General features: G+C 37.1%; 4 protein-coding genes, 4 long non-coding RNA genes and 1 pseudogene across 37 annotated transcripts; 5 read left to right on the forward strand and 4 right to left on the reverse strand.

Annotated features, from left to right (window-relative positions):
* Positions 1-23,110: 23,110 nt before the first annotated feature.
* Positions 23,111-30,196, reverse strand: LOC309869576. The gene is made up of 4 exons (XR_014314273.1): positions 30,145-30,196; positions 25,789-26,002; positions 24,849-24,917; positions 23,111-24,084 (listed from the first exon to the last, which is right to left on the reverse strand). It is a non-coding gene; the product is annotated as an uncharacterized lncRNA (long non-coding RNA).
* Positions 30,197-70,244: 40,048 nt separating this feature from the next.
* LOC309868937 lies at positions 70,245-213,161 on the reverse strand. 6 transcript variants are annotated; one of them, XR_014313884.1, is made up of 6 exons: positions 213,114-213,161; positions 200,253-200,351; positions 145,731-145,880; positions 110,838-110,906; positions 109,390-109,463; positions 70,245-71,067 (listed from the first exon to the last, which is right to left on the reverse strand). It is a non-coding gene; the product is annotated as an uncharacterized lncRNA (long non-coding RNA). The 6 variants fall into 6 exon arrangements; XR_014313885.1 differs by having other exon boundaries at positions 109,390-109,477; XR_014313882.1 differs by lacking the exon at positions 145,731-145,880.
* Positions 172,776-181,437, forward strand: LOC309868942. Its single transcript, XR_014313900.1, has 3 exons — positions 172,776-172,926; positions 177,974-178,130; positions 180,693-181,437. It is a non-coding gene; the product is annotated as an uncharacterized lncRNA (long non-coding RNA).
* On the forward strand, positions 201,413-279,665 carry IGF1 (insulin like growth factor 1). 5 transcript variants are annotated; one of them, XM_082739137.1, is made up of 5 exons: positions 201,413-201,797; positions 206,815-206,971; positions 258,018-258,199; positions 259,686-259,737; positions 273,298-279,665. In XM_082739137.1, exons 1-5 carry the CDS (start codon positions 201,735-201,737, stop codon positions 273,414-273,416), a joined length of 573 nt encoding a protein of 190 aa, XP_082595263.1. In that variant the 5' UTR covers positions 201,413-201,734; the 3' UTR covers positions 273,417-279,665. The 5 variants fall into 5 exon arrangements, with proteins under 5 accessions (XP_082595263.1, XP_082595265.1, XP_082595261.1 ...); XM_082739135.1 differs by lacking the exon at positions 201,413-201,797 and adding an exon at positions 203,547-203,676; XM_082739139.1 differs by lacking the exon at positions 259,686-259,737.
* Positions 231,104-399,863, reverse strand: LOC309868939. Of its 11 annotated transcripts, XR_014313891.1 has the most exons (10): positions 399,819-399,863; positions 398,702-398,756; positions 364,599-364,645; positions 357,362-357,394; positions 336,218-336,318; positions 320,943-321,024; positions 319,103-319,189; positions 282,976-283,089; positions 269,105-269,161; positions 268,609-268,816 (listed from the first exon to the last, which is right to left on the reverse strand). It is a non-coding gene; the product is annotated as an uncharacterized lncRNA (long non-coding RNA). The 11 variants fall into 11 exon arrangements; XR_014313889.1 differs by lacking the exon at positions 336,218-336,318; XR_014313890.1 differs by lacking the exon at positions 320,943-321,024.
* Positions 377,178-383,978, forward strand: LOC309870203 (large ribosomal subunit protein eL6 pseudogene; annotated as a pseudogene). The gene is made up of 2 exons: positions 377,178-377,267; positions 383,215-383,978. The product of its transcript is annotated as a large ribosomal subunit protein eL6 pseudogene (transcript).
* A 50,785-nt stretch (positions 399,864-450,648) lies between the features above and the next one.
* PARPBP (PARP1 binding protein) lies at positions 450,649-520,866 on the reverse strand. Of its 10 annotated transcripts, XR_014313958.1 has the most exons (12): positions 520,639-520,734; positions 513,191-513,346; positions 501,216-501,449; positions 496,155-496,262; positions 487,278-487,448; positions 486,141-486,305; positions 485,713-485,867; positions 473,028-473,211; positions 469,827-470,005; positions 467,445-467,526; positions 453,808-453,943; positions 451,182-453,120 (listed from the first exon to the last, which is right to left on the reverse strand). XR_014313958.1 is itself a non-coding variant. In XM_082739483.1 (11 exons), exons 2-11 carry the CDS (start codon positions 513,341-513,343, stop codon positions 452,780-452,782), a joined length of 1,743 nt encoding a protein of 580 aa, XP_082595609.1. In that variant the 5' UTR covers positions 513,344-513,346; positions 520,639-520,866; the 3' UTR covers positions 450,649-452,779. The 10 variants fall into 10 exon arrangements, 9 of the variants coding, with proteins under 9 accessions (XP_082595609.1, XP_082595607.1, XP_082595603.1 ...); XM_082739483.1 differs by lacking the exon at positions 486,141-486,305 and having other exon boundaries at positions 450,649-453,120; positions 520,639-520,866; XM_082739481.1 differs by lacking the exon at positions 486,141-486,305 and having other exon boundaries at positions 450,887-453,120; positions 453,840-453,943.
* Positions 451,313-452,104, forward strand: PMCH (pro-melanin concentrating hormone; the record flags this gene model as incomplete). Its single annotated transcript, XM_082739487.1, has 2 exons — positions 451,313-451,561; positions 451,898-452,104. The coding sequence occupies 2 exons, from the start codon at positions 451,313-451,315 to the stop codon at positions 452,102-452,104; spliced, it is 456 nt and encodes a 151-aa protein (XP_082595613.1).
* Positions 520,792-564,331, forward strand: NUP37 (nucleoporin 37). The gene is made up of 10 exons (XM_082739486.1): positions 520,792-520,866; positions 522,118-522,338; positions 530,532-530,656; positions 534,501-534,573; positions 536,335-536,429; positions 553,506-553,596; positions 560,887-561,068; positions 561,559-561,609; positions 563,469-563,562; positions 564,065-564,331. Exons 2-10 carry the CDS (start codon positions 522,183-522,185, stop codon positions 564,176-564,178), a joined length of 981 nt encoding a protein of 326 aa, XP_082595612.1. The 5' UTR covers positions 520,792-520,866; positions 522,118-522,182; the 3' UTR covers positions 564,179-564,331.
* The last annotated feature ends 11,523 nt before the right edge of the window (positions 564,332-575,854 follow it).

Below are 575,854 nucleotides of genomic sequence, written 5' to 3' on the forward strand. Positions count from 1 at the left end.
TTTCTTCTTTTTCTGACTGCAAGTTCTGGTTAACTTGAGTTTGGGTCTTTATATAATGGTTCACTTTCAAAAATGAAAAGATATTAAATTTTAAGCCTTGCAATTACCTCATTTTCAGATACCAACATCATTGGCTCTGTCTACTTTAATAGCTCCACGTACAAGGATTTCTGAAGATTGTTAATGCTTGGTAACTCTGGATTTTTCAGCTAAAAACAAACACAAATTTTTGAGTTTTATATCAGATGCTGCTTTTTTTCTTTAAAGTTAAGATAATATTTTTTAAAAGGATATATCCCATAAATTCAGCTGTTCAACTTTGAGCTAGGTTATTTCTATTATTCAGAAATTTATCAAAGAGTTTTTTACCTAAGGAGTTACTATTACAATACCAGAAAAAAAAAAAAAGAATAGGAGTAAATGTATACGAATCAGTTCATAGAAACAAACATCTACTGTGAGACTCAAATATCCGTTATATCAAGAGTGTTCATAGTAATCTGTTGTTGAAAAAAAATGATTGCTTAGAAAACAGGATTGGGTGAAAATTCTTTTTTGCCATTAGCTGGTTAAATGGCCTCAGAGAAATAACTTTTGCACTGTCTTCCAGGCATCATACAAAGCATTTTTTTATGAATTAACTCATTTATTCTTCATGTCATAACCTGTATGAAAAGTATTATTATTATTATCATCCCCATTTATGAGATAAGGCATCTGGTACACAGAGGAGTTAAATAAACTTCTTCAAGTTCACAAGTTTCCAAAGCAGATCTTTGCCCTTAACTCTTTCACCTCTATATGTTCTTGAAATTCTCAAAAATATTTTCTTTTGAATATTTCACTCTAAAACCTTAAATGAATCTTAGGTTTGGGTTAAAATTTTAAAAGAGAATGTGAAAAATAAAAAATGGAGAAAATCTCACTATTTCTTGAGCATTTGACCACAAGGGGATCACTTTTAGGTCTATGCAAGGTCTTACTTACTGATTGTCCTTAAGGAGATTGGGACATCATCCATCCATTGGAAGAAGCTTGAAAAGACAGAAACCAACAAGAATTTGACATACCAATGTTTGTTAATTCAGTTGTATTATGTTGTGTTCTCAAATAGCTCCATTAAACCAAGAATGACCTAGGACCCAACACATATCATATAATGCATTATATCATGGTGACTCAGCTCAAGGACTCTGGAGGCAATGCCTAGTTTAAAACCTGTCTCTGTTTCTTGGAGTGTGAGGATGTTATTTAACCTCTCATAACCTCAATTCACTTGTGTGAAATGGGGACATTAGTATGTTCATCTCAAGGTTGTTTGGAGGAGCGCATACTGCAAGATACTTATTAAGCACTCAATATTTAAGTGATGGCTATTATTTTAATTATTTTAAAGCCCATTTAGATGCTCTAAAATCATAAACTTCTAACTCTCCGGAAGCAAATATTTTATTTCATTAACTCTACATGCAGGAAAATTAATTATGTAAGAATGATTTTTGAGCATTTTCCCTAATCCAGACACTACTCTGAGTACTTTAAAAGTATTACCTCAGATAATCTTCCTTACAGCCCTACCAGGTGGGTCCTGTTGTTATACTCATTTTATAGAAAAAGAAATTGAGGCACAAGAAGATTAAGAAATCCACCTAAGTTTCACAAAAGCAGTAATTAATTAAGCCCATCAGGGTCATATCTAAGCCCTTGGTCCCACAACCTTTGCCCTTCTCTGTTCTGCTCTAATTTGCTCTAAACACCCGATGCCTTCTTTGTACTTCCCCCACTTCTGAACCCCATTCAGAACCTTTGTATAACCTGCTTCAGTGCCTGGAATACATCTATACTGGCTCTGAATTCCCCTTCATTTGGATAATTGTATGCTTATTCTCAGCTCAAGACTCAGTTTTCGCTTATATCACCTCTCCCTCCCCACCAGGTGCTCAGGAGCCCTTTTATACCACTCTTAATGCTCATTTCTGAAGTCTAGAAGTCCCTTTCCAATGTAATTGCTGTGCTGCTTGCCATGGTCCTCTACAGGGCTGTGATCTCCACAAGGGCTGGAGCTGGGCCTTAGTTTTCTTGGCGTTTAGTACCATAATATCTAGGAGTATAGGGTAGGTGCTTAATAAACATGGATGATACAAAATTCATTCATTTATGTCTTTACTGAGCATCTACTAGACACTTAGCCTTTCACTAGGTTCAGGGAATATACTAGTAAGCAAAACACAACCAACAGAATAGTAAAGAAAGGCTTTTAGAGAAGTGGTAGACTATGTATTTTATAACCTCCCCGCACGGCCTCCACACACTCATGCACACACATACAATGGATTTTAAAGCCAGATTGCTTGGGCTCAAATTCAAGCTCTGTCAAGTTTAGAGAGTTTGAGCAAGTTATTTAGCTTCTGTGTACGTTAGTTTCCTCATATATACATATATGACTTTCATAGGGTTACTCTGAGTATTAAAAGACTAACTTCATGGGAAGTGCATAGAACAATCCTGGCCCTTAGTAATCTTTCAGAAGGTTAGCTTTTTTATGGTTTATTGTCATAGACTTTATGTTTCAGGGATAGGGTGTGGAAGAACAGACACATCCTGTCCCCAGCTACAATATAATGGCATATAATTTGGTTAAATTATATAAGGTTGTAATTTTTGTAGGTCAAAAACGGTTAAAAAGAGGGAATTTTACATGATACAAATTAAAATGCTCACAGAACATAGAAAAAAGAGGAATTAATTTTGCTTGGAGAAGTAAAGGAAAGATTCACAAAGAAGTTGGACCTTAATGGAGCCCCTCAGGGTAAGTAGACAGTCACTGAATAGACAGTAGGAGAGATGATATTCGAAGGAGATAAATAGCAGAAACAAAAGCAGTGGATATGAGAAAGCATGACTAATAGATTCTTATGGTTGGAATTCAGAATCCATTATATGGATACCAAAATTGAGACTAGCAGGAGCCTAATTATGGCTACTATATTTAGCTTGTTCACATTCTGGCCTCAGTGTTATAAGAGATATTACTGGGTTTTAAAGAGTTAAGGGCGCCTGGGTGGCTCAGTGGTTAAAGCCTCTGCCTTCAGCTCAGGTCATGATCCCAGGTTCCTGGAATTGAGCCCCGCATTGAGCTCTTCGTTCAGAGGGGCACCTGCTTCCTCCTCTTTCTCTCTGCCTGCCTCTCTGCCTACTTGTGATCTCTGTCTGTCAAATAAATAAATAAAATCTAAAGAGTTAAAAAGGCATTTTGGCATAGGGAAAAGTGTATACATAAATTTTGATGTCAGACAGACCTGGTTTGAATCCCAACCCCACCATTTACTGAATGAATGAGCTTGGCCAAACTGCTTAACTTCCATGAGCCTCAATTTCCTTATCTGTAAAATGGGTTCAATGGAACTTACCCTGCAGGATGGTTGGAAAGATTACAGATGATGTATATAAAGCACTTGGTAGATTATCTGACACATTAATAGTCTTTAATTTGGAATGACCCTTATTAGCAACATTAACAGTATTCATGTCTAATAGGAAGAGATTTACAGGCAACCTGCCGGGACTAATAGCACTAATTATAGTAGTTGGGGTAACTGAAAAGTAAATACTACAATTCCCCAACCAGAATACTTTTAAAAAGCCAGAAATTATTGTGCTGAGATATTTAATCCAAAAATTAACATTAACTAATATTTACATTAGCACATTACCATAGGTGAAGCACTCTCTTATATATTCACTTATCTACTAATCTCAGCAGCCCCATGAGAGAAATTGATATTGCTGTCTCCATTCTGGGGGAAATAAACTTCAGAGAAGTCCTTGCTCAAGGTCCCACAATGACAAGTGACAGAATAGGGAGGCTCAATATAATTGAAAATGTAGACTGTGTCTTTGTCTATTCCTTATAAGACTGAACACAGAATTTGTTTTGAAGGTTTAGGAAGTTTGTAACCTAATGGTCTCAGTTAAAAATGATAATGTGGGAGATTATACAATCATAAAATATTATGTGGGGTCCATCAACAATTCTCCCTCCTAGTCTTCTCATTTTACAAAAGAGAAAATTGAGAGAAAAGCAATTAAAAGACTCTCTGGAGTCACTTTGAAAATTCATGGCTGTGCTTCTAGTTAGAGATGGCAGATTTAACATATGCTTTACATTACACTCCATCTCCAAAACCCACTAAAAAGACAGTAAAGAGATGGATTTTAAAGACATTAACCCGTAAGGACAAAAAGAATAAGAAAGAAAACAACAACAACAACATTTTGGAAGACAGAAAGCAGATGGTTGAATGGTAACTGGCTTAGCAGAATCATGAAGCTGAAATTTCATTGATTCCAGAAGCAACCTGATTTGCACTGCAAAACCCCAAGAAGGCTCAGAAATGGGCAGCAAGATGTACCTCTGAAAGTGGGAATGCAGCTGAAGACGATACAGGGTTTTCTAACAGTTTGAGAAGTAGCTCTCTCTCTTACTCCTGGCAGGAGACTGAAGACTTATTCTCCAGAGAGGCTGCATCAGAAAGATCCTAGACAAAAAGATGCTAGCCAATACCAAAGCCATAGATAACTCCATTGAAAACAGGGAGATTCGTTGAAAGTATGTATTCTAAGTGATAAACATAGCAAAATCCTGTTCCTCCCCAGCTCCCAGAGCACTGACAACCATGCTTTTCGTCCCTATGCTGAAGACTGAATGGTTTGATCTGAGGACTCTGACCAGCCCCAATGGTAAAGGCCTAAAGATACCAATGCTCGGGCATCCTCTAATGAAATGGCCCAGCCACATCACATCAGTGACACCCAGGAGTCAATAAGTTCCATCCTTGCACACAGATTTTTCTTCAGCTACTTTGTGCTTCTCTTTTAAGACAGCCAGATTTAGAAAATACAAGTTTAATATTTGGGACATATTCATATTGAAAATGTATTCATTGTTTCATAAAATTCAAATTTATCTGAGTGTTAACTTATCTGGCAACCTTATCCTCTCTTAACATAAGAATGGACATTTGAGAATCACCAAACATTTGAGGAAAGCTTCAACATGAAAACAGTGACTAAAACATACTAATGGGAAAAAAGGAACATAGATTAAAGATCAAAGAATGCAAGGGAAAAAAAGAAAAACCTTCAAAAATAGTGCCATTTGTTTTCTCAGGAAGTTAAGAAAGGATATTGTTCTTTTGAAACAGGATCGTTTTTTTTTTTAATTGTGTTATGATCATTTTGTTTTAAAAAGAAATAGTCAAAGAACATTAAAGAGCTATCATTAATGTGATGATAGCAGAAGTGAAAAATTAAATAGAAGAGTCTGAAGAGGAAGAAAAATTGTAGAAAAATAAAACAATGGGAATGGAGAATAAGAAATGATCAAAGAAATAATTCAAGAAAATTTCCCAGAACTGAAGAGTATACATTTCCAGAAGGAAAATACCCTCTTAACACAAAGGATGAAAAATGCCCTTAGTAGGGGAAGAGTAAAAAAGAAGAAGAAGGAAGAAAGGAGGGAAGGAAAGAAGAAAGAACTTGAACAGGAATATACACCTATTAAATTCTCGGACACCAGGATTAAAAATGCCTGATAAATATTAAGCAATTTATTCATAGTTGCAGTAGTCTGGAATTAATACAGCAGTTTAGCAAACCTACCAAACAAACTTTAAGAAATGAGGTTTGGGAATCCTGGGTGGCTCAATCAGAAAAGCATGTGGCCTTTGATTTGGGGTAGTGGGTTTGGGCCCCATGTTGGATGTTGAGATTACTTAAATAAATAAATCAACTTAAAAAAGGTGTTTCTAAACTAATAAAAAAAATGAGGTATTTTAATGATAACAGTATACATGAACACGTAATGAAATCAAATAAATCATAGGCACATATTTTAGTGCTGTATCTGTCCTGTATGACTTTAGATAGATCATATCACATCTCTGGACTGCAGTTTTATAATTTGCAAATAGTTTAGATATAAGATTCTATAATTCCATTTAATTATGCAGTCATGAAATATATGACATTAACATGATTGAGTACATAATTAAAATAGTTTCAAAAGTCCATATCCCAATAATACTTGTCAAATACACCAACCTGTTTTTTCTCAAACTGCATAGTCTCCTTTTTTTTTAGATATTATATATTATTTTATTTTTAAATAATGAATTCACATTTCTCTAATGTTGTTAAAATTCTAATGGATGCTATTTACATGTATGAGGCATATATTAGTGAACTATATAGTCACGGTACCTGTGCTCATGAAGCTTTCATTTTAATGGGAGAGTAAAAAAAACAAAATTAAATACATTTCTATATGGAATAAATGAAGGGAAATAAGCTGCTATGAAAGAAAATAATAAAGGTAACCATTTTTAGAGTTGGTGATTAGGAAAGGGATTTCTGAGAAAGCGGCTTTCAAATGAGGATATATAAAAGGAAGATGAGGAATAGGAGAAAGAGCTTACCAGGAAGAGGAGGCAGCACGTACGAAGGTCTTAAGGGAGAAATCACACTTTCAAGGAAATGGAAGCTTGGCTGGTATGGAGGCATGGGATTCCCCAGCAGGCGAATGGTGAAGTTGGTAAACATGCAGAGTCTAGATTATGATAGGTCTATGAATCCATGAAATATGGCTGGATTTTACTATAATGGCAAGGAAAAGAGATTGAATTATTTTAAGCATTAAAGTGACTTCATCTAATTTACAGCATATGATCCTTCTGCTTGTTATTTCATCTTTTTTGATCTTGGATACTATGCTTAGAGATAAGCAGTGAGGATGCACACTTCTTTATTAAGAAAATGAAGAAGAAGGAGTTTAGGTGAACAGGCCCAATGGTTAATTAGTATGTAGCAAAGCCAAAGCAAGATCCTGGGTTTTCCAACTCTAGTTATCTTCGTATATTGCCTGACGCATAATAAGAATTCAATAAATATTTGTTCAATGAATGCACATCATACTAGGACATCAGCCACTGAGATCCATGGGTCTTTTGGTAAAGACTAATGTGTTCAGCCACCAGAGGGAGTGTATACTTCCCCATATAATAGAAACATTGACCTTGGCAAAGACAACAGGTTGAAAAAAAATTTTTAACTGAACAAAGTGCTTTCTCCAGTTTATACCAAAAAGATTTCATGAACTAGAATTGGCAACATCACAACAGACCCTTTGTTATGTGTTTGAGTCGGCCATCTGTCCGTGAGGCTTAGCTATGGACAACCTCCTGACTTAGAGTTCTCCTGACTTTGTTAAAAAAAAAAATTCCTCCAAAGTAAAGTGTAATGAAATGGAAGTAGCAATATTTCCTGACATGATTCAAACTGTACATGCTGAATAAAAGACTTCTTATTTTTTCTACCTAACTCTGCTGTTTCGAATTTCCTTGAACTTGCTTCAAAATAAAGTTTGGGAAGAAGAAAACTTTTCCTGTGGCACAGAAATGGTCTATGATGGCTAGAAGAGTCTACCTGTTGGAGAGGGCTCCATTTGTTCCCAGTGAGATAGGACTGCTTGTTTCTACTCTTCAGCCAGGAAAAAATATACAAGGGCATCTGGAAACAGACACAGACACAGACACATACACACAGACAGACACAGACACACACACACACAAACAAATGCTTTAAAAAAGACTTGGGACCCATCTGCCAACTATTTTTTTATTCTCATTTAACAAAGCTTGAATCTTGTCAACAACCAATTGTTTGACAGCATTTTGTGTGGTTAATTCTCAGACAGACAATACATGGTTCAAACAGCACAGGTTTGGTCTACATGTCAGCTCTCACATGAACTGAGGGATCAAGTAATGTTTCAAAAAGAGTTCTTAGAACTAAATCAACTGTCTATAGTCAATTGATGAGAACTGCTCTTTCCTTATATGCTCAGAACTGAATTTAGTCCTGTGGGAGAAATAAACAAGGTACTGACACGTCATCCTTGCATTTAATAACTATTTCTTTTTTTTTTAATAACTATTTCTTTTTGTTGTTATTGTTAATTATTAAGGGTGTTTTCCACTTATTATTTTTTTTAATTTGGGGACCAATATCCAGGTAATTGACTTAGTTTATTTTTTTCCCCCTGGATGTATAGGGCCATGAAATAATATGCAAAGACCAGTAGGTCTAAATTATTTATATAGGAATTTACAATCACTCTAAAAATGTTGGTAAGAGTACTAATCTTTGAGTAGAAATGAGATTGTTGTGAAAATGTTTATGTGAGATAGTTTCTAGTATTGTCTATTATTAAATAAAAAATGATAGAAGAAAAAATTTAAAAATCTTTCCAAAACAAAACACAAGAAATTAGTTATAAAGTTTTTAATAATATAATTTTTTAAAAAATTCAACATTTAACAAACATACATTGGGCCAACTCTGTAGAAGGTACTAGCTAGGGGCTGTACAAGATTTTAAGGATGTCTATGGTCTCTTTCCCAAAAAGATCTTATAAACTGGAGAAGAGAGAGGTAGTGAGGCCAAGCTCTCAGAATAAGCACTCTTAAACTGACAAAGGTCAGGGACACTAGGAAGCTCAAACTAGGTTGTGCAGCGATTCAGAGAGGGATAGTTTTATAGCATTTGATCAAAAGTACTTATTTGGGTACTAAGCAAAATAAAGAGTAGGGACAAAAAGACAGAAATTGGAAAGCTTTGGGCATAACTAGGAAATGCCATCTCATTTGACTAGAAAATAGGCTAATTATAGGACAGTAGTGAGAATTAAACTTGAAAAGATCTTTTAAGACCAACATACGGAAAGCCTTGAATAGCATTTATAAGAGTCCAAATTTAATTGAGCAGAGAGGCAAAATGACGAAAGACTTTCATTGGAAGTGGGCTTCAGGAAGATTGACATAAGTAAGATAAATAGAAAAGAATACAAAGTCAAGGACACAATTACCCAAGAGACTATTGCAGGAGTCCTGACATGAGGAAGAGAATGCATAAAATTTGGGTGATTACTTGCAACAGAAAGGAGGGAGAGCAGCCAAGACACAATTCAGGAAACAATGGAACATAAAAAGTGAGTTCAATAAATGGGGTAAGGCAGAACAAAAAAGTCAAATATTTTTAGTTTGCATGACTAAGGTAATATTTGCACTGTTTACAAAAATAAAGACAGAAGGTTGAGTAGGTTTTGAGGAGAACAGGATGATTGGGGTATTGAAAACTCTGTGCTGAGATGCCAGCAGGATGCATACAAGGAGACATTCAGCAGATTCCTAGAATTATGGGTCTGGAACCCAGGAGGCAAGTGAGTTTTCTGGAGGAAATGACTTAGGCATTGGTTCTACAGAGGTTCAGGGTCAATCACTGAGTCGAAGGCAGTGGGTGACCCTCCTGAGAGAGAGAGAAAGGGTGGGGTGGAGTGGGGCAGGGAGGAGAGGGGAGAGGAGAAAGGGAGCTAAAGGGAGGGGTAGGACGAAGGAATGGGAATAGAGGCTAGGAATCCTGGGAATGTTTTTCTTTCTCAGCCAAGGAGAAGCCATTTAGGAAACATGAGAAAAAACTTCATTACTGCAAGAGGACAACTACCACCACAGTGTATAGGGAATGTTTTAAGAAGAAAGGGGATATAGTAGGGTCATGTGCCCCTGGGGCAGGGGAAGGGTGAGGGAGAGACTGAGAAAGAAAAAAAAGAAAAACAGCTGACTTTGATGATTCAAAAGTCAAAGGTGAAATAGTTACTTCACCAATTCTTATCAGGCTTTCCATAACATCCCTCTGGGAGAAGCCAGCTTGCGAGGGTTTAAGGAATGAAAGGCGCTGAGATAGTGGAGCCAGCCAGTGGAGACACTAGTTCAATGAGGACAGAAAGGAAAAAGAGGTGTTTGTGATGATTTGACATGCTAGGAAAGACTTTCTTACAAAATGGGGAAAGAAACTGTTAGAAAGATGAAGTGGTTCCCAAATGGAGAGATCAACCAAGGGATAAGATCATGGTGTGGGGGGTGGTAGTTTGTGTTTGATCATCAGCCCCAGGTGGTGAAGTTAGGTTTGGTGAGGAGGACCGACCATTCCTCTGAGGGCAAAGGAAAAGAAGAGAGAGTGCCATCAACAAAGGGACAAAAGAACTTAGAGGAGGAGTGTGGTGGTGGGTGGGGAAAGAGGGTCTTTTCAATTCAGTGGGTGAGCCTGGGGCTTTTTCGAGGGTTAGGTGAAGAGGGTGGGTCTGAGGATTGAGGATCATAGAGAAGTTTTAGTGCAGCCCCTAGGGTGAGGTCAGGGGGCACCATGGGAGTAACAAGTGGGGAGTTAAAAGACTGCTATCCAGCAACAGATTTTTTTTTTTTTCTCTTTGGACTCCTGGACCCTTGGTCTCCTGTGGGCTTTAACTTTCAGACCTGTGACTGACTGTGTACCCTTTGCCTCCAAGGCCACAAGTTTGGAACTCATAGCTTGGTAATTCTGGGTAGTGAAGCCATGACACCTTAGACTCCTTGTGGGAGGGTTTTTTAGGCCCCTCCTGTAAGGAGAGACCAAGGAGCAAGGCAAAGAAGTTGTTACTGAAACACAGAATTGCATACCTGCCATCTTTTTACCCCTCAGTGAGCTAATACATCGGAATTGGAGAAATGCCAGAACCTCTTTTCTTGGGAAGTATGAGGTGTGCGTCAAAATGCATAAATCCTAAAAAGCTCGTTGTGAAGAGTAGAGTCCTACTAATTTGTATTTTGATCACTTGTAAATATTTTTAAGGTGAGTGCTTCCAAGGATAAAGTAAATAGTCCCATTTTGTGAGGCATTTGATTAAATTCCAAACATATCAATGTTCTGGGGTGTGCCTGGTGACTCTGATACCTTTTGGCAGGTCTGCCAAGAAAGTGCAAATCTGAGGGGAGCCCCAGGGAAACAAGGAAACTATTTTCCCTTGAGCAGGTTGCAGGGCTAGGCAAGGGAGAAATGCTCAGACTCTTGTCTCCCCTGTGAAGAGGAGATTAGAATGGAATAAATTAGCAGTGTGGGCAAGAGCTGTTACTATATAACAATAACACTTTGTGCTCCATTCAAGGGACTCCACGCCCTTTGACAGGACTCTGTGTCAAAGAAGGCACTTGCTAAGCACATCCCAGGTCCTGAGAGAAGTGTGTCACCCATAGTATTTTCACTCTCTGCTTTTTTTCAAACAACTTCTTACCCTCTTTCCTTCCTGCTCACCTCTGCCCACCCTTCAGAACTACGATATCTGCTTTTGTCTTGGAGGAAGCAAAACTTACTGAGTATCCACTCACAGTACCAATAGAGATACTCATTTATTGAGGTCATTGTATGATCATCACAAAAACCATATGATATCCAAGTGATGGTCAGAAATATTTACCAGTAGGTTTTGCACAGTTGCCAACCAATCAGAAGTGATGTGGAAGAAGCACTGAAGCCAGCATCAGAGGTACCCACTGTGCCAAGCATTACTTCCTAGTTGCTGGAGTGTGGAAACGTCCAAGGGTCTCAGGACTGGGTGAGGCCTGGATACACAGATTAGCAGAGATGGGGGACACTTGCGTGGCAAAAATGGATACCAATGGATGCAGAGTTATGTCAATGTTTAGATAACTAGTACTGTTGAATCCTAACCCTACCTTATCTCCATAGGACAGATAAAAATGGGACCACAGAGGTTTTAAATATCTCATCCAAGGCTGTCCACTGAGTATAAGGATTGGGACCCAGTGACCCTACTGCAAGGCAATTGCACCCCTCTTTCTGGCTCTCTGTCTTCTTTCCTTCTGTCACTCTATACTTAGATATGAGAGTACATAGTATTCTGGAGAGGGCATGCAAGGGCACCTAAGTACTCCCAGGAAAACTCTAAAGCTGCCTCTATTAACTCTCTGTTCATCCTATTAAAAGTTTTCTCAGTAGTGTCAAGGTCAGGGGTGGAGGGAGTGAGAAAAAAATTGACTGGAAAAAAAAAAAAAAGACTGCTATTCCCTCTTTTCTCCGCAGAGAGCAAAAAACTTGTTTATTTTTTCCTTGGGCTACCAACAGAGCCCAACATGTGGTTGACTTCCAACACAACTTTGTTGAATGAATGAATGAATGAATGAATGAATGAACGAATGATTTCTTCTGTTTCTATAATACATTATATTCTGTTTTTTAAGATTTTATTTATTTATTTGAGAAAGAGAGATTGATAGAGAGAGAGAGAGAGAGAGAGCATAAGCTAGGGGGAGAGGAAGAGGGAAAAGCAGATTCCCCACTGAGCAGGGATCCTAATATGGGACTCGATCCCAGAAGTCTGGGGTCATGACCTGAACTGAAGGCAGATGCTTAACCATCTGAGATGCCCAGATGCCCCATATAACACTTTATATTCTTGTAAAGTGCCTTTACACCTGATATCATTGGACCTTTAGAGAGTTCAGCAGAATTATAGGGTAAATTATGTGATTTCCAAGATGCAGAGAGCTGAAGCAGTCTGCCCACATCACAAAACTGACCAAGGTAAAGCCAGGCTTGGGCTCTGCCAACTCTTGGTCTGGAGCTTTTTCTCCTACATCATAGGCTTTGCTAAATATGAATAAAAGTTAACATAATTGGAAAAACAAAAAACTTATAATGTACAACCTACTATATACTTGGTGATACCATAAAGGAGCAATGGGTCTTGTTCCCTTCTCTGCTTACCCAATGTGCACTCCAATTCACCAGATCACCAGATCCAAGGAAGCCCCCTCACTCTTTCCAGGGCTTAGCCACATCAACTGCATATAGCACCTAGCTTTATTTTATTTAAGTTTTTCTTAAGTGAATTCCCTCACAGAGTTATATTTGTGACCTATACCAGCTGGCACAAGCCTCCCTTCCTCACTGAATTCAAATATGGTGTTTAATGGACAGAAAAGACTAATGTTCATCTCACTATGGAGAATGCCAGCTCTTATAGTTCCCTCTTTGAGGCCTCCAGAATGTGAATGAACTGGATGACTTTGGGTAGTTGCTATCTTCTTTTTCCTCTTTACCTAAAGAGGAAAAGTTCCTAAAATGTTCCCCAAGTATGGTTCCTGGTCCAGAAGCAATGGAATTACCCGAGAACTTCTTAGAAATGCAAATTCTCAAGTCCCAAATCTAACAGAATCAGAGGTTCCGAGGTGAGGTCCAGTAATTCATGCTTTAATAGTCCTCCAGGTGATTTTGGTGCATGCAAAAGTTTGAGGGCTACAATCCTATTAAATCTTTTTTTTCTTATACCTAAGGCAGGGAGTCACCTCCTGTTCTCTTTGGATTCTCTGGGGACCTCCTGACTCACTGTTTTCCAATCCCTTCTCTCTCCCCACATGAAAGCCTGTAGTATAGTCTTGTTAATGACAATATTAATTTACCTCCCTGGAGAAAAGGCTGTACTAGATGATCCACTGGGATTTTTTTTTTTTTTCCCAAATTGAGAAGCTCTGATTCTTCAAGGGAGCCACAGCTAAGCAGATAGCCTTCAAGAAAGCAGAGGACTCCTGCCTAGTAAGCTTCCTTTTGCTGCAGGCCCAGGGCTGGAGTGAAGTGAGGACATAGGCCAGTTGCCAGCTCTAGTTACAGCCCCAGGAGATCTTTGATGTTCTCCCTTGCAGTCTGGGGTCCCTGCTTTCAAGAATTTATCAAAATGACACAGACTTAGCAAACTTGCTCTATGTACCTTGGACAAAATAACCGCTGAGTCAATTCTGTGAGGAGTCTTGGATTGTCAAACTAAAAACCTGTTTATAGTTGACTTCCCCTGGTAAAATGCTATCAGATGCAAAAACTGGTGTCATTGGTTTGGAGTATAGTGGATTATTCTCAGCATTTGTATCCCATGGGTAGTCCATGCAAGAGCATTTAGCAAATACAAAAAAGAAATGGTCCAATCCTGCCTCCACATCTCACTCACCCCAACCCCTCCCTTCTTCCCAAATCCCCACACCTGAAAAGACAAGCTGAGGACTCAAAAGGAGAATAACTTAACCACATTCTGAAAATTCTGAAATATTTGAGAAAGAAAGGCCCTAATCCCTGTTTATTTGCTGGGTTCTGATACGCTTTCCCTTTTTAAGCCTCTACAATCTACTCATTGGTTCATCTTGTCAACCAGAAAAATTACTTGACTTTTAAACTTTGTAAATATCCCTTCCTCCCTCTTCTGGGTTCTTCAAGTTATAAAACCACAATTAGTGAACAGAGAGATGGTCGAATGGGATAAGACCAAAATTAAAATCTCCATTGAAGGCAACAGGTGAAGGTCCTGGAATTAGATTCATGAGACTGGAGTTCTTACCAGAGCTTTGACACAGGAGACCTGAGAGATTGTGGCAGATCACTGCTCTGCTCTGGGTCACTGCAAAAACAAAGGGGTTGAGCAAAAACAGATCTCTAGTCTGTTTTCCAACTTTCTGATACTGTGAGTAGGCATATATGACATAGGCACAAATTATTTAGGAGTTTTATTGTCCTTGTCTGAGAACCCTGGCTTGGGGGCAAGCAGATAGACTTTAATTTGTTTGCCAATTTGATCAACTGTTTGGAATGTGGGAAAGGCTGTCATGATCGACTGAAAGGTCAGCCTTGGGTGTGAATGGAAGAAATGGGAGGACCAGGTGTTTATATTCCCAGCGCTTTATTTCTTTCATAGGTCTTTTATAGCTAGTAGTCATTCTATGCATGTGTCTGTTTAACTGTATCTTAGCTGCCTAAATATAAACACCATCATATCATAAAGTTTAGTGCCTGGCACAGAGCCTGCTACCTGATAGCGAAGGGAAGACTTTTTTTTAAATTTTTTTAAATATTTTTGAATAATTTTTTTGAATAGATGAATGAGTCTATTTTTTGAATAGATGAATGAGACTAAGTAACTTAAGGGTATGCCCAGAGCAATAGTGCAGTAGCAGGAAAGGACTTCCCCAGCACTGAACATGTAAAAAGAACTCCATTCCATGTATACTCAAAGGCTCTTTGCTAACTGAATTTTATTTTCTCTGAGACTGAACAGCAATTTTCAACTTCATAGAGAAGAGGATAGAGGTGGTGGGAGGAGGAATTTTACTGGATTCAATGAATACTTCTTTTGGATATTGCTTCCTTTTTGGATGTTTTCATTAAGAGTTTGAATAGGTAGCAGCTAGGTTGAGAAAAGATTCAAAAGAGAGTGTAGCTACTCTGCATTGCTCTGATTTTCCAACCACCAGGTGAATTTTCCTTGAGTTTTGAAGACTTCACTCTGCTCCCCTTTACTCTTCATTTGTGTTGGAGGGTGCATATTATTATAGTTGGGTATTAGACTTTACTGAAGGCTGGGAAAGAGGGAGGCTTTCTTGGTAAGCTTGGCTCTGTGGCTTGGCAGTTGCACAATAAAATGACTTTATCCCCAAACCAGATGTTCAAGTTGTTTTAATAATATCTTATGATCCTTCCTCTAAATAAAACAAAAGCTCACTCTATCAGTATATTCTCCAGAATTAGAAGTTCAATCTCTGCTCTCTGGTTTTACCCACCAGCGGGTAGCACCAAGATAAAATTGGAATAAATCCCTAGCAAATGTCAGACTTGGTTTAGCATAACTTGCTCTGGATTCTGTGTAAAATTACATGAGCTTATGAAGATAACTCCCTAAATGCCTCATAAACTTTCTGGGTAGACACTGGTCTCTATTACCAGGAACAGTATTGGGACAGAGAGCAAATCCTCCTAAACTAGGACAGATTCTCATTACCCTTGCACAATCAATTTACCTGGAACCTTAATTCCAAGTAAGCTTTTCCAGTGTATATGAAGTTGGATTCAGTGATTGTTGGGGACTTTTTAACTCAATGATCTTGAGACTATTTAAAAAATAACTTACTGACTTGTTCAGATTTTCCAAATTTGCATTTAATTGACTCACTATCATCAGTAGCTATGGACTCAGGGGTTTACCCTAAGGAGTCAAAGCATGATCTACTTGAACTTTTGGTAGGATTATGGGTTTTCTCTGAGATTCAGGGATTCTTCTGTTTAATTTTATGTTTTCATATAACACCCTTTCCTTTTCTCCATAACAATATTCCAAATTGTGCTCATACAATTCTTTTTTTTTTTTTAAAGATTTTATTTATTTATTTGACAGACAGAGATCACAAGTAGGCAGAGAGGCAGGCAGAGAGAGAGAAGGAAGCAGGCTCCCTGCTGAGCAGAGAGCCTGATGTGGGACTCGATCCCAGGACCCTGAGATCATGACCTGAGCCGAAGGCAGCAGCTTAACCCACTGAGCCACCCAGGCACCCTGCTCATACGATTCTAATTAATGTCTACACACCCTTCAGTAGACTGCAAGCCTCTTATAAACAGGAACCACTTACATTTTCTCACCTCAGCCCCCAGAAGAACGCTTAACACAGGCAAGTCTTCCCTCAATAAATATCTACTGAAAGAATGAACAAATCAGTGGATGCAACAAACATTGTTAATAAGTATTGCAATAAGCATTCTTATGGAAATGCTCTTGAGAAGTTGGAAGAAAACTGAAATTTTTTCTTAATTAATTAAACAAATATTTCTTGAGCAACAGGTTCTAGGCATTGAGAGATTAAAATTTTTGTTCTTAAAGAATTTACAGGCTCAAGGGGGAAGCAAAGAAGAAATTAGACAATTATAATTGATGCTGTATAAAAAAGAAGAGAAGTAGGTTTTGTAGAAATACAGAAAGCAGATCAAGTCTCAGAGGGTGTGATACCCAGTCTAGCAACAAATCCTCAACACAAGAGGTGACATGTGTTTACCTCTTCTTGTGCATAAACTTCCTATAGGATGAGTAGCCAAATAGGGGAGACAATATAGCAGAGAAGTCAAGAGCCCAACTCATGGTAGGAATCTTGCTTCTATCCCACTTATAAGCTATGTGACCTTGAACAAGTTACTTAAACTTTTTATGCTTCAGTTTCTTTATTTTAGAATTAGAACAATAGCAGTATTACCCTCATGGAATTTCATGAGGAATAAATGAAACAGAACATGCAAAGCACTTAGAATAAATGTTGGCACCTGGAAGAACTCCATAAATATTTTTTCTCATCATTGCCATTGTTGATGAGTACTTCATGGATGTGGCACATGTTGAGGGCATGGTTCGGAGCAATAAGAGAGAGAACAGTGAGTTAGGAAAGGACCAACTGATTAAAAAAATAACTATATCAACTGCATTTAAATAATGACCATTAGTTTTATCCCACCCACAAATCCTCCATGCGATAGTTCTGACATTGCTGATTATCGGAAGAACAAAATAGGGGATTCGTGGATCTCAATGTATCACTTTCAAACCTGCCTCCTCAGTTCCTGGAACAGATTAAGAAATTAAATCTGCAACAGCATCATATTTATAAATATATGAAGACCAGTCTACCTGTCAAGTTAAATATTAATTTCAAATCCATTTAATCAACCTTTATTGAGCACCTTCCATATGCGTGGTGTCAAGGATAATTACGACATGATCCCTATTTGCAGAGCTTGGAGCCCTGTGAGGCAGATGGATGTGTACACAGAAAATTAGAATATAACAAATGTAGAAAGTTCCAGAGGAGAAGTCCACATAAAGGGCTACTGAAGAATCAAGAAAAGAGCAATACCTTCACCCAAGAGTCAGGAAAGTTCTCCACAGAAGAGAAGTACAAAAAAGTTGAGCAATTATGAGACAGGCAAATCCTCTCCAATTCACTTTGATATATCCACTAGGCTTGGGAAAGTACTTTGTCATAAAGATGCTCAATACATAGCTATCATATTGCTAAAAAGATGCATAAAGAGGTTAATTTTCCCTACTACTCCGTTCTTTTCTACCCTCTCCTCCCAACAACATCTTCCCACATGCTCCCTTCAACCCCAGGGGGAACCTCCATTTCATTACTCATCCCTTTCACTGCCTAGTCTTTTGTAAACCTCTCAAAGGCCTCCTCTAGTATTGCTCAACAAACACAGGTGTCCTGGGTGAAGCATGCAGCATTTAAATCATGAGGAAAGCCTGACACAAATGAGGATTTTCCACTAATTTTTCACTGGAGAATGTGAAGTGCCGAATCGAGGGAGGACACTGTGTGCTGTGTGGTCATTTTAATAACCATGCCATGTCCCACCTGGCCTTTTCCCCTGAATTTCCCATGCAGAGGCAAGGGTCAGGTCTGCTGAGTTTCATACATGTCTATATATACAGACACAAAACACAGGGTTCCTCTGGTTCCAAGAGGACTGAACCCAACATACCCTGTGCCTTCTCACCACCTCATCGGAAAAATAGGAAACCATAAGGAAATTTAGGAAATGAGGACCCCAATCCATCCAATGGCTGGGAACAATGTAACGCTTCACTCAGGGCCAAACCCTGCTTTCTGTCTAATCCATCCTTCCACTCTGTGTCAGGCCCACCCCCCTCTTCATCCTTTCTGCACTGAGATCTTATTCTCAGCGCTAGACGGCCAACAGCCTAAAAGGTCTTCCAAATAAAATTACATCTCCTTCTCTTTTCATCCCCAGAGCATGGTGTATTCAAACCATGTGGCAACTTCACTCCTCATAAATCAATTGTTTAATTGACAGAAAAGGAGATTTGTTTAGAGGCTCTCAAAACTCAAAATTTCATATGACCCATCTTCCCCAAATGCCCAGAAGACCTTGATGTCTATTGTTTTTCCAGGAACTTCACAACTTCCAGAGTCTGGAGAAGGGTCAAGTGTCTGCACTCCAATTTTCTCCCCATTTTTCTGGTCTGAGAAGACAAGAATATCATCTAGGATTTATGACAAACTATAATCTGTGTGGTGTCTTTGCATGAAGATGAGATGGAATGCCTGGATGAAGAATTTTTTTCTTATCCATAGATTGCCCAGAACACTATGCAGAGAACTCTCCAAGTTTTGGAACTAAAAAACTAAAAGCTTCCAAATATTTAAGGAAATATTTTAGAAAGTTCTGAGGGAATAAAACGTGCTAAGATTATAGAGGAAAAGAAATGGAGAGAGGAAAAGAATTGAAGCCAAAGGAAAAAGAAAAGGATAAGAATGATAATGAGAGGAGGCTTATATCCAGAAGTTTCTTTCTTAGAGCAGAACTTCCACTTAGATGCAATTCTAAACTCCAGGAGAAGAGGTAGTCAAAGTCTGTGCACTGATTTCTGCAGGGTGTTTTAGAATATCATGGAATGAGCAGCCAAGAAGTGAGAGGCAGCATGTTCCCAGATGAGGTCTGCTATTTTTAATCAGGGAATGTGGGTCATTGTCTCAGCTCTGCTAATCAAGCTAGTGATATTGGACACATCTTCACCTGACTAGCCTCAGTTGCACATCTTATATCCTGAACCGACTCTAACCACATCTCACTACCCTCCTTATGACTACAGACTTCCTCCTGGGGAATTGTAACAGCATCAGAAAGGTCTGAAAAAAACTATCAGCCTTGGATACCCTGCTGTGGACACATTTTAGAATCACCTGGGCAGCTTTTAAAACTACCAAGCCTAGACCAGACTGTTAAATGGTTAAATGGACATCTATGGAGGGTAGCCCTGGGCAGCGTATTTTTTAAAAGCCCTCCGGATGACTCTGATGAGCCTGCCTGGACTGAGAATCAGTGTTCTAGCATAGCCTCTGGGAAATTATTTATTTATGTATTCAAAGACATTCCTGAGTGCCTACAGGATATCTGGAACTCTGCTGGGTATTTAGCAGTGAACGTGACAAAATCCCAAGCTCTTTTACATTCAGCTGGGGAGAGGAAGGCAATGGATAAAAAAATAACTCACATAGTTCTAGATAGTGCTGTAAAGAATATAAGATGTGATGTAATAGAAAGGAACTGGAGGGGTACCTGTATAGTCAGAAAAGATTGCTCTGGAAGATGATTTTGGGACTATGAAAAGATTAGGAGATCTTTTCTGGGACTATGCCAGAAGATTAGGAAAAGAGCAGAAAGCAGAAAAATAGCAAGTGCAAAGACCCTGGGGTACTCGGCAAAGATACTGAAAGACCAACACTGCTAGAGCAAAGACCTTCAGTAAAACAGGATGGTGGTATCTGCCCCCAAATTATCACATTGTTATGTTGCAAAGCTATGTGAAGTGTCAGGAAGCACGTGAGAAAGCCCAGTGAAAACACAAGGGTGTGGGCACCTGGGTGGCTCAGTGGTTAAGCAGCTGCCTTCGGCTCGGGTCATGATCTCAGGGTCCTGGGATCGAGTCCTGCATCGGGCTCTTTGCTCAGCAGGAAGCCTGCTTCCCTTTCTCTCTCTCTGCCTGCCTCTATGCCTACTTGTGATCTCTCTCTGTCAAATAAATAAATAAAATCTTAAAAAAAAAAAACACACAAGGGTGTGCTGTTTCATTGTTATCACACTTTTCTAATGTAACTCAATGGCTTAGATATCAGATGACAGCCCCCTGACATCCCACTGACTTAGCTGTGAAACCGTCATTGCACTGTGATGCAATTGTAGAATCCAGGCCTGGACTTTTCTGGGAAGTCCTGAATAGGTTTTGTAGAGATACAGCTACGTTCAAGAAATCTGTGATGAAATGCTGAGACAGGTTTCCATTTATTAAGCTCTACTCTCCTGATGCAAGAGACAAAGTTCAAAGTAAAAATTTAATGTTCTTAAAATGTGCCACAGGAGGATGGGTTACCATGCTGCTCAATTAGGTAACGGTCTACCCAGATGGCCTCCTCCCTGGGCAACCTGACAGCTTGCCTTTTGCAACATTCCATACCTCCACCCAGAGATAGGAATACAGAAAGTCTAATCACGTTACCAGTTTCCACTATCCTGAGAAAGTTACTTTGGTAAAAGGGCATTCATTTTTGTTGTTGTTGTTAAAATTTGTTCATTAATGTTTTTAATCATCTTTAATCTTGTAAGTAACACAAACTTGCATTTTCCTTATTATAAAACTGAAATAGAGAAGGCAGAAGTGTCTTTGAACATGACCCCTGGTCTCCAGATGTAGCTACTATTAACAGACAATTGCTGTGCATTCATATACTTACATACATGCCTGTGCCATGGAAGATGTGCAGAGTCTTTTTCTTTTTACATAAATGGCATCATATTGAATGTCTCCAAAGGGATATGCACAAAGATACATACTGTCAACATTGGTTGTCAGTGCAGGAATAGTTGAATGCATTATGGTATATTCAAATTTGGGGATTCTATGCAGCTCTTTAGAAAAATATTACAACCCTAAGTGAACAATTAAATCTTCAATGGCTGCTGTTAAATTTCCTTAACCTTTTTTCTTAGACTTGATTTCACTCTTCCTTCAGTCATGTCTCAGGAGTCAGGGAGGTTTATCCAGTTACATATAGAAAGTTGAGGCATCTGGAGGAGGCAACATCAAAGGGCCCAGACCTTCCAAGAGAGTTGAGATGGGGAGACACAGTGAGAGAGAAGGTTTGGTTTGGTGAGCCAAGCATAGCCAAGGGTGTACAGCAGTCTTGTTATAGGTCTGGCAATTTGGTAGCAATTGAGAAAAAGCAAAAGAAGATGAGCTCCAGAAGGTAGATGAGGCTTAGGAGTAGAGAATTCAAAGCAGATGCTACTTTGACATGCTTAGCTTTGGATGGTCCAATTTGTGGTAGCTGGGTTCTGGGGACTAGATTGGAATTAAAGGTCAGAACTGTCAGTCCTCAGAGGAAAGCAAGAAAGTATAAGTTGGGGTCACTGCTCACTATTCTGTGTGTGTATGTATGCATGTGTGTATGTACGACCAAACATCTCCTATGTCTTAAGCACTATTCTAGGTGATAAGACAACCTCCGTTCCTGCCATTATAAAAACACAAATATCATCGTGGTGATCATTTCACAATATATATAAAATTGAGTCATTGTATTATAATTCTGGAACTAATATAATGTTGTATGTCAATTATAGTTCCATTTTTAAAAACATGAAAAAAGTAAAATGAATGTGCCAAAAAAAAAAACACACAAATAATATATTTTCAGTATATGTGCTGCCAAAGGGATCACAAATAATATATGTTCAAAGAGTGATAAATATATAAGGACTTAGAGAGTGTCAAGTGCAGACTACATGAGTTGTGGTCAGGGCAGACCTTTCTGAGGAATAGACATTGTAACAGACACAAGAGTGAAGCACGTGGTAGAGCCAGATAAATCTAAGAAGATACATGGTATGCTTAAATGGATACTCAAAGGGAATTGAAAGGAGATAGACTACAATCCACCTTGCTTCAGTCACTCATTCATCTGTCAAGTGCTTGTTGAGGGCCCACTGTGTAAAGCTCTCTGATAGGCCTCAGGGACAAAATAATGCACAAGGTATACAGGGTCCTGACCTCATGGAGTTTATATTATATTAGGGAGAGAAATAAATAGGCATAAGAAATGTCATGTACCAATCCAAAGATATGGAAGAGATTAAGTGTTGAATGTTTGAGGCACTGAAAGAAGTCAACTGTAGTTAGAGTCAAGTAGGATGGGTCTGGGAGAGTGACCCTGGAGATCTGAGAGATTGGTAAGATCCAGGTCTTATAGAATCTTACAAATCGAAATAAGGACTTTGTATAAATTCCAATTTTAATTGGAAGACATTGAAGATTTCAAGCAGGAAATGGAATGAGGGGATGACATGATCTGGTTCATATTTTAACTACTATTACATATAGAGAATGGATTGGAAGGAGGCATGTGACAACAGGGATATGAGTTTGGATATTGTTGCAATAGCCTGGGCTATAGTGATGGCAGTGGGGACAAAAAGAAGATGGCATATTTAAGAGATAGCTCGGACAGGGAATCCAAAGTCTTGGGGATAGATTGGGATCAAGGATAAAAGAGAGGCAAAAAGACAGGTTGGAGGAACAAACATTCACAGAGGTGGATGCTTGTTCCACACCTGAAATGGACAAGGCTGTGGGGGGACTCAGTTGATTGACACCCATCTCTCCTTCTGCCGCTCTGAACTACCTACCCCTTTAGATGGTGTCTTTTCAATAACTATTAAGCTCCCCAGTAACATACTACAGTCCTTTCCGATATTTTTAAGTTAATTTTATTCTTAATTAGTAATATTTTACACGGTTGGAAAATTAAATGATACAAGTCTTACAGAATAAGGTGGACACTAAGAAGTCTAGCTACTAGCTACTAGCCCTCCCCATGAAACAAGCTCAGCAGCTTAAAACAGTAGTTTATTTAGCTTGTGATTCTGTGGTGGGCTGAATAAGTTTTCTAGTTTGGGTGATCTTGATGGAACCCTGCTAACTACACTCTATGCTTCTGGAGTTAGTTGTTCACTTGGCTGGAGGCTGGTGATCTAGGATTGGAATGATGATTATACAGCGTTCCTTTAGCTTACCCACAAGTACATTTCCCTTCCTAATATAGTTCTGGATTAGGGTATACAACACAAGATAACTTGCACAATGTTTGGAAGGTGGAAGGAAGAGATTGTCATTATGCTTGGAATGTTGGTTTAAGGCTCCAGGTACCACGGTAGGTCCTGCACGTTTTTGTTGACCAATGGGTCACCCTCTGCTGTGGGGCCGTGGCAAGATCCACACTCCTTCAGCTCCCATGGATTTCCTTCTTCTGCTTTCCTGAGTCTTGAGCCAGGCACATGTACATCTCCACAGCAAAGAAATTTGAAGCAATTGGAGGCAGACACAGGTTCCAGTTTGTCTTCAGTCTGTCTTGCTTTGTACTCACCTTTCTTTTTGACTACCTGCGCTTCTGACCTTCAGTGATTTCAGGAACAGCATCGGAATAAAAAGTAGAAGCCTTCCACAGATTTCTTTAGCAGCTCTCCTTTGTGGTCTCTGGCTAATGGCTTTTAATTGTGCAAGGTTTAATTCCCCTGATACAGCTTTTACTCCATATCACTTTGCAGTTAATAAGCTGTTGATGACAATTTGGGGGTGCAAAGTGCGTTGGCAGTTGCATCATGTCTCTCCTCATCCATTAGGCTAACCTGGCCTTCTTCACATGGTATTCAGAGGACTCCCAGAGCAGCAAGCCAAGGCAATTCCCCAATTCTGCTTGCCTTACATTAGTCAAAGAAAATTTCATGGTCAAGCCCAGAGACAGTGTGACAAGACACTATCTAAAAGGAGTGGAGAAAGAGAAGTGTGAGCCAGTGAAGTTATTACTGCAAAAAGTCACATCACTTGTATTGGTTTCTTCTGTGTCCCTCCAGCATTTCCTCATGGGAACACAAGCAAATATGAGTACATGGTTTATTTTCTTCCCCCAGGAAGTACTTTCCTCTTTCTCATGTGAAAGACAGTACAACATATGTACGGCTCAGACATTTCCTTTTTTCATTTAACAACATATCTTAGCAATATATAGTGTTACACATTTTTATATAGCTGCATAGTATTTCTTTGTTTCAATGTACTAGAGTTTACTTAATTAGTACCTCATATGTAGATACTTTTGCTACTTCAGCAATGCTGTAGAGCATTTAGTACCTTGGTCATTTTCATGCACACTGTCAACCTTTTAGTTTACCATACTTTATAGTTTCCTCCAGTGATTGCCTTATAAGCTGAGATTTTTTCCCCTGCATTTTTCATATTGGTGTCCTACAGTCTGAGCATCCAACTTATCTCTTAATGCTGGACATTGAAAAGATCATATATGTTCTATCCTTAGTGGATTCATTCTCAAACTTTAATGTGCAAAACTTTCACTAGGGAGTTGGGCTAAATAAACATCCAGATTCCCAGGTCTCAGTCTCTAGATCTTCTGAGGAGCAGTTCAAGAGTGGAGCTTGAAATCTGTATTTTTAAATAAGCACCTCAGATCATTACGAAGCAGATGACCTGTTACACACTCAAAAGCAGGCTTTCAAATACTGGTTACCTGGAAGTATAGTGCAGCAAACACACCAAGGACTCATAAGGGGATGGTACATTCTCAGGAAAAAACAACCTGCAATTTAAGGCAAATGTTATATTTGTTGATTCAATTTATTTGTTGATTTAATTTATCTTCTTTTGATATTTCCCACCCCCCCACACACACCCCACTGCATATTATGGGGTAAAAGATGTTATGGTGATGGGATAAAGTGCAGAATTAGAAGGTAGTGGTGAAAGATTGCTTAATTTGGACAGAAGCCCAGCCTATATACAAGTGGACTCCGAGATGCCAAAAGACAGCTTGCATTTAATGCAGTTTTCTAAGATTCAAGCCAGACTGCTTGCTGTGTTCTAGGAAAACAAAACACCAGGAAAACAACATGGTTGGCAGAGCAGCATAGATGCCAGTAGTGGTAACAGAGCCTGAGAACAGGCACTAAGAAGAATTCCCAATACCAAGTGCACAGAGAGAAATGAGATTCTGGAATGTAGGTAGGCTGCAAGATGTTATTCAACCAAGGGCATTCAGACGCCTTCTTCTGACTATAGCCACATTACCTGGACCTTTGTTTTATTAATCCAGTATCCACTATCAAATAATTACTGATGAGGTTCCTTTCTTATGGGCTCTTATAGATTAATACTCCTTTCCTCCAAAATTCTTACCTCACATATTTTTAGTGTGGTTAATTGAGTAGCTTTTGTTTCTACTAGAAAGCCAAAAGCTCCATAAAAGCAGGATTCCTTTTTTTTTTTTTCAGTGTTCCAAGATTCATTGTTCATGAGCAACACCCAGTGCTCCGTGCAATATGTGCCCTCCTTAATATCCACCACAAGGATCACCCATCCCCCCATCCCAATCCATCCAAAACCCTCAGTTTGTTTCTCAGAGTCCACAGTCTCTCATGGTTCGTCTACCCCTCCGATTTCCCCCAACTCACTTCTTCTCTCCATCTCCCCATATCCTCTGTGTTATTCCTTATGTTCCACAAGTAAGTGAAGCCATATGATAATTGATTTTATCTGCTTGACTCATTTCACTCAACATAATTTCTTCCAGTTCCATCCACGTTGATACAAAAGTTGGGTATTCTTCCTTTCTGATAGTTGAGTAACATTCCATTGTATATATGGACCACATCTTTATCCATTCATCTGTTAAATGCAGAATTTTGACTGAAGATTAACTCACTGTAGTTAAAATGATAGGGTACAAAGCAAAGGTTGTATCTAGATATGAATGTGTCACACTATGCCTGAGTAAAAAGAGAACAGATACAGAACCACAAACAAGTTTGTTGAAAACTTTTGTAGTTATTTCACATATGAAACTGTAAACAGAGGATTAATTCATTTCTCATAGAATCTTACTTACAACAAACTTGAAAATGCAGTCTGTAGAATTTTAAATGCCACATGCATTTATTATTTTTCTTTTTTTAATTGAAAAACAAAGGAAATGGAATTTATCATTATACCTATATTTGTAGGGCATGGATCTACATCGGGACTATAAAAGTGGATCAACAAAATATATTTTTTTTTCATTCTCATTGCAGAAAATATTTAAGAAGCAATTGAAGAATATTCAATCAAAAATTTTAGTTAGAAAATATATCAATGTGCCAGACGGCTAACAAAAATGTTATTTTGTGATATATGTGTTATTTGTCAGCTTTTAAAAATCTGTAATTTACTATGATTTCTTTTCCTATAATCACAACTTTATACTACTTTTCTGAATGAGGGTTCCCCCCAAATCTGGATCTGTCTATGGGCACTCCCATTTTTCTGCACACACTTAGATAACAAACAGTTGTACATTTACTTTAAATTGAGATCATAGTCTCAATTTAGAAAGTTTGATAAGATTATAAAATGTTTTTTTTTTTTTAAGTCCCAAATTGATATAGAGTTAATTCTTCTTTCCTTCTTTCTTAATGTGTATTTCAGGTTTGAAAACTGCAGTCAGGAAAGGAAAGGTTTGTGGATTTCTTCTATATTTTCCTATCCTATCTTCTCTTTTCTCTCCATCCACTCCCTTCCTGGCCAGCAGTTTCTGACCCCTGATAGGTCAGAAGGGAGTGGTAAAGAAAGGTCTTAATGGAATCACATTACCTGGTTTCCTGTTCTCTAAGCCTGGCAGATTCTGTCTCAATAGGCATATTTTGATAGGCTGTCACACAATTCTCTCCTAGGTTCCTCTCTCCACAGATCCCTTGATGCAAAACATGTCTCTTTTGAGCAGCTGCTATTGATTCCTTCCTGACCAAAGGTGTTCACTTCCAGATTCTTTTTGCTGGGTCCTTCTGTACTTCCAGGATCAGAAATAAACCATCGCTCGCTCTCTTTCTCTCCCCCATTCAATTGGTCCACATTTGATCCTTAAGAAATCTTGCATCCCTTGCTCCAACAAGTCCTGACTCTAGTGCTATAACATCGGACAACTCTTTTGGCTTACAGATTTCCTAGGTAAGGGGTCAGATTACTCCTAACTGTGTAGTGATTTCCTCAAAATCTCCTGTCACTAGATTAGAAGTGATGTGTAGTAGATCACCAGCTACCTCTCCCTTTTTATGGTCTTGACCTGGCTGAGGGGTCAAAAACTCATCTATCAGTTCCTCAGGATCATTTCCATTGATCAATATGCAATCAGCAATTTGCTACTTCGTTTTGAAATTTCTAGTCAATTATATTTTGGGGCTTAGTCATAAGCTCAATTTTAACATCCTGTTATAGTTTTCTTTTCCTTTGCTTCATTTAATGTTATGCAGCTCCTTTGTTTTTTGGACCACAAAATTCATTACCTGTAAGGAAAGGCATGGTCTTTTTTAATGTGACGTATTGTATGTTCAAATTGGCTCACTTTTGCTTTCATATTTTTTTCATTTTTAATTTCTTTGGAAGTAATCAAGTTGTGCCAAAATATTTTTGTGCAATGCATTGGCCTATATACATATAAAATTAATTAAAAATTAATTCCTTCAACACCAAGTATATATTGAGTCTTTTGTGCAAAGCACTCTACTAGGCACAAAAAATCAATACAATTCAAAACAAGTGAAAGGAGATTGTTCTACACCTATTTTTCACCTTTTCAACCATCTTTTTTTGTCTAAACTCTTCCCCAAATCCAGAGAAGCTAGAGCCAGCCTAGTAGGAGGATGTTGCTAATGTCACATCAATGATTTCCTTCAAAGCAGTATTAAACTCTCAGTAGATTAGAACAGAGAATCTCTTTCCCTCACGTTCCCAAAAGAGAGTTACCCTCTTAGAAGCTTTTGTTCATCATCTCACAGGTGCTAGATTCCAATATGGTGGCCTTTCTTCTTAGGAATACATTATACATCCAGTGTGAATTTCCATTGCTCCCTGGCACTGGAATTTTCTCCTTGATATCCCACTTGGACTCTAATTTTGAAATTGATTATATTTTTATTAAATTATGGCCCTTGGGCTGCATGATTTGATAGAATTCTTCATAGGTCTGATTGCTAATAGAAGCTGGTGACTAATTCTCAGGTCTTAGAAAAAAATTTTTTCTATCTTGGGCTTGGGTTTGGCAAGGATCCTTTTCAAGAGCCTGAAAGAAGACAGAATCCTTTTCTTGAAGTGTTAACTTTCCCAATCAAGACAGGCTCTGTTGAGAGTTGGATCCCTCCCCAGTGCTCTTTGCTTTAGATGGGGGTGGTGGGGATGGAGGGGTAAATTTCTTTCCTGGAACCCAGGCGAATAAGGAGTGACCTTACATGTCTCCTCCCAGAGACTTCTGGGAAGAAGTTGCAGCTGCCATTTTAGTTTTCGTACACACAGTATCCTGTGCCTTTTTTCTTTTTCTTTTCTTTCTTTCTTTTTTTTTTTTAATGACTTCAAGGAGTAAAATCAAATATATCTTCTTTATGACCATGCCAGATTTTGCATTTTGCTAAGCACTAAAGGTTTTTTTAGGTCTTAAAACAAGTGTCAGGGGTTTTAATTCTATAAAAAAGAAAGAACTGGATGTTCTGAAGGCAGACCACATGGTCGCCACTTAAAAGTACAAGTTTATAGCATATGGCTGAAACTTTCTAGTAATGCTGAAATGATTTTGTGTTAAGTGTACTGTTTCCAAATATTTTTCAGGATTCATTTGGGAATGATTAAACTAATGTTACATCTTTTTAGTGTTAGGAAAAAGATGACTTTTAATCGGAGAGAGATTTCAGCAGATCACTGAGGAAATAAAACCAACCTGGTCCTCTTCTCCTGGTATGTGGAGGAAAGGGCTCTTGTTATTAGGGCACCTCAGGACACTCTGGGTGTCTGCTCTGTATCTAAAAGAATGAAGAGCATGCACCCTCTGGAACTCCCTGGAGAGTTTGGAACTGACTTTTAGTTAAAGCTGGGTATTGCTATCATGCCCATGACAACCTTGGAACTCTCAGAAGGCATGCCACCAATTTGCTCTGCAGTCCCAGCAAGGATATGCTTCATTGCATTATACAAATATACAAATGAAATGAAAAGGACTGGTCAGAACCATCTGGGAATAGGTCAAGAGAGGAATCTGCAAGGAATAGCTAGCCAAGAGCTAAATGGGTGTTATGAGGACAGTGTGTCTATTGGGGGGACCCCTGCATGCATTTGGACAACACCATGCTGACAGGGAGGTCTCCTGAATGTTTTATGTACTGGCTACAGTCCCATGAATGCTGGACTAAAATCATTGATACATAATGGAGAGAGACACAGCTCACCCAAGGTAAATCCAAGAGAGGAAAAAGCAAAGCAGATGTAGATAAAAAATAATTTATAAGTCTCTGGGTTAGTGCCCTCATTGGTTCAAGGAGAGAAGAAGGCAGGGCTACAGAGAAAGTTCCAGGATTGTTAGAAGACATTTATAGACTAGTCTTATTGACTATATTAATCCAATTCCAACATAATATAGTCCTATAAATCTTAAGAACATGCTACTTTATGGGTTCATCTAGAGTGTGTGTGTGTGGGGGGGGGACTAAGTAAAGAGATTTATTTATTTCTTTATTTAAGGTTTTTTTTTTTTTTTAAATGTGGTAAAGTTTAATCTGTATTATTTTTTTTTTAAAGTAATCCCAACATGGGGCTTGAACTCACAAGCCTGATATCAAGAGCAACATGCTCCACTGAGTGAACCAGCCAGCCACGCCTAAGAGATTTATTATAAGAAAGCCTGGTTTGGGGTATTATGGAGGGCACGTATAGCATGGAGGACTGAGTGTAGTGTATAAACAATGAATTTGGGGGCACTGAAAAAAAATAAATAAAAGAAATTGGCTCACACTATTGTAGAGGCAGGCAAATCCCAATATCTGCACAGTAAGTCAGCAACCAGGAGACCAAAGAGCGAGTGTTTCCATTTGTGTCTAAAGGAAGGAAGAAAGCCAGTGTTTTAGTTTGAGGGTAATCATTCAGGAAGAATTCTCTCTTATGCAGAACACCAGCATTTTTGTTCTATTCAGGCCCTCAGTTCATTGAATGAGGCCCACCCACATTAGAGAGGACAAGTTGCTTTACTCAGTCTATCAATTTAGATATTAATGTCACCCTAAAATACCCTCACAGAAACAATCAGAAGAATGTCTAACCAAATATCTGGGCACCCTGTGTTCCAGTCAAGTTGACACAAAATTAAATATCACAGCTCCACCCCTTATCAATTTGGCACCCACATGCATCTCCTTAAATGATAATCTCCACATGAAGACAATAATAAGGTCATAATTTTAGCAATACAACTGTCTTGCATATAACCAAAAATTCACTAAACCCTTCCCCACAAAAAGAAAGTAGACCACTGAGCCACCCAGGCGCCCCCGCTGCCTTCGGCTCAGGTCATGATCTCAGGGTCCTGGGATCGAGTCCCACATCGGGCTCTCTGCTCAGCAGGGAGCCTGCTTCCTTCTCTCTCTCTGCCTGCCTCTCAGTGTACTTGTAATTTCTCTCTGTCAAATAAATAAATAAAATCTTTAAAAAAAAAAAAAAAAAAAAAAAAAAAAAAAAAAAAAAGAAAGTAGAATATTTGAGTAGTGTTCATTATTTTCCTTGGTACTCCATTACTCAGACACCATGATGTAAAGTTAATAACACTTAAATACCACAATATAAAATCAATATATCTTATGTTACATTATAAAGGGATTAGAAAGTAAATATATTTAAATATAAATATACAAATATACACATACATAATCATATGCAAAACAAAATAAGGAAAAATATTGATGACAATCACAATCCTCGTTTCTGTAGCTGCTTACATGGTTATAATTGATATTTATAAGTACCTTCATCCACTGTCCATTCCATATTTTCTTTGCCTTCATCAAGTACCTCAGCTGGAAGTGGTTCTTTATATGGTGAGGTGACCCAACGTTTTATTCATTTAGAGTTTGGGCCATGAGTAGTCCTATTTGGACTGGGTTGTTGTAGTTTTCTATTGACCTTAATCACAGGGCATAGTAATACTAAGAGATGCCCTGTATTCCAAATACACTCTTGATTACCTTTATAGTGGAATAGTAATCCAATTTCCCCTTGGTAATTGGGATCTATCACCAAATCTGCACAGTAACTCCCTTCTTAGTCTGTTGATTCAGAATCATGAGGATTCCAAGGTGCCAAGGCAGCAGTCTTAATTTCCGTTTCAATGAAATCATTGCTGTGTTTCCTGAATCATTCCTCCCCTTGGAGCTAAGACTTCTAGGCCTGCAGAGCATAAGATCACAAGAATAGGAAGCAAAAATTTTGCCAGTGGGTCACTAGGAATAGTAGTATCACATCTATTTCTACCCCTTAATTGCTAGACCTGTGAATCCTAGCTATATCAGAGAAATTCCACCACGTATTAAATGCCGATTCAGAGCATATATGGCCTCTAAAGAACCTTACCTCAGCTCAGCAAGGCATTCCCACCTAGCTTGCACTGTGACTGGGTCTTGAAAGGCCATTCTGCCATTCTCTCAAGACAGTTGCTTCAGGATGGTGAGGAACATGGTAAGACCAGTGAATTCTATGAGCATAAGTCCATTGCTGAACTTCTTTTGATGTGAGGTGAGCTCCTTCACCAGAAATGCTGCTGTATGGAATTTCATAATGGTGGATGAGATTCTCTATAAGTACACAGATGGTAGTTTTAGTAAAAGCACTGCATGCAGGGAGGGCAAATTTATATCTAGTGTGTCTATTCCAGTATGAACAAAATGTTTCCCCTTTCACGATGGAAGAGGCCAGACAGCTGGCTGATGATTCTGGAGAACAGTGCTGTATCAAGTCCTCAGTGTTGGTCTCTGCGTGGATACAGGGGCATTTAGCAGCAGAAGTAGCCAGGTTGAGATTGCTGAGTTTCAGAAGTGTATCTTTTTGACCCCGTGTATAACCTCCATCCCCCTGCCGTGGTCACTTTGTTCATGAGCCTAATGGGCGATGACTGGGGTTCCTGGGGAAAGAGGTTAACTGTATATACAGAGTACATACAGCCACATACAGAATAGATATACAGAGTACATACAGCCACATACGGAATAGATAATTCTAACCACATTGTTAAAATCCTCCTCTGCTGAGGTCACCTTTTGGTAAGTCTTACACTAGTACACAAATTTCTTCATGTTTTTACCCATTCAGAGAAGTCTATATTCACTTACCTCTTCCCCAAATTTCCTTGTCATTAGTTTTCTAATGATATCCCTTCCAAGTCCTTTGCAGCCAGCCAAACCATTGGCTGCAGACCATAAATCAATGTAAAATCACATGTCTCGCCATTTTTCTTTCCAAGTAAAGTGATCAGCCAGGTGCACTGCTCAGCATTCTTCCCGTTGTTAAGATTTCTTCTGACCACTGTCCTTCATGGATGTCCAAGAAAGGGGCTATTGGGTTGCAGCTGTCCACTTTCTAGTGGTGCCTGCATATAATGCAGAACTACTTGTAAGTGAGGCCCAAGTCTTCTCTGCCAGCTGATGGTAGAGGACTCTTCTAGGGTACCAGTGCATACAGAGAGAAAAGCTATTATAGTAGGAGTAGAGACTATGGGCTTTGTCATATAACTCACTTGTGTCTTCATGGTCTACTTGGTCCTGATCATATATATAACCACTTGTATCTGATGACATACTGCTGTGCACACCCATGGCGGGGGCTGGGGGATAACGCCCAGTTCATGATTGGTATCCCAGGTCACGTGGTAATGTTTTGGTCTATAGTCAAGTGTCCAGTCTCTACAAGGTAGCAGGCCAAGAGCTGTTTCTGAATGGGAAAGCGGTTATCCACGGAAATGGCAGTATTGTGCAGCAATTCACCTATAGAGACCTGCGAAAGGCTCTAAAACAGCATCCCTAAGTGCCACTGACTCTCAAATACCATTGGATCAGCTGGATAAGATGGCTCAAGTGGCAGAGCAGCTTGTACAGTCATCTGGACCCCATTGCAGAGCCTTTTTTTTTTTTTTTTTTTTTTTTGTTCTGGGACCTCTCAAAATTAGCAACTTTCAGGTCACTCAGTAAATGACCTGGAGTAATACACTCAAACAAGGAATATGTTGCTTCCAAAATTTAAAATAAGTGGCCCCAAAAAGGACCACTTATCTTCCATTTTAGAAAATATATTTTGACATGCTTCATACCACTAGAGTCCTAGAAACCTCACTGTGATAAAAGAACCCTAAAATTTAGTCGGATTTATTTGCCATCTTTTGACATATAAACATCTTACCAATCAGTGTAGAATAGTTGCTACTTCTTTCCTGCTAGGTCCAATCAGCAGTGTCATCAATATAATCGACCAGTATGATATCTTACAGAAGGGAAAGGTGATCAAGATTCCTGAAAAATAAAATATGACATAAGGTGAAAGAATTGACATACCTCTGAGATAGGACAGTGAAAGTGTATTATTGCTGGCCTTGCTAGCTGAAAGCACGTTGTTTCTGGTGGGCCTATGGATACGGATGAACAAAAAAAGCATTTTCCAGATCAATAGCTGCAAACCAGGTACCAGGGTATATGCAAATTTGCTCAAGCAATAATAACACATTGGATATAGCAGTTGTAATGGGAATTAGGCTTGTAGTAGTCCACTGTCATTCTTCAAGGTCCATCTGTCTTCTGAGCAGTCCAAATAGGCAAGGTGAGTGGGGATGTGGTAGCAACCATCATTTCTGCATCTTTCAAGTCCTCATTGGTGTCACCAATTTCTGAAATCCCTCCAAGAATGCTGTATTGCTTTTGGTTTACTATTTTTCTAGGAAGAGGCAGTACTAATAGCTGTTACTTGGCCTTTTCCATGATAATAGCCTCACTCCACAGGTCAAGGGCCAATGTGGGGATTCTGCCATCTGCTGAGTACATCTATTCTTACCATGCATTCCAGAACTGGGGAAATAACCACAGGTGGTTCAGGGACCCACTGGGCATACTATTAGATAAACCTGAGCTAAAGTCTCACCGACTTGATCTCCATAAACCCCTACTCTGAGTGTATCATAGTGATATTTTGGGGCTCTTCAAATTAGTATCAGGAGAGCCAATGGTCAGCAGTCATAAAACTTCAGATTATTTATCTTCTCCCAATGCAAAGTTATCTTGGAAAAAAGGCTATAGACCCCTTTGGGGAAGATTAGGAGGAAAAGTAGCAACATGAATTTTTGGCAGTGTGCTTGTCCTCAATGGAACCCAGCTTCCCCCTTCATTCAGGGGGTTCTATAAACTGACTCAAGTTTTGGGATTGGTTGAGAGGCTGTGAGTCTGTTTTTATGATTTAAGTTAGGGTTTTGTTCACTTAACAAAGACGCTGTCTTCTTTGTGAAACTGAGAGTTCTCCTCTCTGTATTATAAATCTTAGCATCTTTCTTCCTATGAGTTGTATTTGCTTTAGTGTCTGTTGAGCTTACCAGATCTCCTAGTATCACAGGAACTAGCATTTATACTATGACTACTATTGACAGGTACTTTTTTGAGTGTTTTACCTATTATTTCTTCCTTACCTACCTCTTATTAGTGAAAAAGTTGCCCAAGGTTGTATGGGCAATAATACTATAAATGTTGTGTGAACCCACAGAGTCTAGTTTTACCCAGTCTTTCTAGGCTAGGCAGAAAAGAGGATGGAAAGAGACTTAGGAGCTTTGGAGTCCCTAGGGTCTTTCATCTTTTTTTCTGAATAGTGTCAGAAAGGCCACTGATTATAAGGCAAGTTGTCTGTTTTAAATTATGTTCCAATTGCTTATCTGTATCTGTTCCCAACATACCCCATGTCTAAAGGAGGAAGGTCCCTCTTTCTACCCAAGACTGATTTCTCCCTCCTTAATTAAATCCCATTCCCTTGTTCCATCAAAAAAGAAAAAAAAAAAAACCAAAAACCAAAAAACAGAACAAAACATAAAACAACCCTTTTGCCTATATCTTTACTCTTCCTGTCTCTCCAAAGTGTTTTCCCTTCCACAGGTCTGCTCTACCTTTGGAAACAAAATAAAACAGAAAACACAACAGCAAAATCTTTCCTCAAGATTATGTATTTCTCTGAGTTCAATTCTGCTTTTTGTTTTCCTCCTTGCCAGTTGAATATCCATAAATAAGGATCTACACTTGCTGTTATCACTTTATAACCTCCCATTTCCTCTGCAACCCAGGTAAAGCCCCCAGTTTATCACCAAAATACTGCTGCTCCCATCACCTACAATTTCTTAGTTCCTGACCCAATGGTCTTTTTTCATGTGGCATTATTGAGGACATCTTCTTTCTTGAAACCCTCCTTTCCCTTGGTCTCTGACACCTCTCTTTCCTTATTCTTCTCTTCTCTCTGCTTCTCTTTCTGCTCTCCATGGTAAGCCTCGGTAATGTTCCCTCATCTCCTTGCCTGCAAATCACTTCCTTCCCATTGATGGAGCTGTCCAAATCAGTAACCTCTTAGGAGGATCTCTTGGCTCTTCCTTTTTTTTAAAAATCCAGCTAATATATAAACTTTATTTCTTGAAAGTGTATCAAACCCATCCTTTCACTATTCCACTGCTTCACCTTAGGCATCTCTCCTCTCTCATTTTCTAAGCCACTATAATGATCTTCTATGTCTTCCTGCCTTATTTTCTCAAATCTGTCTTCTGGAGAGACCATTCTAAAATATATTTTGTCACTTTCCTGTTTTCAAACCTTCAGTGACTCACCTATTACCTGCAGGATAAAATCCAAACTCATTAGTGGGACATGGAAAATCATTCATGATCTGTCTTGACATCTTGCCAAATCATTTCCTACCAACATCTGCCATTCCAAACTGTTTTCAATTGCTGGAATGTACCACGCGATCTTGTCTCTCTCTCTGCTTAATATACACTAGTTCCTCTGTCTGAAATTCTATCATGCATTTATTTGACAACTCTTGAACATCATTCAAGCCTTAGTCAACCCCATGCCCCAAATGATTTTTCCATGACTTCTTCAAGCTTGTTCAGGCCTTTCTTCTTCCATGCCTCCATTTCTTTCATAGTGATTTGTACACCTGTAACATTTAAGGATTCTATAAGCCTCTCACTTGTTGATCCAACAAGTATTTTTTAAGCTAGTCACTGTTCAAAGCACTGGGGACATAGCAAAGAACAATCATATGAATCCTGTCCTCAGAGTGCTTACATTCTAGTGGGTTTAGTGGATTTACTTTTAAACAACTGTTAGCTGGATGAGTGGCCAAACATTTCCACAATTTCATTTTTACAGCCTTTCACCGGGAGATTTTATCAGATCTCAGTAATCCATCTAAGTACTTCTGTCTCCCTCAGTCACAAGAGAAAGCCCAATGGAATCCTCAAGAACATTTTCTACTTGGAAGTCTCCTGACCCTCGTCAGGAACCTAGATACTTAATGATATCACTGACAGGGGTAAGGAGTGGTGACCCTGGTGGATGAAACTAACCAAATAGTTGTGAATGTTGTAGTAGGAACTCAAAGCCATTCTATCTGAAAGAGACCTTCAGTTTCCAAAATTTCTCCAGAAAAGATGAGATGAAAGAGAGGACAAGTAGGATGATCCAGGTGATAAAACTGGCTGGTGGTAAAAAATTAATACATAAATAATGTGCAACATGCAAGTATTCGTGATACAAAAGAGTATGGTTGTAGTATGATGTGCTACCAGGCTTATATCCAAGGTCTGAAAGAACATGATAAATCAAATAGCCAAAGAAAGACTTTAAACAATAATCTTGGAGATATTTGGCTGACTCAGTTGGTAGAGCATTCAACTTTTCATCTCAGGGTTGTGATTTCAGGTCCCACACTCAGTGTAGAGATCATTTAAAATCTTTTTTAAAAAACATTTTAAAACATAATCTTGATCAAGTTATTATTGTGTGTCAACTCTGAGGTTATCTTACTCTAGCTCTGATGCTCTGAAGACAGGAATGTAGTTCTTACATTGTGCCTGCCCAGCAGGAGCCAGTGGACCTCAATTAACAAAAACAAAGATGCCAATACAAGCAATTCAGAACCTACGTTCTACCTGGAGTGTGATACCTTGCCCTCCCTTGTCGTTGGAATTTGAGGTAAGGATAATTGTACTTATTTTATGCATAAGGGTCTTGTACATAAACCCAGGTTGGCCTCACTCTTAACACAAGACACATGCTGAGTCATCAGTAATACCTAAGTAACTTGAAGGGATGGGCATTTCCAGACTTGAGACCATGGGAGTCCATCTTCTCTGAGCAGGAATTTGAGCTCCCCCCTTTATTTTCCTAATGGGAATTGATCAGACAACTGCAAATTTCTGGAGATTAATCCATGACCAGAGTCTTTTGTTTGTTTAATTCACCTAATGTGCATTCAGTTGTCTTATAAAGGATTTGAACATGCAATGGCTTTTGAAAACAATAGCAACAAGAATAATTCTCCAGCCCACACTTATACTTGGCAAACTGAGTCCTGGACTGAGGCAGGATGTGAGAAAAAATACAATTAGCATCCACTTAGCCATTGACTCTCAGACCACAATTTCTTACCCTGGTATTAATCAATGCACATTTAGTCCTAGCCAATGTACACAACCCCAAGGCTCACAGTTTCTCTGTCTTCTCCACCCACCCCCTGGCTGCCACAAACAATAGAGCTAAAAAGAGCTTTCAGGTAGAGCCTTGGTTTCATTAGATCACTCCATGGCAAAGACAGAGGAAAGTGTTTGGGATGGCAGGTTTTCCAACACTTGGGGAATCCAAATCCAGACAGACACCCAGAAAGCAGCCAAGCATTCTTTGGTGGGGAAGGTTCCAGCAGGCAGCTTCTTAGCTTAGTAATTGCTCATGCACCATGCAGGGCTCCTCTGGCTGAGCTGGGACTCCCTAGCTACAGCTGTACTGCAATCTCCTCCAGTCTAGACGAAGCAGACAGTCCCTCCCTCGGTGCGCTCCAGGAACACCAGTACCCACAGACAGAGCCCAGGCACAGGCAGAGATATTTAACTATTTTGTCCCTTTTTGTTCGTGATTATTCTTAATTCTTAAAATAAAGTGCCTATGATTACAAGGTAAGTAGTTACATCAAAAGTATCACATATTTGAAGAATGAAATTTGTCATGTAGTAATATATGTATTTAATATATGTGTTTAAGAGAGAATTACATAATAAGATCTCTCTCTCCCTTTTTATTTAAACCAGGATTAAGTTTCAAGATCAAGAGAATAAATAATAATCAATAAACATAATACACCCAACATTGTTTCTTGCTATGGTAAAGTTTAAAGCATTTAACTTTCCTAATGTTACGTTTTGTTCTTCATATTTATTCATTGATTCTACTCAAAAATATGTCCTGAGCAAGGCATTATGATCATTTTTAAAAATTTATTTATTTATTTCAGCCTAACAGTATTCATTGTTTTTTGCACCACACCCAGTGCTCCATGCAGTCCGTGCCCTCTCTGATACCCACCACCTGGTTTCCCCAACCTCCCACCCCCCACCCCTTCACTTCTCCAATGAAGACATACAAATGGCTATCAGACACATAAAAAAAAAATGTTCATCATCACTAGCCATCAGGGAGATTCAAATTAAAACCACATTGAGATACCACCTTACACCAGTTAGAATGGCCAAAATTAACAAGACAGGAAACAACATGTGTTGGAGAGGATGTGGAGAAAGGGGAACCCTCTTACACTGTTGGTGGGAATGCAAGTTGGTGCATTATGATCATTTTTGATGAAGGGTCAAAAAATGTTGCCTATTGGATAAAGCTGGCCATGCTTATTCATTTACATTTTGTCTATAACTGTCTTCACACTGTACCAGAAGTGTTCAATAATTGTTTTTGAGACTACATGACTTTCAAAGTCAAACATATTTACTATCTAGCACTCTACAGAAAGCATTTGCCGACTTTTGAACTACACATAGCCCTTACCCTCAAGGATTTTTCACAGTCTACAGGAGAAGAACAGTAAAAACAAATCAATTCTTTGTTATAAATACACCAACAAAAATATGTCAAAGTGGAGAAATTCCTAAGAAAGGAATGAAGTAAGACAAACATGGAAGGTTTCCTAAAAGAGTTGTCATTTGAGTTGGTTTTGAAAGAATAGAGAATTGCCATAGGGACCAACTTTCTGGGCAGAGGGTGAAGCAGTACAAAGGCATGATTGCATAAACTAACAATGTTTCTGGAATTTATAAGCACTCTGTTACTGAAGTATAAAGTTCTAAAAGGTAGTGACATGAGATGACTGCAGAACGAGGTAAGGATCAGACAATAAAACGTTTTATGTACCATATCAAGGAACTCAAATACTCTTCTGTAGGTATTGGCAGAGTTGTGCAATAGAAATCTCTGTATGATGAAAATGTTCTATAGCCGTATTGCCAATATGATACTCACCTGCCACATGCCACTGAGCACTTGAAATATGGCTACTATAATTGAGGTACTGAAATTTTAATTTTTTATTTTAATTAATTTAAACCTAAATAACCACATCTGTCTGTGGCTACCATATTGAACGTCTCTAAATGATGGAAATGGAATTTACTTTTCACACACTGATATAGCATGAAAGCAGTCAGACCAAATGTAAGTAAATGGGTGTGGCCAGTCCCAGGCAGCAGGCATCATTTTTTTTCTGACCACTGGTCAGAAATCATCTTAATGCCTTGCTCAGTGCATATTTTTTCAGTAGAATGAATGAATAAATGGATGAACAAATACAGAAGAACAAAAGTATACAGCATTAGGAGGGTGAAATACTTAAAATTGGGGGTTTCCTGGGGTATGCCTGCAGTCTGTTAGGCGATAGACTCTTGGTTTGGGCTCAGGTCATGATCTCACTGTCATAAGATGGAGCCCTATGCTGATGGAGACTCCTCAGCTAGTGTGCTTAAAAATTCTCTCTCCCTACCCCCACCCTTGCACTCTCTCTCTCAAAAAAAAAAAAAAAAAAAAAAAAAAAGAAAGAAAGGAAGACTTAAAAATTTACCACCATGGGAAACAATGCTGGCTATAAGTATTCTTACTGCAATTATTTTTCATGATTTTGAAGTTTAGTCCTGGTTCAAAAAGGAAGGAGGGAGATCTTGTTATTAATCCACTATTAAAATCTACAATTTAAATAGACAAATGGGCCATTAAATCTCCCCTTTAGCAAGATTATTCTGGTTGTAGATGAATTGAAGGAAAGGAAGACAGGAAGTCCATTTAGATACTAATCAGTAGTTCTTAAAAAATAAGATAAAGTTCTGAATCTAAGGCAATAGTGGTTGGAGTAGAAAAGAGGGTTAGTTACAAAGTACATTAAGAAAGAATTGACAGGTCTTGGTGATCAATTAAATATAGGCGATGGAGCATAAAAGAGTTCTAAAAATGCCCCTCTGGTTCCTGAGTAGTGCCTGGATAGGGAGGTAGATGCTGAGGTAGATGAGAAGGATAGAGAGAAGTTCTGGTGGGGGTGAAGTGTAGTTAAGGAGGATGATAAATGGAGTCTTAAGTTGCCTGAGTATCTAAGTCTAGTGAGAGGTCCAGGTTGAAGATACAGGTGAAGCACATTAATCAATGAAGAGAACAGTATCATGTAAGCCAAGACAAAAACAAAAACAAAAACAAAACTCCCAGTCCTAGTTCCCTTATCACCTAGCTGGATGCTTTGGGCTGTCATTTCTTTCTGGCCTCAGTTTCATTATCTGTACAATGCGAGGATGTCAGACAAAACAAGTGAGGCACATTTTTTTCTCTAAAGGTACAGAGAGTCAATATTTCAGGCTTTGAAGGCCATACACATCCCTGTTGCATATTCTCCTCCTAGTATATGCATATTCAGCTTTATAGGCACTGCTAAACAATTTTATAAAGTGTTAAGCCAATTTATAATGCCCCAAGCAGTGTACAAAAGTTCTAGTTGTTCTGTATTATCACAACACTTGATAATATGAGTCTTTCAAATTTTAGCCATTCTGATAGATGTGTAGGAATATATCATGTAGATTTATCTGCATATCACTGAAGAATGAGACTGGCCATCTTTTTATATATTCATTTGCATTCTCTCTTGTACATTTTTCTAGTGGAGGCCTGCTGTAGAAGCTCCTAACATAGTCTATAAGCAATTTACCCTATATATGTATATTAAAAATTTCTTCTCTCACTCTTTGATGTGTCTTCTCATTCTCTTATCTTCTGATGATAGGAATTCTTTATTTTAATGTAGTCCAATTTACCAGTCTTTTTCTTTGTGGTTAGCACTTTTGGTGTTCTGTTGAAGAAATTTTCACTTTTTCCAAATGTCATAAAAACATACTTCTATGTTACCTTCTAGAAATTTCATTATTTTATTCTTCATAGTTAGATATGCATTGTGCCTGGAACTGATATTTGTGTACAGTATGAGGTGGGTGAGTCAAGAGCTAGTTTTTCCATATGGATAACCAATTGATCCAGTGACACTTACTGAAATTATTCTTTTTTGCACTGAATGCAGTATTACCGTTTTTTATGTTGTGGAAATACATGTATGGGAACTTTTTCTGGAGTCTCCATCTTGTTCCACTTTTCTAGGTATCCATAAATATGATATAACACTCTACTTAGATCTTCTTTAATTTCCCTTAAAATTTTTTGTAATTTTTGGGGTGCCTGGGTGGCTCAGCCAGTTAAGTGTCTGACTTTTGCTCAGGTCATGATCTTTGGGTCCTGAGATTGAGCCCTGTGTTGGGCTCTGCACCCGGCAGGGAGTCTGCTTGTCCCTATGATCCTCCCTGGGTCTGTGTGCTCTCTCAAATAAATGAATAAAATCTTTTAAAAATTTTTCATAATTTCTCTAAAGAGATTTTATATATCTTTTGTTAGATTTAGTCTAAATATTTGATGTCATTTGGTGCTATTGCAAATGGCATGCTTTAAAATTATTTTTTAGTGGGTTATTTCTGAAATATAGAAATACAATTATATTTATATTGACCTTATAATTCATGATGTGCTGAATTCACCTACTAATTCTAATCCTAGTGATTTTTAAAAGCAGGCTTTTATCTTCTCCACAAGTTTTATAGCTACAATATATTAATAAGGAGAAATTTTTCACTGGGTAACTAAAATATGAACAAATTCCTGTTTTTAATTTTCTTCCTGCTGTCATCTGCACAAAGACTTGGCATTTGAAGGAACCACAACTGAATTTCAAGAATTCAACTATCCCTGAGATACTCTCAATGCCACTGCTTTAGTGTCAGCAATTGTGACAGCTACTGTAATAATAAAATGGCTCTAATCCAACCTTAGTGTGACTAATTATTAACAAATATGCCTATGCCTGCAGGTATACTTAATTTTGAGAAAAGCTGCTTTGAATAATCATGATATTTAATGATCAATAAAGCAACACATGCGATTTTTTTTTTTTTGTTTGATTTGGTTTTGCTTTTTTTAGTTTATTGAGGAATTTCCTCAATGGAGAGCATCATCAAGTAAATGGCAATGACTACTAGTGAAATTTTATGTAGTTGGTGTGGTCCATTAGACACTGTGATTATAAAAACAAGCAGTAAGATCAAAGGGGCCTTAGAGATAATCCATTCTAATAACTTCTTGTTTATAAATGAGGAAGTAAACCCAAATATATAACTCAAAATTTCAGAGCTTAGCATTACAGCCCAAAGTGCAAGCCAGGTGTCTCAAATTTTAGTTCAGTGTCTTTCCATTAAACCACATTGTCTCCCAGTGTGTGGGGGAGATCCGTGATATACAATGGCGGGAGCAGGGCAAGGAGACTAACATTCATTTGGTATTTCCTACATACCAGGCAATTGTCAAGGCATTTCTGCACAGTACTTCACCTAATCCTCTTGGAAAATTACAAGGTGGGTATTACTATTCTCCTTTTACAGATGAAGCAATGCGTCTCAGCAATGTGAAGTGGTTTGCACAAGAACACATGTCCAGAGAACCACAACTTTAACCTAGAAAAGCTTAATTCCAACCCTTGGGCTCTTTATATTGTTTAGAAGAGGATATGTGGGAGTTTATACTATAAAAGGTTTTATTTTTTAAATACTGTCAAGATTGACCATAATTACATGCCTTAAAATTGGCCAGCATTCCTATTTCTAAAAACTGACTCAGTTGGAGACTGAGAATTCTGGATTTGAGTCTTACCCACATCCATCACCTCTTCACCTGAGAGTCCACAGCAGCAACCTGGAGCATATGCAGGACACCACAATGACTGATGGCAACAGGACAGCAGCTAGGAGATGGATGTGTTCTGCTGTGATTTATTTACAGCTTTACAGTTATGTGATAAACAGAGATTTTAAATTTATCTTTCCAAATCATTCCATAGACAAAGTTATATATTTTTTTAAAAAATTTTTATTTCAGTATGATTGACACACATTATGTTTATTTTAGGTGTGCGATGCAGTGCTTTGTTATGCCATGCTTACATCTGTCACTGTATAGCACTATTACAATACCATTGACTGTATTCCTTATTCTATACCTTTTATTCTCATGATTTGTTGATTTTGTAACTGGAAATCTGTATTTTGTTCTTTCCTTCACCCATCCTCCTCCCTCTCACAACCACCAGTTTGTTCTCTGTGTTTGTAAGTCTGGTTCTGCTTCTTGTTCGTTTATTCATTTGTTTTGTTTTTTAGATCCTATATATGACTGAAATCATATAGCATTTGTCTTTCTCCGTCTGACTTATTTCACTTAGCGTGACACCTTCTAGATCTATCAATGTTGTCACAAATGGCAAGAGTTCACTTTTTAATGATTATAATAATATTCCATTGTGTATATGTACCACATCTTCTTTCATCTATTGATGGACAATTAGGTTGCTTCCATATCTTGGGTACTATAAATAAGGATGCAAAAACATAGGGGTGAATATATCTTTTTGAATTAGTGTTTTCATTTTCTTTAGGTAAATATACAGCAGTGGAATTATTAGAATCATATGGTATTCCAATTTTTACTTTTTTAAGGAGTCTCCATATTGTTTTCCATGGTGATTGTACTAGTTTACATTCCTATCAACAGAGCATAAGAGGTTCTTCTTCTCTACATTCTTACCAACATGTGTTATTTCTTGTCTTTTTTATTTTAGCCATTCTGATCAATGTAAGGTGATATTTCATTGTGGTTTTGATTTTCATTTCCCTGATCATGAGTGATGTTGAGCATCTTTTCATGTGTCTGTTGGCCATCTGTGTGTCTTCTTTCAGATTACAAGCCATCTTGAGAAAGAAAACAAAGATGAAGTTGTGACCATTCAAGATTTCAAGATAAACTACAAAGCACTACTCATCAAAACAGTACGGTACTGATATAAAATAGACACAGAGATCAGTGGAACAGAATTGAAAGACCAGAAATAAGCCCACACTCACATGGTCAATTCATCTATGACAAAGGAGGCAAGAATATGGAATAGGGAAAAGACAGTCTCTTTCAATAAATGGTGCTAGGAAAACTGGACCGCTACATGCAAAATGATGAAACTGGACCACTTTTTTACACCATACATGAAAATAAAGTCAAAATGGACTAAGGACTAAATGTGAAACCTGAAACCATATAAATCCTAAAAGAGAATATATATAGTAATTTATTTGATATCAGTCATAGCAACATTTTTCTAGATATGTCTCCTAAGGAAGAACAACAAAAGTTAATTAAAAAAGAAAACTATTGGGACTATATAAAATAAAAACTTTGGCACAGCAAAGGAAATCATCAACAAAATAGAAAGGCAAACTACTGAATAGGAGAAGATATTTGCAAATGATGTATCTGAGAAGGGGTTAATATCCAAAGTATATAAAGAACTTATACAACTCAACACCAAAAAAAAAGTAATCAAAATTATATCTTTAGGAAACACACCCACATACCTGCATAAATCACCTTCTCATTATGCATGAATTAAATTAATTAGTTAATAAAAAACATCTCTCAAAAAAAAATAAAAAAAAATAAAAAAATAAAAAACATCTCTCAATCTGGGATGTTCTACAAAGCATGTGCATTAAAATCAGCTATAAGGATTATATCTGTAGAATATTGAGCACAGGGCCACTTCATTCATTATTCATTCACTCATTCATGCATTTATTACTTTAAGACATTACCGAGCCCTTTTATGAATCAGTCCCACTGCTAAGTGTTGGGGGCTGTCCAGATGGATAAAACACAATCTTTCTTTTGTAATGACTTATAAATTTACATGGAGATATGCAAGCAAATCCATTACTTATTATAACACAGCTGATAGGTTCTCTAGAGAGACTTGTGCAAAGGGCTATGGGGACAGCAAGGAGGAGCTGGTTATATCTGTTTGTGGAGGGGGGAGGCAGTGTCAAGAAGAGGCTCACTGAGAACGTCATCTTCAAATTCAGCCTTTAAGAGGGGAAAAAAATTATCTATTATCTTTTACCTGGAAATGGCCACCTGCCTTTTCAATGGCCTCCCCAACCTACGCCTGCCACCTCATCTACATTGCATGTGTGATTCTGTAGAACAATTTAGACTGTGTCTTCTTTGCTCAAGCTCTCCAAAAGTTTCTCTGTGAAAATTAGAGTGAAATCTGAAGCCTTAGATAGACTTCAAGATCCTACATTTCACTTGAGTCCCACCCACCTCCCCATCCCCCATTACTACTGTTCAACTATTCTGGTTTTCTTTCTATTTATGTGTCATATTTATACTAACATAAATATTTAGGCCTTCAAAATATTTACTGTTGAAAAGGGATACAACACCATAACATTAAAAATCAAAGAATGTTTTCCCACTTCTTGTCTCAAGGCTCTTGTGCTTTCTGTTTCTTCTGTTTGGACTACCCTGCCTCAAAACTCTGTAAAACTATGCCTTTCTCTTCATTAGGATCTCAATTATTGAGAGATCTTCCCTTATCATCTTGGTGAAAATATGTCCCCATACAGTTATACCACACATATACAGCCAAACTTCTCTCACTTCATTACCTATTTTCTCTTCTTCAGTACCTTACTGAGTATCAGAATTATTTATTTATATAACTACAGGAATTGTATTTATTTGTTTTTAATACCCACTCACCTTTGCAATTAGAATGTAAGTTCTTTCAAGTTATAATAAGCTATGACTATTTCTCTTTGTTTTTCCCCAGGGCCTAGAATAGTGTTTAGCAAATAATATATGATCAACAATAAAAGATCAAGCAGATTGTTTTTCAGAGTCCATAGTCTCTCATGATTCACCTCCCCTTCCAATTTACCCCAACTCCCTTCTCCTCTCTAACTCCCCATGTCTGCTGAAAAGCAATCTGAGGGGTTTGAAGTGGCAGGGGTGTGGGAGGCCAGGGTACCAGGTGGTGGGTATTATAGAGGGCACGGATTGCATGCAGCACTGGGTGTGGAAAAAATAATAATACTGTTATGCTGAAAATAAATAAATTTAAAAAATTTATATAAAAAAAACAAGCAAACAAACAAAAGATCAAGCAGAAAAGGGGAGAGTTTATGGAGTTCTTAAACATGCTCATCTTTTTATCTAATTTTGTCATACATTTGTATGGTTGGTAGAAATAAGTATTAAAAATATGCAGACTATTGTACCGTAACCCCCTGAACCCTTCTTGTTTGAGATGACATCAGCCCACTGGATCGGTTGAGGGTACAGGGAACACATTTTTCCCTATGTGGATCAGTAAAAATCTCAAAGTAAATTTTGGCTTTTTGATTCTGTGGTCATTAAAATTCCTTGAATTTTAATAACTAATTGCCCCACCTTCCTGTGAAGCATTTTAGAACATGAGAATGATGTATTTAGGGAACTGCCAAAATGTAAATTTTTATTGTCTTAAGTTTTCATCAGTCAATCCCTATGAAGCAGTGAAAGTTGTGTTCATGGGTTAGGTGTCAGAAACTCCCATCAGTACTCTGCTGTGTGCCTTGTAAACCTTAAAAGGCCCTTTACCAGCTTTAAGTATGAACTTATGGTCTTATAACACTCCTATATGAGCCCCAGAGAAATCATAAACTGGAGAACTTCCCCTCCATCACAGAGATTTCCCCTAGTACTGGTCCTATTAAGATTCCTTAGCTGTTTATTATTCCCTTATGCACCTATCCACAGTAGGAGAAGAGGTTATCTCCAACAGTCTTGGCAGCACATATCTTCAAACTTGGTATAAAAGGGGATAATCTGAACAAGGATTTTCACTTAGAGAAATCTTTCCAATGTGTATTCCAGTCTTATTCAGAGCAAGGAATTGGAAAGGAATTAATAGATAAAGCTATTTATAAGACAGTTAAAGGAACTAAGCTATAGGAAATTATCAACAAAATCCTGATCATAGCAAGTGTTCAAAAAATGATATCAAGAATCTGTATTCTATCACTTAGGCCATGATGTGAAAATATGATTATATGTCTGTCTTCCATTAGAAAGAAGACTAGAGGTCAGGAGATTGATTTCTGCAATCAGTGTCTGAAATATATTAGCCACTCAATTTGTGCCTCCTGACCAAGACAGAGCACTGGCTCCTGGGTCTCACTCTATCATTGATTAACTGTGAAATATTAGGTAACTTTGCATAGCCTTACCAGGTCTCATAATCCTCATTTGTAAGAGGAATAGATTGGACTTTATGGTCTCTAAGGCCCTTTCCAATTCTAACATTCCATGACTTTACTAAAGCAGTGCTATTAAGCTAAGGATGATTATTAGGAATGGCTGGTGCCAAATTCCATTTCCCTTTGCCTGTCCTGAGTATGTTTTCTACAATGATGAATTATCCAAGCTGATTCCAAGGATTCCAAGTGATTGTTTTGCTGTTATTAAGATTCCACTCTAGACTTTCAGAGTTTATTCCATCCCAGAGAAGATGATAGAAGGTAGAGATGGATATGAACTAAATGTCACCCTGGTCCCATTGCCCAACTCAATTTCCAGCAACCATATATGGTTCTTGGAGGCCCACAGTCTCAGTTAGCAAATAATTACTTAATATTTGAGTTAAACAATGGTTTAATTCTAAAAATGGTTTAATTCAGTTCAGCAAATAATTGTTACAGATACAGAATAAATAAGAAAAATCAAAATGTTTTATGACTAAAGAATGCTATCTGCAAGACTGGTATTTATTCACAGCCAAATTGGACATTCTTTTTCTTTTTTGTCAGATAAAGAGAGCTAGATGCAGAGATCCAAACAAAAACAGTTAAATTTTAAAATAAGTGAAACATAAACAATATAGGTCTTCTTTTTTCCAGATGATCATACCTGTAAATAATTAACACAGACCCTAGAAATTAATAAATGTTATTTTCCTTTTCCACCTTTGTCAAGTTGATACCCAGAAGTCACAGCATGGGTTTACATGCTTGGTACTATCCTCTCCAACTTTGTCACTAAGTGGATGGGGAAAACAGCTAAAGCCTGACAAGAACATTGTGATGAGAGGATCAGATCCCTCAGAGAGGGTGGTCTGAGCCACTTTTCCAGATAAGCCACCTAAATAGTAAAACTGCAAAGAGATGAGAATTCAGAATGGATAGTAGAAGGATATTGGAAGTGTCAGTTGTAGTGCCAAGATCAGCTGAGCAGAGGGGTTTATAATTTTTCATCCCACTACTCTTCATTTTGTAAGCTTCACCAGGATAAGGGCAAATCACAGTCCTGGGAGAGGCTATTCCTACATGAAGAGAATTTATTGGAAGTGAAAGCACCCAGTATCTCAAGAGGTATAATATATGTTAAGCTACCCAGATCTTGCTTTTGGTACTGAGGCAGTCATTCTATACCTGCCAGGAGCATTATCTGCTGATAATTCACAAATTCATCTCTCCCTCAGAGTTATCATCTCCTAAACAAGCTGACTCAGCCCTATATATTCTTCCCTAGGGAAGAACCTGCCTTAAATGACTGGCCAATGCAAGGACACAAAAGCTTATCTCCATTCCCTCAATTCAGACTACTCTAAAGCTTGAGAACTTCCTACTGTATTATCAGAAGTCTTCGTTGCAAATATATTTTAGTTCAAGTTATTCTACCCAATTCTGCTTCCTTCAATCCCTCTTATGGGGGTTTGTTGCCAAAAGAACTTCCCAGTATATTTCCTACATGCAAATCTCCATCTAAGAGTCTATATTTCAGAGAGATCAATTTAAGACAGAGGATGAGTTCAATATTTAGATCTACATTATTGTAGGACACCCACATGGACATTTATAAGAGAGGTTTGGATATTACATATTAAACTCCAAGATACGAAGAAAACAAGACAGGGAAATGGAGCACAGAGTAGTAGCAAAGTGAGTGGCGGAATGATGGAAGACTTCTCTGAGGAGATGACATTTAAACTCACCCCTAAATAATAAGAAGTCAATCATGCAAATATGTGGGGAAAGAATATTCTAGGCCAAGGGAAAACAGTAAATACAGATTCTGAAGCAGGAATGAGCTTGGGGTATTTGAGTAACAAAGAGGACAACATGGCTGGGAATTATTAGCAAGTAGAAGGGGTTTGCTGATGGGCTAGGAAAGCTAGACAGGAGTCACTTTAACTCTGGCCAGTTGGCTATGGCAAAGATCACAAGCTGAAGTGCCCAGAAAGTCACAGATTAGGCACAAGAATAAATCATCCTGGAGATGATAGAAAGTAGTGTGAATATAAGAGCCAAACTATGGAAAGAACCTAGATGTCCATCAACAGATGAATAGATAAAGAAGATGTGATACACACACACAATGGAATACTATGCATACATCAAAAAATGAAATCTTGCCATTTGCAATGATGTGGATGGAACTAGAGGGTATTATGTTAAAAGAAGTAAGTCAGTCAGAGAAAGACAATTATCTATGATCTCTCTGATATGAGGAATTTGAGAGGCAGGGCAGAGAGTTGTGGGGGGAAGGGAGGGGAAAAAAATGAAACAAGAGGGGACAGGGGAAGGAGACAAACCATAAGAGACTCAATCTCAGGAAACAAACTGAGGGTTGCTGGAGGAGAGGAGGATGGGAGGGATGGGGTGGCTGGGTAATGGACATTGGGGAGGGTAAGTGCTATGGTGAGTGCTGTGAATTGGGTAAGACTGATGATTCACAAACCTGTACCTCTGAAGCAAGTAATACATTATATATTAATTTAAAAAAAAGAAAAAAGAAAGTGTGTGGACCATGTTAGAGTGGAGAGCACTTGTCTAACTCAAAGTTGCTGGTCAATACTCATTTCCTCTTACGAATATTACCTCAGTTTCCCAATCTCCAAATTAAAAAAAAAAAGAAGTAGAAATCTAGATTCTTAAATGAAATTTTTCCTTTTTTTTTTTTTAGTAAATCATAAACTAATATGTTTATTAAAAGAGACGTGAGATGGGAAATTTTTCCATTTCTAAATGAGGTCACTGACTTCCAATCTTGTTTCCTAAACAATGGAGTCCAACACTATACTGGTTAAATGACAAATCTAAAGGCTGGACTTGTCCACAGGTTTCCAATTTGCAAAAGCTGAGTCTCAACACTGCTCTTCTAGACTTAGATGTGAAGAGAGACAGAAAGTAGGAAGCAGGATGATAAAGGGACAACATAGTTTAGAGTGAGAGATAAGTGTATATTCTAAGGAGAAACTAGGAGTGAGGAAGACAAGAAGAAGCAGGAGAGAAAGGGTATGTCAGATTTAGTGAGACCTCAGAAGAAGAAGGAAGGGATAGGGTCTAGATTGAGTGGAAGGACTGGCCTTGAATAGAAGGAAGACTCTCCCATTCTCTAGAACAGGGGTTGACAAACTAACATCCACAGGCCAAATTGGCTCGTTCTGTGTTTGCACAAGCCTAAGAATGCTCTTTCCATTTTTAAATAGCTGAAAAATAATAAAAAAGGGAAAGATATTTTGTGATACATGAAAATCATATGAAATTCAAATTTCAGTACTATAAATAAAGTTTTAGCAGCCCACAGCCATGCTCACTCATTATATATATAGTTGGTGGCTCCTTTCTTAATGCAGCAGCAGAGAGGAGTATAATGGTCACTAAAATATTTACTAGCTGGTCCTTTACAGAAGAACTTCTATAAATTCTTCCTCCCATTAGGAAGAGTGTGGTCACAGGCCAGTTGCAATTTCATACCTTCACCACCCAAAATAGTTTTTCAAAGTGATGCTCAAAAAGCAAAGACATTTGCAAATATCTTCTCCCATTTTGTGAGTTGCCTCTTTGTTTTTGTTTTTTTTTTTATTATTTTTTTTTTAAACATTTTATTTTTTATAAACATATATTTTTATCCCCAGGGGTACAGGTCTGTGAATCACCAGGTTTACACACTTCACAGCACTCACCAAAGCACATACCCTCCCCAATGTCTGTAATCCCACCCCCTTCTCCCAAACCCCCTCCCCCCAGCATCCCTCAGTTTGTTTTGTGAGATTAAGAGTCACTTATGGTTTGTCTCCCTCCCAATCCCATCTTGTTTCATTTATTCTTCTCCTACCCACTTAAGCCTCCATGTTGCATCACCACTTCCTCATATCAGGGAGATCATATGATAGTTGTCTTTCTCTGCTTGACTTATTTCGCTAACCATGATACGCTCTAGTTCCATCCATGTTGTCGCAAATGGCAAGATTTCATTTCTTTTGATGGCTGCATAGTATTCCATTGTGTATATATACCACATCTTCTTGATCCATTCATCTGTTGATGGACATCTAGGTTCTTTCCATAGTTTGGCTATTGTGGACATTGCTGCTATAAACATTCGGGTGCATGTGCCCCTTTGGATCACTACGTTTGTATCTTTAGGGTAAATACCCAATAGTGCAATTGCTGGGTCATAGGGCAGTTCTATTTTCAACATTCTGAGGAACCTCCATGCTGTTTTCCAGAGTGGCTGCACCAGCTTGCATTCCCACCAACAATGTAGGAGGGTTCCCCTTTCTCCACATCCTCGCCAGCATCTGTCATTTCCTGACTTGTTGATTTTAGCCATTCTGACTGGTGTGAGGTGATATCTCATTGTGGTTTTGATTTGTATTTCCCTGATGCCGAGTGATATGGAGCACTTTTTCATGTGTCTGTTGGCCATCTGGATGTCTTCTTTACAGAAATGTCTGTTCATGTCCTCTGCCCATTTCTTGATTGGATTATTTGTTCTTTGGGTGTTGAGTTTGCTAAGTTCTTTATAGATTCTGGACACTAGTCCTTTATCTGATATGTCGTTTGCAAATATCTTCTCCCATTCTGTCAGTTGTCTTTTGATTTTGTTAACTGTTTCCTTTGCTGTGCAAAAGCTTTTGATCTTGATGAAATCCCAATAGTTCATTTTTTCCCTTGCTTCCCTTGCCTTTTGCGTTGTTCCTAGGAAGATGTTGCTGCGGCAGAGGTCGAAGAGGTTGCTGCCTGTGTTCTCCTCAAGGATTTTGATGGATTCCTTTCGCACATTGAGGTCCTTCATCCATTTTGAGTCTATTTTTGTGTGTGGTGTAAGGAAATGGTCCAATTTCATTTTTCTGCATGTGGCTGTCCAATTTTCCCAGCACCATTTATTGAAGAGGCTGTCTTTTTTCCATTGGAAATTCTTTCCTGCTTTGTCGAAGATGAGTTGACCATAGATTTGAGGGTCTATTTCTGGGCTCTCTATTCTGTTCCATTGATCTATGTGTCTGTTTTTGTGCCAGTACCATGCTGTCTTGATGATGACAGCTTTGTAATAGAGCTTGAAGTCCGGAATTGTGATGCCACCAACGTTGGCTTTCTTTTTCAATATCCCTTTGGCTATTCGAGGTCTTTTCTGGTTCCATATAAATTTTAGCATTATTTGTTCCATTTCTTTGAAAAAGATGGATGGTACTTTGATAGGAATTGCATTAAATGTGTAGATTGCTTTAGGTAGCATAGACATTTTCACAATATTTATTCTTCCAATCCAGGAGCATGGAACATTTTTCCATTTCTTTGTGTCTTCCTCAATTTCTTTCATGAGTACTTTATAGTTTTCTGAGTATAGATTCTGTGTCTCTTTGGTAAGGTTTATTCCTAGGTATCTTATGGTTTTGGATGCAATTGTAAATGGGATTGACTCCTTAATATCTCTTTCTTCTGTCTTGCTGTTGGTGTAGAGAAATGCAACTGATTTCTGTGCATTGATTTTATATCCTGACACTTTACTGAATTCCTGTATAAGTTCTAGCAGTTTTGGAGTGGAGACTTTTGGGTTTTCCACATATAGTATCATATCATCTGCGAAGAGTGATAATTTGACTTCTTCTTTGCCGATTTGGATGCCTTTAATTTCCTTTTGTTGTCTGATTGCTGAGGCTAGGACCTCTAGTACTATGTTGAATAGCAGTGGTGATAATGGACATCCCTGCCGTGTTCCTGACCTTAGTGGAAAAGCTTTCAGTTTTTCTCCATTGAGAATGATATTTGCGGTGGGTTTTTCATAGATGGCTTTGATGATATTGAGGTATGTGCCCTCTATCCCTACACTTTGAAGAGTTTTGATCAGGAAGGGATGCTGTACTTTGTCAAATGCTTTTTCAGCATCTATTGAGAGTATCATATGGTTCTTGTTCTTTCTTTTATTGATGTGTTGTATCACATTGACTGATTTGCGGATGTTGAACCAACCTTGCAGCCCTGGAATAAATCCCACTTGGTCGTGGTGAATAATCTTTTTAATGTACTGTTGAATCCTATTGGCTAGTATTTTGTTGAGTATTTTCGCATCTGTGTTCATCAAGGATATCGGTCTATAGCTCTCTTTTTTGGTGGGATCCTTGTCTGGTTTTGGGATCAAGGTGATGCTGGCCTCATAAAATGAGTTTGGAAGTTTTCCTTCCATTTCTATTTTTTGGAACAGTTTCAGGAGAATAGGAATTAGTTCTTCTTTAAATGTTTGGTAGAATTACCCCGGGAAGCCATCTGGCCCTGGGCTTTTGTTTGTTTGGAGATTTTTAATGACTGTTTCAATCTCCTTACTGGTTATGGGTCTGTTCAGGCTTTCTATTTCTTCCTGGTTCAGTTGTGGTAGTTTATATGTTTCTAGGAATGCATCCATTTCTTCCAGATTGTCAAATTTATTGCCGTAGAGTTGCTCATAGTATGTTCTTATAATAGTTTGTATTTCTTTGGTGTTAGTTGTGATCTCTCCTCTTTCATTCATGATTTTATTTATTTGGGTCCTTTCTCTTTTCTTGTTGATAAGTCGGGCCAGGGGTTTATCAATTTTATTAATTCTTTCAAAGAACCAGCTCCTAGTTTCGTTGATTTGTTCTATTGTTTTTTTGGTTTCTATTTCATTGATTTCTGCTCTGATCTTTATGATTTCTCTTCTCCTGCTGGGCTTAGGGTTTCTTTCTTGTTCTTTCTCTAGCTCCTTTAGGTGTAGGGTTAGGTTGTGTACCTGAGACCTTTCTTGTTTCTTGAGAAAGGCTTGTACCGCTATATATTTTCCTCTCAGGACTGCCTTTGTTGTGTCCCACAGATTTTGAACCGTTGTATTTTCATTATCATTTGTTTCCATGATGTTTTTCAATTCTTCTTTAATTTCCCGGTTGACCCATTCATTCTTTAGAAGGATACTGTTTAGTCTCCATGTATTTGGGTTCTTTCCAAACTTCCTTTTGTGGTTGAGTTCTAGCTTTAGAGCATTGTGGTCTGAAAATATGCAGGGAATGATCCCAATCTTTTGATACCGGTTGAGTCCTGATTTAGGACCGAGGATGTGATCTATTCTGGAGAATGTTCCATGTGCACTAGAGAAGAATGTGTATTCTGTTGCTTTGGGATGAAATGTTCTGAATATATCTGTGATGTCCATCTGGTCCAGTGTGTCGTTTAAGGCCTTTATTTCCTTGCTGATCTTTTGCTTGGATGACCTGTCCATTTCAGTGAGGGGAGTGTTAAAGTCCCCTACTATTATTGTATTGTTGTTGATGTGTTTCTTTGATTTTGTTATTAATTGGTTTATATAGTTGGCTGCTCCCACGTTGGGGGCATAGATATTTAAAATTGTTAAATCTTCTTGTTGGACAGACCCTTTGAGTATGATATAGTGTCCTTCCTCATCTCTTATTATAGTCTTTGGCTTAAAATCTAATTGATCTGATATAAGGATTGCCACCCCTGCTTTCTTCTGATGTCCATTAGCATGGTAAATTCTTTTCCACCCCCTCACTTTAAATCTGGAGGTGTCTTCGGGCTTAAAATGAGTTTCTTGGAGGCAACATATAGATGGGTTTTGTTTTTTTATCCATTCTGATACCCTGTGTCTTTTGACAGGGGCATTTAGCCCATTCACATTCAGGGTAACTATTGAGAGATATGAATTTAGTGCCATTGTATTGCCTGTAAGGTGACTGTTATTGTATATGGTCTCTGTTCCTTTCTGATCTACCACTTGTAGGCTCTCTCTTTGCTTAGAGGACCCCTTTCAATATTTCCTGTAGAGCTGGTTTGGTATTTGCAAATTCTTTCAGTTGTTGTTTGTCCTGGAAGCTTTTAATCTCTCCTTCTATTTTCAATGATAGCCTAGCTGGATATTGTATTCTGGGCTGCATGTTTTTCTCGTTTAGTGCTCTAAAAATATCATGCCAGCTCTTTCTGGCCTGCCAGGTCTCTGTGGATAAGTCAGCTGCCAATCTAATATTTTTACCATTGTATGTTACAGACTTCTTTTCCCGGGCTGCTTTCAGGATTTTCTCTTTGTCACTGAGACTTGTAAATTTTACTATTAGGTGACGGGGTGTGGGCCTATTCTTATTGATTTTGAGGGGCGTTCTCTGAACCTCCTGAATTTTGATGCTCGTTCCCTTTGCCATATTGGGGAAATTCTCCCCAATAATTCTCTCCAGTATACCTTCTGCTCCCCTCTCTCTTTCTTCTTCTTCTGGAATCCCAATTATTCTAATGTTGTTTCGTCTTATGGTGTCACTTAATTCTCGAATTCTCCCCTCGTGGTCCAGTAGCTGTTTGTCCCTCTTTTGCTCAGCTTCTTTATTCTCTGTCATTTGGTCTTCTATATCACTAATTCTTTCTTCTGCCTCATTTATCCTAGCAGTTAGAGCCTCCATTTTTGATTGCACCTCATTAATAGCTTTTTTGATTTCAACTTGGTTAGATTTTAGTTCTTTTATTTCTCCAGAAAGGGCTTTTATATCTCTCGAGAGGGTTTCTCTAATATCTTCCATGCCTTTTTCAAGCCCGGCTAGAACCTTGAGAATTGTCATTCTGAACTCTAGATCTGACATATTACCGATGTCTGTATTGATTAGGTCCCTAGCCTTTGGTACTGCCTCTTGTTCTTTTTTTTGCGTTGAGTTTTTACGTCTTGTCATTTTGGCCAGATAAGAGTAAATGAAGGGGTAAGTAAAATACTAAAAGGGTGGCAACAACCCCAGAAAAATATGCTTTAACTAAATTAGAAGAGATCCAAAATCGTGAGTGGAGAGAAAGGGGATAAAAAGAGGTTCAAAAAGAAAGAAAGAAAAAAAAAGAAAAGAAAAAAAAATTTTTTTTAAAAAAAGAAAACACTTGAGAAAAATGTAAAAAAGAAAAAATATATATATTAGATAAACTAGTAAAAAATCGTTAAAAAAGAAAAAGGTAACAGTTAAAAAAAAAAAAATTTTACCCGAAGGCGAGAAGAAAAAGAAAAAAAAAATGAAAAAGGAAAAATTAAATTAACTGCAAGACTAAAAAAAAATCACAGGAAAAAAGCCATGAGTTCCGTGCTTGGCTTTCTCCTCCTCTGGAATTCTGCTGCTCTCCTTGGTATTGAAACCGCACTCCTTGGTAGGTGAACTTGGTCTCGGCTGGATTTCTTGTTGATCTTCTGGGGGAGGGGCCTGTTGTAGTGATTCTCAAGTGTCTTTGCCCCAGGCGGAATTACACCTCCCTTACCCGGGGCCGGGGTGAGTAATCCGCTCGGGTTTGCTTTCAGGAGCTTTTGTTCCCTGAGCGCTTTCCGTAGAGTTCCGGAGGACGGGAACACAAATGGCGGCCTCCTGGTCTCCGGCCCGGAGGAGCCGGGAGCCCAGGGCCCCACTCCTCAGTGCGCCCTCAGAGAACAGCGCCCAGTTATTCCCGTCTGCCTGACCTCCGGCCGCGCTCCGAGCTCACCGAGCCTGCGATCGGTTCAAGGTAACACCGAGCTGTGAGCTTACTGTCGGCTCTGTTTCTGTAGCCGGCTTTCCCGTTCCAATACCCGCAAGCTCTGCGACACTCAGACACCCCCGATCCTTCTGTGACCCTGCGGGACCTGAGGCCACGCTGACCCCGCATGGGCTTCACCCCGGTTTAGCCTCTGGAGCGATGTCCCTCAGCGGAACAGACTTTTAAAAGTCCTGATTTTGTGCGCGGTTGCTCCGCCGCTTGCCGGGAGCCGGCCCCTCCCCCCGGGGTCTATCTTCCCGTCGCTTTGGATTCACTTCTCCGCCGGTCCTACCTTTCAGAAAGCGGTTGTTTTTCTGTTTCCAGAATTGCTGTTCTTCTTCTCTTCGATCTGCCGATGGATTTTCAGGTGTTTGCAATCTTTAGATAAGCTATCTAGCTGATCTCCGGCTAGCTGAAGCAGTCTCAGCTTGCTACTTCTCCGCCATCTTCGAGTACAAGGCCTCTTTGTTTTTTTGACTGTTTCCTTTGCTGTGCAGAAGCTTTTGATTTTGATGAAGTCCCAAAAGTTTATTTTCACTTTTGTTTCCTTTGCCTTTGGAGACATATCTTGAAAGAAGTTGCTGTGGCTGATATCGAAGAGATTACTGCCTATGTTCTCCTCTAGGATTCTGATGGATTCCTGTCTCACGTTGAGGTCTTTTATCCATTTTGAGTTTATCTATGTGTACGGTGTAAAAGAATGGTCGAGTTTCATTCTTCTACATATAGCTGTCCAGTTTTCCCAGCACCATTTATTGAAGAGACTGTCTTTTTCCCACTGTATATTTTTTCCTGTTTAGTTGAAGATTAATTGACCATAGAGTTGAGGGTCCATATCTGGGCTCTCTACTCTGTTCCACTGGTCTATGTGTCTGTTTTTATGCCAGTACCATTCTGTCTTGGTGATCACAGCTTTGTAATAAAGCTTGAAATCAGGTAACGTGATGCCCTATCCAGGATCTATAATGAACTCCTCAAACTCAACACACACAAAACAGACAATCATATCAAAAAATGGGCAGAAGATATGAACAGACACTTCTCCAATGAAGACATACAAATGGCTATCAGACACATGAAAAAATGTTCGTCATCACTAGCCATCAGGGAGATTCAAATTAAAACCACATTGAGATATCACCTTACACCAGTTAGAATGGCCAAAATTAGCAAGACAGGAAACAACGTGTGTTGGAGAGGATGTGGAGAAAGGGGAACCCTCTTCCACTCGTGGTGGGAATGCAAGTTGGTGCAGCCTCTTTGGAGAAAAGTGTGGAGATTCCTCAAGAAATTAAAAATAGAACTTCCCTATGACCCTGCCATTGCACTCCTGGGTATTTACCCCAAAGATACAGATGTAGTGAAAAGAAGGGCCATCTGTACCCCAATGTTTATAGCAGCAATGGCCACGGTCACCAAACTGTGGAAAGAACCAAGATACCCTTCATCAGACGAATGGATAAGGAAGATGTGGTCCATATACACTATGGAGTGTTATGCCTCCATCAGAAAGGACGAATACCCAACTTTTGTAGTAACATGGACGGGACTGGAAGAGATTATGCTGAGTGAAGTAAGTCAAGCAGAGAGAGTCAATTATCACATGGTTTCACTTATTTGTGGAGCATAACAAATATCATGGAGGACATGGGGAGTTAGAAAGGAGAAGGGAGTTGGGGGAAATTGGAAGGGGAGGAGAACCATGAGAGACTATGGACTCTGAAAAACCATCTGAGGGTTTTGAAGTGGCGGGGAGGTGGGAGGGTGGGGTACCAGGTGGTGGGTATTATAGAGGGCATGGATTGCATGGAGCTCTGAGTGTGGTGCAAAAATAATACTGTTATGCTGAAAATAAATAAAAAATAATTTTTTTTAAAAAGCAAAGACATTAAAGTCACTTGGGGGTGCTTCTAGGTTTACTGAACTTCCAGGGCTGGGACAGGAATATGCATTTTTTAAACAAATTTCTTGGGTGACTTTGACATACATTAAAAATTGATTCACTTACAGATCAGTAAACAAAACAACCAAAAACCAAACACCAAGAGCAATATCGAATCTTTAAAAACTGTTTCCAATCAAATTCATTTGAACATGTAATAAAGGTCAAAATTAAACTTACATCTGAAAAACCCACTGAACAGGAGATTATAGGAGACTGTAGCACCACTTTAAAAGATCTAGTCCATATGTGGACAGTCACCACACAGTTTGTTGAAGTGGAAATAAGTTCAGGTAAAATGGGAAATATGGGGCTTTTTTATCTGATTTAAGCGGTAAAAATTAGTCAAAAGGTTAAAGATCAAACCAAGTCTAATGTGTAGAAACCAGTAAAAAAAAATAAGTGAAATGATTTTATCTCTTCATGGTGTGTTCGGTTAGATCTTTTTTTTAACTCTGAAAAGCAAATCAAAACATTTCAGATATTTTACCTATGAAAACGTCCCACCAAAGGATTCATTTCACATTCCCTACTTAATTGCCATACTTGATAGAAATAATTTTTCAGTTATTTCATAATTACTGTAATTCTTTGATAATAGGTACTACAGTGAGCAGGAAGAGAAGCAAATGATTATTTCAGTTTCTGAGTAAATTACTGGTGTGGTATCTAAAAGGCAAATTACATAATAATCCTCCTTTAAGTGGCTTAGATTTACAGGGTGATCTCATGGTCAAATAAAGTCCTACCACTTACTGTGTGTATTGGATCGAAGTATATGAAGTGTGTTTGAAGTCATTAGTTAGGGCTTTGGACACTTTGAAAGGGGAGCACAGTTAGAAGCAATACATTTATCTTCAGCTTCAGTGCAGTTAACATTTTCCTACTAGGTGAAGACTTGTTCAATTGGATATGCAAATATTTTCAGGAGATGACAACAGAAAGGAAGGTGGTAGAAACCAGAGAATTGGCAATGATGAAATGGGGGAGGAGAGTGTACAATGACTGACAGACTAAGAGAAATTAAAACTGGCCCTCTCAATTTAATAAGCAGGGGACTTCTTAATTGCACAACACTGATTAGAATTTGACCTTAACTAGATAGCAATTCTCAGAAAATCCTGTTACAAAGTTAATAGTCAATGATCAAAAGTACAAAGAAAACATGTGCTGTGGCATCAGATTACAACAAAAAATTGGCTTTTTGGCTATTTGGGATAGCCATGTTTACCTTGGTTATAATGTATCTCTAGTCTAGAAAAATAAATAAATAAATAAATAAATAAATAAGAATAAAAACAAGAATAATGTTTTCCTTTTCATGGGTGGCCAAAAAATTCATAGGTGATAATAGCAAGTAACTGCTATAACTGCTTGGTTATATGCCAGGCACCATGTTAAGAGTTTTATGTGTGTTGTCTCATTTATCCCTGCCACAATCCTATGAGGTCAGTACTATTATTACATCTTTTTTTTTTTTTTTTTGGAAAGGGATCAGAGGGTTAGAGAATTTAAGGACTATTTCCAAGTTCACACTGGTTAATAATAGCAGAATTGGACTTTAAACTCAGGTCTGTTTGATTCTAGGGCTGCTTCTTTAAATCTCTAGGCCAGGTGATTATTAGGATATCTTAGAAATTCTCTAAAATCCCAGACAGAGTTAATATGAATCTTTGGATCCTTAAATCATCTCCTACAATTTCCCATTCAATATATACAGGAAAATTTCATGTACTCTCAATTTTACTACCCAGAACTCTAGTGATTGGTACCTCCATACATCTATTTTTACATTTCAGCTCTAGCCTCTCCCAAGCCTCTTTTGGGATGCACAAGACATTGTCTGTGTCTTTAAGAATCTTGCAAATGTATTATGAAGATTAATTGCACACATAGGCAAATAAAGAACAATGTAAAAAAAGATGTGTGATCAAGGAAAAAAATCATAGTTGGCTTGGTCAGTTCATGCATTAACATGTTGCTTGCTATGTGTTTGAAACCTTTAGACATGCTGGTCAAAGTATAAGAGGAGAAAACCAAAATAACATAGCTGAACTATTATTAAAAACTAAAAACAAACAAACAAACAAAAAACATTTCAGTGAACTTGAGCTGGAACAGAAACACTAAATAATAAACAGGCATACTGGGCTCTGGGTCTGGAAGTTTGGCTCCTGTGGGCTAGTGGGGAGGAAAATGGCTCCATTTGAAATGAAAAATTAAAATTAGACTTCCTATCATAAGAATTGTCCAAAATATTTGCAGACATCTGCAGTCTAGTGCACTAAGCTTAAAGGACATTGAGGTCCAACGGAAGAGGAGGGCACAGACATAACTTTACTGCCAGAATTGAAAAACGTCATCTAAGCTTGGTGACTAGATAGGTAAAAACTATAATGACACCACAAGCACAAAACCCCGTACCATTACTAATAGACCTACTTCTTTAAGTTAGGAGATGGGGAACAGATGTAGCCATTGATAAGGAGGGGCGACTACACAAAGAAAACATTCCCTACTCCAAAGGAACCTACAAATCAGTATTTCAAAAATAAAGAAATCTAATGATGTATAAATGATGTATAAAACATCTATAGACAATGGGATAGTACTCAGCCATCAGAAAGGATGAATACCCAATTTTTCATCAGCATGGATGGGACTGGAGGGAATTATGCCAAGTGAAATAAGTCAAGCAGAGAAAGTCAATTATTACATGGTTTCACTTATTTATGGAACATAAGGAATAGCATGGAGGACATTAGGAGAAGGAAGGGAAAAATGAAGGGACGGAATCGGAGGGAGTGGCGAATCATGAGAGGCTGTGGACCCCAAGAAATAAAGTGAGGGTTTTAGAGGGGAAGGGGGTTGGGGTATGGGTTAGCCCAGTGATGGGTATTTAGGAGAGCATGTACTGCATGGAGCACTGCGTGTTATATGCAAACAATGAATCAAGGAACACCACATAAAACAAACAAAGAGACTATGGACTCTGAAAAACAATCTGAGGGTTTTGAAGGGGCAAGGGGTGGGAGGTCGGGGTACCAGGTGGTGGGTATTATAGAGGGCACGGATTGCATGGAGCACTGAGTGTGGTGCAAAAATAATGAATACTGTTATGCTGAAAATAAATTAAAAAAAAAACAACTAATGAGGTACAGTATGGTGCCTAACATAAATAATAAAAATTTAAAAAAATAAAACAGCTGTAGAAAATATTGTAGATTGACTTCCTTAACATCTATTCCTAATCTCTTTTACTTTTCTTCTACTACAAAAGTCAGAAAAGAAATATCCACTATCCCAGCTTCCCTTGCAGCTACAGCAAACCATGTGACACAGAGTCAAGGACAATGAGATTAAAGCAGAAGTTCCTGGGGAACCTTTTTTTTTCCCCCTCAGTAAAAAGACAAAGCCTCACTTAAAGGAAACCTTTTTGACCTTCACCCTTTTTTTTTTTCACCCTTTTTTAATGTTTGAAAAGTATGCACAATGCTTGGAGGCACACACCCATCTTGTGAAAACGAGGACAAAAGATTGTGGAGTAGAAAGACATCATAGAGTTGGATCATGGGTGACATTCTTGAGTGGCTGTACATTCTGACATTCTTGAGTGTACAGTACAATAGTAAGCTGTACTGCTTACTTTGAAATCCCTTGTTATGTGAAACAAAAATTCCTGTTCCATAGACATCTACCCCACAGCCTGTCCCACTATCAACATCCAGCCCCAGAGTGGTACATTCATTACAATCAATGAACCTACACTGATACATCATTATCACCCATAATTTATTTTATTTTTTTTATTTCCTTTCACTGTCCCAAAATTCACCCCAAATTTAAATTCTTTCTTGTTGTACATTTTGTGAGTTTTGAAAAATATAGGATGGCATGTCTTCTCCATTATAGTATCATACAGAACAGTTTTGCTGCCCTAAAAATCCTCTGTGTTTCACCTATTAACCCCTCCCTCCCCCCAACTTTTATCAATCATCATTCTTTTTACTGTATCCACTGTTGATTGAACTGTTTTCCAGAATGTCATAAAATTGGCATCATATAGTTTCTAGGTTTTTCAGATTGCTTCTTTCACTTAGTAATATACATTTGAGTTTCCTTCATGTCTCTTCCTGTCTCATTTCTTTGTTCTAAGTTCTTATTTAAATTCTAGTCTGTTAATATGAGCGTAATATTAGCATAAGTGTACAATATAGTGATTCAACAATTCCATACATCACTAGATGCTCATCGCAGCAACTGTACTCCTTAATCCCCATCGCCTCTGGCAATCACAAAGTTTGTTGTCTAGAGTGAAGAGTCTGTTTCTTGATTTCCCTCTTTTTCCCCCATACCTATCTGCTTTGTGTCTTAAATTCCACCTATGTGTAAAATCATATAGTATTTGTCTTTCTCTGATTGACTTATTTTGTTTAGCATTATACTCTGTAGTTCTATCCATGCCATTGTAAATGACAAGATTTCATTATTTTTGATGGCTGAATAATATACCTGTTCTCTTTATCCATTCTTTATGGATAAATCTCTTCTTTATCCATTCTTCAGTAGACACTTGGCCTATTTCCATAGTTTAGCTCTTATAAATAATGTTGTTATAAACATCAGGATGCATGTATCCCTTGAATTAGTATTGTCGTATTCTTTGTAGTACAAATGCTGGATCATGGGTTAGTTCATTTTCAGATTTTTGAGGAACTTCCATACTGTTTTCCATACTGGCTGTACCAGTTTGTATTCCTGGCCAACAATACAGGAATGTTCCCCTTTCTCCACATCCTTACCAATACCTATTGTTTCTTGTGTTGTTGATTTTAACCATTCTGAAGGGTAGTTTTGATTGGTATTTCCCCAATTATGAGTGATATTGAGCTTCCTTTTATATGTCTGTTGTCCATCTGTATGTCTTTGAAAAAATATCTAGTCATGTCTTCTGTCCATTTTTTAATCGGATTATTCATTTTCTGAGTGCTGAATTTTATAAGTTCTTTATGTATTTTGGGTACTAACCCCTTATCAGATAGGTTATTTGCAAATATCTTCTCTCATTCTGTTCCATTGTCTGAAAGTACCACAGTTTATTTATCTATTCACCCACTGAAGGACATCTTGGTTGTTTTAAAATTTTGGCAACTATGAATAAAGTTTGTATAAATATCTGTGTGCAGCTTTTTTTTAATGGACGTAAGCTTTCAACTTATTTGGGTAAATATCAAAGCACACAATTGCCAGATTATATAGCAAGAGTATTTATAGTTTTCTATGAAACTGTAGAACTGTCTCCCAAAGTGACTGTATAGTTATTCTCATTGATGATTAGTGCAGTTTCTGTTGCTCCACATCCTTGCTAACATTTAGTGTAGTCAGTGTTCTGGATTTTGGTCATTCTAATAGTTACATAGAAGCATCTCACTGTTGCTTTAATCCACATTTCCTTGATGATATGTGATGTGGAGCATCTTATAATACAATCATTTTTTATCTTTACATCTTCTTTAGTGAAATATCTGTTCGTCTTTTGCTCATTTTAAACTGAGATTGTTTCTTTTTTTATTGTTGAGTTTTAAGAGTTTTTTGTACATTTTAAATAGCAAGGTTTTTTCTTTAATAATATGTTTTACAAATATTTTCTCCCAGCTTGTGGCCCTTCTTCTTATTCTCTGGAAACATAGAAATATTTAAAATGGAAAAAGGCACTGAAATTAAACACACACACACCTACACCCCCACACAATGGATGGTTAAGCAATAGTACAGAGAGGACATAGCTGAAAACAGTGCTAGCAAATTGGAAAACAGGTCTGAGCAAATCACCCAGAGCTGGAAAACATGTTAGTGCTATTAAAATATATAAAACAAAGAGTGAGAAACTCAAATGTCTAAAAGAGCTCAGTAGAGAGAACTGGGGAAATGGGCGAGAGGTGGTTATTAAAGTAATAATGACTAGGAATTTTCTAAAATTGAAGAAAGACATAAAATATTCATTTCAACACACTATGGGAGGCTGTAGAGTGTCAAAGACAAAGAAAATGTATTAAAAGATAGAAAAACCAAAAGATAGTTTTTTAAATAGATGAATGAGTTCCATAATTAGATCTGTAGAAAATTTCTTGTCAGCACAAAAATTTGTCAGAAGACAATGAAATAATGTCTTTGAAGTTATAAGGAAAATGATCTGTGACAGCAGAACTCTATAATTAGCTAAGACACCATTCAAGACTATGGGTAAAATAAAGATTTTTTTTTACATGTAAAAACAGAAAATTCACTAGGTACACACCTGAACAGAAAGATTTGCTAAAGGCTATAACATAGTAATAAAAAATTGAACCTAGGAAGAAGTGTTAAACAAAAAACAATGATAAGAAAAGAGATAAGTATTGACTGCAAAACAATGATACATTGCTTATTTTGGGGAGAGGAGAAGGAGGTAGGTTAGGAATATTAAAAATCTAGTGGAAATATTTTTTTCCAAATGAATAGCTTAATTTTATAACATTTTTACAAATAAAGTATGTTCCCAATAGAGCTAAAATGTCATCTTCATTATATATTAAATTCTTTTATAAATGATTTATTTTTAACTTCCTATTTTCTTCCCAGTGAGCCATTCACCCTTTGGCAAATCAATATTATACTATTTTGATTACAGTAGTAGTTCTATAATACACTTTAAAATTTATTTGAGGAATTTCATCCTTTTTTATTTTTTCTAAAATTTTCTTGACCACTTTTATTATTCATGCTCTAGACCAAGGGTCAGCACACTTTTTCTATAAAAAAGCCAGACAGTAAGTATTAGACTTTGAGGACATACCACAACTACTCAACTCTCCCACTGTGAAGAAAGTCATAAATAATATGTTATTGGATGGATATGCCTGTGTTTCAATAAATCTTTATTTATAAAACACACAGCAGGGTTTAATTTGGCAGGTGAGCAGTAGTTTGCCAATCCCTGCTCTCAACCATTTCTTGCTTACAATTTGTTTTCCCATCTAGCTTTGCCAGTTTCTTTCTGTGTTCTGTCTTCATGGTTTGCTACTTTAATTGTGTGTTAGTTTTCCATGTGTTCCTGTATATCTCACCAGTATAATACCATATACTACTTTGGAAGTCTGCATATAGGACTTGCCTAGTTGAGGACAAGACAACTCCTGTCTAGTCTTTGACTCCAAGATGTAGCAGAGTGTTTAACACAGACTAGATGCTTAATGAACACTGTCAAAGGAAGGTAGAGAGAGAGAGGAATCTGAGTCTCTTCTAACCCTTTTGTTTGATACTGTGGAAATCATACTTGTTCAGATTTGCAAAATAAGTTAATAACAAAATGGATAAATAAATAAGAAAAATTATAGAATAGAAAAATAGGCTGAGTTGGAATTAACACAGGAGCTCTATGGAAGCTTGTGCTTGGCAGGCAGAGGTCAAAGAGAAGGTCATGCTTAAGCAAAGAGCTAAAGAATGAGAAAGAATTCACCAAGCAAAAAGAAAAGAAAAAGGAGAATGCTCCAGAAAGAATAGAAGGCACACATAAAGTCTTAGAGGTGAGAGAGAGCATGGCTGATCTACAATAGTTCCAGTGGGGCTGGAGCTAGGAAGGAAAGGTGGATTGGAAAGGGAAGGAGAGGGTAGATAAAATAATAGACTCAAGTAAATCAAAGGGTAAGGAGCAATCAATATGTAATTGAACTCTAGAGGTAGGAGCAAGTTTCTTTGCCTAATAGAGATTTCCCAGGCTGCACAAGCAAAGTGCCAGACAAAGTAAAGGGAATGGGGTGTCTCTAAGAAAAGAAAGATACTACAGTCTTGGGCAGACTGTGATTAGCCTGAAGCAGGGGACTGGGATAAAGCACTGGTGTAAGGGGCCAGAGAAAGAGCAGCCAATGGGCTAGTTGGGAACATCTGCTCACAACTGTAATGGGAACAAAGGGAGAAGGAACACACACACACCCAGGAGCTCGCCTGCCAAACAGTCATTAGTGTGCTATTCTCTTGTTCCCGGTCTGTACTCTCCTGATCAAACACACAGCAGCAACACGATGTGCTCTCTGGAGCAGAGAAAGTTTTCAGCAATTGGGGGTCCAAGGGGTGGGGTATGAACGGGAACATCTGCTCTATGAAGACACTTGAAAAGTAACCTTCTAATCGCTTGGGGAAAACATCTGGGCCACACAGCCCAGACCACCAGTGAAGCAGTAAGTGGAGAAAGATTGGGGGAATTGATGAGGAAGGAGGCAGAGTGGATGCAGAGTGAGCCTTAAGCTAGACAGGATTGATGCGGGTTCTGGGCGAGGGGTGTAGCTCCTCTGGAGAGGTCAGACACTTGGGGACTCCCTCACACAAAGAGAGAAGGCAGATGAAATTTTTACCCACTGAGCTCCTGAAGAGGCTCACTTGGTTCGTGCCACTTGGAAAACCATTCCCAACTCTTTAGTCTTCAGAGTGCTAAAACATCAAGTGGTGAACAGCTACCATGAGAAGGAAAGCATAAAGCTTCTAAAGGTCTCATTCACTCTTAGGAAGGTGTGTGGACAAGGAAGAAAGGAACCAAACTTTGAGATGAATAGACAGGGGTCCTTGAATTTGAGATATTTCTCATGCATTAGCCTCCCTCTCCAGTCAACACACAATTTGGTAAATCCAACTTAATTTACTTCAAGTGAATTAGAACATCATAAGTGTTCTTCAATTCATCCACCAACAAGTATATTATTGAGTTTCTATCCATTTTTCAAGAACATGCAAAGCTTGAAGCCAGTTAAAAGAAATGACTTTTAGTAAATAGCTGTATAGACTTTTTCAACTTTCAAAATCTGCAAGTCAAAGAAAATAACATGCAGAGAATAAAATTACTTCCCAGGATCACTCAACTGGTAAAGGTGTAGATCCTGTACTGATTTCAGTCTTCTGACTTCAATTCTGGTACTCTTTCTGTAAGTTCATGTTTTCTTTCCTGTGTGAAAGGGCAAAGGAATCCTTTCTAGCTGGAAAGGTAAGACAGCCAAGAAGGAAACAGTTACAGAGGTATTGGAAAACTAAGTCTGGAACAAAGCATTTGCTTCAAGCCATAAGACCATTTAACACTGACAAAAGAGAGAGAGGAGTGGGGAGAGTAGAAGGGAGGAAAAGAACCCCGATAAGGGAAACAGGTATGATCTTCCCACATCTGAAAAAGCTCTACTTTAGATACATTGTGGTGCACTACTGTCTCATTTCTGGAGCTCCGAAATAGAATAACCAGGCACCCCTGTACATCTGGGGCCAACTGCAGTTATAAGAAGTAAATGCTGGGGGTTGGGGGGGAAATCCTAGGGTCACTGAAAGACATAGACACAGTTACTTGGCATTGTGCAACCACTGGGTCAAGACACTGTATTAGATTCTTTACATCTTTGTAACAGCCTTTTAAAGTAGACATTATCTCCCTCACTTTATGAAAAAGGAAACTGAGGCTCAGACAGGTCACACATCTAGTGTGCAGAAACAGAAAGTTAGATTTCCAAGCTTGTCATGTCACAGAGGCTTTGCATGATTGGGGTCCATGAGTGAGGTCATTGCATCTGACTTACAAGTACAGAAATTAGAGCTTGAGATATATCATATCATGTTACCCACAAGCTACCCCTGTTTTTCTATCCAACATTTTATATTGGACATATCAGTTTAAAATGAACCAGCAAAGGAGAACAGAAGCAAACAAATCCCAAAAAGGTAGCCTGGTTTGTGTCTGACCCTAATTTGGCATTGCTCTCTTCATTGTAACTGGCGATATAGATAGTTGGGAAAGCAGGGATCTGGAATCAAAACCAACACTGAGAGGAGTGAAGGTAGGAAAGCAGGCCTTGGCATAAGACCTTTGAGGGAGTTCAGATCTACATGCAGAACAGCAGCACCTTGAAGAAACGGCAGCAGACAACAGCCGTAGGTCAGTAAAGCAATGGACACCAGAGAAATCCATGGCAGAGCACAGCATGTCCTGACCCATGGAAGGAACATATTGAAAGGGAATGTTGGGAACAGGCAAGCATGCATATTTGAACTTGCTTGACTAAAGGATGGGATTTCTGCCTAGGCACGCACAGCTTCAAAGGAGACACATTTGGAAAAGGAAAGGAGAAGAATCCGCAGAATAAAAGAGCGGGCTATGCCAGGAAACCCAGGCAAACAGGCAGAAACAGCTGGCACCTGGAGAGCAGAGGCCCACCCACCACTACAGATGATGATTCTAGTTCTTGGGATGTGATTGGCAAAACAATGCAAAGCTTGCAGCATGGATAGTGAGCAAGGGAGAAGCTCACAGGTGGGAATAAGATAGGAGTTAAATTCCCCAAAGGAAGCCTGCCTCTTTACCTGAATTTTATCCATTCCCAAAAACCTGTTGGATAGCAAATGTTCAAATAATGGCATCCTTTAGTCCCTTATTTTTAAAAATTAATAATAATAATAATTCAGTTTGTCTTTTAACCCCCAAACATCTTTAAATGTCACTAAACAGTCATACAGTATTCTAAAAAGAACTTCTGAACAAATAAGCCAAAAGTACTTTAATAACTTTCTATTTCCTCCCACATAAAAAAGTGTTCATAGTAGATGTAGAAAAAATTATGATAAATGTATTTTTATGCAGTCATCGTTCTTCAAAGTACTTTATACTTTCCACTCTTTCTTCCAGTAAATGGACTTCCCAAATCATCTCAGACCTACCAACTTTCTTTACAGGCTCTCCATTTCCTGAAGAGACATCATCACTTCATGTGGGGAAGATGACAGTGTTAACACCTATTATGTTGAAATAATGAGATGCAACTTTATTAAAACAACTGAGAGGCAACAGCAAAACATTGTAATGCTATTCATCCATAATCATATGTGTCAAACAATTTTGCTGGCATATATATGCTGGTGTTTTTTTGTTTTTTTTTTTCATTTGGGGGGTTTTTGTTTTATTTTATTTTATTAATTTCTTTTCAGTATAACAGAATTCAATGTTTATGCACCACACCCAGTGCTCCATGCCATATGTACCCTCCATAATACCTACCACCTGGCTCCCCCAACCCCCACCCCTTCAAAACCCTCAGATTGTTTTTCAGAGCCCATAGTCTCTCATGGTTCATCTCCCCCTCCAATTTCCTTCAACTCTCTTCTCTCCATCTCCCTATGTCCTCCATGTTATTTGTTATGCTCCACAAATAAGTGAAACCATGTGATAATTGACTCTTTCTGCTTGACTTATTTCACTCAGCATAATCTCTTCCAGTCCCATCCATGTTGATACAAAAGTTGGGTATTCATCCTTTCTGATGGAGACATAATACTCCATAGTATATATGGACCACATCTTCCTTATCTATTCATCCATTGAAGGGCATCTTGGTTCTTTCCACAGTTTGGTGACCATGGCAATTGCTGCTGTAAACATTGGGGTACAGATGGCCCTTCTTTTCACTACATCTGTATCTTTGGGGTAAATACCCAGTAGTGCAATTGCAGGGTCATGGGGAAGCTCTATTTTTCATTTCTTGAGGAACCTCCACACTGTTCTCCAAAGTGGCTGCACCAACTTGCATTCCATTTTGGGGGTTTTTTGATAAATAGTTGAGTAATGAGAGTTCAGGTAGTAAGGGATTTCTGCAAAAACCAGAAATATGTCTTAGAGAAAATAAGTAACAGGTAAACCTTTGATTTATCATTTTGAGTTCTTTTTATATGGCCCAGGCATACTAAAAACAGTAAAATCTTGCCATTGGGCTTTCATTGAGTCCACTGACTTTGTAAAGTGCAAATTGCTTTGTTTCAAGGTCAGAAAAAGCCTACGCAACCAACTGAAACTGTTGTGTCCAGGAACCAATTCCCAAATATCCAAATTTGAGTGGCATGAGTAAGCATGGGTTTTTGGTGTGAAGTAGATGCCTCATTTCATTCCTTTTACAGGTAAGAAAGCAGAGGTCAGATGACTGAAAAATGACAGAGCCTAGATGTGAGACAAGATCTGTAGAGTCCAAAGCCTGTGCACAGAATGACAGATTTCAAAACCACATAACTCTAACCCTGAACAGTTAATAAGCATTTGATGCCTGGGTCAGTATGTCTTAAATCTCAGTGATATAAAACATCTTTGAAAACAGGGATAGGCTAATTTGTCTATAAAAGGCCAAATAGTAAAGATATTAGACTTTGTGGGCTATACATTCGCTCTTGGGCCTACTCTTTGTAGCCAGAAAAAAACACAGAAAATACATAAATAATTGGGTTGTAGCTAAGCTCCAGTAAAACTAAATTTACAAAAGCAGGTAAAAAGTGGGATGTACATGTGGGCCATAGTTTGCTGACTCATCTTTTAAAGGAAAAAGTTATTTCTGACTCCCAAGGATTTATTTATTATAACATCCTCTGAATCTATGGACTTGAGTTTTCAAAATTCTGACTTAAGAACTCATTTCACAGAGCTAAGTGGTGCAATAGGTTGAAATATTTGACTCCTGGTTTCCTTCATGTCTGATCTCAGGGTCTTGAGATGGAGCCCTGAGTCAGGCTCTGCATCAGGTCAGTCTGCTTGAGTTTCTCTTTCCCTCTCTCTCTGTCCCTCTCCCCTGCTTATGTTCTCTCTCTCTTAAATAAATAAATCTTCCCAAAAAAATCAGTCAGAGAAAGACAGTTATCATACGGTTTAACTCATATGTGGAGCATAAGGAATAGTGCAGAGGACAATAGGGGAAAGGAAGGAAAACTGAAGTGAAAGAAAGAAAAGAGAGAGACAAATCGTAAGAGACTCTTGATTGAGAAACAAATGGAGGGCTTCAGAAAGGGAGGTGGGTGGGTGGATGGGGTAACTTGTTGATGGTCAATAAGGAGGGCATGTGATGTGATGAGCACTGGATGTTATACACACTAATGAATCATTGAACATTAGATCAAATAATAAAGAGGTACCATATGTTGGCTAATTGAATTTAAATTAAAAAAAAAAAGAAAATTCGTATAATGCACCTACTTCTAATTTGTCAGTGAAAAAAATGATCATTTTCGTTTTAACTGGCAAAGTCATTTTTCTCAAGGTTATCCTTGAAGGAAGAAAACAATTAAAAATTCCATAGCATTCCCACAGTCCTCTGACCACAGTAGAAGAAGCACTGTTCTAAATTATTTCCATCTTCCCACTTTCATTCTGGGGAAATGGGAGGGATGAAAGTGGGTACACACAACACACAAGACTGGTTTTAGCACTTTTGGGAGGCATAAAGCTTGAGATCTGTAGCAAAGAATACAATATGTCAATGGGAGGATCAGAGAATTTTTCATTTATTGGTTTTAGTTTTCTTACCTTCACTACCTTCTGCCCCCATTAGGGTCGAAGAGTTTTAATTGTCAGGTACCAAAAACTAGGGATTGACCTTTTAAAAGGTCATGTCTAAATCTGGCCTATCTTAGAAAACTAAGTATTTAATAAATGACAAGTATCAGGATAATTATGGAAATGCCTCCAATGCTTTTCAGACCTCAGACACCTTAATTGGTACGACAATACTTCCTTAATCTACTTTCCATCCCCTTGGACCTGAAATTCTATTCTTCTTTCATCTCCTTTCCCCCATCCTGACTTTCTTCACACATTTTGTCTTAAGACATTATTACTGTCATATCACTCTTTGATCAGAGTAGGACTTTTCACCATTTTGTGCCCTGGGTAGGCTGCTTTAGTCTAGAATGCCCCTCTCAAACTTCTTGTCATTTTTTACTTGATCAATGCCCACTCTTTCAAGATAGAGATCAATGTACATCTCCCTTCCTGAAGTCTTCTCTGGATCCCTCAGTCAAAGGTGGTTGCCAGTTCTGGCAGTCCTAAAGCACTATGTTCATACTCACATCCTGGCATTTTGTACATTATATTGTAATTCATTTGTTTACTATGAGTTCCAAGAGGGTGGCAATGTGTCCTATGCACCTCTGTGTTTCCCAGCTTCTAGGACCTGGTAATACAGAGCAGTCAGTGAAGACTACTTGACTGTATAAATGGATATCTTGATTGCTGGAACAGTGTTGACGTGGAATCTCCATTAAGATACCAAGAATCAATATTTCACCATTCATCTTGGAACTAATTTCTCAGACCATTCCTCAGAAGAATTATTTTATGTGGAACTCTAAGACTTTTCTTCATTCATTCATATTTCTTTCTTTCCTTTGAAACTCTGACAAGACTAGGAGTGCTCAGGGCATACAATCTCCTCCTCCAAGAGAAATGTTTTCTTATTCCCTAATGGATGCTTTAGGCATGCTTTCTTAAGACCTATAAAATGCTCTGCTAACAGATATCAGATCCACAGTCAGCCAATCCCTCTGCCCAGTATACGTACTTGTGGCAGCTACCATTCAAGTTATCCTGTCTTTACATTTTCTTTCCCAGTCCTCATTAGTACTTGTGTGCATGGGTGTATGTGTGTGAGTTTTTTCATTTCATAGCACCATTAAATTTCTATCTTTGAAGGTCAAAACACAAAAGATGAACCCCATCTACCATAAGTAGTTCAAGCAATTCAGTCATTGCTAAAAAGTTCTTTATTCCTTTTCCTCCCCTTCAAAAAGAAGACACAAAATAAACAAAAACTTCACTGCTTACTTTAGTTTTAGAAATGTTTCTAGGGGTGCCTGGGTGGCTCAGTCAGTTAAGTATCTGCCTATTTTGGGTAAGGTCATGCTCTCAGGGTCACGAGATGAAGCCCCACATCAGGAACCACACTGGGCATGGAGCCTGCTTAAGAGTCTCTTTCTCTCTCCCTCTCCCTCTGCCCCTGCCCCCATTCATAAATGCGCTCTCTCCCTCTCAAAAAAAGAACAAAATGTTTTGAAATATTTCTAACTTCTGGATGGTCTCTCTAACTAAGCACTGGTAAAGTGTCTAGCACTTTGGTATCCAGACAAAACAATTGCACTTCTTCTCTTTCTTGCCAAAGAAAATGTACGTCTAGTATTAGTTTAATAGCACAAAAACACATGCACAACAATGGGCTTTTTACACACAGGCATAGACTTGAATACTATTTTAGATCTGCAATTTCATAGCTGCTTAAACAGAAGGGACAAAAACACATGAAGGGGACAAAGACATAATATTGAAATCAGACAAACTTATCATTCCCCATCAAATCCTATGATTAGAGTTCATTTCAAATTTTGGCATTACTTATCAATGAAAAACTCTTTAGACTATTCTATTTATCAATTCTTGAGAAGCATATTTGTTGGATACCTCCTGTATGCCAGGTGTGCTACAGGCACTACAATATAAAATTAAATAGGACAGTCAAAATCCCTGAGGGGTTCTCAGTTCAGTGTGAAAACTAGCCAAGGAAGGAGGCATCCATGACTCTTTAGGGACAGTTCTTTTGTCAAAGGATGCTCAGAATACCAAAGAAACAGAAAAGGTGCACTTAACTCTGCCTTCCCGATAGGTCATAGAAAATTGGGAGAGTGAGGGAAGAATTTTGACTTTGTAACACAGCACAATGACTACAGAAATGTAGTTGAGACACATATACCATGGGGGGACATATTTGATCTCAATGACAGGAATAAAGTGGCTAATGGTGGCTTTTCCATCTCCCCAAGATTTTGTTCAAGTGTTACTGCTTAAGTGGGTCTGTCTATAACGACCATATTTAATTCTACAATCCTGCTCAACATCACTCCTGAACTTTCCTTAACCTGCTCCACATTTTTGTTTTATAAACCACTCTTCACTTTCTTCCATTCTATAACACTTACTTTCATATTATGTTTACTCTCTATCTTCGTTCTTCCCTTCACCCCACAGCTAGGATATAGGTTCCACAAAGAAAGGAATATATTTATATTAAGTTAATATATCCCAAATACCTAGAATAGTGCATGGTGCAAGAAGGCATTCAGTAATGAACCTTAGAGATGCAGCTAACTGAAAAAGCACGAAGGGCTGGAGTTTCATTTTGAGTAAAGCTTTTAAAAATACCAGTGTTGTTCCATAGATTAACAACTACCCATTGTCACTGGAACGGAGGAATTACAAAAAAAATAAAATGGTTCCATGAAGAGTGTGTGTCCGTGCTTATCAAAAATAATGACAAGGACCTTCCTAGGTGGGATGTATGGCTCCTAAATTTTGCCTCACACCCTACAACCAATTTGATGCCCCATTGAGCTTGCATCTTAAAAATAGTTTACAAGTGTCCATTTTCTCCATTCCAGCCTTCACAATCCAGCTCTAGGCCATGACCACTTCTTAGGAATGCCAATGAGCTATTCATAAGTGGTCATTCTGGCTCTAACCTTGCCCACTTCTGAGCCATTTTCTAGTCTGAAGCAAGAGGAATTATTCTAAAGCCAAATATCTTCCTGCTTAAAAGCTTCAAAACATTTCCTTATGATAAAGACCGTATTTTGAGACATGGGTCATGAAAGCCGACTGTGTACATATCTTTCCAGTTCTGTGATTAGTAGCTTCATATGGGTGGCTTACCATTTGCCATTGTGAGAATATGGAAACTAACATGGAAATTGGCAAGTAATACGAATCAGAGCTTTTCTTTCCAAAAAAATGTTTTTGTTTTGTTTTGATTTTTAACAGCACACCACTGGACAAACCCCAATAACCATTTTTTTTTTTAAACTTTTTTTTTTAATTTAATTTTATTTTTTTTAACTTTTTATATTTTATAAACATATATTTTTATCCCCAGGGGTACAGGTCTGTGAATCACCAGGTTTACACACTTCACAGCACTCACCAAAGCACATACCCTCCCCAATGTCCATAATCCCACCCCCTTCTCCCAAACACCCTCCCCCCAGCAACCCTCAGTTTGTTTTGTGAGATTAAGAGTCACTTATGGTTTGTCTCCCTCCCAAACCCATCTTGTTTCATTTATTCTTCTCCTACCCACTTAAGCCTCCATGTTGCATCACCACTTCCTCATATCAGGGAGATCATATGATAGTTGTCTTTCTCTGCTTGACTTATTTCGCTAAGCATGATTCGCTCTAGTTCCATCCATGTTGTCGCAAATGGCAAGATTTCATTTCTTTTGATGGCTGCATAGTATTCCATTGTGTATATATACCACATCTTCTTGATCCATTCATCTGTTGATGGACATCTAGGTTCTTTCCATAGTTTGGCTATTGTGGACATAGCTGCTATAAACATTCGGGTGCATGTGCCCCTTTGGATCACTACATTTGTATCTTTAGGGTAAATACCCAATAGTGCAATTGCTGGGTCATAGGGCAGTTCTATTTTCAACATTCTGAGGAACCTCCATGCTGTTTTCCAGAGTGGCTGCACCAGCTTGCATTCCCACCAACAGTGTAGGAGGGTTCCCCTTTCTCCACATCCTCGCCAGCATCTGTCATTTCCTGACTTGTTGATTTTAGCCATTCTGACTGGTGTGAGGTGATATCTCATTGTGGTTTTGATTTGTATTTCCCTGATGCCGAGTGATATGGAGCACTTTTTCATGTGTCTGTTGGCCATCTGGATGTCTTCTTTGCAGAAATGTCTGTTCATGTCCTCTGCCCATTTCTTGATTGGATTATTTGTTCTTTGGGTGTTGAGTTTGCTAAGTTCTTTATAGATTCTGGACACTAGTCCTTTATCTGATATGTCGTTTGCAAATATCTTCTCCCATTCTGTCAGTTGTCTTTTGATTTTGTTAACTGTTTCCTTTGCTGTGCAAAAGCTTTTGATCTTGATGAAATCCCAATAGTTCATTTTTTCCCTTGCTTCCCTTGCCTTTTGCGTTGTTCCTAGGAAGATGTTGCTGCGGCAGAGGTCGAAGAGGTTGCTGCCTGTGTTCTCCTCAAGGATTTTGATGGATTCCTTTCGCACATTGAGGTCCTTCATCCATTTTGAGTCTATTTTTGTGTGTGGTGTAAGGAAATGGTCCAATTTCATTTTTCTACATGTGGCTGTCCAATTTTCCCAGCACCATTTATTGAAGAGGCTGTCTTTTTTCCATTGGACATTCTTTCCTGCTTTGTCGAAGATGAGTTGACCATAGATTTGAGGGTCTATTTCTGGGCTCTCTATTCTGTTCCATTGATCTATGTGTCTGTTTTTGTGCCAGTACCATGCTGTCTTGATGATGACAGCTTTGTAATAGAGCTTGAAGTCCGGAATTGTGATGCCACCAACGTTGGCTTTCTTTTTCAATATCCCTTTGGCTATTCGAGGTCTTTTCTGGTTCCATATAAATTTTAGCATTATTTGTTCCATTTCTTTGAAAAAGATGGATGGTACTTTGATAGGAATTGCATTAAATGTGTAGATTGCTTTAGGTAGCATAGACATTTTCACAATATTTATTCTTCCAATCCAGGAGCATGGAACATTTTTCCATTTCTTTGTGTCTTCCTCAATTTCTTTCATGAGTACTTTATAGTTTTCTGAGTATAGATTCTGTGTCTCTTTGGTTAGGTTTATTCCTAGGTATCTTATGGTTTTGGATGCAATTGTAAATGGGATTGACTCCTTAATATCTCTTTCTTCTGTCTTGCTGTTGGTGTAGAGAAATGCAACTGATTTCTGTGCATTGATTTTATATCCTGACACTTTACTGAATTCCTGTATAAGTTCTAGCAGTTTTGGAGTGGAGTCTTTTGGGTTTTCCACATATAGTATCATATCATCTGCGAAGAGTGATAGTTTGACTTCTTCTTTGCCGAATTGGATGCCTTTAATTTCCTTTTGTTGTCTGATTGCTGAGGCTAGGACCTCTAGCCAATAACCATTTTTTAAAGATATGGCTGGATTTGATGTGTTAGATATTTTTGTTGAAGATTTTTGCATTTATGTTCATGAGGGATTTTGGTCTATAGCTTTTCTTTCCTTGTATTTTTGTTTGATCTTGCCATTAGATTAACAGTAGCCACATAAAAGAAGTTGAGAAGTGTTCCATTATCTTTATTTTTCTGGTATTATCTCCTCCTAAGATGTTTGGTAAAATTTGCCAGTGAAACCATCTGGCCTAGAGTTTTCTTTCCTAGAAGGTTTTACTCACAAACTCAATTTAAAAAATAGATATAAGACTATTTGTATTTTATATTTCTTCTTGTATGAGTTTTGGCAGTTTGTGTTTTTCAAGGAATTGGTTCATTTCATCTAAGAAGTGAAATTTATAGTCATAACATTGTTATTATTCTTTTAATTATTTTATTATTCTTTTATTCTTGTAGGGTATGTAGTGATTGATAGTGTTGTTCAAGTGGGCTATATTCTTGCTATTTTCTTTTTTTTTAAATTTCTTTTCAGCATAACAGAATTCATTATTTTTGCATCACACCCAGTGCTCCAAGCAATACATGCCCTCCTTTATACCCACCACCTGGCTCCCCCAACCTCCCACCTCCAGTGCCTTCTTTTTAATTGTTTTATTAATTATTGATAAAAATATTAAAGATTCCTATAATTGAGAATTTTTCTGTCTTTTAATTCTATCAGTTTTTGCTTCGTGTATTTTAATGTTCTGCTTTTGTCATGTTCGTGTTTAAGATTGTTATGTCTTCTTAGTGACTTGACTTCTTTTTCATTGTGAAATATTCTTTTTTACCCCTAGCAACTTTGCTTCTTCTAAAGTCTACTTTGATATTAATATAGTCACTTCAACTTTCTTTTTATCAGTGTTTACGTAGCATGTGTTTTCTATCATTTTACTTTTTGCCTATCTATGTTATTATATTTAAAGTGAATTTATTATAGATAGCATATAATTGTGTCTTTTTAAAAAAAACCATCTTTGTCTTTTAACTGATTTAAATTTAATGCAATTCTTGATTTGGTCAGATTTATGTCTATTTTATTGTTTCCTGTTAGTCCCCCCTCCTTTTTTATTCTTTTTTCACCTTTCCTTTTTTAAAAATTATTTGAATACTTTTATTACTTCATTTTATTTTATTTTTTTAAACTTTATTTTATTTTTTCAGTGTTCCCAGATTCATTGTTTATGCATCACATCCAGTGCTCCATGTAATACCTGCCATCCTTAATACCCAATACCAGGCTCACCCAACTTCCCACCTTCTTCCCTCCAAAAGCCTTGGTTTGTTTCTCAGAGTCCACAGCCTCTCATGGTTCATCTCCCCCTCCGATTTCCCCCAGCTCACTTCTCTCCTCCTCCCAGTGTCCTCTGTGTTATTTCTTTATTGGTTTCATGGACATATCTCTGTATTATTTTTTAGAAATCACAATATTGACTAATAACCTTTCACAGGATGCTCAGAATTAGTTTTTTACCACTCTAAGTAAAAGCTATAAACCCTACAAAACAAATAGATATCTTTACTTTTCTCTTCCATGTCATAGTTGTCATATATATTGCATCTATTTATACTGAAAATCTCATCAGGCAATGTTATAAATTTTCCTTTCAATAGTCATGCAAAGTTTTAAAGAATTTTAAGATGAGAAAAAAGTCTTTTATGCTTATCCAGCTATTTATCATTGCTCTTATTCTACCTTCATTCCTGAAGTTTCAAGTTTTTGGTATGATTTTCCTTCAGCCTGAAGAACTTACTTTGGCATTTATTTTAGAGTAGGTCTGCTGGTGACACATTCTCACCATTTTCTTTTGTCTGAGAAAGCTTTTATTTCATTTTCATTCCTGAAAGGTATGCTAGATATTGAATTCTGGGTTGATAGTTCTTTTCTATCGTCACTTTAAAGATGTTGTTTCACTCCTTTCTAGTTTCATGGTTTCTGATGAAAATTTCAGTTATTTGAATTGTTGTTCTCCTAACCACTGTATTTTAAAGCCACTGAATTCTGAGGTGGTTTTGTAAACAACAATAGACAACTGAAAGACCCTCAGACCCTATATTCCAATCACACTGAACTTCATCTAGTTCTTTGAAAGCCATTCATTCTCTTTTTTCTGAGGCTTTGCACATGCTCTTCCCTCTTTATAGAAACTACACTTTCATACACTTAAAAACTCTATTGTACTTTCCCAAAGGTGTCATCCTGCCTACTTGTCTTTCAGATTTCGGGAGAATGCTTCTTTCTCCAAAGGCAGCTTCCTTGACACACACACCCCAACTCCTGCTCTGTAAGTGTAGATCAAAAACCCCTCTTACACATTCCAGTAACACAAATTGTGCTTTCTATATCATATCTCTTAAAATAAAATGAAACATGTATTGATCACTCACTACATACAAGGTCTTGTTCTAAATCCTTTGCATGAATCTATGAAACAACACTGTTATTGTTTCTATTTTCCTAATAAGGAAACTGATAAACAAAATGGCTAATTTGCCTACCCATATTCACAGAGTACCATCAGTTAGTGATCAAGACAGAATGTGACCCGGACAGTGGCTTCAGAGACATGTCTTTAGCCACTATTTTAAGCTGTTCCTTACTTACTGTATTGTAATATTATAATAAATTTTATACTGTTTTGTATAGCCAATAAGAGTCTAATATTTCTAAAGAAAATGACTAGGTATCAATTGCATGGCACTGAAACACTGTATTTTATTTCTCAGGTTATGTGTGTGTGTTGACTCTATACTATGAGATTCTAGAGACCAGGGACCCTCAAATTTCATCTTTCTCACTGGGTGTGATGCATAAACAATGAGTTCTGGAACACTGAAAAGAAATTTTAAAAATAAATAAAAATTTAAAAATTTTTTCATCTTTCTACCTCCAGATTCAGATGTCTAAAATATAAGATTCTCAATAAATATTTCATGACTACATGATTGTTGAGTGAAGAGAAAACATGTAGAGCAGAGAGTTAACCTGTCTTATGGATCAAAAAAATGTGCATAGGCTCTACTTAGGGAAACCAGGAACTCAACATCAATGGAATATAAATAAAGGTAAGTGCAGAAAATTAAGGACCAAGATTTCTGGAATCACTTCTCTATTAAAGGTTATAAAATTCACTAGTAATCCAAAAATAGGATTTAAAATAAGAATAAAACCATTTTGTTCTACTAAATTCTCAAATTGAAATTAATAATATACAGTTGTAATAAGGTATAGTGAAACACTAACATTATCATGTCTGTGGAGATTTAAATTGGTGTATTTGTATCAGTAGTCATTAAAAATATTTATACAATTGAGACTCTAATTCTTTTAATGGAAAATTATTCCTAAAGAAATATAAAGGTAGAGGTACCGATGTTAGTTAAAATGAAATAAAAATCAGAATAAACCAAAATTACATAGCCATTAAATCTTTGTTTACAAAGACATGAAAACATGTTTACTCTCTCTCTCTATATATATATATGCACACTATTATATATATATATATATGTATTATATATAATACATAATATAATATAATATATAATACATATATATATATATATAAGCTTGAAAGAAAAATTCCAAAATGTAAATACTAATTATCTCTGTATGATGGAATTATGAGTAATTTGAATTTTCATTTTTATGCCTCCCTGTATTTTTCAATTTTTCAACTCTTGGCATGCATTTTTCTTCAATTAGATGAAAACAATAAATGTTACTGAAAAAAAAAAAAACTGCAAACTATGTTTGCAGCTGACCACAAGGCCCATAATAAATAAACAATCTGGAGCAAGACATTTCAAGAAAACAGACGTAATAACTGACAGGGTGGTGGGAAAGCATGTAAGCCAAAATCTTTATCCTTCAAAAAAGTAAAGATTATGTTGCTAAAGACACCCTGGGAAAGCACTGCAAGCATCAAGGAACACAAGGATCCAAGAGTTGTTGGAAGGAGAACATATAGGTTTACATCTGCTTATTAAACATGTCTTGGAGAAAACTTGAAAGAAAATAAATCCCAGCTCTCCAGCAGTCTAAGTGAACTGCCAATCCATAGCCAATTCCACTTTGGACCCTTGACTTGAAGGTTCTTAGTGAGAAGGGAATTGGAGACCCCAAAAACTTAATTTGTAACCCATACTTCTTCATGTGCACTTTGCTTGGCCAGCACTATACTGAGTGCCTGCTTGGATAATAGTTTCAGGCTGTTGACCTCCCTCCCCAATGCCCTGATTATGTCTTGTCACCAGACGTTTAAGCAATGTTGCAAGAGCTCTCTCTAGCTCTCCATCATTGCTGTTGGATTGTCCTACAGGAAACTAACATGTTTTCCATACATAAAAGCCTGATGCATAAAGTCAAGTCAAGATTTCTTCTTGAAACTGTACTGAAATCTGGCTATCCCATAAATATACTTCTTCACAGCTATATTGTAAGAACAATGTCTAATATTTTAGATACTCAGACAATAGACAGTTAGACCTCTTTAATTTCCCATAGTGCCAAGCCCAGTTCTGAGCAATACCCTATCCAAGTGATAGAAGATGATCAATGAATATTCATTGATAGATGGTTTTCCATTTTTCACAGATTGAGTGGCAAACACATTCATTCACTGGAGTTTCCATTCTTCCTCCAACAATCAGAGGATATCAAAAGTCATTCACACTACTTTGCTGAAATCCAGAAAGGGCCTTTTAAAGCCCCCAAGTGGTTCTACAAGCAAACACTACCAGTGCATTGGCATATAGACTAAATTCTATTTTCCATCCATTCTATAGAATAATGCCTAAACTTCTTCGGCCCCCAATATATGAACAAAGCATGTCTCCCATTACAAGACCACATGCTTCTTGCCTACCTATCCATCCCACATGATCACTACACTTTCTTGTCTCCCAGACTCCACGTCAAATCTCACCTTTTTTTCTGCACTTTTTTTTCAGTGTTCCAGGATTCATTGTTAATATACCACACCCAGTGCTCCATGCAATATGTGCCATCCTTAATAACCACCACCAGGCTCACCCATCCTCTCACCCGTAACCCCTTTAAAAAACCTCAGTTTGCTTCTCAGAGTCCATAGTTTCTCATGGTTCATCTCCCCCTCCGATTTCCCCCAACTCACTTCTCCTCTCCATCTCCCAATGTCCTCTGTGCTATTTTTTATGCTCCACAAGTAAGTGAAACCACGTGATAATTGACTCTTTCTGCTTATTTCACTCAGCATAATCTATTCCAGTCCCAATCATATTGATGCAAAAGTTGGGTATTCATCCTTTCTATTGGCTGAATAGTATTCCACTGTATATATGGACCACATCTTCTTTACCTATTCATCTGTTGAAGGGCATCTTGGCTGTTTCCACAGTTTGGTTATTGTGGACATTGTTGCTATGACCATTGGGGTACATATGGCCTTTCTTTTCACTACATCTGTATCTTCAGGGTAAATACCCAGTAGGGCAATTGCAGGGTCATAGGGTACTTCTTCTTCTTCTTCTTTTTTTTTTTTTTTTTAGGAATCTCCACACCGTTTTCCAAAGTGGCTATACCAGCTTGCATTCCCACCAACAGTATATAAGAGGGTTCCTCTTTCTTTTCTTCTCCAACATTTGTTGTTTCCTGTCTTATTAATCTTTGCCCCACCTCTTTTTCTGTACTTGGTCTTAACCATGGAGTCTTAGGCTTAACCATGATAGCATTCATTCATCTTTGGGAATCAGAATTTGGTTCTTTAAAATCAAAGACTTTCATGGAATCCCTCATTACAGAATGGCAGGAACTGTATCTGTTTTGAGTATACCTGTAACTCCAGTACCCAACACAATGCCTGTACACTTGGTAGGTGCTTGGTAAATGCTTACAAATGAGAAAATCTTATCCATTAATTGAAAAGTATTTAATAATCAAAAGCTACTATGAACTCCTATTTTCTTAAGAATTTACATTTTAGAAATTACATGAACACCTACATATATTTTAAGGAAAAATAACCAGATTTGAAATAATAATACATTTTCTCTTGGGGGGTTCTGGTTATTAAAATATTTAAGATAGTTTAGAGGACCTGTTATTCAGAGGTTACTAACAAAAGCTCTGAAGACAGTAAGACAGGCAATACTAAACTTAAAATGAGCACAATTTCAATTTTCTTTGATGATTCGGAAGGCACATCAAGACCAAGCAATACTCTAGGGGCAGTATTATGCATCAACTACTCTTCCCAGTAATAATTCTTAGAAGAAATATCTGATAGTTTAATGCCAGATTAAAAAGCTGTTCTTGCCTTTGGACCCCTGAGTACATGGACTCTGCCAGCCCCAAACTGAAATGAAGTATTTCTTGATTCTATTGCCTTTAGAGTTTTCCCTGCAGAGTAATTTCAAGTCTAATTGCATTTAAGGGGGTTTCAATCGGTCTCCAATACAGCCAGTTTCTACACCTATCTCCAAATTGTAAGATGTCATTGATTTAACATATTATGATTAGCATTGGAGAGTAATTCCAGGCTCTATTCTTTTTTTTTTTTTTGAAGATTTTATTTATTTATTTGAGAGAGAGAGAGAGAGACAGTGAGAGAGAGCCTTAGTGGGGAGGAGACTGAGAAACAGGCTCCTGGGTGGCTGAGCCACCTAGGCACCTCAGTTATGTGTGATCTTAAGAAAGTCACTTAACTTCTTTCTTATGTGGTTCTCTTATGTTTTTTATTTTAAATTCTTTCATAATTGCTATCATTATCATAATCATAGGAGTAATTCTGGTATCTTTATCATAGTATTATTGCAAGTTATACATATTAAAAACACTTATGAGATAATAGCTGCTTAGATAGAACACAACCATTATTATTGTGATGTTTATTCTCTGCCCACCATTAAATACAACTCCCAACCAAAAAGCATTGTCTACTACCTATATGGGAACACTTATTTATTCACTCAACATACTCAGAATTTATTTTGAGTGCCTACTATGCTCCAGCCTCTGAGACAGACATCAGAAAAACAAAGGTAAAAGAGACTTGGTATCTGCTCTAAAGGAATTCACAGTCTAATAGGGGAAAACAGTCATATAGTCAGGCAGTTATAAGACAGTGTCTCACGTGTACACTCACTAACAGGGATGAGGCTTGATTGACCAGGTTCAGGGATGACTATCTTTGGAAATTACAAAAAAAGTGTAAAAATTAAGAGATAAAGGGGGATGCAGGAGGAAGATGTTGAGCATTTACTGGGAAGAAGGCATTTCAGATAAAAAGAACACTTATAAATCAAAAGGCAAGAAATACCACAGATTTGTTTGGTGACTATAGAGAATTTGGGTGGTTTAGAATTTCCGGCATATAAAGTACAAGGCAAGCAGTGGTAAGAGATAAGATGGGAATGGTTGACTGGGACTAGATAACAAAGGAAATTTTAGACCATGAGCCACTGAAGGTTTTAAAACAGAGACTTAAATCACAGATGTGGTGCCTCCAACTGCATCATTGTCAGAGTTCTCTCATCTGTTAGCAGAGCTTTCAGGACAGTATAAAGTTGTACCATGGCAGTTTGCCCAAGGCAGGAAGCATAGAGGACAGCTTGCTCCTTAACAGTCCCAGCAGTTAAGTCTTTGTGAGTAAATGGGGTTTGGGTCAAACATCAAAAATGGAGGAATCCAGAAATGTCCTTTTGACCAAGACTGTGTCCCTCATTCCCTAGTTAAGCCCAAAGACTAGTTAGATAAATGAGCGTATATAGGTAGTGAGTCTCTAGATCATTGAAGAAGTCTAGAAGAGACTCCTGGCTTCATGCAAGTTGTGTGTAAAGGCCTGGCTAAGTTTACCCACTTCAGTTGTACTTAAAATCACAGTAGCCTCCTCTGGTTTTAGGCTGTAGTCAGTGGAAAACCAAGGGTCTGTGCTTATAGACTAGCAAGGGTGTTCTGTTCACGGTGCCTCACAGGACCATGAACCATGGTTTATACCCTTGTATTCCGAGAAGTTCAACCTTCCCACAGCTCAGCTAACTTTGGACATAAATGTCCCCAAATCAGCAAATAAATGCTGTATTTTGGCCAAGGCAACAGCAGCTGCTTCTGAGAATATAAGGGGGTAAAGAAGGAACACAGAATGCTTTGCTGAATTCTCTTTCTACAGGAAATGGGAATAAAAAACGAATTGAAACCACCAATTCTGGGGGGTTTATGGTTAATAACCCCCAACAAAAGATATATACATCCTCTGCTTATGTAAAGTAATATGGACAATTCAGTTCTTTTTAAAAAATATTTTATTTATTTATTTGAGAGAAAGAGACAGGGAGCACGAGAGAGAGCAAGCACAAGCAGGAAGAAAGGGCAGAGGGAGAGGGATGGGGAAACAAGCAGATATCCCACTGAGTGAGGAACACAACTCAGGGTTTGATCCCAGGATCCTGGGATCCTAGGATCCTGCACTGAAGGCAGACACTTAACCAATTGAGCCACCCAGGCAACCTATATAGAATTGAGTTCTTGATCTAGATAACGTCAGACAAATTTTTTTTAACACATTCACCTAAAATATTTGGATAATCGAGGGGAAACCTCATTTGCCATTTGAATTATCTGAAATTCTCCACTTCACTACATTGCATAGTCAGAGATCTGAATTACATTTATCCAAGAAATACTGCTTTGAGAAGAAAGCTTGACATTTGAGGGGAAGAATGGGCCTCCCTGAAGCAGTCCAAGAGTTGTTTTTTTTTTTAAACAGCTTTATAAAAATCAACAGGAAAGGAAAGGGTGATATGAAATGCTTTTTAACTTTACTGTCATTCCTGAGTATGCACAGATCCACCCATATTCATTAGGTAAAAACATGCTCCTTTAAAATACTGTTTTTCTGAAAATAAATAAATCAATTTAATATAAATAAATAAATAATAAAATAAAAAAATAAAGCTACTGTTACTAGGTGCCTGGCTGGCTCAGTTGGAAGAGCCGGTGACTCCTGATCTTGGGGGTCGTGAGTTTGAGCCCCATGTTGGGTGCAGAGATTATTTAAACAGTTATTTATTTAAATTTATTATTTAAACAGTCCTGTTTCTCAGTGTTATGGGTTATTCATCCATCCCAACATATAATGAAAGTTTCAAAGAATCTGAAAAATCCATTATCTATAGTTGTCCAGGCACCAGGAAAGTATCATGATGGTCCAAATTACCTGGTCTTCTTGTATCTCTTCTATATATAAACTGCCTCAGTAATATACTCATTCACTCTTACACAAGATACATACACAAGAGACAATGCTGTTACAATTCTTTGGAAGCTTATTAAGGATTACAGTAACTTTTTGTCATTTAGAGTGTATAGGGAAGATCGGACAGTAGCATCATAGTTTCCTTTGCACAAATATCATATCAAAACCATATTGAGATACTACCTTACACCAGTTAGAATGACAAAAATTAACAAGGCAAGAAACAACAAATGCTGGAGAGGATGTGGAGAAAGGGAAACCCTCTTACATTCTTGGTGGGAATGCAAGTTGGTACAGCCACTTTGGAAAACACTATAGAGATTCCTCAAAAAAAAAAAAAAATTAAAAATAGAGCTACCCTATGACCCAGCAACTGCACTACTGGGTATTTACCCCAAAGATACAGATGTAGTGAAAGGAATGACCATATGTACCCCAATGTTCATAACAGCAATGTCCACAATTGTGGGAAGAGCCAAGATGCCCTTCAACAGATGAATGGATAAAGAAGATATGGTCCATATATACAATGAAGTATTATGCCTCCATCAGAAAGGATGAATACCCAACTTTTGTATCAACATGGATGGAACTGGAGGAGATTATGCTGAGTGATATAAGTCAAGCAGAGACAGTCAATTATCATGTGATTTCACTTACTTGTGGAGCATAAGGAATAACACAGAGGACATTGGGAGATGGAGAGGAGAAGTGAGTTGGGGGAAATCGGAGGGGGAGATGAACCATGAGAGACTGTGGACTCTGAGAAACAAACTGAGGGTTTTGGAGGGTAAAGGGGTGGGAGATTCGGTGAGCCTGGTGGTGGGTATTATGGAGGACGTGTATTGCATGGAGTAGTGGGTGAGGTGCATAAACAATGAATAGCTCATTATGGAAAGATGCAGAGCTCAGAGCTGAAATTCTAAGAAGTGAGTTCAGGGACCCTCTCTGTTCTAAAGAGCTGATTCATATTTTCTATCTGTTAGTTTTGGCATATTTAACTATGAGAGTGTAAGCTCTGAAATCCCAAAAGAGGCCCAAATGATCACCAAGCTAATCGACAAAGCAGAGCCTGCTTTATTACATATAAGGGGATACATTCCAGGGAATTTTGCAAAACCTGAATATATGGAGTAAGCAGCTCTGGTGATTTTGAAGAGGCCAAGGGAAATAACTGAGTCTTTATTTGGGGTTATTAAAATGATACCACGTCAAAGACATAAATCACTGGGGGGAAACATTTCAAACCCAAGGTAAACCATAGCTAACGGTTCTCTGTCTGGACAGCTTGCTCTCCAGGAGATCTGGATTTACCCAAGTTCAAATGAAGACCATGGCCAGAGGCAGAACCTGAAATAGAACCCTTAATTCTCAATGTGCAGGCTATGGTTCCAAAGTCATGCTGAGGATTACAAACAAGGCTAAAACCAGCATTACAACAAAAATCTGTAAGCCCTGAGTAAAATGAAACAAGTTCACTGATATCAAATCCCATTTTGGGACATTGGCTATAGGATTTAATTAGTGGACAGTACAAGAACAAGATTATATTATGTGGGTGGCATGTGTGACACCTTCTGAGGTGTCTCTTAGGGGAATTACTGAAAAATAATTGGCAAGCCCACCTATGGGTATGGTGGAGACCATAACTTAAGATAGTCTTCAGGAGGAACCTCCACACTGTTTTCCAAAATGGTTGCACCAATTTGCATTCCCACCAACAATGTAAGAGGGTTCCCCTTTATCCAAAATTTCTCCAACATTTGTTGTTTCTTGCCTTGTCAATTTTTGCCATTCTAACTGCTGTAAGGTATTTCAATGTGGTTTTGATTTGAATTTCCCTGATGGCTAATGATGATGAACACTTTTCCATGTGTCTGTTAGCTATTTGTATGTCTCCTTTGGAAAAGTGTCTGCTCATGTTTTCTGCCCACTTTTTTACTTGATTATCTGTTTTTTGCGTGTTGAGCTTGAGAAGTTCTTTATAGATCTTGGATATCAGCCCTTTGTATGTAGTGTCATTTGCAAATATCTTCTCCCATTCTGTGGGTTGCCTCTTTGTTTTGTTGACTGTTTTCTTTACTGTGCAGAAGCTTTTGATCTTGATGAAGTCTCAAAAGTTCATTTTCACTTTTGTTTCCCTTGTCTTTAGAGATGTGTCTTGAAAGAAGTTGCTGTGGCTGATATTGAAGAGATTACAGCCTACATTCTCCTCTAGGATTTTGATGGATTCCTGTCTCACATTGAGGTCATTCATCCATTTAGAGTTTATCTTAGTGTATGGTGTAAGATAATGGTCAAGTTTCATTCTTCTGTATATAGCTGTCCAATTTTCCCAGCACCACTTATTGAAAAGATTGTCTTATTTCCATTGAATATTTTCTTCTGCTTTGTTGAAGATTATTTGACCATAAAGTTGAGAGTCCATTTATGGGCTCTCTACTCTGTTCCATTGGTCTATGTCTGTTTTTGTGCCAGTAACCTGCTGGCACATGATGCCAGTACCATGCTGGCAACATGATGCCCCCAGCTTTGTTTTTCTTTTTCAACATTTTCTTGGTAACTTGGGTCATTTCTGGTTCCACACAAATTTTAGGATTGTCTCTTCCAGCATTTTAAAATAATGCTTTTGATAATTAAAAATAGAGTTACCCGGGGTGCCTGGGTGGCTCAGTGAGTTAAAACCTCTGCCTTCGGCTCGCGTCATGATCCCAGGGTTCTGGGATCCAGCCCCACATTGGGCTCTCTGCTCAGCAGGGAGCCTGCTTCCCCGTCTCTCTGCCTGCCTCTCTGCCTACTTGTGGTCTCTGTCAAATAAATAAAATCTTAAAAATAAAATAGAATTACCCTATGACCTAACAATTGCACTACTGGGTATTTACCCCAAAGATACATAGGTAGTGAAAAGAAGGGCCACATGCACCCCAAAGTTCATAGCAACAATGTTCACAATAGCCAAACTGTAGAAAGAGCCAAGATGCCCCTCAAGAGACAAATGGATAAAGAAGATGTGGTCCATATAGACAATGAAATATTACTCAGCCATCAGAAAGGATGACTACCCAACTTTTGCATCAACTTGGATGGGACTGGAGGAGATTATGCTAAGTGAAATAAGTCAAACAGAGAAAATCAAATTTCACTTATTTGCAGAACATAAGCAATAATGTGGAGGAGATTAGGAGAAGAGAAAAACGAAGGGGGAGAAATTGAGGTGGGAGATGAACCATGAGAGACTATGGACTCCAGAAAAAAAAAAAAAAAAGGGAGCGTTTTAGAAGGGAGGGGAGTCGGGAGATGGGTGAGCCTGGTAATGGGTATTAAAGAGGGCACTGATTGCATGGACCACTGGGTGTTACATGCAAATGATGAATCAGGACACTACATCAAAAACTAATGATGTACTGTATGGTGACTAACACAACACAACTAAAAAAAAAAAAAAATGATACTCTTCAGGGAACTTAAGCCTGGAAGATCCTAGTGCTCTTTGTTATAAAGCATGAACACTGAACAAAATAAATGAAAATGGATTTCTGAGTAACTGAGAGGAAATTGGATTTAATGCTGTGACCAGATATCTAACAGATATTGCCTAAAGTAGAAATAACAAATGATACTGAAAAATACATTTTCTAAAAGGATCTTACAAAATCTTTTTAAATTTTCTTTTTTTTTTTTTAATTTTTATTTTTTATAAACATATATTTTTATCCCCAGGGGTACAGGTCTGTGAATCACCAGGTTTACACACTTCACAGCACTCACCAAAGCACATACCCTCCCCAATGTCCATAATCCCACCCTCTTCTCCCAAACCCCCTCCCCCCAGCAACCCTCAGTTTGTTTTGTGAGATTAAGAGTCACTTATGGTTTGTCTCCCTCCCAATCCCATCTTGTTTCATTGATTCTTCTCCTACCCACTTAAGCCTCCATGTTGCATCACCACTTCCTCATATCAGGGAGATCATATGATAGTTGTCTTTCTCTGCTTGACTTATTTCGCTAAGCATGATTCGCTCTAGTTCCATCCATGTTGTCGCAAATGGCAAGATTTCATTTCTTTTGATGGCTGTATAGTATTCCATTGTGTATATATACCACATCTTCTTGATCCATTCATCTGTTGATGGACATCTAGGTTCTTTCCATAGTTTGGCTATTGTGGACATTGCTGCTATAAACATTCGGGTGCATGTGCCCCTTTGGATCACTACATTTGTATCTTTAGGGTAAATACCCAATAGTGCAATTGCTGGGTCATAGGGCAGTTCTATTTTCAACATTCTGAGGAACCTCCATGCTGTTTTCCAGAGTGGCTGCACCAGCTTGCATTCCCCCCAACAATGTAGGAGGGTTCCCCTTTCTCCACATCCTCGCCAGCATCTGTCATTTCCTGACTTGTTGATTTTAGCCATTCTGACTGGTGTGAGGTGATATCTCACTGTGGTTTTGATTTGTATTTCCCTGATGCCGAGTGATATGGAGCACTTTTTCATGTGTCTGTTGGCCATCTGGATGTCTTCTTTGCAGAAATGTCTGTTCATGTCCTCTGCCCATTTCTTGATTGGATTATTTGTTCTTTGGGTGTTGAGTTTGCTAAGTTCTTTATAGATTCTGGACACTAGTCCTTTATCTGATATGTCGTTTGCAAATATCTTCTCCCATTCTGTCAGTTGTCTTTTGATTTTGTTAACTGTTTCCTTTGCTGTGCAAAAGCTTTTGATCTTGATGAAATCCCAATAGTTCATTTTTTCCCTTGCTTCCCTTGCCTTTTGCGTTGTTCCTAGGAAGATGTTGCTGCGGCAGAGGTCGAAGAGGTTGCTGCCTGTGTTCTCCTCAAGGATTTTGATGGATTCCTTTCGCACATTGAGGTCCTTCATCCATTTTGAGTCTATTTTTGTGTGTGGTGTAAGGAAATGGTCCAATTTCATTTTTCTACATGTGGCTGTCCAATTTTCCCAGCACCATTTATTGAAGAGGCTGTCTTTTTTCCATTGGACATTCTTTCCTGCTTTGTCGAAGATGAGTTGACCATAGATTTGAGGGTCTATTTCTGGGCTCTCTATTCTGTTCCATTGATCTATGTGTCTGTTTTTGTGCCAGTACCATGCTGTCTTGATGATGACAGCTTTGTAATAGAGCTTGAAGTCCGGAATTGTGATGCCACCAACGTTGGCTTTCTTTTTCAATATCCCTTTGGCTATTCGAGGTCTTTTCTGGTTCCATATAAATTTTAGCATTATTTGTTCCATTTCTTTGAAAAAGATGGATGGTACTTTGATAGGAATTGCATTAAATGTGTAGATTGCTTTAGGTAGCATAGACATTTTCACAATATTTATTCTTCCAATCCAGGAGCATGGAACATTTTTCCATTTCTTTGTGTCTTCCTCAATTTCTTTCATGAGTACTTTATAGTTTTCTGAGTATAGATTCTGTGTCTCTTTGGTTAGGTTTATTCCTAGGTATCTTATGGTTTTGGATGCAATTGTAAATGGGATTGACTCCTTAATATCTCTTTCTTCTGTCTTGCTGTTGGTGTAGAGAAATGCAACTGATTTCTGTGCATTGATTTTATATCCTGACACTTTACTGAATTTCTGTATAAGTTCTAGCAGTTTTGGAGTGGAGTCTTTTGGGTTTTCCACATATAGTATCATATCATCTGCGAAGAGTGATAATTTGACTTCTTCTTTGCCGAATTGGATGCCTTTAATTTCCTTTTGTTGTCTGATTGCTGAGGCTAGGGATAGAGGGCACATACCTCAATATCATCAAAGCCATCTATGAAAAACCCACCGCAAATATCATTCTCAATGGAGAAAAACTGAAAGCTTTTCCACTAAGGTCAGGAACACGGCAGGGATGTCCATTATCACCACTGCTATTCAACATAGTACTAGAGGTCCTAGCCTCTTTTTAAATTTTCCACATCAAATGAAACTTGCTGTCTTGAAAGAGCCTATTTCCTTAGGGATGGCAGGAATAGAAAAGACACACAGACAGATTAAATAGGAAGGAGATGAAGGGATACCCTTTTCAGATTGAAGACAACTGATCATTTAAGTTAATACTTAAATACTGAATATCTATAAGACAGGATCTATTCTATCAGGCTGGGTTCTAAGAAACTCTGATTTTATGATGAAATAAATTTGTGAAATACTAAATGCTATATACTCATTTTATTTTATTTTTTTAAATATACCCATTTTAATGGCTCACAGTACACATATGCATATTAAACGCACTGTGAAGTGTTGAGTTATGGAGACCTGTTCCACTTTAACAATGTTGAAATGGGCAGAACTGGGATTCAAACCTGGTCTTTTTGAAGCTCGTGCTCTTAATCACTATGTTGTACTGCTCCATTCTAAATGAATATTTTTTCTCTTAATTTTGAAAAGCTTAAATAATATATAAAAAGAGAAAATAATAAAACAAACACATCTGGGTACCCAGTACAATAAATTAACAAATGCTAGCATTTTATCATGGTTTTTAAATTTTTACATGAAAGAAAAGGAACACTACAGATAAAATAAAAGTCCCCTTTGCTTTCTTTCATCTCCGCCTTCTCTCCTAGAAGCAAATATTATACTGAAATTGCTTTGTAGCGTTATAGTTCACATTTTTCTATTTTATAACAGCATATATGTTCTACATATTAGCTAGATGAATTGTATGTAGCATAAATATATATCTAGATAGTCTGTGGTATTTAGATAAATAGTATTATCTCACTTTTTTAAAAGTTACATAAATGCTAGCATGTGATATGTATCATTTTTTCATTAATTAATTTATCTTTTAAAATTAATTTATTTTCAGCATAACAGTATTCATTATTTTTTCACCACACCCAGTGTTCCATGCAATCCGTGCCGTCTATAATACCCACCACCTGGTACCCCAATCTTCCACCCCCTGGCCACTTCAAATCCCTCAGATTGTTTTTCAGAGTCCATAGTCTCTCATGATTGACCTCCCCTTCCAATTTCCCCCAACTCCCTTCTCCTCTCTAACTCCCCATGTCCTCCATGCTATTTGTTATGCTCCACAAATAAGTGAAACCATATGATAAAGATGTCATGAAAAGAAGGGCCATCTGCACCCCAATATTTATAGCAGCAATGGCCACGGTCGCCAAACTGTGGAAAGAACCAAGAAGCCCTTCAACGGACGAATGGATAAGGAAGATGTGGTCCATATACACTATGGAGTATTATGCCTCCATCAGAAAGGATGAATACCCAACTTTTGTAGCAACACGGACGGGACTGGAAGAGATTATGCTGATTGAAATAAGTCAAGCAGAGAGAGTCAATTATCATTAATTTATTTTATTTTTAAAGTTCATTTGTTTTTATTTTGTTTTTCTTTTTTCTTTTATTATGTGTACAGAGGACCACAGGGGAAGGAAGGGAAAACCGAATGGGAAGAAATCAGAGAGGAAGACAAACCATGAAAGACTCTGGATTTCAGGATACATGTATCATTCTAAAATTTTGTTTTTACTCAATATCACATTTTTGAGGGCTAACTTACTGTTTTAACTGTTGTATAACATTTCATCTTACCAAAAAATAGCTTATTTGTTTCTCCTACAGATGAGCATTAAATTGTTTCCAATTTTTAATATTATCAAACAATGCTTCAATAAGCATTCTTTTAAAAAATTATTTACTTGATAGAGATCACAAGTAGGCAGAGAGGCAGGCAGAGAGACAGAAGCAGGCTTCCCATAGAGCAGAGAGCCCGATGTGGGGCTCGATCCCAGGACTCTGGGATCATGACCCGAGCCGAAGGCAGAGGCTTTAACCCACTGAGCTACCCAGGCACCCCTCCAGTAAGCATTCTTGTTCACGTGTCCTTATGTACCTCTAGAGAGATTCACTAGGGTATATACCTAGATAGAGCTGCTGGGTTAGCACATTTTCAAATTTGAAGGACATTGCCAAATTACTGTCAAACGACTTTCTTATTCTTACCCCTTTTAGTTCACACTTCTTCCAAAGCATAAGATACCATGGGAAAAGTAACTGAATTTTGCAGAGAGTCAGCAAAGCCCCTGTTCTAAGTTCTAACTATGACCTTAAGACAGTCACTGAAAACTTCTGAGTCTTGTTTCCTCAATTGTGAAATAGGAATGATGATATTGTTCTGACTTTACTCCCTAGGGTTTGGTAAACAAATAAAACTGTGATAGTGAATGAGCTTTGTAAACTAGGAAATACTGCCTCATGTTAATTTTATTAATAATCACATAAACAGAAATGTCAGATTCATTCTTCAAATATCTGATTTCTGCTGTACAACAGGTACCAGATGAAGATCAACTCCTATTCAAAAGGCTAATTCAAATTAGTCATGATGCTCAGCACTTTACAGGAAACTTCTTGTTATGATTCTAAAACTCCCTTGTAAATAGGTTAAAATTCAAACCAGTTTTTCAAAAAGACATTTATCAAGTGATCTAGATCTAAGTTTCTTATAAATTAAGTGTAAGGGAGCTAATGTATATGGGATACTTGGCTATACATAAGAAAATTTGTGCTAGATAATTTTGTATGTATTATATACTATATTCTCCTTAGTAACCCCAGGATGTTTAATAGATGCATCTTACAAATTGGAAGTTTGAGGTACAGAGAAATTAATTACCCTGCCTAATGTCACACAACTAGAAAGCAGTAGAGTCAAGATTTGAATTAGAGCTGAGTCTACATGTTCTTTTCGCTGCTCTACATGTATATTTGGTACTACTTCACCATTTATAACACTGGGCCTATAGGAAAGTGGATGACAGTAAATGGCAAGAAAAGGTGATGGTAGCTCAGAGAATCTGTGTGCCTCTGGCCAGAACCACTTCGTCTCCTGCTAACTCATGAACAGTAAATGTGGCAACTCAAGTTATTAGTTATTTTTCCAGCAATGGTCTCACAAAGCACTGGAGAGAAAAGGAACTATGAAGAGAAACTTATTTCCCTGGGATTGGAAATAGAACTGTTTCCCAATCCTGTCACAGAAGAGTGACCATTCTTGTAATGACTAACATCTGTATAGTTCTCTATAGCTTATAGATGAAGTATCTGTAACATGTAGAAAGATGAAAGGGGATCTTGATGTATGATGGTTGGGACCTTAGAGACTGTTTTCTCATTTCTTTTTTTTTTCTTTCCAAATAAAATACACATATATCAGAGTATATGTCTACGCTATACAAATTACTATACCTTGAAGTTATGAGACAACTATTGAAATCCAGCATAAAACTAAATACATCCCTTTAAGGCCAAAATGTCCCTTTCTATCAAACTCTATTAGGTTATGCTAATTTCAGAATTATTTTCAATAGTTAGCATTTTATTTGAAGCAGAGATAACCAATTAGATCAAATAAGAGGAAGAATGTTCCCATTCATGTTCACAACAAAAACTGTAATTCACTACCTATAAATAAAATCTACATGTGCATGCATGCATGTATACACACACACATACACACACACACACACACACACACACACACACACACACATACACACACGCCAAAGAAAGTATACCCCAAATCTAACATATGAACATAGTCTGGTTTTGATATCATTGTTAAGCTAGCCTTACAAAATATGTTGGCTGGTTTCCCACCTTTTTATATTGTTTGGAACAGTTAGCATTAGATGAGAATAATCTATTCTTTGAAGATTTTCTGGAACTCACCCATGAAGTTATCTGGGTCTGGTGCCTTTTCTTAGGAAATGTCTTTGGCTTCTGTTTCCTTTTTTTTTTTTTTTTTTTTTTTTTTTTAATGTTTATTGGCCTATGTTTTTGAGCTCATTTTTATAATTAATATTTTCCTTAAAACATTCTGCTTTTTTATGTTTCAAATTCCTTGGTACAAAATTGTTCTTATTGTTTTCATACTATATTTTAATATTTAAAGCATTTTATGTCTCTATTTTCATTCAGATTCTATTTATTTGTGCTCTTTCGCACAAATAGATTTTTTTTAATAGATTTTTCCCAGGGTAGTGTTTATTTTACAAACATTTTCAAAGAACTAGCTTTTAGTTTTGTTAAGCAACTCTACTTTTGATATTTGTGCATTTTTCTAATTTATTAAATTTTGCCTTTGTCTTCATTTCCTCCCTTCTACTTTCGCTGGGTTTTTCCTAGCTTTCTGGATGGAAAAAAATAGTTTATTTTTAAGCCTTTTGTTTTATAATAAGCCACTTAAGGATATAAATTTCTCTCTATATACCACATTGGTTAATACCTGATAGATTTTATTTTATTTCTATTCTAAATACTTATTTTCATTAGACTCATGAATTAAATTGATGTGTTTTATTTGTTTTGTTTTAATTTTCTGATATCTGGTCTTTTGGAAAGCTCTACTTTTGTCATAAACTTTTATTTTTATTTTACTGCAGTCCATGAACAAGGCTTATGCAATATCAGCTTTGACAAGTCTTTCCCTGTGGCATAGTATATAATCAACTTCTGCACCTGTTCCGTCTGTTTGACTAAAGGCTGTGTTATTTCTATTTGTTTAATTCAGAGCCCTTTTCTTGGTATTAGATCAATCTTATTAAATGTGTAATTCAAACTACTTCATACTTTATTACATATATTTTTACATTTTATGTTTTTCCCTTACCATGTCATTGCTTTATCTCTCTTAAGCAATTGGTTAGATTGAGTACATTTTTGTTCTGTTTTCTCTCTATTGCTATAATTTATGCACTTTCTTCACCAATTGTTTACCCTTATTTAGCTTTCACATATATATTTTTATTAAATATTATAGAATTAATCAGCATTTTCATTTTTATTTTTCCTCATCCCAAATAAGACAAGATGTTCTCTTAGCTACTCTCCTTACCTCTAAAGTCTCATATGTAAGTTTAGTTACAATTTAATAATATTTAAATAGATTTTTTTCATATGAAGTAAGTATGGAGACCATTTTCTTTGTTTACCATTGTTTCTTGTATTATATACTATACCTTTGGATTAATTTTTCTTCTTGATAGACTGTATTATTTAGTAGTTCTCCTCTTCTTGTTAAGAGAGCCCTGAGTAAAGTTCATCTGGCCTTGCTTGCTTGAAAATATCTTTACTTTATACACATTAGTGAATGACAGTTTGCTTAGATATCAAATTCCAGATTCAATAGTATTTTTTTAAAACATTTTGAAAGTATTTTCAATTGTTTTCTTGTTTCCACGGTTATTGGTGAAAAATTATTTTAATCTCTTAGTCATTTTTTTGCAGGTGATCTGACCTTTTTCTCTCATGGCAGTTAGAAATTGTTTTTCTGTCCTTCATCTTTCTAAAGTCTTATAACACTGTAATGTGTAATTTTTTTCTCTGGTTTGTTACTTGAAAATCCCTTTAAATATTATCTCTCCTCCATTTTAACTAATCTTTTTTTTTTAAATCTGTTTTTATGGTACTTCTATTAGATAAGGGTTGGAACTTTTGGGTCCAGTTTCCAACTCTCTTAACTTTATTCTTCCTCTTTCCTACCTCTTTATTATTTTGTACTGTGTTTTGAAAAGAATTCCTCAGTTAAGATGTTTGGCTTGTTGGTTTGTTCTTTAGCTCTATCCAGCATGTTATTTATTATACCTTTCTATTTTATTTTGTACACAGAAGCACCCATGCATATAAATACATACACACATTCTTCCTCCCAGGTCTCTAATAGGAGATATGGCTATAAATGAACATAGATACAGATATATTGATATATCAACCTGTTCCTATTTTATAAGCCCTATTCGTATCTCAAGATTTCTTCCTTTATCTCTATGAAGATCTTGCTTATCTAAAGTCCTTTTCTGACTGGCTTACTAACTCTATTTCCTAAGCTGAGAGTGTTTCTATTTGTTAGGTTTGCTATTCCCTGTTGAGGTGTATGTTTCTCATAGATTCAGTGATGTTTGGTTGTGGGTTCAACTTCTGCAACAGAATTCTCATCTCTGTGTCCTGGGTTTAAAGTATTTTCCCTATTACTTGTGGCTTTCTAGGTTAGGTTCCTGTCTATAGGTGGCTTATTGCAAAAGCAGTTTTAACTTAGTGCTGAGATCTCCATTATCCATTTTCTTCTATAGACTGATTTTGGGGCCAAGAAAAATTATTTTCCTGTTTATAAATATGGTTCCTATTGGTTTAATATTTAAATATATTTTTATTTCATTTTTCCAGAATTGGGTTCATGATAGTTTTATCTTTATTGTATGTCAAAATAATTATTTACTATACATGATGTTATCCTTGAAATTAATATTACAGTCTGTTTATTTATCATTAAATTTTCAACATCTATCACTGCTAATAATTTTGCTTTCAAGCTTTCAAGGTGTGTTATATATGTTCTTTATGAAGAAGCAAATAATTAGATTATTTTAATCTCGTTTGAGACTCTTTTAATAAAACAAATTTTCCCATAAATGCTTTTAATTAAAGTTAACATATATGATATGATCTGTAATCTTATATTATTTTATTATATTATTTTAAAGAAATTTTAAAATAATATTTTAAAATAATTTCCTATTGTTAATTCTATAAATTGCTACTTATAATATTTTAAAAAGCATTTTTAACCTATAGTTATTTTTATGTTTGTTAGAAATGAGAAAGTATCTTGCATCCTTTAATTTACTTTATTTCCTTCATTCCATGATCTTTGTTGATACAACCTTGAATTTTAAATCCAAATTATTAATAATATAACAATACTGTTCATTTTATATTTCCAATTTGATATCTATCTATATCTATAGATCTATATCTACATCTATCTATATCTTGTTTACCACTGTATCCAAAGGGTCTAACACTTAACAAGCATGGCTGTATGTGTAAGAACAAATTAATTCAATAACATCTTAGTACTTTACCTAAGAAAGAGTAAGATAATTTGGTTAGATATAAAAGTCTTGACTAATAGTTGTGGGACTTTCTCCTTCCTCAAACTTTTGTACCCATAGAATTTATTGTTATTAAGAAGAATAAACGTAGATTTCCCTCCATTATGGCTTTTTCTGCCTGGATTTTCAATGGACTTTTTTTTACCCTTCTAGTCCAGAAATCTTATCTGGATGAACATAAGTTTAATTAGATTTTCACTGATTTTCTCCTGGAATGGGGTAAGCTTTTAAATCTTTAAACATCCCTTAGCTCATCTCAGTTAAAATTGTTTTGTCTTATATCCTTAATTAGTAATTTGATTCTATTTGTGTTTTTTTTTTTTTTTTGTTTCCGAGGAGTAATTTATTTGGGTTTTGGTTCTCTATTTTTGGCTTCCACATCAGTCATTTTCCTTTTCAAATTTTTAAATTTCTTTGAGATTTTTTTTTTTTGCATTCTAGGAGAACAACTCAGATTTATCTCTTACACTATTTACTGGGTTTTGTACAGCACTGATTATGTTCTCCACTGCCTCCAGTGTAGATTTTAAGGTTACTGTTAAATTGTAGTTTCAACAACTTCTTTAGCTCATTGTTTCTTTTTTCATCTTCTTCTAATCTCATTTTGACTTTTTATCATACTCTGCTTTATTTCACTTTAGTCTATCAATTTTATATTGATTCAATTGCCACCTGTTCTTCCTGAAGGATTTTTTTTTTTTAATCTCTCTGTATATAGCATGGTTTTAAGCATACCATGGGGGATATGCCAGTAAGTCAGTGCTCTTCAAATTGTGGTGCATAGACAGGTACAAACTGAAAATTGCTTGTTACTGGTCAGTGATAAGTATTGTTAGTGCAAAAGAGAAGATAAACACTGTCAACTTCTGTATTTGTCTCACTGTTGACTCTTCATAGACTCCAAAGACTTCTCACTGGTTTGAACTACACTTTGAGTAGCATTGCTCTAAATAACCACAGCGTAGCAAGATAGAAGGTATCTCTTAGAGCCTTTTCCAATTCTTCCTATTCTTAACCATCCTGCCACTAGACCATTATATGAAAGAAGAATAAAATTCTATTTTCTTTGAAAAGAAAGATACCTTATATTATGGAGTATCTTTTTTTACAGAAGCTTTGCCTATACTTTAATACAGTGCAAAAGATCATTTTCAGAAATAGGTCTTTCCTTTGAGTCTTCCTATACTTGTCCCTTTCCCTCATTCTTGAGTATTGTTTACATAAATCCCATATGAGTTCTTTCCTTTTTTTCTACCTTTATTCATTCTTAAACATAGAAAAGTGTTTTCAGACAGAGTTTGTCCACAGACAGTATGTGGATCGTATTGGATTTATACTCTGTCATATGATAGAAAAATTTCCTTTACAGATATGCAACTGTGGATGGAGGGTGATGGTGGTGGTATGGTATACAGAGGTGAGGTTAGGTGAGTATGCTTCATTCCAGTCCAATCCTCAGGTTATGACACAATTTCACTTAATGTCCTGCTTTCCCTACACTCATCACCTTGTTCTCCAATACTCTGATCTCATAGTATTTATAAATATTTATAAATATAATATATTTTTATATATTATATTTATAAATATCATCCACTGTTTTACAGTTCTTTATTTCAGTATATGCCTCCTTTTGTGTGGTTTTCATTTTGCCAGGGCCTGTGAACCAATCAGGATTGTGTTACAAGTCAAGAACATGGAAGGAAGCAGAAGTTTAGAGGTTGCTGGTACTAAATCAAATGTCAATGGGGGACAGTCATCCTAGTTTATTTTCTATCATCTTCACACCAGGACCTAGTGAGTGACTGAATATTAAGGAGAAGGGAGAAGAAGTATTTCTATATAGTTCCCAAGTTTCTAGTTTGAATGGGAAGAGGGAGAAGGTGGTATTTATTGAAAGAGGGGCAGATTTGGCTAGGAAAAGACTGGTTTGGGTTACATATGATTTACTCTCATAATATCCCAATGGAAATTTCTAGTAGGAAGTTGTCTGTATATTTTGGGGTTATGAACTGAACTGATTCCAAAGTCATTGTCATACAGACAGAAACCATGAGTGTGACCACCGTAGGTAGAGTGAGAGAGAAGAATGCCAAGGAACAGCACTAAGGAAACCATTAAAGGGTCAAGTACAGAAGGAGGAACAAGGAAAATGGGAAAAGATGTAGTTAAAGGGGTATAAAAACTATCAAAAGAATATAGTTATGAAAGCCAAAGAAAGAAAATGCTTCAGGAAAGAGGGGATAGCCCGCAGGGACAAATGTCATTGAGAGGTTAAGCTAAATAAGTATTGAAAATCAATTCCCTTGATTCCAGAATTAAGTTGACTACAAGCCTAAATTTTCAGTGTTCTTGTGACTTGTTTCTAAATCCTTTAATTTATATGTATTTTTGTGGGAAATCAAGAAATTCTGCAGCAGAAGCTGTTCTCCAGCTGACTTTCAAAACAGAAGTCTACACTAGTACTGTTTTTTTTGTTTTGTTTTGTTTTTAGTATTCTTGTAATCCCTCTTTTTTGGTCAAGGACTATTTGGTTGTAAATAATAGTATCCCATTCAAATTAGGGTAAGCCAAAAGTGGAATGTTTTTAAAATAATACAAGTGTAATTCATAGTACCCAAAGTCAGGAAGTCTTGTGAGGCCTCATGGGAGACTGGAATGAGGAACTGGAAAGTGGTCAGGAACCAAGATAGCTACTTTCTCTTTGGGTCTCTCCAGACTCTGTGGTTTCTTGTATCTGCCTTTCTTTGTTCATCTTGTTACTTCATTCCTCTCTACAATTCAGGTCTCTATTTCTCTATGAACAGAAAAGAAAAATGACCTCCACGGTAGTTCTACTTTTCTCCTTCAAAACCCTTTAAGCCTGCATAGCATTCCTGAGTCCCTATTCTGATTTTCAAGAAGAAAAAAACTGAGGAACCAAGTTTGGATCATGTGCCATCTCTCATCTAATCAACTGGGAACAAGGCAAATCATGTATGTGCCTTTCCCCAGTGTGAGAATGGGGAGTAGGAGAGTTGACTCAGAAAAAGGAATAAGCAGGTTGATTAACTAAATTTGTTACTGCATCTTCCTCATCTCACCCAGTTCTCTTTTCTGCTCAACTTATTGTTTTCACATTTCATCTTGCTATATTTTTATTTCAGAATGTTCTCTTCTCATTATTCTCTGCTCTTATCTTTAAAAAGCCTGTCTATTTGCATCTTACTATTAAACAATTTTCTGTTTCCCATTAAAAATTAATTTTTGAAGATAATGATCTTTATCTTCTAATCCAACACAAAGAAATGTGTTCCTTTTTTCTGCCATAAATTTTCATAGGCATAGAGGATTTCTCTTTTACAGAGTATACTTTCGTACTTCTCAGAGGTTTCTCTTTTCTTCTCCTGAAAGTAGGAGAGAACTGTAATTGAGGTTTGCTAATAATAGTGTATGTGACTTGCACTTGTCCCCATTCATAAAGGTTTGGAAGAGTCCCTCTATCAAAATATCCTGGGGTAGGGTAGGGAGGGGACACAAATTGATGGGAACAAATTCTTGCCCAAACACTCTCATCTATCAGGCCATCTTCTGCTATTGCTCTAATGGACTTAACTTTTTCACCCTGGTGCCTTTATCCTCTAAACTAATCAAGGCCTGAAAAATCCATAGTCTCCTTCTGCACTCTAAGTTCCAGAAGATCAGAATCCTCAAGATAATTTACCTTTAGTCTGCCACAGCTTCACACAGAATTTATAGTAGATATTCAATAAAAGTTTGATCTTGACTCTTCCTAAAATGCAAATTTGATTATAGCATTTTCCTGCATGCCTGTAGTGCTTTAGCGTGTCCTTGAATGCAGAGAGAATTCTAGTTTCTCAGTTTGGAATTCCAAGTCCTTAATAAATTGGCTCCAACTTCTCATACTCTTAGGAGAGAAGCTCTAAATATACCCTCATAAGCATCCTAATGTGTCATTCACAATCTATTTTCAATTCCACTATATACAATTCATTCTCACAATTCCATATCTGTATTACCTCTATCATTTCCCTGCCTCAGATTTTCCTCCCTTCCTCCTCTCTGCATGGTAAACTTTCATAGCTCCTTCCAGACTCAGGTCCATCAAAACCTTCAATATCTGGGGCAAATCCTCTCTTCCCCCACAACACCTGCATCTATGCCTCCATTTATGTACCTAATGCACCTTTTTGGAATCATGTTTTTAGTTTTTATTGGTCTGTTTCCTAACTAGACTTGAAGCTATTTGGAAACAAGGATCAAGTATTTCTTATCTTTGGATATCTAGCTTCTACTTGGAACCAGGTAAGAACTCCATAAATGTTTGATGAACAAATCAATTAGTGTCTAGATATTAAGCTTGAAGATATAAAACTAAAGATACCTAAGTTGATAAAACAACACGAAATCATTACCTAAATTTTTAAGATATTTTTGTATGTTCAGTCAGCCAACATATAGTATATCATAAATTTCGAATGTAGTTTTCAGTGATTCATCGGTTGTGTTCAACACTCAGTGCTCATCACAATGTATTCCCTCCTTAATACCCATCACCCAGCCACCCCATCCCCCCACTCCCATCTCCTCTGAAATCCTCAGTTGGAGAAAAAAATCTCAGTTTTTCTCCCTCTTTTATTTTTTCCCCTTCATTTCTCTCTTTCTTCCCCTATGGTCCTCCATGCTGTTCCTTATGTTCCACATATGAGGAAACCATAGGATGATTGTCTTTCTCTGCTTGTCTTATTTCACTTGGCATAATATCCTCCAGTTATATCCATGTCAATATAAATGATAGGTATTCATCCTTTCTGATGGCTGAGTAATATTCCATTTTATATATGTTCCACAAACTCATTAGTTAAATATTAATCAATTGACTAGCCAACTGCTCACTGTTACATGATCAAATAACTTTCAAGAAGCTTGAGTAGCTAGAGAGGTTTTGTTTTTTTGTGTTTTTGTTTTTAATTAACACACAATATATTATTAGCCCTAGGGGTACAGGTCTGTGAATTGCCAGGTTTACACACTTCACAGCACTCACCAGAGCACGTACCTTCCCCAATGTCCATAACCCCACCACCCTCTCCTTCCCCTCCTCCCCCCAGCAACCCTCTGTTTTGTGAGATTAAGAGTCTCTTATGGTTTGTCTCCCTCCTGATCCCATCTTGTTTCATTTATTCTTTTCCTACCCCCCAAAACCCCCATGTTGTATCTCCACTTCCTCATATCAGGAAGAGCATATGATAGATGTCTTTCTTCAACTGACTTATTTCCCTAGGCATAATGCCTTCTAGTTCCATCCACATCATTGCAAATGGCAAGATCTCATTTCTTTTGATGCCTGCATAGTATTCCATTACATATACATATGTATATATATGCCACATCTTCTTTACCCATTCTTCTGTTGATGGACATCTAGGTCCTTTCCATTGTTTAGCTACTGTGCACATTGCTACCATAAACATTCGGGTTCACATGCCCCTTCAGATCACTACATTTGTATCTTTAGGATAAATACCCAGTAGTGCAATTACTGGGTGATAAGGTAGCTCTATTTTCAACCTTTTGAGAAACCTCCATGCTGTTTTCCAGAGTGGCTGCACCAACTTGCATTCCCACTAACAGTATAGGAGGGTTCATTTTTAATCCTAATTTGCAATAACACATCTGGGTCCATGAAATTCATTCAGCTGTTAATTATATACTCAGAGATAGGGATGTAAATAAAATATTTATTTATTGGGAAAGCTCTTGAACCTTCCCTTTGTCAAAATAAAGTGAACTTTGCTAGTAGAGTACTACGTAAACATTAATACCCTATTCATGTCAATGATATTTGTAAGTTTACAAAGTGCTTTCACATCCCATGGAATCCTTAAACTAACCCAATGAGTTAATTAGAGTTTCATAAATTTACTTAACAAATGTGGACACTTCTAAGGCTTAATAGGTAAAATGAAATACCCCAAAACCATTCTCCCCAAAAGTGATGAAAGTAGTGCTCAAATTCACATCCTGTGTTTACATCAGGCGCTCATTTCTTTCTCCTCCTTCCCTTACCCCTCCTCCTTCTCCTCTTCCTTCTCCTTCTCCTTCTATTCATATTCTTATTCTTTTAGGGGCTCATTTCATTTAGCAGAGAAACCTAAGCAACAAGTTCATTCAATAACTGGTTCCAAAACAACAACCAAATCAATAACAATTATTTACTTTACAATATTTACGTTATTCAGAAGTGTTCATATTATTTCATTGGTTACAGAAAATAGCCCTGCAAATTAGATTGGACAAATACTGTAGTACTTATTTAGTGGTAAGAAGTCTAAAGTACAGTAAGACTAGATGACTTTCCCAGGTTATTAAAAAGTTGGTAGGTTACAAGCCAAATTCCTAATTGTTCTCACCCTTGTTAACCAATATCTTGATATATTTGAAAGGTTACTAGTGACCTTTCTCTAGTAACTACAGTTACTAGAGAGTTACCCCACTCTGAAAAATCAGGAAAGACAAAAATAATTAGCTTAGGGGAAAGTGTAAGTAATGCCCTATAATTCAATTCCTTTTGTACTGATTCCTCAGGAACTAACCAAAATGAATGTCATATCCCTAGTTATGCTTTATTCAGAGTAGCTTGATGTATATGTGACACATTTCTCCTTCCTATATCATTAGTCTAGGGTAAATTTAAATAGGCCATCTCTTAGCAGATTTGTTTTAATTTTTTATTCAAATTCAAAATAATTAATTAATTATTAGTCTCAGGGGTAGAATTTAGTGGTTTCATCACTTGCATATAACATTCAGTGCTCATTCCATCAGGTGCCCTCCTTAATGTCCATCACCCAATTACCCCACCTCCCACCCACCTCCCCTCCAGCAACCCTCAGTTTGTTTCCTATAGTTAAAAGTTTTTATGTTTTAACCTCCCTCACTGTTTTCATCTTATTTTTCCTTCCCTTCCCCTGTGTTCATCTGTTTTGTTTCTTAAATTCCACATATGAATAAAATCATATGGTGTTTGTCTTTCTCTGACTGACATTTCGCTTAGCATAATACCATCTAACTCCATCCACATCATTGAAAATGGCAAGATTTCATTCTTTTTTATTTGTTTTGTTTTGTTTTTGTTTGTTTCAATTTAGTTTCTTGACCTTAAAAAAATTTATTTTATTTTATTGTTCCAAAATTCATTGTTTATGCACCACACCCAGTGCTCCATGCAATATGTGCCCTCCATAATACCCACCATCAGGCTCACCTCATCTCTCAACCCCCTTCCAACACCCTCAGTTTTTTTCTCAGAGTCCACAGTCTTTCATGGTTTGTCTCCCCCTGTGATTTCCCCCAACTCACTCACTTCTTCTCTCCATCTCTCAATGTCCTCTGTGCTCCACAAGTAAGTAAAACCATATGATAATTGGCTTTCTCTGCTTGACTTATTTCACTCAGCATAATTTCCTTCAGTCCTGTCCATGTTGATACAAAAGTTGGGTATTCATCTTTTCTGATGGAGGTATAATACTCAATTGTATATATGGACCATATCTTCTTTATCCATTCATATGTTGAAGGGCATCTTGGTTCTTTCCACAGTTTGGTGACTGTGGTCATTGCTGCTATGAACTTTGTGGTATAGATGGCCCTTCTTTTCACTACATCTGTATCTTTGAGGTAAATACCCTACTACTGGGTATTTAACCCAAATTGCAGGATCATAGGGAAGCTCTATTTTTAATTTCTTAAGGAATCTCCACACCGTTCTCCAAAGTGGCTGTACCAACTTGCATTCCCACCAACAGTGTGAGAGGGTTCCCCTTTCTCCACATCCTCTCCAATACTTCTTGTTTACTATCTTATTGATTTTGGCTATTCTAAATGGTCTAAGGTAGTACCTCAATGTGTTTTTGATTTGAATCTCCCTGATGGCTAATGATGATGTACATTTTTTCATGTTTCTGTTAGCCATTTGTATGTCTTCTTTGAAGAAGTGTCTGTTCATGTCTTCTGTCCATTTTTTGACATGATTATCTGTTTCATGTGTGTTGAGTTTGAGGAGTTCTTTATAGATCTTGGATATCAGCCCTTTTTCTGTAGTGTCATTTGCAAATATCTTCTTCCATTCCATGGGTTGCCTCTTTGTTTTATTGACTGCTTCCTTTGCTATGCAGAAGCTTTTGATCTTGATGATGTCCCAAAAGTTTATTTTGCTTTTGTTTCCTTTGCCTTTGGAGACATATCTTGAAAGAGGCTGCTGTGGCCGATGTTGAGAGGCCACATGTGGCCGATGCATTCTTTTTGATGGCTCAGTAATACTGCATTGTATATATATTTTGAATTGCATAAATCCATACATTTTCCTCAATTGAACTTGAAACCCTGGATGTGGATATTTCTTCCCTGCTACCTGAGTTCTAATTTACATGTTCATTTCTGTAATTACACACACAAACCATTATTGAATATGCACATGGCTGCATAATCAGCCCTTATACACACAGACTTTATTTATACACACATACAACATGCACATACACATAAACACACACACACACCTTTTGATTTTACACTACCTAGAAAGACACATATGGACACATAGGACGTACACATATCCCTAGGAGATAATGTCTCCTAGTGCTCATGCCCTACCCCACATCCATGTAACTAAATGCACTTATACACATGCACTCACACACAAATGCCAAGTTTCAAGAGTCAAATCAACTTTCAGGCCCTAAATGTGCCTAGTAAATTCTTTGGACTTCGCCCTAGGGACTGAGACTGCTGCTTGAGCAAAAGAGGGAGGATTTGCAAAGTAGGGAGAAGAATGTAGTACAATCAGAATATAAAATGGGAGATTTCCCTATTAATAAAACAAAAGACTTTTTATTTTATAGTCCCAATCTAAGGCACTTATCCGCAAATATCTTCCTGACTACAATGTCACAACACTTTGGAAAACTTCCCCAATGAGCTTACCTTGGACGTCCTGAAGCATGTCCTTCTTTCACTGTCAGAAAGTCCACATGGAGTACAGGAAAAGCAATGGAGTCCTGGAGACAGAGACCTAAGTTTGAAACCCATATCTGCTTCATAAGTTCTCTGAATATCAGTTTTCTCATGTGTAAAAAGATGATAATACTCACTACTTAGTGTTGTGGTGACAATTCAGTGTGCCAACATATGTAAAGTACCCATTACATTCTATGAGACAAAATAGGCTTTCAATTAATGATAGGTTAAATGTTGTGTTATACTCTAAACACATGAGATGTTGCACAAAGCCAAATTGTCTAAAGAGTAGATGTGAGATGCTTTTACAAAGAAATAGCACTTCAGCTGAATTCATTGCAACATCAACAAAATTTGGAGGGGAAAAACAAAATTTGGGCTTTTGATTAAAAATTAGGCAAGTATTTAGGAAATCTTTGGATGAGACTTTGATTTCCAAATAGCTATATTCTTTTTTATAATATTTTATTTATTTATATGACAGAGAGAGAAGTCACAAGTAGACAGAGAGGCAGGCAGAAAGAGAGGTGCAAGCAGGTTGCCCGCTGAGCAGAGAGAGCCTGATGTGGGCCTTGACCCCAGGACCCTAGATCATGACCTGAGCTGAAGGCAGAGGCTTACCCCACTGAACCACCCAGGCACCCTCCAAATAGCTAGATTCTTGCTTTGCAGGGATAATTTCAACTTATGGCCCAAACTTCCCAGCAAAGGTGGCAAATGGCAACCAAGAATTTGGAGATGTCAGCCAGTGTGACTATAGCCTTAGAATGTGTATCCTCAACAGTTTTTGTATTTTTTGTTGTCTGCAGAAAAATAAGAAAGAGATGTCTCAAAGATTGATTGATAATTTGAATAGCCACACATCAAACTATTAGGACTTTAAGTCTCTGTGACAGAGTGAGATATAAATTAACTTTGGGTAAATGCTTGGGATACTTATAGAAGTCTTATAAAATCTATAAAATGGGTCAATATTAGTACTCATCTACTATCTTATTATAAGGACTAAATGAGATATTGAATGTCAAGTGCTTAGAAAAAGGCTTAGAACACCTGGTAATGGTAATTATTATTATTTTTACCCACCTCTTGAATTTATTGTAACAGTGAAATAAACACACTGTAAAATATTATTTTTAATTTTATAAAGCATGTTTAATACCAGCTAGATGTATTATGAGTGAGGCGAGCTGTTCTTACCTCAAATGTTCACTTTCAGCCAAAATGGACTTCTATAACATATTTTAATTAATTTTTTAAGTCTAAAAAATCAAAATGTGGGGAATACTCCTTCCACTTTCTACTCCCCTCCCATCATCTCACCCAGCTCTACTGGGCTTCATTAAAGAGAACACTCCCACCCAGCCCCCACAAAATGTCAAAATGAACAATGACTTTACCCAGAAAATGCTTACCAGCAATATTTTCAAAACATCTGTGCTCATCTGTCATTCTTCTTAACCAAACATGGCCATCCTACAAAGCTGTAATAAAACATGAAATAAACCTTTCCATAAAACATTTAATAAAGCTGTAAAAGTTAAATAGCTCATAATAAGCAACCATAAAAAAAGCACGTAGCCCAGTTCTTGATCATTAACTTTCATTAGGGCTTGGAGAAAAACCCAGGCCATTCTTCTAAACTGCCCAGCTTACAGTGTGGAATTGAATCAAGGGTATTGTTCCTGGGATTCTCTGCACTTTAAAGCCAAAGGGATTTCACAATTGTTTCATTGAATTGAATCTAAGATGATCAAATTCTTCTTACTGAGGTGAAATTAATTTGCCAAGAGACTTATTAAATTTCTTGGTTTGAGAAGAGAATGGATTTTTTTTTTTTTTTCAATTTCTCCATGTGATGTTAAGCAATAAGTAGATGTTGTTTTTGGCTGCTCGGCACTCAGTTTTCTTTCCTAACAGTGCCCTGTTTCCTTTCAGAGAAGATTTCATTGTATGCATTGTTAGAGGTTTGGGGATCCCAAAAATCAGGCCCCATCTCTGTCCAGACAAGGATGAAGATGGAGCTATGCTAATCAGACCTTGTCTCCCAGGACTGCAGTGAGTCTGCTCAGGGTGAAAACATGGAAGGGAGGAAGGGAATAAACAGCTGGTGCTCACTGGTTGTCTTACTCCTTAGTCACATCCTGATGGGTTTGTTCAATAGTTTCTGCCCTTGACCGCACAATCTTGCTCTGATTTCTCTGCTTATCAGAAATCAATCCTCTAGACCTCTCTTTGATTTTGTAATAAACTCCTTTTCTGCTCAAGTTTTCTAGAGTTGTTTGCTATTGCTTATGCTAAAGGAATCACTAAAGTATCAAGTAATAATTATCATTGATTACTATTTATTTTCAAAAACAGAAACACATGGTACAAAGAAAACCACCAAAAGAAAGAATTATGCAATGATAATTTGTGTACCTCACCATTTTCCTCATCCCCCCCAAAAAAGTTTTTTTCTATTACAAATTGTATCTGAAAGAAATTAAATCAAATGGCTGTCAAAACTGCAGAAAATACAAAAGGGAAAACATAAAACTCATATCAAAAAATTCAGCTGAGGAGGTATAGACCAGAAATTTCTATCCCACACAAAATGATTTTAAATCCCTAATAGCTGAGAACTTCATATAAATATTTGCCTAATGGCCTGAAAGGCACTGAGAAGAAATGAAATCCCTGTCAGTTGAAACCTTATAGATTACAGTTGGTGGCTCCAAATTGTTTGAGGTTAAGAGGATTTATAATTTATAAAAGACTAGTATTGTTAGCCCTTCCATAAAACAGCTACATCTCACAGGCTCATTTTTACCAGGAGCAGCTCCCTGGAGCCAAAATGATATACAAAATGGAACACTAGCTTCTATAGTCTGTTCAAATCCCTTCGTCTTTCAGGCCAAGTTAATTTAAGTGAAAAAAACTCAGAAACTTGGGAAGTAAATTGGTACTTAATACAATTCCATCAGATCATTTTCTTTCTCCTGAAGTCTTACTGAAGAAACCTTAATTAAGAAGGAGGCAGGGAAGTAGTCTAAATGCATATGTGATGTATTAAATATCTGACAGAACATTTGCATACTGATCTCACTGGTGAGCCAGGATGGAGCACAAGCCTTTATCTAGGCTCAAGGGCAGCTTGAGCCCATCACTACCAAATAATGGCTGCTGTCTTTTTAAAACTCTCAGAGGTTCACATTGTAGATTTCCTTCCAGTTTCCAGTGGTATGAGAGACACCGCCAGTATAAATCTTGTTGTCACAAAAGAACAAGTTATAGTATATATTCAACCACACACACAAAAAAACTTTCAAATAACATTAAGTAAAACCCACAAAACCAAGAAGAATCAGAAGCAAAACTGAAACTCTGTCCTTAAGTCACCCCCATTGTGTTTAGATCTTGAAGAATATCAAACTCATCCTAGAGTATCACCAGGGCTGTGTCTACACAATATTAAGACAATAAGTTAAACTGGTTGAAAATGAAGAAGAAAAAAAGCAAACCAAAGAAAAAAGGGGGCAAAAGGGGAAAACCTTGTAGTTCAAGTCTGGTTGACAAAGGAAATACAAACCAGTCTCCTTTTGTGAATTTTCATTTGTGTGTGGACCTAAATACCATGTGCACCCATCCACCCCCTCCCCTACCGTGCCACACACACAGACGAAATGCTGAAAGAAAGGGAAAATGAACTTTGGTGACACTTGGAGTTTTATTCCCTAGAATCATGAGTTCTAAGCAAAGGTTTTTAATGAAACAAGTGTTACTATTACTTATCTTAAGAATGTATATCTTCTCTTAATACATTTATGAATGAAATCAAATCACTTGACCTAAATAGTCAGGAGGCCTGGCTATCCCTGGGAACCCATTCTGAAAAACTATAAGCATTGACAAATCTGAAGCAGGAATGCTGGCTGTGCGGCAGAAAACCTGACAGTTAAGGGCCTGAGTTTTAGAGCCAGAGAGACCTGGGTTCCAAACCCATGCTAGCTGTGTGACGTGGAACAGGAAGCTCACCTCTCTGAGTGGTGGATACTTCACCTATTAAATGAGTGAAGTAACAACCACCTTACAGGATTGCCATGAGGATTAACTGAAATATTTGTGAAGCCTTTAGCCTGGTGTCTGGAGTGCAGTAAACCTTCCATAAACAGTGCCTACATCTGTGAGCATCAAACATTTCCAAAGAGAAAAAAATAAGACAAGCCCTCTTTAAGATAAAGACTGGAGGATGTTGAAGGTTTCTTGATGCAGAAAGAATCTGCTTTCATTACATGGAAAGTAATTTTCACTTAGGGAAAAGGCTGCAAAAGTGAATCATTCATTCCGCAAGTATGCCAACTATGTGGCATCAGGGAATTCAAAGATGAACAAGATAGAAATGGTCCCTTCCCTCCAGAAAATAACAGTTTAGAAGGCATGCACTCATGGAAATGGGCAATCACAAGGGTCCTATCTCTCACATAGTACCCTGATGCCCCCCGCAGCTCCACCAGAAACCACACCAGGCCCTCTTCCTGTCTCACACTCCACTTCCTGCCAATCCAGGCAAAAGACTTGAAATCTTTGACCAGACCTTTCTGGGTCATAAGAGCTTCATAAGATGAGCAACCAGCTTCTAGCCTATGACTGTACCTTAGAACTTTATGTGTCTTAGGCTACTGTTAGAAACTGTTAAAATTTGTACATTGAAGTCCTAACTCCCAATACCTCAAGTTGTGTATTTAAAGATAGGAGATTTACAGAAGCGATTAAGTAAAAATGAGATCATTTTAGGGTAGTCCCTAATTCAATCTAACTGGTATCCTTATAAGAGGAAATGTGGACACACAAAAAGAGACACCAAGGATTCACATGCACGGAACATCGTGTGAGGACACAGTGAGAGGACTGCCCTCTTCAAGCCATGGAGAGAGGCCTCAGGAGAAACCAAATGTGCCAACACCTTGGTCTTGCACTTCGAGCTTCTAGAACCTTAAGAAAATATATTTTTGTTGTTTAAGGAACCCAGTCTGTGCTATTTTGTTGTGGCAGTACCACAAACTAATTCAGTTGCTCTCTAGGTGATGGCAGGAGAGAATAGGAGCTTTTGTGCCCCAAAAGGGACATACATGTACTGAATGGATGACAAAGGGTGTTGATTCTTTCATTTAAAATTTTTGTATTTAAATTCAATTTAGTTAACATATAGTATATTATTAGTTTCAAGGGTAGTATTTAGTGATTTCATCAGTTGCATATAACATCTTGTGCTCATTCCATCAAGTGTCCTCCTTAATGCCTATTACCCAGGTACCCCATTCCCCCCATCAACCTCCCCTCTAGCAAGCTTGTTTGTTCTCTATCATTAAAAGTCTCTTATGGTCGGCCTCCCTCTCTGTTTTATCTTATTTTTCCTTCACTCCCCTAGTTCATCTGTTTTGTTTCTTAAATTCCACATATGAGTGAAATCATATGGTATTTGTCTTTCTTTTACTGATTTATTTCACTTAGCATAATACCCTCTAGTTTTGTGTGGTATACACACACACACACGTATACACACACACACACACACACACACACACACAGATACAATGGATATTACTAGGTCATCAAAAAGAATGAAAACTTGCCATTTGGATTCTACTTTTAAAAGAATGTGATACCCAGTGAAATGGGCCATCTCTCCAGAAAGGTTTTCTCTATAAGGTACTGTCAAACATTGCTTTCACCCACCAAAGCACCTAATCACACATAACTACCAACAACAGGTTCAATGGTACATTTTCCCAACCAAATGAGACTAGCCAGGAGACTGCAATGAAATAGTGTCAGGCACATAATAATAATGGACTATATTTTACTGAACACATACTACATACTACATTGAACACATACTACAGTGACTGTTCTAAGCGCTTTACATGTATTAACAAATTTAATCTTCAGCACAAACTATGCATTAGTTCCCTGTCATTGCTATACCAAATTACCACAGACCAGGTGGCTTAAATCAACATTAATGTATTCTCTCACAGTTCTCAAGTCCACAGGCTGGACTAAAGACTGGAAGTCCAAAATTGAGGAATTGGCAGAGTCATACTCCATCTTACATCTGTAGGGGAGAATCCCTCTTTGCCTCTTCCAGCTTCTGGTAGTGGTGGGCTATGCTTGGCATCTGTGGCTTAGAGCAGCATCACTCTGGTCTTTCCCCCATTGTGACATGGTGTTCCTGTGTGTTTGTTTTCTAATAAGAATACCAGCTATTGGATTAAGACTCACTGAACTCCACTATGAGCTCATCTTAATATAACCAATTATATCTGCAAAGACCCTATTTCCAAGTAATATTACATGAAGTTTCAGGTAGATATGAATTTGGAGGGGCACTATTCAGGCTAGCAGAAGTAGGGACTGTTATTGTCATGTCAGTTTTTGAGATTAAAAGACCTGAGCACAGAGATGAAACAACTTTCCAAGTTTGCCCGGATAGTCAACAGCAGAGCCCAGATGCAGATCCAAAGTCCATGTTAACAGCTTCACTATCCTGCCTCTCAAAAAATATTTCCTAAATGAATAAATAACATGGTCACAAATGGCTGAGTTCCAGCATCCTCAATTACGTTGCCCTAATTTCCCTCCTCTCTCTGAGACCACTGCACCAGCCTCACAAATAATGTCTCTCTTTCTACTTTCTCCTTTCTCAAGTCTGTTCTCTGCATGACCTCCAGAGGTGAGTTTTCACAACACAGATATGATCATCACTACTGAAAAGTTCTTATTTACAGTTCTTAAACATTAGAGTTAATAACTTAGCACAGCAGTCAATGTTCTTCACGCACTGGACTAAAAACTCTATGTGTGCAGGGACTGTGTCCATTTTTGCTCACCACTGTATCTTTAACAACATCCTCAGTGTTAGGGTCCGTAATCAAAGGAGCGAGACTGATACAAAGCAAAGCTTTATTTCATGCCAAGCATAAAGAATCAAACTGACCAGTCAGGGCTATCTCTTGCAAAGAGGCGACCCCTCCCAGCCTCACAAACTTTTATAGAGGTAGTTTAGCCAGGCTATACACAGGTGGCCAATGAGATTGCAATACACAGAGAAAACTACACAGTCATGCTAAGTCTGCCATACACAGAAAAAAACTGCTAGGTAACACACGGGTGGCCAATTGAATTTCAATTTACCCTAGTAGATATGTGCGTGCCCCACTGATTGGATGTCTTCACGTGGCCTGACCCGCTCTTGTATCTAGGCTTTGCAAGTAAGTTCCTCTGGGAGGGGCAGGGTCAATCTAAGTTTACTGCATAGGGTCAATCTAAGTTTACTGCAACAAAATGGCTCCCTCTGATTAAGTAGGCCTTTACACTCAGGTCCCTAGTATTGACTAGTCTTCACAAGTCATTATCAAGTGAATGGAAAGATGAACGAATGAATGAATGAATGAATGAACAAATGAACAATTTGGGCCCGTGTATATTTCTAGCCTTACATTCTGCTGCTTTACCTACAACCATTCTCTACCACTCAGACCTCCTCATCACTCATTTGCCTTTCCAGTGTTGTAGACATACTTGGCAGCTCATATCATGAACCCAGCTGATGTGCCCAGGTACCTTTGTTTACACTGTGCCCTGTGTGAGGTATATCATGCTCACTCTCAGGGCCTAGATCAAACCTCCCCTTTCCACTAGGTACATTTAGACCACACACACACATACATCTCACACACACAAATTGCTTCCACTAACAAAAGTACCATCAAACTTTTTTATGTCACAAACACTGCATTTGGTTTTCTCTATGACATCTAGTTCTAAAAGGTTTCTTCCTATCTCCACTTTTGAGAGGTCCTTCGGGGGAAAAGGCTGTGTCTTTTCTGTTTGATATTATCAGTGTCTAGCACTGTGCTCATCAGAGTGGACACTCAATAAATGTTTTCTGGATAAACAACTGAAAAATAGTCTAATGTCAATGTGTACATAAACACAGGTTTTATTTCTATTTTGACTAAGGTTTGACTGTACACATACAGAATCCAATTGCCAAATGATGAGGCAACTTCTTGGCTTTCAAAACTACCCAAGCACAGATGTCACACAGCTAAGGAAAGGCTGAAGCTGAAATTCGGATTCAAAAACCTATCTTGGGTAAACTTATGAAGATGCACTGTAGGCACCTGCCACTCCCTGAACACTTATTTGCCTATGTGATGCATAAATAAGATGTAGAGATGAAGAAATTGCCAATGTGATTCCAGCACAAAGGACTGCCTTTACATCATTAACATAGCTTTATAGCTTTGTTGTTTTTAATCAATTACATTTGGAGTCCATTTCAGTCCATTAATAAGCCTATTTAGTCACTTCTCATTTAATGTAATAATGGGGATAGTGTGGCATGGAGTTGAGAGCATGGAATAGGAATCAGAGAAACCAAACATGCTCTAGTGTCCCCTGTCTTTAATATGTGTGTGAGCATGTAAGGATATCAGGGTGGCTCAGTAGGCTCAGTGTCTTCCTTCGGCTCAGGTCAAGATCTCAGGGTCCTGGAATCAAGCCCTGCATTGGGTTTCCCACTTAGTGAGAAGTCTGTTTCTTGCTCTCCCTTTGCCTTTCCCCCAACTCATGCATGCACACACTCTCTCTCTCAAACAAAGAAATAAAAAAATCTTAAAAAAAAATATGTATGTGAGCATGTAGGCATGTATACATGCATGTGTTTCCCTCCCTTGACCACCCATCCTCCTCTTTTTACCGAGTCATTTCATGATCTCCTTCACAAAGAGACTCTTTAAAGAGTTATTTACATATATTTATGCATGTGTCCCACTACCTCACTTTACATTCTTCCCAGAACCACAATTAGGCAGCTGTCTTCTCACACCCAGACCATTCATACCAAGTTCAACATTGTCCTCCATATTGTCAACTTCCTGCCTTTATCTTACTTGGCTTTTCAGCAACAAAGGTCCTTATGTTTTCTACACATAAGGACCACCTTCCTTGTTTGAAATATTTATTTTCTCTCTTGGCTACTGTTAACTCCACTTTCTCTTAGTTCCACCTCCCTGCTATCTCCCAGGCTGTCCACCTGACCTTGAAATCCTGCTGTGTCTTAGGACTCCAGCTTGTTTTCTTTGTCTTTCTGTCTGTCTCTCTATCATTGGGTCCTGTCCAGTGGTCTTAATACCATATGTACACTCACAACCCTGCCTATCCTGGCTTTGTCTCTGGACTTCTTACTCCTCTAACAGTCCCCTTGTCAGACAGAGATTAGAAGAGAAGTAAGCATGGACCCCATACAGTCAGAGTACCTGACTTAGAATCCTTACTTGCCATTTATTTGCTTCAGAACTTCAGGAATTTAAGAACCTATTTCCTCATCTATGAAATAGGAATAATGCCTCACAGGATTAGGATTTTTTTAAAGATTAAATGAGTTGAACCACCAGGTTTTATGTTTATAAAAAATAAAAGATTTATTAAAAAAAATAAATAAATAGATATGGGACATTAAGAAAACATTTAACCTTTATGAGCTTTAGCTTTCTCACCTTAACTATTCAACAGAGTTACTGTGAGGGCTAAGTGCACTTAACATGCTTAGTACAGTGCCTGGTTCAAAGTAACTATTTTTCATTATGTGATAATGAAAAAATGAAAATAATCATTTGTATGAATCACAGAATAGTCTTTAAAGGAGTTGGAATCTAAGGAATCTGAAGCAAGATAGTGCCGAATTTTTTTTTTAAATGTAGTATATAGAATAATAGACTTTTAGAACTAGGAGGAACCTTCAAGAAGAAACTTTTTTATTCATTTCATGAGTATGCAAAGGTGCAAACTGATGCCTGGATAACTAGGTGATTTGTCCAAGATCACAGATTTAGAAATAGAACTAAAATCCAGGTCCCCTAACTCTAAGTCCATCATACATGATATAGTGCCTTAACTTTTCCCAATTATTTTGCTTTGATAATTAAGCTACATGAACATACTTCATACATAAGCTTCATGTTGAATTCCTTTTCAAATAAGAATAAATTATAACTTCTTGAAAAGTATTTCTATTGCTGAAAAGATGTGAAAAGACATACAGATATCAACATATACACACCCAATATTTCTTTCTCCATCATTTCTCCATTAATTCTTTGATCACCTATTGTAGGTTCAATGTTGTGTCTGATGTGGAAGAAAACAAGTGAAAGACACAGTCCCAACTTTCAAGGAGTTTTGGGCACAATTATCCATGTTGGTTACTCAACAAATGCAGTGGGTTACCCAACCAAAATATGTTGAGCCTCTGCCCTGTGCCAGACACTTTGCTAGGTTCTAGGAATGCAGTGGGGGGTTAGAGTGAGGTTACACTACCATCACAAAGAGAACCAAAATAATTCAGTGGTTTGAAGAAGACTGAAGTAAATTTCTTTCTAGTATGACAATTGGAGGTAAGGTACAGGTTAGTGGGAAGTTTGATTCCACTTGGTCATTTGGAGATTCAGGTTTCTTCCCTCCTCCCCACCATTCTTTGAGGCTTTGCTTTGCATCCTCCATGCAGTGGACATTGGGTCACAATTGATTCCAGCTGGCAAGAACAGAAAAGGAAAATAAAATGCCCACATTCTATTTGTAGAAACTTAAACATGTGGCCACACACAACTACAAGGGAAGCTGGAAGATGTAGGTATCTGGAAGTCAATGAGCCTGGCTATAATTCTATCACTGTGGATGAGAGGAGGAAGTGTTTGCAAAGATAGCTTACTGTTTCGACCTCAGTGGATCAAACCTTCCCATTTTCCCTACTATTTATGCCCATAATCTAGATGGGAGACAAAATAATAAAATCCTTATGAACTATGATAAATATCATGAAAGAAACACATATGAATCCTGAGAGCCTAGAATGGAGAGACTAACCTGGTCAAGTCCAGAGCATTCAAGAGGCAAGAGCAGCCTATGGAGAGTCCAGACAGCAGATGGGGATGGCTTCAGACTCTGGAGCTAATCAGAACATTCATATTTCAGTCTTAGCTCTAGAACTTTCTAGCTGTGTAATTTTGAATGAGTTATTTTACCTCTTGTGCTTTATTTTCCTCATTTGTAAAAAGAGATTGAATAATAATTATTTACTTAATAATATGACTAATTATCTAACATTATTATGCCATAAATTTTATTATTATTATGTTATAGTTATAATAATCATTATCATTATTATATCATAAATTCCTTTGGTATGAAGATTAATTTTAAGTGCTAAACTACAGACACATACCAAATACAGCTAATGCTTTTCACAGCATTGGGGGACATGCAACAGGAGGTCAGGAATTTAGCAAGTAGTAATTTATGTGAGTTACCTAGTGGTGAGTACTTAGTATTTTCTGGCAAAAGCACAGGCATTTCTTATGCTAAGTAATCCAAGAGTTTCTATGTTTTTATATTTTAGTCTGTAAAAAAGCCCAACCTTGACTAAGTGTGTCCTATATGCTGAACGAGGAGAAATGTCTAACTAGTAAATCTCTGAGCTGTTGCCACCAGAGTAGGTACAAATAAGGTTATTTGTAAATTAGACATTTGTTTGGGAAGTATCAAAGGGTTGTAGATAGGAACCTCTATCCATACACTCAGGTGAATATTCATTCCTACTCTTTTGTGCCTATTTCCTTGTGTTTTAGAATTTAACTAATTTCATTTCTAAGTCTTCATTACACTGTGCAGTTAGGATATTAAACCATGGTTTTGGGGTCTCCTCTCACATCTGGCACTAGATAAGCTTTGGTATTTTAAGGAGCACCCTATAACAGGGAAGCCCCTTTATTCACCAATCACTATAGAGACCAATTCACTCTGTGATTTGTGCTTTTTCTGTTCAGGTGGTTCCCTCAGGTTGTGGGTTTGTGACATGCCTCTGGGGAGCTTAGTGTTTACTCTTGCCTCCTCTGCCACTGTTCCCTCTGGGATCCAGCCACCTTCTTGAAGCACTGCCAGGGAGGGATGGTGAGGAGAAGGATGTTGTCCACTGCTCACAGAAACCACAAACATCTGCCATTTCTACTGTCTGAGAATTATTATTATTTTTTTTTTTTTGGTCTAGGAGAATCTCACTCTTTATGGTTCCCTCAGGGCCATTTTTTCTATCCTCAAACTCTCTAGACTACAGCCTTAGAAAATTTCCTCAAGGGGCATGGAATTTTGTAAACAAAAGTCAGAAAAGGTAATTGTTTACATCTTTTGTTCCCTGCCATAAAACTCCCCGAGAAAGGGAAGCAAGATTCCACTGCCTGCTTAACTGGGGGACAGTGAAAGAAAAATTCAGAAGGAAAGATCTGTAGAAAAATCATCTTGCTACCTTGACACCTGTGTTTCTGTCCCACTGAGGGAACATTTTCATCAGAAACTCTTCCAAAATTGTTTCACTCAGAGATTAACCTTTTTCTTTCTGCCCCGAGACCCTGGGACAAAGTACAGGACTCCAGCAGCAGCAAGCTGACTACTTGAAAAGAGGAGACACTCAAATGCAGAGGTCATGACTGTTCATTTTACCTTGTGCTGATTTGTTTCCATTAACAGTTGAATTGGTTATCAATGATTACAATTCTGGGGATTTCACATTAAATCAAGGTACCTGACATTTCTTTTGGAGGAAAACAAAAACCAGACTCTCAAAATACTGAATCTGTATTGTCAAATAACAACACTGAGACTGAGTTGTGGCACCTCCTTTAGATGGAATACATGCCCTCTGATTTCCCACAGAACCCAATACCCCTAACTCCCTAAAATCCAGTTGTGGTGACAGATGACAGGTATCATCATAATTAGTGACGCCATTTTTTTAACTGTAGAATTAAGAAGAAAATAACTATTTTTTATGGATTCCTGTTCCATGTAGAGAAATTAAAGACAGACAAGAGGAAATCTTTGCTTTAAAAAAGTGGGAATGAAAAATTTCCTTGTACAAATTAAAAATAATCCTACTTGTTTAATAGGCACATGAAGTGAGTCTGAGTCCAAGAATAAAACTTAATAGTAGGTTGCCAAATAAAATATAAAATAACATTTGAATCTCAGATAATGGATTTTTTCCTTTGTGTAAGTATATCTTAGATATTGCATGAGACATACTTAAAACAATCATGGTTTTTCTAAAACTTCAATGTAACTGGGAATCCTGGGTTTGTTTATTTTTTAAATCCAACAACCCTATTTATGAAGCCATCAGAAAACAAATATGCCTCCAGGTTCCCTTTATTGTCTTATTAACTTTTTGCTATGATTGTGTAGGGAAAGTAGAAGAAACGTACCTAGAGTATCAGGAGCTGTCAGAGAACATTTGGCAGAGTGCTGGAGAAAAACAACCTCCTTACATGTAGAGAGTATAGATGTTATTTCAAATGTGGGCATGGACATTGAACAAGTGCAGATGAAGAAAATGAAGCTTCTCTTTCCAGCAGAGACCATGGCATTAAAGGGAATGAGTCTTGGATGTGAACATTAGAGACCATAAGAACATAAGGTCCCAGAACAGGATCAGCAGAAAGTGGGAAATTAAAGCAAAAACACATCTGGACCAGCCCAGGACAGAGACAATTCCTCCACCACACCTAAGGAGCTTAAGCAAATGAATTTGCTTAAATTCACTGTTCTTCTATCTCTCCCTCTCCATTAAAACAAATTTTTAAAATGAAATTGATTTCTGTCTTGAAATGAGAATTTGAAGATAAGAATGAGAGTACCTCTGCCATTCTGTGACCTATCATTGAGAGGGTAGAGAAGGACATGTGAACAAACTGTTGCATGGAGCGTGGTAAGTCTGTGATAGAAGTAGGTATGAATGCTACAGGGGAGGGAATTCTATTCAGATCTGAGACACTCTTGGAAGACTTTCTTTAACAGGTAGTAACTGAAGGGAATGTTCAAGAATAAACTAAAGTTAAGTGAGAAAAGTGAAAAATTGCATTCCAAGCAGGGAGGTCATTTTGAGGCCAGGAGAGCCCTCATATTGCCTAGAAAGCAATTCATTAACTGGCAAGTGCCAGAGAGGGAGCAGTGACAGATGAGACTGAAAAAACAGATACAAGCAGGTCACCAAAGCCTTGTGTGGCCATGCTCAGGATCTCAAGCTTTCTTTTGTAATCACTAGCAAGCTCCTGAAGTCTTTTAAATAGGAGTGACAAGGTCTAATGTGATCTTTAAGTCAACTGTAAGGAAAGAAGCAGACAGAGCAGCTACAGGGAGACTACTTACAAGATTATTGCAAAAGTCAAAGTGAGGGATGACCAGGGCTTAAACTATAGCAGCAAGAAAGAAAGTGAAGGAATGAATAGATTTACTACATCATATGGAGATAAAACCAATCAGATGTAGTAATTGATTGAATGGGAAAATATGAAAAATCTTGGATAAGATCAAAAAGCCGAGGATGAATTCCAGCTTGGATCACTGGGTGATGCCAACCAAGATAGGAAATACCAGAGAGGGAAGAAGATGAATTTGGCTTTGGATATGCCAAGTTTCTAGATGCCTGTGGAATATCCAGATGGAGATAATACAGGAAGTGGTGCTGTTTGTAAGACCTTCAAAGTCCTAGGCACACTTATTTCTGGAAGCCCCATCCCACATCATAGCAAACATATTAAAATGTACCCACATTCCACATTAAATTTAGCTTTTGCAATAAAAAAAATGGAGAACATTTTTATAATTTTGATTTTTTAAATTATTTACAATACATTTAATTTTTGATTATTTTGATTTTTTTAATTGTTTACAAATTGAATATTTTAAATAATAAATTTACTTTTGTAATAAAATTAACAAAATGTTATTTTATAACACATTAATTAAGCTTTTGCAGGGTTGTTTTAATATTTTTGAAGTTTATCACTTATTTATTTAAGTCTCACAGGTTTACTAGGCCTTTGAAAAGTTCACAGTCTCCAGCATGAAACCAATCATGCCTGATAGAAAACTATCCAGTGAGCAGACAGTTAAATATATTAGTCTGGTGCTCAAGAAAGATATAGTTTTATGAGACAAAAATACATAAATTCTAAAAGTAAATTTAATTGACTCAAGATAACATATAAATTGAGAAAAGAACAGGAAAAAAAGGAAAAGCACCAATATCTAAGAGAAGGTAAGAGGAATAATTCACAACGGAGATGGTGAAAATGGTGAGAAATTTGGGAAAGAAGGAGATCAGAGAACCGAGGAGCAAAAAAAATTAGAGATCTCAGTTGATCATTAAAGTGGCGCCAAAGGAAGTAGAGTGATCCATCCAATGAAACAAAGACAGAAAGTGTCTAGAGACTGGGCTAGTGATCTAGCTAGTGTGGGGAGGCCACCATATCCTAGAGATATTATCTCTAGGAACAGAAAGTCAGAAAAACTTAAGTTTGGGAAGGTTGAGAAATGAAAGACAGATAAGAATGTAGAAGTAGCAACTGTGGAATTAAGATAGGAAAAAGAAAGGCCAATAGTTGGAGTGTGACATTGCCCAAGTAAGTTAGCTGGCGTTTGTTTGTTTAGATTAGGAAATTTTTGAGTACTCTTCTGAGCCCAAAAGAAATCTCCAACACAAATAGAGATATTAGAGTTAATAAAGAAAGGATGAATTGGTGGAATGATGACCTGGAAGAGGAAGAAGACTGGAGCAAGACCTTAGGACCAGTGTCTCTCTTGATGGGAAAAAGGGTATCTTATCTCCTGGGGTGACAGCATATAGACATGCTGATTGTTTGGACTTCAACATACTTTCATTTGTACCATTATTTCTCTATTCCTGTCTCCCAACAAGACCGTGCAGGCCCAGAAAAAGACCGCCTTTTAATCCAGTCCTTTGCTTCTTTTCTATTTCATTTGGAGGTAGTTTCCTGGGCAGCATGGTTAAAGGACATTAGAGATCATTTACAAAGTCCTTTCCTGGGTGCATGATTAAAGGACATTAGAGATAATGTACAAAGTTCTCTCTCTTTCAGTTTTTTTAAGAAGAAATTTCAAAGAATATATGTTTGTTTTCAAAGAACATCATAGTGGAAAAGATTCTCCTGGTTCTAGGGGCAAGAGTCTTTCCAGTAATTCACATAATCAGAAGAGGAAGATGAGAGAAGAAAGAAGTGGAGGGTCTGTAACCTAAGAGAAATTGAATTCCCTTCTCAATCAGATACATATCAATTATCTATACGTTTATCCAAACCCTGTTTAGCTCTATTTATTATTCATTCATTCAATAAAAATGCATGTGGGCTTGGCACAGAGGCTCTAGGTTCCTATGCAAAGTGACAAATTCTGAATGAATATTATTCAATGTATAGCACCGTTCTTCCTTTTTTGCCCTCCAATACTTCCTTCCAAATTTGAAGGGTGACCCACTGCTCAACAGTTCTAGGATTTGATGAACAATTATCTGCTGACCCTTTCTCAAGCTTTTCCTCCTCACCACAGAACAGATACAAATACAGTTCACTTTGAAAACTCTGGGTTTGGCTCTGGAATGGGAGTGGGTTTGGATTGGTAGTGTGGCATGAGCTGCAGAAGATGAGAAATGAGCATACTGACGTATTCTCCTATTAGTCCGAGAAATTCTAAGAAACTGTTCCCAAAGAGAGGTGGTAAGAGGATTTTTTTTTTCTCCTCTATTAGACTTATATAACTCGTAAAATAACAGGCTGCCATTTTAGAATAGTTGGTGTTGGCATGCTGTCGTGAAAATTACATGAAACTATTCTTTTTAGAAAATATTACTTCAGGTTTTAGGTTAAAATCTGATGCCAAACACAGATGAGTAGTTGGTTTACACAATTATCGCCTTTTTCTTAGAAGTAAGGGCAAAACCTCAAAACATGCCACAGCAGAAAAGCTATTTCTGTCACTGGCTAACAATTGAAGGACATCCATAAACCTTTGGAAATTAATATCCCCCAGGAAAATCCATTTGACGAAAGTCACAAGGAAGTTATTAACTAGAGTTAAGTCACTGACAAGAGATATTATTAATGATCTCATCAAAATTTCAAGTGCATTTGACTATCACATTGCAAGCCTTATTATTGACGACTCAGAGAATATTAAATTATTCTACAGTAGTTACTTGGCTAGAGATCAAATGAAAAAAGATAAAAAGCTAAGTTCTAGGTAATTCCATAATTCTTTACTCTTCACACAATTAAAAAGTTAGTCATTAGCCTTTCTGTCTCCCTCTCCCCTAAATCTACTGATTGCTAATACAGTTGGTCCTTTTTAATTGTTAATTGTTCCCTCTTCCTTTTCCAAATGCTGATGCAGACAGGATGAAAGTCAGAAAAATCCTCCAAGCTTTGGTTTTCCAGAAGCAGCTCAGGAAACTTAGTTTATTTTCAGATTGGAAGAGACACTTTCAAGTACACTGGGTCTCTAATTGCCATCCCTCAAAGACATTTTCCACAAGGGAAACAAGCATTCTCTTTCCCACTCAATTCTCTCTCTCTCTCTGAGATCTTGACCAAACTTTCAAGTTGATACCAGGTTAAATTCCATGTTTTGCCCTTATTAATGTTCTCCATAAGTGTTAAAGCTTGACCAAGTACTGATGTTGGGTAATAAGTTATATATAAAGAGATACAGATTCTTAAAATAACACCTTTTCAAAAATAGAGTATTTTATAAGACCTTTCTAAAGTATAAGTTTATCTGTTTAGCTAAGACAATTTTCTCCCCACTTCAGAACCCCTAGTTCAGGAAACATTTAATGGATTTCTACTACTCATGTAGCTCTGTGTGAGGAGCTAGAGAGACAAAGGTAAATGTGAGATTATCCCTAGCATTCAAGAAAATCCAGAAATAAAAGCAGCCATTTGACACTATGTGATAAGAATGATATATACAGGTGATATGCCAGGAAGTCTGTGACATGGAAAAGAGTAGAGTACTTACCCAATGTGGAAGAAATGAAGGAGAGTTCAATGAAAGCAACCTGAAGGGGATGATACCTATGCTGAACTGGAAGAATGAGAAGGAATTATGAAGGAAGGAAGGAAGCTTGCATTCATTAGTGTCTAAAATAGCCAGGTACTTTACACATGGTTTTCTGTAGGAAACAGTATTGTGCTCTCCTATTTGTAGATGAGGGAAACTGAGGTTCAAAGAGAGTATATAACTAGCAAAGGACAGACTTGGGATCCCAAGCTTACCCTTATAACCACGATAGTCTTCTCTGATATCAACCCTCTGTTCTTGCTCCCTAGGTCCACCATTCTGATCTCTGCAGAACTTTTAGACAATCCCTCTACAAACACAGACTTGGCGATCCACTTGGTATAGTTCGTTTCAACCAGTGTTCTGTGAGCCACTATGGATGGCCACAGACCATCAAGTGTTTTCTAAGACAAAAGCGCCCTACGGAATTGGGCATCTCTCTCTCCTCTAATGCATGGCATTCAACCTATGAACCACTTCCTTTGGCATTTTATTAAACCATGCATTCCTTGCTAATTGGTACATTCATTTGTAAAAATATAAGTGATAAATTCCCCCTTGTGCAGCTCGTCAGAGGATTCTTTCAGAGGAAGGACCAACCTTAATAGGAAAATGTTTGAGGGGCAGTCTTGGGATAAGAGCACCTCTGGAGCACACATGTCAGTTGCTACCAGAGCTTCAAAGAAAAGAGCTTCACAAATTCAGCTAAGACAAAGAAAAATTAGTTATTCCTGAGACAGCGGAGGGGAAGCGGGGGAAAGGTGAGGAGGAGTGTAGGTGAAAGGGGCAAAAGAAACATATGGTATGATGTGACTTTTCTGTGACCCTCAACTTCCCAGCTAAATCTCCTGTCACACTAAATCCTCATTGAGATTATTGGACTTTTTGTGAAAGCAAGTAAAGGAGAAGCTTCTATATGCAGAAGTCCAAGCATCAGGGGTCCCAAAAGATGAGCTATAATTCTCAAAGGGACTGCCAAGAAGAGGGAAAATGTTTGATTTCTAGAGGTGTGTGTTTTGATCCATCATGGCATTTTCTTGCTGTGGTCATTTTTAATCGTGATTTATGAATTTGACAACACCAAAAAATTCAGCAAGTTTCACTATTAAAAATTCAGATTTTCTTGAAAAACAGTTAATGGTGTGGCAACTCTGGGCCCACAGTCCCACAAGAAATAACATATGAAAGTTGGTTTTCCCTGTTAGATGAAGCACATACTATCCAGTTTGCCACAATTCTCACTATTCCATACTACCCTATGTAACTGAGTAAACCTAACCAATTTCCCTCATTCACATTATCTATCTGACCCCAGTAGACTTTTGAATTTGCAACCCCAGCTGTAAGGCTGAGAAACTACCACAGATCTCTTGGTGGTGCGAATTGTGGTGGCTGGCAATTTCTTCTTGAAGAGAAGAGTTATAATTTTAAGCTTTGTTTCTGCAACTAGAGAAGGAGGCAATACCTACCAAGTATTAATTATTAAGTAGGTAATTTAAATCTTCTAATCCTCACAAAACCCCCCCTCATAGGGGGTTATTTTACAAATAAAGAAACTAAGACACATAAACGTTAAGTACTTTGGCTAAATTCAGCCTTCTATAGATGAGGACTGGGATGTGAATCAGGAACCCCAAGAACTCCAAGGATCCCACTCTTCCCTCAATTCTTAGGCTTTTACTGGATTGTGAGATCTCCTGCTTTTTGTTTTCTCCCACCCTGCCCCAACTAATTGCCTAGACAGTTGTAACATTTTTTGAGGTAGCAAATTGTGCAAAATGTTTTGGCTATGCCCAAATCCTTTTGACTCTAAGCCAACCATTATTGGAGAGTTGGCAAATTCTGGTAGCCTCTCCAGAAGCTCTTTCCTCTTAGTTTATGTATGTGCCTCTGTTCATGTCATTCCATAATATAACCAAGTTTTGGAATAATGGTAGGTCAGAGGGAAGATGTGGAACATGGATGAGCCTGGAGAGGTATGTTCACAGGGACCAGCCTTTGAAAGTCATGTAGCTTTGAAAACAATCACTGAGGAATTGAGGTTGAAGTGGAAGAAAGGAAAAGAAAATGCACAGAGAAAGAGGAGAAACCCCTGGTTAAGAATGGGGGTAGATAAAAAAGAGGGAGAAGCAGAAAAGAAAAAGGAGAAAGACAACTATGTTTGAGTAACTGAGAAGGACAATGTTTCCCTGCAAACAGAAAACTCTCCACTGAACAGAGGAAAAAGAACTTTAAAGTTGAGGGGTGGGGGTGCTGGTGGTGTGGAGAGAAAGAGGGAGAGAGAGAAGAGTGCTTCACTGTTGATTTCAGACCATCTCTCCCCATATCTTCACATCACAGCACTATGTAAATCCTTTCCTTACCTCATTTAACATACCCAGCCTCCAAGGGCATTCTGTTCCTCTCTCTAGCCCAGGACTGGATAAATCTTCTTTTCTTTGCCACTTTGTCACAAGAAACAAGCTTGAATTTTTTTTTTTTTTTTAAAGAACTTTGTTATCAGGGTGCCTGGGTGGCACAGTTGGTTAAGAATCCAACTCCTGGTGTTGGCTCAGGTTGTGATCTAGGATCATGAGATGAGTCTTGCATGGGGCTCCGCATTCAGCATGGAATCTACTTTAGGCTCTCTCTCCCTTTCTCGCTGCCCCTCTCCACTCAAATAAATAAATCTAAAAAAAGAAAGAAAGAGAGAAAGAGAAAGGAAGAAAAAAAGGAAGGAAGGAAAAGGAGGGAAGGAAGGAAGAAAAGAACTCTTTTCGGAGCCAAGCATAAACTGAAAGAAATATACAAAAGCATGGCAAATGGATAAACATACCACCACGATGCTCTAAACTTCAGATAGCTAAATCTGATCTGCAAGTTGCCTGATCCACCCTGGATTCTTTCATTCAATTAACTGACATTTATTAAGTGTCTATCGCATGCCAAACACTGTTCTACATGCTAGGTACAAACCAGTGAGCAAGACAGGGAAGTCCCTATACTCAGATTCCTTTCTCCTTTCATCTTTTGGTCAGACATCCCATATGACCACCTTGCTTTATTTCTTTCTGTCTGTTTCTGCTTAGAATATTTAGTCTGCTAGTGACTAGAACCCAGTTCAAATCAGTTTAAGCAAAATTTGGAATTTACTGGCTCATATAATGACAGGTTTCCCCCATTATCTGAAAGCAGTGTGTTCCTATGAAGTCTTTTGAAAGCCTTATTGGCATAAAGGGAAGAATCCCCATTTTCCAAAAGTTTGGTTTATATCACTTTGCTATTATAAAATATCTTCCTCAAAATGTCACAATACATAGAATAACTTGAACGGATCTTCAGGGTATTATGCTGAGTGCAAAAAAAAAAAAAAAAGCCAATCACAAAAGGTTATATACCATCCTCACTATTCCATGTCTATGATATCCTCAAAATGACAATTTTATCCACACCTTTGATGAAATTACATACAACTCGGGACGCCTGGGTGGTTCAGTTGGTTAAACCACTGCCTTCGGCTCAGGTCATGGTCCCCGCCAGGGTCCTGGGATCCAGTCCCACATCAGGCTCCTTGCTCTGCAGGGAGCTTGCTTCCCTCACTGCCTCTGCCTGCCTCTCTGCCTCCTTGTGTGTACTCCCTCTCTCTGGCAAATAAATAAAATCTTAAAAAAAGAAGAAGAAGAAGGAAATATTCCTATTTTAAAAAATTACATACAACTGTATAGACACATTATACTAATATGAATTTCTTGATTTTTGATATTATACTATACTTAAAAACGACGTAACTACTGGATGAAACTCAGTGGAAGGTATGAAGAATTCTTTGTATTATTTTCAAAACTTCTTGTGTACCTGTAACTATTTCAAAATAAGTTGAAAAAACAAAAAAAAAATCCACTTTGGTAATAAAGAGTTATTCATGGGTTAAAAAAAAAAAAAAACTTCAGCTTAATACGAAAAAAAAACTTCATTAGTACAGTAATAGACTTTTTCATAAATTCTCTTTGGATTTTTTTTTTCTATCAGTGAAAACAGGTACTAACATAGGTCTTCACAAAAGCAAAGTGGCATAATGTAAACTTTCAGAAAGTAGGGGATACTTATAATATGTTAGTTTCCCATATGGCTAGATCTAGCATTCCAATGCTTTTCTTAAGGAGTCCCCTTTTTTCCTCAATCCTGGACACCTCTTCTTGGCTTTATTTTCAGATAGACATTCTTTGTATGGTAGTGGGATGGTTGCTGGCAGCCCTAAGTCTACTGTGTAGTGCAATTCCCAAGAAAAAGAGGAAGCATTTTTATTGATAATACCAGTAAAAGTCCAGTAGAGATTTCTGATTGGTCTAGCTTGGGTCAGGTGACCGACCTTGAACAAACTAAGCTAATTTCAGTCTCATATTGTCCCAACTTAAATATACAGTGACAGTCACAAACATGAAGCTACAAATGACGATCAATTCACAATAGATAATCCTTACTCCTTTCTCTTCTCAATTAATTAAGATCTAAGCATCAGATTTTTGAGGGCCATATTTGGAAATTAAAGGGAAGAATGTGTGTTCTTAAATAAGACTAGCTTCAAGGACCCTCCCCATGAAGAACAGGCTCACTGACCCAGCTCCCATCTTATCCTGTCAGTGTTTAAAGGTCTCCTCAATTGACACTGATGTGTCTTCTTCACTTTTGACAGCATAGTAGTTGGTCTATAGCAGGCACTCCAAAAGTATGCCTGAATTGTCCTGGTGAATGGAGAAAAGAGGGAAGAATAAGAGGAGAAGTGAGGAGAAGAGGGGGCGGGAGGGGAGCAGAGGGGAGAGGAAAGGAGGACAAAGGCAGTAGGAAGAAGTAGGGAAGGAGAGCAGAAGGAAAAGGAGAGGGTGGTACAGTAGTGTTCAGAGCCCACACCCTGAAGTCCAACATCCTCATGTTCAAATCCCATACTGCCATTATCCTGAGGACATGGACAAGACATCAAATACCCTAAGCCTTAGTGCCATCATAGTATAATGGATACAACCATACCTTCCTCATTGGAGTCTTTTGAAAATGACATTCAATGATGACTGTAATGCTCTTTATCCCAGTTCCTGATACATGACATTCGTTTAATGATAACTTCTAACATTACCCTTCTTTCATGCCTATTGTTACTGCTGGGGTGGGGAGGTTACAGGGATGGGCCAAGTGAGGACCACCAGAGCCTCATATGCCTCTCAGAGGTCATGAAGAGCTCTCTGAAGAGGTTCAAAATGTGTTCTGGAAAGAAAATAAAGTCTGCTACCAAAAAACCCAGACCATTTCTAGAACCCAATCCAAACCAAACCTTCTTGAAGGTCATAACGTGTTCTGAGGTTTCATTCCACTATTTTTCACTTATACAGTCCTCAGCTCTGCCAGGGCTGAGTTAGGATTTGAGCTCAACATAGCCAAATACCACAAGGGGGAAAAAAAAGCCGAAGCCCTTTGCCCTGAATGTATTTCCAGGCCAACAGGGCACTGAAAGCCCTAGAAAGCTCCAGGTACCCTGCGACCCCAACATCCACCTCTTCAGAGGAGCTTCAGAGCATCATTCTGATGGCCTTGGGGTGCTGACGGCAGTCTCTGGCTTCCTCTGTTACCTCCACAGCCACAGATACAGAAAGGGCTCACAGCAGTTCTTGTGCTCCAGCAACCTAACCACAGGCTTGGTGAGAAGGGAAAGGCTGCCAGAAGTGGGATAAATTGACTAGTTTTTCCAGAAAGTATCTTCTCTCCGTCAGGGCCAATGTAGAATGTAGTCGCAGAGCTGATCCATGCCCACTTCTTTATGGAAAAGAATTCCCCAGTACTTGGTACACTGCATATTCAATTATTAGCTTCTTGTAAAAGTAACTGTATGGAGAGTCCAATGTGATGGGTTCATTGAAGAAACTAAGTAAGACAACTGCTTATAGAAAGTGGGAAGGGGAAGCACAGGAGAATAAAGGAGGGAGGGAGGAGGGGGAGAGAAGAGAGACATTGAGAGAAATGAGAACTCTGACATCTGCTTCGGTGAAATGGAATACCGTGTGCTGTCTTATAACACCTTGTACTTTCCAGTGACCCTTGTGGATTTTGCTGGAACTGTGCAGAATAGTTGTAGGAAGAATGAGTTCTAGAAAAAAAGACATTTTGCACTTAAGATGAAAGGAAGGATAGATGAATTGAGAGACAGGAATCTCTTCCTAAGATGGGTAATAGCCATCAATTAAGCCAATGTAAAATCACTGATAAAATCATGTGAGTATGTGTGTGTGTGAGAGACAGAGAGAGAATGATAGGGTATTTTCTGAGAACCTAAGACTTTTCTTATATAGTCAGCACTATAACTTGGTGACTTAAGTGCCTAGAGATAGACAAGTCTCAATTTGAATCCCAAGTACCACTTAGTGGCTGTAGCGACTTTGAGAAAGCAATTTGACCTCACTTTTCTCATCTGAAAAGTGGACATAAACTAAAACCTATTGATAAGGATTAAATGTGATCCCATGTAAACTACATGGGGCTGGGGACTTCATAATCATTCAATTAATAACCATAAAAATAAAAGTGTCATTAACAATATTGTAACTTCCTGAGACACTTTCTTGCTTCTAGCATCAGGTTTTTACACAGTAATTGTGAATTAACTTTCACTGATTCCACGAGGGGACGGACTTACCTGAACCTAGCCACAAAGAACAAAATGCAATCACTCAATAAATATTTATGGAGGACCAACTTTGTATGGGCAGTTTCAAAGGGATATAATCCCAGCTATTTTGTATTATTACCACTGTAATTATGCATAAAGACCTAGCACAGTTCTTAACACATACTGAACCCTCCACAAATGCAATTTTTCTCCCATCATCTTGTTCACCAAAGTGCTATTTTAGCCTCCAATATCTTTCTTATTCCAGGTTCCTAGCCCCCTTCTCTTCCTTAAGCAAATGACCTGCTAATACTTCTTGGAGATTATATGAAATTTCTCAATCTCCTATCCCACCCCCACAAATACAAATATACCCATTTCTCTAAACATGTTTATCTTCTTCCTTCCTCTTTTGAAAGGAGAAATGTCCTGCCATCTGCCCTTTGTTTACCCCTGCCTTTGGTCTACTCTCACATTTTTATCCATCCCTCCTGCCCTTTTCCTCATAAATCTTAAGTCTCCTTCTCTCTTCTCTGATTCTTGCAACCCAGAAAATTAACCCATTCTTTAAAAATACAAGCAAGTGGGATAACAACATGTCCTGTCTCTTACCTTCCATTTTTCTATGTAGTTCCTACTCTATGCTTCTCCCTCCTTTCCCAGACAAGTTCTTGGAAATCTAGGCCACCCCTTGCTGATTTCACTTCCTCCTCTCCTCACCCACAGCAGTCTGGCTTCCAGCCACCTCTCCAATCACCCTGATCTTGTCAAGGTCGCGCCGACCTCTGTATTTACAGATCCAATGGTAGCTCTGCATGTCTCACCTTACTTGACCTTCCTAATCCATTTGGCACTAGGAAGCACTCCCTTTTCCACTAAATTTTTCTCAACTTCATCTCTCTTCTCTGCTCAGTTGTCCTATGAACACTTAAAAATCAGTGTCAAGAATGAACTCTCTGTCTTTCTCCCCAAAACCAAACTGTCCCCGTCTATTTCATATTCTTGGTAATGGCACTGGCATTCATCAGCTCACCCAAACTAGAAACTCAAAGTCATCTTCAGTTTTTCTTTCCTCAGTTTCCATGTATTCAGTTGTTCACTGAATCCTATTATCTGTATTTTATCTTTGGGACTCATCTGTATCACTTCTTTCTATGATTGCTGCCTTTTCTCACGATATTACAACATGCATCTGAATTTTTTCAGTAGTCTCCAAAGTTACTGGAGATACATCTCCAAAAACTCCTAACACCAAAAATGGCAATATAGCATAGTGGTTAAGGGGATAGACTACCTCTCTTCAAATTTACACTTGGCCTTTTAGCAAATGTAAGATATTAAGCAAGTCATTTGCCTTTTCTATGATTCAGTTTCCTGAACTGTAAAATGGGGATGAGTAATGGTAATCTTTTAGGGTTCTTGTAATATCAAATGACATCAAAGTGCTTAGAACAGTGCCTGGAAAACAATAAATATTCATTAGGTATTAGTTATTGTGATTGTTGTTACTATTACTTACTGTTGTTAGAGTAAACTTTTAAAAAACTAAAATTAATTAAAGCACTTCCTCACTTAAAAATACATTGATTCTACAACATAGCAGACAAGATCCTACTTGTTATATTTCCTACCTGTCTTTCATTTTCACTTCTCAGGTCTTGTGCTCTAATCTTATAGTGCAAACCATGCTCTTTAATTCCTGAAACTCAGTACATGATTCCCCTGTACCTCATATGCTCTAACCCTTCTTATACACCACAACTCCTATTCATTCTTCAAACCCTGTATATTCTCATGAAATCTGGTTATTTTCTACCACCTCCAAATTTTTTAAAAAATCACTGATATCTATATAACATTTCTATATCTTATGTATATGAAAATGTATGTGTATGTGTAGATATACATTATTCTGTATTGCATCTGTGTATTTGCATGTATGTCTCTCCTTCTACAATATAAATTTTTTTAAAGATTTTATTTATTTATTTGACAGACAGAGAGAGAGATCACAAGCAGGCAGAGAGGCAGGCAGAGAAAAAGAGAGAAGCAGGCTCCCTGCTGAGCAGAGAGCCCAATGTGGGGCTCGATTCCAGGACCCTGAGATCATGACCTGAGCTGAAGGCAGAGGCTTAACCAACTGAGCCACCCAGGCACCCCTACAATATAAATTTTTAAGGAGAGCAACTATCTTACTTACCATAGGGTAGACAAACCTGACTTACAGTAAACACTTACAACATCAATATTTTACATTCCTGTGTGCCTCATAATTTAAAAAAAATATGTATTTGTAGCAGATAGTCTCCAAAGATTGCCATCATCATTTCCTTTCCCTGTTGTATGTGCATACTGCTCCATTCATCAAGAGTTGGGAACTTTTTCCTCTTCTCTTGAATTTAGACTGGCTTTGTCTCTTCTTTGGCCGAAAGAATGTGATAGAAGTAAATGTTTTTGAACTTTCAAGCCTAGGCCTTAGAAGAATTGTCAGCTTCTGCTTTTCCTCTTTAAAAACCAGCCACCATGGGATGCCTAGGTGGCTCAGCCAGTTAAGCGTCTGCCTTTGGCTCAGGTCATGATCCCAGGATCCTGAGATCGAGTCCTGTATCAGGCTTCTTGCTGAGCAAGGAACCCAGTTCTCCCTATGCCTGTCGTGCCTTCTGCTTGTGCTCTTTCTCTCTCTCTTTCTCTGTATCAAATAAAAATTTTAAAAAATATATTTAAAATAATAAATAATAAACAGAGAGATAAAGTAGAATAAAAAAATAAAAACCAGCCACCGTATCAGAAGTCCGATCTCTATGAGACCACTATAATGCAAGGAGGTAAGGACTATGGACAACTCCAGGAGTTGTCTCCTCCTCATCTTCATCATCATGGCCATTCAGGGGAAAAGCCCAGCCATATCTGAGACCCAATCTGCTCCATCCTTTAGGCAGATTGACCAACCTTTTAAATTTACCTGGAACTTTTACAAGTTCAGCACCAAAAGCCCCATATCCCAGGAACCCATTCAGTCCCGGGCAAATCAGGACATTTGGTCTCCCTGCCTTCGGGTTTCCATCACTGTTAATATGCTCTCCATGACCTCTGAAGTGAGCCATTCAGCTATTGGAGGTTTCTGGGTTGGAAAAGAACATTTTTTACCTTCAAGATCAGTTTCTTCATAGGCTAAAGAATAACTATGTATTCTATTTCCCATCTCCAATCATGGCCAGCCACATGGTGTGGTAGAGCTTGTCAGAAATTACACAAGGAACCCAACTAATACAATGAAGACTATTCCAAAGTTACATATCAGAGGTTTCCCTTGATTGTTCAATTCCCAGTGAAATGAAAACCCAAAAGTTAACCCCCCAAATCCCCTTTTAAAGCTCAAAGTACAAAAAGCTAAATACATAGAATCAAAAATCCTCTCTTTTCCAATTTCTTCCCTGCTCAGTATCAGCTGGATGATACTTGGGTTCCTTCAGCATCTCCTGCATTATTCTCCCCAAGAATTGATAAAAGCTCCTTTATATCCAAAGGTATAACTTTTCAGTGTTGCCACCATCACCCCAAATAAAGCATCCATGAGCAAATCTGAACACTACCATTCTGAATGCATAGCACAGTCGTCTCCTTAGTACCCATCATGTAGATAATTTGGAACTACATTGCTGTTGTTAGCCACAAACCACCACTGAGACATGGCATTATCTAGGATCCCAGGGTTGAAAGAAAAAAATAAATGGGCCAAGGCAGGAAATTGAAAGGTAGTTTTCATCCAACCTAAGAGAGATGAAAGGAATTCTATCACAGAAGTCTTGTCTTAGTTTGTGACTCCCTAGTTCAAATGTCCAGGTAGGATAATTCTACTCATTTCCTGTCCTTGGAGGTCCATAAAATTTCTCCTTATATTTGAACTAGTTTGAATTATATTTGAACTGTGAATTTCTGTTCCCTGGAGCCAGAGAACCTTGACTGAAATACTATTTTTAAGAAATGACTTATTAGGAAAGGTACTTTTCCCTACACCAAAAATCCCATTCATTTTGTTCCCTGAATTATCATCTTACACAGATCAAAGAAGCTATCAATAAAGCACACATTAAATACAATGTGAAAATTAGTTCTGAGAACATAACTGAGTAGATAAGAAGCATGAGCAGAATATGTTAAATTTTAATGACTAAATTGTACTTTTACTCATTTATCAACTTTTAAAAATATTAATGCTGTAAGATCTATAACAGCATTTCTATTTTAAGGGGAAGCTTTCAGAGACATGTATCATAGCATGATTTAAGACTTATAGAACTCCAGAATTCTTAGAAACATTACTGCACAGAAATAGCCTTTATTATGGTTCCCAAACTGCAAACATGTGAAGTAGACACATATACAATAGAGGGATCAAAAGATATTCAGTGTCTTTTTAAATAAAATAGAACTGTATGTAGATGCTTCAAAGATTCTGGGAAAAGAGAAAATCTTCACATTTGAGTGGGGATAAGGAAGTTGTATCATATAACCACCACACTTGTCCCCAAAATTCACCATCATCATCACCATCTCTCCTAGGAACAATTGCCAATACTGTGCTAGCCTTCTGAGGTGGAGGCAGTGCTTTTTCCCCTGTTTCACTTTCTGGTCCAAGGGTGGACACATGAGCCTTTCCTTCCTCATCTGTACTATAGCTTGAGACCAAGCTGGAATGTTTAAATAAGGCTTTTCTAAAGGCTCGGGAATAACACAAGGAAAGAAAATACAGATATAAGCTGAAGTCCTCCTTATCCCTTTGTTCTAGAAGAAATTCCTTTAAACCAACTGCTTCCATTCTTAATTATCATGGTCTGGGAATGTCCAGAAGCTTGTTAGAACTCTACACAGCCTCTGGCCCCTTTGGTCCTGGGTGTTCTGTTCACAGGTGCTGCTTCTGCCTTTACACTGAATCAAGGAACACACAGAAATCAATATCTGTTCATATTCCCAAGAAAGCATTGTACAAACAGGTGTATACACATGAACACTAAACAAAGCACCATACAATCCAGACTCCTAAAGATTCTACCTAGGAGCCCAGGGGAAGGGAGGACTTAAGGTCAAATATACCAAACAGGGGGAAATTTTCTTCTTGAACATTTGTTATCCCAAAGTCCCCTACCTGTGTTGAGGCCAGCGGCCGTCTCTCTCTCTTTCCCTTCTCCTTAGCAATGCCCAGCCTCTGCTCCTCTCTCATCTCTCCCTCCTTCTTGTGGTCTCTCAATCCTCAGGAGCCACATAAGATTCTTTCCTCCTCTTAGCAGTTAGAAACCATCCTCCGCTATTTAAATACACCCTTGGAATCTCACGCTCCGGCCCGAGAAATTTATCAAAGAACTCCCTCCACATAGATACTGTGCATTTCTAAGAATAAATCTGCTGAATCCTTCTTTCTCTGTCTTTGTAAAAACCTGGAGAGTAATCTAAAATTAGAGAATCTACTTTACAAATATTACCTGCCTTCAATTGTCATAGGCCTGATTTTATCTAAGCTTCAGGCCTGCCTTGATATGGAGAACATCACGTGGAAACCACCACCATCCAACAGCACAAGTTCCTTGACATTTAGACCCAAGGGACCTCAACCAAGACAAACACACGTAAGAACTTTTTTTTTCTTTTTCTTTTTCTTTTTTTTTTTAGTTTCTGGTTTTCTATCTGACAATCTGTCTATTATTTATTTGACTGACTCAGGAAATCTTTGCCTTCTGAGAAAATCATGACTTCTCAAGCAGGTATGACTTTACCCAGTAGATTATTCATGGTCACATGGTAGTGGCAGAATCCAGGACAGCTTGGTGGGCAGGTGACTGGACAGTCGTACAATGTCTCACCCTCAGAAGGGCCCCATACTTGTTTTAATGTTCTACAGTCATTGCCTTAAAATTCTTAATTGTCATTGAATAAGGGATCCTGTCCTACATTTTCATTTTGGGCCCCACAAATTATGTAGCTATCTCTGACCATTATTTATACATGAGGTACACACACGGAACAGTGGGTGGGCCTTTTCTTTAGAGTGGTCTTAGAAACAGTGGCAGCAATGGTTTTAGTGTCATTAGGTACAAAGCCTTTTCATCAGGTGAGAAAAATGGAACCCCAGAGATATGAAGTAATCGGCCCCAAGTCTCACAGTTCATTGGTGGGAGGGCCATTGCTCAGCACAACTCCAGGTGCCATCAGCCTCATTATCTTAGAAGCTGCAGAAGTCACCATCTGCTAGATTCTCTATGTGAATAGTGATCCCTAGAAATGTGTCACACTGACACAGAACCAAGCCTCCGAAGCAGCATTCCCCACCTAGCACCACCCTAGCTCCCGAGGGCATCCCACCTTCCAAAGCTTCTGTTCTCTTTCCCATGTCCACTAGGAACACGCACTTGGGCAGAGAAAAAGCAAAATTTTAAAAGGGCATCTCTCGAAACAGGTGCTCACAGAAATGTGGAGGATCCTAAACGGTGAAGGAAACCAGAAATTCGTCAAGAAAAGGAGGATCAGGGAACATTTTGTTGTTGTTGTTGTTATTGTTGTTATAAATTCAATCTCATAATACTGGCAGGAAGATGAAAACACTAGAAAGGCAAAGCTGGAGTGGGTGGCTGACAGCTGCAGGCAGCTGGAATGAAGAGAAAGAAGAGGGAGACCATTAACGTGCAGCAGTGGGAAAAGGACCTGGAAATAATGAACGTAAAACCCTACTGAGGAGCGAGGTGACACAATTAGAGACACATGATGGGCCAGTAACACAGTTATTTAGTGCCTTTATTCTCTGCTAAAGGGGTTTTAATTTGCTACTAAGAATTTTGATGTGCTAACATGTACTGCCCAAGGAAAGGAACACACTGTTCAGATCTCAAGGTCATTTGAGCCTGGTTTTGAGGCTTCTCCAAATAGGGCATATCTGAGTCCGCCTCTGGCAGGAGGTTTGATTGAGGCAAGACTTGCCTTAGAGAATAATCCTCTTGTGTTCATGTGCAGTCATTGTCTGGCCCCTGTGGATGCCTCTGGTGTTTGGGAATTCTCTCTCTGTTGGGAGATTAAAAGAAAATTCTAAAAACTTACAAACTACAACCCAGATTAAAGCTCAGCCCCAGGGGGTAGCATCAGATGGGAAATATGAATGTAGTGTAAAAGCATCTGAACATTTGGAGTAAATTTGAAAACAGAACCATCTGTTAAATAATCAGATCCAGTAGACTCCGCACTTTGTACCACCAGCTGCTGTCAAAGAGGAGATTATGAAACATTGTAATAAATGCTCCACTAAGCCTGTTTTCTTGTTTCAGGGTTAACTTGGGGCAGAGCTGCAAGGCTGTAGGGATAGAACTCTGTAGTCCAGGTGTATGTCCTCCTTTCAATTCAGTCATCCATGGTAGATGTAGAAAGGACCTCAAGCCCAGTATGTGAGGTTGGAAGAGGAGCAGAAGAAGCAAATTTCACAGCAAACCCACTTCTTTAGTGTAAATTCTGACTCCTCTCCCATCTCCCCTAGTATGTGTCTACCCATCTCCCATTCTCTGCCCCTCCGTGGCATCATGGGATAATCTCTGAAATGACATGGGAAGAGAAATAACAGCCAGCATTGAAGTGAATGTAAGGATGAACATATTAGGGATTTTTCCCTGTACTTCTGGCTTTGTTCACAGATATAAAGAAGAATTATCAGGGCAGAGGAGCAGTCAATAATAATCTCAGTGAAAAGACAAGAAGGAAAGAAGCTGCAATATTCTTCCTACTTGTACACCTCAAGTTTTCTTACTGTTTTGGTCCAGTTTTAGTTCCCAAACTCTTGTTCTGAGTAGGCCTTCCTTGCTTTGATGACTGAACAATTCTGGGTGTGGACAAATGAAAGCTCTTTTGTTGATGGCTGTCTTACAGAAGAACCTATACTTAATGAAAATCTGGAGCAAAGAGTTTGGTACAAGAGCTTCCTTATATCTATAAAAACCTGGGCATTTTTTTCAGCTTCGTTCTCTCATATTGACATCTAATCTTTCAGCAAGTCCTTTTACCTCTATACTCAAAGCATGCCCCAAGTTCTCTCTACTTCCTTATACCTCTGACCTAAGACAACTGTCTCCTGACTGATCTTGTCCTGCCACACTTGCCCCATATCAGTCCTATCCCCAGTTAGTGACAAGAGGGATCTTTAAGCTGCTTAACTCAGTTGATGTCATCCTCCTGCTTCAAATCCTCCAATGGCTTCTTATTATACTTGGGATAAAGCCAAACTCTACCATGCCCTATGTGACCTCTCCTGCATGATGTGATCACTTCAGCATCATTTTTCGACACTCACGACACTGCAGAGACACTGACTTTCTTGTTTATTGGTTCCTATTTAAGGGTCTTTGCACTCTAGAATCTCTATGCCCAGAAACTTCTCGTCCTGGATATTCCCATAGCTTCCTCCTCCTTATTCTGGCTGCACATGTAAAGTAACTGCCACCTCTTGCTCCCCAAGTCAGTCTCTACCCAACACGTTGATTGTGTCCTTCTCAGTACCTAACGCAATCTGAAATCAGACAGCTTGTTTATCTGGTTGTTTGATTATTGCCTGGATTCACTAGAATGCAAAATCACTGAAGCCTGGGAATGTTTCTGAATTATTCGCACTTGTATCTTGGCCAGTTGCTTTAAAAATGCTTGTGAAATGAATGAATTCCCGGCTGGAGATGCCACAAAGAGATTTAGGACTAAGATCATTTAATATATCCTATCTTTTTTAAGGCTTAAAGTTCAGTGATTTCAGAGAGTTATTTGAAAATTTCAGTCAAAATATTGCTTCTGTTCAACAATTATAAATGCTTATTAATGGAAATTATTTACCCGGACAATATGCACTGTGTAGAATTCATTGTCCCACTGGTATGTAGTTATGATCATGGCAACAACTCCACATTTGTGAAGAGTTTAACCATTTTCAAAGTATGTTCTTCCAATAACTTCCAGGAAAGAACGACTCCCATTCTCCAGTGGGAAAACTGAGGCTTGCTGGCATTAGCTGATTTCCCACAAGGGTTCAGAGATAGGGAGAGCAACTTGGTCCCAGACTCTGGCTTCCAGCTCTACTGAGCTGCCCCTCATTATCTCATTCGATGGTCTCAGTATTCCTGGGAGGTCAGAAATGCAAGGTCATAATCCCTGTGGCATTCCAGTGAAGTCTTCACATTACACCCATGTGTGCCAGCCCTAGCTGGGGAACCTCAGTCTGAGCAGATCAAGTTGAGAGACAGTATTATAAGGGGCTCTTTTAATGCCATTCAGGTAAAAAGGCAGACTCTTTTAAGTTGTCCTGTGTGCAGCACAGATAAAAGATAGACCCTTACTTTCTCCAGCACCACTTATACCAGTATCCAAGTCACAACCTTCAGGATCTCTGATCCTTCTCTCTCCTTTACCATTTCCACCCTCCTACCACTAAGTCACGATGTAGAGTCAGTTCTTCTTCCAACCAGTCACCCTCTCCTCTCTCACATCACTGTTCACTCCTTACTTGTGAACCAGACTGCCTGGATTCAAATCCCTGCTGTACGCTAAGTGGTATGTAGCCTTGGCAAGTTACTTAACTTTTTTATGAACTAATCTCCTCATCTGTAGGATAGAAGTAGCAAGTAGAACTGATTGCACAGGAGTATTACAAGAATTAAATATGCCATAAAGCTCTAAGAACAGGGCACAGAGGAAGTGCCATGGAGCTGTGACTTATAATTATTATCATTAGTCTTTCTATGTCTTTGGTAATACTCTTTTGGATTCTCATTTTGTCTTCTGACAGGACATGTAAATGCTGTCTTTTCTGTCTCATCCACTCTCCTTAATGTATAATCGACCACATTCTTCATAGAATCCTTGGCTTGGAGCCCTTAGTGGTGTTCCACTGAACTCTGGATGAAATTCAGTTGTTTCACCCAAGCACATAAGATCTGGCCGCTGCACCCTTCTACCATCTCAGTTTATGCCACCTCTGCTGTTCTCCTCATTTGTTTACAACCTTACTGTCATTCTGCCAAGTTCTAGAACATACTAAAGAGTTTTATACCTCTTGCCCTTTGCACATGCTGTTCCTGCTATCTCTTCCCCTTGTTTTTCATATCCTTTTGGTCTCAGCTCAGAGCAGTCTTCTCCTATCTCATTTGAGAGATGTTACCCACACCCATTTCTGCCTGTCTTGCTCCTCAAGTTATTTCTAAGAGTACTTATCACACCTCCTAATTCTTTTGTATCTGTATATTTTAGTCTGTAGACATGACCTCTAGGAATTAGTGGATGTGCCTATAGCTAACAGTATTTCTAATCCCATGGATTATACTTCTTTTATACTTTTTGGCCACAGCTTCTATTTTAGGAAAATAAGTAATGAGGGAAAAGTTTCAAGATGCTTGATGCTTTAACAAACCTGTTTTAAAAATTCATTACTGCTCGATGTTATACACACATATATTTTTATGAATAAAAAAATAAGGCTTCGGGGCACCTGGGTGGATCAGTGGGTTAAGCCGCTGCCTTCGGCTCAGGTCATGGTCTCAGGGTCCTGAGATTGGGTCCCACATCGGGCTCTCGGCTCAGCAGGGAGCCTGCTTCCCTCTGTCTTTCTTTCTCTCTCTGCCTGTCTCTCTGCCTACTTGTAATCTCTCTGTCAAATAAATGAAAATAAAATCTTTAAAAAATAAATAAGTAAATAAATAAAAAAAATAAAGCTTCCCAGAGGAAGAAACAAATAGAGAAGAGTGATAGTCATAGATATATAAATGGATCTGAATAATTCAAAGGTCACCCATGAGTTTTGCTAAAGAGTAATTAAAGGAGATTTCATGAAATCTCTCTAAGTTTGAAGGGAAGGGAAATGAGGACTATGAAAATTAATTATGTTGCTCAAAGGTGAAGCTGTGGTGTGTGTGTATTATGATGTGCAAAATGTCATCAGATAGTGGTACAACCCTGCTCAATGGCACATGCCCTTTGAAGATTTCCTTAAACATCTAACTATAGAAGAGCCAACTAATTTGGATGTCTTTCCCTTCCCTTCCTCCCTCCCTTTCTCTCCCTCCCTCCCACAAAGATGGATTGAGTTTCTGCTTTACACCATGTACCATACTAAGTAAATGAAGGTGATAAGACCTAGTTCTGCACTCAAGAGATGCGCATACCTATAGAGAAGACCTGTAGTACAAGACACAACTGTAGAGAAGACCTGTAGACATACCTGCACTCAGGAGATTTACATACTTGTAGAGAAAACACATTGTGTGTAATTAAGCAATGATCCCAAGACATCACAGCTACAAAAGCAGGTACAAACTACAGTAGCAAGGGAATGAATTTTATTTAGAGGTAGCTAGAGCACAAGATTATAGTAAGGAAGGCTTCTCTGTGGTGGTGACAACTGCACTTGGATTTGAAGCTTCCATGGGAGCGTATGCATGGTCAGATGAGGACAGAGATCCTGTACTGTCATCCCACACTACCCTATACTATATCTTTTAGTATCATGTTTATTCATCCTGTCATCAGGCAGCCCTGTCCAGGCCTGGTGCTGGGAGGGAGAAAAGTGCACTTTGAGAGTTAAAATCTCCTAAAGAAACAAAACAGAAATGGCTTTACATTGGAGACAAAGTAAGCAAGCAAAAACAAACATACGAGTAAATGTAAATAAATAAGAAGAGCAAAGAGTATTAAAAGTAAATTTAAGGGGCACCTGGGTGGCTCAGTCATTAAGCATCTGCCTTCGGCTCAGGTCATGATCCCAGAGTCCTGGGATCAAGCCCTGCATCAGACTTTCTGCTGGGCATGAGGCCTGCTTCTCTCCTTCTCTCTGCTTGTGTTCCCTCTCTTGATGTGTCTCTCTCTGTCAAATAAATAAAATCTTTTAAAAATAAAAAATAAATAAAAGTAAACTTAAGATCCCGTAAGCTCCTTGTTTCCAGATAAGAAAGGGGATTGACTAAGAGAGGGCATTAGAAGCAGTTCAAGTCTCTTACCCCGCCACTCCCCTATCACCCTTCTCTCTAGCTCTGCAAAATCAACCCATACCCTGCAGTAGGAGAAAAGTACAGTCTCCACCACGACGGAGTTCATATGCAAGGTTTTACTGCTTCCTTGCTGAATGGCTTTAACCAAGCTATCTGCTTCCATGAGTCTGTTTCTTCATTGATAAAAGAGAGTGAAGGTATTCCAGACCCATTTGTAAGATCATTTCAACATACTAGTAGCAGATAGCAGAATGTGTAAGGTTGTACTAGCACTTGATAGATCTTATCGAGGAATTATATATTTGCAACTGCAAAGCAGCAACCAAAAGTGAAGGCCAAATCTGTCACAGGTAGCTGACACAGCTAGGTCATTCCTGCCTCCAACACTGGAAGGCTGAACACTAGAGTGCCCTTGAAAGGTGCCTGCTGTGCCCCCCAGACCACGCATGTTCTTTACTCTGACACAGACTTTTTGTGGACCAGTGGTCATGCTGCCCTGCCCTGGAAACACATCTGCCCAGGGTCACAGAGATGTCAGGGGAAGCTGCTCTGACTTGATCTCAGGCACAACCTGACACTGGAGTTTTCTTTCACCAGCCAGCAAGGAAACATGTGGGATGAATTAACAAAGCCAGCCAGAGAAAGCAGCAGAGACAGGCTTCAGACAGCTCCCTGATGATGGGACAGGATGGGCACTCTTTTGTCTAGCACTTTGAGGGCCCCAGGATGCACCCAGTGTCCAGGGTGCACCCACCCCCAACATTGCCCATTGGCCAACTCTCAGGCCTAAGGATGTTGGATTTGAACCCAGGCAGTCTGGTTCATGACTAAGGAATTGATGGCGGCAAGAGAGAGGGACGATAGTAAGACGGACATAGTTGCAACCTCATGGGCAGAGTAGGCTCAGATCTCAGCTTCATGTTTACAGGTCAGGAATGCTAGGGAGCCAGGCCGGGGGGAAATCAAAGGCCTTACAGCGCATCCTTACTGTCCAGGCAAAGTTGAGGCTGGGAGACCGCCAAAGTCCAAATGGTTGTAGCTATAAATGTTTCATTATACTCCATTATACTCAGAAACACTTCTTTTTCCACCTGCCCTTGCTCACAGTTAAGGCTTTGTCCCTATAAGTTAAGCAGTAGCTTCTTTCCATCCACACAGTCCCCAGGGATAGAATTGAGTTCTGGGTTTCCTACTACTCCCACCTCCCCTCAGCAATGTGGCCTGCATCTTCAGCACCAACTCTTCCCCTCCACTGGCTGCTGTCACTGAGGGCCAGTTCTCCATGGAGGTATTTCATGCCTTGGCAGGTTATCCCTGGTTAGAAGAGTAAGGTTGGTCTGCGCTGCCAGGAGTCTGCTAGGTGGTCATGCAAGCCTGATGAAGAACATCATTTCCTTTTGAGGGACACGATGCAAGGTGCTGGTTAAGGAGAAAGGAGAATGAAAAACAGGATGCTTTGTACACAACAAGGTCCTCTGGGTGGAAGTGAGGAGAGTCCCTGTAGGTGCTTCTCATAATGGACGACTTCTCCTAATGGAAGACTTCAATCTTCAGTCCTGATGGTAGATAACCAAGGCTAAGGATTTTGTGACATCCTGCTGCTTTCAGCCAAGTAAAATGGATTTCTCTTCTCCTTGGGGAGAAATGTTTATCTAAGGCAGGCTTAATGGGGGAAGGAGAGAAGTGAAAAGGAGGTTCAATACAACAGGCACTGAAGTGGAGTCTTGAGTAACACTTGGAAATTGCAGTGTGATTGTTAGCTCTACTGCCGTCTGAGCTCCACACCCCTCTGTGCTGCCAGAGCCCATTTCTAGCATTTTCCCAGCTCCATTGGGTTCCCTCTGAAGGCGATACTTCGCAGGAAGGCCATTTCCATGATCTTGTCTCTGTGATGGATGGCCACTGCCATCTGTCCTCCCCTAGGAACCTCGACATCTGGGCGCACGCAATCAGGCTGTGAGAACAGAACAGGGCAAGGAACACCAGGGTTTCTGCCAGCTAATTGATGCCATGAAAGGTGGAGCACAAAAGAACTAACCCCATTTTATAAAGAGTTCTAAGAGGGGGCAGCCATAGGCTCGGGCAAGTTCTTCTTGATGTGATCTTCATAGGACCCCAACCACTTCGAATGGTGGATTTTCAGTCACTCAAGTCTTCTTCTCTTTCTTTTTTTTTTTTCTTTTAATTATTAAAAAATACACACAATATGAAATTCACCTTTTCAGGCATTTTCAACTGTACAGTTCAATAATATTCGGTACATTCACAGTTGGTCACTGCTATGATCCACCTAAAAAACTTTTTTGTCACCCTAAACCAAAACTCTATACTCATCAAAGTCTATCTCTTTGTTTCCTCTGCCCCTCATTCCCTGGCAACCACCATTCTACCTTCTGTTCCTATGAATTTGACTACTGTAGGAACCTCACACACGTGGAATCATACAATATTTGTTCTTTTGTGTATTTAGATTACTTCGCCTAGCATAATGTCTTCATGGTTCATCCATGCTGTAACATGTATCAGGACTTCCTTCCTTTATAAGGCCGAATAATATTCCATTGTATGTATAGAGCACATTGTGTTTATCCATTTATCTGATGATAGACATTTGGCTATTATGAATAATGCTGCTATGAACTGGGTATACAAATATCTCTTCAAGACCTGGCTTTTCATTCTTTTGTTATATACCCAGAAGTGGAGTTGCTGGATCATATGGCAATTCTATGTTAAGATTTTTGAGGAGCTTCCATACTGTTTTCCACAGAGGCTGCACCATTTTGCATCCCCACCAGCCATGCACAAGGGTTCCTTTCCTACACAGTCTCACCAGCAATTGTGTCATTTTCTGTTCTGTTTTATTTTGTTCTTGTAATAGGGCCTTCTTTCTTTTGGTTTCTCTTCCAAATGGGCAATTTATCTTTTCAATGTGAAGAGACTCCAGTTCACCTTCTTTTGTTCACCATAGAGGAGGGCAATGATCTCACCAATGAATTCTTCTACATGGTGCAGACACTCTTTTCATGAATGCCACAGTCCATGCCAGTCTGAATTTGGGTCTAAAGTGCTTTTCCAGAGTTTAAAAGTCTCAGGAAATCTGTTTTCTCATCATAGAAAATCCTGCAGGTGATTTCTCTTTCTATTTTTGCTAAGAAAGTTGTTCCCCTTTAGGAGGAGGGAAAAATAGGCACAGGAATGAATAATGTGGGAACGAAGAAGAAATGCAGCCTGTAGAATCAGAATTCTTAACCCCTCCTCTGCAGTTGCTACATGGCTGTGTGGCCCTGGGCAGCCATGGAACTCACCAAGCCTCAGCATGAATAGTCATGCTTGTGTCATAGGATTGATGCTACATTTATATTAAAATTTCTTCATATATGTTTGTAACATATATATAACATATACATTATATATCTATCAATTCATGTCATGTACGTACACACAGACACACACACACACACACACAGAGTTTTTCCCATAAATGTTAAATGTGATTAATTCAGATAGAATGGATTTCTTAAGAGCAATCACTTTTTTAACTTGGTGTCTCCCTTCCTCTCTCCCCAACCCTTGCAAATTTATCCTCTCATAAGTATGTAGTCCCTGTGAACTATCTAGTTTGTGGGTTCCTATAATTTTCTCCATGTCTATATAATCACATCAATAAATACTTGTTTGTATTGCAGATGGAAAGTTGTGAAAGCCCTTATTTTTTAAAAATGGGATGTTCATGCTTTTCCTTTTTTAAATTTAAATTCAATTAGCCAAGGTATAGTACATTATTAGTTTTTGGTATAATGTCCAATGCTTTTCTGTATTTTGGCTTTCTCACTCAACATTTCCTCGTCAATACCTGCAAATCAAGCGACAATAAGTCAGTCTTCATTATGGCTTAATCTGTGGTTTAACTGTGCTATCATTTATTAACCATTGTCTCTTGGTGAGCATTTGGTTTTCCTATGTTCCACAGCCTAAATGCCACTCATAGATTGTGACTTTTCTGATCAATGCCCTCCACAGGTGCCCTTTCACACTCAAAATGAGATCCAGAGGCCTCACAATGGCCTGCAAGGTCCTGAATGATTTTTTCACCCTCACTTTCCCTCTACCATTTCTGGGTATTCTCTGCCTCACTCACTCTGTTCCAGCCATACTGGCCTCCTTTGTCACTCTTCAAACCCATTACACACTCTTTCTGTCTCTGGATTTTTTACTTGCTGTTCTCTTGGGTCTACATTTTTTCACCAATATCTACATAGCTTACTTCCTCACCTTCTCCAGGACTCTCAGTTAAGACCACCTCTAGCTTCCCAGCCTAAATAAGCAACACCCCTTCCCCCTTGGAATTCTGTCTCTTTCTTCCCAGTTTTCTTTTTCTCCCTAGGAATTACCACTTTTTTCTTTGTTTATTATCTGACTCTTCCCCTTAGAATGTAGACTCTACAGGGCAGGCATCTAACTATTTTTACTCAATTCTGTAAATTCAGTGTCTATAACAATGCCTGGGCCTTAGTAGGGTTCAATAAATATTTACTGAATGGATCAATGAATGCATGAATTAATGAACAAACAAAACTACACAGATCAGTGTAGGATGTGGGTCTTCAAGGGACACAGAATAGCATCTAATCAGAACCATAACAGAGATGATTTTCATGGGCCTATTAAATTAAAGTTTAACCAAATTCCTAGCAAAGAGGAATTGACATAATCCTGGAATTGCACCACATTAAGGCTTATGTATCAATTACAGATACACACATACCTAGCTACTCATTGAACTATAGAGAGCTCATTTCATGGGATACATCAGTCAGTGTTGTCTTTGTTAAATCTAGACTCAGAACCATCTGGTCTCAATATAGAGAACTCTGTATCTAGTAGGTTATAAATGAGTGAACACTGGAGTAGTGTGGCACAGGAGCTGAGAGCACTGGCTCTCAAGTCTGATTCCTTGGGTTTAAACCCCAGCTCTGCTAATTACCTCAGTAAAAGCTTGGACAAATTATTTAACTGGTCTGTGCCTCAACATCTTATATGTCAAATGAAAAGAGTACAGAGTACACACATCAAAAACGTCTTGTTGCATGGGGCAAATGGATGAATATATATAAAACACTTAAAACTCAGCCCATAGAAAGCACTTATGTTATAATTACAGAGGTTAAGAACACAAACCCTTGAGACAGACTGCCTGGGATTAAACCCATTCTCTGCTACTTAGTAGCTGTGTGACCTTGGGAAGGTCATGTAACTGCCCTGATTCAGTTTCATCATCTGTAAAATGAAGATAATCATATTCTCTTCTCCCAAGAGTACTGTTAAGAATTAAATTTGTTGATATGTAGAGAATTTAACAAAGGCAATATTATTGAGCCATATATCATACAATATGATGTTTGCTATCAGCACCACCACCACCACCACCACCACCATCAACATCATCATCATCATAATATGTGGGAGGGAGACAAACCATAAGTGACTCTTAATCTCACAAAACAAACTGAGGGTTGCTGGGGGGAGGGGCTTTGGGAGAAGGGGGGTGGGATTATGGACATTGGGGAGGGTATGTGATTTGGTGAGTGCTGTGAAGTGTGTAAACCTGGTGATTCACAGACCTGTACCCCTGGGGATAAAAATAAATGTTTATTTAAAAAAAATAAATAAATAAAAAGAGTAACAGCCAAAAAAAAAAAATTAAAAAAAAAAGAAATTTAAATGTTTTATCAGCAAAAAAAAATAATAATAATAATAATATGTGTAGCTCAGATTCTGAACTACATAGGTAAGAGAGCAGATAAAAAACATCTGTCTAATAAGAGCACATAAGAAACACCTGTCCTTTCCAGGCCTGCCATATGTCACACAGGCAGTTCTATATTTTGCCCAGCAAACTGGTACTTGACATGTTTCCCAAGTCACTGCCCTTACTTTTTCTCTTCATTAATAGAGTTAGTCAACTCTTCTGTGTTCTCAAGGCACCTTGTCTTTGTCCCTAATTCCCCATCCTTGGCTGGAGGTATTCTAAGTGGTCCCTCCTCTGAGGTTCCCAAAATTGTAGCCATCTCTCACCAGAACCAGCAGAGGAGACAAAGACAAGAAAGGCCATTGGAAGCAAAAATCAGAATGGGTCACCATAGCGCCAGAAATACAGGCAGAGGTGGGGAGTGAAGTTAGCTGTTAACCTCTCCACCTCAATGTCTTCTTCTGTAAAGGTAGGTTAATAATAGCACTGACTCTGTGGAGTCTCTGAAGATTGAATGACAGAAAGGGTGAGGAAGTCTTGGTTCGCATATAGTGAGCAATGATGGGGAAGAGCACAGGTGTGGTAAAGGAGCACAGAACATGGGCTGCACAGGGGGCAGAGATAACAAAGTAAGTTGTGGTGACTGCAGTAAACTGTGTTACCTGCTTCTCATCCCTAGAGACGATTGTATTTGGCACTCCATTGAGGCATTCTTGGGTATGTGAATTTTTGGCCAGCAAAATGTGAATGAGGGATGTGTTACCTCTGGGCAGCAGCTTTAAGATGCAATGCATGGTTTACTGTACTCTCTTTTCTCTGCCTCTGCCAACCAGGAGTATGTTTTGGGATGGAGACTCCATCAGTCTGGAGGCCTGAACTTTTGCTCACTTGCAATGACATGCGACATGCTGGAGAAATAAGTTTTGCTTTAATCCACTAAAATATGGAATTGTCAGATACTGCAACCTGAAAGCACCATAGTATTTCTGGAGCCTGAAATCAAGGAGGAGAATGTTAAGAGATGTATCTCATGGGCATGCTGAAGTTATTGAGCTTGGTCTTGCAAATCATTGGGAAGATGCTTTAGTTAAGCCCTCAGGCCTTTTAGGGACTCACATTCCCATGCCATATTCTCTGCATGGTGCCTGGACAAGGGTCACATAACAATAAATAAACTAGCTCCAAAATCCTTGTAATTCCTTCTTTGCCAAAAGATAAACTCACAAAACTTCTATCTGGCATTTAAAAACCCATATAAACAGCCCTGTTTGTCCCATCTCTTAAACCCATGAATCACCTTACTGTAACCACTTTACTGTCTGTGGAACAGACATTGGCAATTCTATTTTTCAGTCTTTTCTCATGTCTTTCTCTTCTATCTGTACTGATCCTCCTTTCCGCCCTATTTGTCAAAGTCCCAGTGGAAAGACACCGACCTTTGAGGGATTAAATCTGGTTCTGGTTTGTTTAATGGCACGCATAGGAAGCCTGTAAATAATTTTTGAAAAATTCTCTTATCCACTCTGATTCACATCAGTAAAATGAAGGTTATTGGACCAGATGATCCCAAAGGTGCTTTTCAGTTTTTTAAATAACTCTTATTTAAGATTAAGCTTGGTAGCAAATAACAGAAAACCCCAAATGACTAGAGTTTAAGTCAAATAAAAGTTTATCCTTTACCTTTTGTAAATGAAATTCAGAGGTAAGCATTCAGGACCAGCATGGCACCTTATTACTACCTTAGCTTTGCTGCTATAACATAATACCACAGGCTGGTGGCTTAAATAACAGAAATTTCTTTCTTACAGGTCTAGAGGCTAGAAGTCAAAGACCAAAGGGCCAACCAATTCAATTTCAAGTGAAGGCCCTCTTTCTGGTTTGCAGACTGCTACCTTTTCACTGTGTGCTCACATGACAGATCATCTCTGTCTTATATTTTTCATAAGGGCACTAATCCCATTCATGAGGGCTCTCCCTTCACGACCTAATTACCTTCCAAAGTTTCCACCTCTAAATTCCATCTGTTTGGAGATTAGAGCTTCAACATGTAAATTTGGGGAGACACATTTGTTCCATAGAACTCTGCTCTCAGTGTCCACAATCCATGTCCTTCTCACATGCAAATACATTAATTCCATGTTCATTACCCCAAAGTATTAACTCATTCTAGCATCAACTCTAAAGTCCGAAATCCAAAGTCTTATCGAAATATCATCTAAATCAGACATGGGTGAGACTAAAGATATGATTCATCCTAGGGCAAAAATGCCTCTCCAGTTGTGAACGTGTGAAACCAAATGAACTAGGTGCTTCAAATACATGAATACCTACAATGATAGAACAGGCATAGGATAGACATTCCCATTCCAAAAGTGAAATAGAAAAGAAAGAAGGGATGATGGGTCCCAGGGTAATCTAAAACTTAGCAAAGCACACTCCATGAGATGTTAACTCTCATGATTAATCCTCTTTAGCTCAATGCTCTGTCTTTCAGACCCAATGGGGCAATAGGTTCACCTTCTGGACAATTCTCAGAACCAAAATCTGTTCTAGTCAGCCTTCTCCAGAGAGATCAGAAAAAGAGAGAACAGAGATGAAGACAGAGAAAGAGATATAGAGATAATTGGCTGAAAAGTCCCATGATCTGTCACCTGCAAGTTGGAGATATAAGAAAGACAGTGGTGTAGTCTGAGTCAGAGACCAAAGGCCTGAGAACTAGAGGAGCCAAACATATAGTCCTAATTGGAGTCTGAGTTCAGGAGAAGACTGATGTTCCAGCTGTGCGGGTCAGGCAGAGAGATCAGATTCTCCCTTCCTCGCCTTTTTATTTTATTCAGGCCCTTAACAGATTGGATGATATCCACCTATAACTGGGAGGGGCAAGTTGCTTTATTGAGTCCACAAATTCAAATGCTAATCTCATTTGGAAACACCCTCACAGACAGACCCAGAAATTATGTTTAGCCAAATATTTGGGTAGTCCGTGGTCTGGTCAAATTGAAACATAGAATTAACCATCACAATGGCCATCAGAAAACCAACATTTTTTTCCTATTGTTCTATCATTGTCAACATGTAGTTAGAACCTAATGGTGCAAGATGGCTTAATGCGTTCTAGTCATCACCTCTACCTTCCCCTCAGAGGAAGAAAGGAAGTGATTAAAAACAAAACAAAACAAAACAAAAAACAAAAACCACTTCCCTTGAAGAGCTATCTAGCAGTTACACACAGTGTTAAATTGCACTGGACAGAACTTAATCAATCATACAGCAATACTTAGCTGTAAAGGAAGCTAAGAAATATGGTCTTTATTCTGGTTGTCTATGTGTCCCACTAAAACCTGGGAATTTTATTACTAAGGAAAAAGAGAAATTGGATATTAGGCCTAGCAGTCTTGGTTAATTCATAACAAAAATCTTAGCAAACCCATCTCTCCATAGTGTAGACCTACATTTTCAGTTTATTAGTCATGAAGGAAAAATGTGGATCTCCTTTGGCTTGCCTTTTATGTGAATCTCTCAATTGTTTCAAACTCAGAAGTGGAAGAGGAGTTTCATTTACTGAAACCTAATACTATCAATGTATCACAACAAATCAGTACAATGGTAAACTGAATATATCTACCTCAATTTTCTTCTGGTAACAAGATACTGATATACCAAAGAAACACCTTCCTTACCCCCTTCAATAAAAACACTAGAAAAAATTACAGATAGTGTAAGTATGAAACTATATACATTTTAGTACATGAGATAAGCATGAGAATAGCATATAGCAATAATTAGAGCTTGCTCTGGAGGAAGATAAGTGAGAAAATATGGTCTTCTTATTTATATCCAGGATCCAATTGTAAAGTCAAAGAATAATGCTATCCATATATTTCCAAAGAGCAAGGAACTGAAACATGACAACTTACTTAAGTGTCTTCATTAAGGTGAGGCCAGAGCCAACTTAACACTGACCTACCATCATTTTTTTACAAGAAGAATTTTACCTATTTTATGTTGATACATATTACGTACATAAGCATTAGATTTATATTTTGTTAGATAGCAACGAAGATATCCATCACTTTTGTTTAAGGGCACGCATTATTCAAGAGAGAGCATTGCCGCTGACAAAACACATTTGGATAAATAAGATTCCTTCTCTTATTCACACAATGATTCATTTCATGTCACACACACTTCATTTTTGACTCATAAAGTGTGTCGCAACAGGCTTTGTAAGACTTATAATTATTGAGGCTATTTTTGCGCTGCTATTCACTGCCTTTTCTTAGCCTCTTTGCATTAATAATCAGTTTTTCCCTCCTCATTATTTTGTATCCGACCAAAGAGAACTGGTGTCAGCCAATCAGCATCTTGGACGATGACTCATTTGCATTCAAAAGCTTAAAAATATTAGGTCCTTATCAACAAAAATTAAGCCTGCTGTTACACACTACACACTGAGCTAGGATGGGGATACAGTGGAAAATAAGATGTGGTTCTTGCTCCAAACCTCTCTTGCAAAAAATTGAAAGGCTGGATTACATACCAACTAAGAGCCTTTCCAGAAAAGATTCACATTTTAATACAAAATAACTACTGCCACTGACTTTACAGCTAATAAACTGCCTTTGCTTGCACTGAGTTCATTTGAGCTGTGCACCAACCTCTGGAGAGAGGTGTCTCCATTATCAACCCCATTTAATAAATGAGAAAACTGAGGTTTGAGATTAAAAAAAAAACTAGCCCCCACATAACTTTGACTTTCAACATCAAAATTGTATTTAAAAACCCCATGTCTTATGTTCCTCAATTTTGGAATCTTTACAGAAAGTCTGGCTAAAAAAATATGGAGTTTTTTTTCAAAGAGTGGTCCTCAAATTTCCAACTTCAGTATCATTTGATGCCTATCTAAAAGGAGTCTGATTCCCCAGCCCACTTACAGTTTGAGTTCCACCAATGGAGGCCCTCTGCAGGGAAAAAAGAAAGGGCAGAACATTTCGGGCAGGGAGAAGTGTGCAAGCTGACGTCTGGAGTTATGGACATTTATGGAAAACTCAGAATCTGCAAAAAGAATCCATTGCATCCATTTATAGATGATGTCATAGACTAACTGCTGAGTTGAAAATCTTTTTTTTTTTATAAATTTTTTATTTTTTATAAAAAATCTTAAAGGACTGAAATGCTTTTGGAATCCTCAGTCCCTGAATCTCTGTAATACCTGTAGCTATTTCAGTCAGGTGTGGGCTGCAGCAGCTGGAAGGTCAAAAGTCTGCCTCTCTTGAAACCAGGGACACTTAATTTAATCTCTGACACAATCTGCCCCTGGCTGTAAAATTCTGCTTCTTCCTCTGGGAAAAGACTTTTCTCACTAAGTCACATGCAGATCCTAAATAAACTGTGTATAGTAATCACCAGAGTACTGGAAGCCAGGGAACTTGGGTTCAAATCCTGTCTCAGCCACTGTACTTATTATATTTCTTTGTTTGCAAGTCACCAGTATAGCTTGAACCAACAGGAAGATTTATCATAAAGCCATGGGGTATTTCATAGATCCCAAAGGCCAATCCAGGCCTCTGGAAAGAATATGCTTTCTCTATTATGCTTCTCTACTTTGTTCAACACATCTGTTCATTTTTCTTTTCTTTGCCAGAGTAGATTTTTCTGCTGCCCTGTTTATGGGATGGAACACAGCTGTCCCTCTGCTCCCAGTAATAGCTAACAGTTACTATTCACATGGATCAGACACAATTCTAAGCTCTTTATAAGTATTGTTATATTTAATCATCACATGGTAAGAATGCCATGAATGCCATTTTTGTACAGATAAAGAAACTGAGTCACAGAGAAATTAAGTAATTGGCTCAAGGACACACAGAGAGTTCTATTATGGACCCAGGTACACTGAACTCAGAGGCAATAGATTTGTGTCCTGACCCACACTCTTTCATGTTACATAGAAAGGTTTAATGGCTATCTCTGTCTAATTTTCATATGCCCAAGTAAAACTAGATTGCTGTGTATGGCCAGGGTCTGGGGTCACACAACACTGTCAAGAATGAGAGGACTAAGCTCACGGAAAGGAAGGTTTGAGGAAGTTCCTGTTCTCCTTAAAGAAAGGCCCTCCACACCTGCTAATCCAACCCAGTGACTTTTTTCAAGCTCTTTCCAGGCTTTGGATTGCAGTTTCCTCTGACGGTGGGTGCTCCGTCCCCTTCTTGGACACTCACAATGGATTCCTGTGCAGTAAAGGCTCTGAAAACACCATCAGTAGAGATAATTGCTTGACCTTAACACAGTGTTTCCCAAATTTATTTGATGACAGAAACTTCCCCCATCCTCCATACAGATGCTGAGCCCTCTGTTTTACAAAAACCATAGAAAAGGGGCACCTGGGTGACTCCGTCATTAAGCGCCTGCCTTCAGCTCAGGTCATGATCCCAGCATCCTGGGATCAAACCCCACATCGGGCTCCCTGCTCAGTGGGAAACCTGCTTCTCCCTCTCCCGCTTCCCCTCCTTATAATCCCTCTTTCACTGTCTTTCTCTCTCTTTCTCTCTCTCTGTCAAATAAATAAAATCTTGAAAGAATGAAAGAAAGGAAGGAAGAAAAAACCATAGAAAAGTTCCAATAAGAATGTTATCAACTTCCTACCACAAACACTTTAAGTTCACCTGCAGCTTTGTCCCTACTCTCCTCCTCCTCTCTAGTTATAATTGAGAGCTACCCCTTCTCCTTTCTAAGGCTCATGGGTCTGGATGATTCCATCTCTTCCTCCCTTTTCAGGAAACTTATATTATCCATTTCCAGTCTCTCTCACTCTGATCTCTAACTCTCTTATATTTTCAAACCTCTCTTCCCTGGGATCCATAAACCATTTAAACATGGTAAGAAGGTCTCTTGTCTTAAAGAAAAACTCTCCCTGGTTCTCACTTTCCCCTTTCGCTAATGTCTTCTCCCTTCTTCCACAGCCAAACTTCTCCAAGAAGAATCTACTCCTCATCATCTCTCAGGCATTGCTTGGGCCTCTCCTGCCTATCTTCTGACCCCAATACCCTCCATTTCCCAAATGGCTTTTGCTGAGCTCACCAATGGCCTCCATGTCATTAAATCCAGAGGACAATACTTTGGTCCTTATCTCCCACTTCTCCCAATAGCATATACCACTGCTGATCTAGCCCTCCCTCTCAAAATGTTTTTTTCCTATAGGTTAAGGAATAAAGCCTTCTCAGGGAATCTCTTCTATTCTTCTGACTGCTCTTCCCTAAGACTCATGGTTGTCTACCTCACAGAGTCCCCAAGGTGAGTTCTTATCACACACATGGTTCCAGTTATTATCTCCAGTTCTATATTCTCCCCTTAGCACCACATTTGTATCTCTTTCTGCTCACTTGACATTTCAACTTGAGCAACTTATACAGGCCTCAAGTTCAACACAACCAGAACATAATCTCTCCACAGTCTAGTGGAGAGATACTACTCTAGTGTTCCTCATTTCATGAGAAATATATAGTCCACTGCAGTGAGAAAATAAGAAACCTCTGAGACATCCTTACTATCTTCTTTTCCTCACTCCCGATATCTATTCAACAGAAGGTCCTACCTAGTTTAGCTCCTAAATAACACTCAAATATGTCCATCTCTCTCTGTTTCTATAGCCACCATCCTAACTGAAACTGCTCTCATGCAATTACTGGTCCCACTGTTTTCCCTCCAACTCTTCTGTTCTCTCTGCAGATCCCAGCTAAAATAATTTAGTAGTTTACTGGTACTTTCTGGATAAACACCAAAGTCCCTCATCTAGTCCCTGCCCTCTGCCCACACTCACCTGCCCCTTGCTCTTGGTATCATATGGGTAGACATGAGGAATGCTGATAAGCAGTCTACAATGCACAGGAGACCCCCACATAAAGAATTATCCCTAAATGTCAAGAGAACCAAAGTTGAAGACCCCAGTCTAAGCTAATCATTTTATACTCCTTACTCATGCTTCATTTAAAATTCCTGCACCACATAGCACCCACCTGACCACTAGTACAGGTCTAGGAGTGAGCACTATCTTAAATTAGCTTGATTTGACTGCAAAGAAAGACTTTTTCCCCCATGGTTGGAAGAGAGTCTCTCTTTCTCTTCCTCTGACTCATTCTCTCTTCTTCACCTCCACCTTCTCCATTGGTTAGAAACAAGAAAGCATGTTGTCCCACCTGTCGCTGACAAACATCTTGTGACCATAAGAATAAAGTTGTCCAAGAACACAACTTATACACCAAAGATTACAGAGAAGAGAGAGAAAAAGAACCTGAACTTTAAGGCAACATTGAGCTATTGGATCAATGAAACCTGAAGTCCACCTTACTGCTAAACTTATTATATGAGATAAATAAATGTCCTAGTTGTATGAGTTAGATTGAATCATATCTCCTGCTACTTGAGATACTGGAAAATTGATTTGTATGGTTCCTATCAGTCCTTTATGATTCTAGATGTGACTAAGATCTAGCTGTAGCTTCTAGCCCTGTAAATATTCAATAAAAAGGTAAATAATTCAAAGAGTTTCTGGTAGAAGATGACAGAGAAGACTAAGTTTTTCACCAAATTAAAGAATACTTCTTTTCTTGTTTACCACTTGGGTCATTACACATTATCTATTCCTCTCAGGTCTATCTCAGACATATTCAGGACATGACAAAAGGCAGACAATTTATTCTACTAAGATGATGACAGGTGTGTTTGTGACCCCATCAACCTTGCCTTCTGCCTATTTCTATGGCTTCAGTCCCAAACATCTGTTTCTTTCCCCACTTCCAATGTGCCGAATGTTAAGGAACTATCTATACCATAACCACCACCACCACTGCCACCACCACCACCATCATCCATCACACCCCCCAGATGCTGTGGTCACTTTCCATGACAATTAGGTACTGAATTTAGGATGAACAAGTCTGAAATGCTGAGTTTTGTGTTGGGACAAAATCTGGACAATACCAGTGATAGCTAGGATGATTGAGTGCTTGTGATAACTGGTGCTTAGTGCTTTACACACCTTCTCTCACTGAATCCCCACAGCCATTCCATGATGCAGGCACCATCACTAACCCTATTTTCCAGATGAGATCATGGGACACAGAAAGCTTACATAATTTGCCAAAGTCCACACAACAAGTAAATGAAGCCCTTTTTCTTGGATCATAAGAAATGAAGATAGAGTGGGTAAAGTTCTTATGATTTAATTTGTTTTCATTAAATTTGTCTTTTCTAAAAATTTCCATTAAAAAACAATATGTACACAAGATAACTTAACTGAACATTGTGTAGAGTGAGTAATAAAGTAAAAAGCAGAAGTCTCCCTACAAGGCTATCCCTTTCTAGCTTTCCAGTCCACCTCTGTGAGGGTAACAGCTAAAGCTTCTGGAGCATGTTCTGCAGAAATCCCCTTTGCATATGCAAAAAAGCAGTTCTTTCTTTTAGGTCACCTTTTCTTATCCTCCCCACCACCCCCCTGAAATTTCAGGGCAGTACTCTCTGGACACAAACCATCCTTTGCCTTTTCCCTATGTCTTTCCTACCTTCCTGCCCCACCTCTGTCCCTAGGTCTCTTTGCCCTCCCCTGGAGGAAGGAATTGCCTTTGCCAACTTTTACACAGTCAAGTCGTTTTGAGTACAACCATGGAATGAAAGGATGAGAGCTCGTTTGCCAGACTCTTGCAATGAGAGAAAGAAAGAAAAAAAAAAGATCAAAAAAGAAAAATCCTGAAAAGCAGAAGGTTCCTGAATTGTCTTCCTGCAGCCCTGTGGGACAACTCTCCCTTTCTTATGTCACCCTAAATGGGCAGACTCTGCCTAGTTGCTGAAATGTCAGAGTGAGCCCTCAGCTGGAGAGTTAGATAAACACATGAGATCACTGGCAAAGAAAGACATACCCAAGGATCTGTGCTGTCCTGGAGATCCCCAAGTTAAGACATTCTCAACTGTTAATCTAGGATTCTCCCCTTTGTTCTGCTTTCACCACAGGCTGCATATATATATATATATATATATATATATATATATATATATATATTTTTTTTTTTTTTTACTGTTTTTTAAGTTAAAGTGCAGCTCATTCAGAAAGACCATAAGAAATAACCTTTCAAATAGGACCTTCCAAATGTATTCTATTCCAAATGCTTGCTTCTTCGAGAAGTGGCACACGTTCCCACCCACTACTAATCCCAGCTCACTCTTCATCTTTCCACTGCATTCCTCTAAAGTATAAACTTAAGTATTAGTGAGTGACAAATATTTCTTCCTTAGAAAACCAAATGGAAATTGGTCAGTGGGCACTGGAACTCTCTAGTGTAGGTCTCAGTGAGAAAGTGACAAAACAGGTGGCCCAGAGTCCTTAAGACAAGGTAATCCTTAAATGCTCATATGTGAGCAAGGTGCCCAGTACAGCTAAAATAGAATGGAAAGGAAAGAGTGACAGGAGATGAAGGAAGGAGTTATGGAAGGAAGACACCGTAGTATCTTTTAGTCTAAGGAAAATGGAGAACCATTGAATGGAGACATCTGTTGGTTTGTTGCCTACCCAGCACCCATTTCCTATCCATTACCATACTTCCATTTTCTCTCTCCCGTTCTCAGTCCACGTGGTTTAGGTGGAGCTGACCAAACCTCATGATCCTGGTTTGGACATCCAGGTCTTGCAAATCCTGATCACTGGGGTTGGTTCAGAGGTGGACATTTGACCTGATTAAGCCTAAAATTCAATTCTAGGATTTTCACTGAACTAAAGAAAAAGAGACATGCTTTTTCTGCCTGAGTTGCCAAGTTGATAAAGTAAATCTGGAGTTTTCGGAAACCACTGTGGCATTATAAAGCAATAGTTTGCCTCAGAATGATGCCAGTGCAGACCCTAGGAATGGAGAGACACAGAATCCTATTGACAGCATTTGAGCACATGGGTCCAGCCCTACCTGAAACTAGTGTCTTTTAAGTTATGTTAATAATTTCCCTTTTCAGCTTCAGCTAGTTTAAGTTGGGTTTCTCTTACTTGAATGGGAAAAGTACTGACTATAACACTGATGGATACAAATTAGTTGTGATTTTATAATGGCCTTAGGGCCTTACCTCTTCAACCAAAGGAGAAATTAATGGCAGACAAGGTGGCAAGGAGTTCATGTGAGTTTTGTATAACATTTAAGAGAACTTCAAACCGTATATCTGGCCTCTAACTTTCACAGCTGAGACCATTAAAGACCTACATGTGCACTCACTTTTACGTCAGTTCATCAGAACTTTTCTAAACAAACATGGAGGTATTGGAATCAAATAGGCCTCATATCTGGGTCCTTCCAATGCTTGAAGCCTAGTTCCCCAGGAACTGGCCTCCTGCTTCCCTTCCCTCTGTGTCTCAATCCTTTTTGGCTTTGAAGCTGCAAGACACTTCATTTCCTTCTCCTGTGTCTCACTTTCCCCATGTCTGCCTATAGTAGATAAAATCATCAGGCTCTGTTCTTCACTCCTGCATTCACAATCTTGCCATGGCCTCTTCATGGGAACAATGTACTTCCCTACTCCTTGAATTTGAGTTTAGCAAGTTTATGACTTGCTTTGGCCCATGGCATGTGGGCAGAAATAACAATGTGCTAGCTCCAAGCTAGGCCTTAATAGGACTCATATATCTCTATTTACACTCTGTTATCACTGGTTTCAAGAAGAGGATGGGAGATTTATGGCAACCTCTCCATCTGCAAGGGTATTCAAATTGACAAAGAAGTCAAACTCTCTCTTTTTGCAGATAACATGATACTTTATATGACCCAAAAGACTCCACCCCCAAACTACTGGAACTCATATAGCAATTCAGTAAATGTGACAGGATACAAAATCAATGTACAGAAACCAGTTGCTTTCGTATACACTAACAAGGAAAATACAGAAAGGGAAATTAGATAATTGATTCCATTTTTTATAGCACCAAGAACCATAAGATACCTGGGAATAAACCTAACCAAAGAGGTAGAGGGTCCGTACTCAAGGAACTACAGAACACTCATGAAAGAAACTGAAGAAGACACACAAAAAAATGGAAGAGCTATCCATGCTCATGGGTCAGAAGAACAATTATTGTTAAAATGTCAATACTGCCTAGAGCAATGTATACTTTCAATGCCATCCCAATCAAAATTCCACCAGTATTTTTCAAAGTGCTGGATCAAACAATCCTAAAATTTGTATGGAACCAAAAGAGACCCTGAATCGCTAAGGAAATGTTAAAAAAGAAAAACAAAACTGGGGGCATCACGTTGCCTGATTTCAAGCTTTACTAAAAAGCTGTGATCACCAAGACAGCATGGTACTGGCACAAAAATAGACACATAGTCCAGTGGAACAGAGTTGAGAGCCCAGATATGTACCCTCAATTCCATGGTCAAATAATCTTCGACAAAGCAGGGAAAAATATACAGTGGAAACAAGTGTCTTCAATAAATGGTGCTGGGGAAATTGGACAGCTATGTATAGGAGAATGAAACTCAACCATTCTTTTACACCATACACAAAGATAAACTCTAAAGGATGAAAGACCTCAACATGAGGCAGGAATCTATCAAAATCATGGAGGAGAACATAGGCAACAACCTCTTCGACATGGGCCACAGCAACTTCTTTCAAGACATGTCTCCAAAGGCAAAGGGAAAAAAAGTGAAAAAGAACTTTTAGGACTTCATCAAGATAAAAGTTTCTGAAAAGCAAAGGAAACAGTCAACAAAACGAAGAGGTAACCCATGGAATGGGAGAAGATATTCACAAATGACACTACAGACAAACGGCTGATATCCAAGATCTATAAAGAGCTCCTCATACTCAACACACACAAAACAGATAATCATGTCAAAAAAATTGGCAGAAGATATGAACAGACACTTCTCCAAAGAAGACATACAAATGGCTAACAGACACATGAAAAAATGTTCATCATCATTGGCTATCAAGAGATTCAAGTCAAAACCACATTGAGATACCACCTTCACCAGTTAGAATGGCCAAAATCAACAAGGCAGTAAACAAATGTTGGAGAAGATGTGGAGAAAGGGGAACACTCTTACACTGTTGGTGGGAATGTAAGTTGGTGCAGCCACTTTGGAAAACAGTGTGGAGATTCCTTAAGAAATTAAAAATAGAGTTTCCCTCGACCATGCAATTGCACTACTGGGTACTTACCCGAAAGATATAGATGTAGTGAAAAGAAGGGCCATCTTTACCCCAATGTTCATAGCAGCAATGGCCACAGTCACCAAACTGTGGAAAGAACAAAGATGCCCTTTAACAAACGAATGGATAAAGAAGATATGGTCCATATACACTATGGATTATTATGCCTCCATCAGAATGATGAATACCCAACTTTTGTATCAACATGGATGGAACTGGAGGAGATTATACTGAGTGAAATAAGTGAAGCAGAGAGAGTCAATTATCATATGGTTTCACTTACTCGTGGAGCATAAGGAATAACATGGAGGACATTGGGAGATGGAGAGGAGAAGTGAGTTGGAGGAAATCAGAGGTGGAGATAAACCATGAAAGACTGTGGACTCTGAGAAAAAAACTGAGCATTTTGGAAGGGGAGTGGGGGATGAGGTGAGCCTGATGGTGCGTATTATGGAGGGCATATATTGCATTAAGTACTGGGTATGGTGCATAAACAATGAATTTTGGAACACACACACACAAAAATTCAATTAAATTATATTTTAAAAATAAAGAAATAAAGTAGAAAATGAAATTATGAAAGAAACCCTGAATTACTAACACTAATTATTTAGTGTTACTGTATTGTGAGCAATATTTGCAAATATTTATCTAAAATTCAAATTTAAATGGGCATTCTACACTTTTTATTTATGAAATCCAACAACCGCTCTCTTCTACTATTTAATTCTGGTTGGTGCTAAAAAGAGATGTTCCTCCTGCACAACACACATAAACACATACACACACACGCGTGCGCGCACACACACACCCACACCCACACCCACAGACACACTTCAGGCTTAGGATCACCTACTCTATCACTTAATAGAAGAATTATTTGCAGTGAAAGTTCAGAGCATTTTTTTTTTCAGTTTGAAATGACTGCCCTGTGAATATTCACTCTAAATCCCAAGGTGCCAAGGTGAGGGAAAGAAGACATTTGGAGTTGTTTGTACTCTATGTTCATGCAGCTAACTGAATCAGTGTAAGGACTATGTTTCTCTCTCTGTTTTGAAAATCTGTCCATTCTTTACACATCAGAGGTGAAACATAGAGTTAAATTCCAGCAGCCACATATTGAGATTGCAAATGGTTGCTTATCATTCCTCAGTTCATAGAAGGACCATATCTTTTATTGTCAATTTGATTAAAGGCTTCAGCTTCAAAATAAAATTCATGTCCAAGGGGCTTTCATTTTCCCTTTGATAAACGGGCATAATTCACTTTTCTTTAATGTTATTCCAAAGAGCATTGTGTTACAATGGGGTTTTTGTGATGCCCCAAAAACATTTTTGAAACTGTTCTTATCTTTCCAGGCTCTTGCTAACAGCCACCGCAATACTCTCTTGGGCATAAGTGTGCCCAGCAAAGGTTCAAGGAATAAGTTTATAGCCTCTGGAAGTTGGATCTCCTGGATGGGAGGGAGAAAAGGTTGCATATAAATTCTTTTCCATAAAAGGCTTTATCAAATGACTGAAACAGAACATGCCAGGTAACTAGTTCCAGATTAATTTCAATCAGCATTTTGTGAGCACCTCTAGGTACCCGGTGGTTCATAGTGGTTCTTAACCTTGACTGCACATTAGAATCACAGAGGGAGCTTTTTAAAAAATGTTGCTCCCTGGGGCCCACCTTGGAGATTCTAGCTCAGTTGGTGTGGGGTGGGGGCTGAGCATTAGTATTGTTAAAAGCTCCCTAGTGATTCTAAGGTGGAGGCAGCAGTAAGCAACACTGATATATACAATTTCGTTTATTCTCTCCTGCAATCTGGCAAGGTTGGCAGAAGTATCAGGTATAACACATGAGGGGATTGATCATACAAAACAGCTTTAGTCACCACCTCCTCAAGCTTGGGCCTATTTCATGCTCAATTTCATACTATGACAGCTCAGGATACCAAGAGGCTGCAAGGGATTTTTTTTTTTTTTTAATTGAGTCCTCTAAAAGATATAAATGCTCAGAGCACCTCAGAAAATTAAACTCAACATCCCAAATACGATAGATGTATTTTCAACTTTGTATTATCAAGTGTTTAAAATACATAGAAGTGAGGGAGCTGCTTGATTGAGCCCCCATTACTGATCTCTAGACTTCAACAATTAGGATGACTTTACCAGTTCTGCATCCTCTCTGTCCTCCAGGGTTTTGGTTTTTTTTGCTTTGTTAGATTATTTTAAATTAAATCCCAGTGGTAGTACTGTTCAGCTGTACCTACTCCAGAATTTATCTCTAATACTGAGGACTTCTTTGTTGTGGTGGTAAAATAAAAATGGCATAAAATTTAGTATTTTAACCATTTTTCAAGTATATAGTTCAGTGGTATTAAGAATATTCCCAGTGTTAGGCAATCATCACCACCATCCAATCCTAGAACTTTTTTCATCTTCCCAAACTGAAAGTCTATCTCCATGAAACACTAACTTCCCATACCTCAGTGTGGTGGCAACCACCACTCTACTTTCTGTGTCTATGAGTTTGAGTCCTCTAAATCCTAGTTACAATGGAATCATATATATTTTCCTCTCATGTCTGGCTTATTTTACTTGGCATAATTTCTTCAAGGTTCATTCATGTTGCATCATGAAACCCCTGAGGACTTTTTCTGTAGCAAAATTCAGTGCCATTTTCATCCTTAAAAAATTAATACGATATTATTAAGATAAATTTCCTTTAATCCTCTCCCCAAAATTTGGCACAATTTTGTGACATTTATTTGTTAGAGAAACCAGGTTATTTGTTCTATAGAATTTCCCATGTGACAGATGGCACATGCTTTCTGAAAAGGATATGTCAGCCTCCTCAATCCCAATATTGCTGAAAGCTGGTAGTAGGACCAGAGACTTGACCAGACTTGGATTAACATACAGTTTTTTGGCAAGAATTCACAGGGAGTGGGACATACATTGTATTGTGCCTTTTAAGAGATAATAACCTCTGATTATCCTGCTTTTAGTGATATTATGGTTGCTCAGGCAATGTCACTATAATCCTTCTATCTGACTTCTTTGTGATAGAATTTCAACACTGGAAGAAGGCACTCTGAGGGGCATCTGGGTGGCTCAATCAATTAAACGTTTGCATTCAGCTTAGGTCACAAACTCAGGGTTCTACTCAGAAGGGGGTCTTCTTTTCCCCTTGCTCTGCCCCTGTCCCCTGCTTGTGTTCTCCCCCGCCAACTCAAATAAATACATAAAGTCTTAAAAAAGGAAAAAGAAAGAAATTACTCTGAGTTTATGAACCAGCTTTTTTCATCTGTACACAGGAAGAACCATGACCAAAGAAGTTTAATGATTTGTTCAGCATCATGTATCAAGTAATATTTATCGAGTTCCCTCTCCTGAGAGAACCCAACCCTCTTTCCATGTAGAGGTCCATTGTTCTTCCTCATGCTTCCATGTGGCTCAGTTCTTAAAGAACTTAGTAGGCTATGGGATGCCTGGGTGGTTCAGTTGGTTAAGCGGCTGCCTTCGGCTCAGGTCATGATCCCAGCGTCCTGGGATCGAGTCCCACATTGGGCTCCTTGCTCGGCAGGGAGCCTGCTTCTCCCTCTGCCTCTGCCTGCCATTCTGTCTGTCTGTGCTCGCTCTCTCTCCCTCTCTCTCTCTCTGACAAATAAATGAATAAAATCTTAAAAATAAAAAAATAAAAAAAAGAACTTAGGAGGCTATGAAAACTACCTAGAGGGGCTCCTGAGTGGCTCAGTTGGTTAAGCAGGTCATAATCCCATAATCCCAGGGTCTTGGGATCAAGTCCCCCTGTCAGGTTCCCTGCTCAGTGAGGAGCCTGCTTCTCCCTTTCCCTCTGCCACATCCCCTGCTTGTGCTCTGTCTCTCTCTCTTTCACCCTCTCTCAAATAAATAAAATAAAATCTTAAGAAAATAAAACTTCCTAGACTAGACCACAAGCCACAGGAAGGAAGAGAGCTTTATTCACAATTTAACTCCTTGGATAGATGGTACAGAAAAAGGGATTAATACATATTTGTTATATAAAAGAAATACAAAAGTGTATGATTAGTCGATTTAATTAAAAGATGCAAGAACTTTGGGATCACTTTTCTAAACATATGTTTCTATCGATGTCTTCATAAAAGAATGTCCCAATAGATTTTAACAGCTTCTGGCCATGATTCCATCTCAATATAAATTTTAGATACTTGTAAAAAGCAGTGTAATCCTTTGCCAAGTGCCTTTTCTGAGACATCTCACAAGAGGTAAAGGAATGGCTTTACCTCCTGGTGGTTTATTTTCATTCCCCAATAGGGCTTTGAAGTCTCTTACCTGGGTGCTCTGTTGTGCCTCTACAACTTCCAGACAGCAACCAGGGTGAAATTTTTCAAATGCAATTCTGATCATGTCATTCCACCAATGAAAACCCTCTGATGTTCTTCCATTGTGCTTAGAATAAAGCCTAAATTCCAAGCTAGGACCCACAAGTTTCCACCCATACTACTCATATCTCTTTCTCCAGCCTCATATCAGCATCTCTTCTCTTGAACTGGCCTCTTTTCATTTCCCTGATCCTAAAACCTGCAGCCTGGTCCTACCTAAGATTTTGTACCTGTTTTTCCCTCTGCCTGGCCTGTTCCCCTGCAGGTTTTCCTAAGGGTGGTTTATTTTCATCCTTTGGGCCTCTAATCAACTGTCCTAGAAAAACCTTATTTAAAATGAGCCTCCTCCATGTTGTAAATACCCATCGCCCTGGGTATTTACTTCATAACACTGTATATAATTACTTAATTAATTACTGTATTAATTAGTTTATTTATCTGTTCCTTTGTTGACTATCTCTCTGTTCTGTTAAAATAGAAGCTCCACGAAGACAAATAATTTGTATTTTTACCACTCTATTCTCAACAACTAACACAGAGCTTGGAACAGAATATAAGCTCAATAGCTATCAGGTAAATGAAGCAAGGCAAACCTTTAAAAGCCTGTGAATGCAGAATGCCTGGATTCTTGCATTAGCCTGCCTGTAGCCTTTTGAGATACTATGGCTCAAATTGGCCCCGGACTCTAGGAAATGTTGAAGGAGCCCTGGTTTGCTTGGATCTCACATATAATCCCCATCATGTTGGGCTTGACTCTACCTTGGGCCTGAGATCTAACTCCTAAGGCTGTGGCTTATTCCTTGACCTAAATATCCACATTATTTCTCAGGCCATCTGTAAACTCTGCCTTGTTCTCCCTCCTTCACCCCTTCCCCTTGCATTTTTCTTATTCACTCACCCTCTATCTTAGGCATTAGATCCTGGTCCTTATCTCATCCCTGTGCTGGGACCACACTACTGTTGACATGGTGGGTCTCCTCTGGATCTATCTCCATATCCCCCATCAAAACCTTTCACTTTCTCCTTCCACCAACTTTTGACCAAAGCAGCCAACACTCAAATGGTGGGTGATGTTAAGTGCTGGTACACTAAGATCAGGCAAACTTGGCTTGCTTTTCCTCTATGGAAGATGGAAAGGGTGTCCCCAAGATCTTGAGAAGGAAGAGGAAGTAAGTCCGTTTTTCTCATAAACACTTAGAATAAAAAACCATCAACAGGGCAGACTTGAACTATTAAGGCAAACCACATGAAATTGCCAGTATGCTACCCACCAAAAAAGATGACTAATTTATTCAGCCTAACACATTTCCTCCCTGCCTTTCACCCATTCATGGCACCCAAAGGTATTGTCAGTTGTTTTAGAGTAATCTGGAGTGAAGAAAATATGGACCATAATTAAAGGGTGAAGTCTGGGACTGAACAATTCTATAGAAGAGATAACCTCCCAACCCCCTTGCCAATGCTTAGGATACTTAAAGGCAAGGATAAGAAAGAAATATTAGTCATTCATTCAATTTTTCAGCACAAATGCATTCAAGTCCTATGTGCACTAGGCACTATGCCTTTTACTTCACATTATCTTTATACTTTATGTTTAATCCTGGCCTTATTCTCCCTTTCAAGGAAGATCTTTATGTTACAACAAAACAACTCTTTTTAGGGTCAGAAAAATCAAGCTTTGGCTCCGAGATCTGTTCTTAATTACCTGCATGACCATGGGACAAATTTCAGACTCTGAGTTCTGAGTTTTCTCTTTGATAAAATGGGTATAAAAAATACCTACACTATACTCTTAAAATGAAATAAATTGATCCATATGACAAATACACTCACTATGAGAAAAGTCCTTCTTCTTTTTTCCATAAATGTTTTTTTTTATCCTCAGTTTTTCTTGTGGCACCATACCCTCTGGTTCCAATAAGTTTGTACAAGTTGAAGCAAACACTTATATTAAGTGAAATAAAAGTCTGGGGTAAGGTTCATAGACAGCAGGTTAAGAATCCCTGATGTATGTTTAGGTGTTCTAATACTCAGTGTATGACTCTGACCCCAAATGATCAATGTTGCTGTTTGCTTTCCTGTTCTATTTTTGGATGTTTGATAAACACACTAATATCAAAGAGTAATATTGGAGTTTGGCTATCACACTGGACTTTGTCACTGCCCAAAGCCCTTGGCCAGTGTGATCATTGGTTATGACTAATTGTTGGCAAAGCTGCAAGGAAGAGTCACTCTTCTACCCTGCTATGGGAAGTATAAATTGAGGATACTTTTTTGGAAGACAATCTGACAGTCCATGTTAAAAACCCTGAAATGTATATAATTCACATTCTAGAAATTCATTACTAAGAACATCTGGCAGGAAAATAATATATTACATGTTTGCTTATAAAATCTTGGAGGGGAACTTCTCAATATCCAACCAGAAACCTAATTAAATCAAGTATAACTTCCCATAAAATGGAATAAAATGATCCACTAGAATTTTCATGATGAAATGAGAAATTCTAATCTATTGCTAAGTTAACAAACCCGATTATAAAACAGCACAGTATATTGAACACTACATCAAAAACTAGTGATGTACTATATATTGGCTAATCAGACATAATAAAATAAATAAATAAATAAAATAAAACAGTACAGTACAATGGATTTTTGTTGTTGTTGTTGTTGTTTTGTGTCTTATTTGTTGTTTTTACCAAATACACCAAAAGTTTAACAATGGTTACATTGGCATGAAGGGATTATTCGTGGATTTTGTCATCCTCTGTGTTTTTCTATATTTTCTAAATTTTCAGCAATCTATATAAAGTACTTACACTGTTTTCAAAATTAGGAGGTGGGGTGAAGGATGTGTCTTTTGTTTTTAAGTAGTAGATTTAAAAACAACTCTAAATAGCACTCCACCATAGGGGAATGGAGTAAAGAGCAGTGACTTATGAAAATGATGGAGACAAAAATAGCCATTTATGGTCATGAAAGATGTAAGGATCAGCCTTGTTGATACTTCCCTCTTCTGTATTGTTACATATTTAAAGGATGTTATAACTTTTCCAGGCTACATGTAGAAGATTGTCTTGACCAGTTGCATTTGACTCAGTGAATAATACAATGGAATTTCAGGGCAGAAAGAAATCTTCAAAATCAATTTGTTTTGCTCTTTTTCTTAGATGAGATATCTAAGCTCAAAGAAGCCCATTGACTTGTCTTAGGCTGCAGAATTAGTCATGTCCTTATATATGACACAATTTAGAAAGTAGATTGAGGTCCATATGATGAATGAGGAAAGAGTATCAAAGATTAGAAAGACCCATCATAAAACTATCCATTTGCAACAAGGTGGGTACACAAACAGTAATAAGACAAGAGGAATACTGTGTTCACCAACATTCCATTGAAGGAGAGCACAGTGTTTGTTTCAAGGAATGTTGTGATAAACTTACTTGGACTGGAAGTTGAAGCCTTGGGGCCATGAAATGGTTTTGTGCCAAGGCTTCAGGAAGGTGGAGCAGAATCCCTCTCCATAAGAGGAGAAGATTGTATGTGTTCCTTTAAAAGGGAAAGATGAAGAAAGAGGAGAGAAAGAAATGTTGGTCATGAAATGTTGGTGAGTAGTTCGTTTTTTGGAAGGTCCATGAAAGAACTGTGTTCTGCACCCAAGTTGGGGCAACCAGTAGGTTGATGTGCCCCAAATCATCCCAGTTTACCTAAGACTTTCCCAGTTTAGTGGTCATAGTCCCATGTCCCAGGAGACCCCCCAGTCTTGGACACACTAGGGTAGCTAATCACTCCAGGGCAACAACTCATTGTCCTCACAATGTATTAATTAAATGAGTTGAAGACTTCATTTAACATCTAGTTTACAAAATAGCTCCCTAAAAATCCAAAGGACTGTCAAATTTTGCAAAACACTGTCAAGTTTTGCAACAGGTTAAATGACCAAAAGGGGAAAGAAAATGTATCTTCCCACATACAAAGAATGTATAATTTTTCAAAAGCTGCTTCCTAGGATAATAGTAATGCTTTAAAGTATTTATGAATGTGAGAATCTTAATTAGAAAGCTTCTGTCTTGCCAGTCTTTTGCCTGATGAACAGGGATTAAATTCCTACCCTCCCAATAGTGCAGCACTCCAAAGTTCTGTGATACATGTAGAAATCACATCTCCTATAAATAAAACCAAACTCCCATACATAAAAATGGAGTTGCAATTGTTGTACTATTTCAATGTTTCAATGTTTCAATGAGCTCTTGAGTGTAGTGATGACTTAAAAAGTTGTTAGTGTCTTTGACTTTGACGGGTTAGAACTGTTATTGGCATTTCTATTCCATTTTTAGATCCTCTGCCAATACACTTAAGATTGAAAGCAAAAGAAAGCTGAATGTAAAAAGCTTCACATCATAGTGCTGGGTAGGAAGTTGCTCCCCCACCTGTAAAAGCTACCACATTGCCCCCTCCTAGTTTTTCCCATTTTTTCATTTCCTACTGTAATTCTCCATAGCGACAGAGTGAGGATTTGAAGCATGCTCTTCCTGCTTCAAAGGAGAACTTGCCTTAGGAAAAAGAGTCAGGCCAACGGGAGAAAGATATGCCTTCTTCTGGTCATGGAATTAAAATCCTCCAGTATTGGACAGAGCAGTCATAACTGTCTTTCTCATGGACTCTTTGTGGCCATAATGGTAAAATGGAGTAAGGAGGAAGTAATGGAAAGATGTGAATTGAACAAAAATACTATCCATTGAAATCCTAAATAAGAGTTAGGAGGACGTTGTTCTAGTGAGTAGGGAATAATGGTTCTCAATCTTGACTGAGCATCAGAATCACCGAAGATATTTGTTAAAAACAGAGATGACTTCAGTTCCATTATCAATTTCCTCAGTCTGTAAGTTGGCCATGGCCTGAATGTTTGTGTCTCAGAATTCATACCCTGAAATCCTAACACCACAGGTGATAGTATTAGGAAGTGTGACCTTTAGGAGGTGGTTAGGTCATGAGGGCAGTGCCCTTGTGAATGGGATTAGTGCCCTTATAAAAAAATGTTCTAGAGAGATCTCTTTCCATTTACACCATATGAGGATACAATAAAAAGTCTGCAACCTGGAAAAGGTCCCTCACCCAACCATGCTGGGACCCTGATGTTGAATTTGCAGCCTCCAGAGCTGTGAAGAATAAATTTCCATTGATTATAGGCCACCTAGTTTGTTGTTATACCAACCCAAATGGAATAAGATAAGGTTTATATTTTTAGTGGGCACATGTATATTTAACTACTTCTGAGAACTTTGAGTATGGCATATGTGTGGTGCAGTGGGTCTCAGACTGGGGGTTCTGAGACAAGTAGAAAGAAAATTTCACTTTGAGAAAGGCAACTCCAGAAGTTAAGAGCACAGGTTCTGAAGTCAGGAAGACCTGGGTTGGAATTCCAACTCTTTCTCTATGCAATCAGACAAATGACTTAAGTTTTCACTTTTCTTGGATATAAATTGGGAATGAAAATAAGACCTTCCTATATAGATGAAAGGAGACAATGTTTGTAAAAAAAAAAAAAATTCGAAACACATTAACAAGGTATACAGCAGATAGCAAAAAATGGTCATTACTTCTCACTAGTCACTTGGTCCTCTGTGAGTCTCAGCAAACTCATCCACAGAATGGAGCATGCTCAAGGCTATCTCTCTAGTGACTCTCAGTTCCCATTCTCTCTGATTAAATAGGATGTAAAGTAGTCATTGCAAACTTTTTCTCTAAAGGAAAAATTGTGAACATTTTAGTCTTTGCAGACCATATGGTCTCTGTTGAAACAGCTGGCCTCTGCCATTATAATGTAAAAGGAGCCATAGTTAATACGTAAGTGAACAAGTATGGCTGTGTCACAATAAAAGTTCATCAACAAAAACAGGCAGTGAGCCAGATTTAATCCCGGGCTATAGATTGCAGAACTCTGATTTAAAGGACTAAAGGATAAGGTGAGTTCTCTCCACTCTCCAGCAGTGTGTCTTCTCCCAGTAGGACACTTTTGAAATATATTGAGGCACAGAGAGATAATATAATCATAACAACATCTCCCATTACCTATGCTATTCATACAATAAGACTTTGACCATCTCTCATCAAGAGGTAGAGTCAATACTTCCTACCTTTAACACTGGCCAAAATTATGACTATGGTATGATAGCATATATGTCTTTTGAGACAAGTTCATAAAAAGCGATATAGCTTCCACCTGGTTTCCTGGTTCCCTGGTTGGGACATTTGCCTTTGGAACCTAAACACTATGTTCTGAGGAAGATAAGGTTCTCCCTGTGATAAAACCCACATGGAGAGAAATTGTCCATCAGCACAAATTGTCAGTCCTGTGAATAAGCCATCTTGGAACAATGAATAAGTCATCTAACAATAGAAGGACCACCCCAACTGGGAGAAGCAGAGATGAAATATTCCTGCTGAGTACTGTGCAGGTTGAAGGTTCATGAACCAAATAAAATTTAAAAAGAACAATATTCAAGTGACTGTACCTGGTGCCATAATGAGATAAGATTTGGGGATCTAGAGAGGGGTATAAGTATATTTTGCATAAAAAACAAATGTTAATTATTGTGACCAGAAAGTAAATTACAGAAGATTGTATTTTCCTAAAAAAAAAAAAAAAAGTGGTATAACAATAGCTCCACTCTCACATGTTCTTCTTACAATGTAGCCTCGGCACTCCTCTTTCAAAATATGATGCTCTGTGACTTCTGAGGAGGTCATAAAAGGTGATACAGCTTTTACCTAGTTATCTTAAAATGCTAATCCTTGGTGTTCAGCCACCAGGCTGTAAGGAAGCCCAAGTTCTCCTGTGGAGAGGTCCTTGTTGAAACTGTCAGCCATGTAAGTGAGCCATCTTGGAAGTAGATCTTCCAACCTTAAATGTACCCCCCCAGGTGACACCATGTAAAGCAGAAATAAGCTTCCCCACTGAACCTACCATATTGAAGTTTTGTGCTATAAATAAAAGATTGTAGTTTTAAAGCTATTAAGTTTGGGAGTAGTTTGTGACATATTAGCAAATGGTGGCGCTCACAAATGAATACAGGTATTCTAATTCTCAAGTCCACATTTGCAGTTTATACAGAGTACTGCACTGCCCAGATAACCCCTGAAGGAAAGAAGGTTATATTCAAGTGCTGGGTGTGCTGCTTACCAATAGCTCTCAGTCCTCAGGCTTCCAGAGTAATTGCCCTTGGCTGAAAAGAGACACCTTGCCCTAAAGTCATGACTCCCTCGAGGGACAGTTTGCATCCAACATCTGTTTCATGTAGAGATATGAAAGCTCAGCCTCCTTCTCCAGTCTGGGCCAGTTCTGAAGGGCTTCCCCAGCTTCAGAACTCTCTAGGGTCAGCTAAGGCCTTGCTGCTGCCATGCGACAATACATCCTCTCTCCCAATCTGCTTCTTTCACTTCCTCCACAGGTGCAGATCCTGAGAAACATCCACCTGCACACAAATCTCCACTTCAGAATCTTTTTCTTGGGGAACGCAGCCTGCAACACTATTCTTATTCATCATTAAAGTAGAATGAGATGTCCATAAAGGATAAGCTGAAGGCATTCAAGCACAGACACTTGATGGGGCTAGTTAGTCAATGTAAATAACTTGAATTGATTGCCTACTGCATGGGGATATAAAAATAAACTGTCTTTATCTAGAAATTCTTACTGTCTAATAAAGGATATACACAAACAAACATGAATTGTAATACAATGTAATAAGTACTATGAGAGAAAAGGATTCTAACACATCCATGGTAACCCAGAGGACCAGGAAATGTGTTTCCGTATTTTGAAATAGAGGAGAATGTAAGCATTATATAGGGATCTGTAGGTACTGCTAAAAATACAAAAGGACGGCGCTAATAACTGGTATAGCTAGAAAAACGTTCACAGGCTGGACCATGAAAGACTTCAGTACCAGGGTTATGGGATGTATTTTACTTTATAGAAAAATAGGGTTCCACTGAAGACTTTCAAGAAATGGATCATCAGTGTTATATCATATATTCTGGAAAGATCACTGTGGCCACATCTTGGAAGGTGATTTTTAAAGTGGCAAGACTGGAAATAGAATTTAAGGTTTGCTGTAGCAATGATCTGGATGTGACTCTGATCTTTTTTATTCTTCATTGGAATCAACTAAGAAAAATGGGAATTCTGCACCTCTCCCCTAACTCCCTGCCAAAGATTAAACCACCTGGGCAGTCTATGCTAAAGGTGGATGCCTGTACTGATTCAGCTGAGCAACTAGCTAACTAATCCTCTCTTCCATGGAGAGGCTGAGGAGGCGGAAGAAACTCTAACAGTTCACCAGTTTCATTAGGGAAAAATAGTTCCACTAGCCCCCAGTACTCCAGAGAAAGCACCAGTTATTCAAAACGAGAATCTGTATTATACACTTCTGTGACATGTCACTGCCCAGTCAAATGTTGAGACACTCTGGGCACCCCTAAGGAGTCGCTTCCCTGCCCCAGTGTCATGACCACTCAGGGACTTCCCTCAAGGATGAGAACATTTCTGCTGGAAGTGTATTATCAAGAACATCTAGTCCAGCTTGTGCCAGAATTTACTTGTTTGTGCTTGTCTTAAAACAGTTTTCAGCTACCATTTCTTTGGTTCACAGGAAAGCAGAGACCTGTGAAGCATGCAACAGCAAAAGAAGTCTGGAGGAGGTTGTTTTCATGATTGGCTGGGAATGGAGTAATCTCAGCATTAGGACATCTAAGATTTCCAGAAATTTTCTGGAATCCTTTGAGATTCAATTCCCTTGTGATTAGAAGGTGGAATAGAAGTAGCAAGAAAAGGGTCTGTTTTCTTTATTTAACTACAATATACACATACATACACACACAACTCCAATTCACTTACCATTTTAATTTCTTAAAATAAGTCTTACTTGAGCATATTAAAAAATTACACAATACAACATATTATAGTAAAAAAATAAGTTTTTTTCTCTTTCACCTTGTCTTTCATTCTCAATTTCCATGTCAGAGGGATTATCATGTCCAATTTCTTCAATATCCCTCTAGCAATATTCTATGCATATATAAATATATATACATATATACACATACATGTATATGCACACATTTTTGCACATATGGTAACATACTATTCAAACCATTATTAATCTTGCTTTTCTATATTAATAATATATGTCAATGATTCTACTGTGTCAGTAGAGATAGAGCTTTCTTATTTAATTAGCAGTCACATAGAATTCCAATATATGGTGGTGCAATAATTTGTTTAATCAGCCTCTTACACTGATAGACACTGAGATCGTGTCCAAAAGTTTGCTACTATAAATAATCTTGCAAGGAATATCCTTGAATGTATACATGTATGTATTTGTGCAGATGTGAGCATTTCATAAGTGTGTAAACTTATAGAATTGGAATTACCGTATAGAAGAGTATAGGTGTTTAAAATTTTGAAAGATTATGACAGATAGGCTCTGTAACTTTGCTCTTGATGCTCCCACCATACCCCTTCCTCAGTCACTAATGACTTCCTACTGCAAGCCTGCACCTCTTTTTATGAGGTTTTCTTCCTGGCTATAAAAGTGTGCTTTGTGCACTCACAAGGTAGGCCAGAAAAATTGGGGACTGAACATACCCAAGAGAAGTCCTCAGTCAATGACAAATAAATGCCCCCACTTTCTTCACCTTTGGCAGAGAACAACTTTATACAGAGTTCCCTGGTGGAACTGAGCTGAGCCTCAGCTATCCACAGTGATAACTCCCTCATTAACATACCCTTTTATTGACTTCTTTCCCTTTCTGCTCCCTTACCAGTGCTATATGGGATCATCTTCTAAGAAAACTAATTGTGCTCAAATCTTTGTCTCAGGGTTCTTCCTTTTTTTTTTTTTTAATTAAACTTTTTACATTTTTAAAAAAATTTTATTTTATTTTGTGTGTGTGTGTTCCAAAATTCATTGTTTATGCACCACACCCAGTGCTCCATGCAATATGTGCCTTCCTTAATAACCACCACCAGGATCACCCAACACCCCACTCTCTTCCCTCCAAAACCCTCAGCTTATTTCTCAGAGCCCACTGCTTCTCATGGTTTGTCTCCCTCTCTGATTTCCCCCAACTCACTTCTCCTCTCTGTCTCCCAATGTCTCCCTTGTTATTCCTTATGCTCCACAAGTAATTGAAACCATATGATAATTGACTCTCTCTGCTTGACTTATTTCACTCAGTATAATCTCTTCCAGTCCTGTCCATGTTGATACAAAATTTGGGTATTCATCCTTGTTTCTGATGGAGGCATAATACTCCACTGTATATATGGACCATATCTTCTTTATCCATTCGTCTGTTGAAGGGCATCTTGGTTCTTCCCACAGTTTGGTGACTGTGGCCATTGCTGCTATGAACACTGGGGTACAGATGGTCCTTCTTTTCACTAAATCTGTTTCCTTGGGGTAAATACCCACTAGTGCAATTGCAGGATCATAGGGTAGTTCTATCTTTAATTTCTTAAGGAATCTCCACACTGTTTTCCAAAGTGGCTGCACCAGCGTGCATTCCCACCAATAGTGTAAGAGAGTTCCCCTTTCTCCACATCCTCTCCCACACTTGTTGTTTACTGTCTTGTTGATTTGGGCCAGGAAACACAATTTAAAAGTACCCTCCATAAAGGCTATTGTAACTTGCACTTCCACCAAGACTGTCTGTTCCCCATCACCACCACAATTCCATCCCCACCCCAACTCACCATCAGTTTTATTGTTTATTTATTCATTTTTTCATTTTTCCATTCATTCAAAAGATAATTTTTGAGCATTTTCCTTGTTTCGAGCACTTAGCTGGCTCCTGGATATAATACAAAGCACTAGAGATCAGACATACCTCCATTACCTATATTCCTCCTCCTTTAAGTTGAAACCTGAATTTTTTTAAGAAAGGTAAGTCCAATATTATTTCACAGTCAGAGCAAAAGCATGGAAAAATGCCTAATGTTGATTAAAGAAGCACAAGAATAAGGCATTCCAAGAATCTGTAATCAGCAACAAGAAGACAGATTATCAAATCCTCCCCAGGTTTGTAGAGGTTGAGGGTTGAAAAGAACAGGAGATGTCAGACCCTTGAAGTAGGTCAAGGGGACCTGGGACAGAAGATATTCTTCAGTGATTTCACATGGTGATCTAGACTAGGGTCTGGTCCAGGACAAAAAGAAACTGTGTAGTGAGCAGTCTGTCATACAGCTACAAATATTCTGCTTTCATGATTTATGAACATGTTTTTGTTTTTCAGACTGCCTGTTTTCATAGTAAAGAGCTTTATTCCCGGGGCGCTAATTAATGGAGGTATTATTGTTCTTAACAGAACAAGAAGGAAAGTCACCCCTATCCTGGATAAATGCCACAGTCTGCCTTCTCTGCTCCTAAACCAGGCTGCCAAGCTTTGCTGGGAAGAAGTCCCTCCAATCATGGACTCCAACCACAGCTGGGCCCTGGATACTTTGAGTATAAATTGTACTTGTCTGTGATTAACTTTCCCCCATTTTTCTCAGCAGTTATTTCCAACTTTCTCCTTTCTCTTTAAACCCTTGATCTTCTACCTGTGGCCTTAACCTAAGCACATGAAACTTTTTCCTATTTAAAGGGAAAAAACAGACAATCCAAACATGGGCTTCTCTACCCACAAATCTCTCCACATCTGCACCAACTCCTGCTCACTATTACTGAGAGGACTCAAGAACCTCACCTATTTCCCTGGTCCTCTCCAACCCCTTACTCTAGGGCTCACCTCCTGTATCTCTTGTATCAACACCTTCTCAAGGCCTTACTATAGCCCTTTATTTTAAACAAATAAACATGCCCAGATCTTTCCCATTTTTAAATAAAAGGTGCTTTTTCTGTCATTCTTTCTAACTGGTTCCCTCTCAGTTCTTTGATAATTTGATGCCTTCAAATAACTGCCTATCTTCATTGCCTTTCCTTCTTCTTCTCCCAATCATTCCTAACTCCCTACATCTTTATCCACGCACCATAAACACGTGTACTGTTCTCCTCTTCCACATTTTCAATTCCAGTAAACTTTTCCCAAAGCTCACCTTCTTCAAAATCTCTATAACAATGAGTCTCAAAAGTGGTCTCCAGACCAGCAAAAAAAAAAAAAAAAAAAAAAAAAAAAAAAGCACCATCACCTAGGAACTCCTGAGAGACTTAAATTCTTGGGCTACCCTCAAGACTTACTGAATTAGAACTGCTTGGGCTGGGCCCAACAATTTTGTTTTAGTAAGCCCTCTAGGTGACTTTGAGTTTAAGTTTACTACTTCCTCTTCTCTTCCTTTGCAAAATTCTTTCTTCACTTAGTTTCTGTGAACTAGATAGTGCTGGCTCTTCTTTTACATTTTAAGCTATTCTTTTTAGTCTCTTTCTTCCATTCATCCATAAATATGGTTTTTCCTCGTGTTCTATTATCTCACAATCTGTCCTGCCCATGTGATGTCATCTATTTATAACACTTTAGTTAAAACCTGTGTTGATCAAAATTCTTGGTTATAAATGGCAGAAAATGCAATTCAACTTAAGTGATGTTGAGCAATGTTAAACAAAAGATGGAATTTATTGGTTCATGTAACATGTTTGTCTTGCCCCAGGATCTTAAATAATCTTATCAAGATTTGGCCTCATTCTCTTTATTTGTTAGTTTTGCATACATCTGAGTTAGTTTGGTTTCCAGTCCAGGCCCCTTCAGTGGGGTTTCTTGAAGCTCCAAAAGTACAAATTCTCAGTTTCAGAGCCATATTAGTTTATGTGCCCATCCTAAACCAGCCATTGTCTCCAACAAAGTAGAATATAATTACTTCCTTAAGCCTGAGTCATATCACCATCTCTGCTGGTAGGAGTGAGGTCAACTTTTAACAAACTGACCTTTATTTAAAAGCACTGAACACTTACTATGTGTCCAGTACTTTTCTTGGCTCTAGGAATGCAACAGTTACCAACGGAGTCAGTCCCTAGGCTCATGGAGCTTATATTACAGAGGGATATATAGTCAGTAAACAAAACAAGCAAGCAGATAAATATAAGCATAGGAAGATAAAGGGGTGGAGAGTGATGAGACTGCTGAGGGGTATAGGGGTAACTTCCCACAGACTATCAGAATATTAATAGGAATAAAGAATTCTAGGTGGGTAAAAACAATAGATACAATTACCAGGTCTACATCTTTAACAATTATAACCAACTGCCTATTGACCTTGTCACTTAATAGTAAAATTAAAATGTCCCAAACTAAAATTAGCACATTCCCTACTTTTAACTTTCTGCTTGGTTCTCTTTGAATAGATTTTTCTTTTTAAATGAATGACTTTTTAAACTAATAAGGATCAATTATTCTCTTTATCCCCTCAAATTGGAGGTTATAAATAACAAAGGATAATAGATTGGAAACCTCACCAACAGGAATGGATAGAAGCTACAAAGACTATTTTTGAGAAGTCTTAGGAAGGAAGCTTGTGGAAGGATGGCCAGAGTGCAAAGAAATAAAAAACCTATGGACAACAGAAATGAACAACTTCCCATGAGTAACCTTCCTATTAAGTCCCTTCCAATCATCCAATGAAGTACTCTGGGTAAAATCTTAAATCTAGAATAATTTCATTTGCCTCTTGTCTCCAGGTTCTACCCAATGGTTCCTGATATGAGCAAAGCTGATTATTTAATTTCCCAAGTCATGTTTCACTCATCAAATCATGCCAGTTCTGCCTCCTAAATGCTGCTGGAAAATATTCCCTGGCCCACATTCCTGTGACCTCTTCTCTAGTCCATGGCTCATCATCTCTTTTCTCACTCTCTCATCTGAATCATACCCAGTCTTCTTCTTATACTCTTATCCCCTCCCCCAACATTCTTCACATTATTTCCAAAAGTCATGGATTTCCAAGCAGTACTGCGCAGTAGGTTGACTTGATATTTCTGGTAAAAAAAATAAATAAATAAGTAAATAAATAAATAAATTTAATGTGATCTGCTTAGCCTGATTAATATTTTCTTCAGCCACATTCACCTGCTCCAGGTACTCGAAAGGGATTCAGAATTGAGGTTTTGCTTGACAAGTATGATGGAAGAGTATTAAAAGAGATGAGCTGGAAAGATAGAAAATGGTATGTAGGGAGTAGTATACTTAAAAGGAGGATTTGGGAGATTACCCTTTTGTTTTCCTTTCCTGAAAACATGTTTATCTATCATATTCTGAAAATAATGGAAAAGAAATAGATCGAATTCACTTTAAAGTGGAAGCATGGTTCAACAATGGAATTTTAAGTGATAATATTTGGTAACCTAAGCAAGTGGCAAATGCCACAAATCCCCAAAGAGAAACTTGAACCCAGAAACCTCAGATTAAAAGTTTGATACCCTACCAATTGAGATATCCAAGATAGTGGTAATTGAAATAGTAATGTCTGGGTATAGTGTATGTGTGGGAGAGGGGGTGATAGCCAAGATAGAGTGGAAGAACAGAAGATTGGATACAAGGAGGTCAAGGAGTTCAAAGGTCACATTGTCAGATGTACTGTTCATATGGATGCTGAAGTCCTCGAGAATGGTGACAAGAGCAATGATGGAAGGAAAAACAATGATACAGACAACAAATCTTCAATGCATAAAGGGGAATGACCAAAAAGACTATCAGTAATAGCAATAAGATGGCAGAGAAGGTGGCATATTCTGAGAGTTTGTGCTCCCAAGGAGGTGGAAGTGAAGTAGATTTGGATAAGAGAAAGAAAAGTCAGAAAGTAATCATAGGGAATAAGGAGGATACCTATCCATCATCCCAGACCCTTTTGTTTATGAAATATAACATAAAAAAATAAAAAGAATCTCAAGAGAAGACTGGGAAAAATTTACATCCTCTAGAGAGACAGATGGGTTTCAGTTAGAGCAAAAAGGGGAAGCAAAAGAAGATGAAGTAACGGGGGATTTTGCTGATGACATGTCATGAGTTCTAGAGAGCACAGCAGAAGAGTTCAGGGAAAGAATACAGAAGACTAAGTCAGATTAAGGAATGTGTAGAGCAGGATAAAGAGTACTCACAATGAGATATGACCTGGAATGTAAACAGGGATCAAAAACATGATGGATTAGTCCATGTGGTCTTAGAGAGAAGTTAGTAACCAGCTCTGATTGTAGTCTTTTTTCTGAGACTAGTACCTGAAACAGTTTTCAGTAGTGAGTGGGAAGTATGGAAAGCAACATGGTCTTGCTAAAAAGCATGAGAGAATTCTTTCATGTGTTTGTTAGTCATTCATATGTCTTCTTTGGAGAAGTGTCTGTTCATGTCTTCTGCCCATTATTCACTTGTTTTTTGGGGTGTTGAGTTTGAGAAGTTCTTTATACATCTTGGATACCATCCCTTTATCTGTACACTTTATTATTTACAAATATCTTTTCCCATTCCATGGTTTGCTCCTTTGTTTTGTGGACTATTTCCTTTGCTATGCAGAAGCTTTTCATCTTGTTGAAGTCCCAAAAGTTCATTTTCGCTTTTGTTTCCCTTGCTTTTAAAGAGGTGTCTTAAAAGAAGTTGCTGTGGCCAATGTCAAAAAGTTACTGCCTATTTTCTCCTCTAGGGTTTTGATGGATTCCTGTCTCACATTGAGGTCTTTCATCCATTTAGAGTTTATCTTTGTATAAGGTGTAAGAGAATGGTCAAGTTTCATTCTTCAGTATATAGCTGTCTAATTTTCCCAGCACCCTTTATTGAAAAGACTGTGTTTTTTCCCTTGGATATTTTTCTGCTTTGTGGAAAATTAGTTGGCCATAGAGCTGAGGGTCCATATCTGGGGCCTCTATTCTGTTCCATTGACCTATGTGTCTGTTTTTGTGCCAGTACCATGCTGTCTTGATGATCACAGCTTTGTAATACAGCTTGAAATCAGGGAACATGATGCCCCCAGCTTCAAATCTAATCCACAGTGAGATACCACCTTATATCAGTTAGAATGGCAAAAATTGACAAGGCAAGAAACAACAAATATTGATGAGGTTGTGGAGAAAGTGGAACCCTCACACACTGTTGGTAGGAATGCAAGTTGGTACAGTCACTTTGGAAAACAGTGCAGAACTTCCTCAAAAAGTTAAATATAGAGCCACCCTGTGACCCAGCAATTGCACTACTGGGTATTAAACCCAAAGATACAGAGGTAATGAAAAGAAGGGCCACATGAACCCAATGTTCATAGCAACAATAGCCAAACTGTGGAAGAAGCCGAGATGCCCTTCAACAGACAAATGGGTAAAGAAGATGTAGTCCAATTAAGGAAGGTATGTGCTACGGTGAGTGCTGTGAAGTGTGTAAATCTGGCGATTCACAGACCTGTACCCCTGGGGCTAATAATACATTAAATGTTAATAAAAAATAAAAAATTATAAAATAAAAAAAGAAAATGTGGTCCATATATACAATGGAATATTACTCAGTCATCAGAAAGGATGAATACCTACAATTTGCATCAACATGGATGGGACTGGAAGAGATTATGTGACGTGAAATAAGTCAAACAGAGAAAGACCATTTTCATAGGGTTTCACTTATTCGTGGAACATAAGGAATAGCATGGGTGACATGAGAAGGAAAGGAAAATTGAAGGGGGGAAGTCAGAGGGGGAGATGAACCATAAGAGACTGTGGACTCTGACAAACTGAGGGTTTTAGAGGGGAGGGAGTGGGGTTTGGGTTAGCTGGTGATGGGTATTAAGGAGGGCACAGAGTGCATGGAGCACTGGGTGTTACATACAAACAATGAATCATGCAACACTACATCAAATACTAATGATGTACTGTATGGTGACTAACATAATGTAACAAAAGAAAGAGAGAGAGGAAGGAAGAAAGGAAGGAAGGAAGGGAGGGAAAAAAGAAAGAAAGAAGACAATTGACACAGGAAGGGAATGACTGAATTTCTTTACTAAATATCTGGATGGGCAGAGAAAATTTTGACAGTCCTTGACAGGTGATGACATCTAAAATGATATGTCAAAGTGTTAAATGAGAAATGAACATGTGATTTCAATTTATTATAAATATGTACAATAAAAATGTTTCGTTTTAATGCAAAAACAAACAAACAAACAAACAAACAAACCAACAAACCATGAGAGGCCCTGTTAGCCTTATAAGGAACCCCAAAGAAATTCTATTAAGCTCTGCATAAACTGTAACCTTTTCAGGGACTGTTTGTATTTTTTTTTTAACTTTTTATTTTTTATAAACATATATTTTTATCCCCAGGGGTACAGGTCTGTGTTTGTATTTTTAAGTGAGGCTGTTTCCTTAACTGAATGGAGGAAGAGACTTGAGCCTCTGCATCTTGCTTCCTGTGACCCATTTTTATATATGTTCCCCAATTCATCTCAGCTAGTTGTCTAGAGAGTTAATATGGCAGAACAAAGATTACAGCTGCTATTCTCCTATCATCAAATCATCAAAATAAAGTAAATACTAATACTTACTGTAATGTTTTTCTAAATTAAAGCTAACAAATATGACAGAGAGATCACTGTGACTATTTGTGGTATGAAGAAATTTCAGAATCTGAAATTTTTTGGATAGTTCTTAGGTTGGATATTTAAATTTGGTTTCCACTGTGGATTAATGACAGGGATGATACATTTTATACTAGGTTTATAGTAGTATTTCCTAAGAGGTTTGCAATCATTCATGTTAGCTAGCTTATTTATCAAGACTTACATAAATTTGGGAATACCCAAACCAGTTTGAAACGGGTCACCTTGAACTTGACCCAACTTTTCTACTAAAGAGAGGCCATCAGAAAACTCTGTATTACAGATAACACAAAGTAAATTCCAAATTGGAGAACTTTATGTTAGTGGTTTGTACTAAATATATACAAGCATTCTCATACCTACAACATCTATTCTATTAGCACTTTTTGTGTGCTCAATCTGTGAGGTAGATATCCATATCCTCATTTTATAGATAACTAGCCCACAATCACACCAACAGTTAATGATGCCCCTGGGATTTAAGTCTCAGTCCATTTCAACCTGGGATTGTAAATAGGAAACCAGAATGAATAACTTGTCCAAGGCCATAGAACTAGTTGGCAATACTTCTGGGATTTTAAACCCAGATCTTGTCTCAACTTCTGTGACACTCATTTTGGAGGGCTATCATTTACTATTTCCAACATGATGCTTCTATGCCCCAACCTGGACCATCTTGAAGCTTGGCTTATCCACTGAAAAATCTAAGTCTAAACTTCCTTTCTTTTTGTGTTACCTCTCTTTCCTGAGACACACAAATCTAAAAGAAATATTTTTCCCAGGCAAGTGCCTATCAGTGTGTCAAAGAGGTCATCCTTACCATTTCTTCTTCTACAAAGTGCCACACGAGTGAATATATGCAGTAAAAATACACATTTCTTCCTTCTTGTTCTCTTGCCCAGTTGAGATCACTGTACCTCATTATTCTGTACATATCCTTCATCAGATCTCCCTTTCTCCATTTCAGTAAGATATCAAATGAATAGGCAGTTGGACTTGAGGTGGTTTTCAAGCTCCCTTCCAATTCTAAAATGCCATGAGTCCCCCAATCTGTATTTCTCATTCTCGTCTTGAAATATAGTACATTAAGCACTGATAGTAGATATGTGTTTTTGTTGCCACCACCCTTCCTCCCCTGACTCCAGCAAAAATACGCATAGTAATTATTTTAAGTATTGGATTTGCATGTCTGTAGTTTCTTCTATGATGTCAAGTAATAAAGTTTCATCATAAGGATGAAAGGTGGTCATGATTTTCTGTACTTGCCATCCACGTTTTCAAATACTCAGCAGTAAGATGAAAAGATGACATTGATTAGCCTGTCTGTGAGGCTGAGAATAGGTATATATTTATCAAGTTGTTTATGTTCTTCATGTAGATGTCTACAGATTGGCTGTTTTAGAAATTGTCTTGGCAATTTATCAGTTGAACTTTGTCTATTGCAGCTTTTGATTTTTTATGAGTCTTCTCAAATAGCCATCCACCTACACCTAACACAATTTTGGTACAGTTCTATGAGATAGATTGAATTATTTGCTGCCTATAAACTAAAATTATCATAGTTTTGATTCAGTTATATAAGGAGCAATATCTAATTCAGAAATGCATTCAAGATGTTTTATGTTCTAAATGTTTATGAACTCCAAGAAATCATAGCTGCATGAAGAAACTGAGGCATGTAGACATTAACTCACTTGCTAGAATACTGGCTATGAAGTCACATTATAACACACAAGCCTTTATTTTTATCCCAATTTTCTTTTTATTGTACCCACTTTTGAGAAGTGCTTTTTTCCTAAGGAAAATACTTCATTTATATCCAGTTGGAATCAGACCTTTAGAAATTCTTACCACTGTTAAACTGTGATTTCCCCAGCTCCTGGGAAGGTAGAATCAAGATGGAAGAAAAACCAGCATATATATGTGCTGGTGAGAATGATGCAGGATAAAGGACTAATTGAGAATACAGGAAAGGGGAAGAATTTCTGGAGTGACGTCCTTGAAGAGGCAAGAGGGGGATGCAAATGGTGGTTGGTGTCAACTAGGAGCATAGATATTCACACCTACTAATAGAAAAGAAAGCAATACACGTAGCAACAAAATTGAGTGGATAGAAAAGTATTGTGGGAAGAGCGTGGAGGAAGTCTCTGGTAAAGCTTCTATCGTTTTGATGAAACAGGAAGTAAGGTTTTCAACTAAGAGTAAGGATGGTAGAGAATTTGGGAGAGAAATATAAACAGCCATCTACAAGAGGAGGTGAGTGAACAAACAAGAAAAATAAAGTATAATTGCCAAGATCAAAGACCCATTCTCCCCTTTCTGCTTACATAGCAATAAACACATATCAATAATCAGATAATCTAGAAAGTGATCACATGCTCAGTTTAATATTTCATGTTTATATGGTCTCTAATCTTTTTTGTGTGTGTTTAGTGTCTCTTAGGCAAGATAACAAGCTCCTCAAGCCCATCATAGATCATGTCTCTTCTTTCTTTGTGACCCTATAGTGCCTACCAAAGGTGCTGGGCATGTAGCAGAGTTTTAATGAATGCTCACTGCATTCAGTTAGAACCATAACCACTACCTCTCTAGAATCAGAACTGACCTGGTGTGCCAGAGCTCACAAGTCTGATCGCAACACAGAAAAAGGTGTGGTTCATAATGGTTGATTTTGAGCTCCTTGGCCTTTGGGGCTTGGGGATTTGAGCTGGGCATAGTGGTTAGGAGAGCACCAACTAAGAAACAAATACTGGAGAATGGTCTGCTATGTGGAGACTTCAGACCACAGAGATGGCTTTGGAAGACTTACTATGTTCAAGTAATGTCATGAGGAATGCATGACAGAAGTTTATTTAGCCCATGGCAAATACAGTAAAATCTTTTTATATCTGTAACATTTAGATGAGTTTACTAATATTTATTCTCAATCTATTTGCTTGCTCATTTTTTAAAAACATTTGAATATTTGTTTCTTAACTCTGTGCCTTCAATTTATAGAAACTACAATTTCAATGAGGAAGACATTTGATTCAATTTATAGTACTAAGCTTATCCTGCCAGTAAAAGGTTTAAGCAACTTGAGATTTTAGTTTTTGTTATTGCTTCTTGACACCATGATTACTATAACAGCTGATTTCTATATGTTCAGTTTTTTTTTTTAAGAACTACCTCTTGATTCTATTTCTAATCTTATTGCAAATTTAAATTGTCTACCAATTCTTGAATCTAACTTATTTCTACCTGCATTTAAAAGAAAAAAAAAGTTACTTTGGGTTCATGTTGTTTAGTTAAAGCCCACAGTTAGTGCTCACAGCACACCATCCTTTTGTGCTTCTAGGAGGCCTTTCTTCAAAGTGGGTCACTGACACAATCAATTAATCTACATAGTGGATATTGGACTACAGCTAGAAGAATACTGGTTGTATTTCCATTTCTTAGCATGTTGTCTATTCGGCTCAATGACTGATTTATGAATGAAGGAAAAAATATACAAATAAGTGTCTACATGCCTACATAATGCATACAAGAGAAGGACATGAAAAAGTGAAATGAGAGCTTATAGGGATGAGTCGTCTCTTCTAGCTAGCACAGGGGTGAGGAGGGCATGAAAGAAATGCCAGAAGGATTAGGAAGGTGGAAAATGTACCAGAATTTTCAAGCTAAATGTGCTGGGATTGAGACGGAGGTGAAGATAGTTTAGTAGGAGCTACAGGTACAAATGGAGCAAAGCATGTTTAGAGTACAGCAAGTAGTCTAACTTGGCCCAAGGGACAGATGAAGTTATGTAACAAGAGGTACATTTGTTTGCAAAGATCAGTTCAGGCTGAACTGCAAAGGGCTTGGAAATAGAATTAATTTCATAATAACTTAAAAACATTTGTGTGATTCAAAGCATTACCCTCCAGGATAGAGAACTTTGTGAAGCAGATATCTATAATCTAAAATTCTAAATACTTTTTAAGATGACTCTTTAGAGGTTGCTTAAAACTCCTCCTTTCAGAGATTTTTATATTTAAGCAAAACAACTAATAGAAGACTCTTGCTCTGATCATGCAGGACATTGAAAGATCTGATTTAACAAAGGTTGGTTACTGAGTGATAGTCAAGCTGATCTATACCTGTACCTGCATTTGTATTTCATTCCCCTAGACCTTTCCAGCAAAGGTTCTGTTTGACCGTGGAAATGAGCATGGCACCATCAGGCTAAACTGGGAAAGATCTCAGAATGGAAAGGTCCTTCAGTGTCTCCTTTGCTTGCTTTTTCTTTTCTTTTTCTCTTTAGTCCCACTGTTTTTTATGTGTTTGTTTTGTTTTGCACACATACACTTACTTAACTGGAACTATGGGATTTCGCATTATAATTCCACACATATCATATTTCAAGTGTGTCTCCGTCTCAGTTACTAAAATCAGACTTCCCGGGCAAGGAGAAAGCCTCCACTTTGCTCCCAGCAGATGATTGGGACATAATGAACATCTGGAACATATACTCGGCTTCTTTACATGATTACTGATAGACCCAATCCTGTTGTGTTCTTCCAAGACTATAAAAACGTGTTAACATGGTTACATCACACACTTCAGCTGGTTTGTATAAGGCATGATTTTGCCACATGATATTTACTTTAAAAAGTAAATAATAGTCTCGTTCAAAGTGATGCTGTAACTCGGGGCACCCATGTCAGCCCTGCCCTGGCATTTCTTGCCCATTTTCTGGACTGAATGAACTTACTTGACAATAAGCTATGTAAGCATATTTTAGTGTTAACTACTAACTAAAGCAGCATAGTTTAGTAGTTATTGGAGGATGTTTTCTCCAGTTTGGGGTAACTCCAGCTTCAGTGTGGGTGGCTGGAATACCCCCCTCTGATGAGTTGTATCTTCTAGTCCTATGTTTCAGAAATAGCTCTCCTTTCACGAAGAAAATCCCTTCTGTGTAGGATAACACAGCTCTGGGTTTGGCATGTTTGGGACACGGTTGTCACTAAAATTTTTCAAAAGGGCTCAGTGAGGATCCTGTGGAATTGTTATTTATAAATTGCAAAAAATGAAAATTTATCACCACTGGTGCTAGATGCTGACAATTGCTATTGTCTGGTTTTCCTGACTGCACTTAGCATCTGTTCTTGGTTCTTCTCTCCCACTGAAAAGATTCCCTTCATTCCCCATACCATGAACATTGGGTTTATGCTTTGTCTCTTTTGTATTTGGGTCCTAAGAGTTGGCCAGGTTTGGATCACAAGAGTCCTTTGCCCCACTGAGGCTGTCTTTGGGGGCAACACCTGGCAAATTATCTTTGATTTGGCAACATTTGATTCATCTTAAAAATTCACAAAAGTGAATGGATAGAAAAAGTTTAGATGTTGGAAAACTTGACCTAGATAGCCTCTTAGGGGAAACAGATGCCTTCACTTAGCAGCCCTAGCCTCTCTCCAAACCCTGCGAATGCTACAAATGCCTCTGGATGTCTCTTGCTTTCCAAAGTAGTGGAGTGAGTTTAACAACCTTGGCACCTTGCAGAGAATTTAGTCATTCCAGGACATGGGATTGCTACCTTGATGGGAACTCAAGCCGGGAAGGAGCCTGCCAGTTGAATTGGCAGTGATCTAGCCCCAGCAAGATCCAAATCTGAAGTCACCATCTTCCTTGTGGAGAATCAAGGATGGAAAGCCAGAGAGCAGTTGATTAAAGAGAACTAGTTCAGTTAGTATTCATTAGCCAGCAAAAGAGTGGAAAGAAAGGGGGATATAAACAAACACAAAGCATAACTGGGAGCAAAAGGCCAAAATACAAATTAGTAAGCATATAGTCTGGTCAAACCATCCTACCTTGAATTGAGTAAAGTCTGTAAGACTTTAGGAACTGTCCCTAATCCACCCTGAGCTCCACTTGGGAATTGCCAGACAGGTAAAGTCATAGCTTTCTAAGAACTGTCAAGCGGCACTGGTTCTAAGGCAGGTTGAAAGGGATTTGCTATGTTTCTTATCCCAGGACAACCGTAGATGTTTCCCTAAACTTAAGAAGTACAGAAACAAAAAGACTGAGTTTGCCCAAAGATTGAGTTTGCCCTAATCTCTAAGTGTCTAAGAAGTTGAGCATAAATAACCCTTAAATAGGAAATGTTAAGGTGTTTGTGTCTCATTGAAACAAAATTAATATAAATCAGAATAGGATGCAGTAGATAGATGCTGGACAGCGTGAGTTGCTTCACTACAGCTGCCCTCATTGACATTCTACAAATCTATATTCTGTTCTTACAGCAATCGTAAGAGTTAAAGTGGTTTTCTGTCTGAGGCAAGCTCTGCCTGATTTTCTGCCTTGGACTCCTGCACCATTTGCGCCTTGAGAGTAATTGTCCATTTAAGCAAATTTGGTTACTTGTTTTGCTTTATTAGAAGTCCCATAGTATAATGAAAAATCTGAAGGGACTTTTTTCTCTATGTTTCTGAAGCAGCAGCTCAGGCTGGAAGTAATCTTTCCTTGTTGGTTTCTCCTAAAATGCTCCACACATGGCTCTCCCCAGACTCCACCCTAAGGGGCTCATCTCTGAACTTTTCGGACTAGCTATTTCGGAAATTAGTATTACAGTTATTCTAAATTCATGTTTAGAATTAATCATCTCTTTATTGAGCAGCAATGTGAGTACAACATTTTACAATGGGGGGTGTAGGGGTCATATAACAAAATACTGAAAAAGATCATTCAGCTACCAAAGTTGTGCAAATCATGCAATGTTGTATATTAGACCAGCCTGAATTTGAATCCTGATTCTGTAGTTTACCAGCTATGGGGCATTAGGCAAACCATTAAATTTTCCTAGCTCAATTTTCTCTTCATTCATCCAACAAATATTTTTGAGAATCTGATTATGTTCCAAGAACTGCACCAGGCACTTTGGAATGAAAGTGGAAATAGAGTATTTCTTTGAGGTAAGTGAGAATTAAGGGAGACAATTAAGGTAATAATGGAATAAAAAATTGAATATAACATATATACAATAATGTTAGAGATTATTATCATTATTAACTAGCAAATAAATATTGAGAAACTATTAAAAAGCAAGCACTATGCTGGGGCTAGTGTTATACTAACGGACAACAGGTTGTGAAGAAGCCATGATAGGCCTTAGAAAGAGAAGAGGTTGCTGAAGAAGGGGGTGTTTTGGATGGGAGGAGAGAGACTTAGATGTGGCCCAGGGACTTTGAAGAGGTGTGAAATACATGAACATGGCATTTGAGGATGGAAACCAGAATTGGCTAGACTGACATGAGGGAAGACTGTTTAGAAGCTCATGTAATAAATCAGGAATTCATTAATTCAAAACTAGAACAGGGCTGGGCAAGTTGAGAGAAGGAGGCTGAACCTTTTTAGACATTATAAGGGAGAGTGCCAGAATGAGGGTGATGTTTGATGAGTGCGTACATATACGTGTCATATAAGTAAGCCAGGATAAGACAGTAATCGTAGAAGTTCGAAAGATTTGCAGAGGTAAACCGAGTTACTAAATACACATCCACTCCAAAAAACACACATATATGCTACATATTAAGTCAATACTAGGAACAGATAACACCTATCAATGATGTCTTCAATAATTGTTTGGACTTTTCCTGATTATAAAAGTAATACCTGCTCAATATGGAAAATAATAATAATTGGAAAATGCAGAAAAGTATTAAGAAGAAGGTTAAAATTACTTGTTGTCCCACTACTGAAAGGACCATCACCCCCATAAAGCCAGGCAAGGCGTCAGTCTCTGAAGGCACAAGCATGAGGAAATTTCTCTCTCCATTTTGCCAAAAGGCAAGATAACACCATAGGCCTGAAACTTCTCTCCAGTGATATAAACAGCTATTTCTAAAATAAGGGAATGAATACATTACCTACTATCTAGAGAAACTAAGCTCAAATATTTATGTGTGCATGTGTTTGAGGTATATGAGTGTGTTGTGAGTGTTATATGCACACTTGTCCCCCTTAGTGGTAAGGGAAAAAACAGGGTTATTTTGGGCACTAATGACTAGCATCTTCATAAAATATAATGACATAATCAAGGCAAGTGCCTTGTGACTTCCTTTTATAAATGATCAGGGAATAATGAGTACAGGAGCCAAAGGTTTAAGGAAAATGTATGGGAGGAAAACTCAGAATTGGGAAATATAATCCATTAACTTGAGTTTTCCTTTCTGAAACTGGGAAAAGACTCTTATTATTGTTCAATTTAAGTGAGGGAGAACTATTGAGTATACCTTTACAGACCCAGGGGTGTGCTGGTTAATATATACATCTTGGCCAATTTTGGTCAAATTCTAGATGTTTCTGTGAAGACAAAATTTTTAAATAAGATTCAGAATTAAATCAGTAGACTTTGAGTAAAAGCAGATTATCCTCCATAAAGTGGGTGGGCCTCATCCAGCTAGTTGAACACCTCCTGGGAAGAAGAGGGAATTCTACCAATAGACCACCTTTGGATTCAAACTGCAACTCTTCCCTGAGTCTTCCACCTGCAGGCCTATCTGCAGATTTTGGACTTGCTAAGTCTCCATATTCACATGTGCCAATGCCTTAAAATAAATTTAGATAGTGATAGATAGGTATCAATTGATGTTATCAGCTCTGTTTCTCTGGAGAACTCTGGTCAGTACAACTGTGTTTAAATATTTATTTTGAGCTCTGAAAGAAACTGCGGACTACACCATGTGTTGTGAAAAGGAACAAAGTATGTTCTAGACATATCTGAATGCCTGCAAGGTGTCCACAGCTGACTTTCACTCTGGGATCAGGGGTCTGTGCTTGGCAGAGGATAAGGTACAGTTTCCAAGGGTACATGCTTACCAAATGGATCATTACCAAGAGTTTCCCTAGAATCTGTATCTCCTCTTCAATTGATTACTCAAACTGCTATTTATGCAGGGAACCTTGTCAGGAAGCAGTCTGAAATATTCCCTAGCAGCCATCTTTAAATAAATAATTAAGGCTAGAGGCTGTGTTCCCTGCTCTCAAAGAACACAACAATACTTTTCTAACTGACCCACATGAAGAGTGGTAAGCTCTGATGAGTAAGTTTTTCTAGCAAGTTCAGGGCTCATCAGAAACAAGACCTTTTTGCATCAACCTTTATTCTGCAAAATCTTTATCAAGTATAATTATTTCATTTTTCTACTAAAAAGTACTTAGCAAAGTAGAAACAATCCAATCTTTCAAAATGGAAGCTCTGGAAAGACCATTAAGTGAGTGATAGACACTTCCGTTCTTCTTACGTAGCACTGCTCTCAAATCGACCTATGTTGTAATGTAACCCAGGTCTGTTGTTTCACATGTACCTCAAGGCATGATGCCATTCCCAGAATTAATCACAGATTTGTCTACATACAAATCTTTTTATACTGGGGGGTCATGAGAGAATTAAGATTTTTTTCCAGTCTTTTAGCTAAGCAAGGACTAACTGATGGGGAAAGGAGAAAACCAAAGCGCCTCCACAGTACAGAAATCTGAGATCATGGCTACAACCTCATCCCCCACATTGCCCGAACACTGGGAACTTCCTCATTTTTATACAACTTTTGTCCATGCTGTTCCTTCTGCCCAGAACAGCCTTTACTATTTTCCTGTCATCTTGAAGGTAAACTCATACCTCAAGACCTAACTCAAATGCTATTCATGGAGCACTGAGTGGGGTGAAAAAATAATGAATACTGTTATGCTGAAAATAAATAAATTTAATTTAAAAAAATGCTATTCATTCCCCCAAACTTTTTCCAACATCTTTAAACTCTATGAAAGACTAGAATAAAAATGAGTGTGAGCTTAGAAGGTATTTAAATTACAAAGATCCATAATTAATACATATATAGGTGGTATTTTTCTTTGTTCCCTGCTTTTTCATTGTGGCTATGTACTTTTTTCCTCAGGGCACAGCATGTTCTACTGCAGTGATTCTCAAACATCAGACATTCAAATACCAATTACACTATTTTTTTTTTTTTAGTCATAACTATTGGCCACTTGTAATAGTATTTACTTACTTAAAACAATTTTTTCTTAAATTGATTTTTTAAGAGTTATATATCTGTTTCAAAAACAGCATCACTTGCCTTAAATAGAAGTTATCGTTAAAAATAAATACCAAGAAAATAAAACCGTATTGTTAAATTCTGGATAAAACCACTGCATTTTGTTTCATTAAACAAGTCACTTTTCTATCCATCAATGCCCTACCCTTCATTTTTCTTTTTCACTCTCAAGAGAGCTTATGATAGTTTTCACGTGAATTAGCTTTATTTTTAACATCACTTATTTTCCAGGCTTTCATTAAATCAACAAAATGTTTTGAACTCATACCAGAAGCTCAGCTTTGGGACTGCAACCACGGGGAAGACATTTGCACCCTCGCTGAGTTATCATCTTTCTTTCTCCCCTTAGCTCTCTTCCCCTTTTAAAAATTACAGCAAATCAAATATCCCAGTTTATTTATTTCAAACAGATGAAAAGATTAAACATCAGTGCATCTTAAAGTACATTTGAATCCAAAGTTTTTCAAAACACCCCATTCCTCCCATACACACATTAACCATGAAGATTGCCGTGGCAGTTTCCCCACAGGCCACTAGGCGGCGCGCACATTTTTTCGATTTCGAAAGAAAGTGCGTATCTAGGTACTACCCCTGAACTTTGGAATTGGTGTCTCCTTTCCCCACTTTCTGTTCAACTTGGGGTATTTGTGGCGAGCCCTCAGGTTCTTTCACTCCACTAAACCATCCTCGACCCATGCAGTGACTCCTTCCTTGTCTGCCATTACGAAGAATTCTTTCACTCCCCAAACCACAACAGTTTTGCTTCTGACTGTTTTCAGCATTTGCCCTTTTGACATTTTTGAAGAAGTAAGATCCAAGTTTAATGTTGAAAAGAAAGCACTGATTTATTTAGTGAGAAGATTTCTTCTCCCTATTACCGTTTTCCCTAGCTGTGGGGAAAATGCTCCTCTAAGGATTTAAAGCAGCTCCTTTGAGCTAAAGATCTTTCTGAGGAATAACAGAGCTCTTTATGAGATCTTTCCGAGCTGACATTGGTGCCCTTGTCAGCAGCATGTTGTATTTTTTAAGGTCCGGCCTTTTTCTCTGAATTTTACATTCTGACTTAACAAGGCCTTGATTTCGAATGCTGCAGAATACACTCCCAGACCAACTGTCCTTACAAATCATAATCCAAGACATACATCCAGGAGTTCCTACATTCTTTGCCTTGAGGATGGCCCTAGAACCTTCGACCTCACCCTTTATCGGATCTCAAAGTCCCCTTCCCGCTAAATATCCACCCTGAGCTTTTCTTGGGAGTCAGCAAAGACATTAATGAAATAAACTGTTAGTATATACACCCTGTTGCCCATAGATATGAAATTGCCTTTTGGATAAGCTCCTCTGAAGTTAACGTGGGGACCTCTGGGAACAGGGCTTCAGCAAAAAGAGTGAAGGCTGGGCCTTGCCCACCCCTTCCTGTGAACCTCAATCAGCCTGTTCTTTCAAGAGATGAACAACTTTCTTCCCCCTTTCTTTCTTTCTTTCTTTCTCTCTCTTTCTTTCTTTTTTTCTTTAACAAAGGTGTCAGAAGTCTTCTGAGGCTGCAGCTTTATGCAAATACACTACTCAAGAAGCTGGCTTTAGGGGAGAGTTATTTATATCCCACAGGCATTACACATGCAAAAGGTGAAACTGTGAATCTCTGAATTTCCAGGAGTGGATATTTTCATGATGAACGCATCCTTGCAGTTAGCTATTTTGGTGGTACACAATTCCCATACCTAACTGTCAGATTGTTCTGGGCAGGAGACTACATAATGATCCAGTAATTTTAGAATGACCCTGTATGTTTCTCTCCCAGTGGGACCGCATGACCTGAACTTTTTCTCGGATTAGATTTACTACCACCTTGGTCTGTCTAGTAATAGATACATTTCATTTCTTTTTCTCCTAAACAGCTACAGCTCTCAGTTATTAAAAGGTAATCATGCGGCACATTTATTGCCCCTTTCCCGTTTAGACTGACTCCTGGAATTAGCAAAGAAAATGGCTATGTCTCTAGGAATTATTGCCCTGCTCTGTCGCCGGCTCACCCTACCCAGAAATACAGACCATTCTCCACATCGAAGTCTACAATAATCACTTCAGGAAATTGCTTTCCCTATTGGAAACTGAGAGCTCACATCGGAATGTTTCCACAGCACAGCTGATGATAATTACGACTCACTGAAATTTCAGTTTTCTTTGATTGTGACATAAAAACTGGGACATAAATTAAAACCCAATTATCCTTTAAGGGTAATTGGGGTTATAAAACCAAGAGACTGTGAGTCAGTGTGTCGATATCGCAGGAGCACAATGTCTGATGGAACAATATGTGTTCTGTATCCCAAACAGCCTTTCACTTGAAACGGTTGGGGATAAGGTGATCTGTGCACAGTGCATACCAAGAGAGTACATCAGACTGGGTGACAGCCTTGGAGAAATGCAGTGAGCTTCTAGGACATCTTGGAGAGATTAAAATATGTGAAAACTGCAACAGGAACCTCCTGGCCTTCACCTGTGAAGGTGCACAGCGGTAAAGCAAGGCTCCCAGGAGTGGGAGCTCCCAAGACTCCAGCCAACACCTGAGTGCGCACTTGGAAAGTGTGTTTCTTTCTACTGGGGCAATAGGCACAGTTCTTTGGTTTAACACAATCTACGTCATTATGGTCCACGAAAGGATGGACTTTGTTTTTCACAAAGGGCATGATCCACAAAGGCTGCAGAAAAGATTTTTGGTAAATCAAGTCATAAATTAACTTCACGAAGAGGAGCTCATTAAAGGAAGATTTGGATTATTATTTAAGGACAGGAAGTGCCCATATACCTGTGGCTCCCTACCAAGCCACCTCTTGAAGATGCATATGTGCATAGGCTTCGGATGAAATCATATCCACCAAAATTTCCCAACCATGTACCCCAAACCCTCTCGTGACACATCCGTCATTCTGGATTGCCCAAAGAGTTTCACTTCCCTGTCTTTCTAGAGAATTTCTTATTCCCTTTCATGTGCAGTGTTCATATTTTTAAAAGAGTACATACCTACCACATGCCAGTGACATTTTTCCTTTCTGGCTCTGCCCCTCAGCTGAAAGCCCTTGCAGGGCTTTGACTGTGATGCAAGTGTTGGGCACATAGCAGACACCCACTAAATGATGCTGAATTGGATGCACCATCAGACAGCATAACTCCAGATTTTTAATTCTTCTTTTTAGAAGGTAAACATTGCCGTAAGTTATTAACTACACAGAAGACTTGACCAGCCCCAGCTCCCTTTCAAAACCAACCAGGTTTTACTTTGAGGGCACTCACCTCTGCAAACAATTTTCCGGCCACAGGACAACATAAAGGTCCAGAATAGGGTATCCAGCAAACCTGTTTTCAGTGGTTGCGTCAGTCTCATCAAGTCCCCTGAGAATCACGAGAGAGAAATGCAAGGTCCAGGTTATTTCCACCAACCCTGGGAAACCAAGCTTGGATAGACATCTAGGGAAAGTGTTATGTCTGATCTGGGCTTTTGCAACCTTATTTCATAATCCACTTTCTTATCTACTATCTCACAAAACCAAAGAGCAATTGGTACAAACTGTATTGATAAAAGATCAGAACTTGATTCTCAATGGCAAAGGCAAGTATACATTATAAATAGCAAAACAGCTGGTTTGGACCATGTTGCTGGCCACTCATCCAGTTGAGGGATTTGAATGACATCATAACCCTTGAGAGGGTATTGCTAGCCAGCTGGTGTTATTTAGAATACACAAAAATTGGAGAAAGAAAACACACACACACACACACACACACATACAGGTTTGAGTTATGCAGAAAAATATGAGTAATGGAAAAGAAGTTTGCCCCTCAGGTGCCCTTCCCCTTGGTGGGGCAGTGGCAGGGTGGCGGGGGCGGGGGCGGCACTGGTGATAGGAAGCCTAGTAGAGAAAGGAAGAAAAAGATTTTATTTTTTTCAATTAGCTTTATAGCTTAGCAAAGTCTTTGCCCTGTCACGGGCAAAAAGCATGAGACAGTGTCCTAAAGGGAGCCAACTGCAATGCTGCCTGCCCCTTTTCTAGGTTCTAGGAAATGAGATCATTCCCCTTGCTTGGCAACTAGGACAAGGGGTCACACCAGTGCTGTCTTCCAACCTACTTTATCCCAGTCGTTTCAGGGTTAAAATTGTGAGGTTTGCTCGAGATGGTTTTTTTCTTCATTTCTGTTTTTTAATTTTGCATTTGCCCTGGAATATTAAATTGCTCACCCATCCTCCATTGTATGTTCCTTTAATACCGGTAAGGTGTATTAGCAGATGTGTTGTCTCCATGCCCAGTAGAAAGTTAATCAGAGAACAGATCCTTATTTTCTATGGCAGCATCAGTATATTAATGTCTGCTAACCCTGTCACTCACACACATTCTTTTAAGGGAAAAAAATGCTTCTGTGCTCTAGTTTTAAAATGCAAAGGTATGATGTTATTTGTCACCATGCCCAAAAAAGTCCTTACTCGATAACTTTGCCAGAAGAGGGAGAGAGAGAGAAGGCAAATGTTCCCCCAGCTGTTTCCTGTCTACAGTGTCTGTGTTTTGTAGATAAATGTGAGGATTTTCTCTAAATCCCTCTTCTGTTTGCTAAATCTCACTGTCACTGCTAAATTCAGAGCAGATAGAGCCTGCGCAATGGAATAAAGTCCTCAAAATTGAAATGTGACATTGCTCTCAACATCTCCCATCTCTCTGGATTTCTTTTTGCCTCATTATTCCTGCTAACCAATTCATTTCCAGACTTTGCACTTCAGAAGCAATGGGAAAAATCAGCAGTCTTCCAAACCAATTATTTAAGTGCTGCTTTTGTGATTTCTTGAAGGTAAATATTTCTTACTCTTTGAAGTCATTGGGGAATTTTCTTTAAATTGTGTACTGTTTGCTTCTGCCTAGAAATGTTATTCACTTTAGAATTTTCATTGTTTCGGAACTGGGAGTTATTTATAAATTGCTGAATATGCAATTCTGTGGGATCTGAAAAACTAGCTCCGGGAGATGGATGCTTTTACACAGATATCTGTATGAGTAGAAACTATTGCAAGGTACTTATGCTAAATCCTCCACTTCTGCAGGGCTTCTGTGGTATCATTATAGACGATTCCTTTAAATCCTGACTATGGTTAAGGGCTATAGAGCATGGATATGAACTTTTGGATTTTTTTTTTTTGCAGGTGCAGATGTTTTATTTTTAAGACTGTGTTCATGTGTATGCATATGTGTGTGTGTGTGTGTGTGTGTGTTTGTGTGTGTGTTTAAGTTGTCAGGACTTTTTATTACAAGCATGCTACATATGAAGAGTTACCTTTTAGGAGATGTTAAAGCTTTTAAATATGATCTTTGGAGCTAAGGTCCCAAAACTCTCTGCACTTCTGCCCAGAGAGTCAAAGTTACAGCGAAGTTTAATATGCTCTTCTGAAACAGAACTTGACAACTCTTGCTGACCCTGCATATTTGTATGATTTAAACAAATGCATGTTGTATATATGGAAAGCGGAAACTTTCTAGCAACTGCATGTTTAAGTTTTCTCTTTGGAAGGGGACTTTCATAGGTGAAGTTTGGACTTGGGATTTTGTGTTGTAAAACTCTGATTTTTATACTCGGTGTTGTAAAGTCTCTTTAGGTAAATTTGGCTGCCGCTGTTAATGCCAACTTCTCGTTTCCAATCACTGGCCCTAGTTCAAGTTTCCATTCTCAGCAAAATTATATCCTTCAAGACTTGTGTTTTTCCAGTTTGCAAGCATTTTTAAGCCGCTGTCACTGGCTCCTCAGTGCAATTGCCTAAAAGCTCAATTCATAAAACGTCCTTGCCACTTAGTACAGCATTCATTCGCTGTTTTCAAATACTCCACCACTAGGATTTTTCTTAGTCAAGTAAGTGGCTTAGGAGTTAAGAATACATCTTTGTCGGGCACCTGATTCTGCTACCTTCCAGTTGCCAAGACACATGCTGACTATCTTGCTTTTTAAAAGAAATGAATTCTCTCTATGTACTATATACTATACTATATATATAATATATATATGTGGTCTGACAGCTCAGGTTTTTGTCTCACTACTTAGGTGATCATAAAAGGTGTCGTTGAGTGTTATCTCTGCATTGATTACAAGTTTGGAAAACTGTCTCCAAATGAATGTTTCAGAAATAGTACTAGCAATGTTGTTGCTTTTCCCCTGTACCTGGAGCAAGAAGTGGCTTAAGGGAGCTGCATGGTCCTTCAAATGTAATTCAATTAAGTAAAGGTGTCTTGCCTAGAGGCAGAACTCACAAGCTGATTGTACTGTGAGTCTCAAGATATTTGTAAGTGTTTTGGTTCAGAGGGAAGGGGGTAAGGCAGAAGACTGGAGCTTGGGATCCCTGTTCTGAGCAGCTACAATAGGCACACAATGTAAATTGGTGCCTTGAGCTGGCAGGGGGTGGGTGGGTGGGGTCAAGGGTAAAAGGGGGGGGTTGGAGGGGGAAGATGGACTCAAATCCCAGCTGTGCAATTTGTTCATTGTTCGAATGGACAAAAGGCAGTTTACCCAGGCTAATGGCATACCTGCCTGGGTCTCCAAATGTAACTAGATGCTTTCACAAACCCCACCCACAAAGCAGCACATGTTTTTAAGTCCTCAGTTTTCTATTCACATCAGCTTCATAATACCCACCCTGACCTGCTGTAAAAGATCTGGAACACACAAAAAAATGGTTACACCTACAGTGAGTATTTTCTTATGACTATTGCCCTTAAATTTTGCTGGGCATTTTCATTGTAACCCAGACATCTGGAATCAATTGATATTCCATTTACTTAAGATAAAAAAGAAAGGTCTCTTAAATTTTGAATTTGGGAATGATTTTTGAGAAACAGTGCTCTGAATTCTTTTTTTCTTTTTTTTTCTCTTCTCCTTCTGGTTCTTCCTTCCTTTCTCTCTCTATCTTTCCTTTCTCTCTCTTTGTTTCTTTTGTGCCTGGCAAAATAGACGAACAAGAAAAGAACGGACATATGGGGCCACTTGTTTCAAACTTTTAACCCCTAAGCAAGTTTGTTATTACTTTCTTTGGGGGGAACATAATGTGATAAAATTCTCTTGTTCTCTGTGGGTGTGCTGGACTGTTCCCTGAACTAAAGGAAAATGCAGTGGAGGTTTTCTCTTATCCTAGAACTGTAAGTGCTGATATTTAATCTAACAACATAACTCAGCAAAATAGAAAGAAAAAGAAAAAGAAAAAAGAAAAAAATTATAAAAAATAAATCTATATTTTGAAGTGCCAGTGGTCTATATGTGAGAACTTACATGTGTTATGCCAGAAATAACTATGTAAAATATAGTTCTGACATCTCACGGAGTTCTTAATTCACTAAGGCTACCTCTTTCCATGGATTTCACGAGAACTGAAGAACTTCAAGCCATCTTCAGTTACAGGTGCTTGGCCTTCAGCATTACTATAAACTCAACAAAGAAGGGAGGGATGGAGGAATAAGATTGGCAGAATAGCATGCATTCTAGAACTGGCCCATTGCCAGAGTGTGGGGTATGTTCTATAAGATCAATTCGGAGTTTGCTCTTTTGAAAAAGGCAATGAAATCCAGACAGGTTGGAACTGTTTCGATTTCCACTGGAAATACTGAAGGGGAAAACCCCCAATTATTTTATGACTAAAAAAAAAAAAATGCAGATTGGATGAGAATCTGTTTCTATCAGTCTTGGTGGCTTTGGCTCTGTGGGGATAGAGGGTCCTATTGACCTATTGCAGAGGTCCTATTGAGAAAATGGAAGAAGTGTTCAGTTGAGCTTTTACCTCCTCTTCTATTTTATGTCCATTATTTATGATGGTTTGCAAATGGAGGGCACTTTTCATCTTAAACTGTTTTACAAGCATTAACTAAGTATTTATGTTGTGTTAACGAGAGTCAGGGATTTAAAGTTTTTTTTTTTTTCCAGTTGCTAAGCTGAAGTTCTGGCCACAAAAATGGAAATCTTAATTAAAATGATGGAGCAGGGACGCCTGGGTGGCTCAGTTGGTTAAGCAGCTGCCTTCGGCTCAGGTCATGATCCCAGCGTCCTGGGATCGAGTCCCATATCGGGCCCCTTGCTCCACAGGGAGCCTGCTTCTCCGTCTGACTCTGCCTTCCACTCTGTCTGCCTGTGCTCGCTCTCGCTCGCTCTCTCTGACAAATAAATAAAATCTTTAAAAAAAAAAAAATGATGGAGCAAACTCTGCCACTGATGTAGAGAGCCATTAGGTTCTGAGTTCATGGAGGGCCAGGAAGGCAAATGACTGAGTCTGTTTCACCAAAAGGGTTGGAGTTGAATGGGCCTACCACTACTGTGAGGTTCAGAAATCCTCTTTTTATAATGATTGCTTCCAGCGTAACTCCATGACCCTTTTGATAAGGTCCCTTGCTTTCATCCGGCCAATGATTCTTCTAAGACCACTGAAAGTAAATGCATCTAAGGGAAGTGAAGCTACTCACCTTGGGAGGCTTCCTGGAAGAAGCCACATCTTTGTGCCACAAGGAGCGATATGGAAAAGTTAGTAATCACCTTAGCGACCTTAACGTTGTTTCTACTACTTTGAGAGAGGATGAAGCCCTGAGCCACAGAAATTCTGCCTTCAGCCAGACTGTTATTTGGCTATTATGGGGGTCCCTCAGTATATTATGCTATAAAATGGTTACAGAGACACTTAAGTCCCTCTAAGACATAAAGTCAGAATTCCTGTGACAGAAAAAAAAAAATCTTTTGCAGGTTTTGAGCCCAATGCCCTGTTCATGGAAGGCAATCTCTCCGCATATGTTGACTTGATATTTTACTTGACACAGAAGGCTTTAGAATACAGAAGATGTAGGGTCTACTTAGCATGAGCCAATTTCATTCCTAAATCCTATTTTTCCTGTTTCTGGTTTTTTGTTTTGTTTTGTTTTGTTTTGTTTTGTTTTGTTTTGTTCTCACTTCCACTTGCGGTTTTGTTAAGTGTTGATATTCCCCAGGTAAGAAGTTATTCTGCCTCTCTGTCTTCCTCTCTGTCTCTGTTTCTCTCTTTCTCTCTCTGATTAAGTGAAAACAAAAACAAAAACAAAACCCTGTAGGGATGCCTGGGTGGCTCAGTTGGTTAAGTCGCTGCCTTCGGTTGAGGTCATGATCCCAGGGTCCCGGAATCGAGTTCTGCATCAGGCTCCTTGTCCAAGACAGAGCCTGCTTCTCTCTCTGCCTCTGCCTGTCACTCTTCCTGCTTGTGCTCTCTCTCTGACAAATAAATAAATAAAATCTAAAAAAAAAAAAAAAAACAAAAACCTATTATGACATATAACATTTTCGCAAAGACTTTTTTAGCCACAGTAAATTATCTTTAATCAGTAGCTGGAAAATGTTGTTCTAGTTAACTTAATATTCTGGTCCATAATGAATGCCTATGCCATCTGTGGACAACATTAATAAAATGTATTTGCCCCCAAATCTGGAATGAGCATAGTTTAACCTTTGATAATTCAAAAGGTTTATCAGGATCTCTGAGTGCTATAGAATTCTACCGTGATAATAGCATTTTCCATTTTCCACTTATATAGTAAATGTTTCTAGCTATTTTATCTCATTGAATTGCCATGGAACTTGTAAAGAAGAGGTTCAGTGAAGTCCAGAGTGGCAAGGGGGTTAAACACAGGTTGTTTGATGCCAAGCCATGCTCAGTCTATACCACCCTGTGGTCTGTCTTGCACTCTGTTGCAATTCCGTGCAGGGTAGTTCTAACTAATGGCAATAATGGAATGCTAGGGCTGATGCACCTTTGTCTCACCTCCACGGCCCTTGCAGGGACCAAGGAGCAAACATGACCATCCTTCTATTCTTTTGGCAGGTAAAGCTGCACATCATGTCCTCTTCTCATCTCTTCTACCTGGCCCTGTGCTTGCTCACCTTCACCAGCTCCGCCACAGCTGGACCAGAGACGCTCTGTGGGGCTGAACTGGTGGATGCTCTTCAGTTCGTGTGTGGAGACAGGGGTTTTTATTTCAGTAAGTAGCCCCCCCTCTCACTGCTCTGTGGATTTACAACCGCAGGGAGTGTGTGAATAACTGAGCGACTGCCCATGGCTGGCTGCCGTCCTCTGCCTCTAAGATTCCTCACCTTAAACTAAGCCTAGTGTGTCAGCGGGGCTGTGGCAGGTTTTGCAGATTTAGGATGGAATTTTCCTCCTTAGCAGTTTGTCTTTTAACTGCTTCCTGCCGAGCTTTCCCAAAATTATTGTACTCTACCCTCACTATTCCTTTCCTTTAAGTAAAAGGAAGGGGACAGAATGACCCTGGGGAATTGAAGTTTTTGTTTTTGTGATCTGTGGATGCCCATATAAACATATGGAAACACCAAGGCCTGTTTTAAGTGCTAGGTAATTTCGAGTAAAATAGTAAGGTGGACTGGGAAAAAGAATTAAGGGGCAAATCCCGGATGTCACCATGCAATACGAAAGCACCAGGGACAGAAGGTGAACTTTGCTCAAAGGCACATTTGCAAAAACATAGCCACTCTCTAAATGCAAAGTGAAATGCCATATTAATTTGTCCTCTATGCAAATTGACCTTGATGTTTTGTTATTGTCTTCCTTTTCTCTGGGACTCTCCTGTGATCTCTCCATCTGGAAAAGGGTTTCTGACAAATGTGGGGTTACTTATCCCATAAGTAGGTCTCAGGTGATTAAAAAGCTGACAGTCAATAAAAAATAGACAGCCCCGTCAATGTTTGCAAGTAATAAACACAAACATAAGCCAATGTTGCCTGGGGGAAATGAGCACTTACAGAATCTACCTCAGAGGCATCCATCTTATTGTATAATATTGTCCTTACTGTATAGGACTGTGAAAGATTTAAAGCCAATTGCTCATTCTATATAATTATTTAGAATTTTAGAGAGTTCCAGGAAACTGATGTTGAGGTCCTCAGTGAGCATGAATCATTCTTAGAGGTTCATTATCACTCGAGTGTAGACAGCTTACCTCAGTTGCCCACTAAGCTTTGAATAGCTCCTCTGATGACTCACACACTTCCAGTCTTTCTCATCTTCTTCCCAGGGAAGGTGGTGTGTGCCTGTGTGTATGTGCAGTGTATGCACAAGTGTGAGTATGTGTGTGGGGAGGGGGGCTGTATAGAGCAGTCTGGGATGAGTCGGGGAGATGGGAAGGGAGAAGCCAATGGAGGACTGATGATTTGTACTCACCATAGATTTGGCAACAAATAGTCTTTAAACAACTAGTGACAGAGAATGAGAAGTGCTACCTGAATGGGCAAACACCCTTCTCTGTTTCCAACTAATGCTTTAATAGAGTGAATTCATTTATTTTTCTGGCAATAAAGAAATTCTATCCAGTTCTCTATTGTAGGGTTGATGAATAAGTTCATTGGGCAAGTACTTTTCAAATAGCAGACTTCTTTTACCTTTGAAATATACAATGAAAGGCAAATGTGTTACATCAACATCATCCAATGATGAGATGTCATTATTCTTTACTTTGCTGCTACTGATCCACATATAAAAAATGAATAAGTAATTCTCACATATTATGTCCGAGAGGATTTTTTTTTTGCCTTGATAATCTGTTTTTGCAATTTCCTTTGATCCAAGGATCAAGGTAACTGCCAAGCCCACAATTGTCTTCTGTTATGTGCCAGGATGAATTGTCTTGTTCAACTTGATGTGTTCCAGGATTTCCATGTAGAGTGCAAGAAAACTGGATCATTCTGTGCCTGTGATGTTTGCATTAGATAATGAAAAATGGGAATGTAAATAATGATTTGGTCTCAAGTAACCATATAATCCTGATATATGTGCACACAGATGGTTAAAAGTATTGGACAACTAGGATGAAAACTGATTTCAAGGCACCAAAAAGGTTCTTTTATTGTTACTACAATGATTAAATTTTAGCAAATATTTTTCAATTCCATTCTAATAACTTGAAAGGGAAAGGTTATATTCAGCAGCTTTTGATGTTTAGAGTATGACATAGGATCGAAAATGGTTTCATAGATTGTTGTGATTGTTGTCAGTATTGTCACTGAGACTATGTTTCATAAATTCTGCCTTATAGAATTCCATGACTTACATATTTTATTTGTCTGACATAGACCAAAATTACTCTTTTTAACTTTCTAGTGAATTGGACAATCCTTTCTGTCCAAAAGAAGTTAACCCCTTTAAGTTTTTTAATTCAAAACATCAATGTAGCATCTGCTACATTTTAGACATTGTACTAGGCATGAATGAGATGTCTAGAAATGAATGAGAAATTGACTTTGCTTTCAAAGTCTAGTTAGGAGATTAAAAAAATACACCTAAGTATTTTCAAGTGTCATAAGAGAAAAATAATCATAGGAGAATAGATTATGGTTCTTTACCCTTTTCCTGAATATTTTGTCCCATTTGAAATCACCTAACCAGGATCTACACTCTCAATGGGCTTCTTGATGGTGTAGACTGTTTATTTACCATGGAATCCCAGTATCTAGCTCAATGCCTGGCTGAGATAGTAGGGTCTCATCTCATCTTGATCACTGAACTGACAAGTTTGAATTAAATTGTATCCAACTGAATCCAGTGGAATGGAATGGAATTACTTATTTGGAATCTTAGTCTTCAGAACCATAAAGAATTAAGTTTGTCAAGTATTTTGGATAATTCCTGCCTCCTATTTACCTAGGGGTTGGATAAAATTGATTTTCTTTTATTCAACTGAATATGGTGGATACTAACAATGCATTTTGGTCATAATCCGTAAGCCTACATTGATGGTCTGTTTTGTGTCTGAGCCAATTATTCTAACAAGCATTAACTGTTGTCAACAAATTTTATTGAGTTTCCTTTTTGTCCCCTGAGATTTAGCGTTTGTGGACAAGTGAGCTCTAAGCATTTATGGGTCTTTGAGATACTTTTTAGAGGAAAGCAGTGTTCTTCAACTCTATTCCCTGTCAATTGACTCTTTTCATTGTTTTTACCCTTACTTTCAAAGTTTTATTGTGGTTGTGACTTTTATTTTGAGCTGCTTCAAATCCATTTTGAAAATATAGTTTTGTTGTCGTTTTCTTTTTTTAAGAATGGAAAGCTGTTTCTGATCTTCGTTTAAAATCCAAATATCTAAAAGAAAATTGCCTCAATATTTATCCTTTTTGTCAGGTCAGAATGCTTAACAAGGGGGATTTTTTTAACCTATTAGAAACAGAACAGTTCTGAATTTAAAAAAAAAAAAAAATGTTTACTTTGTATAGACTGACCCAGTGTGTGAATGAGCTCATATTTCTCTATAAGCACAAGTTCCACTACAACATAGTGGAGGCAACCTTCTAGATTATCTGTTTTGTGAACAATTTTTCTAGCATAAGTAGAACAGTTCCTCTATAATTAATGCAGCTTCCCCAGACATTTTACAAAATGAAAGTTCCAATGAAGGGCTAATTACTAATTCTTCCCTATGCATCATAGTAAGAGAAGGTATGAGCCAGTCTTGTGCTCTCACAGTCCTGTGAGAAAAATGGTGGCGTAATGAAGTGGCACATTGGGAAAGAGCTAGCTATTATCTCGCCAGATTGACGGAGCCCTCATAGAGGAGGGCTTGTTATAACCTCATTTTGCATGAAACATAGCAAGAGGAACAGAGCTTCAAGTGAAAAAGAAGAAGTTAAGCTTGCCATAGATATAATTTTTTGACAGTCATGGTGATTAAACATTTTAACATGTACTTTAGGGGCTTGTGGAATTTCTCTCTTTGGAGATACTTAAAAATTTGACAGACAACCAACCATCTTGGATGGTTTCAATTAAGAGCAACCAAAAGAAAGGAAGTTTCTGGGGTCCTTTTTAGTTTTAAGAGTCTATAAACAGTCCCTTAAATAAACTGTATATGCTTTACCTCAGTGGTCTGGGAAAAAGGAGAAGTAAATCAATGAGAAAAGAAAGTTGGATATCCTTTCAGCTATTCCAGATTTATAGGTTTTGTAAAACATGCTTCCAATGCACAGTTATTAAGAACAGGTCTGAATAAAATAAGGCCATTCTTCATGTGTTAAAACATACTGCTTTATAGAGTTTAAGTGAAACTTTGCAACGAAATTCATGGTTATTGATTGTAATAACCTTCCTAGATCTAGGTATTATTATTAACTCAGGCTTCTTTCATTTGAAATATAGTGCTCAGAAAACTGCTCCCGGACCTGTCACTCATTAGCTGTATGACTTTGGCAGGCATTTAAACTTCCTGGGTCAAAATGTCCTTGTCCATAAAACAAGGGGATTTTGTTAAAGCGAATGACTTCTTCTAATTTTAACAGACTCGTAGTCCAGGTTATAATGAGCAAGGATTTGGTGCTATTCAGGAAAGTCGAACCTTAAATTTAAGTAGTGACCAAAGAACTTTTAGTGTTCTTTATCTTCCCTAAAGAGTTTCTGTTTGCCCCCAAAGATATAAGATTCCAGTACTTACAGAAAGAATAGCCAGCTTCTTTGTTTTGCTTTATTTTGTTTTAAGCTGGATTTCAACCCCTCAGGAATGGAACAGAAGTTCAGACATGACCAAATATGTGAAGGTCATCTAACCAAAGGAGCACATGCCTCATGCAAGCAGATTGCTGTGTTTCTTTGTGAGGAACGACCAGCTGACAGTTCTCATCTTTACATTTTCTCACTTTCTTGGATGTGAGAACAAGGGAGTAGGTCAGTTTTTAGTTGCCCTTTATTAAACCAGAAGGGGCAAATAAGAATCTATAGGCTTCTAAATCTTGACCAACTTCCTTTTGTCAGGCCTATTGAAACAGCCTTTCCAATTAAAGAAGAGAGTATATAGTTCAGGACAAAGATATACACCATTAGCATTGCTTTGAGTGGGGCTGGGGTTGAGCCACACCACTTGTATTCCATGGCTTGGTACCCCTTAGACGGCCAGCCATGCATTTGTATGACAGCTGGTCAAAATTAAGGGTACAGTCTCTGGCTGTGGAAAAGCTTTTCTCTTTGAAATTATTTGGCCCATGTGCGGTTTGACCTTATGGCCCTGCCCTCATTAGCACCACTAAGTTACTAGGCCACAGATATTCTTAAAGAAAAGTAAGGAGTTTTTTGTATTAATGCTAAATGCTTGCTACTACTCTTTAAATATGCCCAAGAGGACCAGTCTATGCAAACAAAGGACCACTTAAAAAGTGATATTTCTGTGAGAAATTAGAAGATAATTTGCATTTTTCTGACATTTTAATATTCTTTAAGACTATCTCCCTGATGGAGAATTATAAGAAGCAGAAGAGTGGAGGGTTCAGGACCAAGAGCATGGACTCTACTGCCAAGAATTCAGAGTTTGAATTCTAGTTTACTTGGTGGGTGGCCTTGAGCAAATTACTTAACCTTTTTGTTCCTCAGTTCCTCATCTGTAAAATGGGGCCTACCTCATAGAACTGGTGTTAGGATTAAAGGAATTAATGTATTAGGACATATTAACTTAGAATACTGCCTGGCACACAGTAAGCACCATACATATGTTAGCCACACTTATTTACTTTCTTGTGGGGTCAGTTGCAGAGTCTATTGCAAAGGTTGAGGTATCTGAACAGCCCAATTAGTTAGACACTCATTTTCTCTCCTTAGGGGTAGCTGATAAAACCTATTATTAGTAGTAATAGCAATATCAATAGAAAGAAGAATGTCTTGTATTTGACTAGTATATTTACTTTTTCAAAATTCGCTTGTATCAGCTCTCTCACTTTGGTTTTATCTCTGGAAGGGAAGAATTATTGCTTCCTTGGACAAATTAGAATAATGAGACGCTGAGATTTTGTTATTTACATCACTGGACAGATCTAGAACAAAAGTCAAGTTCTCTTGTCTCCAAGAAGCATGTTCATTTGGCCGTTTACATTGTTCAGAGACCGAAAATGTTATGGCTTAGGGAGACGCTTCCAAAAATCCTATCCTTTTCTGAGAGAGAGTAATACAGTTGATTCTGAACACTTCTTTGAAAAGAGGCATGAGGGAGATATTCATGTGATGACCCTACATTTTATCTTCCAGAAAATGTAGGAAATACTAATTGAATATCTTCAGGGTGCCCAAGAAAATCTTTGATTAGGGGCTATTGCTGTTCAAGAGACTGGACCCTACTCAGGGTAAATACTGCAGCTCACCTGTGAGCACCAGGATATGCAGTACAATGCGGGGAAACTCTTCTTCTGGACAACTTCACATTTTCTTCCTTCTCTGCTAGCAAACGTCAAGTGCGTCATTTCTTGCAGCTCTTAGTTCTGTTGTTTTTTTCTCAAAGACCAACTGAAAAAGGGCTGTTTGTTGGGACTGGGAATCTTTCTCTGGGCTTATGGAAGAGAGGTGGTAAAGGAGAGGTGATCACAAGGTGCCATAATCCAGATAGTGTGCCGAGCAGAAAGAGACTTCTCCAGCTTGACTATGGGAGGAGGTATGAGACAGCCTGGGGTTTAGATGTAAGGCTTTCACCTGTGCAGATACCATTCAACCAGCTGTTTGACACTGTTGGTTTTGGATGTATTGTTTCTTAAGTGGCTAGTGAGTTAGGCACTTTGGATCCAGAAGACAGTCAAGACTGTCTTCTCTATTTTTCAAATTCCCTGGGCTACCAGAGGCATTTTCCAGACATCATATACCATGCCAGCCTTCCTCAGAGCCTCTGTGAAGAGCCAACCTCACCCCTCTAGCAAACTTCCTTCCCATTTCACAGTCTATAACAAAAAAATCAGACACTGAAAACAAGTACAAGATCTCTCTCAAGTAGACTTCTCATTGTTCTCAATAATGGGCTACAAAGCCTTTGCTCTTTCACAAAGCCGGATGTCTTTGACAACCATGGTGGCAAAAAATTGCTCTTGCCCGGAGCTGCTGCCCAGGCAGAGTTCCATCCTACACCTCTCTCTGAAACATCAGCAAGCTCTTACATCACAAATAATTATTTTTGGTTGCCTGGAAAGTTCAAATCTTCAGGTCTTATTAGCTGTTAGACTAAGAAGATGACAACACAGCATTTTGTTTGTCTTTATCTATATGCGATATCATGTTTAAAACAGCAAAGAGCTGTTATTTGACGTGTGATTCCTTAACTGCAGTAAGTTGTAGGCCATTTAATGCATTGTTTAGTCTCACATTGGCTAAAGCCACTTAAAGAAGCACTTGGCAAGCTCTGGCTTTTCATTCTTGGCATAGCTGCCCCTCTTACTTTTTCACTGAACCTTAAATACCAAGAAAAACCCTTCACTTACTTTATATCTGGCATATTGCTTTATACAATTGGCCAGAACTTTTGCATGTGGCCCTCTGCATTTGTCCTAGGGTAATTAATGGCTTTGCAATATTTGATCAGCAGCAGCATGGTTACAAAGAAAAATTATGCAACTCGTAGAGACCACACACTCTTTTAAATTAAAACCTTTTGCATTTAATGCTCAGGCATACTACAGGATAGGGTTTCCATGCCAAAAAAAAAAAAAAAAAAAAGGAAAGCAAAAAAAGAAATGCCATGCTTCAGCATCTGGAAAGACACCCAAGGTCCTGATTATTGATTAAGTATATATCTCTCTAGTCCCTGCTTCTTAAAAATACCTGATTATTCAAAGGAAGTAAAATTAAAGACTGCTACAAGGTTGGAACCCCTTGAAAAATAGTCATACATCAAGAATGAAACTCATAGAGAGGTGACATGTCCAAGGTCACACTGTTACTTAGTGGCAGAAATAGAAAAAGGTACTATTGATTCTCTTTTCTGATTCCAATGTGGTGTTTGTCTTTTGGCAACAATGAACCCTGCCTATGTCAAAGTTACCCAGTATATTAAAATGGGCTGGGACAGGCCTCCAATCAGGCTCACTGAAATGAATATAGATCTTGGTGGCTCTCTCATTCCAGTAAACTCACCTGAAACTTAAATTTAACACTTTCCCTTGGTGTAGAAATTTGCACAAACTAAAGTAATTCCTTGCCTGTTTCTTACACATTACACAAAATCTTCAGATGTGCTTTAGGCATTCCAAGTCCACTTAAGGTCATAATTTAGACTATTATTGTATATTATATTATTCTGACTCTTTGGTCACTCTCTCCAATGTCAACTTGGGTAGAGCTGCTTTGGAATGACTTAGCAAAGCTGTGCTCCTGGAAAATCTGAAACAGTCTGACGAGTTGTTGGATCAGCTTTTTTTCTGGAGATTTCTCTGACGGCCCCAGGCCAAAAGAAATTTACACCTGATTTTTTTGCAGACTTCCAGGCAAATGCTCTATGAATCTCTTCAGCCTTTCTTCTTTAATCTGTGGTCTTTATGAGATATTAAAAGATTATTGGAATGGTCTTTTTAAACTTTGAAATTGGGTTAGTCATAGAGTCAATTCTGTGAATATTGCTGGGAAGATGGTACTGCCTCTGTGCCATTTACCCTGATGAAATGGCTCTTTCATCAGAGGCAAGTGATTAAGAAAGTCTGCATTGAGCCAATGCACATGCAGCCAACAACTTCTGATAATCTACGAAACTGGGGAAAGGAGCACCAAGAGTTAGAATTCTGCATTAAACTGATTTGAGGACATTATAGATTTTGGCCTCCTCACTTCTCCTTCCACTGCCCCCAGCTCTAGCCCCTTTGTGAGACTAAGGGGCATGTTTTTAAATCCTATTTTATTCTTGTACTCCCCAGTCACCTCCCTCAGCAGTGTCATTGGCAACAGTTTCTCAACCTCAACACTATTGACATTTTGGGCCAGGTAACTTTTTACTGGGGGAGGGGAGTTCTTCTGTGCATTGTGGATGTTTAGCACCAGACTTGGCTACTACCCTCTGGATGCTAGTATCCTTCCTCTGAGTCATGACAATCAAAAGCATCTCAACATTGCCTGATCCTCCCAAGGCAGGGGTGTGGAATCACCCCTAGTTGAGAACTACTGGACTAGAGGTCTCCAGAAGAGAAGCAACTAGAGGGATGGGAAAGCCATGAGTGAAGGAACCAGAAAAGCTAATTATCAGTCACTGGTGAATAAGGAGTTTATGTTCCATTGCCCAGAGTAAACAGTGAGAACGAATATTCACTGTGGCTTTGAAAACTTCTTTCTGAAATTAAAAGAACTCTTCCTATAGGCTATCTAGAAGATATTTTAGGCACTCCATTTTGTGTTATAGCTATGGAACTCATTTATTTTAGTAACAGCAGTAAAGGAAGGTAGAAATGGTATAAAGCAAAACTTTGTGCTTAGAATTATAATGAAAAAAAAAAAGAAATATGATAATGACCACTGGAGCAAATGAAAAAGGAGATCATTATCTATGACCTCAATATTTTGGCATTTTCCTTCTTAGTCATATAATAAATAGCTGTTTATGTCCCATAAGTGAAAAAGCCTGGCTCAAATATGGTGGCCACAATTTTTCTCTTTCTTTCTGTGTCTTTCCGATCTAAATATCATCAGAGGCATTTTATTGCCCAGAAGCCCCAGCAGAAAACAGAAAGATCAATGAAGTATTGCATAGGAAACTGAAGTTCCACATTTAAGTCTCACCCAGTTCCCCTACTTAATAGCATTTCTTCCCTTTGGCACAGTTACTTAATATGCTTGGTTCTTACATTCTCCTCATTAGTAAAGTGGTAATTAAAATATTACACCTTGTTTTGAGGTTCAACTATAGAAGGGCTTTGAAAACCTAAGAGGCCATCCAAATATGCTACCATTAATTGAATGAGCTGAGTGCTTTACATTGTCCCTCTAATCATCACCACGAATTATTTCAGTGGTTCAACTTCAGTTATTAATGGTATTGACCCATCAGTTCAAGTGTTCTGCAATAATTATAATTTAGAAAAGTTAATTTGGCAGTGTACCACCTCAACTTTATTAATCAGAAAGAAAATTATATTGGTATCTTCTTTTAAGATATCACTTTGCATTTAGATGGCCCAAGACTTAACTAATGGATTTTCAGAATGTTCACCCAGTATTACTACTCATGTCCTCAATGCAGGAAGCAGGAAAAAAAAGGCAGAGCTTATCACTTTACCACACTAAGCTTGCTTAAATATTCTGTCTCCTCAAGGTGGTTAGGTAGTCACTGAGGTTTCACATGTAGGCAAAAGATTTCCATTCTCCCAAGTCAGAGATTTCCATTCTCCCAAGCTATTGGTGATTTCTGCTCAGCCTCAAATGCAGTGTTCAGCAGAGGGAATGTATTCAATAATCAGAAAAGTATCTCTGAACTCTCAGGCTGCTGAGTGTAATTCCTTCCTTATCTTAGGCTGACTTAGGACAACTGAATTTTTTGTTTGGGCATGTCTTTGATGAAATAAAAATTGTGAGTTTTATCACCATATGGCCCAGTGACCATGTGGCAGGTAGTTCTTCTGTTTCAGAGGCTTCATATCCAACAGCTCTCAGAAACATAATATTTGACTTAGCAAAGACACTTTTGAACCTCACAATCAAATACTGGTCACTGCTACCATGAATTTTCATTCTCTCTATTTTGAGCTCTTTCAGAAAAATTAAGTTTAAGTTGTTGTTGTTGTTGTTGTTGTTTCTGTCCTCCACAGCATCTGGTGTTGGATACTTTATAAAACTGTTTGATTTGATGTTGACAAAATCATTCCACTATTTCCTTCTACCAGTCCCCAGAATATATCCCAAGGACTTTCCACTTGTTACTGCCACCATTAAGGATCTGAGATTTAAGGTATAGGATAAAAAAGCTTATCTAAGATATCATTTCTTGGGACCCCTTCACTATTGCCCTGGTAAGAATTTCTGCTAGCTCAACAGTAAGCTAATTCTAGTCAACAGAGAATTTTCAAGGTCTACCAGAAGAGCCTTCACAAAGAAGTTCCATCTGTGGAAGTGGCTTTGAAAACAGAACCTCCCCTCAGTTCCTCTCTGTTTCATCTGAGATATTCATACTAAAAGGAGTGATGGTTGTCAAGGGAAGGCACATAACAAATGGTCCATCTCTGGCAAATAAACCCCCAATACAAGAATAACAGTGAGAGCACAAGCCCTCTGAGAATAAGTAATTTTTTATTTGTCACTGCATAATTGAAGAATTGGAGATCTAGAAAGAACCATATAGAGCAATCTGGTTCAGTGCTCTCACTTCCCAGAAGAAGGAAGCAAGATCCAGAAAATAAAATAATAGATATGAGGTCACAAAGCACACTGGTGGGAAAGCCAGAACGGCAATTTAGTCACCTCACTTAATCCAGGGTTTTTGCACAGGACTACACTGTAAACTTAACCTTGATAACTCACATAAAGTTAGCACTAGCAACTCGGGATTACTGTCAGTCAGTCACTTCTGTTATAGTGCATTACAACAGCACTTTGAAAATCTGAGCCCTTAACCAATCAGAAAACTTTTTTTTTCCCAATTTTTGTCACCCATTGGATAACATCATCAAGTCTCTTTATTCCAAATCTTATCAACCTTACTGTAGGACTAATGGATTTTCATAGATTCTAGTAGTTTGATGGATTAGAAATTTTAAAGAAAATAGTAAAGAGTTAATTTCTTTTTAGAGATAACTTTAATTTCAAGTCATGTCAGTTGGTTGCCTAGTTTATTCATTTTGTATTGCTTGTTAACTCAAAAGCCACCCAAAACAAAAGGTATTGTCAATGCATTATTTCTGTCTCCACACATTCCTGACTTGCTAGCCTTCCATGAAGGTCTTCCATGAAGAAGCTTAAATTTTCCTACGTATTCTGAGTTTTATGTTTCTTTCCATTAAAGTTTCCAGCCGTTCATAGACATATTTAGTTTGGCAGAAGGTAGTGGTGACTCATGGAATGAAGAAATTTAAAAGCAAAGCTACTGAAAATCGATCTAATTTCTTTTTGGGGTAATTTGGGAGTGAGCGATTGATAATTTGTCTAATTTTTCCTAGTTTCATCAGCTGCCATACTGCCAATATTTGTTCCATATGGGTGCTTTGTTATGACTGAAACATATAACAAATTTCAGCTGCAACTATATCTAATATGGTCAAAGGCTAAGACTTTTGTTGGCTCATTTTCTCATTGTTTTTGGCTGGACACCCTCAATCAATGGTTATTGAGTGAAAAAACAGGATCATATTGAAACCATTTTCAGCATGTTCCTTCCTATGGATCCAGCCATTTCACTGTGAGTTTGTCAAGCACAGCAAATGTTCCTTATTAAAGGGATGATTATGTTTTCGACATAGATGTGACTGCCAGTTAACTGCATTCACCTTATAATTCCACTCTCTCGATTTGGTGTAGAGATGTTTTTGGCTTTCCAAAGATTCCTTCTTTTCAGCTGATTCTTGCCTCCCACTATGGAACAAATATTTAGGGATAGATTCAGAGATCAATGACATACTCATACAATAAGCATCATTTCAGGCTTACCTTAAGATAGACAGTCTGTGGGCCCTGAGTTATTAGAATCATAAGACTTGTAAAAGGTATTAGTGCCACAAATCTGGCTGGCATTTCTGTAGATTACTAGTGCTTTGCATGCAATTATGGAAATCTCCCTTACCAGAGAAACCAGACCAGGGTTTAGGAACATTGCATGAAAACACTATGCTGTGTAAGCTATAGACACAGAAGAACTTACTTCTGCTTGGTTCTAAAGTAGGTACTGATCACTGACATCCATCAAGTAATTTATTTCAGTCAATATAAATGATTTCAATATCCTCCTACAACAACAACAACAAAATGGCAATAATAAACAGAGAATTTTCTTAGAAGAAACCAGACGTTATTGAAGACCATCGAAAGTCGCAAGAAGTAGTCTCTTGTTTATGATAGGAAAGTTTGGTTTGATTAACAAATGTTCTAAGCTCACACATATTACATAGTAAAAATACTATGTAATAGTATTCATAGTGTATGAAGACTACAGCCTTGCTACTCGAAGCAACCTGAAAGCTTGTTGGAAACACAAAATCAGGGGCTCTACTCCAGACTAATTAAAACAAAATGTGCATTTTAAACCAGATGCCAGAGGATTCATATGCACATCAGGATTTGAGGAGCCCTGGTCTAGGGAATCACAGAAAATAACAGGTACATGTTGGTAGGTGATTCATCTGTTAGAAAAGAGAACACAAGCTAGTCAGGGCTGAAAAGTGTTGGAGCCAAACATGTTTATGATCATTAACAATATATATGCCGATTCAACCATATCAAGTCCCCAATTCCTTCGCGTTGGTAGAGACTTTCCTGGGAGGAAGTATAGAACTGCTCCAAGGATAACCCCAAGGGCTGACCTTCTGTGAACTGGAAATTGGAACTCCTAATTGCTGTAGCTGCAATTTCCAAACCCATCACTGGGGCCAGGAACTGAGATCCAGTCCTTTAGATCTTGCCAGCTTCTTTTTCAATAGTTACATTTTATAAGAACAGCCAAGCAAGAGTCCTTAAAAAAAATATTTCTAATTGCATTGAGTGGACAAATGTGTTTTACTCATATCAAATTGCTTCCTTTGTCATGTTTAGCCAGGTTTTTATATTATTTCTTATGACTCTGAGTTGATTAGTTCCTTTAGGTTTGCTATTGGAATTTAAAAGAAATTGTTTTGAGCTAAGAAAACTGGGTTTCTGTCTCCTATTGGAACATAAAGGGTAAACTTTAAAACTGCAGCTGGCTCCCAGTTGAAAGCCTTCACTAGACCCTTTCTGGAACTAGACAAGTTCCCCAGACTGAACCCATTAATGAAAGTCCAGATATCTAAAGGACGTGCTTGTTCAGAAAGACCTCACCCCACAGTAAGGCAGGTAAAAGTGAGAGAGGTCCAGTTTATAACTTCTTTTCCTTGAATGACACGAGAAAAAAAGAGGGAGGGCTTTGAATGAGGGACTTTGGGTATCCTGGGTTTACCCAGAGGTTTACCACTAAATAACTTGGTAAATTTGGTGAATAGTCCCATGAGTCTCAAAACCTGTTTCCATTGGAACAATAATATTAAGTTGAACCATGACATTCCACTTCTGAAATGGGGTCACTATGATCTCTTTTCACAATTCTCCAGAGGGAAAAAAGTAAGTCATAGATATAGTTTTCAGAATTTTTTCATATATATTTTCCTTAAATTTTAAGTATCTGTCACCTCCTGATTATAATCAATTCAATTGGTAGTACTGGACTTAGCTCACAATTATATATTTAATTTATTTAGACTTAATCCTCAGCATTTTAATGCAACGTCCCTTACTCCTCAGCACTCTACCCACTGAAAGAATGTTGACCAGGCACTCTCTAGAACCTTTTCCAAAACTAACTTTTTCTGTTATTTCATGGAAATCTCTAAAATCATTTAAGAAATCCAACTGGACATAGAGCTATTATTGTTTCTTTACTAGAATTCTTCTTTCATTTTTTTTATTCAGAGCTTTAGTAAAATGTATGGAAGTAAAATTATGGCATTAATCTATTAATCAATAATATAATAATATAATTATATAATTATAATAATATCATTAATAGCATTTACTGGGCACCTATTCTGTGCTAATAGAGAGGATAAAGCCATGCCTTCAAAGAGATTTCTCACTTGTATGTGAGAACCCATTAAATATCAATCATGAACCCCAAGCTTGGATCAGATAGAATTCTTCCTCCCCTATATTATTCGAACCTACACCATCCATTGAGTTCCCTCTTGTTAGCAAAACATTAATGATGAAAGGCATGAGTAAAGATACCTACTACCCTCACAGAGTTACTTTAAAGCAGATATCACAAAATTGTGCCCTATTCCTACCCTACCTGAATCTAGGCCACAAGCATGGTTTTTTTGCACCAACAAATACACTTTCTAAATTTTGGAATTATAAAAACTAAAAGATTTTTGGCAAGTTAGGTGATCTAGTGGTACTAATCAGCATTCCTGAGTAGCTGCTATTAGCTAGAGGTTTTTAGGTGGGATATGTGCCCCTTTAGCCCACCACAGTGCCTTACAAGCTTGCTTTATTCATCTACATACCCATGGGGCCTCAGCATACATGGACCTGTGCCACCCCTTCCCCAGATATACAAGATCTCTTTGGATATTAACCATACACCTTTCTTCTTTATTCAACACAACACTCATTTATTGCCTTTGTACTATCACCCACACATTAGATTAGCCACTGCTGATTCCATAAACTTTTCTTTAAAGTGTTTCATTTTTCTCCTCAAACATAGCAAGGGTATAGTGCAGATAAAATTTAAAGTATGATCAAGTCTTCCTGGTGAAGGAAGAGCCCAAGTATGAAAAACTGAACATGCAATAATTTAGAGGCTATCAGAGGGATATTTCTTCAAGAGTAAGTGAGCTTTTGGACAGTGACCTTGTAAGGAAGGAAAGACCAGTTTCCCAGCCAACTCAATGGACAAGTTACGCAATCACTCCAAGTGTTTAGGACAATGGAGACCGTCAAACTCAACTCTTCAGACAAAGTGAGTTGTAGCATTGTAGTTTGTTTTGCACCAAGATCCAGAACAGCTGTTACCAATTCACTGGAAGATTACACATGTGTCCTTCCTTCCATTCCCATCACTATTTAGGTCCTCCTCATCACTCACCAGAACTATTGCAACAGCCTCCTCAATGATCGCTCTGTGTCCAATATTGCTTGACACCAGCCATCCCACCCATGAAATTAATCTTTCTAAAGCACAGTTCTAATCACTTTATTCCTTTTCTAAACAACTTCAGGGACCATCCATGGCTAAATAAATTGAATCCAAATTCCACAATTTGATAGTAAGGCATTTTATATAAAACCTCCATCTAACTTTTCAACTCTATTTTCTAACATTTCCTTACAGCAAAGCTCAAAAACTGGCAGTCTGTAAATTGCATCCAATCTTCAGAAGTATTTAGTTTGGCAAATGCAGTGTTTTTACAAAACTTTGAATTATCTGTCTCTTACATCTACATTAGTACCAAAATCTTCACCACTCTCTATTACATTAGTGTGGCCCACTGACTCCTTTACAGGATTTGCTTGGCTGTTATAGGCATTTGAGTTTACAAGTGTTCCCTACATAGTCCAACATCTAACCTAGATGATTTCCTACCATATATATTATTTTCCTGGGTTTTCTTCCTGCTTTTTTTCTTTCAAATGTCACCTCTTCTGGAAAATCTTCTACCAGGGCACCTGGGTGGCTCAGGGGGTTAAAAGCCTCTGCCTCCAGCTCAGGTCATGGTCCCAGGGTCCTGGGATCAAGCCCCACATGGGCTCTGCGCTCAGCAGGGAACCTGCTTCCCTTCCTCTCTCTGCCTGCCTCTCTGCCTCCTTGTGATCTCTGTCAAATAAGTAAATAAAAATCTTTAAAAAAAAAAATTCTACCAGATGTCAACTCTCTTTCCTCTGAATAACAATACTATTACTCTTACAACACTTAAAATCTATTCTATATTGTGTTTTTTTGGTGAGTGTTCATGCTTTATACCATCTGGTTGGCTATAAGCTCCTCAAAGGTGACGACTGTTTTATTAATCTTCTGTAAAATCCCACATACTCCCTTGTACACAACACAGTCAATTTCTGCATGGAATTAATTAAGCTATCCATTTTTCTTTAGTCTCCCAGGCCTAGATTGGTAGTGTGTGCCCATAATAAGGTAGTAACTCATTTGAAATGCAGACATGGCTGAGTTGGAAGGTCCCCATGGACTCTGAAGCATTTTCAGATAGAGAGTGAGAAATGCTGTATCTAAAGAAAACTACTGAGGGAATTTAGGTAAATAGAACATGATCCTTTCTGTTGGAAGCTGGCTGTGATCTTCTGATTAAATCCCTATTGCATGTCTCACAAGGAGCATCAGCAAACCCTTTAGTATGCTTAACTTTGTTAGAATTACAGGAGTCAGTCTTTGTGGGGTGGGGGTGGGGGGTGGGGGGTGCTGAAACAGTGAGTTTAGCCAGTGCCAGGTAGAGCACAAATACCCATGAAAAAAATGAAAGAGAAAGAACTTTGCACACTGCATTCAAAGATATCCATTTCCAGAGTTACTGAACACTCAGAAAGGCACTCTCATTCCTGTTTGCCCTGGCAGAAGGAAGAGCCCATCAACAAGTTTCAAGGTTATAGAGTCAGAACTTAGTGGCTCCAGGGGCACCTGGGTGGCTCAGAGGGTTAAGCCTCTGCCTTTTGCTGGGTCATGATCTCAGGGTCCTGGGATAGAGCTCTGCATCAGTCTCTCTGCTCGGCAGGGAGCCTGCTTCCCCCTGCCTGCTCTCTAGTTCTCTGCCTGCCTGCTTGTAATCTCTCTCTCTCTGTCAAATAGAGTAAAAAAAAATCTTAAAAAAAAAAAAAGAACTTAGTGGCTCCAGAAATGGATCCAACTTAACGGATTTTGATCAGAATGACCAGTTGTAAAATAAGAACTAAAAGGCAGAAAACCACTCTTCTAAAATAGAATTCAATTAGGCAGTGTTTTATGGACTAATATGTACCCAGGATGGTAGTAGAAATCAAGAAAAAGCTAAAACAAGAATGAAAGTGGGGACAACTAATATATTAACAAGCACACACCATGTTCTCCAGATATGACATAAAAGCCTGCCTTAAGTTACTTCAGTCTGGTTAAGAATGCAACATTTACCCATGTGTAGAAATTATCATCAAGGTAAACTGAAAGCATTAAAATAAATAATAAAATATAAAAATGACATTTTTTTTTTCTATTCCTCCTGGACATGGCAGATGTCAAAACATGCTTACTAAATTTCCAAATGAATATTGAGAATTTTCATTCTTCTCTCTATATGTATAGTCTTGTGAGGTTTTCCATTGATGTTTAAAAGGAAGTGGAATTTGTCACCTTCATATACCTTCTGTCTGCCTGGGTTCTTAACTAGGTAGAGGTATGGATGTGCTCTGTTCCTTGAGAGAGGCAAGAAATAGGCAAACAAGTTTCTTTGACTTTGAGTTGATGGGAAGTACGTGAAAAAAAACCTCCTTCTGTGAATTTGCCAGGCCAATCTTTCCAACTCAATCTCAATGATGTATCCAAATTCTACCTGGAGTCATGAGGTTCCCTTTGCATCTGATTCTCTGTATTTCCCTGTCCAGACATGGTCTGACACAGAGAACATGCGCAGCATTGATTCCTTTTCTTTCAGCACAAGGAGTCCTCAAAACAGATATTTTCCCAGATTAAACAGAAATCTAACTGTGCATATTTGGGTATATTTGAAATACATATTTTATATAAAAATATATATTTATATGATGTGTTTTTTAACCAAAGGGACAATGTTAGGTATCAAAAGGAATTCTGATGATGAGGTGAGGAGACCTGAACACCCTGAGAAGACTTTGATACTTATAAGCTGAGTGCCTTTAGGTAATTCTCTTTTTTGTAAATAGGGTACTATCAAAACTGTTCTACCTCCAAAAGGGGGGGTTTGTGAGTATCGGGCAAAATAATACCTCTGGAGTCATTCCATAGTTTCTGGGTAATTAAGGCCTAGGTTTCTACAGATAACTTGAATGAGGTGTTGTTTGAATTGATGGAGTGCTAGGCAAAATATGTTCTAAAGTTGCGACTGGGTTAGCCAAAATGACATTCAGGCACCTTTCTCCAGAGGTTGGGACAGCCATTCCTTTGTGGGTCATGTATCCCTTTTTGCTGGAAATACAAGGGGAAAAGTAGGAATAGCTGTATTATCGGACAGGGCTTCCCACATTCCACCATCCCGTGAGTAGGGATAAGAGGTTAATTAAATAGATCTCTCGGGCAACAGAAATGATCAAGGCTGTCTCTGGAACACAGTTGCTTCAAAAAGTAGGCTTTTGTTTCAGGAAAATCTCCCACAGAGAAACATGGAACACCAAAGAGAACTATAAATAGGACTATCATTTATGTCAATTATAAATAGATTTGTTCCCTTTTGATTAGAAGATTAGTTCTAGCTGAAAGTCTGTAGTTGAACTGAAATTAGGGAAAAACTCCTGACAAAATATTATTACATGCTAACTGTTAGATTTGATACCTTTTCCTCCCTGGGGTGTTTTCTCTAATTTTCCCTAAATGAAGACATTTGTGTTTAGAATCCACTTTTAGTCTTTGAAGTACATTTTTTCATACTTCATCACTTCCTCAGGATCTCTCTTTATCTTCTAGATTAGAATACACACACACACACACACACAGCACTTTTTAAATGGAAAAATTGAATAAATTGAATATCAGTGTTAGGAATGCAAAAGAGGTAAAACTCTTCTTGGAGGCTCCCAAGATGGTCACCATACCCCAGGCAAACAAAAGTTTGCCTTTTCATGAAGGAGACTCTTTACCAAATTATAGGTCCTTAGCAAACAAATATTAGAATAATGACTGAAGGGCCAAAGTAAAAGATTTGTAGACGAAGGGTCATATCCCATAGGGTGTTGCTACTTAGCACTTGTCAGATATGCAGCTATTTTCCTTTCATTCTATATGGAGCAATATCTAGAAGGATCCCAACTCTTTAGGTCTGGTTAGCCAACTCCTTGTCCTCTGCTCATGTCCATGACTCATTTCTTCCCAGGGCCAGAAAGAGAAGTGGTAGCTTCCCATTCAAGCCGTCTTCTAGGTTCATCCTGGGAAGATGGTTTGTGGATGGAGCAGCAGGGTGCTGCTGTACCAGGCATGATAGAATGCAATGGAATGCGTGTCTCTTGCCTGCTAAGATGAGGGAATGGTAAACCTTACCTGAGTCTAAACTACCTTGCCTCTTGGAGACTCTTGATTTCAACTATCCAAGACTCAGCATTAAGAAAGAGACTGTAGGTGAGAGTAATTGGGAAGAGAGGGCAGGTGCAATGAGCAGGGATCTTTCTGGGAAATTCCTCCACCACTTTAAATGCCTTATCCTGTGTGTAAACCTGGCAATTCACAGACTTGTACCCCTGGGGCTAATAATACATTTTATGTTTATAAAAAAATTGAAAACTTTAAAAAAAATTTTTCTTAAATAAAAAATAAATAAATGCCCTATCCTGATTTCACTGCAGGATATTTTAAAGTGAGCTTAACTTGTCAACTGGAAACTCACTTCCTGACCCAAGATTCAAGGGAGATTTCTGGAAAAACACTAATCAGGGATTTGGAAAGCCTAGGCCCCAACACATAGAGAAATATATTGAATATTTTTAAAGATATAAAATTCTTAGAACTGTTGGACAGGTTTCTGTGTGTGACCTCTCTCTTCCAAGTGGCATTGCTCAACAGCCCAGCTCTCATCAGAAGGCTGACATCATGCTGTTGTGCAACTCACAGCCATTGCAATGTCACTTTGCTAACTGCACTTGCTGTGCGTTCAACTACTAAGAAGCCGAGCAGCTTTAGGTTTTGAGTCAGAAGTTCTGAGCAGGATCATTCCCGCGAAACCTGAACCCTTGTTTCTTCTAAAAAGTCAAAATACATTTGGATCTTGAAAATCGAGAATGTCAGAGCCAATATTTTCTTCTTTAATCAAAACCCAGGAATGCCACAGTGGGTGGCTGGGGCCATGTCCTCTCTTATTCTCATTCCCTTCCCCCACACTGAGCCAAAATTCTCCAGGCTTGAGAGAGCTGAATGTGAACAAACCTCCAGACCTTGCATATTTAGGCCTGAACTTCTCTACTGAGCACTGCCTTATGGTGGACTCTGACACAGTTGGATGTGAAAACATGAGACTGAGATCATGCATTTGTTCCCAGACAGATAGGTAAACAGAAAATAGGAAAGGCTTCTTCCCACTCAGTCTTGCATTCCCAGTCAAGTATTTAGGATTCTCTCCAACAGCCAAACTCTCCCTCCAGTGTTGGCCATTGAACCTGATGACTCTTTGATGGGGAATCTTCCATCCTCCTCCCCTTGGATCACTCCTCTAGCTCGATCTATGATACACTTTTCAAAATTGAGGAGATGAGACCCTTCTCCATTCTAAAATAGGCTGAATGTTCTTGGGAACTTCACGAAGAGCTCTCTCTGAGTCCTGTCTTCTTCACAAATGTGGCAATGGCCTCCAGGTTGGGTTAGGTAAAACATTAGCACATTCAAGAGACCAGGTTTACCTTGTTCCATTTGTGTTGCTGTCATCTTTCAGGGAAATCTAGAAACAGCAGATAGATGAATCTGCCCTCCCCTCCCCCTAGGGAAAAGGAAGGGAAAACCCTCACATTCTTCAGACCTCACGAATCACTCCAGAAAGTCAGTAGTAACTTTGGTTAATGGGAAGTTTCAGAAAGGAAGCTTCCGAAAATTTACCATGATGCCTGTGAAGCGAAATAAGGATACTAACATTTGTCTAGAAGTTACATCTGGTGTTTAAGAGAGGCTTTGAATAGATAGGATTTTGATAGATGGAGAAATTCTAGGTAGAGAAAACAACTTAGTGGAAAAGCCATGAACAGCAAAATACAGGGCATCTTTGCACATGCATAAGCCATCCAGCCAGTTGTTGGGGCAGCATGCTTGTGGAGAATAGTGTAAAATAAGCCCAAAAAGATAGGTTAGAGAAACATTCATATTGAAGATTAATAATAACTAGAACTTTCTAAGCATTTATTATATGTTTGCTACTATTCTAAGCACTAATATGTATTTGTTCTTTAAATCCTCACAACAAAACTGTGAAGTGTATACTACCATAATCTTCACTTTAAAGTGAGACTACTGGGCGCCTGGGTGGCTCAGTGGGTTAAAGCCTCTGCCTTCAGCTCAGGTCATGATCCCAGGGTCCTGGGATCGAGCCCCACATCGGGCTTTCTGCTCTGCAGGGAGCCTGCTTGCTCCTCTCTCTCTCTCTGCCTTCTTACTTGTGATCTACTTGTCTGTCAAATAAATAAATAAAATCATTAAAAAAAATAAAATAAAATAAAGTGAGACTACTGAGGCATAGAGAAGGGTATAATGTGTATAAAAGACACATAGCTTCTAAGAGGAACAAAACCATGGTTTCAATTCAGCAGCTGCCCCCAGCATCCATTGTACCTGATAGCCTTTTAGCATACTGCCCATAGCATGCTTTTATTCTTTGCTTTTTCTTCCATTCCCTTTTCCCTAGCTGAGGAAATATTAGGTAATTTCTAAGGGCAAGCTCATATATTCCTTCTTTAGTGAAATCTCTTCCAACTCCACTGAGTTGGAAGAATTTATCTTTCCCTACTCCAAGTTCCTCTTTGCTTGTATTTACAGTAATTTTTCCAATCTTACTTATATTAGAGTTAAATTTATGTGCTCATTTATGTGCTTCTATAGGTCAGACTTGTCTTCATATCTCCTTTTATACCCTCAGACCCTGGGATAGTGCTTTCATGTAGAAAGTGCTCCATTGGGGCGCCTGGGTGGCTCAGTGGATTAAAGCCTCTGCCTTCAGCCCAGATCATGATCTTAGCGTCCTGGGATGAGCCCCGCATCGGGCTGTCTGCTCAGTGGGGAGCCTGCTTCCCTGCCTACTTGTGATCTCTCTGTCAAATAAATAAATAAAATCTTTAAAAAAAAAAATGGAAAGAAACAAAGTGCTCAATTAACATAGCTGAATTGAATATCAAAGTCTACTGGCTGAAGCTTGGAGAAATGTTCCCTAATCCCACCATACCCCATTTGTATCATCTTTCCAAATTCAAGACAACAACAACAAAAGACTAAGAAATCTTGAGTCCTACAGGGAACACTTCCACTCCTGAAATCCTACAGCCCATCAAAAACCATTTGGAAAAGCACAATGTGGACAATCCTAGACCACAGACCAAGAACACCATTCCAGGGTTACCCTGCTTGGCTGCAAAAGAATGCTAACTCTAACAGTGCTTTAAACATGGCCACATGTGGATAAAGTATCTCACCAAGGGCTGTGGGGTTCCAGGATTTCTGAGAAGGCTCCCTTTATTCTAATGAAGTTCTCGGTTTCTCAACCCCCAAATCCCAACTCCCTGTGGGAGACTCAAAAACACCCAATTTAATTAAAACCTCTGTTTTTTCACGTTGAAGTCACAAGCTTTCACAGGGTGCAACGTGTTGCTAACCCAGCAATTTCCAGATTAGACTGCTCAGCAAGGCAGGTGCTGTTTTCTTTTTATGGTCACATCCTTAAATTGCTTTGCTGCTTAGATATATCTGAGGTCCAGGTTGCTCAGACAGATTTCAGCCCCAATCTTTCCCTCTTCCACCCAGCTCTTTTCTGGCCTGGAAGATTTCTTTCTCCCATAGGTGGGGTTACCCAATAGGAAGAGAAAGTCTTATCTTTTTAAAAAAGTATCCTTTTAATGTTTGTCATGAGTTACCTCTAAGTTCAAAGAGTCAATAACAACAACTAAGCACAGTGTGATGCCTTTGGAAGGATGTCAGACAAGCATGTGGAATGGCCTACAATTATCTAATTGTCAAGGCTAACACTAACAAATTGAGATGTGCACAGTTGAGTGCTGAAATGTGACGGATGAGTGCACTGTTATTTACTGAGCATCTATTATATGCCAGGCTCTGAAGCAGTATTGCAAATTTAGAGCTGAACCAAACTGACACTTTTGCTGTCTGAGGCACTTAGAGTTGAACCAGAAAGCTCCTAAGTCCAAGAAATGGTGAGACCCTTATGCTCTGTATTTGTCTGGGGGGAGAACTATACAGTACAGTCCCCAAGATTTCTTTTCTTCCTAATCATTAGAATATTTTTTCTAATCATTCCCCCATCTTTTTCTCCTTACCCTCTCTTATTATTGTTGCCCTCTATAGCAGGCATTGGTTGCACACCCACTGTTACAGGCATTGGTTTAGATGTCTCATGGCAAAGAAGCCTCGATGTCAGGGTTAGTTGGGTTCCTGCTCTTTCCTCTCCTTATCCCAGACAATCAAAGGAGGCAGCTTAAATTTCATGACCAGTTTGCTTCTATCAGGAGTCAGACTCATTGTTCTCCTCTGTTTTACTATACATACTCGGATATTCCATGTACACCGGAGTCTCTTGTCCTGGGAGAGCCCACAGTTCCTGAGGTGTTAAGTAAAAGAAACCATTTATTTATTTATTTACCTATTCTGTGTAAATTTATTACCTATTCTGTGTAAACAAACAAAATAGAGAATGGTAGGAAACACTGGGTAAGTCTCACATTACTTGTTTGATAAATATCCAAGTGCCTTGTGCAAGGGAGAGCAATAGTCTCTGGTTCTTGACTGAATCTGTAAGGAAGTCACAGGTTTTGATTCAACTTCATTGATGAACTCAATCCCATTCTAGGAGCCGAACGATTTACCTAGATGAGTTCTGGGAAGAGACAAGTCAGATTTAATGTAGAGAACCATTGATCAAGTCATATCAAATTAGATATGAAACTGAGTCACTTGATATATTAGAATATGCATTTTGACATTGTTTATTTTTCTTACCAGTAGACTTTCTGGTTTTCCAAAATCCTTTTCTTTGTTCTCTGACACTGTCACAGACTAACCTGCTATACAAGATCATCTGAAGCTTCACTCAAGACTAAACCTTTGTGATTCTGTATCCCTAGACCCCAAATCCTGTAATTAACAGAATTTTAGGAGAAATGACCAAAGACTTCTCTTCCGAAAATTTACACAAGGTGTTATTGGAGTCTTATTAGAACAGAAAGGATGAGTCAAAATTAGTTGCATAGATAGTAGGATAGGATATTGATAAACAGCATGTAGAACTTGGGAAAATAAAATCAAGAACAGGAGAGAACTTGTTTAAGTACACCAAATAAACCTGAAAGAAGAGCCAATGTAGAACTTGGGAAAATAAAATCAAGAACAGGAGAGAACTTGTTTAAGTACACCAAATAAACCTGAAAGAAGAGCCAATGTGTCCTTTATCTGTATTTGCCAACATAGAGTAAAAATCATAATCTCTAAAGGAGATGGTTCAAAATTCTGGGTTGAAAACCCTGGCCTTCAAATGGGAGGTGAAAAGAGATTGAGAAGTCCAAAAAAGCAGTGTTTTATCAGGTCTAATTTAGTCCCAGAGCTATTGGGTGTCCATTTGTCTCCAAGTGGAGCATTGCCTGGTGTCTGTGTTTCTGTTCATGCAGAAAGCTGCTGGGGCCATCAGAGCAAGAGAGACTTCACAAAGAAAGTCAGAAAGCAGTGCCAAAAGGCAAATACGGTTCCTATCACAGCCAAAATAGTTCACTTAGCTCTTTGTGTTGCTCTTTTATTCTGTAATGGAGCAATTTCTATGAGAGTTGTGTAAAAGTAAGGAGATTTTTAGCTTTAAGCAGCAAATGAGTGAATTGGGCAAGAAAAGCATGAAATTCAGCTAGGGAAAGAGTGATAGGGAAATAATATAAAAGCCCTGGAAAAGAGTGCTTCCTCTTTAGAGAATCTACTATGTGAAAATCCACACTTGTAAAACAGATACACTCTGGATGGATTTTCTCAGCTCAGAAAAAGTTATCACTTTACTAAATGCTTTTGAGAGTTCTCATTTAATGTGGCTGAATATCTCCTTTTGCTCGCTCTCTCTCTCTCTCTCCCTCTCCCTTCTCTCTGCCTTACATTTACTGGAGATGAAAAGGAGAACCCATAAGGTGTAGTCCCTCAGAGGTCCCTGTGCCTACCCATGTTTGTGCTTCATTTTTACCATAGTGACAAGACTTAGAAATATGACAGGACTTAGAAACTCTTGGTAGACCATAAGGTAAGAGTTTCTGTCAAGAATGGAGATAGAGGGGGTACCTGGGTGGCTCAGTCAGTGAAGAACCTCACTGTGTCTCAGGTCATGATCTTGAGGTCCTGGGATTGAGCCCCACATCAGGCTCTCTGCTCAGGAGTCTGCTTCTCCTTCTCGCTTTGCCCCTCCTCCTCTGCTTGTGCTCTCTCTCTCTCTCTCTCTTTAAAATAACTAAATAAAATCTTTTAAAAAGTGGAGATAAAAGGACTATAGAATTATAAATTTGCAAAAAACCTTCAAACTCATAAAATCCCTCTGCTCTTTAACATCTTGACAGAAGGACTCTGCTGAAAGCCCCCAACTTTACTACCCCACCCTGGTTTACAAACAGAAAAGCATAGCAATGGGGTGTTAGACCAACCCATGATATGGTCATCTCTTACGAAGAGAGATCATGCCTTAGTTATTCAGCAGGATTCTTTAGAACCTCTATGGTACCTTGTACCTGCTCAGACACTTAGACTTATTCTACTTTTTATTATGGTTATTAATGGGTTATCCCATCCCCTGCTGGGTCATAAACTCCTTGAAAGCAAGGGTTTTGCATTACCCAACTATTTTCACATACCTTACAACACTTAAGATGGTGCATCTTAAAAATGGCAGGTAACAAAAAGTTGTGTTTGATTTTTAAAGTGACTTGTTTTAAAACTGAATTCCGTCTTAGTTCTATAGGAAGACTATCCTGATTAGAAATTATTCTCTCAGACATTAGGGAGGGTTTGTGCTATGGTGAATGCTACAAATTGTGTAAGACTGATGGTTCACTGACCTATACCCCTGAAACAAATAATACATTATATGTTAATAAAAAATAAGGCCAATATTATTACAAATAATACACATATTTCCTGCTGATAAAAAACTTTAAAAAAAGAAATTATTTTGTCACCATAGATTTAAATTTCCTTAATATTCTCTTAATAATTAATCCATAATTTGTTGGATGAATTTATGAGTGAATGAGTCCATGAACAACTGCTCATGGAAGGGGCTACTCTGTTTTCCTGTGAAGTTAGGGCAGCATTGGGAGAATGCTTTATTATGTGACCCTCACTCTTCTGTTTCAGCCTAGTATTGCTGATACAAAGGTGTCATCATCACCGTTAGTCCAATACTGATGTAACCTGAACTTTTGCTCTGTGTTATCACAGATCTGGGTGAATTTCTTAGAAAAGAACAGTCCCTGAACTAAACTGTTAAGTAGACAAAGTATAAATTGGGCCTCTTCCATAATGTCAAGCGCAAGGGAGGCCCTAACTCTCTTCTGCCTCTTTCATCCTGACCCCTCCCCCACTGCACCCTCTGTAGCAGCACCTGGTAAACCCTGCCACAGAATTATAGGACGGTCAGGCTTGCCTATTTTATACTTCTTCCTACTCCATTCATGCACCCTGAATGATCTGTTACCTTCCTTCCCAGAAGCTCTGTATAAATATATCTAATCCAATGGGACAAAGCCATAAAGAGGTCATTTGAGGCTCTAATAATAAGCCAGTGACCTTCAATAAACTTTGCTCTTTAAAGAAGTAGTTATCATTAAGACTCTGTGCAAGTAACAATTCCATGGTTACATTGACTTAGCCAACATGGAAGTTCATTTCTCTCTCACATACAAGCCCCAAGATACATAGTTCAGAGCTGCTGAACTATCAGCTGACCAGAGCAGCTCAGGTACCAAGGTTCCTTCTAATTTTCTGTTTCACCATGCTTACAAGTGTGGTCCTCATCTACATGGCCGAAGATAGCTGCTGGAGTATCTTAGAACAACACTCCTTCCAACTGGAAGATTTTTAAGAAGAAAAGGATACATGCTGTTTGTCTTTTTAGGAAGGATCCCAGAAGCTGTATTGTGAAACTTTCACTTATATTTCACTGTCTAGAATTTGAGCAAATGATCACACAGAGCTTCAAGGGAGGCCGGGAAATATAATCAGATGAAAATGAATGTTTCCATTATCATGGAAGGAGGGAGAATGGATATTGGACAATGAAAAGAAATCCCTGCCAGCAGGACCATCCCAGAAATCTTTAAGTCATATCACATAGATGTTCACATATACCCTGCAAAAAGCAAAGGTGGTTCTTATGTCAGCCAGATGCAGATGGCGATTCTGGCAGCATCACTTCATCAGCTCTGTGATCTCTGAACCTTTTTCCATGCTAGCAAACATGGGAACAATACCTCCCTCTTAGGTTCTTATAGGATGATATAGGATGACTGGTGATGCATAGCACAGTGTCTGACACAGAGTAGATGCTCAGTCAACATTTATCATTATTATTAATATTATTATTATCATTCTGCTCACATATGAGATCCCGATCTACTGTGTTCCAAGCTTTAGACCAAGTTGGGCATGACAACATTAATAAATCTCCTGGTGGTCATGTTTCTTGAATAATTTCACATCCTATGCATTAGCCAGATGTGTTAGAGCAAATGAATGACTGCTCAAGAGAGTGTCTTTATCCTTAGTTGTCCTTTTCTTTCTGTCTTTGTTGGATGGTGTCAAACAAGACAAAAGCAATAAATAAACTTCTAAGCACTGCAAGAGATGATAATTAGAATCACCAGTACTCAAAAATGATGGAGAGGATAGTGGGCTTTTTAGAATACAAAGAGTATTCATTGCCATTTCACTCTGTTTATCAGGTCAAGCTACTGTGGAAAGTCACTCTGAAAAAGGGTAAAGAAATATATACACTGCTTTGGCACTGCTCACTATGGTGTATCAAGTAATTGGGTTAAGAGGTATACTTGGCTTTTTTCCCCACTCTTCCCTACTAAGTTCCTCTTAGAAGATGCTCTGCAATGCACTAAGTTCCTCCCATTGTGTTCTATCTAGTCAGGAAGTTGATATTCTGATTGAAAAGTACTGTAGTTGAGTGATTTGGTACTTGGGCAGACATAAGTTTAAATCCTGGCTTGGCCACTTAATAACTGGGTTATCTTGAGAAATATTATTGGACTTTTCTAAGCCTTGGTGTTTTCAACTCTGAGATGAGTTTGAGGAGTTCATTATAGATCCTGGATATCAACCTTTTGTCTGTACTGTCATTTGCAAATATCTTCTCCCATTCCGTGGGTTTCCTCTTTGTTTTTTTGACTGTTTCCTTTGCTGTGCAGAAGCTTTTGATTTTGATGAAGTCCCAAAAGTTTATTTTCACTTTTGTTTCCTTTGCCTTTGGAGACATATCTTGAAAGAAGTTGCTGTGGCTGATATCGAAGAGATTACTGCCTATGTTCTCCTCTAGGATTCTGATGGATTCCTGTCTCACGTTGAGGTCTTTTATCCATTTTGAGTTGATCTTTGTGTACGATGTAAGAGAATGGTCGAGTTTCATTTTTCTACATATAGCTGTCCAGTTTTCCCAGCACTATTTATTGAAGAGACTGTCTTTTTCCCACTGTATATTTTTTCCTGTTTTGTTGAAGATTGATTGACCATAGAGTTGAGGGTCCATATCTGGGCTCTCTACTCTGTTCCACTGGTCTATGTGTCTGTTTTTATGCCAGTACCATGCTGTCTTGGTGATCACAGCTTGAGATGAGGATAATAATGGTGTTCATCTCATAGGATTGTTGTAATAATTAAATGAGATAGTACATGTATAAACCAGATGTCCCCAGGTTTTCTGGTCTTCTTGGGTCATACGTTTATCCACTATCTACATAAAATGGCTTGTGACCCCTTTCCACATTCCATGCCCAATAGCTCTGAATATTTGGGGCACCAGACTTTTCCTTAGTTGACTCCACAGTTTGCTTCCCCACTATTTCCTACTCCTATTTGTCACTCTAGACTCCTGAAACTGCCTTTTTCCATTACCTGCCCCCTTTGCTCTAGCCCTTCAAAAGATGAACCAAGGTAGGAAAAAACTAGATCCAGGAGAGTCGTGAGTGCCTGGAATTTTGCAGAAGCCCTGAGAGCTATGATAAATAAGACTTGATACAATATATTGCATACCTGGATAAAAGGGGAAAGGAAGAGCAAGTAAACAAAAGTAATTGTAAAATTTTGAGTCTGGATAATCAGGAGGATGGTGGTGCAGACATGGACAAGTCCAAAGGAAGATTTGACTTCAGTTGACTTTAGTCAATGGCAAAGATGTTGACTTTGGTTTTAGAGATACTGAATCATAATGGTGCATTCAGGAGACAATTCCCGTGGCTCATTACTAGTGCTGGTCCAAAGCTCAGAGAGACAGCAGCCCAAGGAAATAGGTTTGGAAGTTTCCCTGTACACATGATAACCAAATCATGACCCCCCCACCCCAATATTTAATTTTTAATGTTTTTTTTAATAAGAAGGAAGAAATAAAATTGTCATTTTGGAGTCTCAAAAGAACTGAGCATCGTCCAGTTACATTACAAATGATCTCCCAAAAAACTCATTCCTTTAGACCAGAAACCGAGTTTTTAGTCATTATTTTTCTAACTAAAATTTAGAATTATAGAATTCAAAACATTTTTGATTTGGATTAAACTACATTTGGAATAAGCCCTAAAATGTTCCTGGTCCAAATGCCTCACTTACATATGGGGAAATTAACCTTCTAGAGATCCTGTGTGACCTATTCTTGTTCACTCATGCTGGACAGTGATGCCAGGTAACTATAACCTACTAGTAGAATTTCTGTTCTTCCTTGCTCATTTTTTTCAGCTACCGTTCAGCTACAAATGGTATGTTTTAGAGATTTTGCCTCATGAAAAATTTTCTTTCCAACCTGAAGTACAAACACAGATAGTGAGGAGACAGTGTAGTAAAAGGAGTTGGAGGGCCTGGATTTTAGTCCCATACAGAAAGAACTGGCTATGTAACATGGAGGCAGTCATTTAATTTTTCAAGATATCTGTTTTCTCAGTTGAGTAGCAAGGAGATTGGTCTGAATTAGCTCTGAAATGCCTTGCAGCTCTGATGTTCCTTGATTCGTGGAGGTATCAACTGTCTTCCACTGGATCCACATTTTCTAATCCCACACAAGATGGAGAGCGGGCCCATTCCAGTATTTGGGGAGGCCCATCAGGACAAGAACTGGCCTCTCTCTGTGGGGGCTGGAGAGGGGAAGCAGCTGAAGCAACACTATCAGTTTCCTTCCCATTCAGAAGAGAACAATCGAGCTCCTCCCAGGGGAAACCATTCGGATTTTGACAGTGCGGGGTCTGTCTTATGACGGGAATGAAGGATTACTGTAGAATGGGGGTGCTTAGCTGCTGTGATTCTGAACACAAAATCAAAGATGGAAGGAAGTCCAAGAGGTCCTTAGGTCCAGTCCCCTGTTTCTGTCTAAGCCTTCCAAGGCAGATGGTTGTCATCCTACATTTAAAGATCTCCAGGGCAGCTTCCCACAGCGCCCTGGGTCAGCATGTTTCCCCTTTACAATCAAGAAATTCTTCCTGGTATTTAAGTGGAAACACTTTCAGTATAGCACTAGTCTGTTTGTCCTTGTCTAGTCCTCAGTGGAGATGAGGAACAATATTCCGTGTGAAAATAACACTTCTTATACCTGACAGTGGTAAATAAGTCAACTATTAGCTTTTGGCGGTGGGGGTCGGGGGCTCGGGGGGGCTAAATCTTAACTCCATTTTCCATCCCGTTAATCTTTTTTGTTCTTTTTGTTCTTTTTTTCTTTTTCTTTTTCTTTTTACTCCTAGCTGGATTCGTTCCAGCTTCTCCAAATGAGTCTTAAAATAGGAGGATGAAATCTGAGTTCCCACTCTAATTAAAACCTCAGCAATGCCAAGTTTTGTAGAAGGATTACTCTCTAGGCTTTCATTTCATAATTCTCAACATACGCCTGCCTCATGTTACAATTTTGTTGTAGTACTTTGCCGCTGACTTGGGGCCCATAGCTATGTACCTTTAGTACTTGTTTCTGCCAGTTGGAGTGCATTTTTATCCATTTTAAACATCTTCCTGCTTTTAATGACCTCCCCCTTTCTACGTTTTTTAAAGGTCACCTTAAATTCTAATCCTTCCTTCTAATATTTGAAGATCTTTTCCAGGCTTAGTTCAATCTGAAAGCATTCTAATCTATTATTTCATTGAGAAAGGAGTCTCAATTTTCTCCTAATACCCACAAGCATGGTTTGAGCATGAAAAGCATTGCAGACCACCCTTCTCCAGTCTTCTATTCAACAAACATCTTTTCAAGCACCAATGATAGGCACTGAGAATACAGTGATGGATAAATCATAACTTCTTTACCCACCCAGTAACATATACATACAATGTATACAAAATGTATTCATGAAGTACTCACTCTTTGCAAACCTGTGGTGGGTATAGGGACTATGACAGTGAACAGGACATATAAGGCTTTTACCTTTGTGGATCTCACATTCTAAGGGAACTAGAGGAAGAGGGAGACAAAGTACAAGTCGACAAATATGTCAAGTCTTGATAAGATACGTCTAGTCTTTTAGAAACTTTGTTCTAAAAGAAACAATGGGATGATAGACATCATAGTGGTGGCTGTCTTAGATGGGACAGACAGGAGAGACCTCCCCAAGAAGGGAACTCTGAAGACCTTGCAACTTAGCAGGGTTCTGCTATTCTGAACCAATCCTCTTTAGCAAACCAAAACCTCCTCATGGCCTCTTCTCTCAGACACAGAAATAACTGTGATGTTAATGGTGGATAATGCACTGTTCCTTAGTAATTATTTACATTTCCACTATTCATGTTCTTTAATCAAAAAGAACGGTAAATGAATTTCAGGATATAGATGCCTTAGCTACATAGGAAGTTACTAGACATTCCTGGAAAACAAGGATCCAGTGGTCCCTAAGGTACAGAGAGAGTGGACTTCAATACTATCCCATAAATTTCTTCACTGCAGGGTCTCTCATAGCCTTGAATAGGTTGATGAACTTTAGGACCATCTCAAATGGGATGTTTACAGCTGTTCCCTAAGCTTTGGCATGAAATCTGTGAAAGAATATTTTGTGATGAATGCTGGGCTTAGGAGATGTCTTAGATCCTTTGGTGACTTTTGACACTGGGTTTGGCATTAAGGATATGATTCTAAATCATAAGCACGCAGTATGCAGGCTAGCCTCGAATGTTTCTGAATGGTATGAAAGGGGTGAAAATGAGCTTCTCCAGGACCCTGGGCCTGTACTTTTCTTGCTTCTACAGACCATGGGGCATTTTGAGAGTCTTTTGAGTGTCTTGAATTTCCTCTTTCCAGGAAAATACGCAAACATACATAATTACACTCATGCGGAGGGATCACAGGTCTACAAAAATGCATGCATGGACTAGAAGATTTCTAAGGATCTGTTCAACGTTAAAGTTCTAAGTTTCTGCTCTCAGATCATACTGACCTCTCAGTTCATATTTTTTTATTAGCCTGTGGATTTCTTGAAACTGGTTATTCTACCTCTTCCCAGGCTCATTCAGCCTTGGTGGAGTGCTCAGTACGCAAAGGATGCTAATTACCTGTGTGCCTGTGGTCGCCTCCCCAGAGGGTCCTGCGGCGGCTGCTGCCTGAGAAAAAGCCAGGGAGTGTGGGGAGACACCCCCCCCCAACAAAGAAGTACCAACCAACCCTGGGGATACCCATTTGGCTTCCCAATTAGTGAATGAGATCATTTTCCTTCTGATCTTTTCCAGAAATAGATCCGTGAAGAAGGCGTGCACTGAAATGACCTAGCAAGGCAATGAGAAGGAAGTGACTAAAAAGGGAATTATTAAAAACCCAACTTCTTCTTTAAAAGGGAAATGGAAACAGGGACCTGGAGGAGGGTTATAACTGCCAAGCCAGCAGTGGCTCCTGCTTTCCTCCCCATGCTCCCAATATGGATTTCCTGCCTGCAGGGTACCGTTTGATTTAGAGCTATGGGAGCCTCACACACACTCTCATGAGAAGGGCTTGGAAAAGAAATAGAGCAGCATTTGCCCTCTCCCTGCCACTTCTGTATGAAGGCAGTAAGATTAATTAACCCTGTTTCCTCAGCAGGATTGATCCTGATACTTGCTTGAGAAATTGTGATGATTATGTGTAGCCTGACTGACAAATAACAAATTATGATTTTTTTCTTTTTTACAAAACTGAATGTCCGCTGGTTTATATAACCACCTTGATTCTATAGGCAATCATCAGTGGCATACTTCCCTTTCACTCTCCTTTGCCGTGAGTTTTGAATGATCCATGAAAGGATGTTTTGATGATGTGGTCCTGAAGGTGTGCCAAAACCCCACCCCATCTTTTTGGCTTCTCTGCATTACCCTGGGTGGTTGTAAAGGGTGAAGTCATAGAAAAGGTAGATTTGGGTCCTTAGGAAGTCAGTTTTCTGAAGTAAGATTTACAATTGAGCAGATTGCCTTGAATACCCACCTGATAATTTTGAAAGCCTAAAAATAAATTGAACCTGGTACTTAGAAAAGGTAGCTTTCAATATTAGAGGACGTCCCTGTGTTTCTAGCTTTCCATGTGATCGGGGAATTTGTTAAGGCTCTAATTTCCTTCCTTGCGACCTGGCTTGTCTTCAGGTGCTAGCTGGAAGTCAGAATGACACAGACTGTGCAAATAAAAAATGCAGGGAAGGGGAAAAGGTCAACATGTGTTTTTCGTTTCAGTTTAGTTTCTTATTTTGGAGGGTTTTTTTTTTTCCTTCTTGCAATAAAACTGGTCCTGCTACCAGACTAACATATGGATATTTTTATTAGGCAATCATCAAAAGAGATATCAAACATTTCTGGAGTTTTTAATGTGTAAGAGGTCTTTCCCAGAACTCCATCCTCATTGGCCCTTTCCTTCTTGCTAGTGTTCTACTAAGTCATATATTACATACATATATTGGAAGTCTACATCACAGAGATATTGGCCTTGGCGTCACCTGAGTACTATTTGGAAATGCACATTCTCAGGCACCACCTCAGACCTACTGTAACAGAAACTCTGAGGAGTTTCTGGGGCCAGCGATGTTTTCACTGGGGGCCAGTGATGTTTTAACCAGCCCTCCAGAAGATACTGATGTAGGCTCAAGTGGGAGAAGCCTTGATGTACATCATTGTGCAACTGCCCACCTCCTGGTTGCACACCGGATGCTTCAGGAACCCAGGCAGTTTTATACTGAAATCCATCCTTGCATGGAGATTAGTAGAGACAAATCGTGGGGTGAGGTGGTGGGTGGGAGGGGGAATTTTACTATCTGAAATCCAAGAAACTTCCAGATTCCTAAGTCACTTGAACTCTCAGTTTTCTCATCTACAAAATGGGAATGGGAGTTATTCCCATTTTGTAGCTCCCAACTCTGTCTTGTAGGGTTGTTGAAATGGCTGAAGGACAGAATGTGTGTGAATGTGATTCCTGAACTGCAAGGCACTCTATGCAGTTAGCTCTAGAGTTAACTATACAAATCAATAATGCTGAAGTGTATTATGAACTGCAGGCTCCTGGGGAGTAGGAGAAGAGGGGCAGGGTGCAGGCAGGGACTGCGTCTCCTTTGTCCTCATCAGTATTCTGAACCCTGAGTCCAGACAGCATAATGGCCATTCATTGACTTTTTGCTGAATAATTATAACTAATATTTGGTAAATGTTTACTCATGCAATCATCAAATAACCTTTGAGGTGGGTGCTATTTGTATCCCCTTTTGTGGATGAGGATTGAGATGTTAAGTACCTTATCCAGGCCCCCATAGTTAGAAATGGTGGAACCAGCATCTGAATTCAGGCAAACAGGTTCTACAGCTCTAACTTCCCTGCACAGCCTCACAACTAATCCATGAGTAGTGATGCTACGGATGGTGAGGAGAGGAGACATTTCATGTTTGCTCTGTGCTGCTCACTGTTCCAAGCTCCCTTTGTGCCTTACCTCATCACAACTTGAGAGAGGTACATACTATTATCATCGCCCTTACTAATATGATTTATTTTTGTAAATGATCTGAGGAAGTAGAAAGCTATTTCAATGAAGGTATTTACTGCTACATTAGTTAAAATAAACAGAGACACAGAGACTAGTCTTGATGTTGGATTTCTTCTGACCAAGATAAAAATGCCTTCATATTGCACCTCTATGCATACTGTTTGTGCATTTGACTTACCAATCCACTAATCAATAAGCTTTTATGAAGTGCCTCATTAGTGCCCAGTGCTGTCCTTCTAGACACAGAAATATAAGACACAGTTTCTGCTCTTAAGATGCTTCAAATCAAGTTGGGAAAATGTGTCAATCTTCATAAAAAAAGAAAATAAAGGCTAAATAAATAAAATAAATGCTGGTTATGATGTATAAAGTAATCTATTTCACACTTTCAGAGAGGTTGGTAGAAGCGAAGTCCTCAGACAGGAGTTTTCACAAGGGTCTGAAGGAAACTCCTATTGCTAGACTCAGACTTCAGTTGATCTGGGCAACTGTCATTGAACTGTTGATTTCAGCATCCCTGCACACATTCTCCTTTTTTTTTTATCTGTTTTGTCTGTTTTGTTGACTTATCCTCCGTACCGAGAGCAGTATCTGGAACATATTTGGTGCTCCATAAACATCTGTGATTAAATGATAATAAGCAGGAGAAGAATAATGTGGGAGAAGAAAGACGGATATAGTTTGCCAAATTTGGGGTTAGATGGGGAGGCCAACGGTCAGGGATACTAATCCCCAAAAGTGGGTGAGGCAAGAGCCTGGCATTCCATGTAGAACTTGGGTTCAGAAGGAGAACAGGAACAGAGACTTTTGTTATTTACAATACAAATTCCCCTGCTCCATACACTGGGGCATGATGTTGTCTGGCCTCCTTGAAGTCCCACTCTCCTCACCTTAGAGAAGAAACCTCATAGGTACTTGGTAATTTTGAAAGTTGAGAACCAGGGTCTCTTGTCATCAATTTCATTTTTCCTGGTTTTATTTTTACTTAGCAAACTTTTGGATGCCAAGCCTAAGTCTTGGTTACACCCCATGTTTCCTTCAGAGGAAACTGTACCAGTAATAGAAAACAGAAATTGGTTCTTTTATTCTAATTCATGGGATGCAGGTAAGATTCCTGTTTGTGCTCCACCTTGGTTGTGTCTTTTCTAATCCTGGGAAAATATCTGGATATAATTCTCTGCTTTAGTCCTTTGGTCTTTCCTTTGCATCTTTATGCAAAAATCAAGGTCTTTCATCAAAATTGGGTTGTCTGACCATATCCTTTGAGACTTGATGATTCCACTCCTGGGAATTTATTCTTTATTTTTAAAAGATTTTATTAATTTATTTGTCAGAGAGAGAGTCCCCATGCACAAGCAGGGGGAGCTGCAGACAGAGGGAAAAGCAGGCTCCCCGTTGAGCAAGCAAGGAGACTGAGGAGAGGGACTTGATCCCTGGACCCTGGGACCATGAACTGAGCCACTTAAGGCAGCCACTTACCTGACTGAGCACCCCCCAGGCATTCCAACTGAGAATCTGATATTTTTTTTAAAGATTTTATTTATTTATTTGACAGAGAGATCACAAGTAGGCAGAGAGGCAGGTAGAGAGAAAGGGAGATGGGGGGAAGCAGGCTCCCTGTGGAGCAAGGAGCCTGATGTGGGACTCAATCCCAGGACCCTGAGATCATGACCTGAGCCGAAGGCAGAGGCTTAACCTGCTGAGCCACTCAGGCGCCCGAGAATCTGATCTTATAAATGATCTCAAACAGTAGAAAGATGTGTACACAAAAATAATGCTAGATTAGTTAAAATAATGATAAAACCGGAAATAGCCTAAATGTCTAGTAACAGGAAAACGGTTAAAGAGCTAAATGATGAAAAATCCACTCAATAAAATATTCTGCTGCTTTAAAATTATAATTATGAAGATTATGTAGCAATGTGTAAAATGCTTGTAATATAATGTTAAGCAAAGAAAACAATATTGCATTCAATTTAGGCTGTGACTACAGCTATGTCAAAATGATGTGTGCACCTGGATGAGAACTAGAAAAAAATGTTTAAGTGAAGATAATATTATTTGTTGAGATATCAAGATTATGGGTAAAATTTCTTTATTTCAATTTCTCCTGAAGTTGTTATAACATTGGTAATTCAAAAGAATTGGAAACAAGATGGTCCAGCTGCTGCCCCATCTGGAACTGGAAAGAATCACAGTGTATGGGGTGAGATGTGAGCATCCCATACCCAGCTGTACCCCAAACTGCAAGATTGCATAGACTTCTCTCTCAAGGGCTGAGGCCATGCATGCCATTCCTTCTGACACTGTCTAAAATGCCTAGTGTAAAACTGTCCACAGCTCATGCTCAAACCATGGGGTTGGCTGACATAGATGGCCTCCCCCACATCCTTTATGGATATTAGCATTACATGTCTTTGAGAATCAGTTACATATTCAGTTATAGTTACATATTCAGAGTAACAGTTACATATTCAGAGTTTTTCCTGACCAGGGATTTCTCCCATTTTCAAGGTGTCCTCAGTTGAAGGGAACTGGCTCTGCAACTTTCTAACTGTATGATTTGGGTCAAGTTACTTCACCTTACCAAGCATCAGTTTCCTCATACATAAAATGGATATAGTAATAATGCCTACTCCATGTAGTACTGTAGGATATAAATGAAAAAAAATAGGAAAAATACTATTTACTATAGTAGTTTAATGCAAAGCTCTCAGCAAAAGGAAGCTATAGGTAATGTTTTTATTGCAAAGGCCCCCATTGTTCTAAATGTCAAAAAAATAAGTTTAAATATAAAATCAACAAAAGAATGAATGAAATGTTGCCTTTCACTCCCAAGAGAAACTTGTGTTTATTGGAAAAGTTTGCAACCTCATTTGATTGTATCTTTGGGTCTTATTATAGTTCTTTCTCTTCCACTGGCTAACCAGTATCCTCTGGGTTTGAGTCTTGTCAAGTGTTCTTGATGCAGGGAGGTACTGTCTGCACTAGAGTGTTTAAATCATGTTAGGGAGTTTAACTAAGCATCCAAGCAGGTAGATAGAAGGCTAAGAGAAAGAGACACTGCTGGTGATGCCGCAGATGACTAACCCAGATGAGGGAGATGGGAAGTCTGGGAAGCCAAGAGCAACAGCCAAGGACAAGAGAGGAATTTGGTTTGAAAGGAGAGTGTTAAGACATCAACAGCCTGAAAAGAGAAGTCCAGGGTAATTTGTGGCCTGTTGAGTACCAGGAAAAAAGATGTGGCAAAAGAAGGCACAGATGTTGTGAAGAATGCAAGGAATTTATGACGATTCATAGTCTAACTCCGGGAAATGTCTGCCAAGGGCAGATCTCAGTGGACCGTGGGAGCACTGGTTCAGTGAGAAGATATGTAAAGACTAGGACTTCACAAGTGACCTTTACCAGGGTATCATCTTGAACCAGAGCAAAGGAGGAGGAGGAGAAGAGGAAAACAAGAAGTTGTTTGAAAAGAAAAATAAATGTCAGCAAGTCTTTAGAAGTAATTAAAATGTTTCTAGGCCAACAGCCCCCTTTTTCCTATCATTCTTTTCTTTAAGAAGTCCTCATCAATGACATGAACTCTGAGTTTAGAAATGAGAATGCATGCAATTCTCTCCCCATTCTCTTATCAGAACCCTTACAACTCATTCAAAGAGCTTTACTTCTCTCCTCTTACCCCAAGTACATAGAAGTTGCTACAAGACCTTGAGGATCATTTCTTCTTATCAAACTGAGGGTTTCTATATGCAGTTTTTATACAAACACACATCTAATTGACATATTGGAGATTATGGAGACCATAGCTATCAAGAAGTCAATGGACTTGATATTCTCCTTTCTCACAGGTATGAGAGACTTGGTGGGGGGTTGCAGGGAAGAATATACTTTCTGGAAAGCTGGGAAGAGAAAATTGAGACTGCCCTGCTAAAAGACTATGCATCAGGAGAGATCTGTTAGCCCTCACTTGGGCCCTCACTTCCTGCCGGAGTTAAGACAAAGTTAATTTGCTTACGTATTAGTATAAGCAGTGCCTCCATGCAACCTTCCCAAACCCAGATCTGAGCCAAAGAGAGCAGACAGAAGGCAAGTGTTAAAGGAAATAAAATGTCCCACAAGCAATATCCTGTCCCAATATGACACATTAGTCCTCAGGTTACTTGTTCCCAATGAGGCTAATGAATTCCCCAATCATGGATAAAGTGAAAAACAACTTCTGGGGCAACTGTCTCTAGTTCTCAGAAAGTAAATTCATGGAAATGAGCGACTGGATAGAAGGCCAAGAGGCCACTGCCTCAGAGTGGAATCCCAGAGCGGAGCAATGTGGTCATTCACAGCATGTTTGACTATGTGAGGAAAAAAATAAAAAGAAAGGAGTTTGGTTTCTCTTTTGTGATTTTGAATATCAAAGATGAAAGTGTTTTTCTTTGCTAAATTTAGTAAAATAAGTAAGAAAATCAGAGATTTTACTTAGTTGAGAATAATATTTGCTAAATAACGTTCATAAGTTTTAAAGAGGTAGGCATGCTATCGGTCTTAGATGAAATTAAATTAAGAACAATATTTATCGTGGACACAAGCCACAACTTAACCACATGTATCCCTCTCCTTATTCATAATTTACTTCTTCAATTCAGAAAAATAATATTTGGGGGAAGAAGATTAGGATGAGTGGGTGGTTAAAAGCTTACAGGCTTAGTGATTTGCCAGATTGCTAAGAAATCTCTTTAGTTGACCTTAAGTTTGCTATGATGTCCAAAGATGTATGAAATTCTAAAATACAATAATTTAAGGAAAGCCTTTCAAGTCTATTGGTCATGTTTAAATAATCAAATGTTAAGAGAAAAGGGAGAAAAATTATAGCAGCAAAATTCCATTGAAAGAAAAGAAATAAAAGATGGTCTCATGAGTCCAGAATTTACCTGAAAGTTCCTGAAATAATATAATAACTCTAAATGAACTGTTCAGTCTAATCTGCATACCCGCTTGGTATTTTGATAAATAATACTACAACTTGAGAACTCCTTGTACAGATTTTAAAATTTTAGTAACCTTAACATTAGTTTAGTTTACCAAAAAAAGAGGTGATGTTTGAAAAACCATGTTTATAGTGGTCATCTTCTATTTTTATCTGCTGGGCAGATGTTGGGTACCAATTGTAGAGATGATGACTTGTCTGGAAGCCCATTCACTTTATCAGAGATGAGACAGCATATGGTTGTAGCTGGAATTTTCCAGGGAAACTATGCATGTGTTCCCCTGGAAGAAGCTGAATTATCTCACAGAGGATTCATATACCATACACAGACACCAAGAAAACCAGCGAAATAAAGTTGTAGCCATTCTGAGGGCTACAAGTTTAGCATTCTGGCCAACAGTATTAGCAACCCTCCCAGGGCTTGTCTGCTTATTCATTTTTTGAAGATGCAGCTTTGTAAAAAGTAATGGTAAAAGACTGTGCCCACAATTTCACACTAATTTTCATTTCCAAGTGCCCACACAAGTGAAGGCCATCCCTCACCTACTACTCTAAGCCTTCAGGACCTTGGTTCATACAATGTAGTTTGATTCTCGCTGCTGTTTCAACAGCCCCAATAAATAACTCCCCCTATTACCCTCTTTCTAATTCACACCTGTATCCTCCTTGAACTGGCTTCTTCAATCCCTATACATGGTCTTGTCCCCTCCTCTTACTCAAGCCTGCCTCCCTATTAGACATTCCCTATTTTCTTCCGTCAAATCCAACACTGATCCTTGCTTTTCCTAAACTCTTTCCTTCCTAAAATTTATTTCATGTAAATTTAAACCTGACAGAGAGGAAATTCCTGATTGTCTCATCCAACTTTTCTTCACAATATATTTCCCGATGATTAAGGAGAAAGACTGACATGCCATATGAACATTATTGATTAAAAAGTGGGTAGCATAACCAGCCAGATAATCCTTACGGTCATGTTGTTAGGAGTGCTTGATGGTCTCCAGTACTTTGGTGGTCAACGTGAGAAAATTGGATCTCAGAGAGTTGAGGTGACCTGTGAATTTGCACCAAGGTTCTGGAGCTAAACTCCAATGTTGTTTTCAATATACCACATGGCCTTCTTCTTCTTCCCTCTCTGCATATGACACTCTTGTAGGTGCTACAGAAACACTTCCCAGGACCTTTCAATTCAGGAACAGCGCTGGTAACACACCGGCATGAAAGGGACATCACACACAACCCAACTGGCACTAAACTGCACGCCATGTGGTTATTTATATCATGTAACACCCTGGCCACCTTCTCCTTCCTTTCCTCCTCCTCCTTCACTCCCCGTGTTCAATCTGTCGCTCACTCTGGCTGTTCCTTCTCTACAATAATGCCGAGAACTGTGTCTGCTGCTGTGGAGGCGGCCTTCCAGCAGCTCACTCCCTGAGGCAGGCCCAGTGCCTCTCCTTACGGGGCCTCCCCCTCCCAACACTCTCCCTTCAGACACGCCAGACTGCCCTGGCAGCTGTCACCCCTTCACCTGCCATCCTGACTGTGTCACACCCACCCCTGGGAAAATCTCCAGATGTGCCCTGAGCAAAACACAGAGGCCTGAGTGGGGAGACTGACAGGGAACAGGGCCCCTGAGAACGCAGAGCAGGAGCCAAGTTGCAAAGAAAAGAGAAATGATAGACTTTAGAGTGAAACTAAAAATAAAGAGAATGTGTTTCAATACTCTTTTGGCTAATTCATCTTTCTGTGGTACCAGAGAGAAGGGTGTTACCCTCTATTCACCAGTGCCTTATGTTTTGCCTACAAGGCCTCTCTTACCACATTTGAAAGAATAAACGAACAGTAACAATGCAAGTAGAAGAGATAAAGTTGGTAGCATGGCTACAATCTCCAGGTTGGAGCCAGACTCATCTTACAATTTCCGTCATATTCTTTCTCAAAAAAATGAGATAAGTGAAGTCCATATAAGTAATTCCTCAGCATCCCTTCGTATTCTTTCTCTTTGTTGTCTATTTTTATCTTATTCAGGCATGGGTCCAAGATAAAGTAGTGACTAAGTGGGCCTGGTGACACTGTATACTTGGTGACTGCTTATTCCCAAAGTGAGGTTGGTAGGGGAGGTAGCCCTAGTTTTCAGTCATTCTGGGGAGGGAACTAAACTATAATTCCTAGGCTACTATGAAGTCTGCATAGAAATTGTCTTAGAATTCATCAGTAAGTAAAAACATCAGCGGTTGTCAGAAGGAAGAGAGGAGAAGATTCAGAAAAGAAGAGGAAAAAAAGAGCTGAGGCATGAAGTGAAGAGAGAGGAGAAAAATACGGACGCTGTGTGGAAAGTGATTGGGAAACCACTTCTCACCACCTATTTTGCCCGCACACACCTCATGCCTTGCAACACTGTTTCTCAAAGAAGTGGATGGATGGGGATGGTAACACTGAATAGCTATTGGGGAAAAGTCAAAGGTAACAAGAGTTCAAGATAAGCCCATATGACTTTGCCTTGTTTGACTTGATAGGTGCACCCATTTTCAAAGGGTCTATTCTAGATTGAAACTATTTAGAACAATCTAGACAAACTATAGTTTGGATATCCTTTCCAAGGGAACGGTTATTCACTTACTTTAATGGCAAGCAGTCCTCCTCTATCTAGAAAGGATCTTTTCAACAAAACATTGGAAAGGATACATTTTTAAGATTAAGAGAGGAGGACAATACCTGCCCAGCGAGCTATGTTATCCAACTCAACTCCGTAATTATACTGCTTAAAATAGCTAACATTTATCCAGACCTTACTGCATACCAGACATTGTACAAGATACATTGCACACATTATCACTTAATCTTGGAGGTACTCTTTTACATATGTCCATTTTCTATAACTTCTGAGTCTTAGAATGTTTGGTGCCTTGCCCAAGGTGAACAGTGAATAAGTGGCAGAATCCAGATCTGTCTGATTCCAAAACCTGTGCTTTTAGCCATTCCACATATTGCCTCCTTCATTGGTATGACTGATGTCACAGGCAGATCATGCTCAAATCCTGCAATATGTTCTAAATAACTGAAACTATGTAACTAGAAAATGGTAGCTAACTTATATAGCAGGCCCAACTGAAGTCATTCAAACATAAAAATGACCTCTTGGCATTTGATTATCGTTTACCTTAGACGTTGATAAACCAAACCATTCCCTTAGGGCAACATTTCTGTCCAGCAAAGCATTTCTCTTGCCAAAACATAATTTTGTTGGCTACATCTATCTCCTCCAAGCCTTGGAATCAGACCTAAGCTAGTAAATTGTGCTGTCCTGGCAAGACGGTTGTCCTCCAGGGCATTGTATCAGGCTAAAGTAATACATCATGTTGCTTCCCACTCTGTTGGCCCATTTCTCCAGAGTCCTAAAACAGTAATATTTCTGCTCTGAATCGCCAGTTTTCTTGTCCCTAGGCCTTGTGCTTTAGTTTCCTGGTCTTAGAGATAGAGGTGGACTAAGTAACACTATTTTTACACCTGCCCTTGAGATGAGGCTTCCAAAAGAAAGGAGGCTTTAAAGAAAATGGAAGCCCCATAGATCTCTCCTTCATTCCTTTCAGACCCACAGATACACAAACATTGACTTGATTGGGTAACAAGAAGATTTTGGTCTTTTGGGTTGTGGGGATTTAGTAGCTGAGAAAGAGTTGCTGAGTGGTGGGGGTGGGGGTGGGGTCAAGTAGAGCCAAGATTCCTAGAAAAGATGACCTCGTCCAACTGAGAAGTAGTGGGACCAGCAAACACCGGCAGTTAAAAATTAACATAGGCCAAAATGAAATCAATGCCTAAGTCTGATAGGTTTTCCAGAAAAGTTCATGATAGGTAGTTCATAGAAAAGTGGACATTTTCTCAGTGTTCACTTCTGCAAATGCCAAAGGTCAATCCTACTTGGAAAGCTCCTTGTGTAGAAAAGCAGAAATGAGTAGAATCCACTAGCAACATATAAGGCAGAAAAACTTCTTCAAAAACAATCTTAATTTCAAAGTGTATGACAATAGCCTTGATACTGATGGTAAGTCACTTGACTCCCTGATACATGTGTAAGTGTGTGCATGTATATTATTCTAAGTGCATAATAATGTACCTAGTTTACAGAAGTGAAAGCCTCTTTCTGTGTCTTTACTAATCGTATGATAACATATATCTCAAGAATTGTTTTCATTCAAGTGTGATTTCCATAAAAAAATTTTAAAGGTAAAATACTGACTCATCAAAAGTCTTTAAGCTAAATGCCAATCCTATGAATTCAGAAAATATCAACCATCAATGTATCACATTTTGTGTTTGGATAAATAGCCTTATCGCAATTTTCCTTATGTTAGGAATTCATGAAAGGAGTCTAGTTTTCCATATGAAGCCATAAAATGTGTATGAAGGATTGAGAAGTAATTCTCACTTTTCCACCAATGAAAATAACAATTAAAATGCTAAAATAGAGACAAGTTCAAGATTACTCATATTTTACCCAACTTTCCTAGAGTATACCATGCAAAATTATGTCAACTGAATGATTTTTTATTAGACAAGGTGGCCCATGGGAAAACATTGCCCTAAGAAATTAATCATTCTGAGTTACTCTGAATTGTCAACATGTCTGGAGATTTTGGATAAATAGTTGGTGTAAGAAACCCAATTTTCTGGCTTCTGCAGATTCTTACTGTAGTAGTTAATTTTGAGATCAATCTTCAGTTAATCAAAGTTAAATGGAAGTAGTTTCTTATTACTTAATAACTCCATTTGTGTTTTCCATCAAACACATAGTTGTGGATTTTTTTAGAAACAGCCAACTTGAATTGTCTTATTTCTTTTTCTCTGCCTTCCAAATATGATTGACTTTATAACCTCTTCCTGTTAGCAATTTCTAGAAAATAGTTTTATTCCTCAGAACCCAAATAGTCGCAAGTTGTGTCTTCAGAACAGAATATTTCCCTGTTTGCAAAATGTTTGCATTTTTCATTGTTTAAATATTGATACTTCAAATCAATGTCTCCTCTTTCCATTGACAGGGTTTAAATAATTAAAGTAAAGCTTTCTCAATAGGAGGGGAAGTTTCAAAGGAAATTAAAATTCAGTACAGCAACCCAACTGCCTTCCGAGAAACCTATAAGAAGCACAGGCATACGTAGCACCAGAAGAGTTAGTATCATTTCTACCAGTAATGCACAACTAGAGTTCTTTGTTTTAGAAATTATTCTCCCAGTTTAATCTCAGCATTACACCTTCTCCTTCAGAGATGGAGGGAAGCAAGTTGCTTGCCTCCATGACAAAATGTGAGACTCAGCTAATTGGTGTGGTTTTGATGATGCCACAATTCTGCCCAAAACCCTTGTAACTAGCAAGTTTGCCCTGAAGATTATTGAATTACTCCACTGACCATGCATTATTTAAAGGGAAGTGCTATTATTATAGAAGCCAGCTGCTTAACCATTGGAATTCTGTCTGTTCGCCTACTTTCAAGACACAGCAGTGCACTGTGACTACATGTTATGTCTATGCGTAGTGGAGTCAAAGCCTAGGTTAGGTGGTGGCCAGTTTGTCTGCTAAGCAACATTTGGTGTGCATGCTTTGGAGCAAAACTACTGACTAATTAAATAAATAAATAAATAAAATTTCAATGTCAAGACTCTGTCAGCAAGAAAAAAATTTGTCTAATTTTATACGTGTTATCTGTTCATGCTAATAGTGGAGTGAGTATATAGTCACTTCATAATGCCACTACCACAGAACTCTGTGAATGTACCTACTTGTAGAAAGGACTCTTGTTTTTCTATTCTATTTCTTTTTTGGTAGTCCCAAGTGAGGAAAACATACTTTAAGCCTCTTGGGGAACTCAAGTAATAAATGGAAAAAAAATATTTTCACTTTCTAAGTTAAAAAAATATTTGAACCTCTTTCTTGAAGAAAATGTAAGTAACTTCCAACCATACTGAATATTTGACCTAGAAGGGTTTTCTCCTCCACTTTTTACTTGTTACAGAATCTGAAATAGATGGCACCATGGCGGTCATACACTGTGTACAGAACAGGAATATGTTCCTAAGATCTCTGGCAGGTGTTCATATAGTCTTTACTTAACTGTTTCTAACAATGGGTAGTTCATTATCTTTAAAAGATGTTTATCCCCTTTTTAACACTTTTGAGTACAAATTGTTAGAAGTTTCTTCTTATACTAAGGCAATATTTGTTTCCCATTCACCTACCAGTTCTGACACTGCCCACTGGAGCAGAATTACATAGTTCCTAATGAGGAGTTTATAAAAGCAAGGATAGAACAATTCATTCTATCTCATTTAAAAATTAATCATGATGACAACAGCTATAATTTACATGTCATAATAAGTCCCTATTTTTCTCAAAATATTGGAGCAAATGATTTTACAACCTTTCCAGTGAACCATATTGTTTCAGTCTTCTAGTTTTAGCCCAAAGCAACAAATACCAAATTTTGGTTCTCTAAAAAAAGTAATAGGAGTGTACTGGTTGTGGTAATACAAAATGGTCCTGCCACAGTATGGAAAACAGTATGGAGGTTCCTCAAAAAATTAAAAATAGAACCTATAATCCAGGAATTCTACTTCTGGGTATTTATCTGAAGAAAATGTGACACTGGTTTGAAAAGATATGTGTACCTCTATGTTCACTGCAACATTATTTATAATAGCCAAGATAGGGAAGCAATTAAGTGTCCATCAATAGATGAATGAATAAAAAATATGTGGTATATAGTATATATAATGGAGTATTAGTCAATCATTAAAAAAATGAAATTTTGCCATTTGTCGTAAGATGGACAGACCTAGAGGTATCATACTAAGTGAAAAAAGTCAGATGGATAAAGACAGATATCATACAATTTCACTTATATGCAGAATCTAAAAAACAACACAAAGGAACAAACAAAACAAAAGAGAAACAGCCTAACAGCCATAGAAAACAAATCAGAGGGGAAGGAGTATAAAATAAACAAAAAATAAGAATGCAATGTGCAACACAGAGAATAGGTAATAGCATTGTAATAACTTTGTATGGTGACAGACAGTAGCTAGATTTATCATGGTGACCATTTCATAACGTAAATAAATATTGAATCACTACCTAAAACTAATATAATAGAGTATGTCAGCTGTACTTCAATTTAAAGAAACAAAAGAAGTCATATGAGGCATTTGAAGATAAAGGACAAAACATTGACCCTCAACTGTGGCCTCTCAATTAGTGAGAAATGATTTCTTCGGCTACATATCTTGATGTAGAACCAGAAATAGAGCTTATTGGACACTTCAAAGGATGAAATAAACTTTAAAAGGCAATAGGCAAACATTTGCTGTATTCATATATTCCCAATGAAGGGCCATTAGTCTGTTGTAGATTATGATGAATATATGAACAAAGAAAAACATCTTTCTAGAACTGTGGTAACTAAAGTTAACCAGCAGTTACATGTATGATAAAATCCAAGACTATATACCACCATTTCAACAATATTTTTTTAAGAAGATATGGATATAAGGTAAACTTTTTTATGGGGCATTACAAAAAAGTCCTAAATTTCTGTTCCTAAATTCATTCATCTATGGACTGGAAAAGCATAGCTATTTTATAGACTGAGCCATGTTAAATTCTGAGCTCATCTAAGAAAGATGACAAAGCAGGTACCCAGGTATGTTTGTTTGGTTTTTTTGTTTGTTTGTTTGTTTGTGGGTTTTTTTGTTGTTGTTGTTTGTTTGTTTGTTTTTTGTTTTTTGCTATGCTCATGATTACTTTCTATTTCATAAGAGGAAATAGACCTGTGGTGAGGTTCATGTCTACTGATAGTCTCCAAGAAGGGAATATGCAGTACATCGTGTTTTCTGTCTACCCAAGGTTTAGGGTGGTGTCTTCCTCCAGAAGGAAGATTATATTAGAAATGCATGAAATGGAAATGCTAAGGGGTCCTGGAATTTCAGACCCAACCCCTCTCCATCTCCCTAAGCATGAATTTTGCAATTAGTTGTTTCTGAGTTAGCCAAGTTTGAAGGTTTTTGGAACCACCTTTACTGCCCCACCTTTAAACTTCAAATTTCTATTCTACACTATACAGCAAAAAAATCCCAATTATGTCCCATTAAGAAATGTATCATTTCAACAAAGAGCAACCATTACCTATGGTGAACAATAGGGATACCTCAACGTAGGCCAAGTCCCCTTCTTCCCACCCTAAGAGAAAAACCAGTGTATCAGCTACACTTAACTGGCTGACCCCGTCAACCTCTTGAAATATCCACTTAGCAAAAAGTATGTAGAAGTCCTTTGTGGATTACAATGAACCATGTAGGCCCATTTGTGTCTTTCCTCTAATTTATAGTCCCAGGAAAAGATTATAAAAACAAAAAACAAAAAACATTGTTTACATTGCCCAGGGGACTGGCTAAGTCTCAGCTTGCCAGAGCCCGGCTGGCGAGCAGAACCAGAGAGTCTTCTGTACTAGTGGCTTCTCCAATGGCAAGTGAAAACACTACTGAGGCTTCGATTGGGGCCAGCTCCCTGTCCCTCCCAAACCCCTCAACCATGAGGCACCCACAGGGCTTGCCCCTAAGTGAGAAAGCAGACCCCACCCAAAGAGACTACAAAGGAACCCTCCCTGAGTTACTACCCTCAGCTGTGCTAAGAATGACAATAAACCTGCCTTACGGGGAGGAAGCATCCCCAGACTGCTGCGCCAAACATCAGGAAAACATTTGGGTTTGTAGAGGATGCCATGAACGGTTGGCCCTTCAAGCAGCAAAGCAGCCAAACTAGTTTGGTAGCACGCCATTACCAAGGGTCTGATCTTCCCTAACTAGGGAGTTCAAAATATACATGGGGATTTTGACCTTCAAAACACCATTCTGCAAGAATGGTGTCATTATTGCACAAACGTAAGACTTTTTGTTTAAACTATAACATTGTCTTCTGTGTCGGGAATAAAGATTGAATATATGCCAGATTGATTGATTGGACTCTTCAGGATCAGTGGTTCACAAATTTTCCTCCATGAAGGCTGGTTATCAATGCAGAAGACCAGGCCCCCTGCCTCCCAAGTGAAGTAAGGGAGATGAGAGAAAGCCAAGTGCCAGTCCCCCCATGTTTGCCTGAGTTACAGCAGTTTCACTTATGTCTGCCTTGTCTATTGGTATATAAGCATGATTTGGTTTAACAGAAGTTCTACTTTAACAAAAAGATTACACAGAACTTAGGTACACTCAGTTCCCATGGCAAATTCATGTAAGCTTGTTTTGCCCTCTCTTTTAATTCTAGAGCCAGGAAAAATGTGTCCAAATCAAAACAATGCAAAATAAAACTAAACCCAAACCTACTTGCCAAGTAAAGAGGTCTAACTAATTTGCGAACATCAAAAGAAATTTGATTCATGATGTGCCCTCTGGGTAATTAGAAATCACATGAAAGATGGACATTTAGTTCATTCTGTCTCAGTGTAGTAGTTATTTTATAAGAAACAGAATTGATTGTTCTGGTCTCTCCAGGGTGATAGTAGAGGAAGCACCGTCACACTAGTACTGTTATCAATTCCGAATTCCAAGGCTTCTGGATGCACTTAACACTGAAGCTGTTTTGTCACAGACTATAAGATCCTGGAAAAGGGTACTCAGAGAACGTAACAAACATTTCTTTAGGATCTGCTTTATGTCAGGTGATGTTCTAAGCACGTTTCATACATTATCTCATGTAATCCTCAAAGAATTCTTATAATGAAGATATTATTAAATATACTTTACAAATGGATAAACTGGGCCCAAGAGGCTTAAGTGACTTGTCCATAGTTACACGACAGGTTTCCTGGGCTCTCTGAAGTACTTGAACTCTGCAGGGAATATATCTGAGTTTGAATCCTGATTCAACCCCTTATTGCATGAATTACTTAAAGCAAGTCATTGCTTGAGTCTCAGTTTCCACATCAGTAAAATGAGGAGCCCTTTCCAGACTTAAAACTCCTTTGATACTCGACCTGACGTCACAATGGTAGTAGTTAAGCAAAAGAGCAAACACTTGAGCCATCCTGCTATATAAAACTGTATAAACAGTTTAAACAGTTTATAAACAGTATAAACTGTATAAACTGTGACACATCTGTATAAAAACTATACAGATTTGCTAAAAAGATAAAGAAAACTTAAAATATTATCTCCTTTTCATTAATATTCATAGCAGCCTCCAACCTAAGCGAGTATTTAAGGAAATACTAGATTTGGGCATAGACAAGATCCTTGACTACAGGTTTCTGAGAACTCGAGAATTAACACAAATCAAGTACATGCTGCATGAGTTGATGCTAAGGAGTGTGGGGCAGAGTCCAGAGACACATCAGAATCCAGAAGGATCTGTGGGGTCAGGAATTGATGGGGAAACTTTTTAGGAAGAGGTTGAGATGTGTAGGTGGACCAGGTATGAAAAGAGAAGAGGCTTCAGGGGCTGGGTGGAACTCTGAAGAAAGCCGTTTCCCCTCTAAAGCCAGGCCACTGTGTGTTTGATTTGCACAGACAAGCCCACGGGGTATGGTTCAAGCAGTCGGAGGGCACCTCAGACAGGCATTGTGGACGAGTGCTGCTTCCGGAGCTGTGATCTGAGGAGGCTAGAGATGTACTGCGCACCCCTCAAGCCTGCCAAGTCTGCCCGCTCGGTCCGTGCCCAGCGCCACACCGACATGCCCAAGGCTCAGAAGGTAAGCCAGCTGGTGGGGAGGGATCCACCATCCTCAAGAGATTGAGGATACTTGTGGGTAGGCCAGACAGAAATTATGCCCCACGATCTCCTGGCTTACAGGTCAAAAAAGTACCATTCTCACCTCAGATATCCATCCCTTTGGTCACTCCACATTGCATATTCTCCTTTCCACTGCTCTGGACAGTCTGATACCAGAAGACAATGGAGAACAGTCACTAAACGTGAGCCTTGGTATCAGACAAAACTGAAGTCCTAACTTCACCAGTCACCAGCTGAGAGCCCTTGGCCAAATAACATAGCCTATCCAAACCTCAGTTTCATCAGTAAAATTGGGGTAATAATATCTACTGCATCAAGCTGTTTTAAGAATTAATAAATAGACATGCACTTCTTTGCACATCCTGCACAAATTAACTATTGGACAAGTGTTACCATCTTTCATAATTGTAATTAATAACAAAGCATGTAACTTTTCAAGTCTAGTATTCTGCAAAGGTGTAAAAAAATATATGTTAAAATGGGAACTATTTGAAGTTCACATTCAGTAACAAATTCAATTAAAGAAAACCCCCACTACACATAGAAATTTCTGTTTCGCTCTAGAAATACCTAGAAATTTCTAATGATCAATATCTGTAGGTGTCTTTATCTATGACCTAGACTTCAAAGAAACCTTACAACTACTATCTATACCATCAAAAGTACATAAATCATCTCAGCATATTAGTCACTTTATAAATTTTGTTGAATGAGTGAATAAATGAGTAAAAAAATGAGGAGTGCTTAAATTTTAGTCCTGAAGTAGAAAGAATGAGAACTGAAGAGTCAGGGGTAGGTGGAGAAAAAAGAAAGTGAGGAAGGGTGGGTAAGGAGAGTAAAGTCCAAGTAGGTCTCCTTGGGAACATTGTTTGAAAAACCAAAACCAGAAAACAAAAACAAAAAACTGTGGTTTTACTCTTTGGAGCCAAAACTAGCATTGTGCAGAAAGCATAAGAAGAGAAACCAAGAAGTTCACAGTGACACATGTGCTGATTCCTGGTCGGCAGCTGAGCCTGGAGGATGACCAGGGAGCTTAGTGGAGAGGTGACCCCAGGGAGCCACCATGAATGATGGAAAGGGCTTGGGCACAATCTGGTGCACAGAGAACACAGTAACCAGTGGGTAAGTCAGGGAGCAAGCATCATAGAAGTAACTTAAGTGAATGTGTTTGAGAAGTGTGCTTGAGGGGACAAAGGCAGGTTAATTCTTTCTCTTCCCAGGTGACCCAGTACCTCAAAATTTCTAGCTGGGGAGAGGGTGGGGGTCAGAGATAAGTCCCAGAGTTCTAGAAGTTTGGGTCTTTTGGCTGTGGCCTAGACATCCCTCCAGCACCAATGTTGTCTCCTGTACCACATGGAGCCCAGGCATTCTGGGCTGACTCAAAGGCTCTATCACACCAAGGGAACCACCTGTTCTCAATACAATTATTTTTGTGATGTTTACAGTATCATCCCCCATCTACCACCAAGAAAACGAAGTCTCAGAGGAGAAGGAAAGGTGGGCCAAAGAAACACCCAGGAGGGGAACAGAAGGTGGGGACGGAAGCAAGTCAGCAGATGAAAGGAAAGAAGAAAGAGCAGAGAAGGGAGACTGGAGCTAGAAACTGAACACAGAGGCAAAAAAAGGAAACTGGAGGAGAGAAGGACTAAGCAGACAGAGGCAAGGACGATGAGAGAGAAGCAGACAGCGATAAAGAGAAGTGGGAAGTGCTATAGAGGAATGAAGAACAGTAGGCCTGGTGGAGCTAGATAATGCATGTGATGGAAGGAGAAGGAACCTGTTGTAGAATGTGGATAACAAACATGGAGATAATGGAAAAGAAAAATGTAATGCCCGAGGAAGTCCAAAGGAAAACAGAGGCAAGAATGAAAAAAAGAACACAAATAAGATACTACATTCCCCTCAAAAAAAAAAAAAAAAAAATTAAATAAGAGTTAAAGAATTAAGATAGAAATCAAGGCTTTTATATGCATTTTTAAAACTTTGTGTGAAGCTATTATAGAAGAATTGCCCAGGTTCATATATCTCCAAAGTTAAATATTAGCCCAAAATTCTCAGCAAGACTGAATTGTGTCATAGAAGTTCCCAGATTTTCTTTCCTGCAGTGTCATTGGAGGCTGGGATTCTTGGTCAAGTCCAGGTTCGGGCCAAAGGGCACAAAGTATTTGCCTAAAAGCCTGTGAGGCCGGTGAGGTAACCTACAAGAGAAGGTCACTGAACTTTTTTTTTTTTTTTTTTTGCACTTTGGAATCAGATATAAAAATGTGTTAGTTGTTTCAGCTCTTGGGCTGCCATAACAATGTACCACAGACTGGGTGTCTTAAGCAACAGATATTTTCATACATTTTTGGAAGCTAGAAGTTCCTATATCCAAAGAGGACATGTTTTCGATAATGAGAGTCAGGACTTTAACAAACGAGTGGTCAAGAAGAGACACAATTCAGCCCATAACAGAAGACTTCTAATGTCTGATTATTGCCTTCTTATCCTATCTTCTATAAAACTCTGTGTGTATGTCTATCTCTGTCCCATATGCACACACACACACACACACACACACACACACAAATCTAGGTTTTCAGATATGAAATCTTGTAAGTTTCTGTTCCATGGAAACACTAGGACAAAAAGCTTCTGAAGTTGATGGGTTCAATCCCTTCACTTTTAAGATAAGAATACTGAGATCCATATAAGGGTAAAGGCATGCTTGAGTTCTAAGCTGCCCTCCTTCCGGCCAGCAGGGAAGAGCACATAATCAACATGGACTAAGAAATAATTCCAAAAGGAAAAGACAGGGCAGAAATAGATGGCACATGAAATCTTCTTAACTTAATAGTTTTTCCTGAAGGTAAAAAAAAAAAAAAAAAAAAAAAAGCCAATTAGAACCATAGAATTCAGGTCTTGTAAATCTTCTCCTTCAGCTTTGATTTAATTAGTAGGCTTAGAGTCTTCACAGATATAAAACAAAGTCTCAAGATCACCCAAATTATGAATTATAAGACCTAAGAGAGGGTGTAGGAAAGAAGTGGTCGCCAAGCAAATGATGACACTTGGTGTAAGAAGATGACTAACCCAAGAAGTGAAACATTTCATCCAAGTAACCTACTTTGAAGATGTCATGGTATAGAGGAACCTCTTTTCTGCCTGATCCTTCATGCCCCTGATGCTTCTCCTTCAGGATCATCTTTGCTCTATGGTGCAGTGAAAACACAGGATATATAATAAATATAATATAACAAAACATATAAGGCCATGCCCAAGGCTCAACCTGGGAGGAAAAGTCCAATCAGAAACATGTCAAGCCTAAGTTGGGAGCTAAGCCACTTCTGCTGTGGTTACAAATGCTTGGCCTATCTGAATAGACAAGGGTAGGCTGGTGCCTTAGCCCATCTAGCCAGCCACCTTATTCAGGAGATGCAGAGTTCTTCACTAAGACATCCATGCTTTGAGACCAGTCTCATGCATAAGCTGATGTTTATTGTGACCACCACCTGAGAGTAGCCTGCATACACAGATGGTTCTTCAAGTTCCACAGAAGAATTAACAATTCATGTCCTATGGAAAGGTTCCTTAGAGGATTATCTTGTCCCTATTTTATTGTTGACTGGGAAAATGTCAATTATGACTCAGGGTTTTGGATAAACTCTAAATTATACTCTATGATAAACTTCATTCAAAAGAAGTGAGGCAGAGACTCTAAAAGAAAAAAAAAGGAATGGAACTTTCTAGTTAAAAAATGCTTAACTCTCATACTGTGGATTAAAATACACTTCTTTTTGGAAAGGGTTTTATCAACTCTAAAGCAGTCATCATGAATGCCTACATATGATTTCCGAATAATATGAAGAAAGTAAACATGAAGAACCTATTATTGTCTTTCTATCTCCTCCTTTCTATAGTCAATACCAAGCACCTAGTGATACATGGCATATAATGCTAGGTGGATGGGTGGTGGGAGACCATAAAAATAAGCATCATTGCTGAGATGAAATGATTCCTCACATCCTTGCATAGGGCAATGAGGCATGGACAGAGTAAAAAAAAAAAAAAAAAAGAAAGAAAGAAAGAAAAAGGAGGGTAAAGGAATTGCACTGATACAGGCTAGCTTTGCATTTCTAGAGATTAAACTGAAATCATTCAAGGACCCACTGCTAAAGGTGACAACTGGATGAGTAGTACTTTATAGTGAACGTTATATACCTGTTGCGTTCCTGGATGTTTTCTTGAAAGTGAGCTGAGTACTGATCATCATTTAAAATTCTGTTTCTACCATTTCTTGGTGCAAATTGATGATTGTGTGTAAAACTAATGGGAAGATGGAAGGAGTCATGATCCTGAAATAAAATTGTCAAAAAATACTTTTATTGAGCACCTACAATGTGCTAATCTCTGTACTAAGATGAAGGGAAATTATAAAGATTGAAGATGAAGTAAGACATAGCAGTTAAGAATACAGACTCTAGAGTCATGCTTCCCAGGTTGAATTCCCGACTCTTACTTACTGACTGAGTGGCCTTGGGCAAATCATGTCATTCACCTGTGCCTTGATTTTCTCATCTGTCAAACAACAGTGCTATTTGAATCTACCTTCTATGGTTGTAAGGATTTATTGAGATAATATCTATATATATGTATATGGAGCATTTATGTACAGATACATATTATATTGCTTAAAATGATTCCTGGCACATAGTAATCACTATTAAAGTTTTAGTTAACATTATTTTATCTAGTTCTGAAAATTAGAGCCATCCGAAAAAGAAATAGATCCCTTTAAGTAGAAGTGAGTCTTGTATCACTAAAACCTTCAAGGCCAAGCTTGCTAGCACTTTTTGGTGAGGTGGTATCGGGACTTCAAGCAGATGATAGAAGGGAACTCAGTGACCTAAGAGCCTTTCCAACCCAGAGAACCCCAGTTCTATGAATAATTCCAACTTAAGTGAAAGCTCAGCTCTCCCATGTGAGGAGCTGTTAACTTTTATTTCAAGGTCACAGAATGAACTTTCAGAAACCACCATTTTTCTCAACCAGTTAAAATCAAATGTAATATGTGTTTTCATTTCATGGTGCCTGAGGAAAATTTAATTGTAGCATGAACTCCAGCTCTTACTAGTTTTAAATAAAATTGCCAAAATAAATAGAAATGTGGGATATTTCCGGGCTCACACAGCTTCCGGGACATTTCAGTTTCTAGGGCTGCCGATCCAGTGCCTTTCACAAGCATTTGATCTTCTTTCAAACATCTCTTGAAAACAAACAAAACCTCATACAGCTTCAAATGTGCGTGCTGTTAGGATGTAAGGGTGGAAAAAGAAGCAAAAAAAAAAAAAAAGGAGTCCTCCAAGAGCCCCTAGCCCCTCCCTTCACCCCTTGACCACCGTCCCACCAACCACCAACAGGAAATAATGTTTTCTTAAGTAATAACATTTTGCAATTTCTCAAGTCCATTAACATCCATGGGGAAAGATGAGGTCTATTCTCTTACTTGTCTGTGTGAAGGGAATAAGTCTTTTTCATTATTTAATAGGTAACAGGGAGCGGACTTTTAATCCAAGGGTAAATTTGATAGTTTGAAGGTAAAGTGGTGGACACCTTTGGTAGCAATAAGAAGATAAATTGTTTTAGACAAATCAGGATGCCCTTTTATGAGGATAGAGATTTGGGGTGAATCGTTTCCCAAAATTTTTGGTAAATACAATTTCTTGGCTTTTCTTTCAGTGAAGAATTCCTCAGGTTATATGCTCATCAAAATGATTAAAAGCCCAGCTACTAACTGCTATGAAAATCAGTGACAGTATTTATTGACCTAAGCAAGATAACTTCACTTTTAAAGAAGGAGCAGGTGAAGTTAACAAATGTTCTTCAGTGGCCACTAAACTTCCAGGTCAAAAACAGCTTCTCCATCCTTAGGGTGCTAACTGAAATTTGAGCACCTGTCCCTGATGTCCACATGTTTGGAGTTCATCTTTGATGGGACTCTTTAATGCCGTTAGTGCTACCTCACTTTTATCCAGCAACCAAAAGAGATTATTTAGAAATACTGACTTGTGTTTAAACTCAAAAAGAGGGAAATAGAAATTGAGAATAACAGGGAAATTATGCAAGATGTAGGACAATGGACCCATAAGTCCATACCTGGTACTTCTAGTGAACAGCCAAGAAAGTCCTCACCATATACTAGAAGCTCAGTTACAGATCTGATGGAATATTGTTAGATAAGCAACAAGAGCTAGAAAACATTTGGAAAATTCTTATCTCTATTTTATTAGCTAATATGGTTATAGTCTTAAGACCCATTGGTCAGGAAACTAACTCTTTTGAAAAGTGGAAGTTTGATAGAAAAAAGAATGCATCCAACTAATTTTAATTCTAAATGTCCTTGCTGGTAATTTACAATCTATAATTAACTACAGAAAATAGTTTTGAGGAGAAATGGATTCTTTTCTCTACTTTCTTCATGTGTATATGTGTGTTTATGTGTGTTTATATAGTTTTGTGTTATAGCATTGTTGCAACCACTAGGGATTTGGAGTGAATCACTTTCCAAAATTATAGGTAAATACAGAATCTTGGCTTTTCTTTCAGAGAAGGCAAATTCTTATGTGAAAACTACTCATCATTCAGGAGAAATCACATTATTCCTTTATCTTCTCAAAGGCCCAGGTTTAGTCCTAAATTAAATATTATTCAGGAAATAATGGGAACATTGTTGAAGGGGCAGAAAGTAGTCACTTTTCTTTCTATTGTATATTCTAAAGGTCCATGTTTTTCAACTACTTCCAATCTGATCTACAGAGAGAGAGAATGGCTCCATAGATCAGAAAACAGAAACTTTCACATGGAACCAATTTGGAACTTTAGAAATTCTGAGGTCTCATTCTTGACCCAGCACAATCATAGCCTCAGTGCATCCAGCCTGCATTCCAGCATCCCCTGCCCCTACTTCTATTAGAGATTGGGGATATTGGAAAAAACAATCCAATGCTTTTTGTACCACTTTCCCCTTCCATAACCGTAAACTTCTAACTTCCTCAATTCACCCTGGCATACATACACTTCTGTTCCCATTGGATCATATGAAGTTACATACATTTATTTGAGTAGGCATGTATCACTGTCTCTCTGGAAAGAAAGTGGTAATGATTTATACCATCCTACATGGCTTTTCTAATTAGTAAGGTCAGAATTTCTATAGGAAGGTGGGATGTTAAAAGCAAGACCTATGAAAGACTAAGCATGATGGCAATTCTTCTATCTGGTAAAATAACCCCAAAGTTTCAACTGAGAGACCAAGAAATTTAACATCAAACCCAAACTGACCAAGTGGCCCATTCTTCTAAGATGAGATTCTTATGCCAAAATGTTTTATAAAATTCTGTGTAAAATATATAAATGTTTATATGGGGCTTTCTGTCTGGCCAGATCCAGGAAGTCAAGTAATCAAAGACCAACTCAAAGACCCCTGCCATCTGCGAAAATACAATGTGCTCTTTTCACAGCTATAAATAACAATTATGACAAGACAAAAATTTCAAATGATTAGGTGCAAGATTAGGTGCAGGTTGAGGGTTGGGTAAGGATTTCTGTTGACTGTTGTAGACTTGGGACTATGCAATATTTATGCCATGGTGTGAGTGTAGCATGTTTGAATAGTTCCAGGAGGCATTGTAGGACTAGAAAATAAGGAAAGCATAAATGAATTAATAAATATATAGCATTATTACTGTCACTTTGTCAATATTGGTTGACTTAGGCCACTGTTGGATGTTCTGGTCTGTCTTTCTGTAAATAATGACATTTATTTCCTTCTTCAAATGAATATTAGGATAGAGACAGAAGTGAAATGAAGCAATTTTGATTTCTTAAAAACTATATACATGCATGAATTGTTCTTATGCCATTTTCTGTCTTGGAAAAGTTCCCCTGGCACCATGCATGTTTACTTTTATATGCTGAAAGGCTCCCATCAACCTCAAACAGATGCAAATCACTTTAACTTGTCATAGTGTTATTTTGTTCATCCTAAAAGTTCAGACAAGTCTTCCAAACTTCCAAAATTTCTCTCAATTCAGTGAGGAGGAAAATTTAGAACACAGAATTTGAGTGTTCTGCCCAGATGTGTCACACACACAAAGAATGAATGGAGGAAGGCAACACCCTTTCCTACTAATCCTGTGAACTCATCACTATGGCGTTGAAATGACACCAAAAGGTACAACCCTGGGCCTCACATCTCCTCAGAACATAGCAATATAAATCACTTCATACACTACTTTAAATATCCCAGTGTAAGTTATATGTCAGATGTATGGCATTTTGGAGGCTTGAGAAAAAAAAAATAGTCAAATCTAGTTTTTAGGTAAAAATGTGCTGAAACTTTAGCACATATCAGTGAAATTGCTAGAATGTGGTGTTTCACTTTTAAAATACCATGACATTTGAACCTTTCAGCAATTCCAAAATCAACTCCCTCTGGGGAAGATAGTGTGCTTAAACTTTTTTTTTTTTTAATTTAAAAATGTAACACAAACACAAACAGCTAACTAAACAAGCTGCCCATAAAATCAACAGTCTAAGCAGTCTGAACCCTGAAGTGTTTTACAACATCCTTCAAGACTATTAAAGGCAACATAAATACCTCTTGCCCACAAGGGAAAATACCCTTCAGCACTTTTTTTTTTCCCTTTCTTTTTTTTTCCAGGCTTTTAAACAATTTTGGTAGTGATTTCTTACATCACAGAAATTTTTGAAGTAGAGTCAGGTGGTATCCTCTGAAGAGTAAGAAAGTTTCTAAATCTGGATAATCCATGAATAATTATGGGACAAATATAAATTCCCTAAATCCTAGGGATTCCTAGGGATGCACCAGTCTCTAGAAAAAAGAAGTATACATCTGGTATCCCAGCATTCAAGGGAGCCCTGAGCGCTCAGTAAATAGGTTCCCTTTCTTCAGCCAGGGAAAGGCAGCACCCTCCTATGGGATGTGCTTTGATACCAGTAACTATAAAAGGTCAGTGGGCAGTAAGAATAGCTGGTATTTATTAAGCACATGCCTGTGTTAGGATTACAGTTAATTATTTCAGTTAATCTTCATCATTAGTATATAGGGTAAATATTAAAATTATCCCCATTGTAGAGATTTAAAAACTTGGGCTAAGTACAGCTGAATGTCTTACCAAGGTCTTGCTCTAACTAATGGCCAGACCAGAATCTAAACTCAAGATGGACTCCAGCGTGTTAACCATGCACTGCACTCTCTTTTCTGCATTTTTTTACTGATACGTCTTGTACCATAACCCACCAACTGTAAGTCCCAAAATAGGAGGGGGCTCTGTGCTATTTGTCTCCATAAAGAGCATAGCTGGAAGTAGGAAGCCATGCAAGGGTTGCTATTTAAACTCTATTCTACTACTTCTCTAGAAAGATTAAAACAATTTAGCCAGCTTTTCGGGTTTGCTATGTTTGTTCAAAGCACCGTGCCTCTGGGGAGGATATAGAGCTGAAGGAAACATGTTACCTGCCCTCAAGGTGCTTACTTTTCAGTGGGGAAACAAACATACAATTTACTCTACAACACATCGGGTGTTTTAACAAAGATAGAGGCAGAGTGGACTCTGATAGCACCGAAGCCTGAGCAAACTGGTGTTGCTAATAAATAACTTCACAGAATGGATCAAAATCAAGGGCTCTTGAAAGAGTAGGCTCTCTCGCATGCAGTTATGCCAGGTAAACATGTAAGGGAGATCACCTGCACTCATAATAACATTATGAGGTGGGTGCTCTGATCCAACCCTTTCATTTTACAGAAGAGGAAACAGAGGAGAGAACAATGTAATGATTCTTAAGGTCCTTAATTCCTGTGTGGGGAGGTAGGATCCAAACTAGGTATGTAAGTCCAGGTCTTTGGGGAAACAGATGAGATAGGGTTAAATGAGTAGGATATTATTAGGGGAAATAACCATGTGAAAGAGGGGAGGAAATGGAAAGTCTGGGCAAGCCATCAGAACACAATGTAAGTCTGACCGCAAGTGAAGGAGAAGGGCAGGCAGAGATAATGTTGGGTGAAGTGTCTTGGACTACTGTACAGTCTAAGGAAACACTCAGAAAAGCCACTGGGTAGACCCTGAATCAAAAGTTTGGCAATAGAAGAAATCTTATGTTTCCCAGGAATGGGTCTACCTTATATCCCCACCATACTCAGTCTTGGCATTAGAGAAGATGCCAGCTCTGGGCCATTCACCATGGCCAGAGAAAGGGGTCTTATTGGGAAAAAATGGCCATTCCCACCATAACCAGAGAAAAGGTAGGATGAGGTAATTTCCAGAAAAAAAAAAAGGAAAAAAAAAAAAGAGTCTAAGCAGAACGACATTACATTCAGTCTATATAACTTTTACTTTGTTGAAGAGGCAACTATCCCACCAGGGATATCCCACAAGTCTCTTGAAATGTGCACATTTGTCCTTTGGTTTTAAAAGTCACATCCCAAAGCACCAAGTTGTTCTTATGACACTTACTCTCTTGGCTCCCAGAGATGAAAGTCTGACCCAACTCTCCTGGAATTGGAACTTGTGATTCCCTGAAGTAAAGAGATAATCAAAGTTGATACTGAAACATATAAATTGTCCTCCACAATGTCACGTGTCTCCAGACCAAACCAGCAAAATAGCTAAAGTACACCCACTGTATTATATATGTTAATTACTCATCCCCCTCGTCATTTTGCCCTTTTTAGGAGAAGGTCAATGCTGAGTTAGGACTTTATGCTATACAATAGGCTGCTAATATTCCATGCTGGACAATATTTTCCTAGCATTTCTCACAGGGTGCCAGGCTTTTATTAGACTTTATGTCATATAATACTTACTTGTTTGGAGTAGTTGAGATGGAAACACAGTCTATTGAAAATGTCATTGCTTCCTCTCTGAAATTTAAAGAGACTATTATCATCCTTCTTTTAGATGCTATTTCTCAGGCAAAATCTCATAAAGATAGGTGGGGCAAAAAGAAGGGCTTATAATATCCACAGGGTTAGCTTTTGCTAAATGAATAGTGTGCTACTAGATTCCTATCAATAATAATATAAATGGGTCCTAGCTCACTCTTGTGGTAAGGAATGGTACCCCTCCATAATTTAGAGTCTTGCCTTACCCTCTAAACAAGAATATACCACATCTAGGATCATGGGAAGCTTATAACACTGTTAATTATTATTATTGTTGGAAAGATATTTGGATCTTGAAGCACCCGATAATGTTTTATCTTTCGGGGAAACAATATGGTAGAACGGCTAACTGGTAAGTTCCAGAATCAGAAAAAAATTGGCTGTTTAGTTTTTCTAAGCTTCAGATTCCTTAAAGGTAAAATGAGCAAGACATAGTATCCATCTGCAAGAGAACTAGGAGAATTAAATAAGAAAAATATGTGCAATTAGCATATATAATATAGTGCTCAGCCCTGAGAGATAGAACTATCTTATTAAAATAATAAGTTGTCTAATTATTAGTCCTAGGTCTATCAGTTTGTTCTTATGTGACCTCAAGCAAGTCACCAAATCTTAGCATGCCTTAAGTTATAAATAAGACTGATGCCAATATCATGTTACTGGTGATTACTGTATAAACTACAGGGTGTCTGCAAATGTTAATCAAGTTATTGTGTTACTGTCATTGTTATTAGCTCTCAGTGATCTTTTTAATCAAAAAGTTTGTGGATTGCTTTCCTTTGTAAAGCCAGGAGCTAAGATAAGAGCCAAAAGACAATAGGAGAATGTGAATGTCATGTAATATCTCAGGGCATTTTCCAGCTTCCTAAATATCTGAGTATGGTACACAATGTATTATAATGTATATCACAAATTAAGATGTTCCAAAACTTTTTCCCTGATGAGTTGGTTAACGTTTCCTTCAGGGTGATAAATTTTCTCAATCAACCTGAGTGAGCTAGAGGACCAACATTTTTTTTTAAATAATCTTACCTTCCCTGGTGTCAATAGGAAACAGTATTTACTCACTACTGTTTTCCTTTCAAAAATCTGCCTAGTTGCATACTAGAAACAGTTTCAGCTGGTTTGTTTGTCTTGGACAAGCTGTTGAAGTGAAAAGTTTTTGCTTGGCTGAATGTGGGACAGTTTCATAACCCTCAAGAAGTGCATTGAAGGTGGGTGCCAGCTCAGGCTACTTCTAACATGCCTCCACTTGCTGCCCATTGTCAAGGGTGGCCAGCGTAATTAAATTAAGACAATGAGCAAAGCAACAGATGCGACTGGGACCAAATCTCTGAGTGCTTTTGTTTTGTCACTGTCATTGTCTGCAACAAAGAAGTCACATGTGAGAGCCTGGGAAGGGAGCCAAATGCAAACCAGACAACATCCCAGCTGGGTTTGAACAGCCTCCACCTTATGCGTGTGTGCATGGGAACCATGCTACTTGGAGCAGTGTCTGCTCCACTCAAGTGAGTTTCTGCCCATGGCTTTGCTGCAAGGCCGAAACAGACTCAGAAGAAATACGCCAGAGGATCCCTGTGCTCAGACTGACACTTCACCTCTGCTTTGAGAGAAAAGAAGAATCTGTTGGGGGAAAGGATAAGATCCTTATGGTTGACCAATCTAACATCAATTCTTTTTGCTACAGCCCTCATGAACTTGAAGAGGGACAGAAATAAAGAAGATACCTGAACTTTTTCTTCTGTAAATCTGGGGTTTAAACATCTCTGGATGTTTAAACTGGAGACTAAACAGTTTAGTTTCGATGTTTATATATTTAGACTGGAGATTAAAGATTAATCATTTTTTAATTTGTTACTATTTCATTCTTGAGCATTTCTCTTAGTGTGCTCATTATCCAGATACTTAAAAACTTCTTTTTCTAAGCTGGTATGGATGTGAAAGAGAAAACAGAGCAAAATCAAATTTGCATATTTTTAGATCTGTTATTTAATTTGATTAGTAGTTTTGTAGAGAGGTGGTATCCATAATAATGACCATTTGGGGGTTTTGATGAGCCAAATACCATCTGCAGGGTCCATTGCATACTAAACAGAAAAGTTTCAAGGAGTTTGAGACAATAGTGATCCAGATCTGTAGCTCCATTTTTTTTTCTTCCATTTTTCAGGAGAACTCCTTTAAGAATGCAGAATAACATGTAAGATTAGGAATGTAAATTTACCAGTAGCTTAACAGGAATGCTTTATATAGTTACAAATGCATGTTAAGTGGACTTGGTAAAATTGTATGATATCTGGGAGGAAGAGTGCCAATATTTTAAACAGATGCATTTCAAGCTATCCTATACAAATGCCAAACTTCTTCCCACAAGTTTTCAATGGCCACTGAGTTAGTTACTTTAATAAACATATTTACACAGCAACACTATCTTCTTTCTATTTAGTCAGTACAGGATATTGACCATCAACTTATAAAATGCTAACTAGCTTATTTGAAGAACTTGATGATAATTCCAACATTCCACGCAGAGCTGAAAAATACATGTAAGAAATATTACCAAATCCCAATGGGCCTCCGCCAGTAGGTATTATTTCCAAGGACCATAGTTGATTCTGTCCCAGCTTCTCACACCCTGCAGGCTCAGGTCTGAACATTTTCCAAAGTCCCTTACAATGACCTATAAGTTCCTAAGAATGATTGGGTTGAGAGGTCATTACCTCAGCCAGAAGGAATAATTTGGAGATTACAGACACCATAGTGAAAACCATTGTTTTTGGTCATGATGAAAACATGTTCTGGGAGAAAGCAATATTGGGGATTCTTGAACTTCATTCTGTACCAATAATGATTCATTGTGTCCTCCACTAAGGGCCTCCTGGCTAGAGGTAAAACCAAGAGAAAAGGCACCTTATGTTCATGCATACAGATACCATTTCCTCCTGTATTTAATCCATATCTTCTTATTTGTATAAATACACTTTTCTATTTAAATATATTCAAGTATAAAATAATAACTATAGGAAAAGTATAAGGACATTATTAGATAGTCATTATAGTCATTTGATTCATTCTATAGCTATTTATTGAGCAACTGCAATATTCCAGGCTTTGTTTTAGACACAGGGATGTAAATAGTGAAGAGACAGAGATGGGTCTCTAATATATAGGGCTTCTATTCTAAGCAAAACTCAATATTCCTTGGATGGTAACAGCATTGCTTGCAGATAAATGAATGGTAGCACCAAAACAAGGAACCTAGAGTTTCTAGTCCAGGAATGGTTTCTAATGAAGATGAAATAATAATAATAATGACTTAATAATATTAATAATAATAAAAATAAATTGTTAATACTTATGTAGTGCTTACCATGTGCCAAACCCATTATAAATCTTTTGGTGTACTAATTCTTTAATTCTTAATCCTATAAGGTAGGAACTATTATTATGCTAGTTAATAGATGAAATTGAGACACAAGAGATTGCCATTTGCACAAGTTCACGTAACTAAAACTGAATGAGTCAGAATTTGAACCCAGCTCAGTATATCTGTGATTTACAGATTCTAAGTCAATTATAAAACATCCCAATCTTTTACTTCTAAAACTCTCCCTCTCTCCATAGGAAGAAAAGAAAAAAATGAAAAATGTCTCCTTTTTACAAAAATTAAACCCCCCAAAATGCACTAAAACAACAGAGGATGATCCCAGAATGTGTTGTGGGGGTTTTTTTTCCCCTCTTAGTAGGAAAAGATGCCACAGGCCAGAATTCTGGATTTTTCAGAGTCTCCTTCTGGTCAACAAATCTGTGATAGCGGCGGGTGAATAAAAACACACTTCTGTGTGGTTATAAGGCAATCTCTAGTCCCCACGACAAACCAGGGCACATAAAAGTAGCCTAACTTTCACTAAACTGAAAACTAAAGGCCTATTTACATATGTCTTTCTTAGAAAACAAACAAACAAACAAACAAACAAACAAAAAACTGGCCCAAGCTCTCTGTGAGATTGACTGATGAGGCATCAACTATGAAAGGTTGAGACCCAGTGTTAGAAATGGATGGGGAGGGCACATGAAACTTCATCCAGTTAATGTCACTTTTTCTCCCTTATTTTTAGGAAGTACATTTGAAGAACGCAAGCAGAGGGAGTGCAGGAAACAAGAACTACAGAATGTAGGAAGACCATCCTGTTTTGTGAAGAATGACATGCCACCGGCAGGATCATTTGCTCTGTAGGAGTTACCTGATAAACACCAGAAGACCTACCAAAAAAATAAGTTTGATAACATTTCAAAAGATGGGCATTCCCCCCCAATGAAATACGCAAGTAAACATTCCAGCATTGTCTTTAGGAGTGATTGTTAAAAGCTTTGCACCTTGCAGCAATGGTCCTGGAGTTGGTAGATTGCTGTTGATCCTTTATCAATAATGTTCTATAGAGAAAAATATATATATAAATATATCTTAGTCCCTGCCTCTCAAGAGCCACAAATGCATGAGCGTTGTATAGATCCAGTTGCACTAAATTTGTTTCTGAGTCTTGGCTGCTGGAGCTATTCATTCAGCAGTCTTGTCAAAGTGGTTTATTCTTTTCTTTTTCTTTATTTTTTTAATTTGCACTTCTTACTACGCAACACAGGCCATTTGTTTTACAGTGTCTGGTAATCTTGTTTGTTTATCTCTACCCTCCACTTCATCATCTTTATATTTGCCAAATTTGGCCTCCTCAAGAGCAACAACAAGCTGTCAAGTAGCACACCCAAAAGATTTTAACCCAAAAAATTCCATCTGTGGCATCTGTACCAAATATAAGTTGGATGCATTTATTTTAGACACAAAGCTTTATTTTTCCACATCTTGCTAAAAAAAAAAAATGCAAGTAGTTGCAATTTTGAGGCCAATCATTTTTAGGCATATGTTTTAAGCATAGAAAGTCTCAAACTCTCAACAGTTCTTTCAAATGATGAGTTAGTGTGCAACGTGATTAGTAACTTTTCTCTTTTTATTTTTTCCATATAGAGCACTATGTAAATTTAGCATATCAAGAATACAGGATATATCACAAACAGTATGTAAAACTCTGTTTTTTAGTACAATGGTGCTATTTTGTAGTTTGTTATACGAAAGAGTCTGGCCAAAACGGTAAAAGGTGAAAGCAAAACAAAAGAAGCCTGGAGCCGAAGATGACACAAAGGGGAAGGGTCCTAAAAATCCATCCATTTGGGAAAGAAGGCAAAGTTCCCCCAATGATGCCTTCCAAGAAAAAACTTAAGACACAAAGTCTGCTAATGCAAATTTGATTGGGGAGTCCAGAGAGGAGTGGAAGAAGCAGAAGGCTAGGAATTTAATAGTTCTGGCTTTTATTTCTCACTGAAGGAACAAACATCTGCTGACTCTGTCACAGACTCACCACTGTGTGACTTTGGGCAAGTCACTTCACCTCTCTGTGCCTCAGTTTCCTCATCTACAAAATGGGGGCAAAACGCCATCTACCTACCTCACAGGGGTGGTATGAAGATTACAAAGATAAAGCTCCAGATTTTATCCTGGATTGCTAGAAGGGCACAAGGGCAGAGCCCTTCAGTTTCTGGGTTGCAAAGAATTATAGAAACAACCCATTCATGGCATAGCTAGGAAACTGATCAGCCAAATGTTCCTGACATGCTAATTCTTGTCAATGTAGCTATCCTACTAACTATTCAACTATCCTAGTTAAAAGCTGCCAGCTCCATCTCTTTCAAAACCCTTTCAAAATGAGTAAGAAATATCTGATTTACAATTTGCTCTGAATTCTGCACTTGGATTTGTGAATACAAAGTGCAAAGAAAAAAATGAAAAGGAGAAAAAGGAAAAAAAAAAAAAAAAAAAGATTTCCACCAATGAAAGAGTGACTGTGCCATCTGTTAGCACTCACTGACCCTTCCAGGCAGTTACTAGTAACCTAGTAATACTTCTTGTAATATTATAAATGATACTTTATTCATTTTGAACAATATAGTTCTCTTTCTCTTTCCCAAATTCTCTTTGAGCAATCTAAAAGAAATGGCCCAAGATTTCAAATATTGAAATAATATCTAATTCTAAATAATCACAAAATCACTTTCTTTAATAAGTTTTGCTCTCACCCTTAGCTATATTTACATATACATTTTTTTAAAATTTTTGTTAAAATATATTTGACTCTAAGAGTTGCTAACTGAGAGGCAAAACTTTCCTTTAGAACTAGAAATTTTCCCTTATGTCTGCTTACCAGAGTGACCCCTGGCCCTCTGCAGATGCATCTTATCCATTTAACTGAAAATTGATATCAGGAAAATCCAACAGTGAGGACAGGCCCATGGTGACCTAGAAAATGTTTCCCATCTACATACTAAGATTTTCTTATTACAACAATGAATCATCCATCATTCACGTCTTTTTATCTGCCTTCAAACATTTTAGTGAAAAGCAACCAGGCCTGATTACTTCATGCAAATTGTATTTCTTTATTCTTGGAAATTGTGCATGGAAAACAAAAATAACATCTTTAGTTTTCATCCCACTGGTTCACCTCAAGGTTCAGAAACCAGAAAAAGTCTAAGACTTCCTGGATCTTCAAGCATATGCAAAAAGAAGCCCTATGTGGTGGGTCCCCCTGCTCAGCCAGTAAGTGCTTAAACCCTCAGATCCTCAGCATTACTTGAATTGAGCACCTCTGGCACGCTGAGCAATGTAATCACTACGCACAAATGTAAAAGAAACAGGAAGTCATTTTGCCCTTTATCTGTTTTCAGACCGTTGTGTTCTGTGGATTTAGACGCAGGACCTCCCTTTCCAAAATGACAGTCATTCTGCTTTTTATTTCTTGTTCTTCGTGTATACTGTCTCCCAGCAACACTTTACATGCAATCCTCTGCAGACCTATGGGTTTCCAGACACAGCTGGATATAGTAATTCTAAGAATATCTATGACTTATTTGATTCATTTAATAATTCTATTCACAGCCAAAATTACCCTAGGGAGGAAAGCTTAAATATACAAAACTATATTATTTTTAATTTTTTCTGACACATAATCCTGTCCAACTGTATTATAAATCAATGAATAAAAATTAACTAATTATACTAACTCACTATCTAATTTTTAAATGCACTAAAACTCGAAGACAGATCAATGTAAAACTTCAGAAGTCAGTTGATCTACACACTACAGTGGAATGACCCGGGACCGATAGAAAGGAGCACCTAAAATTTCATATCTCAAAACTTTTATAATCTTTGCTTTGGATTTTTCAAATGAGGCAATTTCAAAAGCTTTATGAAAAAGCTGTAAATATCAGTGAGAATGAGCTTTCAGCTTACAGGCTTAGTTCTAATTTAACTGACAAAACTGAATGCCTAGATCAAATTTTGGTTCCCAGTTCCCCAAAGAACATCACAGTATCTTTTGAACATTTTAAGGTGAGGAGGCTCCACTGAAAAAGTAAATGTATCCTTCCATCAGAATCCATTCTTCTAGAAATAAAAACTTGCAACATCCCCACACACAACCACCACATGCACAAGCACGTGCACACACACATTCAATTTGAGAGAGCAATGGAATACCAAGAAGAAATCACTTCCCTGAAAAAACTTACTAGGAAAAAAAAAAAAAAAAAAAGCCTGGCCTCCCTTGAGAATCCATCCCCTTCTTGGAATGTCAATGTTTGCGTAGATGAAACCATCACATGCACTGTGGCTCCAGGGTTTCTGTTACTAGTTTATGCACTTGGAAGACTTCTTAAATGAAAGATGTAGCACATCTTGCTTTCCCATTTATTGTTTGGCCAGCTATGCCACTGTGGTGCTATTGTTTCTTTAAGAAAGTACTTGACTAAAAAAAAAAGAAAAAAAAAAGAAAAAAAAGAAAATAAAAGAAAAAAAGAAAGCATAGACATATTTTTTTAAAGTATGAAAACAACAATTCTATAGATAGATGGCTTAATAAAATAGCATGAGGTCTAGTTACCACCACCTTTCAACTTTTTATCACTCACAAGTAGAGTACTGTTCACCAAATTGTGAGTTTGGGGGTGTAGGGACAGAAAATGGAATTTTTGTAAAGTCAGAAGGCTCTGTTATTCTGCTGGCTCTCAAACTCAGCAAAATTAGCAATATGTTATCCAATCTGAACACCTCAATCAAGAGCATGGAGTATACATAGGGGAAAAAAGAAAGGACCTTATAGGCAAACGGCAGAACAAAACATGATAAAGTTACTTATTGATTTTTGTGCTCTCTGCTCTAAAACAGATAATTCAGCAATGGAGAAAATAAAAACAAAGAGAAACAATGCATAGATTAAATCTGCTAAAAATAGCTTCTGCCACATCCCCCTTAAGTCATTCTTTGGCATTTACTGGTTTATAGACAATACTCTCCCTTCAACTAAACATCTCAGAGCAGTAGCTCTCATAAAAAGCAATCACTGATCTCATTGGGAAGTGTTGGAAAGTATTTCCTTATGAGATGGGGGTTATCTACTGATAAGGAAAGAGAAGAATTTATGAGAAATCGTTGAAAGAGATGGCTAACAATCTGTGAAGATTTTTTGTTCTTATTTTTGTTTTGGGTTTTTTTTCTGTTTTTTACTTTATACAGTCTTTATGAATATCTTAATGTTCAAAAATGACTTGGTTCTTTCTTCTTTTTTTATATTGGAACGAGGGATGATAAGTTAAACCCACATAGACTCTTTAAAACTATAGGCTAGATAGAAGTGTATGTTTGACTTGTTGAAGCTATAATCAGACTATTTAAAATGTTTTTCCTATTTTTAATCTTTAAAGAGTGTACTAATTTATTAGAGACAAATCATGTTTGGCTCTCTTCATAAAAAAGAGCAATCTCATTCGAATCACCTGGGCTTTCCCATCAATGTTTTCAAAAGATGAATCTGATTTATCCATCATTATGGTATCATTCATTTTAAAAATTTTTAATAGAAGAATTGTGGTTCTTTATGCCCCTCTCTTGCAATGATCGTGAAGTTCAGAATATGAGGGAGCTAAAAACAAGAGGAAAATTTTGTTGATTCTTTGTTTTTGGTTTGTTTCAATGCTAGTGTTTAATCCTATAGTACATATTTGCTTATTGCTATTTTAATATTCTAAAAGACTTTCCTATTAGGTGTTAGAAACTGATACATAGATATTTATGTGATTTCTATTTAAAAAAAAGCGAGGGATGAGAGGACTGTCTAAAACTTTAAAATGCATATGGTACAGGATAAAGATACCAATTGAAATAACCAAGTCCTATCTAGAGCAACACTTTTTTGGGGAAACCTCTCATATATAAGACAGAAGCCCAGGGAGTTTTTGAAACTGTCTCTATTCCTCCAAGTGCTTATTCATTTAGTATTTGCCTCAAAATTTTAAGGAAGGGTGACCAAACTTAAACCCTGGAATTAAAGGGATCTCTTTAAAATATATATATTTCACATGTTCCCTCCTAATTTATGATGACACATTGATCTTAAACATGGTCCCTCTTTCTCCCCATTCTTCAGCTGTCATTGGTAGGGTCTGAAGAAAAAAAAAAAATTGTTAACTTTAAAAGAGGATCACAAAAGTCCAAATGTTATTGCCCAGTTGAAATGGGAGTTTAGATGGAGAAAGTTTCCCATACTTAATCCCTATTGAATCACCTGAACCTTCAGAATGACCTTTTGCAAGCCTTAGAATCTGCCTTTTATTTAATTGCCCAGGCCTACTGCATCCTAAAGGTAAATATTATTCATTTTCTTTTGGCCAAAATGGACTGATGTAAAAATAGGAAAAATAAAAAAACTCAAAAATCCCTTCCAAGTCACCCACTGGCCCCATTTACCTACCCAGAGCAAAAGCACTTCTGTTAATCCCTTAATCTGATTTTGTTTGGATATTTATCTTGTACCTGCTGCTAAACACACTGCAGGAGGGACTCTGAAACCTTGAACTGTCTACTCACATCTCTTATCTGTGTCTGTGTATCATTAAAATGTCTATTCAAAAAATTAAAAACTTTCAAACACCATGCAGCTTATATTCAGTTTACATAAAGGCCCCAAACACCATGTTAGATCTCCTGTTACTAAGAGTTAATGAACAATGAGAACTGGGATTACAACATGTGTTTTGCTTCATATGGTTTTATCACACTTAAAGGCCAAGTGTGATAAATACTTACAGACACTGAATCTTTCCCTGCTACTTTGAAACCAGAAAATAATGATTGGTCATTCGTTATCTGTCTTAGTTCAAAAGCATATTTTTTATTAAATTAATTCTGTATTTGAAATCATTATTCATTTATGGCAGAGGAATATCAATCCTAATGACTTCTAAAACTGTAACTAACTGAATCATTATCTTACATTTACTGTTAAGTAAGCATATTTGGAAAAATGTATGGCTAGAGCGTCATAATAAAATGATATATCTTTCTTTAGTAATTACATTAAAATTAATCATGTTTGATTAACTAGTTCTTTTGGACAATGTTGGTGTAATGTGTCATTCCTTAAGAATTCTGTTGTTATGTAGCATTTTTATTAATTGAGGTCACTGCAACAAATAAACAAGAAAACTTACCCAGAAAAATAAAACTAATCATACACCAGAATGGAGATATCTTATAGAATTTACAGATTATATTTAAAAATAAATGTTTCAAAGAGCTTGTACAAACTATGTAAGAGATGTATGAATTGTACGATACATGTATTAACAATAAAGCAGGTGTAATTAACTGACCCCACTCACTGTAACCCAACAGTGAGTTATAATCCATGACACAAAGGGTCTGGGAAAAGATTTTCTATCAAACAGGGCACATAATACACAAGTAGCATTCAATATTCACCCATATTGTGAGATTCCATAAGAATGTGGTCTCTTAGCCCTGAGTTTTTATTTCAATAAATCTCGCTAAATCTTTGCTGAATATCAAACTCACAACAGCATTTGTAGAAGCACAGGGTGGAAGAAGCACTTTCTTGTTTGAAAGTATTTTGTCCTATTTTCCTTTTCTTAAAACTTCCATGAAGTATTTGAAAAGTTACCTGAATGTAAAAAAGGCTCAGGAGACTTGTACTTGATTTTAAGGAATGACTAGCAATACCAGTTCATTATTTTCCCATGTGCATCTCACCAGGACTCCCGTAACTCCCTCAGAGTTACCGCAGCTCTCCTTAACCCTATCCTCTAGACCTCCTTGTCCTATATTTCTGCTCAACATCTTGCTGCCTATGGCCATGAGCTTCTAACTGCATTGCTTCTCTCCCTAGACAATACTTTTCTCCCTTTGGCCACACTAGGCTAAATTGGGTGCAGTCTTTCACTTAGGGTTTTGGGAATGATGAAGTGGGAGGCAATTAAGCACGTGACAAAAATTGGCTGCTAATGTCAAACATCACCATTAACTAAAATTCATTGAGGAATTTTGGCTGCTCATGTGCCTCTTGTCATTTTAGTAAGCCTCCTTCCTCCCCTCAGCAAACTGTTCCTGGAATTACTTCCTATCCAACTCTCCATCCTCTCCCTTAAAAAGAACTTGCAGGGAGTAATGGGGGTTAGGTGACTTGGGTGGCTCAGGCAGTTAAGCATCTGACTCTTGGTTTCAACTCAGGGCATGATCTCAGGGTTTTGAAATCAAGCGCTCGGTGGGGCTCTTCACTGGACGTGGAGCCTGCTTAAGATTCTCTCTCTCCCTGTCCCTCTATCCCTCCCCCTTACTAAAAATAAATAAGGACATGCAAGGAAATCTCTTTTGTTCTCCTGCAGAGCAATCTTGACCAACCCAGATTTACCCATGACGGAAGTGACAATTTTATTACTCACTTTTTATTACTGAATATGCCCCAAAGATTATTTTTCCTAAAGAGAAAAGCAATTCTGTCCCTAAGAGGAATTCTGTCTTCCTTCTTTCATCCAAGTCGAATTGTAGCCTCTTTTAAAAAATGATATTTTTTCCTTCCAATAAGGTCTATATGAGTGGTAATTATCACCACCCCAACAATAACGGTTAATACAGCTGATTAATAATATTCAATTTGGGGTGACTAGATGGCTCAGTTGGTTATACATGTGATTCTTGATTTTGACTCAGGTCATGATCTCAGGTTGTGAGACTGAGCCCATGTCAGGCTTCATGCTGAACATGGAGCCTGCTTAAGATCCTCTCTCCTTCTCCCTCTGCCCCTTCCCATGGAAAACAAAACAAAACAAATAAAAATAGTATTCATATTTGCTGAGTACTTACTAGGGGTTAGTCACTATGCCAAGTGGTTTACCTCTATTATCTTACTGGTCTTTATAAAAATTATCTGAGTCAGGCACTATTATGAACCCTATTTTACAGGTGAGGAAATGGAGATTCAAAGACATTATGTAATTTGCTAAAGGTCACAGAAAGGCAGGATGGGCTTGAATCTGGGTTTAAGGACATCAAACCTGTGTTTTTACTACTTTGCCTTTCATGCCCCAATCCAGACACAAAGACAGTTCCAGAAAGAGACAGATACATTCCTATTAAAATGTGTTTATACATGGTACAGGCAGAAATACAGGTAATTGCACCTTTGAGTGATAAACTATTTATGAATATTATATTATCAAGATCAATAAGCATTTTTGCTCAATAACCCATGTATCTAACTGGGCTTTCAACCTTACCTGCTGCCATTTCTCAGCTCCTTCACACTGCAATGTCAGTTCTTGGCATTCCTTCACATGGTGTATGTAATATCAGACGTTAAAACAATCTCAGGATTCCTCAGTGAGGAGGTATGACTTTTGTCTTTACAGTCTAAAAATAAACCATTTCTACATAAGTAAAACTAGAAGCTGATGATGAAGAAGCTTGCCAAGTGTTGTCACTCTTGCCTGTTTGTCAAAGCCAGTGTGGTCTGAAGGAACATGGTTGAATCAGGGCTTCTACAGATTAAAAATGTAAATTTGGAGAGTCAGTTTCATGAGACCCATGTTCTTATATCTCTGCCCTTCAAAAGGGCTTAGTTACCCCACTTTCAGGAGTTCCAAAGGGTATAAGGCTAGCCCTACTCGGCATTTTGAAATGTGTAGGGACATTTGGGGTTGTCATTCATGGTAACTGAGGAAGGCATTATTGGCATTTAATTGGGCAGGGTTTAGGGTTTCAGAAATCTCATGTAGATAACAAACTTATTTGTCAACAAACTTATTTATACAACAAACTTATTATACAACAAACTTATTTGTCATCGACTTATTTATAGCCTAGGCTTAGGTTATAACTCTAATTTACTTACAAACTCAAAGTATTTCTGCGTGATTTTAATATAAACGGAATTTTTCAGGAATGCAATTACCATGTAAATTAAGAAGAAGGTGGTACTTTTTTTCACTTGGAACTTTGCCAAGTATTGTCCACAATTTAAAAAAAAACATCATTGATGACAATGCTAATTGTGCTGTTTAAATCTCTCCATTCTCTGAGCAGATCAGTCTACTTGCAACTGTCACATTCACGAATCTCCACCTACGTGTAAACATCTGACCACTTCATTACATGTTCTAATAGAGTTGTGTCTGAGCCTTTTTATCTATAATGCATGTTTTCTTATTATAAACTGTTTTCATTTTAGTTCTCTTTTATATTATAGCTCAGGCATCATTTTGATTTTTATTAAAATTGTATATGTCAGCATTATCTATAAATTTCTCTTCGGGATACCAGAGGATATATCATAAAATATTTGTTACATAAAGGAGAGCTTGGGTTTGATAGAAATGAACCACTGGTCTATACATACCAATTATGAACCTTCCTGGGTCATAATGACAGGTGGATGGCAGAGGCTTTGTCCTTTTCTTAGTGAGGCATCTTTAAAGTGTAAAGCTGAGCTGAAAGCTGGTATCTTCCTCACCTGTTTATGGATAGAGATTAAATCTCTTTGGGATCCAATAAAGGATAATGGTTATGGCTAATATAACATCTGGTTTCTAAATGTTCTTTCCTTCACCCTGTGATGGGATGAGATGATTCTAAAAAGAATAAAGCAATCAGTAAAAACAGAAACAGATGTAAATTGGATTTGAGACAATTGCAACAGTACATCAGAAGTAAAATTTGACCTTGGATCTCAAGCAAGTTACGAAATGTGACCTATAAAGGAGGTCTCTCTCTCTTTCTCTCTCTCTCTCTCTCTCTCAAGATTTTATTTATTTATTTGAGAGAGAAAAAAAGAGAGCAGGGGGAGGTGCAAACAGAGATGGAGAGAGAGAAAATCTCAAGCAAACTCCACATTGAGTATGGAGTCCAAGGTAGGGCTCAACCTCATGATCTGAGATCCCAATATGAGATAAAACTAAGAGTCAGACACTTAACCAACTGAGCCACCCAGGCACCCCAGGAGGTTTCTCTTTCTAATGGCTACTACCAGGAAAGTTAAAACTGGAATACCTGTCCTATAATTTCCAAATTCTATTTTGTTTATTTAGCTCAATGGCTCCGGCTTAGCCCCAGCCTCCTCCAGGGGAAATACTAATCTCTTTCTCCAAATGGCAATTGGAGAGTGGTGGGGGGAGGTCCTAGTCTCCATTTATGACTAGTCTCTATATAAGTGCAATGGCCGAATCCATCATTCTACTCCACAAATATGGAACTGTCCTTCCAACTCCAAATCTCTGAGAGACGGAGAGAGAGAGTAAAGAGAAAGTGATTGTTCCTCTAAAGAGGAAAGGAGACATAATGACAGAGGGAGAAATGATAGAGTTGGGCTTTGCCACCTTATGACCTAGAACTTCTAATTTAGCCACCCTTATAAAACCTAAAATACTCAAAGGCAAGGTTACCTTAAGACCAAAACTCTCTCTTTATTTCTTTTGTCTCTCTCTGCTTTAAAGGTCATTTGGAAATGGAAACCTGCCCATCCCCCTCCTATGGCCAAATAAATTTTCTTACACTCACTGTTAATACTGATAAGTCCCTTCTGGTATCTCTAGACCTTACTGCCATAGTAAAAGGTACACTGAAATAATTTATTACATATTTAGGCTATAATATACTGGTCATTTATCTGTTCGCTCTCATATCCATTTCCCAACATTCCCTTCTTTGACTATGTTCATAAGGAACATTTCCTAGTCCCTGTGTTCTCTGGTTTCTGAGTAGGCTTGCCTAATAATAAGAGGCACTAAGGAAAGAAGCAGAGCAGAGGGAGGGAAGAAGCCAGGGTATTACCCCCCGTTTTCTCTCTCTGCTTCAAGTAGCATCTTTGGCAACAATGGCAGTTCCTCCCTCATGGACCCTATCTCTGGAGAATCAGCACTCTGTCCCTGGAGGAAATCTAGACCTATCCATATAGTTTTTCTCAGTTGGGAACACCACCTCCTCTCTGGGTCTCTAGTCCTAGGGATGGTGGGGAATTCTTGATATTGATATCTGGGTTGACTCCCCTTTCTAATTTGTCTAATCATTTCTTCCATCGCTTGTATTAAATACCCTCTGTTTACATACCTAGAATGATTTCTGTTTCCCTCATTGAACCCTAACTAATACCCAAAGGAATAACATAGTGGTAAGAAGCATGGGCACTGAAATCAGGCAGACATGGGTTGTGTTGTGGTTCTGACACTTCTGGTTGGAAGCTTTGGAAAATTAAAATAATTTCTGTGAGGCTGCTGCCTCTTTTGTAAAGTGATAATAATAATAACAATATAATATACCTCTTATTATTTGAGGATTAAACATGATCATGCAAGTCCCTAAACTTCTAGATTTCTCAAAATAGTGAAATTTCCAAAAATAAAACTATAAATTGAATTACAGTGAGAAAATATATTTGGCTAAATAAGAAGTTCTTTTAGAGAAACATCGACCATTATGTCATTACAAGGGAATTTATTTAAATAACATGGATATAATCTCAGAATAAAGGGAAATTTAATACATTAACCTTTAGGGAAACTCATCACATTGTATTAATTTGTTCTTTTCATCTTTTCAGTTTCTTTTTTTTTTTAAGATTTTATTTATTTATTTGACAGAGAGAGACCTCAAGCAGACAGAGAGGCAGGCAGAGAGAGAGAGGAGGAAGCAGGCTCCCTGCTGAGCAGAGAGCCTGATGCGGGACTCGATCCCAGGACCCTGAGATCATGACCTGAGCCGAAGGCAGTGGCTTAACCCACTGAGCCACCCAGGCACCCCATCTTTTCAGTTTCTTTATGGCTAGATTAAAACACTGGTGGTGCAGTTCTGCATTGGTCTGCTTATCAGCTCTTGTGTGGTGTGATTCCTAACATTTGTACAGTCACCTTCAGTATCACTACTTCCATTGTTATTATTAGTTATGAGACAATTAATTAAAGATCTAAGATATCCAAGGTAGAACATCTCCATTGGCTTGTCACACTCTTTTTTAATTATTATTTGTTCATTTATTTACTTATTTACTTATTTTGAGAGAGAGAGCAGGGGGAGGAACAGAGAGGCAGAGAGAGAATCACAAGGAGGCTTCATCTCACAACCCTGAGATCATGATCAGTGTTGAAATCAAGAGTCGGGCACTTAACTGACAGAACCACCCAGGTGTCCCTTGTCATATTCTTTTCTGTGTACATTCTGGCTCATAACCTCAACTTTTCTGACAGTGACCAAGTGGTCAGTGTCACTTGTTTCCCTAATTTTACTCTGACTTAGCAAAACCAGGTGAACAGTACTCTTTGAACCTAAAATTCCTCGCACTACAAAGGCAATGTAAAATCTCAAATCTGGCATTTTCATGCTGTGTCACTGATCCTCTTTATTCACCCCAGCCCAGCCATCAGGGCTACAAACTTTCCAAATAATGATTTTTAATTACTTATATGGTATTTTCAGGCTATCTCTAAGTAGTACCAAAATAATTCCTCGTGTCACTATAATCAATTCAAGAAAACAGTAATTAAGTCCCTTGTGTGTCATTATGTACAACCCAAACTCCACTAATTTTTTAACCACTTTTCCTGGATTCATCAGCATATAACTTTTGTTATTCTACCTCTTACTTTTAGTCATATTTGTTCTACACCATATTCTTCTAAGTCATCACTGTAATTTTTGGCAATCTATTAAATTACATTTGATGGTCTGGTCTCTTACTCCTCGACCTTTCAAATTTTCCATAATGTCAAATAGAAATATCCCTGATGTGGCAAACACAGAGTCCCTGAAAGAAAAGTGAACCTATTTTCAAGTCCTTCCTAAGCTGTGAGGATTTACTTTGAATCTTTCAATATGTGCAAAATATCATTCCAAATCCTCTTTGGGGTTGCTCCTGTAGGACCCAGGGATGTATCATTCAACTGGAAAAGCAATTTGAGAACGTCTAGGATTGATTTTTGAAAATGCAGTATCCACAAACAGACTTCAGATATTATCCCAGCAAATCCTGGCAATTCTGTGCTTGTGTAGAAGATGCCTCCTGTGGGTTTTTCCAAAGGTTGTTCTATGGACATTGTCACTCGTTTAAACACAGGACTGTGTATGACTATTTAGCAAGAATTCTGAGAGTAGACTTTTATTTCCCAGTAAGAGTATGCAGCAAGCTAGAGCAGCCTGATAAGATAAGGAAAATCTGTCAGTGAAAGGTTTGCTAAGAGAGTCTTTTGGGTACATTCATGCTCTCCAGGGTTTATTTGTACAATATTAGTAAGCTGATTCACAAAGTCAGACTGATAATATTCAAATATTTCCAAGAAGACACTTGCACCGAACAACCCAGTCTTAGATCATCACACTGCCTTTTACCTGAGAAGTAAATAAATGTGGAAAAACAGATGTGGGTGGTCTTAAACAATACAGTTCCATGTGCTTTTGGTCATAACATTGTCTCTGAAAATATGTTCTCTGTCCACAAGCTGAAAGAGGGAGGCAGACAAAATTTCTTGAAGCAGCAACCCAGATAAACCCACTTGAAGCCATTCTTTCAGTATTTTAATGGATTGTACACAATCAATCACACTTTCTCATGGGCCCGCTTGGGACCAATGCTACATAGTTTAGAGACAAGTAGACAATATTAGGGGTGAAGTCTGTGAACCACAGAACACAGTTTTCTTCTCCATGAAACTAACTGGCCCTTCTGGGGATCAAACCCTTGACCTTGGGCTCATTAGCACTCTACTCCAACCATGCCCAAAACAAATACAGGTTTGAAGTTCCTCTGGCTTCAAACCACACATAAGAATGTAATCAACAGAGCCACAGGGGAACACATAAAGTAAACACTTTCTATATAGGAAAAAAGAAAAGAAGATTTGGAAAGAGACTACATTCTCTGAATCCCTTAGTCATCTTAAGGCTTACTGGAAATTTCCACTTGGATATCTTCCATCACTTTGACTTCAACCCATTTTCCTCTCTCGGCTCCCACCTCTGTAAGGAATTTACCATTTGGAACTTCTGTCTATGGCACCATCACTCAATCAACCAAGTTCAGAACCTTGGAGTTCACCTTAGCAACACATTTGACCATCTAATGCATATTTAGTCCAAAATAAAATCCCCCTAAAACCTGTATTCAAACAAAAATTTAAGGTTTGTTAATATCAAGTATTGACAAGAGTATGGAAAAACAGGTATTCTCATATTCTGCTTGTGGATGTATATTCTAGTTCATTGGAGGGTGAGTGGGCAGTAACTATTAAAATTTAAAATGTCTGTATCCTCCACCAATTCAACTCACTACCCTAGGGACTCCCTGACAAGTCTGTGCATAAAGGAAAGCATAAGGATATCTGATGCAGCATTATTTGTTAAAGCAAAAATATGTAAATAATATCAATGTCAACAGTGTGGAAATGATTAAATAACTCTGATTGCATTCAGGTAATGAACACTATCATTTAGTATTAAAAATGGGTTGTATCTCTATATACTACATGAATAGATGTCTAAAGCAAGATTTAGAATGATATCTATGGTGGCACATAATATATGCAATAGAAAACAAAACAATACATTTTTCCATGGAGATAAATAGATAGATGATAAATATCTTAATCCATTCAAGTTGCCAAAACAAAATACCACAGACTGGGTGGCTTATAAACAACTGAAATTAATATCTTACAGTTCTGGAAACTGGAAGTTCAAGGTCAGGGTGCTAGCATGCTCGGGGTAGGGATTTTTTCTGGACTGCAGACTTTACATTATATCCTCACATGACAAAAGGGTTAAGAAGCTCTATGGAGTCTCTTTCATAAAAGTCCTAATCCCATCCATGAGGCTCTACCTTCATGACCTAAGCATCTCCCAGAGCTCCCACCTCCTAATATCAACACAATGACCATTAGGTTTTCAACATACGAATTTTGGGCAGATATAAATATTCAGACCATATCAATAGACAAAGATAGATAGATGTAAGAAAAGGAGGGTGGAAGAAGGGGGAAGGAAAGAAAGGAAGATCATTTGGAACAAGAAAATGGATAAAAACACCTAAGGAAAGAGTATGCAGAAGAATGAAGGGCCGGGGACTAAATCCCAAGGAGCCATATTACTCAGAGTTTGGGTAAAGGAAGAGGATTCTGAGAAGCTGCAATGCCAAAGATAGGAAGAGAACAAAAACAATGAGGTGCCACAGAATGAGGTCAAGAAAATGTTACAAGGAGACTGTCAGTGTTCCACTAGATTGAAAGGTGATAAAAATGATTAGTAGATTATGACTTTTCTTGAGTAATATTGGTAGATAAGAGAGAGAACACACATTAAGGTGAAGGTAAAGAATCAATGAGATGTGAGGAAATGAAGAAAAATGTATAGAGAACTTTTGATCAAGAAGGTGTCAGAGACAAAAGGGGATGTGAGTCTAAGTTGGTTTTAATGGAAAATACTAGAGAAGGCATGTATGATAACAGAAAGAACCCAGTGAAAAGGTAAAGATCAAAGACAAAAGTGAGAGAAAGGGAAAACTTGAAGAACAAAGTCCTTGAAAAGATGAGAAGGGATAAGATCCAGACCCTTGTGGGGGTGGAGGGAGTCATATTAGATAAGAGAGGAGCTAATTCCTCAATGATAACAGGAAGGAAAAAAGTGAAGCTTCAGATAGGCTTATAACGTTGGCAACAAAAGAAAAAAATGGGGTGTGCACGTCTGAGGATGTCTACATTTTCTGTGAAGTAGGTAGGATTCAAGGTCATCACAAAAAGAATGAAACGTTTTCATCAACAACAACATGGATGGATCTTGAGGGTATTATGCTAAATGAGATAAATCAGAAGAATTAGACAAATACCATATGATTTCACCAAATGGAATGGAATCTAAAACCCAAATCAAACCAAACAAATAAACAAAAGTCATAGTACACAGAACAGATCAGTGGTTACCAGAAGGGAAGGGGTTAGAGGTGTGGCCAACCGTAGGGTGATGTGTGGTAACTAAACTTTCGGGGGGGAGGGTCACTTTTTGTGTATATGGATGTTGAATTATAATGCTATATGCCTGAAACGTATATAATAAAAAAATAAAGTGAGGACAGTGTAGGGTGTGAGGGTAGTCAAAGTTTGAGGTGGGAGTAAAAGGTCTAAAATACATTTATTGTGGTAGGTAGGAAGACAACCTTAGTACTGAAATGTATTAGCAAAGAATATCTATTTGAAGTTGAAGATTACAAATATATATGCCAATATGATCACCTGTCTGTGACTATAGGTTAAATATACTAGAGAAAATGAGCAGCATTAAGTTTTCCAGTAAATTTATAGTCAATCAAAAAGTGTACATTCTACCAGACATTTACTTTTTGAAATCAAAGATTTGGAGAATATTGTTTAGTGTTGTTTCATTAAAGCTGTTCCAAAAACTTCTCCAAAAGTTTCTTTTTTTTTTTCTTTTTTTTTTTCTTTTTTTTAATATAATTTTTTATTTTTTATAAACATATATTTTTATCCCCAGGGGTACAGGTCTGTGAATCATATACCAAAAGTTTCTTAAATGAAAAGTATTCTTTTTGTTTTTGTATATATATGAACTAAGAAACAATAGGTGTAAATGAGTTACCTTTGATCCTTCTCTTTCCTTCCTTCCTGTAGCTACTTCGAGCCAGCAAGCCCTCCCATTCTGCCTTTTGGGTGTTTCTCTAATGTGTTCCATAGTTACTGCTATTACTTTAGCCCTGCATATCAGTGGGGCAGAAGCTAGTTGAGCATAAGAATCCACAAGCTCTATCCAAACTGGTTCAAAACTTCTAAAGACCACACTGTTTTGATTATTATGGTTTTGTAATATATTCTGAAATCAGGGAGTATGGTGCCTCCAGCTTTGTTCTTTCTAAAGATTGCTCTGGCTTTGGGGGATCTTTTTTGGTTCCATACAAATTTTAGATTTGTTATATTTCGGTGAAAAGGCCATTGGAATTTTGATAAGAATTGCATTGAATCTGTAGATTGCTTTGGGTATTATGGATATTTTAACAATATTAGTTATTCCACCCATGAGCATGGAATATCTTTTCATTTATTTGTGTTTTCTTCAATTTCTTTTACCAGTGTTATAGTTTTCAGTGTGCAGTTTTTTTCACTTCGTTAAATTTATTTTAATAAATTTAAAATTTTAAATTTCCAGTAATTTTATTATTTTTGTTTTGATTATAAATGTAATATTTTTCTTAGTTTCTCTTCCTGGTAGTTTGTTGTTAGTGTGTAAAAACACAACAGATTTTTCTATATTGATTTTGTATCCTGCAATGTTACTGAATTTATTAGCTTTGAAAGTTTTGGGTAGAGACTTTAGGGTTTTCTATAGAGTTGATCCTTGAACAAAATAGGTTTGAGCTGTGTGAGTCCACATATACATGGATTTTTTTTTTTCACTAAATATAGTACAGTACTATAAATACATTTTCTCTTCCCTATGATTTTCTTAATAACATGTTTTCTTTAGCTTACTTTATTGTAAGAATACAGTATACAAAATATGACATACAAGATATGTGCTAATCAACTGTTTATGTTATTGGAAAAACTTCTGGTTAACAGTAGGCTATTAGTAACAAAGTTTTGATGGAGTCAAAAGTTATACACAGATGTTCGGCTGTTCAGAGGGTCCATATCCTTAACCCCTTAACCTTATTGAAGGATCATTTGTATGTAAAATCATGTCATCTATAAACAGTGTCAGTTTTATTTCTTCCTTTTCTATTTAAATGCCTTTTATTTCTTTCCCCTAAAATTTTCTAATTGTTCTGACTACTCTTCCAATACTAAGTTGAATGAAAGTGGTGACAGAAGGCATCTTGGTCTTGTTCCCATCTTAAAGGAAAACCATTCAGCTTTGCATCATTGAGTCTGATGTTAGCTTTGGACTTGTTATATATGACCTTAATTATGTTGAGATACATTTCATCTATATTCATTTCATTGAAAGTTTTTTTTTAATCATAAACGATGTTCACTTTTGCCAAACGCTTTTTCTGCATCCACTGAGGTAATCATATGGTGTTTATCCTTTATCCTATTAATGTGGCATATCACACTGATTGATTGAACCATCTTTACATCCCTGGAATAAATCCTGTGTGATCATAATGAATGATCCTTTTAATGCATTGCTGAATTTGGTTTGCTAATACTTTGTTGAGTTTGGGGATTTTTTTTTTTTTTTGCATTTATATTCATCAGGGACATTGGCCTGTAATTTTCTTTTTGTGGTATCTTTGTCTGGTTTTGGTATCAGGATAATGCTGGCCATATAAAATGAGTTTGGACATGTTCTCCGATTCTTTTGAAAGAGTTTGAGGGGGATAGATATTAAATCTTCTTTGAATGTTTGCCAAAATTCACCACTTAAGCTCTGCAGTCCTGGACTTATGTTTGTTGGAGATTTTTTTATTACCAATTCAATCTCCTAACAAATAATTGGTCTGTTCATATTTTCTATTTTTTCATGATTCAGTCTTGGAAGACTGTATGTTTCTAGGAATTTATCCATTTTTTTCTTTGTTGTCCAATGTATTAGCATAGACTTGTTTATAGATTCTTTGTATTTCTTTGGTATCAGTTGTAACTTCTCTTTCAGTTCTGACTTTATTTATTAGAATCCTTGCTCTGCTCTTTTTTTCTTAATGAGTCTAGCTAAAGATTAGTCAATTTGGTTTACCTTTTCAAAGAAACAGCTCTTAGTTTCATCAATCTTTTCTAATGTCTTTTTAGTCTCCATTTAATTTATTTCTTCTCTGATCTTTCTCATTTTTCTTTTAGTAAATTTTGGCTTCATTAGTTCCTCTTTTTCTAGTTCCTTTAGGTGTAAAGCTAGATTGTTATCTGAGATTTTTCTTTTTCTTGAGGTAGGGTTTATCACCATAAATTTCCCTCTTAGAACTGCTTTTGTTGCATCCTATATATTTTGGCATCTTGTATTTCCATTTTCATTTGTCTCAAGGTATTTTCATTTCTCCTTTGATTTCTTCATTGACCCATTGATTGTTCAGTAACATGTTGTTTAATCTCCACATATTTGTGAGGTTTTTCCTATTATATTCTTGTAATTCTTTTCAAGGTTCCTACCAATGTAGTTAGAAATAATGTGCGATGATTTCAATCTTCTTAAATCTTTTGAGACTTATTTTGTGAGCTACTATATGTTCAATCCTGGAGAATGTTCTATATTTAATTGAGAAGAAAGTGTATTCTGCTTTTGGATGAAATGTTCTGTGTGTGTATGTGTGTGTGTGTGTGTGTATGTGTGTATATATATATATTAAGTCCATTTGGTCTAATATGTCACTTAAGGCTGATATTGATTTTCTGTCTAGGTAATATATCCATCGGTGTAAATAGGATATAAAAGTCCACTACTATTATTATAGCACTGTAAATTTCTCCCTTTAAGTCTGTTAATATTTGTTTTATATATTTAGGTTCTCCCAAGTTGAATGCATAAAAATTTATAAATGTTATACTTATTGGATGAGCTCTTTATCATTCTGTAATGTCCATCTCTGTCTTCTATTACACTCTTTGTTTTAAAGTCATTTTGTCAAGTATAGCAGCTATCCCAGCTTCCATTTGCATGAAACATCTTTTCTCCATTCCTTCACTTTCAATCTGTGTGTCCTTACATCTGAAGTGGGTCTCTTGTAGGTAGCACATATATGGGTCTTTTTTTCCATTCAGTCCCTCTATGTCTTGATTGGAGAGTTTCACCCATTTATATTTAAAGTAATTTTTACATTTTTTATTAACTTATAATGTATTATTAGCCCCAGGGGTACAGGTCTGTGAATCAACAGGTTTACACACTTCACAGTACTCACCATAGCACATACCCTCCTAAAGTTAATTTTGTTAATTGTTTTCTAGTTGTTGTAGTTCCTTTCTATTCCTTTCTTTTCCTCTTGTTTTCTTCCCCTGTGGTTTTTCTCTAATGTTAATGTTTAGATTCCTTACTCATTATCTTCTGTGTATCTACTATAGGTTTCTGTTCTGTTGTTACCATGAGGCTTACATATAAATACATATGTCTATTTTAAATTGATAGTGTATTAAGTTTGAACACATTCTAAAACTCTACATTTTTACTCCCCAACCCCTCATGTTTTATGTTTTTGATATCACATTTTACATCTTATTTTGTATATCTCTTAAGTATTATAGTTATAGTTATTTTTACTACTTTTGTCTTTTAACCTTCATACTAGCTTTATAAATTATTGATCTGTTGCCTTTACTGTATAATTTCTTATAAGACCAGTTGAGTAGGTTATGAACTTCCCTAGCTTTTGCTTATCTTCTTCGATTATGAATGATTACTTTGCCAGGTAGAGTATTCTTATTTGGAAGTTTTTTCTTTCCAGCACTTTGAATATATCATTCCACTCCTTTCTGGCCTGCAAAGTTTCTGCTGATAAATTGCTGACAGTTTTACAGGGGTTCCCTTGTAAATGATAAGCTGTTTTTCTCTTGTTGCTTTTTATATAATAATTATATTCATCAGCTCTATGACTTTTGTTTGGTACTTTCTTTTTTTTTTTTTTTCTTTTCAACGTAACAGTATTCATTGTTTTTGCACCACACCCAGTGCTCCATGCAATACGGGCCCTCCCCAGTACCCACCACCTGGTTCCCCAAACCTCCCACCCCCCGCCCCTTCAAAACCTTCTTATACTTTCTCTTTGTTGAAGTTCTCAGTGTGTTCATCCATTCTCTTTAGCTCAGTGAGCATATTTATGATGACTTGAACTCTTTACCAGATAAATTACTTATTCATATTTTACTATGGGTTTTTTTTCTGGAGTTTTATTTTGTTATTATGTGTGTAATATATTCCTCTGTTTCCTCATTTTGCTTGACTCTGGGTTTATATTTGTGTACTAGGTGAAACATCTCACCCAGTCTTGAAGGAGCAGCCTTGTATAGAAGATGAACCTTATCATTTAACTTAGCCCTAGATCTTGTCTCCTGAACTTTTGGGATTGCTAAGAAGCCTGATTTATTCTTGATAGAACCCTATTATTAAAGGTATGTCAAATGTTCCAGAAGACAGGATCTCATCAGCACCTAATTTCAGGCTGATTGGAAGCTAGAACTTCAGGAAGCAGCTTTTAGTGTATAAAAATACATACTGTCCTGTGGGGTTGCAATTGTAAAGCCAGTTGGCCTTCAAACCATGTGACCTGGAGAAGTCCCCTCAGGAACAGTTGCAAAAATCAGGACTCCAGACAAGCATATTAGCTCCTTTCTGGGAGGTCATGGAGACATGTAGTAAGGTCAAGAGAGAGCACAAAAATGGCAACCCATGCTGTGTTTCTTGAGAGCCTCTAGATGTGTGGTAAGCTTAAACCTGCACCTCAGACTGAAGCTCTTGGATGAGTATATAGGCCTTTCTCACAGGAAGACTAGGGTATTTTATTTGGTCTGCTGTCTGTGCAGTGCCTTGGAGTGTTAGCCCACCGGGAACCATCTCCTGATTGTTTCAGATCCATGGGGCCCAGAAAGACAACTACTCCCTTGTCCACCAGACCTAAGTGCTCAAGGGGCATCCCCCGTATGACCTGCATGTATGGCTTTGAAGGGACCATAGGAGCAGCACAGAGGTGGATCCCCTGCTGACAGGTAAGAAGGAGAATGCAAAAATGGCATTTGCCAGTGGCTCAGTCCCCAGAGAGTTTTAACAAGCTCCTGTCCTTCTAATAGATGTTTTAAGATTAGCAAATTAATTTTATCACTTGGTCTGGGTACTGTTCAAACTGCTGGTTTTTCACTGAGTCCCAGGCTAAATGAGTCTTCATGTGAGCTCTTTAAAAGTGGAATCTTCATTCCTTACAGCACTCTGGTTCTCCTGGACATAACCATATTGGTTTTCAGAGCCACATATTTTGGTGACTTGTCTCTCCAGGACAGATCCCAAGGGCTGGGATGTCTGATGTGGAGCACAAACCCTTGGTTCCTTAGGGATAAGCTCCATATTTGTGAGATCCCTCACAATTGTGGGTCATCATGCCAGAAGTGGGATTTTAGCAAGACTACATTTCTGCCTCTCCTACTTATCTTGATATGGTCCTTTTATCCTTTGTTGTGAAGATGCTGTTCAGCAGGTTTTCAGAAGGAATCATTAGCTATAGATTCGTTGTGTCTCTGGGAGGTAAGTTCAGGATCTTCCTAAGCCATCTTCAGGCTAAGCTCTTAAAATCTCCATTTTTAACAAACTTCTCAAGTGATACTTTTTCAGTCAAACTTCTCAAGTGATACTTTTTCAGTCAACATCTGTCCACGTATGGAACACACTCTACCACATGCAAGGTATATTTTGGTCTTTCTTGACTCTGGAAAGAAGCAAGCACGTGTGTGCATGCACACACACATATGCACGCGCACACACACACCACTGCCCCCACCTAATAGAGAAACAAATCTAAGAAAGCGAAGAAGACTTCCATCTCTGAACCAATAAATTACCCTCAGAGATGACTGCTTGAGTCTAAAGTACATAATAACATTTTGTGTGTAAGATTTGTTTATGGAATGAATAAATGAATGGAAACAGTTGAGTCCAAGGAGGGGACAAGGAGATGCTACATTCAGTAGGAATCTATAAGACTGGACAAAAACTTTTGCACATCCTGTGTTGAAGAGCTGCCAGGGAGAAGAAATGCTTAAGGCCAAGGAAAAGTAGTGTAAGAGGAAAACTTAAAGAGGAGTATGAAGCTTGGAAGGAACCACATATGAAATAAAATGTCATTTATTCTTTTCTAATCACAACTCAGTTTAATGAGGAGATTTGGCAGGGAGGGGGCCCTGGTTGGAATAAAGATGCTCTATTAACCAAAGAAGCCAGTGGAGATTACGTAGTCAAATAAACTGTAACAGTCTTCCCTAATTTACCAGCTGTTTCCTTTCTGTTGAATGGAAATAGAAAAATTAAACCTCCTAAACTCAATATAAAAACAATTCCTTCAGACTTTAGAGAGCATGATCAGGTTTTTACAAGAGAAAGTATTTAGCAGTGACTTAATAATGCACCTTCAGAATACAAATTCAAGGGACCAGACATGGAATGTTCATCAGCCTTTCTAATGATATTCACAGAGTTATTTTTATGCTTAATCAAATGAGTCTCAGACAGCTTTTGAATATGGAAAGGATGATACACAAATGTTTGTGCCAATTTCTGGTTATGCACTTTGCTTAAAAATTGACTTGGACTAGTTGGATTTTGGCTGAAGGGTTTTCTTGGTAAGAACACAGTAAAATATGTGGGCATTTCGTCTGAATTGGGGAAGGTGTCATTTCACTTTGGGTCTCAGGGTTGTAAAAGTTCAGCTAGGTGACAAAGTGACAAATTCTCATTACACCATTTAACAAGATTTTCTAGATTACATGTTGAAGTAGGAGATTTCCATTACCATTTCCTGGATGGGGAATACATTGAAATCTTCTATTAAAAGGATAAATGACTCAAAACATAAAAATTAAAGCATGTTTCCTTCATTTGCTTTTCTTGCTTTAGAAATGCAAATTAATAATACAATTTAGAAATAACATAAAGCATCTAACTCAAAACATTTGTTTCACAAATGAAAAACATTTGTCAGATTTAGTTCAAAGTTAGAGCACCTAATAGATGATTGGATTTTTAATAGTACTGCCGACTTAGTATGACTGAAAACCTTGCTTTGATTTTCCATATATACACTGAAAAGACAAGTGCTCCCTAAATAATATCCCATAATGGACAGTTGTCCTTTCCCTCAAAGTCCTTGTCTTCAGATCTTTCTCACAATATGCTGGTTTCTAGGAAATACCTGGTGGAATAAAAAGCAAAGAGAAGAAGGAAGACCCTTGCAAAATCTTACCAAAACTACCAATTCATGTGAAGAGAAAAAAAAATCATTTTTTCCTTGGCTAAAGTAATTTAGTTTGGCTTTCCACATGACCCAAATTCACCAGATAATTACCAGTTCTCTGTTTCTCTTCATGCCATTTTGGTCTGGCCTTTGAATCCTGAGTGTACCCACAGTCCAAGGGATTAACTGAAAATTTCCCCTGACATTATTAAATCCATATACCATGCATTTTATGGCCTGCTACAGGACCCCAGATTGCCAGCACTAGGGAATATGCTCAGGAGATTGCCCTGTGTCCCCAGATCAGATAAAGGGAAAGAAGTTATTTGAAAATATAGCTGGGGTCGCAAACTACACAAGTGTGGAAATATGTCTCTCATGTCATTTTATCCTCACCACCTTGCACACTACCTGGCAGTCAGATAGAAGTGGCTGGATAAATATTTCTTGAAAGCACATATAAATAAATAGAAAATCAAAAAACCTAATGTAGAAAGTTGAGACAGTGAAATGTAACTTACCTCTGGGTTATTGTAAAAGAAAAAAAAACTCAGTTTGTCAGATCTATACTACACACACAAAAATTTGCTCTGGTGTGGCTGAATACAGATAGTAAGAACAACTAGAAATAATAATTAGTGGACACTTCTATGTGTCAGGCACTGTTCTAACTAAGTCCTTCATAGGTATAAATTCATTTTAACCAAAGCAAACCTATGTAGCAGACGTTGCGATTATGCCATCTGGCAGACAAGGAAACTAATGGGTTGAGAGTCTCATAAATTTTCTCAAAGGTCCTCATCTAAAAAGGGGAGAGAAACAAGATATTAGGCACATACTCATAATCACTGTGCTCTGTTAACTCCCCAAATTAATGTTAAACCTAATGAAGATAGCCGATGACTCAGGATACTTATGCTAGGGGCTCACCCTCCACATCTCCACCCACCTTCTGAGAAGTGTGGCTTGTTGGAGGTTATTTGTTAGTGTCATTGGCCGCTAAAGGAGAAATATCCAAATAGGTGCTTTTATGGAATCTTAGCAAATCTCGGGACCTTGTGGGGTTTCCCTTCTGGTGAGAGCCACGCAAAGGTGACATGCAGGCTGCTGTTGATGGAAGGTCCTCAACAAAAAAGGTTGAAACAGCTAACACGGCCCTTCCCTAAATGGCACCTGATTTTATGCCATAGATTATATAGCCTGTTTCCTTAAGGAACTTTCCTTAGGATTCTCAAGGCTTTTTTTCTCTCTGTCAACAAAACTTGTCTCTTCCAAATCCAAAGTTCTGGCATTCGAATCTATGCTTCTCTTGTAGGCTGCACGGACATATTTTATTAGTTTCTTTCTTTTTGCTTCCTTATCTAACAATCCTAACTGTCCTCAAAGCAATATAGATGTCTGTGGCTAAACAGGGAAGAAATGCTGAAATATAAAGAGAGGTTAGTATTTCAAAAACAAAAATAAAAATAAAAAACTCTCTTTCATGCCAGTCAACCATAGTCTACTCAATTTAAGAAATCATCAAAGCTATAAACATTGAGGTACATAAACAATGAGTCTTGGAACACTAAAAAATAAAATAAAATAAAAAATAAAACCTCACATAAAAAAGAATCATCAAAGCTTAAAAATTTGTTTCATTGAAATATGTTGGTTCATTTTCTTTTGTTTCATTTTGCCTCCCAAAACCTGTGGAAGCAATTCTTGTACATGGCCTTTTTTGCTTCAGAATGGAAAACAGCTCTGGGCCTTAACTTTTGTCCTAAGTCTGCTGTTAACTTACTGCAAAACTTGGGCTGGCCTCCTCCCTGCACTACTGGATAATCTCTTCCGGCTGTACAACCTATGGAACAATCCACCACTTATAAGGCAGTTACCATGAGGCAAATCTCACTGGGAAGAGGTATATGCCTTGCCTCTCTTGACTTCACAAGAATCCTAAGAGCAAGGAAAATATTTTCATCCCCATTTTATAGATGAGGCAACTGAGGCTTATCATCCAGGTGTGGTGATAAATCTAACATTCAAACCCAGGTTTTCTGAACTCTGAAGCCCTTTTCACTCTACATTTGTGTGTGTGTGAGTGTGTGTGTGTGTGTGTGTGTGTGTGTGTGTGTGTGTAACTACACAGCTGCTAAGTCCATGATAGGGGAAACATTAATCAGAAAATACACATTCCAAAACACATCTATGCCCACTACTGGAAACACCCAATAGCTAGTCATTCTAGTCACAGGGCAGAGCCCTGGGCATATCTTTATCCAAGAAGATACAGAAAGCAAATATGAGTGAACAAGCAAATTCCCTTCGGTTGACCAATCTGGGTTGATTACATTGTTGGGACAACTTCTCACCCTTCTAAGGCAAGAATAGAGTTGCAAAATTTTTAGAAAGGGCAAGGCAGAGACCACAAGCATTCTGGCAAATTCTGATTTGCAGGAGCCTCTCATGATGACTTATTTCTGCTGAAATGATAAGGATCCCAGACAGGCTCTCTGGGCAGGAAACTCCAGAGCCTAGGGAGGGAACCTAATTGGGAAATGGACAGTGAACCATATGCAGATTCTCATATCCCTGACACAGCAACAACAAAAAAAAATGTCTCTTTGCTCTGCATGGCAAAGTTGTTTTCCCACTGTGTGCGTGGGAGAGAGATGACGCATTCTGTGACAGTAACTGTGAACAGGTTGGGGGGAAAATAAGGGTAAACTTCCAAGAGGTCTGTTAAAACTTTTCCTTTTCAAAGTCTGAGGAAATAATAATGTGTCTGCCCAAGTGAAAGTCTATCTGTTGCTATGCGTTCAGTGTACACCTTGCCTATCCACTCAGAAGTCTCAATTAAAATCACAGCTGTTATTTGTGTGTTGGGTTCAGAAACTCACCCATGGCCATGGCAAAGGAACAAAGGAAAATACCCTTGTTGGTTGTTACACCTGCAAATGGGATGAATGGAGGTTGATGTCAGCTGCATTCATATTATATCTGGAATAATAACAGTGCCTTTCATTTGCAGAGAGTTTTACAGTCTATGAAGCCCTTTTATGTACATTTCACGCATTCACTTAACTATGGTACCTCCCTTACAGAAAATAATACAAAGGGACACTTTTTGAAAAATCAGTTTCTGCAGCATATAGATGACCAAATGATTCTGAGTGCCTTAGTATATTCATTACATGGTCATAGCACCCTCAAGACTCCCCACTCGACAAATTTCTACTCCATCGTAACAACAGTAACACACACACACACACACACAGAGCATATAAGCATACTTCCTGCTTTTAGTTGTGTTATCTATCCTTTTTGCTTACACATTCTTGATATGCGTTCTTTGATGTGAGTTCTCAATATCAGTCAGATATATATATAGCGACTATCTTCCAATTCCTTATGGAGTCTGTGACTCATACTATTTGTTGAACTTTGTAGCTAGAAAAATTACTAGCGGTTCTTTAGCTCAACCTCTTCATTTACAAATGAGGAAAATGGGCCCAGAGAGAAGTTTATAAAGCTACTTAGTGGTAAAATTAAGATGTGAACCCAAGTCTTCTGATTTTTTTCTCCTGAGCTGTAGCTAATATTCTGCACTGGTAAATTCTGAAGTTGTGTGACTGTCATACAGTGTGATATAATCATACAATTCATATATAGTAAGTAAAAATAAAACAACCTACTGACATGTGAAAACAACATGGATATATCTCAGACTTAATGCTGAGTGAAAAAGTCAGTCATAACAGGCATGTACTCTGTGATTCCATTCATGTAAAGTTCAAAACTAGGCAAAACCAGTGGTAGGAATTAGATCTCTATTCCTTGAGAGAGGCCAAAGACTAAGAGACAGTATGAAAGAGCTTTCCCCTGGTGTTGAAATGTTCTATATTTTGATGTGGGAAGTAGTTGCATGGATGGATACACATGTAAAGATTCACCAAGCTGTACATTTAACATTAGTGCATTTTATTGTATATATGGTATACATTCATAGAAAACAAAGAAGAAAACCAAAGCAGAAACTTAACTATTTCATATTGACTTGATGGATATTGAGCAAAAAAAAGAATAATTTTGGCCCTCAAATGATTTTTAATCTGAATTATTCCTTTTGGCTGACTTTCACTGTTACACAAACCACAAAGTTGCCAAATCTCCATTTTTTTTGAATAGTCTGGCTCTGCCTTGAACAAGCTGTGGGTTGGGCTAATTGACCTTCAAAGTCACTCTTGGTCCAAATTTCTGGAATTTTTTGAAAGAGATGCCAAAATATATATAATCTCTGAGTGGGAAGGAACATCAGAAAGTGTCTGGTTCTTGTCTGCTATTTTGTAGGAACAAAGAGTGAACTTGGAGAATGGAAACGACTTGTCCAAGGTTGCCCTGATAGTAATTCTGTGCAACTCTGCAAATGTCATCTCAACTCAGTTCAGCAAATAACCTGAGTACCCACTAAGTGTCGGGCCCTGAGTCGGATACTATGTTAGGTTCCCAAGTTCCATAAAGCCATAGCCAAAGGCGCCACTGTGTTGCTTTGTGAAAGAAGCAATGAGCTCATTTCCCACGTCCTAATATGAGAGCAGCAACAGATAAGGTCAGAAGACTTGAAAAGAAAGTAAGACAAAGGTCACACATAGTGTAATCACACAATATCCTTTCTTGCACTCAACCACAGAATCAAAAAAGTGTCTCCCTGTCCCAGGATAGTGGTTCTGGGACTCTAAATAGTGATAATGGCAAACTATAATTCTAGAATCTACTATATGAAAAATCTGATCATATGGCCTAAAATTATATGAGTCTGAAATTCCCTATTTTGTAAATTTGTATTTCCTTTCCAGAGAAAATTGTACTTTTAAGCAAGGTAGTTTTCTTCTTCAGTTGACTTAGCAAACATGGGGAACTAATTGCTGTAGCCTTCTTATAAAGTGGCTATAGGAACCAAATTGTTGAATATAAAATTTCTCACTCAAAGCATGCAAAACCTAAGAATTCACCATTGTGACAACAGCTTAGTACAAGCAGACACAGTCCTAGAGAGAAAGTCAGAAGACATGGGTCTATCTTTTATTTATGTGGTTCATTGGTTGGTTTGTTTTTCAAGTTTTTACTTAAATTCCAGTTGGTTAACATACAGTAATCCTAGTTTCAGGTGTAGAATTTAGTGATTCATTACTTACATATAACAGCAAGTGGTCTGTCTCACTTCTACCACTGACTACCACTACCACTACCACTCCAAAAAGGAGAAGATACACAAATTAAAGTTTCTTGGACCAAGAATCTTTTTCTCAGCTCTAAGATTCAACAAAAGCTCTGACTTGTGGGCTCATTCAAAAACTTCTGAGTCTGGGATGCCTGGGTGTCTCAGTCAATTAGGTGGCTGCCTTTAGCTCAGGTCATGATCCCAGGGTCCTGGGATTGAGTCTCCCATTGGGGTACTTGCTCAACGGGGAGGCTGCATCTCTCTCTGCCTCTGCCTGCTTGTGCTCTTTCTGACAAATAAATAAAATCTTTAAAAAAAAATAAAAAATAAAAAACTTCTGAGTCAGGAAAGTTTTGCTGGTTGTTCCTGGGAGCTCTATGTGTAATGAGGAAGCAGAGGTGTTAATGAAGAGGAGAAAGCATGGAGAATACAGAAGAGAAAAGGATAATTGGAGCAGACTCTAAGAGGAAGAGATTTCATTGAGGTCTGCTTGACTAGCTGCTAGGTAGGCTCCTGTACTTCTGACCCCCTTTCCTTTGCCTTCACACCTGTACCCATGAAATATTTTATTCTATCTTGATCAAGTTGATCACAAAGTTTCTAGGATTTAACCTGGGATGGTGACTGGATGTTTTCTTGTACTTTCTCCCTCATCTCCTATCTCTCCCTCATCCATGCTATTTTGCTCTACTCCAAAACTTCTCCTCTGTGTTCCAAAGGCACCATAATCCACACATTTCTTTGTATTCATTAATCTCAAGGCCTTGGTTGAAGTTTATACCTCTAACCTCTGAGCTTAAAGGAGACTATGTAAATGTGTAACTCCTACTACCAATCTCCTTGCAGTCTTGCCTCTTTGAAGCTTAGCATGGCTAAGAATTCACCTGGGATGCAGACAGGGATTTTTCAACAGTGGGCATCATATAGGTGCCCAATGCATCTCTGAAGAAAGTAACAGGAATACGCAGTGCCCAGTTACCAGGTAAGCACGGTCACACATAGCTGAGCCACTTCATATAGACAAGCTCCCAGGAAAATATCTCTTCCCCCAACAAAAAGTGTATACACACCAGACTGGGTCTTATTTCCTACTACTAGTATTTAATGAGACCAAAAGTAAAATGTGAGCTTGTAGGAGCCACCCACCCCGCCCCCATTCTATCACTCATAAAATCAAAACCAAACTCTGCAATCTCTGCAGACTCCTTCATGAACTTCTTACATCTCCATCATTCACCTTCTTGAATCTGATGCTGTGGTGCTGTGGTTTTCAATGTGGGGTGGACTGGTTCTCCACATTAGAATCACCAGGGGAGCTTGCTGTAATGCTCAGGCCACACCCAAGATCCAATCAATGACACTCTCTGAAGGTGAGACTCAGGCATTAATATGTTGTAAAGCCCCCTGGTGATTATAGCATACCGAAGTAGAGAATCACTGCATTAATTGGTTCAAGAATCATCTAGGAGGATTGTTAAGAAGAAAGATGGCTTAGCTCCCTCCCCTGAGATTCTAAATCGGTAAGAGGTAAAAGCCTTGAAATGTACATTTTCCACATATTCCCCAGAGAATGATGGTGCAGATGGCATGAGGACCACACTTGGAAAAAACACTGCTCTTTGTCCACCAGGTTACTCAGTCCAAGTTTCCTGAGCACAGAGAGCACTCTCACTCTCTTTGGCTTTGATTCGGATTTGCTCTCTCCTTGGAATGTCTTCCCCTCACCCTGACCTCTAAGAGAACTTTCAGTCACCTTCCAAATGTAAACTCTTCTCTGTGACTTTTCCTGACTCTTCCCAGGAGGAATTAATCACTTTCCCCATCTGAGTTTCCATAGCACTTTGTACATGCTGTTGCTAAAGCATTTATCTTATGGTATTATGGCTGTTCCTTTACATGTCTTTAAACTATGAATATTTTCCTTTTTTCATCTCATCAGCACCTAGCACAGTGCCTGGGACATAATTCAAGTCAGTAAATGTTTATTGAATTAAATGAAGTTGTTTGTGGAGTTGGTCATCATATTTGATATCCATCCATCCATGTGTGGCAAGACTACAGACGCTGGGATATGGAACAGGAAAGATTCTAGTGCCAAAGAGGAGTGTTGGCCATAACAAGGTGAGGTCGGAGGACTGCCAGCCCCAGGACCAAGGCTAGGGCATGACTCCTTCAACACAGAGGGCATACAAAACAGATTCAGGTTTGTGTCCTAATACCAGCAGGGATAAGGAAAACACAGAGGATAGTAATTGGAAGTTAGAAGTATATATGAAGCAGAAGTCCAGACTCAAGGATCTGGTTAGTAATCATAAGAATAACTGACACACTTAGTATTTAAATTCAAATAATGCAGACTCAAGCCAAAGCCCAGACCTACAAACAAAATCTTCACGAGATATGCTGAGAATCTGAAAGTTTAAAAAGAGTCTCAACTGATACTTATAATCCTTCAGGTTTATGAAACATCTGGCTAAGCAAATTTAGGAAGTGCTGAGAATGGGCAGAAAAGCTTTTTAATGCAAAGGAAAGTCAGCACCCCCAAGCACCTGATGACCTGTCCTTGTGGTACTAAGTCTCTATGCGGTGGGGAATGAGGAAAGTTTGAAGTCTGGGGAACACTGGGCATGGTCATCCCTAGATCCCTGAACACCATGTCTAACTTTTAGAGAACCTATAGTGAATTACACCAGCTGAAAGGAAGCTCTTCCTATCCATTCGACCTCTGTGAAGTAAAGAACCGAGCAAGTTTGAGTATAAGGTAATGGACATGGTGGAAAATGAAAACAGAAGCTGAGAAAGGCGGTAGAAATAAAACCATCACAGACTGAGGGGGTGGAAAAAGAAATCAAAACAAAAGAAAAGGTCAGCCCTGTCTCTCTCAAGCTAAAATAATACTTCTGGTCATGTTTCAAACTCTGAGAAAGGAGGGAAATATGGGGGTGTCATTACCAGAGTTAGCCAAGCTGCAAAGTCTCAGGGCACAGTCTCTCAAAGTTCACCCATGTCTGACACTAAATATAAGTTTGGGGGATTCCCAACACCACCTCAGTTTTGATCATTCACTAGAAAGATTCACAGAACTCATTGAAACCTATGCTATACAGAGTCATGACTCATTACAGGGATTAAAACAAACAAAAGGAAAATTCATATAGGACAGAGTTTCAGAGAGCTCCAAATGCAAAGCTTGTGTCATTTTCAGGACACATTACTTTCTCAGCATCAATGTGTGACAGTACAAATACAGTAATTTCCAACTGGGGAAACTCAGCTTCAGTGTCCAGAGTTTTTACTGGCTTTTATTACATAGCTATAATTGATTGATTGATTGATTGATTGATTGCCCACATTGTTGAACGCAGTCTCTAGTGGCACTTTCACTTCCCTGGAGGCTGGACTAAGAGGCCTGAGGGTAACCCGGTGCCTGGTCTTGGCCATACTTGAAATGGAAGGTAAGGTTTGCAGAACTAAAATTGGACTTTCCAAGGAGTTGTAGAACCCCCATCCATAATACATAATCATGGCAATCATGGCATCAATCCAAGAACAGCCTTCCTGAAAGTTTGGAATTGAGGTAAAAGTATTCAAATATATTATGTGTGTCATTGTATATTATATATATATATATATATGTCATTATATGTATGTGTGTGTGTATGTGTGTGTATACACACATATAATGGCTCACCTAAATTTCAGTATAACCCTCAGTTAGTAATCAATAAAAAAAAAAATCTATCAATCAATTACTTTTTGTTGAAAAGAGCACTTGCTATGTGCCTAGCACTATCCCAGATGTTAAGTCACTGTTTGGAGGAATACTATAGAAAATTGAGACACAATCAAGGATTCCAGAAGTTACAAACTGGTTGAGAAAGATAACGGAGACAATTGAAATAGGCAGAAGTTTTCAAATAGAAAGCAGCGGGGCATAGCAAATTCTCCTCACTGATGATCACTGGTGGGAGAGAGATCTTGGTAATGAGAATGTGGGATCTGATAACTGTCTGGAGGCAGAAAAGATTTTGAACCCCCACTGAAATAAAATGCCAAACAGTATGTAATTAAGGTCATAAATGTGAGGTAGAAACTGTATATGTGAAATGAGCTCAAAGGGAAAAAGCAGTGAGGCATGGAAGAGCAGCAGAAATTTCTGAACAAATCTTGAAGCTGCAGTATAGTGTGGACAGAGCAAGTGGAGAGAAAGCCACCTTGACCACCCAGATGGGAAAGTAAAGAGTTAACTCCATACTATATTTTATGACAGTCATCTGAGCAGCAATGTGGACATTCTGATAATGAAAATACCAAACAAACGCTCAAAATAACTTCAAAAGCTGATACACAGAAGCAAACAGGCACATTAATCAGGATGCTGGGTGATAACAAAGATATAAGGCCCCCTCCACCATCTTTATGAACCAGCTGCCAGATAATTAAGATATATCACTTGAGAAGAAAATGTTGGGGGAAAAAAACAGAAGTCAGTAGTTTCCTGGAAAAGGAAATGAGGATGCTCATTTGGGAGATTTGGAAGGAAGAATTGGGAGTAGTTTGGGAAGAATAGGTACATAATACATAAAAGCATTTCAGAGTAGAATAAGCCATCAGCACAATTCTGAATGGCTAAAGAACTTGGAAGATAGCAAAGGACCCAGAGCAATTTCAAAAACTCTCTCAAACTTCTTTTATGTAATGCTTAGTAAGTTGTCTGAACTTTGAGAGATACAATCTGATTTGCAAGGCTTTCCATTATCTGGTAATACATTTTATCTAATTTAGATAATAATTTATCTAATTAACTAATTAATTAGATCACTTATTCAATGTGTATCTGAACACCTCCACTATTCTAGGCCTTATAGATATAATAATAAACAAAAAGTTTTTGTTCTCATGGAGATCATATTCCATTGGAGAGGGACAAACAATAAATATATGTATGTGCCTACTAGCTATTATACATAGACATAGATAATGGACATAGATAATGTCTACTATCTAATATGCAATATAGTCATTAGAACTAAAGCATGGATGAGGAGGTAGAAGGAAAGTTTAGCGTGGGGAAGGAAAGTTTCACAGATGAGGGGCATTTGAGCAGAAATCCAAATAAAGTGAGAGATGAGATTATGTAGATATCTGGGGGGAAATCATTACAGGTTGGGAGAACAGCTAGTACAAATCCTGGAGACTAGAATGAACTTCGCTGGTAAGCTTTAACATGACAGGCAATGGTTAAAATGGAATGAAGGGAGAGAGTTAGGCAGTGGCAAACTCACACAGTAAATCAGAGTAAACTTTGGATTTTATTCTTGTTGCAAAAGTAAATATTCAGAGAGTTTCCTTTATGTTCCTGAAAATGAGTATTACTTCCTATTCTTTTTCATGTCTACTCTCAAACCATAACTCCTCTGGTAAGAAGACGATAGTAAATATGGTCGACCATATTTACTCATCCACTCCAGTACTCATCCACTACTCATCCCTTTACTTTCTCTTCAGTGTTCAGATTGACCCAAAATTTTATTCCTGAAAGATACGAGCTTTCATTGGTTCTCGCTTATAGGGAATTAAAATAGCTTCCCTTAACTTGTGATTGAACAGGGAAGTCCTATGAGTAATCTGGATTTCATTCATCCTCCTCTCTGACCACACTGTATCAGACAGTTTTGGTAGACAGGATCAGTCACATTAGTCACCCCAGCCAACATTATGGTCTATATTTTCCTGGCTCAGGGTAAAAGGAGCCTGGGATGGCAGAGTGGCAGTCTCTGTTTTTTTCCTCTGGGAGAGGCATGTCTTCTCCAGGTACTAAAGCTGCTGTACGACTATTGCCCAGAAGTCATAGTATAATGACCATAATATTAAATGTAATTATGAGAAGTGGCACTCCCATTTCCTCACTTTGGTCCCTGGATCCATATTTTCTGCAAGGGTCTGCACCACATATCAAACACAAGTAAACATAAGTCTCACCTCTAAAATGGTACCCCAACATTTCAAGATGTTAACTTTATGTTGGCAGAGTAACTGGGTCTTATCTCAATCATTCTACTGTTAAAAAATAAAACAAAACAAAACAAAAAACAATAACAAAAAAAAAACAGGTGCTTCCAGGACAGAGCTGATGGTAAGACTACAAATTTCCATAGGCATCAGCCTATCAGCATCCTTTCCTAAAATGTGAGTTTCATGGTGAGAAATAACAGTGGGTGAGATACTGACAGTGAACAAGGCATTCAGAGTCTCTACAGATGATGGCTTTGGCAGAAGCATGGAGGGAAGGGAAACAAATCCAAATCCAAATATTATCTATTTTAGTAAGGACACACTGCTTCTGCCTCCACAAAAGAAGTAAAAAATGATGAACCTGCCACCATGTGAATGAATGACTGAAATGGTATTAGTTGAGACGGTTAGGGTTGGTCTCTAGAGCTGACAAGTTGGTGATTCTGGGAAATCCTTAGTGAAGGGAATTCCACATAATTAAACTAGTAGGTTAGTTCCTGCTGCCATGCCCACTTAACTAATGAGTCCACTCAGCATATTGGCACAGCTGAGGTCAAAAACATACTGGCATTCAAAGGACAGATCATAATTAATCACCTAATTATCACAAACCCTTTTAGTGACTTTTTATATGGAACTCAGATATTGTGGACCCATTTTGAAAATACAACAGGTTAAAAAGTACACCTGGGCACACCAGAATGTAGGGGTTTTATGGATCAGAAAACATTGTGCATGGTTCCAATTTCTGTATCTTTTATTTAGCTATAAGTATCAGAAACAATTTTATGACTTACCAAAAAAATGATGTTAGGTAGCTCACAAAATCTCTAGGAAAGTCAGCAAACCAGGCTCGGATGCTACACATTCAGTGATCATGTTCAAAATCATGTTACAGAACCTGGTTGGTAAAGACACCATTGCCACTACCAATACCACTGTATATTGATGATAGTCCTGAGGTCATTGCTGTCCCTGGAAATCAAATGTACCTACTGATCACTGTAATGGATCCGTGCATCCCCAAGCCTCTGCATCCCTGACTTGTTTTTGCGTGTGTGTTTATTTGTTTCATATAAAGGCTTGTCTCTAGTAGCCAAGTCTAGAGAAATAACAGAGTGTGTAACGTAAACCAAGGAAAAGGGGAAAATGAATGATGAGCTAAGAGCAGTTTTTTTAAGTTTTTTAAGGACAAGGGCAATCTCAAGAAGCTTAACTAGTGTTTGTATAAAGTAGCTCACTAAGAAAGGACAAGCATCCTGTCCTCCTCAGAGGGTCATAAGCCCAAAGCATAAGTGAAACCCAGGGCATGTTCACAGGCACCTAATTGTTGCAAGGAACCATTGTTTGGTTTCCCAGTGTATGGCCTGGGAGACTACAAACCTTGCCCGAGAGCCTCAGTTCCAATACAAAGATAAAATAGCATTAACTGAAGGAGGTGTAGCAGTTGGTGTCTAGCAAGGTAAACAGACATGCCAAAAGAATTTCAGAGGGAAACAATGTCAAAGGAACTGGTTACACAGGTGACGAAAGAGCTAAGAAGTCAAGGAAGGATGGTAAGGTAACTCAGCTATTAGCAAGAACAGAAAGATGCCCCCAGCCTAGGGCTGAAGGGACCCAGGGAAGATGGGGCATTACCAGAGCCAGGAACTGAAGCCAGTGGCTGAGATTTAGAATTGTGGTAGGGAACATGCCACAGTAGCTGGGAAAACAGAAGATGGGATTGACTGATAGGAGCTGAAACTACATAAATAAACAAGCATACAAAAGCAGCTAGTGCTGGAGGCCTCATGTGAGGCAAAAAGGAGGAGAAATACTCTGGTCTGTCCTACTTCCACCAATACCTCACAGTGGCCAGACCCACCTGCAAACGAGGTGGCAAGGAAACCTGGTTAATGTAGCTCCCTGCATGCAGATGATATGAACTCTTCAAGGTCCACCAGAAGGTATAGGATTCCACATTACGCACACTGCTCACCCTCTGAATCACAGCAGCCGTCAGCACTAAGCTTGCAGGCCTGGAGAGGTCCCAGCCAGGCTAGAGGTACTCAGCCTCTCCCAGGTGGAGGGCTAAAATAGAAGTCTTTAAGGTCACATTTGTGTGACATCTAGTAAATTAGTTTATAACCTGTGGTGAAAACAGGAATACAATGTTAGTGCAATCATGAGATCACCCCACTGGGTTCTAGGGTAATGTGGCTGAAGGTTGGGGAAACACCTAACTGGATCTCCTGTTAAGACTTGCAAGTTCCTGGGGCGCCTGGGTGGCTCAGTGGTTAAGCCGCTGCCTTCGGCTCAGGTCATGATCTCAGGGTCCTGGGATCGAGTCCCGCATCGGGCTCTCTGCTCAGCAGGGAGCCTGCTTCCTCCTCTCTCTCTCTGCCTGCCTCTCTGCTTACTTGTGATTTCTCTCTGTCAAATAAATAAATAAAATCTTAAAAAAAAAAAAAAAAAAAAAAGACTTGCAAGTTCCTAAAAGGTCAAATTTAGCAAATGACCCTATTTGATATCATCCTCAGGCTTGCTAAGACCTACTTCCTTTAAGTTGATCTCAGGTAAGTATAACTCACATAAAACATTCATGTACTTGTACCCATTTTCACCTATTCTCAAGCCCAGTCCTCTGTTGTACTGATGGAGGAGTGGCTGACCCAGTCCTAAGCTCTTGTCTCTAGTTGCAAAGTTCTTGTCTCTAGTCTCAAAAGCTCTACTGCTGAGGGTGGTGAAAGCGGCCATGAGATTGTCCCTTACTCATGCTTGTTCATCCATTTAGGAGAAAGTTTGTCTCTTCAGAGCAGCCTCTGACACCCTTACACCATGCTGTCTTGCTTTTTTGCTGGGGCAAAACCCCCAGTAAAACATACTAGATGTCTAGCCTTCTGAGAAAAGGGAAATATTTACTGGTTGCCTTCTGGATGCTATACACCTTGGCACATTTCAAATATATCACATAATCTATTCATAGAACTTCCCTGTGGTAGTGCTAGTACTTCACTTTATATATAAGGAAACATAATTCAGAGAAGTAAGGTACTTTCCTAAAGATATAGCTAATAAGTGGAGAACCAGAGATCGAGGTACTAGCATCCAAGGCTATCTTCCCAGGAAATATTTGAGACCCCTCAGAAGAAAAGATGCAAATCAAAGCTCTAGTTACCCGAACTAGGGGAATCAAAGTCCCTTAAGGTTAAATCAGATCTGATTCAACTGGGATCCATTAAGACTGCAAAGGAAAAAGAGCTAAGGACTCAAGACACCAAATCAACAGAGGATTCTGGAAATTTGTTTAGCATTAGTTGTTTCCCAAATGCTTCCTGTATTTGCTTTGGATTTTCAGTGACCCCTTTATATAGCCTGGATGATGGAAATGTTACAGTAAATTATACAATGCCATTTAGGGTGATGGATTTATCAATTTGAGTTTCCCAGTACTCACCTAATCTGAGAACTGGGGAGGGAGAGCAGTAGAAAAGAGGGAATTGCCGCAATGCACTTGCTTTCCAGCACAGGGTACCTCTCCTCCTCCCTCTCTCCACCCCCACTCACATCTGACTCAGCTTCTGGGAAGGAGTACCTGTTTGGCATCAACTCCAGACAAGGCACTTTCCCACCTGTGAGGAAACTGCAGGCTCTGAGCTTCTAGAGTTGGAACTGAATGCCCTGCTGCTGGTAAGCTCAACTCAAGCTCAGTGCTTCCCACTCCACACACTCACTTTACAATAAAATAATGCTTTCAAAGTATGAGACAAGCTCTTCCTGGCATGTCCTGTGACTGCCGGCTTCATTAGTATGCTGGCCTTCCTGCCAGCCCTTCCCTGGCAGTCCCCTGGCTGGGGGGCTCAGGTTCTCTCTCCTTTCAGGCAGTTTGTTCCATTTCTACCTTTCGGATTCAAGCTATTGTCTTGTTACAAGGGCAGGGATACAGAGGGGGTGGGAGGTGGAGGGGCAGGCTTTGCTCTTTGGGTCCCCAGAGAAGCTGGGTTCTTTCCTGTTATCTATCTTCTCCCTCCAGCCCTTAACCTAGGTCTTTTTAGAGGATGTCCTTTTTCCTGTCTCTGGACTAAACAAACTGGGATTCTCTCTGGCTTTTGGTCCTGAGGGCTTTGTCTGCAGCTTGCCTTGATTCTACATCCTCTCTGATCTCTTCCCTCTTCCTGCTGAGTTTTTCTCACCTCCCCCACACCCAGGGTCACTTTTCCTGCCCCCTTCTCTTTCCAGTTCCCCAAACTCTCAGGCTATTGTCCCAGGAACCCAACCATCCTCCTCTCTCATCATCTTTTCTACACATAAACTTGGCACTACCTGCACACATCTGACACAGGTCCTGCCCTTTTCCTCCATCCTAGACAATGCCGTTTTCCTTGTGCGGTGGTGGCCATAGCTTCACAGTCTACATCTGCATTTCAAAGCAGTCATTGGTCCCAAACACACTACTGAAATACTTAAAGACTGCACGTTCTTATTTTAACAAAACATTTTTAGCCAATGATGACTACTTTTTCAGGGGACACTGCATTCTTTCCCAGAGTGAGTACTGGCAAATATACAAAGCAAATCAGAAATATTCCTACAAATTTGTGCATATGAAATATTTTGGTTTCATATTAAAGTCAATATGTGTCTAACAATGTTTCTCCTCTCTCCTCCTCAGTATCTCTAGAAGATCTTAGTATGCTACACTTACTACCAAAAACCTCCATAATCTCTTGGGGAAGTCTCCTCGACATATTCCTGGACTTATTTACTATATACATAAGCAAGTCTACTAAAAGAAAAGTTTATGTTGTCCAGGGTCAAAGGCCAAAAACAAAAATATATTTCAGAATGAGTAAGAAGCAAGCAACTAGAAAGCTACATAGAATTCTGGAGCAACTTCAAAGAATGATGGAGTGAACTAACAGGAGAAAGTTGAAGCAGAATAAATTGATTTTTTGGTAGATAATTTCTTCCTAAGCCACAGAAACTCTGCTAGCATCTGTTCCTTCATGTACCACAAAATTCAAGCCACAGCTAAAGCTACTTTAAGTAAAGTTAGGGGACTAGAAAGTAAGGTATTTCATGCAAGCACAGAGTTTTAAAGCTGTGAGGAACTTTAAGGATCACTCACCCAAACAATTAGGCTATAAGAAGATCAAATCTATAAAGCCAGTCTCACTCATGGTATCAGATAATAGAATGATAGCTAACACTGATTTTTTAATTATCATAGAAAGAACACTTAAAGTGAGATTCACTCTTAGCAATGTCTAATTGTACAATATATGCCTATTGATGGTATGCACTACGTTGTACAGCAGACCCTAGAGCTGATTTATCTTACTTGACAGAAACTTTATGCCTATTTTTAGTGACTCCACACTTCCCTCCCTCCTAAGACCTTAAAAGGGTATCCTCCAAGCTGAGTGTTTATTATACAATATTTTATTTCACCTCACAATAGTCTTGTAAGGTAGGAATTTTAATTGTCTGATTTTCCAAATAAGGAAACTGAGATTCAGAGTTGGAGTAACTCCATCAAGTTACAGGTAGAAAATAGCAGGATCAGTACAGGAACAGAGGCAGCCTAATGGCACAGACCTCTTAACCTCTAAACTATCCCATTATTACAAGGGGCTAGCCAATTCAAAACTCTGGTTAAACCACTCAGATAAGGAAAGCAGATACATTTAGGAAGGACTTTGGGGTTTCTACATTCTGGATGGATGAAACCTACATTATTAGGTCGTGTTCCATTCACAATCCCCAAATCTCAATGTCTTAGAACAAAGTGACTTCTCATTTATGCTGTATTGGGTCAGTAGTGAATTTGGCTTAGTATTATCCTCACTCACAACTCAGTTGGCAGAGCCTCCCCCTTTGGAGTGCTGTTAGTCATAATGACTGAAGAACAGGAAGATGGTGATTTGTGCACTGGCTTTAAAGGCTTCTCCATGAAGGTGATACTCATCAATTTGTTCATACTGCATTGGCCAAAGTAAGTTACATGGCCACACCTAATGTTAAGGATGTGGGAAAGTAGAGTCTAACTATGAGGATTGTTTACTAACATGTTATAGGACACAGGGCATTCCTCGGGGGGTTATTGGGGAATAAAGAAGAAGAATAGTCTCAATAACTACCAGAGTACCAAATTCTTGGAATTACTCACTTGACTCTGGTTGTATGGACTAGCCCTACTGTAATTTAAATTTGTTTGAGTTGATATATTTCACAAACAGGTCTAATTCCAAATTATTTACTACCACCATTGTTCTTTTAGAACACCAAATTCACTTTCCCTCTAGTATAAAACTACATAGGTAACATTTCAGACCAAATTAATAAAAACAAGATTAAAAAAAGAAGAAGAAGAAGAACTAAGTAAAATCAGGGGCACTGAGTAGCCCAGTTGGTTAAGTGTCTGCCTTCAGTTCAGATCATGATCCTGGAGTTCTGGTTTCAAGCCCCGCTTTGGGCTCCTGGCTCAGTGGAGAGCCTGCTTCTCCCTCTGCCTGCTGTTCCCCTGCTTGTGCCTTCTCTCTCTCTCTCTCACGCTCACTCTATCTCAAATAAATAAGTAAAATCTCAAAAAAAAAAAAACTAAGTAAAATCTATATTCCAACTAAGACACACACAAAACATTGAGGCTTTATGACATAATACCTGTAGAAATTCCTAGCATATTGCCGGGCACAAAGTAAATACTCAATAATTGTTAGTTTCCTTAAATATATCAGGCTCCAATTAGTATTTCTTTAAGAGACACATCTATCTCAATATCTGTCAAAGAGTGTTGAAGGCTGGCAACACTTCTGGCTCTAGTGCTCACTACTAGATGCATAGCATACTAAAAAATTAAAAGGCAAAAATGAGTGACCTTGAAAGATGTTGTCCCAAAGCTCTTCCCCAGGGAGAAAATATACAAGTTAGTTCTCTGGGCCATAGTTATTTTCACATGAACTAAACTTCTGAAACCGTAGCTCTAGAATTTCTAATTAACCAGAACATTTTTCTGACATGAACAGCACCTCTCCGACAAGCAATTACACATTAGTACAGAATACAGCAGGTAAAGGCAAGTGGAGGACAATAGAGGTTGTTTTCTCAAGAAAAAAAAAAGAAGAAGAACAAAACCACAAGTGGCACAATGGAATTTTTCTATTAACTGCTGGAATAAAGAGAGATATGGGTGTCCAAAGGCAAAATGCAGAAAACTCCACACAAAAGTGACCCAAAGTAATCGGAACTGTATATCTTGAGGGAAACCCATGGTATGAGAACAATTCTCTTTGAGAATTTAGAAAACAAACAAGGGCAGTGCCAATCACATAATTCGGCTCATCCCTTTTCTGATTAAACCAGGGTCAGGAATGCCAGTCCATTAGAAAAAAAATAACAGATTTTTATTATTATTACTGGTTTGGTCTCACCCATGATGAAGACATTTTGATGATGGAAGATCTCCCCAACTTTACTCTACCTTACTTGACCCCAAATATGAATACCTCCAACTGAAACCTTGTTTCTTCATTTTGTAATATGAAGAAATGCTTGCTGGGGGAGCTTTCTAGCCGGATACCCTTGAATGCACTTCCTGATGAAGTGGGAGATTCGCCAGCTGCCACTACAGATGCTGAAAGAACTGGGAACAAGTGAAGCTGATTGTAATAATATGCTGCACAAGGCTGAAGGAGGAATGGTAGTGGAGAGCCCCAGTTCAGTGGGTAGGCACCTTCCAGCTAAACAAAGGCCAAGGCAAAATTTGGTCCATTGCTCTAGCAAAGCTATGAGGATGGCTTGCCAATTTATTATATGACACTGAAGGGCTACAGAATATTTCTTAAAAAGAAAAAGAAATAGTAGCAACAAGGGGAAACTGAAAGTTTCTTGTTCCTAGAAATTATGATTGCCAATTTAAGTAAGCTGTATAGGCTGTGATTTCATAGACATGGAGAAAGCTCTCAGCCAAGAAATATATCATTTTACTACTTGCAAATGCTTTACTTATCATCAATACAGATGTATTTCTTTGGTCTGAATCTTGTTCTGTTGTTAAAATAAAAATTCAGGCCATAGTAAATCAGCATTAAGTCATTTACACCTTACTATGAATTAATTAATAAATTAGAATCCTACCTCAGAAATTTATGAACATCTCCTGGTAACAAAATGAGGGACAAAGAAAATAACAAGGTGTTCCATGTCTTAAGGGGATCTCTGGCATATGTGCACAGATTACTTTAAACTTAAAATCAGAGGTTAAGAGTTAGGCTTCTGGAAATATAATAGGAAGAGGAAACCAGATGGGGAAGACAAAGGTAAAATTAAATGTTATTCCTTCATGTAAATTTTTTTGTTTCAATAAATTGATTAATGGATCCATTTGCAGAAGTGAGATTTTTGAAAGCTAATCTTTTGGGCCGAAGATGAAGTCCTGAAAATAAACATTTTCTTATTTTTTAATTGCTCATAACTGCCTTTTAACTGCCTAGAAAACCACTTGCCATGTGGCAGATTAAACATTTTTTTTCATGAATGATTAAAGCTTCAGACCCCCAAAACAGCATTTCCTTCCAAGCTATCACAAATTTATCATATACCACAGAGTACACAGGGTGTACATAGCCCACTCATGCCCTCATTGCTCAAAACATATCCAAATATTCAGAAAATCCCCAAAGCAAGTGAAAATTCATTTTAAAATCATCAATGAAGCATGCCCAGGTGGCCCAGAGGGTGAAGTCTCTGCCTTTGGCTCAGGTCATGATCTGAGAGTCCTGGGATCAAGCCCCACATCGGGCTCTCTGTTCAGAAGGGAGCCTGCTTCTCTCTCTCTCTCTCTCTCTCTGCCTACTTATGACCTGTCAAAAAAATAAATAAAACCTTTAAAATAAATAAATAAAATAAAATCATCAATGATGTCAACTCATCTCCCTATGGTGAAGTATTTGGTTTTATTTTTTTTTTAATGTTACAAGTATAATAGCAGGTCAATTTTAAGCCAGTTCTATTTTTTAAACCAAAAAAATGAGATAAAATTTTATGAAAATTTACGTTGACTTTCTCATGTGGCATAAGCCAAACTAGAATTGGCTCCCAATCTTTACAGGAAAGTTCTAAGAAATGACAGCATTGTTAGGACAATCGGCTAGCCCTACCAAATGGCTTCTTTGAAGGATAAGATTTTTTTGAGTATCTAAATTTTTCTGTTTGTTATCAAACAGATAAATAAAAAATGTATTAAAGTCATACTCTGTTACTTCTTATTACTCATTACAAGTATCATAAAAAAGCATAAAATAATGTTTAAACTTGTTGAATCTCTATGTTGTACACCTAAAGCTAATAAAACATTGTGTGTCAGCTATGCTCAAATTAAAAAAATATATTTTTTCCTAAAAATCTCTTTTAGGATAGAGCAAAGATGTCTATTTTTCCTTTGTATTACCTCATTTCTCCACTTGCCCTGCATCCAGCTTAGATAATAAATACTATATGTATATAGAAGGACTCCACATATATCTCTTCCACTTGGACCTATGGATGTATACTGCCTATCTCAAATTCAAATATCTAACAATAATATCTTATATCCTTTATCTTTCCCATCTCAGTTCTTGCTCATAAATCTAATTTCTTCAGCCAGATTAGAAATCAAAAATCAAAAAATGTAAATCAGGCAATGTAAACCCTCTAAGACCTACTATCAGCTTAAAATTCAAATTTGCAGCCCTTGGGCACAGAGCTCTGACCTGGTCTCTGCCTCTACCTCAGCCCCAACATATCTCCCTTTTACTCACTCTGCTCCAGCCCCTCTACTCTGTCTGCTGTTCCCAGAGCCACCAAGTTCAATATAGATTCAGCCCATTACACTTTCTCTTCCTTCTGCCTAAAATTCCTTCTTCTCTCATCTTCAAATGTTTAATTTCTTCTCATCATCAGGACTCTGTTCAACTGCTATCTTTTTTAAAAAGTTATTTCCTGATCTATCTAAAATTTCCCCACTCTAGACACTCTCTATTCCCTAACCCTGATTTATTATACTCATAGGACTAATCATTTCTGAAGTCATTATTTTATTGCTTGTTTACTGTCAGTTCCCCTACGTCTGGAATGTCCCCTACATTAGTGCCATGAGGGTAGGAATTTTGCTTATCTTGTTTACTGTTAGGGTTTAGAATAGCACTTGGCACAGAGGAGGCATACTATTGTGAACGAATGAATGTTCAATAAACCATACAAATTGTAGAGTGCTTCTAAGAAAGACCTGAGATCAGACTGCACTCTTCTGATAGTAAAGAACTGCTTATGAAGACAGCAGCCATCAGTTATGTAAATAAAGCACTGGATTTAGAACTAATGCATCCACACAGGCTTGTGTCGGTTACTAGGTATGTAATCTGTATTACGTATTACCTGCAAACAGGATATGTATCATTTCACAGTATCTTCAGAATCTTTGAGTACTGGATAAAATGTTGCTTTGGGAAGCTGGAAGATGACCTGAAATAAATGAATAATATTCTCCTGACCAGCTCTGGCAAGGTGTAGAAAATGACAAATACTAGCTTCAGTTGGCTATCCTCCTTTGTTCTCTTTCCTTTTAGAGTATGGAGCCCATTGGAAAAGAAGCATTTTATGAATTCAAAGAATTATCTTATCAAACCCCCATAATTATTTTAACTATGTGGCATAATCTGTGCATAGTCCGTGATTAAGTTGTGCCATAATTAAAACAGTATCATGAAACTAATTACAAAAAGCTAGACAGACTGTATTATCTTCCTGCTCAGTGTCCAAATGCTACATTACAGAAGAATATAATTCTACTCTGCAGACACTCTTAAAATCTTCCAACATATTTTTAAATTCCTGGCTGTCTGAGGGGTGAGTTGGGTCAGGGAAGGACGGGTGATGACAAAGAGTGCAGAAGAATCCTGAATGAAGTTTGAGCTTTTAGATAAGCCTTTCATCATGAGATGGGAAAATAACTAAAAATGATTGTTGGGAAAAATTTTTTTTTTCTCTTTAGAAAAACTGTCTAATCAGAAAACCAGATAGTTTGGCTGGACTACAGGAACTATCTAGAAGACAGAAAGACCTGGCTGATATTTCCCCATTTAGACTGAAACTACAATTATTTTCCTAATTAGAGCAGATGAACGAAAGAATAAAGAATCCAAGAGCTAATGTTAAATTCATCCTTTCAGGTAGCTATTTACACAAGGTCAGTGGCATAAGTAAAATACTTCACATGTATACATGTCTTTGCTAACAGTACATTTATGTGTTGCTTTCATTGATACTATCATTGTTTTTACCTCCAACTAATGGCAGGAGAGGCAGCTCATAAGTACATAGGATAAATGGCAAAAGGAAAATATCTGACATTTAAAAACTTGCCCTGGGTCACTAAGAAATAGCTACAGAATAATTCCAACTGATTTTCTTTCACCCCAGGCTACCCTGACAAAACCATAAAAATAGAATCACCCTATGGGGTTGCACAAGAGAATGGCAGAAAAAGACATCAGGTAAGTATCAGGGCTTACCTCGGATCAGCGGGTGTTGGCCCGTATCATCTGCACTGCTTGGGAACTTTTCAGAAATACAACTTCTGGAATCCTAACCCAGAACCCCTGACTTGGGAACTCTGGAGGTGGAGCCCAGCAATCTGTGTCTTAATAAAGCTTCCTGGTGATTCTGATGTTTGCCTAAGCTTGAGAGCCACTGTATTTTTGTCATTATCGCTGAATTCCTTTTATCTAGTTTTACTGAGCTATAATCGCCATATGTAAGTTAACATTATGTAAATGGAAGGTGTACAGATGATAAGCTCTCTATCACTTTTCCTGGAGAATTAAGGATCCAAACATCCCATGGGTGTTCCAGGCCTCCCTCCCTGCTCTAATCCTGACCCTCCCATATGCTAGATGAATGAATAGCAACACAAATAAACTGCCAATTAAACTTCTCTCTACAACTGAAGAGAGGAGTGCCAGTAGACCTACCTATAATACCAAATCAGAGGAAAAGAGCTGGAATTTCATGTCTTTTCTCTGGATAGAGTTTGCTATTGGAAAAAACAGTTTATGATAACATTGTACATTGGCTCTTAGAACTAAAGATTAAAAGATTATAAGCTCTTTGATTTCTGGTTACTCTGAATGATCTTCAGTAGCTGTCACACTTGCTTTAGCAATGTTGGCCATCTGTACATATTCACCAACTAATGTTTTTAATAGATTCCAATTACCCTATGTATGGGAGGTAGTTGTCCTCAGCTGTTTTTTTCTCTGTCATCCATAGCATTGCCTCACCTAGCCAAGTATATCATCCTGAAAATAGAAAGAAATGGCCATTTACCAGGCTCCCTTACTTAAAAGTCAGCCCTTACTGGAAAGGTATGATTATTCATACTTCTGTTCATTCAACAAATGTTAACTACACATCTGTCACATGGCAGGTACTGAGCTAGAAACTAGAAAGACATACTCAGAATTAATCCTACACCTGAGAGGACATAGTTTAGTCCAAGGCAGCATACGTGAATTAAGCACAAAAGGAGCTGCTAGTTGTTAAAATGGAAGTGAGCACAGGATATGACACAAAGTAAGAGGATACATTCAAGTCTACTTATAAGTGTGGCAAGGTGTCTGGTACCGTTATGCCTGAACCTGTTCTATGTACATTTTTTTCCCCACATTTAATCATTTAATTACACTTGTAAGTATTCAACTGTTGAAGTGGGTATTCTTCCCCCAAAAAACAACAATCAGTTTTGGGCATTCTTCTCAACAGAAGTACTTTAAAAAATGTTCAGCTATAGAAAATAAAGCAATAACTTTTCTATTAATCATTGGATCAATATGTTTTTCTGTTTTTTAAGAGTTTTTGTTTCCCCAAATATTTCCCCATTTTCTCTCCAATATTACCTTGAGTTGAGGTTCACCTAAATCTTAGTTACACCAAAAAAGAAGATATTGTGGTATACTGACAACAATTTTCCCCCACAACCAACTCTGAGACAGATAAGGGAGAGCAGGGCCACTCAAGAGAACAATGCCCAACTTTCTCAGCTTCCTGCCCTTCCACAGCGGCCAAGGTCACACCTGCACACATAGGAGAGGTCGTCCTCTCTCCTTTGTACCCCATTGACTCATTCTCCAGCTTCCACTGCTCTCTCACTCCCGTTTCCACCCTCCCTGTAGTTCCAAAACAGTGGGGGTTGGGAGAGCAGCATTCTCAATATATAAGTACCAACTTCTCTCAATATCTTTTTTTTTTTTTAATTTCTTTTCAGCGTAACAGAATTCTTTGTTTTTGCACCATACCCAGTGCTCTATGTACACTTCTAACCGAGCAACTCAAATTAAGTCAACTCTGGGGATAAAAACTTGTTCTGCAATCTAAGCCTGGTAAGGACTACTATTAGTTGGTTTAGAACTGGTCAAGAATATAAAGATTTGAACAAAATAAAACCTTTCCTTAGACAGAGTTGTGTGAATACTCACTGCAAACTACTTTTCCTGGGCTGTATACAGAATCTGTGTGTCAGTTCATTTGTGCCTCCTTGACGACAGAAGTCAGGGCCTAATGCTTGGCAAAAATAATTTGAGCAGCATGCCACCCTCTCCCCTCTCTGCTGCCACAGTGATTCTAGACTTTGTGCAAATCTACCCTAAGCAACTAGGGACTATAACTAGGGAAATGGAGTTCCTTAAAAAGCAAAGGGAATGGAGTTGCCAAAAGAGTTTCTAGGAGGATATGCCTGGAATTTGGGATTTTTGATTTGTGTTTCTACAAAGCCTGGGCAAGCTGCCCTACTAAAATTACCATTAAGTTGAATTTATGACCAAGTAATGGTACATTTCTCTCATTAAAGACAGATCTTCTCTATCTGTCTGGGCTAGAGGATGACCTGTGTGGGAAAACAGTAAATCACTAGCCCCGCATTGCTCTTTTGTGTGCCTTGGGAATGGAGGGGGATGCCAAAGCGGTTAAGGTCAGCTTTGTGATTTGTGTCCCAGGAGGGTAGAAAAATCAGTTTGAGGATTTGCTAAAGGATCAAAAAAATAATTGATAACCAGTGCACTGGCATGATTCTGCTGTTGGAATGCCTTTGAAACCATTCCCAAATGGCACCGGGGATTAGGGAAGATTCTTGAACAGAGAATGAGCTATGCGACCTGGGGCATACTTTAACTCTGTCTTCAACCTGGGTATAGTTGTGAAAAAAAGTTAACCTCAGGGACATCCTTGTCTGGAGTAGGTAGAATAATGGCAGCAACCAAGGTTGAGCCCACAAAGCATTTAGGGACACCCTCAAAAAGCGGTCAGTTATTTGGGAGGTTTCCTCAAGTTTTGTACTAAAATCAAAAAAACAAAAGCAGATGAAAACAAAACCTGATTTCAACACAGAAAAAACAAACAAACAAACAAAAAAACAAAACAAAACACTCTGATTTCAGTCCTCAATCCCAAATTATGGGACCAACAGCTGATGCTCTTTGCTTGAATTTTCCAGTGTCTCTTTGCTTTCAAATTTCTGTCTAAGGAATCAAGAATGATAATTGTAATATTTCATATTTATTGAGTGTCTGAAACCTTGGACCAGGTATTGTACTAAGCCTTTTGCCTGCCTTCCATGTCTATCTCCACCATTATCCCGTGAGATAGAGATTTCTAGCTCCATTTTGCAGATGAGAACCCTAGGGTTTCCAGAAACCAACACAGAGATCATGCTATGACTCAGACCTCGATTAGGCTGTTTCTAAAGTTAAGCTCTTAAGCATTAAAAAGCTCCAACAGAGGAAATAAACTTCTTTCCTTCAGATCCTACCTGTTCTTAATTCTCTAGGTCCAATATTCCAAATGTTTGATAAAATTTTGATATTATGAGGCTTAGTAATTAGTTACATGGAAATAACTCTTTTCAATTACTGCCACCACGCAGAAACCCATTCACTGAGTATTAGTTTCTCTCTTCCAATTAACTGTATCTTTCTATTCCATACTTAGAATACTTAAAGGGGAAGCATTTTCAAGATAAACTCTCTACCTTAGCTCCATTTCTGACACCATTCTTTTGTAAGTCTTACAATTTTTATACAGCCTCAGGTCCTTTCATAACATAAATCCTTTTATATTATCAATGATTTGATTATATGTTCTTCAAAACGTTATTCCTTTTAAGAAGTTCTAATTTATTTCAACCATTTTGGAAATAAATTATTATAAGTCCTCTGGAGAATTCGTGCTTATAAGGCTTTCTGTAGCTATATAAAATAAGACTTCTGTGCATTGTGGTTGTTGGAGGTGTATTTTCTCTCTCTCTCTCCTCCCACAATTGTAAAGTATTATTCCACATACTGTCAGCGTGGCCTCACTGGTTATAATCTATCTTGCTCTATAAATAATTGTCTGAATAAGGGCCTAAGAAAAGATCTGTGTTCTTACTGTGGACTAAAAGTACACGAGTATCGTGATATATGTTATGTTATCACTTAGTTTACTTCTGAGTTCATAACTGTGTTCCCAATGGTTATGTCTGACCAAAGATATGAGTTGAATATGAATGCAAGTTGGATTTTTTTTTGCAAGTCATTCATACATATTTAGAAATAAAAATAGTTATAGATACAGATGACAATATAGGCAAAGAAATACGGATAGAGTGCATGGGTGTTTATTATGTCTTCATACCAGACATAATACAGTGAGAATCATGAGAATAAGGTCTTCTTTAAACTGGAGACTCTTCTTTTTTTTTTTTTTTTTTTAAGATTTATTTGAGAGTGAGAGAGTTGGGGAGGGGCAAAGGGAGAGAATCCCAAGCAGACTCCCCACTGAGTGTGGAGTCTGACTCAGGACACCATCTCACGACCCTGAGACCATGACATGAGCAGAAACCAAGAGAGAGACGCTTAGCTGAACGAGCCACCCAGGTGCCCCTAAACTGGAAAGTGTTTCTAAAAGTTTGTTTGGGGCCCAGAATTCAAGTTTAAACATTACTTATCATAATGCTTATTTATACTACAATGCTTTATAAAGAAAGGTTACTCAATACATGCCAAATAAATAAAATCATACAAAAGGCATTCAATGTCAAACCATTGAATTGTTTAGCTATTACTTTTTTCTTCTCAGATCCACCTATCCTCCTCTTTAAGCATAAAACAGTTTGTAAAATAATTCACATGTGTTAAAACTCTTTAAAAAAATAGTAAACATTAACAGAATGAAAATATAAGCCATTGAGAGAAAATATTTATAAATTATATACCCAATAAAGAAATTCTATCATGAATATATTTTTAAAAACTTCTTGAAACTCAATAATAAAAAAATGGTTGAGAAATTTGGACAGACATTCACCAAAGAAGATATACAGATGGCAGATATGAGAAGATTTTCACACCACTAGTGTTAGAAAAATGCAAATTTAAACCACAATGAGGTACAACCACATACTTATTAGAATGGCTAAAATTTTTTTAAATGGTCTTTCAAAATGTTGGTGAGGTTTTAGAGGAACTGTCACAAGGTGGTGGTGGGAACATAAAATGGTGCAACCACTTTGGAAATTCTTCTGTAGGTGTTAAACACAAAACTACCATATGACTCAGCCATTCCATTTTACGTATTTACTTAAGAAAAATGAAATCATAGCATCATACAAGAATTTATGCATGAACATTCATAGCAGATTTATTTATAAGAGCCAAAAGATAAAACATACCAAATATCCATCAACAGGTGAATGCATAACCATACAACGGTATACTCTTTAGCAGCTTAAACAAATGAACAATTAATACATAGCTATATCTCAAAATAATTATGTTGAGTGGAAGAAGCCAGAAAAATATATATACTCTATAATTCTATTTATATAAAATTATGGAAAATATAATCTAATCTGTAGTAACAGAAAACAACTAGCTCAATAGTTGTCTGGGGCCTGGGGTAGATGAGGGTGAAAAGGAAGCCTTACTAAAGACAACAGGGAATTTGTAGGGATGATGGATATGTTTATTATTTTGATTATGGCAATGGTTTCATGGGTGTATAAGTGTATCAAAAGTTCTTAAATTTTACATTTTAAATTTGTGCATTTATTGCTTGTCAATCTACACCTCAACATCCACTGGACTTTTCAACAGACTTACTCCAGTTTCTGTGTTAAACAATAGAATGGAGAGGAGGTAGGGTGTCAAAGGTAGGAGCTGAAAGCCAATAGGAAACTACTTCAACAGTCCAGGTGAGAGACAGTGGATGTGTGCACAAGGGTGGAGACAGTGATAATGGATCTATTTTGTCCACTCTGGATGTATTTTAAAAAGTAGAATCAACAGGTTTTCCTTAGGGATCAGACAGGGCATGTGAGAGGAAGAAGAGTCATCTATGGTGATTTGGCCTGACCAACAATAAGAATGGAGTTTCCATTCCACCGAAATGAGAAAGGCTGTGAGTGAAACACACAGAAGGGAATCGTAATCAGGACTTGAGTTTAATCTTTTCAGATCGATGGGCTCTTATTGATGTCCTATTGACATCTCCTAACCCCAACACATGGTGCACAGACCATCAAGCCTTAGATCTAGTTCCCTCAGAGTTTTCTATTCAGAGCCCAGTCCTTTCCAAGTAGTCATGGCTGATAGAATGCTCACTGGTGCAAAAGACTATACATTGTTTGGTTATTGGGTAGTGTGGGGGGGTCACGTTTTTATATTCCTCTAGTACGTATCTCCTTATTAGAGTGAGCCTTTTCCCTCACTCTACAAAGGTTGTAAGCAATTTGTTAAAACCTGGTCCTGTATCTTACCAGATCTAGTGCCAGTTCCCAAACTCATATTTAAGAAACTGGCCCAACAATATTTCTGTCATGTTGTAATGGTCAAGCAATCATAATCCATAATGACTCAAGGAGAAGGGATACAGACCTCCCACATCTGGACGGAAGGAGGGTCAGAAATTTGGAGGCCATATTTTAAACCCATTACACCAAGGTGCCACATAATGACTAGAGTTAAATATTACCTACACACTTGCATTACCTTTTGTTTAAGCCCTTGTTATCTTATAAGAAAGTGAAGGGATCTGTATATTCACCTTGACTACAACCCCATATTATGAATAAACCATTCTTTGCTGGCATGTGTGATGTTGGCATCCAATTTGTTTTCACTCTTTACAAATACAAATGGTTACATTGCATTTTGAAATGATTCATGATATAGTCAACCTTAAAGCTCTCTGTAGACAGGACTTTATCATGCTACAATGCCCCAAACATAGTACCTATTCAGTGATAATGAAAATTGATATATGCCAAGCTGGCCCTACAGATTCTTTTGGTAAATACTGATTGCCTCAATATTTGGCAATATAAAAGACAAGTAGAAGCTATGACTTCTTCCCCTACCTCACCACTAGGTGGTAAGTGTAGTGAAAGTAAATATTGGACCAAATTTTGCCACATAGAAATATTTATTAGCAGACAAGTTTCAAAATAGCCATACAGACTATTCCAATGGACTTGAGGAAGTCTCTGCTCTCTACCTTTTAGGCATACCAATAAGCTTTACAATAAGAGTTGAATACAAAAATTAGGAAAACTTCTAATTAGATCAGGTGACACAGATTTGATTAAATAGGGAAGCACAGAATCAAAATTCTCGACCTAGAACATATACTAAAGATGTTAGGCTTCTGGGTTTTGTTGTATCATTCAATTTTGTTCCTTCAAGGACAGAGATGCCTATGTAATCTTCTTTTAGTCTGATATATGCTTGCACACCATCATTCACTTACACCCTAGAAATTATGTCCAACCTCCCTTGCACTCATCACTGAACCCTCTGGTGCAGATTTAAATAGCAGCAGTGTTTTGGATCTGGAGCCCTGAGTAGACAATTGTAAGGTCACAGGGGTGTATTAGAGCTGGTTTATACTAGCTGTGAGTCAGTTGCGTATATCTCTTCCAACACTGCATTCTGTGACCTCACACTGTTGCTTGAAACTGGCTATGGTAGGAATAATTGCACAACAGAAATCAGCAAACGATACAAATCAGAACTTTGTCCCTCCCTAGAGCTGTGTTGCCACTACATTTCTATAACTGATCATCCCTATGGTATGAATTAATTTATATCAAACCATTTGTTTTGGAGTACTTGAAAGTAACTTACTAATAATATAATAAGCAAATATTAGTTGCTTAAATTAATTATTGATACAGTTCTTATATTTAAATAAGTGCCTAGGGGCATTCATATGTGTGTTTTGAGTGGGTTGTTTGTCCAATCTCATTAGCTCATGAAATTCCATAAGTTTTCAGTAATATCATATTTGTAGAACATAAAAACTGAGAATAGAAATTGATCAGCAGGGGTAAATTAAATGATCTTTTATAAGATTATATAATCATATTTAAGACTGATATAAAATAGAATGACAGATATTAATCCAATTTTAATTTTATTTCATTGAAAATTCTGATCTAATCTGAGGCATGGACCATTTATGTGCAGTATGATGGGAAAGAGCAGAGTTCATCTCTACTTTAACACATATCAAATACATGACTTCAGACAAGTAATTTCTGAAACTCAATTTCCTTATCTGTAAAATGGGAATGACAAAGATGAGATCACCCATGTAAAAACATTTGCAACTTACAATGCTACAAAGTGGGTTATTTTTTAAAAGATTATTTATTTATTTATTTGAGAGAGAGGGAGAGGGGAGGAGAGAGAGCACAAGCAGGAGGTGGGGCAAAGGGAGAGGGAGAAACAGACTCCCCAATGAGCAGGTAGCTGGATGAAAGGCTGGATCTTAGGACCCTGGGATCATGATCTGAACCAAAGGCAGATGCTTAACTGACTGAGCCACCCAGGTGCTCCCAAAACTCATTACTATTACTAAAATGCCTCACAGAGAGCTAGCTGCTAACCAGTTAAGACTAGGTCAGGAATGTACTGTTCTTTCATTAGTGAGAAATAATAAATAAAGCAATAAAGTATTTTTTTTTTAATTTTCTCTCCAAAAGAAAGACTACTGAGATTAACTTTTACAGGTTCTCTGAGGCTGCGAACAGAGAGCGGTTTTAAAATTGTCATCAGGCACGTACACTTGGATGAATGTACTGAATGTCGGGATCTTCTTTGTGTACATACAAGATTCTCTTGCTTGAGCTTCACTGCCTTCAGAGCTGGTTCAGGCTGTACAGTTTATTGCCTGTCACAGTTCACTGTAGTGTTCCCCTAGATCTTCACATCTTTCTTCCCTTTTGCTTCTTTAATATAAAACATCCTTCCTAATACATCTTCCCAACTCTCTCTCTCTCTCTAAAGAGTAAAAAAGAAGACCCTGAAGTATCTGCTTAAATCCGATCTCCAATTTTATTAAACATGCCTCCACTCTACCATACCTATTTGGTCCTGGGGATTTATATGTATTATCCCATTTAGTCCTCTTCAAAATATTCTTTTTTTAAAGACATTAAAAAAAAAAAAACTAACTGAGCTTCAGAAAGTTTAGGGACTTGCCCAAGATTCACAAAGCTAAGAGGTGGTATAGTCCGATTTCTAGTCCAGGTTTGTCTAGGTTTAAAGACCATTCTCACTTTTGTTCTTTAATAATCCTTCTAGAAAGCTTGCAGGGGACTTTTTAGACTCTCAGAAATTACTCAGTGTTTTTAAAGGTCTTCTAGACCATGTAATAGGTAGATAGTTGAACTCTCTATTTTCCCTTAGAATAATCAGCACTTGATTTAAAGCTGTATGTCTGACACCTAAAATGGACCCTTTTTAAGAGCATGACTTTCTTTTTTCTTTTAAGATGTACTTACTTACTTGAGAAAGAGAGCACACAGTGGGGAGGGACAGAGGGAGAGGGAGAACATCTTAAGCATACTCCACACTGAGCAACACTGGATATCAAGACCCTGAGATCAAAACCTGAGCAGAAACCAAGAGTTGGATGCTTAACCAACTGCACCACACAGGCACCCCACGCAGTTCTACCTTTGAACTCCTAGTGAGTATCTCAGTTCCAGCAAAGGAAGTATTTTAATAAATATTTATTCTTGAATGGAAGAATGGTTCCAAATGGCTATGCATCTATACCCAACTAAACCCTTCCTGTGACAGGGAAGTCACCATTGCCACAGGAAACCATTGCCTTCAAGATCTCATGTCAAACTATGTGCATGATGTAATTAAAAAAAAAGAAAAGAGAGAGAGAGAGAAGAAGAAGGAGGAGGAGGAGAAGGAGGAAAAGGAGAAGGCCGGGGAGGGAAGGGGGAGGAGGACAGGAGGAAGAGGGGGAAGAGGAGGATAAGAAGAAGAAGGGGAGGAGGAGGAGGAAGAGGAAGAATGAGAAGAAGAAGAAGAAGAAGAAGAAGAAGAAGAAGAAGAAGAAGAAGAAGAAGAAGAAGAAGAAGAAGAAGGAGGAGGAGGAGGAGGAGGAGGAGGAGGAGGAGGAGGAGGAGGAGGAGGAGGAGGAGGAGGAGGAGGAGGAGAAGGGAAAGAAAGAAAGAAAGAAAGAGAGAGAGAGAAAGAAAAGAGAAAACATAAAGGAAGAGTTGTTCCCCAGGAAAAGATTTAACTACTTGTAGGAGACTTATTTCCAAATGAAGTGTAATGGCCAGGAAACTGAATAAAGACAGATATCCTGATTTCTTCATGCCTACCCTGAGCAAACTGCATTGCACTCTATACCAAAGGGACATTTTATCAATTAGGGTATAAAGAGATTCAGAAGAATCCACTGTTATCAGTAAATGTAGTGCTTTGAGTCAATGGTCTGTTTGCAAAAATAAACTGTGAAAAATATGAGTCAGGCTTGAAAGAGAAGAAAATAATGCATATAGGTCAAAAAAATAAGCAAAGTTGAAATAAGATGATTTAAAGTTTAGAATCCTTAACCACAAGGAGATATCTCTTCAAAAATATAGTTCAGAATTCTTTTTTGAATAGTATTTTATATTTTTAAAGTTTTCAGAGTTCAGGGCTATGTTCATGGGATGCTCTGATTCTTCAAACATGCATAAGTTGGGAATGCCTCTCTAGATGTGTTCTTATAAAGCATTGCATAGATAAAATCTTCACAATAAGGTATTTTAAATATATTTAATGACATAGGTTAATAATTGTATCTGGTTATAAATCACTTTAAAAACCAGTACCCCATCAACTTTATAAGTTCAGATTTTTCTCTTACGGTATTTTGTAAACTATGGAAAAAAGCATTTTTGTCTCCTCTAGCACAAGGCAATAATTTAGACATGAATTCCAGGCAATATATTATTATTTCATAAACTCACTTTGCATTGAGATAAATTTCTAAACACTTATATTTTCATTTTGTATTTGTACTTTTATTCTGCTTTGTATTCTGATGTTTGTTTAATTGTGTGATTATAAGTAATCTGTTTAATTTCTAGCCTCCTTTAATAGATTTAAATGTATTATTGTACAAACAAGACAACAAAAGTCCAGAGAAGGCTAGTGGTTTTTACAGCATCTCGCAGCTGGACCACCGTGGAGTTAAGGGTAGCCAGGACTTCTTGAGGTCATAACCAGTCTCTCCTGACTTACCAGACTGAAATCTGCTTTTCATCATTTAAATGTCACATATTTCAATTCTTAGTCCACAAATATAAATTAGAAAAGGGGCGCCCTTGTCTTTGATATATGTTAGAATGAAGACAAACTGAGGTGGAAAAGAAACCTAATTCTATTGAGTACTGACTACACTCTAGCCATTGTGATAGAGCGCTAAATTAACCCTCATAAAGCTCACATTCTAGTAAGGGAGAAACTCAAAAAACAAATAAACAAACATCTATTTAAGGAATGCTATGAAGAAAACAAATAGGATGCCAAGAAAGAAAATACTAGAGCTTGGAGTACCTGGGTGGCTCACTCAGTTAAGCCTCTACCTTTGGCTCAGGTCATGATCTCAGTGTCCTGAGACTGGCCCTGCACTGGGCTCCCTGCGCAGCAGGGAGTCTGTTCTCTCACTGTCCTGTTTGTGCTCTCTCCCTCAAATAAATAAATAAAATCTTTAAAAAAAAAAGAATATTCTACCTAACGACAGCAGAATACACACTCTTCAAATAAACATAGACATTCACAAAGACCATTTTCTGAGCCATAGAGTAACTAATTTAAAAGGATTAAATAAGATAAAGAATATTCTCTAAACATAATAATGAAACTAGAAATCCATAGAAGAAAGAGATCCTTGAACATTTCATCAAAAACTAACAATGTACTATACAGTGGCTAACTAAACATAATTAAAATAAATAAAATTAATTAACTAATTAAATTAAAATTTTTAAAAAGGGATCTAAAGATCCGCAAACATGGAAAATAACAACACATGTCTAAATAACCTACAAGTCAAAAATGAAAGTAAAATAATGAATTAGAAATTATTTGAATTAAATTAAAATGAAAGTGCAGCATGTCAAAATTTGTTCAACAAATTAATTCTGAGATTAATTCTCAAAGCTGCAAAATAAGAAAAATAATGCCACCCCTACACAATTTGAAAATAGGTAAGGTAAACAAACAATTTGGACCAAGACTTCACTACAGAAAAAATATCAATGGCAAATAAGCACTTGAAAAAAAATTCAATATCATTATTTCTCAGGAAAATGCAAATTATATCTATAATGAGATAGCATTTTACACTTACATATGGCATATTTTTGATGAATAAATACATAAATAAAATAATTGATGTGATAAAAATATTCTGTCTTGATTATGGCAGTGGGTACATAACTATATTGTTTTTCAAAATTCATGTAGAACTTTACACCTATAAAAGGCAAACTTTAGTATATGTACCTCATGACTTAAAAAAATAAAAAGCATTGTGCTGAGTGAAAAAGCTAGATACAAAAGACTGAATATTATATGATTCCATTATATGATGTTCTAGAAAAGTCAAACTACAGGTACAGAAAACAGATCAGTGATTGTCGGAAGTTTGGTATTAAAAAGATTAGCTGCAAAGAACAATGAAAGAAATTGTGGTGATGAATTTACCCTTATTTTGCTTGTATATTTTGATTCTGTATTTTGACAGGGGTTACATGATTTTATACATTTTTCAAAACACATCAAATGTATACTTAATAAAACCGAATTTTTATTATGTAAATTATTACTCAATAAATAAGTGAAAGAATCATTGAATCATTCAATGTTTGTTGAATCATTCCATTGATTCAACAATCATGTTTGATTTAATATCTTAGAATGTGCAAAACACTATAGTAGGGATACAAGAAAACACAAGGTAATAAGGAATTATTACCTGCAGAAGATTTACTGGGAAGTGCTCCTGAGAGTAACATTATGAAACACTGAAGGAAGCAAGATTGAACAGTGGGCTACACAGTCCCCCCCCCCAAAAAAAGGCCCTGACAATTCCATGGGGAATTCTGGAGATGGATGGGCCTACAGAGTGGTTCCAATTAAAGCAAGGGGGTTAAGCTTTTGTACCCCTACATTGTCCAGTCCTTGAATCCAAGCTGCCCACTAGGAGGAGGACAGTTCCCAATGAAGGACACAGCTATGAGTGGTCAACCCCCAATATTCCCTGCATCTAGGGAAATGAATGACTTGGTCCTAAAGAGGAACAGGGACTCTGGGAGGTATAGCACAAGCATTCTCTATAAAATTTAACAACTTAATGGGGACATTGACATGTATATGACCAGTTAGACCCTGAGGAAGAATGAGATTAGTGTTTTAATAGTAGCAACAGAAAGTTTGTTGTGGGAGAATTCAGAGAATTCAGTTTGGTTCTAGCCAGGGGCAATGTGATCCAATGATGTGTCATTGGGACAACTTTAATTTATATATATAAATAAACACATAAAGTGGTATTGGAGGCTGGGAAGCAATCTAAGGGCTAGTGTCTACAGAATTTGTCATCTCAGCTCTCTTGTCCCCTGGTTGCCACTGATTTGACCAATATCAGAGGGTAAAGGAAGCTGAGTTTGGGGTATTCATTCCCTGCTCCCTTCTTGCCTCTTAGTAATTTTGACAGAAGCTGTGCTTCTTCACAAGCACTGCTCTTGAACAGCTGTTTCTTCTCTCGAATGGCTTTAGCTCTCACTGGGCTGCAATAACACCATTTTCTCACCTTGTCCTTTCAGACCCCAAAGCAGTAATGGTTTCCTGCTGTCACCAGTTCCTAGGTGCTTCACTATCCTTTGTTGATTCCCTTAACTTGGACCTGAAATAGTCCTTTTATAAATCAGTTCATCTCTTCCAAGTATGCTAGGTTTCCTGCAAGGACCCCCTAAGTCATTTCACTCTTGTTTGCTTGTGTTCTAACTTGGAAGTTTATTTCTCCTTTCTCATTCCTCATTAACTTTTGGGACCTATCAGCCAATTAATTTGAAGATCTCTCTGATGATATTTCTGCCTCATTTTGAATTGGATTATTTACCCTACAGGAATTAAAAGAAGTGAGGGCTAATACATTTAATAACCTAACATATTGTTCTCTAACCCATACCCATGGGCTCATGCCTTTCCGTCTGTCTTTAGTACTTGCCTCCTTCTACCCATCCTACCAGACATACTATAGGATTAGCTCTTCTACAGAACCCTTTCTGACCTGTCCCTCCAAACATCAGCAGATTTAAATGCTTTCTCTTCTTTGCTACCATAACTCACTACCGATTTCTTTATCATAACACTTATCACACAACTCTATAGCTGTTTACACACAGATCTCCACTAGACTATAACTTTCCACAAGACTCTGTCCTGTTAATTTTTCTATTCCTATCATCTAACATACACCTGGTACACAGTAGTTGCTCAATAAGTTTGAGCAAATTAATAACTGATTCACAAATAAGTTAGAGAAAGAAGATACATTTTCTGTAATAGTTCTAAATATAATCCAGGTACACTGTAGATTTAAGGCCACCATTAATCAGTAAATCTATGGTTGTTGGGGTTAGTTAGATACCAGAAGGAGCATTCTCTAATCCCACTTGGAAACATATGCATTTCCAGTTTTCCAGTTTCATTGGCTCATTCACAATCTTTAATGTTAGCTTGTCCAATATAGGACTACAGAAACCCAGTTTACAGAGATGAAGACCAAGAATCTCCAATGCACCTATGGCCATGGTCAGATCCCCTAGTCTAGGAAGAATTACAACAAATCAAAGGAAAGCATTCTTTTTTTCTAGATTCTCCAAACTGGAAACTTTAAAAATGGCAGTGAAACTACATACCCATGTATCATTTGTCCTCTCAACATTTTTGCATAAACTAACTTTGGAATCTTAAGGTTTCAAGATAAATCTTGAAAATTAGACACCTCTGTGAAGATGCTATTTAAAAGAGTTTTCCAAGGTTATCCTTTGGGAAGCTTAAGTTATGTGCTTTCAGCTTCTACCTAAACCTCAGTCAATCTGCTCTTTTATACTCCATATGGTCTGGCAAGTAATTCCTCCCTTTTCCACTGCAGGGAGTTAACCCCACAGCAGAAACAGTGAGTCACAAGGACAAGAACCAAATGATGCAGACGACCCCATCACAACCACTCAAGCTGGTATAAACATTCTAATATGGCATGGAGATTAGACATAATATGGTGCCACTTCTTCCCAGACCTGAGTCTCCCCCTATGGATCGAATGTAACAGCAATCAGTTTTAAATGAATTTCTCAGAGTAATGGCATATATTTTCCCTATTGTTTACAGGGAGATTTATATCACAGAAGATGTTGATATAACTACAAAAAGAAAAGAATGCTTTCTTATCTCCAACTATTCCCTATTAGCTGTTAGGCTCTAGTCATCCTGCACTAGTTATTTATTCATTGAAAGCTCTTGACTGTAACATTGGTATCCTTTCACATACAGATGGCTTATGCCAAGAAAATTCTCCTAAACTAGAAAATGACTAGACATTGGTCTAGAGAAATGCAATAATAGTCCAATTTATATGATCTATACAAGGGAGTAGCAGATTTATTTATGGTGTAGTGGCACTGGAATTAAGCTGAACTCAAGGAATTAAGTGAAGAGGGATGATATAGTGTGAGGAACCCTGCTTAGAACCTTCTTTTTAGTTTTGTATCTCATTTAATCCTTACAGCATCCATGACTGGTCGATAGGATTAACTTCATTTAAAAAAAAAAATCTGATTCAGATTTAGAAGGGTAAGGAACCCTTCTAAGAGTAAGTAGACCTTACTCTACTTTAATTCCATGAATCCTTCAGTTAATAGGATTAGTGACCAGGGTGGGAGGGTTTCTGCTCCAAACAAGAATATCTGTTCATTGCAGTGCTGCCCTGCCCCACTCAAACATGTATTGTACTTTATCATCTCAATGCCTTTGCTTCTTCCTTCCCTGAAAACTTCCTCCGCACTGTCCACTCCACTAATTCAGATTTCAAATCTCAAGTCTAATTCCATTTCTTCCAAGAAGTTTTCTCAGATCATGCTGTGCATCAGGACTATATACTTACTGAACTCCTGTAGTCACTTCTCTCTTCTTGGATCACATGGCACTTGTCATATTTTTCCAGGTATTGGTAGCTATTTTCCCAACTGCAAGTTTTCTTTCCATCTGGTTCATAAGCAATCCAAGATCAGATACTTAATCTTAACATTCTCTACCATTCCTAAAAGTAATTCTGAATTCTGAATTGCTATACAGTTGAATAGCAATATATGACAAGCATTTAGGAATACAGAAATCAATAGTTTGTGGAAGAAATATTTAAAAATATGTTTTGTGTATGTCCTATCACTACTTATTGCCTACCACTTACGTATTTACAATGTGACACAAGCACAACTCTTTTTTTTGTGGATCTAAAATTTTTTTAATTAACATATAATGTATAATTTCTTTCATGGGTACCAGTCTGTGAATCATCAGTCTTACACAATTCACAGCACTCACCATAGCACATACAGTTTCCAGTGTCCATAACCCAGCCACTCTATCCCTCCCCACCTTGTTCAGCAACACTCAGTTTGTTTCCTGAGAATAAGAGTCTCTTATGTCTCCCTCCCTGGTCCCAACTTGTTTCATTTTCCCTTGCTTCCCTGAACAACCCCCCCACCCTGCCTCTCAAATTCCTCATATCAGAGAAATCATATGACAATTGTCTTTCTTTGATTGACTTATTTTGCACAAGCACAATTCTCATTTGCCATAGGAAAAAAACAATCTATCTACCAAAGTAGGAAAATAACTATGTTCTTCAATAAGAGTTTTCAACAGCAACAGTTGAAACAAGCAAGCATAAATCACTATGACCTGAGTTAACTGGGTTAGCCTACATTGTACACAGGCTATCCTTACATAACTTCATTTTTCCTTGTAAGAGAATTTACCTTTCTAAAAAGGAGTTGAGAGGCAAAGGGCATTTGCTGGAGGTCCCACAAGCCCCTTGGATGGCCTTGTATTCTGAGCACAAGCCTGAGAAAAACTGATAGGGTTAAGGAAGGTAGTCAGAAACACTCAAGGTAGCAATTGCACTCCAAAGAGAGGAGAACAATAAACTCAGAGAAAACCCAGGCCAAACAAACAGCTTCACTGAAAAATCCACCCCTTCAACGGAATTGCCCACTCTTGGGAATTGTGAATCTTTTCTGTCTTTCTTTCTTTTGTCATGCTACATGATTAAGTCCTCCAGTTAATGAGAAAAACATTTCACTTACTTATGTTCAATAAATTCCCATGAAAAAGATGGAACTTGGAAATATTTTCAAGTTGAGAAACATTTTAAAAAATTCAAAACCATCCATTAAGCCACCCTGTACCAAATGGAGGTATTTAGCACCATCTTGGCAACCTAAGCCATATGCCCTGCCCTTCCACTCAGCAAGAAGCATCTAAAAAACCACAGGAAGCTCATCCCAGGCTCCTCAAGCAACATTCCTCCTTCTTGGATAGGGCCAAGCCGAGGCTGGGATGGAGCCTTAGAACCAGCAGATGTTCCAGACACAGAACTCGGAATGTAACCTACATATTTTCTTTGGTCATTAACTTATTTTTACTATTAAAGCATCCTTTTAAAAAAATTAGAGGACCAAAAAATAGAGGATTAAAATGAAATAACCACCTATAATTACACCTTCTTAAGCTAACAAATATTAACAGAACTCTTGACCTATCCCCCAAAACCTCCCCCATCTCTCAACCATGTTCATATCGTTGACTGACATTACCATCCACTAGATAGACTACATATCTAGCCATCAGACTTCATGTGTCTCTATATACAATTAATCAGCATTTTTCTTAAAACTTTCATATTTATCAATTTCAGCTTCTTTCAAATATAGTGGGGTCAATATTTTGCAAATATTAAATTGATGTTCTTTTTTGTTGCTCTTTTCATTGTTCTTGTTTCCTGACAGTCATTTAACTCTTATAGCAACAGAAACAACCCTAAATTTCTAGGCTCAGAGAATGTGGATACCTTTAAAATCAATGTTTAATCCTCTGTCTTTCTCTCTCTCACACACACACTCACACATTCCTGGAACTCATCTGAGGTATTATCCTTTAAAAAGGATATATCCTTTAAAAGGTATATCCTTTAAAAATCAGAATAATCAGTGTATAGGAAAAGAGTTTTAATTTTCTCTCGTTTCCTTTCCAGTCTTCTGGCTGAGGTGTTAAAAGAGGCTCAGGTCATGATCTCAGAGTCCTGGGATTGACCCCCCTATGGGGGAAGGGTGGTCTGTGCTCAGCAGAGAGCCTGCATCCCCTCCCCGCCTGCCTTTCTGCATACTTATGCTTTTTGTCTGTCAAATAAATAAATAAAATCTTTTTAAAAATTTTAAAAAATAAAAGCAGAATAAACACCAAAAGGCAAATAAACAAACAAAAAAAATGGAGAGAGGAGTAAAGATTTTGGTTAATACCTGTGATTATCCATGCAATCTCTCATCACATATTGACTAGACATAATAGGGAGATGTCAATAAATAATAACCACTAGCCAGCAAAATCAAAGGAATCTCTCAAACATTTTCAAGTAAAAGAATCTCATCATTTAAACCAAGAGGTCCCTCCTATACTTGGAGAATAAACTCTGATAAACATAGTTACCTCACTACTGGATTTGTTAAAAAGCAAGGTTAGTATATAGCAGGAGGCATGTTAAAAAAAAAAAAAAAAAACTATCCTGTCCTTTTAAGAATAACTTTCCTGCCATCTCTGTTCACTTTTTTTTAAAGGTTTATTTGTTTGTTTGTTTATTTGAGAGAGAGAGAGAAAGTACCCAAGAGGTAGGAGGGGAAGAGGAAGAGAGAGTGAGTATCTCAAGCAGACTCCCCATTAAGCATGGAGGTTGATGTGGGGCTAGATTTCAGGGCCCTAAGATCATCACCTGAGCTGAAATCAAGAGATAAATGCTTAACAGACTGACACACCCAGTCACCACTCTTCACATTTTCAATTACTAAAGATACATAACATATTCAACTTTGAATTCAAAGCCACCAGATCATCTGGATTTTTATTTTATCATCAATTCCTTGAAGGAAACTGACTTTTGGAATGTAGAAGGAAGACATTTTAGTCAGAAAAAGCAACTGCAATAATACACCACCCAAAAGTCTCATTGGCTTCTACAAACAAAACAAAACAAAAAACAAAAATTTTATTGTTACTCAATACTTGAAAGGGAGCTCCCATCACTTGGGTCAGTGGGGCCTTTTCTCCTTTACTCCAGGAGTCCATTGTGTAATGGAGACTCCTTTATATGGCTTTCTTGGTCAACATGGGAAAGAAATAAGAGCTGGAGATTTTTCATGTGGCCTCTTCTAAGCTTCATCTCAGAAGTGACACATGTCATTTCTACCCCATAACCCACTGGCCATAATTAGCCACATGACTCAACTGAACTGTAAGACTCCTGGGAATACTCTCATCTCTGCCATAAAAGAGTATACAAATCTAGATTTTATAATTAGCATGGTAGAAAACTACCAATCTCTAATTTTTTTTTACCTCCTTTCTCTACTATGGAAACCTTAATGAAAATCCACAGAGAAATGCAAGTTTCAATAACCCTAAAAACATGCAGTATTCATCTATGATATGAATTCTATGAAAAATTCTACCAGCCAATGGCAGATAAAAATCTATAAACAATTGCAAAGTCATAGGACAAAATATATTAGAACAAATCCTTCAACTCAGACCAGGTTTTTAACCTCTGAAGTTTGACTTGGTTGATGCAGAGTTAATTTCAAAGGCAATCTGAGATGTTTTATTTCCTTCCCAATTAGTACTGCTACCATTTTCTGCAATGTTATTCAACTGGGAGTAGAGACAGATGAGAAGAGCTCTATGGGCTGACATTTCCGAACTCTACATCTCATAATGAGACAAGATAGTGGGACAAAGAAATTCGTTTTAACACAATCAGAATCCATATGAAATAAAAGATAGCCACATATTGGAAAATACATAAGGGGCTATGACTATCAGCTAGTCTTCCAGCTTAAGATACAAGGATTCTAGTAGTAAGCACGTAGGAAGTTAAGAAAATCAAGAGAATGCAACAATCTTTTACAACTGGTATTGTCCTAAGAAGTCTGGGGTGTGAACAATAATCTACTTGTGATTATGAAAAAAGAGGTACCTATTAGAGGAAGAGAGTAGAGTAGTCTTGATCATCCTAGAAACAGCTCCAATGTAACACTAAAACCTAGTTACCCAGATTAGCAGAAAGTTTAGTACCTGTCTCCTGGGGATCCCATTTCCTGAATCTAAGAACTCCTCAGAATGCTAATTCTTTTTATAGACCAGTCTTGCCAACTTTGCCTTGATTCTGATGCTAGAAATTAAATGCATCTCCTTAAAGACGGAAGATATACCACATTTTCCAAACTCGAGTTGATAGTCGGGGCTCTGTTCCTCTGCCCAGAACCCACTCCTGAAAGGGAGGTTTTACCTCAAGGCCACTGAGAATATTGGGACACCAGTTGCCCTTTCCATGGATTATAATGTGGAGGTCCCACATCATAGGGGGAAAGCCAAGGAGACCCGGGACTACTGCCCCCTCTCCATGAAGAGCTTAGCTCCAGGGGGCACCTGGGTGGCTCAGTGGGTTAAGCCTCTGCCTTCAGCCCAGGTCATGATCCCAGGGTCCTGGGATTGAGCCCCGCGTTGGGCTCTCTCTTCAGCAGGGAGCCTGCTTCCCTTCCTCTCTCTCTGTCTGCCTCTCTGCCTACTTGTGATCTCTGTCAAATAAATAAATAAATAATCTTTATCATATAATAGTTGTCTTTCTCTGATGGACTTATTTCACTAAGCATAATACCCTCTAGTTCCATCCACATTGTCGCAAATGGCAAGATTTCATTTCTTTTGATGGCTGCATAGTATTCCATTATATATATACACCACATCTTCTTTATCCATTCATCTGTTGATGGACATCTCGGTTCTTTCAATAGTTTGGCTATTGTGCACATTGCTGCTATAAACATTCAGGCATGTGTGCCCCTTCGGATTACTACGTTTGTATCTTTAGGGTAAATACCCAGTAGAGCAATTGCTAGGTCATAGGGCAGTTCTATTTTCAACTTTTGGAAGAATCTTCATGCTGTTTTCCAGAGAGGTGGCACCAGCTTGCATTCCCATCAACAGTGTAGGAGGGTTCCCCTTTCTCTGCATCCTCGCCAGCATCTGTCATTTCCTGACTTGTTAAATTTAGCCATTCTGACTGGTGTGAGATGGTATCTCATTGTGGTTTTGATCTGTATTACCATAATGCCAAGTGATGTGGAGCACTTTTTCATGAGTCTGTTGGCTATCTGGATGTCTTCCTTGCAGAAATGTCTGTTGATGTCCTCTGCCCATTTCTTGATTGGATTATTTGTTCTTTGGGTGTTGAGTTTGCTAAGCTCTTTATAGATTTTGGATACTAGCCCTTTATCTGATATGTTGTTTGCAAATATCTTCTTCCATTCTGTCAGTTGTCTTTTGGTTTTGTTAACTGTTTCCTTTGCTGTGCAAAAGCTTTTGATCTTGATGAAATCCCAATAGTTCATTTTTGCCCTTGCTCCCCTTGCCTTTGGCGATGTTCCTAGGAAGAAGTTGCTGCGGCTGAGGTTGAAGAGGTTGCTGCCTGTGCTCTCCTCAAGGATTTTGATGGATTCATTTCTCACATTGAGATCCTTCATCCATTTTGAGTCTATTTTCATGTGTGACGTAAGGAAATGGTCCAGTTTCATTTTTCTGCATGTGGCTTTCCAATTTTCCCAACACCATTTGTTGAAGAGGCTGTCTTTTTTCCATTGGACATTCTTTCCTGCTTTGTCAAAGATTAGTTGATCATAGAGTTGAGGGTCTATTTCTGGGCTCTCTATTCTGTTCCATTGATCTATGCATCTGTTGTGCTAGTACCATACTGTCTTAATGATGACAGCTTTGTAACAGAGCTTGAAGTCCAGAATTGTGATGCCACCAACTTTGGCTTTCTTTTTCAATATCCCTTTGGCTATTCAAGGTCTTTTCTGCCTCCATATAAATTTTAGGATTATTTGTTCTATTTCTTTGAAAAAAAAATGGATGGGATTTTGATATGGATTGCATTAAATGTGTAAATTGCTTTAGGTAGCATAGACATTTTCACAATATTTGTTCTTCCAATCCAGGAGCATGGAACATTTTTCCATTTCTTTGTGTCTTCCTCAATTTCTTTCATGAGTACTTTATAGTTTTTTGAGTATAGATTCTTTGCTCTTTGGTTAGGTTTATTCCTAGGTATCTTATGGTTTGGGTGAAATTGTAAATGGGATTGACTCTTTAATTTCTCTTTCTTCTGTCTTGTTGTTGGTGTAAAGAAATGCAACTGATTTCTGTGCATGGATTTTATATCCTGACACTTTACTGAATTCCTGCACAAGTTCTAGCAGTTTTGGAGTGGAGCCTTTTGGGTTTTCCACATATAGTATCATATTATCTGAAAACAGTGATAGTTTGACTTCTTCTTTGCCAATTTGGGTGCCTTTAATTTCTTTTTGTTGTCTGATTGCTGAGGCTAGGACTTCTAGTACCATGTTGAATAGCAGTGGTGATAATGGACATCCCTGCCGTGTTCCTGACCTTAGTGGAAAAGCTTTCAGTTTTTCTCCATTGAGAATGATATTTGTGGTGGGTTTTTCATAGAGGGCTTTGATGATATTGGTTCTTGTTCTTTCTTTTATTGATGTATCACATGGATTGATTTGTGGATGTTGAACCAAACTTGCAGCCCTGGAATAAATCCCACTTGGTCGTGGTGAATAATCCTTTTAATATACTGTTGAATCCTATTGGCTAGTATTTTGGTGAGAATTTTCACATCTGTGTTCATCTAGGATATTGGTCTGTAGTTCTCTTTTTTGATGGGATCCTTGTCTGGTTTTGGGATCAAGGTGATGCTGGCCTCATAAAATGAGTTTGGAAGTTTTCCTTCCATTTCTATTTTTTTGGAACAGTTTCAGGAGAATAGGAATTAGTTCTTCTTTAAATGTTTGGTAGAATTCCCCCAGGAAGCCGTCTGGCCGTGGGCTTTTGTTTGTTTGGAGATTTTTGATGACTGTTTCAATCTCCTTACTGGTTTGGGTCTGTTCAGGCTTTCTGTTTCTTCCTGGTTCAGTGGTGGTAGTTTATATGTCTCTAGGAATGCATCCATTTCTTCCAGATTGTCAAATTTGTTGGCATAGAGTTATTCATAGTATGTTCTTATAATTGTCTGTATTTCTTTGGTGTTAGTTGTGATCTCTCCTCTTTCGTTCATGATTTTATTAATTTGGGTCTTTTCCCTTTTCTTTTTGATAAGTTGGCCAGGGGTTTATCAATCTTATTAATTCTTTCAAAGAACCAGCTCCTACTTTCGTTGATTCGTTCTATTGTTTTTTTGGTTTCTATGTCATTGATTTCTGCTCCGATCTTTATGATTTCTCTTCTCCTGCTGGGTTTAGGGTTTCTTTCTTGTTCTTTCTCCAGCTCCTTTAGGTGTAGGGTTAGGTTGTGTACCTGAGACCTTTCTTCTTTCTTGAGAAAGGCTTGTACCACTATATATTTTCCTCTCAGGACTGCCTTTTTGTGTCCCGCAGATTTTGAACCATTGTGTTTTCATTTTCATTTGTTTCCATGAATTTTTTCAATTCTTCTTTAATTTCCTGGTTGACACATTCATTCTTTAGGAGGATGCTGTTTAGTCTCCATGTATTTGGGTTCTTTCCAAATTTCCTCTTGTGATTGAGTTCTAGCTTCAGAGCATTGTGACCTGAAAATATGCAGGGCATGAACCCAATCTTTTGATATTGGTTGAGCCCTGATTTAGGACCAAGGATGTGATCTATTCTGGAGAATGTTCCATGTGCACTAGAGAAGAATATGTATTCTGTTGCTTTGGGATGAAATGTTCTGAATATATCTTTGATGTTCATCAGGTCCTGTGTGTCATTTAAGGCCTTTATTTCCTTGTTGATATTTTGCTTGGATGATCTGTCCATTTCAGTGAGGGGAGTGTTAAAGTCCCCTACTATTATTGTATTATTGTTGATGTGTTTCTTTGATTTTGTTATTAATTGGTTTATATAGTTGGCTGCTCCCAAGTTGGGGGCATAGATATTTAAAATTGTTAGATCTTCTTGTTCGATAGATCCTTTGAGTATGATATAGTGTCCTTCCTCATCTCTTATTATAGTCTTTGGCTTAAAATCTAATTGATCTGATATATGGATTGCCACTCCTGCTTTCTTCTGATGTCCATTAGCATGGTAAATTCTTTTCCACCCCCTCACTTTAAATCTGGAGGTGTCTTCAGGTCTAAAATGAGTTTCTTGTAGGCAACATATAGATGGTTTTTGTTTTTTATCCATCCTGATACCCTGTGTCTTTTGACAGGGGCATTTAGCCCATTAACATTCAGGGTAACTATTGAGAGATATGAATTTAGTGCCATTGTATTGCCTGTAAGGTGACTGCTACTGTATATTGTCTCTGTTCCTTTCTGATCTACTACTTTTAGGCTCTCTCCTTGCTTAGAGGACACCTTTCAATATTTCCTGTAGAGCTGGTTTGGTGCTTGCAAATTCTTTCAGTTTTTGTTTGTCCTGGAAGCTTTTTAATCTCTCCTTCTATTTTCAATGATAGCCTAGTTGGATATAGTATTCTTGGCTACATGTTTTTCTCGTTTAGTGCTCTGAATATATCATTCCAGCTCTTTCTGGCCTGCCAGGTCTCTGTGGATAAGTCTGCTGCCAATCTAATATTTTTACCATTGTATGTTACAGACTTCTTTTCCCGGGCTGCTTTCAGGATTTTCTCTTTGTCACTAAGACTTGTAAATTTTACTATTAGGTGGCAGGGTGTGTACCTATTCTTATTGATTTTGAGGGGGGTTCTCTGCACCTCCTGGATTTTGATGTTTGTTCCCTTTGCCATATTGGGGAAGTTCTCTCCAATAATTCTCTCCAGTATACCTTCTGCTCCCCTCTCTCTTTCCTCTTCTTCTGGAATCCCAATTACTCTAATGTTGTTTCATCTTATGGTGTCACTTATCTCTCGAATTCTCCCCTCGTGGTCCAGTAGCTGTTTGTCCCTCTTTTTCTCAGCTTCTTTATTCTCTGTCATTTGGTCTTCTGTATTGCTAATTCTTTCTTCTGCCTCATTTATCCTAGCAGTGAGAGCCTCCATTTTTGAGTGTACCTCATTAATAGCTTTTTTTATTTCAACTTGGTTAGATCTTAGTTCTTTTATTTCTCCAAGGCTTTTATATCTCCCAAGAAGACTTCTCTAATATCTTCCATGCCTTTTTCAAGCCTGGCTAGAACCTTGAGAATCATCATTCTGAACTCTAGATCTGACATATTACCAATGTTTGTATTGATTAGGTCCCTAGTCTTCAGTACTGCCTCTTGTTCTTTTTTATTTGTGGTGAATTTTTCCGCCTTGTCATTTTGTCCAGATAAGAGTATATGAAGGAGCAAGTAAAATACTAAAAGGGTGGCAACAATCCCAGGAAAATATGCTTTAACCAAATCAGAAGATATATATAAATATATATATATTAGATAAACTAGTTAAATATTATATATATATTAGATATATATATATATATATCTAATATATATATATAATATATATATATTAGATAAACAATCCCAGGAAAATATGCTTTAACCAAATCAGAAGATATATATATATATATATATATATATATATATATTAGATAAACTAGTTAAATATAATATATATATTATATATATATATCTAATATATATATTAGATATATATTAGATAAACTAGTTATATATATATATATATATTAGATAAACTAGTTAAAAACGAAAAGGGTAAAAGTTAAAAAAAATTTAGCAGAAGAAGGGGAAAAAATTGAAAAAGAAAAAAAATTAACTGCAAGACTAAATTGCTTTCTCCTCCTCTGGAATTCTGCTACTCTCCTTGGTATTGAAACTGCACTCCTTGGTAGGTGAACTTGGTCCTGGCTGGATTTCTTGTTGATCTTCTTGGGGAGGGGTCTGTTGTAGTGATCCTCAAGTGTCTTTGCCCCAGGTGTAATTGCACTGCCCTTACCAGGGGCTGGGCTGAAATCCACTTGGTTTTGCTTTCGGGAGCTTTTGTTCCCTGAGCACTTTCCGTAGAGTTCTGGAGAACGGGAATGAAAATGGCAGCCTCCCGGTCTCTGGCCCAGAGGAGGCGAGAGCCTGGGACCCCACTCCTCAGTGCGCCCTCAGAGAACAGCGCCCAATTAATCCCGTCTCCCTGGCCTCCAGCCACGCTCCGAGCTCACTAAGCCTCTGACGGGTTCAAGGTAACCCCAAGCTGGGAGCTCACTCCTCGGCTCTGTTTCTGTAGCTGGCCTCCCTGTTCTAATACCTGCAAGCTCTGTGACACTCAGACACCCCCGATCCTTCTGTGACCTGCAGGACCTGAGGCCGCGCCGACCCCACGTGGGCTTCACCCCAGTTTAGCATCTGGAGCGATGTCCCTCAGCGGAACAGACTTTTAAAAGTCCTGATTTTGTGCTCCGTTGCTCTGCTGCTTGCCGGGAGCCGGCCCCTCCCCCTGGCATCTATCTTCCCATCGCTTTGGATTCACTTCTCTGCCAGTCCTACCTTTCAGAAAGTGGTTGATTTTCTGTTTCTAGAATTGCTGTTCTTCTTCTCTTCGATCTACCATTGGTTTTGTAGGTGTTTGCAATCTTTAGATAAGCTATCTAGCTGACCTCCTACTAGCTGAAGTAGTCTTAGCCTGCTACTTCTCTGCCATCTTGACTCCTCCCTGCACTGAAACATTTATAGCGGCAATGTCCACAATACCGAAACTATGGAAAAAACCTTGATGTACATCAACAGATGAATGGATGAAGAAGTGGTATATATATACAATGGAATACTATGCAGCCATCAAAAGAAATGAAATCTTGCCATTTGCATTGACATGGATGGAACTAGAGGGTATTAGGCTAAATGAAATAAGTCAATCAGAGAAAGACAATTATCATATGATCCCTTTGATATGAGGAGTTTGAGAGGCTGGGCAGGAGGTTGTGGGGTTGGGAGGAAAAAAATGAAACAAGATGCAATTCGGAGGAAGACAAACCACAAGAGACTCTCAATCTCAGGAAACAAACTGGGGGTCACTGGGGAGTGGGTGATAGGAATATGGTGTCTGTGTTATGGACACTGGGGAGGATATGTGCTGTGGTGAGTGCTGTGAAATGCTTAAGCCTGATTATTCACAGACCTGTAGCCCTGGGGGCAAAAGATACATTATATTTTAATTTTTTATAAAAAGAAGTATTAAGAGATATTCAAGCTGCAAGTTGTTCCCACCAGTTACCTGAATCTATATGAAAAAACAAAAAACACTCTGTGAAGGTAACAGTGTAATTATAAAAGACAGCATATTTCTTCTTTAAAAACAACATGTATACAAAGTATTGTTGAGACTATAACATAAGGAAATGTAATAGGTTTTCCAATAACAAAACAAAGGCAATGAGTGGGAGTACAGTTGTATTGGGCTAAGGAAATGATATCAGATGGCAATTTCAGATCCACAGAAATAAATGAAGAGAACCAGAAATGATAAATAAAGAGGCTAATATAACAAAAGGTATATACACCTATACATAGATATATATAGGTATAGATGGATATATATAAGTAAACTTGCTCTCTCTATATATGTACTATAAAAATGTACTTGTTCTTTCTCATATGAGAATACACACACACACACACATAATTGCTCTCAGCTTCTTTAAAAAAAACATAAAAGTATATAGAGTAATAATTTAACAACCATATTTTTGGGTTTGCAACATCTATGGATATAATATGTATAATAATAATGCCACAAAAAGGGGAAACAAGAAGTAGAGGTATAGAGAAATAACACTTCTATATTTCACTGGAATTAATTTAGTATAAATCTCAAGCTGATTCTGATAAATTTCAGTGTATATAATAATCCCTAAAATAATCACTAAGGAAATAACTCAGAAAATATAGCGGAAAAAAATCATTAAGGAAATTAAAGTGCTATATTGGAACATATTCACTTAATACCAAAGAAAGAATTAAAAGAGGAATAGAGGAACAAAAAGACATGACACATATAGAAAACAAAAAGTAAAATGACAGACATAATTCCAACTGTATCAATAACTTTACTTGTGAATAGCTTATTTTTTTAAAAGATTTTTATTTATTTATTTGACAGACAGAGATCGCAACCATGCAGAGAGGCAGGCAGAAAGAGAAGGAGGTGAAGCAGGCTCTCTGCTGGGCAGAGAGCCTGATGTGGGGCTCAATCTCAGGACCCTGGGATCATGACCCGAGCTGAAGGCAGAGGCTTTAACCCACTGAGCCACCCAGGCACCCCACTTGTGAATAGTTTAAACAATCTGATCAGAAGGCCCAAGACTGTCAGAATAGATAACAAATATGATCTGATGTTATCTGAAAGACTTACACTTCAAATTCAAAATATAAATAAACTGAAAATAAATATATGGATAAAGAAATCATGCAGACAATAATTACAAGAAAGCTAAAGTAGCAAAACAAATATAAGACAAAATAGATCTTAAAACAAAAAAATCTGACCATAAATAAAGGAGAACATTTTATAATGGTAAGAGGTCAATCAGTAAGGAATATACATCAATTATAAATGTATATGTACCTAATAATAGAGCACCAAAATACACAAAGAAAAATCTGACCAAAATGAAGGCAAAAGCAGGTAATTCAATAGTTGGAAACTTCAATACTTGACTTTCAATAATGGATAGATCAACTAGACAGAAAAGTCACAAGGATATAGGAGACTTGAACAACACTCTAAGCCAGCTAGACACACTAATAGATATATAGACTGTGACCGACCAGCAGCAAAATATACAATCTTCTCAAATGCACATAGAACATTCTCTAGGACAGGCCATACACTGAGCTATAAAACAAACCTCAACACACTTAAAATGATAGAAAAAATGCAAAATATTTCTCTGTTCACAATGGAATAAAATTAGAAATCAATAACAGGAGAAAATTTGGAAACACAAACTTCACAAATAACGTGAAAATTCAACAACACTTTCCCAACTAACCTGTTGATCAAAGATGAAATCAAAGGGAAAATTATAAAATAAATTGAGAAAATGAAGACACAACATACAAAACTTTAAAGAGACATCTAAAGTGGTATTCAGAGGCAAATTTATAATTTTAAAAGTCTAAATTAAAAAGAAAGAAAAACCAAAAATCAATAACCCTACCTTACACCATAAAACACTAGAAAAAGAAGAGCAACCTAACCTAAAGAAAGAAGAAGGAAGGAAATAATAAACATTAGTGAAATAGAGAATGGTAAAATAATAGAGAAAATCAATGTTTGAAAAGATTGACAAATTGATAAACTCTAGTTAGGTTGGCCAAGAAAAAAAAAAGAGAAGACTCAAACTACCAAAATCAGAATTGAAAAAGATGTTGTTACTGACTTAACAAAAAAAAAAAAAAAAAAAAAAAAAGATTAGTAAGGAATGCTATGAATACACACACACACACACACACAGCCACACACATACTGGTTCAAGAAAAAGTATACATAATCTGCATATATCCATATCAAAGAGAAGTAATTATTAATCAAAAAAGCCCACATATTAAAAAAAGGTCCAGGCATCACCGGCATTATTGGTGTATTCTATCAAATACTTAAAGAAACCCTTTAAAAGGGAAACACTTCCCAACTCATTTAGTAAATCCAGTATTACTTTGATGTCAAAAGCAGACAAAGACATAACAAGAAAACTACAGAAACGTTCTTAGGAATATGGATGCAAAATTTCTCAACAAAGTACAAGTAAACAAAGTCTAGCAACATATAAAAAAAAAATCATACTCCAGGATCTAGTGAGATTCATCCCATAAATGTAAGGTTGGCTTAACATCCAAAAACCAATCAATGTAATACACTATATCCTTTGACTAAAAACCAAGAGCCACATCAATAGACACATTATGCATTTTACAGTAACCATGATTAAACAACACTTAACAAACTAGGAATACAAGGGAAATTCCTCGCCTTGATAAAGGGCATCTACCAAAAAATTAGAGCTGACATCACACTTAATGATGAAAGACTGTTTTTCCCTTCAGATGAGGAATAAGATGAGGATGTCCACTCATGCCTCTTTGTTTAACATTGTACTAGAGTTCATAGCCAGGACAATCCTGTAGATGTTATGAACTGGCCACCCTGTATCCACTTTTAACTCACTCCACTACCTGACCTATACTGGAATTATACGGATCTTTAAAAAACTAAACTCAGAACATGAGACTCTCCTTTTATGCCTCTTCAATGACACCTTGTTCTCAGAATAAAGTGGTCTTGTGTACTACATCTGCCCTGAACCATATAGTACATTTAACTAAGCCTCTTTAAGGCTTTAGATATGCCATGTTCTCTCTCCCTGTGTAAGTTTCTCATAATGGGCCCTCTGGATATCCTGTCCACTTACAACTCTATTCCTTCACCCCATTCACTATCACATGGCAAGCTCCTACCCATCCTTCAGATACCTGCTTAGAGTTGGTCCAAAAAAACTATCCTGATTTTTTTAGTCTGGGTACAGTGTCTTCCACTAAGCAACTGCAGCACCCTACACTACATAGTGGTTATTGTACAGTATTATAATGACCTGTGTATTTGATTCTTACACTAAACTGTAAATATGCCTGTCTTCTTCATTGTGGCATTTCTAGCATTTGTATAGCACAGTATCAGTATAACAGGTGCTTGATAAATACTTATTAAATACTTAATAAATGTTATTAAAAATAACAGCTACCAGGGTACCTGGGCGACTCTGTTGGTTAAGTATCCAACTATTGATTTTGGCTTGGGTCATGATCTCAGGGTCGTGAGACTGAGCTCTGCCATGGCAGAGGCTGCTTGAGATTTTCTCTTCCTTTCCCTCTGCCCCTTCCCCATCCCCACTGCTCCTGTGTTCACTCGCTCTCTCTCTCTCAAAACAAACAAACAAAAACCTAACATTTATTAAGAGCTTCTATGTGCAAGGCACTATTTTAAGTGCTTTACAAATATTACCTTAATCCACAAACATTTAATGCAACTCCTGGTATACAGACAAGAAAACTGAGGCACAGGAGTTTTGAAAGAATTGCAAAAGTAATATACTTAAAGGTTGCAGAACAAGATTTGAACTCAGGCGGTCTGGCTACAGAATCCAAGTTTTTAACCACTATGCTATATTCTTAAGTATATGCAAGCATGAAAAAATGCTGTCCTAGATATTTTGAGAAACACAAATATGAGAGGGGGAATGGAATAAAAAGTACACAGATACATAAAATACCCGATGGAGTTCTGTGTAATACAAGGCTTTCTCACTTTTAAAATACACAAACAGTAACAAAATCTTTCTGTTTGGTGAGATGGGATTTGTTCACAGAGAAATATTTCAGTATAAAAATTCCTGAATTCAAATGTGTTTGTAACTCAGTTACACAGTGGCAGTTGATATTTATGTTAAAAAAAAAAAAAACCAACAAGTTATTTTGGGCACTAAACCATGTTTGAAACTGCTGCATTTATGTTTTTGAAATATTTTTCTATAACTACTAACCTTTCCAACAGGACCAGCTCTTTGACATTCCTTAAGAATTTCCATGCAAGGCCTATGTTTTTCTGCTTTAAAGAAACTAAAAGATTTTATGACTGTTGGGTGTTTAGATCTATAAATAATTAAAGTAAAAAGACCTTACTCACCATCCCCCCAAATTAATTTAAAGTTTAGGGGGGAAAAAACCTTGTATGAGTATTTAATAACAACAGTAGTTATTACTTAAACATTACTGTCTGCTTCATAAAGAAGTCACTTCCCCATTACAAGAATATTTAATAATGTCTTAACTAGTTCCATTATAAGACTTCTTAATGTACCTAATCAAACATAACAAGAATAAAAACTCACTTTGCATATTCAACTAGAAGAAATATTGCTCTTGACAAAATTTGTGAGTCAGTAAAACCAGTTTAATGACTTGCGATTAAAGCAATACACTTTTTCAGGACAAGGAACAGCTTCCAAAAGGAAGAGTGGCCATTTGCTGATGATAATCCAGAATGCTCAAGGTTCTTTCAAGTCTATAGAGTTTTTATAACAAGTGTAAAATAATATTGTTATATATTTATTTTAATGGAAAATGTTAAAATAATAGCCTGTTTGCTTATTCATGATAAATGAAATGTGAGTGAGCTTGAATTTTTCTCTGAAAATTGGAGAGGTAAATAGATTTAATGATGCCTAAATAATATTCATAGGAAAGTACATGTTAGAACAGTCTGCAGAGGAAATATACATAATCTCATTCTCTAAAAAGTATTTAAAATTGATCCAACACCTTACACCAGTTAGAGTGGCCAAAATTAGCAAGACAGGAAACAACATGTGTTGGAGAGGATGTGGAGAAAGGGAAACCCTCTTACACTGTTGGTGGGAATGCAAGTTGGTGCAGCCACTTTGAGGACAGTGTGGAGATTCCTTAAGAAATTAAAAATAGAGCTTCCCTATGACCCTGCAATTGCACTACTGGGTATTTACCCAAAAGATACAGATGTAGTGAAAAGAAGGGCCATCTGTACCCCAATGTTTATAGCAGCAATGGCCACAACTGCCAAACTGTGGAAAGAACCAAGATGCCCTTCAACAGACGAATGGCTAAAAAAGATGTGGTCCATATACACTATGGAGTATTATGCCTCCATCAGAAAGGATGAATACCCAACTTTTTTTTTTATCAAAATGTTAAAGAAACACAAGAATTTTAATGTTATCCTCAGACATAGGCATTATATGTTATTCAGATAGTTATTTATTAAAAATATTTGCCAAATTCAAGTGAACTTGAAATTTAGTTTTCACAGAGTGTTGGTGTTGAAGACATACTGGCAGGAGGCAAAACCACTCAAGGTCAGAGGTTTACTTTTTATTTGTCAAAGAGAGAATATAAGCAGAGGGAGCAGCAGGCAGAGGGCAAAGAAGGCTCCCTGCTGAGAGGAGCCCAATGTGGGCCTCTATCCCAGGACCCTGAGATCATGACCTGAGCTGAAGGCAGGGAGACCCTTAACTAACTGAGCCACCTAGGTGCCCCTCAAGGTGGGAGGTTTAATTGATGATTATCCCAGCATAGACTTTCAGTGGGCTAAATCTCCAACTAAAGGAATAACTGGAAGAAGACAACAAGAAAAATTACTTGTCTTACAATTTGGCAGTGAGTTTATGGGAAAGGAGGTTTTCCCAATAATTTTAACAAATCAGTTCAGAGGCATTTGCAAGCAAAAATCATATCATCTAGGTAGTTCAAAAAGGCTATTAGTGGTACTTCCATTTAAAGGTGTCCCAGGGGCACCTGGGTGGCTCAGTGGGGTAAGCCGCTGCCTTCGGCTCAGGTCATGATCTCAGGGTCCTGGGATCAAGTCCCGTGTCAGGCTCTCTGCTCAGCAGGGAGCCTGCTTCCCTCTCTCTCTCTATCTGCCTGCCTCTCTGCCTACTTGTGACCTCTCTCTGTCAAATAAATAAATAAAATCTAAAGGTGTCCCAGGTTGTTAGTTTCCTCAGTAACTTGGAAAAAAACAAATGCAAAAATGCTATCCACTCTCAAGTGAGGTTTCAGTGAATACTGCAGATGACATTCCAAAGAATGGGAGCCCACAGTCAAAAATCACAAACACAGGAGGAAACAGTACAATATGAATGAACACCATAGTTTAAAAAAAAAAAAAAAAGGTGAAACCACCAGCAAAACTTTTAGGTACTGGATTTATCAGACAGATAGTAAAATGGCTATTTAGCATTTTTAAAATATGTACTTTTAAAAAAGGAAAGATTAAGGGGCACCCAGATGGCACAGTCCAACTCTTAGTTTCAGTTTGGGTTGTGATTTCAGGGCCACTAGATCAAGCCTCGAGTCGGGCTCCAGGCTCAGAGCGCAGTTTGCTTGAGATTCTCTCTCCCTCTGCTCTTCCTGCTCATGCTCTCCCCTTAAAATAAATAAATGGGTCTTTTAAAAATGATAAAAGAATAAAATATAAAGTGTTATAAAATTAAACAAGTACACATAAAAAATAAAATAAATTATTCAGAAATGAAAAAAATATTAAAATAAAAATAGTCGTTATGTTTAATGGATAATTAGATACTTCCAAGAAGATAGTGAACTAGATGATGGATCTGAAGAATTTATCCAGAATGCAATACAGTGAGAGAAAGAGAAAATAGAAAAAAGACAGAAAGAACAGAGACCAAAAATCTAATACAATTCAAATAATTGGAGTTCTAGGGATAGAGGAGAACGAATGGGTAGAGGCAATATCTAAAGAGAAAAAGAATGAGATATTTTCTGACCTGATGGAAAACATCAATTTCAGACTCATGAATCCAAGGCATAATAAATATAAAGATTTATATTTAAGCTAGATTATCTAGCTTAAAGTACAGAATGCCACTGACTACCAGAAAAATCTTAAAAGCTATCAGAAGGAAAGGAAACATAATTAGGTTGACAATTGACTTCTAAAGAACAACAACGGAAGCCAGAAAACCATGGGATATTTCAGTGTGGTGAGAGAATATGTCTACCAATCTAGAATTATAAACTTAGCAAAAATAACTCGAAAGAATGAAAATAGAGAAAGAAGTATTTTCAGATGAGGAAAACTGAGAGAGTTTGTGTCAAAAGATACTCTTCTAAAAAATTCAACAGATGTATTGCAGGCAAAAGGAAACCAATTCCACATGGAAGATGCAAAAGGGATTAAAGAAAAAGGAAGTGGTAAACATGTGGGTAAATATAAACAATATTGAATGCATAACACAATACTTTTTGGGGGGTTTAAAACAGGGTAGAACACTGATTTCTAATAAAAATTACATATATGTCAGGAAGGTCATGATAAGATTTATAGGTTTAATAAGATCATTGTTTAAAAGGAGTGAAATTGTAATTTAAGATTTTGATAAGCAGGCACCTGGAAATGTGAAAGTAACCAATAAAAGAAAAGATACAGAATATTTAACTTTCAAATCTGTAGAGAAAAATGAGTGAAGAAAAAACATCCAATCAATATTTTAAAAAGATAAACAAGAAACATATAAGGTGGGACAAATAGAAAGCACACAAACAGAACAGTAGAAATTATTCCAAATAGAGATATCCTTCACTTCTGAGCTCATAATATTTTTGACATGCATATGATTTGTAAAAAAAAAAAAAATATATCTGAAATGAAAAATCAATTATAACATATCCACATTATGTACCAGCAAAAATGTTAAGTTCAGGGTATGGTCAGGAAACAGATTTTACAGTTCTTTTTTTTTTTTAAATTTGTTTTTATTTATTTTCAGCATAACAGTAATCATTGTTTTTGCACCACACCCAGTGCTCCATGCAATCCATGCCCTCTCTAATAATCACCACCTGGTTCTCCCAACCTCCCACTCCCTGCCCCTTTAAATCCCTCAGATTGTTTTTCAGAATCCATAGTCTCTCATGGTTCACCTCCCCTTCCAATTTCCCTCAACTCCCTTCTCCTAACTTCCCTTGTCCTCCATGCTGTTTGCTATGCTCCACAAATAAGTGAAACCATATGACAATTGACTCTCTCTGCTTGACTTATTTCACTCAGCATAATCTCTTCCAGTCCCGTGCATGTTGCTATAAACGTTGGGTATTCATCCTTTCTGATGGAGGCATAATACTCCATAGTGTATGTGGACCACATCTTCCTTAGCCATTCGTCTGTTCAAGGGCATCTTGGTTCTTTCCACAGTGTGGCAATTGTGGCCATTGCTGCCATAAACATTGGGGTACAGATGGCCCTTCTTTTCACTACATCTGTATCTTTTGGGTAAATACCCAGTAGTGCAATTGCAGGGTCATAGGGAAGCTCTATTTTTAATTTCTTAAGGAATCTCCACACTGTCCTCAAAGTGGCTGCACCAACTTGCATTCCCACCAACAGTGTAAGAGGGTTTCCCTTTCTCCACATCCTCTCCAACACATGTTGTTTCCTGTCTTGCTAATTTTGGCCATTGTAACTGGTGTAAGGTGGTATCTCAATGTGGTTTTAATTTGAATCTCCTGGATGGCTAGTGATGATGAACATTTTTTCATGTGTCTGATAGCCATTTGTATGTCTTCATTGGAGAACTGTCTGTTCATATCTTCTGCCCATTTTTTTTATATGATTATCTGTTTTGTGTGTTGAGTTTGAGGAGTTCTTTATAGATCCTAGATATCAACCTTTTGTCTGTACTGTCATTTGCAAATATCTTCTCCCATTCTGTGGGTTGCCTCTTTGTTTTCTTGACTGTTTCCTTTGCTGTGCAGAAGCTTTTGATCTTGATGAAGTCCCAAAAGTTCATTTTCGTTTTTGTTCCCTTTGTCTTTGGAGACATATCTTGAAAGAAGTTGCTGTGGCTGATATCGAAGAGGTTACTGCCTATGTTCTCCTCTAGGATTCTGATGGATTCCTGTCTCACATTGAGGTCTTTCATCCATTTTTGAGTTAATCTTTGTGTATGGTGTAAGAGAATGGTCGAGTTTCATTCTTCTACATATAGCTGTCCAGTTTTTCCAACACCATTTATTGAAGATACTGTCTTTTTTCCACTGTATATTTTTTCCTGTTTTGAATACCCAGCTTTTGTAGCAACATGGGCAGGACTGGAAGAGATTATGCTGAGTGAAATAAGTCAAGCAGAGAGAGTCAAGTATCATATGGTTTCATTTATTTGTGGAGGATAACAAATAACATGAAGGACATATGGAGATGGAGAGGAGAAGGGAGTTGAGGGAAATTGGAAGGGGAGGTGAACCATGAGAGACTATGACTCTAAAAAACAACCTAAGGGTTTTGAAGGGGCGGGGGGTGGGAGGTTGGGGGAACCACGTGGTGGGTATTAAGGAGGGCATGTATTGCATGGAGCACTGGGTGTGGTGCAAAAACAATGATTACTGTTATGCTGAAAAGAAATTTAAAAAAAAAATGATCCAACAACTAAAAGTAGGCTTACCTTTGGAACTGAATTGGAGGTCCATCTTTGTAGCTAGAACAAATATAGAAAATCATTAAAAATAAGTTTACTAGAGTAAACTTCTAATTTGGACCTATTTAGGAAAAGGTCAGTTTGAAACAGTTAAAAGGATGGATTTGAGAATAATTCAGAATAAAGTGCTATTATTTTTAAGAAATTTAGTAATTTGATGAAAACATTTAGCAAAATTTTGGTGAGTAAAATTTTTCAGAATCAAGATTTAATAAGGAATAATAACAAAGACCCATAATTACTTTTCCATTTTGGAAAAGAGTTTATTCTCAAATTTTAAATGCCCCATGTATTTTTAATAACTATTCCTTAGGAAACACTTTTTTTATATGTAGCCCAAAGTTAAACTTTTTTCTATCTTATACAAAGGGTTACAAATTCTTAATAATATTTCTATGTATCATAAAACTATCATGGGACCATTTCAACATCTATGAATGTAATATTTGCAAAATAACAAATTATTTTGTGACTATGTGACTGGTTCCAGATAGTTCAAGAATATTACTCTCTAAACCACAACTGCAAATTTTCAGTAAAAATTAAAACTTTTTTCCTAGGGAAAGAAGTAATGGCTAAAAGAGAAAACCAAATGATCAGGAATAAAAACAAAAATTTTAAATGCTCCTGTCTGTGAGTGTTAAAGATGGATAAATTACTCATTAACTTTGTTAGCTGAAGAGAAAGTAATTTTGAGCAGTTACTGTAAAAGGTCATATGGAAAACAAATTTCCTCTGTGTCAATAGGTTAACAAAATGTTATGCTTGCTGACTCTGTATAAAGAGGCAACTCAGAGAGCACTTGACCTGATTAGCTCATCAGCAGCCCATTAGGAGGTTTTTCTTGGAAAAGAAATGGGGAACCTATTTGCACCATTTTTATCACCTTCCCAACTTTTGTATGCTGTTGTGTATCAGATGCTTAGCTACTAGTGGGCCCTTGATATGCAATTATTGGTATATCTGAGTTTGGGTTTAAAATTTCAGGGATCCAATGGCTTCTGGGTTCTAGAGAAAACTAAAAAGGCGAAATATTTCACCCAAATATTATCTTTGTTACCGACTTCATTTTATATATATAGTGGCTCATTTTCCCTCTTTATGCCAAGATATATAATATATAGAGATAAATTATATATACAGGCATATAATTATATGTACCATTTGTATAAATCATTTTCCCATATACTGGGTAGGGAGAGGAAGAGAGAAAGAGAAGATACCACATTATAAGTACTTATTGAATGTTTATAGCTATCAGCCCCCAACTAGACTCTGAATATCTCCAGATTAGAAAATTTGCACCTCAAGTTCTAACATGGTTTTCTGAATGCATTTTTCTATTGACTGTTTACAAGGACTTCCAGAATAAATTTATTTTTCCTACAGTGGTGGCAACAGGTATATCCACATTTTGTTTCAGTGCTCATTTATAATCATTTCTCCACTTCTAATAAATAAGAAGGAATTAGAAAAACAAAAAACATCTAAACATCCACATTCTTAAGGTTTGCCTTAGAAATTTCCACTTCTAACTTCTTTTTAAACCCAAATGATTTCTCACACTTGTATACTACTAAAAATGCCCATGTATAAATAAGACCTTAGTATCTTCTTCCTTATCTTATCTTTAGGGTAAAAAAATTTTTTTGCATATTTAAATGTTGCAGTTCAACTGCTTTACTTTTTATTGTGTGGCAGATGCTTACCCTTCATTTCCTAAGTCAATTCTTTTCAGTGGAATTCACCATTTAAATGTTTGTTATTGTTTCTCAGTTTTTTTTAATGATTGTTAAAAATTTGAAAATGGACAAATACAAAGGTTCTGCAACAAAGAAAGATATAAATATTGTAATTAATAATAAAGATAAAACCATTTTCATGGAAGATTTATATGAAGATATAATACACAGTAAAGCTACAAAAATAATTATTTCTATATGTATGTAGAGAAATGTGATTTGAAAATAATTAAGTCCTAAGACATAAGCTCTACTGAAGTAAATAATGTAATAAATATCTTATACATGGGTAGAAGTAGAAATTAAAATAGTAACAACACTGCAGAGGGGCAAAATCACTTATGTGGTAGACAAGCTTGAGAGACTCTCCTACAACATAATGTAAAGGAACCAAAAGATGAAAGGGATAGACAGGAGGGATTCAGTTCCTAAAGCAATGATTGGAAGAAATGGAACACTGGTGATAAAGATGCAATAAAATGAATATTTTATTTAGCCTGGGGGTGAGGCGGAATCCTGAAATTGGTAAAATAAAATGATTTACTTTGTACCAGGAAAAAATAATTTTTAGAAGTTGTCACCTCAAAACATCCTGGTGATATTTTTAAATTTCAAGGAAAAGGAAAGAATTCTGTAAGCAATCAGGTAAATTCAAAAGATTCCCTACAACCTCAAATTTCAGAAATGGAAGGTTAGTTTATTCATTCCAACTCTGTTAAAATCATTTTCTTAGAAACATCAAAGAATTCAAAGGATAGTGAGAAGGAAATGCCAAGACAAACTAGAAGAAAGTGGATATCTAGAAAAGTGAATAGCCACAAAGCTGCTTTCTCCCTGAGGACATCTGCTGATCCAGATAAGACGGAATTGCAATTAAATGACATGAAGAGGCATGAGTCGATAAGTCAAAGTCTAGACCCCACCAGACCTGAGGAACTTTATATGAGATAAGCACCTCAAACTAAAATTATGAAGTAAAGTAAATCCACCTTCATAACTACAGCCCACATGCAGGGAACCTAAGTAAGGTGGGATTTCACGCAGAGCAAAACAGAGGGGAGAAAATAGAATAAGAAAAAACTGTCTCTTAAAAATGGTAACCACAAATGGTCTCTTGCATAGATTTTCAGCCCTAACTCACATCAGTGGGGTGGTCCAGGAAACCTCAAGCACTAAATTTAATTTAAAGTGGTTCTGTACTGTTTATGCTTCTGGGGATCTGACAGGCACAAATACAAATCTTAACTAGATGCAAAAACTTTACCCTATGCCCCAGGGCATCCTCACAAATAATTTTTCAAAGACAATTGGTAGTACATAATCAAAAATAAGTAAGCCCACGAGGAAACATGATACCATGAGTGAGAACAGAAACACAAACAGCCAGCAAAAAGAGATCCACAAAAATGTCACATACTGAAATAATCAGAGGATTATATAACAAATGGGCTTGCAAAGTTTAAAGAAATAAGATCAAGATTGAAAATATCTGAAAGGAAGTAGAAATTACATAAAGTGATCTACAGAATATGAAAAAAAAGACAATGAAAATAGAATACTTAATTTTAAAAACTCAAGTGGATGTGTTTAATAACAGACTGAACAAAGCAAAAGAGAGAATTACTAAACTGGAAAACAGAACATAATAATTCACCCAAAATGTAGCATAGAGAGAAGGAGAAATACAGAAAATAATAAGGGAGTGGAGACACAAAAGAAGATATATATGGGCAATGATTAATTTGAGAAGGAGAGAAGAGCTATATATTTAAGACAGTATTTGAAGAAATGAAAGTGATAATTTTCCAGGGATGATGAAAGATACCAATCCAGATATTCAAATGAAACTGCAGTAATCATAGGCATGGATAAAATAGTTCCCAATCCAAGTAATGTGAAAGGTATTAATACCTGGAAAAAATATAAGGAATTCTAACAATCCTTTAAGAATTTGAAAATTGAGATTGAAAAGAATTCCAAAAGAAAAATGAGAAAAGGAGATGAACGGGCAATTCACAGAAGAAGAAACCTGAATGGACAATATACATATGAAAAGATAACCAACTCAGCAGTAATCAGGAAAATGCAAATTAAAATAATGAGATACACTTCACATTCACCAAATTAGCAACAATTTTAAAAGTATGACAAAATCAAGTGATGGAAGCAGGAATTAGTACAGCCACTTTGGAGGACAATTTCATGGTATATTAACTCAAAACACTCATACCTTATGGTCTCAAAATTCCTATTGTAGAATTTTTTTCTTAAAAAAATAATTAGTGCATAATGAGACATTTACAACCATATTAATTACAGTTATTCATAATAATGAAAAACTGAAAGAAAATTACATGCTCATCAACAGAGGAAGTGACTATGCAGCATCCCATTTGATGGAAGATTGTGCAGTAGTTCAAAGAATCTAACAAGATCTATACTTTTGATTGTGAATAGATCAGAGAAGTATGTTATTGAATAAAGAAGCCACTCAACTAGAAGCATAACAGTCTAAGGTTGGGGTTTTGGAAGAGAAGAAAACAGGTAAAGGAGTAGAGACAAAGAGGATTTTAGCTTTATCTGTTGTATTTATAGTTTTCCAAACGGAATGCCTTCATATTTTGCTGTGTAATTAAAAATTAATATTTTTAAAGTTTAATAATAAAAATTAGTAAGGCTGATAACAGGATATTCTTACAACAGAGTTTTCATCAGTTGTTAAATTTAAATTCAAAGTGCAATCTTTTGCAACATCATATAGCTATACTCCACTTTTTGTATCAAAGTATGTTATTTAGTGCCTGAGTTCTTTCATTCAGCCTTGGTTAAAATAATAGCTGTAATGATAGAGATGTGTTTCAACATTATTTAATGAGAAACTATGAATTGTTAACATCAGTGCTTTTAAAAATGCAAAGCTTTGGGCTAGCTATTACTCCTTGTTCTAGCTAGGTAATGAAGGAGTTTAGATAATATGTATATACCAGTTACTATAAAATTTAAATTAAAACTATACTTATTCTGTATCATGTTATCTTAAAGTTAAATTTCTATCTAAGTTTACAAAATAAGACAGTTTTCCTGTAATACTCAAAGGTTTGTTTTAATAATTTCAAGGACTGTTGACTTTTAAAATGCTGAGAATATAAATTCTTGTTATAGGAAACTACATTTTTTAGAATGTTGGCCTTAGAGAATTGTCTTTGTTCACATGAAACTGTAAACCACGTTTGTCATAGTTTGCATGTTCTGTAAGTTTACAATAGTCTGACACTCCCCCTGACCTTCTCCCCACTCCAACCTTAATTTCAATTAACTCACACAGAGTAGATGGCTTTTCTTTCCTTTTTCTTTCTTTCTTTCTTTTTTTTTTCAGTATGAAAAAATATAGAAGACTTTTTTTCTTGTAGAACTTATTTTTGCAATTAAATTAAGTGATTCAAACAGATTACTTTGAAGGTACAAAGTAGAATCTTATTGCATTACACATGATTCATCAGGAACTTAATTTAAAGTAAAAGTTATAAATAGAACATCATAAACATAGCAATTAACATTCTGCTTTTCCCTTTACAACAATAAGTTCCTTCCTGAGAAAGATTTAAATAGAAAAGTAAAAACAGAAAAAAAAAAATACTAAAAGAAAGCATGAGGTTTAAAAAGAAAACCTCTTGAGTAGAGAAAGTCTGACTAAAACCATAAAAGATTGATGAATTAAACTATATATGGATAAAAATCCTAAATTTCCTAAAGAAATAAACAAAGTCAAAGCACAAAAAATAAACTGGAAGAAAATTCACAATACATATTACAAAGGGCTAAATTCATAAAATGTATAATTTTGTGAACACATAAAACCAAAACCAACAAGAAAAGTGAGCAAAGGTCATGAGCAGATAAGAAGAATATACAAATTAATTTTTAAAGTAAAATGAAAAACTATGAGATATTAATTTTCACTTATCAAACGAGAAAAAAACTTATAAGTTTCATAAAAAAAGAAACAGGCACTCATATATTAGTGGGAATTTCACATGGCATAATCCCTATGAGAGCCACTGACATTGTCTGTTAACATTTTAAATGCACAAAATTGTCATTCCCACATCCTACTTCTAGTATTGTTAGTCAAATACTTCAAATAATGCGCAAAGAAGTTGTACAAACAATTCACTGTAGCACTCTTCCTAATAACAAAAATCTGGAAACAACCTAAATTCCCATCAATTGCTACAATAAGTCATGGTGCATCTCCAGGATGGAATGCGAAATACAATCATGGAATAATATCCAAGACATCTTGTTATATGGAAAAAACAAAGTACAGAGCAGTATGCAAAAATACTATGTGTGGGTCTGTTTTTAGACTGTATTTATGTATGAGAACAGGTATACATGACATCATAGGAAATATAAAAAACCAACAGCAATGACAGACAGGACTGAAGGGCAAGGGTAGGAAGGGAACTTCTAGTTGTACACTAGTTGATGCCTTTTGAGTTGTTTTTTGTTTGTTTGTTTGTTTGTTTTGCCAAGAACACATATTACCTGTTTAAAAAGGAATTATTAAAATTTGGTGGGAGAGGAGAATATATAAGTACATTTAAGTGCTTGATAAATTGGGCAATCTGGGTATAATATAATTTTCTAGAAGGATTAATTTAAGAATTGCCACAAAAACAAAACAAACAAAACTTCAGAGACTAAGCAGTATAGTAACTAGGGATTGTAATGTGCAAACCCGGTTAGATAAGAGCACATAAATGTGGTCAGTTGAATTTTATAACCCTGGAACTGCAGCTACCTTTCTCTTCTGTGGAGTTGTGTCTAAGTTCTGGGAATCTGACATTGACTGCAGGGGAGGAAATAGAGCAGTTCTAGCGCTGGAATCATCTCTCTACACAGATGTCCACAGAGACTTCCCTATCCCAGTTGTTCTTCAGTTATCAGTCCACATAGCATAATGAGAAATGGTCCTCTTTCCAATCTAAATAGCTGCTTCAGGATCTGCAGTTCTCTTTGCTTCCTCCATACCATCTGAGAATAGAAGAGGATTCTTTCTCCACCTCTGATCATGCTATGTTAAGGAATGTGACTCTCTGTAAGGCTGGCATGACTTTATCTTCTTGGGTATGAAAGGCATGATGTTCAAGTCAACTCACAACCCATCCCCAAGCTTCTCTAAGGTCTGGCACCTCCCCAGCTGTCAGCCTGGAAAGTAGAGAGAAGGAACTCTTTCTCTGGGCCCCCCAGATTCCCTGCTTTCATAGGTATCTCTCCATAGAACCTCTCTCCTCTCATCCTTCAGGAATCTTTTTTTGTCTGGTAAAACAAGAAGCAACCCAATCTTTCTCATTTTTCTCAGAAACATTTTGTCTATACCCTGAGTCTTCCAACTTCACCTAAGTCCTAGGCTTTAAGAAACATGCCCCTCCTTTTTTTTACCATGTTACCTCACTTACCTGATGAAAAGATCTTGGAGGCAACTCTCCTCCTGACAGTAGAGATTCTAAGAAGAGAAAAAAAGCATAGGTTATTAGTTTAAGATTAAATATTAACCCACACTCAAAATAATGGGAGACATTTAAAGTGGTAGGACAGGGACTGGAACCAAGCACTCTGGCTGCAAGAGTGTCATTATATATAATCATTATTACTATAGTCTTCATGTCTACTCACAAAACACCTCTTGCTGTCCATTGCACAATATAGTGCATTAGGACAAATTTTCATCTCCAAATGAACTTCAAGAGTACTATTTGATAGAAAAAGATGACTGGGTGTTCAAGAAAAAAGCTAATGTCCTGGGTGGTTTTAGAAAATATATAAAGACAGAATGCAGAAGACACTCTCATACTTTCACCTTCTGGTTAGTGAAATCTCCCTGTTTCCAAGGTAGATGACAACATGGGAAGGGGTAGATAGATCCTACCTTTTACCAGCTCTACCCCATATTCCTCCTCTGGGACCTTTCCACAATTTGATTATTGGAAATTCCTCCCAATATAGGCCAAATTATTGGCCAGTAAGCCAGGGTTCAGTACTACTATAACTTCATATTTCTTCTAGTATCTTCATTAATATTTTATTCACATATAATGTATTATTTGTTTCAACAGTACATGTCTGTGATTCCTCAGTTTTACACAATCCACAGCACTCCCCACAATATATACCTTCCCCAGTGTCCATCAGCCAGTGATCCCATCCCTCCCACCCTTCTCCCCTCAAGCAACACTAAGTTTGCTTCCTGAGATTAAGAGTCTCTTATGGTTTGTCTGCTTCTCTGGTTTTATTTTGTTTTATTTTCCCCTCCCTTCATCTATGATCCTCTCACTTGGTTCTCAAATTCCTCATATGAGTGAGATCATATGATAATGTTTTTCTCTATTTCACTTAGCATAATACCCTCTAGTTCCATCCATGTCAATGCAAATGGCAAGATTTCATTTCTTATGATGGCTGGCTACATAGTATTCCATCGTGCGTGTGTGTGTGTGTGTGTGTGTGTGTGTGTGTGTGTGTGTAATTTGGCTATGGCTATTTTTATTGCTGCTATAAATGTTTCAGTGCACGTGCCCCTTCGGATCACTACATTTGTATCTTTACGATAAATACCCAGTAGTATGATTGCTGGGTCATAGGGTAGCTCTATTTTCAACTTTTTGAGGAACCTCCATACTGTTTTCCAGAGGGGCTGCAACAGCCTGCATTCCCAACAGCAGTGTAGGAGGGGTCCCCTTTCTCCAGAACCTCGCCAACATCTGTCATTTCCTGATTTGTTAATTTTAGCCATTCTGACTGGTGTGAGGTGGTATCTCTCTGTGGTTTTGATTTCTATTTCCCTGATGCTGAAGTGATGTTGAGCACTTTTTCATGTGTCTGTTGGCTGTTTGGATGTCTTCATTGCCAAAAGCCTGTTCATGTCTTCTGCCCATTTCTTGATTGGATTATTTGTTCTTTGGGTGTCGAGTTTGATAAGTTCTTTCTAGATTTTAGACACTAGCCCTTTATCTGATCTGTCATTTGCCAATATCTTCTCCCATTCTGTAAATTGTCTTTTGGTTTTGTTGACTGTGTCCTTTGCTGTGTGTGCAAAAGCTTTTGATCTTGATGAAGTCCCAGTAGTTCATTTTTGCCCTTGCTTCCCTTGCCTTTGGCAATGTTTCTAGGAAGAAGGATTTTTGTTTGTTTGTTTTGTTTCCATTTGAAAATGTTGTTTATTTGACAGAGAAAGAGATCACAAGTAGGCAGAGAGGCAGGCAGAGAGAGGGGTAAGCAGGCTCCCTGCTGAGCAAAGAGCCTGATGCAGGGCTCTATTCCAGGACTTTGTGATCGTGACCTGAACTGAAGGCAGAGGCTTTAACCCACTGAGCTACCCAGGTGCTCCTAGGAAGAAGTTGCTGCAGCTGAGGTCCAAGAGGTTGCTCCCTGTGCTTTCAAGGATTTTGGTGGATTTCTGTCTCACGTTGAGGTCTTCCATCCATTCAGGGTCTATTGTTGTGTGTGGTGTAAGGAAAAGGTCCAGGTTCATTTTTCTGCATGTGGCTGTCCAATTTTCCCATCACCATTTGTTGAAGAGATTCTCTGTTTCCCATTGGAGATTCTTTCTTGCTTTGTTGAAGATTAGTTGACCATAGAGGTGAGGGTCCATTTCTGGGCTCTCTATTCTGTTCTGTTGATCTGTGTGTCTGCTTTTGTGCCAGCACCATAATGTCTTGATAATCACAGCTTTGTAATAGAGCTTGAAGTCCAGAATTGTGATGCCACCAACTTTGTCTTTCTTTTTCAACATTCCTCTGGCTATTTGTGGTCTTTTCTAGTTCATACAAATTTGAGGATGATTTGTTTCATTTCTTTGAATAAAGTTGATGATATTTTGTTAGGGATTGCATTAAGTGTGTAGATTTTCACAGTATCCGTTCTTCCAATCCATGAGCATGGAACATTTTCCCATTTCTTTGTGTCTTCTTCAATTTCTTCAATGACTATTCTATAGTTTTCTGAGTACAGATTGTTTGCCTCTTGGGTTAGGCTTTTTCCTGAGTATCTTATGGTTTTGGGTGCAGTTGTAAATGGGATCAACTCCTTATTTCTTTCTTCTGTCTTGTTTTTGGTGTAAAGAAATGCAACTGATTTCTGTGCATGGATTTTATATCCTGACACTTTACTGAATTCCTGTAGTAGTTCTAGCTGTTTTGGAGTGAAGTCTTTTGGGTTTTCTACATAAAGTATCAGATCAACTGCAAAGAGTGAGAGTTGACTTCTTTGCTGACTGGGATGCCTTTTATTTCTTTTTATGGTCTGATTGCTGAGGCTAGGACTTCTAGTATTGTGTTGAATAGCAGTGGTGATAGTGGAAAGCCCTGCCATGTTCCTGACCTTAGGGGCAGAGCTCTCAGTTTTTCCCCATTGAGAATGATATTTGCTGTGGGTTTTTCATAGATGGCTTTGATGATATTGAGGTATGTACCCTCTATGCCTACACTGTGAAAGGTTTTGAACCAGAAAGGATGCTGTACTTTGTTGAATGCTTTTTCAGCATCTAGTGTGAGTATCACATGTTTCTTGTTCTTGCTATTATCAATGTATTAATATCTGTACCTGTATCTGTATCTGTGTATCTGTATCACGGATTGATTTGTGGATGTTGAACCAAACGTGAAGCCCAGGAATATGTCCCGCTTGGTCATGGTGAATAATCCTTTAAATGTCTATTGGATCCCATTAGCTAGGTGAGAATTTTTTCATCCATATTCATCAGGGATGTTGGTCTGTAGTTCTCCTTTTTGATGGGTCTTGGTCTGGTTTTGATATCAAGGTAATGCTGACCTCATGAAATGAGTTTAGAATTTTTCCTTCCATTTCTATATTTTAGAACAGTTTCAGGAGAATAAGTATTCATTCTTCTTTACATGTTTGATAGAATTTCCCTGGGAAGCCGTCTGGCCCTGGGCTCTTGTTTGTTGGGACATTTTTGATGACTGCTTCAATCTCCTTACTGGTTGTGGTTCAGGTTTTCTGTTTCTTCCTGGTTAAGTTTTGGGAGTTTATATGTCTCTAGGGATGCACCCATTTCTTCCAGATTGTCAGATTTGCTGGCATATAATTGCTCATAATATGTTCTTATAATTTTTATTTTTTTGGTGTTGGTTGTGATCTCTCCTTTTTTATTCATGATTTTATTAATTTGTGTCCTTTCTCTTTTATTTTGGATAAATCTGGCCAGGGGGTTATCGATCTTATTAATTCTTTCAAAGAACCAGCTCCTGGTTTTGTTGATTTGTTCTAGTGTCCTTTTGGTTTCTAGTTCATTGTTTTCTCTTCTCCTGCTGGGTTCAGGTTTTCTTTGCTGTTCTATCTCTAGCTCCTTTAGGTGTAGGGCTAGGTTGTGTACTTGAGACCTTTCTTGTTTCTTGAGAAAGGCTTGTAGTGCTATATACTTTCCTCTTAGGTCTGCCTTTGCTATGTCCCCAAAATTTTGAACAGTTGTGCTTTCATTTTCATTTGCTTCCAGGAATTTTTAAAATTCTTCTTTAATTTCCTGGTTGACCCATTCATTCTTTAGTAGGATGCTCTTTAGCCTCCATGTATTTTAATTCTTTCCAACTTTCCTCTTGTGGTCGAGTTCTAGTTTCAAAGCATTGTGGTCTGAACATATGTAGGGAATGATCCCAATCTTTTAGTACTGGTTGAGACCTGATTTGTGAACCAGGATGAGATCTATGATTCATGTGCACTATAATGTGGAGTATGATTCATGTGCCCTAGAGAAGAATGTATATTCTATGGCTTTGGGATGGAATGTTTTGAATTCATCTGTGATGTCTATCTGGTCCAGTGTGTCATTTAAAGACTTTATTTCCTTGTTGATCTTTTGCTTAGATGATCTGTCCATTTCATTGATGAGGGTGTTAAAAATCCCCTACTACTATTGTATTATTGTTGATGTGTTTCTTTGATTTTGTTATCATTGGTTTATATAGTTGGCTGCTCCCATGTTAGGGGCATAGATATTTAAAATTATTTCAATATTCTTGTTAGATAGACCTTTTAAGGATAATATAGTGACCTTCCTCATCTCTCATTATAGTCTTTGGCTTAAAATCTAACTTATCTGATATTAAGGATTGCCACTCCAGCTTTCCTTTGATGTCCAGTAGCATGGTAAATTGTTTTCTACTCTCTCACTTTAAATCTGGGGGGTGGGATTATGGACATTGGGGAGGGTATATGCTTTGGTGAGTGCTGTGAAGTGTGTAAACCTGGTGATTCACAGACCTGTACCTCTGGGGATAAAAATATATGTTTATAAAAAATAAAAAATTTTAAAAAAATAAATAAATCTGGAGAAGTCTTTGGGTCTAAAATGAGTCTCTTGTGGACAGCATATCAATGGGTCTTGTTTTTTTATCCATTCTAATACCCTGTGTCTTTTAATTGGGGCATTTATATTCAGGGTAATTACTGAAAGATATGAGGTTAATGCCATTGTATTGCCTGTAAAGTGGCTGTTACTGTATATTGTCTCTGTTCCTTGCTGGTCTTTTACTTTTAGGCTCTTTCGTTGCTTAGAGGACCCTTTTCAATATTTCCTGTAGGGCTGGTTTGGTGTTTGCAAATTCTTTTAGTTTTGTTTGTCCTGGAAGCTTTTTATCTATTTTCAATGACAGCCTAGCAGGATATAGTTCTTGGATGCATATTTTTCTCATTTAGTGCTTTGAATATATCATGCCAGTCCTTTTTGGCCTGCCAGTTCTCTGTGGATAAGTCTGCGGCCAATCTAATATTTCTACCATTGTATGCCACAGACCTCTTGTCCCAAGCTACTTTCAGGTTTTTCTCTTTTTCACTAAGACTTGTATGTTTTACTATTAGATGATGGGGTGTGGACTTATTTTTACTGATTTTGAGGGGGATTCTCTGTGTCTCCTGGATTTTGATGCTTGTTCCCGTCGCCAAGTTAGAGAACTTCTCTGCTATAATTTGCCCCAGTATACCTTCTGCCCTCCTCTCTCTTTCTTCTTCTTCTGGGATCCCAATTATTCTAATATTGTTTCATCTGATGATATCACTTATCTCTCGAATTATTCCCTCGTGTTCCAGTAGTTGTCTATCTCTCTTTTGCTTGGCCTCTTTACTCTCCATCACTTGTTCTTCTATATCACTAATTCTCTCTTCTGCCTCATTTATCCTAACAGTAAAAGCCTCCATATTTTTTATTGCACCTCATTAATAGCTTTTTTTTATTTCAACCTGGTTAGATTTTAGTTCTTTTGTTTTTCCAGAAATGGATTCTTTGGTATCTCAATAATTCTTTCAGCTAGTATCTTTATAATCATTATTCTGAACTCCAGTTCTAACATCTTACTAACATCCATATTGATTCAGTCCCTAGTAGTTAGTACTGGCTATTGTTCTTCTTTTTTATTTATTTATTTTTTGAGGTACATTTTTCCACTTTGTTATTTTGTCCAGAAATGAATAGATGAAAGAATAAAATGCTAAAATAGTAACAATGACCCCAGAAAAATACACCCTAAACAAAAGAGAAGAAACCTGAAACAGGCGGGGAAAGAGGGGGGGGGAAATATGATCAGGATGGTGAATAAAACAGAGTCAACCCTTGATTTGGGGTATATGATGGTCTGTTAGAAGAAACTGCCTCCCAAAATTTTAAAGAAAGAAAAACGTGTGTGTGTGTGTGTGTGTGTGTGTGTGTAAATATGATGAAGGGATGGAATATGATTGTAGAGATGAAAATTTTAAAAGATTCTAAAAAAGGAATTAATAAGATAAGAAGTTTTAAAAAGGAAAGAAAAAAAATTTAAAAGGAAGAAAAGGAGAGAATGTGATTTGGCAGGAGACTAGAACAAAGCCATACACTAGTTTTAAGATATATTTTGGTCTGTTAGAAGAAACTGTATCCCAAAATTTTAAAGAAAGAAAAACTCACATATACACCAAAAATTATGTTAAATACAAAGAAGGGATAGAATATGACTAATAATGAAAATTTAAAAAGATTTTTTAAAAGGTGTTGATAAGATGTTGGTTAAAATAGTAAAGAGGAAAAATTTAAAAAAAATAAAAAATAAAGAAAATCTTATAAACTTTGAAAGACTAAAGAATCATGGGGGGAAAGCCATGAATTCTATATGCTGTATTCCCCTAGCACTGGAGTTTTGCAGTTCTCATTGATCTGTAAACTTGGTCTTGGCTGAATGTTCTTGCTGATCTTCTGGGAGAGAGACCTGTTACAGTGATGCTCGAGTGTCTTTGCCTGAGTTAGAATTGCACCATCCTTGCCAGGGGCCAGGCTAAGTAATCTACTTAGATTTGCTCTTGGTAGCTTTTTTTCCCTGAAAGCTTACTGCACAGTTTGGGAAGATCAGAATGAAATTGGCAGCGTCCTAATCTCTGGCCCTGGAGAAGCTGAGATCTCAGAAACCCCCTTTTTAGTGAGCCTTCAGAGAAAAGCAATCAATCACTCCTGTCTCCCTGGTCTCCAGCCACCCTCCGAGCTCACCCAACCTATAACTGAGATTTTCTATCTCTGGAACACAGCCCCATTTGGAGTCTCTAAACCTAGCATATTCCTGCAGTGCACTCTGTACCACTCCTTCCAGTGGAGGAGGCAGGGAGTGTCCCCAGATCTGCCACTTGTGGGGTCCCTGCTTTAAAGAGTAGTGGCTCCACTGTGCCACAGATCACAGGTTATGGCAACGCCAAGCTGAGATCCCACTCCTTAGCTCCATCTTTGCAGCTGGCTTCCCCACTCCAATATCTGGGAGCTCCTCGCAATCCAACACCACTGGTCTTTCTGTGACCCCAAGGGTCCTGAGACCACACTGTTCCAGCAAGTGTTCCACCCCCCTGCTTCACTTCTGGAGCACCATCCCTCACACAACCAGACTTCTAAAAGCCCTGATTTTGTGCTCTGCTGCTCTCTCACTTGCCAGGAACTGTCCCCTCCCTCTGTGGTCTATCTTCCCATATATCACCTTGGGTTCACTTTTCCACATGTCCTACCTTCCAGAAAGTGGTCACTTTTCTGTTCATAGAATTGCTGCTATTCTTCTCTTCAATCTCCTATTGAGTTTGTAGGTGTTCAGAATGGTTTGATAACTATCTAGCTGAATTACTGGGACCAGAAGAAATTCAGGGCTCCTACTTCTCCACCATCTTGCTCCTCTGCCCTTCATTAATATTTTAAAGAGGAATTGGGAGATGAGTCCTCCCTACCAAGTTAGAAGGATGTACAGTACAATAATAGTTATAACTTGAAATTTTTTATGAAAGAAATAGAAACTAGTTACCATTCAACATCCCTTCCTATGTAATACACTAACACCTAACCTCATGGAAATTCAGACTCCTTAACATTTGACAACACAGGGCAAATAGATTGAAAAAGGAAATTTAGATCTTAAAAAATGAAAAAACAAAGTAGGCACCTAAAAGAGGATAATTTGAATATAAAATATGAAACAAATCTTGGGAAAAGTAGTGAAGCCCTTGAAAAATTAAACAAGATGGGATTGGGAGGGAAACAAACCATAAAAGACTCTTAATTTCACAGAACAAACTGAGGTTTGCTTGGGGGGTGGGAGATTATGGATAGGGTGGTTGGGTTATGAACATTGGGGAGGGTATGTCCTATGGTGAGTGCTGTGAAATGCTTAAGCCTGATGATTCACAGACCTGTACCCCTGGGATAAATAATACATTATATGTTAATAAAGATAAATTTTTAAAAAGTAAAGGATTCTAGATGATCACGTTTAAAAAATTAAAAAAACATGAAGATAAAAATGTTATGTCCTACTATTATACCATTTGTCAGAAAATATCTGCCAAAATTCAACACATGATTCATTTCTTTCTTTTTATTTTAATTAATGTGTAGTCAAAAGCTAAATTTTGTAATGTGAAATAAAATAAACTTACTTTAGGGATTGTATTTCTTTTTCAAAGTAATGATCCAATTTAAACTTGTTTTACTATTTGTCTTAAAATTTTGTCACCATTTAAAAAGATTCCTTTTTATATCAGTCTTTTCTCTGGTAACCATTTTGCACTTATTATTAGGACTTATCTATGTAACATAAGTGGAACCAGAGGACTTCCAAACTGAAACCTAAAATCCCTATTCCTTGTTCTCAGTTGAGAATCCCACACAAGGTAAGAGTCTGTTATTTTTTTCAAACCCCAGGAAATAGTGCACATAGAGAATTAGGTACAATGTGTTCACTTGTGAACAATGTGCTTAATTTTATAATTTTAAATTTTCTGAATGGCCTCAAAGCCATAAAATTTGAAAGAAAACTAGATCTAACATTGTAACACTATTTTCCATTAAAATGGTTGATACTCTACGTAGCTCAAATATACATATCTTAAATTTATCCATTTGAAAACTCAACATAGATTACAGGATTAGGGTTCCCTATAGCTTTCTGATTAGATCCAAGTCTACAGCTGAAATAAAGATTCTCCCCCACCACACACACACACACACACAGAGAGACACACACTATCTCCATTAATACTAAAAAAGAAACTAAACAAATCCAGACTAGTGTTTTGATTAAAACCATAAATTGAGACTATGCTTTGCAGGATAACTCTGTTGGGGCTAACTATACCTCTGGGGGCCAAAAATCACACCATGTGTCTCTGATTCAGATTTTTTCTTGTGGTTGACAAAGAAAAAGGTTCAACATGAAAACAAAAATGGGCTCAATCTTTCTCAAGTACTAAAGAAAAGCAGGGCAAGTTTATTCTTAGAGCAAGTCACTTTTTAGATCTGAAAACAAACAGACTCCATACTTTCTGGCCTACTTCACTTTTCTCAGATTTCACCAACTAAAATCAAACACTTTTGCCAAAACACCTTCTTTAAGATTCAATACCAATTAAACTAAAGCACAACAGCAGAGAAGGAATTAAGATCGGCTCCAATGTTATTGTCTAAATATCCATGACTAATATAGGGTAATACACGAGACTATAAGAAAGAATATAAGGCAAACATGCCTAACCTTGGATCCAAGGGTAGAATTTGAGGGGTTTATGAGCATGTGTGGGGGAAAAAAATTCATCTTTTCCTCCTCCCTAGACTAACTTGACATTTTCTTTGAGTATAATTAGAGGCAAAAAATCACAGCAATATGAGCAGCATCTATAACTTTGTCACCAATAGAAATCACAAACATTCATTGGGGAAGGTATGTGTTATAGTGAGTGCTATGAATTGTGTAAACATGGTGATTCATAAACCTGTACCTCTAGGGCTAATAATATATTATATATTAATTAAAAAATAAAAGTTAAAAAAAAGAAATCACAAATATTTTCATATCACATTATAATAACTACAGATATCTAAAAATATCATTTACACATATCACTACTTCAAAATTATGGTGATAAATAACTGGTTGCTATCTATCTGCCTAAAATACTCAGTATGCAATGTGGATACCAACTATTAAACAATTATTGTGCATTTCATAGTCATTTGTCCACCATACTCTCACACGTTCTCACTTTCAAATCTCATGTTCTCACAAAGGGAACCAGACCTATGTTGCTTTGCTTACCTGCAATTATTGGCTGATGAGTCAGAGGCTACCCCAGAGTTTAATGTTCTCATTTAAGTTAAGCAGCAAAGCCTTTATACGATCTTTAATAGATAAAATTAACTCAGCTGTATTTTAAATGTATTATTTTTTAATTTAATTTGTTAATAAAGAGGTATATATATGACTATGCTATTAATTTAATATTTTGATAAGTATATATAATGTTTTCTTTGTAATTCAGTATATCTTATTGTATTCATTTAATCTTCACCAGATGGCCAAAAGGGCCCAAGGCACTAAAAAGGTCAAAAGATGCTAACAGGTCAAGGCAAAAACTGCAAAGTCAAAGCAAAATGCACTTTTCGCAGCAAATTTGATCCACCAATATAATCAATTCATGACTTAGGACAAAAAATATTTTTTCACTGAAATTGGATACATAATTATCCTCTCCTATACTTCAAATATAAGCACTCTAAAGGAATTTTATAATCAAACAAAGAACACAGGACAAAACTTTTAAATCTGGTAATGGTTAATAAGCTTTTTCTTTTTTTTATTACCATGGCAAGCACTATGAGCCAAGGTCAGAATCCCAGAGAGACTCCCTTCCCTAACCAGCACCCAACATATTATATAAAACACAGACTCTAAATGATTTCATCAATACAGACATACACAAAATCTGCATCCACTTATCTTCAGTTGTGCTCAATACAAGATAGCTTCACTCAATGGTCCCCAAGCTACCAGGTCTCATGTTAAACCATGACCTCCTCCTTAGAACAGGCAGCAAAACAGAAGGAAGAATGCTGAGGCTCAATTTAAAATGGAAAACTCAAAGAATTCATTGGTATTCTGTTTTAGGACTGCTTTCCCACCTAATGTCATTTGCTAGTTTTTCCTCACAACACAATGCACATGTTTTTTTTTACTCAGTAAAAGCCTTTCCTCGCTGACCTCTGATAAATGCTCCTGATCCCTCCTTTTCATGCCTCTTCCTGCCCTCCTTTATATTGTGACTTAGAAAGTCCTCAACTTGCTATAACAAATTTTCCATTTTCACAATTTTTTCATTTATTTCTTTTTTTACTATAAAAATAATATATTTTTTATTAAAACCTTGGTTAATATAAGAAAACCCCCCATATTTTTACTATCATAAGCAACCAATGTATTTTTCTGTGTATATGTTTTTTAATATACTACATATAGAATTTTGTATTTTGCTTCTTACACTTAATTAACACTTTATCACATAATCTTTTGTGTGTGAATTTTTCTAAATCTTCTTTTTTTAGTAACAAGGATAATCATCAAATAAATATACTATGATGTTCTTAACTAACCCCTCACTGATGTTTAGCATTTCTTATAATGATAAGCAAGGCTGTATCTCTGGATCTTGGTTTATATTATAGTTTAGCCTAATAATTCTGTATCTGGGAACCAATTTTCATTTCTTATCTGTGCCTCTTCACCTTATCAGAAACCTCTCTAGGTCGCACTGTTTCAGTTACTCATTCCCCTAACATAGACTGACTACATAAAATATGCTTCAAGGAATTTACAGTCAGATGAGAAATAAAAACAAAACCCACTTGGCAAAACACTGTGATGAATGCTATAACAGAAGATTACTCAAAGTGCTATAGAAATACAGAGAATGGAGAAATTGGCTCTGCTGGGGGAGGTAAGATTTGTTCACATAGCAGATAATCACAGAGTTAGATCTTAAAGAAAGTACTTTTTAAAAAAAGAAAAAAATGCACTATATCAATGGTATAATAAGAAAAACATTTTCTGTGCTACAAGACATGCCTAAGGTTGGAAGAGCTCTGAATTCATAGACAGAAAGAGAGAGACTGAGGCAGAAAGTGATGGAGGGAGGGAGGAAGAGACAGAGATAGAGAAGGTAGTTCTACATAAAAATAAAACTAAAATTAGTGAATTTACAATTAAAGAGAGAAGATAGAAGTTAATGTTAATATTGATCCACCTCTTCTGAAACCTCACTAAAATAACTTAAAAGCTTAAGATAGGAAATCACAGGCATAAAGAAAGAGCAGAGGAGATGAAAGCCACACAAATTTGAAAACAAGAGAGCAAATGCACAAGTAGAACCAAGTAATGGCCCAGAGAAAGCTGAAAGCAAACTGACCATGAAGGAAACCCAGAACCAAATTGATTTGGGCTGCAGAATCCAAGACAGCCTCAATAATTGAAATACTCAGGAGATGAACCATGAGAGACTATGGACTCTGAAAAACAATCTGAGGGTTTTGAAGGGGCAGGGGGTGGGAGGTTGGGGGAGCCAGGTGGTGGGTATTATGGAGGGCACGTATTGCATGGAGCACTGGGTGTAGTGCATAAACAATGAATTCTTTTATGCTGAAAAGAAATTAAAAAAAAAAAAAGTCAGGTATCCCAGAGAGTGTATAGCTGGAGCCAAATATGGCTGAGCTGGATGAAAAGTCCAAAGAAGCAGCAGTAGGATTCCTGAACCTGAACATCTCATACTACCAGCTGATGAGCACTCTTCCTGTATTTTGGCAGAAGATTGAGGGTTTCTTCTCTTAAATACTAAACCAAGTGGATCCTAGAGTTAGGAACACATGGTTTATTGAGAATTGGAGTAAAGTGCATACTAACAGAAAAAAATGGGGAAATATTAGAAAGAATATACCAAGTGGTGATATTTAGGAGTGCCCACGTGTGTGTGTGTGTGTGTGTGTGTGTGTGTGTGTGTGTGTGTATGTTAGACACCATACAGTACATCATTAGTTTTTGATGTAGTGTTTCATGATTCAGTGTTTGTGGATAACACCCCGTGCTGCATGCAATACATGCCCTCCTTAACACCCATCACCAGGCTCACCTATCTCCCCACCGCCTCCCTTCTAAAACCTTCAGTTTGTTTCCCAGAGTCCATAGTCCCTCATGGTTTATCTCCCACTCCAATTTCTCCCCCTTCATTTTTCCCTTCTCCTAATGTCCAGGAGTGCCCACCTTTAACTTGCTTCCTAGAATACTGGTAGCCAGGTTTGCAATTCCCAGGCAATGGATTAAGGAACTTACTCTGGAGAAATTGACTCACTGAAAAAATATATAAATATGTATTTTATAAATGTGTGTGTGTGTGTGTGTGTGTGGCTTTCTCCCAAAGAAATGGCCCATTTCTATCACCCAACCATGTATCACATCATTTAAAATCTACACATACACAGATACAGAGCTCTTAAATTGCTCTTAAATATGATGTAACCACCAATATCAACAAACATTTGAGGAATGATTCTAACCCTAAAGAGAAAAAAGCAAACCAAAAGGCATTAGGAGAAATGTGGAGGAAAAGAGCTAATACTACAAGCAAAATAAAACCTCAAAAATGTAATTAGTGTCATCCATATGATAATATACTGTATCCATGAACAAACACAAGATGATGAAAAAAAAACTCTTAGAAATTAAAAATATGGTAGGATAAATGAAAATGGTAGGAGGGTTAGAAGAGAGACTTGAAGAAATCTCCTAGGAAGTAGAGAAAAAGATAAGGTTTGTTTGCAATGTTTTAATTTTAGTCTTTTTTTCTACTCAGGCAGATTTTTTAATGTAAAATGTCCTATTACATCTTGTTTGTACATCTTGTATATATATTAAGAGTTTGATATCTATACTTTTTATATATCATGAAGTTTGTTTCTGACAGAGTGATGAAAGTGGACATCATATTTCTGTTCTCAGCAAAGATTGCTTTTTTACTGTATTGTAATTATTTTCACACAAATGAAGAGTGTAAACAAAGTTTTGTATATTTTTGATTCCTAAATAATTCACAACCTTCATTATGTTTTTTTCCATTTTCAGTAGCAGCCTAAGATGACTTATACTAAATGAATAATTTTTCAGGAAGATATAAATTGATAAAACTTATTTAAGAATAAGTAAAATGAAAATCTTAACAGACCAATAGTCATAAAATAAATTGTAAAAACGAATATATGTCCAGTGATATGCTGAGCTCTTAAGAGCGGACCATAAGTATCTCTTCTATGTTCAGTGACATCACATTGGTAGCTTGAAATCTCCCATAACAGGAGTATATGTTTACATCACAGAAATTGGAAAATGCTACAAATCAGGGTTTTTTTCTTTCCAGAGATCCAGTTGTTGAACATTTAACAGAATATGCTTGGAATACCCCTCCATCTAAAGTAGTTCAGGTCCAAGTTAAGTTCTATCAAACACTCAAGTACTCTATATTCTTTACTATATATATTTACATTCCTTTCCACATAATCTTTATGTTTCTATTTTTACAAAGTCCCCATACTTTGTGTCCAATTCTACTCCAACCCTCCATTCTGATTTGAATTCACACCCATCACTTTCATCCCCACTACTCCAAAAGAACTTCTGTTGTGAAGGTTATTATGACTTTAGCATTTGATAAATCCAATGATCTGTTCATATTCTTCCCTTACTTGGCTAACCAGCACTGGTTGACACAGTTGAAGATTACCTCTTCTTTGAAACATATTCTTCACTTGGTTTCTAGTTCACAATACTCTATTATTTTTGCTCCTACCTATTTGATGTTTTTGAATTTGTTGTTTCTTCCTAATCTCCCTGATACCTTAAAGTTGTCCAAAGGCTCAGTACTTATATCTCCTCTCAATCTAAACTAACTCTTTAGGAGGACACATCCACTTCAAAACTTTATATACATTATATAAACTGATGAATACCCAATTTATGTCTCCAGCATAGACCTTATCCATGAATTTCAAATTCATGTATTCAACAGTTTACCATACTTTTTTATCTAGTTACCTAATAGACATCTCAAATTTGACATGTCTAGATATATAGTTTTTGCTATAATGAAATAATTGGTATTGTATTCATTCTCCCACAAGAAGTAACCCGAAAATTGAACAAAAATAATTACACAATATATATAAATATTAACTAATATAATGTTCTATGTCAATTATACCTCAGTAAAAAAATTTAACAAAAATAAATGAAGAAATTGCTCTAAGTATTGGACAAAAACAATGCAGGTGTTATTATCGAGAGGAAAAATAATGCATGAGATGAACTTCATATTCTTCTTGGCTTTCTGCCTGGAAGAATTTTAGAAATAGCAGCACAGACAGTGGATCACAAATAGAGAGCAGAAACCTTGCTGAGTAGAGAAAGCAAAGTGAAATTTGTGAGGAAATTTACCACAGCTGTATGGAATAATAGCCCCATATATCTATATAAAGATCCCCTTTAGTCTCTGGATAAATACTAAGTTATGCATGCACAGAGCAAGATTCCAAGAGGCTTATAGGGAACAACTATTCAAGGGCCATGAGATTAATGCAGATTCTGAGGCTCTTACAATATAGAGAGATGTTTATGTTTTGACAAGTCCAATGAAGAGATTTGGCTGAATACCCAAGCATTCAGTTAGTACTCTAAAAAGGACACTTCTAAAGACTTTCTCATTTCATTGTATGAGATTAACATAAACCTAATGCCAAAACTAGACAAGAATCTTGCAAAAACAAGATTATGGATCCTTATCCTTCATGAATAGTCTCAAAATTCTTTAACAATTATTAATATATCAAATGTAAATATACATAACAAATTATTGAGAGTTAGCTAAACTACTTCATGGTATTGCTGCCTCAGCATCAATTTTGTTTAGCAAACCAGGGTCTTAAACAGATACTAGTCCCCTCAATGCAAGCACATGTCCCAGATAATAGCTCACAGAGTCAGAAACAAATACAAGTTCCTCACATGAGTTCCCCAACAACCCTTGTGAGCAATGGTCTCCTCAGCCTCTCAGGGTCTTCCTTTCATTACCCTTTAGATAAGACCTCATGGAGTTTATCAAAACCCCATTCTTTTTTCATTTGAAATGAGCAATCCAGCTTTAGTCTGGGAACCCGAATGCACTCCCCCTATGGACCCTAATAAATGCATGTGCCCCAGGTCGCTCTGCTTACACCCTACCTTGATCTCCTTATGTGGTCCCTTGAGGCATACTGTATACTTGCTTCAGGACTTATGAGTCATAAGCTATTTCAGTTTCTCTTGTGGTCTCTTATAGAACCATGGCTCACCATCCAGCACCCTGTAATCTACTTACTAAATCTTAAATTAACAAAGTCATAACAAGGAAAATACCTCATGATCAAGTAGAGTTTATTCCAGAATGCAAAGCTGATTAAGCATTGAAAAATAAATCAATACAATTCTCTGCATTAACAGAATAAAATGATGAGTTTAATTTTAAAAAATCCTTCAATAAAAAGGCAGAAAAAGCATTTGACAAAATTAATACTTTTTCTTAATAAAAACCCTCAATAAAATAGTAATAGAAGGAAACCCCTTGTATTTTTTCTGTATATTTGCAATAGTCTTCCTACTTTAATATTTGTATCCCTAGAGTCTATTCTCAACAAAACAACAAAGTTATCTTGTTAATTAGATTAATTTCACTCTTTTATCCAAAACACACTATGGCTTCAAATTTTGCTTTTGCAGTTTGCTTGAGTTGGAAAGATATCAATTTAGTTATGTATATCATCATCTCTAAAGCAAGCATTAAAGAAATATGAAGAGTAATAGAAAACAAGCCAATAAGTTTAAATGAATTACCTAAAAAAGAAGAGAAGATAGGAAAAGGAAATAAAGGGACAAAACCAGAGGAGACAAGAAAAAAAAAAAGAAAGAAAGAAAACAAAAGTAAATTTTGTTACAAAATTTATATTACAAATTTATATTACAAAAGTAAAAGGTAGACTTAAAAGAAAAGTAAAAGATAGACTTAAATGCAACCATCAATAGTTACATTAAAGGGCGCCTGGGTGGCTCAGTGGGTTAAAACCTCTGCCTTCGGCTCAGGTCATGATCCCAGGGTTCTGGGATTGAGCCCCACATCAGGCTCTCTGCTTGGCAGGGAGCCTGCTTCCCCCCCCCCAACCCCCGCCTGCCTCTCTGCCTACTTGTGATCTCTCTCTCTGTCAAATAAATAAATAAAATATTTTTTAAAAGATAGTTACATTAATAGTAAATGATCCACATACCAATTTAAAGACAGTAATCATTAGATGAGAAAACAAAAATATTTTTCACAGATCCAACTACACATGGTCTACCAAAAAAATCCACTTTAACAGTAAAACAATAGATATGTTCCTATTATAATCAAAAACAAGTAAAGTATGCCTCCCAGTTCTATTACTAAAAAGAAGGAGAAAAACTAATATTGTTTATAGATGGCATCGTTGCCTATGCATAAAACTAAAAAAAATACTCTACAAAGCAACTACGATTTATAAAAAGGATTAGTAGAGTAGTATCACAAAATAAATAAATCTCAATATTTTTCTACTTTACAATAATGAATTAGAAAATAAATTACATTCTCAATAGCAAAACAATTATATCACCTAAGAGTTAAACTCAAGAGAAATGTGCAGAATCTCTGTGAAGAAAAACCACAATATTGTTATTGAAGGACATAAAGAAAATATGTTTAAATAGAGAACTATATCATGTTACCAGTAAAGAAGACTTAATACTATCAAGATGTCATTTTCTTCCCAAATAAATAAATAAACTCAGTGTAATCCCAATGGGTTTGATGATATATTTTTGGAAACTCAACAAAAGATTCCAAAGTTCATCTAGAAGAATAATACACAAAACTAGTAAGATTTTGAAAATTTTACTAATGATAGAATTTTTGACCTGCTAGAAAATAGAATATATTAGTATGTAAAAAGATAATTAAAATACAGTAGTATTTAGTTATGTAATTATGCCATAAAAACAAGCAAACAACAGAAAAAATTTGAGTTTAGAACTATTTCTCTATGAGCAGAATATGTAATTCTGTATGACTAATGTGTAAAGTGTAGTATTTCACATCAGGGAAAATAATCTGTAAATAGTGAAGGAGTGCATGACTAACCATTGTGAGGAAATAAGCCAGATTAATAATTTTTACTATATTTAAAACAAATTCCAGACTTATTAGAGATCTAAGATTTTTTTAAAAAGCTCTATAGCAGTAAAGGGGTATATTTATGAATATGTAATCTTAGTGTGGTCAGGAAAATGGCACCTACAGTATACAGGAAAATATGAAACTTTCTACAAAAATACATTTTATTTGGTAAAAAAAAATTACATTAAAAATAATACTAAAATAGGCAAATGACTAAGAAAAATATATGCAACACACTCTTAAGGGAAAGCTGAATAATCCATAGAAAGTTGACAAAGTCATCAGAAGAAAACAAAAATCACTAACAGACAGTAATGGAAAATTCTCAAAAAAAGATTAAAAAGCTCCTTCCACTCTTGCAAGATGGCAGGCGAAAAAACTTAGAAGCCGCATACTAAGAAGAAACCTGAAGCCCATAAGGCTAATGCTGGTGGCAAGGCTGAGAAGAGTAACCCTAAGGCTAAAACACCATAGAAGGGGAAGCTGCACTGCAGCCGAAACCCTGTCCTAGTCGAAGGAATTGGCAGATACTCCTGATGGCCTACGTATTCCAGAAAGTCCATGTACAAGAGGAAGTATCAGCGGCTAAATCCAGAGTTGAAAAGAAAAAGGAGAAGGTTCTTGCTACTGTCACAAAACCAGTTGCTGGAGACAAGAACGGTGGTACCCAAGTGGTTAAACTTCACAAAATGCCTAGGTATTATCCTACTGAAGATGCACCTCGAAAGATGTTGAGCCATAGCTAAAAAAAACCTTTCAGTCAACATGTGAGAAAGCAAGCTAGCATCACCCCTGGGACCATTTTGATCATCCTCATTGGGCACCACAGAGGCAAGAGGGTAGTTTTCCTGAAACAAATGAGTAGTGGCTTGCTACTTGTGACTGGACCTCTGTCCCTCAATCGAGTTCCTCTGCGTAGAACACACCAGAAATTTGTCATTGCCCCTTCTACCAAAATTGATACCAGCAGTGTGAAAATACCCAAACATTTCACTGTTACTTATTTCAAGAAGAAGAAGCTGAGTAAGCCCAGACACCAGGAGGATGAGATCTTCCACACCAAGAAAGAGAAACAAGAGATTACAGAGCAGTGCAAGGTTGATCAGAAAGCTGTGGACCCGCAAATTCTGCCAAAAATCAAGGCTGTTCCTCAGCTTCAGGACTACCTCTGCTCTATGTTTTCTCTAGCAAATGGAGTTTACCCTCACAATTGGATTTCTTACAAAGAACCTAATTAAATAACTGATCCATTTTTTAAAAAGGTTAAAAAGTATTTGACACCTAGTAATTAAAAGTACAACTTAAGAGGTTTATCAGAGTATCTAATAGACAAAGCTCTATCTATGTAAGTAAGAATAGGAGAATAGAAACTCTCATATGTTATTGGAGGAATACAGTTTGTATAAATATTTTTTAAAAGATTTTATTTATTTGAGAGACAGAAATCACAAGTAGGCAGAGAGGCAGGCAGAGAGAGGAGGAAGCAGGTCCCCCACTGAGCAGGGAGCCTGATGCGGGACTCGATCCCAACACCCTGAGATCATGACCTGAGCTGAAGGCAGAGGTTTTAACCTACTGAGCCACCCAGGCACCCCTAAGATTTTTTTTTAAGTAATCTCTACACCCAACGTGGGGTTCAAACTTACAACCCAGAGATCAAAAGTTGCATGCTCTACTGACTGGCACCGCTGTGTAACTTTTGAAAAGCTTATTGGAGTTCTTGAATTTTCATTAATATACCACTTAAAATAATCCTAAAAAAAAAATAGTGGATTTCACTATATTTATTATTCACAGTACTTGCTTATAAAATTCCAGACAAAATATGCCTACCCAGTTTTCTCAAAGAAATAAAATCACAGTAGCAATGAAAAGAGAGAAAAGTGATCTCTAATAAAGTAAGGAGACACCTGTAACCCTGAACTATAATACTTGAGGAAGGGCTGCGAGATGCAGGGAAATACTCAAAAAGACATCTGTGACTAAAGATCTCAAACAAATCAGGCAGAGCACAGTACAGTTATCCAAGTAGATGGCAAAACCACAATTCTTGACTGAAACAATGGGAACAGGATGCCTGGGGCTTTAAAGGGAGCTTCACTGAACCCCACAGAATCCTACAGGAGAACATAGGCAGTAACCACTTCAATATCAGCCACAGCAACTTCTTTCAAGACATATCTCCAAAGACAAAGGAAGGAAACAAAAACTAAAATGAACTTTTAGGACTTCATCAAGATCAAAAGCTTCTGCACAGCAAAGGAAACAGTCAAGAAAACAAAGAGTCGGGCGCCTGGGTGGCTCAGTGGGTTAAGCCGCTGCCTTTGGCTCAGGTCATGATCTCAGGGTCCTGGGGTCGAGTCCCATGTCGGGCTCTCTGCTCAGCAGGGAGCCTGCTTCCCTCTCTCTCTCTGCCTGCCTATCCATCTACTTGTGATTTCTCTCTGTCTAATAAATACATAAAATAAAAAATAAAAAATAAAAAAATGAAAATAAAGAGGCAACCCATGGAATGGAAGAAGATATTTGCAAATGACAGTACAGACAAAAGGTTGATATCCAGGATCTATAAAGAACTTCTCAAACTCAACACACACAAAACAGATAATAATATAAAAAAAAAGGCAGAAAATATGAACAGACAGTTCTCCAATGAAGCACATACAAATGGCTATCAGACACATGAAAAAATGTTCATCGTCACTAGCCATCTGGGAGATTCAAATTAAAACCACATTGAGATACCACCTTACACCAGTTAGAACGGCCAAATCAGCAAGACAGGAAACAACATGCGTTGGAGAGGATGTGGAGAAAGGGGAACCCTCTTGCACTGTTGGTGGGAATGCAAGTTGGTGCAGCCACTTTGAGAACAGTGTGGAGATTCCTTAAGAAATTAAAAAAAGAGCTTCCCTATGACTCTGCAATTGCACTACTGGGTATTTACCCCAAAGATATAGATGTAGTGAAAAGAAGGGCCATCTGTACCCCAATGTTTATAGCAGCAATGACCACGGTCGCCAAACTGTGGAAAGAACCAAGATGCCCTTCAACAGACAAATGGATAAGGAAGATGTGGTCCATATACACTATGGAGTATTATGCCTCCATCAGAAAGGATGAATACCCAACTTTTGTAGCAACATGGACGGGACTGGAAGAGATTATGCTGAGTGAAATAAGTCAAGCAGAGAGAATCAAGTATCATATGGTTTCATTTATTTGTGGAGCATAACAAATACATGGAGGACATAGGGAGATGGAAAGAAGGGAGTTGAGGGAAATTGGAAGGGGAGGTGAATCATGAGAGACTATGGACTCTGAAAAGCAATCTGAGGGTTTTGAAGGGGCGGGGAGTGGGAGGGAACGTATTGCATGGAGCACTAGGTGTGGTGCAAAAACAATGAATTGTGTTAGGCTGAAAAGAAAAAAAAAGAATAGTCAGAGGAGGTGGGACTAAACAAGGCAACACACATTTCTTTAGAGAAGCCGTGTGTCATTGTAGAAGATAAAGGAGATGGATCTTTAATTATAAGCAGTCCAGAAACTGCTGATATCTTTAAACTAGGGAGAAATGAAGGTTGAAAGATTTCACACACACACACACACACACACACACACACACACACCACTTAGTCATAATGAGCTTTGCTGTGAACCAAAGAAAGTTATTCCTTGCCTGGAACACTACTCTAGTCTCTCCCCTGAAGGAACCTCTCACAAGTAACTGGAAGAATTCACCTCATTCACAAAAGTAATAAGCAAAAAAGACCCAGCCAAGTATCTATGCAAAGTTACTTTCAGGAAAAAGAAGAAAAATGTGGGAAAAACAAGTGGCAGGTGATGAATACCCACCAGAAAAATATGGCCACTGCGCAGATAAAAATCATGACCAAATATATGGTCATGAATAAAGTCACCTAATGAATCAAAGACCTCAAAGCAGAGAACTGGAGGAGATGAAACATGAGCTGGCAGACTTAAGAAATAAATAGAAGAAAAAAATAAATCCATCCAAGAAATCAAGTCCATATTGAGCAGCACAAACAGCCATCACTGAAATTACACCAAGGAATAGAAGAACAGGATTGAGAAAAGCAAGCAAAATATTAGATACAAACTATAGACTAAATCAATAACAAAACAACACAAAACAAAGAAAAAATAATTTAAAGATATAATTTTTAAAAAAACTGGGACTTAAACCTGTAAGTTAAAATAGCAGTTCATACAGAAATCACAGGAAAAACAACAAAACTAAATTAATGCAAAGAGATCAGAAAACTAAAACATACCCAAGCAATAGCACTGAATTATAAAGATGAAAAACAACAATAACAACAACAAAGAATTTTGGGCATCAGGCAAAATGAGTAAGTTATCTACGAGTTTGAAGTAGACTTCCTGCTTCTTCTAAACTTCCTCTTATTTTTGGCTACCCAGGTAGACAATACACTTTCCAGTTGTCTTTGAAATTACTTAGGGTAGACACATAACTGTGTTCTGGACAACTGGATATGTGCTATAGTGAAGTGTGCGATTTAAAGACAGCTGCTTTCCCTGAATTCTGCCTCTTTTTCTCTACTTCAAGCCAGAATGTAGATGTACGGGTCCCACCTCCAATCTTGGGGGTGAGAACAATGCCTTAGGGGGATGGTGGAGCAATAAGACAGAAATTGCTCCCTGGAAGATTTTATGCAGCATTTGTTCTGATAACCTAGACCAGCCAAACTGACGTGTGAAAAAAGATATAAAGTTCAATATATTTTAAATCATTGTATCGGTATCACATTCTTTCCTATACCAAATATGAAGGGAAAGAAATTAGACTGGCCTCATATTTCACAACAATATTCAGTGCTTTAAGACAGATATGGTACTTACTGTCTTGGTTGGTTTCAGGCTGCTATAGCAGAATTGCATACACTGGATGGATAACAAACAACAGGAATTTATTTCTCATAGTTGTAGTTCTGGAGACTGGGAGGTCTAAGATCAAGGTGCCAGCAGAGAGCCTGTTTCCAGGTTCACAGACAACCATTTTCTCACTGTGTCTTAATATGGCAGAAGAGGTGAAGGAGTTCCCTGGGATCTCTTTAACTCGGGCAGTAACCCCATTTATGAAATCTCCACCCTCATGATATAACCACTCCCCAGATCCCCACTTTCAAATACAATCACATTGGGGATTAGGTTTCAACATATTAATTTTGGAGGGATACAAACAAGAGCTAATCAAAAAGCTATTACAAACAATAATTTAATTTAACAAAATACCTAGGTTCAAAATTAATATAAAAATAATTCCACCTACAACTTTGATATACATGCTTCTATCAAACCAAACCTCACACACACACACAAACACACATGAAAGTTTGGATAAAATAAAATAATGGGTTTGAAAGCATCAGAAACTCTCCAGGCAGCAGAACTTGAGAGGTAAAGCTCTCCAAGAGTCAAGAAGTACTGAGATAAGTTTAAGATTGTATTCTGCTCTTCTGAATGCACTTGCTGATTTGCAAGGGTCTAGCATCTGAGAATTCAGATTGGTTAGAGGATTGGTTTTCTCTAAGGCCCCTCTGTTTGGCTTGTAGATGTCCCTCTTCTCCCCATGTCTTTTTTTTTTTAATATTTTATTTATTTTTTGACAGAGAGAGAGAGAGACAGCAAGAGAGGGAACACAAACAGCGGGAGTGGAAAAGCAGGCTTCCCATGAGCAGGAAGTCTGATGCGGGGCTTGATCCCAGGACCCCAGGATCATGACCTGAGCTGAAGGCAGTTGCTTAATGACTGAGCCACCCAGGAACCCCTCCCTGTGTCTTCACATGGTCTGCGTTCTATGCATGTCTGTGCCCTAGTCTCCTCTTTTTAAAGTACACCTGTCACATTGGATTAGGGCCCACCACAATGACCTCGTTTTAATTTAATTACCTCTTTCAAGATCTCATCTACAAACACAGTCACATTCTGAGGTACTGCCAATTAGAACATATGAATTTGGGAAAGACACAATTTAGCAAATAAAAGATACTAAGAAATAGAACAAAACTTGGGTAGCTTGCTGATGCTATACCTCAAGGAAGGCCTATCAAGGAGGTGAAATTTTAGTAAACATGACAAGCATTTAGTTAGGGCTCCCAAAAGATTTCTTCCTACAGTCAGACTGGAAGTGGATTAGCCTTCATGTATACTGGAATCCATCTTCAAACCAGCTCCATCCCAGACTATACCGAGGTGAACTGCCTGTCAGAAGCAGCTGCAAATCTTCTCTGAAGAAAAGGACAGCATTTAGACTCTCAAATTATCTTGAAAAATTTTAATATTTGCCATTTGATCAAAAATTACAAAGTATAAGAGGAATAGAAACAAACAGCTGAAAACCAAGAAGAAAAGATTCAGTTGCTGTTCAAATACTGGAGATCCAGAGTTCTGGTCTAGATGTACTATGCCAGTTTTCAAAAGGGCTTCAAAAATAACCAATAGTTTTGGAAGTAAACTAACCACTTCTTTTTTTTTTTTTTTTTAAGATTTTACTTATTTGACAGAGATCACAAGTAGGCAGAGAGGCATGCAGGGGGTGGGGGGTGGGGGGGGAGCAGGATCCCTGCCGAGCAGAGAGCCTGATGCAGGGCTCAATCCCAGAACCCTGGGATCATGACCTGAGCCAAAGGCAGAAGCTTAACACACTGAGCCACCCAGGCACCCCAAACTAACCACTTCTTGAAACAAAACCTAACCATTATTAAAGGAAGACAATAAAATAAATACACTCAACAATGTAAAACACATGATGAATGGTATATAATATAAAATTACTCAACATGCCATAAAGCAGAAAACTGTGTCCCATAAAAGAAAAAGTACTGAAAAATACACAATCAAAAATGACAGTGATGATGAAACCAGAAAACAAGAGTGTTAAGACAGCCACTACAACTATGTTTAAGTATTTAAAGCAAAATACACATACAGTAAGAAAGAAATTCTATGAGGTTTTGAGGTCTAGAGATAATGCCAAAGATAGGAACAAAGTTATCATAAATAAATTGCTAAAAATTAGTGATAAAGAAAATATTTCAAAAGCAACCAGATAAAAAAAATGATGAACAGAAGAACAAAAATGAAATTAACTAAAGACTTCTTATTATAAACTATGGAAACTAGAAGAAGAGGGTGAAACAACATCTTTAAACTACTAAAAAAAAACAAAGCAAAACAAAACAACTTGTCAAGTTAGAATTCTTCATTTAATAAAGAATCCTCCAAAATAAAGATGAAATAAACATATATTTTTAAAGACATCTTCAAGGGGTGCCTGGGTGGCTCAGTGGGTTGAGCCTCTACCTTTGGCTCAGGTTATGGTCTCAGGGTCCTGGGATTGAGCCCCGCATCGGGCTTTCTGCTCAGCAAGGAGCCTGCTTCACCCCTCTTTCTGCCTGCCTCTCTGCCTGCTTGTGATCTCTGTCTGTCAAATAAATTAAAAAAGTATTTTTTTAAAAACAGACATCTTAAAAATGTTGAGAGAATTTATCACTAGGCTGTTTCTATTGAGAAGAAAAATAATACCAGATGGCAAGTTGGATCTACACAAAAGAACAAAAATTACAAAAATGGTAAAGATGTGGAAAATTGTAAAACTTTACCATCAACAGATGAATGGATCAAGAAGATGTGGTATATATACACAATGGAATACTATGCAGCCATCAAAAGAAATGAAATCTTGCCATTTGCGACAACATGGATGGAACTAGAGCGTATCATGCTTAGCGAAATAAGTCAAGCAGAGAAAGACAACTATCATATGATCTCCCTGATATGAGGAAGTGGTGATGCAACATGGGGGCTTAAGTGGGTACGAGAAGAATAAATGAAACAAGATGGGATTGGGAGGGAGACAAACCATAAGTGACTCTTAATCTCACAAAACAAACTGAGGGTTGCTGGGGGGAGGGGGTTTAGGAGAAGGGGGTGGGATTATGGACATTGGGGAGGGTATGTGCTTTGGTGAGTGCTGTGAAGTGTGTAGACCTGGTGATTCACAGACCTGTACCCCTGGGGATAAAAATATATGATTATAAAAAATTAAAAAATTAAAAATAAAAAAACTTTACCTCATTTTTAAAATTCTTTAAAAGATACATGTCCATTTAAGTCAAAACTATAATAATGTATTGTGGAATGTATATCCTATATGTAAAACCATATAAGGGTATCTGGGTGGCTCAGTCAGTTAAGCATCTGAGTTTGGCTTAGATCATGATCTCAGGGTCCTGGGATTGAGCCCCTCATGGTTGGGCCCTGCACTCAGCAGGGAGTCTGCTTGAGATTCTCTCTATCCTTCTTCCCTTTGCCCTGCCCCTCTCCTCCTACCCCCGCTCTCTCACGTACATGCTCGCTCTCTCTCTCTCTAAGTAAATAAATAAATAAATATTTTTAAAAATCAAAGATAAAGAAGAGGTATTTAAGGAAGTAAGACCTCTGAAAAGGTGAAAAGTGTAGGATAGAACACACGGACAAAGGACAGAATTGAACAAGAGGTGGGATACTGAAACAAAAACGAAACTAGAACAAATGGGTGCAAATGAAAAGAATGTTGTAGGTTGTCTACGTGCCTGAGCTTTCATCTCAGTCATGATCTCAGGGTCCTGGGATCAAGTCCCGCATCAGACTCTGGTCAGTGGGGAGCCTGCTTCCCCCTCTCTCTGTCTGCCTTTCTGCCTACTTGTGATTTCTGTCTGTCAAATAAATAAATAAATAAATAAATAAAAAATTTGAAAAATAAATAATAAATAAAATATAAAATAAATAAAAAATTAAAAAAAATTTTTTTAAATTTAAAAAAGGAAAAATGAATGTTGTAGAAGCTAAAGGTAAAAGTTATGGAATTACTGGATCATTTTTTTTTTTTGCATAGCAGAATTTTTGAAAAACCAAAGTTATACTTTTCAAAGAGTCTTAAGCTATTATGGCCTATGTGTGAATGGAAGAGAGAGAACTCCTGGAGGATTCCCTAGTAGTGTTGAGAACACAGTTAAATTAAACACCATAAAGCTGAAGGGACTCTGTGGTTTCCTCCACAAGTACTTAATGTGCTACAGGTGAGAGGAGGACAGGAATGACTGGCTATAGTTTGGTACTAGTTTGGTGCTGGCCTTCTTTCGGATCAGCACAACAAAAAACAAGAAGTAATACTATTGAGGATAAGAGAGAGAGAGACAAAATGAAGAAGAGGATTGCAGGGTACAGGATAAATACAGAAAAAAAGTGGGGGAAGCCAAAAGTGAACTAATATATTGGGAGAAATTGGAAAGGGACTGAGAGAACTGATATAGTCAAAAAAGCATTGAGAGTTGGAGACACAGAGAATACAACCTCCCCTAATATCTGCAGGGAATTGGCAAGCATACAAATGGACCTACTTATAAATTTAAGGGTAATATGAATTGCCCAATGTTACAAGTGTTCTTTGGCCTCCATGGGCAACCATCATGAACACTGTGCTAATTCGGGAGTATCTCCAGAATCATGAATTGGAATGTGAAGAAAAGGTGGGATTGGCTTAGGACCCTCTCTTTGCATGGTGATGAAGTGTGTAAGAGGCTAAAACTACTTGCTAACATTTGGTAGAACTGTTGCTTGTGATAGTCTGGAAGACAGATCATACATTAAATGAACTTACAGCCCTAGGAAAAAAAGACTGGAAAATGGAAAGAGAGTAGCAAGACTTAGTTGCTTTAGGTATGTTTGCCAAGTGTTATAGGTTAGATTGTGTAACCCCCTTCCATAACCAAAAAAGATTTTTTTGATTTCTCACCCAAATACTTCAGAATGTGACTTTATATTGAAGATACAGATAATCAAGTTAAAATGAGGCCATTAGGGTGAACTCTGTCCAATGTAATTGCACCAAAATTAAAAAGGGAAATTTGGCACAGAGGCACACACACATGGAAACACCCATATTGAAGGTGAAGATGGAGATTGGGTGATGCATCCATAAGCCAAGGACACCAAAGATTGACAGCTATCCACCAGAAGCTAGGAAAAAGGCTTGGAATATTGTCCCTCACAGCCCTCAGAAGGGACCAAAGCTGCTGACACTTTGAACTTGGACTTCTGGCCTCTGGATCTGGGAGACAATATACTTTTGTTTATTTAAGTCACTCAACTTATAATACTTTGTTATTACAAGGATCAAATCAAGGGTATGGCCATCACATTCATAATTAAATTTTCTGAATAGGTTAAGATGTCCCAAAGCAAAGTTTTAATACCAATATATCTTTCTGTTTTATGAAATGGCTTACAAAAAATTAATTTAGAGCTTGGTTCTCCATCACCTGAAAAATGTAGAGACAGCTCAAAGAATGCTCAGCTTTCCTCATACCCACAACTTAGATTTGAAGGACAGGCATCCAAGTCATCACAAATGGGTAATTCAGTGAATGATAGCAAAAAGAAAGGTTGGTATTTTTATATACAGTATAAGTTTCAAATGAGGTATTTATCTAAGGAAACAAAATGATTACAAGATAATTTCTGTGAGACAGTCTCTCTGTTTTGTTCTCAATTGTATTCTCAGCACCTAACCCAGAGGACCTAGACTAGAAGCTGCTCAACAAATATTTGCTGATAACAAAAATAAATGATGAATGGGCGCCTGGGTGGCTCAGTGGGTTAAAGCCACTGCCTTCGGCTCAGGTCATGGTCTCAGGGTCCTGGGACCGAGTCCCACATCGGGCTCTCTGCTCAGCAGGGAGCCTGCTTCCTCCTCTCTCTCTCTCTCTCTCTCTCTCTCTGCCTGCCTGCCTCTCCATCTACTTGTGATCTCTCTCTGTCAAATAAATAAATAAAATCTTTAAAAAAAAAAAGAATAAATGATGAAAGAGGAACCAGAAGAAGTTGGGCTTTTCTCTGCTTGTTCATCCTGGTCCCACGATGCTGAAAGAAGTGGAAAATGAGGAAACCCCCTTAAGCAGTATTCCCAAAGGGAACTGAATTTCACTGAGGGTAAGAAGATAAAGGGAGATTTTGAGAAATTTGTATAAGACTGTATAGGGGTTCTTTGGCCCAGTCACCTACAGGCAGACTTGCCATTGATTTATCACTATCTCCCTAGCTTACTTCTCCCAGAACTAGTACTGTAATCCCAATTTTTATTTTTCAGTAGATGATGGTATTTCTCTTTTTTTACCAAGAGTATTGATACCATTCAACATAAGCATTCTCATCAAATCCAGTCATTTTAGTCTCTAAGTTGTGAAGAATATTGAGACTTTCTAGTATCCATATCACAGATGAAGACATAGCCTCACCTTTAAGGCTACATATCTGGGCTTCTACCTGTTTGCCAAGAGGACATTTTTGTATATGTATATGTATTATCATGGATAATACATATATATTTAGTATATGTTCTAGCTGAATTGGAAGTCAATGTCTTAACCCTTCACCTTGCTCCCCCATCCCCATCATCTGCTTCTTCAGACCAAGAACTCTTTCTGAAAACCTTGACATAAATACTTCCAAGTGTAGAAAACCCCCCAATTTTTGACTCTGGCTACTAGATTAAAAGCATCAATTCTGGTGATGTGTCTTAAGGAGGGCAGAGATTGCATGGAACACTGGGTGTTATATACAAACAATGAATCATGAACACTACATCAAAAACTAATGACATAAAAAAAAACTAATGATGTACTGTATGGTAACTAATATTACACAATAAAAATAAAGAGATAAAGTTTAAAAAAAATAAAAAAGCTTCAAGTGTCCATGGGCACTACCATTATGTAATGCATAGGAAAGGTAACAAAGGCATTAGAACTTAGTTAAAATCATTCCACAATCCAGGCCCATTATAGAACTATACCTCTAAGTTCCTACTCTTTCACCTGTTATTTGCAAACATCCTTGTTCACATTCACTTTTTTGATGTGCACCTTTCTTATGAGGTCTCTAATAACATTCTAGTTCTTCTAAGGCCATGAGAATATTTCAGAAATAGTATTTTCTATAATGTGTTCCTGCTCATACATTCACCCAGATGACCCCTGTTCACATCTATCCCATGATAGTTAGGTGAAATGGGTTTGTGCTTCTACTTCTAGTTCAAAGAAATCCAAAGTCATCTCCAAGATTTCTACAAATTCCCAAGACTTATGTTTTTATGATTTCTTCTGCTCAGTTCTACATTATATTAATCCAGAATTAAATCCAGCTTCATTCAATAGAAAGGCCTCTATTCACATAAAACATAGATTTTTCTGAATATGTAGGAAACACAAGGAAGGACCACAGCCTACACCACAGAGCAAATACCTTAGAACTCCTTATTATCAACCATCCCTCTTCTCCAGAGTCTTTTCTGGCCATCTCACCACCAGGGATTGTTCTGTTCCCCCTCAACATACTCAGCACCTAACTCCATGCATTTCCATAAACTCCCCAGAAACCCAGACCCCAGAGGTTTCACTGTCTACCTCCAATGTGTTTTTCCAGACAATTACTGTTTCTTCCTTAAGAGGAATTCTGATGCAAATCATTATGGTTAGGATCCATGTTGGTTTCTGGAAATTGTTTATTAATTGTAGTCTGTTTTCCTTTGTTTTTTGAATGAGGAAACTAAGGCTCAGGGATCTTAAGTGCCTTGCTTATTTTAGCTCTAAGAATAGTGTTTACACAGACTATCTGATGCAGAATCACTGGGTGGTTGGATTTCTTTTTTTTTTCTTTTTTTTGAATGCTGAATTTGGGACTCCACCTTTGATCACTGAACAAGACTCCCAAATAATTTTTAGGCACACAAAATCACTATAAGTTAAGGACTGGAGGGACAGGAGATACTTAATGTTGTTATAAATTTAATATAAATCTAAGCTTAAGAATGACAGTGTGGATTCATTTAGCACCCAAAAAGATTTTAGACAACTTTGACACAGGACAAAGTAAATACTAGTGTCATTTTGGTGGAAAGAAGACCAGACTAGCAGTCAAGGCTAATTGTGTGACCTTGAGCAAGTTACTTAACATCTCTGGATCTCAGGTTCCTGGGGGAAAATACTGCTTTCCCTACTTAACTCCAAGGACTAGGAGAAGGATAAAATGAGATCACGTTTGTGAAAACACTTGTGGGAGGAGGGGAAAATAAATAGCTCTCTACAACTGCTAGGTATTATTTCAAAGTCCTACTTGGGCCTGGAAAATATCAATCTTCTGCATGTTACCAGTATGCTAGTAAGGAAGCCTGTGGAGTTTTTCAAGAAGCTAGTAGGATCCAAGTTAGGCAGCTCATTGCTCAGGCTGAGTAGCCAGAGAGGGGAATTCTTGATTCAGAGCAGCATCTGTTAGTGATTACGGTTTCAGAGGCATGTGTCTGAACTGAAGGCAATGCTACAGAATTGGTCATAGCAGCAGTCCCAACGGTAAAACAGATTCCATCTTTAAAGTGGATATGAAAGGTAAACATGAAAGCATTATGCTACAATCACCTGGAGTAAAACAGTGCTTGTTTAACATTCCCCACAACCTGCTCACAAACACACACAAAGGAAAACAACGAGAGACAAAGGGTTATGTGAAAGAAAGAGAGCCTGAGGAAACAATTACGACCATCAAACTCAGAAGAGCTCACTTGCACTCTGCTAATTGCTCAATATATTTGTGGAGTGGACCTCTTTGGCATCCATTCCCTGACATGTTCTTCCTTCAAAACTCAAGTTTGTTCAATTTGGATCCTTGGCAGAAAAAAAATCCCTCATCCAAAAATCGCTATGAATTCTGTCAGAGATCTGACTATAGTTAAAGAAAGTAAATTTATTATAACTCAGAAGATATGATGGACTTGGAACAAAGACCAAAGTCCTGGGCCCAGAGGGGAAAACAGTAATCCTAGGATTTCCAGGTGGGCCAGGTGAGTGAGAAGTTCTGAACATGACCGGGGTGGAAGAAGGGTAGAGGCAGAATGAGACTCCAGAGATTTTGTTAGAGTGTTTTTGTGAAAGTGTGCATTTTCTATCTATAAAAGGGAATGTATGTGTATGCTCAAGTTGAACTTAGCCTAGAGAAGAGTACCTTTCAAAATTTAAAGAAAAAATCAAGACTAGAAGTATAAGGTAGGTCATAATTTACTGGTAAATTTACTGGTTGAGTGTACCTAAGTCAAAAACACGATGTCCCGCACCAGGGGAGAATCCTGGTTTTAATGAAGAATACCTAGAAGATACTTGGAAAATCAGCAACTCGAATAGGTTGGCTGGTTTAAGTTCCATCTTTCCAGAAGCACTTGAAGAGAAAGCAGGGAGAGCTATGCCTATGCCCAAAGCAAGGGACCAGTAGGAGAAAAGAGAGGCAAAAGCTGACTCCATGTACACGTATCCAAGGATAATCTTAGCACAAGAAAGTTCCTCTAGTAAAGCAGAGCACTGGGCCTGTGGGCCACATTCACTGAGGCCAGAGGAGGAACAAAGGAGATGAACTATATTCATCTCTATTTGGTTAGAAGTTTGCTTGCCTGTTTGTTTGTTATCCATATGGAAATGAATGGTCACCTCATAAACTAAGTCTAGCCACAAATCCCTTAAATCCATCTTATAGAAACTACTTTTCAGGGCATGAAACAGACTAAGAAGAAAATAAAATCTTTCAGTAGAAAGGTCATTAAACTAAGAGTGAAGAGGCTTGGGTTCTTGTCTGTTTTTTTCAATTACTGGCTGAGGTGGCATTTCAAGACCTCTCTATGTAATCTACTGGAAGCCTGCAGTGAGGGACAGCGCAGGGTGGGGAGATGTGGAAAGATGATCTTCAGGGTCCCTTCCAGTGAAAACAGTCTATGATTCCAGTTAGCATATAATATAATTGAGGAAGCCTGAAAGGTTATATATCAAAACATGACTAGAAGATACCTCAGGGGAATGGGATTAGCACAGGAGTAGAGAGACAAAAGAAAATAATTGAAGAACACTTTCAGTGAGGAAAAAATGCAAAGGCAGGAGGGATTTGTAAGTGAAATATTAAACAAGAAAAGTTTCAGTTAGCATATAAAATAATAGAGAAAGTCTGGAAAGCCATATATCAAAACATTACTAGTAGTCAGAGTCTGAGCACGAAGCAGAAAGAGACTTGGGAGAGCCAACAGTGTGAATATTTTATTTGCCCTCTCTCTCTCTCTCCTGCCCTTGTTGGAAAATCCATCGTAGAGCCACTAGATACCACTCAGTTCCTTCTAATTGCTCTTTAACCTTTGGACCCAAGCCTCCATGCCCAGTGACAGGAGGAAGGACATATAGTTGGTGTTACCTGGGAAAGTGCTCTGCAGCCTCCTGTACAATATACCATCTGATTTTCTGGCACAGTTTGAAGAAAGCTGAGCTTGTCTTTCATCCTGTACTGATACTGCTATTTTCCCCAAAGGTTTTAACTTCATTACTGTAGCTTCTTATGTCATCCTAGTTCCTTTCTTTGTCCCCATAAGCTTCAGGGTCTACAAGTCTATCACATAAGCTATATAGAAGCCAAAAGAAGGGCATGCAATCAAACTGTTTTCAGAAGTTTTCCATGGTTATAAGTGACCCTGTCAACAGGGTCCCAAACTCATCATGTGTCTGTTTCTGGTAGAGGATCTGGTTGTCTTCATGTAGCTGATGATTTTTATTGGTGCAGTTCATTGGAACTGCCCTGCTGATCTTCACCAAATTATAAATTTGCAGGGTTCCAATGAAATGTATGAACCCCAGATTGATTACTCTGTTGAGTCATCAAGATCTAACCAAGTCAGCTGTTGAAGGACCCAAGCAAAACTCTCTGGTATTCCAAAGAGAGAAGCAGAATAAGTCCTTGGAAAAAAAAAAAATTAAAGTGTTGCTAAATCACCACCAAGGACTTTTAACATTATCCTTATACTATGAAGGATATGGCCAGTGTCTAATTCCAAACTTACAATATGACATTTTCTTACCTTAGTACCAAGCTTCAGAATGTGTTAGATTGAAAAGCAATGGATAGCATCAAAGCTAAAAGATAAGAAAAGAATCAAGTGAGTAAGATAGCCAAAACCTCTAAAGGTGGTGGACCTTCTCCTGTGGCTTGAAAAGGCAAAGGATAAAGATAAACAGGAAAATGAAAAAACACACCTCCCCAGTTCTTCTAATACCCAACTTTTGGTTTTCAACCAGTTTCCCACCTTAGTTTTTCCCTTATTCAAGGAATTATGATTACAAAAAAAATTATTGGGTGGTAGGGTAAAATAATGGCTATATAGTTGACTTTTCTATAATCCTTGTTGTTTTGTTTTGTTTATTTATTTTTTGGGTTTTTTTTAACTTGTTTATTTATTAGGAGGAGTGTGTGGTGGTGAGGGCCAGAGGGTGAGAGAGAGAGAGTCACAAGCAGACTCCATGCTGAGCATGGAGCCCGATTCAGGGCTCAATCCCATGACCATGAGATCATGATCTGTGCTGAAACCAAGAGTCCGTGCTCAACCCACTGAGCCACCCAGGCACCCCTGTAATCCTTGTTTTTATTTTCCTTTGATCTCATATTCCTATTCCATGAAATGAGCAGTTTACTTCTATTATCATCTCGCTTGTCAAAGTAACTTTCAATTCTATTAACTTATAGGTGATCCTCAAATCTATAAATCATAAAATACCATCTGATAAATAAGACTAAATACAGAAAGTTGGCTCGCTGAGGTGATTACTACCCCTTTTGCCATTTCCCCTTAAGAATGAAAAGCTCCACCTTGGGAAGGTGGTTCTGTCTTATTTTCTCTGGATATGAGTTCTGAACTTGAGTATGAGAAAGGTGTTTCTCACCTTTTTCCCTACCTACCTCAAACTTAACAGACAAGGCTGTGATTTTCTTATGAAATTAAATGTTTGTAACTTCTATTAAAATAGTGTTAGTAATTGCCCTTGGGTAAATGGACATGCAGACAGGTCACTGAAATTTACTTGTGTAGATATATATTAGTAAGTAATTATAGTAGGATGATTCCTAATTTGGAAAAAGGCCTAAATATGATTAATAGATAAGAATTTCTGGATGTTATTTCCCTAATAAAGGAAACGTACCTGGAAAGTGAGATTCATGTTCTACATTCTACTACATTTTAAAACTACTTAGAAGTTGGTTTAAATGCTGTCCCTGTGAACTGCAAGGGAAATATTTGGCCCAATTATTACCTCATAGTTACCTCACATGACAGAGTCAATTGACAGAGTCAATGCCTCAGTTAGTCCACACTGGAAATGAGCAATTTTCCCAATAAACAAGTCTCTGATGTTTTTCTGAAATGAAATAAAGTTTTAAATGAGGCATAAGAGGATCATCATATCTAAGAGGCTATGAATAAGATACCATGAAAAGATGTAGGAAAAATGGTGGAGTAGGTAGTGTAAGTAATAAAATAAGCAAATATCTTATTCATAGCCTCTTAGATATGATTATCCTCTTATGCCTCATTTAAAACTTCATTACCTTGGAAGCCCAAAGTGTGAGAATAAATAAAAAAGACAAGGTGAGCTTTCTAGGCCACACCAAAGCTAATTCTGTGTCTAATGTATCATATGTGGTTGATTAAAAGGAGAAATAATTTTAAAATATTAATCCCTAAGCTTATCAAGTCCAGAATAATAATTAAATAAACCTCTGATAACACTAAAAGGAGGAATATGATGAAGCCCGTGTAGCTGAGCGCTGTCCTTATCTAACTCTGTTTTCCTTTTCACAGGGTCACAGAACGCACAGAGGCAGAAACTAATAGCCTTCTTCTGGAGCCTAATTATTTGTTCTCAGAAACTCAAACCACTTCACTATACCCAAGAAGGCCAGAAAGTTTGCAGGTAGAGCTGAGCCAGAGAGTCTGGTTTAGTTACATGAGCCAAAACATGAGTCGACCCATTTGAGCTGACTAGACACAAGCAAAGGAAAATACAAAACTTCATATACGTGTGTGTGTACGTGTTGGTCTGTGCCGTGTTTGAGCAAATGGTCACTGGGGCTGACAGGGAGTAATAACAGAGTATTTTCACTGGCTTGTCTTTTCTTTGGCTCATCTTTACTACTGGAGGCAGGGCAGCAGTGCTAAATCTTGGCTTACTTTAATTTGCCTACTTCATTTCTTGACAAGCAAGAATAGAAAGTGCAGTGGTGTTTGTTATTTCTGCAACTGATAAAACTCTTCAAGAGTTTCCCCACCCCCATTAAAGCATCCTTCTTCTAAATGCAAATATGCTTCCAAGATTTTGTGTAGTGTTGAGGTAAGAGAGAAAGTTGTTCATTTATTCAAAAAATATTTGACCTTCCATTTACATGAAACTGTGCTAGGCACTGTAAAAAATAAAATACACAAATAAAGCAAGTATAATACACAAAGTTTTAGAACTAACTGTAGGGTAAGAAAATGTTAGTAACACAGAGCTCCTTTTCAAAAAGCATGATACAAATCTCTTTCAATATAGATTGACCTAGATACAAGGATATCTAAGTATAGGCATAGATACAGATAAACAGATACAAAGACAGCTATAAAGAACTAACTCTCCCTGCTGTGTAAGGATCTTCTTTCTCCATCCCAATTTAGAACCTTCTACCCATGCAGGTCTGGCCCTAGACAAAATAGTGAAGTGGGTGGCCTTCACCTTCAGGCTTCCCAACAATCTCATAGGTTTTCTGTTCTTTCAGGGTCCATTTTGCTCATGATTACTCTAACTACTCTACTCTAGGACTTGCCCCTCACTCAATGGCCCACAGAGGTCCTCAAAAATTCTTTCTCTCTAGTTCCACTTCCCAAGTCTGGAGCTCTCTGAGGATGACCATTCAGAAGCACCAGTTTTGCTAGATTACCAGCAGGCAGCATAGTATACAAGTTGTACAGAATGGTCCTGAGTTGAGTTTAACAAATTTGTGGAATCCTGGTTCAAATACTTACCAGTTCTGTGATCTTGAAAAGCTTACTTAACTCATGTCTCAGTTTCCTTTTAGGTAAGACTGGATAAAGGAGGATGGTGGCTAATAGCATATGTCATCTAATCTATGATGCCTTCTCTCTTCTCAGCTTCACCATGATTTTACACATCACTAGGACAGAAAAGAATGTTCTAAATTATGCATGTAAGATGCTTTTGATTGAAATATACAACCAAATTCTTGGGACCCTGGTGGCTCAGTTGGTAAAGCGACTGCTTCGGCTCAAGTCATGATCGTGGAGTCCCAGGATTGAGTCCTGCATTAGGCTCCCTGCTCAGCAGGGAGTCTGCTTCTTCCTCTGACCCTGCCCCTTCTCATGTTCCCTCTGTCTCTCATTCTCTATCTCTCAAATAAATAAATAAAATCTTTTTTTAAAAAGATACAACCAGATTCCAGAGTGTTAAAATTTGAAAAAAAAATGTATATCCTAAAAGTGATTAAATACAATAATATCTACCTCATAAGTTTATTCTCAGTATTAACTAAGGTAACCAATACAGTGTGCTTACCACAATTCCAGACACAAATTAAGCACTTGAATGTTAGCTAATACTACTGAGTTTCTCCAGCCAGACATACATTATCTTAACAAGGGCTCTTTAAATATGACACGTTGAAGAGGAGAAGCAAGATGCTGGAGGAGTATAAGACCTAATATCATCAGGTCCCAGGAGTTCAACTAGATAGTTATCAAACTATTCTGAACACATACATGCTCAAGAGAAGATCAAAGAGAAGAATAGCAGCAATTCTAGGAAAAGAAAAGCAACCACTTTCTGGAAGGTAGGACGTGAGCAGAAGTGAATCCAAGGTGATACACAGGAAGATAGACTGCGGGGGGTGGGGGCAGCCCCCAGCAAGTGGTAGAGCAGTGAAGCACAAAATCAGAACTTTTAGAAGTCTGCTCCAATGAGGGACATCACTCCAGAGGTTAAGTGGGGGTGAACAATGTTGTCTCAGTGACCAGTAGGGTCACAGAAAGACCAGGGGTGTCTGAGTGTGGTAGAGTTGCCAGGTATCTGAGTGGGGAAGCTGGCTGCAGAAACGGAGCCAAGGTAGGGACTCTGAGCTCAGGGCTACTTGAAACCATGATCGAAGGCACAGTCAGGCCACTGGTCTTTGAGCAGGGACCCCACAAGTGGCAGATCCAAGGAGACCCCCTCCTTCCTCCTCCAAGAAGATCAGCATGGGAGCATGTGGCAGGAGTCTGCTGGGCTTAGAAGCTCCAGACAGGATCATGTGCCATAGATAGAAACACTTAGTCACAGACTGGGTGAGCATGGAGTGAATCCAGAGACCAGGAGACAGGTATGATTGACTGCTTTTCTCTGAGGGTACCCTGAGGAGTGACACCCCGAGCTCTTGGCTCCTCTGGTACCAGAGATTGGGATACTGCCATTTTCATTCCCATCCTCCAAAGCTGTACGGAAAGCATTCAGGGAACAAAAGCTATGAAGAGCAATTGGCAAGAGTGATGCAATTCCACCTTGGGCAAAGATATTTGAGAATCAATGCAACAGTCTCAGCCACCAGATCAATAAGAACATCCAGCCAAGACCAAGTTCACCAATCAATGAGAACTGCAAAACCTCAGAAATAGGGGAATACAGCATATGGAATTCACGACTTTTTCCCCATGATTCTTTAGCATTTCAAAGTTAAATTTTTTATTCAATTTTTTCTTACTCTTTTTATTCTTTCTTTCCTATTTTAGTGTTTTTTAACTATTTTATCTTATTAATGTTTTTTAAAAAATATTTTTTAATTTTCATTGTTATAGTCATATTCTATCCCTTCAATGTATTTAGCTTTATTTTTTATATACATTTAGGTTTTTCTTTCTTTAAAATTTTGGGATAGAGTTTCTTATAACAGATCAAAATATACCCTAAATCTAGCACACAGCTTTGTTCTAGTCTCCAGCCTGATGACATTCTTTCCTTTTTTTTTCTTTTTCAACCTACTTCTTATCAATCCTTTTTTAGTATCTTCAATTTTCACATTTACAGTCAAATTCCATCCCTTCATCATGTTGACCCTTATTTATGTGTATATATATATAGATAGATATATATATCTATCTATATATATATAACTTTTCCTTTCATTAAGATTTTGGGAGGCTATTTCTTCTAACAGATCAAAATACACCCCAAATCAAGCATTTGGCTCTGGTTTTTTCCTTTTTTCCTCCTTTCTTTTCCTAGTTTCAGGTCTCTTCTAATTTGTTTAGCATATATTTTTCTGGGGTGGTTGCTACCTTTATAGTATTTTGTTCTCTCATTCATCTGTTCTTCTTACCTGGATAAAGTAAAAAGGCTGAAAAACTCACCACCAAAAAAAAAAAAAAAAAAAAAAAGAACAAGAGGGCAAACCTATCCTAATCAATACGGACATTAATAAGATGTCAGATCTAGAGTTCAGAATGACAATTATCAACGTGCTGGCTGGGCTCAAAAAAAGCATTGACGATACTAGAGAATTCCTTTCTGAAGAAATAAAATCTCTTTCTGAAGAAATAAAAGAGCTAAAATACAACCAGTTGCAATCAGAAAAGCTATTAATGAGGTGTGATAAAAAATGGAGGCTCTTACTCCTAGGATAAATGAGTCAAAAGAGAAAATTAGTGATATAGAAAAACAAATGATGGAGAATAAAGAATCTGAGCAAAAGAGAGATAAACAACTACTGGACCATGAGGGGAGACTTGAGAGATAAGAGATACCATAAGATAAAACAATATTAAAATAATTGGAGTCACAGAAGAAGAAGAAAGAGAGAGGGGGGCAGAAGGTATATTGGAGCAAATTATAGCAAAGAATTTCCCTAACTTGACAAAGAGAACAAGCATCAAAATCCAGGAGGCACAGAGAACCACCACCCAAAATCAATAAAAATAGGTCCAAACCCCATCATCTAATATTAAAACTTACAAGTCACAGTGACAAAGAGAAAATCTTGAAAGTAGCTTGGGACAAGAGGTCTGTGGCATACAATGGTAGAAATATTAGATTGGCCACAGACCTATCCACAGAGACCTAGCAAGCCAGAAAGAACTGGCATGATATATTCAGAACACATAATGAGAAAAATATGTAGACAAGAATACTATATCCAGCTGGCTGTCATTGAAAACAGGAGAGATAAAGAGCTTCCAGGACAAACAAAAATGAAAAGAATTTGTAAACACAAAACCAGCCCTACGGGAAATATTGAAAGGGGTCCTCTCAGCAAAGAAAGAGCCTAAAAGTAACAGACCAGAGAGGAACAGAGACAATATACAGAAACAGTCACCTTACAGGCAATACAATGGCACTAAATTCATATCTTTCAGTAGTTACCCTGAATGTAAATGGGCTAAATTCCCCAATCAAGTGACAAAGGATATCAGGGTGGGTTAAAAAAAAAAATAAGACCCATTGATATGCTGTCCATAAGAGATTCATTTTAGACTCAAAGACATCTTCAGATTCAAAGTGAGGGGATGGAAAACAATTTGTCATGCTAATGGACATCAAAAGAAAGCTGGAGTGGCAATTTTTATATCTGATAAGTTAAATTTTAAGCCAAAGACTATAATGAGAGAGGAGGAAGGTCACTATACTGTCCTTAAAAGGTCTATCCAACAAGAAGATTGAAATAATTTTAAATATCTATGCCCCTAACATGGGAGCAGCCAACTATATAAACCAATGATAACAACATCAAAGAAACACATCAACAATAATACAATAGTAGTAGGGGATTTTAACACCCTCACCACTAAAATGGACAGATCATCTAAGCAAAAGATCAACAAGGAAATAAAGTCTTTAAATGACACACTGGACCAGATAGACATCACAGATGAATTCAAAACATTCCATCCCAAAGCCATAGAATATACATTCTTCTCTAGGGCACATGAATCATACTCCACATTTTAGTGCACATGAATCATAGATCTCATCCTGGTTCACAAATCAAGTCTCAACCAGTACCAAAAGATTGGGATCATTCCCTACATATGTTCAGACCACAATGCTCTGAAACTAGAACTCAACCACAAGAGGAAAGTTGGAAACAACTCAAATACATGGAGGCTAAAGAGCATCCTACTAAAGAATGAATGGGTCAACCAGGAAATTAAAGAAGAATTTTAAAAATTCCTGGAAGCAAATGAAAATGAAAGCACAACTGTTCAAAATCTTTGGGACATAGCAAAGGCAGACCTGAGAGGAAAGTATATAGCACTACAAGCCTTTCTCAAGAAACAAGAAAGGTCTCAAGTACACAACCTAGCCCTACACCTAAAGGAGCTAGAGAAAGAACAGCAAAGAAAACCTGAACCCAGCAGGAGAAGAGAAAACAATGAACTAGAAACCAAAAGGACACTAGAACAAATCAACAAAACCAGGAGCTGGTTCTTTGAAAGAATTAATAAGATCGATAACCCCCTGGCCAAACTTATCCAAAAGAAAAGAGAAAGGACCCAAATTAATAAAATCATGAATAAAAGAGAAGGGATCACAACCAACACCAAAAAAATAAAAATTATAAGAACATATTATGAGCAATTATATGCCAGCAAATCTGACAATCTGGAAGAAATGGGTGCATCCCTAGAGACATATAAACTCCTAAAACTGAACCAGGAAGAAACAGAAAACCTGAACCACAACCAGTAAGGAGATTGAAGCAGTCATCAAAATGTTCCAACATGGGGCACCTGGGTGGCTCAGTGGGTTAAGCCTCTGCCTTCAGCTCAGGTCATGATCTCAGGGTCCTGGGATCAAGCCCTGCATCGGGCTCTCTGCTCAGTGGGGAGCCTGCGTCCCTCCCCTCTCTGTCTGCCTCTCTGCCTCCTTGTGACCTCTCTCTCTATGTCAAATAAATAAAATCTTAAAAAAAAAAAATGTCCCTACGAACAAGAGCCCAGGGCCAGACGGCTTCCCAGGGAAATTCTACCAAACATGTAAAAAAGAATTAATACCTAGTTTCCTGAAACTGTTCCAAAATATAGAAATGGAAGGAAAACTTCCAAACTCTCTTTATGAGGCCAGCATTACCTTGATCCCAAAACCAAAAACCTCATCAAAAAGGAGAATTACAGACCAATGTCCTTGATGAATACAGATGCTAAAATTCTCACCAAAATACTAGCCAATAGGATCCAACAGTACATCTAAAGGATTATTCAGCACAACCAAGTGGGATTTATTCCTGGGCTGCAGCTTTGGTTCAAAATCCAAAAATCAATCTGTGATACAATACATTAATAAAAGAAAGAACAAGAATCATATGATACTCTCAAAAGATGCTGAAATAGCATTTGACAAAGTACAACAAACTTCCCTGATCAAAACTCTTCACAGTGTTGGAATACAGGGTACATGCCTTAATGTAATAAAAGCCATCCATAAAAAACGCACAGCGAGTTTTTCCCCTAAGTTCAGGAACACAGCAAGGCTGTCCACTATTGCCACTCCTATTCAACAGAGTACTAGAAGTCCTAGCCTCAGCATTCAGACAACAACAACAACAAAATAATAATAATAAAATAAAATGCATCCAAATTGGCAAAGAAGAAGTCAAACTCTCACTCTTCACAGATGATATGATACCTTATGTGGAAAACCCAAAAGACCATGCCAGAACTGCTGGAACTTGTACAGGAATTCAGTATAGTGTCAGGATATAAAATCAATGCACAGGAATCAGTTGCATTTTATACAGACCAACAACAGGACAGAAGAAAGTGAAATTAAGGAGTTGATCCCAATTACAATTGCACCCAAAACCATAAGATACCAAAAACAAAACAAAACGAAACAAAACAAAAAATACAAAACAACAACAACAAAAAACCATAAGATACCTAGGAATAAACCTAACCAAATACTCAGAAAACTATAAAGTACTCATGAAGGAAATTGAGGAAGACACAAAGAAATGGAGAAACATTCCATGCTCATGGATTGGAAGAACAATTTATTATAAAAATGTCTATGCTACCTAGAGCAATCTACATGTTTAATACAATCCTTATCAAAATACCATTAATTTTATTTAAAGAAATGGGAAAAAATCACCCTCAAATTTATATGGAACCAGAAAACACCCTGAATAGCCAGAGGAATGTTGAAAAAGAAAACCAAAGTTGGTGGCATCACAATTCCAGGCTTCAAGCTCTATTACAAAGTTGTAATAATCAAGACAGTATGGTACTGGCACAAAAACAGACACATAGATCAATGGAACAGAAATGGACCCTCAGAAATGGAGAGATCCCAGAAATGGACCCTCACCTCAATGGTCAACCAATCCTCACCAAAGAAGAAAGAATGTCCAATGGAAAAAAGAGAGTCCCTTCAACAAATGGTGTGGAAAAATTGGAACAGCTACTTGCAGAAGAATGAATCTGGACTATTTCCTTACACCACACACAAAAATAGACTCCAAATGGATGAAAGACCTCAATGTGATACAGGAATCCATCAAAATCCTTGAGGAGAACACAGGCAGCAACCTCTTGGACCTCAGCTGCAACAACTTCTTCCTATAAACATCACCAAAGGCAAGGGAAACGGGGCAAAAATGGATTATTGGGACTTCATCAAGATCAAAAGCTTTTGCACAGCAAAGGAAACAGTCAACAAAACCAAAACACAACCAAAAGAATGGGAGAAGATATTGGCAAATGACAGATCAGATAAAGAGCTAGTGTCCAAAATCTAGAAAGATACTTATCAAACTCAACACCCAAAGAATAAATAATCCAATCAAGAAATGGGCAGAAGACATGAAGAGACATTTCAGCAAAGACAATCAAATGGCCAACAGACACATGAAAAAGTGCTCAACATTACTCAGCATCAAGGAAATTCAAGTCAAAAAACCACAGTGACATACCACCTCACACAGTCAGAATGGCTAAATTTAACAAGTCAGGAAACAGCAGATGTTGGCAAGGGTGCAGAGAAAGGGGAACCCTCCTACACTGTTGTTAGGAATGCAAGCTGGTGCAGCCACTCTGGGAAACAGCATGGAGGTTCCTCAAAAAGTTAAGAATAGAGCTACCCTATGACTCAGTAATTGCAATATTGGGTATTTACCCTAAAGATACAAATGTAGTGATCCAAAGGGGCACATGCACCCGAATGTTTATAGCAGCAATGTGCACAATTGCCAAACTATGGAAAGAGCTGAGATGTCCATTAAAAGATGAATGGATAAAGAAAAGGTGGTATGTATGTATGTGTGTGTGTGTGTGTGTGTGTGTGTGTGTGTGTATATATATACACACATGCAGCCATGAAAAAAAATACTACGCAGCCATCAAAAGAAACAAAACCTTGCCATTTACGACGACATAGATGGAACTAGAGGATATTATGTTAAGCAAAACAGTCAATCAGAGAAAGACAATTATCATATGATCTCTCTGATATGAGGAATTCGAGAGGTAGGGTGGGGGATTTAGGGGGTAGGAAAGGAAAAAATGAAAGAAGATGGGATCAGGAGGGAGACAAACCATAAGTGACTCTTAATCTCACAAAACAAACTGAGTATTGCTGAGGGTGGGGGGAGGAATAGGGTAGCTGGGTAATGGACATTGGGGAGGGTATGTGCTATGGTGAGTGCTGTGATTGTGTAAAGCTAATGATTCACAGACCTGTATCCCTGAAGCAAATAATACATTATAAGTTAATTTTTAAAAAGAATGTGAAAATTAAATTCAAAGGAAAGAATGAAAGAAGAAGTTGAAGTTTAGAGGATACTTTAAAATAAATTACATCATGAACACCAAACCACATTTTTAACTGAAGAATTACTATTAATAATATAAATTATAATGATAAAATGATTGCCTAAATCAAATAAACAGAATTATTATGGCTAGAAAATAAATAAATAGATAGATGGATAGATAGATAAATAAATAAATAAATATGGCCCCTTAAAATACAAAGAGTCATGGGGGGCAGGATATGAGGGCTTAGAGCCAATGGAAATATAACTTTTTTTTGGCTTAGAATTTTCAATGTTCTCATTCAGGTTACATATCTTGAAAGTTATTTGTAGGATTGCTCCTACTCAAAACCTAGTGACACAAATCTGGGATCAGAATTTTTATCACAGTTTAGACATATTTATCTCTACATTAAAAAATCAAGCCTTTCAAAGGTTTTTAAAATTAGCTGAAGTTTATAACCAACCCCACCCACCTCATCTCACCCCCGCCAAAAAATCACTTTTGTGGCTTACTAATTTTCTCATGCTCTTCAAACCTGAAAGTTTCAAAGCAGCAAAACACCAAAAATCATTTATTTTTGGTATTCTACTTTTTGTCATTTGATGTGTTTAAGTTAATAAAAATGTTAGGGGTGCCTGGGTGGCTCAGTGGGTTAAGCCCCTGCCTTCATCTTGGGCCATGATCTCAGAGCCCATGGATTGAGCCCCACATGGTCTCTCTGCTCAGTGGGGAGCCTGCTTCCCCCTCTCTCTCTCTGCCTGCCTCTCTGCCTACTTGTGATCTCTCTCTCTCTCTCTCTGTGTCAAATAAATAAATAAAATCTTTAAAAAAATTTAAGATTAAAAAATAAATAAATAAATGTTAAAAGATGAAATAGGAAAGAACACCTTTATACCACAAGACATAGTTATCATTCAGATGAGCGACATTATATTTTAGCAAGCAAATGTCCTATATTTAGAAATCTAATTCTGTCACCTTTATGTTAAATTTAACACACAAAATCTAAGGATGGCACTCATCCAGAAGTCAGATGTGATATACAGAACAAATTGTACAGTAAAGCATCATTATTTTATAGGTCTTCAGTTTAGTCTGTAGCTGGATAACTTGTTATGTAGGCATGCCTATCTGTAAAGTAGGATATTAACTCTGTAGTGCAACAGTTGATGATATGTTGCCACAATTACACGACTTCATGAAAGCTTTCACCTTGCCTTTGCCAAAAATTTAGACAGTGTCTATTTATAACCAATCAACCATTTTTAGTGAGTTAGCCCTTTTTCATCTCTTCCATGAATGATATGCTATGATCTAAATTGGTTCATGAAATTAACTAAAACCCTTTATATACATTTGCCAAAGATAGGTAAGATCAATTTCTTTAGACTCAAGACCCAACTGACACTCACTAACATCTACCTTCTGAGGCAGAACTTAGGAACAGCACACACCAGAAGACAGTTATTCCAATTTGCAACCCCGAGAACAAAACTGTACTCATTCTGCACTTGGAATTTCCCTCTGCCGACTACTCTGTTCATGCTCGCACATGGAGTATCTGTTTATATTCCAGGCTCTCCTGTTAAATGATATACTTCCTTTAAGACATTAATTGTAGCTTATTCATCTTCATACATTCCTTTACCTATTTTTCCTCTCCATGTTTCATATCTGATGGAACCTTAAGATTCGTTGAATTAAATTACACGTCTCCAACTTTCTGCAATTTGATTGTACTTTAAAAATATACACTCATTAGTCTATACAAGTTCTTGAAATCAAATTTTTAGAAAGACTTGACAATAAATATATGTTTAAGCTTCTCCTGATAGAGGGAACCCTGGGTGGAGAAGAGAACATACCAAGTAGAACTATAATTAATTCAGCACGAACAACTTTTATTGACTCGGATTTTATTTTTCTTGATACCCAGCTATTGCAAATTGAGAAAAACCCTCCATGGGGATTGTAATTATAATGCATTTTCCTAGATAAGATGGGTCTAGCAATGCTACTCAGAACACCGCCTGGACCATCAGTCCTCTAAAGAGAGAGTTATGTCCTTAAGAAACTGTGGAGCAGTCTGCTCCCTGCTGGTAAGTCTCAAGTCGATCAAGCAAATTTGAGCAATACCTTAGAAATTGGCACTGGGATCAAGGAACTTGAGACATTAGAGATCATCTAATGATTTTAGTCAACACCCTCATTTTACAAATGAGGAATTTAAGCCTGAAACTAAGCCACAACTTGACCAAGTTCAGAAAGCTTATCAGAGGCAAAATCATAAAGAACCCAGGCATCTGAATTTCTAAAAATACTTTTACTGGACTGAATTTTTATATTTGACCAGGACACAAACTGATTGTTAAATTATCTCCATGTCATTTTATATATGGCAAAAATAATAAAACACTCTGTAGAGTTTGATGTCACAGAATAACATCAATACTGAACCAAAAGTGTCTACGCACATAAATCTATTCACAGTAACAATATTCACACAGACATATCCTCAAATGGATCACTACTTGTGCTAATCCTACTGTAAAATATGTCTAAACCCTTTTTTCTCTCTGGTGGTACAGACTTTGTTGAGGTCTTTATCATCCTTCCTGGGTCAAAGCAACAAGCTCTGAACTGCTCTCCCTGTCAGCCTCTCAAGCTTTCTCTCTGTCATAAAGTTATCCAACAAAAAGCCTAGCTCTTTCCATCATTCCTTGCTTCATATGCAAGAACCTGCATAAAATCCAAACACAAAAAGACTTTCACAATCTGGCTTCAGTACCTACTTCTCAACCCCTGGCATCTGAGAATATCCAGTCTGAATTCGTCACCTTTTTCTGAACACCTGACTTCCTACCTTGGCACATGACACTTCCTAAACTGGAATGATCTTCTGCCACCCTCATTCACTCCTCCACCCTATTTTTCACCTGTGAAACTCTTATGACCTGTTCATATGCCAACTTCTTAGTGACACTTTCCTTAATTACTCCCTATAGTTATTCCATTCTAACAAATTTGCATGGCTTAAAGGAAACAAGAATCCAGTGAAAGATGTTAAACAAGAGGGTGATAGTAATCAGATTTGTGGATTTAAAGGATCATTCTGGCTGAGCAAGAATGATCTGGGGAGCAAGAACAAATGCAGAGAAATCACTTGGAAAGGTGATATCAGAGGTGACAGTGGCTTCAGCTAGAATGGACAATGGGTCTAAGAGAAGTTTGCCCACAAGATTTGGTGATGGATTAGATAAAAAAGAATGAAGAAAGAGGGGTATCATGGTATGATAAGTGACCCCAAAGTTTCTAGCATGACCAACTGAGCAGTAGGTCATGTCATTTACTGAAATAGGATATGATTGTTTACTGTACTTGTATTTTGTTTTTTGTAATTGGTGAAGGTGGGGTAGACCATGAGTTTGGTTTTAGATGTTGAAGTGGCTATTTAATATCTAGGCAGAGTTACTGATATATGGGAGTTAGAGACCAAGACCTAAATTTGAGATATAATTCTGGAAGCTATTAACATATAAATGACAATTCTACATGAGACAGACTAAATCTGCTTGGGGAGAACACATGAAATGAGAAGAGAGGGCCTTGAACATGCCTTGCTTTTTTCCTCCCTTCTTCCCAAGTCGAATTATTTAAAGGGGTTATATATACCCACTGCCTCTACTTTATTTTTCTAAATTTTTATGTATATTTGATACACCATGTTACATTAGTTTCAGGTGTACAACATAGTGATTTACCATCTATATATGTTCTTTTATGCCTACCACAAGCATAGCTACCATCTGTCACCATACAACACTATTATAATATCATTGATTATTATTCCCTCTGCTGTATCTTATTCCTGAGACTTATTCATTCCATAACCAGAAGCCTGTATCTCCTACTCCCCTGCACCCACTTTGTCCATCTACCCTCACCTCTACCTTTACTTTAATACTATAAGTCCTTCTTTATTACTGAAACAATTTGGCTTTGCTCTTCCTTCTCTGTGAAAATTATTCTTTTTTTTATCTTTTTTTAAATTTGTTTTTTATTTTCAGCATAACAGTATTCATTATTTTTGCACCACACCCAGTGCTCCATGCAATCCATGCGCTCTATAGTACCCACCACCTGGTACCCCGACCTCCCAGCCCCCGCCCCTTCAAAACCCTCAGATTGGTTTTCAGAATCCATAGTCTCTCATGATTCACCTCCCCTTCCAATTCCCCCAACTCCCTTCTCCTCTCTAACTCCCCATGTCCTCCATGCTATTTGTTATGCTCCACAATTAAGTGAAACCATATGATAATGGACTCTCTCTGCTTGACTTATTTCACTCAGCATAATCTCTTCCAGTCCCGTCCATGTTGCTACAAACGTTGGGTATTCATCCTTTCTGGTGGAGGCATAATACTCCATAGTGTATGTGGACCACATCTTCCTTATCCATTCGTCCGTTGAAGGGCATCTTGGTTCTTTCCACAGTTTGGTGACTGTGGCCATTGTTGCTATAAACATTGGGGTACAGATGGCCCTTCTTTTCACTACATCTGTATCTTTGGGGTAAATACCCAGGAGTGCAATGGCAGGGTCATAGGGAAGTTCTATTTTTAATTTCTTGAGGAATCTCCACACTGCTCTCCAAAGAGGTTGCACCAACTTGCATTCCCACCAAGAGTGTAAGAGGGTTCCCCTTTCTCCACATCCTCTCCAACACATGTTGTTTCCTGTCTTGCTAATTTTGGCCATTCTAACTGGTGTAAGGTGATATCTCAATGTAGTTTTAATTTAAATCTTCCTGACGGCTAGTGATGATGAACATTTTTTCATGTGTCTGTTAGCCATTTGTATGTCTTCATTGGAGAAGTGTCTGTCCATATCTTCTGCCCATTTTTTTATATCATTGTCTGTTTTGTTTGTGTTGAGTTTGAGGAGTTCATTATAGATCCTGGATATCAACCTTTTGTCTGTACTGTCATTTGCAAATTATTCTTTTTTTTTTTAAAGATTTTATTTATTTATTTGACAGAGAGAAATTACAAGTACACTGAGAGGCAGGCAGAGAGAGAGAGAAGGAAGCAGGCTCCCTGCCGAGCAGAGAGCCCAATGCGGGACTCGATCCCAGGACCCTGAGATCATGACCTGAGCCGAAGGCAGCGGCTTAACCCACTGAGCCACCCAGGCGCCCCCTGCAAATTATTCTTAATTGGTCCCAAAGTCTCCTAGTTATCAAAATCAATGGCTCTTGCCATTCCTTGTTCTCTAGAACCTCTCTGAAGCATGAGATACTGCCAATCACTACCATTCTTTTTTTAACCTTCTAAATATGATTGTTTAAACTCCAGTATCATTAAAATAGTGTTAAATTAGTTTCAAATGTATAATATGGTGATTCAGCAATTCTATACATTACTCAGTGCTCACTATGGTAAGTGTACTCTCAAATCCCTATCACCTATTTCACCCATCCCTCCACCCACCTCTCCTCTGATAAACATAAGTTTATTCTCTATAGTTAAGAATCTGGCTTTTGGTTTGTCTCTCTTTTTTATTGTTTTATTTCTTAAATTCTACATATAAGTTAAATTGTATGATATTTGCCTTCTCTGACTTATTTCAGTTAGTTTTATGTATCATCTGGATCCATCTTTGTCATTCCAAATGGCAAGATTTCATTCTTTTTATGGCTGACTAATATTGCATTGTAGTTACATACCATATTTCTTCTTTATCTATTCATCCATCAATGGGCACACGGGCTGTTTCCATAATTTGACAATTGTAAATAATGCTGCAGTTAACAAAACAGTGTATGTATCTTCAACTTAGTGTTTTTGTATTCTTTGAGTTGGTATCTAGTAGTGGAATTACTATATAGTATGGTAATTCTATTTTTAATTTTTTTGAAGAAACTTTATACTGTTTTTCACAGTGGCTGCTCCAGTTTCTATTCCTACAACAGTGACAAGGGTCTCTTTGTCTCTACATCCTTATCAACACTTGTTACTTCATGTTTTTTATTTTAGCCATTCTGACAGGTGTGAAGTGATATCTTATCATGGTTTTGATTTACATTTCCCTGACAATGAGTGATGCTGAGCATCTTCTTTAAAGAAATGTCTTTTCATGTCTTCTGCCTATTTTTAATTGGATTATTGGGGCTTTTTTGTTTTAGATTATGTAAGTTCTTTAAATATTTTGGATACTAACCCTTTATCAGATTTCATTTGCAAATATCTTGTCCCTTTCAGTCCCTTTTCCCTGTTTTTTTTTTTTTCAGCTTTGTTCATTGTTTCCTTTGCTGTGCAGAACTTTGTATTTTGATGTAGTCCCAACTGTTTATCTTTCTTTTGTTTCCCTTGCCTCAGGAGACCTATCTAGAAAAATGTTGCCATGGCTGATGTAGAGAAATTACTGCTTGTGCTCTCTTCTAGGATTTTTATGGCTTTGGGTCTCACATTTAGGTCTTTAATCCATTTTATTTTTGTGTATGGTGTAAGAAAGTGGTCCAGTTTCATTCTTTTACATGTAGCTGTCCAATTTTCCCAAGATCATTTGTGAGGAGACTATCTATTTCCCATTGCATATTCTTGACTCTTTTGGAAATGGCTAATTGACTATATAAACATGGTTTTATTTCCTACTCTTTCTACTCTCTTCCAGTTCTCTGTTTGTCTACTTTTGTGCCAGTACCATGCTGTTTTGATTACTATAGCTTTTTAGTATGTCTTGATATCTGGGATTGTAATCCTTCCAGTTTTATTTTTCCTTTCCAAGACAGCTTTTTTGATTCCATACAAATTTTAAGATTATTTGTTCTAGTTCTGTAAAAAATGTTGTTGTTACTTTGATAGTGATTGCATTGAATCTGTAGATTGCTTTGGCTAGTGTGGACATTGATTTTTCAGTCTTGAAAAAACTATTTAAAAATTTATTACAGATTATAAAAATAATGCATACATGCAAATAATTTAAACAAAAATAGTGTGTTACACAGAACCTAAAAATATTTATGTTTGGTATACTTCTTTTTTAAATTTTTTATTTAAATTCAATTTTTTTCATTTAAAATCAATTCATTAATGTATATTATGTTTCAGAGGTAGGGTTTAGTGATTCATCAATTGCATATAATACCCAGTGGTCATTACACCAAGCGCTCTCCTTAATACCCATCAACCCAGTTACCCCATCCTCCCATCCATCTCCTTTCCAGCAACCCTCAGTTTCTTTCATATGGTTAAGAGTCTTTTATGGTTTGTCTCCTTCTCTGATTTCATCTTCTTTTATTTTTCCATCCCTTCCCCTGTTTTCATCTGTTTTGTTTCTTAAATTTCACATTTGATATTTGTCTTTCACTGACTGACTTATTTCACTTAGCATAATATCCTCTAATTCCATCCACAGTATTGCAAATGGACATTTTAACAAATTTGTTCTTCCAATCCATGAACATGGAATATACTTCCATATGTCTGTGCCATCTTCAATTTCTTTCATCAGTGTTTTATAGTTTTTTTAATTATAAATATATGTTTATAAAAAATAAAAAATTATAACTGTTTTATAGTTTTTACAAGACAGGTCTTTCACCTACTTTGTTAAGTTTATTTGTAGGTTTGTTTGTTTGTTTTTTCTGGTGCCATTGTAAATAGGACTGTTTTCTTCATTTCCTTTTCTCCTACTTATTAGTGTATAGAAGTGTAAACGATTTCTGTAAATTGATTTTGTATCCTGTGACTTTATGGAATTCATTTATCAGTTCTAGTAGTAGTAGAACTGCTAGTACTACTAGTACTAGTGCACTAGTAGTAGTCAGTCTTTAGGGTTTTTTGTAGAGTATCATGTCATCTGCAAATAGTGAAAGTTTTACTTCTTCTTTATCAATTTGGATGTCTTTTCTTTTTCTTGTTTGATTGCTTTGGCTAGGACTGCCAGTGCTATGTTGAATAAAATGGTGAGAGTGAACATTCTTGTCTTCTTCCTGACATTAAGGGAAAATCTCTCAGTTTTCCGCCATTGAAAACCATTGTGGTATATTCCCTCTAAACTTACTGTTTTGAGGGTTTTTGTCATGAATGACTGCTATACTTTGTCAAATGCTTTTTCTGCATCTATTGAAATGATCATATGGTTTTATCCTTTCTCTTGTTGATGTATCACATTGATTGATTTGCAAATATTGTACTGCCCTTGCACTTTAGAATAAATCCCACTTGATTGTGGCAGATGACTTTTTTTTTAATATATTGGTGGATTCATTTTCCTAATGTTTTGTTGAGCATCTATGGTCATCAGAGATATCAGTCTGTAGTTCTTTTTTTGTAGTGTCTTTATCTGATTTTGGTATCAGGGTAATAACTTAAAATTCTTTACTTTTCTTTTTTCTTTTTTTTTTTTTTTTTTTTGCTTCTGTCATTCTACCTTACTCTGATACCCTTCTCTGCTGTCTGTCTCCTTTACAGTCTTCTCCGCACCTTTCATCATCTACAATGCATATCTCAGATATTTGTTCTTCCATTCCTAAGTCATTTGGTGATCTTAACTGACTCCTCAAGATAAACTCTTCAAATATTACTTACATATGGATGATCCCCAAGTCATTATTACTAGTTTTGGCGTTTTACTTTCTCTCTCTCTCTCTCTCTAATAAAATTGAGTCCTGCATTTCCAACTACATGTCATCACATCAAGAGCATTTCACCTAAAACAAAAAATATTTTCTCCCTGTAATTCTAAGCTAATTGACTATACATATTTTTCATTTATGATAATGCTCTGAAATCATTCTCCCTATACACCCAGGTCCCAAATCATACATTAAACAGAAATATAGCTCTTAAGTTGTTCCTCACTTCCCACATCTAATAATCCCAAAGTTATACTGAGTCCTCATTTCTTTCCATTACTGTAGCTACTACTGTACACTAGACTCTATTTTTCATGTAAGTGAAAAAGTTTTCTAATCAATTTTTCTGTCTTCAACCATTGCCTTTCCATACCAGTGTTATCACCCTAAACCACTACTTGAGCATTTCATTCCCCATCTCAGAAACTTAGATAGCTACTTGTAACTTTAGAATAAAGTCTAGACTCCTTAGCTTAGTTTCCCAAAATGATTTGATTTTATATTTCAAGCTCTAATCCTCACTACACTCCTAGATTAACTCTCTGTCCCCCATACAATTTGTCCATTTTCCAGTCTGATGTTTTGTTCCCTCACATCTCAAACAACTTGCTTATTCTTCTCCTTCAGTGGTGAACACAAATTTCATATCCTCCTTGAAATCCTCTGACCATCTCCATCTGGAAATGATAATTCCCTTATTTGAAACTGACTGCCCCTGCCACTTAGTAGACATTTAACAGTCAAGTTTATTTCATTTCCTCAACCACTGGTTCACTCCTTAAGTATAGTACTCTATAAAGAGTATTTATTGGTTGCCCATTTATAGCTTCAATAAATATTCCAAGAATCAAATTTTAAATTCAAATTATTGAAGAATGTTATACTCCTATATTTCCACTGTTAACATTATGGCATCATTATTATTTCATAAAATTGTTCTAAGAAATCTCCAAAATTTGGAAAGTTAAGTAGATGTATTTACACTCTACGAAACAGACTTACTTCCTATAGTTCTAAAGTACAAAGATAAAGAAGAAAAGGAGTTAGATATTGATGTCTCTAAAGCACAATATTTGAAAAAATATTTTAACAAAAATGCAAAAAAGAAAAATTTCAAGTTGCAACAATTGTCATTAACCACAGTTCATTGGCTTGTGATTCAGTCCAGATTTCATGTGAATTAGTTTAGATTTCACAGCAACATGATTCCTTGTAATAGCAGAAAAAAAGGTCACTTAAAAGGATGATGATTCCTTAATAAAATACAAATTAAGTAACTAACTACATACATTATTAAGAAAACCATCCAGTTTGACAAAAATATGGACATTTGGGGGGAATATTTATGCTATTTGCTAACCAGAAACCTATCAATTAGTCACTTCTATCAAGTCTCTAACCAAAATAAGAAAATGTGTACTTTATTAATTTCTCAGTATCCATGAGTACTCTGAGACCCCAAATCTTTCTAAAATCCTTTGAAATCATGTGTTTCAGAACTTCAGCAAGCCTCTGGGATTCTTTGCCCCTTCAGGTTCTCTACCACATCTGCATAGCCTGAGGCTTGACCTCATTTTGTTCAGCAATAATTGATAACTGAACAATTTTAAGTGAGATGAAACAATCTATTGAGTATGTTTAGAAATCAACTCAAGTTTTCTTAATTATTTCAGAATGAATCCTTTTATATTTGTTTGGTTCTAATATGTTTTCATTGTTGATTATAGACTGGTCCATAAGATCTTTGAGGATAATGTTTTTTCTATGTTGTATATCCCTACCCAGAATATATTCTCCTGTGCCAGATATAATGAAGCCCATGAAGCCACTCAAGAAATAGTCATTAAACTGAATTATTATCCCTGGAACAAATAGATGGTATCCAAGGAGGATAGGGTCAAAATTATTGGGCTCTCTGTGAAGTGGAAAATTTATTTCAGAAGTCAACTAGGTAAAGAACACAGTTGTTCTCCTGGGATGACTTTTGAAATGAAAGCTGACCATGAGGGAGATCACTATGACAGGACTTAACCCTGTTGGATTTAATCACCTATGAAAGATTTTTCCCTGTTGTGCACATCAGGAGGCTTATAAATTGGATGCAGACAACTCCATCACTTTCAAAAGTCAGCTCTCTCTGAAGGAATTGGAAAGAATGGTTTTATAATTCCTATAGTAAGAGGAGTTGCCACAGTAAAATAGCAGCAATTGGGGTTAGGTAGGCCCCCTTTCCCATGCAGATTCCCCAGTAAGTGTTTTTGTTTCTTGGTTTTGTTCAAATAAGATCCAAGTTATGGTTCCATAATTTCCCCATCACTAGCCCTGAAATGAAGTTACTACAGTCCTTAAGCTGGAATGACTCCACTAGCTGCATAGCAAATCTTTGCCCAAGATTCAAACCAAACTGAATGTTTGAGGGTTTGGGTTGTTTTGAGTTTTCTAAACTTCAAGCTTAAGTTTTCATGAACCTTATTGCACTTCCTGATCTTTTCTGGGAGAGAGAGTGGAAAAACTGAACTGTTTTGTGCCAGTGTTAGAAGCAGCCCTCCAAATGTTGTAACTATCTGCATGGAGAAAAGATAGGCCTAGATAGAAATATTGTAAGAAGGTAAACTCTGGAGTTTTATTTTCCATTTCTCCCTGAAAATTTATCTTAAATTCTGTTCTCCTAATACCTATCACTTAATTAAAACATTAAGTAGAAAACTGGAGTGCAATAGTCCTAAAAACCATAGCAAAATGATAAAAGCAAGCCAGCAATTTTAGTTTAGAATTGAAATAAAATAGCTACTACCTATTATAACAATAATAACTAAGTCTTAAACAAGCATGACAACATCTTCATTGCCATCTTAGGAAAGGAACTGGCTAGAAGAAAGAGGAATGTCCAGATCTAAGTCTCTCTCTTTATCTTTTTTTAAATTTAAAAATCTTTTGCTTATTTGTGACTCTCTGGATATTATTTTTTTTTATTTAGGATACAACATTCTTTATTAAGTTCAGTTAGCCAACATACAGTACATCCTTAGTTTTTGATGGGCTTGGAAAATTCATTGAATTCTACAGATCCATAGGGACAGAGTAGAATTGTAGGAAGAAAAGAAGTTCAAGAAGTAAAGGAAATAAGGGATATAAAAATTCATAGCAGAACTACTTGGTGTGGTAAACACAGTGTAAGCCATGGATCAGATGTAAAAATCAAGAACTATGTCATTTTCAATAAGTGTACTGCAGTCTACTACCTTAGGTGGATGCCAGCTCAGAAAACAGCTCATCAATGAGAGCTTCAGAGTTAAATATTGATGGTCCACGTCAAAAGAGAGTTTCAAGGAACACTGATCCACCAACAAGGATGAAAAGGACAACTGTAACAACAGCATCATGAGCACTGTCTCATTGTTTCATTACCATGATGGAGAATTCCCTCATATGGAAAGCCAGTGGCTATATATGAAGTCAAATGTATCTGAATTACTTGGCATGAACTTTTTCTTAATAAACAAACATCATATTGACCCAGCCACCATATTGACCCAGCCAGAGCCTCTCTCTTAGGAAACTTAGAGGAATCATTTGTAAACAAGCCAAATTCTGAATGGGAATCTCTACCAGCCCTGCTGAAGACCCTTATCTTAGAAGTACTGGGACCTAGGCCTCCTCATTTCTCCTGACAGAACCCCATAACCAAGGATGCCGTGGAGGGCTCAGTCAGTTAAGTATCTGCCTTCAACTTGGGTCATGATCTTAGGGTCCTGGGATCCAGTCCCACATCAGGCTCCTCACTCAGCAGGAAACCTGCTTCTCCCTCTGCATGCTGCTACTGCTGCTTCTGTGCTCTCCCTGTCTCCCCCACCCCTTTTTTTTTTTAAAGGAACCCCATAACCAAATCTATCTGGACATCTCTTTAAAGAGATTCATGAAGGCAAGGCTGATAGATCCAATTCAGATTCTTAATCTGTCTCTTACTATCAAAATCTAGAGATAAAAAAATACTTTTATTCAAATCCTTATAAATATTATTCTGAGCAATCACAATTATCCATAACTACTCTCTGAAGGAAATCATGTTCAAACAAAACTGGCCATAGGGCAGTTATCAGGTGTGGGGAGTTCTAGCTAGGGTCATGACAAAAGGGAAACTGCTTGCTAGTCACAGACAAAAACAGGAATGTTAAAAAATCAAGGAAGTAGATCAAATTATGCATTGGTGCAGGGGGGGGGGGGGAGGGCAGTCTCAACCTGGAGCTGTGAAATCAGTTAAGAATCAGTAAAGGGGTGGGCAGAAAAAAAATTAACTATGTGACTTACAAACTGGTTTTTTTAAAGCCATTCCTCCATCAAAGCATATTGCCCATATGAACCCCGATATAATAAAAGCAGATAAGGTGAGTTGTTTTGTTTTTAGTTTATTATTTTTTCTAAGGAAGCTTTAATATAGAAAATTCAGATGTATTTTAGCTACCTACAATCTTCCTATCTTGGAATATTATTATTAATATTTCAGTATATAATCTTTCACACACACACACACACACACACACACACACACACACAGAGTGTTTTTTAAAGATACCTTAAAATGGCTTTGTAAACTTTTTCATTAAATGAATATTAATAACATCTTTGCATGTACACAAATATATACCTACATCATCAACCTTAAATGACCACAAGGTGTAGTTGTACCATAATTTGTTTAGCGAACTCCCTATTTATGGTAATTTAAAGTTTCTAATTCTTCAGAAAGCATTTCTGCACCTACCTCTTGGCATATTTCCTGATTATTCCCTTAGAAAGGATTTCTAACCAGGTTGTGGGTATTAGAGAGGGCACGGATTGCATGGAGCACTGGGTGTGGTGCAAAAACAATGAATACTGTTATGCTGAAAATAAATAAATTATTTTTTTAAGAAAAGAAAGGATTTCTAGATATGGAATTAATTAGTAAAAGATACATATTTTGGCACAAATTCCAAATTACTTCCCATAAATGTTTTATCAATATAGAACTCCACTAGAGCATATGAGTCCTCATTTACCTACCTCTTCACAAATTCTAGCTTTTATCATCATTCTAGATCATTGCCAATCTAATAGGAAAATATAGGAACTTACTGGAGTTTTACTTGCATTTTTTATTAGTGGAATGATTTGGGGTTTTTTTGTTTGTTTGTTTGTTTGTTTTGTTTTGTTTTGTTTTTGCAGTTTTGCTGTTTTACCATACAGAAATCACATTTAATTATTTATAAGGTGTAGATATATTCTAATAGTATGCCTTTGGGATTACACATAAGACTCTTCCTACCATAAGATTATCTGGCCATTTTCTCATGTTTTCTTCTGACCTTTTTAATGGTTTGGTTTTGTACAATTTAAATATTTACTTAAACCTGAACTGCATTTTTCATTAAGAACTAATAGAGTTCCAACTTTTCTTTTCCCCAAATGTTTAGCCCATTTTCTCAACACCAGTCTTTGAATAAACAACTTTTCCTCATTGATTTGAAGGCAGTCTTTAGCTTATATGAATTCTAATAAATATTTGAGTATATTTGTTTCCATTAAGTTCATTTACCTATTTCTGGTTCTGTATATACTACACTATATACTACACTATTTTAATTTTTATTAATTTAAAAAATAAATTTTATTATCTGAAGATAAGGCCCTACTAAGAATTCTTTTCCTCAAAATGTACAAGCTATTTTCTCAGGTGATCATTTTTTTTAGTATAGTTTTAATTAGAACTAGGTTAAAATTTTTCAATACCCAAGAAAATTGATATTTTATAAGCCCTCTCTCCATTTGTTTGAGTCTTCTCTTAAATTTCAAAGTTTAATTTTTGTATTTTTCTTCTCAAAATTTATTATTTCTTTTTCATTTCATTTTATTTTATTTCTTTTCAGTGTTCCAGAATTCATTGTTTATGCACCACACCCAGTATTTAACTTTAAGCCTTCTTAAAAAATTCTATAGGTAGACTATATTTATTAGATATTCTATTTGATCACTCTGATAAATGGGGTCTTATTTTCCATAGAGATATTCCTAGTATGTAGATGCATCAGGGATCTCCAAGACCACCCTCAAGCTCAATGATTCATTAGGACCCCTACATAAGACTTAGGAGCTGTTACACCCATGGTTATGGTTTATTACAGTGTAAGAATAAAAAGGAATAAAAGGAAAAGCATATAGGAAACCAGTCTCAAGACTTCAGATGTCCCCTCCCAGTGGAATCACATGGGACACACTTAATTTGTCCAGTAGCAATGTGTGATTACATATGCAAAGTGTTGCCAGCCAGTGAAGTTCTCCCAAGCTTCAATGCCCTGGATTTTTTAATTGGGGGTCATTCGTGTAGATATATAGCACTTGGATTATATGCATCAGTTACTAAAGCTCCAAATCCCAGAAACAAATCTTAAATCCCATTGTTAGCATAAATTATTTGGATAAACTGGTACAGCATGTTCAAGACCTCAAGCGTGAAATGTACACACACACACACAGAACTCAGCTCCCAGGGACCTACAAAAGGCCAGTCCTCATTGGCTCTAGCTATCATACTGAACATATTTGTTTCCAATTTCTTTTTTTTAAATTTATATTTGTAGTCTTTCTAGTTAGACATTCATATCATCTGAACAAAAGTAATTTTGTCTTCTCCACTCTGGTAAATACCAGAATATTTTGTTTATTATTTATGCATTTGCTGGAATTTCTGGAACAATGATGAACAGTGATAATAATGAGCATTAATGAGCATTAATTCTTATTCTTGACAGTAGTGGAAATGTTGCAAGGCTAATTATTTTATCAGTGCTAGTATCTAAAATAGGTTCTTTTTCATGTTATTTATAATTTATTAAGGTTTTTTTTAAATTTTTCATGGAACAGCTGTGGAATTTAATCAAATGCCTGTGGGCATCAATTAAAATAATTATATCTAAGATACTCAAGAAAATAAAATGTGAGCTAAAAATTTTATATCCAGCAAAACTGCTCTTCACTGATAAAGGAAAGAAATGACTTAACAACATGCAAAACCTCAGGGAATATTGTTTCTATGAGTCCTTACTGAGGAACCAACCAGAGAAGTACCACCAAAATAACTAAAGAGACATCAATATAAGTCTAGTAATGAGCATTAAATATATAAATACTATACTTAAAAAATAATAAATGAGTGCTTAAAACAGAAGACAGTATGTGATGGTTATGTGGTCAGATAATGGTCAACAGATAATGGTCAACACTTGCACAACTTCAAAAAATGGAGCGGACAATTGAGGAAGACACAAAGAAATGGAAAAATGTTCCATGCTCCTAGATTGGAAGAATAAATATTGTGAAAATGTCTATGCTACCTAAAGCAATCTACACATTTAATGCAATTCCTATCAAAGTACCATCCATCTTTTTCAAAGAAATGGAACAAATAATGCTAAAATTTATATGGAACCAGAAAAGACCTCGAATAGCCAAAGGGATATTGAAAAAGAAAGCCAACGTTGGTGGCATCACAATTCCGGACTTCAAGCTCTATTACAAAGCTGTCATCATCAAGACAGCATGGTACTGGCACAAAAACAGACACATAGATCAATGGAACAGAATAGAGAGCCCAGAAATAGACCCTCAAATCTATGGTCAACTCATCTTCGACAAAGCAGGAAAGAATGTCCAATGGAAAAAAGACAGCCTCTTCAATAAATGGTGCTGGGAAAATTGGACAGCCACATGCAGAAAAATGAAATTGGACCATTTCCTTACACCACACACAAAAATAGACTCAAAATGGATGAAGGACCTCAATGTGCGAAAGGAATCCATCAAAATCCTTGAGGAGAACACAGGCAGCAACCTCTTCGACCTCTGCCGCAGCAACATCTTCCTAGGAACAACGCAAAAGGCAAGGGAAGCAAGGGAAAAAATGAACTATTGGGATTTCATCAAGATCAAAAGCTTTTGCACAGCAAAGGAAACAGTTAACAAAATCAAAAGACAACTGACAGAATGGGAGAAGATATTTGCAAACGACATATCAGATAAAGGACTAGTGTCCAGAATCTATAAAGAACTTAGCAAACTCAACACCCAAAGAACAAATAATCCAATCAAGAAATGGGCAGAGGACATGAACAGACATTTCTGCAAAGAAGACATCCAGATGGCCAACAGACACATGAAAAAGTGCTCCATATCACTCGGCATCAGGGAAATACAAATCAAAACCACAATGAGATATCACCTCACACCAGTCAGAATGGCTAAAATCAACAAGTCAGGAAATGACAGATGCTGGCGAGGATGTGGAGAAAGGGGAACCCTCCTACACTGTTGGTGGGAATGCAAGCTGGTGCAGCCACTCTGGAAAACAGCATGGAGGTTCCTCAGAATGTTGAAAATAGAACTGCCCTATGACCCAGCAATTGCACTATTGGGTATTTACCCTAAAGATACAAATGTAGTGATCCAAAGGGGCACATGCACCCGAATGTTTATAGCAGCAATGTCCACAATAGCCAAACTATGGAAAGAACCTAGATGTCCATCCACAGATGAATGGATCAAGAAGATGTGGTATATATACACAATGGAATACTATGCAGCCATCAAAAGAAATGAAATCTTGCCATTTGCGACAACATGGATGGAACTAGAGCGTATCATGCTTAGCAAAATAAGTCAAGCAGAGAAAGACAACTATCATATGATCTCCCTGATATGAGGAAGTGGTGATGCAACATGGAGGCTTAAGTGGGTAGGAGAAGAATAAATGAAACAAGATGGGATTGGGAGGGAGACAAACCATAAGTGACTCTTAATCTCACAAACAAACTGAGGGTTGCTGGGGGGAGGGGGTTTGGGTGAAGGGGGTGGGATTATGGACATTGGGGAGGGTATGTGCTTTGGTGAGTGCTGTGAAGTGTGTAAACCTGATGATTCACAGACCTGTACCCCTGGGGATAAAAATATATGTTTATAAAAAATAAAAAGTTAAAAAAAAAAAATGGAGCGGACATACGAAAAAGCAAAAAACACGCCTTTAAAATACTCCTCAGTATATTGGTAGTGGAAGTATTAATAAATATTTTGAAATTATGTATTCAATTTAAGAAAATTAATGAGTAATTATGAGCTATTCTAATATCCCCTGTGTTCTTCAGAATTAGGATTTTCAGTGGGAGAGAAAAATTAAATACAGATATAACACAAAAGTGATTTAATTTAAAATTGCTACAGCAGAATTTGAAGTTAAAGCATTAGTATGAATTTATCAGATATTTTATGTAATATAATGTTTTTATTTGCTATATCCACTGAAGAGGCTTAGAAAAAATGACCAACCCAGTAGCAATTAAATCTCTGCTACCTGGAAATCTCTGCATTAAAATTCCAACTCTTATTTCAAGACTTAGTGAAGAAATGACAAATTCAGGTCTAACAAAAGAAATGTACAAGATGAACCTGGAACACTGGGTCATACTAGATAGCAAGAAAGCTAGTCTATGTAAAGAGGCTCTCATTGGCCGAAGATGTGACAAACTGAGCTGTAAATTGGGTAATAACCTGAAGTGAATGAAACATAGCAAATATGTTCAATTCCATGAGTTCATATTGATACTTAGGGGGAAAAAGGTAAATGATGACCTTTGGAGAATGAGAGAGATGAAATTCATTATTCTGAACACTGTAAATAGGGGGGAAATTAAGCATCTATCTTGCATGTCTCATATACACTTAACCACCAAGAAACAAACTATTAGATAAAGGGGGAACATCTCTTATAAAAGTATTTCAAATAATAAATGAAAAGAATGATAAAATTAAAATTTCACCATTTTTAACCCCCAATTGAGCATCAATACCTGATAATAACATTTATGCGCCTCTTGATTAAACAAAGCAAAAATGTCACTTATACACTTACTGAATGGATCAAACATGAGTTTTATTAAGTCTCTGGATCCTACTACCAATTTTCATGAAATAAGGAGGACAAAGAAATATGTTGAACTCCACCATGAGTACATAATTAGCAAAATCCTAACTGTGGGAAATCCTACAAGTCAAATATCTTGGGCTAATCACCAAACTGTGAAAAAAAAAGAGAAAGATAGAGGGGAACCTATACATTAAAAGAGACTTATAAGACCTCAGTTTTGTTTTGTTTTGTTTTGTTTTGTTAATGAGCAAAACTAAATTGTAGTGTCTAGGCATCAACACTTGAGTATTCAAAGTACAGAGAAATTCTAAGAATTCATTACTATAAAAAAAATAATAATGGTTATTTTGGGGGGTGTTAACTGAGGAGATTGGGCACAGAGGCTTATTGGGTGCAAAGTTTGATTTCTTCTCTTGAATGCTGATTATTTTCTCTTGTAATAACTAATTAAGCTATACATTTGTGCATTTTTCGGTGGGGGTTGTGTGTTATTTTATAATAAAATGGCTAAAAATTCCACTAAATATTTGTTAAATTGTCAAATATGAATAGCCTTATTAAAATAAGACCTTTGTGAATGTTGCTGTCATATTTTATTTATTTTTTAAGTTTTTATTTAAATTCCAGTTAGTTAACATATAGTGTAATATTGGTTTTAGGAGTAGAATTTAGTGATCCATCACTTACATATAACACCCAGTGTTAACCACAAGTACCCTCAATACCCATCACCCAATTAGCCCATCCTCCACCCACTTCCCCTCCAGCAACCTTCAGTTTGTTCTCTATAGTTAAGAGTTTCTTACAGTTTGCCTCTCTCTTCTTCCCCCTTCCCATATGTATGTTCATTTTTTTCTTTTTTAATCCACATATAAGTGAAATCATATGGTATTTGTCTTTCTGACATATTTCACTTAGCACAATACACTCTAGCTCCATCCATGTTGTTGCAAAAGACAAGATTTTATTCTTTTTGATGACTGAGTAATATTCCTGTGTGTGTGTGTGTGTGTGTGTGTGTGTGTGTGTGTGTGTACACCATTATCTTCTTTATCCATTCATCAGTCAGTGGACATTTGGGGATTTGGGGTTCTTTCCAAAGTTTGGATATTGTTGATAATGATGCTGTATCAGGGTGCACATCCCCAATCAGTATTTTTGTATCCTTTGGGTAAATACCCAGTAGTGCAATTGTCGGATCGTAGGGTAGTTCTATTTTTAACTTTTTGAGGAACATGCACACTGCTTTCCAGAGTGGCTGCACCAGTTTGCATTCCCATCAACAGTGTTAAGAGGGTTTCCCTTTCTTGACATCCTGGCCAATATCTGTTGTTTGCTATGTTGTTAATTTTAGCCATTGGGACAGGTGTAATGTGATATCTCATCGTGGTTTTGATTCGTATTTCCCTGATGATGACTGATGAGCATCTTCACATTTGTCTGTTAGCTATCTACATCTCTTCTTTGGAAAAATGTTTATTCATGTCTTCTGCCCATTTCTTATCTAGATTATCTGGAGGTTTTCTGAGTGCTGAGTTTGATTAGCTCCCATAGATTCTGGATACTAACCCTTTATCAGATGTGTCATTTGCAAATATCTTCTCCCATTCCATAGGTTGCCTTTTAGTTTTGTTGACCGTTACCTTCACTGTGCAGAAACTTTTTATATCAAGTCCCAAAATTTATTTTTCTTTTGTTTCCCCTTGCCTCCAGAGATGTGTCTAGTAAAAAGTTGCCATAACCAGGTTAAAGAGGTTAGTGCCTGTGTTCTCCTCTAGGATTTTGATGGTTTTCTGTCTCACACTTAGGTCTTTCATCCATTTTGAATTTATTTTTGTGTGTAATGTAAGAAAGTGGTCCACATTCTTCTGCATGTAGCTGTCCAGTTTTCACAACAGCATTTGTTCATGAGACTGTCTTTTTCTCCATTGGATATTCTTTCCTGCTTTGTCAAAGATTAGTTGTAGGTCCATTTCTGGGTTTTCTATTCTGTCCCACTGATCTGTGTATCTGTTTTTGTGCCAGTACCAATACTGTATTGTTGACTACAGCTTTGTAATATAGCTTGAAGTCAGGAATTGTGGTGCCTCTAATTTTGCTTTTCTTTTTCAAGATTCCTCTGGCTATTTGGGATCTTTTCTGTCTCTATATGAATATTAGAATTGCTTGTTCCAGCTCTGTGAAAAATGCTGGGGGTATTTTAATAGGGATTGGATTAAATGTGAAGATTGCTTTGGGTAGTATAGACATTTTAACAAATTTGTTCTTCCAATCCATGAGCATGGAATGTTTTCCTATTTCTTTGTGTCATCTTCAATTTCTTTCATAAGTGTTTTTTAGTTCTGAGTACAGATCTTTTACCTCTTTGGTTAGGTTTATTCCTAGGTATCTTGTTGCTATCATATTTTAAAATGAGAAAACTATGCTATGTAAAGAAATAATTCCAGTTTCCATGATGACATCCTTCATCAAGTAGCATTAATTATTCACACTAGTATAACATTATCCTGTATTAATAAGGAAAACGCATGATGAACTTCTACCAAAGAAAGATAGGTCAATGTGATTAATTTCAGTAAGATCTTTTGGGTTCCTACTACATGCTTTATTTTTGTTTCCTGTATGAATAAATGATGCTTCAGGTCATGGGAAATATTTGACTAGCTATGGTTAAACAAAATTTATCAAAAGTACTTCATTACCTTAACTAGTTTTTCCTTTATAAAATTAAAAGTATATTTTCCTTGCTTTCCATAAAGTTACATTTAAGTCAAATTAATAAGGCTGATTCATCAGCAATTTCATACTCTTAAAACAGCAGTTTTCCACCTGCTCACAGTTTACCAACAGTAATAGGTGCTAGGCAGTGAGCAAGACTGTAAGCTATCATATAATATCCACACTCTAATTTTCCTTGCTTAATAGAATTTCACTACTATTCTGGGTGTCAACCAGATCTAGCCAAATTTTGCCTCCTGGCTTCCCTTGCAATAAGGAGTGACTTTTTTTTTTTTTTTTAAGATTTTATTTGTCAGAGAGAGAGATCGAGCACAGGCAGACAGAGTGGCAGGCAGAGGCAGAGGGAGAAGCAGGCTCCCCGCCGAGCAAGGAGTCCGATGTGGGACTCGATCCCAGGACGCTGGGATCATGACCTGAGCTGAAGGCAGCTGCTTAACCAACTGAGCCACCCAGGTGTCCCAGGAGTGACTTTCTGAGAGGTAGACAGACATATCTTATGGGGCTTCAACTTATATGTGTGCTAGATTTTGCTTCTCTCCTCCACAGCTTTCATCCAGGAATACAGATAAAATGACTACAGTTGCTACAACTACCATAGTGACTTTGGGAATAGAACTCAATACTAAGCATGATCAAGAACAAAGAAAGAACCTAGTTTCTGGTGACATCATGGAATCATGATTCTCTGATTATGCCCAGACTCCTCTTTGCATGGGGAAACTAAATCTCCCAATTTATTTAAGTGCCTCTATTATAAATTGGTTACTCAGCTAATCATTAACCAATGCAATAATCCCTTTCACTAATATGAGTTTCAACAGTGGTGCATAAACAATAACCTTAGAACACTGAAAAAAATAATAAAATTACTAAAAAAAAAAAATACACAGATATGTGACCTTAGAGAAATCTGAAGGAAGTTGCAAAAATAATTCTCAGAGGTATAAATTTCACTTCCTTTTTTTCCCCTAAAGATTTTATTTACTCAAGAGAGAGCAAGAGAGAGTGTGAAAGTGAGAACACAGAAGAAAGGGAGAAGCAGACTTCCCCTGAGCAGGAAGCCCAAAATGTGATTTGATCCCAGGACCCCAAGATCACCACTTGAGCCAAAGGCAGCTGTCTAACTGACTGAGCCACGCAGGCATCCCCATACCCCCTTCCTTAAAGAAGGATTGCTAGGACTTAAACAGCATGAGCAAGACTTGCTGATTTGAAGGGTAAAATGAAATAGAAATAATAAACAATGACAAAGTGCCAGTATTCATACCGCTTGTAGAACTTTCTATGGAATGTCATTGGCAACATCAACAGCTATAGTGGTAGTGAAAATATTTATTAGGCATCTGTATAGCTGTGAATTATACAGAGGTAAGTAGTGTTTGGATGAATTTGACAGCATGATCTCTTCTTCCAAAGGAACATTCATATATGTATGTTACAACATATGATGAGCTTCAAAGACACAATGATTGCCATCAACAAGAAAAATATACTTCTTGGAAGCCACCAGGACACATCATTTCTTTCCATCACTGGCAAGATCTTGGCTAGAATTCTTTTGGATCAGCTACTATTCAATGATGGCAACTGTGCACTCCCAGAATAACTGTGGCTTTAAACCACAGGGCAACTGACAAAATCTTTTCTCTATGTCAGAAATAAGAAAAATACAGAAAGCAGTCTGAATATTACTAAATTTATTGACTGCACAGAAAATTTTGACTCTGTAGACCTGAACTACGTGTTACAATGTAACTTTTTGTGCCTATGCTTTGTAAGGATCTAAGAAGTTGGTGAGACTGTACACATTAGTTAATTAAAGGTCATTTAAACAGCTACCAAATACCCAGCACTATGCAGATTATAGCTATTTGTACAATTGACTATTTAATGAGTATCTCTCCTATTAGAATATAAGCTTCATATAGAAGGGCCTGAGGCTATCCCATCACCTACAGAATTCCCAGTGCCTAGCAGTGTCTGGCTAATATTACTAGATACACAGTAACCATCTGTTGAATGAATAAAGGCACAGTTACAAAACACAATACTTATACTTCCCATGGGGAGACAAAACATAAAATAACTGTATCTTATTATCTAGATTAATCTTCACAATTCCCACTGTTTAGGGCAGTGCTGTCTAGTAGAAATTTCTATAATGATGAAAATGATTTTTTTTTAAGATTTTATTTGTTTACTTGACAGAGATCACAAGTAGACAGAGAGGCAGGCATAGAGAGAGAGAGGGAAGCAGCCTCCCTGCTGAGCAGAAAGCCCAATGCGGGACTCTATCCCAGGACCCTGAGATCATAACCTGAGCCGAAGGCAGCGGCTTAACCCACTGAGCCACCCAGGCGCCCATGAAACTGATTTTTAACTGCACTATCCAATATGGTAGCCACCAACCAGATGTGGCAACTGAGCACCAGAAATGTACTAGTCCAACTACATTACTCTTTACTCATCTTAAGCTACATAGCTGCATTTGTTTTTATTAAAATTTTAATTAGGATTTGGAGTTTTAAGTAGAGAATGGGGAATCCTAACTTATGTTTTTTCATTAATGTGTTCCTTCTCCCCTACCAGTGCCCCCGAAATATACACAACTAAAGGAAATTTAAGAAAGGTTAACAGGTTGTTTGCCTGGGAATTCCACTCCAAAAAGTTGTAAAGAAAGGGTAGAAGAGAGCTTAGCCATTTTTAACTGCATGGAGAATTAACCCAGCATTTCAAGTACCCAGTACTCAAAGTTAAGAGAACAAAGTCAAGAATTTAGAATACAAATAAATCCATAAAAATAACATCTCCATATAGTATTAGATGGGCAGAACATATCCCACCCTCAACAATGCTGGATGGCTAACTGGACTGTCACATTGCAGAACATTCAGTGAATTGTTCAATATATATTTATTGAGTGTTTGCTGTGTGCCAAACACTGTTTAAAGCTCTGGGAATATAGCAATGAACAGACTGACAAAATCCCTGTTCTTGTAGAGTCTACATTTTGGTGGGTGGATAGAGACAGCCAGTCAACAAAGAAATAAGTAAAATCGTATATCGGGTGGCACTAAGTTCTAAGGGAAACAAAAAGTGGGGAAGAGGGACAGAGCATAAAAGGAAAGGGCTGGCTAGGGAAGACATTATTGCAAAGATTGAATCTGAGATACAACTTGGAGGTAAAGACACATGCCAGCAGATAACTACAAAGGGAGTTTCAACCATGGAAACAGCAAATCCAAGAGACCTCAAATAGGGCAATGTGCTTGGAGCCAAGAGAGGAAGTATAGGAGTGTAGAAGAGATCAGAAAGTCACAGAGGCCCCCAGATCAAGGAGAGGTTTGGACACCACTATGCAACCTGAAATGTGCTTCTAAGAACAATGAGAAATTTCTGGAGGTTTTTGAATTGAAAAGTGATTTGACTTGCATTTTCAAAGATCTGTTCTGGATGCTATATTGAAAAGAAGAGTGTTGGTGGGGGCGGGGAGCAAAATGGAACAAAACAGATAAAATCCCCTGCCCTCAGTTAGCTTACATTCTAATGACTAGAAGCAGGTAGCAAGTACTTCTCAATTTCACAAACAACTTTTTTTTTTTTAATTCAGTTATTTATATAACTGAATTTTGGGAGGAGATGAAATAGCACAGAGAGGTTAAGTAACATGGTCATGTGTATACAATACCTTATTTGGAAAAAAGGGTCTCTACAGATGGGACTAAATTAAAGATCTCGAGATAAAGAGAGATTCCTATATTATTCTGGTGGGACCTAAATGCCATCACATGAATCCTTACAGGTAAGGACAGAGGGATATTACAGACAGATACACAGAGTAAGATACAATGTAGAAAACCTTATGAAGACAGAGCAGAGAGAGCTATAGCCAGCCACAATGCCAACAACCACCAGAAACTGGAAGAGGCAATAAAAGATCTCCTGTAGAGCTTCTGGAGGGAGTGTGGCTGGCCCTGCCTATAGTTTGATTTCAGACATCTGGCCCCCAGAACTGTGAGAAATAAATTTTTGTAGTTTCAAGCCACCAAGTTTATGGCAATTTGTTACAGCAGCCCAAGGAACATAGCTATCATACTTTGTACTGTTATCTTAACAAATAATTATTCACACATTGTCTTTTATTTAGTGAAAGTAATATGGTATGATGACATACCATATGCCAGATTCTGGGGTTTTCTAAAAGATGTATTTATTTGAGAGGAAGGGAGAGAAAGAGAGATTGAGCACATGCACGAGTAGGGGGAAGGGCAAAGGGGAAGAATCTTCAAGCAGACTCCCTGCTGAGCACAGAGCCCAGTGTGGGGCTCAGTCTCACAACCCATGAGACTGTGACCTGAACTGAAACCAAGAGTCTGACGCTCAAAAGACTGAGCACCTAGCTATCCCCACATTCTGTTTGTAATACCAGGAATAAAAATGTAAACAAAACAAAGTCCCTACACTCCTGAACATGAGGTAATTTTAGAAAATAATAAGCACAGTGAAGAATATTAAAAAATGAGATGGAATAGGGAGTGACTGGGAAGAGGACTCCTTTAGGCAGTGGAGTCAAAAAAGCATTCTCAGAAATCATGTGGTTTGAGTGGAGCTTCATGATGATGAGGGACAAACGCCCATACAAATAACAGGAGGAAGATGTTCCTGACAGAGGGAACAGAGTAGGGCAAAGATCTAGAACCAAAAATATTTGGCATATCAGAAGGCCAATATGGCTGGAGTGGATGAAAAACGGGAAGATACTATAATGTAGGACATATAGGCCATTTGAATCAATTATCTACTGCTACAAAAAACCTGTGTAACAAACACACACAAAAGTTCATGTCTATAGCTTATGCTTCTAGAATCAGCTGAGAGTCTGCTAGGCAGCTCTACTGACCTCAACCGGACTTGGTTTAATGTCTAATGTTTTAATTGGTATCTACTGATTGAGGAAGGCCTTAGCTGTAGCAAATGGGGCTCTGCTCCATGTGGCACTCTCTCCAGCAAGCTTGTAGGGGAATGTTCTCATGATGATGGCGGAGGTTCAACAGAGAATATCCAGTGGGCAAGATGGGTTCAAGCCACTGCCTATGTAATATCTGATAACTTTTCTTTAGTTAAAGCTAGTCACTTGGCTGAGGTCAAAGTCAAGGAGTGGGCAGGTCACCCTGCCCTCAGTGGGAATAGACAGGTACATGGTAAGGATACAGAGAACAATGAACAACTGAAGCCATCAAGGCAAGCTTCTGCAATATATAGGGCCTTGATAAACTAATGAATGTAAGAAGCAATTGTTTTTTAAATAGGATAATAATGTATTACAAATGTTGTAGGAGTTCAAAAAAAAAGTTTTGACTATAATACTCAGAGAAAGCTACAAGGAGAAGGGTCTTGAAAGATATTTGTTTTAGATGGGTGGAGGGGCAAGATGAGGAAATTTTAAGAGCAGAGAATAACATGAACAAAGTTATTATGGGAGAAAAGAGCACTGTATACACAGAATGAAGACAGGCATGTACACCAGTATCAAGACGTTCCCATCTGATTCAGTCTCTATCACAAACAGAAAAAAATATGCATCCTACATAATAGAAACCACTCCATTTCAAAATATTTTGAGAGTCTAGAGTTCACAATGTGATAATCAGGAATGTCTGAGGACAGAAAACAGCCATGAGAGTACAAACAGAAGATTCCAAACATGTGCAACAATGAAGTCTCAATGTAGTATTTACCATAATGGTGAAGAAACCTGAAATTATGAATCAATGTATACAATACAACAATCCTTTTTGGTAACCCAATGTTACCAAATGCCTATCAGGATCTACCCTTCTCTGAGTACCACATAAACAAAGCTATCATCACATTGTCATTTTGGAAGCATGCTATCAGATGACTCCAAAATTGCTAGGAATCAAAACAATACCCAAGAAATCTCTTTTCAAGGCAACTAAAAAATTTGGCCACAAACATAATCTCAAGCATGTTCATGTAAATATTGAGGTTACTTATATCTTGATTCATGACATTAAGGTTTTAAGGCAATTCTCAAGAATTTTTTAAGCTTTAAAAACTGGTAATATATGGATCACTAGAACTGACTCTTCATCTGGCTCTTTAATTATTAATTCTGCTTATATGATACTAATAGCAACCTCTCATCCAGTAAAGAGACTCAGGGAACAGCCAGTCCACTAGTGTTCATAGGTATATAAGAATTCAAATCTTTATACAATTAAGTAAAAAAAAGGAAACCTCATGCAAAGCAGGCCCCTAATTCAAATACATATTGTAACAATATAAATATTTAATCAATTACAACAATATAAATATTTAAATCAATTAGCAACTGGAGCAAAAAAAAAATGAGCATGAAACAAAGCTTGAGGATAACAATGTTTCTACTCTCTTGGTCTCATATTCACTGGACTAATTCCAGTAGAACATCACCAACTCTCTGCATATCTTTGACCATCCCACAAACCCACTAAACTGAGTCTGGTGACAAGATTCCCTACCTATCCCCATTGTATGAGCAAAACTGAAAAGTTTTATAGCTTCCACAACCCTCAGCTGGGCCCCATATCCATGAAGAATCTCTAAGCCCACACTATGAGCCTGAGCCTGCATGCTGGGAGACTTGAATCTATACTATGCCCTCAAATTGAAGACAGACTGAAGCTGATTCTTCCCAGAAAGACTGGCGTCAATTCATCAACGAAATTCAAACTCTCAGTCATGTAACATCCTAATTTCACTGCTGAATCTTCAGTGGCCTAAATGCCTATCAGGATCTACCCTTCCCTGAATACCACATAAACACCATACACAGACAGAAACACCACCCCCTTCTAAGAAGTGGAGAGACTGCTTCTTTTGCCAGCCAAATCCACCTTGCCGAATACCTTGCTGTTCTTGTTCACTACCATCTCCCCAACACTGTCATCTCCAAATAGCTCTGTGCTTCCTTCTCTCTCCCTCCTGTTTATACTATGCTTTCTGGGTAATAAACACCCTTATAACCTTCTCCACTGATATTTTTTTTTAAAGATTTTATTTATTTGTCAGAGAGAGAGAGAGGGAGAGAGACCGAGAGAGCACAGAGTGGCAGGCAGAGGCAGAGGGAGAAGCAGGCTCCCTGCTGAGCAAGGAGCCCGAAGTGGGACTCGATCCCAGGACGCTGGGATCATGACCTGAGCCGAAGGCAGCTGCTTAACCAACTGAGCCACCCAGGTGTCCCCCACTTCACTGATATTTTAACCACCACACATATGTAAGAGTGGGGAAGGGGGATGAATGTCAATAACACATAAAATCTTCTGTTATGTGAGTCCCAGAAATTCAGCAATGCTATTTCTTTCTTTGTTATCATCATGCTGTGATATCTTCCATCTTTCAAGAGAATTATTCCCTTGGTGTCACACCCTCTCCTGTCCACAGTGCAATTTTTCTGTATTCCTCAGCATAAATTGTTCATATAGGTTTTTTATACTTAACATCTCTACTGTTCTCTTCCTGTTCATTCTTAAATCCTCTCCTATAGGGGTTTAGTCTCCACTAACATCATTGAAACTTCATCAAGGTCACCAGTGACTACCATATGACCAAATCAAAGATGAACTCTCAGTTCTTATCTTACCCAGTATCATTTGTGCTTTTCTGCATTTATTGAGATCATGTTCTTAGTCCTTTATTCAATTAATATGGTTAAATCTGATTTTTTTTTAAAGCTAACTCTACATTTCTGAATTAAACCTCACCTGGACATTAATTATGATCCTTTCCATATAACTGGTTTCTACTTGAAAATACTTCGTTTAGAATTTTTACATCTATGTTTACAAGAAAGACTGGCCTGTTATTTTCACTTCTTATAATATCCTTGTCAGGTTTGGTGCCTAGTTTATGCTAGACTCAAAATAAGTGTTGGGAAATTAGCAGGATTCAGACAAACAGAACTAAACACACACATACACACGCACACACACATGATTTGCTACAAGGATTTTATTTCATGCATTTGTGGAAGCTAATTAGGTAGTCTCCATAAGTTTGTAGCATCTGGTGCTGGAGTCCAAAAGGTAGGCAGTTGGGAAGGAAAGATGGACATAAAGTAGGGAAGAACAGGACAAGCTGAAACTCAAAAGGCATGAGCTGAAACCAGTGAAAACAGACCGAAACTCTCATCTGATCTTTTTGCGTCAAACATGTCCTGTAAGGAGGGCTAGTGTCCTTTATCACAGAACTATACACAAACATACACACACGTCCCAGGAGACAGAAAAACTGAAAGTGGATCCAGGGGAAGGTAGAGCTGTTGCAGGCCTGACTGTTACCCAAGCCAACCAGATAAGCCAACAGGTAAGCAACATTATGTGTAAGCTACAAAATGAATGCTGACATTTCTGTCCTCTAAGTCTCATATAAAAATGTCTCTTGTGGCCAACTCTAATTAGAAACATACAGATAAAGGGAAGGAAATTTTGGAAAATGTAATGCAGTCCAGGCAAGGTGATACATTACAAAGCTACCATAGAAACTACTTCTTCTTCTTCTGTTTCCTGATAGAGTTTTTGTTAAGATTGGTATTATTGTTTGGAATAATACATCAGCGAGGGTATTTGGGCCTAGAGTTTTCTTTGCAACAAAGGGTTTTAATTTATGGACTCAATTTATTTAATAAATAGAGAAATAGAGAAATGTTCAGATTTCCTATTTTTTTGTGCCAGCCTTATGTCTTTTTTTCCTACTGTTGTTTATCTCAGGAGACTATTTCCCTCAGGCTTTCTGTATTTGTAAATAAAGTTTTATTGGGACACAGCCATGCCGTTATTAAATATTATGTATAGGTGCTTTCATGCTGCAATGACAGAGCTGTATAGATGTGACTGTATAGTCCACAAAGCTTAAACTATCTACTATCTGGCGCTTTACAGAAAAAGTTTGCCAATCCCTGATCTGTCTCATCTACATTTATTGGCAATGAGTTGATCATAATATATAATTATTATCTTTGTTAATGTCTATAAGATCTATAGTAATGTTCTTTTTATGTTCTTGGTATTAATAACTTCTGTTTTTTGGCGCTCTTTCTTTCTGCTACAAATCACTAAACTATCTCTCAACATAAAATTTTTCTATTCTATGGTTGCATTCTATTTTATTGATTCCTACTCTTATATATAGTAACCTCTTTCTTGTATTTTCTTTGAGTTTACTTTGCTGGTTTTTTTACAAGTTCCTTAAGATATAAGCTTAGATCATTATTTTTTCAATCCTTTTTATTTTTGAAAATATGCTTTTTTTTTTAAAGATTTTATTTATTTATCAGAGAGAGAGGGGGGGAGAGAGTGAGCACAGGCAGACAGAATGGCAGGTAGAGGCAGAGGGAGAAGCAGGCTCCCTGCTGAGCAAGGAGCCTGATGTGGGACTCGATCCCAGGACGCTGGTATCATGACCTGAGCCGAAGGCAGCTGCTTAACCAACTGAGCCACCCAGGCGTCCCGAAAATATGCATTTTAAAGCTATATATTTTTCCATAAACACTGAGTAACTAAACCCCATATTATACCATATTCTCATTATCTTCAGTTCTAAATACCTCTGAATTTCTGTTGTAATTACCCTCTCCAACCATACATTATTCAAAATTGCATTGTTTAATATCTAAACATATGATGATAGTCTTAGCTGTTTTTTTCTGTTAATGATTTCTGTTTTAACTCCAGAGTGATAAAAGAATATGCACTATGATTCCAAATGTGAAATTTGTTGAGACACAAATTCGAGTATCCAAAGCAGGTTTGAAATGAACCAAGTTGAGCCACTTATATGCTTGACTTCAATATTATAAAACTACAATAATCAAGATAATATGGTACTGCAGGGACACCTGGGTGGCTCAGTGGGTTAAGCCAATGCCTTCGGCTCAGGTCATGATCCCAGTGTCCTGGGATCAAGTCCTGCATTGGGCTCCTTGCTCAGCGGGGAACCTGCTTCTCTCGCTGCCTCTGCCTGCCTCTCTGCCTGCTTGTGTGTACTCGCTTGTTCTCTCTCTCTCTGGCAAATAAATAAAAAATCTTAAAAAAAAAAAAGATAATATGGTACTGCAATAAGAGTCAATAATTAGGTCAAGGAAAAATCAGAGGGTCCCAAAATAAGTCTGTACTTTTGCTCACTTAGTTTTTGAAAAAGGCATCGAAGCACCACTATGAGGGAAGGAAAATCTTCTCAACAAATGGTACCTAAACAGTAGTATATCCATAGAAAAACAGGAACTTACTAAACACTAACTCATACTCACACCATACACAAAAACTAACTTGTGATGGATTATAATAGACCTAGGTGTAAAAACTAAAACCATATAACTTTTGGAAGATGTATAGGGGAATATCTTTAAGTCTTGAAGGTAAGCAAAAATTTATTAGGACACAGAAAGTAATAATGATAAAAGGAAGAATTGATAAATTAGGCTTTACCAAAATTAAAAAAACTTCTGTTTCTCTACACACCCAAGTAAGAAAACGAATAGTCAGGAGAAAAAAAATATAAATACACACACACAGAGAAAAGATTGGAATTCTGGATATTTAAAAACTTCTTACAACTCAACAGTTAAAAAAAAAATCCTTCCCCCCAAAAGAGGAAAGATTTAAAAAGACACTTCACAAAAGAAGATATGTGAATAGCTAATAAACACATCAAACATGCTCAACATCATTAACATGGAAATGCAAATTAAAACTACAATGAAATATCACTCTTCATCTACCAAATGACTAGAAATAAGAAGACTGACAACATCAAATATTGGTGAGGATGTGGAGCAACCAAAGCTCTAATAAATTCTTGATTAAAGTATAATATAGTAGAATCATTAAAAAAGAATAAATCTGATAATTTCTGGGACACCTGGATGGCTCAGTCATTTAAGCGTCTGCCTTCAGCTCAGATTATGATTCCAGAGTCCTCCCTGCCCAGCAGGGAGTCTGCTTATACCTCTCCCTCTGCCCCTTTACCCCCACTCATGCTCTCTAATAAAATCTTTAAAAAAATAATCTGATAATTTCTTTTTTTAAATTTTTTTTAAATTTTATTATTTATTTGACAGAAAGAGATCACAAGTAGGCAGAGAGGCAGGCAGAAAGAGAGGGGGAAGCAGGCTCCCCGCTGAGCAGAGAGCCCGATGTAGGGCTCGGTCACATGACCCTAAGATCATGACCCGAGCCACCCAGGCACCGCGATCTGATAATTTCTTATAAAATCAAACATACATCTACCCTATGACCTAGCAATTCCATTCAATTTAAATCTTAAAAAAATTTTTAAAATTTTTAAATTTTTAAAAAGGTCCACAAAACGACTTAAACAAAAATGTTCATAGAAACCTTATTTATAACAGAAAAAAAAAGCAGATACAACACAAAAGCCCATCAAAAGGAGAATGGATAAACCAACTGTGACTTATTCAAACAATGGTAATAAAATGGAAAGAACTACTCCTTCATACATCACAGATGTCAGACATGCTGAGTAAAAGCAGCCTTACACAAAAGACTGCATACTGGAAGACTCCAGAATGGGCAAAATAATTCACAGTACAAATAATCAGAAAAAAGATTGCCTCAGAGCAGAAGTCTGGGGTGAGGAGTGGAGGCAGTTAACTATGAAGAGGTAAAAGATCACTTTCTGGGGTGATGACAATGTTTGACCTTGAAAGGAGTTTGGGTTAAGCAGCTGTATAGATTTGTCAAAACTCACTAAATGCACATTTATGAACTGTACATTTTTTGTAAATTTTTACCTTAAAAGAAAAATTTGTAAGCAAATATTAAATTCTAGTTAATTATTAACATGTTGAAGTATTTAGTGAAAAGTATATTGACATGTATATTTTGAAATGCATTAGAAGATTAAGATGATTAAGGGAGGGACAGAAAGACAGATAATAAAACAGGTGTAGTAAAATATTAAAAATAGAATCTAGGTTGAGGTGTATGGATTATTCACTGTATAAATTTGGGAAGTAATTTAAGCATTCTTACATCTTTTGGTAATATAAGTGAATAATCTTGGCTTTTAGATTCATAAAATTGGCCATTAAGAAACTCAGGGTTCTCAGTAAAAAAAACAATGACCAATCCCTTTGATTTGTATTGCAGTTAGTAGCATCACAGGGCAAAGATCTGTCAATTGGAGGGAAAAAAAATTCGATAAAAAGCAGTTTTCAAATATATGGTATTAGTAGTTCTTCATAAAATGAAGATCATATCTGATATAAACCTTTAGCCTTTCCAAGGTTTTCTGAACCACCCAAGCCCATCTGGCAATAAGTTTCCTTCTTCAAAGTTCCTTTCTGCCACTTGGGGACACTTAATTTTCAGCATCAATGGAAAAGAAATCTACTATGCTCCATTGCACATCAGAGTAACCAATTTTTTAAAAGTTATCATTTAAGAAAATTGGAAACTATCTCCATAATTAAATGGTTAGGAGAAAACCTCATACTGTTCAGAGGCTATGACAATTTAAGCAAAATAAAGGGAAACATCAACTAATCTTTCTAAACTGTTAAAATGGTTTGAATTTGGTCCCGATTTTGGATGAGTATCAGCCAAACCAATTCATCTAGTGGAAATTTAAAACAAAATACGTAATTATAAATATTTACTGCATTTCCAAAACAGCAGCTAAGGAAAAAAAAAGTTTACCATTAACAAGGACTTTTATAGATTAAACAGCATCTCCAAAGCATGTTCAAACCCTGGGAAACAAAGCAAGGCACAGCTAACAACATTAAGAAGCCCTAAGAGGAAAGTCAGAGCATATTGGAGTCTTTTATTAAAAATACACTCTCAGAAAACATATCCCTAATAATATTTAAATAGTCCCTAAAAGAATCAGCAATTATTTCCACCTCTAACAAAATTTAGAGAAATCAGAATATTAAATAGTATTGTCCAAGAACTTGAAATAAATACCTAGAACACAAGAGTTAAATAAAAAGGAAACTTTAATATGCTATAGAGAGAGAGAGAGAGAGAGAGAGATAGTAAACAGATTCCCTTTCAGAGAGAATTTTGTACTGAAGAATGAATTGATACATCCAATTCCAGCAATATGGCAGACTACTCGTGTAGAAACCACCTCTCAGTAAAAAATATCTTAAAATGCTCAACAAAAACATCTTTTATAAAGTATGACTGCACTGGTGGTAAAATAAGGGACACCATAGGAAGCCAGAAAAGAAAAAAAATGCAGTATTCCACAGGAATTAAAAAGAGTTAGAGACAGCATTTACTCTGAGAGATTCTGTGAATTCCTGGTGGCCTAGCACCTGGTTTTAATGACCCACATATGCTGGGACAGAAGACAAACCTTAGGACCCAAGTAAATGAGAGCTCAGATCAGAAAATCACACATAAGCTGGGAACCCCCATAAGGAAGTAAACTGTTAAAAAATCCAGCTGGTAGAAGGAAACAAGCCAATGTTGGCAAAGGCTCTGAGAAGGGGAAGTGGGAAGAAAAAGCATATACTGTCCCAAGAATTCCTAATGACAAAGGTATACTAACTTAGTTTGGTATTTCTACTGACTCTGTGGCCTGAAAAAGCTCAAGCATAAATAGTAAAGTGGCCCTGGACTTCTGTGCTCCAGGGGAGTGGCAGAAGCAAACATAGGAATTTCAAGAACTCCTCTGGACACAGTTCAATGAATATATGCAAAAAAATGAAAATTCACTAAACACATGAAGAAGATACCATGAGCTAGGGATCAGCAGAAATAAGAAACTACAGACTCAAACAGGGGAAAACAGCAGATACTAGAATAATTAGATAAATATGAATGTTTAAAAATAAATGTTTTAATAGATTTAAAGCAATAAAAAAGAGACCTTTTTTTTTACCCCAACATGATGCCTGGGAGAAAAACTATATTAATCTACCTATATAAGATATATAGAGTTTTTCTGAAAATATGGGCCTTTTAAAAGAATTTCATTATATTGCTACCGACTTATGTGTCTCTTCTACGCCAGAGATTTTTTTAAGTTTCTTATTTAACTCCTTAGGCATGGTTCGTCAGAGAAATTTTTAATTTAGTTATTTCTCTAGCCTCTGTGAAATAATTAATGATATTTAAACAAACTCTTAATTAAGAACTAGAATTCATAACTTAAAGAATTTAAGATGTGTACTTTTATAACTAGTACAATCATCTTCTTAGTAATGTCTTATAAATTTTAATGTCCAGGTAGGGCTTTTATTCCTTCTCAAAATAAATAGAACAAAACTGAGAAAAAAATATATAAATAAATATGCTGAAAAAGAGAAACCAACAACTGACCAGGCAGATCTGAAAAGGAACTAAATAGAACTTTTAGAAATAAAATATATAAGAAATTAAATTGAAAGCTCAATACATGGGCCAACTGGGTGGCTCATTAAGCATCTGCTTTCAGCTCAGGTCATGTTCCCAGTGGGCACCTGGATTGAGCCCTGCATCAGGCTCCCTGCTCAGTGGAGAGTCTGTTCTCCCTCCCCCTCTGCTTGCCACCCCCCGACCCCTGGCTTGTGCTTTCTCTCTCTTTGTCAAATAAATAAATAAAATCTTAAGAACAAGTAAATGAATAGAAATAAATAAATAAAAATCTTTTTTTAAAAAAAGCTCAATACATAGTTAAACACCAGATTAGATACAAATAAAAGTGCACTGGTAAGCTTGAATATAACTGAATAATTATTTAAAAATGCACAAAGAAAAGAAAACGTAGGGAAGAGAGTTATAAGATCTAGAGGACAGAGTAAGCAGGCAGGCCCAATGTATATCTACTGGGAATTCCAAAACGACAAATAAAACAGGAGAAAGGCGATATTCAAAAGAATAATCACTAATAATTTTCCAAAATTCAAAAGAAACACTCAACCCTTAGATTCAAGAATGTAAGCCAGGATGAATTAAAAGAAATCCAAACCCACACACATCATGTGCAATTGCAGAACATCAAAGCCAAAGAAATTTTAAAAAGCAGCCAGATAGAGTATAGAAATTACCTAAAACGACATCATGATTAAAACCAACAACTGAGGGGCGCCTGGGTGGCTCAGTGTATTAAAGCCTCTGCCTTTGGCTCAGGTCATGATCCCAGGGTCCTGGGATCAAGCCCTGCATCGGGATCTCTGCTCAGCAGGGAGCCTGCTTCCTCCTCTCTCTCTGCATGCCTCTCTGCCTTCTTGTGATCTATCTGTCAAATAAATAAATTCTTTAAAAAAAAAAAAGAACAACAACTGATATCTTACCAGTAACAATGAAAATCAGAAAAAACTGAAATACTAACACATTAAGGTAAAATAACTGTCAACTATATAACTGTACAGTCTGACACTATTTTTCAAGAATAATAGCAAAATGCATTTAATTAAAATAAAACACTAAGAGACCTTCACCAACTTGGCATCTAACTCAGTATATTTCAGAAACTTGTAATTCAGAAAGAAGAAAATTGTCAAAGGATGATCTCAAATGTAAAAAGAAATGGTGAGGAAAAAAAAGTAAACTTGTAGGCAAATCTAAACAAATTGTTAACTGTGTAGAACAGCATAATAATTTTTAATTTATTTCATTAAAAAAATCAAGAAAGAACTTAAATCTTAGAGAGTAATAGCATGTAAGTTAAGAATAGCAGTAACTGGAGTTAAAGATTCTAAGGTGTTTACATTATTTGGGAGGAGGACAAAATACTGACTAACTTGAACATAAATAACTGAAGATGATATTAAAATGTTTAAGGTGGAGTGCCTAGGTGGCTCAGTCAACTAAGCATCTTACTTCAGCTCCTGGCATGATCTCTGGGATCAAGCTCAGTGTTGGGCTCTGTGTTCAGCAGGGCAACTGCCTCTTCCTCTCCCCTTATGCCTTCCCAACTTCTGCTCTCTCTCTCTCTCTCAAATAATATCAAAAAAAGAATAAATAAACAAAAATAAATAAAGTGTCTAGGATACCCTCTAAAAAAAACAAAAAATAAATTAAACTTAGCCAGAAGGCAAGAAAGGGAGGGTGTGGTGAAGAAAATGTATTAGAACAAATAAACATCACAAAATAAGATAGTAGTACTGAATCTCAACAATTCGGTAAACAAAATAAATGTAAATGGGCTAAAGTCTCCAAGAAAAGGCAAAGACTGTCAGACTAATCATTCCAAATTCAGCCACACGATATTTACAGTAAACACATCTAAAACATAAAGATATAAAAAAAATAATAGTAATAGACACATTATTAAAGCTGGAGAAGGTCATGATACATGATTTGGTTTATGAGGAAGATGAAACAATATCTAATTTGAGTGTCCTAATAACATCAGTTCAAAATAAGCCAAAAATTGCAAGCTACAAAAAGAATTAAGTAAGTTCATTACAGTGAAAGATTTGTATCTCTTTCAGTAATTGACAGTCCATGTAGACAAAAAACACACAAAGCATACAAGATTTAAACAACATATTATTTTTTTAATTTTTTATTTTTTATAAACATATATTTTTACCCCCAGGGGTACAGGTCTGTGAACAACATATTATTATGTTTCATTTTAGGGACACAACAATAATGTAAACATATTCTTTTCAAGAATAAATAAAACTTTAATGTAAAATGAAGGTATTATAGTCTAAGGCAAGTTTCTATATGTTGAACTATATGAAATTGGTATTCGTATGTCAAAAACAGCTAAAAATCATAATTATGTATTATTCAATCTAAGATTTCAAATACTCTATAATTTATAGACCAAAATTTCTGACAACAATTTTGTTGGAACTTGGTACCCTCTCCCCCAAAATTAAATTCCCATGTGTTTGGAATATTAAAAATATCTAAGTAATTGAGGAGATAAAGAAGAAATAATAATAAAAACAATAAAAACTTAGAATTAAACATTGAACATTCTATTTATCAAAATTGTGGGAATTAGCAAAAATGATACATAATGGAAAGCATATAGTCTTAAGTGCTTATTTTTAAGTATGTTTTTTTCTTTTAATTTAAGAAGTTATAAAATTAAAAAATAAGCCTTCCCCCAAATAATAGCAGAAATTAATGAAATAGAAAAATAGAGAAGAGCAACAAAACTAAAATTTTTTTGAAAAGGCTAACCAAATTGATAAACCTCTAATAAGCTTGATCAAAAAAGATGGGGAAGAGAGTGACAGCAGAGACCACAAGACTATAAATAAACATAACTAAAATGAAATGCAACTACAGATGGAGCAAGGTTTAAGAAATTTAGAAGAAAATACTATTAATAACTTTTTGTTAGCAAATTTGAAAGCTTAAGTGAAATGGACAAATTCTATAATAAATTAAATCCTGAAACAAACTAAACAGAAAAAGAGAGAAACTGAATGTTTCTACAGTTACTGAAGAAAGTGAATTAATCATTTAAAACAAAACAAAACAAAACAAAAATCCCACCAAGAAAACACCACACTCAAATAGTTTTACAGGAGAGAAAAGAAAAGGAAAAAACTTACTCCCCAGTTCATTTTATGAAGCTAATACAACTTTAATGCCAAACCAAACAAAGGCAATATAAGGAAGGGAAAGTACATATCAATCTCAGTCAAGATAATAAACACAAAATGTACTAAGTCAAATATTACCACATTGAACCCAACTATATTTTTCAAATGTTTCACAAATACATGGCTGATTTAACATGAGAAAAATCTGTTCATTTATTTACTAAAGACTGAAGGAGAAAAATGATATGGTCATCTCAATAGATGTAGAAAAAGTATTTGATGAATTCAATAACAATTAATGATCAAAAACTATTAGTAACTCAGAAATAGAAGAGAACATCCTGCAAGTTATAAAGAATATCTATGAAAAAACAAGATTAAACATCATGCTCAATTTTAATTTAAAAACATTAAAAGCACTCTATAAAATCAGTAATACTTGCAAAGATATCTGTTATCTCCATTTCCAACATTTACTGGAGGTTTGGTCAATATCAGCGTGTATGCTCACACAGACATAGACACACACACACACACACACACACACGAATATAGAAAGACTTGGAAGAAGGAAATAAAGTGCCATTATTTTATTATTTATATCAATTGTCTTTATGGAAAACCCAAAAGGATTAATACATGTATAAACTATTTGGAATTAAAAAGATTTAGAAAGTATTTTATGCATAAGAGCACTACACAAAAGCCAATTGCACATGTATGACCAGCAATAACATTAGAAAAAGTAAATTTTTAAAAGATACCATTTATAATAACTAAAATAATTGAATTATAAATAACTATAATTGTTTAAACAAAACATATGTAAGAATTTTATGAAGAAAATAGTAAATGTTATTAAAAGATTTTAAAAATCTATATAAATATGGAAAAGTACCATGTTCATGGGTGAGAAAATGAATTATCTTAAGTGTGAATTGCAAAAAAAAAGAGTGTCAACTGCCTTCCAAAATTAATCTATAGAATCTATACTACTCCCTTCAAAATCCCACCGAAGTTTTTACAGAACTTGAAAAGCTGATGTTAAGATTTATTAAAAAAAAAAAAATGGAAAAGAATGGTCAAGAAACTGCTGTAGAAGAAAAACTGGTAGGTGAATAGGGGATTGGAAAACCTGACCAACCAGTTATCAAAAATTATTCTAAAATTACAACAATTAAGACTGAAGATTTGCAGTCAAATAAGAGTTTAAAAAGAGACTCACATGTGTACAGAAAGTTGATATACTGCAGAGAAGTCAGAACAGATTAGTGAGATCAGGACAAATTATCCAAGAACGTTGTAAGGACATTTGGAAAAAATAAAATTGTATCTCTATCCTACATCATACATGAAATTTCAGATGATTTAAGAATTTAAGTGTAAACATCAAAACATTTAAACTTCAAGATGTATAGATGTTGATGATTTCATGGTTGGGAAAAATTTCTAAATGATAACATGTTGAAGATAAAGAGAAAAAAATTTAAAATTTAGCAGTTTGGTCCACCAAAACACACCATAAAGGGGTTAAGAAGACAAGTCACAAAGTGAGAAAAAATATTTAAAACACATATAACAAAGAACAATATCCAAGATATATAAAGAACTCCCATAAATCAATATGAAAAACAATCCAAAAGAAAAATGGACAAAGATTTTTTAATTTATTTTTATTTTTTAAAAAGATTTTATTTATTTATTTACTTATTTATTTGTCAGAGAAAGAGAGAAAGAGAGAGAGCACAAGCAGGCAGAGGCAGAGAAGCAGGCTCCCCGCTGAGCAAGAAGCCTGATTTGAGACTTGATCTCAGGACCCCGGGATCATGACTGGAGCTGAAGGCAGTGGTTCAACCAACTGAGCCACGCAGGCATCCCACCTTTTTTTTTTTTTTTTTTTTAAAGAAAAGATGTTTTTTAAAGAGGATTTTATATAAGAGAAATGATAAATGGCTTATGAGCACATGAAAAAACACTCAACTTCTTTGGGAATCAGAGAAATACAAATTAAAAGGTCAATAAGATATCCAAGTATTGGTTAGGACATGGAGGAATGGGAACTGTCAAACCTGGCTCACTGGAGCTTAAATTGGCTACTATTATTCTGTAAACATTTTAGCATCAGTAAAGCTGAAGATGTATATTTCATGACTCAGAAATTCCATACCTGGGAATATACTCTAGAAAAATTTTTACACATACGTACCAGAAGATAAACATAAGAATGTATTATCTTACTTGGTGAGGTCAAAATAAGAAATTATTATGAAATACTTAATTAAGCGTCATACAACATATTTATCCAAAATTGATATTTATGAAACACATAAATATTCTCTTCATGGACTTCATTAATTATTAAATTTATTAATAAATGTCAACAATATCCTTTTGTAAATGCAGAGATAAAACACACCTGACAGATCAATTTTTGATATATCCTGAATAACTTTTTGTTTGCACTGATAGGCATATATACTTTAATCACTAAAGACTAAACTGAGCATTTATAAAAGAAAGTCCTTTTTGAAGATTATTTCAATTTAATCAGGATTAAAATAAATAATACTTTTATCCTTATAAACTTCAAATAAATTTAGTTTTAATATCATACTTAATCAGAAAATATACAAAAGAAAACAATAAGAATAGGGAGAGCCTGGTGTCCTATGGTCTTCCTTAATAACAATCCATTTTCAAGAGACTATAATCTACTCAACAGAAATCGTTCTGCCAAGGATATTAATCAGATTCTAAGAAAATTCACACTCAAAATAATAAGCCACTAAAACCAAAACAATGTAGGTATTAGCAGCTATACAAGAAGTCAGCCTCTCTCCGATGAGTCATTTCTAAAATAATGAACATCTACGTCTTTGCTTTGAAGTGTTTTATTCAAGCTGGAAAATATATAAAGGTAGGAATCACCTACAAAGTAGGTTGACTGAGAAATTTTTCTTCATTTTCCATAGTCTTATTTGACTCCATGCAAACATCACACTAAGAATGGCAAAAATGAGTCTCTCTTCCTACCTATTAATCCTAACTTTTTCTCTGTTTTCTCAAGGCATTTTACTTTCAGCATCCAAATCCATAAGAAATTTAGAAGATGACATGGTATTTAATACATTCAGGCTGGGGAAAGCCTTTCAGAAGGAAGATACTCCACAAAAATCAGTTGCTGCTCCTTCTCTGGAACAATATAAAAATGATGAGAGCAGTTTCATGAATGATGAGGAAAACAAAAATTCAAAGGTAAGTGGCAATGTGACTTATCCTTTCTTCAATGGAAATCTGAATGATTTTTACAATCAAAGTAAAATTGATACTTTTATAAATAGAAGTATATATAAACCATCACACTAAGCTTTAGGAAAACTGATGAAATTTCATACACACCAGGTTGTTGTTGTTCTCTGCACAACACTCTTATCCAAAAGTTTTTGCCCCAAAATTTTTATTTAATGTATTTTTAAAGAGTCAATACTGTACAGAGCATCTCTGAATTGATCAATGAGAATATTATACAAATATATTATAGTCCTATTACCAGTAAGACAGCTAAAACACAAATCAACCTTTTCTTTACAGAACACAGACTCCAAACATAATTTCTTAAATCATGGTCTGCCACTGAATCTGGCTATAAAACCTTATCTTGCACTAAAAGGATCTGTAGCTTTTCCAGCTGAAAATGGAGTTCAGAATATTGAATCAACACAAGAAAAGAGAGAAATTGGGGATGAAGAAAACTCAGCTAAATTTCCTATAGGAAGGAGAGATTTTGACAGTGAGTAGTCTTTTAAAAAATTCAATTCTTATATCTTAATATCATGAAAATAGAAACTTGGAGTTTAACTGGAGTTGGATCTGATTTTAACAAAATCAAGTAAGACCATGGTTCAATTAAGTGACCCCTGCCAAAGATGTGGGATTAAAAGTCATTTAAGGGTTATTATAATTCTGATTTATTCAGAATTAGCTATATTAGATCCGTTTTCTTATTTCTAATAAATTTTGTGTGATTATAATAGTGCTTTAAACAATTTAAACTTTTTTCCCTCCAGTGCTCAGATGCATGCTGGGAAGAGTTTACCGACCTTGTTGGCAAGTCTGAAACCTGTTGGACAACATCATCTTTTCCGAAGAAAACAAAATCATTTAATTGTCTGTCGGGGAAAAAGCCCTTAACATTACTATGACTTGTGTTACTTTAAATGCTTGTTTCAAAAGAAAGCAGCTGCTAACATATATCTGTAGCCTAAATGATATGATTTATCTGTGCATTAAACTTTGTGAATATTCTGCATAATGATTTACTAGTATTTTTTAAATGCTTAACTTACCTTATATACATTTCAGACCACCATAATAAAGAATCATAACTTATACCTTGCTCTCTTAAAAATTAAGTAGATGCCTTTGGCAAATAGTTAAATATACACAGAAATCAAAAGCACATAAAAACCAAATTCATAGTCTAAAAAATTGAGTTAACTTTGTCTGGCCAGTAATCAATTTGTCCTTGGCTATACACTTGTTGTTTTTTGCTACTCTGGCTACTTTGCCACATGGTTTATTCTGGAAATTGTTTGATGTCTCACATATCTTAATATTTTTATGTTGAGGTGGTTCATTTCCACTATCACAGAGATTATTTTTATCATCTAAATCCACCTGTTTCCTTTTTGAGCTTTTATTTCCTGTCTGACTACTTGATTTTCTTGCCACTTTTTCAATTTTACTTCTATCCAGACGAACATTTCCAGAACTTGTTCCAATTGCTGGCCTTCCAACAGATGAATTTACACCTTCTGTTATGCAAGATGAAAAAAGGAAAGAAATTACATAATATTTAGAATTACATGTGAAAATTACAATAAACTTTAAAAATCACTAAAGAATATTCAAAAATTTGATTTGCAATCACATGTAAGTCACATGATTAACAAATACAGCTACATTATTAGCACCTTACTCTCCATTTACCATATCATATTTTTATCCCACCAAACAACAAATATTTGCTTTCCTTGAATGCATGCACTTAATCTTTAAATGCTACATGTTATTTCTTAAATATATTTAGTTAATCTGTGCCCTATTCTTCCTAGATTTGTACCTAGGTTTAACTTTTTAAATAAACCCATCTTAAAAATATAAACCTTTACATTTCACATTTCATATTTCTCAAAACAAAATTTTGTTTTACTTAAGATAAAAACCAATTTGGGGTGCCTGGGTGGTTCAGTTGATTAAACATCTTCCTTCTGCTCAGGTCATGTTCCCAGGGCCCTGGGATCAAGCCCAACATATTGGCACTCTGCTTAGTTGGGGAGTCAATTTCTCCCTCTGCCCTTCTGCCTGCTTATGCTCTCTCTCTTGAGCGTGCTCTTTCTCTCTCTCTCACTCTCTCTCTCAAATAAATACATAAAATCTTAAAAAAAAATTAATACACTAGAATTAAATAGTTATTTAATTACTCAAATAAGTTCAATTACCAGAAAGGTCATTTTCCATGGGAAGTACATACAAAGGCTTGGATGCTGAATTAACATCATTCCATTTATCCTTGTTTATTGTGCAGTCATCTTTATAAGTACAAGCAAACTGGGATCTAATTAAGGTTTGTTTCATCTAGTAAAAGGAATACAGAAGAACATATACAATTTTTTAATTTATTTTTTTCGTCCAGACAGAAAACTATTCTATGATAATCAAGATACAAAATTTCCCTTAAAAACTCCATTATTGGGGTGTAGGAAAAGAATAAATGAAACAAGATGGGATCAGGAGGGAGACAAACCAAAAAAGAGACTTAATTTCCCAAAACAAACTGACGGGGACCAGGGGGGAGAGGGTGGTGGGGTTATGGACATTGGGGAGGGTACGTGCTATGGTGAGTGCTGTGAACTATGTAAACCTGGCAATTCACAGACCTGTACCCCTGGGGCTAATAATACATTATATGTTTATAAAATATTAAAAAATTTTAAAAAGAAACTCCATTATTCATTGGGAATTTTTAACCCTTGATGTTTCATAATTTACTCATCCATTGCTACACAGGCATTTTTGTTCTTTTCAGTAATACCAGCTTTTTATACCTTTTAACAGTTTAGAGAAATCAGCTTTAGACTCCAGAACATGTGACTACTTGAATATTTAGGAAAATAAGAAAGATGATTCAAATTATACCATTCTAGGAAGATCTGACCAAGTGATTTAATGGTCAAATATTCAAAATAAACTCTTGCATTTATCTTCAAAGATCATAAGTAGGAGAAAATCAGAAAGCTAAATTTAATTCTTAACCATAAAAAAGGATGTCAAGAAAGTAATTTATGAAATGTATTCTGCAAACATAAGACCAGTGGCCACTTTAGGGACAGAAATTAATTTCAGAACAAAGTAACCTCTATGGATAATGCAAACTTCAGTAAATTACAGCTGATGTGTAATGACATTCAGTTATCATGGAGAGATAACTTCAAATTGAGATGTCAAATCCTTTTCAGAAATAGATGTTTAAATTTCAGATAAATGAATAAGGAAGACTTCAACAATTCAAAAATTTAACACTTCAAACCATAACTATATTATGTTGAATATTACTTACAAAATACTGATTGATAACAATGTTGTTCATAACGTCTGAAAAAGCACAATTTTATACTTCATATTCAGTAGTTAAATACTATATTATACATTCAGAGAGATCATTGCATTAATCAACTTAGATGTTAGCAAAGATAATGGCAGTGAAATCCACAGACTAAGGTTTAAAAGAAATTAGATCAACCCAGTTGCTTCATCAAAGCAAGTGTTTCCAGGGAGCGTCTAGGTGACTCAGTTGGTTTACTGTCCAACTCTTGATTTTGGCTCAAGTTATGATCTCAGGGTCCTGAGACTGAGGCCCAGGTCAGGCTCCAAGTTTAGCAGGGAGTCTGCTTCTCTCCTTCTCCCTTTACCTCTGCTCCTCCCCCATGCTTTTGTTCTCACCTGTTCTCTTTCTCTCTCTCTCTCTCAAATAAATAAATAAATGGATCTTAAAAAAAGAAAAGAAAAAGCAAGTGTTTCCAGGATGACTTTATATACTTCTGACTAATGGTGTCTATGAGAGCTCCAATTCCCACATTAAAAATTATGTTTAATTTGCTTGAAAACTAAAAAAAAAATTGGAGTTTGATATCTTTCATTTTAAGCACAAAAATTCACAAAATTGAAAAAAATGTGAATATGTAAAAGATCAAAAACTATTTTAAAAAGTAGAAGAGAGTATGGGGAGCCTGGGTGGCTCAGTGGGTTAAAGCCTCTGCCTTCGGCTCAGGTCATGATCCCAGGGTACTAGGATCGAGCCCTACATTAGGCTCTCTGCTCAGCGGGGACCCTGCTTCCCCCTCTCTCTCAGCCTGCCTCTCTGCCTGCTTGTGACCTGTCAAATGGATAAACTAAAAAAAAAAAAAAAAAAAAGTAGAAGAGAGTAGTAGTGGGCTCTTGATTATGGATGATGGACTACAACCCAATATCTTCCTGAATCTCTATGAATACTACTATTCTACAGTTTCCATCATGAGATGCCCTAAAATTCAACCAAAGGTTTAAACTAGCCCTTTCTGGACTTTATTAATTCCATAAGTAAAGAATTAAAACAAATGATTAAAGCTAATAAAATAAATTTTGTTAATAAAATGAATTCTGTAAAGTTTATACTATATCACATTGTTACTATAATAACATTGTCAAAAACCTTTTATTACTTTCTGCAAAACCAGTACTAACTGTTGATGTTATCTTTTTTTTTTTTTTAAGATTCTATTTATTTATTTGACAGACAGAGATCACAAGTAGGCAGAGAGGCAGACAGAGAGAGGAGGAAGCAGGCTCCCTGCTGAGCGGAGAGCCCGATGCGGGGCTTGATCCCAGGACCCTGGGATCATGACCTGAGACGAAGGCAGAGGCTTTAACCCACTGAGCCACCCTGGTGCCCCGATGTTATCTTTATTATTATCATTATCATTACTATTATCTGTGACATTATACATTTCTTTCATTTCACCAGAGTTACTGCTTAGAGATAATAAACTTATTCTGAGCAAATAAAATTATTGCCCATAATGAGCTATAAAAGAGGGCAAATGAATGCTAAGTGGCTGTCTAGGATTGCTTTTGTATTACCCAGATAGTGAATGCAACTGTGGGTGGCTTGGAGGACTTTAGCATCCCACCACAAAATCTTCATCAGCACCCCCATAAAATACTCTAAATAAAAATACAATAATTAGGGGTGCCTGGGTGGCTCAGATGGTTAAGCGTCTGCCTTCAGCTCTGGTCACGATCCCAGAGTTCTGGGATCGAGTCCCACGTCAGGCTCCCTGCTATGCATCTCCCTCTGCTGTTCCCCCCGCTTCTGCTCTTTGGCTCTCTCTGTCAAATAAATAAATAAAATCTTTTTTAAAAATTAAAATATAATAATTGTATTATTTAGTACAGGAAATTGATGTGTTCTCAATCTCATGATTAGAATAATAAACATTTCTTTAGAAAGCTGTGTTATTTTAAAAAATTTTTGACACACACCTAAGTAAAAACCTTTCCTTGCTGTGTAATATACAGTCACAAAATAAGTGTCATAGTCATTACACTAGATTTCCTCTCTTTAGGCCTCCTATAGAAAAATTTGTGAGACGCAGTGACAGTAGGGTAATTTCAGAAAACCAGAATTACAAGGTAATGATTTTTAAAATACTGAGAATGGATCCAGATGTAAAAGGAAATAGTTAACCACTTTATTTACCATAAAATATATTATTTATAAAAATATTAAAATATGAGAACCACAACAATTCTATGGTAATCTTTGGATACTTATGTCTAAAGGAAATAACTGAGTAATTACATTGAAGGTGTTTTTTCTTTTTGGAAGAGATTTTATATGAGTTTTCCTTTCCCTGCCCTGTACAAAAATCTCTTTTTATCAATTATGACTTATTAAGTTCCAACCACAGGCACACAGAATACTAAAGAGATTACTAAAATGGCTCCTATAATTACAAAGACATTTCACTTATAAAAGCTGCTTTTGACACACAGCTGGAAGAAATAATAAACTGGATAACAGACTCAAGATTGAAAAGTGTCAGAAAGCTAGAACCATAAATAGAAAACAATAAGATGAGAATGAGTGAGGGTAAACAAAGTCCTATATTTAAGTTCAAAATATCAATTACAGATGAGGATGAGGAAAACTTGACTTAAAAACAACATATGAAAAAGAACTAGAGATTCTCATTGATCATGAACCTGACTGGAGCCAACAATGTGATGTCTGGCTAAAAAGATCAGCACAAAAAGACAATGATGTGATGGGAAAGGCACCAGATTTGTAGTTAAAAGACCTGCTTTCTAATACTGGCCCTATCACTTATAATCTAGATAATTTCATGTAAACTTATGAACTTCTCCCACTTATCCACACATAAATGAGAATAATATTTATCTCACAGAACAGTCAGAATTAAATAGTTAAAAATTTGAAAGGACTATTTAAGTTCTAGAGCTCCATCTAGGTACCATGTAATTAATTAATGTAATAACATCTATGAAGACAGTTTTTCTGTAGAGTAGTAATCTGTTTAATTAGATTCCTCAAGACCAAGCCAACACTAAAATTATTCTAGGAATGCAACTCAAAAACTGAACTTATAATCAGCATCTTCATTTTAGTTATTAAAACAATACAAGCTGCACTGGCTTGTATTTATAATTTTAAAGAGATTGCTTTTCCTTTGTTCATAAAAGTTGAATTTTTCTGCACACGATTAGTGGCTACATAGAATTGAGATTACTTCCTGTGGCAAATCATCCAAATCTCTCTGTGTATTTTATTTGGAATCACAAACAAGCAAAACAATTCCCTCTTGAAAGAGCTTTTGAAGTACTAAACAACTAAAAATATTCATACATGGCTGTTAAAGTCATTTTATGTTCAAGTCACATGAGAGAAAAGGATTGAACATTTTCCTTTGTAGAGTGATTTCCCCCCTTTGGAAAGATTTCTATCCACAGTAAAATTGCAATGAACTTCAAACTTGCCAAGAACTGGAAAAGTCCTTTTGCCACAAGCTCTTTTTAAATTGGAATTATTAGTAGGTTCCCAGTTTGAGGAAAATAGTACTTCACATAAGAAAGCCTGACTCCAGTTAGATTAAAACAAATGAGTCAAAATACTGTAAAAGTCACAGTCATTCACAGTCTTTCCTGGAGTTAGCCATTAATAAAAGATAATGAAAGTGCTAAGCCCCATTATGCTGATAAATTTATCAACAAGTATGAAAAAGGAAATTATTTTCAACATACTTATTAAATATGGAACTGAAAATAAATATTCTAAATTTACCTTTTCATTCTTATAGTATTATCTTTTCAAAAAAACAGAATTGCTACCCTTAATGGTATATGGATTGTAAATACATCAAATAAGCCATTTCTTCATCAGTGAAATTTCATTTATTTTGCTAACTAGCAGAAAGACAATATTTTTGACCTACGTAGTAGCACTACTTTTTTTTATGACTCTTCATTATAATTACTATAATTACTAAGTCTTTATTTACTCTTTGGAAATAGCATAAAGTCTTATACCTGAATACAAATTCTTGCTCTTTTACTTACTAACTTTACGATCTAGAAAATGATGCTTCTAGAATTGAACAATGATTAATTGTGATGAAGGATATAAAATGTCTAGTAAAACACTTGACACTTAGTGGGTACTCAATAAATACCAACTTCATTATTTCAGCCCAGTGAATTCAACTTTAGTTCAATCTAATACAAACATCTCATATTCATTCTAATAATAAAAACCCTGCTCACTCTCTTAAAGTCTTTGCTTAATGTCACCTTCTCAAAGAGACCTCTACTAATCATCCTATCTAAAACCAAAACACACTCACAAGAACATATTCTCCTAACTCCCTTCCCTTGTTTTTATTTTACTCCACAGCACCTTTTAATGTTCTCCATAATTCACTTTTTTATTTTGTTCATTATTTGCCTCTCCCAACTAAAATGTAAGCTCCATGAACAAAATCCTTAGTTTGGCAACTGGTGGTGACCTGCTCTGGCCTTCCTTTGGCCCTCCCCTCCTTAATGGACTTGTGCTGGCCTCTTCCTCTAGACTCAAGCGCTGACTATTTTATGGCAAGGGTAATGAGGAGTAGAGTGTGCCCACCTCTTTGTGGAGTGTCCCAAGAGTGTGGAATAGAACAAGGGTTGAAAGAGGGTATCGGGATGAGCCAAGGACTTCTATTTAAATTCTTGTACCCCAGCCCCACAAATACCTGGGGAAGATTTGCCCATGAGGGCAGTGGTTTTTGTCTGTTTTGTTCACTGATGTATCCCCAGTGCCTAGGATAGAGTCTGGTACCCAGCAGGCATTTGATAGATATTTGCTAAATGAATCAATTAAGTAAAATTTTAAGACTATAACAGATGCATGCAAGAGAAAGGTATGAAGGAACAGAGACATGAGTAAGCAAAGGCTTGGAGGAAGAAAAAAATTTTACAGAATAGATTCTATTCTTTAATAGAGAGAAAGAAAACCATATGATACAGAAATGAGAGAAGTAGACTGGCAAAGAACAGCTATATCACCCTGAGGACAAAAGCACTGAGATAGAAAAACATGTACAAAGTAAACTCTACGTGGTGAAACCATTTGGCAAAGAACAAGAGAGATGCATACACACAGAGAAAACCTAAATCCCATTTGGGTACTGGGAATCATGCCACTGAGTCCTTAAGTCCCATTATGTACACTGGCCCACATTTCTCAGGTTCTCATGACACAATATCCTATCTTCTATCTATCTATCAATATCTTATCCTTACAATAAGCCCTCCAAAAATTAACTCTTACCCAAAACCACAAAAGTCATATTTTCCTTAACCTTGCCCCACACTATTTATTCACTCATTTTGTACAACTACCCAATATATACTCTATATGAGTGATATAATCTAACATTTTCATCAGATTATTTATTCTCTCTGCCTACTTAAACCTTATTCTCATCTCTCATGGTCAGAGCACCATTTCCTGTACTTATTTGTCTCCTGTTATTCTTTTTGTAGGTATCTCTAAACTACCAGAATTGCAACTGTTTTAATATGCTATTCATCATGTCCTTCATCAATTAAACTTAAATAAAATTAAAAATCCAGTGCCTCAGTTGCAATGACCACATTTCAAGTGCTTAATAGCCATGTGTGTTGACATAGTTATAGAACATTTCCACAGAAAATTCCACTGGAGAACACTATTCTAGATCAAAGCTTATCATCTATACCCTGTAGCACTTTTTTTTTTTTTTTAAGATTTTATTTATTTATTTGAGATAGAGCAAGAGAAAGAGAGCACACAAGTGGGGGCTGGCAGGGAGAGAGAAAGGGAGAAGCAGACTTGCTACTGAGCAGGGAGCCTGATGTAGGGCTAAATTCCAGAATCCCAGGATCATGACCTGAGCTGAATGCAGACACTTAACCAACAGCTGCTCCAACCTGTAGCACTTTTATGTGCTGCAAATGGATTCTCAAAGGACTCTAGGACATTGTTTTTTGCTGGGTTTGGATTATTGGAACACATATGCAACTTTATATTAGTAAAAAAGACCTTATATCTGTTCCCCATGTCTTCCCCAAGTTTTCTAACAACTACCACCTGATGATGTGAAAGAACCAACTAAGCTTTAGAAAAAATTACTATCATTATATCTTCTAGAAATACCATTTCTTCCTATTTTCTCCTCTGGGACTCTAATTAGGCACACATTAGACTTTTTCTAATTGTTCTAATGACCCATCTTCAAGTCCAGGTTTACCACCTATGCTATGTCCGTTTACTATTAAGCTCATGTAATGAGTTGTTTCAGATAATGTTTTTGTAGTTCTAGGAATACAGTTTTACAGATTTTAATTCTCTGCTGGAATTCCCCAATTTTTCACCCATTTTGCCCATCTTTTCCTGTAATTACTTTTATATGTCGAAAAAAAATTGTAAAGACTTTAAAGATTTTATTTATTTATTTGAAAGAGAGACAGTGAGAGAGAGAGCATGTGAGAGGAGGTCAGAGGGAGAAACAGACTCCCGATGGAGCTGGGAGCCCAATGCAGGACTCAATTCCAGGACTCCGGGATCATGCCTGAGCCAAAGACAACTGAGCCACCCAGCAGCCCTATGTTGAAAAATTTTTAATCCCTAGCCTGCTAATTCAAATATCTGGATTATTTGTAAATCTGACAGTATTTTTAGTTTTCTCTCTTAATTAAAAGACAAATCTTCCTATTGCTTTTCATGTCCAGTATATTTTATTTTATGCTGGATACCGTGTATAAAGAAACTGTAAAGCCTCCAGATGAAAAACCTTTTTCTATCTACAAGGGTTTCTCTTGTCTCCATTAAGCAGACAGAGCAAAGGCCTGATAACCTCAGTGCAGTCAGGGACTGAGCTGACTAGTTAGGTTGCAACTTGTCATAACTTACATTCGACTTCTGGTTCTTATCTCTTCCTTGACAGTGTCCCTCCCAGGCTTCAGTCAAGAACTTCATGGTTTTCCATCGTCTCTGACCTAAAAGTCTGGAGGATTCATTCTGCCTTCCAGAGGTTTTTAACATTATGCTCTTTGGCCTCCCACCTGACTTCATTTCCAAATATGACAAATATGTGAAAGGAGACAGCTGTGTGTTGAAGGGGGATCGCACTCCTCAAGCAGGGCCTTGTCTTCTAGCTATCTCAAGATCATAGATGATTGAGTTTACCAAATCGAAGCTCCTTATCCTCCCACCACTCAGTTTCAAAATCTAGCATATGTACAATAGGTAAAAATAACCATGCATTCGGGGTTCCTAAATTTTCCAAATTATTGCCAGTGCCTCAAGATACCCAGAAACTTTGTTGGTTCCTCTTTCCCTCCACAGAGGTCTTTTACCTCGGCCAACATCAACCCTTGACTCATACCTGAAACTGGCAAATAATTCCAGGGAAGAAAGCAGTTGATAATATGCTGCTCACCTCAGAAAGATTTTACCCTCCTCAGATTATTAGTCTACTTAAAACTATTAAAAATATATTACTTTAAAATATATTCTACCCTATTTATCTGCTTTTTATTGTTACTATTGGCAGAAATGGTATTCTGCCATGACCTACTATATCCTAGTTCAAAACAATAGCCTCCAAGTCTGTGAGTGATTTCTTCATTCTGTTCCCTCCTTATTTGACAGCATTTTATTTTTTATTTTATTTTCTCCTCAGTTACATTTTGAAGGCCGCATACTTTCTGTTATTCCTCATTTTTCAGTAGCCTGAGGAGTGGTGGAGGCAGGAGTAGCATTTGTCAGAGGAAACAGTTTGAAAACATTTCTTGGTTTCCACTCTTTCCTAAGAGTTTATTATATGTTATATGTGCTATAGGAAGTTTTACTCCCTCTACTTAGCCACTATATCTCATTCAAATGGAAGGGGATCATTTGGGTAATTTCCCTGGTACATTATGTGGCATTAGAGGCTTCATTTGTGTGTGTAAGTTTCAGCGTTCATTTTTCACATTTAAGCCACATTACTATCTAATTGCCACTTCTATTATTTTTCTGATAAGGGAGGAAAAAAAGAATACACACACTTAGTTGGCTCCTCAGTTTGGGAAACATGAGTGGTAATTCTCAAGATTTGTCAACTCACTAGTATAGTATCCAGGGACTGGGCTGTATTAAGTTGCTAAGTCATGCTGTGCCTCTTCCCTCTAAAATCTTCAGTTTCTTTCCTTGGCCACCGTTTTCGAAGTTATTATATCTAACTGCATTATTTTTTTATTGTTTCTCTTGGTGAATGTTTTTGTTAGTTATTACTTTATAGACATTTTAAGGGAAGAGAAATTCTATGAGTTACGTTCAATCTACCATTTTAATTTGGATATACTCAGAGTTTTCTAAGACTAAAGGTTAAACTGGGATATCTAATTAAGAATTTTCTAACTCCATGAGCACTGGACTGCCTGACTGCTTACAAAGGTACCAGTTATTGACAGTCTATTTTCCACACTACCTGAGTCCTAATTTTCACTGTCCCAACAACTCTATGTTTTAAAGATCCAGTATTTTCCTGATCAGCTCACCTAACTTACTAAATCAGTTAAGGCTGATTATTCTATGTATTATTTTAGGTATATGGGAAAAAAAAAAATGGACTCAAAATAAGGAAAAGACCTGTCATGTGACTTGTCTATTGTGCTTGATGTGCAAAACCTGCTAAACCAAGTTGAAAGGAATAAAAGTAATTAATTTACAGGGATATAAGGACGTATCTTCTTGAAAATCTTTTAAGAAAGAGGTATGAGGATACTTGCATGAACTGTTTGGAATTGGGGGTGGGGCAGGGGATGGGATGTAAACATTTTCTAAAGACTCCTATCAAAACCATGAAGGTTCAGAAAGAACCTTCTGATTTCTATCACAAGGGAGTTTATTTGACTGTCATTGACAAGTTTTCCAATAAGCAATAATGGGAAATAAAACGTGAGGACTTATAATGAATATGGTTGCACAAGACTTTGTGAACAGAGAGGTGTATATTTTTAATTATAAATGGGAAACTAGGGGCACCTGGGTGGCTCTATGGGTTAAAGCCTCAGCCTTCGGCTCAGATCATGATCCCAGGGTATTGGGATCAAGCCACGCATTGGGCTCTCTTCTCAGCACGGAGTCTGCTTCCCTTCCTCTTTCTCTGCCTGTGTCTCTGCCTACTTGTGATCTCTGTTTGTCAAATAAATAAATAAAATATTTTAAATAAATGAATAGGAAACTAAAATCTAAGGAAAGTTAATTTGCCCCATATAATAATTACATGAATACTTCACAATTACCATCTGCAACATCAAAATTCTGAGTTCCTTAATATTTTCTATTTTTGAAGTGCTCTTTCCAAGATACTATTTCAACTACAGATCATATATTCTTTCCCTAACTAAAAAAACCATATGCAAAAAGAGCAAAAATAACCAGATAATAAGACAAAAAGCTATTAAACTACTTTTCCACAGTTACTTCATAGTAAATATTAGTAACATTTTTTTTGTTGTTGTTATTCCAACAAAATACTTTTTCTGGCTATGGTTCAGCTGTATACCTGGCTAAACCAATTATTTTCATACTTTGCTTTTATAAAGACCACTATACAGCAAAATACAATCATAAACACCAATTCCTTCCTCTCTCTATTGCCATTTAGTGTCAGAGCCAAGTAGACTAAGCCTATTAAGTAACAGAAGCAATGTAAATTTAATCTCATTAGTATTTAACCATGGCTTTGTACACTGGCATAAAACATTTCATAGTAGTTATGAGATCTTAGATAAGGTATTTTCTCAGGCTTTTGAGACTGTATTAGATAATCTCTCTTCTACTTCCCAAAACTTTATAAATTTGTCTGTACATTTTATAGTAATTAGCTGACTCTTAGCAGCTTCTTAAAAAAAAATAATAAAAACGTTCTCATTCTTCATATAGACATTTTCATTTTGATTTTCTTAATTCTAACAAAATATCCCAATGATCTTTTCTTAATTTAAATTCAATGAATTAATATGTAGTTTATTATTAGTTTCAGAGGTAAAGTTCAGTGATCCATCAGTTGCATATAACACCCAGTGCTCATACATCATGTGCCCCCCTTAATGCCCATCACCCCATTACCCCATTTTTCATTCCCCTCTCCCCCAGCAAACCTGTTTTTACCCTATGGTTAAGAGTCTCTTATGGTTTGTATCCTTCTCTGATTATGTCTTGTTTTACTTTCCCACCCCATCCTCTATGCTCTTCTGTTTTGTTTCTTAAATACCACACATGGACGAAATCATGTCTTTGTCTTTCTCTGATTGATTTATTTCACTTAGCATAATACCCTCTAGTTCAAACTATGAAAAGAGCACAGATGTCCATTGACAGATAAATGGATAAAGAAGATATGGTATATATATATATGTATGCATATATACATATGAATATATATACACATATATAAAAGTGCTCAGCCACAAGAAAAAAATGAAATCTTGCAATTTGCAACAACATGGATGGAACTAGAGGGTATTATCCCAATGATCTTTAAACGAAAATATTAAAGTTTATCAGTATCCATAGCCTGGGAAAAAATTTATACATTACATTTCTGGTACTAATAAAGTCCAAAGAAGGATTTTTTTTTTTATTAATATATAATGTTTATTATTTGCTTCAGGGGTACAGGTCTGTGAAACATCAGTCTTACACAATTCAAAGCACCCACCATAGCACATACCCTCCCCAATGTCCATAACTCAGCCACCCTATCTCTCCCACCCCGACCCCCACCCCCCAGCAACCCTCAGTTTGTTTCCTGAGATTAAGAGTCTCTTACTTACAGTTTGTCTCCCTCCCCAGTCCCATCTTGTTTCATTTTTTTCTCTCCCTTCCCCCCAACCCCCCCCAGCCCTGCTTCTCAAATTCCTCATTTCAGAGAGATGATATGATAATTGGCTTTCTCTGATTGACTTATTTTCCTTAGCATAATACGCTCTAGTTCCATCCATGTCATTACAAATGGCAAGATTTCAGTGGTTTTTTGATGACTGCATAGTACTTCATTATATATATAAACCACATCTTCTTTATCCATTCATCTGTTGATGGACATCTAGATTCTTTCCATAGTTTGGCTATCGTGGACATGGTCGCTATAAACATTCGGGTGTACGTGCCCTTTTGGATCACTACATTTGTATCTTTAGGGTAAATACCCAGTAGTGCAATTGCTGGGTCACAGAGTAGCTCCATTTTCAACTTTTTGAGGAACCTTCATACTGTTTTGCAGAGTGGCTGCATCAGCTTGCATTCCCACCAACAGTGTAGGAGGGTTCCCCTTTCTCCCTATCCTCGTCAACATCTGTCATTTACTAGCTTGTTAAATTTAGACATTCTGACTGGTGTGAGGTAGTACCTCATTGAGGTTTTGATTTATATTTCCCTGAGGCCGAGTGATGTAGAGCACTTTTTCATGTGTCTGTTGGCCATTTGGATGTATTAAAGAATGGATTTTTTTAAAAAAATCTTATGCCTTGACTATAAGTACTTCTGCAATATAACAAAGGATTAACAAATTTTACTCATAGGAAAATTATACAAAACACCGTGATATATTCCATAGGTATTAAGTTCTGACAACTAAAAATTACCAAAATAAAGACAAGACTTACTAACAGAAACTAAATGGGTTTTGGGTATGAAACTGATGATAACTAAAATTTCTGCTATTTTGGACTAGCTTTCCAAATGGGAATATAAATAGCATAGAAATTAGAGTTCTCAAAGTTGTATGAAGATGAATAACTGCTTGATAATTAAAGGTAATTGTAAATTTACAGGAAAATTTTGTTGAACAAATGAATGAATTTCCAAACATAGAAGAGTATATCTAGCACATAGTAGATGCTCAATAAATGTACACTGAATGAGTTAAGACTAAGTTTCTTTTCGAAAAATAAAACCAAAAAAATTTTAAACACTTAAAAAACATACTATTGGCTACTTACAGGCACAGGTGTTTGAAATGAGGACAGGAAAACTTAGTTCAAATCAAATAAAGATAAAAAATACAAAGAATAACTCTAGTCAATAAACAATGTGAAATGTTCATCTTGTCTTAATCTACAATTAATGATAGTCTACATTGTAATGTCTTCAGACAGGAACCAAATGGAATTTATAGTCTCTCAAGATTTAGTTTAATATGTGAGAAATGTAAATGAGAAAATCATGTCTGATTTTCCCCTTCATTCACTGCATAGATATGTACTGAACACTTACAATAGCAAGTGCTTATTCCTTTCCTTCTTTAGGTCTAGCAGATGGAATAAGCCAAAGACTAATTAGCCAAGCTTGTATAAAAGGAAGGTTTCTATATGTCAGTGTCATAACTCATTTTCCATTTAATTCCTGTTGTTCCATATACAATATATATTTAAATATCCAGCTCAGTTTTCTATATTTCTTCTACAAATAAAACCATTTTTATCATTTTTACAACAGTACATTAAACTATACCTTAATTTTTTTCTCTTGCATTGACTTATGGATGCGTTCTCTTAGGGCTTTCACGGATGGATTATTCACTTGTGTGGGAGATCTAAGTCCAAAAAAAGTAAAAATGTATAAACAAAAGTAGGGTTTGAACTCGTTTTTGCCCCTCCCTTATCCAAAAGCAGTAATAAAATAAAAAGACAACTAAATCTAGTTGTTTATAATACTGCATAAAAGTGTCAGTATTACTGAGAGTTCTAAATATTAATAATTTGCTGTTAATTAATTCCGTTACTACATATTTGAGTTTCTAATATATGTAAGGCACTGTGTAAGATATTATGAAGGATAGAAAGTAGATTCACTCACTGCCCTGAATTCAGGCATCCTAAAGCCTAAGGAAATAAGATACCCATACAACTAAAATTTAAAATAAAAAAGGACAAGTGCTGTAGCAGGGGAATTCAAGAGAAAAATACCGTTCAGAAATAGGACGGTCAAAGAAGGCACAATGGAGAAAGAAACACCGGAGCTTTGGAGCCAGACAACCCTGGATTCCTCAATAAATTCCTTTCTGGCTTAACAGAGCTAGAGTCATAACCTCTTTAACTCAAAAGACTGTTATATAAGAATAAAGAAGAGTCTATTCTAAGAAACACTAGTTTATAACCTTACATTGACTTATATTCATAAACCACATTGTCCTTAATTTTATCATTTCAATGCAGACCATGAAAAAATTCACTTTACCATGAACTGGCACTTGTCTGCACAATGACAACTGTAAATGCTAAGGTAACTGTAAACAACTGAAATATGTTTGGCCATATGGTTGAGAAAAATACTTCTTTAAAATGGATGTAGGGATTTATTTTATTTATTAAAGTTCTATAAACACAAAATAACTTTCTTTTAAAAAAAAAATGGTAGAATTGGGCCCCTGGGTGGCTCAGTGGGTTAAAGCCTCTGCCTTCGGCTCAGGTCATGATCCCAGGGTCCTGAGATCAAGCCCCACATCAGACTCTCTGCTCGGCGGGGAGCCTGCTTCTCCCTCTCTCTCTCTCTGCCTGCCTCTCTGCCTACTTGTGATCTCTGTCTGTCAAAAAAAAAAAAGGTAGAATTGAATCTGAGAGAAAATTTAATCATTTATGTTTTTACCTAAAAAGCAAAACTTGTTGAACAGAAGTAAGGTAAAAGAAGAAAACACAAAGGTTCGTTTTCTTTCCACTCTTTTCATAAAACATTGATAAAATACATTTTCATTGTTAGGAAAATATTTGAACAGTTTTGAGGAACAAAATGAGTGAATTATATCATGCCCAAATATAAAAGGATAATCATTAAAACCTGGTGAAGAGATTTATTTATTTATTTATTTATTAAGATTTTATTTATTTATTTGACAGAGATCACAAGTAGGCAGAGAGGCAGGCAGAGAGAGGGGGAGTCAGGCTCCCTGCTGAGCAGACAGCCCAATGCGGGGCTCGATCCCAGTACCCTGTGATCATAGCCTGAGCCGAAGGCAGAAGCTTTAACTCACTGAGCCACCCAGGCGCCCCGGTGAAGAGATTTAAATAAATTGGAGGACAACACTAAATAACAGACCATTGCAAGTTTTCTATTTAAACAGAAGAGAAAAATAGAAGAGAGCAAATAAGTAGGATGACTTTGTAAAGTTTCTCCACAATGTACTAAATAAAATTTAAGTTTTTGTTTTAAAATTTTACATGTTTCTATAAACAAATGTTCATTAATATAAATACCACAAACCTTTTCAATGTTTGACCTAGCTCTTATAAAAACTGGAGTGTATCAATATCTTTTTTTTTTTTTTTTTTTGAGTGTATCAGTATCTTGCACAGAACACCAAAACTACTTTGGTAAGTATTTTTCTCCGTAAAAGGAAGAATTAAGAGATGTCAATTTCAGTGTAAGTCTGGTGTACACACTCTCTCCTGTTCTCATGAAGAGAAGCACAATACGTGGAGGATGGACCTTAATTTTTGGAGCAAGAAACTTTTGCTACTTGCTAACTGTACTCTCTTAGGCAAATTACTTAATCTCTGTCTCTGTCTTTCAAGTGTCCAATTTTTAACTTATTACATGGGGCTATTACTGAAAGATGCTGTCATGAGGGCTGAGGTAATATAAGTGAAATAAATATTTCCAAGCAAAAACAAATGCAATAAAATAAAAACAAAAATACCTGTCATATTCTCACAAAATACTGTTTTTATAAAAACTTCCTCATATCCAAATGTTCAATCTCCCTTTAAGCTTTTGTTTTCTTTCTTCACACTTTTCCATAGTCTCCAAGTTTCTTCTTAATCAATGAGATGGTATTTTTTTATTCCCTTTGTAGACTAGAGTTAACATTTACATACATATCACTTCCACATTACTTACCTAAAAAGTGTAAGAATAGAAACTCCATTATGATGAATTGTGTTTTCATCATCATATAAAAGCTCTGCTTTGTTTTGGGTAGGCATACTGGCTGCTTCTTCGTCCAAAAGAACTAGTAAAGTTTTCACAGTGTCTCTGCCACAATATGCAGTCCCATGGTTTATGGCATAAGATTTTGGCTAGAACAAAAAAATACTATTAAGTAAATGTAACAATCACCAAAGTTGGGGCAATCAGCTATTCTTTTCTATTTCTTGTGCCACTGTTCTCCTTCTGTTAAGTTATAAAAAATCAGCCATGGGAAATGGCTTTAAGGCATGTAATATTTCTTCCTCAAGTCATACTAAAACCAATCTTATCACCTTCCCAAAGAACAAAAAAAAAGAAAAGAAAAAAAAGAGAGAGAGAGAGAAAATAGTATCATCACAGGAAGATATTGGTTATTGGTTCTGGTTAAAATAACATATAGCTTTAAGTCAGAAAATTTAGTAACTATCTAGTTATGCATCCCTAGCTAGCTTCATGACCTAGCTTCCCTGTGTTATCTTTTTCTTTCTTATACCAAAGTGAGATGGGGTTCTGTTGATGTGAATACCAGCCTCACAGATGGTTGTAAAGATTTATTCAAATGTGGGGCACCTGGATGGCTCAGTTGGTTAGGCTTCTGCCTTTGGCTTGGGTCATGATCCCAGGGTCCTGGGATTGAGCCCCACATCAGGCTCCCTGTTCTGCAGGAAGCCTGCCTCTTCCTCTCCAGCTGCTTCTCTCCCAGCTCATGCTCTCTTCTCTCCCTCTCTCTAATAAATAAATAAAATCTTAATTAAAAATGAGTTGATATTCATTTATTCAGTAATCCATTGATAAGTACATACCAAATCCTAAACAAAGTGGTTGAAGCTAAGACTACAAAAAAAAAAACAACAAAAAAAAACCACTGCCTCAAGTAAACCATAGTCTCCTTGATAAAATAAGTAAGTAACCAACAACTGCATTGCGAAGTACTAAGTGCTATTTCTAACAGAATGTATACATGGTACAATAGGAGCACACAAAGGTACTGATCAATTGACTCTGGAATCAAGGATGGCTTCATGGAGGAGGAGACACAAAGGGGTGGAAGGGAACACGGCACTTTTAAGGACCAGGTTAACATGATATGGCTGAAGAACAGGGTAACCAAGAGGGAGTTATATGAGATGAATCTGGGAAAGCTCTATAAATCTGGCAAAGAAACTGTAAATCAATCTGTTAAAGGAGTTAAAATCTTTTCCTTTATTAATCAAGGACATAAATGATCCTATTTAGATTATAAAAAAATGACGGCAATGCATAAAATATATTCCAGGATAAGAATGTTAATAAGTCTGGAGACAAGACCACAAATTAAGAGATTGTAGTAGTCCAGGTTGGAAAAGAAGAAGGTAGTCACAGTGAACTAAAATAGTAGCAGTGTAGATAAAGAAAAAGCTGGTTAAAAGAGCAGAGCTACAAAAACTTAATGGACAGACAGAATATGGGAAATTAGATGCTAATATAATATTATATGCAGATACATGTAAGCACAAACTGAAAATATTTCTGGCTGGGTTTGATACCAACTTACCTGTAGTTACATAGTTTATAATTCTGAGAAAGTTCCTTAACCTCACTGTGCTTCAGTTAAATCACTAGTAAAAAAAGGGGTAATGGTAGAATGATAGTGTACCCATTAAATATGTTAGACATTATGCCTAAGTATCAAAGTTGCCCTTTCTGGAACATCTGTTGTAGCTGTACCATTTTCCTCAGCTTTTATCAATGTGGTCTTGGCCTCCTTTCTCTACTGGGCTTGACCAAACTCTACTGTAGAGCTATACTGGAATTTTAACAAACTGCTTATCACAATAATGATTGTTATCACATTATATGTGCTTATCACAATTGTAATGACTATGTGCTTAATATATATTTTTTCATCAGCACCAAAGAAACAGTCCATATTGTTTAATATTAACTTACTGAAAATTATTAGATAGTATTTTTCAAAGATTTCTGATTTGGTTGAAAATGTAAAATTAAGAACCAGGTTGTTTGTATCTTTATTTCTTGTGACAGAAAACGGCAGAGACTGGTGCTCTTAATTACCTGAGCTATGACAGTTTCTGATTTAGACTTATAGTAATAACCTGGTTGTCATTTGAGCCAAGCTAGTCACAGGAAGCATTAACACACATAAAACACATGGGGAAACAACCCAGAATCTCGGGGCGCCTGGGTGGCTCAGTGGGTTAAACAACCCAGAATCTCCCCTATGTCCTACCTTCCAATTAATCTGAAAACATGCACTGTTACAGAAAAATAACTAAAAATGGCTCCCCATGACTATGAAAATAGATGAATAATCAGTTAATAATAAATAAAATAGATGTATAATAATAATAGATGAATAATAAAACATAAGCAAAAGTCTTTCTCCATACACTGATTATCACAATCACACTAAGGAAAAGGGGCTTTTGTTCCTTGAATTAAACTGTAACAAATGGATTGTCACACATACACCCAAATTCCTTTTTAGAGCTGAAAAGATGGTAGCCAATTTCTCCTATAATACTCTAGTTATTATACTGTACAAGTTTGCACCAAAAAACGACAAGAGGTAAACATTCTGGGAGTATATGGTTAAAAGATTTCTAAGTATAATAAAAAATCCCGATGTTTGCTGTAGACTGGTAATAGAGGTAGAAAACAGCAGATCATAAAGATGAAAAAATTCTATTAAATAAAAATAAACTGATTAGAAACGATTTCTGTTAATCTACAGAGTACCTAGGGCTGGGGCCAGAACCAGGGAAACCTGGCTTTTATTTTATATTTGAATAAATGGCAAAATAATGGTTTTATAAGAATAATTACTGAAAAATATTATAAGACATTTTAATATCCATCAAAAATTATAAACTTCTAGTGCTACAAGGGATACTGAAGATTATCCAACATGCTGCTTTAACAAATAGAGACAATTTGGCCCAAAGATGTTATGATTTATTTCAAGTTGAACATAATCCTATATAATCCTATTGAGAAACTTAAATTTTCAATATCTCATAACACAGGAAAAACATTCTTCTGACTTAAGTAGCAATAGTAAAACATTTTTATAACAAGTAGAAGCGATAATGTTTTGTATAGAAGGATAATGAAAAATAAAAAGCTCATTACCCGTGCAGGACTAATGTCAGTGGTACTAACAACTACATCTCCTTGTTGAGAATTGATAATATTTTTAATCCTCAAATCCAAATCCTGAGTGACTTCCTCTACTGCTTTACAAAAAGGATCCCTGCTGTTTTGGCCTTTAATCAGCTGCATCTTTATCACTGAGAGTATCCGACCCCCTGCAATGCTGAAAATAGAAATAAGATCACCTTTATAATAATATTAGAAATGACAATATGCTTATAAGCTTGAAAATAAACTTCTCAAAGTTAATCAACACTTCAAAAAAATATGACTTTGATCTTACAAATCAAACTAACACATTTAAGAAAAGGATAAGAACCATGAGCAACAAAATTAAAAAGTTTTTCTTAAAGCAAGTCATTTCAACAAAGTTACTTCTTCCCTGATTTGAAATATGGGAAATGAATTTTAGTTATAGATGATATATAGTAAGTTTCGGGTATAGTTATACACACATAATATACTTAAAATACGTACCTTTAGATAGATACAAGGAAACAGAAACCCTATCTCTCACCGAATACCTAGAATCCCACATTACTTTAATCTTAAAATCATTTCAATAAGTATTAATATCCTTAAATCACAGATGAGAAAATTGAGTCTCAAAAAGGTTAAATAGCTTGTCCAAGACCTCAGTGTTCTAGGCTGGGAAGGAGGTGGTGAGGACTAACCTGAAACATGACATTGCCTTCTAATATGAGAACTGTTATTATATGGAAGGGGAAATTAAGGTAGTTAATATTGATCTAAAGCAAATCAAAGACTAGACCAACTATGTCCAACAGACTCAGGTTTTAAAAAACCTGAAATCAATTATTTCTTTATACTAAACCTGAACCTGAATGAATTTAGGTTGCAGTTCCTGCTCTAGAAGGCTGACCTAAAAAAATGTGAGAAATATATAGGAAGAAGGAGTTTGATCTATTGCAAGGAAGAAATTAGAGGTGTCCAACAATAGAAGAGAGCTCTTTTTTAAAATCAGGAGATCTCCGTCCCTAGAGGTATCCCTGGAAAGGCTGTGCAGTGCTGAATGAGAAGGTGGTATGGCCTAGCCATAAAGTCAGACTGCCTGAGCACAAAATAACAGTCCCCTCCCCCCGCCTCTCCCTCCTTTTATGTTGAGTATGCTATTTACCTTTTCTGTGACTTATATACTAACACAAAGGAAATTATGAAGTAAAGTTTCTATCTGCACTGCCCTATTGCCAGGTTCTATGTTTTCAGAAAGAAGACAGGTTTTCTAACAAACATTGGAAATATGACTGTTCACATTCAAATAGCTGTTCCAATGTATGACTAGACCAGTGTTTCCCAAATTTGCCTGACTATCAGAATCATATTCAGCATTTGTTTAAAATATCAACTCTGATTCCACCCTACTGAATCACAATCTGTAGAGAAGGGTCTGAACAGTTGCACTGTTTTAAAAATACTGCAGGTGATTCTGACAACTACATAAGCTGGAAAAACATTTAATTAAAAAGGGGGGGGGGGAAGGAAGGGAAAACAAAAAAGAAATGAAACTTCAGGAGACTCCCGTATGTTATCAAGTCTAAGAACAGCTGCCTTAGCCTTTCCTAACTCCTATTAAATTCTCAGCTGACCAACCTTGAACCATAGGTAGGGACATCTCTAAGCCTCTATTCAGCAGGAAGAAGCTACAGAAGATGAGACCTTCAGCCTTCAACAACCTTAAAGATTTAAGGGTCAACGTTGTTTGGGGGGGGAGGGGGATATGATGAGGTAAACAGAGGCAAGACAAATGTAGCTTAAATTAAATCTCCTTATTGTTAGCAGGCCTCTGATACCTAAAACATGCAGAGTGTGACCTTCCCTCAAGGTACTCACAGGCACCTTAGTACCTTAACATTTATGTTTTATTAAAGACTAAAAGTAACCTTATCTTACCAGCAGTTAGTCCCCTTAAAGTCCTGAAAGGCTAACTTTCAAATTCCTTAGAGATTTGCACTATCCCTAACCACCACTAATTAACAAATGTATAATCATTCACTCCTCACAACCCAGGGCAGTTCTTTCTGCCCAGGGTTCCTGTCCCCATGCTATAATAAAATCACCTTTTTGCACTAAAACAAATTAAAAAGATTAAAAAGAAATGAAAGAAAAAGAAAGAAAGAGAAGAAAAAGCTCCTTGAGAAAGTAACAATCTATTTACCAATCTTTATACTACCAGTTTATACTTAGCACACAGAAGAAATGATTGCTACATTTGTTAAATAAATGACCACTATCACACCCAACAATCTAAAGTTTTTAACAGTAAGACAAAGATACATAGTTTACAATTACTATATTATTATTTGCAATACAAAAGTACCTAGGCCCTTTCCACTTACACTATGGCAGACTAAATAAATACTCTGGGGGAATATCTCACCAGGTTTGGCAGCAATAGGAGGAAATCTCTAATCTCTCCCCAAAAAAGGAAAAAACAAGAACTAGAGTGGAAAGTTGGGAGCTGTTAAGTGAGAGGCAAGCAGAATGAATGGATTTTCCTGAAGAAAAAAATCTCTGGTAGCACTTTGATCTGGATGGGAGAGGGCAAGTAGAGAATTTCACCTTGAGTCTGAACTTTCTGAGAGGAAGGAATTCCTATGACTTTTATGAGATTTATTTTATGTATTTTATATTCTTTTTTTTTTAAGATTTTATTTATTTATTTGACAGAGAGAGATCACAAGTAGGCAGAGAGTCAGGCAGAGAGAGAGAGAGGAGGAAGCCTGGCTCCCTACTGAGCAGAGAGCCTAATGCGGAACTCGATCCCAGGACCCTGAGATCATGACCTGACCCTAAGGCAGCAGCTTAACCCATTGAGCCACCCAGGCACCTATATGTATTTTATATTCTTGAAGCTCTTTTTTTTTTTTTTTTAATTTCTATTTGGTGATGGCATAGAAATACGATTGCTTGTTGTTTTTTGACCTTGTGTCCAACAACACTGTTAAACACTTCTATTAATATTAATAATTTGCCTTTATATTCTGGGAGTTTCTACATATACAATCATATTATCATCAAACAGAACTTTATTTCTTCCAATTGTTGTATCTCCTGTTTTTTTCTTGCCTTATTACACCTGATATCACGCTAAAAAGAAATGATAAGATCAAAAACTCTTACCTTATTCTCAATCTTAAATAGAATGATAAAATACTTCAACACCAAATATAGAAACCCTTTATCAGTCTAAAGCCCTTATTCTTGGCTCATTTGACATAGAGTGGGCAGCCCTATAGAGTGGGTATATTCAATAGACTTCTCAACTTAGACAGTCCCTGGGCTTTCTCTTTGCACTCTCAGACTTAGTGACTCTTTAAGAACTGACCTTCCAAATCACCAAATACTCTCAAAATAAAAGCTCACTTCCCTTCTTGCCTTCCCTCTCTGGCTTTCTTCCCTCTCCTAGTTTTTGGCCTATATTTTCATTATATATGCCTACTCATCAATGCATTTAAGAAGTATTTTAAAACTATGCTATCCAGTATTATTAACTATTTTCAGTGTAAGGGTCAACCAGGGGAACTAATCTGCCATATATTGGTAATCAGAAGTCTGAGTAAACTCTAAAGAATTCATATATATGTGTGTGTGTTTATATATATATGAATTCTTTAACTCTAAAGAATTCATATATATGTGTGTGTGTTTATATATATATGAATTCTTTAACTCTAAAGAATTCATATATATGTGTGTATATATATCTATATGAATTCTTTAGAGTTCACACACATATATATACACACATATATACAGACAGACATTTTCCTTTTCTATGTTTTTTTTCCCTTAATTTTCAAGGGAAAAAATTTTCATGGGAATTCATATATATATATATATATATATATATATATATATATATGCATTTTCTTTTTCTGTTTTTTTCCCTTGATTTTCAATCAAAAGCACAGAAAGTAATTGGATGAAATGAAGCCAAAATGAAAACACAATACTATGAACTTTATCTGCAAAGTAATCTAATGGAAGAGTTTTGGAAAAGACTCAAAAGGATAATAAAATATGAAAGTGTTATAATGCCAATTGCAAGAACAAAAAAATGCTTTCAATGATATTAAGTAAAAGTCACCTCTGACTCCTTTTCTCTTTCCTTCTATAAGTACAAATATACTAAATATTAAAGATGATATGATTCCCTGAATGAATTATATTAGGAAAAAATATGTAAGATTTGTGTTTCAGATATTTGCCAAACTCAACATTTTGACCCTTGGGAAAAAACTTCAAACACCAGTACTATCACTAGTGTATTGCTATACATTCACTACTAAAGTCAAATATTAGCTCTTCAAATATCTGCTCAGCAACATGGTGGCATAATCCAGACTCTTGCTTCTAGAACCTGGAATCTATTAAGTTTTAACTCAAATGACACTAGGACATTTGTGCTAGGCACGGGGATAAGATGAATAAAATATTTTTAAGAGGTTACAACTGATCACATGAGTAAGTGAGATACTGAAGGTATAGAAGAATTTTGAGTGGGTGGGTAAGGAAAAAGGGGGTTATTCAGGAAGCATCTCAGAAGATAAATTATGAGTACTCTGGATCAACATTAATGGAAGACTTTAGGTGAAAAAGAGGTAAGCAGCAGCTCCGGACTACCAAATGTATCACATTAGAGCCCTGGGGAAGAAAGAGAGAAATAAAGCTACTGAGGAAAAACATAATTAAATCCCAAGTCTGGGGGCACCTGGGTGGCTCAGTTGGTTAAGCATCTGCCCTTGGCTCAGATCATGATCCCAGGGTCCTTGGTTCAAGCCCCCCATCAGGCTCGCACTCCGTGGGGAGTCTGCTTCTCCCTCTCCCTCTGCAGCTCCCCCTGCTTGTGCTCTCTCTCTTTCTTTCTGTCAGATAAATAATTAAAATATTTTTTAAAAATCTCCAAGTTGGTATTAAAGTGTAGTGACTGAAAGAGAGCAATAAGCAATAATACAAATGATTGGTAATACTTCTGTGTAATTATTGAGTATCTTTACTATATGGATTGGCTTTCCCCTACCATCTTCAAGAATTAGATAACTATTTGCTAAAACATATCTTGAAAAATTAAGTATGAACAAGAACCATATGATAGTCTCAATAGATGCTGAAAAAGCATTTGACAAAGTACAGCATCCCTTCCTGATCAAAATTCTTCAAAGTGTAAGTGCACATACCTCAATATTATCAAAGCCATCTATGAAAAACCCACCACAAATATTCTCAATGGAGAAAAACTGAAAGCTTTTCCACTAAGGTCAGGAACACTGCTAGAACTTATACAGGAATTCAATAAAGTGTCAGGGTATAAAACCAATGCACAGAAATCAATAGCATTTCTTTACGCCAAAAGAAGACAGAAGAAAGAGAAATTAAGGAGTCAATCCCATTTATAATTGCTCCAAAACCACAAGATACGTAGGAATAAACCTAACCAAAGAGGCAAAGAATCTATACTCAGAAAACTATAAAATACTCATGAAAGAAATTGAGGAAGACACAAAAAAAATGGAAAAATGTTCCATGTTCCTGGATTGGAAGAACAAATACCATGAAAATGTCTATGCTACCTAAAGCAATCTACACATTTAATGCAATCCATATCAAAATCCCATCCATTTTTTTCAAAGAAATGGAACAAATAATCCTAAAATTTATAGAACCAGAAAAGACATTGAATAGCCAAAGGAATATTGAAAAAGAAAGCCAAAGTTGGTGGCATCACAATTCTGGACTTCAAGCTCTATTACAAAGCTGTCATCATCAAGACAGTATGGTACTGGCACAAAAACAGACAAATAGATCAATGGAACAGAACAAAGAGCCCAGAAATAGACCCTCACCTCTATGGTCAACTAATCTTCCACAAAGCATTAAAGAATGCCCAATGGAAAAAAGACAGCCTCTTCAACAAATGGTGTTGGGAAAACTGGACAGCCACATGCAGAAAAATGAAAATAGACCATTTCCTTACACCACACACAAAAATAGACTCAAAATGGATGAAGGACCTCAATGTGAGAAATGAATCCATCTAAATCCTTGAGAACACAGGCAGCAACCTCTTTGACCTCAGCCGCAGCAACTTCTTCCCAGGAACATCACCAAAGGCAAGGGAAGCAAGGGCAAAAATGAACTATTTGGATTTCATCAAGATCAAAGTCTTTTGCACAGCAAAGGAAACAGTTAACAAAACCAAAAGACAACTGACAGAATGGGAGAAGACATTTACCAACGATATCAGATAAAGGGCTAGTATCCGAAATCTATAAAGAGCTTAGCAAACTCAACACTCAAAAGAATAAATAATCCAATCAAGAAATGGGCAGAGGACATGTACAGTCATTTCTGCAAAGAAGACATCCAGATGGCCAACAGACACATGAAAAAATGCTCCACATCACTTGGCATCAGGGAAAAACCAATCAAAACCACAATGAGCTATCACCTCACACCAGTCAGAATGGCTCAAATTAACAAGTCAAGAAATGACAGATGCTGGCAAGGATGTGGAGAAAGGGCAACCCTCCAACACTGTTGGTGGGAATGCAAGCTGGTGCAGCCACTCTGGAAAACAGCATGGAGGTTCCTCAAACTTCCATGAAAATAGAGCTCCCTATGACCCAGCAATTGCACTATTGGGTATTTACCCTAAAGATACAAACATAGTGATCAGAAGGGGCACGTGCACCTGAATGTTTATAGCAGCAATGTCCACAATAGCCAAACTGTGGAAAGAATCTAGATGTCCATCAACAGATGAATGGATAAAGAAGATGTGGTATATATATACAATGGAATACTATGCAGCCATCAAAAGAAATGAAATCTTGCCATTTGCGACAACGTGGATGGAACTAGAGGGTATTATGCTTAGCGAAATAAGTCAATCAGAGAAAGACAATGATCATATGATCTCCCTGATATGAGGAAGTGGAGATGCAAGGTGGGGGGTTTGGGAGTAGGAAAAGAATAAATGAAACAAGATGGGATTGGGAGGGAGACAAACCATAAGAGACTCTTAATCTCACAAAACAAACTGAAGGTTGCTGGGAAGGGGGGGGTTGGGGGAGGGTGGTGGGGATGTGGATATTGGGGAGGGTATGTGCTATGGTGAGTGCTGTGAAGTGTGTAAACCTGGCGATTCACAGACCTGTATCCCTGGGGCTAATAATACATTATATGTTTATAAAAAAATTAAAAAATTAAAATAAAAATTAAGTATGATTAAAAGTCCTCCATGAGATATATAAAAAATGTTTCTAGGATATTTTTTAAAAGATTTATTTATTTATTTGAAAAGGAAAGAGAGAGTGCACACACAGAGGAAGAGGGAGAAGTAGACTTCCCTGTTGAATAGGGAGTCCGATGTAGGTTTGGATCCCAGGACACTGGGATCATGACCCAAGCCGAAGGCAGATGCTTAACCTACTGAGCCACCCAGGCTCCCCTACAATATTTTTAAATGAGAAAAATGTAACAATATGATTTTGGATTGGATAATTTCAAGTAGATTTAACATTCTATAAAGGTATAATATTTAGTCCAATGAATACAATTCAAGTGTATATTAAAAAGTTGTCATAAACTTGAAATACACAATTTTAAACATTTGAACAAGAGAGAACTAACTAATTTATGTAACCTGAAACCCTTAATTTAAGATATTTTTCAGGAAAATATAGTATGCATTTTATGGTGGCACCTACTGGCAGAATGTAGAAATACAACCAAATTACTGCTAAAATGGCTTGATGAAAATTTGGCAATGGGGAGGGAAGTGTGAGAATCTGTTCTTTCATTTCTTCCCTATCTATTCTCCATCTTCTTTTTGATTCGAAGATTATTGTGATTCCCTACCACCTCCACCCTATTATAATCAGTTATAAGAGTTAAACACATTTTTATCTCTAAGTTTTGAGGTTGAGAGATAGAGGCCAGAGCAAGATACAGGCAGGAATTAGAGCACATAGGATTTCTATATCATACTGAGGCTTCTGGGGTCTTTGCCTATACCTAATATGAAGTCATTGAAGGATTTCATTCACAGAAGTAACATTTGTTGTTTTGGAAAGACCTCTGGCAGCAGTAAGGACAATAGGATGGGGCAACTCAAGATTGGAGGCAGAAAGAATAACTCCGATAGAAGTGAAGAAGTTTAAGCAAGAAGGGATAAAAGTCTGAAAACAGACTTTCCATTAAAAAATGGAATCAAGATAGGAGCTATAAGACTAGAGATGAGAAGAAAGACTATCAAAATGTTAAGAAGAATTTATGGGGGTGCCTGGGTGGCTCAGTTGGTTAAGCAACTGCCTTCAGCTCAGGTCATGATCCTGGAGTACCTGAATCAAGTCCCACATTGGGCTCCCAGCTCCAAGGGTGTAGGCTTCTCCCTCTGGTCTTCTCCTCTCTCATGCTCTCTCTGTCTTTCTCTCAAATAAATAAATAAAATCTTTTTAAAAAAAATAGAATTCATGGATCTTGGTAACTGAAGGGACACTTAAAGGAGAAATGGAAGTTTAGGATATGTTTCAGATTTCCCGTTATGTAGCTGGAGGAAGAGAGGCTTCATCAAGTTGGGCTTTTTAGGAGAAGAAGCAGGTTTGCAGGAAGACGATTTGGTTTGGAATATGTTAAGTTTTTGTTGCCTTTGAGATCACAACATATAGTTGAAGATATATTTTTGATACTCAGGAAAGAGGTTTGAATCTCACTGAAATATAGGTTTCGAATTTGCATATACGCAGTCTCAGACATAGGTGGAAAATAGACTGAAATCTCAGAAGCACAGGGAAAAAGAGTTCTAAGAAAGAAAATGATCAAATTTAAGGGCACGAAAGAGACCAAAAATTCTACACCAACTAGATCACAAGTGTTCTTTGGTACAATAGCTTCAATAGAGTGGAAAAGTGAATTACTGTGAGTCAGTTAAAAACAGACAAGTAAATAAATAATTGAGTGTCTACTCTGTGCCAGAAACTGTGCCAGGACTAGGGAATATTAGTGCAGAAAATCAAAAGAACCCTCATAGACTTTACAGCCTGGGGAGAAATATACACTTAAAAGATACAAAAATCACAATAAAGATGAAATAAGGAGAAAAAAAGGAAAGAAAAATTGCTCAGGTGGACTATTTAAATAGACACCCACATGAACATACCCACTATTTAGACATCTACTTCTTTAGTGTTTACCCTGGAACATAGAGTAATTACTCACTGTGACAAGAGAGGATATCCAAAATAACTCACTGATAAGTTAAAGAATTTAAGTCTATTCTCTCATCTTAGATGTCCCTAAAATGTACTTCTATCCTATAGATAATTTATCCCAACCAGAAATTCCTCAGGAGGGGTGCCTGGGTGGCTCAGTGGGTTAAGCCACTGCCTTTGGCTCAGGTCATGATCTCAGGGTACTGGGATCGAGTCCCGCATCAGGCTCTCTGCTCCATGGGGAGCCTGCTTCCTCCTCTCTCTCTCTCTGCCTGCCTCTCTGCCTACTTGTGATCTCTCTCTGTCAAATAAATAAATAAAATCTTAAAAAAAAAAAAAAGAAAGAAATTCCTCAGGAATGTAATTATAACAAACTACATTGGATTGAATATACACATTTTTATCTTCTCCCTCCTAAAATTGCACTAAAAATGACAAAAAGACAAGTGTTTTAAAATCCGCAAAGAAAGAGAATGTTGGGGCACCTGGGTGGCTCAATCACTAAGTGTCTGCCTTTGGCTTAGGTCATGATCCCAAGGTCCTGGAATCGAGCCCCGCATCAGGCTCTCTGCTCATCAGGAAGCCTGATTCTCCCTCTTCCACTCCCCCTAGTTGTATTCCCTCTCTCTATGTCTCTCCCTCTCTCTCTCTCTCTCTCTGGCAAATAAATAAATAAAATCTTTTTACAAAAGAAAGAGAATGTTAGAGGAGACAATAACAGATGACAGCAGAGACATATAATGAAAGCATGGAAAAATGAAAAGCAGCTACATGTGGTAGCTGACTACTTTCAGAACAAAGAAAGCTAAATCACAAGTAACTGCTGAAAGAGACACCAATAAGAAGCAACCCCAGAAATTCTCAGAAATCGAATTCAATACTGAAGGCTACAATAAAGAAGGGGCTGCAAACAAGCAAGCTGGTTGACAGTTTACATCAGAAGCACTTAGACACCTAAAATCGCCTCTCCTATTCTGAGCAGTCAGGCCAGTGCACTTCTCTCCCCTAAGCATGGAAAGCAAGACTACTCTGAAGAAGCTACCAGATCGGCTCTGGACCTTGAGGCAGCAGGGACTAAAAATAGAGTGATTAAGTAAAAGTCTACATACTGAAGTGGGAGACTCAACATGAACCCCTTACCCTACCTCAAATTCCAGCATATTATTAGCTAGACTTAAAGCTTTCCAAAAGGGACTGAAGGATGCCACTCTGGGAACTTTGGGGGTAAGTCCCAAAGAAAAGACCTATTTTTACTGACATTGCAGAATCCCCAACAAAAGAGCCAATGGCTACCATACTATAATGAAATCCATTATATAGAGCTACTAATCAGCTTTCTATGGTTTCATTCTTAAATATGATAAAAGGACTATTCAGAATCACCACGCATTTTAGAAATACCTCCAACATGAAAGAGAGCAAAACAAACAAAAACATTCAACTTAGATAAAGAACCTCCAGGAAGCAGATAAAAATAATCTTAGAAATAAACACAACAATCTTAAATAAATAAAACATGGCAAAAGATCACATAAAACCAAATGTGAGAATACAATAAATGTCTCCAAATGTCTCCTATTATTCTCAGAAAGCTATATGAGTAAAATAAGGGATTTATCAGCTAAAAATAAAGTGACAAGATCCAAAAAATAATGCAGAGGCAAAGAAAATTCACAGGTAATGAAGCTTCACCATTACCACTATGAAACAGGCTGAATAAGCAAAAGTGCACACTCAGCAAAGAAGATAGAGGACTCTCTAGAGGGAATGCCTTCAAGGGCAAAAACCAGAACTGACAGATGATCTAATAAGAAGAATATATATGGTTTTGTTGGAAAGCTCAAAAGAGAATCGATGATGAATATACAGGAAGTAAAGCAAAAGAGAAAAATAGATAATTATTAAGTCTAGGAAAAACACAAAAAATTTGTACAAGAAAGGAAGTATAATTACAGCATATCACATAGCTTAGGTATAGGCAGTATTTACAGAGTCATAATAATATAAATTCTAAAATATAACTTAAACTGAAATTGTGGTATAACTATATTAGAAGGATAAAAGAAGATAAGTTCTGTGAATATGACAGGATGGGGAAGACAGACCAGGGGTGGCTGGGAGGTTGGTGAGTTAGTAGCAAATCACCATCTTCCAGGGTAGGAATTTAATAATATCTCAAATGGAAAAAAAATCAACAAATAGTTGCATTAAAATTTCATTTAAATGAAGTAAATATAAAAACAAACACACAAAAAAATTTTAAAGACCATCTGTGGAGGACTTTTTTACTATTTGACTTTAACCAAATATACTTATATTTGCTTTGCTAAAAATAAAATGTTTTTAAAAATTATCCACTATCTTAGAAGAAATAGGCAGCCAATACATTATTTGAAAGTTCGGAAGATGCCACTGATATTGGTTATAAAGTATATTCAAAACCATCTTCCAAATTCACTTTCTTGTAATAGATATCCATAAAGACAGAGGATACAATTCAGAATAAAATCCTGAGAAACAAATTCTTCTTTGAATCTTAAAATGAAAAGAAGTTTCAAGAAATAAGATACAGTAATTAAGAGAATGGGTTCCAAGTTGAGAACTGAGTTCAGATCCCAGCTGTGCTACTTAAACAGCAATGTGACTGAGGTAAATCACTTAAGTCTCAGAACTTCACTTTCTTCCTCTATAAATTGGGTATTTATATAGTACCTATAATGTAAGGTTGTTGTAATGATCAAATGATAATCCCCATAAAAAGCCTGACACATTAAAAAGTGTTCAATAAATACCAACCCATTCGTATGCTTTAGCATACCCACCGAATGGCAATGATCTACCATGATTGTTAACATATACAGCTCATTTCTGCACCCCCAAAACTAATCACAAAATTACTCATCATCCAGTATGTGTATATTATAAATGGGAGTTTATCAGATAAGAAAGAATCTCTTACTTCTAATATCATATAAAAACAAATTTCAGATAAACCAGAGATTTACACTCAAGAAAATGGGAAAAAAATTAGCCAGAAGTAGAATATAGATTTTATCATATCTTTGTCAATTTCCTCATTCTTGGTATAAGTTTCCTTTAGTACTAACTACAAATTTTAAAGAAATTATCTGTTCAGTCACGTCCAGTCCTCCAAAATCTATTTCTTCCAGATAAAGACAAATAGACCTCTTCTCTAGTCAAATTTCACGTGAACATGCCATTTGACTTTGGCAAAAATTTTAGAATCAAAGATAGGCAGAAATAGGGAAAAAAGTCATGAGATTATAATTTATTCATCTAGATATTGTTTCTTTTCCTTACTGTTGATGTTAGGCATTTCAATAGCTCATATAGTCAAATCTGCATCTGATCCTGTAAAATTTTAAAGACAGATTAATAACACACATTTGCAATTTATGAAAAGTCATTACCTTGGATTTGGTACTTCTCCAAGAATCTCATCTAAATTGTCAATGAAGTTAATAAAATTAGACAGTCCTTTTACATGTGCCCTTAAAGGATCAGATGGTGATGGTGCATATCCCTTCCCTCCAAGCTCCAGTGTTCTAATAAATGATGTGGCCACCTATGAATTAAAATAAATGATTCAGTTATGTTTAATGATTTAGTACATTAAAAATAAAACTTTATGAAACTGGGTACATTTATATTATTTCCTGGTATACAGGTAAAGTAAGTACTTTTTATGATTCATGTCACTTTGATTCAGAAGCAAATAATTAAACAAACAGATGCCAGGCAAAATTCAGGCCAAAAAAGGTGATGGTAATGTGAGTGGAAACTGAGAAGCCAAGTAAGGTGACAAACTAAGGGCATAAGAATACATTCATAGGGATACCTGGGTGGCTCAGTGGGTTAAGCCACTACCTTCGGCTCAGGTCATGATCCCAGGGTCCTGGGATCGAGTCCCACATCAGGATCTCTGCTCCGCAGGGAGCCTGCTTCTCTCTCTGCCTCTGCCTGCCTTTCTGCCTGCTTGTGTGCTCTCTCTCTCTCTTTCTCTCTGACAAATAAATAAACAAATAAAATCTTTAAAAAAAAAAAGAATACATTCATAAGAGTGTATCACTAATTATAAAATATTAGTGTATGTATACCACATTTTACTATGTAACATTTTACTATGTATATACTAGATATACTAGATTGTATGCTACAATCTATATTCTCATGTAGATTAAACTGGAATTTTTATTATGAAACAAAGGGTTTTTCAGGGTCAACGGTGTTGATTTATTCAAGGGTAGGCAATTAATTCAACTCTTCCAAGCTTTATCTTTTTTATTTATAAGCTCAACATTTAGACTAAATAAGAACAAAGCCCTATCTAGCTTTCACATTTTAGGATCATTTGATCATGTGTAGTTCGAAAGGCCTTGCCTTACGATGACAAAAATATATACAGGATGCTATACTTAAAGAGTATCTCCAACAAAGATGAAATATTTTAAAGAGTATCCTAAATTCTATGAAATTTCAGTAATTTGTTAGAAAGTTCCAAGGTTAAATAATGTAGGAAACGACACATTAAGTAACAAGGTTAACTTAAGCAGATTTCTTAATGGTAAGACTTCTCAGAGCTTTTGATATACATATATGCATTACATATCTACAATAAAGGTAATATTTCCAATAAAGGTACTATTTCCAAACTGTTTGCCCTTGGAAACATCTTATTCAAAGAGCACTTAACAGGGACTTTTGCCTTTGGAAATATTTATCCAAGGAGAATTTAACAGAGATACCACTCTATAGAACACATGTCGGAAAACATTGCTTTAGAAAAATTTTCTCTAATCAAATTTGAAGAATATGGTAATAAATAACAATACCATAGGTTTTCAAATACAAGAGAAGAGCATATATTCAGAATTTAAAAGTTGTTTTATCATAGCTAAAAGAATTCTATATTAAGGTACATATATCTACTGTTCATAAGTCTTTAAAATATATTGAAAATGTAACATGTCCATACCAAAAAGATAGACATCTTTTTCTCTTGAGCGGCATGTTTCAAATCAGTGAAGGCTTCTCTTCCAAGTCCTCTATCAGGAATATTGAGAACATGAGCCAGAGCCAGGTCATTCTTTGAATTCACAAGCAGGCTTAAATATGAGTAGATAATTTTTCTTGCTAGTAACTGCACCTGTACAAAAAAACATTATTTTCTTTATTGAAGTTGTTCTAAATCAATAATCTTTTCTTCATACACAGTAAAAATACTTATGATTACTCAATAATAATATCTCACTCAACTCTATGGGAAAAGAGAAGACTACCATACAACAAAAGATTGAGTTGGACAATTAACATATCCCTGCTCATGAAACAAATGTGCCACTACTAAGTAAGTATGAGCAAATAACAATGATCATAATTGTTGAAAAATACCTCTTAAAAATTATATAAAGGATAAAGTCCAAAGTCTGAATTTCCAATAAAGCTGAATCTCATGCCCTTGTACACATTTGTCACTAAATAACAAGAGAAATGAAGTCTCTTAAAGCTGAGGGAATAGGCTGACTGGCACTATTTGGTCCTATACATACACAGGGCTGGAGACAAGGGCTGAATTTAAATGGTTAAATTTGGGGGTAATTATTAGATGCTGACTTTGACAATACCAAATAACCAAGTAAGTATTACAATGAAGAAATTCAAGCAAGTGTTAAGAAAATAACAACAACAACAAAGGAAAAAAAAGAAAATAACAAGTAGTTGATGTCATTGACATGGTTCTTTCATATATTCTATACTTGTCTTTTATGGTCAAGGGCATTTTACAAACCAAGGCATTCAATGATCTTATTCTTAAAATTACCTACTTATAGCTATTTAGGGTCTTGCAAATTCTAGTATTGAGGAAGTGATACTGTGAACTCCCACAGGTAACAACAAAATATTAGTAAAATTTCAAAAACATAACTATACTGGAAAGCATACACAAAGCAGACCCAACATAGAGGATAATTTTATTTTAAAAGAACTGCAACCAGAAGGGTTAAGAATAGCAAGTTTGTGGGTATTCAAGGTCCTAAACTTCCTGTGGAGAAGTGAGTGATCATATGAACCTCACAGAAAACAAACATAAAATAGTAAATAAAAAAAATCTTAAATACTATTTAAAGACAATGGGAAGTATCTAGAAGGTAGATAGGAGCTGGAGGAATATTTAATTTTAGCAGAACTGCAATAAGAAGGGAATGAATTAGGGGTGTCTGGGTGGTTCAGTCAACTGACATCCAACTTTTGATCGCAGCTTAGGTCATGATCTCAGGGTCATGAGTTCAAACCCCACTCTGGGCTCCATGCTGGGCATGGAGCCTACTTTAAAAAAAAAAAAATGAATTAAGTTTGTGGTTTACTGACTCAAATTTCATGACTATAGCTGTGGCAGATATAAGTGACTATAATGGTGCCCTCAGAATCCAGGGCTGGGAAAGCAGCTATAAATTTAAAGGGGAAAATCTTGGACATAATTGAGAGCATAAAGAGCCATAATCCATAGCTGACAGCAAAACTACACAAGCATGGGGGAGACTCCACAGGTCCATCAAAAATACAGGCAGAAATAAGAAAGAAATACATTCAAGAAAGACTGAGTTACAAGGAACTAGAGCTATGAGTTGGAAGGTTTGCTAAACTGAGTACATTCCTCAACTGTGTGTAGCTTAAGTCACAGAAAGCTGAAGCTGGACAGGTTTGAAGTGTTAAGAGTAGAGAGCCAAAATTAGTCAGAACAACTGGAAAACACAGGAAAATCCCAGGAAAAAAGAATCCATGGAAAGAATGAGCTCCATACTTTCCCAAATCCTTGGTTTACTGCCACGTTTTGCAGGCAGAAGAAAGACCTACAAAAGTCAACCTTAAAAAAAAGAAAACCAGCAAAGGAAAACAATAAGAATAGATATCCAAAAAGCTTCAAACCAAGGAGACAAAATATGAAGTTGAAATCCAGGCAAGAAAACTGCCTACTGGAATAAAAACTCAATTGTCTTCAGAAGAACATGACAAAACCCAGAATCACTATAAAATAATATCTATAATGTTTTTGTCTGAAAATTATAAGACAGTTCAAAAAAAAAAGTGTTACCCCCACTCAGGATAAAAAGCAGTCAATAAAAATTAACACCAAATGGACCTAGATACTAGATTTAGCAGACAAAACTCTGAGGTTGCTGCTATAAATATATACAAAGAACTCATGACAACAGAAAAGTGGACATTATAAAGAAAGTAAATTCCAGAAATGAAAAGTACAAAGACCAAAACAAAATTTGCTAAATGGGCTCAAAAACAACTTGGAGAAAGTGGAAGAAAATATAAGTGAACTTACAAATATATAAATAGAAATTATCAAACCAGAAAAACAAAAGAAGAAAAAAGGAAAGAAAAATAAAACCAAAGAGCTCTGTGGGACATGTATTTAGAATCCCTGCATAAAGAGCCATAATCCATAGCTGACAGCAAAACTGCAGAAGAGTGAAATAAGCAGAAAAAAGTATTTCATGAAATTATGGCCAAAAATATCCCCAATTTGGTGGAAAACATTACTTTATAGATCTAAGAAGCTACTCAAGTAGGAAAAATACAAAGAATATCAGTCCTGTTCTATAATTAAACTCTGACAGCCAAAGACGAGAGAAAAACTTGAGAGTAACGAGAACAAAATGACACATAACATACTAAAAAATAATGATAATAACAAATCATCAAAAAGCCAGAAGACACTGCAACAACGTATTAAATAGGCTGAAAATGATCTTAAATATTACAGTATAGTCAAAATAATACAGCCTTTATGAAGGGACACTCATATCAATGAAGTAGAACAGAGTCCACAAATAGATCTAACAGATACAGCCATTTGATTTTTGACATAGGTACAAAAGCAACAATGAAGAAAGGACATTGTTTTCAATAAATAGTGCGGGAACAACTGGTCAGCCATATGTGAAACAAATGAAAAACACAAACTTCACACTTTTTTCTTTTCTTTGTTTTTTTTTTTAAGATTTTACTTATTTGAGAGAGAGAGAGAGCATGAGCAGGGGGAGAGACAGAGAGACAAGCCCACTAAGTGGGGAGCCCAGTGTGGGAATAAATCCCAGAACCCTGACATCATGACCCGAGCTGAAGTCAGACACTTAACTGACTGAGACACCCAGGTGCCCCAACCTCACACTTTTTATAAAACTTAACTCAAAGCAGATTATAGGTCTCAATGTACAATATGTAAAACTGTAAAACTTTAAGAAGAAAACGTAAGAAAAAATCCTTATGACTTGGAATTAGGCAGTTATTACACGTGACAATCTATAATCAAAAGCACAATCTATAATAGGATAAAATTGATAAACTGGATTTCATCAAAATTACATTATTTTAATGGAATTCTCATCACCTTCTCAACTACTTCCACCCCATTTTCTTGATCTGAAATCTTGTTGTATCTAATTCTTAAGTGTTGATCCCATGCTATTTACTTGAAATACTCTCCTTGCCTATTTCCTTAGAAAAATAAATACTATATCAAAAACTAATAATGTATTATATGCTGGCTAATTGAACATAGTAGTAAAAAAATAAACAAATTTAGAAATAATTTTTTTAAGGTTTTATTTATTTGCCAGAGAGAGAGAGGGAGCGAGAGCGAGCACAGGCAGACAGAGAGGCAGGCAGAGATAGAGAGAGAAGCAGGCTCCCTGCTGAGCAAGGAGCCCGATGTGGGACTTGATCCCAGGATGCTGGGATCATGACCTGAGCCGAAGGCAGCTGCTTAACCAACTGAGCCACCCAGGCGTCCTTAGAAATAATTTAATGAAAAAACAAAATGGACTCCACAAATTCTAAACTCAATTCATTCTCAAAACTTGAAATTCAGTAAGTCCTTCAGTGACTGACAACTTAGCCAAAGACCCCATAATTTATCATTTATAATTCTAAGAAAATATTTTCCTAATTAAAATTAAAATATTTTCATATTGCTTAACTACATTTTAACTTAGAAAGCATTAAAGAGAGTTTTAAAAGGTAGCAATAAAAATTATAAATTATTAGGAAGTCTCTGAGACAATTATTAATAAAGTTTCAAGTTGGGGCACGTGGGTAGCTCAGTTTAGCATCCACCTTCGGCTCAGGTCATGATCCTCAGGGAATCCAGCCCAGCATCAGGCTCCTTGCTCCACAGGGATCCTGTTTCTCCCTCTCCCACTCCCCCTCTGCTTGTGTTCCTTCTCTGGCTGTCTCTTTCCCTCTGTCAAATAAATAAATAAAATCTTTAAAAAAAATTTTTAAAAATAAAGGTAACATGCTTTTGGATTATTTAAATTTCTTAAGAAAAACAATTCTTGAAACACAGGAGGCAGTCAGGGTCTATTTAAAAAAAAAAAAACTTTATTGTACAGGAAAAGGTTACCTTAAATATGGACTTGAAATTTAAGCAAAATTGATTAAAAAAAAAAAACTTAAATATTAACCCTCTAAAGTTTTTTTTCTTAAATATTAAAAATATGAGACAAATGTTACCTTTGCAGAGAGGCAATTTGCAGAGAGTAATTCATGTACTCCCTTTCTTATTACCCTCTTACACCTAAGCCTATCAGGCACTTATAATTCCCTACATAGTTCTTAATGATTTCTGACGCTGTGTATTTTCTTAATCTTTCTACTACTTCATGAGTTTCAGTAAAGCAAATGGTGAGCCCTTAGGGCCTAAAAGAATGACTGGCATTATAGTATCTAATCAATTCATTTTTGTTAATAGGTTCTCAATTAATTTTTGTTCAATGATAAATGTAAAAAACTTAATACACATATTTGGCTCTTTTAGAAATTTCAGAATGAAAACTATTGATAAAAATTTATTTGGGATCTATTAAGCACTCACATATTTGTATTACAATGCCTTAAAAAGAAAATTACTTCAAGTTACAGCTAAATCAAAATCATCTTTAAGATCCACCCTAAAATTTTATAACTTAAGGCATTATATAATTTTCCGCTTAGATTTCAACTATCTTTTTATCTTTACTTTCAGTGTAAATCATAATACTTCAAGTGAATCCATAATACAGAAGTTTCCATTTTAACTTCACAGTACAATAGCCTAAAACATATGAACCTCCCCTTTATCTTAACCCTTCATGTTTCGAAAGAGTAACACATTTCATGAAAAATCAAAAAGAAGGAAAAAAACGACATTCACATTGTAATCAGAAATTTTTTTATTCTTTCTACATTTAATTTCATTGAATCCCTATTTTACTGTGCTTTTGCTGTCCAAAAATAATGAGAATTTACCAAAATGTATATATCTGATCCTTACTAGGTATCAACGAGGGCTTAAACCCCATCTACAACTTGCTCTTTAAGGCTAGCAAATTCTGCCCTTCTGATCTATGATGCTAGACAAACATCAGGGAAAAACATCTTGGAGTCCCCACAGTTAAGAGTGTTTCTTTTAACTCATGGCTGCAATTGGAAATCTATCCCCATCATTATGGTCATATAACATGGCAGTTATGGCAGTTATGGTTTCCCTGCTCTTATATTTGCAAGTGTGTTTTAAAGAGGCTCTCTGGAAAAGCATTCCACATAAATACAGTTATGATATCCAGAAGCAAGGGCCTAATTGAAAAAATCCGCAAGATTGAAGCTTTTACCAAGATACCAAAAATAAAGATAATGTTCTGTTTATTTATTTAATAAACTGATTCAGTCCATACCACAAAGTATTTGCAATGTTTGTTTAGAAGTTGAACAATTTTATTTAAACTTTCTGGCATTTCCAAGTTTCTTTTCCTGTCCATTAATTATTACTGAAACGTAGATATTCAATCTCAATTTGAAGATGGCAGTTTTTTTAGATTGAGATTAATAATTTATACAGCTATTTTTTTACTTTCTTTGCCAAACACATAAATTCTTAACATAAGATGACCAAACAAGCAAAAAAAAAGAGTAGAACTAAAACTAATATAGCAGTAGAAATTTTTATTTAACTGATGATTTTCTTTTAGGGCTTTTATTCCATTTTTCCCATCTTTACTTCAGAATTTCTAAAGCAGTTTAGTACCTTAGGAAAAATAAAATAAGGAAACAAAAATATTGTTTCTCAAACTCATGCCATTCATCTACTTGATGACTCTGGTGTGGCATTAGTAAGGTACATTTTGTGATCAAAATATATCTATGCAAGACTTCAGTCCAAAAAGTCACTTTGGAATTTTAATAGAAATATATTGCCTTCCAAAAATACTTTGCAAAAAGAAAAATCAGAAGTCTGCAAGTAACAAAAAAATAGTTGAGAAAATGACTGCTACTTTAATAGTCCTCATAAAATCTATCAGCTAACTAGTAGGTAGAATACTCTTAGAAAACAATCCAAAGAGGCAAGAGATAAAAGTTGAGGATTAACACAATGAGAATATTTTTTTAAATGAGAAAACTATATGCTTGCAATGAAGACCCATTAGTTTCTATATGCTATACTCTTTTTTCATGGATATCCATTTATGACAACATTTTATAACTGTAAGCCAAAATTATAAACAGCTAGATATTTTACACATACAAATTCATTCATTTCTCGTAAGGACACAATAACAATTAATGCTTCCTCCCTATAGAGCCTGTAATATAAATCAGAGAGAAGAGATTTGTAAGTGATATACTCTCTTGATATATGAATGCATCTCTTAAGTACCAATGAGAAAAGACCAGGCATTTTGTAAACATTTTATCAATATTTGGCCCCAGAGAAAAAAATAATGGAAGTGAAAAATTAACTTCAACTAAGAGAAAATAGTTACAAACGACTAAAGGGAATCACATCTGGGCAGAAAACATTCTAAGATGGACTTGGGATATTTTATTATACCAGAAAAAAGGGAAGTGCTTAGAAGTCTAATAGGGCATGTAAAAAAGACACAGAAGCTTGAACAGAATCCCTCCATTTTAGCATCAAAGGTTAAGGACTGTAATTAATTTTAAAACCGAATAAAAGTTCATGAGTCCACAGCAATAAATACATGCATAAGGACAAAGATAAACAGAAAAAGATGTAATTTGCATCCTATCTTATAAATAACTATTATCCCAGCTCCTAAACTGGTAATGAAAGAGAAAGAACTGGGGCACCTGGGTGGCTCAGTGGCTTAAAGCCTCTGCCTTCTGCTCAGGTCATGATCCCAGGGTCCTGGGATTCAGCCCCACGTCAGGCTCTCTGCTCAGCAGGGAGCCTGCTTTCTCCTCTCTCTCTCTCTCTCTCTCTCTCTGCCTGCCTCTCCACTTACTTGAGATCTCTGTCAATTAAATAAATAAAATCTTTTAAAAAAGAGAGAGAGAGAAAGTATTAAGTCATGACTCTGCCATTCCTAGGGAACTACTTCCCTACATAGCTTTATCTTATCAAGCTCTGCTTTACTGAGAAATGGCAGCTAATTAATGTAAAGACATGACAGAGTTAGAAACTCACCATTTTGCAAACACTAAAGAAATAACTGATTCAGACAAGGATCATGAACATATGTGTAAAACCACTGGGTGAAAAGTTGCTGCAAAACAGTATATTTATACAGTGTCACCCCACAGATTTCTGTTGACAGCAAAGGGAAAACTACATCTTTATCCTAAAGAGATCTGGTAATTTGGGACAACTTGAGTTTGTGTCTCTTAATACAATACCTTCAGTTATGAAGTACTAAACTTGAATCTAAGCAAGCTATTGCATAAAACTTCTAGTTTACTGGAAATAGAAGAACAAGATAAATAATTCCAGGAGTACTTAAATACATAAATAAGAAGAGAAAAAGACTGAGGGGAATTCTCCTAGATTAAAAATCTAAAGAGATATAAAACCATTTGGAGGACAAATGGAGAAATCTGAATAGGAAAGACAGTAAGTGATATTAGGGAAAATTAAGTTTTCTTATATATAATAATGGTATTATGTTACTGCTTCTATCTTCGGAAAATGATATGCTAAAGAACTTTAGGGATTAAATACCATGATGTCAGAAACTTAACTTTCAAATACGGCACAAAAAATATTAAATGCAGATGTTCAAGCATGTTAGTAAGTCTAGGAAGTAGGTGCACAGGTATTTATGAGGGCAGTGACAAATATATTTCTTAAAATGTGATCTTTGTGGCATGGGACTTATGGGAGAATCTGCCTTAGCAATATTTCCTTAAAAATGAAGGTGATTGTCAAACTGAATAAAGAAGATAGATTTTGATATGTTGAATGCAGTTTTACTGTTTTCCAATACTCAAATTTTTATCTTGTCAATAGTGATTTTATTTACCATAGAAAATTCCATAAACATAACCCCCACAGTTTTTAAGGGGTTACTATATTTAATTAGGTACCTAGCATAGCATTTTACTTAAGGTAAATTATATTAGACCAAACCTGTGGTTTGTTTTCTGTGGTTTGTTTGCACAACAAACTCTTATTATCACAATTTGTGATGCATCAGTTATCTACTTCAAAGGTGACAGAACAGAATTTTCAATTGTACATAACCTCCCAAGAATCATTCATTTAAAACCATAAGCGAATTTGTCAAATACAAAGATTCAAATAACTCTGGCAACTTAGACCTTCTAACTACTTTTCAAAGACTGATGAGTGATACTTATTTTTGCATAGTGCCTGTTATGTTGTCCCAAAACCTGGAAAGCACTGACTGCTAGGATCTCAGCAGTCTCTAATGCATTACTCTTTGCAAATATAGTTTTATTTAAACAAATTAAAAACTTTTAAAAATGAGAAAAAATAATAACTGTAATGTACAAATTCATGGTGATTTGAAGAGGATCAGTCCTGCTCACAATTTTTCAGTACCTTTTCATTATCCTGGTTGTGTTTACTCATTGGTGATGTTGGTACATAAAGATCAGTTTCATCAGTTACTACATACTGTCTCCCAGAAAGAAAATCGCGTAGCTGACTCTGTAGAAAACAAAGGAGGTTACTAATAAGGTGCTATGACAACTATTAAAAATATTTCACACCAAGCTATATATAATAACCCATTTCTCTATCATTATTTAAAAGTGATAGGGGCGCCTGGGTGGCTCAGTGGGTTAAAGCCTCTGCCTTCAGCTCAGGTCATGATCCCAGGGTCCCGGGATCCCCTAATCTGGCTCTCTGCTCATCAAGGAGCCTGCCTCCTCCTCTCTCTGTCTGCCTCTCTGCCTACTTGTGATCTCTGTCAAATAAATAAATAAATGAATCTAAAATAAAAATAAAATAAAAGTAATAATGCTGGCTACTTACCCCCCCCAAAATACAATATTTAGTCATTTTAATTTTAAACTAATATCAGAATTTCCTTTAGTATAAGCCTGCCATTAAGTATAGGCTTCCATAGTACACATGTTCCCAGTCCACTCTTATCATTAACTAGACACACATACACTCCAAGTTTCATTGCTCACTACCATCTTTTCTTGAATAGGTACCTGCTCTCCAATTCATCTGTTTAATTATTACAGTCTTCGAATGGGCAAATTCTTCACTTGAATTATGAAGATGACATTCTTCAAATTTTTGCAACCCTCACAAATCCTTCCTTTAACTTAGCTGGTAAGTGATATCTTGTTGAGGATGAGATTCTTAGGTCACTGTCCTCTTCTTTCAGGACATGCTATTTCATTGTTGTTCTTTTTAAATAACTTGTTCTTTCCACCAGGAAACTTATAATATTTATCTTTATCCTTAAGAGTTTGGAAACTTTACCAGGATATGCTTAGGTATGTGTCTTTTCTCTTCAATACAGGCTGGAACTTCATAAACACTTAACAGACTCGGGGAAATTTTATTATAACAAATGTGGTTAGAATATTTTATTTAATCATGACCTCTTCTGCATCTCATCCTTTTTCTCCTCTGGAATTCCTATCATTTGTTATGTTAAATCCTCCAGATCCAACCTCCAAGTTTCTTAACTTTTCCTTCATAATTACTTCATCTTCATATTTTTCTCTCTGTGCCTTAAATATATATTTTTAAAGATTGTTTTTTTAAAAGATTTTATTTGAGAGAGAAAGAGACAGAGTGAGAGAGATCAGGAGCAGCAGGGAGAGGGAGAAGCAAGCTCCCTGCTGAGCAGAGAACCCAACATGGTACTCAATCCCAGAACCCCAGGATCATGACCTGAGCTGAAGGCAGACGCCTAACTGAGCCACCCAGCTGCCCCTCTGCTTTAAACATTTTTTGTATTTGACTTTCAGAACTCTGATTTGTGCCTGAATCCATCTGTTGCACTGGGAAGACTTTTTTTCCTCTTTTTTAAATCTAGAAAGTCTTAATGTTTAGGTGTATCCTTGAATTTCCTTGAGTACTTAACTACTTTTATGGATTCACCATTAAGAGCGCTATTCTGTTGGTCACATGTGCTCTGAGTTAACTCATCTTTCTGCAAGTGCTGGGACTCGTTAAGTGGCTGTTGCTTTTCTTCATAGGCTAAGGCCCTGACTGTTGAGGTACCTGAAGTGAGGACAATTTTACAAGTAATAAAAGTTGAAAATGTCTCTACTGTTTACAAAGCATCAGTGGAAAAATAAACAGGATGCCAGTCACCTCCTTAAACCAAGAGAAAGTCTTTTTGTGGTCTCTCAAGGATCACCAACAGTATACCCATCCATTCAGCTACTTCTTGGCTTCCTAAGTCAAAGAATCCTGGCACACTCAGATGGAATTTTTGACCTTCCCCAGAAGGTTCCCAGATTTCTGAGGGCTGCTAAGTTCTTCTTGAAATCTACCATTTCTTCTCCTCAGCCCAGATCTCCAGTATCCCTCAGATTATTGTTCAGTTCATGAGAAAGCAAATTCTGTACCAATTGTCTCAACTTGGACTCCATTTAGAAATCGAGGTCTTATATGCTCCCAGATGTCCACAGGCCCTGCATGCATGTTCCCCAGGAGAGGAATTATAATGTGTGAAATACACTTATATGTATTCATACATCTATAATTGTATGAAATACAATTATAATGTATGAAATAACTTGTTCAAGTTATCATGTTCCCAGAATATCCCTGTCTTACCTTTATCTTAATTCCTTGTAATTTCTGCCTTATTTAAGCTACTATAAATAAGAAACAAAGATACGTAAGCATATGTATCTTTAAAGACACTTTTAGGAGCACTTGAGTGGTTTAATCAGCTAAGGATCCCACTCTTGGTATCAGCTCAGGTTATGGTTTCATGGGTTGTTATCAAACCCCCATTGGACTCAGCGCTCAGTAGGGGGTCTACTTGAAGAGTCTCTCCCTCTGCCCCTCCCCACTCTCTCTCTCTAATAAATCTTTTTAAAAGACACTTTCAGCATAAATTAGAATTATTTTAACGTATTTTTGAGGAAATCAATCTAAGTATCTGTTTTTCTGCTCAGTTTTTCTTCATTGGAAATTTCCCTAGAGCAAATAAGTGTCAGAGATCAAATCTTCCATTTTAAGTGCAGAAAAATTTCAACTTCACATGCTATCATCTCAGCAGCTTCCACTCCCCTCCTGAAATTCTGCAGAACATGCTGATGTTTGGAGGCACAGAACTCCCTCCAAGGTAAACCTGTGTATCTCATACTACAGTTGATACACTTAAATGAAGAGGCTTATTAGAAGATTTATTAGACGGGGGGGCCTGGGTGGCTCAAAAAGCTGAAAAGCGACTGCCTTTCAGCTCAGGTCACGATCCTGGAGTCCTAGGATTGAGCCCTGCATTAGGCTCCCTGCTTAGCAGGGAGTCTTCTTCTCCCTCTGACCCTCCCCCCCTCCAATGCTCTCTCTCTCTCTCCCTCTTACTCTCTCTCAAATAAACATATAAAATCTTTCAAATAAAAAAAAAATCTTACAGAAAACTTAGACAGCAACAAAGGATAAGGTGAAAACAATGTGCCCAAAAACATCAGGCAGATTATACTCTTACTGGCTTATCAAAAAATTCTCTTTGTTGTTCCTACAATCCAATACTTATGTTTGATTAGCCTCTCTAAATTAACTATATGAAAAATAGTCAAAAATCATCTCTACAAGCAAATAAAACATAGGTAGGAAGGAATGAAGAAAAACAATCTTCCCTCACAAGTATCTTTACCATAGTGTGGGTCTCAGAAAGTTACGACAGGGGGCACCTGGGTGGCTCAGTCAGTTAAGCATCTGCCTTTGGTTCAGATCATGATCCTGGGGTCCTGAGACTGAACCCCAAGTCAAGCCCTTGTTGAGCCCTGTGTTGGGCTATATGCTCAGCAAGGAGCCTGCTTCTCTCTCTCTCCTTCTGTCCCTCTGCCCCAACTCATGCTCTCATGCTCTCTCTAGCTCTCTCTCTCAAATAAATAAATAAAATCTTAAAAAAAAAAAAAAAAAAAGAAGAAGAAGAAGAAGAAGAAGAAGAAGTTACAACAGGGGAAAGGGTTCTATTATAGCCCAGTAAGCCAAGACCGCAAACTGCCTGCCAATATCCACTCTCCCCTTCTTCATCAGTAACAGAGATTTTGTTTTTATTCTGGCATGTTACCCAGAAAAAAAAAGGACTATATTCTCCATCTTCCCTAACATCTTGGTGTGGCCATGTGACTAAGCTTTGTGCAAGGACATGGAAGCAAAAGAGCTATGCCTCTTTAAAATGCAAGAAGAGTGCTGGGTTCCCTTACTACTTCCTGATGCAAGGAACGCTGATATGGAATCTGGAGTTCCAACAGCTAACCTGGACCACAAATGATCTTGAGGATAGAGGTCAAGAACTAAGATGAATAAGCAGAATGACAGAAAAATCCTAGGTATCTGATAACCACAGAGCCATCACATCAGTCCCATATGCTTACCTTAAGACTCCTTTTATAAAACAATGAAATAAAACTTCCATTTTCGTAAACCACTGTTAGAGGTTTCTATTACAAGGAGCCAAAACATGATTCCCAAGTTTCAGACAGAAATATTTATAAAATATTCTAATATCTTAGAAAATATAATAAACATTTTCTTCTAATTATATCTATAATTATTTAGTTATTACTACTATTTAATTACTACTTTATTGGTACTCAGTAATGTTAAGATAAATATACTTCAACACTTTAAAATAGATACATCCAAATATATTCTAAAAGTTTATTAATTCTAATGTAGATAAAACCAACCTAGAAAGGATGGCATCCCATTAGTTTTAAAATTTATATTCAATAAAAAAATAAAGCAATGAATATGTGTATGCAAAAAAAACCAGGAACAGTATATTACCCCATGTTTACTGTATCATAGTATCATCACAAAATGATACCCCATCTCAATAATTAGTACTACTAATCCATAGAAAGAGTCATAGCAATCATTTATACAACATATGCCAAATGAACATGTATACATCAAAACAAGAAAGTAAAATATAAAAGCAATCCTTGGCATGAATTCAAAAAGAAATCATAGGGCGCCTGGGTGGCTCAGTGGGTTAAGCCGCTGCCTTCGGCTCAGGTCATGATCTCAGGGTCATGGGGTCGAATCCCACATCGGGCTCTCTGCTCAACAGGGAGCCTGCTTCCCTTCCTCTCTCTTTGCCTGCCTCTCGCCTGCTTGTGATCTCTCTCTGCCAAATAAATAAATAAAATCTTAAAAAAAAAAAAAGAAATCACACATTTGGGACTGATCTCTTTGTTAAAATTTTTTGATCTGGTAAGAAGCTGTTCTTATATTTCAACCAAATAACATAATTTCAGCAAAATTTACCACTGAAATATTTCTTTCCAGTAATAACTAACTTTCAGGTAGCTAAATTTTCCATTTCTAACATGATCTGAAAAGCAAAAGCACTATCAAGTTACTATAAATGTTGATACCATAGTTTAAAATAAAAATAAATCTAGCCAAATTTTCATTTAAGACAGAATTATTTTAAAAAATACTTACAGGGGATATGTTGGCATTATTTTCACAACTAGAAATCAAAACACTACATTTTTTATAAACATCAATCAGATCTACCATATTACTATTCTTTAAGAAATCATCGTAAGTCCTCCTAAAGTCCTCATAATGGTCAATCACTTTTGTATTTTCAAATGGTAGGTTCAACTTCTCATGTAGAAAGTATTTCCAGGTCAATAAGACATCGCTGAGGGAAACTGTAAATTCTCCACTATGCTGAAAAGAGACAATGCCAAAAATGAAAAGATAAATTTAGGTACCAGAATATTCATTAATCTGTAATTGAGACGGGAAATACAAATTGAGTTTTGTTATAGAAAAGTGTACATTGAATTCTTGTGGATTTGAAAATAACATCCAAGTTCAGCTATGGAATAATTTTTAAACCAGATAGAAAAGGATTTTGTTGGTTTTGTAAAATACAAACAACTATGGCAAGTTTGGGCATGACAAAATTAGCAAATATCTAGTCTTTCTTCATTAAATTTCTTCTCAAATTCAGGGTATGGGTGGGCAGTGATCTGTTCTTAAGTACTATTAATTGGGGAAAAATTTGATTCTGTTAATATTTAGCTCCTTTTAGCTCTTCTAATGCATTTTTAATCTCTTAATCAAAATTTTCAATGCCATAGTGAATTACTACATACCACACTTCCAACTGTTAGTCTTAAGACATGATCATAAAAACTAATTTTAAAAATCACATTTTATTTCATTACTGTTCCAGAAAAAGCAAAATAGCAGTGCTAAAACCTTGGGTCGGAGAAGAATTTTGATTCTTCCCTGTTCATGGACACACCAAACTATAAACAAGTGTTAAAAAGCCACAGTTTCTTTCTATAAGCTGCTGGATGTTCCTATTGAGGTAAAATTGTTCTTTTTTCTCTTCTTCAATATCAACATGATGTATTAGTCGGTAGACATGCTGAAGGTTTTTTTTAATTGATTGCATTCTGCTTCCAGATATTAATAATAGTGCCCTCCTAAAAAAAAAAAAAAAATGCCAGCCCTAATTCAGTAAAAAATTCTAACTACTCCTTTCCAATACAGCATGAGTAACAAATATCTTTAAGTATTCATATGTAATTTTGTGAAATGTATTATGTTGCTTTTTTCCACAATTAAGTTCCCTTAATATGTTAGTAGTTTCTGATAACACCAAGATCTTTCCATCATTTGCACTGAAAGATGGGTGGATATTTAAATAGAACTATAATTCACTGGAACTAAAATTGTAACATCATCTTTAGCCAATGAAGAATAATAAAAAGAACCAAAAAGAGTCAAGTAGGGGCGCCTGGGTGACTCAGTCAGTTAAGCGTCTGCCTTTGGCTCAGATCCTAGAGTCTTGGGATGGAACCCCATGTCTGGCTCCCTGTTCAGCAGGGAGCCTGCTTCTCCTTCTCCCTCTGCCACTCCCTTTGCTTGTGCTATCTCACTCTCTCAAATAAATAAATAAAATCTTGAAAAAAAAAAAAAGCTGAAAAATAAACTTTCTACTTAACTGACTCTTTTAAATTTACATTTCTTTTACAAAAATCAGCTACATTTTCTAGTTACTATCTAAATTTAAGGCAATTATGTCCAAACTGCCTTAAAAATTATTAACTTTTTACTCATCCTCATGGAAACAAAGAAAATTATCCTTACTGTCCTTGGAGGGACCTATTATATCAAAATTATAAAAATTAATAACATTTCATGAAATTAATTCAATGAAAAACCAAAAAAAAAAAAAAAAACCCAGTAACTCTCAAATCTTGAATCCATAACCCAAATGTAAGACAGATTTGTAACTTCGCAGCATCGCATCAAAAACTGTACACTTTACTTCTCAATCCCACAAAATTACACAATAAAATTTCCAAATGGTATTTAAGTTTTAAACAAATCCAGCTATTTAGAGTTTCAAAACTAAGTTGCCTTATCTCAAAAAATTCCTAAAACTGTTTTGATATGACATCTTTCTTATGAAAAATAAATTAAAATTTTGCCTAACATAAATGTACAATTCAGTCTTATTCGGTTGACTATAACTAGTTAAAGTAAAACCAGGCAAGCTCTTGATCTTTTGAGAAAAGGTTTTGACTAGATTAACAGTGTTTATACTGGGATTGTAAAAACATTTTAAATCCAAATAAAAATGTACTCCAGATATCAGTTTTCATGATCAGGTGCCCACCATGACAGCATATTCTATTATTCAAACCAGTAACAACTGATTCAGAGAGCTTGTGGTCAAATCAGAAAATGTTTTGCTAGGAAAACATGCCAGCTGGCTAATATCTGAAGGAAGTTCAAGATGGTCAATGCTTTAATTCTCTGATGGACATAAGAAGGATTGTATTTCATAAGAATAAAATGAGGAAAAAAATGAAGTTACATTTTTTCAAAGCACTTGTACTTTGTATATTTTGCTGAAGGTATTTTTATAATTATTCAAAAACTTAAATAAACTTCGTATTTTTAACTAACTGGAATTTTTATTGTTATCAAAACAGAAAAGATAGGAGGTCTGCTTAAGAGTATTAATTGGCTATGTGACCATGAGTAAAATACTGAAAATCCTGTGAATACTTTTCCTTGGTTATAAAATGAGATTAAACAGATTAAATAACACCTGATGAATGGCAGGTGATCAAAAAATGTCATTCATTCCCTTTTCTCATTCAAAGTAAAATAACTGTTTGTTAGGCAGGTATTAGATAAATGTAATATAATTGTAAAAACTGTTTCTTCTTATTCATTATGTCAAAGTTAGGTCATTTTCAAATCTGACAGTCAACCACAGGCTGTGGCTTTCCATGAAGTTATAAAATTAATATCTTTGTTTCATCCAATGGAACATTTGTAACGTTTTAAGGCTATTTAAGTTCATGAAAAATAGCATTTATGATGTAATTGCCAGACAGAGTCAAACTACAAAGTCAATTCTAAGGAAAGGAAAAGCTAAAGTGCTATCTGCAGCTTAATAATAAAAGTCATATATATTTGCCATGTAGTCCTCAAAAAATCTATGGATTTTTACATGGAAGTCTGCACACAGCTGGGGATGCCTGAGCTAACTCCACATGGAGACTGAGAGTCAATCAGAACTGCAGCCCAGCATCCCTACTGCACATGTGCACACACATACACAAACTGTGATAAGCTCAGTTGCAATTCACCTCTCCTCTTTTCTCCCACCCAGAGTCTGAACTTTCACAGTGAATTAGCAAGTAGAAAATTAACAAGTAGAAAGAGATCCTAAGTGTGTGCTACACAGACAAACCCAAAAGAAAAAATATCTTGAATTGAGTATTTCAACATATTAAAATTTTTACATGAAAACTAAATTTTCTTCAGGGTATATTTCACTTACCTTTTTGATATATTTATGCTTCAAAAATTATTCATAAGCAAACAGTAGGTGATACGAATACAGTTTGCTTAATTCCAAAACAATAGCTCTCAATTACTGTATAATAATGATTCTTAATAATTGCCTCAATTTCTCTCTCTTCTCATTTTCAAGTGAATGATCGCCAAAGCTTAACCTTTAGATAGTCTATTCCACTGATATAATATCCGCAGAACCTATTATCTTGGGGTACCATTCCTTCAGGTTACTAAAGGAGAGTTTTTTGGGGTTTTTTTTTTTTTTTGGTTGTTTTTCTTTTTAATGCTCAGGCAGTAAAATTAGAAAGACTTGAATATGGATTGCAATGGGGAGCAAAATAAAGAAGCTGTACAATGACCTTTGGGTGTCTAGCTTCACTGACTGAGTGAACAATGGTATATAAGATTGAGACTAAGATTGGCATATAAATTCTGATAAAACAATCTAAAGGAAGTATATCCAGAGAAGGTAAGTAAAATGGAACACATCAGAAGTTACCGACAAAGAGTGTTACAAAGTACATGTAGAATTCTTTTAAAGAGTAAAAAAGAGATAAAAAGAACTCAACAGTAAAGTAAGTAAAGGATATGAATGAGCAAACAATAAAGAGGATACCTAAAGAGTCAAATAATCATCTTAAAAGATGTTTAAATGCTCTAATAGAAAAATTAAAATGAAGTACCCTCTTTTCTCTTTTCTTGTTCTTAGATAACATCTAATATGGAGAAATATAAAAAAATTGTATAATACAGGAATATATTCTCCTATACTGTTGACATAATGTAAATTCTAATAACCAAGTTGAAGACAAATTTGGTAACATCAAGTCAAATTAAAGATATATCTGTCATATAACCCCTTGTGTATAGAGCCTAGAGAAACTCTTGTTCATGCACAGACATCTCATTTCAATGAAGAACTGTTTATAATACCAAAAAAATTCAAATGACTCAAAGGTCTATCAATGAGTAAAGTATACCAGTCATATAAAGGATGATTGTTAAAATGAATAAATTAGATCAACTTTTCTATCAGTACCTAAAGAGGTCTTGAAAACAATGATGGATAATAAAAACAAGATACAGAAAGGATGTATACCATCTGTTAGAATTTTAAAACAGACATATTAACAAGACTATCTGCCTGGTTGGATATGCAGAGAAATCCCTCCTGGCATGAAATACCTAAAACTACAAGAGAAAATAGAAAACTTTTTTTAAACATGACTGAATTGTTCATAAGAAAAAGGAAATTACAAAAGGTCAAAAACAATGAGCAAGTGCCAATAAGCAAACGGTGAGACCTGTATTTTCCAGGTAACTACTATTCCCCGGCACTAAAGAAGCTGGTTTTTATGAACCCTGAGCACAAAGGTTAGGAAACAAAGCTAAGCATAAGAAAGATGGAAAGTCGGATCAAAACCCCCACCCTGCCTACCTTGCCAAAACCAAAGGTTCAAAGGTCAACAGTCTTGATATGTCCACTAGAAAAAAATCTGTCCAGCAAAAAGATGATGATGAAGATATCTGCCAGTGAAGAGATTTCTGAAGTAGCCCTGGTACTATGATTACCTCTCTGGATAATCTTCATTTAGGTTTTATTTTTATTCTTTTTTTAAATTTAAATTCAATTACCATATAGTGATTATTAGTTTCAGAGGAAGAGGTCAGTGATTCATCAGTCTTATGTAACACTCAGTGCTCATTACATCACATGTTGTCCTTACAGCCCATCACCAGTTATCCCAGCCCTTTGTCACCCTCCCCTCCAGCAACCCTCAGGTTTGTTTCCTATGATTAAAAGTTTCTTATGGTCTGTCTCCCTCTCTGATTTTGTCCTGTTTTATTTTTCCCTCCCTTCCCCTACAATCATGTTTCATTTCTTAAATCGCACTTGAGAGATCATATAATCGTCTTTCTCTGATTGACTTATTTCCATTAGCATAATACCCTCTACTTCCATCCACGTCATTGAAAATGGCAAGATTTCATTTTTTGATGGCTGCATAATATTCCATTGTGCCTAGATATACCAATCTTCTATATCCATTCATTGCAGATAGACATCTGGGCTTTTGCAATAGTTTGGCTTTTGTGGACGTTGCTGCTATAAACATTCAGGAGCACGTGCCCCTTTGGATCACTACATTAAATCCTTCAGGAAATACTCAGTAGTGCAATTGCTGGGTCTCAGAATAGCTCTATTTTTTTTTTTTAAGATTTTATTTATTTGACAGAAAGAAAGAGAGATCAAATGTAGGCAGAGAAGCAGGCAGAGGGGGAGGGAGAACAGGCCCCCTGCTAAGCAAAGAGCCCGATGCGGGGCTCAATCCCAGGATCCTGGGATCATGACCTGAGCCGAAGGCAGAGGCTTAACCACTAGGCCACCCAGTCACCCTGGGTAGGTCTATTTTTAACTTCTTGAGGAATCTTCATACTGTTTTCCAGAGTGGCTGCACCAGCTTGCATTTCCACCAACAGTGTAGGAGGGTTCCCCTTTCTCTGCATCCTCACCAGCATCTGTCATTTACTAGCTTGTTAATTTTAGCCATTCTGACTGGTGTAAGGTGGTATCTCACTGAGGTTTTGATTTGTATTTCCCTGATGCCAAGTGATGTGGAGCACTTTTTTCATGTGTCTGTTGGCCATTTGGATATCTTCTTTGCCAAGACATCTGTTCATGTCCTCTGCCCATTTCTTTTTTGTTTTTCTTTTTCTATTTCCTTCCACTATTTTAATGTGAGGATAGTGTTAAAAGCATAATGATAAGAAACCCACAAAAACAACGAAAAGAGAATGTGGTGCATAAACAATGAATTTTGGATCACTGAAAAAAATAAATAAAAAATAAAAAACCAAAAATGTGTGTAGGCATTATTCAAGAGAGAGTTAAAATTCATTTTATTTTTTTTTCAGTGTTCCAAAATTCATTGTTTATGCACTATACCCAGTGCGCCATGCAATTCATGCCCTCTTTAATACCCAGCACCAGGCTCTCTCCAACCCCCCACCCTTCCTCCCCTCCAAAACCCTCAGTCTGTTTCTCAGGGTCCACACTCTCTCATGGTTCATCTCCCTCTCTGATTTCCCTGAACTCACTTCTCCTCTCTTTCACCCAATGCCCTCCATGTTATTCCTTATATGTGCCACAAGTAAGTGAAACTACATGATAATTGGCTCTCTCTGCTTGACTTATTTCACTCAGGATATTCTGCCCATTTCTCCGTTGGATTATTTGTTCTTTGGGTGTTGAGTTTAGTAAGTTCTTTATAGATTTTGGATACTAGTCCTTCATCTGATAAGACATTTGCCAATATTTTCTCCAGTTCTGTTGCTTGTGTTTTGGTTTTGTCAACTATTTCTTTTGCTCTGCAGCTTTTCACCTTGATGAAGTCCCAATAGTTCATCTGTGCTCTTGCTTCCCTTGCCTTTGGCGATATGTCTATGAAGAAGTTACTGTGACTGAGGTCACAGAGGTTGCTGCCTATGTTCTCCTCAATGATTTTGATGGATTCCTGTCTCACATTGAGGTCTTTCATCCATTTGAGTCTATTTTTGTGTGTGATATAGGAAAATGGTACACTTTCATTCTTCTGCATTTGGCTGTCGTATTTTCCCATTACCATTTGCTGAAGAGACTCCTTTTTCCATTGGACATTCTTTCCTGCTTTGTTTAAGATTAGTTGACCACAGAGTTGAGGATCCATTTCTGGGTTCTCCCTTCTGTTCCACTGATCTATGTTTCCGTTTTTGTGCCACTGTCTTGATGACTATAGCTTTGTAATAGAGCCTGAAGTCCAGAATTGTGATGCCACCAGCTTTGCTTTTCTTTTTCAACATTTCTCTGGCTATTTGGGGTCTTTCCTTGTTCCATACAAATTTTAGGATTATTTGTTTCAGCTCTGTGAAAAATGTCGATGGTATTTTGTTAGGGATTGTACTGGATGTATAGATTGCTCTACATAGCATAGGCATTTTCACAATATTTGTCCTTCCAATTCATGAGCATAGAACATTTTCCCATTTTTTTTGTGTCTTTCTCAATTTCTTATGGGAGTGTTCTATAGTTTTCTGAGTACAGATCCTTTGCCTCTTTGGTTAGGTTTATGGTTAGGTTTTTAGGCTTTTATGGACCATAAAAGCCTCTTATGGCTTTTGGTGTAACTGTAAATGGGATCAACTCCTTAATTTCTCTTTCTTCTGCTCACTGTTAGTGTATATTCATTTAGACTGTTGCCTAATAATTAATTTCTGTTGAGAAAGGGGCAAACAGTCAACTACTTTAGAAGAAAACTGGGATTTATGCCCTGGAGAGGGTAAAACAGAGTCTCTGGACCGAAGAGTACACGTGAAAACAAGAGTCCCCCCACCCCCACCCCAAAAAAATATATATATATATATGACTTTTTATATTCTAAATACTGAAACTTTTTTCAAGCACCCAACACATTGGCAGCTCAAATTTACACCATTTGTGTAAAGACTCTTTTCTGAAGAAACTGTTCTAAAAGGGATATCTTTTTTTTTTTTAATTTTTTATTTTTTATAAACATAGATTTTTATCCCCAGGGGTACAGGTCTGTGAATCACCAGGTTTACACACTTCACAGCACTCACCAAAGCACCCTCCCCATTGTCCATAATCCCAACATCCCAACCCCTTCTCCCAAACCCCCTCCCCCCAGCAACCCTCAATTTGTTTTGTGAGATTAAGAGTCACTTATGGTTTGTCTCCCTCCCAATCCCATCTTGTTTCATTTATTCTTCTCCTACCCACTTAAGCCCCCATGTTGCATCACCACTTCCTCATATCAGGGAGATCATATGATAGTTGTCTTTCTCTGCTTGACTTATTTCGCTAAGCATGATACGCTCTAGTTCCATCCATGTTGTCGCAAATGGCAAGATTTCATTTCTTTTGATGGCTGCATAGTATTCCATTGTGTATATGTATTCCACATCTTCTTGATCCATTCATCTGTTGATGGACATATAGGTTCTTTCCATAGTTTGGCTATTGTGGACATTGCTGCTATAAACATTCGGGTGCACATGCCCCTTTGGATCACTACGTTTGTATCTTTAGGGTAAATACCCAGTAGTGCAATTGCTGGGTCATAGGGCAGTTCTATTTTCAACATTTTGAGGAACCTCCATGCTGTTTTCCAGAGTGGCTGCACCAGCTTGCATTCCCACTAACAGTGTAGGAGGGTTCCCCTAAAAGGGATATCTTAAAGGTGGGCATCAGATATTTCCCAGCCAAATAGCCCAGTCGGATCAGACTACAACCCCTAACCCTCCAAACAGAGTTTCCATTAGCATTTTAGTGATCCACTTAAATATAAGTGCAAGGTCAAGGATCATCATGAAAAAAGTCTCTGTTGGAAGAATAATAAGACTAATAAAACAAGAAACTTGGATAAAGATTATGCAAGAAGAAAACCTCAAAAAATATCATTAATAGTCTCAACAGAGAAATATACACTTGAAGCAAGAAGACTATGGTATTTCAAAAAGAGAGAACAAGAAGAGCTATTGGAAATAAAGAGGATAGATGATAACAGGGGTGCAAGACTGGCCCAGTCAACAGAGCATGTGATTCTCAATCTCTGGGTTGTAAGTACATATTGGGTATAGAAATTACACAAAAATAAAATCTTAAAATAAAGATGATAACAGAAAATCCAATAATTATTAAACTAGTAAGCATTAAATATTGAATATCTTATTGAATATTGTTTGGAAGAAATGTAAAAGGTAAATGGATAAACTGATACATCCATAGAGAGGACTATTACTCACTGCTGAAAAGACAGACATGGAGGAACCATAAATGCATCTGGAAGAAAGTGAAAGGAGCCAACCTGAAAAGGCTATATACTTTACAATTCCAACTACATGACATTCTGAAAAAAAGGCAAAACAATGCTGACAATTAAAAAATCAGTAGTTGGCAGAGGTTGGTGAGAGGGATGAATAAATAGGTGGAGCAGAGAGGATTTTGAGGGCAGTGAAACAATTCTGTAAATACTATAAAGGTGCATACATAACTTATATATTTGTCAAAACCCACAGAAGGTACAATACCAAGAGTGTCTAAGGATAGACTCAAGATGTCCACTACTTACAATCAAATTGTTCATACAGAGTAATATGAATAATATGTATGCATGTGTACAATACATACCTGGGTATATTTATGGATTTATATTATGTAGACATATAAAAATATTAAAGAAATAATGTAAAGGTGGCAAAATATAAATTGGTGAATTAAGTGAAGGGCATGAAGGAATTCAGTGTACTATTCTTGTGACTTTTCTGGAAGTTTAACTTTTTTTTAAACACAAAGTCCAAAAAGTGTGATTTACATTTTTTTTCCTTCAACATACCTATATAAAATTGGTTTTTAATAATGACTGTGATTAAAAACAAGAAACAAACAAGTGGGACATGTAACCACCACCACCACCCTTCAGCCACACTGGTTCTTTGGCATTTTCTCAAATCTCCTGGCAGTTTCCTGCCCAGGGCCACTGCATATGCTGTTCTTTCACCCTCATCATCTTGCCTCCAACTCTTTGCCTACTTAACTCCTCTCCTCCCTTTACAGTTCAGCTTGATTTCTCCAACCAAGTCAACTCCATGGTCCCATGGCATTATATACCTCTTCTCACGGCTATAATTTTGCATTCATTTGTGTTTTTCTCTACTAAATATCTACCTCCCTCACCAAGCAATAAGCCAGGCAGGAGCCATGTCCAGTTTTGCTTACCATTTTAACCCCAAAACTTATGACAATGCCTGGAACAAAAGAGAGAAATGCCTGGAACAAAAGAAAAAAGAAAAGAAAAGAAAAGAGTAAGAGAAGAGAAGAAAAAAGAAAAAGAAAAAGAGAAGAAGAGAAAAAATATCTCCAGAAGGGAGAGGAAAAAAGGAAGAAATTAACATTTAACATATATATAAACAGCTATATGGGCCTCTTTGCTGTTCCTTAAACATGCCAGGCATACTCCCACCTCAGGGCCCTTGCATCAGCTGTATCCTCTGCTCATAATCCCTTCCCACAAAAACTCCCATGACTAGTTCCTTCTTTGCCTCTTTCAAATTTGCTTAAATGGCAACTTGTAGCTGAGGCTTTTGACCACCCTATTTTAAGATAAAAGTCCACTTCCACCCTAAGCTCTATACAATCCTTCACTATATCTCTTAATTTTTCTGTCATATTTATGACCTAAAATACTAAATATCTTATTTATTAGAGTATTATCTGTCTCTCCTCACTAGAATAGTGCCATAAAAGCAGAGCTTTCCCTCAGAATGTTTAGAATAATGTCTAGACATAGTAAAAATTCAAATATTTGTTAAAAGAATGACTATGTAAGATAGAATTTTATCAAGATCTATGTTCAAAATTTATTTTAATATATACTGTTTTAAACATGCAAAATTGCTAACTGCCATATGTAGTAAAGACTATCTCTTATTTTAAGATTATATAATTCCTAATTTTTAGGCATTAAAATTCTCTTTCTTTTTCAAAATTATGGTTCTAGTAACTACTTTTTTCTCAGTGGCCTCATTTGCCAATGTGAGAAATGTTTAAATCTGTCAATGTCTAATTTTTTCTGAAAATTTTATTGGTATATGAAATCTAAAAATATGGGAACTACTGACATATAGGATTAAAATAATTCATCAGAATGTCATTTCACTATCTAGCCCAATAGACCTACTGAAACTATTCCACACTTCAAATACCTTCTCTAGTCAAGAGAATCTCATTATCTTCAAACCGTCAAGACTTTGATCCTCCTGGATGCTTCTTAACTGATTTTTCCCTTCCTTCATCCCTTCCTTAAAGACTTCTCCTCATTTAAGTATGCTACCCGAAATCCAGTATGTTTAAGTCATTTTCTTACCACTCAGCCTATATTCATCCTTCTCTCATCTGAACACCTTAAGGCCTTTATGTACAGCTCATTCCAAAAACAAGTTTTGTATAAGCCAACCATGTAAGGATCAGATTAAGAAAAGATTTTAAAGAGACAATTTCCAGAGCCTCAGCGCAGATGAGGAGAATCAGAATTTCCAAGACTGAATCACAGAAGCTAGTATTGTTTAAAAAAACCCTCCCAAGTGATTCTGATTCTTAGCCTGGCTTAGGAATAATCAATCTATACCATAAAGTCTGAAATTAGTCATAAAATTCTTTGACTATATTAAAACGAACACTATTTATGTGTGCCTTCTAGAACTTTTTAAAGAAGAGAAATCATAAATAGAAGTATTTTTAACCATAATAACAGTTGCATGTTTATCTTAAGACTTCACATTAAACATGGAATGTACACATCCTACATTATACTATCCATATGAATAGCCTTAATTTTGAAGCAAGTTATTTCAAATCCAACTGTAATATTTTGACACAGACATGCAGATGCATTTTTGAAAATAGTGTATTGATATTCTCATAGGAGGGCATATACTACAAAGAAATTAATATAATTAAAATAAGCAGCTACCAACATTCACTTAAAAAAAAAAAAAAGTAAACCTAAATATAGTCTACTAACCTGTTTGTTGTTCTCTGCTATGGAAAGCTGCAATGCCAGGAGCATGGAGTCTGCACCACATACAGTAGTTCTCTCAGAAGTACAAAGAGTGTGCCAATTCCTCCTGAACTCTTTAATCATATCCAAGACAGACTTCTGATTAAGCTCAACCATCCTCTGAAAGCAGGACAGAATGCAATGTTAAAAAGCTTTATTTTAATTGGAAACTAATATTTAACGTGTGTAAGAAAGCAGAGTTAGAGAAAAATAAGTAGTGAACTAGAGGTCCTTTCATATTTACTAAGATTGCCTTTCATTAAATTTAGGAAAACAGAACAATACAATTTCTGCCCAGTCATAGTTTTCTTAAGCCAAATCTTTTGAAATAACAAAACCCAACCTCCAATCTGAAAATCCATATAAAACAGATATGCAAATTCTGTAAACTTATAATTATAGACACAGACATAGCTAATTAAAGCTGTATTTTCAAAACATTTGTTTTTAGATGGTAAAATGTGTGGTAGATTGCCCCCCCCCAAAAAAAAAAAAAATCAGTTTCCTCCCATCCCTATGTTGTCCTAAAAGAAATAAGTCTATTTTTCCACCCTTTAATTATGGATCAGTCTAGTAACTTGATTTGACCAACTGAATATGGAAGAATGACATCATGGAGGCTCCAAGCCCAGAGCTCAAAAGGCCCATGCAGAAGAGTTAATGCAGCAGGCCTAATGTCTATTTTTCAAAGAACTGCTTACAAGGCTGGCTCTTGGCTGCACCTGGGAACTTAGAATTCAGGAGGGTTTCCATTATGAGTGGCTCACTGTGCCTAAACTATATAAATAATACAGTTTATGCTTTTCTTCTGAGTCTGGATTTTACAACATAGACTGAAGACATCTACGTCCATACCCTGGACATTGAGTCTCTAAAGATCTTCCCTGACAGACAACATATTATATGGGTTGTCACAATTTGTTGTTGGAGGATTTAAGCATGTCTTGTGTGACTTCACTAAAAGAGGACTTTAGGAAGCTTATGTCTGATCACCCCAGGACTTCGCCCCATGCACCTTCTCCCCATATAGCTTCTCTCTTTCCTGATTTTATTTAGCATCTTTTTGCTGTAATAAATTATAGGTATTGGGCACAACTATAGGCTGAGTCCTTTAAGTCTTCTTAACATCCAACCTGGACGTGGTTTTGGTGGCAGGCCTCCTGATATATGGCTTTGCAGCTTTAGTTCTTAGTCTCTTGTTACTCTAGACAACCATATGAAAAAGTCCAACTTCACTTACTGGAAAGGCCATATAAAAGAGAACCAAGTCACTCCAGCTGACAACCAATACCAACTTAAAGAGTCACCTGGGGTGCTCTGTTATTGGGTATCTACCTAAGGCTTGGGTTGTGGTCCTGGGGTCCTAGGATTGAGCTCCATGTGGGGTTCCTTGCTCAGTGGGAAGCCTGCTTCTCCTTCTCCCACCCCCCTGCTTGTGTTCCCTCTCTCACTGTGTCTCTCTCTGTCAGATAAATAAATAAAATCTTTTTTAAAATTGCACTAAAAGCCATAAGATACATAGGAATAAACCTAACCAAAGAGGCAAAGGATCTGTACTCAGAAAACTATAGAACACTCCCATAAGAAATTGAGGAAGACACACAAAAAAGGAAAAATATTCCATGCTCGTGGACTGGAAGAATAAATATTGTGAAAATGTCTATGCTACCTAGAGATATCTATACATCCAATACAATCCCTAACAAAATACCATCGACATTTTACAACATAGACTGAAGACATCTACAGAGCTGAAACAAATAATCTTAGAATTTGTACGGAACCAGGAAAGACCCCAAATAGCCAGGGGAATGTTGAAAAAGAAAAGCAAAGCTGGTGGCATCACAATTCTGGACTTCAAGCTCTATTACAAAGCTATAGTCATCAAGACAGTGGCACAAAAACAGAAACATAGATCAGTGGAACAGAAGGGAGAACCCAGAAATGGATCCTCAACTCTGTGGTCCACTATTCTTAAACAAAGCAGGAAAGAATGTCCACAGGAAAAATGAGTCTCTTCAACAAATGGTAATGGGAAAATAGGACAGCCAAATGCAGAAGAATGAAAGTGTACCATTTTCCTATATCACACACAAAAATAGACTCAAATGGATGAAAGACCTCAATGTGAGACAGGAATCCATCAAAATCATTGAGGAGAACATAGGCAGCAACCTCTGTGACCTCAGTCACGCTAATTTCTTCATAGAAACATCGCCAAAGGCCAAGGAAGCAAGGCCAAAAATGAACTATTAGGAGATGCAGAGAAGTGAGGGAAATCAGAGTGGGGGAAAGTGGGGGAAATCAGAGCCAGAGACAAACCATGAGAGACTGCAGATTCTAAGAAACAAACAGGATTTTGGCGGGGAGGGGATGAAGGGTTCGGTAAGCCTGGTGGTGGGTATTATGGAGGCACATATTGCATGGAGCACTGGGTGTGGTGCATAAAAAATGAATTCTGGAACACTGAAAAGAAATTTTAAAAAAATAATTTAAAAAATTTTAAAAATGAACTATTGGGACTTCATCAAAGTGAAAAGCTTCTGCACAGCAAAGGAAATAGTCGACAAAACCAAAACACAAACAACAGAACAGGAGAAGATATTGGCAAATGTCTTATCAGATAAAGAACTAGTATCCAAAATCTATAAAGAACTTACCAAACTCAACACCCAAAGAACAAATAATCCAACGGAGAAATGGGCAGAATATGCTGAGTGAAATAAGTCAAGCAGAGAGAGCCAATTATCATGTAGTTTCACTTACTTGTGGAGCATAAGGAATAACATGGAGGACATTGGGTGAAGGAGAGGAGAAGTGAGTTCAGGGAAATCGGAGGGGGAGATGAACCATGAGAGAGTGTGGACCCTGAGAAACAGACTGAGGTTTTTGGAGGGGAGGGAGGGTGGGGGAGTGGGGAGAGCCTGGTGCGGGTATTAAGGAGGGCACGCATTGCATGGAGCACAGGATATAGTGCATAAACAATGAATCTTGGAACACTGAAAATAAAATAAAAAGAATTTTAACTCTCTCTTGAATAATGCCTACACACATTTTTGGTCTTTTATTTTTTATTTTTTCAGTAATCCAAAATTCATTGTTTATGCACCACATTCTCTTTTCGTTGTTTGTGTTAGTTTATTACCATTATGCTTTTAACACTATCCTCATGTTAAAATAGTGGAAGGAAATACAAAAAGAAAAAAAAAATGGGCAGAAGACATGAACAGACGTTTTGGCAAAGACATCCAAATGGCCAAAAGACACATGAAAAAGTGCTCCACATCACTTAGCATCAGGGAAATACAAATCAAAACCTCAGTGAGATACCACCTCACACCAGTCAGAATGGCTAAAATTAACAAGCTAGTAAATGACAGATGTTGGCGAGGATGCAGAGAAAGGGGAACCCTCCTACACTGTTGGTGGGAATGCAAGCTGGTGCAGCTACTCTGGAAAACAGTATGAAGGTTCCTCAAGAAGTTAAAAGAAAAGCTACCCTGAGACCCAGCAATTGCACTACTAGGTATTTCCCTAAAAGAGTCAAATGTAGTGATCCGAAGGGCATGTGCACTTGAATGTTTATAGCAGCAATGTCCACAATAGCCAAACTATGGAAAAAGCCCAGATGTCCATCTGCAATGAATGGATAAAGAAGATGTGGTATATCTAGATACAGTGGAATATTATGCAACCATCAAAAAATGAAATCTTGCCATTTTCAATGATGTGGATGGAAGTAGAGGGTATTATGCTAAGTGAAATAAGTCAATCAGAGAAAGACAATTATCATATGATTTCACTGATATGTGGAATTTGAGAAACAAGGCAGAGGATCATGAGAGAAGAGAGGAAAAAGTGAAGCAGGATGAAACTAGAGAGAGAGACAAACCATAAGAAACTCTTAATCTCAGGAAACAAACAGAAGTTGCTGGGGTGGAGATAGGTAGGAGGGAAGGGGTAGCTGGTTGATGGACACTGGGGAGGGTATGTGCTATGGAGAGCACTGATTGTGTAAGACTGTTGAATCACAGAGTTGTACCCCTTTACAAACAATATATTGTATGTTAATTTAAAAATTATTTTAAAAATTTAATAGTTAAAAATTATTTTTAAAAGATCAAGCAAAATAATAACTCCACTAAGTTTTCAGGTGGTTTGTTACACAGCAATAGATAACCAGTATGATATCTAATATTTAGGAGTTTCTTTGGTGCCAGAAATTTTTCTAAAGCTTAATATTTAGAACATTAAAACGTCTTCAACATCGCTTTGGCATCAGGGAAATGCAAATTAAAACCTAAATGAGATACCACCTCACACCAGTCAGAATGGCTAAAATTAACAAGTCAGGAAATAACAGGTGTTGGTGAGGACACAGAGAAAAGGGAACCCCCCTACATTGTTGGTGGGAATGCAAGCTGGTACAGCTACTCTGGAAAACAGTATGGAGGTTCCTCAAAAAGCTGAAAACAGAGCTACCCTATGACTCAGCAATTACACTACTGGGTATTTATCCTAAGGATACAAATGCAGTGATCTGAAGGGGCATGAGCACCTGAATGTTTATAGCCACAATGTCCACAATAGCTAAACTATGGAAAATCCTAACTGTGCATCAACAGATGAATGGATAAAGAATATTTAGTATATCTAGATACAATGGAATATTATGCAGCCATCAAAAAACTGAAATCTTGCCATTTGTAGTCATGTGGATGGGACTAGAGGGTATTTTGCTAAGCAAAATAAGTCAATCAAAAAAAGACAGTTATCATATGATCTCAGTGATACGAGGAATTTGAGAAACATGACAGAGGATCATAGGGAAAGGGAAGGGAAAAAATGAAACAAGATGAAACCAGAGAGGGAGACAAACCATAAGAGACTCATCATTGCAGGAATCAAACTGAGAGTTGCTGGAAGGGAAGGAGGGAGAAGGATGGGGTGGCTGGGTGATGGACTTTGGGGAGGGTATGTGCTATTGTGAGTGCTGTGAATTGTGTAAGACTGATGAATCACAGATCTATACCCCTGAAATAAGTAATAATTTATTTGGTAATTTTATAAATAAATAACCAAATAAAAGTTTAATATTTAATACCTCATTCAATCTCTGAACAGAGTCTTATGAGGAAGGTCCATTATTATCCTCATTTTACATCTGAAGAATCTGATACCCCATGTCACTCAGCTAGCAAATGGCAAAACAGACTTAAACCCAAGATGCTTAACTCCATAAGCTCTTAAATCACCATATTACATAATTTCTCCTGACAGATGAAAGTCTTTCAAAATAATAAGATGTAGTTCGAATGTTTTACATACTCAAGTCTATATAAGAAAACAATTCTTTTCTCTGAGTTTACAGACACGGTTGCCAAAAGATTTTTGGTGGGTTTTTTTCCTTTTTTTTTCTTTTAAGTATGCTAGTCTCCAAGATATTCATATACCATTGTCTTATTTGGGGTATATTTTACTGTACACATTCCATTTATTACCTCCTTCTGTTATCTTTTTTCTTTTTCATGTGGTATAAATAGAATCCCAAATATTTATTCTGTATTTCAGGTTTATACAATCAGGAAAATGGGCATAAAACATTTAACAAAGCAGTAATTCATAGTTGCATCAGCAAGTAAAAAACTGTAAATATCTACATATATACAAATACTAGTAAATAGCTAAAGCTTATATTTCTCATCAAATTTCACCATCCTTTCTTAAAAGCAAAAGAAGTGAAGAAGTAATACTTCAGTGATATGATCAGTTTGCCTGAAATAAATCTTTAGTACTAAATTATTCAGTGTACTATTTACAAGTATTAAGAGTTCTGGAGGACATGAGTAGCTTGGTCAGTTAAACGACCCACTCTTGATTTCAGCTCAGGTCATGATCTCAGGGGCCTGAGATCCAGCCCCATCCAGCACTCCAAAGCAAATAATCTGGCTTGATATTCTCTCTCTCCTTTCTCCTCTGCCCCTCTTCCATGCTTGCATGAGCACGCACTCTTTTTCTCTATAAATAAATAAACTTTTTAAAAATTAAAATATGAGTTCAGATTGCTAAAAATGAAAACTAGTCAAGAATTACACTGTTCTAAATCCTGGCTGTACCACTTACTAGCTGTGAGATCTATACCAAGTTATGTCACTTCCCCTACCTCAGCTTCCTTGTACTGAAAATGAAAATAACAATTGTTCTTATCTCACAGGATTTTGTGAAAAATAAATGAAATAAATACAAGCTTTTAGCACAGTGTCTGACACATATAAAAGACAAAAGTCTCAGGGTGCCTGGGTGGCTAAAGTCATAATCTCAGGGTTCTGGGATCAAGCCCTGCATCACCGGACTTCCTGCTAAGCACAGGAGCATAGCTGTGCTTCAACAAAACTTTAGTAACTGAAATTAACTTCATATGATTTTCACATGTCACAAAATATTATTCTTTTGTTTTTGTTTCAACTATTCAAAATGTAAGATCTATTCTTACCTCAGGAACTAGCTGTACAAAAGCAAGTAGTGCCCTAGTTTGCCAAATCTGGTCTAGTCTCAGCTCTTTCAGCAGCTAGCAGGCTATATAAGCCTAGGCAATAAGCATTATAACTGGCTGCCTAGATGAAGGTATAATCATACAGAAAACAGGAATAATACCTTCCAGCCAGTTATGAGAAATCAATGAGATAAGGAATATGCAAGCACTCTGAATGTCAGGCTACACTACAGGAAAACAGCAGAAGGTGGCAGGGATAATAAACACTTGTTTAAAAAACAAACAGACTGGATTCCAAATTGCACCGGAGCAAAAACTGTGAGGCAGGAAATTATCACTGGAGAGACAATGTGAAATGGTAAAAGAATTTCTGAGTCACACATTCAGGGCCCACGTCCTGTTCCCCAATTTATAAGATGTATCTCCTTTAAAGTCTCTGATGAACATAAATGTCCTCAAATATAAAAAACAGTTAAGATATCTTACCTCATAAAACTATGAGATACAAGTGAAAATCCACCTAGTGCCATTCATTTAATTTTAAAAAGGCGAGGGCAGTCTTTGGTGCTATCACCGTCGGAGTGCGGATCCTAAATTTTCTTTGGGAGAATATAAGAGAGAGAGGGCGAAGTAATGGAACTCGAGTCTGAACACGTCTTGGAACTAGAACCCCGGTCTCCTGACAACCTAATCAACCTAAGTAGGCCTCTTCGAGCCCCCAGGCGTCCAGTCTGCAGATGATCCCACAGGACCTTCTAGGTCTATTCAGTAGATATTGTGAATTCTTCAACATCCCCAAACCGAACCGGGTTCCAGAGCAAAGCCACTATTAACAGTCATTTAGAGGTCACCGAAAAATCTCTCGGTCTGAATCACAAATTAAAGTGTGACAGGCGGGCAAGGAAGCCATGAGACTCACCTGACTCGGGATAGACCTGGTAGGCTCAGACTGGACTGAAAAATTGTCCTGCCGGGCTGTAGTCTCAAAGCTGTTAAAAGAGTCCGTCGCGAGTTCTATTTTAAATCTCGCGGGAAGGCTCGGGAACCAATCGCAGCTTCCGCCCTCTGACCCGGAAGCAGAGTCGGCGCGCGCCGCTGCAGGCTGGGGAGGAAACCAGATTTCCTCTGGCCAGTTTCCGACAACCTGGTGCGTATCGCTCCTGAACCTGAGGGTTCGCGCGGGTTTACAACTGGCCGCCCAGTGCTCCCATCCTATTCTTGCGAGTTCCTTCTCTCCCGGGTCGTGTCCCACCTCTCTTCCCTCTGACCTCGGGCTTCGAGAGGTGGTAGCGGGGCTCGTCTGTCTGGGAGAGACGTTGGAGCTTTCTGCGGGTACTTCAGTGGTTTCCTCCCTGTTCTGCTCTTCAGTTTTAGAGGGCAAGTCCAGCTCGCCGTACTGTGAAACCCTGAAAATGTAGTGAGACTGGGCACAATTTAACAAGCGATCAAGGGACCGAGTTTCCTGACCTCGAATCTTTCCCACTTCCCACATCGCTGTGCCTCTATGGGCATCCACCTGCTGGTCACCCGTAACAAATGTCCGGTCCTGGATTCCCAGTCGTATGGTTACTAGTTTATAGGCTCCCTGAGGTGGGATTCCTCTGATTCTCCGTAAATACTTACCAGGTCTTGATGAGTTCGTTACTGAGTCCAACTATTCTCAGGACAACTGCATCCAATTAAAGGGGGTGGGGGGGGAGGTGGTGGAAGACCTCTTTAGATCCCTAAGTCTCCTCTGGGAATGCTACTTCCAGAGTGCACATCAGGCCATAACAGGTTGGTGGAAGTTTTGTGCCTGATTTTACGAATATCATTTTTATATCACACGTTTTGGCACTCTTTCTCCAGGTCTTACTGTGCTTTTCACACAGAATCGTAACTCTTACCGGATATTGTGATCTTCACGGTGGAGGCCTGCTTTTCTTCTCTAGCACTTGCGTCCAACACCTAGTAAAGTATTTCAAATGCTGTCTCCTCTATGAGCTTGGCAGCTAACCTATTAAAGCCTCGATTTCTTCTTCTGTAAAATGGGAACCATTTCCCTCCTCTTAGGTTTGCAAGTATTAGGTGTCATAATGTCAGTAAAATCCTTAGCATGGCACCTGCAAGGAGTGCTCTGTAAATGTTAACTATCATTAATTTTTTATGAATATATTCACTACTAAACTGATTCCATCTTCAAGTACTCACTATCTTTTTGTTAATCTAAACAGGATATGATGATTTATTCTGCAGGTATTATTCATAAAGTATTTAAAGAAGTACCTGGTTTGGTGTGGTTTGGTTTTTTTTGTAGCTGTCTGTGGCATCTGAAATACCATGTCCTTATTTTGATTCATTTGCTGAAAGTGACTGACACTTTGATGTTTTCTAACTATGTCTGTGCTGTAATCCACAGTTTCGTGACCTCATCCAATAGAAGGCTATTTTATTTTTACAACTGCTCAAGTATTGACATACAAGATGAAGCAAGATGCCACAAGAAATGCTGCCTACACTGTGGATTGTGAAGATTATGTGCATGTGGTAGAATTTAATCCCTTTGACAGTGGGGATCCAGGAAACCTAATTGCATATGGTGGCGGTAATTATGTGGTGGTTGGCATATGTACATTTCAGGTTAGTGTACAAAATTCAGTGAATGACATTGAAGCTATTTCACTGGTTAAAAAAACAAACTTTGGCAAACTGGGTAAACTTGGAAAGCATATTGAACTTGATTGTAAGAGAAAAAATGACATGAAGAACTACAGAGGAAGATATTTCCAGTAATATATGCCTGAGATTTGTGCATACATTAAATAGGTAGTGGGGGAAAAAAAAAAAAGGCTATGAGGCTTCTCTTTTTGCCTCGTGTTTGGAAATGGAATATTCTGGTAATTGAAGGTTGTGGCTAACTGAACATTTGGTATGTACAGAGAAAACTAGGTCTCAAATGAGACCTAAGTAATTACTTAACCCAGTTTTTCTACATTCCACTTTGACATAGGAAACAAGCCTAAAGAATGATCCTCCAGGAGATTTTACAGCTGTTGTGATATTCAGCTTCTGTATTAGTATGCTCTCATGGTTTTTGTACATCTAAAGCATACATCCAGAATAGACACAGTATGGGACCCTGTTAATTGAACAGGAAATTTAGCATAGTCATTAAGACAATGAACTCTGGAGCCAAAATGCTTGGGTTTTTACTTCTGCCTGTCTTTACCTCTTAATAACTATATGATGCTGAGCAGGTACTTAACCTCTCTTCTATAAAAATGAGGAAAATAATACTTAATAGGGTTTTCTGAAAATGTAGTTAGTATGTCATGTAACGTTCCTAGAAGGCATCTGGCACAATTAACATATATATATATAAAATTTAACTGTCACTAATCTGGTCAGTGTTGCCCCCCAGCACCAGCCCATATTTAATCACCAAAGCAAGATTGCATTGTGGTGAGCACATAAGATGTTTTCTTACAGAAAAGCCAGTTCCACATGTGAAAGAGTCTAAACAATGTGAGTTCAGCCCTTAGAAATTTTGGCTAATAATTTGTTTACCAGAATATTATTCCTAAAACAATATTTCTCAAATTAAGATTAATCGGTGAGGTAATTTGGCATTGATCAGTTTTCAAAGATTTGAAGTAACTTTACCACTAAAGTAGTACTATTGTAAACATTATTATTTACTCTTTTACTCAGGAGGCAGTATTTTATTTCAGTATACTGTTTTGGCATCATAAATGCAGTTTAGCACTTTACAGTGCATTAAGTAAAGTTATATAAAATTAGACTGCATGCATATTTATGCTAAGGAAAAAGTATGAATTAAAGGCTTCATTTTTTTGGTGTCTGAGTAGAATACAAGAGCTCTTACATTTTCCCACATTGTCTCTTAGGATTGGGGTGGAAATTGCTAGCTTTCAGGCTAAGTGACCCATGGCCTGACTTTAGCTGGACTACTTAGTTAGGATCATAAAAAGTCCACATGATTAGGAGAAATAATATAATACACTCTTGAAAAAGACTGATGGTAAAACCATTTTTCTGGTGCAGGCTACTAACCCACAAAAGAATAAAGGAGCTCCCTACGGGTGAAACTAAGTTTTCATTACTTTTAAAATTAAGAACTGAATACAGAATTGTATTTAAAAAAATACTGAAAAGATATGTTTTATCTCTAATTTATGTTCAGCTAAGAAATGAGAAAGTCAAGAAGAGAGAAAAAAAATCGCGAAAAAAAAAGGTGATGAGTGGCAGAGAGAAAAAGACGATGGAGAAGAAAGAACTAGCAAAAAACATTTGTATTGCTCTGTCATGTCTCGCGCATTGTCCTTGTTGATCCTCAGACCTGTCAGATTGGCAATCTAGGTCTTACAGCCAAACTACCTAAAGAAAGAATTGAATTTTATTAACTTGGCAAGTTTCTGTGCCAAGTACTGGCAATAAAATTAAGCAACTGTCCCTGTCCAGAGTTCCCGTTGTACGTCAAAGAAGTTCGGGGATTTATATGACTAGTAAATGAAAAAACAAGCTGTAGACCCCATTTTATAAACCCCTTTTCCTTTGATGCTGCTATTCAGATAGATTGAAGCCATAATTCTAACAGTTCTGGAAGAGATTCGAGTCCCAATAATTTGCCCTTGAGGATTCATAATATATTATTGTTTCCCTTTAAAGTTATTTTGTTATCTAATTAAACACTATTAAGCATTGTTTCTATTCTATCATGTTAAAAACTTCAAGTTCCATAGCATCCAATTTCATGCTTCTTGTCTGAGAAAACTAAGTAAAGGTAAATTGAATTGAAAGTTTTCCACATGCCTGTTGGAAAGGCAATCCTCTTTCTAAGACTCTTAGGAAAACACTGTCAATACGGTAGATTTAAATTTCAACAAAGCATTTTTCAGAATCTTATGGTGTTCTTTTGAATATGTTGGAAATTTGAGCTGAATGTTGTACTATTAATTGGTGTCATGTATTTGTCAAATATTAAGTGCAAAATAGAACTGGTAATACCTATGTTAAAAAAGCAAGGACCCTGACCTCAAGATGTTTAAGTGTAAAACCATGCAGTAAGAAAACTGTTATAAGAAGTCCTATGTGCAAAGGGTAGAGGGAACATGAAAGTTTCAAAGTCTATTCAAAGGATCACCAATAATAAATTGGGGACTTGAATTTCGAGAACATTTGATTTAAGCAAGCACATTGAATTTATGTAGAACGTGAAGCTGAGAAGAATACCTAATGCTTTGAATGATAAATTCCACTTAACAAGTATTTATTGAGTACCTGTTGTATGCCAGACACTGTGCTTAGAGTTTAAGTATTTAATAGATTGGATTAATGTGCCAAGTTGAACAAGCTAAAATTTAATAAAGTCTTAAAATGATAGACTGCTGAAGCTAAAAGGGACAATTGTGACTTAACAGTTTTTAGTCATCTGGATGTTCACTGTGAAACAGTGCAATGATTAAACTGCCAAAAGGAGTTAATTCGGTGCTGTCCAGTAGAAATACAGTGTGAGCCACAAATATAAATTTAAGTGTTGTAGTGACCACATTATAAGAAGTAAAAGTCAGATGAAATTAATTTTAATGTATTATTTTACCCAGCATATCCAAAATATTTCATGTGTAACCAACATAAAAAATTAATGAGATATTTTATATACTTTTTAAACTAAGTCTTAAATCTGGTGTGGATTTTGTACTCTATAAAGTATGCACGGTTTGAACTAGCTGTATTTCAAGTGCTTAATAACCCCATGTGGCTAGTGGCTACCATATTGGACAGCATAGCTCTATATCCTTTAATCTTTACTTCATTTCTCAGCAATGTATGTTATGATGCAAATGAGATCACGTATTTGAAGACATTTCAGAATGGTATTAAAATGTTTAAAACTGCCATGTGAAAGGGATTAGACTCAGAATGGTAAATATATTTTGTGTTATTCATCAGTTCTGTCTGGTGAAGTTGTGGTTTATAGTGCTTTAAGACTGACACTGAATCTTCTTTAAATGTGTTCACCTAAGATCAGCTGTGGCCAAATACTTGTCTTCACTGAAGTAGATTTCATCTATATGGTTCCAGGAAGCAGAATTTGGAGCAATTAGTAGAATTTACAGGAAAACAGATTTGGTTTTAATGTTAAAGAGAGCTCTTAGAATTAGAACTTCAATTCTAATTCAAGGTCTAACTTGAGTTGAATAAGCTCCCCCAAGAAGTAGCTAGTTCCCTGTCACTGAGAATGTTCAGAGAAACGTTATGCAGACTCTCCAGATGTTATATAAATTCAAGTGTGAGGTGAAAGAAGTGGACTAGGTAAACTTTACAGTCTCATCTGACTAAAAATCTGTATTTGGCCTTAACTGGGTATGGTGGGAGGGCCTGCCAATTACAAACCCTTACAAGAGCCCTTTCATCAACCTGGCTTTGCCCCAACCTCAAGCACACCAGAGCCTTCTATAAGGATTTGTATTGCAGCAAGTTTTCCAAAGGATCTTAATTTCCTGCCTATACAATACTGCCTACACCCCAGACTAAACCCAAAATAGCATTTGTCTCTGCCTATACCACACACACACCCTGACCTTTTAGTTGGCTCAGCGGCAGACATTGCTGCCAGGAAAAAAGGTTTCACTGGTAATAACATAAAGCTCAAGCTATACAATCCCTGGGATTTCTTTATCTCCATGGCCATCCAATAACTCTATGTATACTTTGGGTAACAAATTATAGGACCTAATTGTCAACACTGTTGTTACAGTAGTACAGTAATCTGTGTTTTGATGGTAAAAACTTCATTTTTAGAAGATTGATTTGTCCAGTGTGGAAAAATAGATGTAACCCAAACTATGAAGTCAGCTATGATTAGGCTCTTAACCTGATTTTAAAATTGCTTAGTGGTTGCTGCCTTGGCATATCTGGCTGTTAGCCATACAGTTATTATACACACAGATTATGAAGTCACAAAATTTGACAGTGTTTTTCTTTTTTTGATAAGTGCATTTCTATTTCCTATTTTCATTTATGGAAAAACTTATGCTGTTAAACTCAAGTTCGTCTGAAATTTAAAGTTATTTTTCAAGGGGCATTAGAATTATGTAGAGAAAACCATGTGGAATGTATTTGTGAAACGGCTTTGTTAGGATCCCAAGGACATTTTATCCTGGAAAAATCAACACATTCAATAGGATTCACTTAAACCTTGCATTTAGATTCAGGATGAATGAAATTCTTAGAACAGGCCTTCAGATAATATCCTATCTATGTAGACATATGTATCGCTTAAGTAAGTTTTGCCTGCTCTGGATTTTTCCCCTGGTGTTATTTTATAATTCTATAAACTTAGAAAAGATAATTGTATCACTTAATACAGAGGAGTCCTTGGAAAAATTTGTCATGAAAAATTTTGCTGCAGTCTCTAGATCCAGTTGGGGTATTGATTTAAATAACAAAACAGTTTTTAAACTTAATATTTTCAAGCCTATAAAAAGTATTTTAAAATATATGTTATCTATATAAGGTATAAAGAACAATAAAATAGATTCCTGGATGCCTACTACCCAGCTAAAGAAATAGAACATTAGTAATTCTGAAGCCCTCCAGGTGTTCTTCCCTTACTGCCTTTCCTTCTCACCTTCAAGTGGTAATCATGCCTGAGATTTTGTGTTGTTTTACTTTGTTTTTACTTTATAGAGTTACCATATATGTAGGTCTTACAAAGGAGTATATTAGCTTTCATGTTTCAAATTTTATCAATGAAATTATTCTGTATTATTTTCTTCTACCATGTGTTGCTATTAACATTGTATTTGTTAGGGTACTCTATGTCACAATTCATTTGCTTCCATTGTTGTATGGTATATTTAGCACATATAGCATGATTAACCTGTCTGTTCTTCTATTGGCTATTTGGTTTATTGTTAATTTTTTTACTCTTGAAAACATTGCCAGAATGCATATTCTTTTGTCTTCTGTTTGTGTTTTGTTACCTCCTCCTTTCATTGTTTTCCTCCCTGATAATTTGGAGGTTTTGCACGCTGTTTCTCCTCTTTTAATGGTTACCAAAGACACTTTACCATGCATACTTAATTAGACAAAGTCGGAATTAATATATTTGGGCACCTGGGTGGCTCAGTCCTTAAACATCTAAGTTCTGCTCAGATCATGATCCCAGTGTCCCGGGATCAAGCCCTGCATCCAGCTCCCTGCTCAATAAACCTGCTTTCCCCCTCTCCCTGCCTGTTGCTCTCCCTGCTGTGCTGTCTCTCTCTCTCTCTCTCTCTCTCTCTCTGACAAATAAATAAAATCTTTTTTTTTAATCTTTAACTTCTTCATGAACAAAATAAGGATCTTTGACTCTTGAACTATCTCCTCCTCCAGACTTACATTACTGTCATATTTTAGTCCTCAGTTGTATTTCTTTTCATTTTAAGCCACAAATTATGTGTTATAGGGCTAATATTTGTTTAGATTAACCCATCTGTTTGCCTTTGATTTTTACTCACTGTTCCTTAAATCTCAGGCCTTCTGGGGTCATTTTGTAGTAAAGGATGTAATAAAAGTACACCCTTTACTACAAGAAAAAGTTTATTACTAAGTTCTTTGTGTAAAGGGCCAGATAGTGAATATTTTAGGTTTTTCCAGCCACTAAACAGTACCTGTTGCAAATTGTTCTTTGTTTTCTACAACTCCTTAAAAATACAAAAATGAGGGGGTACCTGGGTGGCTCTGTCAGTTAAGCGCCTGCCTTCAACTCAGGTCACGTTCCCAGAGTCCTGGGATCAAGCCCTGTACTGGGCTCCCTGCTCAGCAGGGAATCTGCTTCTATCCTCTCTTGTGCGCGCTCTCGCTCTCTCTCTCTCTCTCTCAAATAAATCTTTAAAAAAAGAAAAAAAAAGTGTATATATATATATATATATATATATATATATATATATATATATAAATTCTCAGTTCATGGGCCGTACAAAGCCAACGCATAGACCAAATGTGGCCCAGCCATAGTTTGCCATCCTCTGCTCTAGGAGATCTTTTAGTGAGGGTTTGCTGATGCTTAAGCCTTGGTTTTTGTTTCTCTGAAAATATATTTAATACAACTTCATTCTTGAAAAACAGTATGGTTGTGTGTATAGCCCTAAACTTTTTTCTGTCATTGTTTTGAAGATCTTGTTCCACTATCTTCATGAATTTGTTGTTTAAAAAAACTATGTGCCAAGAAGTCTATGGTTCTAATTCTTTTATAGGAAATCTCTTATATGGGAAACCTATCTTTTCTTTCTGGTTGCTGTTCTAAAAGCCCCATCCTCGTCCTGCTTTCTTTTCCCTCCCTCCCCCCTGCGCTCCCTCCCTCAGTCTGTGTGTACACATACACACAAATTTATATCATGAGAGTTTGTGTGTACATTCTGAAGTTGCACTATGTTGTATCTGCCTGCGGATTTTATTTAAGCTGTCTGGGACATATTGTTCTATCTATATATATGTATTGGTGCCTGTCATCAAGTATGGAGATCCTTTGTTATTATCTCTTCATCTTCAAATATTGCCTCTTCGCTCATTCCCTCTATTTACTCCTCTACAACCCAAATGAGATATATAGTGGAACTTCTCACTGAATCCCTTTTAACTTTTTTTTTTTGCCTTCTCTTTTCTGCATTCTGAGTAATTTTTTCAAGTCTGTATTCCAGTTGCTGTAAGCATTTCTTTTTTCTTATGATATTTTCATCTAAATGTTTTATTTGTTTCTTTTTAAAAGCTGCCTTATCATTCTTGGTAATCTCTTGTTGCTTACTCATACTTGTGTTTGTGGTTCTTTGTTTTCACATGTTTGAGTGCATTTGTATAAGATCATATTTGATTGAACTATATCTGTGGTAACTTTTTGAGACCTGGGTAGAGGTAGTTCATCCAAAGAGAATTTGCCTTTGTCTGTCAGGTGCTCTGGGCCACTACCAACATATGACCATTTTGAAATCAATTGTCATTTTCTGGAGCACATAACTAATGTGAATTCAAGCTACAGACTCATATTACAGCCAGCTAATGGTAGAGATTTCTCATAAGTGGCTTTTTTCTCTTAGCCTTCACCCATGGTAGATATTTTGCATGGCACTTTTGGTTTGGAGTTTTTTTTCCTACTTCCCCTTTAAAGGACCTGGATCTTTGCAGAAGTCTCCAATCATCCTTCCTTGTGCAGGACTAAATTCCTATCTTTTTTTCCTGCAAACTGAACCTGTTAGTTTTTGGATGTGGACAGAAGTACTTAAGATAGCTGCGTTACATTATTTTTACAATGGGAAGGTTTTTCAGGTGATTATCCCTATTTCCAGACCTAAATACTTCAAAATTCATTTTTTCCTCATCTTCCCATGAAATAAACTGAAATTACTTTGGTAGTAATTACCAAAGCAGGTAAATAAGCTGACTTTAAATATCTAAACCAGAATCTTGTATCCAAAAGATTAAATTAACCAGATTGTATTAACATATTCCCTATTCATAGTCCATAACAATATTAGATGAACAATTTGTAACATCTTACATATGTATAGTGCTTTATATAATGCTGTGTAAAAAAATAATATATTTACTGTTTGTTTTTAGTTGTCCTACAGTGTTTTCCACAAGATTTAGACAGTTTGAACTATTTTTGTTGTCACTTGCTCAGCTAACCAGTTAAATCTCTATATCTAATCTGTTTTTGAACTTCTCAAAAGCATATATAAGGCCTCCTGATAAATTCTTCATTATGGTAAAATCAGAATGTTATAGTGTTTGTTTTCATAACTTAAAACATTTACTGTATATGCTTAGGAGGAAGAAGCAGACGTTGAAGGAATTCAATATAAAACACTACGAACATTTCAGCATGGAGTCAGGGTCGATGGCATAGCGTGGAGCCCAGAAACTAGACTTGATTCATTGCCTCCAGTAATCAAGTAAGTTTAAAACTATTAAGTGCAGTATTTATTAATGTCCTTTGTTTTAAGAGATCTGAAGCCTTTGATGATTAGGACTTTTTTTCCTCCATTTCCATTTTTCCCAATTTCAGATATTAGATCTTTTAACATTGGCCATTATTTCTTAATTTAGTCTTACTATCGGAATTTGTGTTTTAAACATGCAACATGGTAGTGATGCCTTGAATATGTGTTGGGGCCTGACTACAAAGCTCTTTACTGAGTTTCATCTGAATCATTTGAAGTCTTCACAGATTCTTCTCTGAGTTTACCACTTATTGAAAGTATAACTTAAAATAAGTAGATTTGATTGAGACATTAATGAACCTTACTGCTACAGAGGCCAGTGTCACATTTTCTTGTTTAACAGTATATAAAACTATAATTCTAATCCTTGGGCTTCAATTTTTATGAAAGCATTGAAAAGAACAATTCCTTTTTGAGAAAAATCTTGACAGTACCTGCTGAGGCCTTCTTCACAAAGGCAATGTGTCAGATTGTTTAATGTTTGTTACGAAACACTAACCTTGCTTCCACAGATTCCAAATCTAAAAGATATGCCTTCTTTTAGTAAACAATATAGCAACCATTAGTTAGCTCTTACTGAACTAACCTATTTTTTTTTAATTGAGGGATAATTCACATACAGTGAAAATTCTCAACTTCTAAGGGTACCATTTAATCAGTGTTGCCATGCATACACTTATATAACCCATATTCTGATAATACATAGCATTTCCATCACTTCAGAAGTTTCTTAGTACTCCTTCCCAGTCAATCCTTGTACCCCATCTTCTGCCAAAGCAACCATTAATCTAATTTTCAGAAGTGAATTTTGCCTATTCTAGAACTTCATATAAGTGGAATCATACAGAATATACTTTTGTGCCTCATTTGTTGTTTTTGAGATTTATTCATGTTACAACTACCAGTGATTCTTTGATTCTTTTTATTTTTGAAAAGTATTCCATTACATGGTATAAATACCACTGTTTGTTTATCCATTCTCCTCTAAGTAGACACCAGACAGTTTCCAGTTTTCAACTGCTAAGTTGCTGTGAGCACCCCTGAATAAATAGCTCTTAGTAGATACATGGTTTCCTTATTCTTGGGAGTAGAACTGCTAAATCAGAGGGTGGTTGAATGTTTTTTTAACATTTTAAGAAAGTACCAGTTTCCATAGTGGTTCTACTGTTTTATATCCCCACCAGTTAATGTAGAGATGTTCAACTTGCTCTACCAGCTCTTCAGCATTTATTGTTGTCAGTCTTTATTTTAGCCATTATTTTTGGAACCACAATTTCATTTCCCTGATGACTCATGATTTTGAGCACCTTTTCATATACATTCTATTTCCTATCTAAAGAATATTTGCCTACAACAAGATTGTGAAGATGTTCTGTTTTCTTTTAGAAGCTGTACAGATTTTAGCTAACCGAATTTTAAATAATCCACACAACAGCACTTGTTAATATACATATATCATTGTTAATAGCCAGTTTGCTGTTCATTTCCTTTTATATTAAAAGAAAGTGTTCTCAAAATCTGGAGTTAAACGAGTCAGTTAGCTTCTGCATTTTTTAGCAGATTTTGAAAGCTAGACAAACTATCTTCCTCCATGGTTCTGCTTGATGCCTGTTTTCCTGTCCTACTGTAACATCATAAAATGACATATGCTGTTATTGTTTCATCTTTTTTGTTGATGTTGTCTGATAAGCAGCTTCAGATTTTTTCTGCAAATATTTATGATAAATTCAGAATATTAACCAGCCATCAATTTTAAAGACAATATTTTTAGAGCAAGCCAACTGCACAGTTTTGTTTTTAAATAAATCAAATATTTTATTATAAAACATTACACATTTACTGTATCAAATTTGGAATATACAAAAGATTTTTAAAGGCCATTTCTACACCCAGTATCCTATTTTTTCATAAATAACTTCACACAATTGTGATTAAACTATATTTGTATTTCTTGTTTTACTTTACTTCTATATATATAAAATGTATTTCTTATTTTACTTTACATACATATATACGTAAAATAAAATAAATAATAAAGTAAAATAAGAAATACATGATATTTTTTTAAAGATTTTATTTATTTATTTGACAGATAGAGACCACAAGCAGGCAGAGAGGCAGGCAAAGAAAGAGGAGGAAGCAGGCTCCCTGCCAAGCAGAGAGCCCGATGTGGGGCTTGATCCCAAGACCCTGGGATCATGACCTGAGCTGAAAGCAGAGGCTTTAACCCACTGAGCCACCCAGGTGCCCCATGATATTATATATGAATGTATATATATATAAATATACATTTATACATTTGTATATACATTTTTATACATTTATACAAATGTACATTTGTACATTTATATGTGTATGTGTGTATATATATACACACATACACACACACATATATATACATATATACACACACACACATATAAAGGATAAGATGTATTAAGATGACTCATGGGGCTCCTGGGTGGCTTCATTGGTTAAGCGACTACCTTCAGATCAGGTCATGATCCTGGAGTCCCAGGATCGAGTCTGCATCAGGCTCCCTGCTCAGCAGGGAGTCTGCTCTCCCTCTGACCCACCACTTCTCATGTTCCCTCTCATTCTCTCTCTCTCAAATAAATAAAATCTTAAAAAAAAAAAAAAAAAAAGATGAGTGAGGTATAACTTGGGGTCTGTCTTATTGTTAGCTTAACTTACAGCTAGAAAGAACCCATTCCTAGTGTTTTATCTTTAGCATTTAGTTGCCTTCAGTTCTGCTCTCTCTCTCTGTTCATCCCTGCTTGCTTTTCTTCATACTTGCTGGAAAGTAATGCTTCACCTTACTTTTATTCTCTGACGCTTTATGGTTTAATTAAAGGATGGTGTAAATATACTTAAACTCGAACAGCAAAGTTTGGAGAAAAGTGGAACAACCTAAAGTTTGCCATAAAGTTGTGTATGTGTGTCTGTTTGTTTTTTTCTTTTAATAAGATTCTTTCAATTTTTTTTTTCATTTTTAATTTTTCATTAATTTTTTTTTTTTTTTTTAGTAAATAATCTTTGACCCCTGTAAGTCCTTTCTTCTCTGATGTTTATAAACCTTTTGCTTGGGATATTTCTTTTAGAAACCTTCTAAAGTAATCTTTTTCTATTTTAGAAATGATATTTTGAAGAGAGATTTTTAAATGATTTCTTATGACCTAAGTATTAGGAGAGCTCACATTAGTAATGTTGTTGTAGCAAGTCTGTTCTAGAGTTGCCTCTGGATGTGAAAATATGAATATCCAAAATAATAATAGGAGAAATTTAAAGGAGAAGAATTAGGTAGATAAGCTTTGCTTTTTAGTTATTCTTACCTTTTATTTGTGTTATGAAATAGAGCATAATGCCAAAAGTGCAAAAAGGTACATACACAGTTTATTGTAAAAGTTTTGTTTTACTATTGTATTGTAAAACAAACTGTTGTAAACAAACACCTGTAATGATCACCCAGGTCAAGAAACAGAATATTCCTAGCACCCAGGGTCCCCATTGTGCCCCTCCCAAATCATCCTTCTCCCTTACCCTTAAAGATAATTAAGCTCATGTTTATTGTGACAGTTATTTTCTTTCTTTTTTAAATAGTTTTATCGGCTATGTATGCATCCCTAAAACAATATAGTTTATTTTTTCCTACTTATGAACATTCATACAAATGGAATAATAATATCCTTTTTTTATCCTGCTTTGTTCACTTAGCATTATGTATGTGAGATTCATTGTTGTTTCTGCTTGTAGCTCTAGTCATTGATTTGAATTGGTTTTTGTTTTTCACTTCCAGATTTTGTACTTCAGCTGCTGATATGAAAATAAGATTATTTACTTCAGATCTTCAAGATAAAAATGAGTATAAGGTATGTTGACAAGTATAATTCATAACTCTTTATTTTAAAACATTTTTTTTCAATATTTTATTTATTTGACAGACAGAGATCACAAGTAGGCAGAGAGGCAGGTGGAGAGAGGGGGAAACAGGCTCCCTGCTGAGCAGAGAGCCTGATGCAGGGCTCCATCCTACGACCCTGAGATCATGACCTGAGCCAAAGGCAGAGGCTTAACCTGCTGAGCCACACAGGCGCCCCTTAAAACATTATTTATGCCTTTTTACTTGGATTTATCTCAGTTTGAAATGTTTGAGGGTTGCCTGGGTGGCACAATCGTTAAGTGCCTACCTTCGGCTCAGGTCATGATCCCAGGGTCCTGGGATCAAGACCCACGTTGGGCTCTCTGCTCAGTGGGAAGCCTGCTTCTCCCTCACCCTCTCCCCTTGCTTGTGTTCCCTTTCTCTTTGTCAAATAAATAAATAAAATCTTTAAAAATAATAAAATGTTTAATTTTCATCTTTAAAGTATATAATTCAGGATCTCATTTACTCTATTTTTGGCTATAGTAAGGTCTACAGATTATAAATCTGATATTTATTAAAATATTAGGTAGGCACAGCAAATGAGGTGGATTTAGAAATTCACATTTGGGTATAGTAAGAGTACAATAGACATGAACACACATAGAGTTGAGAGTCAAACTTTGAGAGAACTTCGAGTGCAGCATGTAGGGTAAGGTGGGATTATAAAGCGCTTAAGAGCACAGACACAGGATCCAGATTGCCTAATTCTATCATGTAAATAACAGTATGACTGGTCAAGTTCCTAATTTCTTTGTGCTCAGTTCCTTATCTATAAAATGAGCATAATAATAGCATCTGTCTCAGAAGGTTATGAGCATTGATTGACTGAGCTAATTCATACAAAACAGAATGTTTTGTACATAGTAAGTTCTATATATGTGTTTTCTATTAGTATAATGAATAACCCTGTAAAATAAGAGAAAGACAAATACTGTATGATCTCACTTATAGGTGGATTTTTAAAAAGCCAAACTCATAGGAACAGAGAGTAAAATGGTTGTTGCTGGGGGAGATGGGGAGATGTTGGTCAAAGAGTACCAAACTTCCAGTTATAAGGTAAATAAATTCTGCAAACCAAATGTGCAGCAATAATATGTATAGTTAATAGTATGGGTTGTATACTTGAAGTTGCTAAAAGAGTAGATCTTTAATGTTCTCACCACAAAACAAAAATGAATTTCTGGGTTGTTGTGGTTATGGGCTTCTAATACTAACTTGTCTCCAGTGCTGGCAGTTACATAGAGGAAAGTAAATAAAGACCCCATAAGGTGAAACCCATACTATGTTTATCAAGTTGTTAGTATGCAGAACAGTAGGTATGACTTGGGATTCTATCTCAGTGCAGTGCCCCTAGAAATTTCTTCTAGCTTTAATTTTTATTTAAGATTTATATAACAAGTAAGAGAGGAGGTAAGATGAGGACAGGTACAGTAAAAAAGTGTGTGTGTGTTTTTATAAGAAATGCATACTAGAAAAGAAAGATCAAGCTAATAGCATGTGTTGAATGATCAGCTTCTTTCCAAGATAAACCTTCCAGAAAAAGTGGGTGTATAAATCATGCCTTAAAATAGCAGATTGCTTAAGAAATATTTATAGAAAAGGGAAGCATGCAGTGAAAGCTTTTAAGGCAGTGAAGTAAAAATATTAGGTAGAAATTTTGTAGATTTTTTTTTTCCTGTATTCTTACTACCTTTTCCCCTGATGTCAGGTTTTAGAGGGCCATTCAGATTTCATTAATGGTTTGGTGTTTGATCCCAAAGAAGGCCAAGAAATTGCAAGTGTGAGTGATGATCATACCTGCAGGTATGTTACTTAGGTTTAAACCACACTTTTCAATTTTTATCCTATTTTAATGAGAAAAATTACAGAAAATTTAGCTCCTGTATATACTCTGTAAGATGTTGTAAAAGATGCATACTTTATTTAAATTGTAAGCATGGCACAAACATGAGTTTCAAAACTGGTGAATTCCAGTTAGTGAAAACTTCCCTCTCTGCCTCTTATTGTAGATTTATATATTTATGAAATTTAAATATGTATTGTGTCAAATTCTCTAATATTGGGTAAGAGCAGTAAGATAATAAAAGGCAACTGCCATATTATGAAGTTATTTCACAGATCCTGTCTGATAAGATAATGTTTATAAATGAATTGCAAATCTCATTTGCTAAAGTAAGACTCACAGGAAATTTCCTGTTTTGACTAATTTGGAAGTTTCTATATAAGGCTTTCTGCAGATATAATGCATTTCAATATCCTATTCAACTCCACCCCTAGTTTGGAATGGATGAGATAGCTATGACATTTTTTAATATTGCTTAAAGCTAGAGAATATCACAAGTAAAACAACAAGATGACAGCAAGAGTAGGAGGTGGAAATAAGCTGAGGAGTTAGGAGTGAAAGGGAATTCTATAAGCATGCCAATTGCTTCATTTGCTTTAGCAGTACTATGAGGGGGGAGAAAAAAACACAGCTCTGCTATTTTATATAATTTTTAATGTTTGGTAAGACTATGACAAAATCATTAGTATTCATAAATACTTGTGTGTGTGTGTGTGTGTGTGTATATATATATATATACACATATATATAACCGTTAAATATGTGTCCTTTCACACTGGAAGTAAAGCCACTGGCTACTTTTTAAATTTTAATCATAATAGCTCATCTTTTTAAAGTTATAGAGTCATAGGCCATTATTCTTTATGTACTGCCTATTAAAATTTTCATGTCAAGGACATGAAAGATTTACATGCCATTAAGATTTTAGGGCCTCAAGTGTTACAAAACCAAGTTTATTTAGAGACCTGAAGAGTAAATGGGACCATTTTTAAAGTAAAAAGTTAGATTAGATCACTAGATATAAATAATGACATTTTCGTTCTCTAACTCCTGAACTTTCCTAATCACAAGCATTTGGAATAATGAAACCTGAGAAGGGTGAAAATGAATGCCTTTGAAAGCCAAGGGATAGCCTCTGAATAGGGAATATTAGCCAGAGACCTGGGATTACATTCAGTGGTCTGTGATTACTTTTTTTCTTGTAGTAGAGTTTTGGGTTTTTGTAGCGTAGTAAAATTGTCCTAAAATTTTGGGACTGACAGAAGGTTGCCAGTTTTTTATTTTGTCAAGTAATAAGAATTTTAAAAGGTCTACTGCTTTCTATTATTGCCATCATTTTATGAAAGTAAGAACAATATTACTCTAAAAAGGAGAAAGACTTAACTTCAAAGTAAGTCCTTTAAATAAACATAACTTTTTTTAAAAACGTACTGTGTTGCCCCTAATTGCCTTATTTTGCTAGACTGTGGTTGATGATGTTATTGTTCAGCAAATACTTACTCTCCCTCCCCCTTTCACAAGGATGGAGAAGATTTTCCCACACTATTGGGCTTAGCTATGTGACTTGCTTAGGCTGATTCAATGTTAGCAGCTGTGATGCAAGCAGATATTTAAATGATTTACCTGGTTTGTCTTAACTTACTGTCCTCTGTCTTCTATAAGATGAGCATGTCTAGATAGCTACTGGTTTCTCATTGTCCGCAATGAGAAACACATGGAACAAATATGGACCTATCTGGCATTTTGAAACAGAGCTTCCCACAGACTCATGAGCAAGAAATTTATGCTTATTTTTGTAAGCCACTGAGATATAGGGGTTGATAACATCATTTTAGCAGTAGCTGGGGAGGTAAATTTAGAATTCATCAGCTTAGTTCACCAATCAGAAATAAAGGACAGTTCTGATTGGCCATTAAAGTCAAACCTTTTGGGCCAAAAGCAGTATAAATAAGACTTTTAAAAGAAATAGCATAAATCAAGAAGTTTAAGGAAGAGTAGTAGGTATCATACACTCTCATAGTAACAAAGGAAAGAAGGACTCCTGATAGGATTACAAGAGAAAAATATTTCAGTACAACTCTCTTTATTTATCAAAGTATAGAATTGCCAAGTTGCTAATAAAAGCACCATCCAAATGGCAACTACAGTTTGAGCAATGGAAATAGCTATTTATATCTAGGAATCATTCCTATCACTATACTAAAGAAATCCTACCGATTAGTTTGGATCTGCATGTTTCACTTGTTCATTTGGATAAATAAAATCCTTGTCCAATTATAAGCAGAGCCTGTTTCATCTTGGGAGTAGCTTTATATGCAGGTAATACCATGCTTAAAAAAATACATGCTCAGTAGAGTAACTAGACTGAAGGTCAATAAGGAACTAGAGGATTTGAATAACATTATAAATAACTACACCTAACAAATGTATACAAAACACTTTGAACATCAGCAGAATGTACATTCTTCTCAAGTGCACATGAAACATTCTCCAGAATAAACTGTATGTTAAGCCTAAAAATAAATTAAATAAATTTTAACAGATTAAAATCATGCAGAGTGCCTTCTTTGACTGCAGTGGAATAAACTAGAAGTCAGTAACAGAGAAAAATTGAAAAATCTACAAATATGTGGAAATTAAATATCAACCTATAAGTAGTCAAAGAAGAGGAAATCATAAGGGAAATTAGTACTCTGAGGGAGCACCTGGGTGGCTCAGAGGGGTAAGCCTGTGCCTTTGACTCAGATCATGATCTCAGGGTCCTGGGATCAAGCCCCACATCAGGCTCTCTGCTCAGCAGGAAGCCTGCTTCCCCCTCTCTCTCTGCCTGCCTCACTGCCTACTTGTGATTTTTCTCTTTCTATTAAATAAATAAATAAATTCTTTGAAAACCAAAAAAAAAAAAAAAAAAAAAGGACATATTTTTAAAAAAAAAGTACTCTGAGATGACTAAAAGTCAATAAACAGCAAAATTGATAGGATGTATAGGAGGGAAATTGTGTCTGTAAATACCTACATTGAAAAAGAAGGAAAAAGAGAAGAAAGAACTTGAATCAGTAACTTTAGTTTACACCTCAAAGGAGCTAGAAAAAGAAAAAAGGAAACCCAAAGGTAGCAGAAGAAGGGAAATAAAGATTATAGCAGAGATAAACAAAATAGAGAATAATGGAGAACTGATGACACCAAAAGTTGGTCCTTGGAAAAGATATAACAGAACTAGCAAACTTTTGGCTAGACAGAATACTCCAATTAGTAAAAACAGAAAAAGTGGGACATTACTACCAACCTTACAGAAATAAAAAAGATTTTAAGAGAGTATTATGAACAGTTACACACCAGCAAGTTCACCTAGATGAAATGGCAAATTCCCAGAAACACAAAATTCAAGAAAAAGTGAGAATATCTGAATAGATCTATAACAAAGAGATTAAGTCAATAATCAAAAACTTCCCAAAAAGCAAGCCCAGAACAAGATGCCTTATTTGTGAATTCTACCAAACATTTAAAGAAGAACCAATACCAGTCTCTCAAATACTTCTGGATAATAAAATAGGGGACATTTTCTAAGTCATTCTATGATGCCAGCATTATCTTGATACCAAAGGCATCACAAGAGATCTGCAAACCAACATCCCTTACAAATATCGATGAAAAAAATCCTCAACAATATCTATTTAAAATTAGAAAGCTCTTAGAAGATAACATGGGGCAAATCTTTATTACCTTGGATCTGGCAGTGATTTCTTAGAAATGACACCAAAGGTGAATATAACAACAACAAACTAGATATAAATTGGACTTCATCAAAATTTAAAACTTTGGGGGGCGCCTGGGTGGCTCGGTGGGTTGAGCTGCTGCCTTCGGTTCCGGTCATGATCTCGGGGTCCTGGGATCGAGTCCTGCATCGGGCTCTCTGCTCGGTGGGGAGCTTGCTTCCTCCTCTCTCTCTCTGCCTGCCTCTCTGCCTACTTTGTAATCTCTCTCTGTCAAATAAATAAATCAAAAATCTTTTAAAAAATAATATTTAAAACTTTGGGCATCAGAGGACACTGTCAAAGAGCAAAAAGACAACTCACAGAATGGGAGAAGATATTTGCAAATCATAACTATAAGGGTCTCATCCAAAATATATGAAGAACTCTTACAATTGAACATTAAAAAGACAAACAAAAGACAACCCAGATAGAATTGTTGGGTCATTATATTGTACACCTAAAATTAAAACAACTCTATATGCTAATTATGCTTCAGTAAAATAAAGACAAAACAGACAAATGTCTTGAATAAACAATTCTCCAAAAAAGATATAAGCTAACCAACAAGCACATGAAAAGATGCTGAGTGTCATTAGACATTAAGGAGATACAAATCAAAAGCACAATGAGATAGGGGTGCCTGGGTGCCTCAGTTGGTTAAGCAACTTGCCTTTGGCTCAGGTCATGATCCCAGAGTCCTGGGATTAAGTCCCACATCAGGCTTCAAGCTCCACAGAGAGTCTACTTCTCCCTCGACCTTCTCCCCTCTCATGTGCGCTCTCTTGATCTCTCTCTCTCTCTCTCTCAAATAAATAAAATCTTTTCCAAAAAAAACACAATGAAATATTGCTTCACACTCACAAGGATAGAAAAGAACAAACACAAATAGAAAGTAACAAGTGTTGGGAAAACTGAAGAAATTAGAACCCTCATTCTCTGCTGGTGGGAATGTAAGATGGTATAGACATTGTGGAAATATTTTAGTCATTTCCTCAAACAGTTAAACATGACTCAGCAATTCTGTTCCAAGGTAAATGTTCAAAAGAATTAAAACAGGTCTTCAAACAAATGTGCAAAGGAATATTCCTAGAAGCACTCATCACAATAGCCAAAAGGTAGAAACAATCCAAATGTCCAAGAACAAATGGCTAGATAAACAAAATGTGGTATATCCATATTTTGAAACTTTATTCAGCTATAAAAGGGAATGAAGTACAGATGCATGCTACAACATTGATGAAACTTTATGCTAGGTCAGAGAAAGTAGACATAAAATATTCTCTGATTCCATTTATATAAAATCTACAGAATAAAGAAATCCATAGAGACAAAAAACAGATTAGTGGTTTCCAGGAACAGTGGGGGTGGAAGGGAATAGAAACTGCTCAATGGGTACAATGTTTGTTCCCTTTTGTGATAATCAAAATGTTCTGGAACTGGAGAGTGGTGATGGTTCCATAACATTGGGAATGTACTAAATGGCCCTAAATTATGCCCTGAAAATGGTTAAAATGGGGAGTAAAATAAAATAAGTGAATAAAATGTCAAAAATTTTGAAATACTAAGTTTTATTATATAAAACACTATAGTCTGTACAAAGGAATATTACATTATCACGTATATAACAAAAGAGATTATATAATAGGAGCAGGACTACAATACAGATTCTTAACATTTTGTACTATAAAGAGCAGAAGAAATATTTCTCTGACTCAGTGCCAACTTAAAATAATTTTTAAAATAAATATGTTTTAAAATATGTACATTTAAAATATATGTATTTTCTAATGTTTAACTTTGTCGTTTCAGAGAGACGGAGTATTATAATTAGCTAGATTTATGGTCTTAGGGACATCATTTCAAAACAATCTATCTCCTGAACAGGTTCATAAGAATTATACAGTTTATTTAAATTGCCAAATTCTAAATCAGACACTAAAGGTAGTTCTTACTTATACTAGTATGTCAGTCTAGGGAATAAAAAGTTGTCACTTATCTCTTGTTATAAAGAACAAATAAATGTATTGAGAATAAATTAATCTATAGACTAGTTCATTCAGTCAGCAAATAAACATCTACTGTGTGCCAGGCACTGTGCTAGGTACTTGGTCTTCACTGACTTATTTTTTTTCTTTCTTTCTATGGGACAGTAGGGGAAAGAGTAGAGAAAGGGGAGGGGAAATCACTGACATTTTTAAGCCTGTAAATAATCATTTTGGAACCATTTCAGGCTTCTCCAAGACTGACAAAGCTATTTTATTTTGTATAAACGAATTACAATATTAATAGCCAAGTATTACTAAGTATTTTATTGTGCTTTACTGTATGTTAACCACCACTCTAATTACCTTACCTATGTAAACTTAATTAATTTTTACAACAACTCTGAGATAGGTACTATTTTTTTGGGGGATCGGTACTATTTTATGCTCATTTTATATAATGGGGATACTAAGAGGCAAAGTAATTTGTGGCAAGGGACATATCTGCTGTTAAGTTGAGGAACAGGCATATCAGGCAGTCTGGCCCTAGTACCTGCATTCACCTGCCTGAGTGATGATTTTTAGGTGTATCCTAAGAAGATGGTATTCACATCTAAAAATATTTTAGCTTTTTCTTCTCTATATTCTTTGATATAACTTCATTAATTCAAACTGTGAACTGAGGTGCTACTCATACTCTGAAATATTATTATAGAAGATGATAAATTTTACCTAAGCTTCCATGTAGTTTTAGTATTCTGTGATTATGCAAGTTTGTAAGAAAATCGAGTTCTCATTTAAGTTAGCAGTTCGTTATTAGCCCCAATATCCCTCTTTTAAAATAAATATTTTACAGTGCCAGCTATACAGTCTTAAATGAAACTCATGAAAATATAAGCTATCAAAGTATAAAAAATCATCAAAAATATTTAGTGCCTTAATTGTATTATACATTTCTATAGAGTACCTGTTGCAGTGTGTATATAATTAGGACTATGTAAGAAGACAACTGAGATAGTCTTTGTCCCTCTTTACAATGAATAAAGTTGAATATGAGAAAAATAAAATGACAGGGAAGCGTAAGGCAGAGACAAGGCTGCCAATGCACAGTTCCAGGGATATGGTTTGCATAAAGTACAATGTAAATAGTGCCATCTGGAGTGCTGCAGTGTCATAGCCCTGAGTAAAGCTTCAGTTATTAGAATAAAACTCACGTCATTAGTAATAAAAAAAAAAAAAGTGAAAGAGGGAAATAATATTTCAAAGTAGAAATAACACAAGACAAGTTATAGAATGTCAAGTTGAAAAACTAAGGAAGGATATTGTCTTGCAAATCAGTCAGTTTTTATATGGATGGTATCAGAATAACTATTTTGCCATGGGATGGGATACTAAAAAAATTTGCAAAAACTCTGTCTTTTATCTTGAAATACCCCCACCTTTTGAGGTATTTCTAAGTTTCATTCTCATTTAATGAATCAATCCATTTAATCCTCAGAAACCTTATGTAGTAGGTTTTCTTGTTATCCCTTTTATATAGAGGGGAATTGCAGGCAATCTAGCTTAACTACATTATGCTGTTTCTACTTTAACACTCTTGAAGTTTTAGTCTTTTTATATTATTGAAAAGACAAATGTTCAGATTACGTCTGTGTTCTGATCAAAATCAATTATTATGTAGGGATTTAATAAAATGGATAGAATTGTAGTTAGAGTCATGCCTGCAGAAGTGTTATCTCTTGTGAAGAATTTATAATTTTTGAAAGATACCTTTGCTAAAACATTCTAGTACCAGTTCTTGAAATGAAGATGTCATATTCTTCTTTATACTTCGTTAGCCCAGTTTATAGACAAAGAGTAAAGAGAAACATTTTTATAGAGGATAAGGAAAATTATTCTAGAGGAAACTGCTCTGGCCTTTGCACTAATAAGGTATTTTTCAGTGTCAGCCTTGTTTTACTGCCTTAAAGTCATCACAGCATCTAGAAGGATGCCCTTGTGGCAGGTACTCAGTGACTGGGTGAAGGAATCAATGCCACTCTGTACCTATCACAGCATCTTCTCATTACCAGAGCATCTGACAGATGTGTTTAAGAAAAATACCCAGCTAAATCATGGCATTGCTAGCCATTCAGCCTCATGTTTGATACCATTTCCTTTGTGGTCCTTCATCCTGTCCACCATATTCCAATACATGGGTATGTATATATATGTATGTGTATATGCCATGCACAGAGAAATGACAATATTGGTGTTCATAATTATGACCCAGCATTATCAAAAGAAGGCTAAAATTAATATAATATTTGAGAAGTAAATAAGTACATATTCATTTAGAAAATTAATTATTCCATACTTCCAAAAGAAGATAAAAATGATAGTTAAGTACTTAATGGGTTAAGCTTATTATTTTAAAAACTCACTAATACAGAACATCTTATTCCCAGTCAGTGCCAAATAACAGATGTTCTTGTATATTAAAAACAGTACCGTTCTGTAAGAACAAGTCAGATCAACAAGCATTTATTAAACACGTTTAGTATAGCCAACATTTGGTACTTTGGGGGATACAAAAGAAATAGAAGACCCAGTACTCACTGTAACTACAAAGGATGTCAGAAGTAAATCCCTTTCCTCCTCCACCCCCTCAATAGTCTTTTTAAATATTAGATAAAATTTATGGTGAAGGAAAATTGGCTTCTAGAAACCAGGAATTCTTAGCTTAAGACTAAAATAATAGAAACATGTAATGTGCTATTCATTTTGTCTATAAAACATGGGATATTAGTAGCTGTCATGTTCTAGCTGTCATCATTTTTAAAAAGAATGGAAGAGGGGTAGCATATAAAAAATAAGATTTTTTTTTTAGGAATACAACCAAATCACTGGATAAGGGAATACCAAATTACCTAAGATATTCACTAAGCCAATTGTACTGTTTTTTGAAAAATTGTACAAGAGGAAAAAGAATGTTTATCACATGTCTTCTGTGTACCCTAGATTATCATTGTTCATGTACATTTGAGAGTCCTCAAAATCCATAACTAAGTTGGTTTCCTACCCCATCCCCACCCTAAATGGGATCACAAAATGCATGATCTATTTAAAAACAGTCCTTGATCTATTTAAAAATGGTCCTGCGGGCCACCTGGGTGGCTCAATCATTAAGTTTCTGCCTTCAGCTCAGATTATCCCAGGGTCCTGGGATCGAACCCCACATGGGTCTCTCTGCTCAGCAGGAAGCCTGCTTCTCCCTCTCCCACTCCCCCAACTTGTGTTCCCTCCCTCTCTCTGTCAATAAATTTAATTAATTAATTAACTAAGTAAAACTTGTAAATAAATAAATAGAAATAGTCCTTGCAGGAAACAGAAAGAAGGGAACTGAGAACCTTCAATGAAGCATTCCTTGGGAGGTTAATCCCTATTCAGGAGCAAATAAATTGTGCCTAAATAATTACAGGTACAAAGTGAAATCAGGAGAATTTATATTCTTTATTATAATATTATGATTAAATGCAGAAATAAAGTTCTCTGCTTGTCTTCTAAAATTCCCTATAATTTTTGTAGCATTTTGAATCAAGATCAATTATTGCACAGTTTTCACAAGAGCTTTAAGAATGGAATAAATAAAGTTTGTGTTGGGTTTGGTAATAATTTACCTCTAATGAATGGAACATAAAGATTCTATGTCTTTATAAGAACTAACTGAAAGTTATACTAAAATCTGTTGTTCACATTTGCAGACCTTTTTTAATTCAATGCAGTATGTTAATGCAAGATTACAATAAAGTTATGAAGTGATGCAAGACTTTTCTGAACTTTTATATGATTGTGTACTGGTGACACCACTCTAATATTCAACTCTTTGTTCTCTCTCATGTCCCATTATAGATGAAATACAAAACCAGTATTTCATAAAATATATTACTGTATCAATGATTGCAGTAATGTAAGCTTGTTTTATGTGGCCCTCGTGTGGTTGCAGTAAGTGAATTGTATAAATGAGAATCAGATCCATAAACGTTTTTCAGGTTTGTTTTGAAAGTCCATTTATGTCACTAATGAGGACTACTTTCCCTCATTTACAACAGAATAGTCAAATTTTAGGTTCTAAAGTATATCGAAATCTTTCTTGGAAATAATGAAATGCTAATATTTCCTGGATAGTATTAGTGGTGTTTATGTTAGTTAAAGGAAAGGTCCTTTTACTCTGAATTCCTTGAAAATGAAATCATTGTATATGATCTGTTTGAAAACTGCCATATGGTATTTCTTTGCCATTGAGAGTTTAAATTTGAGGTTTATTTTTAAATGTGGCAAAATTTCTCACAATTCCTGTCCTTCAAAAATCTATCTGTCTATATAAGTTAAGATTTAATTCTCCACTGGGGCAGCCTCAGCTAGTTTCTCACCTCTGTGATGATAAACTTGTAGTTTCTGCCGAATTTGTTTATAATTTCAAGAAAACGAAATGAAAGAACAACATGTGAGCTTGTAAGATTTTTTTTAACACCTCTAAGGTTTTATGAAGATTTACAATAGTAGATTATTTTATGTATGGTATAGTTGGTTTGTTAGTGTTGTATTTGAAACAGGCCATCTTTGTCTCCCCTCTAAAATACACACAGACTTTGATTATTAACTCTATTTTTGACTCATTTTTTTTTGTTTTTGAAGGATCAAATAATAAGCAAATGCATTTATCTCTCATTTTCATCCTTAATAATTCTTCTTACACTCAAGTCAATAAAATTTCTGGTAATCCATTCTTTTATCACTAATAGTAATATATTAATACTACTTGCTTAGTAGTCTCTAGCATTTAAGAAGAAAAACCAAAATCAGTCTTATCTTATTTCTCAATATTTTTTTCTCAATATATTTGAAATACTGATACATACTGAAAGTACCCTGTACAAAATTCTTATTTTATATTATCATGGCATTTTGTCAAAGGCTTTTGCCCAGCTGACAAAGTTTATTTATTCACCACACTAACCTATCATACCCACTCTCAGATTTGCCCATCTAATCCCTAGATTTGTGCCTTCAATAATATGGTTTCCCACCTCTGAATTCCTTTTGCACCTAAAACCAGAGATTTTAACACTAAATTGCTTTGTAATTTGGTTTCGCTTCTTCCTAATTCTACATTCACTTACTAAGGAAATATACTGTTTTCCCTTTTTTTGAATTATCCGTATGGTGATGAATAACTTAGTAGTCAATTACTTGGAAATGGGAAGGAAAAATCTTCATTTTGTTATCACAAAATTTAATGAAAAAGGGGTTTGTTGTCTAAGAATATTGGAAGTCCCTTCCTTGCTCCCAGAAACACTGTAAAGTAGATCCTCCTTTTTTTTTTCTTGCTCTCATATTTAATTAATCAGTAACAACTCATGTGATCCAGTCAAGTCTTTTAGAAAGATTACAGTTAGTATTTTTTTTTGGCTTTATTGGTTAGAGAAGGCCAAATGGTTACAGATGTGTCATTTAATGTCACCCATTCCTTTTGTCTATACTGTCAGAAACATTTGGTAGCAGAAATTTCCTTCTACAGTAAACTTCTTTTTTTTTTTTTTCTTTTTTTTTCTTTATTTTTTATAAACATATATTTTTATCCCCAGGGGTACAGGTCTGATATGAGGAAATGATACAGTAAACTTCTTAACAATGAGATGCCAATAAAAAATGGAGAACAAATAAAAAGAACAGAGTATTACCCAAGAAATTTCCTTTCAAATTCTCAGAGGAAATATCTCCCTCTATTAATTGTCAATTTAAAAGACCCTTGAGAATACCTAGGATATCTCCGATATGCCAACACCCAATTTATGGGACCTTTTTATTGATTAAATTGGACAATTACATTTAAATACCATATGGTAGGGATACTTAATGTCCTGCTGAAAAGCACTCAGCCTGAAAGGAGGCAATAATTTTAACAATAAACTAACTACCAAAAGTATATTTAATTCACAATGTTAGATCTGGATAGTTCTCCATCTGTAAATTTTACAGCTTAAATCTAATAAGAGTTCAACGTAGGACCATGGAGTTGGGAGGGCTGGAGGTGTTTGTTATAATTATAGTCAAATTGGGTCAGAGTTGTCATTATTTTACTTGAAGAGGGATGCTATTTATATTACAGTGCTCTTTGATTTAATCTATATTATTGACTTCTTAATATGTCAATAAACTAATTTTACCTTAAAAGCTTTTTCTTTAAAATCTCCCTTGTAAACTTTTAAATAGGTATACAGTGTATTTCAAATAGCTTCTGATTTTTGGTCAAGATAGTTTAATTTAATAATGTGTTTTTAAACATTTATAGTCTATTACCTTTCCATGTGCTTGAGTAACATCTATTAAGAAGGTTATGAATCCTAACAGCTTTTCTTTTTTTGTGACATACTTCTTCGTTGAAAAGTATGCTGCTGTGGTTGTAACTAACTTTAAGTAGCTTTACTCATTATAAACAAATTTATTAGCAATAAATTTGAAAATATTGATATGAATTTTCAAATTTATTAATTTGTTTTCTGTTACATTAGAAACTCTCATCTGATATGGTCTAGACCTAACAGTTTGTTAAATAATAAAAGTCAGTACACTCAATCACAAAACTAAAATACAACCTACTAAATGGGAGAAGATATTTGCAAATGACACATCTGATAAAGGATTAGTATCCGAAATATATAAAGAACTTATACAACTCAACACCAAAAAAAAAAAAAAAATTAAAAATGGGCAGAAGACATGAAGAGACATTTCTTGAGAGAAGACCTACGGGTGGCCCACAGACACAAGATAAGATGCTTAGCATCACTCATCAAGGAAATGTAAATCAAAACCATAGTGAGATAACACCTCACACCTTTAAGAATGGCTAAAATAAAAAACTCAAGAAACAAGTGTTGGCAAGGATGCGGGGGGGAAAAGAAACCCTCAGGCACTGTGAGTGGACTGCAAACTGCTGCAGCCACTGTAGAAGACAATATGGAGGGTCCTCAAAAAATTAGAAATAGAACTGTCCTACAACCCAGGAATCCCACTACTAGGTATTTACCCAAAGAATGCAAAAACACTAATGTGAAAAGATACATGCACCCCCGTGTTTACTGAAACATTATTTATAATAGCCAAACTATGGAAGCAGGCCAAGAGTCCATCAATAGATGAAAGGAAAAAGAGGGTGTGGTGTGTGTTTGTATATGTGTATATGTATAATATATATATAGTACTTGGAGCTAGAGAATATAGTGCTAAGCGAAGTAAGTCAGAAAGATGAATACCATATGATGTCACTCATGGAATTTAAGAAACAAATCAAGGGGGTAAAAAATGAGAGAGACAAATCAAGAATCAGACTCTTAACTACAGAAAACAAATTGATAGTTACTAGAGGTGAGATGTATCAGGGGATATATGAAATAGGTAAAGGGGATTGAGAGTACACTTACCTTGCTGAGCACTGAGTAATATATGGAACTGTTAAATCACTATATTGTACACCTGAAACTAATATATGACTGTATATTAACTACATCGGAATTAAAATTTAATTAAGCTAATCTAGTCTCAAAAAATATGAATTAACTCAGGAAATCATTTTAAGAGATTGTCTACCTACCTTATTTTAATACACAAGATATGGATGAAAATTTATCAATTGCTTATTGCCAATTTTTAAATTTTAAGCTAAGACATCTATTTTTCCATAATTTATGGGTCTGATGATTAGCACTGGACATTTTTTTTGCATGAATCACACCCATGGTAGTGACTATAGTGAAAACATATCTAGACTTTTTACTTTGATTGCTTAATCTTTTGTAACTGACATACCTTCCTAATTTAAGAGCATTTTTAAGTTAGAAATTTACCTTTAGTTAGTTGCCATCAACTTAGCTTCATTGAAATAGCTTTCGCATTCATATTCTATCAGCTTACATAATACTAGTTGTGTAATTGTACTAATAAATAGGCATGGGTTTATACCCCATACGGTGGTTTACTAAGTTAAAAAAAAAAAAAAACCATCTTCCCTCTGTAAGTCTACAACAAATGTACATGTGAACCTATTAGAAAATAGCCTTGTTCCTGTCAATTCTATAGAGGGAAAAAGGAAGAGTCTGTCAGAAGGAAGTCAGTTAAGAGCTTTGACTACATATTGTATTCACATCTTAAAATTTGTGCAAATTAATCCATACATGGATAAGTGAAAATAACATAATATGCAAGAAAAAGGGGAAGATTTTAAAAATCTACCTTACAAGTAAGACCAACTGAAAAGTTGCACATTTTGCCAAATGATTGTTTTAAGATTGTTTTTATCGTAAATTTGTCAGAGAACGTGTAGGTTTCTTCCGTTGGTAATTAAAAGCAGTATGAGAGGAAAAAACAAGGTATGGCCAGTCTGGAAAGCTATTTGACAATACCTGCTGGAGTTCAACATATTTGTAAGCTATAATCCATCAATTCCATGCGTAGGTATATATACTCAGCAGGGGTGTGTGTGTTTGTGTGTTGGGGGTGGGGGGATGTGAGTGTATTAACTAAGAAACATACAAGAAGATTTACAGCAGCATTATTAACAATGACCAAAACTGGAAACAGCCTAAGTATCAACAGTACAGTAGGTAAATACATTACAGTGTGTTTAATTAATGGAATACTATCTACAGCAACAAGTGAACAGAATATAACAACATGCGACAATGTTAGTAAATCTCACAAAATCTAATGATAAGTGATAGGTGCCAGACCAAGAAAATATGTACTACATGATTCCATTTTATGATGTTCAAACCAGGCAAAGGTACACAATTTTGTGAGAAGTCAGGATATTAGGTGCTTTTTGTGAGAGAGCAAAGAAGATCAGAAGGAAGCCCAGGATGACTTTTTGGAGTTCTGGAAATACTGTTTCTTTTTTTTTTTTTTTTTTTTAAGATTTTATTTATTAATTTAACAGAGAGAGATCACAGTTAGGCAGAGAGGCAGGCATAGAGAGAGAGGAGGAAGCAGGCTCCCTGCCGAGCAGAGAGCCCGATGCGGGACTCGATCCCAGGACCCTGAGATCACGACCTGAGCTGAAGGCAGCGGCTTAACCCACTGAGCCACCCAGGTGCCCCCTGGAAATACTGTTTCTTAATTGAGTGCTATATTCTCTGAGCTGTGTGCTTAAGATTTATGTGTTTTTTATTATGTATGGTGAACTGCAAAAAAATGTATCAAAAAATAAAAGAATGTGATTTTATCTGATGGAACTAATATTAACTAGATGAGCCATGAAGTAATGACAGAAAAATGAGTTGAGCTCTACAAAGGGATTTGAGAAGAACTTAATTATGGAATCAATCAAAAAGGGAAATAAGACTTAACAACTTAAAGTATACCATCTGTAGCTTATTTAGTTATAACTCATTTCAGCCCAATTTGTTGTATTTTGCACACTTAGTACTTAGATTATGCAACCACTGAGAATTATTTAATAAGCACATAAATATAAACCATAAATCACTTTATCCTAGTCCTATAAAGTAATCTGGATCACCCTCATTTTTAAGTCAGGTTTTTTGTTTTGTTTTGTTTTTAAGCATCAGGTTCTGTTAGGATAAAATACTATTTAAAAATTAGACTAAAATTTGGTTCATTGGACCAAATTAAAATACACTTATTTTTGTAGAATGTCCTTATTCATAATTTCTACCTCTTTGGTTTTCTTCATTTGAAAGGAAAAAAATGATGAAAAGGTTTGAAAGAATGGAGCCTTTAGACCATTCCCCCGTGAGACTCACTGAATTTGCAAGACATTCCTACTATTTCAATAGTGGTAAAATATATGCTAGCCCAGCACTTTATTATGCAAGAGGCAATAGAGAAGAAAGAAATATTCAGTTGCCATAATTAATAATCTTATTCATTGTGGGAAGTGAAATACAATTGCACAAACTATTGGTAAATGTGATTCCCTCTTCAATTAAATTATAATTGTTTCCCTTGTATAGTAAATATAGATGAAAAGTGTTGATTTGGCAAAAGAAAAAGTATGCTTCTAAATTATTTAATCAAATAGATAATCATTTTGAAAAACATTTGTGTTTGTTTATATGTAACTATAATATTTCATAATTGAAGATCCTATAATTTCTATAAGAGAGAAAAAATATTTCAAATAATATGCTTTGGCACAGAATAACAGCAATGTTCAATACATATGTCTATTGTTTTTGAAGTAAATCTTTCCCTAAACTTCAAATGTATACTCCTTAAGTTTGTTGAAATTATTTTGTGGTCCCTAATGGGATATAAACTATAAACCCTAGAAGAAAAGGTCTAAGGCATTTTGATGAGCTGTTTTAATTCTTAATTTAAATTCTTAAAGACCAGAATTCTGTGTGTACTTTGCCAACCACTCAGAACTTCTGCCTCCTGCCATGCTAACTCTTCCACACTCTGTACTTATATCTGTGAGATATAACTGGCTGAGTGTGAAGGATGAGCTGGACAACTAGCAGTCTGGATGGGGAGTAGCACTTTTCACAGTAAAGTGCCATTATTGAGATTTCTAAGTCTTGATCTCTGCTATGAGGTTGGGAAAGAAATTGAGATAGAAAGCCATGTCAGCGAGTAGCTTGGTCCTTGTTACTCTGGATTTGTAAGTGTGAGGAGGAGTAGGAAGAACCAGGTATCTGTTCCTTCAACCAACCTTTACTCTGGTGGCTTTCAATCAAGGCACCTTTAATAAGCAGAATTGGGGAAGTAAGCCAGATCAGAGAAGGTATAAGATAAGAAGCAGCTCCTGGCATGGAAAGACAAAAGCAGAAGGAATTAAACAAGTATGGAAATTATCTCCCTAAATTCATGTCACATCACCTCATACTAGCTTCTTTATACATTATTTTGGAAAATGGGAGTATTGGGGGTAGGATGTGTTAAGCACCCCTGGCAGAAACCGTTACTGAAATGACTACTGAAGTAGGAAGGCAACCTATTTAGTGAACTGGAAACTTCAAGATTCTGCCCACAAAATAAAGATTATATGAATAGTTTAATTTGGTTACTGTGTTACAGTGTTAAATTAGAAAATGTATGTGATTGTTTTTCCATGACTGAGTATGTTAAAACTTCTTCACACTGCTTTCAGTTTTTTTTTAAACATATACTTTAGCTATAAATATCTATATAGTATAATCTCTAGTTAATAGCTTTGAATTAATTGATGGGAGTGTCATTTTTATTTTAGTAGTGATATAGCAAAAATATTTAACATTATATTCTATTCTTTTATTAGGATTTGGAACTTGGAAGGAATGCAGACAGCTCATTTTGTTCTTCATTCCCCTGGAATGAGTGTGTGCTGGCATCCTGAGGAAAGTTTTAAGGTTGGTATTTATAACTTGGTTTTCTTTTATTAAGCTGAGAAGACATATACAGGTGTAATACATGCATATATAGAGGAGAAAAATCAATTACTTTTTCTACCTCAGAGACTCTAATTGTCATAAATGCATCAGACTAGTGTAGAATTCTGTAACTTAAAATCTCTGTATAATTAAGTTTTTATTTTACAACCATCATCCATAAATGACATTTTTCGGAGTACATTTTTCCTGCCCTTTTGAAGATTGCAATCTAAAAACAGATGCCCAGTCTATCTAGTAGCAATATTCATTAAAAAAAAAAGTTAATATCCATGCTTGAAGCTATAATATGTAAACAGACAGCATCACTGACAAATTTGAGCTGGCTGCAGTGATATTCAACTCCTATTCAGAGTAGAGCTTTCTAAAATTCTAAAAATACACTAGAAGTTATTATCAATTGACCTTAATTCTTACTTCATTGAGAGGATAGGACTCATTGAACAAAAGTTCTCTCATTTGCCAGTATCTGCTCTGGCATCACTCTGTTTGATCTTTCCCTAGAAGCTAAGAAGTTACCGTGTTCCATGGTGGTGGGTATTGTGGAGGGCACGTATTACATCTATCAGTAGGTGTGGTGCATAAACAATGAATTCTGGAACACTGAAAAGAAATTTAAGAAATAAATTAAAATTTAAAAAAAAATTTTTTTAAATAAGTTACCATGTTCATCTTGTTAAAGTTAATTCTTTAGCTGTATAGATCTCATGCCAGTTCCCTAGGCATCTTGCTTTTATAGCTTTCTAATGTCTTTGTGCTTCTCCATTGACTCTTTTACATCCTCATAGTTGTACAAAAAGATAAGCTTGATTTAATTATAGGAAACGCTTGTATAATACTAAATATACTTGGCCCATTGTCAACTTTTTATATTAGCTCACTTAATCCTCATGGCAACCTTATGAGATAGCAGCTATGATCACCCTCATTTTATAGAAAACCCATTTCTGTCACTTCTATCTTGAAACCCTGCTCACTTGATCTTTAAAGATTCATTATTCTAGTCCTCTTGAGCATCTCTGCATGTATCTTCCCTTTTTCTTTCTCCTTTGCCAACACTTCTTTTACCATGTATTTGTGAATTGTTGGAAGATGTAGTTTTTACCAACATTGTGCCCTTTACGTGTGAGAGAGGGTAAAAGAATGAATAAAGCCCCTGCCCTTACGTTGCACAATGATGGACTTATAATAAAGAAAAACCTGTAAATACAGCAACACAGATTTTAAGTGTTTTAACTGTTGGAATAAAAAAATCTAGTAAGTAGATCAATTACATAAGAAAGAATTAATCAGATCTGCTGATAGCCTTCACAGAGGAGGTAATCCTGAGCTGAGATGTTCCAGACTATGTAAGTATGTTTTCTGAACCTTAGGATACCATGAAAATTTGTTTCAGGCAGGTTAGATCTTTCTTCAGTAGAACTGGACACTCTGTATATGTACATGAGTAAAATTTTCCAATTTATTCATATTACATATGTAGGGATTGTTCCATGTATAAGTAATGTTTTTGAAGCCAGGTCCTATATTTTATTTTAGGCAAGATTTCCCCCCTGTAGTGGTGAGTCTACATGAACTATAACAGGGATTCTAACCAAATGTTAATATCACCGTATATAAATACAATAGACTACCTTTTTTTTCTCCCTAGAGAGAGCAGGAAGGGCAGTGGGAGAGGGGAAGAGAGAGAATCTTTTTTTTTTTTTTTTTTTTTTAAAGATTTTATTTAAGAGAGAACACAAGCAGGGGTTAGGGGCAGACAGAAAAGCAGACTCCCTGCTGAGCAGGGAGACCCATCTGGGGCTTGATCCTGGGACTCCAGGATCATGACCTGAGCCAAAGGCAGACACTTAACTGACTGAGCCACCCAGGTGCCCCAGAGAGAGAAAATCCATGCTGGGCATGGAGCCTGACATGGGGTTGTCTCCCAACCCTGAAATCATGACCTGAGCTAAAATCTAGAGTTGGATGCTTAACTGACTGAACCACGCAGATACCCCAGATAAGCTACTTTTTTTGTTGTTTCTTTTTCTAATAACTTTATTGAGATATAGGCAAAATGCTATAAATCCACCCTTTTAAAGTCTACAGTTCACTATTTTATAGTATATTTACAGAGTGCAAACAGTACTAGTATTTAATTTTAGAATATTTTCATGAACTCTGAAAGAAAACCTATACCGAGCTCTGCCCACCACCACCAGCAACCATTAACCTGCTTTCTGTCTTTATGTATTTGACATCCAAATGGGCTGCTTTTTAAAATCTGTGACCTAGATGAGAAACCAGAACTTTTCTTACAACTTCTTTACCGAAACTTGAATCTTAATGCTTAATCGCTTTCCTCCATATGCTTTAAGTTAATTTCTGTTTTTCTTCTATCATTAAAACTCCATCCCACCCCACCTCCTTTCTTTTATTGTTTCCGTGACTTCAGAATGTTTAGAAGTCCGTGCTGTAGGTCACATACACTCAAAATCCTGAAATCATTTTTAATGTCTTCACCCCATGTATGCAAACTTTTCCAGGTTTTTAACTTTTCCTTCCTTAGGTACATATTACTAGACCACTTTCTTTGTCATTAAGGTGCATTCTTCACCTTTCTGTTCCCACAAGTAACTCCTGCCAGGGCTTACCGCTATTTCAAAAGTTTTGAACGTTAAAATACCGGTTTCATCATGTCTCCCCTATACTCAAAAACCTAAAATACAGAAAGGCAACACAGAAGTGATTAAGAGTATGGTCTCTTGGGGTGCCTCGGTGGCTCAGTCATTAAGCATCTGCCTTCGGCTCAGGTCATGATTCTGGGGTCCTGGAATCGAGCCCCACATCAGGCTCAGTGGGAAGCCTGCTTCTCCCTCTCCCACTTCCCCTACTTGTGTTCTCTCTCTCACTGTGTCTCTCTCAAATAAATAAGTAAACATATTAAAAAAAAAAAAAAGTATGGCCTCTTGAGATAATTGCCTGGAGTCATATCCCAGTTCCACCACTTACAAGCTATGTGTTTTCAGGCAAGTTGCAAAAGCTCTCTCAATCACTGCCTTTACCTCTTCTTCTTGTAAAATGGAAACTCATGAAGACTAAGTGAGTGAACTCTTAAAAAGTCCTTACAGAAAACCTAGCACATAATAAGCACTTGATCAATTTGAGTTTCTTGTCATTATTAACACTTATTACTACTAACCGATCTGGTGGCTCTCTGTAATCTGATGTATCCAGTCAAGCCCATTTTGTTCTATTTTGCTTAGCCTGGTAAAAAATAAGGCAGCTAGAGAAGAGAGAGATGGGTCCATGACTATCTGTCTCATAGAATTCTAATGAAAATCATATGAGGTGTGAACTACACACATAATCTGGAAAGCAAAAAGCAAATACTAGCATTTGATAGTTAATAAAAGATACAAAGTCAAAAGATCTCAAGAATTTATTTCTTTTTTTAAGGATTTTATTTACTTATTTGTCAGAGAGAGAAAGATAGAGCGAGTGAGCAGGGAGAACAGGCAGAAGAAGAAGCAGGCTCCCACCTGAGTTGCGAGCCTGATGTGGGACTCAATCCCAGGACCCTGGGATCATGACCTCAGCCAATGGCAGCCGCATAACCAACTGATAACACTGGCATCCCAAGAAATTAAGATCTTAAATCTAATTGACCACAGTTGGAACTAGGATTTTACCAGGTAGTAATAATAGAACCAAGAGTTGAGGATGTTTCGGAATCAGATCTGAGTCTCTGACTCTAAGGGAGTGGATTGCTGCTAAATCAAATGGGGTATAATAACCAACACTTGTTGAATGCTGTCTGAGTGCCAGGAACTATGCTGAGTATTTTACATGTGTTCTAATGTAATTCTCTCAAAACACTCTGAGGTTGGTAACATTTTTCTGTCCATTTTGTAGATAAGAAAACTGAAACACACCAAAAAGTTAATAAGTCGTTTGTCCAAGGCCACACAAAGATTTGAGCTTACTCTGATTCAAGTACTAGTGTTCTGTACTACAAAAGAAATATTCCCTCTGAAAATTCAGTGCATACTCTGTTTATAGTTCTGAGAAGTCCTAAAGGAAAAGTTCCCCTGTGAACTTTTTAGCTCTAGCAGTTCTCAAACTTATTTAACTTTTTTACTCTATGCTTTCAACCAAAAAAATAAAAATCTATCATTACAGTTGAGCACAGTTGAAAAAAGATAACTGAGAACTGAGTTTTCAATCTGACTTCAACCTATAATAATAACAAATTTTTTTGAGCCTGTTCTGTGCTAAGACTATTCTAAGTGCTTTACATATATTAACTCATACCAAACTATGAAATAGGTACTGTTACTAGCTCCACTTTTATTGATGAGTGCAGTTGCAGGCTCTGCCACAGGCTAGCAGTGAGACTTCAACAAGTTACCTTTGTCACTCTGTGCCTCAGTCTCCTCTTCTGAAAAACAGGATTAATGACAGTAATTTTTTCATACAGTGGTTATGAGGATTCAGTAAGGCAGGGCATATAAAGCTCAGTGTTGCATTTGTTTTTGTTGTATATGTCACTGACCTGATGTTGTTGGCAGTAGAATTAGTATTATTTTAACATTCTTCCTATTAGAGAATAGTTTTAAATTCTACCTTTTCTATTAAGAATCTCATAATGGAAAAACTACCCATATTCTATTTATATTCTATGGTCAGTTTTTTTTCCCTAATTCTCTTCTCTAGATGGGAAATTTCTTTATATCAAAGATCATCTTTTACTTTTGATTTCTGTTGAAATTAGCATAGTATTTTGCATAAATACTATGTATTATATATAATTCATCTTCATTATTCGCAGATTCTGTATCTGCAAGTTCATCTACTCACTGAAATTTATTTATAACCCCAAAATCAGTACTCATGGCATTTCACAGTTGCAGACATGCTCAGAGCAATAAGAAATTTGAGTCGACTAATGTGCACATTTTCAGCTAAGGCTGAATGAGGCCAGCACTCTGCCTTCTTGTTTTAGCTCTCATACTCTAAAGAAGTGTCCTATTTGTGGTCTATTTTTGAGCACGTTTTTGTGCTTTTTGTTAGTGATTTCACCATGTAAAATGGTCCCCCAAGCATAAAGCATAAGTGCTAAAGTGCAGTCTAGGGTTTCTAAGTGCCAGAAGGCAGTGATGTGCTTTATGGAGAAAATAATATGGTGTTAGATAAGCTTTATTCAAGCATAAGCTATAGTGCTGTTGACTGTGAGGTTTGGGTTTGGGGTTTTGTTTTGTTTTATTTAAGATTTGTTCATTGTATTTTGGAGAGGGCAGGGAGGGTCATAGGGAGAAAAAGAGGAACTCAAGCGTAGTCCACCACAGAGCCTGATGCGGTGCTTGATCTCAGGAACCTGAGATCAGACCTGAGCCAAAACCAAGAGTCAGGCACTTAACTGACTGTACCACCTGGGCACCACGGCTCTGAGTTCTCGCTATGTTAATGAATCAGTATATATGAAATGTTATCTTTAAACATACATAAGACCAGATTATGCATTGGTCAGTTACAAAAAATGTTATGCTCAGAGACTCACAAGAACCAAACACTTTATTTTCCCCAGGATCAATGTTCAGTATTCACCAATTCCTCATTCACAGCAACTTAATAGGCTCTACCTACCATGAATAGTAAGACTCAACTCTATGTGTGGGCAGTGGGCATAGAATGACTGCCTGTAGTCCCAAGCCAGACATGATCTGTGTTACTAGAAGTAGTAGTAATACTTTAATGGTGTTTTATGGGTTTAGGAAAATACTGTTAATGTACAATATCACATTATAGCTGTATGGAAACATCTTGAGTCTGGTATAATTATCCCGCATTTCACAGATAGGAAAAAAGCAAACTCTAGGTCACTCAAAAGATTAGTAGAAACCAGGATTATTGACAGTAAGTCTCTCATTGTTTCCAGGCCACCACTGGTACTTCACACCTTCAGGAATGTTTGCACTGTAATATAATCAGAATTACAAGAACATTCTGTAAAAGTGAGAACTTTACAGAAAATGTGAGGAGTCTTTAAGCCATTTTATTTGCGCAACAGCTACATATCTATTCATAGCAATTTCTTTACCTTAACTCCCACAAATAGGTATCCTAATGCCTTGCTTCTTTGAGTCTAAGAAATAAATTTTTTCACGTTAATATTTTATAAAATGGAAATTATCTTATAATTATTTTTGCATTGATAAAATATTTCTTAGAGGGGCGCCTGGGTGGCTCAGTGGGTTAAGCCTCTGCCTTCAGCTCAGGTCATGACCCCAGGGTCCTGGGATCGAGCCCTGCATCGGGCTCTAAACTCAGCAGGGAGCCTCCTTCCTCCTGTCTCTGCCTGCCTCTCTGCCTACTTGTGATCTGTTAAATAAATAAATAAAATCTTTTTTAAAAAAATATTTCTTAGATAGGAAGGGAAGGAAGAAGAGAGGGATCAGGGAAGGAAGGAAGCAGACAAATTCATTATTCAACATCTTAAATCATTAGTATTTTTAAAATAAAGGAAATATTGAAGAGTACTGTTTATTGAGTGAGTGGCTACTTTGTGACAAGCATAGTACTGGGTGCTTTACATGTATTACTTTTTTAAGATTTTATTTTTTTTAAGTGATGATCTCTACACCTAACTCATGGGGCTTGAACTCACAACCCCGAGATCAAGAGTCACATGCTCACCCAGGCATCCCCCTATAATACTCACTTAATCACCACAACAATGCTGTAGCTATTCTTATCCTCACATACACATTTTAGAAAGGAGAAAGCTGCCAATTGAAGACTTGTAATTTGACCATTTAGCTTTTAAATGAAGGAAGCAGCGTTGCTCCCCTGGTCAGTCTGTGTTCCTAACGTCATGCTTCCTTCCATTCTGGAAACCATCTCACATCACATAAGGGTGTGTAACACATAATATAGCTCTGTTGAGAAATACACACTTAGCTGTCCTTTCTAGACAACATAACTTAAAGCTATAACTTTCCCCAGAATGATTCTTTGGACTTTTTTTTTCCTAGTAACCATACATCATCATTTAAAATTGTACTCAACTTTCCTGGGTCTTTCTTTCACCAGTTTTCTCCGAGTTTTTTAATATTTGACAGAGATTTTTACATAGGCCTCTCTTACTTCATTTGCACTTGATGTTCCATTTGTAATATATGCAGATGTTTACATATTATATGTAATGTTGGATTTCTGCCTCAGATTTGGCTAGTGAATTAGGTGAATTTTTTCTGTCCTGTCTTACAGCTGATGGTTGCAGAGAAGAATGGAACAATCCGGTTTTATGATCTTTTGACTCAACAGGCTATTTTATCTCTTGAATCAGAACAGATGCCATTAATGTCAGCCCATTGGTGCTTAAAAAATACCTTCAAAGTTGGAGCTGTTGCAGGAAATGATTGGTTAATTTGGGATATTACTCGATCCAGGTACTTCCTTAACAGCTGTCTGTTGCATACCCCAAAAGTCAGTCACTATTGTTGACTGATCCATGGAGCCATTCTTGTATACCTGAGCCTCACTATAGAGCAGAAACAAGTCTATCTTGCAAAAGGACCAGAGCTGTGGGTTTTTACGTAAGAGAGATGCCCATGATTTGCAGATTTACTTTGAGAGTAGCCCAGGAAGAACAACACAAAGAAAAAAATCGTTGAGCAATGTTTATTTACATTAAAAAAAAGAAGAAAAACATTGACTTGAATGATGGCGTTCTGTAACAGTTCTAAATCGTGTCTGTCTCTATGTCTCTATCTCTATATTTCATCTGTGCTCATCCAGGGCTTATTTAGAATTTTGTGACAGTTTAAGTACATTGGGCCTTGTGTCCTTTAAAGAGAAAATGCTGTTAAAACCTTAATTTAATTTCCTCTATTTGAGACCAGAACATAAATTCATAAAATACATTATGTTACCCTTCAGTTATCCTCAAGATAAGAGACCTGTCCACATGGATCAAGCCTGCTTATTCAGGTAATGTAACATTTTTGTTCAAGTTATATTTAATTTTTTTAATTTGGTTACTTTGTCACATGCTATGTCACCATACTTTCCCAATTCTCTCCTTTGCACTGAGGAGTTGGGGATATTTTGGCGTTTGTTTTCTGATTGTTTTATAAATGGTTGTTTTGCTTTCCTAACTAAGTCTTTTGCTTTTGTCTTTTGGTCTGGGTAAGGGAGTGATTCGCTTTCCAATATTTTCTTTGAAGAATTTTATAAAATACAAAACACATTACCATTCAACAAACACCAACAATCTGGAGTATATACTTCCTTATATTTTGTTTTAATAAAGATGTAAAATGTAGGTGGGCCCACGTTTATGCATATAAATGTCATTGTTGTGCTTTTAGTGAGAACACACTGTATTGTGTATCTGTGACTTTTTTCCTATTAAAATTAATATACATGTCTACCTTGTTCTTTCTCATTGACCTTTGCCTAGTATTTCATTGTATAATGTAGTGACTAGGGTGCTTTTAACTTTAACTAACATGAAAACTTACTAACCAAGACTAAAACAAGTAGTGTATTTCTTATATGCTGTATTCCATCAAATCTAAAGTACCCCCAATAAAATTATAGGACTTGGGCACAACATCATTTTTTGTACACATTAAAAATATATATATTCATCAAAATGTAAGGTGCCATAGATTGTAAGATACACTCCTATTTTAAAAATGTGAGCACATCACAGAGACATGAATGCTTCTGAAGGAGCCAGTCTCAGGACTGGCTCAGTAGCTCATCAGTGCCAACAGGAGTTCAGCCCTTTCCCTCTGTGTCCCCAGTGGCAGCTTCCGGCTTGTTGCTTCATAGTCACAAGATGACTACCAGAGTTCCAGGTGTCATAGCTGCATATAAGCTTGTCCAAAGAGGAAAAGAAGGAGCACTCCTCTTTTATTAGGGATTGCTATCAGTACATATCATCCCCTTCTGGTCAGTCACACTGTTGGAATGTAGTTTGGAGTTCATTTAGCATGGAAGAAGGGCAGAAAGGCTATTGGACAGCAACTAGTAATGTCTGCCCAAATAAAAATATTAATTAGACTTTAGCCTGTGTGTGTGTGTGTGTGTGTGTCAACAAATCCTTTCTTTTTTCATGTATCTTCCCCACTCCACTTATACTGCTAGGCATGTTGCTGGAGCTATATTAACACTTTTTGATTCATTAACTTACTATATTTCAATGTCTAGGATATCTTGAAACTTAAGTAATCAGATATATAAATATTCTAGGTGTTTAAATACATGAATTTATAACTAATTTTTCTAGCAAATGTCAATAAGGATATTAATTTTTTTAATGTATTGCACTGTGAAATACTTTATATTTGTCTGATGCCTTGTTTATATCCCCACCACATTGTCTCCTTTGGTTTTAAGAAAGGAACTGCTAACTTTGTGTAACTTTGGAACTTAACCAAGTGGCACATGGTAAACATTTAATATTCACAAAATGAGAAAATATTTATAGCCAACTTCGCAGAAATTTCCAGTCGAATTATAAAATTGTATTAACAATTTAGACTTATAAAAGTATTGGTTTTGTGCAAAAAGAAATGGTTTTAGAGGGGTGCCTGGGGGCTCAGTGGGTTAAAGCCTCTGCCTTCAGCTCAGGTCATGGTCCCAGGATCCTGGGATCAGGCCCTACATTGGGCTCTCTGCTCAGCAGGGAGTCTGCTTCCCTTCCTCTCTCTCTGCCTGCCTCTCTACCTACTTGTGATCTCTGTCTGTCAAATAAATAAATAAAATCTTTAAAAAAAAATAGTTTTAGAAAAGTTCATAGTTATCTCTAGGGTACTTTGGGTGTTTTTGTCTTTTCTTAGGTGGTCCACAATTAATGAGAACTTGTTTGCAACCACTGGTTATCCTGGCAAAATTGCAAGCCAGTTTCAAATTCATCATTTAGGACACCCTCAGGTAATTTGGAGTTGGTTTGTGGCATATTTGTTTTTAAATTCATGTTTTCTACTTTTTTTACTCATAGCCCCCAAATTTGTAATGTGTAACTGAAGACATTTGTGAATGTCTTATCTGCTTAAATTGGAAAGAGAAAACATTTTTGGTGTTTAAATCACCAGTGGTAACAGACCTTCTTCCCATTGTTCATGTGAGAAGCATTTTATTTCGTATTTCTTTCTTCATTTAAATATAATAATTTATTTACCTAATTGGTTTAGGCTGCAAAACTGTTTAAGTCTAAGCTAAATCAGTTATTCTTAGATTATTTGTATCTTTCATTCTAGCCAGCTACAAACAAATAATGTGTATTTCACCTATGGGGGAGCATATTTTTAATTCTATTTCCTTTATGTTAACCAAAGACAGTTTATCAATGCATTTCTTATTTTTGAAGCTTAGTTTTTACTTTATCAACTTTGGTGATTTAATAAGTTTCTTAAATTCTTCACATATTTTGTAGCCTGTCCTCATTGGTTCTGTAGCCGTCGGATCTGGCCTTTCCTGGCATAGAACTCTCCCACTGTGTGCAATTGGAGGAGACCACAAGCTGTTGTTTTGGGTGACTGAAATGTAAAACAAATTTTCTGTGTACCTTAGATCCATAAACTTTGTATTTTTAATACATATTTTGGAGAATTTCTTATTTTTGTATCAAATACACTGTAAACTCTAGAAGTATCCCAATTGTTGTTTCTGTTAAATAAAATATTAATGGTTTGAAAAGTCATTTGCCTGCTCTTTTCTTTATGTGTGTGTATATATATATAACACATACACGTTTTTGTAAATCATCTTTTGAGACTATAATTAACTCAGCAGCTGTAGAAAAGAGATAACTAGGGAAACATACATATTTGTGATTTTATCACAGGATTATCCAAAGTATATCCTCCTCTATACTTCAAATATAGGCTGTTTTCCTAATTCTCAGAGACACAAACATTTACAAAAGTAAGAAAAAGTCTTTCCTTTCAGTGTTATTCTGGAAGTGGTTCAGTGTATATGTGTGGTTGTATCCATTTTTGTTAGCATTCTGTATGTGTAAGTGTCATACAACTTCCTCAGTAATTATAAATGATTATTATTCAATTTAATATAAAGAATGATTTTTAGGGATGCCTGGGTGGCTCAGTCAGTTAAGGATCTGCCTTCTGCTCAGGTCATGATTCTAGGGTCCTGAGATTGAGTCCAACACAGGACTCCATGCTCAGCAGGGAGCCTGCTTCTCCTTCTGCCTGCCACTCCCCCTGCTCATGCTCTCTCTGACAAATAAATAAAAACATAAAAAAAATTGATTTTCAGTTTCTTAGAAATGTGACTGATTTACTCAACCCTGTTTACTATACGCCAATTTCTTTTGTTTTTGCTTTATTTTTAAATCTTTTTATTTTTTGTATTTATTTGACAGAGAGGGCACAAGTAGGCAGAGCAGCAGAGGGAGGGGGAGAAGCAGACTCCCTGCTGAGCAAAGAGCCTGACACAGAGCTCGATCCCAGAACCCTAGGATCATGACCCAATCCAAAGGCAGGTGCTTAACCAGCTGAGCCACCCAGGTGCCTCTGCCAATTTCTTTTGAGTCGACATCTCAATATTTTTAGAAGTTCTTTATGGTGTATGGGATAAAGCTTACCTTGAAAATGAATTATAATTTAATCTCGACAGCCTCTGCCTTTTATGAATCTTCACCATTTTTACCAAGAAACTGAAATATTTTTGAGATGGCACCTAGTGGCAATAGTACTGTATTCCCTCTCAAGACCATTGAAGTTATCATTATGCAGGGTAGCCATATAGTGTTTTTGTGACACATCATGATGTGTTCAGAAGAGTAAAAGATTATGGTTCTGTTTGTCAGTCAAGTATAGAGGGAAATGATTTCCTACAAACTCTGTGTCCTTGTGGATTAATGCCCTCTGCAACTGCATTTCCATAGGAATCACTGTCTCATGGAGTTATCTTGAGGCTTAAATTAATGTGAATAAAAACACCTAAAACATCTGCCTCACAGTTCAAGGATTTGTAGGTATTATTAATTTATTTCAGGGGTGTACATTTCCTAATTTTGAGGAATTTAAATTATTTTTAATTAAGAATGCCAATGAATGTTTTTTAATCAAGTGTTTTATTCATAAGATGTCTAATAATATGTATCTTATAGAATCAAGAAAATGAGCTTTAAGAGAAATGTTGCAGGTAATTTTTTTTTAGTGCAATGAAATTTTGTAATCATGTAGATATTTGGTATAAACTGTTAAACATGATTAAAGTACAGATGAAAAGATTGAATAGCATAAGCAATTTCCAAGTCAGTTTATTTGATACAATAAAATATTATTACCAAATACAAGAAATAGTTTCCTTTACCCCTTCATAAGCAGATTGGAACTCAAAAAGGCAAAGGGCAGGTAATTTGAACATACTTCCTTTTAACAATCTCTGTGATGGTGATGGGACAGAAAACTGTAAAAGCATCAGGATAGAAAAAAGAATTTGTAAAGATCTATCATTTCAGGATGTGTCCCAAAAATAAGGAATGCATATTGGGATGACAGATTGAGCCAGTGTATTTGAAAATTGTCTTATTCTTAGGAAAGTTGACTTAGGAATTGGGTGGGTTATGATTAAGGTTGGAGAGTGAAAAGGTATGGGTGTTTAGGAAATGGGTTCTTTGGAATGAGGACTTATCCAAATATAAGTTATCTGAAGAAATTAACCCAGTAAAACCACTGTTCTGGGAAAAGATAACCCATGGTGCTTGTGTAAGTACCAAATTTATGGATTCATGCCAACGAGAGGCAGGAAGTGTTATCCTTAAGAAGACAAAATGGTTGTTTCACTTGTAAATTAATATGGTGACTATGATGACACTAAAGTCTCAGAAATGAGAAGAATATTTTTACCCCTTAGCTTCAGGAGCAGTGTTCAGGTTATCCTGAGTAAGCATTTGTTAAACTTTACTGTGTTCAATTACTTTACATGGTGTAATGATACTCTTTTTCCTTAAAAAAAACTTTGTTCTTAGTGGGGCGCCTGGGTGGCTCAGTGGGTTGATGCCTCTGCCTTTGGCTCAGGTCATGATCCCAGGGTCCTGGGATCAAGCCCCACATCGGGCTTTCTGCTCAGCAGGGAGCCTGCTTCCTCCTCTCTGCCTGCCTCTCTGCCTACTTGTGATCTCTGTCTGTCAAATAAATAAATAAAATCTTTAAAAAAAAAAAAAAAAAAAAACTTTGTTCTTAGTAAACTAAATTAGACTAACACAGGAGGCACTGTTTAATGAGGAGTTTTTATTGGTCATAACTTCTAATCCCTGATAAATAACATGAGTTCTGTTTTTGTGTATGTGTACATGTATGTATCCCAGTTAGTTTTCGTTTTTCTGTGTTTGTATATGGCTAAGAGGGTTTTTCTTCTGTTGAAAATAAGTTTATCTGAGGATTGCTTCACTTACAAACATTGTGGAAAGGAAAAAAAAGTTATGTTCTAAAACTCGTATTATTTAGGATTGTTGAAGCAAAAGTCAGGATATCACAAATCTGCAAGATGTCAGAACTAAATCCTACTCTTTCAAAATGATGGGATCATAAGTCCCATTTTATTTTTATGATTTGGCTTGTACACTGTGAATATTTCAATGTCTCTCCCATGCCAAAACACAGAATCACACACCCATGCACTCCAATTTGTTTCTTTGGTAATTTGTGACTACATATTGACACTGACCTAGAAATGTTTCTGTTGCTGTTTTAAATCTCATGTCAGTGAAGAAGAAATTGAAATCTGGTTTGCACATTTGTGTCTGGTTTTTTGTAATTGTCCAAAATCTGACATTATCCCAGAAATGCTGATTGGGAAAGTTATGAGAAAGTACTGTGCCCAAGACTGATTTCTGAGGAGCGAACAAGTATTTGCTCCAGATTATTCCCCATGTTTTTCTGTAGCTCAAAAAGTTAAAACTCAACTCAACTTTATATGATACCAGTAATAGCCTCAGTTTTGAGTCAAATAAAATGTGCAAAGTAAAATCACCATTATGATGGTCCATTTCCACATATTCCTCATGAGAGCATAGTCAAGTCCTCAGAAGCAACATTCTGTTCCAATAGATCTTTATCAAGCTGTCGGTGTGCTCAGTAACAGGGACAGGAGAGAACACTCTGTTTCTTTAATCTAACACCTTGCTGATTCAAAAACATTTATTTTAACAGGCATTGGGAAAGAATTTCAAAACAGCTAACATTCGTTTCTAATTATACATTTAAAGAAATATGCCTTTTAAAACATAGGTAAAAGTTTTGTTGTTATTAACATGACTTTAATTTATAGCAACCATTTGTTAACTAAGCACAGTAACAACAAAATAATTAAGATATCAGCTTTGAAGATCTCATTTCACAAAAGGAAAAACAAATACACATTTGATGACATATCCGTTATTCAGATTCAACATAACCAATTTCTTTTGCATGCATGGATACAGACTTCATGGGAAATCAAAAGCACCGAATCTCCTTTCTGACCTTTTCAGCTGTTCTTTGAACTACCTTAGTAAAAACACTTGTTGCCTCCATGTAGAATCAAGTTACATATGCCTGGAAATTTCTTTGAATCAGCTTGTTTCTGTTTAACTTATGTGTTTGTTATATTGCTATTTGCCTTCTCAACTAATTTTTAACAGAATACTCTTACCTTGGGACTTGTAGCACTTATGTAAGCTTATAAAATCCATATGAACAATGGTGAGTAAAAGGAGAGGCCACCAGGTTTCTCAGTCTTTGCGAAACTTAAAGTAATCCAATAGATTTAAAGATGTATGAAATAAGCATTTCTACCAACTGCATTTTTAGTGCTAGATTGAGTTGAATGCCTGTTTCCTTTCTTTATAGTAAAAGACAATAAATGCTGCTGGTATCTTTTCTTCTAACGGTGGTTAAACACAAAACTTTGATCTTTCTTATAAACACAGCTGTTGTCCTATTACTGAGCCAAATCCAGACAAGATTAGACTCTGGTCAAAATTACAGTTAATCTCTGCAACCATCTCAAGAGCTTTCTAATGCTGGTTTAGGAAATCTCTATTTTTGAGACAGTGTATAAAGGAAATAAGCCCCAGACAAGTCACCACTAATCCAGAGGCAACTAGTCATAAATTACACCATGGTGATAAAGAAGGTGGAGTCTGTCTAAACAAATTAGTTCATTTTGGTTCATTTTTATTTAAACTATAACTGTAAGAAATTATTTTGTTATGAACATTAGTTTAAACCAGACCAATAGAAGCTATCTTTTAAAGAACTTCTGCCATCTTTTCTTATTTAATGTTTCTTTGGTTAATTGCTAATTCTTTCTTCCACTGGTACTAATGAAATCCAGGTATTCATTACAGATTAAAGAAAAACTCAGGTATACTTTATAGTAATTATTGTATAATAGCTCATTTGGTTTTCAGACCACAGAAAAATGTGGTTTTTTTTTTTCATTAAGGTTTAGACTCTGGAATTTAAAATATTTTGTTTGCCAAATGTTATGTAGCGCTGATTCTCATAGGAGTTGGACAATGGTGCCACAATCTATTGTGAACAGCTAATGTGTCATATCTCTCCCAATTGCCTGTACCTAGGAGAAATCTGTAGATGTATAGAACTCAAGTAAGGTTTCCCTGGTAAGGTTTCCCTGGCACTTTATTTTGGGCAAGTATAGGACCTGGTCATATGTATAGCTGCTTAGAAGTCTCACTCCATCCTGGACTTACCCAAAAATACATTAGACCCCAAGTCCATGGAGTATTTCTAGATTCTATCAATGTTTTTAACATAGCGTGTTCCCCATTATTCCACGCACCTGCCACAATAACTATGATATGTTCATAAGTGTATATAATCTTTACAAAGTCCTGGATCGTTGCTTCCCAACGTAATGATGGCAAATGGAAGAGTATGGAATTATTGCAAGGGTTTCTCAATATTATATTCATGTTACCACTATCAGAATCCTCTTTTACCTTTGAAGCCATGACCTCCTGAGTTCTTGAGATAATATAAACAGCCCCCAAAATCAAACTTGCCCACACATTTAGCATATGTTGATTTCAGGTGTTTTGCCAACAGCCTCTTTCTCCCCCAGAATATTAACAGGTAGTGGGAGGAATGAGCCTGCCAGTGAACCCTTCTCCAATTCAGCAAGAGTGGCTTTTGAAGATCTCATTTAGGAATCTTGAAGAGGATTAAGAAGGTCCCAGATACATCAAGGTGTGCTTGTCAACTTGATGTCTATTATGTGACCCCGCAGGTTTAGCCCTGGAATTCAAATAAAAGCCAGAATAACAATTCCTACCTATGTGATATAAAAGAGGCAAGACTTTCTAAGGTAGGATGTATTGTAGAAAAACTAAGAGAACATAGTCTAGAAAATAAAAGGGAGTAAAGTGCTATTTTGAATGAAATTTTGGGATTTTAAGATAGATTTCCCAGTATAGTTCACTCATTTCCAATTAATATTTCTATTTTAAATACTCAACAGTGTGTATCTATTCACTTAATGTATATTAAATAACCAGCCACAATAATCTGGAGTTCCTCAAAATTTTTTTTCTATTAAAAAAGGGCTTCTCATACTGGAAAATATTGTGAACCATTTTCCTAGACTGACTGGCTCATACCTCTGGCCCAGTCATTTTTAAAGGATAATAGCAGAAGTTCTAACATGATCATTTTGGACTCTAGAAATAAGACTACAAGAAGAAATGTTGATGTTGAGCTTCCAGAGTAGTGTTAAGTGATTTTATGTGGTTGTGATTCAAAATAACCTGACTGCTTTAAGAAGTCCAGGTGCTGAGTCATTTACTTTAAACCGCCAGGGGAGGTTAATTAGAAGCAGCTGATAGTGCCATCATCAGCTGCTTTTTTTTTTTTTTTTTTTAAATAAATGGAGAGGGTTATTCCATGAAGAGGACAGAGGGCTATAAAAGGTGTACAAAGCTAAGCAAAGACTCATGACTGAGGCTTATTCATTTATACCCCCACCAATGAGGGAAAAAATCTGACTTAGTAAATTCAAGATAAAAGACCTTGGTAATACAAAATTGTAACTTCTAAGAAGAGTGACTGTGGGTGACATTTTTCCCTCCTATGCTTTTTTCTTTAAGTTTTCCATGATAAATATTTCACTTATATAATAAATTCTTAACTTAAAAATAAGCAGATGTTAACTAACATGCGCATGGCTCTTAGGTTAAGTAAGCCAACATAAAGAAATGGAAAAAGCCTCAGGTCTCAAAGAAATTAGAGGTTGGCAATGTCACATGATCTCAATAAGATAATGATAGCATGTGGTATGTATCAATGAGTAATGAATAATTGAAAGAAGAGAAGTGTCATCTTCTAAGGCAGGGAAGTTAAGACACTTCGAATTTTGGGGGGTATCAATTCCTCTGAAGAGGGGGTACAGTGCTTCAGGGGTTACTAAAACAATAGGTTTGGTTGATAGTGTGGATGAGTAGTAATTAGACACATCCCTTCCAAAACCCTCCCCGTAGCTTGCATAGCCAGGCAGCTTCTCCTTCCCCTCTGATCACTTTAGATATAGAATGAGACTCTAGACTCAGGAGCGAGGTGCCTTGCTGAAACTATTACCTACTCTGTTTTTTTAGATTCTGTATTTGTCTTCTTAGCATCCATTCATCACAAGGCCAATTGTATTAACTATATATTTTTTTATTTTCTGTATTCTTAAAGCTCTAACATTTGTGGCCTTATAGATCCTGAGAAACTGTCTTTCCATGACTAGCTAATTCCTAAAAATAGTGAAACCCCAACTACCTCTTTAACTGTCATACACCAAGCCAATATTTCCCCTGTCCTATATCAACTCAGGGCTAGGTACACAAAGCTAGGGACAGCTCCTGTGTCTCAAATCTCACCACAATCATTCACACTAGCCAGTCTTCAAACTATTTCCCCTGCCCTACCTTGCTTTACCCACAGACACCCCAATAAAGACTCTGGCCTACACCTTCCCCCACCTCCTGCCTCTGTCTGCCTCCTTACCAAAACCTGGTGTTTTTCCTGAGACCCTGTGTGGCATGGTGTGCCCCCCTTCTCTTGGGAAATGTTAGAAACTCTCAATAGCATTTCTTTCTGTCATCACTTAGTCACCTCCATAAATTAAAACTGGTAGGTACAAATGCAACAGTGAGAGCTTCTCCCCCCGCCCCCAAATCCCCTCAGAGAAAGCAGGATCATCACTAGGCTATGTGCTGTTTTACTGGGAAGCCTCTAACTATCATTAGAGCTCGAGGTAGTCAGCTTTCCAGACAAGAATCCAGGGTCCTGCATATTGGATATAAGCCTACAGCCCAATTTTCTGAGTCTGAAAGTTTGAAAAGGCCAAATTATTAGAAGTAGCCAAGACATTGAATTCTTAACACAAATGAAATCTGTAGGCTAGAATTCCTTCACTTAGCCAAGTTCCAATAGACAATTTGTATCACTCATCAGGAACAAGGCAGAGGAGGTAAATAGGGGACATTCAATTTTCTTTTCCCACTCCTATGAAGAAACACCACATCTCTCTGTTTATCCTGAAGCAGAGCAGGAAGAAATACAAAGAAAAATGGGAGGGGGCCTCTGGGTGGCTCAGCCATTAGGCATCTGCGTTGGGCTCAATTCATGATTGCAGCGTCCTGGGATCCAGCCCTGAGCCCCATATCAGGCTCCTAGCTCATCAGGAGCCTGCTTTTCCCTCTCCAACTCCTCCGTGCTTGTGTTCCCTCTCTCACTATCACTCTCTGTCTTAAATAAATTTTAAAAATCTTTAAAACAAACAAACAAAAAAAAAGAAGAACCCAATTCTCATTGTTTCCCTACCTAAGAACTTATCCCTGATAAAGTTAAATAAGTTATTTTCTAGTTATCTGCTATGAAAACAAAGTTAACTGTTGAAACATTCTTAAGATTTTTTATTGAGTGGATATATGCGGGTAATATATACGGTCTCTGCCCTTTGAAATCAGTATTCATTACAATCTATTGTTCTGCCTTCAAAATTGACTACAGTAAATGAAATCTGGTAATCATTTCCAGTCAAAGCCTGGAGGAAGGACTACATACTTCAGAGGATTTCTGGCAGTTGGCCAAGACTTCTAGCTATAAATTGTTTTTAGTCGTCCTGGAAATTCAGTTTTTAAACCGTGAGTGGCACTGCTTTCAGGAGCTATGGATGGCTAATGAACGGTAATCATCAAGGATCCCAGAGGCAGAGAGAAACTGCTACTCTTCTTTCTGTTAACTAGAAATCACAGCTATCATTTCGTGTGTGTGTGTGTGTGTGTGTGTGTGTGTTTTAAGAAACCAAACCACTTTGAAAAAAAAATTTGTCAACTGCGCAACTGAGAAGTTGTTCATGTTTCTTTAATTCTATACTGTATCTATGCATGCCTGGTACTTATAGATAACATACATAACCATGAAGCGACTGTCTGGTTTTTTAATTTTTTCCTCCCACAGGGAACCTCTCCTGGCTCTGAAGAGAAAAGTTAAGCGGCCAGTTGGGGATTCTGCTCAAGCATAGCTGCGTGACTGAGTTCACCCAGAATCATGGGTGCTGCCTAAATCAATGATTCATGGAAGATCAAGAAAGATATGGAAGCACAAGGGTCATTGGGCCCAAATGTCATTCGACAGATACTTACTTAAGGCTTTAAGTCAGTCAGAATCTCTGCCCTGAATTAATAGTCTAGCAGGGCATTCAGACAAGTGTATAAAATGTGCTACGATAAAGTAGTGCAGAGGATACTATGGAAGTATATTATTCAGAGGGACAATTGGTCCAGTGTTGGTGGAACAGGGAAAGCTGCTCTATAGATAAGATGATAAGATTTCTGCTACTAGTTAGGATGTAGAAAGATGAGAGAAAGCCTCTAACATATGTGGTAATAATAAGTGACCAGATAAAATTCTCCCTCTGACCCTCTCTCCTCTCTCTCTCTCTCTTAAAAAAAGAAAAAATATATATATTTACATAGTATATCTATGTGTGTGTATATATATTTGTATACTATGTATGTATATGCATATATATACATATACAGGGAAATATATATTTTTATATAATATATTATATAATATTATATATATACATACACACACACAGGGAAATGTGTAAATACATACATATAAACACACAGGGAAAGAAGGGTGCAGGGAATTTTAGGAAAAAAACAGAAACTCCTAAAAACAGACATCTTAAAACTGAAAAATCTAAAATCAAAATTCATTGGATGAGTAGTTTCATAATAAACTGAACACTAGAAAACAAAGTATCAGTGAGTTTAAGATAGGTTGATAAGAATTATCTGATCTGAAACACAGGGAGAAAAAAATGAGCAGAGCATCAGTGAACTGTAGACAGTATCAAGTGATCTAACATACATGTATCTTGGAGTCCCAGAAAAAAAAAAAGTGATCCAAAAAACATTTTTTTGAAAAAAATTAATGGCCAAGAAATCTTTCAAAAGTTTATTGAAAACATCAAACCAGAGATCTGAGAAGTTCGGCAAACTTCAAGAAGGTTGAAAAGAAAATTACATCCAAGCACACCGACTTCAAACTTGGAAAACCAAGGATAAAGGAACATAAGAATAAGTAGGAGTTAGGCAGGCAGCAGTGGTTGGAGAACAAAGGAGATTGTTCCAGGCAAAGGACACAATATGTTTAAGCCCCACAGCAATTCCTGGTTTCAAGAATGTAAAGACATTTGGGGGGTGTTAAATGGAGAAAACAGTGAGAGGTGAGGTTAGAGAGGTGAGTAAGAGCCATACAGAGGGCCTTGTGAGCACATTAAACTGAGGCAAAAGAGAAACAAAAGTATATCCTGGGTAACAATCAGATTTGTCTTTGTAAATAGTTACTATATGGATACAATGTGTAGGCTGGAGAGACCCAAGATGGAGGCAGGAAGAGGCTATTGCAGTAACATTGGACAATGTTAGAACTTGAGATGTGGCCACAAAGATGGAAAATTACAGATAGACTCAAATGCTGTAGGGAGCTAGAAGACATACAACTAGAGGGATGTTTAAATGTGAAGGGGAGTGGAGTAAAAGGTGACTGTTAAAGCTATGTAACTTTTCCGGGCTTGCCTGCCACCCTCATGTCACTCTCATTACCTTACGCCAAACAGAATGACTGTCCTCAACTACAATTCAGATAGTGACACTTCCCTCGTTAAAGCTCTTCAGTTGCTCCCATCATGCTTCTACTTGAAATCTTTCCATGACTTCCCATCTTACCCAGAAAGCCAAAGTCCTTACAATAGCCTACAAAGCTTTCCATGATCTGTGTCCCACATAACTTTCATTCCCTTGAATTCCCCTACTTTGCTCACTCTGCTTCAACTACACTGGCTTCCAATATGAAGTCTGGCTTACATATATAAATGTGAGACTCTCCAGAGGTTGGGAGAATGAGAAGGGACCAACAAAGGAAAGATGAATGGCCAGAGAGATAAAAGGAAAGTCATGAAAGAGTGAATCCTATCCCTCTCCTTGTCAGGATTTTTAATGGTTCCCATCACCTACAGAACAAATTTTCTAACCTTTCAGTTTAGAAAAATGGGGGTGGAGGGGTGTAAAATGCAGATTTCTAGGCCCACCCTCAGAGGTCCTTGTTTAAGGTTAATCCTTGAAATGTGCATTTTAAGAAGTACTGCCTACTCCCAAATAATTGATACATGGTTACATGTATCACAGTGGTTCATGGATCACACTTTAGAGAAACATGGACTATAGTATCAAATCTGGCATAAAAAGCCCTTAATGAGCTGTTCTGTCTTTCTGACCCCTTTCCTGCCATTCGTCATTTCTGGGATTTTTTTTTTCTTCAACAGAATCAAGCTGCTTTCCATTTCCCCTACATACCATACACCCCCTGCCTCTGTGCCTTAGTAGAAGAGTCCACGCTAAACTGTGTGCATTATCTCCACTCAAGTTCCTGCTAAAAAGCTACCTTCTCTGTATTTCTCAGAGGATTTAGGAGCACCTTTTATATGTGGTATATTTGCGTGTACGTGGGCATACACACCCACGTGTGTGCAAGTGTGCAACTTTCTCAGATTAACGCCTCCGCCTAGATGCGGCACTTCTAGACCCTATATATCTACCTTAAACTGTGAGCTTTCTGAAGGCAGAGACTAATTCTCCATCTCTTGTACTAAGCATCTTAGTATGTACATAGAAGGGGTTCCAAATTTTGGTTTG

The sequence above is a fragment of the Mustela nivalis genome (assembly GCF_964662115.1).
Source record: "Mustela nivalis genome assembly, chromosome: 7".
Classification (NCBI taxonomy): domain Eukaryota; kingdom Metazoa; phylum Chordata; class Mammalia; order Carnivora; family Mustelidae; genus Mustela; species Mustela nivalis.

Excerpts from the sequence above, each read along its gene's own strand:
- NUP37 (XM_082739486.1), top strand. The coding sequence starts at position 522,183 with ATGAAGCAAGATGCCACAAGAAATGCTGCCTACACTGTGGATTGTGAA. Across the intron at positions 522,339-530,531 it reads TTGGCATATGTACATTTCAG|GAGGAAGAAGCAGACGTTGA; the intron begins GTTAGTGTACAA and ends GTATATGCTTAG. Across the intron at positions 563,563-564,064 it reads ATCATTTAGGACACCCTCAG|CCTGTCCTCATTGGTTCTGT; the intron begins GTAATTTGGAGT and ends CATATTTTGTAG.
- PARPBP (XM_082739483.1), bottom strand. The coding sequence starts at position 513,343 with ATGGTTGAGCTTAATCAGAAGTCTGTCTTGGATATGATTAAAGAGTTC. Across the intron at positions 470,006-473,027 it reads CTGACATTAGTCCTGCACGG|CCAAAATCTTATGCCATAAA; the intron begins GTAATGAGCTTT and ends TTTTTGTTCTAG. Across the intron at positions 453,944-467,444 it reads TGCAAGAGAAAAAAATTAAG|ATGAAACAAACCTTAATTAG; the intron begins GTATAGTTTAAT and ends TCCTTTTACTAG.
- IGF1 (XM_082739135.1), top strand. The coding sequence starts at position 203,575 with ATGTTTTTAAGTCCTCAGTTTTCTATTCACATCAGCTTCATAATACCC. Across the intron at positions 258,200-259,685 it reads ACATGCCCAAGGCTCAGAAG|TATCATCCCCCATCTACCAC; the intron begins GTAAGCCAGCTG and ends TGATGTTTACAG. Across the intron at positions 259,738-273,297 it reads GTCTCAGAGGAGAAGGAAAG|GAAGTACATTTGAAGAACGC; the intron begins GTGGGCCAAAGA and ends CCTTATTTTTAG.